Source organism: Antechinus flavipes, chromosome 5, assembly GCF_016432865.1.
Source record: "Antechinus flavipes isolate AdamAnt ecotype Samford, QLD, Australia chromosome 5, AdamAnt_v2, whole genome shotgun sequence".
Classification (NCBI taxonomy): domain Eukaryota; kingdom Metazoa; phylum Chordata; class Mammalia; order Dasyuromorphia; family Dasyuridae; genus Antechinus; species Antechinus flavipes.
The window spans coordinates 24,052,279-24,628,994 of NC_067402.1; the positions used below are offsets into that span (position 1 = coordinate 24,052,279).

General features: G+C 36.9%; 4 protein-coding genes and 1 long non-coding RNA gene across 30 annotated transcripts in view; 2 read left to right on the top strand and 3 right to left on the bottom strand.

Moving 5' to 3' along the window:
• RBMS3 (RNA binding motif single stranded interacting protein 3) overlaps positions 1-141,821 on the bottom strand; it is a 1,470,243-nt gene extending 1,328,422 nt beyond the window's left edge. For 2 of the 10 annotated variants that reach the window (XM_052001748.1, XM_052001758.1), the window contains exon 1: positions 77,460-77,839. In XM_052001748.1, the coding sequence (XP_051857708.1) occupies positions 77,460-77,666 (207 nt within the window). In that variant the 5' untranslated portion in view covers positions 77,667-77,839. Of the gene's footprint in view, positions 1-77,459; positions 77,842-78,496; positions 78,549-141,730 lie in introns of those variants that run through there. The other 8 variants (XM_052001750.1, XM_052001751.1, XM_052001746.1 and 5 more) reach the window with 7 other exon arrangements.
• Positions 141,822-150,480: 8,659 nt separating this feature from the next.
• ZCWPW2 (zinc finger CW-type and PWWP domain containing 2) lies at positions 150,481-286,656 on the bottom strand. Of its 2 annotated transcripts, XM_051963468.1 has the most exons (11): positions 286,564-286,645; positions 270,427-270,581; positions 269,567-269,743; positions 244,875-245,214; positions 230,688-230,847; positions 199,608-199,722; positions 193,800-193,861; positions 167,076-167,134; positions 166,131-166,198; positions 157,047-157,168; positions 150,481-151,218 (listed from the first exon to the last, which is right to left on the bottom strand). In XM_051963468.1, exons 4-11 carry the CDS (start codon positions 245,207-245,209, stop codon positions 151,057-151,059), a joined length of 1,083 nt encoding a protein of 360 aa, XP_051819428.1. In that variant the 5' UTR covers positions 245,210-245,214; positions 269,567-269,743; positions 270,427-270,581; positions 286,564-286,645; the 3' UTR covers positions 150,481-151,056. The 2 variants fall into 2 exon arrangements, with proteins under 2 accessions (XP_051819428.1, XP_051819429.1); XM_051963469.1 differs by lacking the exons at positions 269,567-269,743; positions 270,427-270,581 and having other exon boundaries at positions 286,564-286,656.
• A 387-nt stretch (positions 286,657-287,043) lies between these two features.
• Positions 287,044-322,069, top strand: AZI2 (5-azacytidine induced 2). Of its 4 annotated transcripts, none has more exons than XM_051963464.1 (9): positions 287,044-287,133; positions 300,780-301,000; positions 303,087-303,212; positions 303,766-303,865; positions 304,714-304,862; positions 310,996-311,054; positions 315,907-316,025; positions 317,726-317,779; positions 319,910-322,069. In XM_051963464.1, exons 2-9 carry the CDS (start codon positions 300,785-300,787, stop codon positions 320,275-320,277), a joined length of 1,191 nt encoding a protein of 396 aa, XP_051819424.1. In that variant the 5' UTR covers positions 287,044-287,133; positions 300,780-300,784; the 3' UTR covers positions 320,278-322,069. The 4 variants fall into 4 exon arrangements, with proteins under 4 accessions (XP_051819424.1, XP_051819426.1, XP_051819427.1 ...); XM_051963465.1 differs by lacking the exon at positions 287,044-287,133 and adding an exon at positions 287,490-287,505; XM_051963466.1 differs by lacking the exon at positions 317,726-317,779.
• Positions 322,070-328,994: 6,925 nt separating this feature from the next.
• On the bottom strand, positions 328,995-401,778 carry CMC1 (C-X9-C motif containing 1). Its single transcript, XM_051963189.1, has 4 exons — positions 401,605-401,778; positions 379,327-379,419; positions 332,048-332,138; positions 328,995-329,551 (listed from the first exon to the last, which is right to left on the bottom strand). The coding sequence occupies exons 1-4, from the start codon at positions 401,654-401,656 to the stop codon at positions 329,431-329,433; spliced, it is 357 nt and encodes a 118-aa protein (XP_051819149.1). The 5' UTR covers positions 401,657-401,778; the 3' UTR covers positions 328,995-329,430.
• Positions 394,984-398,533, top strand: LOC127539153 (uncharacterized). Of its 13 annotated transcripts, none has more exons than XR_007947855.1 (6): positions 394,984-395,138; positions 395,322-395,395; positions 395,488-395,558; positions 395,720-395,858; positions 396,507-397,000; positions 398,312-398,533. It is a non-coding gene; the product is annotated as an uncharacterized LOC127539153 (long non-coding RNA). The 13 variants fall into 13 exon arrangements; XR_007947856.1 differs by having other exon boundaries at positions 395,345-395,395; positions 395,488-395,535; XR_007947858.1 differs by lacking the exons at positions 395,322-395,395; positions 395,488-395,558 and adding an exon at positions 395,230-395,282.
• Positions 401,779-576,716: the final 174,938 nt, after the last annotated feature.

Below are 576,716 nucleotides of genomic sequence, written 5' to 3' on the forward strand. Positions count from 1 at the left end.
GGAGGGTAGAATTCAAATTATTGTTGTTGTTTAAGGATGATAGAAAGAAGGCAGTAAGAGAGCTTACCATAACCCCTAATTATAATTCATAACCCCCTTCTGAGTCTCTGGTCCCTATATGTAAAAAGGATATAATAATAATAGCACCTCACATTGATATGACGATCAAATGCAATAGCACATTTAAAATGCTATATAAATGTTAGCTACAGTGATTATTGTAAGAACTCGCATCTTTAAAGTCTACGAAATGCTTCATTTATGGAAATCCTGTGAAGCAGGAACCTGCCACATGAGGAAACTACGCATCTGAGCTCAGGCTGGACCATAAGTCCTGGTTTTCTCCACTATGGAAAGTCTGTGACAAAAGGCACAAAGTGATTTGGAAGGAAAACAGTTGACCTGAAGCAAAAGGAGGGAGTTGAGAGGAAGCTCCCTATTCTCTAGATCCTTGACCTTTTCATGCCCAAACTTATTTGACCAGTCACATGCTCCTGCTGAGTCAATTATTTACTAGTGATGAGACATATTGGGATGTAGAGGAAGAAAAAGGGGAAGAAGGAAAAATGAATGGGAAAAGAAGGAAGAAGGAGAAGAGAAAAATTTTTAAATGAGGAGGGAGTGACACAAGGGAAGAAAGAAGGGAAATAAAAAGAAGAGAAAGGAAAAGCAAGAAGAGGAATGGAAAAGAAAGAATGATAGAAGAGATGCTATGAGGAATAAGGGGAAGAATCAGAGACAGAGGGAGCTAGGGAGAGTGGAAAAAGGGGCAAAGAAGGGGAAGAGAATAACAGTTATAGAATACCTGTTATGGACTTTACAATTAATATCTCATTTGGTTATTAAACAACTCTGGAAGGAATCCTCAATTTTACAACTGAGGAAATTGAAGCAAGGAGGATGAAGGGTCTTGCCCAGGGGTCACTAAGCTGGGCAGTGTCTGAGGATAGATTTGAACTAATTTGAAGGCTCCTGACTCCAGAACCAACCCTCTACACTTGGTGCTATCTAGCTGTCTCTAGAGGGGAAAAAAGGGAAAAGAGAAGAAGAAGAATATGAGAAAGGATTGGGGGAAGAGACTAAGGAGAAGATAAAAAACAAAATGTAGGAAGGATGTACACAAGGAACTGGCACGGTGCCCTAGAGGTGCCCCATTCACCGGCCTTATGCATCTCACGGCTCAAGCCACCTTGGAAAGGGACTCTGCTTGGGAGTGAAGGAGGAGCTCTGGGAAAATACTAGTGCATAAATATTCAGTGCACTAAGTGGCCACCCTAGAGATGGGAGACTCAACTTTTTTATGATGGGATCTAATTTCCATATTCATTGATTCAGCAAATAATAGCTGAACTGATTCTGTGCTTGAGGTACTGGTCTAGGACTAAATATACAAAGACAAACTAAAAAGAGATTTTCCAACAAGGAGATTATATTCTTCTACAAGAAAAAGATAATATAGAACTAGATATGCATATATACATACATATATACATATATACACATATGTGTGTCTATATATATTTATATAGAGACTTCTTTTAATTTTATATGTGTGTATGTATAGATACATTTTATGTATCTATATGCATATGCACATTTTATACAAACACACACATTCATATAGACACTTTAACCTGAACAGGCGGAGAACAGAGAGGACTAGGGAAAATGCTTAGGACCTGGATTCAAATCCCAGCTGTGCAATTTACTGATATGTATGATCTTGGACAAGTCATTTGTCCTTTCCATACCTCAGTTTCTCTTTTGTGAAATGAAGGCATTGGGTACATCTAGTTCAGTGAAAGTGAGATTACTGTGAATTATTTCTCTCCCCAAGTAGCAAATGTAGCCTTTCTCTGCTTTCTTATCCTGTTCATTTCTTTCCCTTATCCTCCCATAAATGCCTCACACAGGGATTCAGCTTTTAGGCTGGGAATCTTCTTAAAGACTTCTTCCACCAGGCTTGGGGGCCCAGACCTATAATTATTGCTTCTGGTCAAGTTAAGACTAGCAGATCGGTTGGGATCAAGGCTTCTGAGCTACTGGTGGGCTAGAGTCAATTGGGTGTTTACACTAAATTCTGATAGCAATGTGGTAAACCCCTAAGAGCGGGGGACCAAAAGGCTGCCTAAGTAGAGGCAAAATGGCTCAGGTTAGAAGCTCCCAAGCCAATTAGTAGTGAGATCAGATCTGTAAGTAGCTGTCATACTTCCAGTCCAGACAAGATGATGGGGAAAAAAAAGGAAAAAAGCTCTTTTGATATTTCAGCACTACAAAGAGCTCCTGAGCTGTCTCTCAGTTATCTCTTGCTCGAACAGCCCATCTCACCTTTTGGATGTATACAACCTCAGGGATATTCTTTACTTAGTTTTGGTGTACAATATTAGGCTAGTAATAGTACTTTTTCCACCTTCTTGAAATTTCTCAATTCTCTTTTATGAACAAAACTGTAATTATTCTAAGACTGTATTTCATGATTTCTGTTCATCCAGATGATATCACCAAATGAGGGTTGATGCATCCATGAAAAACCTCAGGGACGGCACTAAGCAATGTCCCAGATGCCATTCAGCTGACTCAGCTGCTGGATCAAGCCTATTGGTCATCTTCAGAGTCTGCCCAAGATCTGTGTAGTTATGAACTAACTCAATGGGTTTTCCATCCAACTTCATGTCATCATCCAGACAAAAGAGATTCTTCATCTGTTTGTCTTTTCCTGAGGGGATATTTAGCCCAAGTTCTTATGATATTTTATGGCTTTCACCTCTGCATCATTGTGGAGTTTGATGTATATGTTGTCATCCACAAACAAACATATCTGTATGATATCACCATCTATTGAATGAGAACAGCTCTTATTCTTTTGGATTCTATCTTGGATATTCTCCACGACAATGGCAATCATCTCAGACAAACAGACCTCTCCTTGTATTATGTCACCACTTGGTGATAATCAGAAGTCTGAACAAAGTCTATCTCTGTTGCTGCCTCTTTCAAGGAATATTACATAATTTTAATATGTTCATAGTTGAGAAAAAGCCTTTAAGATAACATTTTGCTCTATTAAATTCCTAAGTTTAGTCAATGAACAATATACAAAATGATACTTAGTAGTCTCTGTATCACTCAGTTAGCTGTGTAACTATAAGAATATGGTCTGCGCAGAATATGATTTGTAACAGCCTGTCTTTTCCATTCTCATTCCTCCCTCAAGAGCATCGCCAATACGTGTGTATGTGCAAAAAGAACATAGACTTTTATAGATGTGGAAAAGTTGATATATGAATGATCAGTTATTGCTACTTTTTCCATTTTTTTAATTTGGTGCAATAATAACAATGGGGATCTGTTTTTTCAGATTTTTTCCTCCGTACCAGATATTTGAAAATAAATCTTCCAGTATCCTGGAAATCACGGCATCACCAATGTGAACATCATTTTCATATTTGGACTGATGGAACCATTCTTCCTGCCTTATCATTTCTACTTCCTCAAAGAGTATTTGATGTTAGAGCCCTAATTTGATGACCATCACTATAACTAACTAATTTTGCTCCTGAAACAAAAATATAAATCTACACCTCTGTATCCTAATGGCATGACCGCATAACATGCTTGAGCTAGAAGATAAATATTTTATATGTTTTCTTCACACCTCAGGCAAGATCCTCTCTTGCCTTACCCTTATGATGGCTCTGATGGTGGCTCTGCTCCTTTCAATAAATAAAATAGTTTTCGTAAAACTTTGGCAGATACTTCTCACTTTTCATCTGTCTTTTGTCTTCCATACAGTTTCATCCTAAAACCCTGTGGTTTAACGGAATCTCTTGCTAACCTTTCTACAAATTTGTTCATCTCTCCTTAGTTCTGTTTTTAAAGGTAATATTTCTAATATTCTGCCATCTTTCTCTTTTAGATTTTACAAGCAAGTTTATATTCTAAACCAGTATTAGCCTTAGCTGTGATCTCTCTTTTTGACAAAGGAATGAAACATTTGCTGGGTCTTGAATTTTTTTCTCGAATCTTTTGGTCTCCTCATTGTGATAAGTGAATCACATCAGTTCAGTTTCTTTGGGAAACACAATATTCTATTTCCAGTTTCTACTTCTTAGCATCAGTGATTTGCTTATATAGATTAGGTTGCAGCTGTTTAAATTGCACATAATATCTTCTTTATTCTTTCTTCACTTTTGGTATTGATTTTGATATTTGTCCTAATAAGTCAATGATCTGATTATAAAGAGAAAACTGATATAGAAATGATTCTACAATGTCAGCCTTTTTATCTACTAAAATATAGTCAATTTCAATTTCTGTGTCATTTTTCTAGGGTCCTCATGGTTCCCAAATCTCTTCTTAAAGAAAGTATGCAAAATACCAAAGTATTATTCCTTAGTATTATGCTGTATTTTCCAACATATTTTTATCATACTCCTATATTCTCACCTTTCCATTGAAGTCACTGAATATTCATGAATTGCCATGGACAAAGAATTCATCATCCAATGATCAACATACTGATGCTGACTCTCTCATCAATAAAAGCCCCAGCGTGACACAGTGTGTCATGATGACACATCTGGGCAGACTCTCAGAAAATAAGAACAGTTTGTGGCCAGAATTTCACTCAAAGTCCTATCAGAATAATAGAACTAGACAGAGTTTATATTGGACTGAGAGAGCCTTCCACCATCCCAGGTCCTGGCCACTGCATAATGAAGTATTAGAAATTGACTTTGGTGAAATCTTGTTATATTTAATGATGCATACATCAAAAGTGGGATTATAATCTGTGACCATTTATGTAGTCATAATCTAAGGCAGCTGTATGGCACAATCAACAAAGTGTTAGACCAGCAGTCAGGAAGCCTTGAATTCCAGTTTATTCTTAAATACTTACTAGTCTTGTCACTTAACCTCTGTTTGCCTCCATTTCCTCATTTTTAAAAATGGGGAAAATGATGTCATCTCACTTACAGAGTTGTTATAAGGAACAAATGAGATAACATATGTAAAGTGCTTTGCAAACCTTTACTCTATAAATGCTAATTATTATTCCTGTGCTTAGTAATAGTAATAGTAGTAGCTATTGTTGTTGTAGTATTAGGAGGAGGAGGAAGAGAAAGAGAAGGAGAAGGAAGAGGAGGAGGAGAAGGAAGAGGAGAAGTTGCTGTTGTTATTGTTGTAGTGTATGATAAATTGTCAAAAAAACAAACAAACAAAAAAACAACAGTGCAGACTAAAAGTGGGGAATTGACAGGATACTTATCAATTAAGGAATGGTTGAACAAGTTGTGGTATATGATTGTGATGGAATATTATTATGCTATATGAAATGATGAGTATGATTATTCCAGAAAAACCTGGATTTACATGAACCTATACACAGTGAAGTAAGAAGAACCAAGAGAACACCGTACACAGTAACAGTGATATTATATGATGAACAACTGTAAATGACTTAGCTATTCTCAGCACTACAATGATCTAAGACAATTCTGAAGGACGTATGATTAAAAATGCCATCTGCTTCCAGAGAAAGAACTAATGGTATCTGAATACAAACTAAAATGTACCACAGCAAACTGTAAACCAATGAACTCTCCATCTACTGAAAGACCTAAGAAAGAAAATTATATTGCTAAAGGTAACTATCAGGAATTGCAGTAGAAATGGTATTTGCCATTTGCTTTGCTGCTGCACCTTAAAGAGCATGGAATCTTCCTTCTGACCTGCAATTAAAATTTTCCCTATGGATTGTTTCCTCCGTCAGAATAGAATATACAAGAGATCAGGGACTAATTTCATTTTGTATCCCCAGCACTTAGCGCAAGGCTTTGCACACACAGTAAGTGCTTAATAAATGTTTTATTCATTCAAGCACTATATCATACCTATCATTCATAATCAGTTGTCTAATTATGTCCTTTACCAATAAAATTAAGAATGATTATTTGAAGTACATTTGAATTTTCGATCTACTATAATAATTTGAAAAGTTCTCTGAAAGAACATGATGAAACTACATCATCCTCTAAATGGGGGTGGCCCCTCTCTGATAGATGTTAGAAGATCCCAAACCAAAGTAAGAACAATAGCAAATGTTTCCTGAGTGACAAGAGTTCCCATTATCGTACAAGATTTTGGTGGGTAGAAGATGATTGTTATCAGGTTAAAGATAAGTTTTTAATGTGTGGATGACTAAAGGTATGGGTCAAAGTCATTTAGTAGAAACTCCTCAGAGAATTCTATGGAATGATAATACCCTGATGCCATCAATGTTCCAAAGCAAGATAATACAAAATTACTGGGGGAAAAGCTAGTTATACTGTGTATTTCCTTCAAAAGAACATTCAGTGTGAAGCCCTACTATTGGAAAATATCATGAAGTAGAAGAACTAAACTCATAGAATCCTGGAGCTAGAGATGAAAGGATCCATATAAAGGTCATCTAGTCCAGCTATTTATTTTGTAGGTGAGAAGACTGAGACCAAGAAGAATTAAGTCTCTTGCTCAAGAGCACACAGAGAGTGACAGAAGGAAAATGTGAATTTATGTCACACAAGTCCAAATGGAGTCTGATGAGGAAGAAAGGTTGACAATATCACCTAAGGAAGTGAGAGGAGAACTAGTGCTGCCTTCACATTTCTTGAAAGGCAACAAATGCAGGAAGACTTATGTAGGGCCAACGTTACTATTTCTGGGGAACAAACCAGAGGCAGGCTTTTATATTAGCCAATTAATTAATGCCGTTTCATCAAAATGGAACATTTAAACCTATGTGAATGGAGGGGAACCTCAGGCAAAAAACCCAAATCAAGGAAGGCTGTTAAGAAGAATTATAGAGTACTGCTCAATGGATATGTGCTAATAGAAATTAGGTGATAAGGAGGATGATTCAGGTACTAAACACTGAGAATTATCTAGGAAGATTATCTCATTTGGCGGGAAGGAAATTTTAAATGAGAACATCAACCACAAAATCACAGTATTTTAACTCAAAAAAAAAAAATTGAATATCTGTCCTTCAGCTGGTCTAACAGAGAAATATATTGGTCTTGTTTTAAGTGAAGTTTTACCTAAAAGATAAATCATTCATTTCACTAAAGCCACACCTTTTTATTAGGAAGCCAATAAATCTTCATATAGTTAAATCAGATTCTGACCACGTGGAATGTGTGTCAAGAGAAGCTGAATGATCTAATAGAGCAAGAAGGACTTTGCTGAACTAACAAATGGCTTCTTAAATCTTGTCCCCAATCAGCAGCATGGAACGACCAACAATTGCCCCAACCGTTGTACACAATTATAACTTCCTATGTCTCCCCTCTTTCTGTCATGAAACCTACTCCCTCTAGGATGAAGGTCAAACACCGAGTGGGAGAGAGTACAAACTGTTCCTCAATTCCAATCCTTATTGTAAAACATTAGTTCCATGTCTGAGATAAAAGAAAATGGTATCATGAAAACAAAGAATTACAATCATATACCTGCAGGATGCCATTTACACTAAAACTGAAATTTTCACTTATCAACCGCCAAAACCGGCGCAGAGCAGACTGGGAAAGTCGCCTTTGCAAGCACCCAGACAAGAACATTTCATGTTGTCATGCTGAAAGACTTAGACCTGATACATACACTTGTTCCCTTCATTTTCATCCATGTAGTTTATCCATTTAATTGTTGAGAAAGTGAGACAAGACAAGCTTATATTGACTGTGAAATGCTTTGAACAGGCAGAACCAAACTAAAACAGTAGAATCCCATGGCCAAGATTCTCCTGACTATAATTTCACCCCCATCCAAAGCATGGCCTTAAGAATGGTCTGCACTAATTATTATTACCTGAATGAGAAAAGAAAGATTAGGGCAAGGAATGGTGTACCTAAAGCATTTTCTTTTCTTTCTAAAATGCCCAATAACTTCACAGTCAATCACTCTGGTTCTGGTTATTCCCCTCCAATTCATCAGAAATACTACTTCAAGAAACTTCTCAAGGACCAAAGATTCCATTTCTTAGTCCAAAAACCTTCACTGGCTTCCCAATGACCAAGGCAGAAACTTTAACTTCCTTAGCCTGGCATTTTAATCTCTCTACATTTGCCAGCCCTAGCACTTCATTCGTTCACTTTAGAAAAAACTCAGCATTCTCTAAGATTACCTTATCCTTTCTCATCTTGGTGCCTTTGGTCTCACTATATCTCGTGTTTGGTATTCCCATCCCCATCTTTTTCCTTATTATTGATAGAACCAGAAGAACCAAGAAGCAGAATGCAAAAGTATAGCAAAAGTTCACTGAAATGGTCAAACTTGGATCCAGAGAAGTGACGAGTAAACATATCATATTCTTCTCATTAGAGATGTGAGAGACTACCAATTCAAAAAAAAAAAAAAATGATTGTTATGTCTACTAGCTTTACTTAAATTATTCTTGATTTCAAGAGAGCGTTAGATCATTTTAGGGATATGTGTATATGTGTGTGAGAAAAAGAACAACTGGATTGTAAAAATAAAAGAAACAATAATATTAAAAGGAAAAAGCCCTACTTTTCCTTCCAGCCCTTCCTCAGTTTCTCCCTCCTCTATGAAATCTCCCTTTACTTTAAAACTTTTACCTTTCTCCCTGAACTTTAAACAGAAATAATTTTCCCTCCCATGAATTCTCAGAAGCTCCCAAACTATGATGACTTTTCCCATGTGGCTATCATATTCTATAATGCATTATGGTTTTTTATCCCCGGTTAAATGGCAAATGACAAGTTCCTTAAGAGCAAAAACAGCACTACCCTTCAATATTTTCCCCACTTTGACTTTATTTCCCTCCAGCTACACTCTTGACCATATATATTCAGTGAATTGTACATTACAATATCATTTTACATCAGTTTGTTCCTTATACTGTAGCTGCTCATACAAGTATGATGGCTAAAGGGGGCAGACTGGATGTTGTGAGGATGAAAGTGCTAACTTTTCACAGTGTTCCTCTACTTACTTATTCATAGTTGGCAATTAGTCATCATTGGGTAATAATAATACCTTAGATGGCAGATCCCTTCTCCACAGAGATTGCTACTCTAGGTGACTGATGTTGGTACCTAGTACCTGGAAACAGGGAAAACAAAGGTGATAAAGAGTTTGTTGTTTCCAGGGCTTTGGAGCATGGAAGTTGAGTTTTCTCTCCCAGAAACTCCATAATGTAATGGTAGTGTTTCGATCCTTCTGGCACACGTTTTGACATGTCTGTCCCTCAGGATACCTACTTGATTCATTAGGGTGGCAGTATGCTGATAGTAAATAAAGAAGCAAAAAATTCAAGACAATTTGCTCCATTCACAATCATGGAAGCATATTTGTTATATTTGACTGTGTGGGATTGGACCCATTTTCCAGCTTTACCTAATTGAGCTTAAGCTGAAAAGCTCCCTGTCATATTCCCTTGGGGAAAACAGCAACTTCCAATCAGCCCCAGGTGTAAATGTGTAGCCTATAACTTATTAAAGTCAATTTTTAAAATTTCTTTTTGTCCTTTCCTTTATATGTGATATGTGAATATGATATGTAATACCCAGATATGTGATTCTGAAAGCAGAGATTTTTCCTCCATCACTGGTGTGTCAGCTGTCATTTGGGAAGGAGTCAATCTTAGTGACTCGATGAAAACAAATTTTAAAAAAGAAAAAATTGTTTAAAAAATTATACACACAAACTGCCTGTTTCCATCTTTTCTTTTTAATCAATTAGAGGGAGGAAATAAAATTTTTCAGAGTTGGAAGAACCTGTTAATAATAGAAATAAGAACATTCATAAATTTGATATAACTAGTAGCCAAATCCTTTAGCTTCTGTAATGAGCAAGAAAGTAAGAAAATGCCACCAGATATTGGGGTACAACACTGTTGTCAACACCCAAATGCCCAATACTCAGAGATTTCAATGAATTTAATTTCATTATACATCACAGTAACTTGGTAACAGACAAATGTAACCTTAAGTTTAATAGCACAAACATGCTGATCTCTTTAAGAAATAGCACTCCTGTTAATACACTTCACACAAACAGGAACACAGCACCACTAGCCGAAGTTGGAAGAGAAGCTAGAGAAATAACTATGTTTAGATCTCCATTCTTGTCTCTGAACAATAAGTTACTAGCCTGAATTTAGCTCAAAAAAATCATAGAATGTCAAAATTGAGAGAGATCCTCAGAGATCTCCTATTTGAACCCATAATGTGCTCTGTTTTTAAGTATAGATTTGCTCTTACAAATGATCATCCATCCTCTGCTTCAAGACTACCAATAGCTAGAAATTCACTATCGCCCAAAGCAACTCATTCAATTTTGTTGTCGTTCAATCATTTCAATCATGTCTCCGTGACCCCATTTGGTGTTTTCTTGACAGAGCTACTAGAATAATTTGCCATTTCTTTCTCTAGATAATTTTATAGATGAGGAACAGATGAAAACAGGGTTAAGTGATCTGACCAGGATCACATAACTAGTAAGTATCTAAGAGTTGAATTAATGAAGATGAATCCTTTTGACTTCAAACTCAATACTATATATACTGCCTTATCAATTCTATTTTGGAAAAATGTAAATAGTTGGGATATTTTTTCTTATATTGAATCAAAGTAATAATAACAGCAGTAATAGGCATGAGGAAGATAATAAAAATAACTGACAATTACATAGGCTTTAAATTTTTCAAAAACATTAATCTATGACATGTTATTTAATTTGACCCTTAAAATTGATCCCTTAGAAGGGATGTAATATAATAGTTATTAACCCCATTTTCTAGATGAGGATATCAAAGTTCAGATAAGTAATTGCTGTTATCTACACAACTATGAAGTCTGAAGCAGAATTAAAACCCAAATCTTTCTGCTTCACTCTTCATCATTTTATATGATATTGCCTCCCAAATCTATATCTCTCTAACTTTCACTAATTATTCTTAGTTCTGCACTTAAGGACTAGTGGAAAACATCCTTTTTCATATAACAGTCCTTCAAATATTTGTAAACCATTGACACAGGCCCCCTGAATCTCTTCTCCAAAAGTGATATCCAACTTCTTTCACCATCTTTACTGCCTTCTTTGGGAACTGTTCATTTTATCACTGTTTTCCTAAAATGTAGTGTCCAGAATGCAATGCAATACTCCAGATGTAGTTTACTGAAGGCACAGTACAGTGAGAATATAACCTCCTTCACTCTAGATAACAAGTATTCTGGACCATTCAAATCATCACTACAATACCTTTCTTTCAGAAAGGATACATTAATGTCCCTATGATTCTGTCCAATTATCTCAGTGATTTTACTGGACCCTAGACACCATACAACAATCTGTATTGTTTTTCCTGCTAGATTATGAGCCCCTTACTCTGATCCATACAATGACCAATCCTACTTCTAGAGAACTCATATATCATGTTAGCCACTTCCAGAAATAGAAGGTGATGCAATTACATACATTGAAGTATATTAATTTTTGACATGGCCAATATAGGCCATGCATTTTACTTAATTATACATATTTGTAATCGTTTTGTTTTTCTTGCTTTCTTAATGGAGAAGGAAAGGAGAAGAAGGGAAAGAATGTGAAAAGTAAAATAAAACTTAATAAAAATAATCCTTGTTTTAAAGAATGTAAGGTCTTTGAGGGTAGTACTGGCCTTTTTTATCATTGTGCTGATCACAAAATTGATACTCAATAGAAAAGTGAATCTGCTGCCCTATGCCCTTGGGAGGTTCACTGTCATAAAATCCTCGATTTAGAGCTGGAGGGGACCACCCTCTCCTGTTACAGATCAGGAAACTGAGACCCAGAGGCCTCACACAGAGAATAAGTGTGGAGCTGGAACTCACACTCAGGTTTTTGCATTGTTGCTAGTACTCTTTGCACAGAACTATCTTGCTGGTCCTGGCAGAGCCGAGAGGTCACAGATAGAGAAGAGAAAGGAAAGAGAAAATCCCATTATTTTCCTAACTTAGGTATTTTGATAAAAGATTCTTCAAACTAGAAACTCTTTAAATTAGAAACTTGAAGTGAAATTAGGAGGTTATCTGAATTTCAATGATACAAACTTCCCAATAGCAGAGAAAACCCACTGGGCACTCTATAAAATCAGCTCTGTCCTCTGTACTTGCAGAGATGCCTCAGATCCATTCTTGGAAGGGAATACTTTTGGAAATGTATTTTTTCCTCCAGTAGTGGTTAGTAGGTGGCGTTAACACACTCAAACTCTTTCACTAGAATGGGAAACAATGGGAAACCACATCAGATCACTAGACAATGTGCATTTAATTAAGGGGGCAGATGGTAGAATTTGCATTTGGAAGTGTCTCCATTTTGGTTCTCTTAAAAACAATACATTTAATGAAAAATAGCAGGGCTCCTTCCTTGTTTCTGCTTACTTTTCATGGAATCATACCGTAGGACCTTGTTGTTCTTACTACTGAGTGAACTTTTTCTTTTAGGGGCAAGAGGCAGGTTCAATAAATAAATGAAAATAAAAGGACAGTGGGGGGAGGAGTACTTACATGGTTGATAAATCAAAAAGAATCCTGTAGTTTGAATGACTTCATGGAAATGTTTGTTAAGCTGGGAACTAGTTCTTATGAGTTTTTCATTTCCTTACACTTCATGCTTATATTGGTCCTATAAAAGGTTCTCTTTAATTTTGCCTGGAAAAAGTGAATTAAAATTGTGCTAAGGAAAAGTGGGGATTAGCATCAACATAGCCAATTGCCCAGCCAAAGGCAGTGATACTAATGATCACAGGGGGAAAAGACGGAGAAATCTGTGGACATAAAATTGATGAGCTTTTGTACAAGTAAAATTAGTGCAATAAGAATCAGAAGGAAATAGTTAACAGCAAGTTTTTCTGACATGAATTTTGTTAGCCAATAGTATTTACATAGCAGTTTAAGGTTGACAAAGCTCTTTATGTCCATTCTAAGAAAGAGATGCTGCTATGCTCCCCATTTTATACATTAGGCACACAGACATTAAGTGTCTTATGACAGGATCTATTCAATATCTGAGCAAGATTTGAACTCAGGTTTTTCTGGTTCTAAGCCCAACATTCTATCTATAATGTGCCACCATTTCCCAAATGAAAAAAAAAAAAGATCAAAGGATATGAATAGGCCATTGTCAAAGGAAGCCATCCAAACTATCAATACAGAAAAATGCTCCAAAATCACCAATGGAGACATTTAAATTGAGATAACTCGGATGTCCCATCTCACACCTCTAAGATTGGTAAAGATGACAAAAGATAAAAATGACAGTTGTCTGAGATAATAAAAGATGTCTGGCTAATGTAATTCTGATGGAGCAATAATTTATTCTAACCATTTTAGAAAGCAATTTGCCAAAGTCGCTAAACTGTATATTTCAAACACTAAACAGGGCAACTGTCACTGACCTGTGACCACCAGTAGTGCTACCAGGCCTATACCCCCAAGGAAGTCCATAATAGAGAAAAAAGATTGGTAGGCACAGAGCTATTCAAAACAGCGCTTTTTTGTTGTTATAGCAAAGAACCAATAATAAAGTAGATGTCCATCAGTTAGGAAATGGTTGGACAAATTATAGTATGTGAACATAATGGAACCATGTTGTGCCAAAAAAAAAATGATAAATAGGAAAGAGTCAGAAAAAAAAATAGAAAGAGTTCTGTGAACTGAAAACTGACTCAGAGTGAACTGAACAGAAGCAGGACAATTTACACAGTGACCTCAAAAATGCAAAGGAAAGTCCATGGGGTTAAGAGTTAAACAAAATAAGAAATCAGCATTTGAGTATGGATTCATTTTTGTTATGGTTGATTTAAGAGGTATTCTTAGTAAGCAGAAATAAGCCTCTTTATTTTCTTATATAAAAGTCATCCAGGTAAAACTGATATTTTGATTCTAAGGCATAAACATCAGTTAGATTTAAAATATGCTATTTCAGGGTTTCATTTCTTCTGTGCCCCCAATCTGGGGAGCTAGCAACACTGAAGGGACCATGAAGTTACTACAATGAACCTGAAAATCCAGATTTAATATCACACAAAAAAAATGTGTACCTTGAATTATATCTCACATCTTACTATTTTTGTCAAATATGTTCTAATTAACATAATACAAGTATATATAAAATGTTTCTGAAATCATAGTAACTCCACCATTGTGTATGTTCTTAATTAACAAATATTTAATTGCAGCTATTAGCATAAGGCAGGGAGGTCTGAAAATTTGTCAGATGTTAAAAAGCTGTTCATACTTGAAAATAATGGGAACCAAAGCTTTAGTGCATGTATAACTCCTTATGGCTGAATTTTAAATACTAAAACTCTGCTCCCAAAACCACTGGGGAAAGACATGGTGAAAGAAATGCCCAAAGTGAGCTCTCTGAGGATAGGGGACAGTTTATTTCATTCTTTATATTACCACTGTCTAATCTTTTGTAGGCATTTCATAATGTTTTTTAATTAAACCTAATCTGAGATTAGAAAAAATAATTCAGATCCTTGAATATTTTAACCAAGGGATTCTGTGATTTGACTGACTGACCAGTAATTGTTCAAGGATTCTGAGTTAAGCCAATTAGTTTTAAATGTTTACACAATAAAAGATCCAGGTGTTTATCAGGAAATGAGAAGAAAGAAGAAAAATTGCAAAGATCCCTAAATATGGCCAGAAATCCAGTAGTATGGCTATCACAGCTACTTAAAGGATGAAATTTTCATATAAACTTGTTTCTGATCTAGGAGGGGTGGAAATTAATGGAAAAGTACCTATACCCAGTTAAATATGGGTTTGTATCTGCTTCTCTTCTTGCTTGAGGCACTCATCAATTATCTGTGTGTAGGTGTGACCATACACACACACACACAGACCTACATTTACATTTTTACATTTATATTTTTCTATATGTGTATACACATTCATAAATGTAAAATTTCCATTGATTTCCTCATTTAAGAGGATCATGGGAATTTTTTTCTCTGTGGACTCTAGCTTCTTAGAGAAATGAATCTTTTCTATCTGTATGATCATGGACAAGTCATTAACTTCTAAGATCTTCAATCACTTCATTCACCAAATGAATATAATAGCATATGTATTTACCAGCCTCACAGATCTATTTGTGAGCAAAGTGATTTGCTCATAAGATACAGCAAAGGTGAGATCAGGAAAACTGTTTGACTACAGGCAAGAGTGTGACTTATGAGAATCACCATCATCATCATGATATAGGATGAGAGAAATAATATACCAAGGAGACAACCTAACTCAGTGAAAAGAGTCCTGAACTTGGCATCGGAGGAGCTGTGGGGCCCCGGACAAGTCAGTTAACATTTCTTGGCCTTAGTTCATCTGTAAAATGAGATGGTTGGAGGAGATTGCCTCTATTCCATTCCAGCCCTTGAGGTTTAGTCCAGAAATTCAGGCAGAATGAAAAAGATTCTAGGCAACTGAGGGAAATTGAGATCAGTGTCAAGACATTGGTAACTGCAAGGATGGAATAGGAAAGAAAGAAAAGGAGGAGAAAGTCTGATCCCATTTTGCTAGGCTAAAGGTTCCGTCTTTTCCACAAAGGGTAAGCTAGGTCTTCAGCACTGGCCCAGCTTTAAATCTGAGGGAAAGAGAGGGGTAAGGGAAAAGAAGGGGTAGGGATCTTGTAGGAGGAAGCAATGGCCTTGAAACAAGGAAGGTTCACAAGCATCAGCAGATGTGAAGATGTCTGTTATTATCCCCAGGAGAAAAAGATGCATCATCGTAGTTAGTAAATGCATCCTTGCTAAAGAGTAACCAGGTGGCCCTGACATAGCTAACAGCAATCGGATCCAAAAAGTTCTCACCAGGCAGAAATGAGAGGCTGAGATGAGCCAGATGAAACCTAATGGGGTTAAAGTCCTGTGCCGAGGTCGAAAAAATAATCATCCTGCCTAGAGCAGGAGAGTGGAAACCTGGCTTCACTGCAATCCATGTGAAAAGCATTTAAGGGTTTGAGTTTATTACATGCTTTATATCATAGTTTCCAAAAAAGCTATTAGAAACTTCAGCTGCATTAACAGAAAAAAGTGTCCAAAATAAAAGGAGGTCGTTGTCTTGTACTGCGCATTGGTGGGGCTCCATCTGGAAGGCTGTGCTCGCTGTAGAGCACCAAAGCTTAAAAGGGACATTGATACAAGTGGGGCAAGTAGGACAGTGAGGAAACTCAGGATCACATCATGTAAGCAGTGGCTGAAGGAAACGTGACGTCCGGAGAATTTCCGTGAGAGAAGAGAAACTTAGGGTGGCGATGGCAGATGTCTTCAAATATTTGAAGGGCTGTCATCTGGAAGAAAGATTAAACTTATTAAAGGCACTTCCAGAGGATGGAAGTGGAATTAATGAGAGGAAGTCGTAGCGAGACAGACTTTGGCTGAACAGAAGGAAAAACTTTTAACAATTAGTTCAAAAGCTGGGATGCTACTGTGTAAAGAAGTGACTTCCTCATCACTGCAAGGGTTCAAGCCACAGGACAGGTGAACACTTGTCAGGATTTCTGTAGAAGAGACACGGGTAGGTGGTAGAAGGTTAAAAGGGAAGACCTGTCATGTTCCTAACACCACTGAGACTTTCTGGTTTGATATTGCCTTGGAAAACCTAGAAGGAGACAAAAATCTATCGGATGACAGTTTAGAGAATTCATTCAAGTAATCACGTGGTCCAATGTATCGAGACCCAGATTTGAAGTCAAATGGCTCTGAGTTTGAATCTGGGCTCGGACATCACGCTACAGTTGTTTGGTCCTGGACATCTGTAAAATGAGGGGAGCAAAAGAAAGTGATCTCCAAGCCCCCCCCCCAAGTCTAAATTTATGATCCCGGGATCCAAAAAGTACAAAAGGTTAGAGAACTGGTGGTTCCATTTGGAAAGAAGCAGTGGCTTTGGAAAACTACTAATGACCTCCAGAGGGACACAGGGGAAGGGAGGGTGAGCCCTGGGGCATATATCCCCAGCAGAATGTACCCAGAAGCAGGAGGTGACCCTTATCATTATCGGATTTCATTTGTAAAAACAGCCTGGGGAAAAACACATGGGACCCTAATGACATCATGACTAACGTGTAAAGAGAATTTTAAATATTATAAAAACTAGACATACAACAAATCCTTTCACATTTTATAGATGGGGAAAATGAAGCTCATTTCCATGGTTTGCTCTGGATCACATAACCAACAAGTGTGCTGGAAGGGTGATAGGATTCTGAGTCTCTCCTGATCCCACATGTACCACTCTCTCTTAAGCGTGGCTACCTGGCAGGGGCCCACTTAGGACAACACCCTCTCTGCCCACACCACACTGCCACCCCGACTACAGGAGTTCCCTGTGCCCCGGCCATCAAAAACAAGTACAGGATCCAACCCTGCAGCTGGCTGGAGGAATGGAATTTTTAAAAGAAGGGGTTTCCATGCCAGCTCTTAGGGTGTGGGATAGAAATGAAAGGCTCTCCCTAATCATAGGCTGAAAATAGAAAGCCAAAGGTTAACCGTGGCATCGTGACCAGCTAGCCTGAAAGAATGAAGCCGAAAGGTGAAGGCCCAGTTGGTACAATCAAATCCAGTTAGTGCAATCAAAACATAATCAGAACCTGCTTATGTTACTGCCTGTGTGTGTGTGCTACACACTACACACACTACACACACACACTCATGCTAATCATGACCCATAGCAACAGGTCTCTTGCCTTCAGCCTTTACTGCTTGTGGAAATTTTCACAAATCAAGTGCTTTTTTGAGCAAAGAAAGTCACTTTAATAAAGGCAAAAGAATGGATACCAGAAAATTTATCCTTGATCCAAGGGTATATCAGGAAGAAGGAGAGAGGTAGGAAAAAATTATTACTTTGGGCTTCACTTATATTATTAGTTCTTATTCTTTTCATTAATGTTATTTTCAAGTACAATTAGGATTTGGGCATTTGATGGGTAAATAATTAATAAGAATAAATTCCTTTTTTTCTTTCTGATCTCTAGTCCTCAGTCAGAAACATGAGAATTAGAGTCACCAAATGACAAAGAAAGGGAGGGGTAAAGATAGAACAGAAAAGAAGCAGAACAAAAAAGCTAAACGATGTCCTCAATGTCTCAGTATGTTCTGCCCAGATTTCACTGCCCAGAAAGTTACTGAGGAAAATCAATGCTCCCCAAATAGCAGCTGACAGTTCAAGTTGACTTTGGAAATTCCAGACAAGAGCCTCCAAAACCCTTGCATTCTTTATGATTCTGGCACACTTCTGAAAAAAAATCAAAAGACAAATGTCTGGAGTGTATAATTCCTTATTGCTCCATTTACAGTCCCTCTTTTCTGCCATTGCCATAAATCTTTGGGTTCTATCCACTGGTCAAATAAATTATAATTGTATCGAGAACTTGACTCTAGGAAATCACCTTTGAAATGAAAACATTTCAGGTTTCTGCATTTTCTACATAAGCAAAGCATTGTCTACTTGGAAGCTCCAACATCGTTAGCAGAATTTCTCAGTTATCCAGTCAATTAGTATTTATTAAGAACTACTATGTGCCAGGCAAGGTGCTAAACACCGGAGCTGCACATAATTTCCATGCTGCCCGACAGAGGCTCAACAAGGAAGACAAAGGAAGAGGATGAACATTTTCCTTTGCCTTGAAGTGCAGACTCTCCTGGGATCAAGCCCATGGGCATCTGTCTGCCCTGTCATCGATTAGCCTGCTAATCAAAATGGATACATACATCCACTTAGGCTGCTGCCAGTAAAAGGATGATGGATGCACACAGTACTTTCCTGTGCAAAGGTGAGTCTTTTTATCCTCAGCTCCAAAGTAGTCTTCAGTCAGGCTCCACATCCCTGGGACAATATGGATAGAATTCAGTGGATATGGGAAGTCTAGCTTTATTCAGTGGTACCTTTGAACCACAAAATGGTTAGTTCCAGAGCCATAATTCTGTCTCCCACAGTCCTTGTATGACCTACACAGAAAATGTCATTTAAGGGGATGAATAAGAAATGCTACATGAGTATAAAGGAGATGGGAGGGGAACATACGCTCTACACTAATGCAACACGAACTGCTTTTACATTTTTGTAAATCCACTAAGGGGCCAGCTACAAATCAGAGCTGCATGGAGCTCTTGATATTACAACCACTTTAGTTCACATAGTTTGTACTTTCAATGAGTTGATGGTTAAGGTCCAGCAAGACTTAAACAGACAGCCACTGCTACAGAAGACCCCAAGAGGCCCAGAATTAGCCACACACAGAAGGAGGGATGGCTGGCTTCTGCCAAACATCTAGTATGGCAGTTACAAAAGTAATGGACATAGTGTCCGCCCTCCATGACCGACAGGAGAAACAGCATTCACACAGGTAAGAATGTCAGCCCATCAAGAAAGATCTGTGAGATTTTAATGGGACGGGAAGCCGTTCCACTAAAAAAAGACACAAACTTAGCTAAAATGTAGCAGATAAATGTTAGGAAGTAGCTCAGAGAGGATTTTACACACACACACACACACACACACACACACACACACACACACACACACACAATCTCATGAATCAATAGCTGGAAGGGACCATGGAGGCCATCCAGTCCAATCTCTTCAATTGTAAGAGGAGGTAACTGAGGCCCAGGAAGTCAGAGACACAAACCAAATGGCTCAGGCTTGGGTTTGGAAGTCTAGTGATATAAGGAAGAACAAAGATTTTTATAGTAGAGATAGAAACAGATGGATAGAACACTGGGCCTAGACTCAGAAAAGTCTTCATGAGTTCAAATCTAGTTTCCCACACTTAGCTATGTGACCCTGTTTGCTTCAGTTTCCTGCTCTGTAAAATAAGATGAAGGAAGAAATGTCTCCCTTTGATTTCTGCCAAGACAATCTCAAATGAGACAATGAAGAATCAGATACAAGAGGAATAGATGGAAACAAAAGTCTAAAACAAACCTCACTTGAATTGAGGTAGAGGCGAGCACATCACCTGAGGTCTGGAAGGAAAGGGAGGGACTTTTGATGGACCCTGAAGAGGAGCAGAGACATGCAGACTTCAAGGCAGGGAAGTATGCAGGAACCCAAGTCTGAACCCAGATGAATGTCCACAAAAAGGAAGGAAGGCTAGTTTCCAGAATCATGGAGGCTAATCATAGACTCACAGGGGCTAACCCTAAAATCACAGAGACCAGCCTAGCCTCTAAGTTAGCCCTAGAATCACAGGACTAGCCTCTAGAATCATGAAGGTTAGCCTTAGAGTCATGGAGACCAGCCTCTAGAGTTGTCCTTTTGTTATTCTTTGGTGATATATTGCCAGTCAAAGAAATGGCATCCCATGACAACATTAGGAGAGGATGAGATCTCAGCTATAATTCAACTCAATTTAATTTAACAAATGTGTATTAAGTTGAAATTGTTTTTCAGTCCTTCAGGTGTATCTGACTCTTCTTGAGCCCGTGGACTGACCATAGCATGCCGATACTGCCCAGAGGGTTTAAAGATGCTAAGGGCATCCTTTCATTTCCTTCTTCAGCTCATTTTACAGATGAGGAAACTGAGGCAAACAGGGTTAAATGATTTCTCCAAAGTCTCATAACTAATGAGTATCTGAGACTGGATTTGAATTCATGTCTTCTTGATCCTGGGCCTAATGCTATGGCGATTCAGCCACTTAGCTGCCTCATTTCTTAAGTACTCATCATGTAAGGACGGCATTTGATGCCCACCGAAGGTACAAAGACAAAGAAACACCACTCCTTCCTACCTTCTGCTAACGAATATTGGATATAAGTTAGAATGAACTCAAGGAAGGAAAGCACGCAACCCTGCAAGCACATAAGGAAGGTTTTATTCAGGAGGCGGCCCTGAAATGAGACTTGAAGGGAGCTCAGAGTGTGCTCCAGGGAGGGGACATAAGGGCAGAGGTTGAATGAAGAATATTAAATGAGGGGAATAGCTACGACACTCCTTTGGCTAGGACATAGTATGGGAAGATAATAAAGTTGAATAAGCATGGAAGGATAGTCTAGAAGCAGATGGTGGAGGGCTTTAAATGCCAAGTTGAAAAAAAAAAGTTTCTGTTTTCTCTGGGAACCAGTGAATAGTCTTGAGCATAGAGATGACAAATTCAGACCTGACATATGGCATCGATAATTCACACACATTAGTAAAATGTAAGTTTATTGTCTTTTATTGACAGGAAAAGCTTACAGCAACAGATTGTAAAAACTTCAGTTGAAATAGACACCTTTGTCCTCCAACTCTAACCAGGACCCTAATTATAATAATGAGCTTCTGATGCTCCACAGTAATCCAGATTTCATGCATTGATCCATTTGAATGTAGGTATGAATTTCGGCTCTCTGACAGTCACAGGATCACAGAACCGTACAGTATAAATTTAGATTTGGAAGGAATCACAGAGGTCATCTAAGGCCACAGAGATCACTGAAAGTTATGCAGTCCTGACTGGTTAGAGCTTACAATAACTCCCCAGTCCCAAAATCTAAATGGTCTTCCTACTATGTCACTGTTTAGCCACTTCTTCCCACAATGCTTCCAATTCTCACGGTGGGAACTGTAAGCAATACTATCATAGCCATACTATCATTGCCTCTGGAAAGAATGAATTAATTGACTGCCTCATTGTTCCATCCACTTTTCCTATGACTTTTAAAACCAACCCCCACCCACCCAGCCACCAATTCTCCTGTATGGGTCAACTGCCCCAATTAGAAAGTAAATTCTTCAAAAGCACAGAGTGTTTCTGTATCACCCTGACTTGAAACATTGTCTCACATACAGTCCTGGGAGGCTTTTCATTCATTCATTTAGTCCAGCTTCTCACATCACCCCTACATAGGCACCATATTTCATAAAGGAAGAACTAAGGCCCCAAAACTGAGCCAAGTTTGCCCAGAAATTAAATTGTAAAACTTTGATTTGAATATAGAACTCCAGGTCCCAAATCCAGACTCTTGCCACTGCACTGTACTGCCTCAGGGAATACTGCCTGGAGAAAGCAGCCTGAGAGAAGGGATGTAAATGATGGATGTGTTCCAGACTAGTCGAGGACTACATGTGGATCTTCTAGGCAAGGAGGCAAACTGAAGAGATCCATTAGAAAGTCTAGATGTGGGGCCAGTGAAATGAGTTTGTCTATTTGAAATGGAACAAAGGGTTGTTAAGAGAAGTTTCAAAATGGTGACAGAAGGAAAAATTGAAAGCTAAAAATCAGAAATTTGTTGTTATTGTAGAAGGTACCCAACAATCTTTGAATCAGAAATTTGTCGTTATTGTAAAAGGTATCTGTTGGAATACACAGGATAGCTTTTGGAATACTGAATATCCAACCCAGAATGGATCTCCTCTTGTGAGAGGATGATACAAGGAAACAGAGGCCGTTGCTGTTCTCTGACCTCTCTGACTGAGAGGACGTTGCATTGTCTGACCTTTCTCCTCTTCCCTCTGCCTCCAATTTATCTCATTCCCAGTCCGCGACACCTGTGTCAGCAAAGGCTGCCTTGCAACTCCTTCAGATGTTCCACAGCCGTGGAGGCTCTCGGAGAATTGACCTGCCCCTTAACAGGTACACAACAATCCTTGAATCAGAAATTTGTCATTATTGTAGAAGGTACCCAACAATCTTTGAATAGGACCCATAAGCCTATGATCGTGCATAGTAACATTTTCTATTAGCATAGCACTTAGCTTACAAAGAACCCTTCCATACATTATTTTATTCTATCTTAACTTCATGAAGTGAGTAGAGCAGGCATTAGCCCTGTGTTATAGATTAGTCTCTACAGAGATATTAACTTATTCGGCATCACTTCCACACTGTGATAGAATGCTGAGGAGAACCCGAATGGGGGGAACCAAATCCACTCCATCATTTCTAAAGAGTTTTATATCACAGTTCTATTGCATCTCGGTTTTCACCTCAGAAGAATGAATGAACAGCCCTCACCATTTTAGTTTGTTCATACATGAAAGGTCTTCTATTACTACCATTCCTCTCTCATTCATGACTGTACAATTGTGTGTGTGAGAGAGAGATGATTTCATATAATAGCTCAATGCGTCCTATTTTTTAAAATGGTGCCTTTCCTAAGAAGATGATCTGTGGGTCAGTCTTTATAAATGTCTCCAGCTCTCACAATGCTTCACCAAGTTGAAACTGATAACTAGGGGCCCTCATCCAAAAATTAGTTTTTCCCTAAATGTATGACCTTTCATCTGGCTGAAGTAAAATTCTGATGCCGCTCTTCTCCATAGCCTCAAAATCTTCCCAGGATTTTTCCCTAAGGCATTTGACGTGTCACAGGATAAGAATATCTAGGAGGAACTTGCAGATTCTCCTGCCCAGTGTCCTCATCATGTGCATTCAGTTCATTTCAATGAACCTTCATTAAGTACCTACTATGTGTGGGTTAAGAGTACAGCACTTTGTGTGGGACACAAGGACAAGAGTCGGTCTACTCTGCATTAAACAGTGGCTCACCACTATTTTGGACATGAATATTTGATTTCAGAAACTCAACCTTGGGTCTTCCCTTCCCTGGCTGAGCTAGCCTTTCTCCCAACTATCCCAGATGACTGATTAGCTGTTAAAGTGATGTTGAAAGTTCTTTTCAGCCTCAAGGAAATAAGAAGTATATCCTGAGGGTTCTTTAGATCAGAGGGAAATTCCTATTACTGAACTCTCCACTAACTGGGGAGAGTTCAGCTTGCCTCCTAACCTGGGGACTTTAAATACAGTTACTTGATCACTGCCTCAATTATTAGAGGCTAATCAATGCAGAGGCAGACCAATGTAAGAGAGCCATAGAAGGAGGGCAAAGGAAATGAAAAGGAAATGAACAATGAACACAGCAAAGCTAAACTAGAATCAAGTCATAATTATGACATTCAGTTTCTAGTTGCTATTTACCAGGGACTAAATAATGAGTATGTAGAGCTCAATTTTAATATAATCACCCAATTTCCTAAGTCACATCCCCTACAATAGAATTTTTATGTCAGTTTTCACGCAGTGATTTTTGCATGACTGGGGGGTTATGAACCACTATACTCTCTAATCAATCAGTCATGGGGGAGAGGCCATGAACAACAGAGAAGCCCTTGGTATTGTGTAAAAGCCATCCCCTAGGAAATTTTGTCTAGAAAAGAAGGTGAGCTATTATTCAAGTGTCACAAGTGAGGACTATCAGATGGACAGTCCCAGTGTAACATGGGTTTCCCAAAAATGCTCATACAAATTGAAGACTTCAGTGTATTGGGTAACCAGATCCTAGAGAATAATGGGAGGATATGCTAAGAACTACCCTAAGTGAAAAGTCAGGGATTAGCCACAAATCTCACCAGTGGAGGAAGTAATTTTTACAATTTTACAAACCCACCCAAGGACCAAACTAAAAGGAGAAATCAGAGATACCTTAATTGTCTACATTAAACCTCAGGGAGAGAAGAAGTAGAGTCATCTCTAGAGGAAAGAGAAGGATCTGAGCAAGTAGTGATGGAAACAGCATGGAAAATTAATAGAACACAGTTTTCTCTATGAAGTCACCTGCACAAACATCAAAGGCGAGCTCTGTTTCTAGGGTGACACTCTCAATAAATTAGAGGGCACTATACTCAGACACCCCCATAGCTCCTTGCCCCAAATTAGCTTAGACTTGCTGTGGGACCTGAAGTCTGGCAACCCTAAGGGAAGTGCTGTACAACAAAGGCCTAAAACCAAATACAGAAACTCACTTGCAATGTGGAATTTATCTTCTGAAAAATATATACTGAGACAGAGTCCCAAAAGTAGTTTAGAAATGTCACTAATTAGGAGGCCTGAAACATTAGTGTGACAAATACTGTTTACTAACAAGGAAGTCAACTTTTCTAATCACTGGGACTCCGTCCTGATTATCAATTAAACACAGTTCTAAAAACATTGAAACAGTCACTAAACACATCTACACAGATGGTCTCATACAGTCAACAGAAGTCTCCAGGGGGAAAACTTGTGTCCATTCATGGAAATGTCATTAGAGAGAAAATGAAAGAAAAGTGATATGTCAAATTGGGCTTTTGAGAAGAGAAAAACAAAGTAATCACTGTACATAATTAATCAGACTACAAGAAGATGCAATTAAGGGAGAGTAGAGTAGAATGATAGTACAATATCTTTATCATGGGAGAACTGTTAAAAAAAGAATACCGGCCAGTGAATTACACTGATTCAAATAGAACAAAGTTCACCCACATTGCACTTAGTTTCTTTTGGGAGAGACCAACGAATGCGTCATCTTAAATGACGACTACCTTTCCTTGGACAAGATTCTGGCTGACCTCTATGATTGTTATAAAAGTGAAAAAATGGCAGAAATATTTCCATGTAATGTTTGAATTCTAAGCTTATGTGCTACTTAAAAATCTTTTGTTTTTTTTCAAATTCTCCTTGATTCTATTCCTAACACAATATTCATTGAAAAGGTATTTTTCAGTATTCACAGAAGAGTTAGGTTGGCTGAATTCCTTTCTGGACTTTCTTAAGATTTCATCTTTCTCCATCTTTCTTTCCAAGACCACACACAAAATCATCTGGAAACCCAGTCAACTTGTCCCAGTCAAAATCCCAAATTAAGTGGGTTGTGCTTCCAAACAGACTTTTTGTTGTTTGAGTTAAACATAGACTCTTTTCAAAGAAAAGAGCAATTAAAACATCCTCTTACCAATAAAGTTTTTACTACTAAGCTTAGGCTCAGAAACATAACAAGAAGGAGACTAGACTGGACAGTAAGAAGCACTGTTCTCAGAGGGTTTGCCACCTGGGACAGGATATGAATTAACCACACCACCCCCACTTTTTTTTAGCTATGTCAGTAATACTTACAAACTGTTAATACTGAGAATCTCAGGGGAAAGTACACAGCTGTGCAGACAAGAGGCAGAATTCATACAGCTGTCCGCAATAGTTAATTACCACTTGCATTGTAAAACACTTGGTCTCAATGCCCTGATCACTGCTGGTGGTGGTACCAAATCCAGTGAATTTTAGCCTGTGGAATACATGGAGAGTGTGATGGAGAGAGGAACAGGGATTGTTGCTTTCTTTCTCTTTGTATTCTCTAGTGCTTACCTATGGTGCTTGGTATATAGCAAAGACTTAATGTCTTGGATCAACCGATGGATTGATTGATCCAAAAGCAAATAGATTAAGGTATAAGAGAAAGAAAGAGAATGAACCTAATAGATTAAAGTGAGGGTATGGAGAGTGGGTTCTGAATATTGAGGATTAAAGAAGGAAGAGCTTCTAAATGCAGACCATTGGAGCCAATGTTTTGTTTGAAACATGGAATGACAATTTACAGTCTGTGCCCCATGCCTAGAATCCAATGCACATTTACCTTTAAACTATATACTTTCTAGGTTCTTTCAAAACTTGAGTCAAGATACCAATTCAATAAGCACTGAAGTGTTTAAATGTGCCTTACTATGTGCCAGGTGTGCTACCATCTTCAAGATGACCCCTTCCCTGCCACCAGCTGCCAAAAGTCACTTTACAAATACTATATGACTACATGTTTTTCCTTCTATAGACTGTCCTTGAGGACAGGGGGTATTTTACTTTTTTCCTTTGTTTATCCAGAAGTTAGCCCAGTACCGATATCTAGTTGGTTCTTAAGAAATGCATATTGTTTGATTGGAATGAAGGCAATCCAGTTCAATACTAAGCCAAGCTAGTTGCCTAGAAAGTGAATTCTATACAAAGCAAATAATTCCTGCTTATGGAGTTGAGAAAGAAGTCATGGGTTCTGAGTCCTTGACCAATCTCCCCAGAGATATCAGTATTTAGGGATAATAGGCAATCCCTAACAGATAAGATCTAGTCTTCCTTAGAGTTCCAATAGTTCATGACACAAAAAAGAACAAGAACCTCCCTGCCATAGAGTAATTCTTGTCTCCAACCCATTCTCCAGAACTGAAATCCTCAACTTTTATATGTCTTAGATTCTCTTGAGCAGTCAATCTGATGAAGCCTTTGGACCCCTTCTCAGAATAATGGTTTTAAATGGATAAAATAAAGTACACAGGATTACAAAGGAAAGCAGTTAAATTGAAATGTATAGTTAGCTGAAGCAGGGCAAGTCACTTAAACTCATACTCATTCTCTCTCTCTCTCTCTCTCTCTCTCTCTCTCTCTCTCTCTCTCTCTCTCTCTCTCTCTCTCTCTCTCTCTCTCTCTCTCTCTCTGTCTTTCTCTGTCTGTCTCCTCTTCTTCCTCTTCTTTCTCTTCCTCTTTTTCTCTTCCCCCTTCCTCTCTCTCTGTGTATAAAAGAGATAAAGACAGAGATAGGGAAAGACCAGATTCAGAGAGAAAAAGAAGAAAAGAGAAGAGGAGAAGAGAGAGAGAGAGCGTTCACAGACTCCAGATTCAGAAGCCCTGTCTTCTCATTTCCTAGATTTTTTTTTGCTATTTCTTCAATCTTGGATTGACAAGTTCAACAATAGTACTGTTTATTTTGTGCAAGTTTACCTCTTTGTTTCAATCTAAACCTATATTTTATTTGGGACATCTGAGGAGGAGAAAGAATCTTGAATTTTTGATGAAGAGGGGTCAATATATCATGAAAAGGTGATTTTCTCTACTTCTTTGCTACATTTAATGATTCAAAAGTACCTTCACTCTTAAGTTACATCATTAGGATTATATATAACTAGAAGTCAATAAAATTTTTGATGTTGATTTAGTATTAAAGTTAACATGGGCAAAAATTCCATTTGGAAGAAATAGAGTGGGCTCATTTGCAAAGTGTGCACGCTGGATGATTACAACCCTCAAACTGGGCTTATAAATGTACAAATCTCCTTTCTTTAGATACATTCAAAGGAGTCATATGCAGTATTTTTATATCCTTCCAGTCATGCAGACTTTGTTGGAATACAACAATTTTCCAGACTCCCTATTGAAAGTCTGCACGCTTATACCTCCTTTTCCACTCCTTTAAATTTCTTAAAAGGAAACACGCTTTGAGACCTACTTTAAACCCTACATGTAAATGACTAAAGTAATCAAACTGGGAAAGAAAATTAATCTTGCCATGGTTAAATGGCTAGGTTAAAAGATTGGTAGAGAAAATGTACACAATCATAAATCAGGCAGGAAAAAATGCAAAGGTACAGCCAACTTTATCTATAGCAAGGGACCAAAATAATGTGGCTATATTGAGTCTACGGGTGTGAGGGGGAAAACACATTTTATTTTAGCCAATAGTTTTATCCTCCTATCCCAGAAAGCTTACTACATAGGTGATGCTATTCTTCAATATGTAAGATTTTATAGTTGGCAGCATTTTTAATCAGCAGTGGGAATGTGATAACAAAAACAAAAAAAAAAAATGAACAGGTTATAATGCTTTCCACAGAGCTCACGTGACGACAACCCCCTGGGTTTATAATGAAACCTAACCTTTGTATTGTTTGATGGTACATTGTTACCTAAATGAATCTGGGGACTGACACGGCTTTTCACTTTAACAGTGAAGATTTCTACCCACCTGAACATCTTTTCATCCTGAAGAAATCTTGTCTGTAGCATCTCGAAAATATTGCAAATGGGTATACCCAATGTGTTCGTTATTTTCATCTGGCTCTCTTGACATTTCACAGGCTGCAAGAGTACATGATCAGGGAATGGTGGCAGCTACTCTAGACTTGATCAATCAATGAGGAATGAAATGACACTGAAGGGTTAACCATGTAAACCTGCAAACCCCTGAAGAAATGATTTCTGGGGTTTTCACAAAGATATTGAGAGTAAGCTAGGCATGTTAGACTGGGTGACCTTTAAGCTGATTGATTCCTCATTACCCACTTCATAAAGAATGTTTCAAAAGAAGAAAAATAAATTGAATAAAATTGTTTGAAGCTATTCTGGAGAATGGAATCAGAAAAATGGAAGTTGGGATGAAAGTGAGCTCACTTCTGGTCCTTCTTTTGCTCTGATACTTGAGAAGATGAGTTTCATTAAAGTTCTCAAGTCAGTCATGCAAGAGTTACTTTAAACTGATTTGAGAGATTCATCCATGTTGTTGATCTTGAAATTTCACTGGATCTAACTGATATGGGTATTCCCTCCCTTCACACTCTTATTCTGGGTAATGTTTGCCCAAATCTTCCCTCAAGAACTTCATAAATGATCCATTCAATATGCTAAAGGTCTTTCTTTGGTTCTTTCAATATTTTGTAGGGACTTTCAATATTTTGTGGAGACCAGTTCAACACTGAGGAAAATATATTTTGTTTAAAGTAGGTCTCAAAGCGTGTTTCCTTTTAAGAAATTTAAAGGAGTGGAAAAGGAGGTATAATTAATTCTTGCCATATGACAGACCAACTCCCTTTTTCTATCTCCTATGTTCTTGGTGATACCTTTTATGCTCACTCTCATACATGAATCATCTCCAGTCACATGACACAGTCTGCTTAACCTTCCAACCAGTCATCTTTTCATGGTCCTCCCCAACTTTTATTCTTTTAATATCATAACCGGATCACAGATCGAGAACTGGAAGGAATATCATGAGCCTTGAGCATATCTCACTGATTTTATAATTGAGGAAAGTATAATGGAGGCCTCCATAGGTAAAGTAATTTTGTTCACACTGATCCAAGTCAAATGAAACAAAACAAGGTTTGGAATGTGGGTTGATTGCAAATCCAGCACATTTTCCATTGTACCGGATTACCTCCCTAGTACCAGCCCATGTAGCATCTCTAGGAGAAGATTGTTGTTAAAATGTTGGGCTTTTGTGGCAGTGAAGCAGCTTGAAATCACTGAAAGCATTAGGAAGCTGCCAAAATGCATCAGAACCAAATTCCTTTCCTATTCAACTCCAGACTCAGATCACTCCCCACCAATTCACTCCATGAGTTGCCCATACAACTGATCTTTGTAGTAGTCTTTATATCCACTTTGTTTTTCCACTATAACCCCATGGTGAAGTCAAGTTCTTTAAATAGCTAGATATTTCATTAAGGAGATTTTGTTGAATTTCATTGCTAAATTCAACTCGACATTATTATCTGCAAATAGGAACATTTGGAGAATGTCAGCATCAAGAGGTATCTTCCTTCTATTTATCTGAAAAACACACTGTTACATTGGCAAACACCTGGGATAAGCAAAGTTTCCTGGTTTATTGTATTCTGCTTAATGACACTCAATGGAGTAATAAACATTACTTTTCATCTGTGGTCATAACTCTCATAGAACTTTACACCACATTAACATGGGCATGGTAACTGCTATCTTGTTGGAAAAGAGTCCTTAAGGCTATATTTTGTTTCAAAAAAGTTTTTTATTCAATGAATAGTAAACGGATACATTTATTGAGGATATTCTCAATAACTATATAGACAATTCTCACAAAATTTTATAGCTATTAGGAAGAAGAGACTAGTTTATAGTTACAAATGTTTTCTCAATCCTTTTTTAAGACAAAAACATCATCTCTGATCTTTTCCATTTTTTTTTACCTTCCTGAGATGTCTTGAAAATTGATTCGGAGTGCCTTTAAAAATTGTACTACCTATAGTACAATCCTCTTGTGTATGGACTTGGCATTGCTGGTGATCTTTTTTATTTTATCCTCTTAAGGACTATTACAATTTCTTGTCAAATGTGGGGCATTCAGGTGGTAGAATACAAACTTGGTAGTACCTCTGTGAGCATTGATTAAATTAGATCATTAAGGAAATACAAGGAAACCTGATCTTTTATCACAGCTATTTATTGCACTCCTAAATTTCATATGTAACTACTCTATGATCTATCTGGTTTCGTTGTCTTAAGCCAAATTCTCTATAGGCTCAGTTACCACTTAATCAATTTTCACTATTTTGTTAGATTCTACTGTCCATTTTGTTCCATCATCTTACTCTGTAATGTTTTACAAATTAGTAACATTTCCATTGGCTGTTATGATGCTACTTAGTGAAGAGAGTAAATGTTTGCTGGAAGAGGATATTTCTAAGATCTTTTGAACTCATTTTGGCAGTTGTAAATCAGCTAAATTTATTTAAGAAAAAAGTATCTTGAGAGTCAGAGAGTTTGCTTTTATCTTTTTTTTGGCATAAACAACTTGCTTAAACAGGCTGTGTTAGAGCTGTTATAATCTAATAGTGTCTTCTCATCATTAGCCTTTCTTCTCATTTGATATTGATTTTGATCTTTGCTCTAATCAATCTCACTATCCAAACAGCTGATCCTAAAATGACAAGTGGATTTTATTTGCTTTATCAGAAAATAACCACGTCAGCAAAGTTATTTCCTATCTGTTATACTATAATCAATTTCATTTTTTTTAATATTGTTCAATGCTCCCCTCACTCTACCTTCCAACTCTCTTCTTGAAGAATGTGTGGCACGGTGTGAAGCTTCTGAGCTATCAACAAGACTTTAATTTCTTTCCTTTACTGAATCATACCACTTCCCAAGATATTTTTCTCTCTCCTCCAACATTCCCACTTTCTCACTGAAGTCAGCAAGTAACAAGAAATATGTCTCCTATAAACTAGTGATTGTTTTCAGTAGCAAAAACATTCATTATTCCGTGAACGTTTACTTCTAAAATCTGATGCCTGATGTCTAGAAAATTCAGTGACACTGCAAAAGTAGCCAAACACTTGGAATGATATTTTCTAAGAGAAAAATGAAAATTCAGTGGAATTAGCATCACACCAGCTTAATCCAGAACCATTAATGAAAGAATAAGATAGATCACTCCATCCCCTCCCCCCACAAAAAAATTACAAGGTCCTTGAAAGTAACAACTGATTCCCTTCTATATTTGCACTTTAGTGCCTAGTGCACTACCTGTCACAGAGAGGAGCCTTACAAATGTCTGTTGATTGATGCTAAATATGGACTTATTTATATATGTTGTTTTAAATATGGTGACTAATAATTAACCAATTAACTGACATTTGTTATTATTATAGTAGGCACTGTGCTGAGCACTGGATACAAAGAAAGACAACCAAAGAAAAAAATTTCCTGTTCTCAAGGAACTCATAGTCTAATGAAAGAATGACATGTAAACAACAATGTGCAAACAAGATGTCTACCCGATAAATTGGAGGTACTCTCCGAGGAAAACATTAAGACTTTTTGTCGCTCAGTTTTATTTATGTGGGCTTTTTTACATTCCATGCATTTACAGATTGCTCCCATTTCTTGAACCGTCTTTTGTAACAAAGGGAAACAAGTAAATCTAATAATACAGTGATGCCAGCTGAAAATACATGCAACATTTCACATCTATATCATTCCCTACTTATTCTTTTAATGACCATAAATCTATTTGCTCTCCTCTCACCCTCATCTCATTAAAAAAGAAAAGGAAAGGAAAGCCAAATTCTTATAACAAATAAGCATAGTCAAGTAAGACAAGTTCTTTCAATTGCTGTACATAAAATAGATATGGCTATGTCTTATTCTACACCTTAAATCCATCACCTCCCTATGCTCTGGATAGTATGTTTTTATAATAAAATCTTTTGGTATCATAAATTGCCATTGTCTTGATCATAGTTGTGATAGCTGTCAAAGTTATCATTACAGTTTTGTTATTATTGTAAAAGTGTTCTGAATCTGATAATTTTATTCTCTATGTAAAATAACAAAAGTCCTCAAAATTGTTCATTTTTGTAATATTGACATTATAATATAAATTATTTTCCTAGTTCTGTTTGCTTAATTCTATATCAGTTCATGTAAGTTTTTCCACATCTTTTTGAATTATTTTTGAATTTTTCATTTCCTCATTTCTCACAACACGATACAACTCAATCATATTCATATACATTAACTTATCCCACCATTTTTCAATTTGTGGATGTCTTCTTAGTTTTCCTTTTTTCGGTCTCTACAGAAAGAACTGCTCTGAATAATTTTGTACATAAAGAATGTTTTCTTCTTTCTTTTATAGAGGCCTAGCAGTTGTGTAGCTAGTTTAAAGGACACAACTGTTTAGTAATTTTTTGTGTATAATTATAAATTGCTTTCTAGAGTGGTTGTACCTATTTATAAATTCATTAACAATGCATCAATCTGCCTATTTTCCCACAACCACTTCTATAGTTATCATTTTCTTTTGTTTTGTCAACTGTAATGAGTGTGAAGTGGAACCTCAGAATATCTTTAATCTGCATTTCAATACTTAGTAGCAATTTATTTATATATTCTGACCAGACTGAATCTTTAACAATAAAGCAGATTTAATATTAAATAAAGTTTAAATGCTATTAATCAGATTAACAACAAAAATAATAAAAAATAATTTGATTATATAATAATATAAATTAATAAATGCAAAAAAGTTTTGGTTTGGTTTGGGTTTTTTGTTTTCTTTGTTTGTTTTACAAAATGCAACTCTCATTTTTGTTAAAAAGAAAAAAAACTATAGATAAAATGAGGAAGCACTAAGATTGAGGAAGACTGGCTTCTGACAGGAAATGGAATTGTAGTGGATTCATGAAGGAAGCCAAGGAACTCAGGAGATAGAAATGAGAAGGAAGAGAGATCTAGGTATGGGGTACAGCCAGTGAAAATGTTTCTTATCAGCAAATGGAATATCTGTCAACTGGAAGAACAAAAAGACCATTGTCACTGGATCACAGGATATATCAATAGGAGTAAAGTGTAAGAAGACTAGAAAAGTAGAGGAGGGACAGGTTATGGAAGGCTTTAAAAAAGCAAACAAAAGATATTATATTTGATCCTTAGTGGGAGCCACTAGCAGATAATAATAGGTACTTAACTTTAAAAAATCATTGAAGATGGAAGTGGCTATCTTTGGCAATGAGGGGAACCAATTTAGTTCCAATTGATCAGTGATGAACAGAACCAGCTACACCCAGAGAAAGAACACTGAGAAATAAGTATGGATTGTTTGTATTTTTGTTTTTCTTCTCAGGTTATTTTTACCTTTCTAAATCCGATTTTTCTTGTGCAACAAGAACTGTATGGATCTGCACACATATATCGTATTTAAGATATACTTCAACCTGTTTAACATGTATGAGACTGCCTGCCATCTAGGGGAGGGGGTAGAGGGAAAGAAGGGAAAAGTTGGAACAAAAGTGATTTCAAGGGACAATGTTGAAAAATTACCTGTGCATATGTTCTGTCAATAAAAAGCTATAATAAAAAATAAAAAAAATCATTGAAGATAATAAGAAAAAGAAATTTAGATAAAAGATTTTACAAAATAAGGGGGAAAATCCAAGTGGAAAATCAACATGTTATTGTTCTGTAAGAAATGACCAGCAGGATGAATACAGAGAGGACTGGCGAGACTTACATGAACTGATGCTAAGTGAAATGAGCAGAACCAGGAGATCATTATACACTTCGACAACGATATTGTATGAGGACATATTTTGATGGAAGTGGATTTCTTTGACAAAGAGACCTGAGTTTCAATTGATAAATGACGGACAAAAGCAGCTACACCCAAAGAAAGAACACTGGGAAACGAATGTGAACTATCTGCATTTTTGTTTTTCTTCCCGGGTTATTTATACCTTCTGAATCCAATTCTCCCTGTGCAACAAGAGAACTGTTCGGTTCTGCAAACATATATTGTATCTAGGATATACTGCAACATATCCAACATATAAAGGACTGCTTGCCATCTAGGGGAGGGGGTGGAGGGAAGGAGGGAAAAAAAATCGGAACAGAAACGAGTGTCAATATAAAGTAATTATTAAATAAAAATTAAAAAAAAAGAAAATCAACATGTTACTTATAGTATTTGGAATTCCCAAAAACTAAGCATAAGTCTAAAACATTTGCTTAAGATGGTACATAAAAATTAGATGACCTTTAAAATAATGAGTTTAGTTGAAGAGACTATTAATCACAATTATAGTATACATCAACCATCACCCAAATGTGTGAAGAGCTTAGATTAGGCACATGATTTCCAAGGAGGTAATATTTCAATTAAAAGTACAGGATAACAAAGGTCAAGCAAAATGAAGTCATGCAATCAAGATTCAGATGGTGACTTTTTTTCACTGAAGTCCATTTGACTATCAATTGGAAATGAGTCTCCATATAGAGACTTCATTAAGTTCTGAGCCCTATTACAGTCACATAGCATGAAACCTTCTAAAACCAGCCTACTTCAGAAGTGACAGGAGCCAAGCATTCCCCGCAGGGAATCACTCATCTAGACAAGGTTTATAAATGATTTTCATTGACTATCATTTACAATTAGAACAAATCAAAGCATTCAATGCCCACTTTGTGGGACAGGGTGACCTTTTACCTGAATTCTTGCTCTAACAGATGAGGGCTAAATTTATTGTGACAGCGCCTAATCACATTTAAAGATGCCTGTGATTGGATAGAACTGGCCTCCCACGAAGCTCAGACAATTCTAGCAAGCCCATTAGATGCAGAGTTGACATTAGAGGTTTACCCCTCTCGGTATCTAGGAAGCCAAGAAATGTCTGGTTATATATATATATATTTCAATAACTTCAAAAAGGAAAAGAAAGACTCAATGTACAGCCTTACTGGCTTACAACGAGAACATATTTCTTACCTATTTTTCATGTTTATATGCTAAAAATGCATTAATCCTATCTGAGAAGCTCATGCTGGAGATAAAAACCCACTCATCTTCAGTCATAAAGTCAGAGCCAATCTTCTCCCAAATGCATGCATGATATTTTGCAGTCCAGCTTTGGCTCATAAAAAGTTCATCTGGTAGGGTGATATTTAATACAGAGGCATTTGTGGCTGGTTTTGTTCTGATGCTGTCGAACACATTTCATAGAAATGTTAAAAGGGAGAAACTACTAGGAAGTCAAGTCTCATAACATGAAGATGATTTACTTTTAAACTCTGAATTCTCAATTCATGTGAAAAAAAAAAGAAATGGATACAGAAAGGCTCCAACCTAATATGGCAAACATGAGACTATAATGAAATTTTGGCATGCATGCAAGAGTTTTATTTTTTTCTCCCTTCTCTGAAAGAGTCGGTATAGACCAGAGGCTCCTCAACTACTTCTGATGGAGATGCATGACTGAAGAGAGCTGATGGGACAGTTTATAAAGGGGTGAAACAGCATGGCAACACCAAGAACATTTCCTAAAGGCCAAAGATAAAAGGCAGCAGACTCAAGTACTATAGAGAGTCACAATTCTATATTTCTTGGAGACTTTGGAGGGAGGAGCTTCGACTTTGTCTTCTGAGTGTGTGTTTGGATTTTCCTTGTTACCCTAGTAATTATCTTTCGGAAAAAAACTGTTATTTCTGTTGTCTGCTCATTTTTCTAGCCTATAGTAATAGGCTTTTAACTCTTTATTAAAGTAGGGTAGAGTCATAATTCTCTAGTAATGCTTGATTACAGTACATTTTGGTTAAATTTTATAACCATGTCTTTTCACTAATCCATCTTTAAGCAAAATATTTGAACTTGATGACAGAGGACCTTGACTCCCACTTCAGACAAATGCTAGTTGGGTGATTATGGGCCAAGTTCCTTTATTTCTCAGAGTCTTAGTTGCTTCATCTGTAAAATGGGGCTAGTAAAATTTTCAAGTTTATAAAAGAGTTAATGAAACTGTCAAAGGATGATTGTGAGAAACATATTCTGCAAACCATAACATGATTTATAAATGTTATTAATTTTTTTAAAAAAATAAATTAAAACAAATTGATGTTTTCTCTGTTCCTTGGCAAACAAACATATTTTAAAAACCCTCTGGGAAATTTAACTTTGATAGTGAATTATTGCCCCAAACAAAAAAAAACAGAAAAGAAAACTACAAGCAAAAAAGAAAGCCTACTAAGGATTATGTTTATCTTCTTAACTAAAAAATTTAAAAGACTATGTTTGCATAAAAACTATAATTTTCTATAGTTTTAATAGAATTCAGCTTTCTTAGAATAGAAAACATGTAAGTATCTTAGCTGAGCTTTCTTAGAATACAAAACATGTAAGGATCTTACAATTTTTTTTCTATATAAAGATGTTATACTTCTCAAGTCAAGAAAATTATTAAGGTTGGCATAGTAAAATTCTATTAGAATTATATTATTAGTACCTATAATACACAGATGCAATATGGCATTGAATTGATAATTAGGCTTAGAATCAGCAGGCATCAGGTTAAAATACCATTCACAGACTGGCTATGAGCTGCAATGAGCAAATTCATAGAATCTTCACATATTATATTGATTCAGACATGCTCCAACCTTAGTACATGAAAATTTTTCTGAGTAAATACCAATTCTGAAATGCTTTATCTACAATACAGGTACCCACCCTAACCCAAACCCTAGACTTAGGATCATATCTCATTAGAGAGGCATCGATTTACAAATCTAATGTGATTTTAAGATAATTTCATGGGCAAGAAGCTAGATGAGAGGCTATAGTGCCTTTCGCGAAAGAAAAAGAAAATTTCTCCGTCCTAAACTAAATTTGCACAATTAAGAGTGAAGTTTCAGTATCTTCTAAAAATTAACTAAACTGTATTTAAAATGTCCTATTTGCTAAAACTATTAGAAAAAAACAAATAAGCTAAATAATTTTCCTTGGGAGATAGGCTATTTTTAAGCTAAGATAATCCAGATATTATGAAGGAATAATAAAGTGGCCTTTTTTAAATTGATCACTGACCTAACTTCTTTGGAAATGTGGAATAAATCATTCCTCTTCATTAACTGATTTACTGTCTTTACTTCAATATGATGCAGTCAGGTTTTTGTTTTGGAGTGTCCAATTCCTTGAATGCAGTCAGCATATCACCAGTGTCTGTGCAATGGGAGGGGATAGAATTTCTAGCACCTAGGACAGCACCTAACACAGGTATAGACTAGAAATTGATATGTGGTCATTTTTATAAGCAACTTCCAAATAAGGAAATTTCCTCTACCTTGCAACTTATAGTCTTAAAGACTTGTCCAGAGCACTGACTTGTTTTAAGTGACTTCTTCTGTGTCTGGAACTTGAAACCACCTCTTTCAGTCTTTAAGACTGATTCTATATTTCATGACATACTACCTCTGCAAGGCGTGTAGTCGTGTCATATGCCATGTGCTTAAGAAATTGTCGAACAGCTAGATGGCCTTGAATGAGGAGGATCTGAGTTCAAATTCAGCCTCAGAAACTTAACATTTACTATCTCTATGACTCTGGGCAAGTCACTTAACCCCAATTGTCTTGCCAAGAAAATAAAAAAAAAGAAGATTCTTATTGATTTATTGATTGGTTAGTTGTGAGGAGGAAAAGAATGGAATAGATTTCCCAGGATTTGGGAGTATAACAACTTCCTCAGAGATCTTTGGCGCTTTATTTTAGCTCATGAGGAAGCATAGAGTACACAATAATATTCATCACAAAACAAAATTGTAATGTTGAACACTATAGAAGCCTAGATGCTGAGGTTGGGCTGGAGCAGGGAAAATAATTCAAGCAACTGCTAGTCATTCGCTCAGCTTTTTATTGCGCTCCTACTGATTTTGCAAAAATCCTGATAAAGAAAATAAGTGCTTTGTGTATGCAAGGAACAAAGGAACAGGACCTAATCAGACCATTATGAACATCTGGCAAGGATACAACAGAGAAATTACATAGTCATAAGTAAATTCAGAAACCTTGGAGAGAAACTCTATTTCTTCCCACATAGTATTTCATTGATGTAGTGGGAAGTTTAGAAGACTAAGAAGTGAGAAGATCTGGGTTCAAATTCTACTTCATATACCTGTTGGCTATCTCCCAAATTCTTAAGCTATTTCTCAGCCACATACAGGATCTCATGGTTGAATGTAGGAACCACAAAACTATGATCTATTATCAATAAATTTTTTATTTATATGCCTATATACTTGGGATCATGTAAAAAATTTCTCAGACAAAAAGGGATCACGAGTGGAAAAAGTTTAAGAAGTCCTGAGCTATATTGCCAAGGGTCAACCAGACACCCTTTCAGAGTCTTTATTTCTTCTTCTCCTGTAAAATGGGAATAACATTTGTTCTACTTCTCTCATAGGACTGGTATTGGGAAAATACTTTGTAATTTCTGGCTTTATTTTAATTTGTGTTACTTAAAAGTTCTTCTGTCTATTAGACATCTTAAATTAGATATCTCAACTTTGACATGTCCAAACCCAACTTATCTTTCCTTCACAAATCCTATCCTCTTTCAAACTTCCCTATAACTATTAAGGTTTCAACCATCCCTCCCATTCACCTGGACTCATATCCTAGACTCTTCTTTCATTCACCTCATATATTCATTCTGCTGCCAAGTTCTGCCATTTACACAACAGCTTTCTTCTCCTATGACCCAACCATCACCCTAATCATCAACTCAGATGGATACTATTATAATAGCTTTCTGATTGGATGCCCTGTCTTACATCTCTCCCTATTCCAGTACATCCTTCACTCAGCTGAAGGTCTGATCATGTCTCCTTATTCCAGATTCACCATTCCTATCTTTCCCCTCTCTTTTACTCCCCTCCACCTACTTTATGACCCCAGCGACACTGGTCTTCTTGCTGTTCCGCTAACATAACACTTAACCTTCTAAACTTTGTACCTTTCCTGAGACTGTCTCATGTACCTGAAATTTTTCCCCTTTAGCTCTTTCTTTCCTGGCTTCCTCCAAGGCTTACCTTAAATCTTACCTGATGCAAAATTACGATGTATTCTCAGGAAAGTTCCTTAATCTCCAGATCCTTCTTAATGCTAATATATTCTCTCTTCAATTATTTCCCATTCATATTTCAACATAATTGTTTGCATGTTGTAGCACCCTTAGAATGGGAGTTCTTCAAGCACAGTGAGTAATTCTGTTTTGTTTTGTTTTTCCTTTCATTTACATCTCCAGTTCCTGGCATATAGGGAGAGCTTAATGAATACTCCTTGACATGTCTTCCATGGTAAAACACAAGAAAGAAGTTCTTAAAAATGTTTAGAGTAATATAGCATATGAAAACCTATTCTTACATCTCAATACTGGCCCTCTGAAGCCATTGTCTTTCAAATAAAATCTTTCACATCCTCTTTTATACATCATGGTTTTGTGCTGCAAAAACAGACCAAGAAAAACAATATCAACCAAAAAGCTATCCTACTGTCTTTACCACCTGTTTTGTCCCTATGTTGCTTCTAGCTTCCTCTCTGTAAAGATTCTCTTCTTTCCCTAATAATCTCAATTCTAATATGAGATCTCTTTAATCATTCTTTTATTACATGTTCATTTCTAAAATATTCATAACTTAGCTTCCCCAGATCACTTTAATTCACAATACCTCCATCATACATCTCTTTCACTCCTGGAAAAAGAAGATCATCTTCCCTTAAGTAGATGCGTTGAAGATTTCCCCAACTATTCCCAGAAGGCTTTTGCTATAGTATTAGCTCTTGAGGTTATTTCCAATTTATCATATATATAAACACATGTAAACATATATACAAGACAAATTGGACATCTATAAAATATATAACATAAATAGAATAATAAAATATAAAATGATTCAATATAAAATACATACACATATAAAATATATAAACATACATAAACACACACACAGAGAGAGAATATATAATAGAAGAAACAACATACAAATATACTACATATGTGTTTCGATGTTTCTTTTATTATACTGTGAGCTCTTTGAGAGAGAGGTTATTTTGGTTTCATTTTGTCTTTTGCCTTTCTTTGTATACCTAGTTTATGATTCAGGGCCTGAAAAATAATAAGCACTTAATAAATGCTTCTTGGTTTGTGTTCTTTTGTCCCTTCTTATTTTCTATATCCAGTTCTAGAACATAGTTTGCCCTCCTTCACTTAAAAATTCAGGTTCCCTTTAACTTGAACTTCTATTCCATTACAATGTGTGTTCCTTAAAGGCATGGACTACTTTTTTTTTTCCTTTTCTTTGTATTCCCAGCTGTTCTAGGGAACAAAACCCCATTTTTAATTGATAATATTCTTCTGAAGCTATGCAGTTTCAAGTATGGAACTACTAGACTTTATAAAGATTCAGAATCATAACTCCAAAGAACAAAAGGGAGAATCAGGTAAGTGCATATAATCTGTAGCATATTAACAACAAAGGCCTGTCCACAAAAATTTGTTTTTTAAAAAAGGCTCATTTAGGATCAGAGGGCATGCAGAAAAGAAAAGAAAAGAAACTTCCCAAAGAATAAATTTCAAAAAAGTTTTAATTCCTTTATTCTGTAATGAAAGTTTGGGGGGAGAATTGAAAAGAAGATACTTTTTGGCTAGGTAAAAATGTATATATCTCTTGGATCTTCCCCCTCTAAAAAAAAAAGGCAGAATTAACATTTTAATCAAAAAGCAAGTTATTAGACCAGAAATAAGCAAGAAAGAGATATCTTTTCCACCAAAACCACAGTTCATGGACAAAGGATTGCAGTAGAGAATCTGGTATCACACAGCTAAGAAGGATCTGAGAGCAGCTTGAATCTCGATTTTCCTGAATCCAGGTCCAACATTCTATCCACTGTGCTACCTATCTAAGGGTACGAGGTACAGCAGTCATACATTAGAAGTGGGAAATTTACAACTTAATTTAAATAAGAAACATTTATTAAATACTAAATGTTTCATTAACACACAAGGTATGTTTGAATAAAAAATTATCTAAAGAAAGACCCACAGGTAGTTGAGTAAGACACCTGTAGTCTTTGTACTTATAACCCTAAAGTCTGGCACAATTTCTGGCAATATATCTTAGGTGCTTATTAAATAGTTATTGACTGAGTAATTAGTCAATTGAGCCTTGGATGGCAAGGACAAAAATGGAACAATATTAAAATAAGAATTATAAAAGAATTATCAATTTGTACTCTTGAAGACAGGATAAAGAGATGATGGACCTATGGACGTATAAATGTTAATTTCAAAAATTTTTAAATGATACATTTGCTGTGTATTACCTTCAGAATCTATTTGGTATAGTTCTATTACTTCTCACTGAACTTTCACAGTCCAATTTTGCGTGGTGTTGTTGTTGTTTCTATATCTGTATCCCATATTATCCATCCTTCTAGAATATAAAATGTCTGACTATTAGTTAAGTAGCCTTTATCTAGAATCAGGAGATCCTATCCTAGTTTTGGTATCTAAACCACTTTTCAGTATGCTACAATGGCCAATAGCAGACATGAAAATCCATTTACAGAATAAATAAGTGAAAAAAATGATAGCACAGAGTTTTGGTGCTAAAAATGCAGTTGCAACTTACCATTAGAGAGATGTGCCCATTGAATTCCTCTGCCCTTTGACCTCCACCTACATTTATTGATTATATTATACTCCTGCCACTGTGATGGCACTAGTGACTAATTTTTTTTCTCACTAACAAAATACTTAGAGGAAATTTTAAAAAAAAGTGATGCCCACAAATGAAAAATGTAAAAAAAATAATAATAATAAAGTCCCCAAGGACTGAATTAAAATGATCCTTTTAGTTTTCCTGAGGTCTAAGTTTCCCTTGGCATTTGATTTGATCTTTTATTTAGCTGCCCTCCTTGATTTTCTCCTTTAGTCACTGAGCCCCAAAGATAACTAATAGAGAGATGTTCTTAAAAAGAAAAGAAATCTGAAGAAAGGTTTGAATTCCTTCAATCTACAATAAAAAATGAGAATAGGGAATAAAATAGAAAGAAGCTCTGACTAGACCAACAATTTATGTATTACTTGAATCTTCATTTAAAAAAAGTAGAAGTAATTTTGTATTCTATACAGAAGTAACTGGAGTTACAATAAACAAAAAATATTTCTTTTCCCCCAGAATCCTTAGTTCATGGACAAAGAGATTGCAGTAGAAAATGCATCCAGACTGCAGCCAACTTGACAAAGTGTCTCACAAACACCTACTTAAAAAACTCATTTAAATGAGCTCAGCTGGATCCCAATAAAAACAGGGTAATGTAATGGTATATGAAACCTTGGGATCATTGATTTAGGAGGACCTAGGAGAGATCATAAAATAGACCATCCCTTTAAAGGACGAGGCACCCAGAAGGAAGTCAAGTGGAACTACATGCCACCATTTGATGCCAAAAGGAAATCTAACCAATTTTTAAATGTGCTCAAGAGTCCTTGCTAACCAAAACTCAGAAATTTAACAGCCTCCGCGTATTATCAGACAAAACTTCCATATTTCTAAAAAGCAACCCAAGATACCACTTTAACCTGTTTCCTATTATTTTTTGTGTACAGAAACAGAGATCAGCTAGTCATCACTTTCAACTTGAGAACTGTCCAAATACTAGAAAATTATCATTAAATTATTAAAAAGAAAAAAACCTGCCAAATTATCTTGGATCTATCTCAAATATACTTCCATATGTACATATTGTTTTCTGCAGAGAGACTATAATAAGTTCTCTGAGAACAGGAATTCTTGATTTTCTCTTTATGTAGTGAAGTATATATCTGGGGTCAAATCCCATCTCTAATGCTTACTTATGTAGCCTCTACTAAGTCACTGTGATGCGAGTGAACTCTGTAAAAAACTGTGTCCCCTTTTGATCTGTAAAATGAACACTCTGAAATTGTGTTCCCTTTGATCGCAAAGAAGAGACATTCGAGTCTCAGGCTCTCCTGGGAAGCATATCTCCCCAGACAAGTGAAGTGGCGTCATTCAATTGGGCCTTTTCTAAGGCAAATCACACACACGCACACACACACACACCCCCATCCATTGGTAGCTGGATTCTTATTCAGGAAGCCTTCAAAGTGATTTCCATTCAGTTGGAGATCTGGGCCTGATATTGATAAGCATCTAGGTCTGGGGACTTTGGCTTTCTTTTCAGTTTGAAATCTGAGCCTCAGATTTCCTACTAAAGGGCAATTTTAAACTCATTTCTTTGCAGAATGGCCAAAGCCGGACTATATCTCGTCCATTGGCAGAGCTGCCTGTCAGGACTCCTGCCTGCTATGAAGACATTCTCTTCTCAGTGCTAAACCCCATTTCCTTAATAGGACTTTGCCCCTTGGAAGCCAGTCTTCCTAGCAAAGCTGACTTCTCATCCAACAATGAACTTCCCTTTTTCCCACTTAAAACTTTTCAAGCTCATGAATTCTTTCACAAAGGACCTGCGCCTCTGATAAAAAGGGGATTCCCACAACTCTCTACACTGCCACTAGAACACCATCAGTTTGATTCCCTGACCAGCAGCACCCTTGCAGTTTAGAGTTTTAGACCTGTAGCCCTGAGGGATTACTTAAGTAACTTGGTCAGGATTCTAAAGTCAGCATGTTTCAGAGACAAGATTTGAACCCAAGTTTCTCTGGCTTTAAAGAGATCTCTCTGCATTAAACCTTGTTTTTCTCTAAGCCTACATGGCAAGTGCATGTATGATGGGGGATTGGCCAATGAGCCCAGCCCTCAGGAGGACTGCACCAGCTGAACACTCGGCACATGCTTGTAAGGACTGGACTCATTGGTTAATCACCCATTATAGTAAACGTATGCTTCTTGCTCAATAGAGGGTTTGAGCATATGGCTCTAATATTCCTTCCAGTTCTTTATCCAAGATCCCATTACTGATTTATTGGTTGAAATCCATAAATAATTCCCAATCCTTTGAGCTGTCCTTGCATGGCTTTTTATAAACTTTGCCATTTTTTTAATGACTCACTGATGAATCTACCCCACCTTGCTTGGCTCCAGATGTCATATTCAACCTTTATGAGTATTAAAAGTTCAAGAATATTCATGGATTCATTCAAAAGACATATTCTAAGAGGCTATTATGTGCCAGGACATCTTTGTCCCTCATTAGCCTGGGAGTTCCTCCAGACTAGGAACTGTCTTTTACCTTTCTTTGTAACTTCTGCATTTAGCACAGTGCCTGACACAAAGAGGGACTTAATAGATATTTACTAATGACTATCATAGATTCTGAGAATACAGACAGTAAAAAGAACAAAAAAACCCAATCAATCAGTATCTCTCCTTAAGAGGCTTATGTTCTTCCAGAAGGGGAGGGGATATAACTTTTTAAAAGATAAATATATCTTTGAAGATTTTAGGAGAGAAAGGGAAGGAACACTAACAACTAAGGGAATTGGGGGAAGATTTGCTGTTCCTCTGGGAATTACTACATGATAGTAATTGTACCATTAATATCTGTTCACGGAAATGATGAGAAGACATATGATGCAAAAAGGTACTACTAATTGAATAAAGCTTTTAAGTGAATTTGTATTTTATTACAAAGTTAAATGTATACTATGAAATTAAGTATAAGACACACGGCAGGTGCTTAATAAAAGGTTGTTGAATTGAATTATTCATCAGAACAACATCTATACACCTTTGAAAAACAGCAATATATATACATGCAAAACACAATATTTATCCAGCCTACAGATGGTAAACTTGCTTATTTATTACCAAGATTTTGTTGGCAATGTATAGAGGTATAAAGATCAAAATGACACTGTGTTCTTTGAATATGAGAATTCAGTCCCTGTCCCATAATTCTGTGTTCCCACCCCCTGAGGCCACAGGCCAAATGTTTAGTCACTGAATTAGCTTGAGCAATCCACTTCAGAGGACAATTAGCAGAAGGAAGCCAGGAGCTGTAACCAGTGAAAGTACACAGATTAAAGCTAAGAGATAATCTGGATTCTTTTGAGAAGAAATGGCAAATCCTTAGTGACTGGGCAGCTATGTTTGGGGACAATGATTCTCTTCACACTTTGAAAAGTCCACTGGAAGGCTAGAAGTATCAAGCTAGGAGCCTAGTGAAATAATCTAAATGCATACTGAGAGTGGGCAGAAAAAAAAATAGGTCTGAGGAAGGACACCAAGAAATAACAGAATTTATTTGACGGGAAATAAAGAAAATGATCATTAAAGATGACCTGGGCTGCGAGCCTGGAAAAACCCAATAAATTGTGTTGTCTTGTGTTAAAGTTGACCACTTACTTTGCTGGTGAGTATATATAGGACCATTTTCAACTTTATTTAAGATCAGAGATTTATATCCAGCAGGCATTTCGGAGGCCAGTTGGCCGAATTCCCTCACATCAGAAGGGAGGAAATTGAGGGAAATGAGGTGACTCACCCAAAGTTGTCAAAGCAATGAACTTAAGAAGTGGGATTTGAATTCATGTCCTCTCACTCTAAATTCGAAGCTCCTTCCATTGAACTATAATGTCTCCAAGTATTGGGATAAAAATTCAAGGGCATTGTCAAGACACAAGATATATGATAGGTTTGGCTTCCCCTTGATTTATCAGCCTCATCAGTCTGTCATTGAGGACAACAGATTAGTTTTTACAAAGCCAAGCTAGTAATTACTCAGCACCCTATTTTCCTCAAGATGTTTACAAATTAATTTATAAACAAGACCTAATGCAAAGGGGGAACAAGGGAAGTTGCTGAATATTTAGTGATCATGCAGAGACCTCGTGCCATAGCCTTGGAAAAGGAGATTTCTCTATGAGGACCCGGAACAGGGAAAGCTTGAAATGAATTGAAGGAAGCAAACTCCTCCATGAAGAGAGACAAAAGAGGAAACTTAAGAGCAAATGAACTCAGATGATGGAGACTTGGAATTCAAAAAGAGAGAGCAAATCCTATTTCACTGAGCTAAAAGGTAGGATAAAAAATGCATGGGGAATGGAAAGGGTAAGGGTTTATCACGAGGTGTGTGAGCCAAGGGAGTACTAGAAAAAGGAATGTGGAAGCAGGCCAAATAACCTCTTGAATACCTGGAAAAGTTTCTTGGAGAGCTCTGAGACTCCATAATTAAAATCCTTTTTACCTTTAAGATTAGTTGGGAAAATGAGACTCATGATCGTTCCTTTTTTTAAATATCTTTTTTTTTTTTTGGTAAGATTTTGATTTCCTTTTTTTTTCTCCTTCCCTCCTCAAAATGGCAAGCAATCTGATATAGGCTAGTTAGACACATACAAACCATATTTCCATATTAGCTAATGGTTATTTTTAGAGAAAAATCTAGAAGAAGGAAAAGGAGCAGGAGGAGAAGAATTTGCATTTCTAGAATATTTTAAGGTTTTCAAAGCACCTTACATATATACTATCTCACTTGCCTTCCAAAAAACTCTTTTAAGTAGATGGTATTAATATCCCCATTTCACAGATAAGGCCATGAGGCTGAAATTGGTAGAGTCTTTTCCTCAGCTACACTTACATGTCTGAGGTAGAATTCTAGCTAACGTCCTCCTGATTCCACATTGGACATTCTATCCATTATACCACCTCGTCATCTGCTGCTAAATCTTTTAATAATAACTCTTGGAATCCCAAGCCCTGACAACCACTGTGTTCTACTATGCTTCTGGGTTAATCTGACTAAGAAAGAAAGTTTGTGACTTTATCAAGTACAGTGAGTCCATGAAGGTAAAAAGCCAAGGTCATAATTTGAACTTCTTTCTACCTGAAGCAAGCACCACAAAACAAACCTGACACAAGAAGCACAGGAAGTGCCCTTTAATTAACTTTAAGACAAATTTGATGAGGATTCATGAGGTCAAGGAGACAGAGACCTTCAGTCACTCACCCTAGCAGAGGATGATGATGATAAAGAGGGGGAGGAAGAGGACAAGTTTGGGAGTTAAGGTTTGCAAAATGTTTGACATATATTATCTAAACATCCTCCCAACTATGCCATGTCTACCATTATACCCTCTGTTGTACAATAAAGAAAATGGAGACTGAGAGGATAGGTGACTTGCTCCGAGTCACACAGCCCATTAAGCATCTGAGGCAGGATTCCAACTCAGCTCTTCCTGACTCCAGGCCCAACTCTGTAGCCATCATACTATCTAGTGAACACCTGGAATGAAGGAGCAAAGGAGGATGGGTAGAGGAATTCTGGGACTTTGGGCTGCTTCCTATTTTGGCTTATTGTTCTTCCTAAATTGCTCTTCTTTTTCTTTTCTAGAATGCAGCAATCATTGGCTAAATTAAGCAAGGACTTGCTTCCAGGAATAAGGTAGGACTAGTATCTCCCTTTGACCAGTCCTCATTGGAAGTAGATCATTCTACTATAACTTGACATATGTGTTCTCAAAAACCTTCTGAACATGTAAAATTGCACAGGGTTGATGAGAAAATGGGGTAATGTTCAGAAACATCATCAGGGACACATAAAAACTTTTTTAAAATGAATCTAATAAAAATGATGGCACAATTCTGACATATTAAATGGTGAAAATACATAAATACTGCAATATATAATGGTTGAGGATTCAGCAAAAGCTTATCCAAAGTACTCCCCACCCTCCTTCTTCCATGGTTGGTCTCCAGTCTTAGGTAAGAAGTCATGCCTTACTCAGTTTGTTCTTGCAACATAGGGCTGGCCCTGATTGCCACTGATGTCTCTCCTAAAATGTTAGGATTTTCAGTAAAGGAATTGCCATCTCAAGTGGATCTCTTCGATAAAGAGAGCTAATTCAGTTTCAATTGATCAAGAATGGAGAGAATCAGCTACATCCAAAGAAAGAACACTGGGAAATAAATATAAACTGCTTGCATTTTTGTTTTTCTTCCCAGTTTATTTCTACCTTCTGAATCCAATTCTCCCTGTGAAACAAGAGAACTGTTCGGTTCTGCACACATATATTGTATCTAGGATATGCTGTAACCTATTTAACATGTAAAGGACTGCTTGCCATCTGGGGAAGGGGATAGAGGGAGGGAGGGGAAAAATTGGAACAGAAGTGAGTGCAAGGGATAATGCTGTAAAAAATTACCCTGGCATGGCTTCTGTTAATAAAAAGTTATTTAAAAAAAAAAAGGAATTGTCATCCCCTTCTATTATGGTATCCTGCTTTTTCATCCCAGACATTTTCCCAAGCAACAATCCAGTATGAAGTTTAAGTCAGTCATGCCCTTTAAGGAAATACAGAAATAAGGAGGCAGTCCTATTAAAATCATTGTCTTCATGTTCACTGAAGCCCCAACTATATGACTCTTCAAAAGAGAATAACAAAATTTTCTTTGACTCTCTAAAAATAAAATGGTCTGAAAAGGCTTTGTTGATTTCTAATTCTTCCAACTAATAGGGAACGAAAGGAAAATGTATTAGACATCACACTCAGATAATCTTCCCCCATAAGTCACAGAATAATATTTGTTCCTCATGGTTAAGAATATCCTTCTGACCAAGGAACGGGCACTGTGCCCATTACTGCATCACACAAAAAGCAAATATGAAGGCATTTTCACTGAAGTATGGTTGAAAGGAGAAAACACATTTAATTGAACACAGCCCAGACTTCATTCAAAGAATCAGAGTGCTTCTCTCAGGATGATCATATTTAAAATAGAGACCTCAGACAAATTTATGCTTATCTTGGTACAGAGTACAGCGAAGCTCAGTTAAGGAGTGATGGCCAGAAGCTGCATAGACTTAACTTCCATTTTGTCTTTGACTAATGATAGTGAAGGAGTGGGAGAAAAATGCCCTTCAAAGCTTCTCTACTGAGTCCTACTGCTTGTGGAAAGTGATGTGGGGTTTCATCACAATGGCCTGATGAGGGAGGCAGGGCAGATGAAGAACACCCTGGCTTCCATTTCTCTCATTCCCTATTTCCAAAAACCATCCTTGGATCTTACAGCATGTTAACCAACACATGGACAAGGCCTTATAATATCACTCCATATTAGAAAACTATATGATGAAGACACAGAACAGTGCTGGCAGGAAAACAAAAGGCACGTCAAGGTTTGTCACGTGCTACCAGGGACATATTCGAGAAATCCACGATGAATTGCCTCCACTACCATCCACAGTTCTGATGGATGAATCTTCTGGCACCTTCACTGACTGCCTGACACTGATAAGGAATAGCTGGTGCCATGTCTGGGTCTTACTTCCCTTCCAACTAGATCTGAAATTGAGATCATGTTACAGACATGAGGAGGAGAAGGAGGAGAAGGAGATTTTCCATACATTGACTAAACATTATTTTTGACTATCCGTTAATGTTGTTTTTTTACTCATTAATTCATTAACAAATGAATAACAGCAGACATCTGCATTTAGACCCTTCTTTTTTTCTGATAGATTCAGAGTTGGATTACCCAGTAAGTATTGATGACCTATAATTAATGCATGTCTAAGGGCCAAAATTTAGGGGAATAACAACAAACTATCATCACCACTGCTACTAATACCACCTTTACTACAACTATTCCTGCTGCTGCTGTTGCTGCTGCTGCTGCTACTGCTACTACTACTACTACTACTACTACTACTACTACTACTACTACTACTGCTGCTGCTGCTGCTACTACTACTATTGCTATTCTACTATTTTTATAATATTATTGGCATTTGCTTATATTGTGGTTTAAAGTTTTCAAGTTGCTTTGGTTTTGTGTTTTCATTTGAGCCTCACACTTCATTTATTCATTCACTCAACAAGAATTTAAAAAGTTCTACCCTATTCACAAGGAATAATATTAGGTACTAAAGATATAAAGACAAAAATGAAACAAATGCCATGCCCTTTGAGTTAGGGATGAGAAATATTTTTACCTACATTTCATAGATGGGAGAAACTGAGGCTAAGAGCTGTTAAGTAATTTGTCCATGATCATTCAGCTAAAAAGTGTAAGAGGCAATGTTTGAACCCTAGTCTTACTGCTTCAAATTTAGCACTATGCCAAAGACTGTACCAGAATGGAACAAAAGGATTATACATGTCCTTTTCACTAATTACAATGCAAGAAAAAGTATATTAACATATTAAAAGTAAGTAAGCTAATGGCTACAGAAAAAAAATATTAAAAATCAACTGGAAACTAAATAATTTAACCCTAAAGAATTGTAGGGTCAAAGAATGAAGCATAGAAATGATAGATAATTTCATTAGAGATAATAACAACAATGAGACAAACATTCCAAAATTTTTGTGATGCAGCCAGAGCAGTCCTTAGGGGAAATTTTATATCTCTAAGTACTTTTATTAACAAAAAAGAGAAAGAATAGATCAACAAATTAGGAATGTAACTAAAAATACTAGAAAACCAACAGATTTTAAAACTCCAAATAAACACCTAAATAAAAATTAAAGATGATATTAACAAATTGAACACAAACCCTCCAAGCCCTCCCCCATTGAATTAAATAAAATTAGCAACTCTTTTCTTAATCCAGTAAAACAAAACATTGGCTAATTTGATTTAAAAGGATAAAAAGGAAAACCAAATTACCAATATTAAAAATAAAAACAGAAATTCATTCAAAAATGAGGAAAAATTACAGATTAACTTATTTGTTTACCATCTGGCTTTGCCCAATCCCTACTTTCTCCATTTGTCACTCTTTTGTACAATCATAGGAGTCCTTTTCTGTGAGTCCAAGCCTTTGTAGAATCTTTGAACAAAGATATTATGAGGTGATCCTTAGACTCACTCACCAGTCAACTCCAAGGCTACCAATATTCGTGAAATTTATATTACTCCCCTAAGTTCCAAGTTCCAACTTGACACGGCTTAATTTGCACACATCTCTCTCTACTTTAGCCTCCCATTCACTTGGAATATTGATAATTAATGTATAAAACTATCATTTATGTAATCTGAAGACTTGATATTTTATTAAGATAATTTTGTTTCATTTCTAAGTTTTTCTAAAAATGTTTCCTCTGACTTTAGATTTATCTATTTATTCAATTCACAAACCACATAAACCTTATCCTTTCTAAAACTAGCATTTTTACTGTTTTAGAACAAGTTCTTGTTACTATGTTCTAAAAATAAAAATAGAAAGAGCTTTAGTTTTAAAATAGGACCTAAAATCTTTTTAAAAATCTTTTCAATTAAAATAACAGAAGGAACCAAATTTCCATTTTATAATATTTTAAACTTTTTTTCCAAAACACACCATAGTTTTATTTGCAAAATAGAATAACTTTCCACTCTTACCAGAAAAGAAAGGTGCTTGATGCCTCAGGGCTTTCAAGGGTCTTAATTGGACACTGGTTACTTTATAGTCTATAAATGAAGACTTGGATGCACTTGAAAAGAACATCTTAAACTAATATCCATGATTATTTTTTAAAATAAATTTGGTGACTCCAAAGCTACCAATATTCGTGAAATTGATATTACTCCCCTAGGTTCCAAGTTCCAACTTGACACTGCTTAATTTGCACACATCTCTCTCTACTTTAGCCTCCCATTCACTTGGAATATTGCTAATTAATGTATAAAACTATCATTTCTAATAAGTATATTTCAATAGAATTGCTTTCCTTTGTAAACTTATGTCTTCTGTTTTATACATCTAAAAACATTTTTTAATGATCATATAATAATAATGATCAGTGGATTTGGAGTCAGGAAGTCCTCAGTTTAAATCCTCCCCAAAACACCTCCCATCTACATGGTCCCCACTAAGCCATCCAACATTTCTGCACCTCCCAACTTTCTTGCCTGCACGATAAAAAACCTGGAGACATTGACATTCAAGGTCCTTCGTATCTCTGAATCTGTGATCCTATGATCGAAATGAGCTTCCTGCCCCCTACCAAGTATATAAGGAGTTTCCAACAGACCTTCCTTTGAGTTTCCTTCAGTAAAAACATAATTTTTAAAAAGTTTTGCCAGGCCATCAAAGGAGTCTAAGTCATAAAGAAAAGTTGAAAATCAGAGGAATTTTACAAATATGAAGCAATCTTTTTGTGAGATAAAGAATTTTTAGAAAAGAATCATTTCCTTTCTCCCCCAACCCATCCCCTGATATTATTATCTGTTTTAGAAGTTAAGGTATCTCCCAATAAGATGTTCTTGATGTGAAGCAGGAATAACCATATTTCTCAATTTCTTAAAATGTTCAGCTTTATTAAGATCATAGATTTAGAGGTGGATGGGGATCTTCAAGGCCAATGAGTACAAAGTCTTTATTTTACAGATAAAGAACAGAGACCCAAGAAAGTGGCTTGTCCAAGGTCAGATAAGACAAGAACCCAGTTATTGACTGCCAAATTTCTTTACTCTGTTCCACATAGCTTTATCTGTCTCTTCCAATTATTTTTATGCCTTATTCCTACAATCATGTTCTCTTTCCCATTTTACAGCTGAGAAAATAGAGGGAATAAGAAATGAATCCATCTAACTCATAAACTATTGGCAAAGTTAAACAGGAGACATGATGTTCCATGAAGTTGGAAGGAGATCTTATAAAGAGAAAAGTTGTACAAAATGTGAATCCTCCAAGTGATATTTAACTCTGGAAATGGTTAGCAGCCAAAATGATTAACTTAAGTGGGATGCTGTGGAGCCAACATGGTTTACCTTGTCAACTCAGCAGCATCTTCAGTAGGGTTAGCCAAAAGAAAAATTGACATCAAGGGATATTCATTTGTCCTTATTTATCCTTAAAATATAAAACCCTAAAAAAAAGTGCAAACTATATGTTGTGCCAAACATCTTAATTCCAATTGTTTTTAAGGAAACATGCAAACAATTTGAGATTTGGGCTCCTCGCTGAAGAAAATTTAAATAAGTTAATAAGGTGCCTCCTCTACCTTTGTTCACCACTTGATCAGTGATTGCAGCAGTGTGGATATTTATTCTCCAGTGACGCAGACTGCAATCTATCCAGTCCTCTTTATTCTGGGAAATCCTCATTCTTGGACTATCCATGCGGCATAATGGGAGCCTTCCTTGAAATAAGAATAACAATAGACTACATAGACTGTTCATTGCTTATTCCTTGGTTCAAGACTGGTCTCTATTTGGAGGACAAATATACCTTTGATGCCTGAACAATTCCTTATTTTTAACAAGATGCAACTTGCTAACTAATACCCACCATTGTACCTTTCCATTATAATTTGGGCAATCCACAAATTGAGTTCTTCTGGATTATCAGCTTTGAGCCAGAAGTCATATTCTCTAGCTGGGATGGAAAGAAAATATTTCTTTCTATCTACTGTAAGTAAGATCTACTGGGATAAATATCAAATCTTTCACATAAGTTAAAAAAAATCAACATCTCAACTACAATATAAAGCAAGTATGACTAGATAGCAATTCATTTGGAAAAAAAACTGGGGTGGGAAGAATAGCTAGATGGCACAGTGGATAGAGCACCAGCTCTGAAGTCAGAAGGACCTGAGTTCAAATCTGATCTTAGACACTTAATACATCCTAGCTGTGTGACCCTGAGCAAGTCACTTAACCTCAATTGCCTCAGAAAAAAAAAAAAAAAGAAAAGAAAAACAGAAGAGAAGAGAAGAAGAAAGAAAAGGAAAGAGAAAAGAAAAAATACCAGGGATTTCAGTGAACCACAAGCTGAACATACCACTCTCCATATAATAGAGCAGCCAAAAAATATAATCTTGGGTTGCCTCAAGAAAACCCAGCCAATGTGTGCTAAAGACTCCTAGACCTTATCATCTACCCTGTTGCTGAATCCCTTGGCCCCAGGCCTTTCGATCTATCCTGTAAGGAACCCCTCCCGTACATGTCCTCTCACCCTCTTCAATTGAATGTGAGCTCAGATCCATGCTAACAAAGGGCTGCGAGAAGGAGCTTGCAAGTTATCCTGGAGAGGACAAAAATCTGAAGGTATGCAACATGAAAAAAGCAATAACCTTTTTTGTGCTTGGCCCCAGAAGTCAGAACCAAGAGAAATGGCTGAAGTGGAAGAGAGATGAATGTGGGCCTAATATAAGCACATTTTTTCCAAACTATCAGAGTGGGCCGCCTGCTGAGGCAAGGGGGACCCCTCGCTGGAGGTCTTCAAGTAGACTGGATAATCATTTGTCAAGTAGATTGTAGGGGGATCCTTGTCAGGCACTAGCTCGGACTAGCCGGCCTCTGAGGTCCCTTCAAACTCTGAAATTCTGTGATAGGATCTATTTATTTCCAAGATCAAGCTGTCACCTGGGAGCACTACCACTGTGCCTATGTCATGAATATCATTATTGCACTAGAGGAGAAAAGAGAGGAGGAAGTACATCACCTTCTCTTGGAAAATGCTGATCCTCGAAGCAGTGTGTGTACTCCTATCAGCAGGGTGGCAGGAGAGGCTTCCCACTCAGAGTTCCACCTTTTCCCGTAGAAAACATCATTCTCTGCCTCGGGGGGCTTTCACCACTTGGTAGGACACCATATACAAGCACAGGGAGATCAATCCAATAGTTCCTGTGTCAAAACCTACATCTTATTAAGAGAAATGTTAGGCCCTTAGACAAGAGCCAAAAGAAAAGGGTCAGAATTGAACAAAGTCTTATAAGGAATGGTTTTCTTAGATATACAACACAGCCAGCAGAGTGTTAGTGTCCCTTAAGGGGTACCTTTCAGTTCCCTGACTTGGTTCTCATTTTCATAAGCCCTAATCATCATCCCCACATGGTGGGCGATGATTTTAGAGAGATCTCTGGTCCTCTCTTAGAGCACAATTTGAGGCCAAAAATCACTTCCCCTTTCTCCTTGTCACATAAAATGTTGGACTGTATCAGCTTTCCCCAAAATCAAACTTAAAATAAGGTGAATGTTAAGGTGCTCAAAGTAGGTGAGTAATAGGCAGATTTTTTTGACACAAAGTGAATTGAGAGGAGAAAAATGTCACATTATTATTGTTTTCCCTAGATTTTATAATGGCCTCTTGGAGACACACTTCCCAGGACTGAGAACCAGTGAAGTTAATTCAGTTCAATCCAATAAGCATTGGCTAAGCACCTAGGTAACAGTGAAAAACAAAACACAACAAGAAAAAACAGACCCTGTTCTTTAAGGGGATGAGAAAAGATACAACATGAATTTACATCGATATTATTACAAAGATAGAATTATCTTGGAACATCTATCTATTACCATAGAGAGAATTACCAAGATAATTTGAGGAAGGAGAACTTGTTAACCACTAGGAGGATCATGTAAGGTTTCTCCTAGGAAATGGTACCTAAACGGAGACTTCAAGCCAAAAATCTTCAAAGCTGAGCCAAGGAAGAACTTCAGGCATATGGTCCAGCTTGTTCAAAGGCATGGAGGTGGAAATGTAATGCCAAGTCCTGGGAACACCAAGTACGCAAGGTTGGTGGGAATGAAGGGTGGGTGAAAGGCAGTAATGAAATACAAGTCTGGAAAGTTATGCTTGAGTCAGACTAGGAAAGCTAAAATTCATAGGATACTATCAAAATTATAATGTATATGTAACTCTGCAGACTTTTTCAAGTATCATTTGTAGCAATGAAAGTAAAGACTTGTTATTATCCTTATTATGCAAATGAGGAAGCTGAAACCTACAAAAGTGAAATGACTTGCCCAAAGTCACATAGATAATAAATGTCCAAATGGTTGGATTTGAACTCAGGCCTTCCTGATGCTAGGTACACAGTTCAACCCATTAGAGCACCTAGCTGCCTCTAATTCTTGTGACTGCTAGGTCAGCTGTCTCCCAGAATTAGAATGTATTTACCTTCTTCATCTCTCAGGTCCAGAAAACATAAAAAACTATGTTAGAATCATAGATGGTCTAAGAAGTTTTTTTTTTTTAATTCATCTCTCTTGTACCTGTCCCTCTCTTCTCTCAAGTGCTGCTCTCAAGAGCAGACATTGTAGAGTGTGGTTTTCCCCCATGACATCCTTGAAAAGAAAAGAAAGCAGGAAATTTAGGAACTTGGGATGAGCTACACCTTCCCCTCTTTTGCTTGGCCAAGAGAAACATGGCTGATGATGGGGTTGGATCCCCTCTCAAATACCCTGTCCTCTCCTGCCCAGGAGCTCAGGCTGAATCTTCTTCCTTCTCAACTGCCCTTTTTCCTACTATGAAACTGATAATACTTATTCTGAAATCACTTTCAACAGGGGTGTTTAGTCACTCTGGATAACTCAGACAGGGACTTTCTTTCTTGTACTATTTTATGACCAGATTTCTTTTTCTTTTTTCTCAATCACATTTTACTTTTCCAAATACATGCAAAGATAGTTTTCAACATTCATTTTTATAGGACTTTGTGTTCCAAATTTTTCTCCCTTCCTATTTTACTTCCCCTCTCCAAGACAGCAAGAAATCTGGTATAGGTTAATGCATGCAATCCTTTTTTCCCTATTTTCATGTTGTACATGAAAAATTAGACTAAAGAAGGAAAAACTATGAGAAAGAAAAAGCAAATAAACCAACAACCAAAAGGTGAAAATACTCTGCTTTGATTCCTATTCAGGCTCCATAGTTCTCTGGATGTGGATGGCATTTCCATCCCAAGTCTATTAGAATTGTCTTGAAGCACTTCATTGTTGCTAAGAGCCAAGTCCATCACAGCTGATCATCACAATCTTGTTACTGTGTACAATGTTCTCTTGGTTCTGCTCGCTTAACTCAGTATCAATTCATATAAGTTCTTCCAGGCCTCTCTGAAATCATCCTGCTCATCCTTTCTTATAGAACAATAATATTCCATAATATTCATATCCCATAACTTATTCAGCCATTCCTCAACTAATGGACATCCACTCAGTTTCTAGTTCCTCACCACTACAAAAAGAGCTGCTATAACCATTTGTGTACAAGCGGCTCCTTTTCTCTCTTTTATGATCGCTTTGGGATATAAGCCCAGTAGTGACAGTGCTGGATCAAAGGATATGTACGTAGAGTTGTACAGCCCTTTGGGCAGAGTTCCAAACTGCTCTCCAAGAAGAGTTGGATCATTTCACAACTCTGCCAACAATACCAAATTCATTTTTCTTCCATTGGATATGTGTCATTAGCGTAGGGAATTCTAAGTCAGAAACTCCTTCTACAGAATGGCCCTGAGTACTTGAGTACCCAACTTCTCCATTCAGGGAAATGCAAAGAAAGATGTCGTGTGTGTGTGTGTGTGTGTGTGTGTGTGTGTGTGTGTATATGTATTATGGACACACATACAGACACACATATATATACACGTATATACATATATATGAGCCAGTCATGACACACATACATACACACATACATTATATATATACACATATATACAGATCTATGAGCCAGTCATGTGACCAGAGGTCAGCCACTTGGACCTCAACTTCTTCATCTATAAAGTGGCCATAGGGATACCTGTAACACCCATCTCTCAGAGTTGCTATGAGGCACTGAGGATATATATATATATATTATATATAACATTTATAACTATATATCTATCTATATATGCTACATAGATAGATATAGATATAGATATGTAATGCTCCTTTCTTCAAAACAGGTTTCTGGGGGCTTCATGTCAGGAATTTTGTGAAGGGAGAGGAATTCATTTAGATCATTCAAGACCCTTCAAGACTACAGACATTTCAGGAAAGAACAGAACGCCCCCAAAGCCATCCCAAACCTTATCCTGCCTGGCCATTCTAATACATCTTAGACTGCTGAGCCAGCTGCAGTATCAGGATTAACCCCTGAAAAGAGGGTTTAAGAAAGAGGAAAAGAGAAAAGAAAAAGAGGAAGGAGAAGAGACACAGTATGATAATGAAAATGGCAATGTGTGTTTTAAAGGATGGTCAACCACAAACTGAATCAGACAAAGCTAGAATGAAAATTGCCCCTGTAGCCCATGGATGCATCTCAATGGATCTGTGACCTTGTGGATGAAGGGAACTCTCCAGATGCTCCATATATAACCCGTCCACTAGCGAGAGAGTTAAACAGTCAGGAGAGTCCTGGGTCCAAGTCCTGCCATTGACACTTACTAACTTCTTTCAGGTTCTGGTTCCTTATTTGTAAAATAAGCTCATAATGGCACCTACTTCACTGGAGTGTTGTGAGAATTCAATGGGAATCTAGGACAAGCACCTTGCAAATATTAAAGTCCTCCACAAATGCCTAAGGAAGGAGAGCCGATCCAAGCTCTCCCAGGGTGACTTCTCCCGCTGCTACTCTCCCAGGTACCCGGTTCTAGCTGAGAATATAGGGAGGGTGGCCAGTCCCTCTTTCCTCCACGTCAGAACCTAGGAGCTCCTCAGGCCCATATGCAGTCTTACATAATTTTTCTCTTCTCCTTCAAGAGTAAAAAGAACAATAAATAAATAAAAAGATGGAAGAAGACATTTTCCTCTATTCACAGAACTTCCTCCAAGCCTCTCTTTTGTCACTCACACCCACTGTGTCCTGACCAATTTATTTTAATGCACGTAATGGGTAGGGGAAGGGGTAAGCTCAGGATATGACTTAGTTCTTTATCCATTCGATAATTTCAAAATGATTTCCCAGCGACATTGTGGCAGCAGTCAGGGAATCTGTAATTACATTAGATTTGGGCTCTTAGAAATATTTTTTTCTGCCTGTGTGTTCTGACAATAAGCACCATCACAGTAATCCCTACAGTGGAAAGACAATCATTAGTAAACGGTGATGAGGACATGTCAATGATGCTTCAGGCAGTGGGTTAACCAGATCCTAATAAAGACTGTGAACTTCCAGAGGAGAAGAGGCAGCTCTTTGGAACTATCTAGAAGTGGCAGGGACCGCTCTAATGGAGAAAGAACAAACTCTAAGTGACTGCAAAACACCTGGCACAGAACAGCTCTCTCGGCCATCACTGGTGAACACAAGCTTACTCTGAGCAGGCTCCATCAATAGCAGTTCAAAAATAATTCACAAATGATTTACAAGAGACCCAAGGCCCACCCAAGGGAGTCACAAAAGCTCCATCCCTGCAAAGTTCAAAAGCAAGGCAGCCAGCCATGCGAAGGGTCCAGGGGGGAGAATGGCATTCTGGGAGTGGGCTGCAACTGGACAAGACTTAGGAATTAGGGCCAAGGAGGGTGAGGGGAGGGGAATTATTACAAGAAAATGTGTTATTCTTGTGAGTTTACAAAATTTGATGTCTAGTTCTAGAACTAAAAGGAACCTCAGAGACTGTCTAGTGCAGCTCTCTCATTTTATAAAAAAGGAAACTGAGGCACAGGGCAGTGATTTGCCCAATGTCACTCTCACACACACATATCTAGATGGGAAAGGACCCAAAGTCACATCATCCTGTCTCCCTTTTGTACAACTGAAGAAATAGAAGCTGGGGGCATTTGAACCCAGTTTCACTAACAACAGAGCACAGGCCCTGTTCTTTGAGGTGAGCAGGTCCACAGGGAGCAGAGCCTAATGCAAAATCTGAGCAATTACCAGAGGGAAAAGGAAGCAAGAAGGTCTCAGGAACTAGTGCCTGGCGCATAGTAAATACTTAATAAGAGTTTCCTGAAAAACTGATTGACTTATTTAAATAGATTGGACTCAGCCTCCACATGGCCCACATATGCAAAATATGTGTGGACTAACAAGGGCTCTCTGCCTGGTTTTGTGCCCTGGCCATCAGGAGTAAATTCTAATTGGGATGCCTTCCCACAGCACCGTGGAAAGGGCTTGGGGTTTGTAAATAGAGCCCTAGTTTCCAACTCCAGATGTGCTCTGGACTTACCTGGGCAGCTGTAGACAAATCATGCCATTTCTACAGGCCTCAGCATCTCATCTTTAAAATTAGTAGGCAACTTTCAGCTTTCCTGCTCAGCTCCTATGGACATTCAGCACCCTCCTTCCCTCTGCTCTCCTATTGGTCCAGGACAAGTGGGAAAATGTCCCAGAATCACATCTGGATGCGATACACATTGGATATATGTGTGTGTCCATGGATGTGTGTGTGCATATATTATATACATTCATGTGTATGTACATGTGTATATTTGTATATACAGTCTCCATTAACTCTTAGAGAGTGATTCTCAAGGGAAGATTGATGCTCTGATGTCTTAGGATATTTCCTAAACCAAGTAGATTCCAGGTTTCAGCTGAGACCATGTGTACTTTCTTGGAAAGCCAATTAATAGTTAGAACCATGACCTGTGAATTTGGAGAAAGGTGGAGATCTTGGGACTTACAGTGGCTTCTTTAGAGCAGCAGATATTGGGAGAGGGAAAGAGCTGAGCTCAATAGATTCTGAAAGATGGAGGTTCAAGCCCTTCCTATGACACGTATTAGTCATGTGACCAGGGGTCAGCCACTTGGACCTCAACTTCCTCATCTATAAACTGGCCATAGGGGTTCCTGTAACATCAGTGTCTCGGAGTTGCTGTGAGGCTCTGAGGGGAAAAGTAAAGCTCTTTGAAATCTGAAATCACAACTTTATTGCACTCTGATGTATGTCTTTTAATTTTTATGGAGAAGTTTTGTTTTGACCTCACCTTCCTTTCCAAATGTCTTCCCCTCCCCAGATAGTCTTATAACAGCAAACACAAAAGAGAGAAAAGCCACTTCAACGGATCCCCTGGCCAGCACCACAAGCCAGGTGGGTGGTCTATGTGGTTTTCCATATCTGATGGCAGTCTCCTAAAGTACAGAACCATCCTAGCCCAGCCAATTATTATTATTATTCTAGTAGGGAAATGAAACCAGTGGGCAGTACAGTAAAAGCGGCACTGGATTTGGAATCATTGGGCCTGGATTTAAATCCTGGCCCAGCCAGGCTTGTTACGTGCTTGACCATAGGTCAGTCTCTTGACCTTGGTTGCCACATCTGTTAGAGTGGAGATCTCAAAAATCCTTAGGCCAATGGCCTTTTGCACAATGTTTTGCTGCATCATTTTTATACCAGCCCAAAGAGGAACTAAAAGAAACATGTGAAATCATACTCCAATACAACATTTCCAAATGATTGGATTAATTATCATTTGAATTATTTCTTTCTAGTTGATTTCCTCTACCAGGAGTTACCCACTGGAAACAGCAGCAGGATTGTCCTTGGGAGTGAGCTAGTCCTCATTGGAACATACTACTCCCAAGGCGATACCCAACATTCAATTCAAGTTCCATTTTCTTTTTAACTGATTAAACTCCCACTGTGTGCTATGGACTGAGGATACATAGACAATGAAAACGGCCTCTGCCTTCAAGGAGTTTACAGTCTACAGGAGGAACCAGCGAGGACTGTGTTACTCATCGACGTTCACACTCATTTTGCTGTCTAGATAATTGGGACAAGCGTACAACTTCTAAGAACCCACAGTCTGGTAGGAATCTGGCATGTGGGAAAGAGAGGGTTGTGATTTTTCTGATTAGAATCAGACTATTCTAACTCATGACTCAGTCACTCCAGTTTCAACAATCTTCTTATGTAGGAAAGTACTTGGAAAATACCTTCTATTTTAAAAATGGACCAAACGTGGGCTGCTGACTGCCACAGCACTGCTTCAGTCTCAAATATAATTGTCCCTCACTCCCCTCAGGTTGTTGCTCCACATTTTTCTCCCATCCCCTGAAGGTCAAGGCAAAGGAAATACGGTCTGCATTCCTCCGAAGCCAGAACACAGCGTCCCAGGCTTCAGAATCCCTGTTGTAGATCCTCTTGGGCCAGACATTTGGGAGAGCACCATATCTGAAAACAAACATATTTGGCTCTACTCCATAAGCTAGAACAGAGGTGGGGTGTGGTTTGGAAAGATGGGTTGAACTCAGAAGTCGGGAAAAGCCTTCAACATCTACCAGCTGCATGAACGTAGCCAAAGCACATCAGTACTCTGTACCTCAGTTTGCCTCATTTGTAAAACAAGGGTCATAGTGGTCCTCTGCCTCACAGAGCTGCCAAGTCAAATGAGTCAATGGACAGAAAATGCTTTAAAAGCCTTTAAAAGCACTGTACATGTGTCAGCTCCTATTACCCCTAATTCCACTGTGATATTAATGGCTGTGTCTCAAGGTGAGGCACAGAAAATCATGCGTCTCAAAGGGAAAAGAAAGAAATCATCAGTCTTCTGCCACGTAATACAAAACCCAGACATCATAAATAAACATAAAGAGCAAATGTATACCAGCATAGAGGCTTCCATCCATTACCTAGGAAATAAGCCTCAAAGAGTGGCCAGAGGTGAAGGCTCCTTCTTATGGCTGCAAAGCTAATGAGTGTCTAAGGTGGGATTTGAACCCTAATCTCCTGAATCCGCATCCAAATCCAAATTCAGCACTCTATCTCTCAATTGCGTATTTATTTTTCTATTAAATTGCCAATCATGTGCTTAGAGGGAAGGATGAGAGCATCTCTTTTCTCCAATGGAACCCTGAAATATCACCAGATCTCCATTATGTTGGGAGATCTACTATAGAGAAACATGGGCAGGATGAGAAAGTGAGGAAGAGTCACGGTCTGCAGTGATAAAAGCGATGTTCGGGTGAATAAATCTATAAGACTGCACTGAAGCCAGATGACAATCTGCTGAAGCACTAGAAAGTATAAGACCAGCCCCCAAACTGCTGCTTCTCCCAAGTCCCCCTCCTGGGTTCATTGTTGGTGCTTTTTTCCTCATTGATATGGGGAATTCCCAGTGTGAAACCTTCTTCTCCCAATGCAGATCTCCACTTCTTCTACAACTCATTGTCTTAGAAAGCTGTCCAGACCTTTGTCTGGTGAAGGCCAGATTCCTACCCAGGCCTCTCTGAGCAAACCACACCATAAAGACTCTTCTATTTTTTGAATTTTTTGAAAAAATAATTTGCCATCTTGGGACTATAGAGCTGATGGAATCTTTATGCCGTATACCCAAAAGTAAGCTCAGTAGTCTAGCGGATAGAAGCACCCAAATTAGAGTCATATAAGACAAGAGTCTGGATCCTGATTCACACACTTAGTACCTGCCTGACTCTGGGCAAGGAAGTCACTGAAACATTCTGTGCCTCAGTTTCCTCATCTGTAAATGGAAATACCAGTAGCATCTACCTCACAGAGTTATTGTGAGGATCAAAGGAAATAACAGACATGGGATACTCTATAAAGCCTCCAGGTGCTACATTTAGTTATTTATGCTACATAAGTTATTGTTTCTCTTTACAAAGGGAATTAATGTTACTTATCAAAGCTTTGAACCTGGCCTAGAACCTCAGTCCTTCCAAAAAATTAGTGTGAAGAACCTAGAACATTTCAAAGTAGCTACAGCGGAAGCCCTCTGTGTGCTGCTGGTACCCACTAGAATCTGCCCTTGAGGCTCCAACTCAGACAGCCCGGATCATAGCCGGGAGGGGCAAGGCTCTCTGGGGACTGATGTTCAAATGAATATTTGCTGAGCTCTCCTCTGCCCGAGCAGCCTTAGCTGGGGGCCACAGCACTGTTCAGTCTTCTCCGGGAAGGGTTTACGCAGGACCTAAATACAACTGTGAACAGCTTCTTTTGCCTTAAGCGGAGTGTCCTGATTTGTACGTCAATCCCCAGAATCTCTTTTCTACCTCAGGGCTGTTTTTAAAAACACCCCAAGCCAGTTAGCCTAAGAAGCAGACCAAAGGATTCGAGTCACAAAGTTTGTTTCTGTACATTTTGCAAAATAGAAATATGAAAGACTCCCTCCTGCCAACCCCTGGGACCTTCCAAATGTTCTGCATGTTCCTTCAAAACATTTTCAAGTGGGCCTAAGACAAGAGAACAGAGAGCACAGCAGAGGCCAAGAACTACATCTCCACCCCCCCACTACTGCCACCCCTTTCTCCCCCCATCCTCCCCACTCCGTCCCCTTCCCAATCAATCAAGTGCTTTAACAAACAAGACACAACTGACAAGACCTAAGCTCTTTTAGCGGTGACTGTCTATATTGCCAGGTCTAGAAGGGATGATGCTCTTTTTGCAAAGCAGTATGATGCAGTGGTTAGAGAGCTGGTCTCACCACTCCACCATATGCCTTCTAGGTGACTCACACAAAGCACTTGATCTCTCAATGATCTGGGCAACTTGTGAAGATGCTAAAGATGCAGAGAAGGTGCCAACCTGCATGGGTAAGGGGAGCTTCCTCAGCTGGGAGCCATCCTTCCTCCCCAGTGAAATGATAGGACTAAGTTCTACCCTTCTCCCCTAGAGGCCCAGCCTTGTCACAGAGCCACTGGGAAGAGAGAGGAAAAAGAAGCACAACTAGCAGTGGTGGGAGAAGCAGATTCTAGCCAACACTCATGTCTTGTATAAATCCTTTCCTTAGCGCACCCTGCTTTCTGAGGAGCTGTCACAGAATGACCCCAAAAAACTCAGCTTGTGACCTTCAGAAATGAGAGAAAGTGGGTTTGGGGATTTGAAAGAGAAATCAATTTAAATTCTCTAAATTAGGGCAACTTGGTGACTTGGGGTAGAGAGACCCCCTGAACCTCAGGACATCATCATTCATTCCAGTCTCCCATCAGCATTCCCCCGTTTTGGTTTTCTGGGGGATGTTTCAGAGTTCTGGCTGCTGCGACTAACCTTCATTTATAGGGTTCCCTAAGCAAAAGGAACTCTTTAAGGTGGGGGTTGGGGGAAAATCCCAAAGATTTTTTCACCACTCTCCAATCATGTCTCCCAATAACAACACGCCAGCTCCTTTGGGAACTTTACTATGGGAGGATTTACTATGAAGTCTTCAGTGGAGGTGGAGAAAGACAAATACAGCCACAGATAAAGAGCTTAGCTGTTTCACATATTACAAAGGCTCTGTGTCTAGGGCTGCTCCTCAGTAGCCACTAGGATCTCTGGATCACTCTCCAAGGATCATGGATTTAGAGACTGTAAGATCTTAGAGGCCATCTAGTTCAACCCCCTTATTTTACAGATGAGTAAACTGAGGCCCAGATAGTGTTACAAAGAAAAGTATGGGATTTCTTTCTTTCTTTCATTCTTCCTTCCCTCTTTTCTTTTTGTTTTTTCTTTCTCCTTCCTTCCTTCCTCCCTCTCTCTTTCTTCTTCTTCTTCTTCTTCTTCTTCTTCTCTTCTTCTTCTTCTTCTTCTTCTTCTTCTTCTTCTTCTTCTTGTTCTTCTTGTTCTTCTTCTTCTTGTTGTTGTTCTTCTTCTTCTTCTTCTTCTTCTTCTTCTTCTTCTTCTTCTTGTTCTTCTTCTTCTTCTTCTTCTTCTTCTTGTTCTTCTTGTTGTTGTTGTTGTTCTTCTTGTTGTTGTTCTTCTTGTTGTTGTTCTTCTTCTTCTTCTTCTTCTTCCTCTCTCTCTCTCTCTCTTCCTTTCTTTCATCACATTGTTATTTCCATCTAACCCATGGCCTCTTCATAGTTTTATCTTTTGACTAATTTTACTAGGTTCAGTCCTACAGTTAGTCTTTGTACTGGCTTTCCTCTCTTGCTAGAATGCAATCCCTTTCCCTTTTGGAACATTGCTCTCTCTCTGTTTTGCTCCTACCTATGTGACAACACCTTCTCTGTATCCTCTGCTGGATCCTCCTTTCTGTCATGTATTCTATGCATGGGGATGTCTTACAACTTGACCTTTAGCCCTCTTCTCTTCTCATTCTTTAACAGCTCCCATGAGTTTTATTTCGAGAAGCAACATTATCTCTATACAAATGGTTCCAAGACCTATACATCCAGCCCTAAACCCACTTGAGTCTCCATCTTCATTATAATAGCTGTAATTGTGTGTGTGTGTGTATACATACATATACATATACATATACATATATATATGTATAGGTATAGGTATGTCTGTATTATCACTTTAAGGCTTGCAAAATGCTTTACAGAATGAATTCATTTGGCCTTCATAACAATCCTGGGATAGAAAGGAGGAGTAGATGGTATAATTAGTCCCGTATTCCCAGAAAACTGACCACCAAAGAGAACCAGAATCACAGTTAGAAATTTCAAAGTCCGGTCTTAACTGACTTACAAGTCTTGTGCTCTTGAGACAATGAGTTATCAAACTATAGCCAATTAACTGCTTCTTGGATAACTAAAATATAGGGTGCCTAATGCAGAACTCGTCATGTTTTCCCCCAAATACTGCTCTCTACCACACTTTTCTATTACGTCCTCCCAGTCACCACAATTTCCAATCTCAGTGTCATCCTTGATCCCTCACTTGCACTCACCCCAAGTATCCAATTCATTGCCAAAAGCTATCACTTCTACCATCTCAACATCTAGCATATGTCATTTCTCTACTGCCATCTTGTTTGCACTGGCTGCCTCCCTTGTTTTAAATGCCCTTGCTCCTCATCTCCACATTGAGGGTTCCCCAGTGTTCAGCTCAAGCCCAGCTTCTTTGGGAGGCCTTTTCCACAATTTTCAACAGAGCTTTTCCTTCTGAGCCTATCTTCCATCTGCCCCATATATATCTTATATGTATCTACTTAGTTCCACGTTGTCCCCTCCTTTTCTATGTTAATTCCTTGAAGACAAGTTCTATGTTTTTGACTATTCCTTGAATCTTCAGCACTCGGCACATGTCTGCCACATGTTAAACATGTGGCAGACATGTTGATTTACTACATATGATTCTACACTGGACACAGGTCTTCTTACCTAAAGTTCAGGGCTCTTCCAAGGTCTTTTCCATTTCTCAATTCTATACTTTAATGAACCTCCAGCCAAATTTCACTGAGAAGATCACAGGATCACAGGGCTGAGAGCTAGAAAGGACTTTAGAAGTTACCAGGGATCTCTGAAGGTTAATGTGTCCTAATAGTACAAATGGCGAAACTAATGATTTTGTATCTCAGGCCTTCCTCTGCTCCTCTGCGTGGGAACTGGTGTCTTGGAAGATTAACATAATTACTTTGTTTATTTCCTTTTAAAAGTTTCATGAAAGTCATACCGCTAAGAAAGGTTTACTTCACAAAATTGTGGAAAGAAGTCTTCCAATTTCTTAGGTTTGTGATTTAGGTTAAATGTCCCAGTGCACTCTGGGAGTTATTGCCTATGAGGGGAGAGATACCAATGTCTTCTCTTCTGATCGTTTTCATGAGAAATTACTATAGCCTATCCACCCTAAAAATGGGGTAAATAAGCAGCATGAGCTTCCTTTTACTGTACCAATTTCATCTCAAAACACTGAGGTTAAGTTCCAATTGTTCAGTAATGAAGAGAATCAGCTACACCCAGAGAGAGAATTATGGGAAATGAGTGTGGACCACAACATAGCATTTTCACTCTTTCTGTTATTATTTGCTTGCATTTTTATTTTCCTTCTCAGGTTTTTTATTTCTTTCTTTCTAGATCTGATTTTTCTTGTGTAGTAAGATAACTGTATAAATATGTATACATATATTGGATTTAACATATATTTTAATATATTTAACATCAATTGGATTACCTAGGGGATGGGGGGAAGGAGGGAAAAAGTTGGAACAGAAGGTTTTGCAAGGGTCAGGGTTGAAAAATTGCCCATGCGTGTGTTTTGTAAATAAAAAGTTATAACAAAAAAATTGAGGTTAAAGTGGGAAAACTGAAATATATTATAGCACATGTAGGTCCCCAGACAATTCTGCCTTAGGTTCAATGTACTTCATGGGTCAGCATTCAGTCAAAATCACAGCTCCAGAACCCCTGCTGATGTGTTTATTTTTCTCGGTCAGCCACAGAACATAATTAGTTCAGAGCAAAAGCATTTCATGAAAAGGCAAAATCAGAAAAGTAATGATAAAACATTTCCCCAAAACCGTAGGGCACACTTTCCCACAATTATATAGGGAGAGTGTGGAAAGAGGGAATTCACATAGGAAAGATGTAGCAAAACATAGGAAGCATCTGGTCAGGACTCACACACAGGGGACATATATAACCAAAACTGTAAGACACACTTCCCCACAAATATATGGAGAGAGATCCAGTGTAAATAGGGAGTTTACATAGGAAAGCATCTGATCAGGGTTCACACATAGAGAACATATATAACCAAAACTGTAGGGCACACTTCCCCACAAATATAGATAGATAAATATAGATCCAGTATAAATAGGGAGTTTACATAGGAAAGATGTGGAGAGAAACATAGGAAGCATCTCGTCAGAGCTCACACATAGGGAACATATATAACCAAAGCTCATATAGAAAAGCAATTTATCCCTCTGACAGAGAAGGTCCACTCTGGTTTTCTGATGATATAATCCCACTGAGGTTATTCTCCCTGTATTTACATCCCAGATAGCCTCTGGTGGGTATGTAGTGTCAGCTGGGCATCGTGTCTGGCTGATCTTATTGGCTACGACTAGATGGTACACCACTGGTCCTGTGGTTGCTGTTTACCAGAGTCAGAAGCAGCTCCACTGGACACAAGGTTTGGACCATTTCTCTTGTGCCGGGCTCCTGCTACAAATGTATTTCTGGCTGGGGTACCACCTTTTCTTTTTCAGAACACACAACAATCTCAACTAGCCAGCACCACAAGCTTAACTCAATTGTGTAACTGCTACTTCCTTTCCACTAGGGACAAGGTCTCTGTTAGAAACTACACTCTGATTTAGGATTAGAAATCCCCGCTCAGGTTCAATCGCTAAACTGTATCAACTCTATCAATAAACTGAATCAACTCTATCGATAAACTGTATCAACATTGTTTGAGAATCTGCCTTTCCAACAAATTATCTAGGGCTTTTCAGATTCATGGTCAAGGAGCTTTTCAACTTCTAAATTCTCACATGCATATCAGTGGTGGGAGTAAGGTACAAGAACAAATGTTAAGTCCAGTGGCAAGATATTTTCTTCCTAATTATCTTCAGAATATGTAGCCAAAAACAAGATGTCTCCAACATTTGCATATAGTTACAATGCTAGCAAGGTCTTAGATATCGTCTGGTCTGATTCTTCTCCTTCCATTTTAAAGATCAGCAAACTGAGGCCAAAGGAGGAAAGGCAACTTGCCCAAGAGGACAGTTAGAAGACCCAGATCTACAACCCAAGTCTAGAAGCGAGGTGGCACCATGAATAAGACACAGGCCTTGAAGTCAGAAAGACCGGAGTTCAAATCGTGATTCAGATACTTACTAGCTATGTAACTAGCTTGTGGAAAGCGCAACTTCTCTGTGCCTCATCTGTAAAATGGAGAGAAATATAGCACCCACTTCAAAAGGTGGGGATCAAATGAGTTAATATGTGAAAGTGTTTGTGACAGAAAGGATCATAAAAATGTTATTTATTCGTGCTATTGTTATACCTTCTGATTTCTAGAAAAGGGCTTGCTCCCTATGCCCGGCTTCTTTCCTATCAAGTATTAGGATTCCATCTGGGAAATCTTAACTGAAGCTGTTAGCATAATAACAACTCAATTAGGAATTCCTGGGCACTGAGGAAAGGATGGGGAGCATCTCTAGGTTTCAGAAGCCAGAGGATGCATACCAAGTCAACTTGGCTGGGTTGTACAAGTCATGTATTCAACGAAACTTACAAACTGCCACATTATGCTTAGGATTTTTTTCATAGTCAACAACAGGATTACAGGATATTTTCCCACATCAGTCACATGGCTCAGGAAACATGGCTGCCCCCTTCACCAAAATCCAAACTCATCCCTTCTGCCAGAGATGAGAACCTGATTTTCAGTAGAAAAGAGCTATGACCATGTCTATTTCCCTTCTTCAAGTCATTTACTAAAGATATAAAGAGCTCCTGCCATTAGTGAATTTATATTCAACATGATATTTGTACAAAGAAGTTGGGATGGGAGTGGGGGTCAGAATCCGTGATTTCAAAAATATGTGGAACTCTTAGAGAGCAAACACATTCATTTATTAAGCACCCACTGTGTGCTAAGCAAATACCATACAAACGCAATAGGCAGTCCTTGCCTTCGGGGAGCTTACCATCCAAACAGGGAGACAACAGGTAAATAACTAGTGACAAATGAGATGGAGAGAAGTAAAGGAAGATAGGGAGGCATTAATAGGAGTGAGGATCGGAGCTCGTTCTATAGTCACTCAGGACCCTAAGAAGCTGAGTGATCTACCTGGATTAACACAACCCATAAATGTCAGTTGTGGGGCTGACTCTGCATTCAGTTCATGATACACCTCCCTCCCTTTACAGATAAGTAAAGTACAAGGAAAAGGGAGAGATGAGTGATTGCTAACCACTCACCTGCCTCACCCCTCATTCAATTCATATCAGAAGAACAGCCTGCCAGGAGGGAAGCTGGGAGAAAGCTGCCAGCAGCCAACTGGCCAACACCCCCACCTCTCCTTTCCCTGTGACTTTCCACTCTCCAGTTTCTCCTTTTCCTTAGTTTTTTTTTTAATATAGTCAACAAGTCAATAAACACTTATTAAAAGTCTCCACAGGCTAAATACAGGATGTACAAGAAAACTTACCATGTGAAATTTTCCTTGAAAGATTGGATGGGATAAGCTGAGGCCTAATACTCTGTGTCCACTAGGAAAAGCTGGATTCTCATATGATGCATACAACTCATAGGTAATCTTCCCAAAGAACTTCTTAAGGTCATCTACTCTAGATATACTTCACCTTTTTTTAATGTCCCAGGACCTTTGAGCAGGCTTTCTGGTGACACCTGTGGATCCCTTCTCAGAAAAATCTTTAAACACAAAATAAGATGCATAATATAAGAAAGAAAACTATATTGAAACTTTTGTCATGTGTTTTATGGATCAGGAGAAGAAAGCCCAAAGAGATAGTTATCAGTCTAAGGTCACAGAAGTAGCAAATGGCAGAGCTGGGGATCTGAATTCAAGTTCTGTGACTTCAGATCTTATACTGAGTCCTCTGTGCCATGTTACCTAATTCATTCCTTCCTACAAAGAAGAAACATAACAAGAAGAATGAGAAGCAGAAAGAGAAGAACAAGAAGGAGAAGAACAAGAACAAGAGAAGGAGAAGAACAAGAACAAAAACAAGAAATGCGATTAGCATCAAACTTTTGTTTGCTGTGTAACTCTGCTGACTTCCCTACACTCTCTCCTGTTTTCTTACAAAAGTAAGAAAAGAAAACATAAGAATAATAAGCTTTCCCAAGACTAGTTCCCACCAGCTGTCAATACTCTTCAAATCTTTCAAAGTTCCCACTCTGCCTGTTCCCAGCAGGATGGGACACTTGCTCTTTGAGCTTGGCCACACTTCTGGAGAATAAGAGAAAAAAATTTGGTTTTTCCCCAAATATTAAGTTTAGCCCTCAAATCACCTCAAGGGGAAACTTCATTAGGTAGGAACAAAGATCCTAAAACTTTGTAACTTGAAGTAAGATAATCTGAAAGCCCTGCCAACTCTCTGCACCAATCAAGAACAGCTGGTTACATCAGATAACAGCTTTCACATCTCATACAATCTAAAGCACAGGGAGTGTGTGAACCAGTAAAACTGTCATAACTATCCAAGGCAGGAACCCCAATGGACTTTCTGGCCCTCAACTAAACAAAATTATAATCAAATCTGATAAAATGAATCAGCAGTATATTACTTTATACTGAAAAAAACAACAACACAGAACACCACAGATATATGATCCTTCCTGGTAGATTCCTTCCAAAATCTGCCTCCTAGATGTATTCAATCTTGATTTCATATTACTTCCCTTTCATGTACCCTCTGTTTTAAAGAACTTTTCCTACTGGTGCTCCTTGTATATTATTTTTTTATCTCCTACCTGTGCCTTTCCACAAGCAGTAACCTCTCTAACCCTGTCCTATCCTAGTTTAGAATATACTCTCTCCTCACTTCTGCCTCTTAGAATTCCTACCTTCCAAGAAAATACTGTTTTCATGAACACTTTTTTGATCTTAGAACTCTGAACACTTTCTAGTGTCAATTGGAATGACTTTACATAGACTGTGTATTCACTTCTATGGGTATATGCAGTTAATCTCCTTTCTCCCTATCTCCCCCCAAAGAATGGGCCTATTTTAATTTGTCCGTGTATCTCCAGCATTTATGCCACAAGGTCTGTTAAATTAAATCATGCTATACCACTTATTGGCCATAAAGCACACCTGTTAACCAATAATCAGAGTGACAGAAAATCAAATTGTTGGGTTGGGCAGGAAAGGGGAAAGCCATTTCCCACTCTTTTTTCCAAGGATTAAGAGCTCTAGCTGGATCCAAAGACAAACAAGAATTTTGGAAATGCACCAGCAAGCATAATAAGAGCTGGCATTTATGTATCACCTTAAGTTTTACAAATTACTTTAAAAACAATTATTTCATTGGAAAGAAGCCTGGAAGCCTGGATACTCTCATTATTCCCATTTTGCAGATGAAGAAACTGAAGCAGATAGGGAGGTTAAGGAAGCTAGCATCTGAATCTAGATTTGCACTCAGGTCTTCCTGATTCCAGTTCCAATGCCTTGTCCACTATATCCCCCAGCTAGTATATCTATAGCATATGTGTCATATGTCTATTGTTAGGCTTAATTGTGTAGAAAATGTGCATTGCCAACCTTAAAGTACACCATAAGTGATAATTCACATTTTTAAAATTGTATTTTAGGAATTTCATTGATTTAGAGAATTCCCAGTGTGGAAATTTCCTCCACAAGTTCAATCTGCAACTTCAAGCTTTAGAGAGTCTTTAGGAGTAAGAAGTTAACTAACTTGAGCAAGAACACATAGCCAAGAAGAGTAAGAGAATTGCCTGACTCCAAGGCCCATTTTATTTCTATTCTAGTTCTCTCATTCTCCATGATTTTCTCATGATTCTGATTAAAAATGAGTTGCAAAAAAATTTTTTTAATTAAAAACTGAGGTAGGAGAATATGTAAGGTTCAGAAGTTACTTTCCTGAACGTAAAAAATGGTAGAAGAAAATCAAAGGGTTAAAGAGAGGGAAAAAAAACAATTAAAACACCTAAGATTATTAAACCTGGACAAAAGAATGGTGAAGGCTGAATCTGTAACTTTCTTCAGATACCTGAAGCCTCTAAGCCTGAATGGTAACGACCAGTTATTATTCTTATCTGAGTATAGAAGAACTAGGGAAAAAACAACAAGTGGTATTGATAGTATTTTGAAGTTTACAAAGGGCTTCTCGTTAATGATCTCAGCTGAGCTTTAAGAGTGTCCTTCGAGGTGGGCACTTCAGATTTCAATATCCCCATTTAACAGATAAAGACACTGAGGCCAGAGGAGGTCATCTGTCTTGCCCATAGACACTCATCCTGTAAACATCAGGGGCAGGATTTGACCACAAAGAAGCACTACTCCAAGTCTAGACATCCTGCAATACTTTGCGACCTCCTTAAAGAAAAGGGGACTTAACTGGTGATGAGAGCAGGACAAGAAGGACATGGCGACAGTTAATGCTGAAGAAGGAATCTTGCCTCTTCTTCCAGGGAAGCCAAGCTAGTCTAACGCTAAGAGATCAACCAGCTGACCTGTCAAGGCTCCTTCCAATTCTTGATCCAATGAATCTACAAATTGTAGGTTTTTTGATAGTATATTTAACAGCCCTTTACTTACTTGGACACAGACACATGAGACCTTAGGAGGAAGCAAGTGAGAGGTTAGATTCAGTAGGTTATGTAAACTGGTCCCAACCCAGACCATTCCCAAACAGGACATTGCTTCAATTGTCCCATGTGACTATCGTCCTGGTAAGACACGGGCTGGTTTTGGAAAGTTTTGAAAATATTGCACTTCCTGCTATTTTTTTTTCTACTCCCCAACCCCCAACAACCCTGAAGCAGTGTAGGATAATAGAAAGAATGCTAGATTTGGAATCACCTGATGACTTCACACCTCTGGGCACCTGAAAAAATCACATAGCTTCTCAAAGATTCCATTTCTTCATGTCAGATGAGCAAGTTGAACTAGGCAACATCTGGGGTTCCTCCCAGCTCCAAATAAATGGTTCTATGAGGAACTACGAGGGATTCTAAAAGTTTGTAGGTCAGTCTACTCCTGTAGCCTGTAGATGAAGCTACTATGGTTACTAAAGACTTTCTGAGAACTTGAGACAAGGCCCTGGGTATTTTTTTTGTCAGGTGACAAACTTAGGACAAAGTCTACTATTCTCATTCCAACTGGGCAACTGAGAAAGAGCAATGGCCTCAAAATTCATTCTAAGAAAATATTATCACTGTCTTAATTGGTCCCTCCCCAAAACAAGTCATGTTAAAATTAAGAACAACTGTGATAAAGATGCTGTTTAAAGGGCTTGTGCTTTAGGAGTATCGATTCTCATATTTCCAGTCTGAATTTCTGTAACTATTGAGAAAACACAAAGATTCAACCAATAATATATTTCGTCATTTTCATATTTTTTAAAGAATCCTTCCCATTATATGTGTGTGTGTGTGTGTGTGTGTGTGTATGTTCGTATATTTCTTCATAGTATGGCCAAGACTTACAAATCTATTTCAGTTTGGATTTAGTTTTAATCACAGAAGAATAACCTGATTCAACTTTCTGAGATCTTGCTCACTGTTGAAACCAGAATTCACTAAAAAAAAAAAAAATCAAATGCATACTTTGTCTTGATAGTCTCTTAAGACAAACCCAGCTATAAATGTCCCATCCGCCCCGGCCCCATTTCTTCAACTCTTCTAAAAGACAGAACAGAAAATCTTATGAAGGACTGAAGAGGCCACTAAAGAGTTAACCCAACTGATTTCTGGGATGAGATGAGGATGGAGTCTGATTTTTTTTTTTTTTAAGGCAAACACCTGGAGGGAAAAAAAGTAGTATTTTGTTTCTACCTCAAGAAATTGCCGACAAACATAAAGCAAATCACATCAGTGGAATACTCAATTATCTGCACATGTTAATTAACTAAATGTAATCAGCCCCCTTTCAGGCCTCTTTTCACCTGCAGTAATATGGGGACTGGATTTGCTTCTCTGCTCCCCACCATGGGTAAAAAAAAAAAAAAAAATTTAGACAGACTGCATGGTGCATCCAAGAGTAACTAGTAAGCAGGGATTTCTGCTGATGGCAGGAATTTTCTCTGCTCAAGGCACCAAGAGAACCCACAATATGGAGATGGTAGGACCGGCTGTAGGCTGCAATTATTTCCCAAACATATTTTAAAGCATCGATTTAAAGTTCAGCTAGATAAAACTATGCTCTGAGAGGGCTGTTTCATAAAAGCGGGCCGGGAGAGTCATCTGAAGTCGTAAATATGCAGTCATGACAATTAAATATTCATGAAATCAAGAGTTACTGAAAAGCTGAGTATATTAGAATATTAAAATCCATTGCCTTTTTCCCTCTTCTTTGCTATCAGCTTCTCTCCCTCACCCCAGTAGCTGCAGAGCAACACAAACTGCCAGTCCCAGTGCTTTAGTGGGTTGCTTTTCACATGAAAACCATGTCACTGATTTTTTCCCCCGATTGACACACAGCTCTGATGCTCATCTTGCTTCCTGCATGCAGCACACATTCTGACCACTGGTGATTTCGGGAAAGACACTTTTTTTTTTTTCCCTTTCCCCTAAGACTTGTCAAGTGAACCCAACTCGAAATTCAATGTGGCTAGAGCATCCTCTGTGTAATCCAGCCATAGTTTAAGTATTTATTCAATCCACCTGTATAGCAGAAGCATTCACAGCAAGCAGACCACTCTCCAACTCCCAGCTTTCCTGAGTACTATTGTCTCTTAAGACAGTGGAACTCATCACACTACCCACATCTTTCCCATTCAGCTTACATTGATCAGACCAATCGTGATGTAGTAAAGGGCCTGAGCGCAGTTCTCCAGCTTCCAAACACAAATCATAACTTTTTGGGGGGATGGGAAGATATGGATTCCCAATCAAATTCCCCAAGTTTAATAGCATCAGTGCAGGTGCCCCCGTCTCTCCCCCCCACTCCCCTGTTCCATGGAGCACTTAATCTTCAGTTTCACCAAAAATACGTAAAGATGCAGAAAATGCTTAGAGAAAAAGTCATTTTCTGATGAGTATATTGGCCCGACATTATTAGAATAGCCTTTTTTTTTTTTTTAATGCATTTCTCCCTGTTTATTGAAGAGGAGTGGCAGGGACAGTGTCAAACTGGAACCATCTTCCCTTGAACTCCATTCCCTCCGAGGCTGTCTGTCCCTCCCTAAGTAAGGAGCTGTCCCTCCGTCTGCAATGACACAGCAGGGCTGAGCCAGACACGAGGGGCTGCCCTTCCGGGGGCAGGGGGTGACAGGTGAGGCCGGAGGGCTCGCGGGTGCCTTAGCGAGGCTCCATTCGGCAAATGAGGGAAAGTTTGCTCCCCACAGCCTGCCAGCTATCTGCATCGGGGCTGCTCTCCGGCTCCCCACCCCCGGCCCCCGGGGCTTCCCCGGAGCCACTTCAGAACTCGCGGCTCGGGAGCAGGGAGCCCGCAGAGCCTCCTCCCTTGGACCTGGGAGGGCGAGCAGAGGTCTGGCCGGCCGCCCCCTGCCGTCCCCGCCTCCCCCTCAGCCCTCAGCTCCGGGCACGGGAGAGCACACCCAGACAGCTCCATCCAGCCTGCCATCCAGGACAGGCTCCTCCATGCCGGCGCTGCCTCCACTTCGGAAAGTCACTCCCCATCCCCACCCCCGCCCCGCCACAGACCGACAGACACACGGAAAGACAAGACGGACCGCCGGGCGGTCAGACAGGCCGGCCGGCGGGCGGGCGGGCGGGCAGCCCAGGTCGCCCGGTCCCCGGCCCCCGCCCCTCCGCCCGCAGACCCCACCCTCAGGCTGGGGCTCTCCAGCCAGGGCAGGGGATGGAGGCGATCCGAGGACTCCCGGCTGAGCTCGGAGATGCTGGGCAGGGGGCGGCCGGCAGACCTACCTTTTTGTCTTCTTTCTCGCTGTTTGGTCTCTTCTCTGGGTGGCTGTCCCCGGCGGCCGCACTTTCCCCAGGCTGCTCATCCTGCGGCGGCGGCGGCGGTGGCGGCGGCGGCGGCGGCGGCGGTGGCTGCTGACAGCCTCCGCCAGCCCCCTGAGAGTGGGGGATGGGCTCCGGGCACTGAGAAACTCCCTTAACATCCATCTCCATCTTCCGATTCACTGTAGGGCGAGACAAAAGCGGGGCAAGGACTTGGCAGCCAGCGGCGCACGGCGGCTCCCTTCACGGGCCCGCGGCACGCATGGCTGGGGGAGCCGGCACGGGCGCAATCGCTCGGGCTCGGGCTCGGGCTCGGGCTCGGGCTCGGGCTCGGGCTCCGGCAAGGCTCGAGCTCCGGCTCTCCCCCGCCCCGGGCTCTCCGTCGCCCGCCCCCCTTCCTCCTTCCCTCTCTTCCTCCTTTCCTCCCTTCCTCCCTCCCTCCCTCCTCGCCACTAGAACGGCCAGACTTTTGTATCCATTGAGAGCGCGCCTGTGCCTGTGGGGCTGCCTCTGTGTGTGTGTGCGTGTGTGTGTGTGTTGTGTGTTGTGTGTCCTTGGTGCGGTGGCCTTCAAGCTCCCCGAAACAGCCGACGCGAACCGAGCAGCTGACGCCTGGCCGCCCAGACCCTGGGAGCTCGAGCCGGGCGCGGTGCTTATTTACTTTCTCTCCTTATCTAGGTCCCAAATCCAGACCTTTGTTTTTGCCCCTCTCCTCCTCTCTGGCTCCCTTCTGCTCTGCCAGTTCCCCCAAACCCCCTCCCCGGGAGCCTTTGGAACAAAGTTAACTGGAAGAACAAACCACAGATCGCCGGGATTAGCCCGGGGAAACTGCCAATATGCTGGTCACGCCAAGGAAAAGTTCAATGTCCACCCCACCCCCACGCCGACCCCACCCCCAGCCCCCAGCGCTCCCCCAGCTAGGCTTCCCTCCTCCCCTCCCTTTCCCCCCCGGCCAGAGCCTGTGCTACCCAAAAGCAAAGGAAAACAAGCGATTTCCCGACCTGTGCAAGGTGGTGGTGGCGAGGATGAGAGCCGAGCATGGACACGATTGTGGCTGGCGTAGCCCCCCCCCCCCCTTACCCACGCCCGACCCCCCCTACCTCTACCTCCCCCCCCTTTCCACTGGTGACTGCGATCTCCTGGATGGCAGTCGCCTGGCAGGCTGGGGTGAGTGTGTGCGCGCGCGTGTGTCTGAGTGTGAGTGTGTGTTTGGTGTGTGTGACTGGAGCTCCCTCTCTCTCCTTCTCCCTCTGTCTGCTCTGCCAGCGGCGTGGCACGCAGCATTGCACAAGGAGAACTGGAGTAAAGAGGAAAAACAAGAGACAATTTCGGGCAGGAAATCGACATCCCTTTCAGCTGCCTGCTCCCGGGTTTGAACCTGAGCAGAGGGGAGAAAATGTCTGGCTCTCAGTCTGGCTCCTTTTAGTTGGCGATAAATGTCGGGAGCCCAAGCTAGATGGGGGAGGAGAAGGAAGAGGAGAGAAGCTAGGGGCAGGCATTTACTGCAATATGCCTTGGATTTTTTTTTTTTCTTCCAAATGTTAGCTGCCTTTTTCAGATGGGAAGTTGTGCCTTTTACAAGAACATTCTCTCAGAAGGGCAAGGCTCGCCTTTGGTTCTGATCCTAGTGGTCAGACAGCAGTTATTCCCTTGATGTGTATATATTTTAAAAATGAATGGCAAGGTTAGACTTGGTAATTCTTAAATCAGGGCTCACCGTCAGGTGATCAGGTTACACTTCTAAATATAACATCACATTGTCCTGGGGAACTGCCTGGCAACTTCATGGAAACATCGAGGGGGAGGGACTTGCGATAGTGGCCCTGAGATTGGTCTCAGGAATAGCTCGCTTGATAATGAAATACCTGCTTATTAAGATGCAGGTCAATATTAAAGGATGCCCTTTGCTCCGGGTTCCATGATATCCCTCTCCTGATTAGATAAATGAACTATTAATTCCATTTCCCAGAAAATTTCACTGCTAAGGTGTGATGAATATATGAGGTTAACTTGAAGAAACTGAGAAATCTTATCCTTCCTTTCTGCATCACACTATCCTCAATATAACTTTTATATAGCAGTTACACATTTCCCCTAAAACAAGTAAACTAGTCCTGTGCCATGTCATTATCTCCTATGGATCAAAGAACTAGAGCTCCAAGGCTCCTCCACTCTCCTCACCTTACATAAAAGGAAACTGAGTTCCAAGAAAGTTAAATCATTTGCCCACAGTTACACAAGGAGTGTGTTATGAAGGTAAGAAACAACTCAGATCCTCTCATTTCAGAGCCAGACAGGAGTTCTTAACCCTTTTTGTGTCAAAGACTCCTTTGGCCAGCTGTGAAGAAAATTGTTTTTAAATGCATAAAATATATACAATTACATAAAAATGTAATGTAATGTCTGGTCAATTTCCAATTGATAAATACATTGCTTGAGTTTTGAAAAATAAATGCATAAATAAATGCATAGGAAAAGGAAACCAAAAACATTTAAACACAGTGATCTATTTTTTCAAAATGTTCACAGGCCAATGTGAAAAAGTTCACAGATCCAGCATGTTCTTTCCATTGAAATGCCCTATCTTTGAAGAGAATCTCTTCCTTGATACCCTGATGATAAGTTTGGGACCTTTGTGTATATTACATTTGTTTGGGACGTTGTGTATATCACATTTAATAATGATTAAAGCTTTACCATCATTTCACGTTTGATCTTAACAATACCATGAAGCTTGTGCTGTCCCATTTTTTATATGATGAAACTGGGCCCCAGATGCTTAAGTAATTTGCCCATGGTCAAGAAAGTTTATGAGACAAGATTTGAACTCATCATTCCATACTCCCTATTCAGCATCCTCTGGAAGACCATAACATAACCCTGTGGAGGTCAGTATTACACAAATTATCTCTTTACTAAAGATGACATAATGAATAGATGACCAAGCCAAGATTTGAATCTAGACTTCAAAGCTAGTGCTCTTTTGAGGATAATTCAACCAAAAACAACACTATGAAATAAATTTTTAGGGCCTGAATTAGTCAGCTTTTACCTTAACTCTTTTTTGTAAAATTAATAATAATAATAATTTTAAAAGCCAAACTGATTTTTTATGTTCAATTGTTTTTATTTTCAACTAGGAATCTAAGTGGGAAAATTATCTTCAAGTAAAAATATTGCTCTTATTTTGAGGAATCAGATTTGATTTTGACATATCCACGGGAGACACTATGTCACAGAAGATTCTTTAGGGTGGTGTTCTGCTCCACTGAATCAATTGTTTTTATAGTCAACAAACAATAAACCCAGTGGGATCCTGCATTTTCTGAACCTTTCAGTCAATTATGTGACTATAAAGATGTGAACCTCTATAGGATATAATTTGGAAAAGCTTGGCAATTCCCTTCAGCCTTTAGCCAGGATGTTCTCAATGTTCTCAATATCAATTTTTCTCATAAATGGGGAGCACATATGCCTATGGTAGGTGTGAGGAAGCTGAAAAAATATTATCAAAACTTGGTGCACAAACAGCAGAAAATATGTCATCAGAAGATATATGACTACAAAAGGAAGCAGGCCTTTTGTTTCCAGTGTCAAGTGATGGAGAGGGTCCCCAGGTTCTCACAGAGGATTTCCAGGAAGACTGAATAATAGATATACAAAATGAGGAAGTAGAGATCTGCATCTTGGCAGGAATGCTTATACCAATGATTCTGAAGGTCCATTTAAGGATCAATATATATGAAAGGAAGTTTGCTTCAGTATGAGATTCACTATGTCATATGAGAGTACTAGCTCTTATTGTTTTTTTAATTAATTTATTTTTAAAGCTTTTTATTTTTCAAAACATATGCTTGGATAATTCTTCAACATTATCCCTTGCAAAACTTTTGTGTTCCAATTTCTCCCCTCCCTCACACCCTTCCCTAGATGGCAAGTAGTTCAATATAGATTAAACATGGGTAGAAATATATGTTGAATCCAATATATACATACCTATTTGTATAATTATCATGAGCAGCTCTTATTGTTAAATCATATTAGAGTTAGAATCAGAAGAAAATGGAATTCCAATCCTACTCGTTATTTACTGGTATGGGATCATGGGAATGCCCTTATACCTCAATGTGTTTTAGTGTCCTTATTAATAAAATTGATATTATATTACCTGTAGGGCTGCCTCCCTGGGATCTAAGAAAATAATGTATGTAAAATGTTTGCAAATCATAATCCACCATTTAAATGTCAGTTATTGTGATGTCTATAAAATGGCATTGCAAAATATGCAAGTCAAAAAGCAAATACATTTGAATGAATGCACAAACCAAGAAATTCCAAGTTCCCTCATCATCTGAGAGGACTTACATTGAAAGAAATAAAAATGACACATCTTGGTCATTTGTTTTATTCAAATAGATTCTTTTTTTAAAGAGCTATTTTTTAAATATTCCTGCATCTGAGCCTTGATTGTAGGCAAACATGAAGACAAGTAATCTTTGGAGTGGTGAGGTGATGAACCTGACAGATTTTCACTCTTCAACATGGGGGAAAAAAAAAAGAATCACATGGTGGGACAGAAGTTAGAGCAGCTGAATAGTTTCAATCCTTCTTCCATGCTTGCTTCCTCCAAAATGTGTTTGTACATTTCTTTAAGACTTTGAATGAAGATTATATTAAAAATAAAGATACCAACATATCATGTTGACTGTTCTATATTTAGAAATCAACTAAAAAAATTTCCTATTGTTACATACAAATATTTCCTCCCATTCTTCTGCTCCTGTATTTTTGGAGCTCCCAATTCTTCTGTATACATCTGCCTTAAGTAAATATGGATTCACCAAAATATACTGCACATCAAAATTGTTGATTGCATACATTTGGGCACCTAATTATGCATGCAGATTGCTGTTTCAAGCATGCAAGCAGCTTGCAACATTCCCAAAATCCAGACCTCCAAGTCATCAGAAGTATTTGTTACTATTTTCCTATTACCTTAATGGGCTTCATTTCTGGATTACAAGCAAAATAAGTCACATGGATAATTCTGACCTTTACATGCCCTCCACCCAGCCATCTCCGATGAATCATAATAGCCCGGTCAGCTTTATCCAATGTTGTTTCTCTCTTCGGTATGTGGCTCAAACCATTTTGTTTCTCCAGTCTTTCCCGTGACAATTACCAGAAGACTTGAATCTTCAGAGTTCTCCATTTAAATGTTATCCTTGATATTCATCCATTTCTTGACCTTTCAATTTGACTAACTGAGATCATTATTCTGCCATATCCTCTCCCTCACTCCATCCCATCAGAAAATCTCCTGGAGATTCCTGAATGATGGAAAGGTTTAATAGGCTAAAGAACTTTTCCCTCAGTCTCTCATAATTGTGGATTTGGGCTGGCCAGTAGTCTACAGTTGTCCATTCTTCAAGACAACAACATCACACATTCAATGATTTCTCCATTGAAGTCTGATTCCCTCTAATACCTTGTGTTAGGTACACACAGAGGTGATCCAAGCTTTGCAAAAGCCCTTTCATATGAGTCCAAGATCTAGAAAGTTAGATCAAGCTACCAAGGTTATGATGGGCCCCCATTTGAAGGGGCTCACCATCACCTTAGCTCTCAATTTTTAATATATTTTGGCTACAATGGATTATGAAGACCTGCTAAGTCATGAGAAGTTGTAATCTCAGATGGTGAAAGAATTTACTTGAGCCAATGAAATGATAGATTGGGGACATATTTTATAAGCTCAGAAAAATCTAAGGAACTTAACGATGTTCAGAAGGGCAATTATTTTCTTCCATGATGCTAAAAATTCAGTTGTATTAGTCTGTTTTCTTTATGGAAGTCCTATAGATTCACATATTTTAATGTATTTTTCAACATTATTTTTGAGTTCCATTTTTTTCTCTCTCTCTACTCAGTTAGAAGGTGAATGTATGATACCCATTATATATGTGACAGCATGCAAAATACCTTTGCATATCAGCCATATTCACCATCTCCCCAAAAAGCAAGAAAAATAAAATGGAGAAAAATGTTTCAATGCACACTCAGTTCATCAGTTTTCTCTCTAGAGCACTTTTCATCATGAACCTTTTGGAACTGTCACAGATCACTGCACTGACCATAGATAAGTTTTTTCACAATTGATTATTGTCACAATATTATTGTTTACTGTGAAAAATGTTCCAGTTCTGTTCATTTGCATCTGTTCATATAATTTTAGGTTTTTCCTTAAGTCTTCTCTTTTGTCATTTCCTATAGCAAAACAGAATTCCATCACAATCATTTCCACAACTTGTTTGGCCATCCCCCAGTTGATGGCATCCTCTCAATTTCTAATTCTTTGCCACCACGAAAACAATTGCTACAGATATGTATTTTAAAAATATATAAAGTCTTTTTTCTTTTTTCTTTGATCTCTTTAAGACACATACCCAGTGGTGGTATTGCTGGACCAAAGGGTATACAAAGTTTTATATTAGAGATATAAATAGGGATAGTTTCAAATTGTTCTCCAGAATAGTTGGACTAGTTCACAACTCCACCAAAAACATATTACTGTATCTTTTTCATATGCCTTTCAATATTTGTCATATTCCTTTTCTATCATGTTACTCAATCTCACCCCTACACCACATATATAAAAAGTTTCAAGATTTTTTTTCAAAGAGCCAAAAGATTTTGAACAGGAAGGTATTTTAGAGATCATCTATCCCACTCACCACAAAGGTGCTTCCAAATCTTTTCATCTCTCTTCAACCCACCCATGGCTCCTCTTCTCTCTCCTCAACTGAGAACCTTGCCCCATAGATTACTGAAAAAAAATTAAGTTGTTTGCCAAGAATTCCCTCTTCTTTCTTCCCCCTCATTTTATATTAACCAGAAGCCTTCTGAGGCTGTCAACTCCTTTGTCTCACACAGAAAGTTGGCTATTCTCCTTGACAAGGCAAACACCTCTACATGCACAGTTGATCCCGTTCTAGTCCAAATTCTCCAGTAGATTGCCTCCTCAATCATCCTTACTTTCATTCATCTTCAGTCTCTCCCTGTCCACTGAATTCTTTTCTCTTGCCTACAAACATGTCCATGTCTCTTTCATCTTCACAAAAATCCCCATCTGATCCATCCATTCTCATTAGCCATTATCCCCATATCTGTCCTCCCTTTTATGGCTGAACTCCAAGACCATCTACAATAAATGCCTCCCTTTTTATTACCCTCAATCTTCTTAATTCTTTACAATCTGCATTCTGATTTTATCATTCAACAAAAATTACTCTCTCCAACATTACTAACAACTTCTTAATTATCAAATTTATTAGTTTTGCCACAATCCCTATTCTTCTTGACTTCTCTAGAGCCTTTGACACTATCAATCGACCTTATTTCCTTGATACTGTCTTCTTTCTATGTTTTCAGAAAATCACTCTCACATATTCTACTTTTTCTTCTTATAACCTTTGCTGAATTTTCTTCATCCAGGTTACATTCACTAATTGTCAGCGTCCCAAGAGATTCTGTCCTGGGCCTTTTTTCTTTTTCTTCTATTCTATTTTACTTGATCTCATGGATTCATGATCATCTTTATGTTAATGATTCACAAAACTACCTTTCCAGCTCTAAATCTCTCTGTTAATCTCTAGTCTCACATTGTGTGTGTATTACTTGCCTCCTCAATCATATCAAGATATCAGGATCAAATATGAAATCCTCTTTTTGGCATTCAAAGCCCTTTACAACTCTCTCTTCAGAATAAAATATAGATATAGACAGATAGAATGTAATCATTTTTAAATTAATTTTTATTCTGAATTCCAAATTCTCTCCCTTGATAAATTCTTTATAGAGGTGAGATCATATTTTAATTTATTTATTTTGCTTGTTTTTTGGTAACATGAGTAACATAAATTTTTTGTGTGACTTTAGAAGTATAATGGGTATAATATTGTATGCCTTCTTGATAAATAGGGGATTTCAGAATAAAAATTAATTTTAAAATGATTACATTCTATCTGTCTATATCTATATTCTATCTAAAGGTGGATATCATTTTTCATCATGAATCATTTGAAATTGTCATGGATCATTGTATTGATCAGTGTAGCTAATTTTTTTACACTTGACCACTGTTATAATATTGCTGTTGCTGTGTACAGTATTCTAATTTTGTTCATTCCATTTTGAATCAATTCATTTCCATGTCCCTCCAAAATTTTATGAAACCATCCTTTTGTCACTTGATATAGCACAATAATATTCCATCACAATTGTTCAAATATCCCCCAATTGTTAGGCATTTTTTCAATTTCCAATTCTTTGCCAGAACAAAAAAATAGCTGCTATAAATATTTTTGTGCATATAGATACTTTTCCTTTTTCTTTGATCTCTTTGGGACATTTATCTAGTAGTGGCATTTCTGGGCCAAGAGGTATATACGGTTTTTATCCCTTTGGAGATAGTTACAAACTATGTCCACAATGGTTGGGCCAAGTTGACAATTTCATCAACAATGCATTAAATAAATTTATTTTTCCATGTCTCCTCCAGCATTTATTATTTTCTTTTTCTGTCATATGAACCAATCTGATAGGTGTGCGGTGATATCTAAGAGTTGTATTAATTTGCATTTCTCTAATTATTAGTGATTTAGAACATTTTTCCATATGACGATTGATAGTTTTGATTTCTTCTAAAAATGTCTGGTTACCTTTTAACCAGTAATCAATTGGGGAATGCTTCTTATTTTTATGAATTTACTCAGTTCCATATTTATATTTGAGAAATGACATTTTTATCAGAGAAACCTGAAGCAATTTTTTCCCAGTTTCCTGCTTTCCTTCTAATTTTGGCTGCATTGTTTTTCTCCTTTCTTCTTTATCTCATATCATTCAGGAGTCTTTTGTTATTATCAAAAGTAAGTATCACTTCTTCTGTAAGATAGAGATGAACTCCTTCAGCCCTATCTTACAGAAAAAGTGATCTTACTCCTTACCACTCCTTTCCTCTGTCTACATAAGTGATTTTATTCTATGCATTTTCTACTGCCTCCTTTCTCTTCCCTACATTATCACTTATTATCAATTTCTCCTTTTTTTCTGGTTCCTTTGCTACTGCCTACAAACATGCCCAAAAATTTTTCATGTGATCTTTCCATTTCTGCTATCATCCTATATTTCTTCTGCCTTTTACAGATAAAACTACTCAAGAAGACCATTTACAATAAGTGCTTCTCTTAAACTTTCTTCTTAATTTCTCATTATGTGGCTGCTATTCTCTCCAAGGTTACTAAGAATCTTAGTTGCCAAATACAAAGGCCTTTTCTCAATTGACTTCTTTGCTTCCTTTGACATTGTTGATTACTTTCTCCTCCTTGACATTCACCCTGGTTCTCCTCCTACATATCAGCCACTCCTCTATCTCCTTTTCTTGATCTTCATCCAGGTCACACCCTCTAACCACAGGTGCTCCACAAAATTCTGACCTAGGCTTTCTTCTGTTCTCCCTCTATATACTTTACTTGGTGATCTCATCAGTTCAATAGTAATTATCATCTCCAGGCTTATGATTCTCAAATCTACTTATCTATTCTTAACCTAGTATTGCATCTACTGCTGCCTTTCAGTTATCTCAAACTGGATATGAAGTAGATATCTTAAACTCAACATGTCCAAAACTTAATTCACTGTCTCTTCCCCTAAATTATTCCCTTTCAAACTTTCCTATAACTGCAGAGGACATCATCTTCCAATTCCCCAAGCTCACAATTTAAATGTCATCTTTGATCTTCACTATCCTTCTTCCACCATATCCAATCTGCTGCAAAGGCCTGTCCTTTTCACCTAACAATATTTTTCAAATTTCCCACCCCCCATCACTGTCTAATGCTACTAACATTCTGATATGAGGCCTTATCATTGCACACCTGAATTATTGTAATAGTCTGCTGCTGTGTCTTCCCACTCCAATCTATTTTCTATTCAACCACCAAATTAATGTTCCAAAAATGTAAGTCTGTCCATGTCAAACTGGTACTCAATAAATTCTAGAACCTCCCAATATCAGCAGGATCAAAGATAAAATCTTCTATTTGGGTATTTAAACCTAATTATAATTTAACCTAACCCTCATCTTTCTAGTTTTTTTAATCCCTGATTCTATATCATATATTCTTTAAAGCTGGTAATACAGCCCTCCTTAGTATACCATGAACAACACAATTCACCTTTTGGCTCCAGGCATTTTTGGCTACTCCTCATGCCTACAACACTCTTCCTTTTTTGTTTTGACTAACAATTTCTGGAGTTTTTTCCTTCAAATCTCATCTAAAACTCTTATCTTTTACAGGAAGTCTTTCTAAATGTTTCTTAATTCTAGTGCCTTCCCTCTTTTAATCATTCCATATTTAGCCTACATATACTTTTATGTACATATTTATTTGTTTGTTGTCTCCCTCTGTTAGACTATAAAGTCCCTGAGTGCAGGAACTGTTTTTGCTTCATTTTGTATCCCTGGGATTTAGCACTACGTGCCTAGTATGGAGTAAGTGCTTAAGAAATGTTTGTTGAACAATGAGCATTTGTATCTCCAACTCTTAGCACATAAGTGCTTAATGAATGTGTATTGACTGACTGGACTGGACAGGTTGGATAGGACTGCTATACTTGCCCTGTTGAGACATATACCGGGAATACTGTGTTCACTCCTAGCCTTCAAAGCATTTCCTAAAGATTTCTAGATCATAGTACTTCTGCTCCAGTCATCCTAAACTCCTACCTATCAGAACCACTTTGACCGGCCCTGGATGAATTTTCATCTTATCTTTCCAGAACCAAGCCTTCACATCACTTTCCAGTCATTTCCAAATCATTCCCCAGGTTTCTGTTTTCTAACTCCTTTCATGGGCTGTCTTCTCCTCCCCCCAGGACTAAATTAAGAAAAAGTCTCCAAGAGAATGTGATAGGTGTTTTCAAGTATTTGAGAGGTTATCAAATGGAAGAGGAATTAAATTTAATCTGTTTGGACCCAGAGTACAGAATCAGGAGCAATAAATCTAAGTTGAAAAAAGGTCAACTTGCAAGCTTAATGGCAGCAAAAATGCTATGGAAATTAGAGCCCATATGAAAGCAGAAAGGGCTCCCTCCAGAGGTAATGACTCTTTTCCTTGAAAGACCAAACAGAAGCTGAATGATCATTTGTTTTTGGTGTCTAAGAAAAAAAATATTATTACTGTTTTCTGAATTTTAGGCAAAGATCTCCTGGGAAAATTTTTATTTAATTTACCATTATCCTTATATCCAATTATTTCTAGTTGTGAAAAATATCCTAACTGGCAAAACCTCTCCCCACTCCACTCTTCCATATCCTTAAATATGTCTCTATCCTAAGATGGCTTGAAAATATTTATAGAAATCTTGATATGTTCAGATGTACTTTGGGTTTAACATTTTAGAATAAAAGTAATGTAATCCACTGAAAATTACTCAAATACTAAATTCTTTCTTCATTTCTTCCTCTCATGGATTAAAAAGTGTTCCTTTCTATGAAAGAAGTTGTTGGATGAAAATAAGTTACTTTTTTTAAGCAGGTCATGGCATCTGTCACTTCACAGGGGAGGAGAGACAATGATCTTAACTATACAAGAATTAAATTTGGTTTCTACCCTTGATCCATTTCCTAGGATTTGGGCTTTGTTCTTTGTCTCTTATACATTTCCAAATAGGGAAAAGTTGGCAAATGGGTTTTAGACCAGATAAATATTATTTCTTAATGTTTTCGATTGAACTACAAAGTTTTCACATTGGGGATGGAATGGTGGATAATTCCTTTGATTCAAAGGTTGTATGGGCTGCTGAGGAAACTTCCAATCCTGAAATTTCATGATTCTTTATTTTGGAATACATGGAGATTTTCCCAATCCAATTACTGAAATGATGACTGAATTATGTCCTGAATTTTTAGTGTAAAAATGACTGAATTATGTACTGAATTTTTAAAGAAAAATCAATTTCTTATGTTGAGAGAGAGAGCTTTTATTTATTTTTCTCCCAACAGGAGAAGTTTTCCACACACTCCTGCCTACTAGTAACATTGTACTTACTGCATCAAGCACAAAAATATTATGAGGTCTTCTCATTGAGATTCATGGTTACTCAGAGAAGATCAACTTCACAATCCATACAGGAGAAAATGAAAAGATTAATAGTTGCATATTGTCCAGTCTACAAGAAATAGTGGAATGAAAAATCCCAACGAGCACAGCAAATGGACAATTCATCAAGCCCAAAACTGATAGAAAGAAGAAAGAAAACTGCCTCACATTTGAGAATTTGAACAATACTTTCAATGATACGAGGCTACTCCATACATACACATACATATACACATGAACATGCACACATGCACATAGACACATCCAAAAACAATTTCATTACATCTTTGAAAAATATTTTAGTGGTTTCTCAGTAATGTCATATGTTTATATTTCATTCATTTATTCAATAAGAATTTACTAAATAACAACTATGTGCTTGCCACTGAGTGTTAAAAGACAAAAAAAAAAAAAGACTCTCCCAGGGGACTTGTAATCTATTGAGAGATAGGAGAACAATATGCAGATATATTGAAAATTGTACATAAAAGTACATAAGTGCATAAAAAGTATGTATATAGGAAATACAGAGTCATTTCCTAGGCAACAGCGCTAATTGCTATGGAAGTCAAAAAAGGCTTCACATAGAAAGTGACCCCTGAGCTGAACTTTAAGTTGGATACTCCCTCAGGTGGAGGTAAAGTTGGAATGCTTTCTAAGTGTGGGGGACACAACGCACACGAAGGCAAAGAGAAGGGGAAGATGAGATGTTGGGTATGGGAAGCATAAAATGAGACAGTTTGCATGGAATAAATTAAGCCTGAGGCTGGGGTAAGATTGTGAAGGACTCTAGATGTCAAACAGAGAAGTTTGTGTTTTATTCTAGAAGACAGAAGAAGTTACTGAAGGTTTGTGAGTGAGGGAGGGATGTGGTCACACCTGTGTTTAACAATATCAGTTTGGCTTTGTGGGAGTGAAGCTAAGATGGCAGAATAAAGATAAGAAGCTGCTCAAGCTCTCCTAGTTTCACTGGAAAACTACATGAAATCAAGCCTCTGAACAGAGTCTGATGGAACAAAACTACTCTCCAGCCAAAACATATTAGAAGGACTTTGAAAAAGGTCAGTCTCGTTGGGGTGAAAGGGATGTTCAGCCCAGCTCAGATGTTGTCCAGGAAAGTCAGTGTAAGGTCTTAATCATAGCAGATCAGCAAGTAAGACCCTAGGTCCTGGTTCAGGAGGAGAATAGAACAAGAGGGCTCCATTCCCAGTTCAGAAGGCAAATTCTGGGAAATCAGGCTGTTTCCTGCAAAGAGCCAGTAGGATATTCCCTGCTGTGAGCAAGACACCAAACACAAGGGTCCCCTATGCTCAAAGCCAAGACTCAGAGCTGCCTGGGAAGCTTAGGAGAGGGCTCCCTTTACCTCAGGAATAGGTCTCTACCACAAAAGACACAAAAGAAGAAATACAAAAAGAGAAGGAGAGAAAATTAGCAAGAAAAAGAAAAGAACCTTAACCATAGAAAGCTACTATGGAAGGCCAAAACACCAACTCATATGAGGAAAAAATGTCCACAGAAGAAATCTCAAAGAATGATATGAATTGGTCTCAAGCCTAAAGAGGTTTTTTGGAAGTGCTCATAAAGGATTTTAAAAGGCAAATAAGAGAGGTAGAAGAAAAAATAGAAATGAAATGAGAGGTGTGCAAGAAAGAGTCAATAATTTGGAAAAGAAAAGACAAAAATTAACTGAAGAAAATAATTCCTTAAAATATACAAATGGACAAATTAAAAAACAAATGTCCACTAAACAAAACATCTTGAAAAGCAGAATTAATCAAATAGAAAAAGAGATACAAAAACTAACTGAAGAAAATCACAAATTAAAAACTAGAATGGGGCAAATGGAAACTAAGGACTCTATGAGACATCAAGTATCAGTCAAACAAACTAACAAGAATGAAAAATGGAAGAAGATGTAAAATACCTCATTGGAAAAACAGACAACCTAGGAAATAGATCTAGGAGAGACAAATTAAAATTCATTTGTTTACCTAAAAGCATGACCAAAAAAAAAAAAGAGCCTGGATAGCATTCTTCAAGATATCTTCATGGAAAATTGCCCAGATATATTAGAACCAGAGGGAGAAAGAGTCATTAAATAGTCAAATCTGAAAAGAAATCCCACAAGGAACACCCCAAGGAATATTGTTGCAAAACTTCAGAATTATAATGTCAAGAAAAAATATTGCAAGCTGCCAGACAAAAACAATTCAATTATTAAGGAGCAATAGTCAGGATTATCCAGGATCTGGCAGCTTCTACAATAGAGGATCAGAGCGTCTGGAATATCATATTCTAGAAGGCAAAGAACCTGAGGTTACATCCAAGAATTAACTACCCAGTTAGACTGAGCATCATCTTGGAGGGGGTGGAGATGGATCTTGAGTGAAGTAAGAGACTATCAATCATTTCTATTGAAAAATACAGACCTAAACAGAACATTAGATCTTCAAACATAGGACTTAAGAGACACAAAGAAAGGTAAACAGAGGGAATGTGTAAGTGTGTGTGTGTGTGTGTGTGTGTGTGTGTGTGTGTGTGTGTATTATTTAAAGGTTAAATTGTTTATATCCCTAGATGGAAAAATGATATCTATAACTCTTCAGAACTATATCTGTATCAGTAACTGTAACTGTTATTGGGACAATTAGAGGGGGCATACATGCATAAAGAGTGTGGTTGTGAATGGATTCTGATACGATAATATCAAAGAAAAAGACATAAGGGGGGAGAAAGGATTGTACTGAGAGAGGAAAAGGAAGGTATAATGGGACAAATTTGATAACAGGAGGCACAAAAGCTCTACTACAACAGAGAAAAAAAAAGGGATGGGGATGAGCACTGTCTAAAGCTTGATCTCATCAGTTTGGGCTCAAAAAGGGAATAACTTAAATCACTCAGTTGTGAATAGAAATTTATCTTACCCTATAAAATGTTGGAGGAGAAAGGGGAAAGAAATGAGAGGAGCTGGACAGAAGGAAAGACAGAAACATAGAAGAAAGAGGTAAGAGAAGAGAGAAGGGGTGATAGAAGGTAGGACAGGTAGAGAACAAGGTGGGTTAAAAAACACTACTAAGGAGGGACAGGGTGGAAAGAGAGAACAAAAATATATATAGGGGAGAAAATAGGATGGAGAGAAATACAGAGATAGTAATCATAACTGTGAATGTGAATAGGTTATGAATAGAAGTAAACAGCAGAATGGATTAAAAAACAGAATTTTGTTTACAAAAAAACACATTTGAAACAGAGAGATACATACAAAGTAAAGGTAAAAGGCTAGAGCCGGATTTATTATGCTTCAGCTGAAGCAAAAAAAAAGGGGGGGGATAGCAATTTTGATTTCAGATAAAGCAAAAGTAAAAATAGATTAATTAAAAGAAGTAACAAAGGAAACTACGTCTTCTTAAAGGGTACCACAGACAATGAAGTACTATCAATACTAAATGTATATATACCAAGTGGTAAAATATGCAAATTCTTAGAGAGGAAATTAAATAGGTTACAGGAAAAAATAGACAGAAAAACTAAGTTAGTGGAGCACCTCAACTTTCCCATCGCAGAATTAGACAAATCTAATCTCAAAATAAACTAGAAAGAAACTGTGGAGGTTAATACAATCCTAGAAAACAGATATGCTAGATCTCTGGAGGAAATTAAATAGGAACAAAAAAAATGTATCTTTTTCTCAGCAGTACCTGGCATCTACACAAAAAATGACAATATATCAGTGCATAAATACCTAATAATCAAATACAGAAAGACAGAAATAATAAATGCTTCCTTTTCAGACCACAATGCAATAAAAATTATATTCAATAAAGGGTTAGGAAAGACAATAGACTAAAAACCAATTGAAAATCCAATAATCTAATTCTAAAGAATGAGTGGGTCAAACAACAAATCACAGAAACAATCAAAAATTTTATCCAGGAGAATGACAATAGTGAGACAACATACTAAAACCTATGGGATACAACCAAAGCAGTTCTTAGGGGAAATTTTGTATCTCTAAATAGTTAAATGAATAAGATTGATAAAGAAGAGATGAAAGAATTAGACATGCAACTAAAAAAAGCTAGGGAAAAAAATAAGTTAAAAGCTTCCATTTAAATACCAGATTAGAAATTCTGAAACTCAAAGGAGAAATTAATAAAATTGAAACTAAGAAAACTATTGAACTAATTAATAAAAACTAAAAAATGGTTTTATGAAAAAAAACTAACAAAATAGATAAACCTTTCATTAATTTGATTAGGAAAAAAAAACAAATTACCAGCATCAAAAATGAAAAGGATGAATTTACAACTATTGAAAAAGAAATTAAAGCAGTAATTGTGTATAAAGGGCTGAAACTCTTGAGTTGATGCACTGAGGTCAGTTTGAACACTTAAGGCTAATTACCAATTGGACTATACTCTATAAGCATATACTTGGAAAATGGCCCTTCCCACTATCTTGTGCTGGCTCGATAATTGGGGTATATAGAGAATGGTAGGAGGGATTAGGGGGTGGAGTAAGACTAGCCAGGGTCACTTCTGGAGGACAGACAAAGAAGGAAGGTCAGAGATTCTGCTTCCATCCAATTCAATCCTACCTCTAAAGACCAAGAATAAAGATCAAGGACTTTTGCTTATCCTGACTCCAGCTGATTCTAAGGTATCCAGGGTGCTAATGCAGTCATCACATTTAGGAACTATTTTTTTCTAATTGTATTCCAGCAAGTCTGACAATCAAATATGGAAGAATATTTACAAAAATATAAATTGCCCAGATTAAAAGAAGAAGAAATAAATTACTTAAATAGTCCCATTAAAAAAAGAAGAAATTGAATGAGCCATCAATGACTTCCCTCAGGAAAAATCCAGGGCCAGATGGATTTACAAGTGAATTCTCCCAAACATTTAAAGAACAATTAATTCCAACACTATGTAAATTATTTGAAAAAAATAGGTAAAAGAATCTTGCCAAATTCCTTCTATGATAAAAATATGGTACTGATATTTAAGCTAGGAAGAGCTAAAACAGACAAAGAAAATAACAGACATAAGAATGCAAGGCTGGTTCAACATCAGGAAACTATTACCATAATTGACCACATCAATAACAAAACCAACAAAAATCATATGATAATCTCAATAGAAGCAGAAAAAGCTTTTCACAAAATACAGCATTCATTCCTATTAAAAACACTAGAGAGTATAGGGATAAAGGGAATTTTCCTTAAAATAATAAGCAGCATCTATCTAAAACCATCAGCAAGGTTTTTTATTATTATAACTTTTTTATTGACAGAACATATGCATGGCTAACTTTTTACAACATTATCCCTTGCACTCACTTCTGTTCTGACTTTTCCCTTTCCTCCCTCCACCCCCTCCCCTAGATGGCAAGCAGTCTCATACATGTTAAATATGTTATAGTATATCCTAGATACAATATATGTGTGCAGAACCGTACAGTTCTCTTGAGCAAGCATTATTTGTTAATGGAGAGAAGCTAGACGTATTCCCAATAAGATCAGAAATGAAAAATGGATGCCTATTATCACCACAATTATTCAATATTGTACTAGAAATGTTGACTTTAGCAATAAGAAAAGAAAAATTTAAAGGAATTAGTATAAGCAATGAGGATATAAAACTATTACTCTTTGCAGATGATATGATGATATATTTAGAGAATCCTAGAAATCATCCAAAAACCTACTTGAAACAATTAACAGCTTTAGCAAATTTACAGGATATAAAATAAACCCACACAAATCATCAACATTTCTGTATATTACCAACAAACGTCCAGCAGCAAGAGATAGAAAGAGAAATTACACTTGAAATAACTGTAGACAAAATAAAACATTTGGCTGGCTACCTGCCAAGACAAACCCAGGAAGTATATGAACATAATTATAAAACACTTTGCACACAAAGTCAGATCTAAACAACTGGAAAAATATCCATTGTTCATGGGTAGACTGAGTTAACATAATAAAAATGACAATTCTACCTAAATTGTTCAGTGCCATACCAATTAAATTGCTAAAAATTATTTTCTAGAGGAATATCGATTTGGCAGCTATGTGGAAAATGGAGAGACAGTATGTAGGGAATACAACTGAAAATTTAAGTAGTTCAAGAAAAAGCTACTGAAGACCTGAATTTGAGTATGAATTTGGCTATATGAGAGGAAAGGAGACCTGAGGGATATAATGTTATGAAAGCAGATTCAAAATTTAGCAATGGATTGAGTACAATTTAGGTATGGCAACTGAAGAGCTGAAGATTACTTTGTGGTTGTGAAGGTGAGTTACTGGAAGCATGATAGGATCCTCCCTAGCAAGAATGGAATTCTTCCTTAGGACCTCTTATATACATCTCCTTCTTTCAATTCACAAAGCCACACAGGCCTCCATTGCTTGTCCTCTGGACTATTTCAATGGCCTTTTGATTGATCTCCTTCCCTTATCTCTTCCCACTCTGATCTACCCTCTTCTCAGCTGGCAAAGTATTTTTTTGTAAAGCATTTGGCTCATTTCCCTCAATAAAATTCAATGGTTCCCTATCATCTCCAGGATCAAACACACAATGCTCTGCTTGGCATTTAAAGCCCTTCACATTCTGGGCCCCTTCCTACCTTTCCATTTTGTTATATTCAGCTCTCCTCTCCACATCCCACATTCGGCTACATTAACCCCCAGCACTTTCACGGGTAAGACAGTCCACCTCTGTCTGCCTTTTCAGAGCTGTCCCTATGCTTGGAAGGCTCTGCTTCCCTCCTCACTGTCTCTTGTCTTTTTTTAGCTTCCTTTACCATTCAACTTAAATCCCCCTTTTGCACCGTTTGGGCCTATTCTCCATGATTAACTTCCATTTACTCTATACATATCCTATATTTGCATAGGGATTTGAAAATTGTGTCCCCATTTAACTCAGTGAGGTCATGAACGAAGGTTTTGCCTGTTTTTATATATGAAGCTCTTAACACAATGCCTGGCACAAACTTGGTATACTGTCATTCCAGTAATGTACACCCCCTTGTGATCCCCTGTGGGATTTTCTTGGTAAAGATATTAGAGTGGTTTGCCATTTCCTTCTCCAGGGGATCCCGTAGGTCCATTTTGTCAGGCAATTAGAGGTGAAGGGACTTGCCCAAAATTACAGAACTAAGAAGTGCCTGAGGCTGGATTTGAGCTCAGGTCTTCCTTACTTCGGGCCCAATGCCCAATGCCACCAGATGCCTCCCCTGACACACAATAAGCACTTAATAAATGCTTATTGGCTTACTGAGAAGAGAAAAGGATCTGGAAGATAACAAAGTCATGATTGACCCAAAAAGCAACAGAAATACACAGTAGGGAAATACAGATTGTATTTTTTCATTGATGATATGTGTGATTTAAAGTGATGTCATTTAGAAAATGTATGATTGAAAAAGGATGGGGGTTGGTCATGGGGTGAGAATAAAAGAGACAAGCAGGTAGCGCGAATGCTGCAATGAAACCCTTTTGGGAACAGTTATGGGAAATCCTAGGCAAGAGTTACACAAGTGGATAAGGCGTGAATGGGTTATGATCTATACCGATGAGAGGATATCCACCTGGATAAGATCACAGATTCATTGAAATATTAAAGATGCATATATTCAGGGACACATGCTTACAAAGAGCTGTTTTATAGATATCCTTAGGGAACCTGTTTTAATAAATGGAAATGAATGATCTGTGTTCAGAATATCAAATGTTCATACATAAATGTTTTCAAAAATACATGTCCCAAACGATTTATTGTTTTAATAATTTAAATATTTCCCTGCATCTTATACTATCATTTTGTTAGGAAAATCTTTTTATTGATAATGTACAGACTTCATACTTGTCCCCAACTACCACACAAATAAATAAGTAAAATCCAAATTAATAAGGTTTTAGTATCTAGCTATTTTTTCTCCCTAGTTATCATGCATGTCTATTAGATCAAGCATCCTGCCCAAGGGAGAAGAGACAGGAGCAATCTCAGCTGGAATAATTCAGATAAGCAGGAATAGACTGGACCTGACTAAATCTCTTTTATCATCTCTCCAGGTATTATAAACCTGGAGGATTTGCCACTGGAAGGGACTATTAAGATCAGTGATGTTCATGAATCCTCCAGCATATTAAGCAATAAATGATAAATGAATTATATAAACACACATGATGGTGACACAAAATGAGATTTGAAAAAGCATGAGGAAGGAGGTTTGGACTGAGGGTAGTCCAAGGATCTGAGTTCAAATCCTGATTCTTTCACTTATTATCTGCATAATTTGAGCATGTTACTTTATCCCTTTCTTTAGGCCTCAGTTTTCTCAACTGTACAATAAAGGAGTTGGACTAAATAGCTTCTACCAACTCATTTTAGGTGACACTAGTGATACATGGATGATGCTGTTTCTTGGATTGGGATCCAGAAGACCTATGTTTGAATCCTTCTCCAGAAACTTACTAGCTGTGTGACTCTAGACAAGTCACTTAACCTATGTCTGGCTCAGTTTCCTCAATTGTAAAATGGGAATAATAATAATAATAGCACTTATCTCCCCAGATGTAAGAATCAAATAAGATAATATAGGTAAAGCACTTGCAAACCTTGAAGCACTGTATGAACACTGGTTGTTATTATATGTCTGCCAGCTGGGCAGCTAGGCGGCACCACAATGCACTGAGCCTGGAGTCAAGAAGATTCACCTTCCTGAGTTCAAATCCAGCCTCAGACCCTTTTGAGTTACGTGACCCTGAGTCACTTAACCCTGTTTTACCTCAGTTTCCTCATCTATAAAACGAGCTAGAGAAGAGATTGGCAAACCACTCCAGTATCTCAGCCAAGAAAACCCCAAATGGGGTCATGAAGAGTCAGTCACAAGTGAATAACAAATGTGTTAGCTATATGACAGCTGGACCATGTCACAGTGGCCATCCTTCCTTAGTATTTATCTCTCAATAGTATGTTTTCTACTGCTGCTATATTGCTAAATAACCTCTAATCTCTGCAGCCAATGATTTATTTGTAGGTCTCCCCTCTTTATATTACCTCAGCCTTCCAAATACTCTAATGGAAATGCCAGCTCAATCAGTCCCTTTCTTCATCAGTTATTTTCACAGTATATGGGAATTCTCCTTCCATGCTGCAAATAGTGAGAGTCACTCTCCATAGCCACCTCTCAACCTTCTTATGTTCCAATCTTCTGAAGGGAAAATGACTATTATTTTCTTTATCAAAGACCAGGTAGGACCTGGCTTTGAAATAAGTAAGATAGGTGGCTTTGAATTCCACCCATCCATCATACGGTCTAGAGACTGTTTTTCAAGTGAGTTGACTACTTCTGTCTCTGGTATAAATCCGGGGATTGATAAGAAAGGTGGCTGCTATGTTCGCAGCTTCCGGCTCCCAAGTTTTATGTACTTCTGCTTTGCCATTGCTTGGTGGAAATTTCAAGTGAAGGAGACTTATAGAAGAGAAAAGTCCAGGGTAAAAAGGGTTATGAAACTCAATGAGCTCTTGAATTCAACAATCAAGTCCTTAGATCTTTATCATAAGGGAAAACTTCTCAATAATTAGAACTATCCCAAAATAGGAGATGTCTTAGAAGGTGATGGGCTATTGGAGAATCTTTGAGCAAAAATCAAATGACTACTGTAGGTGGGAATATTTTGGGCATATGGTTTGACTTAATGGCCACTGAAATCCCTGAAAGCCTTGAAGTTCTGTGATTCTGAAGCTTTCTCCCTTTGGATTCACCTATAATCAGTAAAGCTTTAGAGAGCTGACCGATACCCTTCTGGAGAAAGGTCCTTTTTACCTGGAGAGATCTTGAGAAGATTCCTTATTTCATTCTGAGTTTTCATGGAATCTGAAGAGTCATGATCCTGCACCATTGCCAACCCACATCCAAGTTCATGGGTTGCTTGCCCGGCTTCTCCGGCTCAGCATATGTACGTATTAATCCCCCGTGAATGCACCAGTATGAAAACATCTGCCTCACCACCTTATTTGCATAATAAGTAACATTATGCTTATTATTCTGAATGAACAGAGTGTAACTAGAATTAAATGCAACAAAAAGTTGTCAAAACCTTTTTTCATCGTATTCGTAATTACGTATTTCTAATTTTACCGCCTTTACAAACTTCACACACACCAGGCACACGTTTAGAAAAGTGCCTTAAGAAGGAGACAAAGGGCTGCAAATGGATTCAGGGTAGACGACACATCCAGACTCTTCCCCCCCACCCCAAGATTTAAGTGGAGCATAACAGCAACCTGTGTGCTTTGAGAGTTTACATATTGAAAATGAATCTCCAAATTTGCAGATTGCCCTCCAAGCAAAAGCCAATTACAAGGCACAATACCCCCAAGACAAAGAAAGAAGGGATCATAACAGCAAAGGAGTCAGAAGACATAAAATGCAATTCAAAATAGAAATGTAGCCAATAATTAAGCCTGAGTGTAAATATCTAATCTATGGAACGAACAGAATGGAATGGAATGGAACAGTTACCAGAGGAAAAGAACCTTGCTGTGCACTGATCAGAAAAGGCTTAAGGGATTATAGGAGAGACATCATTGTAACCAGCACTCTAGTGTGTAACCTGCAAAGAAAAGCAAGCAAATGACTCAGAAATGACATAAGCAAATCCAAACCTGAGAAACAAAGCATTTTTGTTATGAGGAATGTCTTTGGATAAAAATGATTTGTATGTATAAGAATTCAAAGTCATAGGGGCCGTTGAGGTTTACACGATGCTTTCTTCATGACAACCCATGGGGCAAGTGTTCTAAGTAGTCTTGTCTCCTACTTACAGATAAGGAAACTGAGGCTTAGGGAGTTGTGTTGTGTGACTTGCACAATTAGTCAGCAGCAAAAGTGGGATCTGAATCCAGATTTACTGATCTCAAATCCATGACTCTTTCAACTACAACTAGTCAAACCACCAGATTTTATCAAGCACCTTTTAAATCCCATTGTATTCAGGGCCCAGCTGGGTACAAAGAAGGTTAAATAGCATGTAAACATAAAGGAGGAAATGTCTCACTTTTGAATTTTTATCTGCAGAACTTAGTTTCATACAGTAGGCACACTGTAAAGGCTCTAAAGAAATACTCAAATAACTGTACATACACACACACACACACACACACATACACACACACACACACATACACAACTCACTTGAAAAGCAAATGATGGAGATTCAAAAGAGATTCAATGTGAGATCTGTACCGGGAGGCAAAAATTCTTTTCTACCACTGGAATTGAGGTTTTCCAGAGGAAATGATATCTGAATTAAGTTTTAAATATTGATAATTCAATGGACAGGGTTTGAGTATTCCAGGCAAGGGCAGTATCCTGAACAAAGAAATGGTGGATGGGCAAATGCAAGAGCTATGAGGATGGCACATAGTCTAGTCTGACTGAACCACATAATAGGTGAAGGTGAACAGTCTGACAATCTTAGGAAAATTTGGGAAAGTTGTGAGTTTCAAGATAAATCTTTCATACTTTACTTGATTGTCAACAAAGAATCACTGAAAGATTCTGAACAGATGTGGGACCTGTCTTGACTCATGCATGAAAATTAGTCTAACATCCATTAAAAGGGATTGGAAGGTGCAGAATATATTGAGAAAAACCTGCTGGGAAGCTATGGCCATAGGCTAAAAGGTAGAAATGCAAGCTATTGGGGACCAGAGGAAATAATATATGTTAAAATGCCAAACTAACCTCAAAGCACTATGTTAACCTGAGTTGTTGGTATTATTTATTTTTCTGATGGACTTGTGATTTCACTGGGCTAGGGAGCTCCCCTTGAGGAACTTCATCTACTGATGGCGATCAGCACCTGCTCTGCAATTAATATCCTTAGAAACTTTGCAAGAAATGGTGAGAGATTCAGATGCTTACCCAAGGTCATACAGTATGTCAGAAGAGGGATATTTTGACTCATGTCATCTGGATGCCAATGTCAGCTTCAAGCCCCTTACTGCTTCTCATTATTATATGGACAGCATAGTAATTTTATCTTTTTATTCTCACAGCTTAGCACAGTACCATTTTATACAGTAGGTACTTAATAAGTGACCAACTGAATTAAACTATTAAATTGGAATGGGGGTAGAGTGAGTTAAAGTGTGGGGGAATTAAAGGGAGTTATACTGTGAATGGAGAAGTGAGGTTCCTTGTTAATCAATTAAATATCAAATGTAAAAGAAAGAAAAAGGTCAAAATAACATGAGTATGATCTGAGTATGAGGGGGCCGGTGAAAGCTGATACCATTGATAGATATTACTCATAAAAAGGAGAACAAGGTTAGAGCCAAAGCCCATAAGCTTGAATTGAGATACACAGTGAGTAAATGTGTTAGGAGATACATGTAGTAATGTCCTGGAGACAGCTACAAGTGCATGTAGGGAGTTGAAGAGAGAGGCCACGTCCTATGGCTGCTGCTGAAAATGGGCGGGCATCATTTTTTTTTTAAATTGAATGCACAGATTTAATTTCTCAACTTATTTAGCTATAGCAGAATCTGGTACAGCCTGAGTCATGCCCTAATTTATAGGCAAGGGAGAAGACTAAAGAAATATGCCAGCTACAGAACCAGGCCTTGCTTGGCTGTTGATTTTGTAGAGAGATGAACGCCAGATTTTGTTCACTAAGAAAACTGTAACTAAGAGTGAGATGTTCTTAGTTTTAGTATGATGGTGAGTAAAACCCACCCGGAGCTGACAGGCCTCCAAGGGAAGAGGAAGAAAGCCCAGAGAAAAGACAATGTGGATACAGCTGACTAAAAAGAGAGGCAAGTGAGACAGTGGAAAAGATACTAATTCTGGAGTTGGACTCTGGATTTCGATTCTGCCTCTAACATAGATTACACATGTGACATTGGACTAGTTTTCCAGTTTCCTTATTTGTAAAATGAGAGCATGAGACTCAATTATCTCTGTGGTTTCTTCTAGCTCTAGAGCTGTGATCTCATAAACCACAAGCTGAAGGACAATCAGATGCAGTTCCATTCAACTTAAAAGATATTTTCTAAACCCTGTGTGAAGAACCAGGGACATGAAGGGAAACATTAAACTGCCCTGGCCTCTAAAGAGCTATCTGGAAGGAAAAGAAAGAGACATCTTGCTTCAGCCTTGGTCTGAGCCTTCCATTTAGGCCAGAGAGGATCTTGAAAGCTTTGTAGGCCCTGGAGAATCCTGGACTTCCTGATTTTTCTTCCGTATCCTAATGAAATTTACAGATCAGATGTTGTCTGTGTTAGGAACCAAGCATAAACTCAACATAGATGTCTGGTGCCATATGGAGCCAATCAGTACACTACACTATGCTTAAAGGAAACTTCTTGGGTGCCTTGCAAGTGGGAGGAAAGAGCTTCTATCATCCAGGAAGTGTGAGTCACCCCGTACCACAGGGACTCGCTAAACTTGAGCCCACTTTCCCTTGGACTTTGTATGTCCTTGGGGGCAAGTGTACCAAAAATTTGTTGGGGATGGAGGATCCAGAGGTTCTTATACTACCTTTTCTTAATATACAATCTTAGTAAGTATCCTTTTCTAATAATTAATTAAAATTTTCTGACTAAATTGATACCTAACTAATAATCTTAAAGGGAAGCACTCTTAAAGGGAATCTGCTGCTAACAGAGAATAACCTCCAACTCCTCACCTGAGTGGGAGATGCAGCCATGGCCCAAGGCCTGAGACTCTTCAGAAGAAGGCACATTTGAGGCAAGGATTCTCAGAACTTATATTGGTTCTGATTTTCACTGATCTTCAGGGTTCAGCCAGATGATCTGAATTCCTCTTACAGATTTCAGTCTACAAATACTTATCGTAACCCCACCACGCCTTATCTTACTTAGATGAAGAATCCTGAACACCTTCAAATGTTATCCTGCCTTCCCTTCATTTAGCATAATCTCATGGCCCTTCATCATTGTGGTTCCCTTCCTCAGGATTCCCTCTGGTCTTGGGTCATTGGATCCTGGATCTAGAATGGAAAGAGACCTGGAAGTATAACTTCATTTTGCAGAACAGTAGATAGAAGGTCAGAGAAAGTAAGTGGCTTGTGTGAGTCCATGAAGTTATTAAGTTCAGGAAGCAGAATTTGAACCTAGGTCCTATGCCTGAGGAACTAGAGCTCCCTCCACTTACACCACAATGCTTATCCATTATGAGACAGAGACAGAGAGACAGAAACAGAAAGAGAGAAAGAGAAAGAGAGAGACAGAAACAGAGAAAAGAGACAGAGAGAGAAAGAAAGACACACACACACACCACAGAGAGAGAGAAAGATAGAGAGAAATGGAGGGAGGGAGGGAGAGAGGGAAAGAAGGGAGATTGAGAGGAAGAGAGAAACAGTGAATCTTCTAGAGACAAGCTATATTCCTATTGGAAACTATGCTTTGCTTAATGCAGGCTCAGATCTCATTAGCTTTTTTGGTAGTCTTAAATGAGCTTGCAGTGCATGAGCCATGAGGCATTATCTCAAGTTCTTTCTGGCCACCAGAGGACACCCCTTATTTACTAGTAGAAGGACTTGCTCTCTGTCTCCGCCCAACTCCGCTGAAGAATACAAGCCCCTATGAATAGACTGCTTCATTCCTTGTATTTGTATCCTCAGCACCTAGGACAGTGCCTAGCAAACAGTAGATGATAAATGCCAGAGCAGCTAGGGGGCGCCATAGTACACAGAGCACTGGGTCTGGAGTTAGGAGCTCAACTTTCTGTGTAACATACTCTCATAGCAGTTACTATTGCCAGTCTCTACTGATTCCTAGGCCCTCAGAGGACTCCTGGCCACTGACCTTTGCAGTGTCAACTAATTCTACCAACTCACCTCCTCTGACGCCTTCAGAGGCCTCGATTTCTTGAATCGTAGTTAATAACCGATAGTGTGCTCAACAGCCATGTGCAAACTTAAAGCCTTTATTATACCTGCTCACTTGTTAACTCCCTAGTGAACACCTGGTCCAAAGACCCACGTGTTCACCATCAACCTCCTTACCTCTCTTGGCTATCCATCCACTTGGCTCGGCTACTCCAGGATAAAGACTTGCTGCCCGAAGTGGGGTTATAGGGAGTCTGTGAGGTCACACACAGAGCCAATCAGAGAGAGAGCTTTCTCCCAATAAGAAGCTATCTCGATATGGACAGGATCCCAGCCAAGGGGCAGTCCCATACCCACAGAGATTACTTCCAGGCCACTCAAATCTCCTGTTGCACTGTGGTTGCCCATTTAAAGGATCTTTACATTTCTGAATTCAAATCTGACCTCAAGTATTTACTAGTTATGTGACTTTGGAAAAGTCCCTTAACTTTGTTTGCCTCAATTCCTTATCTGTAAAATAAGCTGGAGAAGAAAATGGCAAACCACTCCAATATTTTTGGCCAGGAAAATCCCCCAAATGGGGAGTTGGACATGGCTGACAGAATTATACAATAACAAGAAGTACCAATTAATTAATTTCTAAGATAATCTGAAAGTTTGGAACCAGGAAATTAGCTAATTGATAAGGAATTAGGAGACACAGCCTCAAAATGACTTCTTCACCAACTCTGGACTGATTTTTGTTTCTAATCTTCTTTCTAAAAAGTAGCACATGGACTGAACTTTCTCCTGACTCCCTCTCCACATCATCCAAGAGTCCAAAGAGCCACCAGAAGACACATCTACCCACGGTGCAATGAAAGAAGAGTGAGATTATGCATTATTAGAGTGATCCCTTAAGCAAAGATGAAGAGTGAGTCAAATTATGTCCTCGTAAACATCTAATCACATAAGATTTGAGCATGAGAGAACATGGTGAGCAGTTGAAATTTTAGTTCTGCTTTCTAATAGCTCCATTATAAAAGGATTTTAAGTCATATAGTTCAAATTTCTATGATCAGGTTTTCTTCACTCTGGGTTCAGCAATCTATCCATTGTCCTTCCTAGCTAGGGTACAACCTCCACTCTCATGGAATGTATATATGGAAGAGAGATTTGATATAGACACAAGCAAAATATAATATGATACATAAGGCAAAGTATGACCAAACTGTTCTGTGAGGTCCAAGGGAAGAGACGAACAGTAGGAAACAAGGGAAAGCTTCATGAAGGAGATATTCTTTGAGTTGAAATTTATGGATAATTACAAATTCAACAAAAACAGGAATATGTCTTTAAAGTCTTTAATAAGGTATTAGGAAAAGGAAACAGTAAGAGTATGAGTAAAGGCATGGACCCCAGGGGAGAAAGCTTAGTGCATATATTTAAGACCAGAAATAACCTAGTTTGTTAATAGCATGAAGATCATGGAAGACAATAATATATGTGTTTGTGTGTATATATGTATGTGTGTATACATAGAGAAACATATGTATGTGTGTGTGTAATAAACATAGAAAGGTAAGTGGTGCCAGATTGTGAGGATCTTGATAGCAAGTCCTTGCATATTTTGAACCTCATACAGTAAGCAACTGGAAAGGATGAAAAAACTTTGGAACAGATGAGCAATACAACCAGAGAGAAGAAGGAATTCCGGTATCTTATATATATATGTAATGGATAAGCTATCCTTTGATAGGAATTTTGTGAGTATTTAATAAATCTAAAACATATCCCCAAAATGAAGCTTCAGAAATGTGTCATTATTGATTCATTCTTCACATTTATATTTCCAGGCAAATCAGTCATGCATTTGTAACATCACGGTTTTGTTCCTCACTCTTTTCCTCAGCCTACCTTCACATCCTGAGTTTTATGTCATCTTTCTTTAATTCTGGTATTTATTATTGTTCCTTTCCCCCATAAAAGGAAGAGGAGGACATAATTAAATCAATATATATATATATATATATATATATATATATTATATATATATATATATATATATATATATCTTATATGACCAAAACAATCCATGACTTCATTTGCTACAACTACTCCCTCCATCCAGGATTATTGCAATCCTTTTACAATTTGAGAGAAAGTCTTTGAGAAGACCCTAAATATGATTAAGAAAAAATCCATCCCACTGTGGTCAACCAGGTGACAAACCTATTTGATCAGCAGGGCTGATCCTCTGATAACAGGTAACAATATGACAAAAATGACTAGAAATCATTTTTAGCATTTCTCCCCAAGAATCACATAGTGCTTTTTTTTAAGTTCGTACTTAATCAAATTAATTCTTATACTCACTTTGATGAGATGAAAGATAAGTGCTCTTATAGCTCTGAGACGAGATGTCAAGAAACTCAACAATTTTCACTCTCTAAATCAGGGTTAACCCTGAAATCTCAAACATCCCCATTGAGTCCCTGGCAAAACCTGAGTCAACAGCCTCTAGTTTGGGGCCACCTAAAGTAGATGGTGACCATACTTTGACATGCTAGTCATGATTTTAACCCATTTTAACTTTCTTTTTGGAAGGAAATCAGAAACATCTTTTAAAACTAATAAAATCCAAACAAAACTTTAAAAGTATCGTTAATGACACATTTCTGAAGCTTCATTTTGAGGATATGCTTTAGATTTATTAAATCTAAAGACTTAATAAATCTCTGTCATAGAAACTCTTTACATAAGTCATTCTTAAATTTGAAGATTTTGCTCACAATACTACTCTGAGATAGGAGTGTGATGTGTTTGAGAATCTGAGAAGAGCTTGTTCTCCTTTCTTTTATAGGTTGCTCCAGGATTCGTACCTGGTCCACAACAGCCCAGAGATCCGGTCCCTTGTAAGAAGAGTGACTCTTGCTCCTTCTTCAACTACATTGATATAATTGAAAACATTAATGGTTAACCAAAGATGTCTTGGTATTGGAAAACTGATGATGAGTATTACCTCTACCCCCATCCCCTTAGGAAAGAGGTAGAAGACAAGGTAAATAGGATATGGTAGATGCTCTCTACAATGGAATTTGGTCTTTGAGTTTTGACTAAGAAGTTTTCTTTGTTATAATGTAGATTCACAATGTAGTTGGTTTTATTTCTTGGGAAGGATTGTTAAGAGGAAATGTTTGGGGTATTTAGAAAAACCACATCAATTAAGCAAACAAAAAAGATACCCTTTTATAACTGAATAAAGGATCTTTGAGAGTTGGCCATAATCCCAATTTATCATGGCATCTTGTGATGATTCTTTATGAACCAAACTAGTCTGATCCTTAGTCAAGAAATGACCCATAATTGAAGCCATTCTAGCTGAGAAAAATCTTACAGGATTATGAGACTGAGGGTCTCCTCCACCCCTGAGACATCAGAGGATTTTAGTTTCAGATTCTCATCAATAATATCACTAATAGGTAGCATGTTGTAAGTTTCTTGATTATCAGGTATTGTTTGAATATTATCTTTATATCCCTAGCACCTAGTAGTGTCTGGCTCATAGCAGGGGTTTAATAAGCACTTGTTAATTAATTGTTTAGTTCCAAATAAAATATATCCAATATTTTGGGGTCTTCTCTGAAGAATGTAGGAGAAACAGCAGAAAAGCTAAATTCCAATATTTCTATACAAGTAACTAAGAGAAAATATGTTCAAATTCTCATTGTATTCCATCAAGTAACAAATCTTTCTTATATTTGCTAATAAAGAAAGCTTCCCTAAATAATTCAGACAAAAGCAGATGACAGATTCATTTATATGAATAGATTCACTTTTAAAATAGTTCATAGAAATAATAATTGAGGTTTGCAAAATGTCTTTGGAAATGTTATTTTCACTTGAGCCTCCTCACAACTATCCTGGGATGCAAGTCTTCAGTTACCATTATTATCTGAGGCTCAGAAAATGAATTGCCCATAGTCACACAAAAACTAAGCATCAGAGGCAGGATAAAAAAACAGAGGTGTCTCTTGATTCAAAATCTAAAGTGTTCTCTTTCTCCAAAGTACCAAGGAGAAATAGAATACCTGACCATTATAGTGATTCACTTTCTGTGGCATATTGATTTCTAACTAGGGATTCCTGGGGAATTTGTACTATAAATAGTCTCTCTGTGTGTATGTATATATGTATGTATGTATATTTTTTCAAGATCCTCCCACAATTTCATCTCCTGGGGAAAAAGCAAACATATCCTGACATTAAAAAGTGTACACTGTGTAAATGACAGCCTATGGAATGGAAGACATGGAAACATTGAAATGAAAATTAAATTAAATATTAAGTGGCTCCCAGTAAAATATGAGTTTATGTTTGGCTCACAAGTCTTAAAGGCCACAGTATATTTCATGAAAAGCACATGGTCATGGCTGGGATGATCAACGCAATAATCTTTACCAGCTGAAGTTCACATTAAGGAACATAGAAAGCTGAGAAGAATGATGACTATCTGGAATGGAAGATAAATGTATACCTAAGGACCCAAAAAGCCATTTTGGTCAAGTGGACTCTCAGGTCTCTAATCATTCAATCTCACGTGGTTTTGACCAGCCATGTAGGAAAAGCAAAATATTTCAAAAACACTTATTGCCCAGACTATGATCCGCAACGGAGCACTCCATCAAATTAATAACAACAACAATATCCTTTCTTTTGGTCCAAACTTCTGATTTAATTGATGCAGGAGACTTCCAAAATAGAAACTTCTCTATTCTTACAGATAAGCTGTAATTTATTATTTCACAGACCAGCTAAGGGAATTTTGAGAGTAAGTGATTTGCCCAAGATCGAAAGTCATTTATTCATCAAAAGCAGAACTTGAATCCAGGCCGAATCTAAGGTCAATTCTTTATCAAGAGACTTCTCTGCCTCTAAAATAAGGACAGCAACAGACAATTATATAACTTTTAGATTTGCAGAATGCTTACAGTTACCATTACACCTTAGGCACTAGAGCTAGACAAGGGCTCAAAACTTAAGAGAAGGAACATGAACTATACTGAATTTTGGGGATTCCTTCAATGATTCCATACTGCTCAATTAAAAAACTTTATCTTTTCAATAACAATTTTTGTTGTTTGGTCATTTCAGCCATGTTCAACACTTTGTGACACTATTTGGGGTTCTCTTGCCAAGGTATTGATGTGGTTTGTGTTTTTCCTTTTCCGGTTCATTTTACAGATAAGGATACTGAGGCAAACATGATCAAGTGACTTGACCAAGATCATTCAGCTAGTAAGTATCTAAGGGCAATTTGATTTCAGGAAGATGAGTCCAGGCTCAGCACTTTATCTACTGTGCCACCTAATAACAATAAGTGAATCGCAGAATATCAGAGGCCATCTGACCATAATAAGAACCAAAACAAGCCAGTGGAAGAGAAGTAGGGCTGATGACTTTGTGCAGCTCTGACTCAATTAAATCCAATTCACACGCAAGACAAAAACATCATCCTGTGATTTAAATGGTCCTCTTCAAAAATGAAGGACAAGCAACTAGCAACTATGTATCTTAAAATTCAAAATTTTGTCATTTCCATAGCAATATTACTATCTCTTCTATACCATGAAGAAGTTCTCTTTTTTAGTGAAACTCAGAATCACAAAAGAAACTTCCCTCATTGGATCTTCTACCTTTCAAAAGGAAAAAAAAAAAAGCTATCATTAAGGAAAACAGATTCTTCTGACAGAGAGCTCTAAGATGTCTGAAAAACATCCCCCAATTATTACCATCCTATATCTTTTTTTGTCTTTTTAAAAATCTATTTCTCAAACTCTTTGTCTATTTTCCCTTTGTCTTGGTGGTCTGCAGTATATTCTGCTTTTGTTTCTCCTTCCATTATTCTTCACAAAAATGTTTTCTACCATGCAACTCTCTCTTCTGGACTTACATTGTCATGTTCTTTTAATTTAGACCACTAGTCTTGTTTTCCCTCTTCCAACATTATCCAGAGGAAGATATGATCCACTATCCTCACTAACGCCAATATTTACTACTGACAAAACTATCAAACTGTCAGGTCAGTAGCTCTGGGAATTCTGTCCTCCTCGTACCTGCTGCCTGCTTCCAACTAAGACCCCCACCACCATTCAAGGTAACAACACTTGTGGAGATGCAACATAGCAACTGTATTTACAGGCAGGTCCTGTAATCCTCAGTTGTCACACCTTCAGGAAACTCTAGAAAAGAAAGTTCTTGCCAATAAAATTCTTGGCACTGTCAAAAGACTTCACATCAGAAATGGATTTAGTTTTATCAATGACAATGGCACTAAAGAATATAGATTATCACCTGCCTTTCTGAAACCCTCTTACGCAACCCAGTCTTGTCATGTGCATTGAGATTGATCTCCCTATTGTATGTTTTCTTCCCATTAGAATGTGAGCTCCTTCACTAATGCATTGTTGGTAGAGATATGAAATGATCCAAGCATTCTGGAGGGCATTTTGGAACTATGCCCAAAGGACTATCAAACTGTGCATGCCCTTTGACCCAAAAGTGTCATTACCTACATCTGTATCCCAAAGAGATCATAAAAGAGGGGAAAGGACCCACATATGCAAAAAATGTAGCAGCTCTTTTTGCAGTGGCATGGAACTGGAAATTGAGTGGATGCCCATCAATTGGGGAGTGACTGAATAAATTATGGTATATGAATATAATGGAATATTATTGTTCTATAAAAAATGATAAGCAGGTTGATTTCAGAAAAGCCTGGGAAGACTTATATGATCTGATGCCAAGTGAAGCAAGCAGAACCAAGAGAACATTGCATACAGTAATAGCAAGATTAGGTGATGATCAACTGTGATGGATATGGCTTTTTTTCAACAATGAGGTGATTCAAGACCATTCCAATAGATTTGGGCCAAAAAATGCCATCTGCATCCAGAGAGAGAAAACTAAAGATCTATAAAGACTGAATATGGATCAAAGCATAGTATTTCACTTTTTTGTTTGTCAGTTTATTTTTTCTTTCTCATGTTTATTTCCCTTTTGGTCTCATTTTTCTTGAACAATATGGCAAATAAAAGAATTGTGCATATTTAACCTTTATCATATTGTCTTCGGGAGAAGGTAAGGCAGTGAGATAAAAATAATTGAAACACAAAGTTTTACAAGAATTAATGTTTAAAACTATTTTTACATTTAATTGAAAATATAAAATATTATTGAAAATTTAAAATATGAGCTCCTTGGAGGTGGACACTGTCTTACTTTTTTTCTTTGTGTTCCTGATACTTGGATGATTGCATCATGTAAAGACTGAGTTAGCACCCTAGATACCTTAGAATCAGCCGGAGTCAGGATAAGCAAAAGTCTTTGGTCTTTATTCTTGATCTTTAGGGGTAGAAGGGAAGGGAATCTCTGCGCACTTCCTTTTCTTCCTCTAGTGCCAAAGTGAGTCTGGCTTGTCTTACTCCACCCCCTAATCCTTCCCACAATTCTCTGTATACACCAAAAGATTGAACCAGCACAGAATAGTGGGAAGGGACATTTTCCAAGCATATGCTAATAGAATATTGTCCAATCGGTAATTAGCCTTAAGTGCTCAGTCGCCCGACCTCAGTGCTTCAACTCAGAGTGTCAGCCCTTTACAGTATTGCATATAGTAAGTACTTATAAATAAATTTGTTTTTTATTCATTTATTCCTACAATGCTTTACCTGACCCATTGTATACCATCTGATTTTCTTTTTAAGTATTTACTAATTTGTACAAATTTTCTTTTACAAGTTTAGTTTCTTAAATCTCATGGGTCCTTGGAGTCCTATAAAATGAATCATATCCCTATAGGAAACATATTTCCTATAATACGATTTTATAGAAAATCCTTAAGTATTTTATAAGTTTTTATAAAGTAGACAGAAATACTAACCTTGGTTCATTTATTTTATAAGTTTTGAAAAAAAACAAAAAATGAAAAAACATTTAATACTGACATAGTATACAAACTCGAATTTTATCAAATTTTATCAAATTTTTATTTATTGTTTGTGTAGCTTAACCCAAAGCAAAGCACTGAAAATGCTTAGATGGGCTTTAATCAGTCCCACAAGCACAAAGGTTTGGTCCTGGTCTTATTGTTAATTTTTATTAGATTTACACATGCAAGTTTTCGCAACCCAGTGAGTATACCCTTTTAGCTTCTACCAAGTTTAAAGGAATGGGTATCAGGCACACTTCCCAAAGTGTGTGACACCTAGTTTAACCACATCCCCATGGGTGACAGCAGTGACTAACATTGAGCTAGAAACGAAGGTTTGACTAAATCATAATAAAAAGGGTTGGTAAATGTTGTGCCAGTCACCGCGGTCATACAATTAACCCAAATTAACAGAAGAACGGTGTGTTTAAGCATTCAACCCACCAAATAAAGTTAAAGCTCAATTGTGCTGTAATACACCCTAGTTGACATTAAAATACGCAACTTATATGACTTTATTCCCTGCTGAAGACACTAAAGCTAAGGTACAAACTGGGATTAGAGACCCTACTATGCTTAGCCATAAACTGAGGTAGTTAAATAACAAAACTACTCGCCAGAGAACTACAAGCCACTGTTTAAAACTCAAAGGACTTGGTGGTGCCCTAGACCCTCTTAGAGAAGCCTGTTCTTTAATCAATAAACCCTGATACACCTCACCTCTCCTCGCTTATCAGTCTATATACCGCCATCATCAGCTCACCCCAATAGGGAACCAAAGTGAGCAAAATCATGAAACCATAAAAATGTTAGGGCAAGGTATAGTATATGGAGAGGGAAGCAATGGGCTACATTTTCTATATTAGAACACAACGAATTGTCTATTGAAACAAAGACATGAAGGAGGATTTAGTAGTAAATTAAGAATAGAGAGCTTAATTAAAATAGACTATAGAGTGTGTACACACCGCCCATCACCCTCCTCGATAAAGTAACTACCTATACCTAATAAGAATACGCAAAAAAGAGGAGAAAAGTCATAACATGGTAAATGTACTGGAAAGTGCACTTGGATAATCAAAATGTAGCTTAAATAAAGCATTTAGCTTACACCTAAAAGATTTCAGCTAACCCTGACCATTTTGAGCTAGATATAATCCTACATATAACTAATTTAACACACCCTTCAAAACATTTATTTGTCCTAGTATAGGCAATAGAACAGATTAATCTATAGGCACAATAGAGAGAGTACCATGAGGGAATGCTGAAAGATTCTATCCTGTAAGTGACAAAAAGCAAAGATTAGACTTTCTACCTTTTGCATAATGATTTAGCTAGTCAACTCGGACAAAAAGAATTAAAGCCCGTCTTCCCGAAATTAAGTGAGATATTGTAGAACAGTTATTAGAACGAACTCGTCTATGTAGCAAAATAGTGAGATGATTTTACAATAGGGGTGAAAAGCCTATCAAACTTAATGATAGCTGGTTGTCCAAAAAATGAATTTTAATTCAACTTTAAATTTAACTCAAGTACTAACAAACAAAACTTAAATTTGAATGCTACTCAAAAGAGGGACAACTCTTTTGACACATAAACAAACTTACTTAGAGGAAAATGATTCATATACAAAACATTGTAGGCCTAAAAGTAGCCACCAATTAAGAAAGCGTTAAAGCTCAAACCAATTTGCTATTTAATACCAACAATCCATCAAAATCCTTAATCCCAACATTGGACAATTCTATTAATATTTAGAAGATATAATGCTAATATAAGTAACATGATTCATTTTCCATAAAATTTATTCATAGAAAGATAGCCCTGAAAGAGTCCTTGAGAAGTCAAATGTTCTATTCTCCTGACTTCAGGAAAAATCTTTCTAGAATCATGGCAAGCTGATAAGAAATTAATCAATTTAGAATTATACACAAGAAGTTACAAAAAAAAAGTATGCTCTTTGACCAAATTATACCACTTACCAAGCCTATGGTCTCTCCAAAATAAAAGAAATAGGGGGAAAGGAGTGAATAAAAAATTTGAAACTAATTGGATACCTATTATTTGACAAATAATTCAACAAGTTTTAGAATATGAATGTGATAAAATACTATTGCACTGTAATAAATGAAAAAATTACAAAAAGACATAGAAAGATTTATATGAACTGATATAAAGTGAAGTGAGCAGAACCAGGAATATAAATTATATTATAACATCAATATTATAAAAATGAACAATTCTGAAGATTTTTATAAGCTAATGAAACCAGAACCAGGAGAATGATTTATACAGTAACAACAACCCTGTTGAAATTTAAAAAAAAAAAAAAAAAAAAAAACTTTGAAGACGCTAAGAACTAGAATCAACATGTAAATATTTATGATATAATAGTAAAATGTGACTACTTCTTGACAGAGAGGTGACAGATTTAGGATACAGAATCTATGTACATATAGTATGTATATGTATATGTGTGTACACATATGAATTTATTTTGCTAAATTTTTCATATTTATTACCAAAAAATTTTATTTACCTTTTTTTTCTAATAAGGAGAAAGAGAAGAGAGAGAAAATATATCTCTGTTAATTCATGTTTTTGTAAAAGAGAAGTATTGAGGAATACTACAGCTATGGCATAGTGCATGCCACATGATATGGTCACTATATTGCTTAAATTTAGTTGTTTTTCTTTGTTACAAGAGATTTCTTGGGGAGTGTGTGGGAACTATCTGTAAATATTTATACTATAAAAAGAAAAAAATTATAAAACTTTTATCTTAAAGGATCTTTTGAGAAATTGATTTTTCAGAGTCTCAACAATTCCATTTTTGAATTCAAAATTTAATTTTCTCATCATAAAATCCTCAACTTGTGTTTCATATAAATCTCTTCCATTATATTGTATACTCAGCTGTGAGTACAATAAAGAGCTATTCATTATTTTCTATTCCAATATTAAAGATATTACTTATACTTATCAAATAAGCAAATAGCCCATGTGATATATGAATATCAAAAAATATAATTAATAGCTTGATTAAAAGAGGCATTAAAACATATTAACAAAAATAGCACCCCAAAGAGCAGAATTGGTCAAATGATAAAAGAAGTACAGAAGCTCACTGAAAAAAAAATTAGAACTGGTCAAGTGAAGCTGATGACTTCAAAAGACATCAAAAAACAAATAAGCAAAATCAAAAGTATGTACAAATAGGGGAAAATCACTGAAAAACAACTGAAAAAAATAACAAAAAAGAGATTGAGGAAAGATAATTTTAAAATTATTGGATTACAGGAAAGGCATGATTTAAAAAAGAGAGAGGGAAAGGAAAACTGTCAAGATACTTTAGAACAAGAGGATAAAGTGAAAATTGAAAGAATCCACTGATCTCTTCCTGAGATACCAAAATGAAAACTCCCAGAAACAATATAGTCAAATTACAGAGCTATGAGATTAGAAAGAAAATAATTCAAGCAATCAGAAAAAAAATTAGTGCAGATACTATGAAGTCACAGTCAGGATCACACAAAACTTAGCAGCTACCATGTCAAAGGAGAAGTTAGATCTTGCAAGAGGTAAAGGAACTAGAATTACAATCAACAATAACCAAACCAACAAAACTAAGTAAAATCCTTCAGGATAAAAATTACATTTAATGAAATAGAGGACTTTCATGCATCTCAGATGAAAAGATTACAGCTGAACCGAAAACCTGACTTTCAAATAGAAGATTTAAGAAGAGCATGAAAAAGTAAATATAAAGAGAAATTATAAGGGAATCAAGTTTAAACTATTTACATTCCCATATGGGAAGATAGTACATCTAACTCCTAAACACTTTATCATTATTAAGACAGTTAGAAGGAATCTACATAGATAGAGGGCATGGATATATGTTGATTATGTTGGGATAATCTCAAAAAAATGGAGGTGTTAGAAAGAGGAATACACAGGGAGAAGGAAAAGAATAGGGTAAATTATTTCACATAAAACAAAGAAGACTTTTATAGTGTTGTGGGAAATGTGGGGGACTAGCAACATGTGAACTTTATTCTCAACTGCATTCAATTGGGTAGAGAAATCTATTTTATCCAACTGTGAAATAGAAGACAAAAGGGATAAAAGGAAAATGTGATAATATGGAGAGTAGATTAAGAAAGACACAAGCAAAACAGACTTTTAAGGAAGGATAAGATAAGAAAAAGAGAAAGAGAGGGGGACAGAGAGGGACAGAGAGACAGGAAAAGAGAATGATAAATAGAAGAAAATGAGATGCAGGGAAAAACAGTAAGCAATCTTACTCATGAACTTATTCATAAAATGAAAAAGGAAAACAGAATGGACTAGAAAAAAGAATGCAATAATATGTTGTTTACAGTAAACTCATTTAAAACAGAAAGGCAAAAACAGAGTTAAAATAAGAGAGTAGATCAAAAGATATTCTACTTCAGCTAAAGTAAAAAAGGCAGAGGTAGCAATCATGATCTCAAACAAAGCAAAAATATATTTAATTAAAAGAGAAAATCAAGGAAACTACATTTTGCTAAAAAGTAACTAACAATGAAATAATATCAATACTTAACATACAGTCACCAAATTATATAGCAAACAAATGATTTTCTTTTATTTAATAGTATTTTATTAAAAAATAGTATTTTCCCAAATATATGCAGTAGTTTTCAATATTAATCTTTGCAAAACCTTGTGTTCCAATTTTTTTCTTTCTCTCCCCTCTCCTCACTCCTCTAAACAGCATATATATATGTGTGTGTATGTGTGTGTGTGTGTGTGTGTGTGTGTGTATGCATATATATGTATATATATATATATGTATATATATTAAAGATGTTCAATTCTTCTAAATATACTTGTTAAAAGTTAAATGAGTAACAGGAGACAATAGACAGTAAAGTTACACTGTTGGGGGAACCTCTATTTTCTTATCTCAGAGATAGATAAATCTCATCATGAAATAAATTAGGAAGAATTTAAGCATGTAAACAGAATTTTAGAAAAGTTTCTGATAGACTTCTGGAGAAATGAATGACATAGAAAGAAAGAATATGCTATATATGGCACATTCACAAAAATAATCTTAGAGGCATAAAAACTTCACAAACAAATGCAGACAGCCTGAAATATCATATGTGTCCCTTTTGGACCACAATGCAATAAAAAATACATTCAATAAAAACCTATGGAAAAAAATTAAAATTAATGGAAACTAAATAATCTAATCCTTAAGAATGAGTGAGTCAAAGAACAGATCACAGAAACAATCAATAACTTCATCAAAGATAACAGCTACGAGACAACTTGGCAAAATTTATGATCTGTAGCAAAAGCAAAACTTAGGGGAAATTTTATATCTCTAAAGGCTTACAAAAAGAAAAAAGAAAAAGAGCAGATCAATGAATTAGGTTTACAAATGAAAAAAAAAAAAAACAGAAAAAGGACAAATTTAAAATCCCCAATTAAGCAACAAAACAGAAATTCTAAAAATCAGAGGTGAGATTAATACAATAAGAAAACCATTAAATTAATATATAAAATTAGGAGCTGGTTTTATAGAGAAGAATTGATAAAATAAATAAATCATTGACTGATTTGATTAAAAGAAGAAAATCAAATTACCAAGACCAAGAATGAAAAGTGTTAATGTACCACTCATGAAAATAAAATTAAAGCAATTATTAGGAGTTATTTTGACCAATTATATGCCAGGAAAACCGACAATGTAAGTGAAATAGATGAAAATTTACAAAAATTATAAATTGCTCAGATTAACAAAAGAAGAAAGACAATATTTATATAACCTTAACTTGGAAAAAATGAACAAGCCATAAATGAGCTAAGAAAAAAAAATTCCCCAAATCAGCTGGATTTACGGATGATTTCCACAAACATTTATGTAACAATTAATCCTAATGCTATATAAACTATGTGAAAAAATAAAGACATAACCCTACTAAATTCCTTTTATGATACAAATAGGATTTTGATACCTAAACGAGGAAGAACAAAAAAAGAGAAAGACAACTAGACACGAATTTTCCAAATGAATATATATGTAAAAAACACTAAATAAAACACTTGCAAAGAGATAACAATAGAACTTACACTACGACCAAGTGGGATTTATGCTAGGAATTCAGGGCTGTCTCAATATTAGGAAAACTATAAGCATGACTGACATTATCAATAACAAAAATCATATGATTATTTCACAGGAAATGCAACAGTCATTTTTATTAAAAATAGAAAGCATAGAAATAAGTGGAGTCTTTCTCAAAATGATTAAGTAGGATCTATCTAAAATCAAGAGTAAACATTTTCTGTAATAAGGATAAACTTGAAACCTTTCTAGTATAATCAGAGATGAATCAGGGATGCCCATTATTAACTCTATTATTCAATATTATATTAAAAATGCTAGCTATAGCAGTAATACAAGAAAAGGAAATTCAAGAAAAAATAGGCAATAAAGAAACAAAACTGTACTTTTTGTAGTTGGTATAATGGTATACCTTAAAAAATCTAGAGAATAAATGGAAAAACAATTAACTTTAGCAAAGTTGTAGGATATAAAATAAGTCCATAAATTATCAGAATTTCTAGATACTACCAAAAAAATTCACCAAGAAAACTTGGAAAGAAAAAGCGAACTTAATTGTAGACAATACAAAATATTTGGGAGTCTGCTTGCCAAAACACACAGAAACTATATGAACACAATTATACAATATTTTTCACACAAAGATCTAAACAGAGAAATATTAATTGTTCATGGGTAGGCCAAAGCAATATTATAAGAATTATAATTCTACCTAAGTTAATTTATTTAGTGCAATATCAATCCAACTGCCAAGGACCTGTTTTCTGGATCTAGGAAAAAATATTAACAAAATTTATCTGGAAGAACAAAATATCAGGAATATCATGGCAATTCATGAAAAAAAAAAATATGTGAAGAGAGGTAGCCTACCAGTACCAAATTTCAAACTATATTACAAGGCAGTAATTATAAAAACAATCTGGTACTGGCTAAGAAACAGAATGATGGTTCTATGGAATATATCAGGTAGATAATACACAATAATAAATGATCATAGTAATCTAGTGTTTAATAAACTCAAGGAACTAAGCTTTTGAGAAAAGAACTCATCACTTAACAAAAATTGCTAGGAAAAGTAGAAAGCAGTTTCATAGACATTAGACACAAACCAACATCTCACACCAATAAACAATATATGATAGGACAAAATAGATACATGATTTAGATGTGGGGATGACATCATGAGTAATTTAAGAGATGAGGGGAAAATATGTTATATGTGAATAAGACTAAAATTTATGACCAGATTAGAGGTAGAGAAGATCAAGGCAAGTAAAATAAGTAATTTTAATTATATTAAATTAGTTTTTACACAAACAATACTAAAGCCACCAAAAATAAGAAGAAAAAGAGTAAATTGGAAAAAAAAAAAACTACAGCACATTTCTTTGACAAGGATCTCATTTTTCAAATATATAGGGAACTGTCCAAATTTATAAAGAATCATTCTTCGGTAATAAATAGTCAAAGAAAACTAATGGGCAAAAAGCAAAGCTGTCAATTGTTACTTGGAAAAAATGTTCTATACCACAATTGACTAAAGAAATGCAAATTAAAACAATTCTTAGGTTGGCTAACATGATGGAGAAAATGATAAATGCTGGGGAAGCAGGATGGAAGATGTGAAAAAATGGGTACACTAATGCACTGTCAGTGGAGTTGTGAACTCATCTAACCATTCTGGAGAACATTTTATAACTCTGTCCAAAGGAATATAAAACAGTGCATATCCTTCAATCCAGCCATAGCATTTCTAGATCTATATGTTAAAGATATTTGGTACAAAAATATTTATGGAGGCTCTTTGGAAGAAGTGCTAAAGTATTGGAAATTGAGAGGATGCTCATCAATTGAGGTAAGATTGAACAAATTGTGACATATAATTGTGATGGAATATTATTATGTTATAAGAAATGATGAGGGGAATGGTTTCAGAAAATGTGGGAAGACATATAGACTGATAAAAAGTAAAGAAGCATAAGCTGTTATACAGCAACAGCAACATTGCAATGATAATTAAATGTACAATTATCCATGACAATTCCATAGGACTCACAATGAAAAATGTTATGTATCTTAACAGAAAGAACTGATGAACTCTGAGTATAGACAAAAGGATATTTTCTTTCACTTTATTTTTTTATCTTTTTTTTTTTTACCAAAATGGCTAGTATGGAAATATGTTTTATAAGACTGCACATGTATAAGTGATATTGTATTACTTTACTTCCCAATGGTTTGGGGGAGAGGCTAGAAAGAGAATTGAAAACTCAAAATAAAACAAAATTCATGTTAAAAATTAATTATTCAAAATAAAACTGTACATACCTTTTGACTCACTGATATTACTACTTGATCTATTCCCTATGCAAATCAAAGAAAGAAGGTAAAAAGTACATAAAAACAAAGATATTCACAGCACCACTTTTTTTCTTAGTATAGAAATGAAAATAAAAGGCATGCCAATCAATTGGGAAATCTATGAAAAAATTTTGCTGTGGAATGTGTAATGAAATATTATAGCACTATAAAAAATCACTAATGGGACAAATTCAGAGAAATTACGGAATATTTGTGTAAACTAATGCAGAATGAAGTAAGCAGAACCAGAACAGCAATTTATACAAAGGCTCAAGCATTGTTTTAAAAAAAAAAAAAACAGTCTTGAAAGACTAAAGAATCTAATCAATGCAATAACCCAACACATTACTAGAAAACCAATGATGAAAACTGCTTCTCATCCCTAGAGAGGTGATAGATTAGATATGTAGAAGAGGAAATACATTTTCATACATACCAATGCATAGATTTGTTTTACTTGACGATGTATGTTTGTTATAGAAGAAGGCTTGGGAGGATGGAGGAGAAAGGGGAGAAAGGAATAAATAACAATGAGACAAAAAAATCAGAAAAAAAGATCATCAGCAAAACTTTTTTCATGTGCAGCAGTGAACAGAAGAAAGTTCATAGACAAAGATAATCAGCACAACTTTCTAACTAAAGAGTTAAATTTGTTTTGCTTAAAAAAGAAAATAATGAGCAACAGGGCAGGGACTTTTTCACTGTTGTTTATGCCTCCTGCATAATGCTAGAAGGTAATGAGTATTTAATTAAAATTAGACTTCAAGGGCCAACCAAGCCTGCAATAGAGTAATCTGCTATACCTCTCAGATTCTAAGTCACCTTCCTTTATTTAAAGAAAACATCACTACACAGTTTTGCATCCATTTCTCCTCTTGTTTTCCCTATGTCAGTTTCATTTCTCCAATGGCAAGTGAAACGTCAAACTCCTTATGGAAAATCACATGCATCATGAACTATACCATAATATGTCCCTGTGCAACCCCTGGAGGAGGTACTCAATAGGTGCTTCAGCAAAATCTATTAATTTGCATCTTCTTTGAAGGGGCAGAAAAAAGGGGAGCCCTAAGCTCTGATTTCAGATACTTGCTATTTTTGTGACCCCAACAAGTAACTGAAACTCCCTGGGTTTCTGTTTCCTCGTCTCTGAAATGAGGATTGTAATAGCATCTCTCTAACATGGTTGTTTGGAGATCAAATCAGAAAATATATACAAAGAATTTGGCAAACCTTAAGTAGAGCTTTAAAAAAAAGCCTACATTACCACAGACAAGTGTCTTTTCCTCTTTGGGCCAAAGTTTTCTCATCTATGAAATAAGATCAAGATGATCTCTGAAACCCCTTTCAGTTCTAAGTCTATGGCTGGATAGTGATATGACAGCTATTATTATCATAAGTATTTTTATTTATTATCCAAGATCAAAAGATAACATGTGTAACAGTCCAAATGCTAAGACTCTAATCTTGGACTGATTTATTTCCATCTAAAATAAGATGCAGATAACAAAGTTCTTTCAGAAGCAAATGCTACAAATTCAAACTCAACAAACCCCTAGCTGATGCATAATTAATATTCAGGAAAGTAGTCATGGTCTCTCTAGGAAACTGAGATTTAAAGGAGTTCAGAGTCTGGGGAGAATGAGATATGCAAGCAAATAATCATAAAATAAAATGTCTCTTAAGTGAACAAGAGCTACAAAGAGCCTGCTGTGAAATCCCAGAGGGAAAAGGATTCACTTCTAGATGGGAAATCAAGGAAGCCTTAGAAAAAACAGCATTTGAAGTGAGTGGTGAAGGATGAGTAAGGTTGAAACTCATGGAAATAGATGGGAGGATCCTCAAAATGTATAAGGAGTGACATGAAGAAAGAAAGAGTGGTGGGAAAAAGTCAAGTAATTTCTAGTTTTTGAGAAGTAAAGGTCTATGCCTTTGGGAGGAAAAGATGAATTAGACCAGAAGCCAGAAGACATATTAGGAGAAAAGTATAACAGGCTACCAAAAAGTACCAAGTATCGAAGACAATTCTGAAGGGCTTGTGATGAAAAATGCTCTCCATCTTCAGAGAAAGAACTGATGGAATCTGAATGCAAATCAAAGCATACTTTTTCTTTACTTTCTTTTTTTTTTGCTTTTTTGTCTACTTTTTTCACAACATGATTAATATTAAAATATGTTTTGCATGACTGTAGTCTACCACCTATATTAGATTACTTGCCTTCTCAATGAGGGAAGTGGGAAGGAATGGAAAGAAGGAGGAAAAGAACTTGATTCTGAGTTTTTTAAATGTTAATTTTTTACATGTAATTGGGAGAAAATGTTATTAAATTAAAAAGTTGTCATGATATCATGAATTTGGTGACACTGAAATGAAAGCACAGTGCTAAAAGTATCATAAAGGAAGAATCGATGGAATTTGACAATGAATTGGAAGAGAGAAAGGGAGGATATTTTTGTTAGGATCTCTCTTTTGGTTGAAGCCAGTAATTTTATCTTAAATGTTCCTTTAGGTAAAGCTAACAGCCAGAACAATGTACAATGCCAAAGGCATTAGCTTGGCTGACACCCTCAGTAAAGATGAGGTTTGAATGTCATCAAGTGCCACACAAGAGAGTGAGAGTAACGCTTGAATAAAGGATGAAGAAGAGGCTGCTATGGTGGATATGGAAGTCAATAGTATTGAACTCTGTGGGAGAAGCTTCCTGTCACTGCTTAGCCTTTGTGACACCACTAATTAATCAACTGTTTCTTAGCAAAAACCCTCTGGAGAAGAATTTTTGGGGGCAAATTAGGAAATTAAGGTAGAGGTCAAGGCGGGGATGGACTGCTTTTCTTGTTGAATTAAAAATTCTGCAATAGAAGCAATTTCAAATGGGTCATTGTATATTTTTACTGGGAAGGATGAAATAACGATATCATTCCAGGCACATAAAACTGAGTGTCAGCCAACAGGCAGCACTGGAGAACCCTATACAAGCAAATGTGGGACCGGCAAGCACAAGGACAGCACTGAATATCTGTGTTGTTGCTTTCCTTTTGCAAAACACAAGACTCTCCTAAAGGATACCAATATATGACTTCTGGATAATTCTCTCTAATAGATTTTTTTTTGACTATGTTGCTATGTTGGTCCACAATAACAATTTGTGGACCAAATTGGATAAGATTGTGAAGGATAAACTATTTGGCCTGAACAGTCAAAATAGGAATAGGGATATGGAAGTCAGATAGAGTGGGAAGACCGCCAGACTGAAGAGGTAGGAAATTTGGATGCTAGCTCCTAATTCTGCTATTAACTTTCTATAAAATCTTAGCTTCTCTGGTCTTCAGTTACTGCATCTAGAATTCTAAATCAGACATAAAGATGATTTATCAAATACGTTTTTGTATTTGGTCCAAGCCTGTGCTTTATAGTTGGCATTAGAAATTATTGGTAAGGAAACCCCTTCTACCAATGCTGATCAGCAAACATTCTGGGACTTGTGGTCTTAAAGAGCTGCATGGGAGCAGTGAGTAAAGTGATCTGCCCAGAATCGTACAGTCAGTCTGTGTCAGAAGTGGGGATTTTAAACTCAAATTTTTATGACTCCAAAGCAATTCTCTATTCTAGACCATACTGACTTGCCTTAATTAATTTCACCCGTACTGATTACTAACATTAATTGGCTGACTCAGAGATGGGATTTTCTAGCACACTGATTCATTTGACAGCATAGTGAATGCACCTTTGTTAGCCACAGGTCAGTCCAATATTTGGTCAAGACCATGGGTTAGAAATTTCTCCATTGTCCTTCTAGTCCTCACTTCCTCTATCCCAAGCTTAGAATCAAAATGGGTAAAGCAGCTAATTATAAAGACTAAATTTTCAGAGCTGGAAAGGCCAGGCAAAAGTACTCGTGCAGGAAATAGAGCAGAATTTTGTCATCTGGACAGATGTTGAGGCTGAATAATGACAATGGAGGACTGGCCTAAGGCTATGATCATAGGCAATAATTCTTTCCTAAAGCAGCTAGGTCAGAGAACAGGTGGTACATGGGAAATGGGTTCTACAAGAATCAAGAGATGGGCAGATTCCTTAGGTGGCAGGCTGTGATCAGGATAAACAAGCCTAAAGAGGTATGTGAAGGGGGAGCAGCTGAGCCAAGATTAGAGATGATTTCAGAGGTACACTGTTTCTGTAGCAATGGGTATGGACATCTGAGCAAAGACGATGTTTGTGAACTTCTCATTATGTTGCTGGAGGCTTGTGACCAACATCACTCTTGGAATGGAATAGTGCAAGTTGTAGAGAGACAGTCTTTCTCTCTACTGCATGGTCGGGGAAATATTAGGATGGTAAGGAGTAAGTGGGGTTCCTCTAGATCAGTGATTTTGTCTCTTTTAGTCTGAGTCTTTTATTAGAAAGTGGTATTTTGTTATTGAAGAAGATCATGGTTTTTCCTGAACCTAGAGGTATAATTCATTAATTTAGTCAGTCAGTCATTTAACAAACCTTTATTAAGTTCCCATTACTAGGCAGAATCTTAAGGAAGTTAGGTGGCTCAGTGAATAAGAGTTGTGGAAGTGGAGTCAGGACAATCAAACCTAGCCTTAGATCCTTGGATCCTAGTTGAGTGACTGTAAACATGTCACTTAACCTCTCTTTGCTTTAATCCATTGGAAAAGGAAATGGAAAACTACCCCAGTATCTTTGCCAGGAAAATCCCATAAAATATATCAGCATGCTATGATCCATAAAGTTACAAAGAGTCAGACACAATAAAAAGACTCAACAACAACAAGGCAGAACTCCAAGATCATTTCTGTCCAATCCATCCTCATGAGATAGAATCCTCCAATTGGTACACTTGTTCAGGGTCCTAATAGGAAAGAAGATTATGCCATAGCCTATTCTACACCTTTTCTTTTTATTATATGAATGCTTCAATTTATTTGGCTGATTACCTTTCCTTTATCATCTTTTCATTAACCTGTAGTATTTCTCTGACCCTTGCTATGGACGTCTTAGTGACAGCTCATATGCCTATGTACTGACTTAAATGTGTTGGTTAATGTGTAAGTTAAACATCTGGAAGTGACAATGGAAGCAATTCTGTTGTAGAGTTATTTGAATGTGGAAAATCAATGATTTTAATGAAGAGATAGGCTCAAGACTTTAAAAAAGGCCTGCTTAGGCAAAAAATGAAGCTGTTGCAAATCAGACTTTGAATATTTCTAGAAAATATTACTTAAAGGATAAAGACCACAAAAACCATCTTGGATATCACCAACTTTTATACTACTTCTCAGAAAGTACCCCAAAAGTTTCTATTACAATCCAAACCTTAATGATAAATGTCCTTATAAACAATGTTCTGATCAGATCCATCTCACCTTCATCTGAAGAATTACAATACCTCTCAAGGTAGCTTTATTTATTTATCTAGAAGTACATAAAACGCACCTGTCTGAAACTTTCATCCTCTGCTCATATCTCTGTTCTCTAGGACCAGGCAAATAACACTAATACCTCTTTCAGAAACAAATATTTAAGAAATAGTTAATAGGGAAAATCTTTATATAGAAAGTTTCTCTGATACATGTCTCATTTCCAGGATATATAAATATTGATTCAAATTTATAAGAACAAGAGCTCTAATTCGAAACTATGCTCAAAAAGTTATCAAACTGTGCATACCCTTTGATCCAGCAGTGTTACTACTGGGCTTATATCCTAAAGAGATCATAAAGAAGGGGAAGGGATCTGTATGTGCACAAATGTTTGTGGCAGCCCTGTTTGCAGTGGCTAGAAACTGGAAACTGAGTAGATGTCCATCAATTGGAGAATGGCTGAATAAATTGTGGTATATTAATATTATGGAATATTATTGTTCAGTAAGAAATGATGAGCAGGATGATTTCAGAAAGGCCTGGAGAGACTTACACGAACTGATGCTGAGTGAAACGAACAGGGCCAGTAGATCATTATATACTTCAACAACAATAGCATATGATGATCAATTCTGATGGACCTGGCCATCTTCTGCAATGAGATGAACCAAATCGGTTCCAATGGAGCAGTAATGAACTGAACCAGCTATGCCCAACGAAAGAACTCTGGGAGATGACTAAGATCCATTATATTGAATTTCCAATCTCTATATTTTTGCCTGCCTGCATTTTGGATTTCCTTCACAGGCTAATTGTACAATATTTCAGAGTCTGATTCTTTTTGTACAGCAAAATAACGGTTTGGTCATGTATACTTATTGTGTATCTAATTTATAATTTAATATATTTAACATCTACTGGTCATCTGCCATCTAGGGGAGAGGGTGGAGGGAAGGAGGGGAAAAAATGGAACAAAAGGTTCGGCAATTGTCAATGCTGTAAAATTACTCATACATATAACTTGTAAATAAAAGGCTATTAAAAATTAAAAAAAAAAAGAACAAGAGCTCTTCATTGGTTCACAAATATTCAAAAGATATTAACAGGAAGTTTTAAAAGAAAGAAACACAAACTATAAATAGTAACATTAAAATGCTTCAAATAATTAGAAAAATAAAAATTTTAAGAGGTTCTTAAAAACAAAGTGAAGTTCTGCCTCATGCTCATTGGATTGGTAAGAATGATCAAAAAAATGACAAATGTTAGGAGATGTTGGAAAAGAGGCACATTTGCATTGTTGGTGGACTTATGAACTGATCTAATCATTTTGGAAAGCAATTTGGAATTATGCCACATACATCACTAAAGTGTATATACCCTTTGACTCAGAGATCCACTATCACTAGGCTTATCTTTAAAAGAGAGCAAAGAAATTGAACAAAATGTACAAAATATGTACAAAAATATTTATAGCAGCTCTTATAAAGCCAAGAATTGGAGATTAAAGTAAAATTTATCATATGGGAAATGGCTGAACATAGTATGGCATATGAGTATAATAGAATATTATTGTGCGAAAAGAAATAATTTAAGGGATGGTTATTAAGAAATCTGAGGAGATTTTATGAATTGATGCAGAATGAAGTGAGAAAAACAGGCAGGACAATTTACACCATAAGAAGATTATTACAAAAAGTTTTTTTTTTTAAGAATTCTGGTCATTGCAATGGCTAAAGATGATTCCTGGAAACTTAAGATAAAGTATGCTACTCATGTCTTGACAGAGACATGATGGAGTTGAGTGCAAGATGAGAAATATATTTTTTGGTTTTCTCTCAGTTTCTTGACATTCTCTGAGAGTCAAGATAGTAACCAGATTGTTCATTTCTTTCTTTCTATGTGACTAGCCTAAATCTAATGATGTCTTTCTTTGACACTGAATTAGAAATATATAAAACCTATGTAAAGCCATAATATTGTCTCCATTAGTCTTTGACTGACCAATAATTTTAATTTCTTGTTGATTATCATATTCTATGATATATTACATAACTACATAGCATTAGCATGTGAGAATTGATATTAAAGAGTATTTTTATATTTCAGAGAGAAGTTTAGGGTCCTCAAAGGAGCTATGTAATTTTCCAAATCTGTCCACAGAATCTATCAGAGATATATATGCACTGATGGATCAATTATTTTGTCTGATTGATAGCCTGAAAAGACACCAGATGTCCCAAAACTCATAATGCAGTTCTAAGCATAAAACTCGTTTTTTTTTTTTAATTTTAATAGCCTTTTATTTACAGGTTATATGTATGGGTCACTTTACAGCATTGACAATTGCCAAACCTCTTGTTCCAATTTTTCCTCTCCTTCCCCCGACTCCCCTCCCTCAGATGGCAGGATGACCAGTAGATAATAAATATATTAAAGTATAAATTAGATACACAGTAAGTATACATGACCAAACGGTTATTTTGCTGTACAAAAAGAATCGGACTCTGAAATATTATACAATTAGCCTGTGAAGGAAATCAAAAATGCAGGTGGGCAAAAATATAGAGATTGGGAATTCAATGTAATGGTTCTTAGTTATCTCTCAGATGAACTGATTTGGTTCATCTCATTGCTGAGGATGGCTAGGTCCATCAGAATTTGTCATTATATAGTATTGTTGTTGAAGTATATAATGATCTCCTGATCCTACTCATTTCATTCAGCATCAGTTCGTGTAAGTCTCTCCAGGCCTTTCTGAAATTGTCCTGTTGGTCATTTCTTACCAAACAATAATATTCCATAATATTCATATACCACAATTTATTCAGCCATTCCCCACTGATGGGCATCCACTCAGTTTCCAGTTTCTGGTCACTACAAAGAGGGCTGCCACAAACATTTGTGCACATATAGGTCCCTTTCCCTTTTTTAAGATCTCTTTGGGATATAAGCCCAGTAGTAACACTGCTGGATCAAAGGGTAGGCACAAAAACTCAAGTTTTAAACTTGGACAATATTCATCCACATTTTTTCTTTCTATTTGGTTGGTATATTTAACTCTTTTGAGTAATTATGGAACTGACTTCAGAGGTTATGTAATACTCTGGGTTCAATACACTGAGCATATTTGCAACTGAAAATAGGAGTATCTGGAAAGTCTTCTCATCTAGAACAAGGATTCTTAACTTTTTTCTTATGTCATAGACTTTGTCAGGAGTCTAATAGAGCTTATGGATCCCTTTTCAAAATGAAATTTTGAAATAATTGAAGAAAATGTTAAATTTCAATTTGAGTTTAATGAAAATTAAAATATAGTTATATTTCCCAACTAGGTTCACAGACTCCTGAAGTCTATCCAATGGACCCCTCAGGGACCTATGAACCTAAGTTAAGAATATTTGATCTAGAAGAAATTCCTCTTCCCTTTTGGACTATGAGTTGGATATACTTCATTTCAAGAGTAAATACTTTTTGCTAAGTGCTTATCTCCTTGGTTTATACCCTGCTTACTATTAATAAGCAGAGGCTTGTGGAATAATGATATCTTTATTCTTATAACTATTATATGATTTTTATGATTTTAATACATACATAGAAGATGCTTTGTTGAAGGATGGCTTTTAATGAGAAATTCTTTTCTTTTGAAACAAATGCTTTTTTATAGGAAAAAAAACAATAAGCAAGGGAGGAAGGTTATATTCTTTGCACTTTATTGTGCAACTCTAAAAATGTGGTCTATTGTGGAAAATCACAAAGGATATTGGCAAAGTGGGAAAGACTAGAGAAAATGGTATGAGCTATGATGTGATAGGATTTTTTGTATTCAAATATCATTGCAAAGTGTCGCTAAATAATGCCAACTCCACAGCAGTATCACTTGTCAGTCCAAAGAATTGGACTGCATCAAAATAGCTACAGTCAGTTTCATCATCTGCCCAAAAGAGTGATGTAGCAGAAGACACATGGATTGGGAGTCTGAGAATCTGGGTGTGAATCCTGACTCTGCTACTTATGGTTGTGGGAATTTAGGCAAATTCCTTAATGATTCTGTGCTTTAGTTTCCTCATCTGTAAAATGAGAGGTTGGACTAGATCCCATGATTACCTCTTAATATGATTCCTATCATAGCCACTTCATCCATTTCATAGCAACAATGCTGCTTATCATTTAATTTGTAGGGTCCTAGCATTTGGTCTTTGAGGTCATCTAACAGTCATCTTATTTTATAGCAGAGAAATCCGTGGCAAGATGGCTTACCCAAGTTCACACAGATTAAAGAGCCATGATTTGAACTCAGGTCCTGACTCTATTTCCAGCACTCTTTCCCATAAGACTCGTTGTGTTATTGTCCATTCCCATTAATAGGGATAGATATGATTTATAAAAGAACATCTGGCAAAACAATTCCTCTGGGAAATTAGCTAGGGAGTGCTATGGTTTGGGTTGGGTTCTACTCTTAACCTGCTTGGATAATGCAAAAGTTGGGGCAAACCAAAAAACCAAACCAGTCAATTTCTCATTGACCTTTTTACCAGGCAAATTAATTTCAAAATGTACCAGAACTTAGTCATTCAGACCTTGCAGAACCTGGTTTACGTTCTCTGTTAACACACTGATAATCATGATATTCATAATGCAAATGAAACTATATGGGGGCCATAACCTTGGCTGTTCATTGCAGCAGATTTTGTAATTGCCTGCTGTTGATGATCTAGCTGGGAATACGTTTGGGTTTTGTTCCAGCTCTTACCAATAGAGAGTCCTGTCATATTGATAGAGTAATCCTCCTATCTCTTTTTCAAGCGATTTTCTCTGTTGAAGAAAATAGAAGTACTTCTCCTCCAACACAAATCTTGCACTTATGAAAATCTTATACTTGTTCAGTTCTAAAACTAATGTCATCATCCTAGGAGAAGTGATCATAAGAACAGATAACCCAGTCTCTCACTTGGCTTTGCACTCTTGGAGTTTCTCCTGGCTGTGATTTTCTCAAGATAGGGGCTGAGAGTTTTCCATATAGGAAGGAGATCACCGTTCCTGGCTTCTCATGTCCCATAGGATATAAGATCATAAGGACAGAATGCTCTCTAGAAAACCTCCTGACTAATTCTTTTTTTATTTTGAAAAGCAGCTACTTTATTACTGTTGAGAACAGTTGCTTTCTCATCTGCAAGGACTTGGGCCCCTTCCCCCACATCAATTTATGCTCCTTTGAACAGCCTCTCTGCTGAAGAGCCTTATCTCAACCCTTGGAAAATCCAACTCAATTACTTTCACCAAGTCCTGTTTATCCTCTATTTTGTTGACTTTTTTCTAAAAGACCTAAACAGTTCAATTTACCTTCCGAGAATGGGTTCTACTTTGAGCTTATCTTTTATACCTTCCCCTTCGTTTTGTTAAAGTGTTTTGAATGATACCATAAAAACAGCTTTCCTGGAACCTACATGAGCTTCTCTAGTCTGCTATTCTGATATCAGTCTTCCTTTCTTTTTAGGAAATATGTACTTTAAAATCTCTGTCATCAGGAGTCAATCTAATCCTCCAGTATTCTAGTAGCTCTGTGATCAATCTCATCAATAATGGCATTTCCAAATGACCCATCCCAGTCCATCCATTGAATTCCTGTCTGTGACCTCTCATAAAATTTATAAAAGAATTCATTCAATCTAGGAGTCTTCCTCAGGTTTTTTTTTAGCATTGTGTATATAACTAAACAATATCCTTTATGAATATGAAGTGGGAGTGATAAATAGATTTAAGAGATTAGATCTAGTAGATAGATTACTTGGACAACTATGGAAGGAGGTTCATAATATCGTACAGGAGGCAGAAGCAAAAAAGTCCCCCCAAAAAAGAAAAGCAAGAAGGCAAAATGGCTGCCCAATGACGCTCTGCAAATAACTGAAGGAAAAAAGCAAAAGAGAAAAAAGAAAGGGAAATATAAACTTAACTGAGAATAACAAAGAGAGATGAAGTTTTCTTAAATGAACAATAAAAAGAAATAAAAGAAAATAATAGAATTGAAAAGACAAGAGATCACTTCAAGAAAATTAGAGCTATTAAGGGAATATTTCATGCCAAAAGGGATGTAATAAAGAACAAAAATTATAGGGATTTTACAGAAGCAGAAGAGAGTAAGAAGCAGTGACAAGAATATACAGAATAACTATACAAAAAAAGATCTTAATATCAATATTGTGTGGTTACTGCTCTAGAGCCAGACACCCTCAAAAATAAAGTCATGTGGGACTTAGGAAGCATTGCTAACAATAAGGTTACCAGAGATAATGAAATTCCAGTTGCGATATTTAAAATCCTAAAAGATGATCCTGTTAAAGTGCTGCACTCAATATACCAACAAATTTTGGAAATTCAATAACTGTCCCTGGATTGATGGAAAAAAATCAGTTTATATTCTAATCTTAAAGAAAAGTAATGCCAACAAATGTTCAAACTACTGATCAACTGTGCTCATTTCACACTCCAGCAAGATCATACTTAAAATCATGCAAGCTAAGCTTTAGCAATATGTGAATTAATAAATACCAGAGAAACAGGCTGGTTTTTAAAGAGGCAGAAGAACTAGAGACCAAATTGCCATCATTTACTGGATTATGGAGAAAGCAAGAGAGTTCTATTTAAAAAAATCTACTTCTGCTTCATTGACTACACTAAAATTTTTGACTGTGTGGCTCACAACAAATGAGCCGAGTCCTCAAAGAGATAGGAGCAGCAAACCATCTTACTTATCTCCTGAGAAACCTGTATGTGCGTCAATGAACAATAATTAAATAAAAAATGAAACTGATTGGTTTAAGACTGGGAAACAAGTATAAGAAGACTGTATGTTGTCACCTCATTTATTTAACTGATATGCAGAGTACATCATGTGAAATACCTGACAGAATGAATCAAAATACAGAATTAAGGTTGCTGGGAGAAACTCTAACAAACTCAAAATGCAAGTGATATAATTTTGATGGCAGAAAGTGAAGAAGAATCAATTTCTTGATGAAAAGGGCTAAAGTCAATAAAAAGTCAAGAAAAGGATTGAGAAAATAAACAAGCAAGGGAAAAATTCTGATCATAAAAAATTACTACAGTAACAAGAAAAAGCAAAACACACACTAAAAAGGTATTTTGCAAATCAAGTGAGAGGTAAAGGAAAAAATTGAGAAGAGAAATGAGAATGATGCAAAAGGAAGTATAAAAAGTCAATGAGGAGAATAGATTAAGGAGCAAAAGTGTCTGAATGGAAAAGTAAGTCCAGAAATTCACTGAAGATATTTTTAAAAAGAAATTAAAAATTAGAAAAAATTAGAAGTGAGCAAATAGAAACCAATGCCTTTATGAGAAGAAGAGAAATCGGGAAGAAAAATGATGGTGATACAAGAAAATCATGAAAATCATGAAAATCAAGTCAATAGCTTTGTAAAAGAAATACACAAAAAATACTGAAAAAAAATAACACCTTAAAAAACAGACTAGACCAAATGATAAAGGAAATACCAAAAGTCAATAAGGAGAACAATATCTTAAAAAGCAGAATTAAATGTATAGAAAATTTGACTTTCAAAGACAAGGCCCTAGGGAAGCATAAAAAAGTAAACAGGAAAAAGAAAATCATAAGGAACTTAATAAGAGTAAACTATTTACATTCCTACATGGGAAGATGATATTTGTAACTCATACAAACTTTCTCATTATTAGGACAGTTAGGAGTATATATAGACAGAGAACACAGATGATAGTTGAATGAATGGGAAGGAATGGCAACTAAAAATATAAAATTAAGGGGCAGGAGAGGAATGTACTAGAAGAAAGAGACAGGGAGAAGTAGAATGGGGCAAATTATTACATGAACAAAAGGCAAGAAAGAGGGAAAGGAGAATGAATGAACCTTACCCTTATTGGAATTGATTCACTTGGATATAGAAATATATCTTATCCTACAGGATAGTAGGGAATAAGGGGATGGGGGAGAGTGATAGAAGGGAGGGCGGATTGGAGAAGGAAGTAATCAAAAACAAAACATTTTTTGAGGAGGGACAGGATGAAAGAAGAGAGAATAGAATAAACAGAAGTGAAGAATAGGATGGAAGGAAATACATTTAACAATCATAACTGTAAAAACAATTTTAAAGCAAATTTCTCCAATAAAGGCCTTATTTCTCAAACATATAGAAAACTGAATCAAATTTGTAAAAGTAACCTATTATCCAAATCATGTTATCAAAAGATATAAAAAGTTTTCAGATTAAGTAATCAAAGCTATCTATAGTGATGTGAAAAAATGCTCTCACTATTGATTGGAGAAAAGAAAATTCAAACAATTCTGAGGTCCACTTCATATCTATTAGATTGTTTAATAGGACAGGAAATAAAAGTGACAAATATCAGAGAGGATGTGTGTGTGAGGTGGGATTTGAGACATTAATGGACTGTTAAGGAATTGTGAACTGATTTAACTGTTCTGCGGAACAATTTGTATATATATATAAAAAATATTTATAGCAGTTCTTTTCTGGTGGCAAAGATATGGAAATTGAGAAGATGCTCATCAGTTGGGGAATGGTGAAACAAATTGTAATATGTAATTATGATAAAATACCACAATATTGTACTATAAGAAATGATGAGTAGGAGGCTCTCAAAAAAACTGGGAAGACTTACATGAGGTGACACAAAGTAAAATGTCCTGTGCATGAAGCAACAGTAATATTGTAGGATGATCAACTGTGAATTATTTAATTATTCTCAGCAATGAAATGATCCAAGACAACTCTGAAGGACTTAAGTTGAAAAATGCTCTTCATCCCTAGTGAATAATGGTATCTGAATACAAGTTGAAACATACTTCCATAGGTGATAGACATGTATATCAAATTCCTTCCCTTATCGGTGAGCATGGGGTGGGAAAGGAGAAAGAGAATTCAGAATCCAATTCTTTAACTGAATAATTTTCCCCACTTAATAGCATTTTCCCAATTACATATAACAATAATTTTTCAATATTTATTTTTGTAAAAGTTTGAATTCTAAATTTTTCTCCTTCCTTTTCTTCCCCCACCCAAAACAGCAAGCAATCTGATATAGATTATGCGTGTACAATCATGTTAAACATATTTCCATATAAGTTATGTTGTAAAAGAAAAAGGAGGATAAAAGGAAAAAAACATAAGGAAGAAAAAATGAAAATGTCATGCTTTGATCTTCATTCAATCTCTATAATTTGTTCTCTGGATGTGGATGATATTTTCTTCACAATCTACTGGAATTTTCTTGGATCACACTGTTGCTAAGAAGAGCCAAGTCTATCACAGTTGATCATCACACCATGTTGCTATTAGTGTCTACAATGTTCTTCTTGTTCTGCTTTATTCAATATCAGTTCATATAAGTCTTTCAAATTCTCAAACCCGCCTACACATCATTTTTTATATTGTATATATGTGGTATACATTCATATAACACAATTTGTTCAGCCATTTCCCAATTGATGGGCAAACCCTTAATTTCCAATTCTTTGCCACCACAAAAAGAGCTGCTACAAATATTTTTGTATATATGGGTCCTTTTCCCTATTTAATGATTTCTTTGGTATTCAGACCAGTAATTGTATTGTTGCTTATCAAGAAAATTCTATATGTTTCTATGTTCCCTAGTATTTGTTTTTTGCTGAGGCAATTGGGGTTAAGTGACTTGCCGAGGGTCACACACCTAGGAAGTATTAAATGTCTGATGTCAGATTTGAATTCAGGTCCTCCTGACCTCAGGGCTGGTGCTCTATTCACTGCACCACCCAGCTGTCCCCCTCCCTAGTGGTTTTTTAATAGGAATGAGTACTGTATTTTGACAAACAACAAATCATAAAAACAAAAAAAAATTCAGCCAAGACAATTACAATATTGTGACAACATTCCAAACCTTATGATGCAGACAAAGTAGTCCGTAGGGAAAATTTTATATCTCTAAATACTTACATGAACAAAATAGAGAGAAAGGAGATCAATGAATTGGGCATGCAACTAAAAAAGCTAGAAAAATCACAAATTAAAAACCTCCAATTACATATCAAATTAGACATTCTGAAAACCAAAGGAGAGATGAATAAAACTCATTTTAAAACTGAAAAAGTAAGAAAACTGTTAGACTAATAAATAAAATTAAGAATTGGTTTTTATTATAACCCTCAATAAAATAGATAAACCAACCTTTGGTTAATTTGATCAGAAAAAAAAAGAGAAAAATCAAATTGCCAGCATTAAAAATGAAAAGGACAAATTCATCATCAATAAAGTAGAAATTTTAAAACTATTTAGGAGGTATTTTGCCCAACTGTATGCCAATAAATCTGATGATCTAATTGAAATGGATGAATATGTATGAGAATATAAATCACTCAGATTAACCGAAGATGAAATAAAATACTTAAATGGACCCATTTTAGAAGAAGAAATTGAAGAAACCACCAATGAACTCCCTAAGAAAAAAATCTACAGGGCCAGATGGATTTACAAGTGAATTCTACCAAAAATTAAAGAAATATTAATTCCAATACTCTGTAACTATTCCAAAAAATAGGTGAAAAAGGAGTCTGCCAAATACTTTTTATGATCCAAATATGATGCTGATATCAAGCCAAGAAGGGCCAAAACAGAAAAAGAAAATTACAGACTGATTTCCCTAAGAAATATTGATGTATTTTTTAAAAATTAACAAAGAGATTATAGAACTTTATCACCAGGATAATACACTATGATCAAGTGGACTTAATACCAGCAATGCAGAGTTGGTTCAATATTGGGAAGATTATCAGCATAACTGACCATTTCAATAACAAAACTAACAGAAACTATGCAATTGTCTCAATAGATTAAAAAAAAAACTTTTGACAAAATACAGCACTCATTCCTATTAAAAACAATAGGAAATTGTTTTCTTTCAAATGATAAGCAACAGCACAATTACTGGATCTGAATACCAAAGAAATCATTAAAAAGGGAAAAGTACGCACATGTACAAAAATATTTGTAGCAGCTCTTTTTTTGGTGGCAAAGAATTGGAAATTGAGGATTTACCTGTTGATTGGGAAATGGCTAAACAAGTTGTGTTATATGAATGTATACCACATATACAATATAGAAATGATAAGTAGTCAGATTTCAGAACAACCTTGAAAGACTTATATGAACTAATATTGAGTATAGCAAAATAAGAAGAACATTGTAGGCACTAATAGCAACATTGTGTGATGTTGCTGGGATAGACTTGGCTCTTCTTAGCAACAGAGTAATCCAATAGACTGTGAAGAAAATACCATCCACATCCAGAGAACAAACTATAGAGATTGAATGAAGATCAAAGGATGACATTTTCATTTTTTTCTTTCTTATGTTTTTTTCCCTTTGTCCTGCTTTTTCTTTTATAACATAACTAATATGGAAATCAAGTTTAACAACATGATTGTACATATATAACCTATATCAAATTGCTTGCTATCTTGGAGAGGGGAGAGAAAGGAGAGGGAGAAAAACTTAGAACTCAAAATTTTACAAAAATGAATATTGAAAAATTATTGTTACATGTAATTGGAAAAATACTATTAAGTGAGAAAAATTATTCATTTTAAACATTGGGTTTTGAATTCTCTTTCTCCCTTCCCATCCCGTGCTCACTGAAAAGGGAAGGAATTTGATATACATGTGTATCACCTATTAAAGTATGCTTCAATTTGTTTTCAGACACCATTATTCTCTAGGGATAGAGAGTATTTTCCAACTTAAGTCCTTCAGAGTTATCTTGGATTATTTTATTGCTTAGAATAATTAAGTAATTCACAGCTGGTCATCCTACAATATTATTGTTGTTTCATGTTCAGGACGCCTACTATTCATCATTTCTTATAGCACAATATTGTGATATTTCATCACAATTACATACCGCAATTTGTTTAACCATTTCCCAACTGATGAGCATCTTCTCAATTTCCATATCTTTACCACCAGAAAAGAACTGCTATAAATATTTTTGTATATATAGATTCTTTTCCTTTTTAAAAATCTCTTTTAGTATACAATCTTAGTGTATATTAGTAATATTGCTAGATCAATGGCATAGTAGAAAATACACTCTGCCATCTAATTCATGGAAGAGTTTACAGCAAGTCACTTAACATCAATGAGATTCAGGAAACAGAGGCCCAGGGAAAATGTAATTACAATATCACTCACTGAGCAGCAGAGCCAGAATCTGAACCCAGATCCCTGTGCTGCCTTGAAAGTCACTATCTAGAGGAGCCTTCCTAAGAGGGAACCACCAAGTACAAGGGAACAAGAATATATGAGTATAAGACTACTAAAATATAGTTTATTACTGTTGCCCTCCAATCATCCTTTAAGAAAGCGCTTTGGCACTAAAACATGTCATCTCACTAATTTTTAAACAGTTTTTCAATCTTGGGCATTTGAGAATTTCAATAGAAAATATTATCTAGATTGGAGGGAAACAGAGGTTATTTGGTTCAAAAATATTGCACATAATGAACGTTTCTATTTATCTTCTTATTTCTGGACTGAAGAATGGGTTTGACCTCCTTTTGATTCCCTTGAACTCTGTGGACTTCAAATTGCCTCTTTGTTCCTGTACTCCAGCTTCATTTAGTGCCAACAAAATGCAACTTCCAAGTTCAAAGAAAAATCTCTTAAAACCTTTATGAAAAGGTCCCTAAGACTTGTCACTCTTGAAATAGTTCTTACAAAACAACATTCTGAGATATATAAATAAATCAGAAACAGATTAAATTTCCCTTGAAATACATGCCATTTTTTAAACTGAAGGGAGTCCTTAGAAAGAAAAATACCTTTAGTTTCTGTTTTTTTATTCACAATGTTGGAACAATAGTAAGAAAGTTTCCTCTCAAACTAAAGCATCCCTAAATTTGGTCTCCTCCTACATAAGGCCTTTCTTGATCTTTGCAGATGTTCATGCTCTCTTTTTCTTTTTTTTTCTCTTTAAATTATTTTGCATTACGTTTTGTGTGTGTGTGTGTGTGTGTGTGTGTGTGTGTGTGTGTGTGTGTGTGTGCTAGAAAGTAAGTTCCTTAAGGGCCAGATCTTCCATATTTATATCTGCATTCCCAGAAAAAAAAAGCAGAGAATATGGCAAATAACAAGCACTTAATAAATATTTGTTGAATTGAATTTAAAACTTAAAATACTGCTCATGAATTTAAACAACAAATTGAGGATTATAAATCCCTACTGCTTAAAGTACTCAATAGCGTAGATATCATCCTAATAATCAGAAAAAAATTCTTTTCTTTCTCTTTATGTCCTCCTTTTTTTCTCTTCCTTCCTACCTGCCTTCCTTCCTTTCTTTTCTCTCTTTCTTCCTTTTTCCTTTTCTTACTCCTTTCTCCCTTCCTCCCCTTTTGCCTTCCTTCTTTCCTTTCTTCCAAAACAATCCTTTGCCTGTTTAATCAATCCCTATCCAAGACTCAGAAAGGGAGACCTATCTTTTCATCTACTTAGTGCTTGCAAGGTTGTCTTTGGGATTCTGCCAATTCAGCTAAAAGAACTGGTAGTAGAGCTGGAAATCAATAGCACTCCCTAATTCAATTACAGGATCCATGTCAAAACAAAATCCTTTGGGTAGATATTTATCACATTCAAGTTTTTCTATATTTGAAAAGATAATTTAGAGCAATGTTTTGTCTGCAACATAATTTTTAAGTAAAATTTTCACACCTCTAACAGAGTATAATCATGTTAGCATAAACATTTCTTTGGAGGTGTGAGACCTATAACCTATACCCTACAGTAAAAAAAAATCATCAGTGCAAGTACAAATGATATTCTGATTCATACACATGCATAATATCCATAAATTTCAAATTAATTTCCCTCAATAACAGTGTGGTTCTAGTAGATTTCACAGATAAACTATTCATTAAATGCATTTTCTTTTAGCTAGTTTAAAAATATTTGTCTTTCATTCTTTTTTAAAGGAAAGAACTAGATAAGCTCATTGCCTTTCTTTCTGCCATTCATCACTTTATAGAGTTGGTCCACATCTTACTCTTCCTCCTAATAAATCCTGGTTTTTTATTTATTTGTTTGTTTCCTTTCTTACATATGTGATTTCTGCTCTCCCATATATAAATGTCTTCAATATTTCTGTCTCTTTCTCTCAGTACACATGGAGAAACCAGGTCTTATCTGGCCCTTCTCAGCAATATTACCAGGGTGAGATGATGACTGCTTTATATGAAAGGATTGGAATATGGGTATGTTTGGGGAGGGTTAGTCAAGAATTGTTAATAAAAGGTCTCTGAATTTTCACTCTCTTCTTCTAATTTCCTGCCTCTCTGACCATTCCTTCTCAGTTTCCTTTACTGTATTATCTATATTGTGCCCTCTTAACTAGGGGCATTTCCCAAAGCTCTAGTAAGAATCTCATCATTGACTATCTCAACAGGCTCAGTTCCCTGGGTTTAATTATCATGTCTATGTAGATGATTCTGGAATCTAAATATTCAGCTTCCATCTCTCTCTTGAGTTCTAATAGCATATCCCCAACTGCCTATTGGAAATCTTCACTTTGATGCCCTCTCAGTAATTCAAAATCACCATGTCCTAAGAAGAACATGTCTTATCGAGGAGGAGACCAAATTTAGGGAAGCTTTAGTTTGAGAGGAAAGTTTTCTTCACTATTGTTCCAACATTGTAAGTAAAAAAAACAGCAACTAAAGGTATTTTCTCTCCAACGACTCCCTTCAGTTGTGTGTATTTCTTCTCCAAAAACACTATTCACCAAACTTTACTTTTTCTGATGAGGATACCACATCCTTCCTGGGATCTAATCTCAGAACTGTCCTGAACTTTTTTCTTCCTTCTCCGTCACCTTCTCCTTGGCATCCAAATAGCATGTCCTATTAATTTCATCACCACATCTTTAAAATGGATCTCACTTGCTTTACATTTATAGTTAATACTCTAGTTTAGGCCATCATCACCATTTTCCCAACCCTAAAACTGTTGCAAAATCACCCTGATTGGAGTTCCAGTTTCTAGTCTCTCCCCTCTCCAATTAAGCCACTTGCCAACATAATTTTAAAGTGTAAATTGGGTCACTCCCACTTAAGAACTGGAGGAGGAAGCCTTCTTTTTGTCTCCAGGATAAAGTACAAATTCCTCAGATTGGCATTTAAAAGCCTTGCAATCTGGCCACTATCTACCTTTCCAAAATGATTTCATATGAACCTGCTTCACAATCCTGTTCTTTAGTCATACTGGCTTTCTTGATATTCTCTGAATTTGACATTTCATCTACTTATCCCTTTGTGAAGGCTGTCCTTAGGCTTAGAACACGGTTCTTTCTTACCTCTATCCCTTAAAATCAGCAGCTTCCTTTTAGATTCCACTCTGTTTTCAGCTCCTTTGGGCAGTCTACCCTGATCTCTCTTGTTCAGTGCTTTCCCGTGCACTGAATTATCACGTCACCTATTCATTTACATGTTATGCCCTCCCAGTGGAATGGGCATCTCTTTATCCCCAGTGCTTCCCATAATACCTTGTAATGTGCAGTTCTGAGAAAAATGTTTGCTGAATTGGATTGGTGAACTGCCAGAAATCAGTAAATAGCAACAATAACAATGAAAATGCTCCCAAGTATAAGCTGCATAGTTACATTTTACAGATTAGGAAGCAGAATCTCAGAGAAATGAATTTGCTTGTCCTTGGGTGGACAGTATGTATTAAAGCCCTAAGTTTTTTTTTTACTCTAGCCTCCATTTAAAAAAAATCACACTACTTGTCCAATGGGGCCAGCATCTTAGCTATCAATCTCTGCCTCCAGTTAACTTTCTCCAGAGAGAGGAAATCTGGATGAACTTCAGCTCACAGTGTCAGATGATCATCTCTACATTGAGTCTAACCATAGTAGTCCTCATTTCTTACTCCTTCAATTCTGATGCATATTGTGCAGAGGCTCTGAAGCAGGAGACCCTGTTGGGATGGGCCCAGACAATCATGAACAAAACTCATATGCCACAGGAACGACACAAAAGAAGACAGAGACCGAATCAAGCACTGGCAGGTGCTTAATAAGTAAATTTCCCAAATGTTCATTTTTTACTGTGAGCTTTAATCCATTTTTGCTTATTAGTCACAAAACAGATTTTATATATATACATATATATGTGTATACATATACATGTGTGTGTATATATATATATATAGTCATTCTCATTTGAAATTCAAATGTCTACAGATAGACAAATAGTAAAAGTCACAAGAATTGTTGAAGACAAGTAGAAACATAATCTAATGGAAATAGAAAGAGAAAAGGATAGAAGGAAATGTCTGTAATTTAAAACAAAAATTTTAAAAATTATTTTTGAAAAATAGTCAATCCAAGTTATCAGAGAAGTAAATCTCCAATTATTTGTACTTGGCACAAGAACAATGTATAAAACAACAAATCTATTATAATAATAGAGACCATTTATAGTATATATTTAAGGTTTGAAAAGTGCTTTAGAGATATTATCTCATTTGAGCTTCACAATAACCTTGGGGAGAAGATGCTATGGTTAATCCCATTTTACAAACTGAGGCAAAGTGAACTTAAGTGATTTGCTAAGGGTACAGCTAGTTAAGTGTCTGATATGGAATTTGAATGCAGGTGTTCTTGATTCCAGCATTTTATCCACTGTACCACTTAGCACAGTAAGGCATTTAAAGTAATACCTAATTATAAGGCATTTAATCAGTTAGCTTCTATTTATTGCTCCGTGTTAGGGCCAGCAATAAATAGGTGCTAAGCAGTGTAATGGATATGAGAATTATAAGAAATGTTTATCAGAGAATTAATAATTAAGATGTTAAGTTCCCTCTCCTCTGTAAGTCTGGTTTTTTTCCTAACAAATCAAATGTTTTTCCTTAATCAGCAATAAGCCTAAGGGACCTTATATTTACTACATCTTAAAGTGAGTTGTAAAAGATAACCATGTTGTCCATTTTTGAACACAAGCCTTCTTATTTCCTACTAATACTCTCAGCAAGAATACCCTCAATTATTGTAAAGATGATTCTCAATAATCTTTCAATGATGAAAAAGTAGACATCTAGGTCAGTAGTTATTGAGGTTATTATGTTAGTTATTAATTTTCTAATTAATTTTCTAAATTAATAAAGTCTAAACATGGTAGTTCCACTGTCCTTGATACAGAAAAGTTTATTAAGGTTTTTACAAATCTTTAGACATACATGATTGGAAAAGATACCTACTGCTTATTATTAGGCCTCCTCAGTATAACGAGTATAATAATACTATCCAAATTAATGTGAAGACAGTGTTAAACCAATCACATTACTGAGGGAATACTTTATAAAACTATAATTTTAAATAGAATGTTATAAAATATAAATGAAATATAAACTCTACAGCTATAAGTTTATAAAATAATAAAATTCATTTGTAGGAATAAATTTCACCCAGATTATGCCTACTAACCATGGTTATCTCCTAAGACTTTTTTGCTCTCAAATATTTCAAGCCTTACTGATAAAACAACCAGAGCTGGGTAGACTCTGAAACACAAATACAACACATAAGAGAAACCAAGAAACCAAGAAATTTGGACAATTAGAAGAGGTTAAATCACGAGGAAATGTTCATATCTTAATAAGGAAAAAAGATAAATGTACTTTCATAACATCATTATGACTTTAAGAATTATAAGTAAGAAAGGATAAAAAAGTAAGGACTTAATAAATCTTGTTGACTTGTTCATTCAACAGTCAAGTAAAGAAAGCCAATGGAAGATTTACAAGATTTGGGCTCAAAAATGAAAACTGTATAAATCAAGTATCAAATGGGGTCAAGGTAAGGTGATAGACTAGAGGAAGCTCAACATCCCCCTCCAAACAACTTTAAATTACTTCCTCAAATCAAATTCTGAAGCAACACAGCCAAGAAAAGTCAGGTGAGACATTTTTTCAATCCAAGACAAATTGGGAGGTCAGAAGAGGTCTGTGACACTGGGGTGGGAATAGGCCAAGAGCACATGGACAAAGTCACCAGCTTTCAAAGACCTTCATACAGCTCTTTCACTTATGCCTTACTTGTTCCCGCATACTTTGTGATTCAGTAGCATGGACTCCTAGCTTTTGCTTGCACCAAACATTATCTCCAAACTCCCAGTTCATTTTGTTCATTTGTCTCCCATGCTTTACTTTACTCCTTTTTAAATTATTTCCCATACTTTACTTTATTCCTTCTTTTATCTCTGCCTCCTGGTTTGCCTGGGTTCCTTCAAGTGTCAGCTAAACTCCCCCTTTCTAAAAGAAGCCTTTCCCAGTCTTCCTTAATCTTAAATACTCTGAGACTATTACCAATTCACCTTGTATACACCATGTTTGTAGATAATTGTTTACCTGTTGTCTCACCAGATTGGAAGCAACTTGAGAGTAGGGATTGTTGGTTCATTGTTTATTTTTACTTTCTTAGTATCCTTAGGGCGTAGCAAAGATCCTAGGACATAGTGGATCCTTTATATTACTAGTTACTTGAATAATAGTTTTAATAGTTGGAAGCCCAATAAATATTGATTAATAAAACTGGAGGGGGGGAGAAAGTGAATAAATAAAACTAAGAATCCATTCTTTTGGGAGAAAAATAATTAGACAAACTGTTGCCAAATTTGATTTTTAAAAAGAGGAGAAAATCAGAGTCAAAATCCAAAAGGAAAAAGAATTCACAATGGATGAAGCATAAATAATGGAAATTATTAGAAACTATTTTGCCCATTATATGCCGACAAAACTGATAACTTTAATGAATCGGATTAATTCAAAAATATATAATGTCCTGATTAGCAGAATAGGACATAGGGAATTTAAATTATCCAATCTCTGTAGAGTAAATTTAGTCATAAATTTGCCAGAAATGAGTTCCCAAAGCGGGTAAAAACCTACAGGACCAGAGAGATTTATAAGTTAATTCTATCAAGCTTTCAAAAGAACACCTAATTCTAACATTATAAAACAGTTTGTAAAAATGGAAAGGTGTCCTACTAAACTCCAGTGAGATGAATGCCTTATTTTTAAGTTTTATAATTAAACAGATAAAGCAGATAAAACAATAAACTAATATCTGAAAAAAAAATTAATATAAAAATATAAAATAAAATATTACCAAAGATTCTGTAACATGTCAAAAATATTATTTATGACCAGACTGAATTCATACCAAAAAAGCAGGATGTCTTTAATATTAAGAAAGTTATATACACAGCTTATGTTAATAAGCAAAACATTAAAATTACTTGACTATCTAAAGAAGCAGAAAGTTTCTGATAAAAAATATAATAGTTATGATAAAACAATTTGAAGAGATGAATAAATGGACCTTTCTTTAATATAATATAATTAGTATAATCCATAAGGAAGAAATGCCAGAAGTCTTTCCAGTAATATGACAAAGAAAGGTACACTCAGCCCACTGTTGTTTGAAATGGCCCTAAAAACATGCTAGCATACAACAAGAAAGTAAAAAAATAATAAAAAGGGAGTAAGTACAGGCAAATAAAATAACAAAATTACAGATTTTTATAGAGTATGTGATAGTTTCATTAGTGAAACTTAAAAATTCAACTAAAATTAATTGAAAAAATAACTACAGTAAAGTGCAGGATATAAAACAAACTCATGGAACTAGTATCCTCCTACTTCAGTAAAATAAAAGGATATAAAATAAATCCATGTCCTCCAAAAATCATAAGCCTTTAAAAATCCAAGAGAAGCATATTGAAAACGAAACTGCATCCCAAATAATTAGACAGTCAGTAAATAGTCTGAGTAACCCTTTATCAAGACATGTAGGAATTCTATGAATATGACTACAAGCTATTCTTTATAGAAATGGAGGGATACTTTCATTGGAAGGATGTTAATTGTTCATGGCTGGACCTTCCTAATATAGTAAGTAATATAATATGGCAAAAATGAAAATACTATCTAAATTAATTTATGGGCTCAGTGTCAGATCAATCTAACTACCAAAACATCCTAGATAAAATAATAAGAATAGTGATTTAAGGAGACAAAAAGTTAAGGAGCTCAAGTGAAATAATGGGAGGGGGAGCAGAAAGCAAAGGAACCAAGTAGTATCACATCTCAGACTAGACTACAAAGCAGTAATTAATAAAGTAATTTAATATTGTTTTAAGGAAAAATGAAAATAAACAAAAAAGAAAAAAACTTAATATAGCAACATAGGTACAAAAAATCCCGCAGCAATCAAATACATAGCATAGGTTTGATGAATCCAAGATGCCAATTATTGAGGTTAAGGATTCAATTCAACAAAACAGTAGAAAAACTGGATAACAGTGTGTAAGAAATTAGGTATAGATCAACATATCATATCATATACTATAATCCTCTCCAAATGGAAAAATTACCTAACTATAAACGATCCTATCAAAAACAAATTAGAAAGGGAGAACTGTTATTATTATATAGGATATTTATTTTAAAACACACAAACAAGAATCATTCTCTAATGGAATGGTCAAAGGTTAGAAACAGGGACTTATCAAAAGAAGAAATGCAAGCTATCAAGCAACAATATCAAAAAAAATGCAGTAAATGAATAGAGTGATTTTTGTCTCAAAGAGTCAAAGAGCTATAGGACTCTTTCCACAATGGTGGAGACTTCATTAGGTACCCTGTGCCTATGTGAGGGACAGGAAAAGTTGTAAAAGTGGGAGAAAAGCAACATCCTGGTTTTCTGCCAAGAGATAACCAGTCTCTCCAAGCCTCTAAAGGAGGAAAGCTTCTGGAAAGGAGTTAACATATAGTTCTTTGATCATGTCCCTATTCCCAGCTTGCTACACTAGAGACTTTAGAGAATTTCCCCTTGGGTAAGATCTGGGATTCTTTTTTTTTTTTCGGTTGAGCTGAGTTATATTGTTCCCAGGAGAGAACCCATTCACTCTATATTATCTGCTATATATTCTCATATGTATACTTTTTCTGACTTGTTTTGCTATTGACTTTGATAAATGGACTTATTTGCTATTCTTGATCATTGTGGAACAGGCATCTGGTGGGAAATAGGTGGGGGTAATAAGTAAGCCTTGGATATAAAGCTTGTGGCCTTTTTTCCCCTTTAGAAAATAGTGATCTGGAGCTATATCTTAAGCCTGAAAAGTATTTTCCCTTTTCTAACATATTTAAGAAAAATATAATTCTGTTCAGTTCTTCTCTCTGAGTATAAGTCCCAGCTGCACATACAGTCTTCACACTAGTAATACAGAGAGGTGAAATAAAATAGTTCTGAAATTCTACTTTTTAAGTAGCTCCCCTACCACTAAACAAAAGAATCCAAGAAGTGTGGAAAGCATCTGAGCCACCCTATCAGAATAAAAGCAGCAGTAAAGTCTCAGTGGGACTTTTCTCTCCAGTGGGAAAATTGGATATCAATTTCTCCTTGTGTCCTCTCTTCCCATGTGTCCAAAACAGTCTTAAATCTGGATTCACACCCTAGATCTAAGTTCTCATCCCTCCTAATGCCTAGTCCTGTCTGGCCCAATAAGAGCTTTGTAGCTGCCTTGCCCACATCCGGCACCTAACTCCAAGATCTAGCAGCCTGCCCTGTGTGTGTTTGTCCACCCTAACTGCCCTTCACTGTGTGAATATCCCCCTTCAGTAAAGCTTTCTATATTCTCCCAAAGGATAGAACCAACCAAAGGATAGTTACTTTGATTTTGCCCAGGATGCTGTTTCTTAGGCCAGCTAGTTTCTCTTTTTAGAGGTCTGAACTGTACCCCAAGGCTGTGAGGAAGTCCACTTATCAGGCCTAGGTACCCAGTTTTTGTTGTTGCTGTTGTTTGTTTTTTACTTAGGGAACAAAGCGAGGAAGGGTTAATTTGAGAATTGCTTTTCTCTAGCCCTTCTTCTACCAGGCACCAGGCTAGGGGCTGGGGCAAAGTCTCAAATCATATTCTCCTCATCCTTTTCCCCTCAGCAGCATAAGTGTAAGAGATTACTGCTTTCTTCAGTAATATTTTTGTATTTCAAATCTGAGTATTAAGATAACTTCATGCTCAGCACACTTGAAAAGTTACAAAAAGGACAAAATTCTGTAGAAGGCTAGGGACATTAATGCACTGTTGCTAGACCTAAGAATTAATCTCACTCTTCTGGGAAAACATTTGGTACTGTACCCAAAAGGCAGTCCGTGTCTCTAGGCCAGAACTAGGAGATCCCATACGAGGGGAGGCATGGCCTAGATAGATTGCCAAAATTTGAAGTTTTTTCTCGTCTTTCAAGGCAAAGAAATATCACGTGCTTGGAGACAACTTGAAGGAAAAACATCAAGAGGAGAGGGAACCAGGAGTGTGGGAGCGACAAGAACAGAAACCTTTTGTAAAGATAGCTCATCAAGCTCCCTTCCACAGACTCTGAGGGAGGAGCAAGAGCAACAAGGGATAAGACTTTCTGATTGGGGCTTTTTCTATGACTATCTGGGATGCCAGTACTTTGTAGGCAATATGGAGGAACTGATGGTCCTCTCCCCTTCTCCCTGCTTCAGCTGGAACCAGTTCTAAACACATTCCTTTATTCTGCTATAAAGTGCCAATGACTGACATAATCTTACTTCCCATAAACACCTGTGGTCAACCAGGCATATATATCCCTTGGTTCCAGCTCTCAGCGTGTGTGGTAGGTCCCAGAAAGCTCTGTAGTTTATGCAAGGCACAAGAGTACTCTGACAGAGGAGCTGATTTCTTTCTAGCTCAGAAATGGGAACCTAATCCTTGATCTACTGTTAGGAACCTCACTACTGCCTATCAAGAGGAATATAATATGAGTCATTTATCCAGTGGGATTTTTTTGTTTGTTTTTTTGCTATGAGCTAAAAAGTACCCAACAATTTTTAAAAGAGACCTTGGATTCATTCTTAAAACATAAGTAGATAAAGATATACACATACATACATCTTTATATGTTTGTGTATCCATATTCATAAAGATACACACCCACATATATCTTTATATGTTTGTGTATACATAATCACATACATTCATACATGTGTGTTAAAATCTATTTTCATGCAGGTATATTTATATACACACATGAATATTGTGTGAATCACAAAGACTGAACACAGAGAAAGAACCTTTGGAAACATCAAAGAATTAAAAACAATGAGTGTATACATGGGAATGATTGTACAAATTGTGTCATACAAATGTTATACATTATTGGGTTTTGAACAAATGATGTAAAGGACAAATACAGGGTAATTTCAGAAGATTTAAATGAACCGGTTCATCAGCTGATGAGTCAAGTGATCTAAGTGATGAAAACGGTTTAAACAATGACTACAGGTACAGGAGACAAACATTTAATCATTGCATGATTTTGTTTTGCTGAAATACACACACACACACATAATTGTTACAAAGGAGGACTTTTATTTACGAAGGGAAGAGATTATGGAAGAAGGCAAGGAGGCAATGATCATAAAAAAGAAAGCATAGAAATGAAACATTATTAAAATACAGAGAAGGAAACAAAAAGAAATTCAGAAGGGAACACAGATAAGCCCAGTAGTGTTTGTAATACTGTCTTAAAGTATATACTTTTTTAAAAAAAACAAGCTGTACATAACAGAGAATAATAACTTCCTATTCATTCCTCTTCTTTACATCTTTGCATAGAGAAATGATAGGGTTGTTTGTTAAGTTCATGATAAAAAAATTGAAAACAAAATAGAGGACATTGGGCCTCTAAATCCTTCTAAAATCTATGACTACATTTATTTTGTTGTGTTTTTTTATTCAAAGATTTTAGTAACTGCTGTTTCATACAGAAATATACATGACAAATCAATAGTGAAGCAGTAGTGACTTGGTAGAAAGAGTATAATGCTTAGGGTTAGAAAAATCTGAGTTCAAATTCTGAGTCTGAGAGCCATCAAACCAAATCTTTATGCATCTCAAGCCAAAATCTGGTAGTTTTCTACCAAGTTACAAAAAGGTTATACCAACATCAGAGATTTCTCACAAAGTTTTATTTTAAGTAAATAATTAAAATAACAAAAGTGTATTACTTCCCAGTTCTTGATAGTGTGTATTTGAATGAAATATCGACATTAATTGATAGTAGCTGGTATAGTGGATATAGTATAGAGCTCATAGTAATAAAGACATGAGGTTTAATGCTGCTTCTGATGGCCATGAGACCGTGGACAAGTCATTTATTCTATGTGAGTTTCCGTTTTATCATCTGTAAAATGAAGAGAATAATAACTTCAGAACCTGCTTCACAGGATTTTTGAGGAACCCAAGTGAGCTAATGTCTGGAAAGCACTTAGTGAATTTTAATGTACTCTGTTAATGCCCATTATTCCCATTTGTAATTGTAATATTGGCATTTTAATCAGTTTTATGGTGAATATTTAAATATATGAAGACAGATCAAAACAAAGAGGTAACTTAATTTTTTTATTTCCTTTTGTCTTAAGCCTTTACATAGACATCATTTAATTTCTATAGTCAAGTAATAAATTTTAAATGAATAAATGCATCATTTCTGTATTGCTTTTGCTTCTTGGACCTTTTATTTTAAATACATTTGTCCTCTGAAAATAGGAAGCCACAAGAATAGATCATTTTTAGTCACTTACATGCTAGTCTAAAATTCAGACATCAAAGCATCTATTTCTTTAAACTTATCAGTTATACTCTCAATACATTCTCCTGTTCTGAAGGATACTCCATCAATTATAAGACAATCCTCTTCATACTGGTTTTCACATAGAATTTCTTCTGAAGTTTCTGTGTTGTACAGAGATACCTGAAGAGAATAACAGCACACACAGTTTACAAGCTCCATAGAAAACCTCTCTGGATTTAAACTATGCACTGGCAGTTGTCTGAAAAAGAAAAAAATTCAATGAAATATTGTTGACTGGGAGAGCAAATCCTGGGTGTGAATTGGGAAGACACAGCTTTGACTGAGGAAACCATGTAAACTTTCAGATTTTAGTGTCAGTGTTGGTAAATAAGGATAAAAACATGGTACAGCAAGGTGGGGAAAAATAACAGCAACTATTCACATCTATATAATGCGCTTCACAGTTCATGAAGCACAATGAAAAACTATGTTGATATGAACTGTTGCTGCTGGTGGTGTTTTAGGGATGAAGGAGTGTACAAGTCTCAAACCCAAGCTGAGAAAGAGTCGGGATCACATCACAGACCCGTCCCCTACTCTGCCACACACACCTAAAGACACATACTGAGCTTCTCAGATATTAGGAATGAAGGCCAATAATGCGAGAGCTGCCTTTGTCCCAACTTAATCTTTTAATAGGTTATATTAGAAAAATGAGGTTTTTTTATCACGAAAATTTTTCACCTTGATATTATCTTGGCAAAAAATGTCATGAATGACCTTGAAGATTTCTTGATGACATTAGTGTGAATAACTTTAAAACCATCATTAGAAAAGAACAAACTTATTGCCACCTACTGTGGCTGAGGTTAAAGACAAATCATGGTCTTGACGTGGCCTGGAGAAGCAGGTCTTAGGGGAAAAACAGTTGTGAGATGTGATCATCAAATGCTGAGGTCTTGTCCTGGCTCCTACTTTCCATTTTCTCTGTCTCTCTTTACTCTCAACTCTCTCTTTGATCCTCCTTTCTGTCTGTCACTGTTTTTCTCTGTCTCTGTCTCTTTTTCTGCACTCCCATCATCCCTTTCTCTCATCAGAGAGAAAATTTAATTCTCCCTTCTCCAATCCATTACTGACAGAGCTGCTATAATGATTTTCCTAAAGAACATGTCTTATTGTGTTACTCTGCTCCTCAAAATCCCAATTGTATCAGATGCAAACTCCTCTATTTGGCATTGAAAGGCCTTCACAAACTGATCCCTAATGACCTTCCCAGCCTTATCATGTATCACTGCCCTTCACACACTCCTCAGACTGTCCTTGTTGCTGTTCCCCACATAGAACATTCTGTCTCCCACCTCCAACCTTTGTACTGGCTGTGCCCCAAGCCTGGAGTACATTCCTTCCTTACTCATCTCAGAAGAGATGCTCAAGCCTTATCCTGCCATCTTTGGGAATGCTAATATCTTACCTTCATAATACTTTATACTTACTTTGTATATACTTATACATGTATTAGTTGTTTTCTCCCAAAAGAATGTAATTTTGTCAAGGGAAAGGATTGTTTCATTTTTGTCTTTATACCCTAGAGCCTAACACAATGCTAGAACATAGTAAGCACTTAATGCTTGTGATTGGTTGTCTTTTTATCTTTAGAGGCTAACTCAGAAAAAAGAATTTTTAAATGATTTGCAATTTAGATCAGCACTTTTGTGTATCAAAAATTTATGCTTTGTTGATATTAAAATCTTCTCACAGATCTCTGATCTCATTGTTTTCATAGTTCTTTCCAACAAAAAATATTCAAACCCAGTCACACCTGCCATCCTGTACAATTCCTTTGCACATTTTTGCAAGTCATCGCCATCAAGGTCCACCAGTTTTAGCAGTCTTTCCCACTTCTTCCTGAGTATGTGTGGCTACCAGTGGAGTGTTCTGGCCATTCACCTGTCATCCTTCATCTTTTCCATGTTACCTATCCAGTCTTTCTTCCTATCATATAATTCCGTGATAAGATTCTTTACTTGTGCTCTTCTGAATTCTTTATTGAAATAAAGCCCACTTACATACATCATCATTTCTTTATTGTCCTCTGTGTAAGAAGCATTTATAATTCTCCAGACAGAGGGTTGCTCCATGTCTCATTGACAAAATATAGTATTTTTAGACTGTCCTTGGTCTTTATTCTTGGTCTTTAGGGGTAGAAGTGAATTGGACAGACGAGGATCTCCATGACCTCTTTGTCTCCCATCCAAAAGTGACTCTGGCTAGTCTTACGTCCCTCCTACAATTCTCTGCATATACCAATGATCGAGCCAGCACAGAATAGTGGGAAGGAACATTTTCCAAGCATATGCTTATATTGTCCAATCGGTAATTACCCTTAAGTGCTTGGTTGTCCGACCTCAGTGCATCAACTCAAGAGTTTTGGCCATTTACATTCCAGGAAGCTCTACAAAGTTTTAAGTCAATGCTCAAACAGGAACACTTGGTGATCACTGTCCATTGTGCATCAATCTATTTGGACTCTGGACTGGATCTCCAGAAGTTACTATCAGAGTCATTAACAATATCATTTCTAATTTGTATCTTCCAAGGAATCTTGAATGATTTTGATATATAGAAGATCCTTTTGCAAAAATGACTAAGACAGGGTTTTGTTCTTCCAAAGCAAGTACTTTTTTATGATTCCCAAACAATAAGTACAGTGAGATCTTATATTCCCTACATTTTTTAGTTAATTGTGAAACAATAAAAATGTGGCCCAATATTAAATTTGTTTATAAAAGTCAATTTGTCTCCTGAAAAAATATTTATTGAAGATATTCTTGCATCACATACATATCTCTCGCAAAGATTTTTGTATAAATGTCCCAAGACTGGTTGAATCACCACATCCTGTCCTATGGACCAGGCATGCTCCCATATGAAAGCTAAAAAAAACCCAATTACTGGAAACAAGTAATATTGCACTGTTGGGGAATATCCTTTCTATTCCACAGCTAAGTAAACTTCTTTAAACTGCTCAGTGACCTATGAGTGCTTCAGTTCATTCCACATCAAACCTAGATTGGGAGTACTTTCATGAGTCAGGCCTGTTTTACAATGGCTAAACTTTAGACTCCAAAATATCCCAAATAGAGGACTAAGCATGCTTAGAACTTGAAAATGATAATTTTGGTAATTTCTAGACTGTTTATTTAAAAACCCAATTCTTCCTTTGCCTAACCTAGTTGTTAAACCTGCCTTTTAAAGCTGCATCAATCTCTTAAAATCACTAAATATGCTATGCTTTACTTACAAGTAGCCTTCTCATTCTGAAAAATGCCTCCAGCTTTACTGATCCCTTTACTGATGAGCTAGTGCCTAAAAAAGTTTTATTTTGAGGAAGTTCCCAGGGCAGCCATGCTCATTCATATCTTCTCCACTACTAACTTCATTTTACAGATGTGATAATGGAGACACAAGGAGATTACTTAAAATCACACCAAGATTAAGCATTGGAGGATTTGAATCCAGATTCTCTGATTCCAAATTCAAAGTTCTTTTCACTCTCTCACAATTCCTAAAGTGATGATCAATTTACAAATGAATCAGTTTCTAGGAACAGACCATTTTTAGAAGAATTCTGAGAATCTCAGAGTTGGAAGAGATCATAGTCCCGTCTTCTCTATGAACAAGAAGTCATTTGGGCTTTGTTTGAATACAATTAGCAATGAGGACCTCCTAAGGCAGCCACTTCCTTTTTAGTTACCTCTGTTATAGGTTCTTACTCTTTTTTGTGTTGTAGTCTCTTTGGATAATCTGATGAGGCCTAAGGACTCCTTGAAATAGTTTGTGAAAATAAAGACATAATTATTTTCATATTCATGGTCATGATCTCCTTAATAACTATCCACAGACCCCTGAGTAGGGGGACAGATGAGATCCATGGACTGTTAAGTCCAGAAACTCCTCATTTAACCCATTAGGCCAAAGTAGAATACTTTTCATTCCTTTCCCACATGACAGATCTTCAAATATTTGAGGAAGCATCATATATGCTCCCTTCTTCAGGTTCAACATCATTTCTTTCAGTCAATCCACATGATATAACTTTCCTTCCACTAAAACTACCCTCCTCTGGACACTCTCCAACTGAGTTCATCCTTAAATGGAGAATCCCGCTGGTCAGAGGACAGGAGAGATATTGCAAGGTCTGGACTCTGTGTCTTTCTTAATGGCATTTTATTATTGAATTAAATTTTTGACTACATATGCCGTGACTAACTCTCTGATAGTGAGCAGATTGTCCATGAAAATGTCTAGATTCTTTTAACACAAACTTATCTAGCCAAGCTTCCCTCATCTCATGTTTATGGTGATTTTTTTAAACCCAATGTCTTTGTATTTCTCCCTCTAATATTTCATAGATTCAGTGTCTGAAACTAGTCATTCAGGATCTTTTAGGATCTTTACTTTGCCATCCCATGTGTTAGCTATATCTTCTACCCTAGCATCATCTACAAACGTAAAAAGAAAGTCATTCATTCCTTTATCCAAATGATCAGTTCTTCTTTTTGAGGAAAGAAAGGAGTTGGTCTGTGATAAGATTCCTATAGGGAACTCTCAATAAAGAAATTTTTTGAGCAATTCACCAAAATTCTCCTTCCTTACAAATTGACAAAAAAGTATTAATTTTTGGGTCTAGCAATTTGACTAGCTCTAGTTCTATATCTACCTAAAAACATTACACTACCATCTAACCCAATTCATTCCATCTCATCCACGAGAATAGCATGAGACTTTTTCAAACACTTTAATAAAGCTCAGAAAAATTATATCTACAGAATCCCCTTTATTTAGTTACCCAAGTAACTTATACACAGATAGTTGATACACTGCTCATCTTTTACAAGGAAGAGAACTTGGGATGGAAAACAAAAGAAGGAGACTTGGGGGTGGTAATTAGAGCTAATGATAATGGAAATGCAACAACTAAATGATGAGATGGGAAAAATCATTGCGCATTTAAAGAAAATGTACAGAAAAAATCAGAAAATAGGTTCAGAGGGTAACAGATAAGTGACAGCTTTGGAATTAACATGTTGAATGTATATGTTCTTGAAAAACTATACATAAGATTTTCATTTCCATATAATCCTCTTTTTCTCTTCTTTCTATATGGAGATGTTTATGTTTCTTATTTGTCAAGTTGAGAATAATTTAGAAAACATGCTTTTGCTAAAGACTATGTGCAAGGCTCTGGAATAAAAAGAAAATAATGAAAAAACATATATGGTTGATAAAAGGAAAAATGAGGGGAAGAATAAGAAGAGAAATAAAAATAAAACTTACCAATTTATATCTGTATAAACTTCCCTTAAAAATATTCAGGTAATTTCCTAATTATTCAAAGGTGTAGAACTTCTATGCCATAGTTCTTTCCTTTTTTAGCAAACATCTTCTAAATCCTCAAGCTACTTTCCACTTTTGCTAAGTCTTCATCACTCCTGCTGTTTCTGCCACCCTGTGACAGGTCCCTTTACTTCTCAGTTTCTTCCTCTGTAAAATGGAAGAACTAAAGCAGTGTCCTAACTTTTGTCATTCTATGTAGATGTGGGTGACTATCTATATGGAACATCCACACTCTAGATATTTTAGGTTTTTTTAGTTTTCATTTATTGAAGGGATGCCTCCAGCCTCCATAGGTAGGGGAAGGAGACCCAAATTTTAAAATATAAAAGTTCTTTAAGAAGAAAACACATCAATGCAAACTTTTAAAAGAAAATAAGATGAAATAGTTGACCTAGATGAGTTCCAACACCTCTTTTACCTCTGAACCCTATGATTATTTAATTATTCAACTAAATGTCACAGGAACATTTGAATGTCCACATTCAAGATATATTTTTATCATGTACAAAATGATTTTCCAACTAGAAGCCCTCAGCAAGAACAATTCTGCTCTTGTGAAGAATCCTTGAAGTGACTATTCCTCATGGAGCAATAACAAAGGGTCACAATACCTTTCCTTCTGCATGTATTTCATTTCCATGTGCATATGACTCCCCAAATGTCTTCACAGGTTCTCCTACTTCCTCCAGCATTTGTAGCAGATCTCTTAATATGTCCTCTGTTTCAGAAACAACTGAGAAAACACCAGTGGTATAGTTAAAGTGTTATCTCTGAGTTAATTCAATGTATTAAATTTTTCAAATAGCCAAAATAAAGATAAAATATTAAAAATTATTTTTGTTGCTTTTAAATATGTAGTATCTAGTGGGTCTAAAACAAATAGTCCTTATTGTGAACTATCTATGATTCCTCATCAAAGTACTTGCCAATCTCACCATGTGGAAACCAGTACTGCAAATAATTATAAAAGGCCTTTGAAAAACTACAGCTAGCAAGGGGCGGGGGAATGTCTATTATATGAGAACATTGGGGGAAAGAAAATGGAAAAAATTGAAGACTTAGCAGTATCTAGAGAATTCTGGATGAGTGTAGGAGAATCCTGGCTCTTGTACTTGTTTTCTACATAATCCTGAACAAATCACCTAATTCCTAGTGCTTCGGAATTCTTATCAACAATGTGTGAATGAAAGGATGAAATCTAGCTAAAATGAATATAAGTTAAGAAATCTGGAAATTCTTTGCCTATTCTAAGATCAAAATCTATAAATCTCTCACATGGCATGACTTAGAGAATATTTCACATATCACTAGTACTCCAGAATCCCTGAATTTAAAAAAAAAATCATTATCATGATGGTATATGCTGTTAGAACAGTATATACTGTGTTAGAACACAGACTGAAAAGAGGAGACCAAATGTGAACCAAGGTCCATAATGATGGCAAATGGGGTATGTGAAAAGCTATTCTAAAAGATTCCATGGTTCTAAAGGCAGGTCCAAAGACCATTCCCTCATCATTATCTTCTTTAGTCACAAAAACCTGACTTATCACTTCCTATTATTTTCTGTACATTGGAAGTTTAGCAAAGTTGCAGGTGGGTGGTGGATAGAATAGTTGAAAATATATACAAAATAGAAATTCGGGTGAATAGAGCGTGACTGTTAGGAACAAAAAAATATAGTCTTTACTAACATTTTGTTTCTATTAATTTATTTCTCCATTTATGCCAACTCCTTATATATACTGTATTTATATATATATATATGTGTACATGTAAGTCCATATTTATAATAGCAATAATAATAATCAATGGCGTTACTATACTACTTTTTTATTCTGTTTATTTAAAAAAAACAGAATAGAAAAAAGAAAGACAGAAAAATAAAACAAAACAAAACAAAACATGCGCCCAGAAAAACATTCAGAATATGTAAAAATAAATTCCCAGTTCAATAAAGGATATGTAATAGAAGAAATTATATTCATGAGTATTCATCTTATTTTTTTTTTTTTTTGCTTCTTTGTAGGTTGTTCTTTTATTCTCTGATGAGCAACTTTTTTCATTATTTTTTTCCTTTCATTCTTGCCATCTCCCCCAAGCAGGCTATAGTTACATTTAGCTTGTACATTTATATATACATATACACACAGATATACACATACACACACACACACACATATAAAATATACATTCATACTCATGCATAAGCCCAAACATATACACACATACACACATATATACATACAATATTAGAGTAACATACGTATATATCTATATATTCTCACAGACACACACACATATATATATATTTACCTATATATAAACATGCATCTAAAACAATATTAGTATAGCTAACCTATAATACAGATTTCTCTCTTGATTCAATGTTTAAGTTCAACTTTGTCTAAGATGAATGATTACTAGCCATACTTTTTATTTTCTAATAAGTTCTACTCCTGATTCTTGTTGTGGTGTTTCTATAATCTCTTCTTTCCTATCCCTGCTAACTCTTCTGCTTTAACACTGCTCCTTAACTTCCCTTTGTACTACTTAACCTCCCAAACTCATGAATCCCTCCCTTGTCTTTTCCCCCCACCCTTTGCTTCCCCCTCTGCACAACTCTCCCCCTTATTTATTTAAAGATTTCAGAGGGTGTTTTACCCTTCATAGTATATATGTAGTGTTGCCTATTTAAACCATTCCCAATGAGAGCAGGTCTTCAGAACTACTAGTCCTTCTCTCCCTTCTAATGCCTCTGTGTTTATCCTTCCTCTGTACCCCATTTTATAACATAATTATTATTTTCATCTTTTTCTATGTGGTTTTGCTTTTTAGATTCAGATCATACTCAATTCTTCTCCAATCTTTCTTTTGAGCTGTCCAATTACTAATATCAATCTTAAATATATGATATACATTTCTATATAAAAAATAAACAATTTGTCCATGTTAAGTTCCTTGAAATTGAGCTTTTATATTGGCTCTTATATGTTAAAAATTTCTATTAAGTTTGGGTTTGGTAGAAAGTCTTAGAAATATTCAAGTTCATTGAATGTCCATTTTTTTTTCATTCAATACCATGGATAATTTTGCTGGATGTATTTTTGGCCACAGGCCTAATTCTTTTGATTGCTGGTAGATATGATTCTAGGACCTGGGGTCTTTTATTGTAGCTGCTGCTAAGTCCTATAAAATTCTAATTGTAGCTCTGGCATATTTGATTTTTTTTCTTGTTTCTTGCACATTTTTCTCTTTGATCTCAGAGTTTTGAAATTTGGAAATGATATTCCTATGTGTTTTTTTTTAAAAAGGATCTCTTTGAGGTAGTGATCAGTAGATCTTTTCTGTTTCTACTTTCCCCTCATTTTCTATCACTCCAGGACAATTTTCTCCAATCATTTATTGCATTATTGAGTCAGGTTCTTTTTTTGGTCACAGATTTCAGGTAGCACAATTATTTTTATATTATTTCCTTCTTGATCTTTTCTGCAGATATGTCATTTTTCTTATGATTCACATTCTATTCTAGTTTTTCATTTTTTACAACCTGTTTTGTTATTTCTTGGTCTCTCATAGCTTCACTGGCTTCCCCTTGCCTAATTCTAAATTTCAAAGAGTTATTTTCATCTTTAAGACTCTGTATCTACTTTTCCGGTTTGTTAACTTTTTTCCATAATCTTATTTTTCTTGGATGATTTTTATTTTTAGGGGTTTTTTTAGGTTATTCCTCAATATCTCTCATTTGATTTTTAAATTCTTTTTTGAGTTCTTCTATAAATTCCCTCTGGGCAGGGAGCCATTTAATGTTAATCTTTGGAGTAGAAGATTTTTTTTAACTTCATTGTCCTCCTCTGAAGATGAACCCCAGTCTTCCCTATTCCCATAGTAAGTATCTATGGTTGGGGTCTTCTCCACCAGTTCCTTTTTTTTAAATAAAAAGTATTAGTGTGAGGTCCTCTAATCATGGGACAGGAAGATGGTGCTGTTAGCTTCCCTTCAGCTTTTCTCTCTGACCTGCAACCCCACCTGTAGGACCCACACTTGCCAGGGTTGCCTCTGTACAGCACAGCTGGGCCTGGTGTTCTAATCAACTGACAGTTTCCTTCAATCTTATGGACTCAGATCTCAACTCCTCACAGCTTCTGGGAAGTAAGAGTTCCTGTGGAAATAAGCACCTCCTGCTGAGGCTCCAGACAAACCCAACTAGCCCCTGGGATTCCCATTTGGTACTTCTGTGAAGCTACCCCAGGGGTTATTCCCCAACATGGAGGTTTTTCTTCTTATCTTCTTGGGTTGTCCCAGGAGAACCTCTGTTCTGCACCAAATCTTTCTGGGTTTCTATGTTCACCTTAAGGAACTAATTTGTTCTGTTTGTGGGGGAAATCTGGACAGCATGAAATTTACTGACCTACTCTGCAATGTTCCCAAAATTCTCCCCTGTTATAGTACTTTAAGGTTGGCAAAGCACTTTATTTATATGATTTTATCTGAGCATGAGCAGCTGTCTCAGATATTAATTGTGCTCTTTTCACGAATGAGTTAGCTGAGACATGGTAATTTATAAACTTGTACACATTTATTAATCATCAGAGATAGTAACTGAAGCCATCTTTGTGATAAAGTTCAGCACCTACAAATAGCTGGAGGCTCCACAGTGCACAGAGTGTCCTAGATGGAGTCCAGAAGAGCTAAGTCCAAATCCAACCTTAGGCTGTGTGTCTCTGGGCAAATCACTTTACCTCCATCTGGCTCAATTTCCTTAACTATAAAATAGAATAATAATAACATCTTCATGTTGTAAGGTTGTTGTAAGGAACAAATAAGATAATGATTGTAGTGTTCACACAATGTTTGTCACATAGTAAACACTATAAAAATATCAGTTATCATCCTCATTATTATGATTATACTGCTTAGACCAGGATCACTGACCTTAGCTACCTTGAGATCCTTGAAAAACATAGAACCTCAAAAAATAGCAGAACCCTAGAGAATACAGAATAGTAGCATATAGGACTCCAACATTCATCCAAGAAGGGTCCATAACTTGCCATTAATACAGTTTCACTTCAGTAAGTAAGGCCAGAATGAATAAACAGTAATAACAAAAAATGCAGCTATAATGAAAGAGGTAAAAAAAATATGCCAAAGTAAAAGATTCTGAAAATCAAGATGAAATAAAAATAATTATTGATTCCATTAAATAGCAAGAAATATTAAGAATGGTCACTTGAGCAGAATATACACTGATATAGTAAGATTACAATGAAGATTTCCATAGTTCCTATATCAGGATGACAAACAAATTTATGAAACATTTTGTATTATTTTACAATGGGCAAACTGTGGTATATGAATATGAGATTATCATGATGTTTAAAATTGAAGAATAAATGAAGGATAGGTACTGAGAAGCATGGGAAGACTTACATGATCTGAAATAAACTAAGTATAGCTGAGAAAATATATATAATTTGAAAGAATGATAATCATCTACCTATAAATAATATAAGATACAAAATTATAAAGAATAAACAGCCCCAAATAAGAAATAAGAGACGTAAGTGAGGAAATAATTTAAACACAACTTTGTAAAGATTAACAACTTGGAAAAACTTAAGATCTTTTATCAATGCAGTGAACAAACATGATCCAGAAGACTGATGATGAAGTATGCTATAATCTTCCAACAAAGAGTTAAAGGACCCAAGATGCAAAATGGAACATACATTTTTGGACGTGACCAATGTGGTCATTTGTTTTGCTTACTTACGTATATTTGTTACAAAATTTTGTTTTCTTAATTTTTTGGAGGTGAAATAGGAAAGAAAGAAAATAAATAATAACTAGAAAAGCAAAAGAAAATAAGTTTAAAAAGGAAAGATGATTATAAACAAAATGGGTTTGTTTTCTAAGCATTGGGGATAACCTATGGACTCCCACATAAGTGAGACATAGTATATGAATAGTAGAACATGATTATAGCTGGTCTAGTTTTTAAAGTTTTTCTCTGTGACTTTATTTTTCTTTTCTCAGAAGTTTTTGATTTTATCTAGTTACCTGAAGATGGTGTGTGTGTGTGTGTGTGTATATGTGTGTGTGTGTGTGTGTGTGTGTGGTGTGTGGATATATGTGTAGTGATTATGAGATACAAAACTTTTCTTTCTTGGTTGTCTCTTTTTTATCCCAGTGCCTAACATAGTGTTTAGCTCTTGGTAGATTCTTAATGAGTCTTTATTGATTGGTTGGTTCTCAAAGGCTGTAGTAGTGGATCACAAACTATAGAAAGTCCTAAAAATCTTCAAATAACTGAAAGAACTCTATGTTCTTATAGTACGTAAACGTACATCTACTATCTATCGATTGGCCCAACTAAATCTAGAAAAGCTCTTGGGCATCCTAGATTAATCACAGAGTTTGCAAATTATGTTGGGGAGGAGTACCTATACCAATGAAACCATAAATCCTTGAAATGCTGAAGAAAGTCAAAAAAGATGCTGATTAATGCATTTTTACATTTTCAAGATTAGAAAAGCAACAGTCAACTTAATAATGAAAGAGAATGCAACTGCATTGATAAGCATTTTGGACTTCTTTTAAATATAGTGAAAACAAATTTATTTTCTTGAGTCATTAAAACACACACACACATATACACACACACACACACACACACACACACACTACTAATTCATGAATTAACTGATTTGGTAATACCAAATCAACAGACTAGATATTGCTTCCATTGCAATGGGATCATTTCTTCACTGATTTTTAGCGATACCCTCTTAGTTGATAGAGTTCAAAATAATCCCCAAAGAATATATGTTATTATTGCCAATGATCTACAGACTAGGATGGCAAAATTGGTCAATGATAGCCTCTGGGAATGGAGAAAGAATGAATGTCTTTGTTGATTGTGTGCCCAATCATCTTCATCAATACTGATTATCCTGTAGTTTCACTGACTTGTTTCAATTTATTGTGAAGTGTAAAATGGTAGCATTATAGTAGCGCTATTACACTGTGAAGGTAAAAAGGATCTCATAGTGAAAATCCATATCTGGCCTTTTGAAATCAACCTAAGTAAAATAAATCAGGATATTTTGTTGGTGGTAGCAGTTATTTTTTTCTTCATTTTTAAGAAGAAATAACTCACTATTTCTCTCATAAATCAGTTTTCTGAACTTTTTCAATCTATAGCTATAGAATTTTTAAAATTCTGTTTTCTTTAAACGATTAAAGACATTATTTTCTCTAAATGCAAAGAGGCCATTGGTTCTGTTAATAGAAAGATGACTTAAAGAAATTTATTTTTTTAAAAGGTCAAATCAACAAATATTTATTATGCATTTAAGATGTGCCCAGCACCATGCTACTCATTAAAAATACAAATACAAACAAAAATAAAAACAATCCGTGCCTTCAAGGAACATACATTTTATTGCCACATAGTAAATGCTTAATATATGCTTGTTGACCAACAGACTTGCTATTGTTGAGTACTGCCCAATCATCTTCCATCAATTGATAATCCTGTAGTTTCCCTGTCTTGTTTCAATTGGAATTCAATTGAATTGAATTCCATGGATTTATCATGGATTCAATTTTCATCTCTACACAGATGACTCCCATTATCTACATACCTGATTCATCTGTAGCTCTGGTATCACCAATTTCCTCCTAGATTTCTGCCTAGTTATATCTCAGCATGTCCAAAATGAAACTTGTCTTTACCTCTATACTTGACTCTCCTATCTCCTTGATTTCTCTCTAGAGCTCTTCCATTATTCCATTTACTCAGGTTTACAACTTCAGAATAACCATCAATAATTCACTTTCTTTTATCACATAGATCCCATTAAGTATCTCTCCTCCTCTCTCTCCTCCCATGACTGCTTATCTGGGTCAAGTTCTCATCACCCCTTCCCTGGCGTAGTCAAGTAGCCATGAAAGTGCCAAAATAATCTTCCTAAAGCACATGTCTAAACATGGCATTCTCCAGATTGAATTCAGTAGCTCCCTACTGTGCCCATAATAGAATGTGAACTTCTTTGTTTGACATTTAAAGTCCTTCCTTATCTGGACCAAGCCTACCTTGGCAGACTTATTTCACAATATTTCCCTTCACTCCTTCTGCCTTCCATCCAAGCTGGTCTCCTGGCTGCTTCAGGGAATGACTTGAAGTTTTCCTTTTTCTTGAGTTTCTCACAGGCCTAAAAAGCTCTTCCTTCTTCTTTTTCCTTCAGCTCCTCTTTCTCCTTCTGTTCATCTTCCTCCTTCTGCTCCTCTTCCTCATCTCTGCCTTTTGGAATCCCTATTTTTTCCAAGACTCCTTTCTTCAAGCCTTTCCTGACTTTCCTATATGTTAATGTTTCCCTCTCTCTCAAATTATTTTGCCTTTTCTTTATTATATTTTGATTTCCTTATCTGTGTACACACATGCTTGAATGTCACTCCTTAGCTCTCAATATAACAGAAGCTCCTTAAGGACAGGGGTTGTTTCACTTTTGTCTTTATGCCCTATAACTTCACAACGCTCCTTGCAGATAATAAGCACTTAATAGATGACAATAGAATTAAAAATGAATTGAGGACAAGTACATAAATGAGTTCCCAAAAATTAACAACTTTTAAAGCTTTTCTAGCTCTTATAGATATACAACAAATATCCTAGGTACCATTTGTTTTTTTTTTTTGTTTTTTCATACACTCTAATGTGGGGAAGGGAGAGGGCTTCTGAAGGGTTCAAGTGCTCCATTTTGCTTTTAACCAGCAGAAGATGTCATAGTACTCCAGCTTTTGCCAATTAATCCAATCAACTCTGTTCTGTTCTTCTGCCTTTCTGCTTCCTGGACGTATGGCCAGTCGATTCTCTTTGTTTATTGGGAGAAAAAGCCTTGTAGTACTTCCTCACAGATTTAGGATGATGACCCAATGAAACAATGGATGGAGAACACGTTAATCTTCCTCAGCAGAATAAAGTCAGTGGTTGCTGTTCCCCATCTCTTTCCTCTTGGCACAGTTTTGCCCCTTTTGAGTTTAGCACAAAGGGTTGGGTTAACAGAAGGTTAGTTATTTGGATGGTCCCAACTCCTATGGGGACCTATGTTTACATCTATATCCTTGTCCAACTTCAACCACCTCTCTGGTCTCAACTTCTTCATCTCTAAATTCAAGAGTTGGGACTCAATGACTTCCACAATCTCTTTGGGCTCTAAATCCTACAACCTCACAGGCCTTACCTCTGGCTGGTATTCTCTCCCAGGGAATCTGTTTTCAGGTTCTTATAAACTGGTTCTTTATTCTAAGCCAAAACAAACAAACCAATCCAAAACACTCTATTCCAATATTCAAGGTAAGGAAAAATATAATTCACCAGGTAAGAAACCCAAAACAAAAGAAGAGCACTAATACATAATTTCAAGTCAAAATGAGAATGAAAGCCAAAATATGATTATAATCCAGGACTTTTTCCAAAACTAATGGTCAAAATTACCAATCTTCTGCTCATGACTGAATCTAAAAAAAGCAGCCACCCCCACTGATGGTAGGGGGTGAAGAGTAGGGCAAATGGGTGTGGAAAATACTGTTTGTGGAAAGGTTATTTTTTTCCTCCAAAAATATGGATGCTGATTTTATGAAATGAACTCTAAGTAATGGAACTAAGGCCATCATAAGTTTTTACATACCTATGTTTTCCTTTAATAAGGCATCATCTGAACAGACTATTTCAAAAGAGTATTTGAAGAATCCTTTCCTGTAAAAAAAGATATTTGACATATTGCTCTCAAATAATCACACATACTTAAATTAACATTCATGTATATTAATTATAATTGTCAATTATGAAATCTGACCATTTTCCCTCTGGAAGTATTTTTTCTGAATTGTTTCATTAGGAATGTCTTGCAGGCACAACTTATTTATGAAAAGACCTTGTTCTTATTTGTTTGGACTTACCTGGGCAAAACTCTTTCTTTTTCTTTGTCTTGTTTTTTGGACTAGCACTAACAAGAAATGGCTTATGGTTAAGAGTTTCATCTCTAACCCTATTGGTTCTCCTTCAGACCAGACTGCAGCTTGAAAAAATTTCTGGAGACTTCCTCAAGAAGCTTTGAGTGACTCTGCTTCCCAGAATGATTCTGAGGACAACAGTTTGCTGCTGCTGCTGCTGCTGCTTCAGCAGCTGGGACTGAAGTTAAAGGTAGAATGTGACCAGCCTCTGGATGGACAGAAACAACCCAAGCCTTCAGCCCTTTCCTTTTAAGTCTGGGACCTTGAAAGCTGCCTTGGAAGAAGCTGGGGAGCTCATTAATTCTTCAAGGCTTGTTTCAAAGTTGCATTCTGTTTGCAAAATGCAACCTGCTTTGAGCCATCTGATTTGCATTTTCCCACACCTGACATTTATTTTTGAAAGCCCTGCTGTAGTATATGTATATAAACAGAGTTGCACATATTTTCTGTACATTTTAAAGACTATTATCAATCTGTCATTATTTCATTTATTTGCTCTTTAGAAAATAATATAAACAAGTTTCACTGCAATAACAAACAGAATGAAAAATATAATAGAGACAGCTTCTGTGCATGCATTTTTCAAATTCATTACAAACATCTTTGTTTGTAATACATACCTTTTATTTTTTCTAAAAATGGACTTTTTATTTTTATTACCATTTTTAAAGCTTTTCATCTGTAAGACAAAATCAACAAGATTTAAGTTAATTTCTTTAAAGTAGTCAATGATTCCAATCAGTTAAAACAAAACACTAAAAATAAGTCTTGTCCCCTGACTGGATCAATAGAGTTTTTTAGTATAAAAACTAATTATTTAGATTTATAAAATACCAGAATTTGAAGGATCACATGGACCATCTTGATTCAACCTGTCTAAACAAAAATCCTTTTTACAACAAATTTCCTTCAAGGAGATTTTCCAGCATGCAGACCAACAGTTAGAGGAACTCTACCAAGATAGCCCATTCCACCATTAAATAGCTCTGTTAGGAAGTTTTTACTTGGAAATTTATACACAATTTACAACTTCTACCCTTTACTTCTGTTTCAGTTCTATGGGACCAAGCAGAACAAATCTTCAAACAAAAAATCAAGTACCAATTCTCCTTCCTACTTTAGTCTTGGCTTACAGCCTTTTCAATAATTTACCATCAGTGCAGTAGCTAGTAAACTGGGCTTCATTTGCCGGCCTTGTTTCACTCAGAACTGCTATTTGTTAACTTCTCTCATAACAAGACTTAATGGCTTTACAGATTTTGTGTTGTTTATAAGTGTGTGCATGTATCAATGGTGAATAGAATCATCAGAATCATTTTTGCAAAAGCTTTTGTATGTGTTTTTCACAAGGTGGTATCCCTGCCTGCTGTAGCAATCAGGCCAGGGTCAAGTGAAGCAGACAATTTTAGGGCACCTTTTCTAGCTTGTTTCTGATACCAGGAAGTAAGCAGTACAATTTTTAAAAGGGTGCTCACAAACCCAAGGGACTTCTGATGCCCACTGCTGCTTCCAGTGTGAGAATGACTATATGAAACCTGTCTGCAGGGTTGTGACTACAGGTCTTAGTATCTCTACATTTACTACTTCATCACTTATCTGGGATCCCAGGGCTTTGAGGAAAGTTTTAAAAAAGTAAAACAGTATGGGTGATATCTTTTGATTTGTGCACAAATTGGATTACATGAGGCAGAATTAGTTGTAGTCACTGGTTTCACTCTCTCTTCCACCAGTCCAGAGTCACCAGAGTCCAGTAAAAGCAAGACAAAGTCAAGACAACTGTGATTCCCCGTAGATAGCCTTGTTTTTTCAATATGTGACCACCATGCCTGCTTCAACTGCCTTCATGGCCACTGGAACAAATTGATCTCATACAGCCATTCCACCAGAGGAAGTCTTCACATATTTGAGGTGGCCATTCTCTTAATTCACTGAAAGGTCTGAGAGCTCTCAGTGACAATTGACCTGTTTTAGCCTGTCCATTGAAATAATTTACTGGGGTGTGGCTGTTACTCATCCTATAGTTCCTTGAAGTGGCAGGGGAGAGTTGGATGAATCAGGTGGCTACCAAAGATAGAAAGCTCCCCTGAAAAGGGCGAGCACACCAGAGACACCAGTCTTTCCTGAATACATCTTATATCCCAGGGATCACTCAGCTGGACCTGCCAGACTTGGACTTTCTTGTGCACTAGATCATCTCACTATCCATTATACTATGTTAACTCTTATCCTGGACACTGAAATCTTAAACTACATCAAATCAGATTTCTTGGATATTGTTATTAATGAAAAGTCTGTTTTGCATGAACTATTCTTGATGAAGCCATTTTGGTCATCCATGATCACTTTTCCCATTCCTAGATGTCTCATTAAGGATCCTATATATATATATATTATATAAAATGCATTGACATATATGGATATATCATATTATATATAATATATATAAATATGTTGAGAAATCTCACATGATTAGAAGTCAGATCCTTCAGTGCTGCAGTTCTCAAAATGTGACCCAAAGACTCCTGTAGGCCTACAATATTAACATTAATTTCATTATGATATTAAAATATCATTTGCCTTTTTAATTTTCATCTTTTCTCATGTATAAAGGACTGTCTTGAGGCCACATGATCTGCAAATTAAAGATTTAGCCACAAACATCAAGACTAAGTTGTATCTTGTCTGCAGAATTGTATCTTTGCCTTATAAGACAAATCTATAGATGTGACAGGACTTGCTGTTTTGCTTACATTTATCCAATATCAGTACCAACTAATCACTGAAGAAAGTCTTCCTTTGTGTGAATGCTTGGCAACAAGCATGAGTGATGTTTGAATAATCAAAGTTTTGAATAACTTTTTTGAAATCTCATGGTTGACCTTGAAACAATTATTTTGATATTTTCACTGATACTGCAAAAGCAATTTGCAATTGCATTTGCAAAAATATAAAACAATATCATTCTTGTCACTAATTTTTTTTTTTTTTGGAAATGGTTATTTTTAATTCAGAAAGGTTTGTGGACATAGAATTGGTTTATTATTATAGTTTAATGCATTATTTTAACATTTTTATCACTTTTAACTTCTAAAATCGTAAATATCTATACATATAACCCACAAAATCAAAAGATCTTTGAGGTGCTCAATAATTTTAAAAGTAAAAAGGGATCCTGAGAGCAAAAACTTGAGAAACACTGCTTTAGGATACCATGGACAGTTCTACCGTCTTCCCTTAAAAAAAAATATTGAGGGACAGCTAGGTGGCGCAGTGGACAGAGCACCAGCCTTGAAGTCAGGAGGACCTGAGTTCAAATATAGTTTCAGACACTTAACACCTCCTAACTGTGATCCTGGGCAAGGCACTTAATCCTAATTGCCTTGGCAAATCACAGATTTACCCTTTTCCAATCCCACTGTAAGACTTCTTTAGCAAAATCTTTGCTAGATCACTTATGCTCAGCAATCTCATATTTGCAAATTCTTTAAGAATTCTGCTAAATGGCTTGTTTTGTCTAATGACTTGAACTCCTCAAGAGCTTGTAAGAACCTTCTGGATACTTTTTGGCCTTGAATCTCTCCTCCAATCATCCCCTAACCCTTACTGTTTTAGTCTCTTTTTGTGTGCTCTTTACCCATTAAATAGTAAGCTCCTTACTGTCAATCTTCCTTTTTCTAATTTGTATCTTCCAACACTTAACACAGCTCCAGGAATATAATAGGCACTTAACAAATGTTTATTATATTATCTTATATTGTAACTGTTGTGCATATTTCTCATCTCCTAACAATATAGTAAGCTCCTAAGAGGTCTGTGGACTACACTTTCAGCAAAAAAAAATGATTCAACTATTTGTTGTATGGATGAAGAATAAATGCCTCGGCATAGATTCACAGAAAAGTAATTCAGAGTTCAAGTCCAATAGTCAATAAGCTGCCATAAACCTACATAAGGGCAGATGACTTGAACGGTTAACTTCAACAGGAAGCTTTCAATCTTCATTTTTAGCTTCTAAATAGTAAGTACACAAGTTCCTTCCAGACAATGTTTCAGCTTTCTTTGTTCCCTTTCCATTCTCTCCAATTTGCTCTAGTCAGCTATTCTTTACCCTCTTTACCCAATTGAAAGAATATTTCCATAAGCATAATGAATACAAAAAGATTATATATGAAAGAATGAATCCTCATTTTATTTGATGTACTTTTTAAAAAAGTATATAAGTTTTACATATTAGATTCAAACTTCTCTGTGCTTCCTATTGAACTTCCTTCTAGTTTCTGTATATTTAGGAATATCAGTAGTATTTTTTAAAAAATCTATACTGCTAACTCCTTCCCTCCAAATTCTCTCTCCTTCCCCAATTCCAAACCAAGAAAAATAAAAAATCTACTTTTGGAAAATTTTATTTTAATCATGTTTTCATTAGCTATATGAGTACTTAAAGTTCCTTTAAAGTCTTTTGTGAATTTTTATGACTATGTTACAACAAAAAAGATCCTATAAGTTCATGCTGAAACAGTCAGTGCAATTCGAGAATTTTCCAAGCATTTTCTAGATATGTAAATAAAAGTACTGCATGTTTAAATAACAAGAGCAAATGTATTTTAAACTGGAAGGGCCAAAAGCCTTAGAAATTCTCAAACCTAATCTCCTTATTTTACAGATAAGTAAATTGTAGGCCAAGAAAAAGAACTGCTTTGTCCAAGGTCCAAGGTACTGAATAGCAGATATGAAATCAGGTGTTCTGATTCTAAACTAACCATTCTATTGTTATACTACACTATAGAAAAACATTTTAAAAAGGAAAATAACATACATTACCATTGAAAAATGTAAAATAATCCAAATTTTATAAAAAGTAATATCTTAGAATTATAGATTTAGGGTTGGAGAGAATCTATGAAATCATATATTCCAAATTCTTCAATTTATAGATACTGAGACCCAGAGAAGTTAATGACTTGCCCAAAGTCACTCAAATAATAAGTGGCACCCTCAGGACTTGAAACTAAATTGCAAGACTGATCTAGCTTTATACTGCTCCAGGCTGTCTCATTTGAATTGTACAAGTATTTGACAGCACTCATGGTGTAAAGCTAAATCAAAAAGCATAAGTAAAAATTAAAATAACTTTTTTTTCTTCTTCACTAGTCAACTTGACAAGTATTTATTAAATATCTAATATGTGCAGGTCCTGTATTAAGTGCTAAGGATAGAAAGAAAGGTAATATCAAGTTCTGTTCTCAAGAAGTTCACAATCACGATTTGCATTTTTGTTTTTCTTCCCGGGTTCTTTTTACCTTCTGAATCCAATTCTCCCTGTTCAATAAGAGAACTGTTCGGTTCTACAAACATATATTGTATCTAGGATATACTGCAACATATCTAACATATATAGGACTACTTGCCATCTAGGGGAGGGGGTAAAGGAAGGGAGGGGAAAAATCGGAACAGAAGCGAGTGCAAGGGATAATGTTGTAAAAAAAATTACCCTGGCATGGATTCTGTCAATATAAAGTTATTATAAAATAAAATAAAATATATAATAATAAAAGAAGAAGTTCACAATCTAATGGAGACAAATTACAAATAACTATATACAGACAAACTATATACAGACAAAATATGAAATAGAGATTATCAACAGAGGAAAGGCACCTACATTAAGAGAGATAGGAAAGCCTTCTTGTAGAAGGTAAGATTTTTAGCTGAGAATTAAAGGAATCCAGAGAAGTCAGAAGGTAGAGAGAAGAGTAAGAAAATTCCAAGTATGGGCAAAAAGCAGTAAAAATTCATGAAATCAAGAGATGGGATAATATAGTTTGAGAAAGCGTCACAGCCAGAATCATTGGAGAGTATGGTACCAAGAAGAAAATAAGGTATAAGAAAACTGAAAAGAGTAGGTGGGACCCAGTAGGGGTGATGAAATATAACTGGAGGATTGTATCTTTGAACCTGTTTTAAAAGGAGAGAAAATCCATCTACACATTTTCCAAATCCAAAAATGAATGTCTCTGTGTATAATACCCTAAATATATTATATATAATATATATGTATAATAATGTGTATTATATCTGTCAGGAGGCAGATGACATGATTGGTCATTATATTGATCAGACTTAAGTCTTTCAAAGTCTTTTTTTCCTACCTATTTTTATTAAGAATCATCAAATTTTTTTGTAATCTTGAATTTTTTAAAGCCAATATTTTGAAAACTATATGTGCTACTTTATCTAATCCTCTCAGGATCTCTATGGTATCTCCAGATAGTTTGTTTGCTGGAGATATCCTGGGTTGGGGCTGCAGTAGCTCTACAGTAGAGCTATACAGGCATATAGTATCTCAGCTGCTATTCTCAGGACTTCCAATTTCCTCTGGGGATTTCTATGATCATGCTGCCACTATCCTTGCTGGAAACACCCCCTTTCCAATTACCCATGCACTTCTACCTGAATTTATGTGCAATTCAGGGTTGGAGGAATCCATTTAACATAATTTCTTTATTTCTAAATCATTAATAGATCTAGTGTGAATTTCTAGCCTTCATTGAAATAGGTATATAGACACTGGGATGTCTGCCTACTGTTGAAATAATTATCATGTCAAAAAGGTCTAGCTGATCCAATTTTGAAACTTCTTTTCACATCAGAAATAGTCCTCCAAGAGACATGTGATAAGCAGTCAATCCTCTTCTTCAAAAGCTTGTTTAAATCCGCTTCTTCCATGAAGCTCTCTTTGATTAAGTGGAAATAACACAAAGGCAGCCACTTTATTTTTACAAAAGGAAATCAATCAGCTTCATAAAAAGAATTTGAGCACGGGTGAAAATGGATATCTTATTAGACACTAGGAGCAAGAGCAGGAAAGCTCTCTTTTTTGAGGAGCTGTATAACACCTGCTTCCACAAACATTGCCTTCTCAGTCCTATTACCAACATCCTCTTCACCTCAGAAACATGGCCCTTTTTACACTGCCTCATCCTAGATCTTTTTTGAGTTCTTGGGTCCTACTCACCTTGGAAGAGTCTATCTTCTGTGGGGTCTTCCTCGCTTTCATTCTCCTCCCAGTTTTATTTCTGACTTCCTCTGGACTTCACAACCATGTCCCCAAATCATGTATCTTTATTTTAACTACTTAATTCAGTATAGATCTAACTGAAATTACTTTTTAAAAGAACACATCAATTTGTTGTGCTTTCATTTCTTCAGTGCAGGACTTTGATTTAGCATTTTATGCTCATGAAAGATATAAATGTATACTACAATCTCTTATCTTGAGATGAATTGTCAGCCAATAATCACTAAAGAGGTGCCTATTTTGACAGAATTGCCCAGAGTAAATTTATCAGCCTTGAATAATTCACACAAGCCTCTTGTCAAAAGTGATAGTAAAGAAGGAAAAGACAATAACCTTATTCCCCTCTATAAGGTATTTTGAGGAAGTAAAAAGAATCCCAGTTATATGCAACATCTTGAATGATTGTTATCCTATAACCTGAACATCTGGTGAGTGGAAATAAAAGGAAGAAGGAGTTGCCATCTAGGAAATTATTTTTCAACACTGTTTTAAATGGATTAGAGATACTGAAAAGATTATTTTCTAGAATTATTAGGTGAATTTTCTTTCTGGTCTTAATGATGTTTTTAAATTTTTAAATATTATTCCAACAGACAGAAGATAAATTTTAGCATTTCTTACAAATAAGCAAATTTGTAAGAAATATATACATGTAATCCATATTCTATTCCAATTAGAGAGGAGTTTAGTATTCATTTTAGATTTGGGCACTATTTTAGCATCTTCTCATCTCTCCCCCTCTCCTCCCATCCCCCACTTCAGCTATTTTAAAGATAAGCCAAAAGAACTACAATATTTGCTACTTCTAGATTCCTAGTTTTAAAAACAGCAATAAGTTTGTGTTCAGCTTTTGGCTTGAAATGCAGAACAGAAATTTTTCTGAAAATAGTTGACTACTTGGTCTACTTTGACTACAATACCCTCTACCAATTCCCTCTCAATCCTACCAGTAGTGATTGTAAACCCCAAAGAACTCTACATTAAACTTCAAGAATCACAAAAAGTTAAAAGGCTGACATTCATGATAAAAAAGAAAAAAACTTTTAATTATAGTGATCTCTACTAGAAACAGAGAAGTCACAAACAGGTTTAAATTCCTTAGCTTGCATATAAAGAAGAGTTTAATGATAGATTTAGTAGAAATAAGTTACCAAGAGAAATAGTGTACCTTCTTATACTTCTAGTCCAGAAGCTTTGTAGGAATAAAATAGATATGCTTTTGTACAGAATGTCTATAACAGAAAATATTAGAAATCTACACAAGACCAAGACTCATTATAGCTAAAAATGGTTACTACATTATATGCTTTAACTTTTTAAGTTTCCAAAGGAGAGTGTTGGGGAATGATTGGATTTCCTCAAAAGTTTCTGTCCTTAATTTTAACTAAACTCTGAAAAAATTGTTACATTGAGTCTTCCATGATTCCAATGACCATGCTGCACTCTTATAAAAGAATGATTGTAAAGTAAATCTCTCACTGTCTCACTATATTTCTCCCTAAATGATAGAGAAGATTAATTCAGTTATTCAAATGAGGGAATCAATGTAAATTGCTGTGAATCTTCAAAAGGATTCCCTTCCCAAGTTAATACATCAAGATAATTTGTGTCTTCCCTACCCTCTAATTTCCCTCCAAAAATTATATAGATGGACCCATGAAGATGGAGTAGAGAGAATATTCTAGCCAAACTCTTCTAATATTACCCTCTACACAATTTAAAATAAGACATAAAAGTAATTCTGAACAGTAAGACCAACAAAAGGTAAAGCTGAAATATTTTTCCATCTCAGAACAACTTAGAATGTCAGAAAGGTCTATGGCATACTGTGGAGTTATCCTAGACTACAATATGGTGGCAACCCCACCCTCCACCCCAAGATTGAATTAGAAGGGGATTGGGAAAATGGGCAGAAAGGTTCCAGGAGACCTCAGAACTTGCACTTGATAGAGGAATGCTGTCATTTGGCAACTCCACTGCTCATTGCCCAGGTCCTAGTAGCAGTTACAAGATGGAGGGAAACACTTATGCTCACAAGAAAGCAGGGACCCTAGTTCTGGATTGTAATTGCAGGGAGGAAAGAAATTGTGGTCTTGAGGAAGCAAAATCTCTTAAGGAGAGAAATAAGAAAAGAAAGCACTGATCATGTCTGTTCCAGATCATACCATCTTGGAAATATCAACTATTTAAAGTTCCCGAGATATAGATGTGAAAACAGTAGAAACATGAAAAAGTATGACATTTAAGAACAATGAGAACTCCTCCTTTCCACCCAAAGGTGAGCAGAGTCTAATGCTAGTATAAATCAAGAAATCGGATGGAAAATGATCAAACAACATTAAAAGAACCTAACATTTAAAAGTCACCATGGTAACAGGGAAGCTCAAGACAAAAATTCAGAAGAAAATGATGACAAGAAAACTTTTGCAAGCAAAGTCTTAAAGGAAAAAATCAGAATGTACATAAACAACAAGAATTCCTTGAAGAACTAAAAATGTTTTTTATGTTTTATTTCTATTTTTAAAATTGTTATTTTATTAGAAAACAAAACAAGAAAAAGTGAAAAATGGAAAAGTAATATAAAACAAAATAAAACAGAATAGAACAGAACATTGTCATGCCCAGAAGAACTTCAGGGAGGATTCAAAATACATATCAATTACCAGTTCAAGAAAGGACATGTCAAAAATAAATTATATTCGTAAGTGTCCATCTTTTCTTCACTTCCTTCTAGATTAATTCTTTTATTCTCTGCTGTACATCTTTTGTATTATGTTTTTCCCTTCTCATCCCCCCCACCTCCCTCAAGCAGACTATAGTTAAGCAAAGATATATTTATGTATACATATATGGATGCACATACGAACCAGAGCGCATGTGCATGTGCAAACACACACATACTTTTTCTATACCTGCTAACTCTTTGCTTTAATTCTGCTCCAAAACTAATCTTGCTATTACTTAACCTCCCCTCATCCATGGTTCCCTCCATTGTCTTCTTTTCCCATCCTTTGCTTCCTCTCTGTCCATCCCTCCTCTCATATCTTTATAGATTTTGGAGGGTGTTATACCCTTTATGGTATATATGTAGTATTGCCTATTTAACCCATTCCTGATGAGAGTAAACTTTCAAAACTACAAACTCTTCTCTCAGCCTATAATACTTCCAGTTTGCTGAATCCTTCTTGCCTAGGGCAGGGTGTCTGCAAGCAATACAGCTGGACCTGGAGTTCCCAATCAGCTGAGGTTCTCTCTGTTTTCTGGGACTCAGACCCCAACTCCTCACAAAGTTCAGGAGATTAAAGTCACTGTGGTATTTGCTGAGTCTCCACCCAAACCCAGCTAGCCCCCAGGTTCCTCATTTGGTGTTTCTGCGGAGTTATCTCAGAAGTGTTTGGGATAATCTCCAGTTGGCGTCTTTCTATGAATCTGCTCCAGTTGTCTTAGGAGGACTCCTGATATACTACAGGTTTTCTTGATTTTTTACCAATTTATGTTCATTTTGAGGTACAAATTTGCTCTGTTTGTGGGGGAAATCTGGAGAGCTTGAAACTTACTGACGTATTCTGCCATCCTCTCAAAATCCTCCAGATATTTTAAAAAATGTTTAAATAATATTTTATTATTTTTCAAGTTATTATAAGAAACACCTTTAATATTTTTAAATTTAGTTCCAAATTCTATCTTCACAGAGATAATAACAAATTTTATATAATACAGAAAAAAATTAAGCCATAAAATGATTTTTAAAATGAAATAAGAGAAACAGAGGAAAAACTGGGGAAAGAAACAAGAACAATGAAAGGTAATTATGAAAAGAGAATTAACAGCTAGAAAAAAGAGATACAAAAATGCTAAAGAAAATAACGACTTAAAAATCAGAATTGACTAAGTAGAACAAGAGGTACAAAAGCTTACTGAAGAAAATTTCTTTCAAAACGGAATTGCTAAAGTTGAGGCTAATGACCTCATGAGATACCAAGAAACAATGAAACTTTTTTATGATCTCTTTGGCGTATAGGCCCAGTAGAGACACTGTTGAATTAAAAGGTACACACTAAAGTTTGATAGTCCTTTGGGCATAGTTCCAAGTTGTTCTCAGAATGGTTGGATCAGTTCACAACTCTACCAACAATGTATTAGTATCACAGTTTTCCCACATTCCCGCCAACATTTATTATCTCAACATTATCTTTTCCTCTCATCTTAGTCAACCTGAGAGATGTGAAGTGAAACCTCAGAATTGTATCAATTTGCATTTCTCTAATCAATAGTAATTTAGAGCATTTCTTCATGTGGCTAGAAATGGCTTTAATTTCATTTTATGAAAATTGTTCATATCCTTTGACCATTTATCAATTGGGGAATGGCTTATATTGTAATAAATTTGTGTTAATTCTCCATGTATTTTAGAAATGAGGGAGCAGCTAGGTGACACAGAGGATAGAGCACCAGCCCTGAAGTCAGAAGGACTTGAGCTCAAATCTGGTCTCAGATACTTAACATTTCCTAGCTGTGTGATCCTGGACAAGTCATTTAACCCTAAATGGCCTCAGCAAAAAAAGAAAAGAACTGAGGCCTTTATCAGAGCCCTTGTATGTAAAAATCTCTCCCTCGCAGTTTTCTGCTTTCTTTCTAATCTTGGCTACTTTGATTTTGTTTATTACTTTTTAATTTAATACAATCAAAATTATCAATTTCAGCAAAACACTTTTGAAGGCAGACAGTGTAAAAAGAGAGAGAAAATAGAATAAATGGGGGAAATACAGTTAACAATAGTAATTTTAAAAAGAATTTTGAAGCAAGTCTCTAATAAAATCTTATTTCACAAACATAGAGGGAAAATAAATTTTTATAAATAAGATCCATGCCCCAATTGACAAATGATCAAAAGATGTGATCTATGTTCAAAGAGCTATAAATTCATGCACATTCTTTGACCTAAAAATACCACTACTGGGCATGAATACCAAAAGAGATTTAACAACAAAAAAAAAAAAAGGAAAAAGAACCTATATGTACAAAAATTAGCTGTAGCAGCTGTTTTCTCAGGAGAAAAAATTGGAAACTGAGGAAATACCCATCAGTTGGAGAATGGCTGATTAAACTATGGTATGTGATTGTCATAGAATATTATTGTCTATGGGAAATGATGAGTAGGATGCTCTCAGAAAAATACCTGGAAAGCCCTCCATGAATTCAAGCAAAGTGAAATTTACTCTACACAAGGTGGTAGCAATATTCTGGAATGATCAGCTATAAATGACTGCTATTCTCATCAGTGCAATGATCTATGACTACTCTAAAGGACTTATGGTGAAAAATCCTATCCATACCCACAGAAGAAATTGATTATGTGACTGATAAATGGTCAAAGAACATAGCCAGGCCATTTTTAGAAGAAATAAACACTATCAAGAATTACATAAAAAATGCTTTGAATCACTAATAATTAAGAGCAATGAAAATTAAAACAATTCTGAGATATCTTTCAAACTGGCTACCATAACAGAAAAAGAAAATGACAAATGCTAGCAGGGATGGAATTGTGAATTAGTCCAACCATCTGGAGTATATTTTGCCACTATACTCAAAGGGCTATACATACCCTGATGCAGAAATGCTGCTACTAAGTCTGTATTCCAAAGAGATCAAGGAAAGAAGAAAAAATCCTATGTAAATTCTTTTTGTGGTGACAAATTGGAAATTGAAGGGATGCCCATAGATTAAGAAATGGCTGAACAAATTATGGTATATGATTGTTATAGAATATTTTTGTACTCTAAGAAACAACTAAGTGGATTGTTTTTGAAAAACCTGGGAAGTCTTACATGAACTGATACAAAGTTAAGTGAGCAAAAAGAGAAGAATATTATACACAGTGACAAAATATTGTAATGATACTCAGATTTAGCAACTCTGATCAATACAATGATTTGTGAGAATTCCAAAGGACTCATGATGAGTTCCCCCCAGAGAGAAAACTGATGAATTCTGGGAACAGATGAAGTGTACATCTTTTCATTTTTTTGGCAACATGACTAATATGGAAATATATTTTACATGATTTCATTACCTTCAAAGCAAAGGAGAGAATTTGGACCTAAAAATATTTACAATGAATGTAAAAAATTACATTATATGAAAGGAATATTAGACACCATCTAGGATTCTTCCAGGATTCCTAAATCTCTCCTCCTCTACTCTTTGAATATCCCTTAAAAATGCACAAAGGAGTACTGTATGAACTTGGAGAAACCACTTCATTTTTGTAAACCTCAGTTTACTAGTCTGAAGAAAGGAGATAATAACATGTTACATAATTCATAAAATTTCTAAGGAGAAAAGACTTTGAAAACTGAAAAGAACTTGACAAAACGGAGATTTCATTATCGTAACCATTGGTTACATGTAGATTACAAATGTCTTGATAGAATCTTGAAGAGGAAATGACAAAACATCTTTTCTCTTGTTCTCTAGGAGTCAAGAGAAAATCAGAATAAGTATATGTAATGATAGGTACCTCATAATCACTGATAAATTTAAACTAGCACTTTTTAAACAACATATTCATCTTCATAGGAACAAAGTAGTTTTTATTCATTTTAAAGGAGAAGGAAATGAAGGGAATGATGGAATGATTCATAAGAGCCAATTTTCTATGGTTCCATCGGATCCAAGCATACTGCTCCATCTCATTTAATATTTTAATATATCCTAATGTACTACTCTTTCCTCAATAAATGTTTCACTGTTTTATAGATTGGAGAGGGAAAGAGGCAAGGACAAAGGGTAGGAATAGCCCAGGCTTATAAGAAGCAAAACCTTGCAACAAGCAAAGGATCTCTTTCTCAGTTTTCATTTTTGTGAGATGAAGAGGGAAGAGAAGGATAATTTCAAACCGTAGAGAAACTCAGTGATTACATATGCATATAAAAACATATAGGTATTGTAAAAAGCAACAGGGTTGTGACTTTTTAAAATTTTGTTGACATGAATCATACCTGTAATTAAGTAGAATGAGGAAAAATGAAAAATAACATAAAATAATAACAAAAAAACATAAAGATGGAGGAACTATATTGTTGTGATACAGGAGCCACCTACCAATGCCTGCTGGAGATCTAACTCAGACTTGTAGAATGGATCTCTTCATGTGAGAGGAGAAGGAGGAGGAGAAGGAGGAGGATGAGAATGATGAGGATGATGATGAGGATGATGAGGAGGAGGATGAGAATGAGGATGATGAGGAGGAAGAGGAGAAGAAAGTAAAAGAGAAGGAAGAAGAGGAGGAGGAGGAATAAAAGGAGAAGGAGAAAGAGGATGAGAAGGAAGAAGAAAAGAAGGAGGAAGAAGAGGAGAAGGAGGAGGAGAAGGAGGAAGAAGAGGAGAAGGAGGAGGAGGAGGAGGAGAAGGAGGAGGAGACAAGGAGACTGAGAGGCAGTTGCATTCTCTGACCTCTCTCCTCTTCCCTCTGCCTCCAATTTATTCCATTTCCAATCCACAAGCAACACCTGTCAGTAAAGGCTGCTTTGCAACTCCTTCGAGTGTTATGATTCATAGTTGTGGAGGCTCTTGGAGAACTGACCTGCGCCTTCACTTAGGCATGGTCTTTAACACTATAATTCAGCTTCTAGTTCCAAATATCAGCAAGTACATTGGACATCTGTGTACCATGGTTCTGTAGACTGATAATGGGGACTCAAAATGAAAAGGCATTTTTTTCTCAAAAGAACCTGCAAAATCAATTACATTTTACAGAATATACACTATTTTTTTCTAGTTCAAAATGAAAAAAGTCAATGAGATTTCTTATTGAAGGGCTTCAAATTTCCTGCTTTAAGTGGTTTCTAACTTTCACTCAAAAAAACTAAACTTATGTCAATTAATTTCCTAATTAAAACTAATTTTGACAAGAGTTGCTCTGTATAGGAGTTTTTTTTTTTCATTGTACTTCTATGCTAATGAGGATAACATTTAAATGATACCTTACTCTATGGTAATAAGGAAGAAAATTCTAATAGGATAAATGATAAAATTACCAATTAAAAGGCACATCAATTTAGGTCTCACAAATAAATGTTAGGACTCTATGATTCAACTCTCTATTATTTTACAGAATTTATTATTATGCTCCCCTATAGTTTCTTTAGTGTTCTTTCAAGTCTATCAGACTAGCAGGTACAGTGGCTTTCAGGCACCTTACTCTGCAGATGGGAAGACTCACTATAGTGGCCTGCCAAAAGTACATTTTCTGCTGTGGTTATGAGCCTTTTAAAAAGCATTATGTATGCAGGTGGAAAGGGGGGACTTATGAGTAGATATGATGTATATAGGACCTAGCGAAGCACAAATCTCCCCAAAATATTCCTAGTAAAGCTCTAAAAATGCACTGGAAAGAGCAATGATGAAACTAAACTCAAACTTCTTAAATCTCCTAATCCTTCCTCCATGTATTAAGGAACTTCAACAAACATTAATATCCCCTCAAATATTTTAACTTTCTAGTTCTTCGAACTGTTTAATTCCCTTCGACTTTTCTATCCTATTTCACCTCTACTCAAATAGTCATATCCTTGCCATCACCCACAAATTTTTCACTTCTACATTCATGAACTTGGAAATTCCACTGATTCTTATTTTTTTAATTATTCCTTCTTCCTGTCTTCATCATCATAATGACTTCCAATTCCTCCATCCCTCGGTTTTCTTCCACGTTATCATTTGTACACTGGCTATATTCTCCTTCTTTCTATTTCTTGATTTTTTGGTCAGCCAGTTCATCAAACAACACTATTCTCTATGCTCTAGTCCCCTGCCCCCTTATCCTAATAATGTCTACCAAACCCTACATTTTAATTACTTCCACCATCTGAACAAAATATTGATTGGTTCTACTATAAATTTCCTATGTAATCTCAACTGTGCCCTCATTGTTGCAAGGAAATTCTATCATACCTCCCAAATGTAATCACTGTCCCACTCACTGCAATAGCCAAAGTAATTTTCCTAAAATACAGCCCTGACCATATCACCCACCTACTCAATAAACTGTATTGGCTCCCTATTACCTCCAGGAACAAATACAAAGTCTTGTTTGGTTTTAAAGCCCTTCATTACCTGGATAGAAAGTCAAGATATAAATCAGAAAGACCTGAGTTCAAATTCAGACTTCAGCTAATTAATAGCTATATGATTCTGAAAAAGCCACTTTTGTTTAACTCAATTTCCTCATCTATAAAGGGGAAATAATAGCAGCATCCACATCCCAGGGTTGTTATGGAGAACAAATGAGATCACTAAAGTGCTTGACACAGTGCCTGCACATAGCAATACTATGTAAATGTTAGTTTTATTTTTTTATTCTTCTCATACTTGACTCTCTTCTGCATATTTTATGATTCAGTGACCCTGATCTTGCTGCTCTTACATGATACTCTCCTTCCTGAATTTAGACCTTTTCACCAGCTTTGCCTCTCACTGGGAATGCTCTCCCTCCTCACCTCTGACTCCTCACCTTCCTAGGTTCCTTTAAGACTTGGATCAACGGGCAGCTAGGTGGCACAGTGGATAGCGTACCAGCCCTGAAATCAGGAGGACCTGAGTTCAAATCTGACCTCAGACACTTAACATGTCCTAGCTTTGTGACCCTAGGAAGTCACTTAACCCCAATTGCCTCAGGGGAAAAAAAAGACATGGCTCAAATCTCAACTTCTGCCTGTGACTTTTTCCTGGTCTCCACCTCCCATCAATCTCCGTCAATGTCTTCCTTCTCAGATGACACTTAGTTACCTAAGCTAAACCATATATCTTGTTTGTACCTAATTGTCTGCATGTTATCTACCCCAGAAGACTGTGCACCCTTTGGGGGCAAAAGCCATATGTTTAGCTCTCTTGTATCCTAAGTGTTTAACACGGTATCTGGCACATAGTTTGCTTCTAATAGATGTTTGTCAACTGACATCTGTTTGTGTAGGCTGCTGGAATTCTCAGAAATGGGATACAGATGTAAGCTAGAGGATGTAGAAGACAAAGGATACAAGTAGCCAGGTGACAGGAAACGGACTCAGAACAAGGTGGATAGTGGGGTGACCCTAGAGTACCTTAGCCAGAGTATGAGACAGAACAAGATGAGAAACCAATGAAGTTCCAGCTATAGCAAAAGACAGAGTAATGACTAGTCGAAGCTCCGATCCTAAAACGAACAGGGTCAGAACAGCATTTAGGCAGCTTGGTCCATCATCCAGCAGCCTATTCCTAAACCACTATAGGAAATAAGAACAGATAGTGGGCCTAAAGTCAGTTGCTGCATTCTGAATTGGGCAGGACCCACAAAATCCAACCATAGAGAAGCATAGACTTAGAATCAGAGGGTAAATTAGAATTAGAAATTAGAAAATTAGAAAAATTCCATTGGTCACATTCTAAAAGAAGAATGCAAAATCTATTTAATGACTGAAACAAAATATAATATAGAAAATAAATCCATACAAATCATCAGCATTCATATACATAGCAACAAAATCCTAAAGAAAGATATAGAAAAAGAAATTTCATTCAAAATAACTACAGAAATGATAAGATATTTGGGAATTTACCAAGAGATGCATGGGATTTCATAAATTTAATTCTTTTTGGAAACAAAGAGAAGACATAAATAATTACAGAAATATTAATTGCTCATGATAGGCCATGGAAATATAATAAAAATGATAATACTACCTAAATTTGTTTATTTACTTAGTGCCATACTAAATTTCCAAAGTTTACTTTAGGGAGCTAGGAAAAATATAACATTAGTTAAGAGAATAAAAGTCAAGAATGTTAAAGGAAACAATGAAAAAAATGCAAAAGGAAGAGAATTTAGAAGTAGCAAATATCAAACTATATATTATGAAGCTGTAATTATCAAGACAATCTGGTTACTGACTGGAAACTAGAGATATCAATAAAAGGAATAGAGTAGTTACACAAATTTCAGAAACAAACCGACTAGCCTAGTGTTTGATAATCCTGATAAAATCCCAGCTGCTGCACTAAGAACTCATTATTCAACAAAACTGAAGGGAAAAAGTGAACTTAATCTGACAGAAATTAGGTATAGATTTAACATTTTACACTGCATACCAATATAAGATACAAATGGCATATATTACACGTAAGAATCTTAGGGAACAAGAAATAAATTTCATTTCAGGTCTATAGGTAAGAAAAGAGTTTATGACCAAATGAGAGAGAGAAGACTACATTAAATAAAATGTACAATTTTGTTTATCTAAAATTTACATATATTTGCACAAACAAAATTGATGCATTTAAATTAGAAGAGAAAGAGGTTAGGCAGAAAATTCTAGTGGCAAGTTTCTCTGAGAAATATCTTATATCCAAAACATTTATGGAACTGATTAGAATTTATAAAAACAAATGCCATTCCCCAATAGATACATGGTCAAAATACATGAAATCATTTTTAAAAGAAGAAATCCAAACTTTCACAAAATGAAAAAAATAGATACTATTAATATTTAGAAAATTAAAAATACAGCAACTCTGAATTTCTATCTCATAGTCACCAGATTGTCAAAGATGATTTAAAAAAAATGTTGGAGGGGCTGCAGAAATACATGAATTCTGATGCACTCTTGACTATTTATCAATTGATCCAGACATTCTAGAAAGTAATTTGGAGCCAGGTGCAAAAAGTCATTAAATTGCACACATATCCTTTGCTCCAACAATACAATATTTAGCCTATGCCCCCAATGAAAGCAAAAAGATCCATATTCATACACACAAAAAATTTTATAATAGCTCTTTTTGTAGTAGCAAAGAATTAGAAATTGAGGAAATAACTTTATTAAAGAATGACTAAACAAATTGTGGTGCATTAATATAATGGAATATTATTATGCCATTAAAAAGGGATAATTTCTAAGAAATCTGGGAAGATTTTATGCACTGATGGAGAGTGAAGCAAGTGGAATTAGGATAAAAATCTATACAAGAACAATATTATACAGAAAAAAAATCACTTAGAAAGAGTTGAAAACTCGGATCAGTGCAATAACCAACTATAACTGCAATAGGAATGCTTCCAGATGAAGCATTCTAGCTACCTCTTGACACCAATCTAATGAACTAAAGATGTGGAATGAGACAAAAATTTTCAGATATAGCCAATGCTGGAATTTGTTTTACTTGACTAAATACACACACACACACACACACACACATACACACACACACACACACACACACACACACACACAAAGATATTTGTTATAAGGGCTTTGTTGTGTTTGGCTTTGGATTTTTTTTGATAGGAGTGGGGATGACAGAGTAACCAAATAAGAAGAAAAGAAAAGAAAGAGCCATTGAGGCATCTTACTTCTTTTTTAAAAACAGAAAACGGAAGACCAGACTTTTAAAAACACATATAAGCAGGATAGCTTTGAAGTCTATTAGTTGAATTTATTTAGAAAAAGAAGCCATAGATTATAGAGATTTATAATTTTCTGTATAATCCTCTTTCTGTTCTACCATGTATATAGAAATGCTCAGTTTATTCAATTTTTGTTAATCTCGGAATAAAACAATTTTCTTTTTAAATAGCATAGTGGGTGGCGTCAGCATAGTAGCATCCCTCATCGAATTTATAGCTATTTAGTTCAACCTATTCGTTGAGCTGAGGAAGAAAAACAGTCTAAGAACTTCATTTACCCAAGGTTACAGAGGATATCTAAATTGCAGAATATGGATAGTCCCACGTGACAGTAAGGAAGACATTTCCTTAATGTATAAAGAAGTTATTACTCAGTCCAATGACAACCTGCTCCATCACTATCTGAGAGAAAGACTCAGGTGGAATAATTGGATTAAATGCTGAATAATGGACAAATGAAAGGTGAAGGGCTAGCACAATAAATTTCAGCAGTAAATCACGACTGTAGATGTTTTTGATCATCATCAGAACTCAAAAACCAATTTTTGTGACAAAGAAATGGGAAAAAACAATCATTTCTTGCCAGCAAAATTGCACCCTGACAAAGTGGACCTTTGCATGCAAATCTGGAAAAGTCAGAAATAGTGGTTGCTACAAGTCAATTATATTTTTGTTAACTTTAATGCTTCACTTAAGCAAGCTAAAAACCATCTATTGAAACACAATTCTTTCTTCTTTACAGGGAGGTGGGGAACTCTAAGTTCAGAAAATTGTAAACACAAGATCATGCTGCTGTTCAGTTTCTTTCTTACTAAGAGAAGGGTCTATCAATAGGGGCATAAAATAGGAAATGACTGATTTTTTTAAAGACAACAATAAAACTTGTTACAAAATAATAATGTCCTTACAAATGAAACAATCAGCCAGAGAGGGGAATCTGAACTCAAGTAGATGTCTCTCAGACTCCAAAGCTGCAGACCTAGCTCTTGAAGCCAGATCTCCTAAGAAATTCTTGTCCCTCAGTGGCTCTGTGGGATGAAATAAAAGAACAGGACAGGGAAGTTGCAAGGTCAGCTCTTTCTTTTTTGACATAGCCCAAGCTCTTATGAGGACAATGAGAGTAAAGACAAACCACCTTCAGCAAAGGGAAGCGATGTCACCACACAAAGGAAAACCCAAACAAAAAGCAAAATGAGATTGGAGACAGCCTGTGCTTCTTCCCAGGGGTTCTTCTGCTTACTCATCTTTTTCCAGATAACTCTATGCCTGAGGCAAGAAGGCAGCAGAGGGAATCTGTTATAATATTTATCTTTGGAGAAAGATGCATTTAAAGCTAAATGAATTCTTAAGTGAGTTACAGTACATGAATTCCATATTAATAGCAAATTTAGCAATTAATGCAGACTCCTAGGCATCTGATCATAAAGTGTAAGTAACTTATGTTTAGCAATGGTATGCATAAGAGCAGGACTTGTAATTTCATTGGTATAGGAAATTCTCAGATAAGAAAACTACTTCTAATGACCTTCAGGTTATTAAAATCTCTGAAGTTTACACTCTTACAGAGTTGCCTAGGGCAGAAATGTCAAACTCATAATCCCAGGTTGCATGGAACAGACAGATTTCCTTCTAATTGGAAAATGTTTAACACAATAAATAAAAATATAACACAAAAGAGATAATTTTAATTTGTGGTTTTCTAACTCAATATGCTGCCCCCAGGAATCTGTTTCTATTTAAATTTGACACCAATGGCCTAGAGCACTGAAAAGTTAAATACTTGCCTGTGGACAAAGAGCCAGTATGTGTTAATCTGAAGTATGTCCTTCTTTCCCATCTCCCTCCACTCCCCAGCTTCTAAGCCATTTCTTTCTCCACTATAGTTCTCTGCCTCTCTGCTAAGCAATAATAACAAAGAAAATGTTCCTTCTATGGAAAACTTTCCCAATAATGTAATGGAAAGTGTGAACTTTTTTCCTTTACAAAATATATTGATATTTCAAAAATTCTCTAGAGAGTAGTCATTGTGAACTCAATGGAAGTTCTCCAATGTAGCACCAGGATCTGTTCATAGATCCATGTAGTTTCACTTTTTTATCAATAACTTGGATGAAAGCAGAGATGGCAGATTTACAGATCATTAGATAATTCCTATCTGACAGGATAATTAATAGGTATGATCAGAGTTCTGGGTAAGGAAGGACATTGATAAGTAGCAAGACATTCAGAGGATCAAGAGTATGACTAAATGGCTTTAGATCGTGTTGTATAAAGATTGACTAAAAGACTTGAAAATGTTTGCCTGGAGAAGAGAAGATTTAAAAGGAAATATGATGTCATCTTCAAATATTTGAAGAGCAGTCATTTGGAAAATTAATGAAATTTGCTCATGAGAAATAACAAGGAAAAATACATTGGAAGCTGCAAAGAGGCAAATATGGATGGTGTGAGAAAGATTTTCTTCAATGAGCATTCTATAGTAATTGCCTTAAGAGAGAACAGGTTTTTCCCTCATTGGAGATCTGCAAGCAAAGATTGGACATGAAGTTTTTGAGGATATCATAGCATGCATTCTCATTCTAATTGATGTTGTGTTTGGCTTCTGAAAGTCTGCAATTCTTTGATTCTATGATTTTGGGTGAAGATCCCAAAAAATCTTGATACATTAGTACATCAGACCATAGTTAATGAGATGAAATGCAATAGGTATAAATGTAAAGTTCTATATTTGAACTGCAAAAAAAAAAAATCAATTTCCCAAGAACAAGAGGGAAAAAGAATGGTAAAGGCTTTTGTGGATTTCAAGTTCAATGAACTGACAATGTAACATGGCCCCTGAAAACATTAATTTGATCTTGGGTTACTTTAACAGAGGTACAACATTCAGAAAAGGGATCTGATAACAGCTTTACTGTATTCTGCCATAGACAGACCTCATCAGAAATATTGTTGCTTTCTGGGCATTAAATTTTAAGAAGGATTTTATAAGCTAGAGTGTCCAGAGGAATATAATTAGGACAGTGAGACGTTTCAAAATCATTCTATATGAGAATCAGTTAAAAAAAACTAAAGATATTTATTCATAATATTCATAATAATGGTGGTCATAACAGCTAGCTTGTGTATGCTCATGTGTGTGCATGTATGGATGGGAGAGAAAAGACAAGTTTGAAAAGTACTTTACATATATTAGCTCATTTGATCCTTACAACTCTGAAAAGTGGGTGTTATTATTCTCTTCATTATATAGCTGGAGAAACTAAAAAGTTAAAGAATTTGCTCAGGGTCACACAGTTATAAAGTTTCTGAGACTATATTTGAACTCAGGCCTCCCTGACTTAACTCTCATACTTTACCCACTGTACCAGCTGGCTGCCTCTTGGTTTAGTTTGAAGAAGAATCAAGAGAAACAGTCAGAGCATCTATCCTCAAATATTTGAACGCTTTTCATGTGAAAGAAGGAAAAGACTTGTTCTTCTGGGTCCCAGGCCACAGAATTCAAAGCAATGTTGAAAGCTGCAAAGAGGCAAGCTTAGATCTAATATTAAAACAAACCTTCTAACAATTAGAGCTGCCCAATTATGGTTGTCTGAGTAAGTGATGGTGGGCCCTCTCTGAGGCAGTTTTAGAACAAAAGCTCAATGATTATTTGCCAGGTATGTTTTAGATCAGATTCTTATCAAAGTAGGGAGTAGAGCAAATGGCCCCCCAAAAATATGAGACCCATGAAGCTAGAAAATTTTTCATTAAATCAATGTGCTTTTAATCAATCGATCCTAAGCATATATGAAGTGCCAGGCACTGTGAGTGTACTGGAAACAAGAATCACAACAGATATTAGTGAGGTTTTGAGAAGTCATTTCCATCTTCCCTCTCAAAACCATCTTGCTTTGATCCCACCAGGCTAATAGTAATCTTCAGTTTTTAAATAATTCTTAAGATTCTCATTCTCCCAATGAGTTCCTTAGAAATTTCCCCTCTTCTATCATGGTAAGGTCATAATTAGTGCAATCAATGATTCATATAAAACAAGGATCGATTCAATATAATCAAGGACTGCAAACCAAACCAACCATAATCCCATTTCTCCTAAATTTCTGGCTTCCAATTCTGGGAAGCCAAGTATGGAAGTAAAACCCTAGAGATACAAACCAGTGGAAAGTTAAAAGTACATGATTTAAACCTTTTTTACACAGGTGCTAAATGTAGCCTAGCAGATACTCAAAAACCTAAGCCAACATGTTCTTTAACATATCAGCGATGGTGGTAGAAGTTTCTCTAACGGCTTTGGGGCAGTACCTCGATTGCTAAAAACATTAGTGATCTAAAGCTACCCAAATTATTTACTACTTCCTGAGCATTGTTCTACCTACCTGAATTTTTCCATCTGGACCCAGTTTTAATGAGCAGGTGGCATTGCAAGTCGTTAATTTGATCCATTAAACATTGACACCTCTGCCCTACCGAGCTGAAGTCTTGAAGCACTAAGCACTCTATGGTTCTTAAGTATCTATGATAGCCTAAAGTATGTGGTTAATATGGATCTAACAACTAAGTTAGCTCTAAATTTCCACTTAATAACAAAACTCTGCCTCCTTTTCAATCTTGTAGCACTGAGTGCTAGTCACATATCAGAGATATAATATGCAGAGCTGTCTGCCTACATTATTGTATATGTGATTTGACTTCTTGCATAGAATCAAAAAAAGAAGTTAAATCACAAATAATAAAACGTGAGTGTAGACACTACTAGACCTAGGAAGCTCCTGCACAACACCTGGAAGGACACTCTGGGTCCAGAAGTTCTAGGGAAGACCTCATTTGGCTTGGTTAATTCTCCACCATTGACTGACCTGCAAGCAGGCAAAGGAGATAGGAAGCAGAACACAATAGCTCACACAAGAAGGCCTGCTTGAGCCTTCAGGAATTCCGTACTTGGCAATCAGCTCCTCTTCTTGCACAAGACTTTGACTTGGGATGTGATGCCAACTGGAGCTCATGAAGGCAATGCCCATCCAGTGCCAGGGCTCTCCAACAGCTTCTTACTAGTAAGCTCGCCATTCAGGAGCAGGAAGAACACACTCGAATAGATCTGCTCCTGTCCTCCCGCATTGGCATCTTTCTCTAAGTTTCTCTTCTTGTTTCTTGCTGCCATCTCCTCACTCACACATGAAGCTCTTCTAGCCCTGCTCCATCCCACGTCCCCAGCCAAAGATCATGATGCAGATGAGGAAGGACTTAAAAGCAAGAAATTTTTCTACTCCAGAAATAAAACATCCTTTGCAGAGGGCAGGGTGGCCTAGGCCTCTTTATGCTCCCCCATCCCCTATGCAGTGGCTACCAGGTAGCAATAATAGCAAATGCCAACAGAAAGTGATGACTGGGGATGGCAGGAGCTTCCTGGCTCTTTTCCCCCCAATAGCACCAAGGGTGACATTAGAAGCAACATCCAGGGCAGTCACACCACTCGCCTGGCAGACACTACCTTGTGATGGCTACCTTTTTGAGACCTTCATCTCATCCTGCTAAGAAAACAGTCCTCCAGCCTGCACTCTGATTCACCTCTTTGTTTAGGAGCAGGAAAAATATTAAGATTCCCCAGTCCCTAATAGATAGTTGATTTTTATTATTATTGAGTTCAATCAGACTTAAGACCCATTGTGCATGGAAAACTAAAAGCTACCTTACTAAATTGAATGAAAATTGAACCTATAATGAAGCTACCTAGTCAGCTACTAAATAGAAGCTGAGAACCTAATCAAAATTAAATTCAAATGCCTAATAGTAAGATGGCTATTGCTACGACGTAGCCACATAATCCACACTAACCAAGACAGCTCATAGAGACAGTCCTGCTTTACACTGATCCTATATTCTATATCTTTTGTTTTACCTTACCTATCCTCACTCACTGTGACACTCCATTTCATTCTCTCAGTCCATTACCCCAATTCTGGTATTCCTTCCTTCCCTTCATTGTAGTGACCTTCTTGGTGACCAATTCAACTCTGCATTCTGGGCTAACTTTGAGTCCTTTAGCTCTTGTCCTTGTCCCCTCATCAAACAAGCTTTACCAAACTCCAATTTTCCTGTTTGTATTCAGGTGCTGATGAATAGAGCTTGAGTATGTCTCATAATCATCCCAATTATGGAAATGGGATTGGTCTATCTTTAATCAGGCTGCCCAATATGTGATGGTGAGAGAGAGTGTATGAAAAGATCAGCTGAGACTAGGAAAGATGACACTGTACTAGCTAACATGGTGATGTGACCTGGGTCTTTCTCCCCTGACACCTTCATTGTAGTGAGAAACAGGGGCTTACAGGGATCTGTGCTCTGCCATGCATTTATGAAATCTGCTGCTTCAGAAAGAGTGAGGAGTAACGGCAGCTGGACAAAGCTGGAGGAGAGAAGAATGGGGATGCTGTGTTTCAGATCTAACAGAGAGTTCTTTATCTAAAAGGTACCTTCTTGAGCTTAATACCAATTCCCATGTTAGAGAAGAGATACCTAACAATGAAAACCCTGAGTCTTGGGCTAAGAGTCACATTGATACTTTTCCTTTTTTTCAGTTACTGAATTCAACCACCTTCAGATTTCAAAATGCTGACTCAAAGTTGTGCTTGGTCCTCTCCCCAAAGGAGTGGCTCTTATAAACTGTCATTGTTGTTAACAATAATTACAAACAAAATTGCAAAGAATATATCATCTCTAATAACATGTCTTCTTCTTTCCCTCCATATCCCTCTCCTTTGCCCATTTCCCTTAACCCTTAACCCCTTTCAGGGATCATTTCTCCCCAGAACATAAAACATCTACTTTTCCGCCATAGTGAATTTCTTTTAAAGGAAAAAGAGTTAAAATGTACAAACTGAATTACAACAGGATTGCTAAAATTCTATATGCTCTCAATAAAAAGGAATGTTCAATCCCAATACATATAGTCTCTATTACCTTATTTCTGGGGCCCTTAGTCACATTCAATCTGTCCATTGCCCACTCTACCCTCCAAGAATTATTCTAAAGAATATCCATTATCTTCACTCTTTAGCTTTCTTTTTCATGTGCCACCAATATAATGGGTCAATTTGTATCTGAAATGATTGCATTTAAATAAATACTTTTGTATTTTTCAATAGTGTTCTGTACTAAGACTGCCACTTGAAGAGAATAACAGAGTTCATTCTTTTCAAGATATCATTATGTCAGTAGCTAGTTTCATGTTAATCTTTCTTACATGAAATATACAAACTACTTTAAAAAGTTTTGATGATTTAAAAATATTATTTACTTGACACAAACTAATAAAAAGAATCTATATTCAGCTCATCTGTTGAGATAGCAGATGCTTCATTTTTCATCCTACTAATATTTAAGAAAAAGTCAATCTTTAACTGTGTTAGTTATTAAATTTTTCAGTAAAGCCTCTTTGTATGCATATGATATTATGGATGTAACAACACAACTTGAAAATACATATGTGTGTGTGTGTGTGTGTGTGTGTACACTTTAAAGATTTTTCTAAAAACAATGATAGTTCATTTTTATTCCATTTTATTCCCTTTTTCTATATTATTTTACTATTGATAATTCTAGGACATTGTGTTAAAGAATCCTGCAAATGGCCTACTATTGGTTAATATAGACTAGTAGTAAGACTTAAAGAAAAGAGTATGTGTGTATGTGTGTGTGTGTGTGTACATATATATATGCCTATAGTGCTGACAATGTATCATTACACTTTATTCTTTGATGATCTAAATTTAATTTTTCTTAAGCCAGTAGAGATTAAGATGAATTGTACACAGTAGAATCAGAACTTACTCTTTTCTTGGCTTTTGCAGCAGCTTTAATATTTGCTTCAGGTGTGTCCACTAAAGGCATTCCTATAAAATATTGAGAAAAGAACAAATTTAGCACTTATTAAGTACTTACTGTGTGCAGAATGCTATGCTAGGCACTGAAGGAAATACCAAATTTAGATAAGAACTGATTCCTGTTATAATGGAATTATATGTTGTAATGTTATATTATACTATATATATACACACACACATACACACACACACACACATATATATATAATATATGTCCATGTTATATTATATATTTTATTTGTATTACATATGTACATATATATATACACATGTATATATATATATATATATATATATGTATATATATATATATGTGATAATGTTATATTATACATTTTGGTAGAGTGAAAAGATAAATGTGACACAACAATGCTGGTTGATTGGTTGATTGCTCCTTCTTTCTTAAAGAGGACTAAAATGGAATTTCTATGTTAGAGTCAAGAAATAATATGTCCAACTGTGGCTGATCAGACAAATGTAAGTTCAGAAGGGTCTACCACAGATCAGGCACCAATAGTCCCCATGAAGCAGAAAAATCTAAATTTGCACAACTCACATCTTTTGAGCTACTGCAATTTTGCTTCACTGACACAGCACAGAATTTTCTTTTATTCTAGCACACCATGCTGGGCCATCACGTGCCAGTTTCTCTCAAGTCATACAATTGATTCCATATTTCGTCAGAGAGACTTTGAGAATGTCCTTGTATCACTCCTTCTGAGCACCATTTGAATACCTGCCCACTCTGTAGCAGAGTTTGAATGTCTGGCCCCCTAGCTCAAGAAAGGATCTCAGTAACTAATACTTTATCTTTCCAGGAGATATTCAGTATCTTCTTAAGATGATTCAAAAAGAATCAGTTCAGTTTGCTGGCATGCTGTCTAGGTTTCACAAGCATACAACAATGAGGTCTGCACAACAGTTTGGTAGGCATTCTAATTTCTTCTCTCCCACACTTTCTTCTAGAGTCTCCCAAACACTAAACTAGGTATGGCAATGCAAGGGTCAATTTAATTATCTATATGGACATCCCTAGAAAGTATACTGCCAAGGTTAATGAACTTATCCACAGCATTCAAAATTTCTCCATTTGCTATGATCAATGATTCCACATAATTTCATTTGTAGATGGAGAACTCATCTTTAGTAATTGGAAAAGAACTCTGATGACTGAAAACAACTTGGTATTTGTACTATATTTATTATAGGACATTAGATGCAACTTTGGTTCAAATTTAGTGGTATGTGCTGGCTGGTGGAGAACCTATATTTTCTTGGTGTTAATTGTTAGGCCAAAATTAGTACAAGCAGCAGAAAGCAGATCCATATTTTGTTCAATTTCATTTCAGCTTCAGAGATTGCTTTGAGTACACAGTTATTTGTGAACAAAAAAATTATGCAAAAAATCCCTCTACTTTAGTCTTGGCTTGCAGCCTTTTCAAGTTAAATAATTTACGTGTGTGTGTGTGTGTGTGTGTGTGTGTGTGTGTGTGTGTGTGTGTTTAACATTTTGGATACATAACAGGTATATTTAGGAAGTGCAAAACAGTTACCTCTGAAAACCAAGAGGAAAGGTCATTAACAACAAAAGACTCAGAGAAGGCTTCCTAAAGAAGTAATATCTAGGTTTTGTTTAAAAGATGAGGAGAAATTCCAAAGGTTAAGGGTTCTGGAATGGGGAAGAGTGAACATTCTAAGCATTCAGAATCACTGAGCATAGATACACAGGTGAAAAGCACAATTTGTGCTAGGGTATAGAGAGCAATCTAGTTCTACTGTATAGAAGAGAGTTAGGGACAGCTAGGTAATACAGTGGAAAAAATGTCAGGGTTGGAATCAAGAAGACTCTTCTGGCTCAGACATTCACTATTTTTGTGACCCTGAGCAAGTCACTTAACCCTCCTTGCATCAGTTTCCTCATCTGTGAAATGAGATGAAGAAGGAAATGGAAAATCACTTCAGTATTTTTGCAAAGAAACCCCCAATAGGATCACAAAAAGGCTGTTAAGACCAAAAGTGCCTCAACAACAAAAATCACAAAGTGAGATAAAACTTGATGGTGCCAGCTGATTGCTCTTAAATGCAAAGAGGCTTGATTTTGTAGAAAAGAAGCCTCTCTGAAGATCCCACAGCATGGTATGACCAGATCTATTCCTGCAAAAGACTATTCTGGTGATAGGACTTAGCATACATAGGAGGGGGAAGGCCAGACGATCTATTACACCAAGGCAATGGTGACAAAGGGCTCTCGTAGTGGAGGAGCAATGGGAATAGAGAGGAAGTGATGGATGGAAAAGATGTGGCAACACCGTCAATAGGATTTATAAGGGACTAAGTTTGAGGGGAACTACTGAAGAAATGGCAAAACTTAAAATAGCAAAACAGTTTAAACCAGAATCAAGTTTTATGCATTGTTTCAATATTACTGCCTTTAAGAAAAATTTTAACACCAAAATAATCCCCAAACTAAATTTGAACCAGTTACATCTAATATCCTGTAATAAGTACAGTACAAATACCAAATTGTATTTTCAGTCATCAGAGTTCTTTTTCTATTTACTGAAGATGAATTCTCCACTTACAAATGAAATTATCTAACTTGAATTTTATCAAAAATGGTCTAAAATAATTTTGGAATATATTTATTGAAATGTATAAAAGATACTGCTATCCTTCGTTTTCAAAATCTACCTGGAAATGGAATAAAAATTGATTTGTACTAGGTAACTATGATATATATAATTTATACCCCAAATTTGCAACACTTGTGTTCAAAAAGTTCTATTAATGTTTTCATAATGAAATGGAATCATATTCCTTAGCACTGTCAGGAATTGCCCTACTTTCCAAAGAATGTGGTTAAATCTTCATGAAAATCTTTCGAAGTTTAAAATTATAACCCAGTTCCCTATGCAATCATAGCAGCTCCAGGTTCAAACTCAGTAACACTATCCACTTTTTACAAGCTGAATTTTTTCTTAGTGGTAAAAATGTAATTTTCTCTCTTCAGAAATTTCTATTATCTATAGAGACTTTGAATATATAGAGTAAAAAAATAATTTAGCAGGAAATATAGGTTGAAATAATGAGAAATAGCTTCATAACATATTACATTTCTCTTTTGATCTATATCCAAGTAATTTTATTTATTAAGTATATATATGTATATATATACATATATATACTTTTTTTATTTATTAAGTATGTAAGATAAACTTTTAAGATAACACCAACTTATAAGATACGATAAGTTTAAGAGGATGAAAAAGAATACTTGGGGGAATGAGTAAAAGAGATTCTCACATAAATGTGAAGCTTGAGAGCCACCAGTGTGTTTTGGCACTGGAAGTTGGCATGTGAGTAGAGAGCATGACAAAAAGTCAATGTGAAGGTTGAGATCTTGAAATTAAAAGATACTTTTGAATTAGGACTAATGTTTGTTGGATTAATGGTTAAAAGAAGAGTTTGTTTATTCTTTTAAAAATAAGGCTTTCCAGTTATAGATCAAAATACTTTAATAAAGAATTATTAATCATCATCTTCATTATCATGTTAGCATTTATATAGTGCTTTGTGATTAGCAAAACACTTTACAAATAGAACACAAATTTAAGTATTCTTCTATTCAATGATGAAAATTAACAGAAGTGTGGCCTAGGAAGTAAAAATGTACATGACAATAAGTCTTCTAGGCCTGGTTGGCTACGATGAGTAGATAAATGGCCCAATGGATGTAGTGTTGAAATTGGAGTCAGGATAAAGCTGAGTTTGAATACTGATTCATTTTCTTACTTTTTATAACTGTTTCCCTATCTGTAAAATAAAGATAATGATAATACTTCTTTCCAGGATTGTGAGGATAAAGTGATATGTTTCTAAAGTACTTCATAAATCCTAAAGCATTCCATAAAAGTTAGCTACTGTTAATAGTAATCATGGTGGTAGTAGAAATAACATCTCCCTTAGTACATGCCCATAAAGAGGAAACAATAAGAACCAGAATTAAAGATTTTTCCCAGGTATATGCACTCTCTCTTACCCCCAACTCCAAAAAGAATTTGATTTCCTGTCTTCAACCCCAACCTAGTTGATGTCATCATTGGATATAATCCCAGAGGAAGATAGTCAGTCAACAGGCAGTCAAAGTACTTACTATGCCAAAGAAGGATATTTTGTGAGGATTCTATTAAAAAAAAATCATGCTTTTTAAAACAACCATTCTTGTGAAAATTTTGATACAATAAAAAGTTTTTAAATCCTGATTAATGAGAGGTTTAAGAGTTAATCCAATAAAATCTTGGAATCTTGGGAAGTAGAAAGGATTTTAAAGCCTATTTTGTTGACTAGCACATGAATTGTCTCTAGAACATATCCCTTAGATTTTGTTATCCAGTTTCTGTTTAAATGTTTCCAGGGATAAATGAGATCCTATTTGTAAAGTGCTTTGCAAATCACAATAACCTAAGGAGAAAAATAAGAGTGGAATTACCTACTCACTCAATATAAATGGTAACTGATGATAATAAAAATGATGATTAAGAATTCTTTAAGTATTTTGCTCTATAACTGGAAAACCCTATTTTCAAAAGAGTACATCATACTTTTTCCTAGAAATTTATAACCATTAATCCACAAACATTAGTTTTAATTCAAAAGTATCTCAGTTCCTTGGAGTTTGCTCTAACAGGACTTGCCCTCTATCTGCATAGTGTTTACCTACCAGATAGAAACTGGAAATTAAAACATTCTACAAAATAGTATTTGATACCTAGTAAGAAAAGTTTCTCTGAGTTCTGGAAAAGGCCACCTTCTGTACAAAGCATAGCCAAATTGTCTGTGGGGATTAAGACATTTCACTTTTAGGGATAAAAGAAAAAAAATTTCAAGGTGAGATTAATAGCCTCAGGGCTTGCTTTAGGATAAATGAAGCAGGCTGAGTCCTAAAGCTCTCCAAGTTGGAAGGCAACATCAAATAGAGGAAAGAATTAAGGGAGTGAGTGACACGTTGCCTGCATCCAGACTTTTTAAAAATGACAGTCAACATCCTGAGTAGGACAAATGCATGTTTTCCAATGTCCTCTCGGGCTGCAATTATTCCTAGCCACTTCTTTTTATTTGTGTGTCAAGAATGAGACTCAAAAATACTAAGGATATTTAGGAGAAATAAAATGGCTACAGTAACCTAAAGGAAAAAATAAGAGTGGCACTACTCACTCACTCAGCGACATTACAATTGCCAGTATTGTTCCAGAAATCTGAGGATTTTCACTAAAACTAACTCAAAAATATGTCCTTATTCAATTCAAAAAAATTTTCCAAGATTACTTTGGACTTTCTTTTTAAGATGTACAGCTGCTTTTGGCATTTTGGAAAACATTTATTTTACAAATCCTGCAGAATGAACCCCAAAAACATTGAGTTCACAGAAAGACAGGGGCAGAGACAGAAAACAGAGACAGAGAACAAAGAGGGAAAAGGAGAGAGTTTTATTTTTACTTCTATGGCTTTTAATTTTGAGCTACATGATCCTGAGATCCACAAGAGGGCCTATGAACATATTCAAAGAGACCAAATGTAAAGAGGCGTTTTGATTGAAATTAACCTATGTAACTATGTTTTGTTCATTCAGTATCTTTGTATGTAGTTGTATGTATATGTGTTTGTGCATATACATAAAACCAGGCACAAACACAGAAACTTACAACTCAAAATCATCTGACTCAATCTTCATTTTGAAAACAAAAACTGATCATACCTGTTTTTGATAGAAGACACAGATCCAGTCTTTGCTCATGAGAAAATGCATATAACAGGTATGCTTCTTGAAGGGCACTTTCATACCACTTTTTATTAAATTTGCATCTTTCTGGCTGCGAAAATTCAGAAATAGAATCAAATTCTTTTTTTAAAAAATCTAAATGTTTTAGAATTACCTTAACTTATTTAGCTATATTGGTTATATATCAAATTATATCAAATTTTAATGTATTATACTTAAGATTCCTACAAAAGTTCATATTTGGTGGATAATTTTTATATAGCAAAATCTGTGTAAATTTTTCATATTAACACTAAAGACATCAGAAAAATGCTAAAACAAAAATCGCCTCAAATTTAGTCGGTTATAGATAAATATAATCTATTCAAGCTACATAACAAAGAATGACTATATGTTTAAAAAGTAACTGATTAAATTGCAAGAGCCAGAAAAAAAAATGTCCTAAATGATAGAAAGTTGTAATAAAAATATTGATTACAGGAAAATTCACATCCTTTAATTTTAGCACGAATTCTTTTGACCTTATTACACTTCTATTAACACTTGAGTATATCATTCCTTCCAAAGTTTTATTAGCTTAATTTTTAGGTATTTTTAAACTGCAATTTAAAAAATATATTACAAAGTATACTTTAAAAAATTTTTTAAGAATTTTAATATTAAGGTACTAAAAACATTTGTTTGGGTTTATGTTTCTCCTTCCTCTGAAAAATCTACTATGAAATATAAATTAATCTTTCAATCTTTTTATCCCTAAGAGTGATCACTTAAAAGACATCATATTTCTGCTTCAAAGACATGAGGTAATTGGAATCCCATTCCTCCATGAAGGAATAGTAATAATAATTCATAACACAATTAATTACAGAATGGGAAGGGCTTTTGGGGAAATTTACCCTATGGAAGTTCTTCCTCTAGAACTTTCTCATCAAGTTATGAATCTAATTTTCCAGGAACCTATGCCCTTCTGAAGGTAGGCTGTGCTGTCTTTGGGTAGCTCTATTTGGAGAAGCTTTTTCCTTGCAGCAAATTGAAATGTATCTGACTGTTGTTCCCAGTTCTCCCTTCTGAGAGCAAGCAGACTAAATCAAATGCCACATGACATCCTTTCAAACACTTCAAAGATCTAGCATATCACCCTTGTCTTCTCTGATTGGCGTTAAACATCCATAGTTCCTTCCCTCAATTCTTCCAGCTTGATTCAGAAGCCCTCGCGATCCTGGCAAACTTCTTCTAGAGGCATTCCAGTTTATCTGTCTTAGACCTGGGTATGTAGAGTCTATATATACATATGTAGGTACACATAAGCTAATTATTGGAGTAAACAGATCACATGCTCAAATGTGTTCATAATAAATTCAAAGTCATAGCCTAAGTATAAGAACACAGTTGAGTTCAATGCCTGGGTTTATAAGACTGATTTATTTGGTGGGAAGTAAGAAAATAACATTATTCTGCCAATCTAAGAATCTCTTAATTTTCTATGAAAATCCTACCTGTCTCATTCTATATGATACATTGTACTTAAATATTCTCAGTTTCAAGTAATAGATACTGGTATAAATGAGAGCACATTTACAATCAATATTTTTCCCAAAGGTAAAGATTTTATTACACTAAGAGTGAGATAAATCCATAAAGGATTTTTAGCAAATTAACCAGGGAAAAGATGTCATGAAGGAAGAAAATGACATTAAAGTGTGAAAAATGGGAGATTATGCTATTGACTGTCCAGCTAAATGTCTAAAGAAGTTTAGCAGGGTTTTACAATACAAGTAGGTCTTTTATAGGAGAAATATAATCTCCAGGTTGACATCATAAATTGGCTTTCTGATTGGATATAGTAACAGTGGGGCTGTGATGAATTTGCCAATGCAAGGTATTTAGCTTAGAATTCTGCCAGAGATCTCTTCTTGGAGTGGAGCTGTAGTAAAGATTTACTTGAACAGAAGTCCCATTCAAAGTCAAAAGATCCACTAATAATCTTATCAGAGTGTTCCTCCTCCTGCTTGCCTTAGAAATAGAATTAATACTATTCATTTTAGTAAAATGTTACAAAGGCCTTCCATGCCTTTGTCCATTTTAGACATGGCTTTCCCAGATTCAAATCTTTAGAGATGGAAGGGACCTAAGAAGCCATTTACTACAACCCTTTTGATTTATAGAGGAAAATAAAGGTCCTAGGCTAAGCCCACTTGGGCTTTGGTCTTTTTGGGTCTCGATAGCAGCAAAGAATGTAAATAGCAATTGTTGCTATTTTGACCAAAATTGTAAGTGTCTTCTCCCAGACTGATTATAAAGGGCCATCCTCTGCCTCATTTCTTACCCAGCCTTAATTACTGAATGGGTATTACCTCTGTCATATTGAGATTTGTTAAAGACCTTAAAAAGGCCATCATCTCCCACTGCATCCAGGACCATCGCCAGCAGTCTATCTATATCGGGTCACTGGACCCAGATGGCTCTGGAGGGGAAAGTAAGGCAGGTGATCTTGCACAGACCTCCCTCATTCAAATCCAGTTCACTTGCAGGGCATGACTTCACCTCCCTGATGCCATGGTCCTCAAAGGATAAGCAGCAACAGATGAAGACATATGGAGGTAAAGAAAAATGAGTTGATTGGCCCAAGCAGGGCTTCTACTTGGGGCCAGGGCCAGGATTCAAACATAGCTTTTAAAGTCACCATCTCTGATGGAAGAAAACTACATTCTTTACTCAAGTCCCTTTTATGTGCAGACTAGACCAGGCAAAACACCAAAATTCAATATATTCAACAATAATAGATTTGGAAGTGGAAAGCAGTCACCTCTAACCCTCTCACATTATAGATAGTTAAACCAGGGCTGAGGAAGGCTGTGTCCAAGGTCACAGGAAGTCCCACAGAGCCCCACATCCCTCCCTTTGGGTGATAATGGGGAAGATCTCTCACTCTGAAGACTGTAGAGGTCACTCAGAACACCTCTGAGCCTCCCCTGTAGAGGCTCTGGAGGAAGGGGGTGGGAGACAGCACTGGGCCTCCTCAGCTATTCCGAGATATCTCCAGGCTGAGCCCCAGCCTCCACTCTGCTCCATCCTAGGCAGCTTTGGCTCCTAATTAGAGTCCCGACACTGGCTGAGTGCCAAGGATGTTCACCCCGGTTGGTCTTTCTTGTCGTCATTCCATGAGACTTGGCTTGCTCCTTTATCTTACATCACCCAGAGGCTTCTTGGGCTTCAGACCCTGCCCCTTCATGCTCTCCTTCAGCCACATGTCTTGGTGCTCTTTCAGAATGAGCTCACTTAGAGACTGCTGGGTCTCAGGCTGTACATGGAAGGGTAGAAGTATTTAACCCAGGCCATATTCTTTCATGTTTCTCAAAGCTCCCCACGGAGGGGGCAGCAGCAAAGGATGCCAGAGGCAGCTCTCAGGATCTGTCTCCCCAGCCTTCTCCACTCTGATTCTGGAGCCCTAACTCTGTAAGTGACTTTCTTAATGATTCTGCTGTACATACTTCCCCACATTATCCAACCTCACACTGCAGTTTTCTAAAGCTGGAAATAAACACTTCTCATCATTTGCATGAGCTTTAGGCTTTGCAAAGACTCAAGGAGTGATGAGTCAAGATTCTTCTGGAGGCAGAAGCATCAAGACCAGGTAGAATTGATGTCGCAGCAAAGTCCTGTCCCCCTAACAAAAAAAAGTATTTAAAACTCTTAATTTTGTTCTTTTAAACTATTTTTTAGGCCAAAGATTAGGAAGTTTTCTTAGTTCTGGCTTTGGTAGAAGATGATATAGTTTAATCATATAATTCTGTCCCACATACCCTCAAATAAAAAGATTTCAACCTTGGCCCACCTTATTTTTACCCACTCTTGTCTTTTACTTGAGACCAATCTGAAGCTGTTTCAAGAAGTTCCTAAAGAAATACTAAAAAGCTAAACTCCGTCCATTTAGGAGCCAAATGACATTTAAGGTCAAATCTAGAACTCTATATCCTTATAATGTTGAGGAGAACATGACAGAGTGGGGCAGAGCACTTGATTTAGAATGAGAAGGCTGGGGTTTGCTTTCTCCACCAAGTCCCTGAACTTCTGTGAATCTCGAAATTTTCATTTGTAAAATATAGGTAATATTTGTGCTCCCGGTTTTATAGGGTAATCTGAGAAAAGTACTTTGGAATCTTGTATACTCTTCAGAGTATAAATGAGAGCGATTATATTTGTAATCTTTCACAGAGTCAAAATGAATACATTTCTGTTTCTGGGATAGAATGAACAAGTGAAGTCTGGAAAAAAGCACAGGCTGTAGATATTTTTCTGGAACAGAAAAGAGGAGAGAGCAGAAGAAATGGAGTCAGTGGTTAATAAGCAATATTAAGCACCTATTGTGTGCTAAATTGGGGATATGAAAAGCAAAAAGCAGTGTCTGCTCTCTAGGCATTCCCAAAATAATGGGCTAGGTGGAGAAGATAAAAGAGGAAAAGAAAAAAGGGAAGAGGAGCCTACTGCCACAGATGATAAAATAATAGCTTAAATCTTTTAAAGTCAAAATTGGCCCTTTCAAATCTGTTGTCATTCAGTCATTTCAGCCATATCCAATTCATCATGATTCCTTGGCAAAGATACTGCAATGGTTTTCAATTCCTTTCTCCAGCTTATTCTACAGATGAGGAAACTGAGGTAGACAGAGTTAAGTGACGCCCAGGTTCACACAGCTAGGTCATATCTGAGACCACATTTGAACTCAGGAAGATGTGCTGCCCCTCACCACTTAGCTGCCTTTCCTTACAATTTTAGGGAATTTTATTACCAAAGAGATAATCAAAAAGAACATAATACAGAAAATCTAAAATTAAACACCTGATAAAGCACTGAGAATTTGAAGTCAAGTCATTTCTTTGAGAAACACCAGTTGTGAGAAGCTATCAGAAATATTTCACAGTAACTTCAAAGGAGAAAAGAAAACAGCATCTGAGAACCTTCCAAAGTCCCCAGTAGGTCTGTGCCATCTAGTGGTAAAACAAATAAACAGCATTAAAATTGTGTGCTAAAGAGCTCTTGCCTCTTATAATAAATGATGGAATCCTGAATAAGAATCTTCTCCACATGACACTTGAAAATCCAAATTTCCTCCAAGATTAATCCATTTCTTCTCAAATTAAAATTTGTCTGTAAGATGAACTCTTAAACATTTTAAGGCACACCTGAGTAGTTCACATATTTTCATTTATTTTCTTTCTGCCATAATTATAAAAAAAAATTAGAAATAATTTCATCTCCAAAAAGTTGTACTTGGGAAGTTTTTGACATTACAATTATCTTGAAGTAATTGAAAACCAGTCTTGAGGTTTCCTAGCAGTAGCAGGCTGGGGCATACAACTGGTAAGGATCCCAGTCAGGAACTCATCTAGAACTCTGATGCTTACAGTTACATGACTATGAAGAGGGATTTGTCATCTAAGCCCTGGCTCTCCCTTTTTTGTAAATGAGGATAATACTACTCCTTATAGTCTGTTTTCCAATGTTGTTACAGATAACGTTCTCTTGACATGAAATTAGGGGCTGCCCTTTTTATTTGCTTTTGTAGTAGCTGGTGACACAGTGGATTGAGCACTAAGGTCTGAGTTCAAATCCAAATTGAGAGCCTTACTAGGTTTGTAATTCTCTGGAAAGTCATTTGAACTCACTTTCCTCAACTGTGAAATGGGGATCACAATATCACCTAGCTCACCAAGTTATAAGGATCAAATACAAAGTGCTTTAACACAGTGCGTGGGCCCAGAAGTCCTGCTGTGAAGTTCTCCTTCCTTTCCCATAATGCAATGCCTAGTAAGTAGCAAGTTATTTAATAAAGGTTTTATCTATGTAACTGTCCCGTAGTTCTTCATGTTTATAGAGCTGTTACTACTCTAAAGGAAGTACTCCTGCTTCAACAAGAAAACATGGGTGCACTGCTGCTGATAATGAGAGGTTAGAAAGGATCCATTCTAGCATAACATTTTAATATAAATTTAAAAACATGTTTTGAAGAATTCAAAGTGATAGTATGGTTATTACGTGACACTTTCAAATGCTCTAACACTTAATATTGACGTTCAACTTGAAAATTAAAACCTTCATTTCAAGGTCAAGAAATTATTTTTATTAATAGGTTCAACAAAGTTTAACCAAAAGATAAACTGCTGTCCAGCCTCACTGGCTTACCTCTTGTTTGGTGCATGCAAGCACACACACACACACACACACACACACACACACACACACACATACACACCAAACCACTGCTTCAGCACCTCTGCACATCCTCCACACCTCAGCCTCTCAGAACGCCCGGCTTTCTTTGAGCTTCAGTTCAATGGCAACTCTTCTTTGAAGCCTTTCCTCATCCTCCCAGTTGCTAGTATTTTGCCTCCTAAGACTATCTTGTATTCATACTGTACACATTGTGCATATGCTTATATTTGTATATGCTCCCACCATTAAAATGGCAACATTTTACTTTTGTCTTTGTGGCCCCAGGACTCAGCACAGTCTTTGCAAATTATAAATATTTCAAAATGATTGTTGATGGATTGCTGGATACTTTATCAGAATAACATAGGAGACTCTATGTTGTACATGTTTGCACAGTTCAACTAAAACTAAAAGATAACTATGTTTTAGACTTAACAAAATACTGCTAAGTGCCTATTGATGTTAGTATTTTACATTACTGTTTACCTTGTATCATATGGGACAAATTTGATGTGACTTGGTTATGAATATGAATACATAGATGGCTAGAAAAGTTTTTTGCTAGAACAAGAAAGGTGGCTTTGCCTGTGAATCCCAGAAAATTCAAACCTTGAAAAAGGTGGAAAGATGCATTATCTTGAATAATTTTTCCCATGAAGATGATATATCAAGAAAATATTGGCTATTTTCTTGAAAAAAGTGGGCCTATTGGCTACATTTTAACCCATTGCAATTTGATTTCCATCCTTACCGCTTTTTCTAAATTATTATTTAACCTTCTTACTGCTCATTGTAATAGCCTTTCTTCCTTCTTCCCCTCTCCCTAGCCTCAGTGATCTTTCTGGAGCACTTCACACTAAAGGCCTCATCTCCTTGATAGCTTCTTCTCTTAGCTTCAATGGCCTAGCATATAAACTATTTTTTCCCACCTCTTCATCCTTTCCTCTGCCTGTTTAATTGATTTCTCTTGAAAATTTCTCCCTCTTATCTTAAAGGAGGATCAGTATGTGCAAAAATATTTGTGGCAGCCCTCTGTAGTGGCTAGAAACTGGAAATTGAATGGATGCCCATCAATTGGAGAATGGCTGAGTAAGTTGTGGTAAATAAATGTTATGGAATATTACTATTCTGTAAGAAATGACCAGCAAGATGATTTCAGAAAGGCCTGGAGAGACTTACATGAACTGATGCTGAGTGAAATGAGCAGAAACAGGAGATCATTATCCACTTCAACAACAACACTATATGATGATCAATTCTGATGAATGTGACTCTCTTCAACAATGAGATGAACCAAATCAGTTCCAATTGTTCAGTAATGAAGAGAACCAGCTACACCCAGCAAAAAAACTATGGGAAATGAGTGTGGACCACAACATAGCATTTCCACTCCTTCTGGTTTTTGTCCGCTTGCATTTTGTTTTCCTTCTCAGGTTATTTTTACCTTATTTCTAAGTCCGATTTTTCTTATGCAGCAAAATAACTGTATGGATATGTATACATATATTGTGTTTAACATATACTTTAACATATTTAACATATCTTAGTCTACCTGCCATCTAGGGGAAGGGATGGGGGGAAAAAGGGGAAAAGTTGGAACTGAAGATTTTGCAAGGTTCAATGCTGAAAAATTATCCATTCATATGTCTTGTAAATAAAAAGCTATGAAAAAGAACTATTAAAAAATTTAAAAAGCAAAAAGGCAAAAAAAAATTCTCCCTCTTAAAAATGAAAGTCCCACATATACATGTATTGTATTTAACTTATACTTAATTTAACATGTATTGGTCAACCTAACATGTGGGGGAAGGGGTGGAGGGAAGGAGGAAAAAAGTTGGAACAAAAGGGTTTGCAACTGTCAATGCTGAAAAATTACCTATGCATATATTTGTAAATAAAAAAGCTATAATAAAAAACAATGAAAGTCCCACGAGGTTTTGCCTTTGGATATATTTTTTTCTCTACATTTTTTTTCATACATTTCCATTGTCTAAACTATCTCTACATAGATACATTTATATACACACAGAGATTTATTTGGAATCCTGAAAATACTTTAAGCTCAACATTTCCAAAACTGCAATCTTCACCTTTACCCCAACATTTGCCTCTTTCTTTAATTTATTTATTTGTATTAATGGTACTACTCAACCTAATTCCCAGACTCATAACTTGAAATCATCTTCAAATTATTAACCTTTCTTTTCTCGGACTTCCTATTGGATACCAAATCCTATTAAATCTGTACCTTCCACAATATCTCCTATATCACCTCCTTGCTCTTCTCACTACAACTATCTAAGTTCAGGATTTCATCATTTCTTGTTTGGAAGACAAATCTACCCCTCATATTTTTACTTAACTAATCTTACTAATGTACTTTGATGGGGCCTTTCATTTAGTCCTCAGCTTTTTAAACTATGTCTTAAGACTCCCCATGGGGTCTCATAATTGAATGTAGGGGTGGTGAAATTATGATTTATTATCAGTAAATCTTTTATTTATATACTTAATTTATATACTTAAGGTTAAAATGGGTTGCAAGTGGGAAAAGTTTATGAAACCCTGATCTATTTAAAAAAAAGTCACAATTCTCCATTTGCTCAGGTTTTATAGAATGGAGAGCTGGAAGGAACTTTGCAGATCACCAACCCCTAACTTTGAAGATAAGGAAAATGGGGTCCAGAGGGAAATTGACTATCCCATATTCCCCCATGTAGTAAGCAATAAAATCAGAACTCAAGCCTAGACTTCAGACCCCCACCCCCGACCCAGTTCAGGGCTCTTTCCCTTATAAAATCATTGCCTAATGAATAAAAAACATAAACTACTTCCTGGCACTCAAGACCAGTGACAATCTGGTTCTAACTCATTTCCTGCAAATCCATTTCATATACTCAAGTTACAGATACACTGGACTAATCTGCATTACTTATTCATCTCCTGCCCTTCCCTATGCTCAGGCTTTCTTTCAAGTCACTGCCTATGTAGATCTGATCAAGGCCTTGGATACAATAAGGTAACAGCTTGTGGAAAATTGTCAAAATTTGGTTGCCCAGAAAAGTTCGTTATTATGAATAATGAACATTATTATGTCAATTTCATGAAGGTAAGTTTGCTCAGGTTCTGGACAGAGGACAATGCTCTTGAGTTTTCCCAGCCACCAATGGAGTGAAACAAAGCTGTGTGCTTGCTCCCAAAGTTCTTAGCATGATGTCTTCAGCCATGTTGTCAAAAGCCTTCAATGAGGACAAACATAGAATCAAAATCAACTACTGTACTGAAAGAAAATTCTTTAACGTGAAAAAGCTACAAACCAAAACTAAAGTGAAGGGATTGTTGCTGCATGAATTTTTTTGTTTGCAGATGACTGTCCACTCAATGCAGCCTCCAAAGCTGAGATGCAACAAAGTATGGATCATTGCTCTGCTAGTTGGCTTAACAATTAACACCAAGAAAACGCAGTCCTCCATCAGCCAGCACCACACCATCCACATGTGGCTACAGCAAATAGCAAAGTTCTGAATGTTGTGGATAAGTTTTCTTACCTTGGCAGGGATGCCACATTGATGATGAGACTGACACATATATTGCAGAACTAACTCATTGTTTGGGAGGCTCTGAAGGAAAGTGTGGGAGAAGAGTTATTAAACTGACTACCAAACTGAAGATCTACAGAGTCATTGTGCTGACCTCATTGTTACATGCCTGTGAAATCTGAATAGCAAATCAGTGCCATGCCAGGAAACTGGACTGCTTCCATTTGAATTGTCTTAAGAAGATTGTAAAGATACCAGGCCCTGATTCTCCAATTGATAAATGGTCAAAGGATATGAACAGACAATTTTCAGATGATGAAATTGAAATTATTTCCACTCATATGAAAGAGTGTTCCAAATCACTATTGATCAGAGAAATGCAAATTAAGACAATTCTGAGATACCACTACACACCTGTCAGATTGGCTAAGGGGAAAAATAATGATGAATGTTGGAGGGGATAGGGGAAAACTGGGACACTGATGCATTGTTGGTGGAGTTGTGAATGAATCCAACCATTCTGAAGAGCAATCTGGAATTATGCCCAAAAACTTATCAAACTGTGCACACCCTTTGATCCAGCAGTGTTTCTACTGAGCTTATACCACAAAGAGATACTAAAGAAGGGAAAGGGACCTGTATGTGCCAAAAGTTTGTGGCAGCCCTGTTTGTAGTGGCTAGAAGCTGGAAAATGAATGGATGTCCATCAATTGGAGAATGGCTGGGGAAATTGTGGTATATGAACGTTATGGAATATTATTGTTCTGTAAGGAATGACCAGCAGGATGAATACAGAGAGGACTAGAGAGACTTACATGAACTGATGCTAAGTGAAATGAACAGCACCAGGAGATCATTATATACCTCAACAACGATACTGTATGAGGATGTATTCTGATGGAAGTGGATTTCTTAGACAAAGAGAAGCTCCCAGTTTCAACTGATCAAGGATGGACAGAAGCAGCTACACCCAGAGAAAGAACATTGGGAAATGAGTGTGACTCACTCAGTGAGTTCACACTGTTTGCATTTTTGTTTTTCTTCCCAGATTATTTTTACCTTCTGAATCCAATTCTTCTTGTGTAACAAGAGAACTGTTTGGTTCTGCACACATATATTGTATCTAGGATATACTGTGACATATTTGACATGTATAAGACTGCTTGCCATCTGGGGGAGGGAGTGAAGGGAGAGGAAAAGTCAGAACAGGAGTGAGTGCAAGGGATAATGTTGTAAAAAATTACCCAGGCATGGGTTCTGTCAATAAAAAGTTATAATTATATAAAAAAAAAAGATACCAGGCACTGGTGAACTAAACTGCCAAGTATTCCAACTCTATTGCAGAGAGCACAATTCCACTGGGCTCTCTGCATTGTTCAAATGCTAAATGTATGCTTACCAAAGACATTATTTTATGGAGATCTCACACAATGCAAGCATGGTCAGAAAAAAGTGATGCAATAACACTTTCAAGGTGTCTCTTAAGAACTTCAGAATTCATCATATAACAGGAGAAAATGGCCCAGGACTTCCCAGCATGGTGTGCCCTCATCAGAGAAGGTGCAGTGCTTTATGAGCAAAACAGAATTGAATTAGCCCAGAAGAAATGCAAGATTAGAGTTAGAAAGTCCATCCCCAATGTCCATAGAGACTATTTGTGTCCAACCTGTGGCAGAGCTTTCTGAGCTCGAATAGGTCTGATCAGCCATACTTGGACATACTATAACTCAACTTTCACGTAGTGATGTCATTTTGGTCCTCTTCAAGAACAACAATACTATTATCTCATGCCTAGAATGAGTCTTTCAAATTACTGTCCATCATAATGCAGAAAATAATTCCCATACATTTATTTGCCCCACTTAGATTGTAAAATCCTTAAGAACAGGATCTGTTGTAATAATGTTTAATAAATGTCTGTTGAATTAAATTTAATTGATTAGGAAATATACACATTTGTTCTTCTTCCCAGTGGACATGTGAAGTTGGAACCTAAAAGACACCGGTTCTTTTTGGGACAACATTCCTTTCTTTTCTTTTTCTGAAGTTTTATTGACACCTTTTGTTTTCATTACCATGCTTCAGATACACCTTTCCTCACTCCCTGAAACTCAGTGAGTTTTCCCTTTTGATAAAGAAAAGTACAGTGAAACAACCTTAGTTGATATATTGACCACATCTGACAGTGTATATGACATTCTATGTCCAACAAACAACAAAAGAATGTAGTAAAGATATCCCTTCATATCATGATTCTCCATTGTGGTTTCAAGATAATACAGATCAGCATGAGAAATTAAATGGAAAAATGAGAGAGTTTTGTAGATGCCTCAGATGACATGTGAAAGCAAACAACACATAAAAAGTTTAGAAATTCAGAAATGCTTAAAATATCTGTATAACATTGACTCAAACTTTGCAATAAGGTACTATGGATACCCCACTAAAAAAAAAAATCAGACTTCTTCTCTGGTAGAAAGGGAGGGCCAAAAAGTTTTACACAGAATTTACAGAGCCCCCTAAGCCTCCATAATGTGGAAGGGATAACTTGATTCTTTCTATCTGTTTTCATATTTGCCAATTAGCTAAGCATGTGTTGAAACCTCAGAATTTTTTTAATTTGCATTCCCTATTATTGTTCGGTAAGAAACAACCAACAGTATTATTTCAGAGAGGCCTGGAGAGAATTACATGAACTGATGCTGAGTGAAATCAGCAGGACCAGGAGATCATTATACATGGCAACAACAAGATTATCTGATGATCAATTCTGATGGACATGGCTCTCTTCAACAATGAGATGATTCAAACCAATTCCAATTTTTCAGTGAAGAAGAGAAACATCTACACCCAGAGAGAGGACCGTGGGAGTTGAGTGTGGACCACAATATAGCATTTTCACTTTTTCTGTTGTTGTTTGCTTGCATTTGGTTTTCTTTCCCAGTTTTTTTTCTTGATCCTAATTTTTCTTATGCAGCAAGATAACTGTATAACTATGTATACATATATTAAACATCTGTTAGACTATTTGCCATCTAGGAGAGGGAATGGGGAAGGAGGAGAAATTTTGCAACAGAAAGTTTTGCAAGGGTCAATGTTGAAAAATTATCCATGCATAGGTTTTGAAAACAAAAAGCTTTATAAAACTTTTTTAAAAGAACAATAAAAAACAAAATAATTTGCATTCTCTAGTCTCTTATTATCTCCTACTACTTTTAAGTTTCCCCAGCAATTCATATCAAAGTTCTTCTCCAAGAAGTTTACAATCTTGAGTTTGTCAAATTCTGGACAACTGAGTTCAACTGTCTGTAATTCTAGATCTACTAATCTATGTCACTGATCTACTTACCTATTATTTAAGTAGTACCAAATAATTTGTATCATTATGGTTTATAGGTATGAAATCTGGAATTGCTATTTTCTCTTCACTCCTATTTTTTCCTCATTATTTGTGGGGCAGCATTTCTAAAGATTGCACTGCCATATCAGAATCAAAGAAGAAAATACTTTAAATAGTAGCAGAAGAAGAATTTCCCAAGAGTTTTATAAAATTTTAAATTGGCATAAAAATGTCCTTGAATGAGCATGTATCTCTACTATTTTTTAAAAGAATCAAATAGTTACTCTACTACTCTGAAGGGTTCCAGACACAGTCTAGAGTTCAAGAGGTAGAATCCTTAAGGGATTGTTGTGAGAATCAAGTGAAACAAAGCACTTTAGAAACTTTAAAAGAAATATATACATATATATATAAACTATTATTATTAATTAAAATAATTAAATGTTAAAATAAATAGTCTCTACAAAAGCATTTTTATCCCAGAAATTCTGTAATTAGAGAGTATACCCATTAATTAGGGAATGGCTGAATAAGTTATGGTATATAAATGTAATGGAATATCATTATTCTATAAGAAATGATGAGTAGGCAGATTTCAGAAAAACCTGGAAAGACTTACATGAACTGATGCAGTATGGTAACAGCAAGATTATGTGATAATCAACTATGATGCACTTACTTCTTCTCAGTAATACAATGATTCAAAACAATTTCAACTGACAATGCTATCCATATCAAGAGAAAAAACTATGGATATTGATTGAAGAATAAAGCATACTATTTTTACCTTTTTTGTTTGGTTGTTTTTTCCTTTTTGTGATTTTTCCTTTTTGTTTTAAATTTTCTTTCACAACATCATTAATATGTTTTAAATGATTGTATTTGTATAACCTATATCAGATTGCTTGCTCTTGGGAAGAAGGGAAGGAAAAAAATTGAAACTCAAAATCTTGTAAAAATGAATGTTGAAAACTATCTTTACATGCAATTGGAAAAATAAAATACTATTAAGTGGGGGGGGAGGAAACACAGTAATATTGTTTCTTAAACAATGATAAAGTTATTTTTAGACATCTTGTAGAATTATGATATACAAGGTTTGTTTGTACATTAATATTTCATATTCTTTAAAAATGGCAGGATTTTTGCCATTGTAAAAAAACTTTCTATTTCAGGAAACTTAAATTTTATGTAATTTATTAAACTGGGAGTGGGGAGGAATCTGAGAAGATGGCAGAGTAGGTCAGTAAATTTCAAGCTCTCCAGATTTCCCTCACAAATAAAGCAAATTTGCATCTCAGGGCAAACACAGATTGGTGAAAAATCAAGAAGACCTGGGGCAGAACAGGGATCCTCCAAGTACAACCTAAGAAGATCTGAAGAAAAATCTTGTGTTGGGGATTAACGCTTGTGAAGAGCCAACACCTTCAGGCTAGTTCCACAGAAATAGCAAGTGAGGACCACTTAGGGTGAGCTGGGTGCCACAGAGTCTTTTACCTCCTGGACCATTTGTGGAGTTGGGGTCTGATTCCAGGAAGAACCTCGGCCATTGAGGAACACCAGGCCTAGCTGTGCTGCACAGATGCAGCCCTAGGCAAGAAGGGACTACACTGGGACTGTAGAAGCAGAGGGGTAGGGACACTGCTAGCTACAGGTATTTGCTGGAGGTGGGGGAGCTTTTGGTTTGGGGTTCCAGGTCAAAAGTGAAAGTGGAAATGAAACTTGAGGAACCCTCCCCCCACCTCACAATTAGAGGAGCTTACACTAAAATGTATTAAATGGACTGGCAAAGAAGAAAGAATCCTACCATAGAAACTTGGTATGGGAACAGGGAAGACTAGGGTTCATCTTCAGAAGAGGATACTGAAGTAAAAAAAAAAAAAAAAAAAGATTCTTACCTCAAAGAGTAACATGAAATGGCTCCCTGCCCAGAGAGAATTTATAGAAGAATTCAAAAAAAGAATTTAAAAATCAAATATGAGACACTGACAGAAAAATAAAAATTTTTTAAAAAATCCAAGAAAAACAAGAAGATTATTTTAAAAAGTTAATAAACTAGACAAAGGAGATACAGAGTCTCAAAGATGAAAACAACTTTTTGAAAACTCGAGTTGGGCAAGAGGAAGCCAGTGAAGCTGTGAGAGACCAAGAAATAACAAAACAGATTATAGAGAATGAAAAAATAGAACGGAATGTGAAACATAAGAAAAACAACAAATCTGGAGAACAGGATCAAGATCAAGAAGAGGAAATATAAGAATAACTGGGCCACCTGAATGTTGTGACCAAGAAATAATCTTGACATAATAATGCAAGAAATAAACCAAGAAAATTGTCCTGGAGTGATAGAATATGAGGCGAAAGTTGAAATAGAAAAAATTCACCAATCACTACCTCAATGATATATAATATCCTTTATGGAAAAAAAAAACATAGGAATATTATTGCCAAATTTCAAAAACCCCAGATCAAAGAGAAAATTTTGCAAGAAACAAGAAAAAAAAAAAACAATTCAAATACACTGGAATTACAATTAGAATTGTACAAGATTTATCAGCAGTCACAATAAAAGACCATAGTTCCTGGAATCATATCTATTGATAATCAAAGAACTGGACCTGTGGCCAAAAATATCATGTCCAGCAAAATTATAATTTTAATAAGAAAAAATGGATACTCAATGAACATGCAGATTTTCAGGACTTTCTATCAATCAAACTCAAACTTAATAAAAAATTTAACATATAAGAGCCAACACCAAAGATCAATTTCAAAGAACTCAATATAGACAAATTATTTATAGTTTTTTAACATGGGAAAGATATACCATTATGTTTAAGATTGATATCAACAATAGGGTAGCTCAAAAAAAAGATTGAGGCAGAGTTAAGGAAAAAATAGTAATTATGTTAAACAAATGAGGGACAGAGGAAGAATAGACACAGAGACATTAGGGGCGAGGAGGGCTCAAAGTTCTGAAAACCTACTCACATTGAGAATAGGTTAAATAGATAACACTATATATGTATGTATGTATGTTTGTATGTACCATGAAGCATATAGCACCATCCAAAATCTATAAAGAAATAAAGGGAAGAGGGATAAGTGAATGGGGAAGAAAGGGGAAGGAAGAAGATAAGGGATGGATCTATGGGTGGGGAGAGGTTAAGCAATAGCAAGATAAGTTAAGGAGCAGAATTAAAGCAAAGAGTCAGCAGGGATAGGGAAGGGGGGCAGAACGCAAGTGTATATGTATGTGTAAGTATATATTTACATATGTATATATAAATATATCCTTTCTTAAGGGGGGAAGGAGTGGGATGAAAGGGGGAAAATGAATAAAGTAAAAAAGCTATGCAACAGAGAACAAAAGAATAATTTACAAGGAAGTAAAGATGGACATTCATCAATATAATTTCTTCTACTAATATATATACTTTCTTGATCTGGTAATTTGTTGTATATTTTGAATCGTCCTGGATGTTCTGATGGGCACAAGACAATATTCTCTTTTGTTTGGTTTGTTTTGTATTCCTTTTCTGTATTCTTATTTTTTAATAATTTTTTAAAAAATTTTATTAAATTGGGAATCATATGAACAGCTTACTGTTTCAATAAAAAATCATATGGTGTCTATCTAAACTCAATAATAAAAGAAGCCAAAGCCTCCTAAGGTAACCACTTTGGAGACAATAGATGATTACAATTATCCAGTGGTTTCATTAAAAGTAACTGGCTAATAATTCAAACTTTAATAAGAGGAAATTAGAATCAGTGTGTTATATACTATTGAAATTTAGAAATTTAAGTTTCAAAATCAAAACCAAGTCTATTAGAAATCTGGAAAAGTACCAAAAAGTACTAAAAGTTTAAAGAACTTCATAAATTTATGTAAATGGCTTTGGCAATTAGCTAGCTATTGTTTTAAGTGCATTTGGCATAATTTCATAGATGTTTGTCTCTGGAAATATAGCAACTATGTTTAGTATTGAGCAGCCTAAAAAAAATAACCAATGATTTTCCTTTGGAATGAATCTTCACTAAGGAATTTTTTTTAATATTAAAAGTTTATTTTTCCTAAATAGATGTAAAAGCAATTTTTAATGTTCTTTTATTTAAATTTTGAGTTTCAATTTTTTTCCCTTCCTCCCTCCCCTACTCCTCCTTCAAAAGGAAAACACTTGATATAGGTGATACATGTGCAACCATGCAAAATATATTTCTATATTAGTCATGTGAAACATAATGCAAAGAAAGAAAGGAGGAGAAAAAGAATGAGGAACAGAAGGAAGAGGAGGAAGAGGAAGACAAGGACGAGAAGAATGAGAAGAATGAGGAGGAAGTTGAGAATGAGGAAGAAGACAAGGAGGAAGAAGAACAAGAACAACAAGAATTAAGGAAAGTTTTTTAAAGTATTCTTTGATCTGCATTCAGATTCCATACAATTCTTTTTCTGGAAGTGAATAGCATTTTTCACCATAAGTCCTTTGAAATTGTTTTAGATCATTGCATTGTTGAAAATAGCTAAGTCATTCACAACTGATTATCATATAATATTTCTATTAATGTGTATGATATTCTCCTGGTTCTGCTTACCTCACTTTGCATCAATTCATGTAAGTCTTTCCAGGTTTTTCCAAAAGCATCCCGCCTCTCATTTTTATAGCACAATAGTATGCCATCACAAACTGAACAACTTGTTCAACCATTCCTCAAATGATGGGTTATCCCCTCCATTGCCAATTCTTAGTAGTCATTAAAGGAATTGATATAAATATCTTTGTACATATGTTTATATCATTTTTCTTTTTAAAAATATCTCTTTGGATATAGACCTAGTAGTGTAATTGCTGAGTCAAAAGTTACAAACAATTTTATAACCTTTGAACATAGTTCCAAATTGTCCTCCAGAATGGTTGGACTAGATCACAGCTCAACCAATAATACATTATTGTCTCACTTTTCCCACAAACCATCCAATATTTATCATTTTCCTTTTCTGTTGTATCAGCCAATATGATATGCATAAAGTAGCAGAATTGTTTTAATTTACATTTTCTAGTCTTAATTATTTTTAGCATTTTTTATATCAGTATAGATATCTTTTATTATTTCATCAGAAAATTGTTCATATTCTTTGACCGTATATCAGTTGGGGAATGCTTTGTATTCTTATATATTTTAGTTTTCTATATATTTGAGAGAGGAGGCATTATTTTGATCTAATTTTTTTCATACTTATGATTACTAACTGTGCATTTGTTCAGTCATTTTTTGTTATGTGTGTGACTCTTTGTTTCCCCATTTGGAATTTTCTTGGAAAAATGTTGATTTTGTCCATCACATCTATCTCCCAGATCATTTTACAAGTAAGCAACTGAGAAAAACAGTTAAGTGACTTGCCCATACAGTAAGTATCTAAAGGTAAATTTGAGTTGAAGATGAGTTTACCTGATTCCAGGTCTGGCATTCTATCCACCATGCTACCTAGCTCCCACAATTGTGTTTCCTTCCATCCTATTTCTCCCCTTGTTCTCTTTATTTTCTCTCCTTCCCTCCCAAAATTTTGGGTCATGCTGTTCTATGATTATGTACAGAGTACAGGGGAAAAAGTTCAAGCCCAGAGTACCCCTGGCAAAGTAGGCAGCTCACATTGCCTAGAAATCTTTCCACTGAAGTCCTCTAGATGGTCCCCATAGGCATGATGTTGTTGTCTATTGGGCTTTTTGATAGAATTCTAAAGCTGGCCTTCTTCAGTACATCCAGTTCACCCTCAGTTCCTGATGCAAATACTACCATCTCTCTGTTATTCTGGAGTCACTGCTAGGACAATGAAGACAAATCAATATCTGTTATGGGCCAGAACTTGAAACAAGGTGCTAAGTAAGTGGAATTGAGGAGACAGTGGTTAAATCTAGTTTAGCACTGATTTAATCCTACAACAAATAATGGTTTCCTAGTGATATTATATAATGATTGGTGTATACTCAGTGTATACTCCATATAAGGAGGAGCTGTCAGGACCAGAAGGGGCAGGCGCACTAGAAGCTCTTGGAGGCTGAGACAGATGCATTCCATCTTCTACCTTTGTGCTGGCTGGAGGCTGAAGCACAAACCTTTGGATTCAGAGACAGTTGAGGAGATTTAGAAGCCTGAGAAGGCAGTTGGGCAGAACTAAGGAAGACAGAGAAGTGGTGGTAGGCTATCCTGTGGAGAACACTCAAACCAAGATCCAGAAGGCCTCCAGAAAAACTAGCGGAGCCCCAAGTGAAGGAGACAAGACTTTGAAGGAGACAATAAAGGATTTGGACTTTAACACTTGGATGCATTTGGGGTGATTACTGAACTGAAAGGAAGGCTGCCCCCAAAAGCCCCCCAAGAAACCTGCTCCTAGAGAACATTACATTTTAGAAAAAAATATTACAAATATCTTCTCAATCCTTTGAAATTCATAAGGTTACATGAGATGTTCTTGTTGCTGTTCAATCATTTCCCATCGGGTCTGACTGTCCATCATCTTTTTGGGGTATTCTTGCCAAAAATAGTTTGTCATTTCTGAGGTCAAATTTGAACTTAGGTCTTCTTGACTCCAGGTTCTGCCCTGTATCCTCTATGTCACCTCTCTGCCCTATTATGTTCAGACAAGCAAACAAAAGCTCTTCTCTATATATAACCAAATAATTCCCTCCTAAAGGTTTAGTAGAAACTGCTCTCTTCTCTAAAATGCTGGATAACACAAATGCTCTGTCCCTAATTGACTTGCTATTTCATAGCTGACCCACAGGGTATATCAAGACATACATTACTTTGATTGATTGATTGACTCAATAGAAATGTTTTTACTTGGATAAAGGCATGAGGGATGGAATATTGTTTTAAGTGGGATAGAGTGATTGATTAATACAATTGATTTCCACCTTTACATATAGAAAAAAAAACATAAAATAAATTAGAGAGGAAACATTAGGAACTGGGTAAATCAGGAAAGTCTTCATATAGAAGATAGTCTTTGAGATGAGCTTGAAAAGAAAATAATTCTCTCAAAGTGGGATAAAACAGAGGTACACGTAGGCAGGAAGAAGAACTGGTGTGAAAGCAAGGTCTCACAGATTCAAGGTTATGGATCCTATATGAAAGATTGCCAGAAAACCTGTTTGGTTAGACCACAAAAGAATTCAGGAAGAGGATATTAATTAAAAAATGATCTAACCCAAGAGATCAAAAAGGAGGGAAAGGGACACATATGTGCAAAAAATGTTTGTGGCAGCCCTTTTTATAGTGGCAAGATACTGGAAACTGAGTGGATATCCAATGATATGAATGGCTGAATATGGTATATGAGTGTTATGGAACATTAATGTTCTATAAGAAATAACCAACAGGATGATTTCAGAGAGGCCTGGAGAGACTTACATGAACTGATGCTAAGTGAAGTGAAGCACATGACAACAGCAAGATTATACAATGATCAATTCTGATAGATGTGGCTCTTTTCAACAATGATATGATTCAGGCCAGTTCCGATGATCTTATGATGGAGAAAGCCATCTACACCCAGAGAGAGGACTGTGGGGACAGAGTATGGAACACAATATAGAGTTTTTGTAATATAATATTTTCATTCTTTTTGTTCTTGTTTCCTTGCATTTTGTTTTCTTTCTCATGATAATTGTGGAAATATATAGAAGAATTGAACATGTTTAACATATATTGGGGTACTTACCATCTAGGGGAGGGGTTGGGGGGAGGGAAGGAAAAAAATGGAACACAAGGTTTTGCAAAGGTATATGTTGAAAATTGTCTATGCATATGTTTTGAAAAAAAGTGTTAAAAAAAAGATATGATCCTCTGCATGTAACTGATTTAGATCTAAAATGCCAAACTTGGAAGTTTTCAAATTATGATGATCAGAGTAAAATTCGCTTCTAAATTCTTACAGAATTGTCACCTATGCTGCTTAGTCAAATGTTTTGCTGACAAAAGCAAAATTTTTGTTTTCTCCAATGGAGAGTTTTGTTTGTCAAAAAACCCAATTTATATCAAAGGCTAGAAGAGAAGACTTTTTCAGCCAAAACAATCAGCTCTCTGCCCTAGGGAAGTATAAACTTGGCAAACAAAGTCTGGTTCTGTTTCTGTCTGGGCCTTTTACACAGCCCCCAGACAGATATGGTACTACATTTCTATCAGGGAATAAGAGAGCATAAAAATGAAATAGAGAGGGAAGAGCGTAGAATCCAGGAATTCAAGTCTTTGCAGCATGTTATATATATGGATTGTCCAAATAATCCTTCTGCAGCCATAAACTACAAAGATCCAGAGATTTCAATTCAACTAAAAAGCCATGATTCCCTGATCTGTTTAGCCAGAAATCATCTCATTCTTCTACAATTTTTCATTGCATTTTAAAAATCTGATAATCTCTCCTGTTCAATTATCATTTTTTATTATTGTATTACTTTGATTTTGTATTATTTGTATAAATTACTTTATTTGTGTTTTATTTTGTTATTTATATAACATTATTTACATATATATAAGATTATATATATATATATATATATAAGATATAAATATAAGATTATTTAATCTTAGTGCTCTTCTCTCTCCCCAATAATTTAGTATTTTGTGTTTACTTCTTTTTAACATGTTGTTTTCTCCCAGAAAAATATAAACTTCTGGAAGTCAGACTCTATTTCATTTTTTTCCTTACCTCTAATATCTAGTACATAGCTGGCATTTAGCAAATGTTTACTCATTTTGATAAAAATTATTATAGCTATATATTGAATTTTAGCTATTTAACAGTTCTTCTACTGGCCCAACAAATTTCCAGAGGGCAGAAACTAGTCAATCTTTTCTGGATTCTACAGTCATAAAACAATGTCTTACACACAAGAGGTGATTAATAAATGTTAGCTTAATTGGATTGAGAGGAATGCTACTCATTTAGAATTCTACACATACTTACATTGTTATCTGAGACATAAACAATACCCATTTAACACTAGAATGATTAGGCAACTCACTGGTCTACATGTAATTTTAGGGAAACCAAAAGATCCCTGGTGTAGTTAACAACTTAAGTTTCACACTGAAGAACAATCTGGATCTTCAACTTTAGAACTTACAGTTTTGCTAATACTTAGAATGCAAATATTCCTTCAAAATACAGCACTTTTAAGCATTTGTTTAATGTAAGTAAAGGATCATGGTGAGATTTTGATTGAGAGAAAAAGAATAGTCAATATTAAAATTCTATTGTGATGAATTTCAATTGCCAAAGTACAATTTATTGCTAGGAATAATAAAGGTTATTATATTTTCATGTGGACAAAAAGATTTTTTTTAAGTAGCAGAATTGCTGAACTAACTTTAATCAGCTACACACTGTTCTATCACAAGAATATAAAAAGCCCTAGGATTTAAAAACATTATGAATAGTCTTCCAAAGACATTGATAATAACCAATGTTGCTCACTAATTGGAGGAAAGGGTCTTGCATACCCTTGTTCATCTCTGAAAACATCTGCTTGAGGGCAAGGTTAATTACTCATGTAGTTTGAAAGCAAAATTGAATTCACAACAGGAGATCAATAAGAAGGCCTTTATGATTATCTGGGCTGTGGATGATAGCTTATTGGGAATTTGATATGATTATGAGGATTAGAAACAGATGCCCCGTTTAGATTCTAAGCAGGTGACACTGAAAGATTTTTTTTTTATGTAATGTAGAAGAATGGAAGTATTTGCATATAAATGATCAGAATATCAATATGGATCCATAAATGTCAGCAACCTATTAGAAACACTCTCAAAGCTACCTACAATTCTAGTTCCCACAAGACAAAATTAAATATAAGATGGATCTATTTAGTTTCCAAATTGTATCAGTGACAAAAATGCCAAAAGGAAGACACAATTAGATCATTTCATCCAAAAGCCTAGAATCCCAAGAATACATAAGCTTCAACGTGTTATGAAGATTTTCTGTTGACAATAAGAGAAAAGATTTCATTTTTCTTAAGACATGTCACTTTTAAATTGTTCACATCATGTAGTCCTAGATTCCCTGATCTGTTTGTAATAAAAATTTGGACTTCATTTGGGTTTAAATATAATACCCAAAAGAGGTAGATTCAAAGCTATATTCAGATACTTAACAAGCTAAATGACCCTAGGCAAGTCACTTCACCCAGCTGTCTCAGTTTCCTCATCTGTAAAATAAGCTGAAGAAGGAAATGGCAAGCCACTCCAGTATCTATATTGCCAAGAAAATCCCAAATGGGGTAAAGAAGCGTTAGACAGGACTGAAAAAAAGCTGAACAAAGACAAAAAAAAGCAAAGGAAAATAACACCGTAACTACAAGAAAATACTATCATTCTTGCCAAGAACACTCAAGCACAAAAATGGGGTCAGGTTGATGATGAATGCAAAGGGCAGAGCCACAATAAAAATTTTATTTTTATTCATAATTTTATCCATAATTAAGGGGTGGGGGCAGGGAGAAGAAAGAAAAAGGGATATCAGACCAGTTTTTTATGAGGGTCAGTAATAAAGGAAACGCTTGTGATAAAAGTGTCCTGAGTCTAAATACCTTTCCCTTCATTAGGTAACCCTCAGTAAGACACTTAACCTCAGTTTCCCCATCTAAAAATGGGAACATTAATACTTTCACCATCTATTTCACATAATTTTGAGGACTTTGCAGACCTTAAAAAACAATGTAAATATGAATTGGTTCTTTTTTTTCTTTCATTACTCTCTTTTTTTCATTTTTGTTTTTCTGTTTTTCTTAAAAAAGGAATGATTTTTAAATTGGGAAGAACTAAGCTAACTGATTAACAGGAAGTTGAAACTCAAAATAAGTATAGAAATTGAGAAAGATAAGGATATAAGCACTACTATGTGCCAGGCACTATGCTAAGTGTTCTACAAATATTATTTCATTTGATCCTCACCACAACTGAGAGGTATGGGCTATTATTATCCCCTTTTTTACATCTAAAGGATGTGAAGCAAACAGAATTTAAATGGCTTGCCTGGATTGCATAGCTAGTAATTTTTGCAATTGGATTTGAATTCAGTTTTTCCTAACAGCAGGCCTAGAACTCTATTATACCACATAATAAGAGAATACCTATCTGTCCTCAATAATTTAATGTCACCAGACTCAATCTATGTCCTATGGTACTGAATGAACCAACAAATGTAATTCTTGAACCACTGATTGATAAATAATTCAGTACATAGAGTCCTTAACTTGGAGTCAAAATAGAGTGGAGTAAGAATGCTGTTTCAGATGATTCCTTGCTATGTGTTCCTGAGCAAGTCACTTAAGTTCTCTACTTTAGTTTCCTTTTTTGCAAAATGAGAATAATAATAGCCCCTCCCTCCTAGAGTTGTTGTATCTAATAAGACAATATAGGTGAAGCACCTTGCAAACCTTAGGATGCTATATAAATGCTAGCCAGCAGCTGTAGAAAAGTTCATAGAGAATGATAAAAGTGCTGTGCAACTGCAGAAACGAAACAGATTAGATAAACAAAAATAAGAAGCAACAAAACTCAGTACCCTACTACTATTTAATAAACTCAAGAATTCAAACTGTTTAGGACAAAATTCCCTATTATAATAATAAGAACTGCTGGGAGATTAGAAAGTGGTTTTAGACCAATATCTTACACTATAAATAACAATAAGACCTAAATGAATAGGCCAACTAAAAATAAAATGTCATTTAGTTTTTAAATAGCTGTCTAGATCAGAGAAATACTATAAACAGGATATATTTTAATTACTGCAAAGCATTTAAGAGTTTTTAATATCTTTGTAGACATATATTAAAGAGATGCTAATTTGGCTAGATGGATTTAGAACTTATTGAATGACCAGGCCTAAAGAGTAGTCATTAAAGGTTCAATGTCAACTTGAAAGGATATCTTTAATTGAGTCTCCTAGGGATTCTTAGACCTGTATTATTCAACATTTTTGTCAGTGACTTGGATTAAGGTATATGTAATATAGTTATCAAATGTAAAACTCATGGAAAGGTGGAAAGAATAGCTAATATTTTAGAAAACAATCAGGATCCAAAGAAAAGAACTTAATAGGTTAGAAAACAGAGCCTAATGTAATAAGATAAAAATTAAGAACAAATGTAAAGTTGGGCTCAAAAAAGCAATGGCATAAATAAAAGATAAGGCAGCCATAATAAGACAATTCACATAAAGGAAGACATGAAAGCATTAACTGGAAGTTCAAAATGAGTCAATTACACTGTGAGACATAATCACTAGAACATGAGAAGTGTGACTTTTTTGCCATTTTCTGCCCTCATCAGATCACATCGGATCACTAGTGGGCAGCACATTTTAGTTTTTTAAACTAAAGGTTTCACAAGGTGAAATATGTCTAGAGGAGAAATAGAGAGTGTACTTTTCAAGTAGAAACTGAAGGAACTTGAGAAAAGAGAAGACCTAGCAAAACATGATAGATATCTTAAGATATTTGCAGGATTTTCAAAAGAAAGAAGAATCATTTGCTTAGTTTGTAGATGTAGGCAGAATTTGTCTGAGCATGCCCAGTTCATTTAACACAGAAGTTCCCTTGAGGAGCATATTCAGTTTGCTTCCATATGGAGATCTCTGAATCCCGTACCATATGGAAGGAATTACCTTCTTTCTGTGTCTTCAAAACTGGACATCCTGAACAATTCATTCTGATGCTTTTTTTTCAGCCACTTTCATCATTGTGTTCAGAACATAAAGACCATGCACAGTTGATCAATTACATGGACACCAAACTCAACTGATAGGAATAGAAAAACTTGTTTCCCCACACTCCTTTAATTTCCCAGCTCCAAGAAAGAGTCCGGGGAATATTGTTTCTTTTATGTGTTGTTTGTCCTCCTCAGCTTCAGATGCCCTCATGGGATCATTTCATATGCCAAGATGGTATATGGTCAGGCAAGGTACCTGGTATTCAAGGCTGAGGTTGGGTTTGGATTTTGAACTGAGACTGTGTGCTACTGGAACTGAACTGCCTCTCTCTCCTCAGAGACTGAAGTGGTATGAAAAGATGCAAAATGATTATTCCTTCCCCATATTGGGGAAATAAGTTTGTGTATTAGTGTTTCATATATTGGGGAAATAAGTTTGTGTATTAGTGTTCTATCTTCTGAAGTATTTCTGATGTTGGTGGCTAGTGAAACTGGGATACACTCCCTATGCTTGAAAGAGCAACATTAAGGAACTGCTAGAATCTTTTCCAGAGAGCCTGGATTCACTCCAAATCCCTTTCATGATATTAGAGAACCCTGGGGAAAGTGTGAAATTTAACCTACCTGGTCTTCTGGGAGGTAAGGACAATGATACACAGTGTTACATGTAAGATAAAATTGGTCCCTTCACTTTTGCAGAGACCTCTAGAGAGATTCTAATACTTTATGTTTTATTGAATTCTGGAAAGATTGATATACTGATACCTGGAGCTAATATATTGATACAGTTTCAGTTACAGAATTCTATGAATAGTTATATTAAGTTTAATGTGAGAATTCTGGAATCCAAAGTTGCTATCATGTAGTAAAAATGTTCATCTTGTTCTTTTTGCATTTAAGAAGACCTAAACAGCTTGCTTTTTATGAAAACAAAAATATGTACAACTTCTTTAGGCAAGAAATTCTATGCCTAAAATCCACAAGTTGCTGACATCCTTTGCTTGTTTTTGAGCTGAATCTACTTGTCTTGTTCTGATGAGCAAGTTTATGTCATTGGTTTGCCTTAGCAAACCATCCCCTTTGGGACCCAGAGGAAATCTCCTGGACCTCTGTAGGGATTGCCTATGTTAGAAGAACTCCTGGTGCATTTTACTGCTCTCTGTGTCAAAAAGAACCCTTTTGTGAGAAAAATCATTGCAAGAGTTTCCATCTAGGACAATTTTTTTTCTTTTCATTTGAGAAAGAGGCAAAGCCAAGTGGACCCAGGTCCCAAATCCCTAAAGAAAAAAACTTGGAAAGCTCAATTGTGGAACATTAATTCTCAAAATCATACATGATATTTAGATTTCCAGGTCCATCAGTCAGAGAGTACAGGAAAATGCCCTGAAATTTTGCCTTAACACCAGCAGATAATAGATCCCATGCAAGGTATATTAGTTGTTGAAGGGTTAAGAGTGTTATGTGCTCTGTGTACTACTCTCTAGGAACATCTTCAAGAAGGCTGGGAGGTGCTTCAGTAGTTTTCCACAAGCCTAATTTTAAAGAACAACAGGAATCTCACAACATGAAGAGACAGATGTTTGATTCTAAGAGACAGGGTCAGGGAGGAGGGGGTGAAATGGTCCAGGGACCTGGACTGAGCATCCTGTTTACTCAGCTGTTATGGGGAAGTATAACACCCTCGACAACTTGCCCATTTCTCTGCTGACAGCATTGTAAATGCCCTTAGTCTATAATGTCATGCAAGAACAATCATGATACAGAAAAAAAACTCATTACCATAGAACTGTTCCATAGTATTCAGTTTTGCTTCTTGAGATCTATTTCTATTTTATTCTATCTCTATTAGTTTTGCAAATTAAAAAAAAAGTCAGGAAGAAATATTGTTCATCCTAAAATATGTGTAGTGTCTACCCTTTTTTAGTTCCCTTCTACACAATCTTCCCACCTGCTTTTACTGATCTCCATCCCACTAAGCATGGAACACAATCATCTGCCTAGAGCCAATAAAACCAGTGTTTCCCCATAAATACATATTCCCATGAAACCAAACAAAATGGATAGCATGTAGCAGCCAAGAGTATTAACTTCCTTTTAGGTCCATGGATTGATTTTCATTAGTACAGTTTCTGAAATCCTTTAGGTCTATCCTGATTTCTTTTAGGCCTGGGGCAAATGAACACATACTTATTTTCATGGCTGATTTAAACTTGTGAATTTCTCCCAGTTCAATTTCCTTTCCTTGCTGAAGCAATCATCATGGCAAGAATGTTAGGAGATAACAAAATTTTCAGATAAGCATACACTTTTAAAATCATCCCTTAGTTTGTGGCTTATTTGACTCCCATGTATTGCCTCATCTATAACTATAAATATCTTACTAACCTTTTTTTACAGCTGACATATTCAAGGACTTCTCTTGTCACAATCTTAATAAAATATTACATTCTGAAAAAATGAAGGCTCTATATCTTAAAGGACATGAGATATATATTTAATGCTATACAATAAACAGCTAAAATTGTATTCAGCTCATTTAATCTAGTTATAATTTTATAAAACATGATAATTGGTTGTAGCCCAATGGAAATATGCAGTTCAAATTTTAATAATGTGACCACTTCCCAGAATTCCTTTATAGCACTAATCAGGACCTAGCTATGCCCCCTCAGAACTAGAAGGGACCTTAGTAGTCTCCAATTCAAACAATGTAAAATGAGAATTTCTTTGGCAAGCCCATACTGAATGGTCATTCATCCTATTGAATACTTTGTGGGATAGGGAGAAAAAGGTAAAAAACTTTGTCTCTTGAGACAACCAAGTCTACTTTTGGACATTCTAATTAAGAGAAAGTTTCTTTTTACTACGAATCTAAATTTGAATCTTTGTGATTTCAATTCACTGTTCCTGTGAAACATTTATCACACAGATTATTCTGGCTTCCATCACTACTTGAAGTCCACTTGGTTATCTTTCACTTCTTCCCCAAACTTCTCCAATACCCTAAAGTAGATTTAGGAGTTCTTTGTAAATGACACCATCTCCCACTGATGTTCCTTCAGTTGTAGAGTATATGTCCCTTGCATTTCAGTTCCATTTAGCTACTAATAGTGGGAATAGCTTTTACAAAAGAATATTTATTTCAAAGATAAAATCATAAAAAAAAAAACTTATTCCTCTTACACATGGGACTTAATTCTCATCCACCTACCCCTAACCCTCACCCTCTTGCACTAACTCAGTCTCTGAATAACAGAAAAACTCTGTGTGTGTATGTGCTTCCCATAGAGCTGGTTGTTAAATATGTACCAGCAATACTCTTGAAAGGAGAGTAGAAAAAAACATTCTAACTCTTCTTGAGTTAGAGATAATAACCATATAATCATTAAAGACTGGTTTTATTCTTTACTTTAAAGTATGGTTAAAATGAAAACAAAAAGAGAGAGAAAGAGCAAGAAAGAAAGAAAGAAAGAAAGAAAGAAAGAAAGAAAGAAAGAAAGAAAGAAAGAAAGAAAGAAAGAAAGAAAGAAAGAAAGAAAGAAAAAAAGAAGAAAGAAAAAAGAAAGAAAAAAGAAAGAAAAAAGAAAGAAAGAAAGAAGAAGAAGAAAGAAAGAAAGAAAGAAAGAAAGAAAGAAAGAAAGAAAGAAAGAAAGAAAGAAAGAAAGAAAGAAAGAAAGAAAGAAAGAAAGAAAGAAAGAAAGAAATAGAAGGAAGGAAAGAAAAGGACAAAATCGCACATATATCAACCATCAACAAATATTTATTAAACAATATGTGTCAGATGGTGTAAAACTTAATCTTCACTTCTTAATCTTCACTAACCATCACCTTCTTAAGCCTATATAATCAACAAAACAATAAATCAAACTCTTGTTCTAAAGCATGTGTTCACACAAACATGCATACACACACATGTGCACGCGCAACTTTTCTGCCTGCTATTCCTTCATAATGAAAGAAGAGCATAAATTCTCAACATACCAAAGCCATGATATCCTATGTCAGTAAGATTACTAGTTGCTACATTGTTCTCCAGAAGAAAAAAAGCAATTAAATAATTAAATATATTACATTTAAAGGCCTTCAATTCTTTACACTGATTAACTGACTGAAGTAAAGAAAGATTTTATGTATGGCAATAATAGTTTTTGATTCATTTATATAAAAAATTAAAATCATAGGCCTTGAATGGATAATGACATAGGATGTGTGTGTGTGTGTGTGTGTGTGTGTGTGTGTGTGTGCTTTACTACAAAATGGAAAGCCTATAAGTGTTATGTTTAAGCATTCTCTGGAAGTAAGATATTCTACTTTATGGTGAAAGTAATACCCTAGCCTCTTCCTCCAAAGATAGTTTTTCCTCAAAAGATATCAAATCTATCCTTAAGCTTTGATTGGCTCAGGAAACTAACTTTATAGACTACTTACTGCCAGCTCCTAGTTACTTAAACACAAAAGAGATTCGAAATGTTCTAGCTCAGAGTAGTTCCATCAGGTGAATCAACTCCTGGTACCCTTAACATGTATCCTTGTGGGATTTCCATCCTTTGCCATGGCTAAGTAAATGTTTTTTTAATTATGAACTTCTAAAAAATGTATATTTTATTTCATTCTAATATTGGACCTAAACTACCAGGAGATTGACTCAGGCTTAGCCTAAAACATTGAGGAAAGTTTCAGTAAAAATAAAATTAATTTATATAATTGAATTAATGCTAATTCTTAAATCAAAAAGCTGTATTATTTGAGAATTTAATCTAATAATGCTAGTTTAACTATTATCTAATATAAAAGATTTCTTTGAAACCCTATAATAGAAATTACTTGAGAACTTAATATGATGAAATTTTCTACTTGAAATTGGAAAAATTTGTTGGATTACATAATTGTCTCCTTTAACTAACATTACAACTTAAATTTCATTCAGAGATTATAAAAAGGGCCAAATGCAAATCCAAAAACAATATCAAAAGATAATCATAGTCCTATGAAAATTCTATACTGATTTAATAATAATAATTCTATTGCTAATCAGAAAAAATAATACTAAAAGTTATTATATCTATATTACCTTAGAAACATAATATTTTGTATTTATAATTTCTAAAGTAATTCTAAAATAAATAGTTGTGTTTATGAGCCTTGGGAAAAGAGCCATTTTTTAAAAATGCACCACAAAAAATGCAGTAGAATCATCAATAAAGTAACAACAAAAATAAATAACAAACAATTTTATTCTACTTACCTTTAAAGTGATACTATAATGACCGACACTGTTTGCTTTTATCCATTTTCTTGAATGGGGATTACCCAGGAATTCTACATGATAATATTCAACATTTCCATCTAGGTCACAGGTCATATATTCCCCCATTAAAGGATCAAGGCAAAGTATACCTGGCCAACTTTCAGAGAAAAAAATATTTTAATTGTTTAGAAATTATTCTTTTTCATAATGTAAACATTATGTTGATTAATACATTTAACACATATTTATTCTCTCCTTTGATTTATAATTATTTTTTCACAAAGTTTAAAAATATCTTTGTCAATCTTTTAAAATAGAAATATTTGATATATTTAATAAAATGCATTGATTTAAATTAAATATAATTTTCCTAAAAATGAGAATCACCACAATCCTTAATAATAAAAATTAAAGAGTTTGAAGTACAATAAAACATTATTATGACATCATTATAAAAGGAAATTCAATATAAAGTAACATACATATGTCTTAGCCAAAAGCCATCACAGTGGATAGAATAATGGACTTGGAGTCAAGAAAACCCAAATTCTATTCTGCCTCAGACGCTTGAAAAAAGTTTTATGACTGCACAAGTAAACTCTCTCAACTTCTGTTTTGTTCATCTGTAAAATAGGCATTATAATATTACCTATTTCACAGAATTTTTATGAAGATCAAATTGAATAATAGAACTAACTCTGCAAACTTTAAAGTATTATATAAATGACAGTTATCATCATCATCATCAACTAAAATCTTCAACTCTGGAGGTATTAAAAGCAGGCTATTTGAAGTAGTGTAAGTGAATTCCTTGTTAAGGCATAAAAATAAATCTGATGAGATACTGAGACCACTTTAAGTTCTTTTATTTCAGAACTATGCTTCCAAACTGGTTATTGTCCTTTGTGATTACTATTTCAAAAAATACAAACTTCATTAAGTTTTAGGACTTTATTGTCCATCTATCTTGTAATTATACTTATAGTATGTAAAATATAATAATTAGTAAAAAGAAGTGGAAAGGTCTTGTTAAAATTTAAAACTTATCATCTAATAGGAGTATCAAGTTCTTTCATAAGGTTTATGTTATAGCCCTTGGAAAAATTGTCAACATATTATAATTCATTGTAGAAGAATAAATTTTCAATATCCTAAAGGGGAAAGGATCAGATTTAAAAATATTCAGTATGGTCAATCCAAATTCTGAATATTGTAAAATATTAATGATTGAAAAAATAATAGATAATTTACCAGATAGAGAAGCTTCTAAGAGAATTCAGGATATAGAACTGTTTGTATCAGAATAACTATAGATTGGTGATCATTGGACATCCTTTCAATTGTGTCCCTAAGAAATATGACTATAAAGGCAAAAAACTTAAACCCTGACATACTCATACTAGCACACTTTTTGGAAATATGACTATAAAAGTAATAGACTTAGATCTTAGATAAACTCATACTATCATCCTTCTTTTCTATCACTCCTGGAAAAATATAGGCTGCCCTACATGCCATAAAATAAATTTTCAAATATCCTTTAAAGTTGTTCAGACCTAGAAACAAGAGTGAATAATAATAAAGAAACTATCTTTCAAAGCAAAGATTCAAGAAATTTTAAACATTCTATTTTCCTTTCTAACTTGTCCATGGCTTTCTTTTTTTCTTTTATTCTACTTTTCTTCTTTTTTCTGTTTTGTTTCTGTTTTATGAATTCACAAGAAGGAAGTTTCTGCCATAAGTACTTCTGCTTGACAAATGTGAAATGCTGTCTGGTTTTGGAACTTACCTAATCCATGATAGCTGCATTTAAATGTCATATAAAAAAAAGAAATTAAACCTTTTCCTGATTTGACTTCAGACAGCAGAACTAGAAACAATGGGTGGAAGTTAAGGAACTCAGTTAGATTTGATACTAAAATTCCTCAAAAATCCATGCTGTTCCAGCAGAAGAGCTTGCTGAAGAGAAGGCAAGATCTGTCCCACTTCCAAGTAGAATTTTTCAGGCAGTGGCCGCTTGTTGAGGAGGCTATGGAGTGCATTGTTAGACAGATCCAGAATAGAGAGGATGAGTGCCAAGGACTCTCCCAAACAAGATCCTATGATTCTGAAGCTTTGAGAATTAGAAAAAGAACTCTGAATATGAAGTAAGAGAAAAAACTCCCACCTGTCAAATTAGCTGTAAGTTTTGTTAAGTTTATTATATTTGGAAGGCATGAAGACCATGGCTAATACTTCTTAAAAGAGTAGAGGTCCATAAGTATTTTAAGTATATTTGACTATTTTGCGGCTGTTAAGTCGCTTCAGTCCTATCTGACTCTGACCTAATTTGGAGTTTTCTTGGCAAAGATTTTGGAGTGATGTGCCATTTACTTTACTAAATCATTTTACAGATGAGGAAATTAAAGCAAAGAGGGTAAAATGATTTACCAGGCTCACATAATTAATAAGTGTCAAAAAAAACTAAATTTTGAATACAAAAACAAGTTTTAGAATAAGAAGTGAACTAGATTGTACTACAATATTTATTTTTAATAGTATTCTTTAGAGAACTCATGTGATAATATGATGATGATGATGATGATGATGATGATGATGATGATGATGATAGGGCATATGGTACTCTTAAAATACTACATGAAGTACTATTTACAAAGCATTTTACAAATATTATCTCATTTGAACTTTATCACAACTATAGGACATAGGTATTACCATTATCCATATTTTACAACTGAGAAAACAGAGGCTAATAAAGGCTAATGATTTGCACAGAGTTACAAAGATAATAAGTAAGGCCATACTACCCTCACAAAGATAACAGTTTGGGAGAGGTTGCTCAGAGTTTTTAGCGAGAACAGGTAATAATTGCGCTTTACATTCATTCTGAGCAACAAGATGGGACAGAGTTTGAGTTGAGCTATTTTTGGACATTCAATGAAAGCCAGAGTGATTTGGATTTTAAGGTAGAATCAAATAGCTCCATTTTTTTTAAAAAATGACTTTTAAAAGCTTGTCTTTCTAGAACTATATTTCAAGAAGTCTTAACTTAAAGATTTAAAAGATTAAATTTAAAGATCAGTGATCTCTAAGAAAAACCAAACAAATAAAAAACCTTGAATAGCATAATGTATGCTATTATATACATGTTTATATATATATATATATTAGACACATAGTGGTTAAGTTTAACAATTCTAATAGCAAACAAAATCTGCAATAAACGGAGAGAAAGAACTTCAAATAATACAAGACTATTCTGTACCCAAAGAAACTCTACAAGGGAATTGAATAATGTGTTCCAAAAAGTAAAAGATTATAAGTTGCAACCAAGGTGATATATCTTGTAAACCTGTGCCTAATTATCAATGAAAATATGGCATTAAATCAAAGAGGGTCATTTGAAGCAGTCCAAAGAAAAATAAATGTTAGCAGATTATTTGTTTCCCATATACCCAGACAACAGAAATATAAGGTAAACAGAGTAACCAAGAAAAGTACTAATAATAAAATAAATGACCATGGAAAAAAAGAGGAAAAAAAACCTAGAAAACTATCTGATTATGATTAAATGCAACTGTTAAAAAAAAATAAGAACAGAGGTATCTTTAAGAAATTTCTTCCTAAAAGTACACTAAGACACAAGGGGAAAAGCAGAAATTAAAAAGAAGAGATGGTGAAGAAACAGGCCTGAATCATTAACTAACTTTCATAATACCCAGCTGTAGGGGATAAAGTGAGGTGGAGAGAGAAAGCCTAGAAAAAGATAAGGAAAGAGGATTCCACTAATGAGTTACTATGGGTGAAGAAAGATGTTCTTTGAAGAAAGGTAGATATCTTGTGCTGGGGTGGTCTTGGGAATTTGAGGCTTGAAAAAGACTATTTGACCTATCTCAGGAGAAAGGGAATTGGAATTACTGGAGAACTAGCATTTAGGAGAACAGAAGGGCATTAATCCAGAAAACAGAATTTAAAAAAAATGGAGAGAAAAAAAAAAGTTAACTATGGGGAGGTTATCAATGGCAGTCTCATTATCAGAGATGTACTGGGAGAGGAGTAGAAAATTTTACCATGGGACAGTATCTTCTCTGTCACTTGAAGGAATTGGCTTTGTTCTGGGAATGAGGCACAATAGAAAAGTAGAAAGCAAAAGGCAAGCTCCACAGAGCAATGATAGAAACTGCATATGAGGGAGAACCTAGAATGGATAGCTTAGAAGTTATGATCCCATAAAAAATAGAGAGAAAATAGAAAATTAAAGTGGTCAGGAGCCAGGCAAAGAGGGTCTAGAGTACTCAGACAGAAAGAATAGATAATGAGAAGAGTGAAAGAAAAACCCTCTTTGAAAAGGGGTACAAAAATGAAATTTCAAAAAATTAATGAGAACTAGCTTAATGAAAGAACAGGGATGTACCTGACTGAAATGAAAAAATGGGGAAATGGGGGATCAAATAACCAGAAAAAGGCAGGAACTAAAAAGGAATTGATAAGCCAAATCCAAGAGGGAAAGGGGTTAATGGGAGAAGGAGGTTGAAGATGAGGGGGGACAAAGCCACCAGGAATAATAACTGATGGAATAGATAGCCCTGTGTTTTTAACAGAAGAGGAAAATTTATAACTTGAAAAATATTAGAGACAAATGGAAGAAAATTTAAACAAAATTCTCTCTCAGTTATAAGTCTAATAGAAATAGCAATGAAAGGAAAAATGTGGAACTGAGCAAATTGCTAGAAAGATTGGAGCTAAAAGACTTATGGTATCTTCTAAACAGGATGAGCGAAGAATGTAAGTATCTCTCAGTTACATATGGAACTTTTATAAAAATTGACAATGACAATGATAATTGATAAGGGGCTCAGAATTATTGCAAGAAAGTAAAAAGGAAGAAATAGTTAATATTTCCTTTAAAGACCATAAAACAATAAAAATAATTATTGATTCAGGACTACAAATAAAAGACATCAACCCAAATGAAGATTTAACAATGAAATCCTAAATAATGAGTAAATCAAAGAGGAGATCATAGAAACAACAGTTATGTGAAAGAAAGTTATAATGATATAGCATAATAAAGGTGGAAATATGAGAAGAATTGTATATGTTTAACACATATTGGATTACTTGTTTTTTAGGAGGTGGGGAAGGGAGGAAGAAAATTTTGGAACACAAGGTTTCACAAGGATGAATGCTGAAAACTGTTTGCATATATTTTGAAAATAAAAAGCTATTATTTTAAAAAATAGAACTGGAAAAAAGAAAATTATAATGATGAAATAACATAAGAAAATTTCTGGGATGCAGCTAAAACAATCCTCAGGGAGGGATATTCTATCTCTTTAAAAGTATATGAACAAAATAAAAAAAGACAAGAATGACCTGAATATGCATTTGAAAATTAGAAAGCTAACAAATAAACCTAAAATAACAGAGACAGACAGAGAGAGAGAGAGAGAGAGAGAGAGAGAGAGAGAGAGAGAGAGAGAGAGAAAAAGAAAGAGAGAGAGAGAGAGGAGATATTAAAATTAGAGAAAAATATAAATTAGAAATGATGAAAATGAATAAAATAAAAAGCTAGTTCTTTCAAAAGACTAATAAAATTGATAAGCCTCTAGCTATTACTATTAAAAAGGCAGAAAATCAAATCAATAAAATAGCAAATGAGCTAGGTGAAATCATAACAAAACCATAAGAAATGACAAGAATCATCAGAATATATTGTATGCCATTAACAAAACTGAAAACACAAAAGAAATAAAATATCTTTAAAAATAAAATATCCAGACTATTAAAAGAAAAGTCAAAAGTAGGTGCCTTTGTGTCTTTTTTCTTTCTTCTTTCTTTTTGACAGCCTTCAATCATTAAATGAATATAAAACCAATCCTATTTTAAAATACTTACATTAGACATTTCACAAAGTACATGGCTATATTCTGACATGTAATCATTCAAAGAATCTGTCACACTATGTAGGATAACAAAATTTCATTTTAATCTAGCTTTCTAAACAACTACTTGGTTACTGACCAAGGCAAGTATTTATGGGTATAAAACTTGTAAGATCCAGCCAAAGCAATTGGTAGAGGAAATTTTATATCTCTATATACTTACAGGAATAAAATAGAGAAAGAAGAGATCAATGAATTGGGCATGCCATTAAAAGCTAGAAAAATAACAAATTAAAAACCTCTAATAAAATACCAAATTAGAAATTCTAAAAATCAAAGGAGAAATTAATTGAAAGTAAGAAAACTATTGAACTAATAAATAAAACAGAGTTGATTTAATGAAAAAAATCAATAAAATAGATAAACCTTTGATTAATTTGATTAGAAAAAGTAAAGAAGAAAATCAAATTATCAATATCAAAAATGCAAATGGTAAACATCAATGAAGAGTAATAATTAAGAATTTTTTGTCCAACTGTATGCCAATAAATCTGACAATCTAAGTGAAATGGATGAATATTTATAAAAATATTGTTTGCATAGATTGTATTTAACATATACTTTAACATATTTAACATGTATTAATCTACCTGCCATCTGGGGGAGAGGGTGGGAGAAAGGAGGGGAAAAATTGGAAAAGGTTTTGCAAGGGTCAATACTGAAAAATTACCCATGCATATATCTTGTAAATAAGAAGCTATAATAAAAAAAAATTGTTTGCCCACATTAAAAGAAGAGGAAATAAAAAGAAGAGGTACTTAATCCCATTTTAGAAAAAGAAATTGAAGGCAGCTAGGTGGCACAGTGGATAGTACACCAGCCCTGAAGTCAGGAGGACCTGAGTTCAAATCTGACCTCAGACCACTTACCACTTTCTAGCTGTGTGACCCTGAGCAAGTCACTTAACCCCAATTGCCTTAGCAATAAATAAGTGAATAAATGAATAGATAGATAGGTAAGTAGATAGAAAGGTAAAAAAAGAAATTGAATAAGCTATTGATGTACTCCCTAAGAAAAAAATTTCCAGGGCCAGATGATTTTACAAGTGAATTCTACCAAACATTTAAAGAACAATTAATTCCAATACCAAATAAACTATTTAGAAAAATAGGTAAAGAAGGAGTCCTGCCAAATTCCTTTTATGATAAAGATATGGTGCTGAGACCTAAACCAGGAAGACTAAAACAGAAAAAGAAAAGTATAGACCAATTTCCCTAATGATTATTAATGCAAAAATTTTAAATAAGATATTAGCAAAGATATTGCAGCAACTTATCATCAGGATAATTCACCATGACCAAGTGGGATTTATACCAGGAATACAGGGTTGGTTCAGTATCAGAAAAACGATAATTGAATATATCAATAACAAAAATCATATGATTATCTCAATGAATCTAGAAAAACATTTGACAAAATACAACATCCATTCCTAATTTTAAAAAACAGTAGAAAGCATAGGAATAAGTGAGTTTTCCTTAAAATGATAAATGCCTCCATCTAAAATCATCAGCAGGTCTTATAAGTAATGGAGATAAGCTAAAAGCATTATTAATAAGACTGAGGTGAAACAAAGTTGTTCGTTATTGCCATTATTATTCAATATTTTATTGGAAGTGTTAGATTTAGCAACAAAAGAAAAGGAAATTTAAAGAATTAGAGTAGATATGGGAAAAATTATCACTCTTTGCAGATGATATAATAGTATTTTTAGAGAATCCTAGAGAATCAACAAAAAATTACTAGAAACAATTAACAACTTTAGCAAAGTTGCAAGATATAAAATAAACCCAAGTAAATCATTAGTATTTCTCTATGTTATCAATAAAGTCCAGCAGCAAGAGATAAAAAGAAAAATCCTATTTAAAATAATGGTAGACAATATAAAATATTTGGGAATCTACCGAGACAAAGCCAGGAAATATATGAACACAATTACAAAATACTTTTCACACAAATAAAATTAGATCTAAATAATCTAAATAAAAATATCTTTCTAAGATATCAATTGCTCATGGGTGGGCTGACCTAATATAATAAAAATGACAATTTTACCTAAATCAATCTGCTTATTCAGTGCCATACCAATCAAACTGCCAAAAAGTTATTTTATAGAGCTAAAAAATTAATAAAATTCATTTGAAAGAACAAAAGGCCAAGAATATTTAGAGAATTAATGAAAAAATGCAAAGGAAGGTGGCCTTGTTGTATCAGACTTTAAATTATATTAAATAGCAGGTGTTATCAAAATCATTTGGTACTGGATAAGAAATAGAGTAGTAGCTCAATGGAATAAATTAGGTACACAAGACACAATAGTCAGTGATTATAGTAATCTAGTGTTTGATAAACCCAAAAACTCCAGCTTCTGGGATAAGAACTCAAAACTTGACAAAAATTGCTGGGAAAATTGAAAAATGGTATGGCACTCTATATTAATAAAAGGTCAAAAAGGGTCCATGAATTAGACATAAAGGGTAATACTATAAGCAAATTAGGAGAGCAAGGGATAGGTTACCTGTCAGATCTGTTGAGAACAGAGGAATTTATATCTAAAGAAGAATTAATGAACATTACGAAATAAATAGAAAATGGGTAATGTTGATGATTACATTAAATTTCAAATGTTTTGCACAAACAAAACCAATGCAGCCAACATTAGAAAGGAAACAGAAATCTGGGAAACAATTTTTATAGCCAATGATTTTTATAAAGGCCTCATTTCTAAAAAAAAAAAAAAATAGAGCACTGAGTCAAATTTATAAGAATACAAAACATTTCCTAATTGGTAAATGGTCAAAGGATATGAACAGACAATTTTTAGATGAAGAAATTAAAGCCATTTCTAGTCATATGAATAAATGCTCTAAATAACTATTGAATGAAGAAATGAAAATTAAAACAACTCTGTGGTACCACTTCACACTTCTCAAGTTGGCTAAGATTACATGAAAAGATAATTATAAATATTGGAGGGAATTGGGAAAATTGAGACACTAATGCATTGTTGGTGGAGTTATGAAATGACCCAACCATACTGGAGAGGAATTTGGAACTCTGCTATAAAACCAGCAGTCTCATACTGGGACTGTATACCAAAGAGAGCTTAAAAGAGAGGAAAAGACATGTATAAAAATGTTTGTGTCAGTGCATTATGCAGTGGAACTGGAAATTAAGTAGATTTCTGTCAGTTGGGGAATGGCTGAATAAGTTATGGTTTATGAACCTAATGGAATATTACTGTTCAAAAAGAAAAGATAAGAAGGCTGATTTCAGAAAAGCCTAAAGACTTATATGACCTGATGCTGAGTGAAGCAGAACCAAGAGAAGACTATACATAATAACAAGATTATGTGATGATCAACTCTGATGGACTTGGTTCTTCTCAACAATGCAGTAATTCAAGGCAATCCCAATAGTTTTAGGATGTAAAATGCCATCTACATCTAGAGAGAGAATTATGGACACTGAATGTTGATTGAAGCACAGTATTTTCACTTTTTTATGCTGTTTGGTTTTTCCGTTCTTGTGTTTTTTTTCTCTTTTGGTCTGATTTTTCTCCTATAACATGACAAATATGGAAATATGTTTAAAAAATTGAACTTTTTAAACCTATATCAGACTGTTTGCTATCTTGAGAAAGAACGAGAAAAAAAGGGAGGGAGAAAATTTTGAAAAACAAAGTCTTTCAAAAATGGATATTGAAAAATATTTTTACATATATTTGGGAAAATAAAATATTATTGAGGAAAAAGAAGAAGAAATTTTTTTAAAGAAGGTATGGATATGCCTCACTTTAACTATAGATCTATTTAGCAAGGTACAAAAATGTATATTTTAAAAACTTGAAAGTTGAGAGTAATTCTTTATATTATGAAGTATTTCCCAGCATGTTCTTTAAAATATGTTTGAGTAGTACATGTAAAATATGAGTCAACTTATATATGACAAAGTAACATCACTTAACTGTTCAAAAATACATTATGTAAAATTATGTACACATGTGTTCATGCCTGCTATCACCTATAATAATAATAGTTCACATTTATTAAGGATTTTAGACAATTTATGAAAATTTTACTATAGTCATATGGAGAAAATTAGATTTCACTAGTATGTCTCCAAGACCAATATCCTTTACAATTGTCTATGAAATAAACATTGGTTTAGCTTTACTTTTTACTCAATAGCTTGATCCTTGTTCAAATAATACAAAACAAAAACATTTAAGTATAGTAAATTTCCTTTATTTTTGCTTGCAAGAGATAAATATTTTTGTTTTCTTTTAAGAAAAATGTTTATAATATTTTGCTTTATTCTTTTAAAAAAGATTAGTGAATCAATATTTTTGACATTTCATCTGAGGTCATCCATCTTCTGTTACTAGATTTGAATAAAGATGAAGGTCTTTTCCATGCTACACACTTTCTTTTCTTTTTTTTTTTTTTTTTTTTTGCTGAGGTAAATGGGATTAAGTGATTTGCCCAGGGTAACACAGCTAGGAAGTGTTAAGTGTCTAAGATCAAATTTGAACTCAGGTCCTCCTGGCTTCAGGGGTTGTTCTTCCTCCACTGCACCACCTAGCTGCCCCTCACGGTATACATTTTCAAGTGTGTATTTAGTAAATTAGAGAAAAAAAGCTTTTTCAATAGTAGAAGGTTATACTGAGGCTTCAGATGATACCCTATAGATGTCTATATTCATAGTGGCTTCACTTTGAAATGTTTAAACATACTGTTTCCAAGAGTCTGGACCTAGGGTAAAATTACCTATTTTAATTTTTTTTGCCCTCTCATTTAGAAGCATCCTGTATTTCTGGGGAAAAAAAATCATATTTTTTAAAGCTTTGACTGCTGTTTTTTGAACAGTTTGGAAAAAAGGGAAAACTTCTTCAGTCTTATTACATGTAAAGAAATATACATTTTTAGCATGCTGAGAAAGATTATATATAAATATAAATTATTATCACCAAATTTTGTCACTATAATAATTCTTTATTTTGGGTTTAGGAAGGAAGAAAATAAGCATTTTAAGTACCTAATATGTGACAAGCATATATTAGTGTTTTTCACATAATTGCTTTTCAAATTTCTCATGTGATCCCCATGATAATCCTAAAAGACAGGTGGTGTTGTTGTGAACATTTTACAGCTGAGGAAATTGAGGCAAACAAAGGATAATTAACTTTCCCAGGGTAACACAGCTAGTAAATATTTGAGGCCAGATTTGAACTCAAATTCTTCCTGTCTCTAGACCTAGAGCTCTATCCAATGTACCACCCAACTACTCAGAATAGATTAGAATAGATACTACTCAATTAAACCAACTCAAATTTTTAATTCTTAAAAAGAATTATTACATAACAATATTTTAGATAAAATGAGGTATTTTCATTTTTGTAGCATTCCTAACATTTTTAACTGAAGTTAAAAATACTTTAAAACCATCGTTAAAATATCACTTCTAATGACTGTTTTCATTTCTTTCCATTTTACTCACTTCACATCTCACTTCCATCACTCCTCTGGAACTATTCTCTATAAGGTCATGAACGATCTTAATTGCTAAATCTTCTAACATTTTCTCAGTCCTTTATAATTCTTGACTTCTGCAACTTTTGAGACTTCCTTTCCTCCTGAATATTCTCTCCTCCCTCAGTTTTCATGTGATAGTACTTTCTGGCCTTCTTTCTACTAGTTTACCCACTCTTACTTCTCCTTGTTGGATCTTCTTCCAAGTCCTGGACCCTAAATACGAATGTCCCCCAAATCTCTCTTCTAGACCCTGCTTATTCTCTTCTCCCTCTAGTGCTCCCCAGATTTAATATATCATTACTATGTGAATGATTACCAAATGTACAAATCCAGCTCTATAGTCTCTTTTGAATTCCATTCTTTATCTTTTACCTCAAAGCAAGTTTTCTACAAGAGGCAAGCAAACTGGCATATCCTAGGGAGTATTGGATCTTACTTTCTTTGTTAAGGAAATCACCATTCTCCAAGTTATCTAGGTTTAAAAGTTTGGAGTCATTCTTGGTATAAAATTCAAACTTTTGGGGGTAGTATTTAAAGCCCTTCACAATCTGATTCTACAATATTTTTTCAGGCAATTCCTTTATTCATCTTCCCTTGTCACACATTTCACATTTCAAATTGGCTTTCTGGTTCTTCCTGACCCTAGAACTCTTTCCTTCTTAAAAGCTTTTGCACAGGCAGTCCCTCGTGCCTGTTAGGCATTCCTTTTAGCACTTAGCTTAACTGTAGGCTCAACAAAAGTGCCAAATTATGGAAACTTCTCTTTATTCTACTAATTATTGGCCTTCTTTCCCTCCTCAAATTATCTTGTATTTTTGGATGTTGGACCCTCCAAATACAATCTAAGTTTCCTCAAGGCAAGAACTATTTTTCATTTGGTTTTGTGTTATTGTGTGTTTTTTAAATTCAGTTTTATTTTTAATTCCAAATTCTCTCCCTCTCTTTGTCCTATCCACCTAGGTTTTTTTTAAAGGCCATTACAAATTATGTCATTATACAACATAAATTTCCACTCTAGTCATGTCAAAGGAAGAGAAAAAGAAAGGGAAATAAAAGGAAAAAGAAAAGAAAAGAAGTCACTATGAATTCATCACTTCTCTATCTGGAAATGGACAACTTGTTTCATCAAAAGTGATTGGTCATTGTGTTGATCAAAGTTCTTAACTTTTTTCAGAGTTGATTGCATGTTACTAGATATGTGTAAAAGATTTGTTAAAGTGAATATGTTCTTAACTATATCACAAAATATTAGACTTTGAACACCTGATCTGTAATCTTTACTGGTCAGCCATAAAATGAAAGGAATATCACATGCACATTTTACCTGATTGCCTTTTATGGAATTTTTTTCTTACTTTTTGGTTATCAGCTATGATTTTCTAGCTAGGGAAAAACCTCTACCAAGATTCTGATAAGACACCGGTAAGTGACCTACACAGAGTCACACAGCCAACATGTGTCAGATCTGGAACTTAAACTCAACTCTTCTGAGATTGGCTCTAGCATTTATATATCAGTGCTTCCATATTTTATGTGAATACTGTGTATTTAACAGGAGGAAATGTAAAACCTTTTTTAATTTTCCAAAGAATACCAAGCAAATGAAGACCACAATCTCAAGCTATTGTAAATTCTGAGGGTTCTATAATGGAGATAATATTAGCATTTATTAGGTCCCATTGTGAATAAAGCATTAGGTTCTCCTCCACTGTCAAGATTCCCATATCACTCACCCACCCTATAATAGGAAACAAAAGAACAAAGCCCTAAAACCTAAACCTTTAGTCTATTGAAAAAAATTTCAAATAGATGAAGAGTGTCCACTGACTGGCTTGAAGTTCTACTTTGATAAAGTAGTTGGATTTCACAGCATGAAAAACTGGGTATCAATTGCTATTAACAGAGACAAAAGGGATGAGATGGAAAGAAGGAAAACTGCAAACTACTGAAACTTTTAAAACTTTCCACTATGGGGCATTTCTATATCTAAAATCAGATGTTTTAGTTAATTATCCATGTTCATAAGAGAAAATTAAGATATATCATATATCATGGGCAATGGGAAGGGGTATACAGGTATATTTGAAAGAAGTATTTAAAACAGCATTTGATATTCTAGCAGCAATTTACTTCAAAATACAATTGAGCTGTGAGTGCATACTGACACTCAAGTGACATAGATTCCAACTTATGAAAAATTGTTTACTTAATAAAGTGTCCAAGTTAAGTCGCATTCCTGGAACCACAACTATCAAAGGAAAAAAGGACTATAACAGAACAAGGCGTAATTGAAATGCAGAAAGGAAGAAAAGAAAGAAGGAAGAAAGGAAGGAAGGAAGGAAGGAAGGAAGGAAGGAAGGAAGGAAGGAAGGAAGGAAGGAAGGAAGGAAGGAAGGAAGGAAGGAGGAAGGAAGGAAGGAAGGAAGGAAGGAAGGAAGGAAGGAAAGAATTTTAAGCTATTAGATTTCTCAATGCCTATAAATCCTGAAGATGGTAAATCAATGAACACATAATTGACAAATTCTACTTAACATTTCAATATATTTTAAATAGCCATGAAATACTTTTGGCTAATATTTAGGCCCGTTGTCCAAATCATATCATTAATCATATTTATACAGTTTGGGGTTTGTTTGTTTGGGAGTGTTAATGATTAGGCTTTAAATTTTAGGTGCTATTTATGACTTCTCCAACTTTATTCTTACCTTGGCCAATTGTACAATTTCACCAAGACTAGACTTCCTATAGGAAGTTGTGAATAGACATATTTAAACCCATGTTTAAGAACATAAGATTCTTCAGGATAGTATTCTTCAGAAGCAGAACACGTGTTGTGGTTTTGGTCATTGTTCATAAAGCAAAACCATGACTCATCGATATCAACTTGGGAGGCATCTTCATTAGATAACACCCTCCATTTTAAACAAGTCTCACTCTCACATTGAAACCATATTTTGTCTACATATAAGTTGTCTTCATTTGTTTCAATTTTCTTTAATTTCTTGCAATAAAACTTTTTTTTTCTTCCCAGAAATGGCATTTATCCTAGGATTTAGAAAAGAAAAAATGGACATATAAGTGTAAGAGAATGTCATTAACAACAATTATAATTATTACCAAGAAGTTTTCTTTTATTTAATATTTATCATCCCCACTCCCCCCTTTCTCCAGCTTGTAAAGAACTCAGTAAAATTATGTCTATCAAAGATATAAAATGAAAACATATATACATACATAGTCTAACCCACTGACTTCCTCTTCTATCACTAAACCTCTAAATGTAAAAATAAGTTAACATAATGAAACCAAAAGAAGAGTACAATTGCCAAGAGTTCTTAACTTTTAACCTAATAAAGCACCTAATACATTTTTACTACTTTATGACTCAGCAAAGTCAAATGCAGGCAAAACTTTAGTGATATCTTGAAATTAGTGATATATGAGTAGCGAAAAATGCATAAAATAATAAAAATGGGGAGAAGAGAAGGAGCAATGAAATAAGCCTTTATTTAGCACCTACTATGAGCGAGACAATGTGCTAAGCATTTCATAAAGATGATCTCATTTAATCCTCACAACAACACTGTGAATTAGGTGCTATTATCCCCATTTTACAGTTGAGGCTACTGAAGCAAAATAATAATATCAGATAGTTTGCCCAAAATCACACAGCCAGCAAGTGTCTGATGTTGCATTTAAACTCGGATCTTGCTGCACCAAGGCTCAGGACCTATTTGTCTCCTGGGTCATCTAGCTGCTTATGGAACAACTTTGAGTCAATATTAATACAAGGATTTTAGACATATACTTAAATTTTCTCAATACTGATTTAGTACTTTTGTAGTATTACTCAGATATTTCGTATTCATACATTTTAATAAAATAAAAAATAAAAGCAAAAGTAAATAAAATAAAACACAATAGCAAACAATTCCTTTTGTATTACAGAAATAAATTATAAGTGTTTGTAACTGCTAGTAAAAAAATGCTGATAAATTATTCCCTCTGAACTGAACTGAAAGGAAATTACAAAATGTAAATCAAAAAGTAGTTGATTCTATCTAGAACATTTCTTAATTTATGGCACTCAAACTCTTTGTAAAATGTGTTTATTTATTCACACGCTATCTAAAATAAAGTATTTAATCTGAGTTCATACTTAACAAGAAATATTATTTAATGTGGTGATTCAAAGCAATTCCAATAGACTTGGGATGGAAAATGCCATCCACATCCAAAGAAAGAATGATGGAGACTGAATATGAATCAAAACATAATATTTCCACTTTTTTGTGGTTATGATTGTTTGCTTGTTTGTTTTTTTTTTCTTTTTGATCTGATTTTTCTTGCACAACATGACAAATATGGAAATATGTTTAAAAGAATTGCACATATTTAACCTATATGAGATTGCTTTCTGTTTTGGGGAAGGGGCAAATAAAGGAGAAGAGGAAGAAAAATTTGTTCAAAAATGAACGTTGAAAATATCTTTATGTTTATTTGGAAAAATAAAATATTATTTAAAAAACAAGAAATATTATTCATCTTATAGGAAAAGAGTAATTCTAAATAAAAGTGAAAAAATTGGAAGGTAAGCAAAATTCTGAATTCATATTTACTTGGTTAAAGGGTGAACAAAATATCAAATTTCCTTTTACATGAATTTGTGCTAGTGGCACATAATTTCCAATTTTTATTATAAAGTTATTATGAAAAAATATATATTATTTTTAAGTATCACATTGATCCTTAAAGAATCATCATTTTATAAATGGAAACTTAAGAATTAGGAAATAATAGAGAGCACACAGAACTCTAACGAAAATAAATATAGCCAATTTACTCAGCCTTCTAATCCTCTTTTTCTCTTGAATTAAAGAGGCAGTCTTTACTTAGTTCTACCCTTCAATTCTATTTTGCCGAGAAGAATATTATTATAAATTAACAGTGGTACTCAGAATGCAATGTAGTTCAGGAGGAAACTAGCACTATAACAATAGAGACAGAAAAGCCCAAGCAAGAGTGAGAGATAACCAAAATATTTTTATCCAAAAGTTCAATCTCTAAGATAAGTAGTTAGGGAGAATCAAAAGGGTAGTTATTACATTTTTTTAAAAAGACGTTCTATATTTCCGTGGTTGGCTAATTGTTTAAAAAGTGAAGAAAAACTGGGCAAGGTACAATTAAAATAAACAACTAAAATGGTGAGCAGTGTGTAGCTTCTTATGTTTTCCAAACTGAGATGGATATGAGGGATGGGGCTTAGAGCAAGATTTCATGAAAAGATATATTCTAGAGGCTATAAACAAATAATTAATGGGAAATGGCTTCAGGATAACTATGCAGAAAAATAGTGATGAGTTGAAGTTGTATTGATACTGAATCAGTAATTAAACTAAATAAACATTCTACTAATATCATTGATTTTATAAAATGAAAATCTACTGTAGCAATACCATGAATGTTCCTACCTCTCTCCTGTACACATTTATAGTCTGTTTTCCCCACCCATCTCCAGCAACTTATGTGTGATAATCACAGTAATGGCATAGTAGTATTTATATAGACCTTTAAGGTTTATAAAGTTCCTTTCATGTATTATCTCACTTAATATGTAGCAGAAAAGGAACTAGGTGATTGGAACCATCTTCCTCAATTTCCTTATTGAAATTCTTTGGGTCTTATGATAGAATTCAGAAAAAATTTAGGCTTCAAAGCAAGTGAGGAACCATCACTTACTCAGCTTAAGTGTCTGAGGAAAAAAGAAATTCAGATCTATAGCAACTACCTCTGAACTTTAATTATAAATTAATATAAGTTAATTATTACTACAGCTCCATTAAGAGATCTCTATCCTGTGACAAAATAATACAGCTAGCATGCCAGCAGGCTTTTTTTTCTTCTGAAAGACAGGTATACTCAAGACTGCTGCAGTGGGCAGGACCAGCAGCAAATGATAGAGAAATATTTGTCCTAGCAGAGGACTGAATTATGCCTGAAAATATGACATGTGGTTACTTCTGTGGAGTTGTGCTGAACTCAGAGAAGAGCCACAGAAGGTGATAATGCCTGTTGGAAGGATTTGTCTAATAAAAAACTAAGATTTTATACATACTCTTGAGACAGGGTTGCTCTTTTTAAGGCATTAATACATATTATATTTAATTTTTCTAATATTCTGCTTAAATCATTAACTTCTTTGCTATATTTCTATTAGTTTATGAGAAATATATTGAAACCTCCTATAATTATTATTTTATATGTGAAGACTAGAAGGGATGGAAAAAGGGAAGGAGAGAGGGAGAAGAAAGAGAAGATAGAAGAGAGGAGAAAAGTAATTCTACTTCATTATTTATGGAGACTTTAAACACAATATTGTTTCCCTATTTGGCTGCTTTAACCTTTCTCTCTTTTTACTGTTTTCTTCTCAGAGATCATGATTGTTACCATTTTTTCAGATTCTGCTGAGAGATAATGGATTTTACAATAAGCCCTTTAATTGCATTTTCATGAAGTATGATTCTTACAAACAAGTTGTTGTTTTACTTTCTAATGTAGCCTGCCATTCTCCTTTTTATAATACTTTGATCTATATATATTTATAGTTCTGATTGAATTTTCTCTCCATTATATTTTGCTATGAATAGTTCTCTTTCCCACCTTAACTTTGAAGTTCTTTTTAAAGAAAAAAAAGTAGAATGAAATCAAGAATCAGATAGCTTTAATTTGTGTTGTTTGAGACAATCCAATTTATTCTTCTCTCCTCCCCCTTTGGGAACAGTTATGTTGCCCAATGGATAGAGCTCCAGGACTGACGTCATAGAATACTATCTGGATAGCACAGTGGATAAAACATTACTCTGAACTGGGCCGCCCAGTGACTTGGGAGACCGAGAGGGCAATTATTAGCAATTTCAGCAGTAGCTGAGAAGGCAGTAGAAGAAGTCAAGAAGGCTTTGGTATTAGAGCCCAAGGAAACTTTGGAGGTCAGGATAGTTTCCAAGGAAGAGAAAGAGACGATAAGTCATATGGAAAGATGGCAAAATTCAAATAGTTTCTTCCTTGTTCTCTTTTCCCTGCTATTTGAATGGATTCTGGGGTTTTATCATGCCATCTAATCATTGACTGGGCCTTTTGAGGACATTTCAAGACAAGCATGCAGTCCAGAGGTCATCTTGAAAAAACTTGGATGACATTTCATGAAGAACATGTTGGTTTTAATTGGATGGATGTTCCATATAAATTTTGCAGAGATGGGTGATAGATATGGCAGTTAACCTTTTGGTTTATGAGTTGTCTCAAGTTTATAATGCTATACCCCATATGCAAAAACATTTTTTCTACTAAAAAAAATGATCCTTATTACATTAGTTGTCTTCCTAGAGAAAAAGGAGAAAATAAGACAGGCATCAGCATAACTGTACGTAGTATAGTACTTTGAATGTGGTGGATACTGAAATGTGTAATATTCTCTCTAAAATGTAATATTCTCTTGTTGGGGTTTTCTTGGGGTCTCTGGAGGCAGCCTTCCTTTCAGTTCAGTAATCACTACAAGTACAGCCAAAGATTAAAGTCCAAATCCTTTATTGTCTCTTTCCAAGTCTTGTCTCCTTTCCAGGGGGCCGGTTAGCTTTCTTATAGTCCAGATCCTTATTATCTTTTTCCTGAGGCTGGGCAAATTTCTGTCGAGCCTTTCAGTCTGGCCTTGGTTCCAAGAGCTTGAATACCCGCCTGCCTTCTCTGGCTTCTGAATCTCCCCAACTAAATCCTGGTTGAGGCTCCAAGCTTATATATCTCTTAAAGGTATGAATCTTGTAGAACTATAACACTGAACTAGAGAAGTGTTAAGCACCATGCTAAATTAGATAACTATTGTTTCTATCAATTCCACTGACTTAGCACCTTATTTCAAATTCTGGCCCATAATAGAAATGCTAATGATTAACTGAACCCAAAAAGTTTTAGGCAATTAACTAGATTGTACAGAAGCTGACATTGCAGTTATCCTAGAGATATACAGAAAACAATTTTTGAAGCTGTCAAATTAGAAATATTGAATTTGACTGTTTTGATAAAAAAACTAATGCTTATCTGAGCTTACTAATGGAGGGATGAAGCAATCAATAAAATAAGGATTTTCTTCTTGAATTTCTACAAAAGAATAATAAGTACACTTAGCATCTCTTCTAAAGAGGAGACTATATCTGATTGGAACTCATTAAAATTTTTTCCTTCTTTGATGGTTTTAATTGACCATTAAAAGACTTGTTGAGGGACTTGACTACCAAAAAAAAAATAGTCAATACTAAAATGAAGGACAAATCTTTGCACAAACAGTAGAAAAGCAAGTTAAAGTTTTTATGCTGCCATTGATATTAAATGAAATTTTTATTGAAATGGAAGTAATCAAATAAGTTTTAAAAGTACTTTGGAAAAGAATATGAAATACTGTCTAATACAGTCTTAATTTTTTTTGATGTATCGAAGAATTAAAGGATTATGTAATTTTGTGAACTAGGAAAAATCTAGTGCAGATAATGAAAAGAAAACCCAAATTACTTAACTTATTAATCAGAGATCTAATTTTTATCAGAATTTAGAATATAACTCATATATGTAAGTATAATTTTAAAATAATTACTAAGGTATACAATATAAAAACTAAAATACATTCCTCTGCTTACCTTCTTTGTACTCTTCCTGTTGACATCAATCTATAATTTATTTTTTATATTGCAAGGTGGATATACCATTAGAAGAATTTTCTTCATTGTGAGTATATTATACTAACAAGATAAGATTCTATTCCTAATATCTATTTTCAACACATAATTTAAAACTTTATTATACTAGTTTCTGATGATGCATGATTATAATCAATATACATTTCTTAATTAATGTGATGAGTCTTTGTGCTTAGTTTGTAGAATCAGTCTTCTTGGTAGTCACAAATTAATTAATTAAAACTAAAATCCAAAGTTAGTTGCCTTTTTCACTATTTGTTTTACATATGATTATTGTAGACAAGGACTTATACTTTTATTTTTGTAATGTCCAAGAAACTAATGGAGAAATAGGCATGTGCTTCTTGAACCGTCTAGTTATCTTCAATGATAAGAGTATTCCCTTCAATAGGGTGGATTATGATACAATCATTTCTTTCCAATTTGTGAAACTTTTGTCCATGTCCTCCAGAAAATTCTCCACGTTACTTTCTTGACATTTCATTGGATACCAATGTGGATACATGGTCGATCCATAAGTTAACTATGGCTCTCCTAAGCAACTGGCCCATGTCCTTTCCTGATTATACATTTTTCTAATAATATCTGTTATCTTCCTTCTCTTGTACAGCTTACTTTGGGTAATATTCTGCAGTATATTTACACCCACCATACTCTTCTCCAGTGTTCTTGAATGATTTGCACCTTTAATTTCTCAGAGACTATGATATCCCATAACTCTTAAGCACACAGTGGAAGGCTGACCTTTGTTTCAGGGGAAAGCTGAAAAGCTTTTTTATGAAAGCATAGAAGCTTTGTGCAATGACTTAAAGATAATCTACAATGTCTTTGCCTTGTACAACTCTGGACCCAGCTTATTGTTCATATATCCAAAATATATGTACCAATGATCAGTTCTATGAGTTGTCCATTCTATTGTATATCACAATCCATACAGTAGACATTTTTCATCCACTTGGATTTTCCTGTGTGGAGTTAATGCAAATATATAAATTAAAACTCCTGTCTTATATTTCTTCTAAGCTAAGGAAGACAGAGATTTTTGGTCAATTTTTAATTGAAAAGAAATACTTGAAATTAAATGGTGTTGTTAGGGTATAATATTTATTCATTTAGGACTAATGAAATGATGTATGAATAAAACTGTAGATCATATGTATCTGAATAGATAAACTGAAATCTTATACTCATTTTTCAGTTTTCAATTCTTATCAGATTGTCAAAGGCTATGAATTATTATATGTAAATGTAAGCATATGTATATGCATATATATACACACACTATATGTGAACATCATAAATTTCTTTCACAAATTTCATTACAAATGTAGTACTTTTGACAATTTCCTTTTTCTCTATTTCTGTGATAATTCTGTTTTCTCCTTGTATTGAGATGCCATTCTTGCTGTTCTACATACTGTGGTATTTCATAAAGGCAAAATTGAACAGAATTTCTATGTACAAAAACACTTTTTCAATTTGTGTGGCATTATATCTAGGTCAAAACTCATGAATTGTAAATGTATGAGCTATAGGTAATAAGAATACTTTGTGTGAGTGGATATACAGATTTAAAATTGCAGCTACATGGCAAGCTTCTAATTTCAAAATCCATTTTGAATTGAAACAGAAGAAAACAAAGCAGAAATAGCCTGCACTTTCTCTATTTTTCAATTGTCCAAGACTTTGTCCTTCTCTGTGACATCAGATTGCTAGGTAGGAGAAAGTATTCTAAGTCAATGACACTTCATGAGTGAAAAGCTTAGGAAAAATCCACTATGATAGTCTATTATACAATGTAAAAGGGATTAAAAAGATTACTTTTAAGTTATAGATAAAATTGTCAGATCTTCTTAGGGAAGCCAGGACTCATGATGAATAGTACTGAAAGGATAAATTAACATCAAGAAAATGTCCTTATTACTCTAACATTGACACTTATTTTTAAATGTACCAACTTAAATCTCTCAATTATTTTATGTTTGATATAACATTCAGTTTGTTCTTCCAGGTTAATAGTATTTCTTGTATAGATTATAAAACGCTTACTCTCTTGAGGCCAGATTCTCATTTCCTTCTGTTATCCATTTCTTTAACATAAGGAATTCCATTTGACTTCAAAGTGATTGTCATGTACAGAGGAAGATGAGGTGTCAGAGTAGAATGGAAATGGGGCTAAGAAAACAACAGTTTTATAGTTTTTAAAAGTTGCTCCCAAAGATGATATCTGGTTCAAACTTTAGCTTAAAAAGTATTGCCAAATTAGAGGTGTTTTGAAGATAATTCTTAACATTTTTAATTATAGAAAATATTTTCTGTTTAATTAAGTTTGATTCCGGATTGCAAAAATTAAGTATCATTAAAAAGTAGATCATTCATTGGAGAGCCACAAAAATAATTAGCTTTAGAATACAAAGTAAGGAATAGCTAAAGAAATCGGGATAATTTAACACAAAGATAATACACTTCTAGGATGATGGTCATTCATCTCCACTGAGGGAAAAAAATAAGCTTAAAAAAAAAGAAAAAGAACATAAACTATAGATTGAGAGATCTAAGTTAGAAAAAAAGAAATATTTTCAAAAGAGATTCTCTAGAGTTATGTCTTATTTCTTCTGAATATTTTTGCAAAGAATCTAGAATAATGCTCTACAGTCAGCGAGGAAACTAAATGTTGTTGACTATCATTTCACATGATCCTGCTCAGTTTCTTTTCTACTTCCTGTATAGCATCTGGAGCTGGCTGAATATTCTACAGAACAGATGGATAAGAAATTACTTTTTTTCAATATTGTATTAAAAGTCATTGCTAGTTAAATTGAATTTATTAAATGAAAACAGACTGCCATTCTCTGTGGCACCTCCCAAAATAATTCCTAACAACTTTATATACTGTAATCATTACAGGTATTTACTACATTAAAATGAAATTGGCTAGACAAGTGAATGAAACTAAACTGGAAAAAAATCCTAGAAGAATTGTCAAAATTTCCTGTAAATTCCTGTAGTCCCTGGATATTACTTCAAGGTACCATGGAAGAACTAAGAAATAAAAAATTAGAAAGGAAAACCAATTTTTCTTAAACTGAAAGGTTGTGAAGTTTCCTTGTTCAACAGGATACAGGTCTTTAAAAATAGAGTATGTCCAATATGAATTCTTGTGAAGCATCAATTTTTATTATAATGTGACTGATGTATTCCAGATGGTAAGATTACAACACAGCAAAGGAGTTCTGTACGACATCAGAATTTAATGAGATAGTGTGAATAAATACATAAACCTTAGGAATGAAGATAAATGTCTACTTATAATAAAAATTGTTTATAAGTGAATGAGAAAAATAATAATTGTTTTCTAAACAAAGCACAGTCATTATTCTTTTGCTTGCTACTTCTGCTATTAAAAGGAACATATTCATTTTTAACTAAGGAATATCCTAGATGATGTAACTGTCCTGAGATTAGGAAAACAACAGTAGCTTCATCACTAACTATAAACTTTTGCTATTTTAATTTTAAGGGTTTACTTTTTGTTTTGCATTTTTAGTGAACACCTACCTCATTTGTAATTTATGATTAAGACTGACATGTTCAACAGTTTTTGGTCTTGTTTTCAGTTGTTTAAAAAACCCACTAACATAAACTTTTGGAAGCTAAGGAGCATAATTTATATCATGTATCCTCCAATTGTCTCGTACATACCAGGCATGTACTAAGCATATTAAAGTTTTGAAGTACGAATTTTTCTATACATAAATGAATGTTTCCATTCTTTTTAAGCTTTATGTAACAATGGAGTACACAACTTAATAAACATGATTTCACTATTAATAAGAAAATGTAATTTTCTTAAAATTTCACTAAGTAACTTTCGTTCTCTTTATTTATATTGTTTTCTTGTCTTTTTTAATACCTGAGTTTTCTTGAACTGTCACTAGAACTCATGAACCACAGTGATGCAGAAATAAAACTTAGAAGCTGGCAGCCTCATTCACTAGCATTATCTAGGGAAGTGATTGTCAGAAGGCAACTATAGGGAAAGCCTTGATCTCTCCTTGCCACCAATAATAAAGGTGAAGAATTTCTTACTCTGGGAAAGAACGTTCCCTCTTTTTCCAGAATTAGCTAATCTGGTTCTTTCTTGGGACTAGTTATGTTAAGCTACACATCACCTAGAGAAAATAGAAATCCTTTAATAGCAGCAGTGGGTATTCACAGGAAGGTCAATACAATTAAAATGCTAACAAGACTAGGCTCTAATACCAATTACTTCAGCAACTGCAAATTGCCTAGCTCCACAAAAATAAAAAGTTGGTCAAAATGTAAAAACAAGCATTAGATCCCTTTATAGTCTTATGATCCTGTGCTTCCTACTTTTAAATAATTCTCTGGGAAAGAGAACATTTGCTACATGGTCCTTCCTTCTCCCTTTACCCTCTTATGAATCTTCTGGTAAAAAGAAACCATACAAGATCTAGGAAGCTGAGGATGTCTTTGCCCTGCACGCAATAAACTAATAAATTCTAATAAAGCAGGAATGGAAGAAATCCTGGACAAAACCATGGAATCAAGAGATGGAGTGTCATGTTCAAGGAACCACCAGGAGGCCAACACAGCTGCATCATAAAGTACAGAGTCAAGTATAAGGAACCTGGAGAAGCAAGGAAGGGGCCAGGGCTAAGGTACCCTGAGAATTTTTGTCATTAAAAGAACTCACCACCAAGGAGGAATACGTAGCTGTCTCAGTGGAGACCCCAAGATCACTGTATAAAGGGTAGAGCGAATGCACAGAACCTTTTGCTGGAGGCCATCCTGGCCTATTTCAGGAAAGTCCCTTTCAGAAGTCACTTTTGGACAGCACTAGTCCTTTGCATTCTGTTTTTGGTTCCTTATTTGTTTCAATATGCTTTAGGAGCCCAGAATTAGGACCTAGAATTTTCATGAATTCCACAGTCATGATGTATCAATCTATTTCCCTCAATTTGCCTAGCCAGTAAGAAGTTGACAGGCTGTCTTCCCTGGCAATACTGCAATTATAACTGACATTGTTACCTTCTAGCAGTTTATAGAGAAGAGAATAAAATGACTCACCCTACCCAGCTTGCTTCCAGTCAGACCAATTGATGAGCACTAATGAGTAATGTTGATTAGACTCGGGGGTATGCTGATAATTAACAAGACAGGAATCTCTTTATTCAAAACTGAGATTTCTTTTAGCAAAGGGACCCTAAGGTCTAAGAGAGTTTGGAATGCAGAAGGTAAAGGAAGAGTTGAGCAGGTTAAGATAGTAGCATGTGCCCTGACACTGCAAGAGGTAGATAGAGCACAGCAGGTCTTAGGTACTTCCTCTTGACTTTATGTTCCTCCTTCCGGTTAGGCAGATTCCTGTTACTATAACAGATTTTTAGAAGAATATGGGCAATCTCCCCAAAAGTGCCTGTGTTCTAGTGATTAACAGATAATTGGTAGAGAAAAACAAGAGTCTCATTAATAATCCCCTGTCATTTTAATGAAATCATTATGAAGACAAAGCTGTTTATCTTTTCTCTATTAACTTCCTCAACTTTATGTAGGAAATGCTTTCATCTTTTCAAATTGCCTAGGAATTTTTTACTCTTAGTTGTTAATATACTTGCCCCTTCCCCTATCTAAGGAGAAGTCTATTTCCACAACTAGGTATTTATAGGCTATCTCCCAGAGGTCAATAAGTATTAGTACCACTACTACTGCTGCTGCTGCTGCTACTACGGCTATTGCTACTGCTACTGCTCCTCTCCTCAGAATCTAGAAGTAACCTAGTGGGTTAGAGTTATTAACTCTATAGTCCCAAGACCCCAACAATGTGCTCCCTATTTTCAATCAACTAAATGAATTTTACTAGCTTTTTAAAAAGGGATTTACTCACTATTGAATAGAGAAATGCAAATTAAGATAACTCTTCACTTCATACTTCTCAGATTACCTAAAATGACAGGAAAAAATAATAATAAATGTTGAAGATGTGGAAAACTGAGTCACTAATGCATTGCTGAAGTTGTGAAATGATCCAATCATTCTGGAAAGCGATTTGAAACTATACCCAAAAGGCTATAAAAATATGCATACCTTTTGATCCAGCAGAGTCTTTACTGGGTCTAGCTACAAGGAGCTAGAAATTGAATGGATACCCCCAATTGGGAAATGGCTGAATAAGTTATGATATATGAGTGTAATGGAATATTATTGTTCTATAAGAAATGAGAAGCAAGATTATTTCAGAAAAACCTGCAAAGACTTACATGACCTGATGCTGAGCTTAACAAGCAAAACCAGGAATACAGTGTACACAGTAATAACAAGATTATGTGACCAACTGTGATGGACTTGGCTCTTTTCAACAATAAGGTGATTCAAAGCAATTCCAATAGATTTGTGATAGAAAGTGCCATCAACATCCTGAAAGGGAACTACAGAAACTAAATATGGATCAAAGCATTGTATTTTCATCTTTTTGTTGTTGTTATTTGCTTGGTTTTTTTTTCTTTCTCATGTTTTTTTCCTCTTTTGATCTGTGTTTAAAAAAACTGCACATGTTTAATCTATATTCGATTGCTTGCTGTCTTGGGAAGAGGGGAGAGGGAAAGAAAGAAAGAAAAATATGTAACACAAGGTTTTGCAAAGGTGAATATGGAAAACTATCTTTGCATATATTTGGGAAAATAAAATACTATAAAGGGCTGAAATTACTGAGTTAATGCACTGAGGTCAGGACTGCCAAGCACTTGAGGCTAACTACTGATTGGACAATGCTCTATGGGCATATGCTTGGAAAATGGCCCTTCCCACTATCTGTGCTGGCTCAATGATTGGTGTATACAGAGGATCGTAGGTGGGACTAGGGGATGGAGTAAGACTAGCCAGAGTCACTTTGGTAGTAGACGAGGAAGAAGGAGATTGCGGAGATCCTACTTCCCTCCTCTTCACTTCTATCCCTAAAGACCAAGAATAAAGACTAAGGACTTTTGCTTTTCCTGACTGGCTGATTCTAAGGTATTCTGGGTGCTAGCATGGTTATCACAAAATACTATTGAAAGAAAAAAAATAAAATAAAATAAAAAGGGATTTACTAAGAATATATGGCAAAAATGGTAATCACAGAAATTGTTTTCCAGAATGGTTGGACCAGTTCAAAGCTGCACCAATAATATATTAGCATACCAATTTTTCCACATGCCCTCCAGTATTTGTTATTTTCCTTTTCTGTCATTTTAGCTTATCTGATAGATGGGAAATGGTACATAAAAGTTGTTTTAATTTGTATTTCTCTCAATTAGAATACTTTTGTCACTACCCAGTAGCAGCCCTGCACTCATACAGCTGGAAACAAATTTTCTCTATTCTTCATACAATTGTTTGGACAAGAACTAGCTAGAGACATATCTATACAGGCTCTAAGGAAAAAATATATGCAACAAATATCTGTATATGCTTCAAGAAATGGGTTTATACTGGCCAGTCCCTTCATTATAATATCAGTAATTTCTTTACTATAAATAAACTCAGTGAACTAAATCATTAGTGTTTTGGCTACTTTATATTTATAAACACCTACCTAAAACTATATTTATGAATAAAAATATTTTTGTGCTTTCTGTATGTTATTTCAAATATAATGTTCAAAGATATCCCTAACTGAAAAAGAATATGAAAATACCAAGTTCATGATACATGTATAATATACAGTATTAGGTGTCTTTATCATATGAATTTGAAAATCTTGTTTTAATTTAATTAATCTTTTCTTCCAATGAGATAAATATTTAATCAAACTATTTCTAGCTATTGGGTCATATTTTTTAAAATTTTAAATATTCCAGAAGCTGACTTACAAGAAATGAATTGGGCCTTTGCTCTAGCCTATTTTTGTCTTGAGGAAAATGAAAATTATCTGGACTGTTCCAAAATCTATTATTATCAAAATCATACTATCACATTATACATATAATGTTTCATAGCCTCATAATTTAGGGAAAAGGGATTTGAAGCAACTTCTTCAATATAAATCCTGCCAAGGGAAAAAAAAAAGAAGTGTGAAAATAGATAAAAATTTAGCAGTTTTTACCTCATCTTAAGTGAAACAAGATTGCTGAATTCCAAAATGAAGAGAGAAACAACATAAAAATTTTCATCTTTTAAGCACTTGTATAGTGGGCTCGTTATGGCAGCAAAATATTTTCCTGAACTTTTAATCAGTAAGCATTTTGAGAGGCAAAAGAATCTTTACCATAACAGGATTTATTTTTTTAAATAAGAAAAATTGAAAAAGATAAATTTTTTAAAGTAAATTTTATATTGCTCCAAAATTAGAAATTATAAGTATATTTTCAATTATATTAATATATTCTGGTTAAAACTTTCAGAAAAATAACCACATAACCTTTTTTTTATAATTTTGATACAACAAATTCCTGTTAAATTTCTATTTAATTAGAATAGCCTTTGAATAATCATTTGCTCACTATTCCAGAAGAACAATTTATTCTGGATGAGTAATCAAAACTGTTAATTTAATTAATTCTGTTAAATTTTAATTTCCCATGAGAAAGGTAGGATTAAAACTGTAGACTCTAGGACCTTCTGTTCTTTGTAATGCTATATAATAATAAGAGCTAGCATTTATATAAAAATTTAAAGTTTGCAAAGCATTTTAAAAATATTATCTTATTTTAGCCTCAAACAACCCTGAAAGGTAGGTGTGATTATAATTCCCATTTTACAGATTAGGAAATAGAAGATTGCAGAGATTAGATGATTTGCCTTGGATCTCACAACTAAGTGTCTGAGACCAGATTTGAACTGAGGGCATATCTGAACTCCTTCCTGACTGCAGGTCCAGCATTCTATCCACTATACCAAAGGTTCTTAAACTGGATTGTGACTACACATGGGGTTGTGCAATAGAATGTGAAAAATCTGGGAACAATAACAGGTTTCTGACTGCAGTGACCAAAAGTTAATTCAAAATCAAATGAGTAATGAATCCAAGGTGTTTCTGGCAGCATTTGCCCAATGTTGTATTGTGCAACTTCACTTCAGCCTTGGTTTTGAATTCACAGCACGCATACTTCGAACTGTGCATGTACAAACTTTGCCAGAAACATCTGCCTTAGTTTCAAGACAGTAGTAGCATAAAAATTTATCTGGTAAAAAGGGGTCGCTAGTGGGAAAAAGTTTAAAAAGCCCTGCCTGCACTATGCTACCTATTGCATTTGGCAACAGCCCAAACTAGAACTAATTTCTCCAAACTATCTGGACACAAATAGGTCATCAAAGGGTTTAACAATATTAAGATGATTCAATAATACCAATTTAGCTTTATCAGTGGGTAAAATAGGTAGTCACTTATGGATCTCTTAAGGATTACAAGTTTAATAATTTTTAGCCATTAAATACCATAAGGCTCACTTAATCTTATTGTGGCAATGTTTTGAACATCTATTTAAAAAGGATTTAAAAAAAAAAAGACAGCAAGAATGGAGTACTCCCTCCCAGAAAGCACCAAGGTATTAACTCAAACCAGGGAAATAAGAAGCTGTAATGACAAATAACACTTGGATACCCCAGGGTTCCATGTAAAAGTACAATAGGGGACAGAGTCTGGCCCTTATAAAAAAAAAATTGGAGACTAAAGTTCTGGAGATAAGGAAACTAAAGAAAAAAATAATTACTATAAAAAATTATTGTTGAGCCAGAGATTCCTGAAAACTCAACTCAGAGAATTATCACCATAAAAATGCAAGCAGAAGCTGAAAGGGAAAAAAAGATTTTCTATAAAACTAAATAAAACTGAGAAGAAATTAGCAAGAAATAAAACATGAAACAAAATCTCTGGGGAGAAATTTTGAAGAAGAAATAGTTTTAAACAGAAAGTCATAGAATTTACCTAAGCAAGGGACACCCTGAAAATTAAAATAGACTAAGAAGAAATCAAGTTTTCATGAGACAGTAGGACATATTAAGGAGAAAAAAATCAAAATACTTAAAAATTAGAAAAAAGTATAAGATATCTAATATCAAAAACAACTGACTTAGAAAAGCAACTCAAAATAATTTAAGATTCACTAGACTCCCTAAGAAACATTATTAAAAATTAGCTTGTATAGATAAATAAAAATTGTTTGGATCTAGTAGAACCAAAGAAGAGATAAAAAGAATTCACTGATCATCTCCCAAAAGAAACTCCAAAAGATCTTTCAGTTGAGGAGTAGTTAAACAAGTTGTAGTATTTGATTATAATGTAATATTGCTATGCTATAAAAAATGACAAGCAGGATGATTTCAGAAAAACCTGGAAATACTTACATGAACTGATGCACTGAAGTAAACAGAACCAGGAAAACATTTACACAGCAATAGCAATATTGTTCGATGAAGAATTGTAAAAGATTTAGCTATTTCAGTAATACAATGATCTAAGACCCAAAGGACTAATGATGAAGCATCCTATCTGCCTCCAGAGAAAGAATCGGTATTGATTGAATGCAGACTGATGCACTTTCCTTCATTTTTTTTCTTGTTAGTCTTTTTGGCACAAAATGACTGATATGAAAATATTTTACATAACTGCACATGTATAACCCATGTATAATTGCTTACCAACTCTGGAAAGTGGGAGGGAAAAAGAAAATTTGGAACTCAAAACTTTAAATAAAAATGTTTGAAAAAATAAAAAGAAAAGGAAATATGCTTATATTCAAGAATAACTTCCCTGAAAAGCTCAGCTTGATCCTATGGTTCTATTTTAAAATGCTCCTTAATGAAATAAAAAACTTTTAAACTTTTTATTAAAAGGCAAGAACTAAGAAGGAGCTTTAACATGAAAACACAAGATTCAAAAGAAACCCAGAAACTTAAATTACCTCACCATTCTGAATAGTCATGTTTGTAAGGAGGTTATATCTTTTGCCTTAGCCTTGAGCATTAAAGTTCTGAGAGAACTGCCCCAAAACAGAATGGAGTATGAAAATATTATATTAAATTATTAATATTAAATGCAGTGAAAATCTCTATAAGATCATCAATAAAATATGGCGTTGATCTCCAGCAAGAGGTTTCTCTGTGACCAATAAGGAAGTCCTTGGGATGGACCAGTCTAAATATAAAACACTGATGGCAGACATACTTATGATGTCACTGATGAAATCAACATTGGTACTGTGAAATGCCTATCAGATGATAAAGAGCCACCAAGGAGACTACTGAAATAAATGAATGTTTGACCCTTGAAAAAAGAATTCTGAAGATATTGTTACTCAAGTAACTTTCCCCAAATATTATTATCTTTATCCCAATAACTTGCACTGTAACTTTAGGAAGACAGTCATCTCCATGCCGTGGAAGAGAAATCAAAGTTGAACCTTGTAAAGGGCACCCTTACTGGAGAAAGCCCACATCAATGATAACATAAATCAAATGAAATCATTAGGTTTTTTTGGAAACCATAATAATATTCTATTTTAATATTTCTCTTATGACAAGATAACACAAGCAGATATTTAAGCTTTAGCCAGTCAGAAAAGCAACTGTTGGATCAAAATTATTTTTATGTTTTTATTTATTTATTCTACCTTAAAGCAAAGGTCATAATTCAGATGACAACTTATTTTAAATCTCTAAACATCACAGATTAATTTTATAATTCTACATGACTAACAGACTCTACACTAAAAAGTAAAGTAGACGGATCCTGGGGGTAGGAGAAGTATAAAAATGGAAAGAGTCTCAAATTGCAGAATATTGAAATAAGTTGACTGAGTGTGATATGTTTTTTGTGATTATCACATCTGAATTTGCAAACCAGACATGACAAGCTGAGAATATGAATCAGCTGGAGTTCTTCACATTTGGAAACAAATGAATCAAAGGCCTCTAAAATACTCACTAATGGAATATCAAAACCATCAGTTACTGATTTCAATATTGGAAAAATACCATTTTGTCACTTTGAAGTTAATTAGCAATGTACCAATGCATCATTTAGCTGTAATGTAAAATATAATTTAGCTTTGGACTCAAATTGAATCTAAGCTTAATAATTGCCACAACTTGTCAGAAAAGTACGTAAACAATAGCAACATTTTTGTGTTCCTTATACTGACAACACAAGATTTCAGTTCAAAACCTATATTAATGGTAACTATATTAATGAGTATATTCTGTGAATAATTGTCCACTTTTTGGCTATAAGGTGTTTTTTCTATTTTCAAATTTTTTCCAATTGCATGTAAAAACAATTTTTTACAAATTTTTAGTACATTAATCATGTTGTGAAAGAAAACAAGACACATCCCTTCCCCAAAATAGAAAGAAAATTTTTAAATTAAGAAAAAACATGCTTCAATATGCATTTAGATGCTATCAGATTTTCAGATGTATCTTGAAGGATCATTATATGGCTGAGAATAGCTAAGTCATTCAAAATTGGTCATTGTACAAAATTGCTCTTTCTGTTTGCCATGTTCTGGTTCTGCTCACTTCATTTTGCAGCAGTTCATATAAGTCTTTGTAGGTTTTTCTGAAAACGTTCTGATCAATTCATAATTATAGACCATAATTTGTTCAGTTATTCTCCAATTAATGGGCATCCTCTCAATTTCCAATTCTTTGCCACCAAAAAATAAAATAAAAAAATAAAAAATGTGTGTGTGTGTGTGTATGTGTGTGTGTGTGTTCTTTTACTTTTTTATTTTTTAAATCTCCTTAAGAAACAGACCTAGTCAAAGTATTGCTGGATCAATGATTGTGTGTGATATGCTTTTTGTAATTATCACACCTGAATTGCAAACCAGACATGACAAGCTGAGAATATGAATCAACTGTAATTCCTCACATTGGGAAACAAATGAATCAAAGGCCTCTAAAATACTTACTAACAGAATATCAAAACCATCCATTATTGATTTCAATATTGGAAAAATACCATTTTGTCGTTTTGAAGTTAATTAACAATGTGCAAATACATCATTTAGTATGCAAAATTTTAGAATCCTATGGGTACAATTCCAAATTGCTCTCCAGAATGGCTGGATCAGTTTACAACTCCAACAAAGCTTTTGTGTCTCTATTTTCCCACATATCTTTCAACATTTGTCACTTTCCTTTTCTGTCATATTAGCCAATTTGATAGGCATGAAGTAGTATATAACAGTTATTTTAATTTGCATTTCCCTAATGAGTAATGTTTGAGTATTTTTTCATTTAACTACAGATAGCTTTGATTCCTTCTTCTGAAAATTCCCTGTTAATATCCTTTGATCATTTATCAATTGGGAAATGACTTGTATTCTTATAAATTTGATTAACTTCTCTACATATTTGAGAATTGAGGCCTTTATCAGAGAGACTTGCCGTAAAAAAATTTTTTCCCAAGTTTTTTGCTTTCTAAATTTATAATCCTGGCTGTATTGATTAACCTTTTAAATTTAATGTAATAAAATAATTCATTTTATATCCTGTAACGCTTTTTATCTCTTATTTGGAAATCTAACAGATAAACTACTCCATGCTATCCTAATTTACTTATGGGAACACTTTTTCTCTAAATTATGAACCCATTTTGACCTTAGTTGGCATATAATGTGAAATGTTGGTGTTATACATAGTTTCTATAAAACTGCTGTCCAATTTTCCCAGCAATTTTTGTCATATGGTGAGGTTTTTTTACTACTGTGTATTGTGTACCTAATATATTGCACTGATCCACCACTCTGTTTCTTACCACATTATATGATTACCATTTTGTGATACAGTTTGAAATCTGGTCCTGCTAGGCAACTTTTTTTCACTTTTTTTTTGTTGATACCCTTCATATCCTTAACTCTGTGCTCTTCCAGATGAATTTTGTTATTTTTTTCCAGATCTATAAAATAACTTTTGGTAGTTTTATAAAATTAATCTGGATAGAATTATCTTTATTATACTGGTTTGGCCTATCCATAAGCATTAACATTTTTCCAATTTTTTAGATCTGATTTTGTGTGGAAAAAAATTCAGTGTTATGTAGAATTCAGAAGCCTTGAGGTAGCCTCCCAGCTGTGTTTAAATTTAATGTTTTATTTTTCATAATGACGTATTTCCATAAGTTGCCCATCACATCTGGAATATCTTTCTTCTCCTACCCCATCTCAGGGTTTCAGAATCCTTATCTTCAAAATTTAATTCATTTGCCACCTCCTAAGAAACCTTCCCTGATTTCTAGACCCTTCTGAGTAGTTAGCATTCTCTCCTTATTTGTATGTATGTTACATCCCCAAAATAGAACAGAAACTCTTTGAGGATGCGAACTATTTCATTTTTATTTTTATATCTCTAGTACAATGTCTTGCACATAATAGGTTTTTATTAATCATTGAGCTGTATTTAATGCTTTATTAGAATGGTGTCTATCATTTGAAAGTTAAGGATCCCTTTTAATTTTGTGGATGCCTAGACACAAATTTGAGTTATGTTCCCAAAGGGATGCCTGAGTTGTAGTACAAATCAAAAAAGACAACTACTGAGAACCCTATCCTACATTATATCCAATCTATATAAGCCCAGAGGTTAGGTTCTTGGTCACATGTTAAAAGTTTATTGATTTCAATTAAATCTGCCTGCAGTTCATTCATTTAATAGTTAATTTACAGTTCATTTCCTAGTTTATATTCCATTGTTATATTTAGCTATATATAATGGTCTCATCAGCCACTGTTGGACACACTGTAACTCAACTCTAACATAAATGCTTATATGTAAAAATGATATTGTTTACATATATAATAGGAGGTTTGCATAAAGTACACACAGAATTTATCTTTCTGGTTTGGACTGAATGTATGTGCTAGTTCACTGCTTTTGGTTTTGGGGATGATTCAGCCTCTAACTACTTACTAAGCAATTAAGGGCTAAAGATGTTATTTGGTTACTGAGCAGGAAGAGCCAACTACTTAATGGATTTTTAAAAATTTATTTTTACTTATTTTAAACTAAATACAAAATAAGAAAAACAAAACAGAAAAAGAAAAACAGAAAAGAAAATTTTTAAAAAGAAATTGTCATGTATCCAGCAGAACATCAGGGAGGATTCTGTGATGACCGTGTATTTAAAATCAGCTGGAGTCAGGAATTCAGGTTAAGAGAAAAATCTTCAATCTTTATTGAAGTGAAGAGGTGAAAAAGGATTGTGATAGCAATATGGGCAAGAAGGATTGCGATAGCAATATGGCAGCTGCAACAGGAAGCCAGCTAGTAGAGAGGGATTGGAGATGAAGGGCCTTTGCGATAGCAATATGATCAGCTGTGACAAGACACCAACCAGCAGTCTCTCCTTCTTCATTTTCCACTCCCCTGCCTCCACCCACCAAAATCGTCATTTCCTATACAACACATCAGGACTTGCACAAAGAGTGGGCAGAGCCATTCTTTTTCCAAGCTTATATATTAATAGATTATGGCCCAATTACTATTTTAGCCTCACGTGCTTGGAACCTCAGTGCATCAACTCACTCAGCCCATTACAAGATTCAAAATACATAACAATAATTTTCCACTTCAAGAAAGCATATGTAATAATAGTACAGATTATATATTCATGACTGTCCATCTTTTCTTTGCTTCTTTGTAAGTTATTCCTTTGTTCTCTGCTGTGTACTTTTTATTTTATTCTTTTTTTTCTCTTTCATGCCCCCATCTCCCTAAGCAGGCTACAACTAAAGATATATTTACACACATACACACATATTTATATACACACATATATATACCTACATGTATACATACACACATAAACACACATGTATACAAATGCATTTACACATGTAGACATGTATCTAAAACAATATTAAAACAATATAATGTAGATTTCTCACTAGATTGAGTCTTTAAATTTTATTTTGATCTCAATGATTACTGGCCCTACTTTTTTGTTCTAATGAATTCTACTCTTGATCCTTATTAGAGTGTTTGTGTATATCTCTTATCTATTCCTGCTCACTCTTCTACTTTATTTCCATTCCTTAACTTGCCTTACTAACATTTAACCTCCCCCTAACCAGGGATCCCTCCCTTATTTTCTCTTCCCACCTTTTCCCTCTTTCTTTATCCCATTCCCATTAATCTACATACCTTATCCCACTACTATAAATCTACACATTCTTCTATACCCCACTTTATCTTATTCTCTCCCCTTTTATTCTTTATAGATTTTGGAGGTACTATATATACCCTTCACTATGCTATACTATATCCTTATGTTCTCTGTTTAACCATTCTTGATATAAGTTTTCAGAACAGTCCTCTCCTCTCCTCCCCCTCTACTATGTCTGTTCTTCCTCTGCATTTTATTTATATAGCATAATTACTATTTTTACCTTTTCCTAAACAGTTTTGCTTTTTAGAGCCAGATCATATTAGCTCTGTCCCAATATTTCTTTTGAGCTACTCAATAATTGAGTTCAGTCTTAAACATATAGTATACATTTCTATGTAACAATCATAAATAATTTGTCCTTGTTGAGTCCCTTGACGTTAATCTTTAATGTTGATTTTTACATGTCAAAGTTTCTATTAAGTTCAGGTTTGGTTGGGACAAAGCCCTGAAAATCTGAAAATTCATTGAATATCCATTTTGTTGTGGTGGTGATGGTAAGGTTTGCTGGATATAATATTTTGACCCGGATTAGTTCTTTTGATTGTCAATATATATTATTCTAGGACCTGAAGTCTTTTATTGTGGCTACTGATAAATCCTGTGCAATTCTAAACTGTCGCTCCAGCACATCTGAATTGCTTTTTTGTTTCTTAGAGAATTTTCTCTTTGATCCTGAGGTTTTGAAATTTAGCAATAATATGTTTGTGTATTTCCATGCAGTATCACTTTCAGGTGGTGATAAATTTTTTCTATTTCTACTTTCTCCTAGTGTTCTATCACTCCAGAACAACTTTCTTTGATTATTTCTTGCATTATTGTGTCAAGGTTCTTTTTTTTTTTTTGTCACAGCTTTCAGGTAGTCCAATTATTCTTACATTTTCTCTTTTTGATCTATTCTCCAGATCTGTTGTTTTCTTATAAGGTGTTTTACATTCTGTTCTATTTTTTCATTCTTTATATTTTGTTTTGTTGTTTTTTGATCTCTTATAGCTTTACTAGCTACCCCTTGCCAAATTCTAATTTTCAAATAATTATTTCTTCTTTAAGACTCTGTAACTCCTTCTCTGTGTATACACTGTTTCTTATATTCTAATTGGTTGATTCCCCCCCCCAATTTTCTTGTTTTTCTTTGATTTTTTAAAAGTTTTCCCTCAATATCTTCAATTTTTGAAAACTTTTTTTTTTTTTTTAGTTCTTCTATAAATTCTTTCTGGTCAGGTAGTCATTTAACGTTACTCTTTGGGGTAGAAGAGGCTTTTTACTTCACTATGTTTGGGGAAATTGTACCTACCCAAACTGACTACTCAGGAGTCACTCCAAATGATGTACAGAAAGAATTTATTAGAATCTCGAGAAGCGGACCGTCCTGGCCTGTGGGCCCAAAAGGACAGCAAAGATACCCACAGGAGGAGAGTCATTCACTTGAAGATGCTGACAACTTTTATACATTTCAGACAAAGAACCACCAAAATCCCACCCTTTACAGGCTGTGATTGGTTACATAAATCTTTATCTCCCTATTTGGTCAGTGGAATGCAATGAAAAAGGTGATATACAGCTTTGGCCACTTAATTCCTTCTTTGGACAATGGAATGCAGTCCAGGTCTCATCTAAAATCATGTGACTGGGGCCTATAGGCCTCATCTACTTCAGTTAACAGTCTCTGATCAATATGTGCTTAATCTGTAAGTTCTTCACCTTTCCACACAACTGTCCTTTGAAGATGAAGCCTAGTCTTCCCTATTCCCACAGTCAGTATCTATGGTTGGATTCTTTCTTTGCCTGTTCATTTTTTTAAAATGAGAACAATTATGGTGTAATCACTTTTAATCCTGAGGTGGGGGTGATGGTGCTTCTAAAGCTTCACTTCAGTCTGGAATCCTAAACCAAAAGCTCCCCACTCCTGCAAGTGCCAACAGCCAAAAGCATCCCTGCTCCACTGTTTCTGCACTCACCAGATGTTCTGGTTCTTTCTTGCCCAGGGACCTGCATCAGCAGCACAGCTGGGCCCAGAGTTTCTAATCAGTTGAGGTTACTTCAGTCTTTTCTGACTCAGACCTCTGTCTCCCCATAATGACTGGGATGAACCCAGCTAGCCTCAGGGTTTCCCACTTGCTATTTCTGAGGACCTAACCCGGAATTGTTTACATTTCACACCAGTTAAACTCCTGTTCTTAGGTCGTGTGGTTTTCTTGCATTGTCCCAGAAGGACTCCTGTTCTGCCTCCAAACTTACTTGTTTTCCACTAGTCTATGTTAGCACTGGGTCTCGCTTTTGTTTGGTTTATAGAGGAAATCTAGAAAGCTTGGAATTTTCTGACCTACTCCTTCATATTTCCAGAATCCTCTCATTTAATGGTTCTTCAAAGGGTCATAACTTCTCTTTAAATCTATCTTCTTTTCCCAGTTGCAGAACATGTGATTATTCTTTGGACCTTTCACTTGAGAGAGAGGGTCTCCCAGCTCAACAATATGGCAACTATTCTCACCTGACAATTTAAATGCAGGGCCCAGCTTTTTCCATTTGTGTTTTCTTTTCAGAATAGGTAATCCAAAATCCATTTCAAAGATGAATGAATCCAAACTTGGAAGCAATTTTGGAGTTCAGGAAATCCTAAATTTACATGGTGGAGGCCTAGAAGTTTCTGTCCTGGAGAAGATGATCACTGTCAAGAAGAGACAAAGCCTTGGGCCTAGCTGGCCAACAGAAATGAAGTTTGAGAAGACTGTGCAAAAATGATATAAAATGTAACAATGCTTAATCAGAATTCCTGCCAATTCTTTTTTGTTCTGAGGAAGTTCAAGTTAGCCTCTCAGAAGACTCTAAGAGTAATAATTTACTAAATTCTAAGTCTTTGTTTTAATGCATGATAGGATTTTATTTTTGGTTTGCCATTTCTTTTTTTTGTTTAGGAAATAAATACCTATTCCAAACTGATTCATACTATGTCATTGAACATCTTTGTAGTTCCCTCTATAAGGATACCATAGACTTGAATAAAACCCTAAGTTTTAAGTAATTTTCCTTGGCACTTCAAGGATGAAATGTTAACCAGATAAAGAATATGAGAAAAGACAGTCAAATTCATCTTATTAGAGTCTCCTCCAAAACTGAAGCAGGATTGCTGGAAATCAGTCAATAAGATATGTCTAAGAGGAGTAAGAACGGTGCCCTTAATCCTTTGAGCCCAGCTTCAAGGAACATTTGCCTAAGTAGCAAACATTCTATCAATGGTATATTTTGGCACTTCACATATATTGTCAACTTGCTATACTATTTTGGTTAATTCTCTCCTTTGAAGAAAGAGCCATGAGATTTAGAGTTTTAAATTATTTTGTATATTCCTACCTTTTTTGTAGTAATAGTTGTTGTTTGCTTGGTTTGTTTTTTTCTTTCTCATGTTTTTTTTTTCCCCTTTTGACTTTTTCTTGTACAACATGACGAATATGGAAAAGTGTTTAGAAGAATCTCACATGTTTAACATATATCAGATTGTTTGCTGTCTTGGGGAAGAAAAAGAGAGGAAAAAGGGAGAAAAATTTGAAACACAAGGTTTTGCAAAGGTGAATGCTGAAAACTATTCTTTGTATGTGTATGGAAAAATAAAATACCACTAAAAATAAATAAAATAAAATAATTTTACATTTTTGAAGAGAACAAAGTTTTCAAAAAAAGGAAGTGGGTTAGTGTTAGCCTTTCTTTGAATTAAAACATTGTCAGATTTCTTTATCATTTTGTCATTATTTTAATTTTATAACAATAGTATATTTAAAAAGTTATTATTTGGGGAGAATTTTGATCAAGTCATATGATCAACATAAAAAGTATTTCAATTCTCATATGCCCATAACCATGACTTTGGTAGAAAACAAAATCTGGTAGATAAAAGCACTTTCAGTTTGTATTAGAGAGAAAACTTACAAGAAGCAACAATTTCCAATATGGAGTGTGAATGTGTGTGTTTGTGTGTCTGTGTGTGTGTGTGTGTGGAAACGAGTAGAAAATTAGATGAGGAAATAAAATTAGTGGACCAAAAAAGATAAAACTAAAAAAAATATATCAAGTGACTCTTCAAATTTCAATATTCATATTTCTATAACACTTTAAAGTTTATTATCTCAGTTTGATTAGATATTCAATGGGAAAACAAATGTAATGCTTCCCCTTAGGAAATGGTCCCAAGAAATTCATTATCCTTAATGCAGACTTTGCTGAAACAAAAATGTTTCTGGTGATCATTCTCCCCTATTCTGCCCTCATCAGACCACATAAGGAGTACTATATTCAGGTATGGGTAAAGTGTAAGATCTAGAGAGCTCAGCATTCATCCAAAGGTTGATTAGGATCTTGAGTTCATGTCACAGAGGGTGGCTTGGAAAATTAGGGATGTTTATCTGGAGAATAGAGTGTCATAACTCAGGAGAGATATGATAGCTGTCCTGAAATATCCAAAATGTCAATAGGAAGAGGAATTATACTTGATTTGCTTGGTCCCAAAGAAGAGAACCAATGAGAGGAAGTTATTAAGAGGCAAATACATGCTTGAATTCCAGAAAATCTTCCCAACAATTAGAGTTGTTCCCAAGTTGAATGAATCTCCTCAAGAGGTGGTAGATACTTTCTTATTAGAGATTATGAAGCAAAGGATGGATGAAATTGTTAAGAGTTTCTTTGTATGGGATGGACTAGATGGACAAATCTAAATTCTGTGATTCCAAGAAATGTAATCAATAGATAACACCGATAACCATTATCCTGACCCTGTTCAACAAAACAAATCAAACATGGCGCAATCTCATTTTTCATTTTTGCAATTACATCATTTCATCCATAGGGGGAAGGAGTACTATAGAAATACAGAGCATCTTAAAGGATATGTGCACAATTGCATCCTAACCACCACAATTATCATCCATTTGTTCTCATGCTGAGACTGTCAAACAGGGAAAGATCAGAAACTGTCCACATCCACCTAAGAATATAGGCCGATGTAAGCAGCTCACAGATAGTATCATACATATTTTTTGTATAAAGAAATAAATTAGCTACTCAGGTATGTTTTATAATCTAACCTCATATGTCTATGAAGACAAGGAGAGGGAGAGAGAGGAGGCAGTAAGAACCAAACAAGTCAAATAATCACCAATTCCTTGATCTCTATCTCCCCTCAGATCTTAATACAGTCCTTGAGAATAGTAGTGACTTCAAACAATATGCTACATTTGCTTCTTGCCAAGTCATCATCAATAGGAAAAATCAATAGGAAAAGGTGTCAATCTGCCTCACTTCCATTAGCAACAGCTGTTGATCAAATGCTGCCAACATCAGATAAGTATAAGAGTCCTAAGAGTGGCAGTACCCCCAGATCACAATTTCTGCTTTCAACCTGGTCATCACAGAGATCATCCAAAGAAATAACTCCTGTGAAGCAGCAGCCAGTCATTCTCGTTAATTGCCAATCACCTGCTATCCACAAGGCAGGCAAACCAGGCTAGCAGAAATAGTAAGCCACTGAAGGAGAGATGGGCATATTGGTGTGTCAGGCAAGTCAAACCACCATCTTCCCAACTATAATTGGTTATAGTGCACCCATATAGTCCCTTTGGACTAACATAGAGACAGCCTAGGACCCTGAACTTAAAGACCTTTGATAGCAATGTTTCTAACACAGTTCCTGTAACCATCATACTGTGGACGTGCAGCCTGGAAACCGTTCCTGCAAGAGCTTCATACTTAGCACAGAAAAGAAAGTTCTTGCCACCAAAGTCTTTGGCACTGTCTAGTGATTTACTATCACAAACTGATATGATTTTATCGTAGAAATGCCATCATGATTTTAAAGAAACATTACCATCTGCTTTACCACTTTAAGGAGCATAAAAACTTTCCATCAAACTGAGAACTGGAAACTTCCTTAAAAGACTGTCTCTCCTCATAATATGATCTCCTTAAGAGCTGGGAATGCCTTACTTTTCTATTTGTATCCCTGGCACTTAGCACAGTGCTTTCCATGTAGCATTTAATGTTTTTTTTTTAATTCATAAATTCAGTTACTCACTCGATTCATTCATTCAGCTAGGTGGCACAGTGGATAAAGGTCCAGGCACAATCAATCCTTTCATAGCCTAGATAGCAGAACAGTGGATCATTATGTCTAACACTGCTATTGCTTCATTTAATAAGTGGAAGATTGCTTCTCTATCAAGACTACTCCTTTAGTCTTTCTGAGCAGGTACAGTTTACCCCTTTGATCCCTACTTTTGTTTCTGAATAGTCCACTCTCCAGTCTCCAACTTTTTTGCTCTTCAGACTTTCTTCTCTATTCCACTTATGCATTTTCTGTTACTATCAGTATTTAGTTGTATATATTTCATCTCAGTGTTTCTGCTTCAAGGAACTATATAGAGATAATAACCTCATCTAACTTGTGTTTCAATTTGTGAGTCTAATATGATTTCTTGTCATTATAGCACTTCTAGTCATGTTGTCATATAGCATTTAATAAAAATTTCCTATTGGCCTATCAAAAGTAAAAAAGATAGAAACAAAAGAAAAACACACTTGCCTTTATGTAGCTTATTTTCTTAACTAAGATATATAACCTTTAAAAATATAGAAAACTTTTAATTTAATGTATATTTAATCATATACTATATTATATCCATAAAAGCTATAGTAATTTTTTGTAAGAGAAATAATTGGTTATAGTGCACCCAGAAAAGGCTTCCTGGAAAAAGTATCCTGAAGCTGGATCTTGAAAAAGTATGGTTTGGCAGATAAACCCAAAATATTAATACCCTACATTCTCTCTCTTATATGCCAGTATTTTACCAAGAACTCTAGGTACTGTATGTTTAGTAGAAGATGCAAGTTGCCCATCAATTAATTCTTGCTCTTGCTGTTCCACCTTCTTTTCTGATCAAAGAGACTGTTGATAATATTCTTTGTCACTTCTCTGTGATTATTTAGAACATGTTGCAGTGTACACATGTCCACCATGTGCCCCTATGCTGCCCTTTGTGAAACGCTTAACTTTAATTCTTTAAAGACTGCAGAGTATCTCCTTCCATGAAATTTATCATAATTAGCCTTATGGAGACTGATGAATATACAAATCAGACCAAATTCTTTGGCAGCAAAGGATTTCTTTAAGGAGGTTTTGTATCAAGATGGTATCAGAGGAAAGAAGATTTGGAGAGATATTGCAAAATTCAAATCAAGAAATCTTGGCAACAGGATGGGAACTAGTTGGGGATGGGGGTTTAGATAGTGAGAAGCAATGAAAGACACCTAAGTTGTGAGCTTAGGAGACTGGGAGGATGGTGATGTCCTTGACAGTGTTAGGTAAGTTTTTTTGGGGGGTGGGTTTAGGGGGAAGAATGGAAGTCAGCAGAGAGATTAGGGATTAATAGATTTTATAATCATCAGCACAGAGATGATAATTAAATCCTGATAAGCTGATATGATCACTAAGTAAATACTATTGAGTGAGAAGAGAAGAGGGCCCAGGACAGAGTCCTGTGGATCTGGGATTAGTGAGTATGTTGTAGATGAAGATGTTGAGTATCTATATTTTAAAATATATTTACTTAGAATATTTTTCCCAATTTTTTTTCCTGAGGCAATTGGGGTCAAGTGACTTACCCAAGGTCATACAGCCAGGAAGTGTCTAAGGTTAGATTTGAACTCAGGTCCTCCTGACTTCAGGGCTGGTGTTCTATCCACCCCCAGTGTTTCTTTAAAAAACAAATATAGCTTTTGTTGTATAAAATTATTTTATTTCAATCATATAAAACTCACTGATTTTGTCTCTGATGATTTTCTTCTGTCAAATGCTGAGATTTCTTTTTCTTTTTTTTAAGTGATTTTTAAAAAAATTATTTAAAAATTCTCTCCCTTACTCCATCAATCCACCACCCATTGAGAAGGCTAAAAATGATATTTTTATACATATAGAATAATACAAAACATAATTTCCACATTAGCCAAGTTCTTCCCATCTCCCTCCCCACCCAAAATAATAGCAAGAAAAATAAGGAGAAATATATGCTTCCAACTGCATTCTGAGTTCATTAGTTCTCTCTTGGGAGATGGATAGCATTTTATATCATGCATCTTTTGGAGTTGCAGTGTACTGTTGTATTGATCAAAGTAAATAAATCTTTCACAGTTGGTTACCTTTAGAATACTGCTGTCACAATGTTAATTGTTCTTCTGAACAATTTCATTTCATTTGCTCATTGCAGTTTCTATCAGTTCACAAAATCTTCCCAGGTTTCTCTGAAATCATCCCCTCTATCTTTTCTAATAGTACAATAGTATTTCATCATATTCATATACCATCATTTGTTCATCTATTTTTCAAATAATGGGCACCCCTTCCATTTTCAACCTTAATCACCACAAAAAAAAAAAAAAAAGTTGCTGAAATATTTTTTTAATGTGTGGATCCTTTTACTTCTTTGGTTTCTTTAGGGCCTAGTCTTACTCATGATATTGCTGAGTCAAGGGGTATGCAAAGTTTTATAATGGAGACATAGTTCTAAATTGTTCTCCAGAAAAGAACTCTAGGAGATGACTATGAACCACTACATAGAATTCCCAATCCCTCTATTTTTGTCTACCTGCATTTTTTATTTCCTTCACAAGCTAATTGAACACTATTTCAAAGTCCAACTCTTTTTATACAGCAAAATAATTGTTTGGACATGTATACATATATTGTATTTAACTTACACTTTAACATATTTAACATGTATTGGTCAACCTGCCATCTGAGGGAAAGGGTGGAGGCAAGAAGAGAAAAAGTTGGAACAAAAGGATTTGCAACTGTCAATGCTGAAAAATTACCATGCATATATCTTGTAAATAAAAAGCTATAATTAAATAAATAAATAAATGGTTTTCCAGAATGGTTGAATTAGTACAAGTTCACTAACAGTGCATTAGTATCCCAACTTTCCCGCATCCCTTTATTTAGTGTCACTTAAGGATTTTTTTTAAAGAAATTAGATTGTTGATCTAATTAAAGTTTATTATGGCATATCTGTATTAGGTGGAGCTAAAACCATGTTTCCCCATTTGGGTATACAGTCATCCAGTCTTCCTAGCAGTTTTTCTGAAAAAGATAGTGAATTCAATAATCTAATGTGACAACTGACCCTTACTCTTTGGCAGCTTCCACTGAGTATTATATATACTGGACAGGGAAGACTATTGGTCTGAGAGGTATTTTTGGTTTCCTAGCTGCTTGAAGCTTAAAGGACATGCTCTAAGGGTACTGAGAATCAGAGATTTTCTCAGAGTACCTCTTGAGTTCTGGGATGCTTTCCTGACCTGACATGGCCACTTGTCATGGTGATTGTGAAGGCCAAGAAAATAGTTTTCTTTTTATATCCTTTTAAACTAGGACTTGTTTTCTTTTAATTTCTTGAAATTAATGATTTTTACTTATTCTTGGGGGTTTGTTTTAGTTTTTTGCATTTTATAATTTTTGGGTATCTTACTGTATTTTCAAATAGATTCAACAAATTAAGCCCTACTATGTACTAGGCACTGTGCTAAGTTGTTGAGGATCACAGATAGTGGGGGAATTCTGGGTGAGATATAAGACCCTTCAGCCTAGAGGGAACCTGCTGATAATGTCTGGTTTGGCTCCTCTTCATTCAGCCTGAGGGACTGAGAAATCAGGGGGCAGTGACAACCTATGTTGTAATTAAAACAGTGTGATACCAAGTGGCAAAGAGTCATCTACATACAATAGCAAGTTGTTTATGTAGTCCCCTTTGTATAAAGGTCTGAAACTCTGAATAGGTGCACTTGAATCAGAGAAGGAGCACTTAAGGCTAATTACTTATTCGAAATAAGACAATGACTCTATTAGCACATGTTTGGAATTGCTCTTCTCATAGTTAAGAGTGCTGGCTCAATGTTTGGGGTTAAGAGAACTGTAGGTAAAGATTAGGGGCTGGGGTGAGAGAGGCCAGAGAACTTCACTTTGCAGCAGGACCAGGAGAAGGGAGGTTTGTGGCCAGCTTGTGGCAGTTTGTCTGCCTCTTTCACTTCTCCCTCTAAAGACCAAGGACTTTTACTTATTCCTTCTCCAGCTGTTCCTGAGGCTTCCAGGGAGCTAGCCTGGACTTTATATGCATGGTTAGTGTATTGTTAGCACATGCACAGTGTTGCTTTGGTTATGCAAGGATATTAGGGTATATAAGGAGAATTTGGAATAAACGGACTTCATTTTTGACCATCCACGTGAGTCTCGCCTTATCACTCCACTAAGACCAAGGACTCAGGCTGGTCCTGAGATCCCCCAGAGAGCTAGTCTGGATGGTATATTTGCAAACAGAAAATTCCCTTTTCATGAAGCTCTTCCAGAAGAAACAAACTTTTGTTGAGCATATTACAGTAGCATGGGTTGGACTAGATGTTTCCATCGTCTTTTGCAAGTCAAATTCTGTGATTCTCTTTTTAATTAGTCTGTTGATAGTGGTTTTGGTTTTTAGTGTGGGTTTATCAAACTAATCTTCTATATTCATTGGATTCTTTTTTCTGAGTACTTTATTCCAGTATGGTCAAGTTCAAATAAGAATGGGAACCACTAAACTGCATAAAGCTCCTTCAGGGCTATATATTACCTTAGAAAACTGCTATTAAGATTATCTGTTTTTAACTTTTATTTTGTTACATATTTTCCAATTACATTTTAATCTGGTTTCTTCCAAAGGAATGTTGCCGCTGTAGATTTGACACTTTTGCTTTATTCTTTTTCATTTACCTATTTCTGTCTTTTTTCCTCCATGATGGGCAGTTATCTAAATGATTGCTCTAGGACACATTTTGGCATCTGATAGTGCTAGCTCTTCTTCATTGTTTTCTTTTTCATACTTTAAAAAAAATATATTTTAGCCCCATATGTTTTTGTATGTGCATTTTATGATTTTATCTAATTTTACGAAATAATCTATTGGCATTGCAATTTTTATTGTGCTTTTTAAAAATCTAATTATGAATTAAATCTAAAACATCCCACCATTTATTTAGTTAGTTCTTCCTTGGTCTTAGTCAAGATCATTTTGAAGTTGTTTTTGTATTGGTTTCTTATTTAAATCTCCCAATTTCAAGTCTCTCTACCTTTTCTACTTTGTCTTCCACACAGCTGTCAAAGAGATATTTCTAAGATATTCATCTAAGTGTCTCATTCTTCTGCTAAAAAAGTTCCATGGCTTCCCTGTTGCCTCTATAAGAAGATATAAATTTCTCTAGCACTTATGCCCCTTCACAATCCAGCTTGATCCAGTTCTTCCAGGCTTATTAAATATTACTTTCCTTTATGTACTATAAAGTCTAGTTCAAGTAATTACAAATTAGAATTAAGCTGGGGGAGTTAAAGATGCCCTTTCCCATCTAAAGGACCTCTTAGTTCTGACTCACATTCAAACTAAAATCAGTCATGGGGAAGATTAGTTTCTAAAGAAAAGAGTCAGGCTCTATTTCTTATATGCTCTTGCTCTAGAGAATCGGGGGGGGGAACCCCTAAAAACCTAGGTAGAAATCAAATCTAGAATCTTTCCAAAAAGGTATTAAGGTACTGGATGTATACTATAGATAAGTGGGCAGCTATTATTTTTATCATTCTATGTCCTCTCCTCCTTCCCTCCAACCCAAAAAACTCAAAAGTATAAATTATAAAGACTTAAATGACCTAGAGACCTAACAAGGGTCCTCAAATTTTTTAAATAGGAGGCCAGTTCACTGTCCTCAGGCTGTTGGAGGCCGGACTATAGTAAAAACAAAAACTTTGTTTTGTGGGCCTTTAAATAAAGAAACTTCATAGCCCTGGGTGAGGGGGATAAACATCCTCAGCTGCCACATGAGGACCCCTGCTAACACTATTATAATAATCTTCCAGGAAGTTGATATTCAAAAATCCTTCATTTAAATTGTAAGCCTTATGTGCCAAAATGTTTGTGGCAGCCCTGTTTGTAGTGGCTAGAAGCTGGAAAATGAATGGATGCCCATCAATTGGAGAATGGTTGAGTAAATTGTGGTATATGAACGTTATGGAATATTATTGTTCTGTAAGGAATGACCAGCAGGATGAATACAGAGAGGACTGGCGAGACTTACATGAACTGATGCTGAGTGAAATGAGCAGAACCAGGAGATCATTATATACCTCAACAACGATACTGTTTGAGGATGTATTCTGATGGAAGTGGATTTCTTCGATAAAGAGAGCTAATTCAGTTTCAATTGATCAAAGATGGGCAGAAGCAGCTACACCCAAAGAAAGAACACTGGGAGATGAATATAAACTGCTTGCATTTTTGTTTTTCTTCCCGGATTATTTATACCTTCTGAATCCAATTCTCCCTGTGCAACAAGAGAACTGTTCGGTTCTGCACACGTATATTGTATCCAGGATATACTGTAACCTATTCAACATGTAAAGGATTGCTTGCCATCTGGGGGAGGAGGTGGAGGGAAGGAAGGGAAAAATCGGAACAGAAGTGAATGCAAGGGATAATGTTGTAAAAAATTACCCTGGCATGAGTTCTATCAATAAAAAGTTATTTAAAAAAATAATAAAATAAAAATAAAAATTTGGGCACATCAGCCAATTGCTCAATTAAAAAAAAAAAAAAAGAAAGAAAAAAAGAAATAGAACAAAACTAAAAAAAAAAAAAATTGTAAGCTTCTTGAGGGCAATATCTGTCTCTGGACTCTTTTTGTGTTCTCAGCACTTAGCACAGTGTCTAGCAAATAGTAAGACACCTAATAAACATTTAGTGATTGGTTTACTGATCAGAGTGAGCTAAAAATCCTTGAAGGAGAAATTCTCCTGGGACTCTGAGTAAAAGAATTCCAACCCTATTCAATAAATAAATTCATTCAATTCTATTCAAATTCAGCTCAAGCTGAAATCCAGCTTGTAGCCAAAATCCTCTCTTTGCAGAGGTTCTAAACATGCCATGCTATGCTTGCTATGCTAAAAAGGCTGTGGCCACTGGATAATATTCTTTTCCAGTGCTACCTCTTTTTATCGTCACTTATTTCCTTAACAAGACTTTATGCCTCTCTGTCAGGATTTCTAACCTTACTTCCCAATCCCTATAATAAACCTCTTTTATCAATCTAGGCTTAAATTCCTTTACAGAGAATCTCTGTGCCCGCCAGAAGGAGGTTCCCCAAAATTCCCTACCCTTGCGCCAACTCCCAAGGAGTAGAGGGGAGCCAAACCTCTCAATTTGGTTCCCTAGACTCCAAACCTGCTACTAGACCTTATCATTTAACTCCCTGGCCACCAGAAACCCTAATCTCATTTTGGTTCTCTAAATCTAGACCTTATCATTTGGTTCCCTACTAAAGGGAACCCCAAAACCTACACCTCATCAAGAGCATGAGACCATTTTATTGTGCCACAGTTTTCTTTTATTGTCCTGACTCAGTTTCCTTGAATTGTTCTGGTCAATCGCAACACCATCCCTCCCTCCTAATCATGATGATCCAGATAAGGAGAAAGACCTTCTATCTTAGATATCATTAGAATGTTGGGTGCCTCTCCCCATTCCAACTTATCAGAATGTTGGACACCTCTCCCCATTCTGTAATCCCAATTTATCAGATGTCCCCATGCCTCCCTCCACCCTGTCAGAACCAGATTAATAGTTTCCCCTCCTTTTTCCCCTCCCCCTTCCCCTCCATTCCTCTTCCTTCTCTGTATCCCTCCCCTTTCTCCCCCCCCCCCCCCCCCCGCTCCAGCCCCATTCCATATCTCAGCACTCTGACTCCACCCCTGCCTCAGTCTACCCCCTGGTAGCTTGGAGTCTAGTGCATATATATGTCACTGAGAACTCACATTGTTTGCTAGATTCTTGGAAATGGTAGTCTCATTCAGCCCTAGGACCAAACCATGGATCCATTTGGTCCCAGTAAATCTCTCCCTTTCAAATAAAATATTAAAAACTCTCTAATTTCTATCTTGCCTCAGTTTCTCTGGCATTACAATTTCACTTTCAAATGACTGAAATTTCTTAACTACTTAAAGTTTATGTCCTCTGGAAAGCCTGGTCAGATTTTTGGATCATCCTCCTGGAGAAATGAAATTTAGACCATCTCTTTCAGTGCTAAGAGACTGAGAATCAATTTAAGGACTTCATTACCTCTGGAATTTTCAAAGTTGCCTCCCAGGTTGGAAGTGTCCAAGGTTGATGTTTGGGCCCCATGCTAGGCCCAAAACAAATATGGGCTCAAAGCTTTCTCCTCCTCTCAGAAAACTCAGAATGAGCAGTACTGAAGAGGAAGCCCTAGATGAAAGTCACTCTCTTAAGATCTAAGTGCATTCCTGCAGATTCCTTGGACAGTGTTTCTAGATCTAGCATACCCCAACTAGGAAGTATGGATGGGGAAGGAACATGGTGTAGGGTTAGGGTTAAGATTAGAGTCGGGTTAGAGTCAGGAGGTTTAGGGTTAGAGGGGGGGGGGGGAGAGTGGGGGAGTGAGGGTGGGAAGGGAGGGGGGGGTGCATTTTAGGATTAAGAGAATAGCTTTTATCATTCCAAAGTCATTCAGTGTTGAATGCAGATGAGTCCCACGCATATTCTAATGGGATTTCTCCTACAGAATACTCATATAGAGCACCCCATCTCTGTGTCTGTGAACAAACTGTCCCCATGCCAGGAATGCAGTTCCTCCAAATTCAGCCATTTTCCAAAGCTCAGCACAAATGCTCCCTCCTGATGTGAATTTAATTCTCTTCTCCTGTCAGAAAGAAGCCCACCTGGCTATTATTACATATAACCAATTTCTAGACCATCCTGTTTATATAGAGTAATTGTGAAGCTGGAACTCTTTTATCAACCTTCTTTTTTGTGCATCTTTAAACAACCTAGGAGATATTGATTAGCATATCTTTAGACAGGTCTGGGACCAGGTCTGCCAGGTGCATAGCATCTGGCTCTTTGAACCTTTCCTTATCCTTTCCTTTCCTGCTTTCCCTTAGAAACCCTTAAAGCTGTATTTTCCCTATAAAAGATTTACTCATGATGAAGATCTTTGCTAAATTCTTTCCAGGACTTGAGGCACCCTCTAATGGAGGCTTTCTCCCTACTTTAGCTGACTCTTGGTTATTAGTCTGCTAACCTTCTCTTTGGATTTAACGTGCTAGTTAAAGACATGCCCAGGACACATTCCTTTAATAGATTTTTTCAAATTCCTTTCCTTGGTAACCCTATTGTTCTTCCAACTCTATTTCACATTTGCCATTCCTGGTGCTTATTTTACTTCTTATTTTGTCTGTGACCTTTCCCCTAAATAAACCCACCTTTTGACAAAGAGAAGAGTCATTGTGAATTTGTCACATGTTTATTTCAAACTAGATATTGGTACTACAATCTCATCACTCCTACAGAATGATTTCCCTGATTCCCTCCAGCTGCTAATTGCTCTTTGTCTGACATGAAATCATCTTGTATTTATTATACATTTATTAATATATTTATATGCAAACAGTTTATATATTTTATGTAATTTATAATTTGTGTACATATTGTATATAACTTATATATGTACATATTGTTTCTTCCAATTGACTATAAGCTTCTTGAAGGCAGGGATTGATTTATTTTTGCCTCTGTTCCTAATACTTGGCATATAGCAGGTAATCAGTAAATGAATTTTGTTTACATGTCTTGTTAATTTCCAAATATTTCATATTTTCTTTTAATTATAGGAGGTATCGTATAGAAATGTAGATGATTTGTGGGGGCTTATATATGATTATTTAAATAATTTATAACTTTCATTTTTTATCTTAAGTTTTCTAAGCATTTCAGGTAGAATGACATAAAATATATAGTTTATTGTTATGCCACAGTTCTCTTTTATTGTCTTGAATCAGTTTCCCTAATTATCCTGACCCAGTCCTGATTCATTTTCTCTGCTTCAGTCCTGCAAAACCTCCCCTCCCTCTTTATCAGAAATTTGATAAGGATAAAAGATCTTATGTTTTAGAATATCAGAATGCCTCTCCCCATGCCATCAGAATGTCAGTCAGGTACCATCTTATCAAGATGCCTCTCCCCAGGTCTGGGATGCCTCCCTCTCCAGAGGCTCACCCCACCCTGTCAGAGTTCCATTCTGCTCTAAGTATCCTGACTCCTCTCCTACCTCAGTATACCCCCTGAGTCTGAGCCATGTGTATATAGGTCATTGAGAACTCACATTGTTTGCTGGATTCTTAGAGAAGATAGTCTCATTCAGCTATGACCAAACCATGCATCCGTTTGGTCCTAGTAAATCTCTCCCTTTCAAATAAAATATTAAATACTCTCTAATCTCTGTCCTGTCTCAGTTTCTCTGACATTACATTATACATGTACATATATATTTTAACTCATTCCATTAATTTCTTTTTTATGCTTTATCACTATTGCTGAAAAGTAGAATTAGTGAAGTGGATTGTAAGCTGGGACCCAAGTTTAGCTTTCAGCATTTCCTGGCTGTGTGACCCCACTGAGCAGACTAATTAACCTTTTAACAACCCAGGTAGTTCTCTGGAAGATTCTCCTTCACAAGGAGCTCCTATACTAATGATCACAGACTTCAGCACATAACTTGCTAAGATTTTAAAAAATATTGTTCTACTCTAGTTATCCACTTTTAAGACCTGTTTTTAATGGAATGTTTCTGTTGTTGATGTTTCTCTATTATGCTGTAAAATTCACTTGTTATTCAAAGTAGCTCAAATTATAGAAACTTCTATTCCTACATCATTTGATGTTTTTAGAATGTTGTGATGTTTTAAGAGTGTTGTGTTTTATAAAAAGCTTTCTTTGAACCTGACATAATAATGTACTTGTTTGTTTTATTATTATTAAGATTTATTTTTATTATTTTCCTGATATTAAATTCCATTTACAAATCCTTGCTCACGATGGCTATATTTTTAATGGATCCTATTTGCCAGTACCTTATTATTTTTGAGTCAACACTCATTAATGAAAGTGCTCTATGGTTTTCTTTCTATACTTTTGTCTTTATTCCATTAGAAGAAGGCATATTTGCTTTAGTGAAGGAACTGGTTTGCTTACCAGCTTTCTATTTTCTAACTGCCTCATTTTGTTTTAGACTTTTAATGTCTGTGATGTCATTTGTGTATACATTCCCTGTGTATACACTCAGTCCAATACAGACTGAGACTTCTCTATAAAAGCTGATTTTGTGACAACAGATGCACCTACTAGTCTTGGTACTTTTCCAGATTGGTATGTCTTGCACTGGGCTATGAATAGGCTGTGGTTACCTTGGGCTACCTCCATGGCTTCACATATACGATTTATTTACTTTAAGAATTTTCATTAAAAATTTTAAAATCCTGATTTTAAAAAAATACATTAATGATTTTAATTCAACTTGTTCTATGAATTTGCATTCTCACCAAGGTATGGGGACAAAGCACAAAGCACATTGAAAAGTGAATAAAAGAAGAAATAAATGTACTCCATAGCAATCTTTGAAGGCTATTTAGTGGGGCAGGTGTGTTTGATCCTTGGTTCTGTGGCAGTTTTAGGAAAATTCTGAAAGGGGAAATCATAAAGCTTACAGCTCCACATAGAGGAAAAAAAATTTTGAACAATTGCAAGTGTCCCAAAGTAAGTAGAACGGACACTGAGTGTTTAGCCAAAATTTTACAAGTCCAGAACAGCTTTTGCTCTCCTTTTTTTTTAAGGCACATCTTAATTATTGTACCATCATTTCCCAATTGTGCTTTCTCAGACGGAAAGATGAACCCTTATTTCAAAATCCATTTGGAGCTCACAATCTAACCCAAGAAATGGCGAATTGAAGATTTCAGGCAATACAAATTACTTGGAAGACCAAAGAAGTATTTGTTTATTTTTAGGTTCCCAGAAGGGGTAGCTCTAAATTTGCAAGTAGTTATCATTGGCTCCATAGCAGGCTCGAGAAAGAATTTTTTGAAGGGGGGGGGAAGGGGTGAAGGGTAGAGAAGGTCACAACAGGATAAAAGAAAAGGCTTTTAAATTCTAGTTTTAGAGTTTTATTCTTATGCAACAACAGTATTTTAATGTTTCTTTACTGATCAATCAATTAAAGCAAGGAAACTTTAAAGGGAGCAGAGGGTGGTCTGATCCAAATAAGTGGGGATGTTTTGCTTAGAAAAGGGAGGATCTGGAAGGGTTTCCAGTTGGACAGAGGGCAAAAGTGGAAACCTTGGGAGAGGAAATGGGAGGAGGGAGAGAGTGGATATCCAGAAGTGGATCAACAATCACTCAGCACCTATTATGTTCCAGATATATTCTGCTGGTGGTGGACTAGGGAATTCCAAGTTCAAATCCAGCTTGAGCCATTTCCTAATTGTGTGACCCTGGGCAAGTCCCTTAACCTCGGACTGCCTGGCAAAATTTTGACCCACTGGTTTCACGAAGAAGGAAAACCATTCTAGTATCACAGGCGGTCGTGAAGATTCAGAGGCTATATAGAACAACAAACAGAAGTTCCAGAAGTTGAAAATGAATTCTGGTGAGAAGCTAAATGATTCTACCTCATCCTATCCTAGTTGTAATTGTGTTTCTTTTACCTGTCCACCAGATGTCTCAGGAACATGACGAATTTACAATTGCAGGATGAATCCTTTACAATTACAAAAGAAAACGTCTTTGAACAGGTCCAAGAAATCTATGCTTTGTGTGTGTGTGTGTGTGTGTTTTTTTTTTTTTCTAATAAAGCTTGTAGTGGGGGCTTAACAGATACTGTTTCCCTGGGTCCAATGTAAATGGCTGTTAACAGACACATTCTTTCCCTTGTAACAATTTCCTGTCAATGTGAGAGAAAAAACTATATACGTGTAAAGGACAGGTTTTACACACAGGTGTGTAATTCTTATATATTAAAATAGATGGAACCTATCTATGGTCACGTGTGTTTATATGTAATTACATATTAGAGATGTACTGTGTTGTACATAATATAGTTGCATCTATTGTATAGAATGACAGAATTATAATTGTTATGAACTTATTATTACACAGTAAAACATAAAATAGAAAAAATTTCCCGCCTAACCAAAGCCGCACCTGTCCAACAGCTGGGGGCTGCTGTGGGTGGCTAAGCCGAGGTTCCCTGCCTGGCTCGTCTGCACAGGACCTCAGCTCCTTGGTTTTTTGTTTTGTTTTTCTTTTTTCACATCTGCACCAAGAGAACAGTTTCTCTTAGTCATGTTATCCAGCTTTTATTGTTAGCGACGGCGAAGGTGAGCGCTGGGACACTACGGGATACGCGGCGCCTGCCCTCAAGGAGCTTACATTCCAAGGGGAGACAACCTCTCAAAAGGGAGGGGGGGCACTTAATTCGAAGCCTTGGGATCCCTGTACTTCACCTGACCGAGCAGAAGAGAGACCTAGGTCTTCGGAGAGAAAAGAAGAGGTCCCCTCGCTCCGCCCCCACGGCCGCGGCGCTTACCCCACTCTGCGGCTCCTCCTCCTTCGCCGCCGCCACTCACTAACTGACTGGAGTGAGAGAGTGACGCACGAGCGTCTGCCTCTTGGGCGAGACCCCGGCCCAGTCCCGCTCTCCCCGCCCCTGTCGCGGAGCCTCACGGGACTCGTAGTCCTCTGTCTGGCGTCCCGCCCCCTCGCGGGTCTCGCGTTCTCAGGCTCAGCCGACACTTCCGGCTCCGCCGCGTGGCCGCGCAGATCGAACGCCGGGTCCGGCTCCCGCTCTTGAGCTCTTGGGCGCGCTCTCGAGCGCTCGTGCTCGGCTCGGGAGCGTGCTCCGCGGGGCCGCGCCGGTGGCGGCCCTCCCCCTCCCCCGCCGCTTCCGAGCACTCAGGCCCCGGTGGGGCTGCGGCCCGGCTTCGAGGCCAGGGGAGGGGCCCGGGCGACATGGGCGCGGAGAACCCGAGGCCTGGCCCGAGCCGGCGCCGTAGCCGGCGCGGCCCCGCGGAGGCCGGAAGCCCGCCGTGACCCCGCTGACCCGGGGTGTTCTCGGCTCGTTCCGCACGTCGGGGAAACCGAAAGTGCCGACGAGACGGTGAGCGGGGCTGGGCCGGGCCGGGAAGGGGCGGGCCGGGGGTTGCCGGGCGGGCTGGGACCCCCTGCCCTCCGGGGCCGACAGCTGCTCGGAGGCGATGGCGAAGCCTTGAACGCAGAGCCCGCTGAGCCGTACCTTTCCTCTATCCCCTCCGTGGCTGGGGCATGCCTGTGCCTTCTCTGCTTCCGAGGGTGAATCCTGCCCCCCCCACAGGCCGAAGGGAAAAATTGGGGGGTCCCCTTTCCTCTCTCCCCCCCGCAAGAGCCTGGATCCTGGCCTTTCCGGGGGCTGATTGCTAGCCGCCTGCCTTTCAGCCTTCTGTGCCTGTAAAAGCTGCTGTCCGTAGCCGCCAGCACTAATACTGCGCTTCAGGTTTGCGCCTGTGGGCTGTCTCTCCTAGTCCTGTCTCCACTGGGTTCGTGGGGCGGGAGTCGCGTGTCCAGGGTGCTCGGAGACCCTGATCCTGTAATGGGGGTGTCAGCTGCCCAAGCAGGCTCGGGGGGCTCCCCTCTGACAGACGAGAAAACAGGAAGCCCTTGAACTGACTGGGGGCCCATGACTCTTCCCCTCCCCTTGGGGGGGAACTGCCCCCCCCAGTTCTTACCGAGACAACACTCCCCCGGAGAGGGAAAGCTAAAAGTTTTGGGGTGTGCTGAATCCCCGAAGCTTGATATAGGGAAGAAGCCCTTGTTCTTTCTGTGATATTCCTAGATTTAGGTCTGTAAGGGTCCTCGGTCATTCTGTGAGGGAAACTGAGGCACGAACATGGGTCAGGGAGCTCGTTCAGGAGGGAGAGAAAAGAAGCCCCCACCCAGTCTCCTTGGGTCTCATCTGAAAGCTGGTGGCTTTGTTTCAGTGCCCCCCACCCCCACCCCGAGAAAGAAAGCCTGCTAGGGACCTTCCAGGCAGGTTAGTCCCAGCCTCCCGTTGTACTTCGAGCTCAGAGAGAGGTGAGGCACTTGGGGGTGAGGGGGCCACAGGCCCCGGATTTGACCTTCTGTCTGGTGTCCCGCCCTTGGTCCTCCCCAAGTGCTGTCCAGGCCTCCTCCTTCCATCCTCCATGAGTGCTCTCCAGGCCTCCCCCTTGGTCCTCCCCTGGGGCAGGATGCTCAGGCCTGCTCTCCATACTCTAGGAAAGACTTTGGTAATCTAGAACAGAGGGGGCAGCCAGAATGAGTGGTCGAAGGTTCAAGGAACTGAACGTTGTCAGCCAAGGAGACTTGTGGGGGACCTTCCCCTGTTGAAGGGGTTTGAACTTAAGAGACAGGAGTAGGAACAAAGGGTGGGAGCTGCACAGAGGCGCAAGGAGGGTAGAGGGTCTCCCATCTGGAAAGCCTGGGAATGGGCTTTTCTTACTCTGGAGCCTGCTGACCAGCCACACATTTAGGAAGTGTGGCTAGAGATTGGTTTGTGCTAGACAGCTTCCGTGACCTCCTCAGCCTCTGTGTAATGATGTTTCCTAACTCAGGAAAGGCCCCAAGTGATAGAGCAGCTGGTTCCACCATTGTTGGGGTTCCCCTGAGCTTCGGAGCAGTGCTGATTTTGTGATGTCAGAGATGTTACTAGATGCATGTGCTTTTTGGTGGTGGCAGGAAGAGCTTTTCCCGGGTTCTGGAAAGCCATGCCAGGCTCTGGTTCTGGATGTCCTAGAAAAAGACTCCTGAGGAGGGCAACGAGGTGGCGCAGTGGATAGAGCACCAGCCCTGAAGTCAGGAGGACTCGAGTTCAAACCTGGCCTCAGACATGGACTAGTGTGATAGTTCTGTCACAACTGCGTGTTCAGCATACTTCCAGTAATGCACAATTGGGTTCGTACTAACTCCTTCAGTGACACAGCTTTTGCAGAACTGAGAGCTCTTCAGATATTAAAAACAAACAATATTTTAGGTTTCAGTATTGAAAAGAATGACAATTTGTCATGTATTTGTCACTCTTTTCTACTTATCTTCCCAGTTTGACCTTAGAAGCTATTCTGCTGCCTAATGCAATAATTGCCTTTCAATGACAGACTGAATTTTCACTGTCCTTTGAACCCTTCTAAACATAGCCAACCTCCTCTTCTTTGGCCCCATGTAGTTCCTTTTTAGCCACTGTGTGTCCCTTTCTACAACTAGATGGGAGAAGGAGAAGGACTAAGTGGATGCAACTTTTTTTTTTTAATACAATATAGAGTTGTCTTCCCTCTAACCTCCACCCTGATAGATATAACTCACAACACACCCTGTTGTAAATATAGTAGCTGTTCTGTGTTCAGGCATGTCTTGTAAATAGAAGTACTACTAGGTTAGTAGTCTAAAGATCAGTACTATTCCACTGTTCATGGTGTTTAAGAAGTTTCTTAATTTTTTTTTGTCCAGACTTGTGATTTCATGTGGAAATTTTTCTTTACAGTTATAGCTTCACTGAACATTTTATGCTGTTACCCAAGACATTAAGAAGGTTGTTCTAAAGATAGTCCTTTTAGTTTGTAAAATAAAATTTTTCCATGTCACTTACCTCTATCCTGCATTGCCTTCCAGTCGCAGTGGAGACAAATAGGATAATAACTCAACTTTGGAGTTCTAAAACATCTCTACTGACTGATTCTGGCCCTTGACTTCTATGCCCCAGGCAGCTTTCTAAGTCTGTAAAATTGTAGGAACAGTTCCCAATTTGCATTGATCCAAAGAAGTTACCCTGCCTAGAATTCCCAGACACTTAACTAGCAGAACTAGGACAGCCTGGCACTTTTATTGGAGATAATCGAATTTACAACATCATTGTGACTGCTTATGCATTTGTAATAATCGTCTTTATGGTAATAACCATTATAATCAGGGGCTTTGATAACTTACTAGTCCCCTGGGTAAGTCATTGAACCTCTTTACCTTAGTTTCCTCTCTTGTGAAATGGGAGTAATACTTGTACCTGTCTTAGAGGATTATTGTAAAAATCGGTGATAGAGTATTTTTAAAACACTTAGCACAGTGCCTGGCACGTTGTAGGAGCCTAATAAATGCTTGCTCCCTCCTCTTCACCTAGATAGGCAGTGAAATCTGGGATACAATCTGGATACACTCCAGTCTTCTCCCCTTCTCCTCCTACTTCCCAGAAAAAGGGGGTCTTCTTTTCAGAAAAGGAAAGGTCTACATATCTGAGTAGTAACTGGCTGTAAGTAGAATAGTAGAAAGAGGGTCTAAGAAACTTTGGGGAGGAATTTGTTAGTACTGCTCCTTGCACTCTGACAATGCAGACATGGACTACTGAGGTATCCACCCTCTAAATTTGGTGCATGCCCAGCATTGTGTATTCTTCCTAAGCAGGTGGTTGGTTAGGTAGGAGTCTGATTGGCAGTCATGATAAATCTAATTTCTTAGTGACCTGATTGGTTTATATGAATAGTGAAAATGCAACTTTTAACATCTGATTCCTTGCAAACATGAAATTTGTCCTGAAATTTCATGTAAAAAATTGGTGGCACATTTGAGTCCTCTATAACATGGGCCTTGAATCCATGTACTATGAAAATGGGTCAGAGGAGCTTGCCATATTTAATCTAGAGAAACCTAGAAGTTTCATGGTGGGAAACATGATAAATGGCTTGTAGTATTTAATGGTCTCCCCTGTAAGGCAGGGTCTAGACTTGCTCTGTTGGTTCCCAAAGAAAAATTTCAAGAGCATTGTTTAGCAACTGTAAAGAGGCAAGTTTAGACTGGATGCCAGAAGAAACTTCCTAACACAGAACTATAAAGAAGTGAAATGAAAGATGTTCCTTTCCTTGTAAGTCTTCAGTTAAAGGCTAATTGATCAATTGTCAAGTTTGTTAGGCGGGGAATTTCTTTTCTGGGACTTAGATGGCCGATAAGGTCCTTCCTAACTCCCAGAATCTGAGATTTGCTGATGTTATAGGGGAGTTCCTTCTCATAACTTCTCTTTTTATACCATTTTCATGTTAAAGCAATTTATAGTCCATGTATATTTCAGTGGAGTCCTAGTCATACTTAGAGCATAAGCACACAGCAGTGTAAAGGTTTTATTGAAAAAACAGCTTCTCTGCCCTTCCCCCAGTAAAGTTCCATTTAGAATTCTAAAATATTGTATAATTTGGAAAAATCTAATCAACTTAATACTTCATTGTTTTTCAGTACATTATAAATAGCAAGCAAATACATTTTAAAGTATGTTATATGCAGCCTGACTTAAATAATGGAAAACTATGTCATGAGACTAAGTATTGTTGTAGTAGAGTTGCCTTCTATCTTTTCCGTCATCAGAATCTTTTGCAGGGAGACTTTTCTTATTATGTGGTCAAAGTATTTAATCTTCAGCTTCAGTATTTGACCTTCCAATGACTAACCTAAATTAATTTCTTTAAGTATTGATTTTATCTCTATTATCTGAGAGACTCTCAAAAGTTTCAAACACCACAATATGAAAGTGTTAATCCACTTTTCTTATGGTCTAACTCTCACAACCTTATGGTCATACTTTATAGTCCAGCTTTCATTGCTGCTGGACTTTGACTATATGAATCTTTGTTGGCAAGGTGCTATCTTTGCTTTTTAGTGTTTTGTTCAGATTTACCACAGCTTTCTTTCCAAGAAGCAACCATCTTTTAATTTCATGGCTGCGTTCATTCTGCATTCACTGCGTGCGAATGCAGACTGCGGTGATCTTTGAGCCCCAAAATATAAAACCTGACCCTGCTTCCATTTCTTTGTCTGTTTGCCAGGAAGTGATAAGATTAGTTGCCAAGATCTTAGTTTTTCAGTTTTAATATTCAAGTCAGCTTTTACACTCTCGTCTTTCATATTCTTTAAGAGACTTCTTAATTCTTCACTTTTTGCCATCAAAATCGAATCGTTTGCATATGAGATTATTGGTATTTTGCACTGAGAAGCTTGTGGTCTGATAATCATAATCAGCTCCAAGTCTCTGACTCTGATTTTCTTCAAGAGATCTCTTGTTTATCCCATTCTGTTGTTTTCTGTTTCTTTATGTTTCTTTTTGTCTCCTTGCTATTATCTGGAATACTGCATTTAGTTGAGTATAACTTCCCTTCTGCTTTTTCTTTCCTTTTCCTTATTTCCTTAGCTCTTTGTAAAGCCTCATCAGACAGTCATTTTGCTTTCTTGCTTTTCTTTTTCTTTGGAATGTTTTTGTTGTTGTTGTTGTTGTTGCTGCCTCCTATACAACACTGTGAAAATCTTTCCACAATTCTTTAGGTACTCCATCTATCAGATCCAATCCCTTAAATGTGTTCATAACTTCCACTTCATATTCATGAGCGATGTTACTTTAGGTCTGATGGTTTTCCTTTCTTCAATTTAAGTCTGAATTTTGCATGCAGAAGCTTATGATCTTGTAATGCCGGAGAAACTGAGGCAAAATAGAGGTTAGAGAGTTTTTAATAGTTTATTTGAAAGGGAGAGATTGTGCTGGAGGCATGTTGCCCCCAGGGCTGGTGTCCAAAACATCCATCAGCCAATGTGTTTTCCACACATACACACACACACACACACACACACACACACACACACACATGCACGGCTCCAACTACCAGAGGGTAGACCGAGGCAGGGGCAGAGGCAGAGCATTGAGATCGGGAAGAGAATATCAATCCGGTTCTGACAAGGTGGGGGGAGGTACCAGACATTCTTATAAGTAGAGAGGGTCTGGAGTCATGATGTCTGAGATAGAAGATCTTTCTCCTTATCAAACATCCTGATGATGTTTGATAGGATATTGTTGCAACCTGGGGGATGAGGCAGAATAACTGAGGTAGGACAATTCAAGGAGACTATGGCATAACAATCTGAGCCACAGTCAGCTCCAGATCTTGAGTCAAATTTTGATATTGACCCTTTGGTCATGTCCATGAGTAGGGTTGCCTTTGGGGTCAGTTGCTGAAAAAGAGTGTTTACCATGACTAAGAAGTTATCTTACAGAACTCTATATTAGTCTCTGCCTTGTTTCATTTTGCACTCCAAGGCCAAATTTGCCTATTATTCCAATTATCTTTTGACTTCCTGCTTTAGCATTTCAATTTCTTACGATAAATATAACATCTTTTGGGAGGTATTTCTAGAAGCTGTAGATCTTCATAAAACTGATAAATGTTCACCTCTTAGTCATCAGTGATTGGAGTGTAGACTTGTATTATTTTTGGGGATCAGGAAAGGCTTTCAGACTATCATTGTACAGGGTTACCAAACAGTTGAGGTTAAAGACTGCAGAAGACTCTTCCTGTACCAAGCCATCAAAAAGATGGGGTATGAGGTGATACCCCAAAAGTATATTGGGGTTATGGTCCAGAGTCGACATCTCAAAAGAATTTGTAGACATCCTCCAAATGAAAGGGCAAAGATTTTATTATGTTATTAAGAGAGGACTAAATCCATAAGTTTTTAATTTTCTAGAAGTAATCAGAAGGAAGACACCATTAAGGGGGAAGATGCCATCAGGTAGGATTATACCATTGACTGGCAGGTCCTGACAGAGAAGTAAAGGTCTAGCAGAAGAATCCAGGCAGAAAGATAAAGAGCAGTTAACTTTGAGAAAAGGGAGTCTTCTCAGTGGGCAGGGTTTCTCACAGGCAGCTACGCCAACGAGAGGTCCTTTGGCAAGACATGACTTCTGCTTTTGGCCTCTGCAAAGAAATGAGCCCCAAGTTGCCCTTTTTCATAAGGAATCTGAAACTGAGGTTTCAGTTGAATGAGAGTCCTTCAATGTTGTCATTGCCCCCAGACCAGATGAGACCACTTGCTGGGAGTGGTCTTAGTCAATTTTCAGCTCAGTAGGGGGTCCATAGAAATCTAGATCTCCAGATAAATGAGACTATTTAAATTTGAGCTAGAGAGATCCTGGGCCAATCTTGATGAGACACTTAACTGCCCCAAAGGATGAGTCCTTGTCAGGAGAGTTTCAGGGTTTCACCATCACCACTTAAGTTCACTGACACCCAGAATGTTGATGTTTAAACTTTCCTGTTTCCAGCTCCTGTTTGACCACATCCAGTTTATCTTGGTTCCTAGATCTGACATTCCAGGTTCCCTCCCATGCAGTATTGATCTTTGCAAACACATCTGCAGCTGAGCTTCCTTTTGGCTTTGGCCCAGAAGCTTCATCAGTATTAGAGCTCTTCCCCACTGGCATGTTGGACACCTTCCGATTCGAGGGGTTCATCTTCCAGTATTATGTCTTTAATCACTTAATACTGTTCTGAAGTTCTCTTAGCAAAGATCCTGGAGTGCTTTCTCATTTCCTTCTCACTTGGATAAACTTTTGTCTGACCTCTCCACTGTGACATGTCCATCTTGGGTAACCTTGCCTGGCATAGCATGCATGCACACCCCTTCGCCATGACAAGGCACTGATCTAAGAGGAGAGTAGTGAGGGCTGTCCGTTACGTTAACCAGTTCTATTAATATTAGGGGTTATTTAATATTAAATTCTAATTTAGGTATCATTGTAATAAATTGATGAATCATCTGTTAAATGTAAAATCATATAAAATGGTGGTCTATTAATCATAGATTAACATTCTCTGTGAATAAGAGGATCTCTTTTAGGGGGAGAAGGGTGTTATCAATATTCATTTTGCTCCTCAGACTGTGTTTTAGAATTTGAATTGGATGAAATCTCTTGCACTTCAGCTTGCATTCCCATTTCCATCATGGTCCCCACATAGTCATCTAGTCTGTCTGGAGACATTCAGGGAGGCTTAATTGTCTCCCTAAGCATCCTGCTCCTCATGATGAGGACATCAAAAGTCCTCAAAAAAGCAACACTGAAGTTTGCTTTTTTGCATCTTCTGTCCTTTTTACTCTTCCAGCACCAGCAGAACCATTCTGTTCTACACACCCCATTCTAGCCCTCCTTTCACTGTCTCTTACTCTCAGAGAGAATCCCCTCCCCTCCAATTCTTGGTTAATTTCCTTTCTCCCAGATTATCTGGAAATTGCCCTTAATCCTGGCCTAGTGAATTGAAAGTCCTCCAAGGCAACCGAGAGCCTAAATTGACTCTCATCTACTCTCCCTTTCCTTATTGGATCTTTGCTCTGACCCTAGGCCTTGGTGCCTTCTGTCCCCTGGAGATGAGATGAATTAAAACCCTGAAGGTTCTTCGATTTGCCTAAATCGCTGGGGTGTGAACTCATTGCTGGTTGAGTATTAAGGGCAGGTGCTTTTTCCTTTGCACTCTACTTGGCTGTCAGCTGTTGGCTTGTTTGGGTCTGTCTTTTCCAGTCCCAGAAAATGTGAGTAACCCTCCCTTCTCCCCATTATCTGTTATCATTCTATCTACTCTGGGCAGCCCCTTCTCTCCTCTGACTCCCCACTTATATCTTAAGCCCTATCTTTCCTGACCAGTTGGGTGACTGAGTTGTAGCTCAAAGTAGTGCTTTTGTAGTCACCTTGATTTACCTGCTCTTCCCTCTTCCATGTTTACACAATATATGTCTTGTAAAAAATCAATGTTGATTCATTTCTGTTGTGCAGTCACCACTTTCTTGTTAAACAGCTTGCCCTTAGATTTCTTGTCAGAAGTATGTTTCTGTGTCAGCAGCTCTCCTCAGGCACTTGGCGTGCATCCCATCCATCCTGTGATCCATAGTCACTGGGGAATTTAGGTTCTGGGATTCTGAGTGTCCCTCCCCTAAAAACTTTGAAATCTGCTTTCCCTAAACTGAGGGTGCATGTCAGACAAGACCACTTTTTCTTGTCCCGTGTTACAAATCTAGATGGGATTTTTTTTTTTTATCAAAAAAAAAACCTTATTCATTATGATCAAGTTGGATCTTTATCTCCTAAACCAAAAACCATGAAATGTGGAAACATTAAAAGGTCTTCCAGTAAATACAAGAATAAAGCAAGCATGCTAGCTTCCTTCTCTTTATCTGGTAAAGAGTAGTAAGATAAGAAGAGTAAATTAAAGGCATAAAGACAGACAAGGAAGAAACAATACCATCCCTATGTTCTGACAGCAAAATTCTCAAAAATGATCAAAAAAAGTAATTGTAAGTTTCCCATAATTCTTACCTCAGCAACTACTTCTTCCATGTTCCTGAAAATCCGGTCCAGAGTAGATTAAAACCCTTCAAAGGATGATATCCTTAAAGTCATCCAGGAAATTGTTAAATGCCCTGCTTTGGGCATGTTTCGGCTCCTTCCCCAGTCCCTAGTTCATATTCTACCATTTGTTTGTGTTTTTGTGGGCAGGGACTGGAACTGTTATTTTTCATTCTGATTTCCTTGGCCCGTAGCACAATACTTCATCCTAATAGGTACTTAATAGCTGTTCACTTGTCTCTCTGTAAGACATTTTCCTAGATTTTTAAGACCCTAAACTCTCCTGTATTTCTGCATGTCTGCTAGGGGCAGGGAGGAGTAGTGACCCAATATTGTTGTTACTGAGAAACAAGTAGCCTAGACGGCATTGAGCCAGGACTCAGCTGGCCAGAGCCAGACGGGGCCAAGAGAAGGGCTGTTTGTTAGTGACCTGCAGAGTCTTCAGTTATGGAACCAAATGAAGGGACTGGAAGCTGCCCCTACCTGACAGGAGGTGTAGAAGGGGTGCGGGGTTTGGCCAGGTAGATGCTTCATCTGCAGCAGTGTGGCGGAGCACGCCAACCACTTCAGAGTCTAGACTGAAAGGGAGTTTGGGTCTCATTGCAGCCAGGAGTTGTGGGGAGGAAGGGACTAAATAGTCGGGGTATTGTCTGACGTAAGACAGCTAGAGCATCTTCTTAAACTTTTCCTACTCACAGTCTCTCTTGCCCCGAGACATTTTTATGTGAGCCCATCTCGAATCTGAGTCAAGGTGTTTCTGGCAGCATTTGTGGGTACACAGTGCAAAGGGCTCGTGTTATGTGTTCAGAACCAAGGTTGTTGTGAAGTCATGCAATAAAGTATGGTAAGTGCTGTGGGAAACACCTTGGACACATTATGTGAATGCAGTGGGCCAGAACTCCAGAAAGGTATTAACTCAGTGGAATTGCTAAGACAATGGTTATCTAGGTTAGCATAGTGATTAATAGGTCTCTAGTTCAGTATAGGTACTTAGTACTTACGATGATGGTAATTATGATAGAGTAGATAAGAACCAACAAGGACTGGACTAGAGACCTTCATTCCATCTCCCACCTTCTCCATCTCCCCCCTTGGTGGTGGCTGGCCTGTCCTGCATTTCTCCACTGAGACCCTTCTGAAAGTCAAGAGAAAGCTACCTGGGCCCCAGGCAAGGAGACAATAAAGACTTTGGACTTTATCCCTGGCTATTCTCAGGGTGATTACTCTGCTGAAACAAAGGCTGGTCCCAAGACTTGCAGAAAGCTAACCAGAACATTACACGTGAAGTCATTTCTGGTTGTGGCAATCAGAAAGCTTTCCCTCTTATCACCTTTTTAATGAGTACCTTTTAGTTAAGTTAGTTAGATAACATGACCCACAGTTGAAGAAACCTTGAGAGAGAGGAATAATTTCCAGCAAATCATATTGAAAAGATAATTGTTAGGGACTTTCCACAAATGTAGCCTAGGAGGAGAATTCTTGGAAAAGCCTAATAAGGAAGAGAATTTGTTGTCCAGGATGCCAAGCCATGGGTGATCACTCCTTAGGTTATGGACAGAAGGGGAAAGAATTTGTCCTGGGAATTGTACAAAAGAAAGTAGTGTTCACTGCTCTCCCTCCCCCTCTCTTTCTCCTCTCCCTCTCTTTCTCTGTCACCACAGACCACCACCAGCCACATCAACAGCATATCACCTCTGCTCCCCTTTCTCCTAGGGGGAATCATCATTCTGTTGTCACTCAGTCTGGAAACCTTGAAATCTTTAACTCTTTCCTCTCCCATAAACAACCGATTAATAATCAGGTCCTCCCAGTGTATATCTCATCTTTTTTCCCCTCCTTTTCTGATTTCACTTGCCAGTTGAGACTTGCATTTCCTCTCTATCTATTCCAACTATTCTAGTTATATCTGAACTTATCCTCTGGTCTATACTCTCTCCAGCCTCTAATCCATCCCATTTCTTGCTGCCAGTTTAGTCTTCCTAACACAAATTGCTGATGCCCACACCATTGCAAGGAAAGAGCTGGACATTTATATCAGGTTTCAAGGTTTGCAAAAATGCTTTGCTTACATTATATTTCATTTGGCCCTATTAATCATGAGGAAGGCTGTATACCCATTGTAGAGTAATGGGAGTCTAAAAGTTGATGACTTGGAGTCACACAGCTTATAAGGTAGAGGCTGGAGTCCTACCCAGAGTTCTCTTGACTCCCAAGTTTAAGCTCTCTCCTACACTGACCCTCCACTGTCTGCAGAGAAAAAGTCTAAGCTCCTTATCTTGGTATTCATGGCCCTCCACATCTGATCCTGATCTGTCTCACCACACATATTCTAGGCTCCAGCCAAAGTACACTATTTGTCATTCCTTTAAAATGTCCTGTGTCTTTTTGCCTTTAGTAATATTTTTAAAATTCAGATTCCTTGTTTAGTAAGATAAGGTTCATAAAGTGCTTTATAAATCTTAAATCTATATCAGTCAGCTGTTACAGTAGTAGTTCCATGAATCAGATCTCATGTGTATATATAATGCTTTTCAATTTCGCAAATTTTTAAAAAATTAGAATGATCTTGTAGGATTGGACTAATAGTATCACCATTTTACATATGAGTAAGTCATTGTTCAGTCATTTGATGGTTCTGGACTCTGTGTGACTCTATGGACGCTATCCATGGGGTTTCTTGGCAAAAGTACTGAAGTGTTTGCCATTTCCTTCTCCAGCTCATTTTACATATCAGGAAACTAAGGCAGACAGGTAAAGTTACAGCTAGTAACTGCCCGAGGCTGCATTTGAACCATCTGCTGTACCACTTAGCTGCCCCTCACGAGATACCTGAGTTTCAGAAGAGTTAAATGGCTTGTCCACAGTCATACTATTAAGTAGCTGAATTGAGTTTCTAGTCCCTAGGAGTTTTACTCCAGGTTCGCTCTTCTTTCTGCTGCGCCATACTAGAGTAACATTCTTCCACATCCATGTCAAAATCTCTCCCCAGCCTAGCTTAAAAAGATCCCTGAATCCTTTTCTCCTTATAGGATCCTAGATATAGACTGTGGTTGATGGGGGGAGGACGGAAGATGTGGTCAGCATAAAGAGTCAGATGGTGGGTGTGGGAGTCCAGCCACAGTCTGCTCCTCCAGCCCTGGAACACCTTGTTTCCCCGTTAGTGTTCATATGTTCTTCCTGGGTCCTGGTCATACGTCAGTGATACCGCAACCTTGGTCCAGCCTTCTGGTTGGATTAAAAATTCTATGAAATTGAGAGTGGGATTTATGTTGGTATCTACAGAACCAGGAGAAATCCTGTTATTTGATTCCATTAGCATGTTGTTAAGCACCTCTTAGATGAAAAACATTGCCACGGGCTCTGGAAATAGAAAAATAAAAGACAAAAACATTGCTTAAGACAATCCTTACTCTCAAAGAGTGGATAGTTTTCTGAGAAAGCATAACATTTACACTGATATATAGAGTATAGCTGAGGATTTTTAATTTGCAGTCAGTTCACTTGGGTTTTTAAAAAGTATCTGATCACCTAGTTTCAACCTGATATCATTTGTGATTCTGAGAAGGGGTCTTCACCAGCTTGATAGCCAAGGCTAATCATCTTGAGATGGGACAGAAGCTAAGGAAGCCCAGAGACTCAAGGGAAGAGGAAGGGCTGCCTTCTGGGCATTTGGGGTGGTCTGTAAAGGGGGGTGCTGTCTCTGCGCAGCTGGGCGACAGAGGGCAAGAAAGGAAGCATGGAAAGGGGCACTGGAGTCACGGGAAGTTCTGCCATTGCAGGCCTGGCCCAGGTCGGGAACCAGCCAGGCTTCTGAGACCATGCCTTTGCAGCTGTGGTGGCCAGCCTGAGGGAGTTTCTGGAGAACAGGCATAGATGCTTGTTGGGTTAGGGTGTCGGGTTTGGCGCACTGTCTCGTTTTCTCGTAGGTGCTAATAAGCAGGGTGGCCAAAAGTAAAGCCACCCAGCAGGATGTTATCTGTCCCACTACAATGAGTAATTCAGATTTATGAGGGATCTCAGGGGTCCTCAAGTTCCACACGCTGAGAAAACTGAGACCCCTAACATTGGAGTCATGGCTGGTGGGAATCCCACAACTTAAGAAGAGTCCTGCCCTGTGGAGATGGCAGAGTGGGGAACTTGAAGAACATTTCTAACAGGAGTTATGGTGAATGGAGTATAGTCATAGTGTCATCAAGATCTTATGTATTGTTTATTGTTTACAATAAATTTATTGTAAAGGGATTCGCAGGCATCTTTCTATGGTGTATTGCCTTGCTTCTCAGCTCCATATATGTGCTATGGAGCCACATAAAAGCTTCTCTCATGGTAACTTAAAGTGAATTAAAAACAGGTCAAAAATGGCAATGATGGTAAAGATTAAAACATTGACTCATTTTCTTAATTTTATCACATAAGGGAAAAATTCAATTATCACTGAATTGATAACATTTTGTTTGCAAAATTTTAAGAATTGTGTTAAAATAATGTCCTAGTTACTTACCTGATGCAAGGTTGGGTTTTTTTTTGTGATGGATCTTTAACATACACACACATACACACATGTATATATTTATATTTCTGGTTTCTCTTTTAAATAGCTATCATGGATGCACTTGTAGAAGATGACATCTGCATTCTGAACCATGAAAAGAGCCAGAGGAGAGATACCATCACTCCTTTGTCAATCTATACGGGAGATGAGTCTATGGCGTCCCACTTTGCCCTTGTCACTGCATATGAGGACATCAAAAAGAGACTTAAGGATTCCGAGAAGGAGAATTCTCTCTTAAAGAAAAGAATACGATTTCTGGAAGAAAAGGTATTTTTCTTGTGCTGTTTTAGTGATTTACTATATTATATGAAACTTTAAAATACTTAAATTACTAAAGAATGATGGTCTTTCTACTCATTTACATTGGTTTAACTTCAAAGGTTTGGGGAGAATGGGGTTCAGATTTTATTAGTTGAGGGAATCCCTGGTAAGGAAATGCCCTCTATTTACCCAGGGAGAAAAGTCTTCCTCTCTCACTTTTGGCTGCTATTGTAGGTTCTTTAGAAGGACTACTTTCTATTCCTTGTCTTTTTTTTTTCTTTTTTCTTTTTTAGGCTAGAATCTGGGGTTTCATTGGTACAGGAAATTCCTGGGGTAGAAAATGTCTTTATTTATCTGCAGAATATTACTTCTTTAACTTAGAATCTCGGAACATTATCCGGGGCATGGATGGGGATCAGTTGCATGTCCATCTCTTATCCTAAGCAGGACTTGAATCCACCTCTTCTCAACTGAGGCCAATTTACTATGTCCTGACCACGGTTTATAAGGTGACTGATACTCACTGCATATTAAAGAATCTTAAATATGTAGTCATACTGAAGTGGATCTGTGGTCTCCTTCATGTAGATATTCACATCAGTGACATGGATCACAGCTTTCTGTGTCTTGGCCTTTGTTTGTGTCCTCCTTCCTTCCCTAAGTATAAATCTCAAGCGTGTGTGTGTGTGTGTGTGTGTGTGTGTGTGTGTATGCACATTTTTTTTTTTTTTTTTGCATTGTGTTTTTGATTCTCCTGTATCCTTAGGAACAAACCTTTATTTTGTATTATAGAATGCTAAATGCATTTTTATCTATTACGAAGGCAAATTAGGTACAAAGCCCACTAATGGGTTTATATAGAAAGTAGGAGCTGCTGAGAATTTAGACAAAGACTTTATCTGGTAGAGCTTAATAGTTTTATTGTTGTGGTTCCATTTTGTATATCGATGAAAATTTATGGGGTCTCTCTCTCTCTCTGTGTGTGTGTGTGTGTGTGTGTGTGTGTGTATATATATATATATATATATATAGTATATATATATATATATATATATATATATATATATATATGTTGTAAAATGTATTTTACAAAATATACATTTCATAAAAATCTGCCACTCTGGAGTTTTAAAATGATGGAATGAATTCAATATAAATTAAAATGTAAAATGTATAAAATTAAAACTGAAGAATTTTTAGGTTTACTCAACTTTGAATTTTAGGAAGTATGCATTTCTCTGTTAATTTAATGTAATGTTTTGAATCTGCTTCTTTATGAATTTTTAATCTTCATTTCCATTTCTAAAAGCTATAATCTTCTACAAAGTGTTAAAATTTATTATTCAGTCAATCAGAGCTCCATTATCTTGCTGTAAAATCTTGGAAAGGATTTGTTAGAAATTAAGTTGATTTTTAAAAATTTTGTCTTCTATGCCAATTTAAAAAACAAAATCTTACTAACATTTACATTTGAGGACTGATTTTAGAATTATTAATTTATAGAATATTAGCATTTTTCTTTAGAAAGTTGATTTTTGAAACTTGAATACCTAGGATTCAACTTTTCAAAGGCAATATAGCTTTAAGTCATAATAGGTCAGTGGGAAAGTATGATTTGGTATATAGAAATGTGCTTTATAGCCAGCTTTTATAACGTGTTCAAGAGAGTTATTCCTTTATGTGGCACTTCTCCCAAACACACGTTAATGCCCTGAATAAGTTAAAACAAGCCAAAATCTAATTAGTGAGTTAATTCTCTTTAACAAATTAAGTTAATATTTGCTGAATTGAATTTTATGAATATCATTTATTGATTGCTGCTAGAAGTTATCATTCAAAAAGATTGTTGCGGAAATATTCTAAGCAAGAGATCGATACTTTTCTTTTGCGTCTTGTTTTTTTAAAATGGATTGGTTTGGTAAAAAAAGTAGAACTTTAATCCAATTATCCTTTGTTTTTTTAATTTTTTTTTGTTTTTTGACCCTAAACTGCAAAATTTGAGGTAATCAGTTAGACCTTTAGGTAAATTTAAAACCCTATTAAATAGTATAAATTCTTGAGTTTTTCCCCCTATTTATTCTTCTGTATTTAGCTTCTTCAAACCCGATTAGGTGAAGAAGCAAGCACTGTAGGACGAGAACAAGTAAACAAGGCCTATCATGCTTATCGGGAGGTCTGCCTAGACAGAGATAATTTGAAAAGCAAATTGGATAAAATGGTAAGTCCTTTTGCAAAATGGAGTGAGATTAGCTAAGTGCAAATGACTATTTTCTCCTCTGCTAATATGATATTTTTAAAAAGATGCTTAAAGTATGTTAAATTTTATTTCAAATTTTTTCTGCTTTAAAAATATACTAAAAATAGATTGTTTTTGAGAATATTATAGGTTATAGTGATTTTTAAAATAGTGGAAGTAATAGTTTAATTTCCTGAAAAAATTAAGACTGAATAAGTGAAGACCTTTAATATTAAAATATGGCTAGCATTAATTTCTTTATTTTTTTAAAGTGACCTTGAAACGAAGATAAATTTCTGAAATTCAATGAGGACATCAGATATTTGATCCTATCAATAAAAAAAAATCTAATAGAGAATATCTTAAATAAGGAAAGGGAAAAAATAAATTGATGACAACTAAACTCAAAACTCTTGATCCTGCTTATTTATTGAAAAACTAAAATATAATGTTTTCCCCCCAATACTTTTTTAGAAACTAAAAAAGATCGCCGTGATATGGTTTCTATACTTATTGTCTTGTCTTTTTTCCTTAGAATAAAGACAACTCTGAATCTTTGAAAGTATTAAATGAACAGCTGCAGACTAAAGAAGTTGAGCTCCTCCAGCTCCGGACAGAGGTTGAGACTCAGCAAGGTAAGCAGCGGCTTGTGTTGTGGCTCTTACGCTTGGGCAGCACCTTGGCTCTGGGAGCACAAGTCCATGCCGAGATTTGCTCCCTGGCTGGCTTTTGTGGGACTACTCAGCCTTGAAGAGCCGTCTGGTTGGGGCTCTGAAAGTCTTTGCCTTTGATTCATATTGCTCATGGGTGTTTACTGCTTTAGAGTGGGAGACAAATGAGGAGGGACAGGACATGCAGCATCAACACAGGAAGCACCATGGCCATGCTCAAGTCTTACAGAATGAACCAGACAAGCTGATTAGAAAATTTGAATGAGTTTTCATCAAGCTCATAGTGTGGAACTTTAAACAGGATGAAAAGTTACTTTTTGTGTTAAAACTGTAGTCAGCTCTATTTAACCGTGGCAAATTTTTTATCCCAATCTGGCCTCAAGGTCATATGCCCATGCTTTAATTGGAGCATAATCAAGAATATTTGCTGTGGGGAAAATAATAAAATAAATTGTAAAAGTGAAAGAGTTCTTAGATTGCCTCTTGTTTTGTGCCGTCTCTACTACTGCTCTTCATTACTATGGGGTCTTTGAGACACGATTGCTGTTCTTTTAGTAAAAACTCATTTCTGCTTTTTTTCCAGTGACTGGCATAGTGGAAGAATATTGCCCAGATTTAAATCTTGGTATTGCTACTTCCTGTTTGGTGACCTTATCAGAGTCACCTCATGACTCAGGCTGTAGTTTCATCTGAGGAATTATGAAGTTAAACTGAGATGTCCTTTCCAGCTCTAAATTTTATCATATCCGATCTGCTTCAGAGGCCGACACTGTTTGCTGATGACTTCAATTGTTGCTGCTTCTTTTTTGCAGTGATGAGGAATCTAAACCGACCTTCATCAAATTGGGAGGTAGAAAAGCTGAGCAGCGACTTGAGAATCCATGGTTTGGAACAGCAGCTGGAACTGATGAGAAAGGAATGTACTGATTTAAGAACAGAACTCCAAAAATTTAAATCCAAGGTATACTGAATTCTGAAAGTGAATAGTCTCAATTTCCAATACCAGTTATTGTTTTGTTATTGTTTATTCTTGAATCCCAAAGATCAATTAAAATACCTCTTTAGAAACAGAATAGGAATAATGTCCATTTGTTAAAACTATGCCTTTTCTTCTCATAGAACCATGCCTTGTAAACACTGTTTTGGCATATATTATGTGTTTGCTAGGACCTTCAGGTTGTATTGTTTTGTCAGACAACTTAACAATTTAAACCTTGAATTGCTTCAGTTGTCTTCAGTTAGTCAAAGAATACTGGGGAGTGGTTAGCTTGGAGAAGAAAAGACATATGTGAGGATGATAATGGTCTTAAAAAATTAAAGGATTGTCATTTGGGGAAAGGACTAGTTTTATATTATTTGGCTCCAGAGAGCAGACCCAAGCAGGAACAATGGCAATTATTAGTTATTTTAGTTCAGTTTATAGAAAATATTCCCAAATAGTGGAGCTATAGATTGAATTCTCTGGGAGAAACAGGCCCCACTCATGTGACACTGGGTGAGCCCCAGTCTGAAATGCTATAGAAGTAAGTGATCTTTATTCAAATAGGACATAGGTAACACAGAAAGTCTCTTTTGAGCTTAGATCTTCAGTGTGGTGATTTGTAAAATCCATTATCTCCCAAAGTCTGATTTTCCTTTATATAAAGAAGATATATCAAGAGTTTATCTCCAAAATTTTTTTAGGTTTTTATATCTATAAGAAATCTTAATCTAAAGGCCATAAACTTGTTTTTGTTTTTAATATTTCAAAATAATCTTTCAATGGGATTGATTTTATTTGTAATCCTGTGTATTTTATTTCTTTAAAATTCTTCTGATAAGGATTCCATGGCTTCACCAGACTGTCAAAGGGACCCAGGAGACCAAAAATAAGTTAAAAGTTCTTAAGCTAGATGGAGGAGTCTTAGCCTTTTTCCACCTGTGATCCCTTTTCATTCAAGAAGTTTTTATGCTAATCTAGGTATATAGAAATATAAAATAGGTATATAAATCAAACACTGATAATAAATCATAATTTTGTAATCCCATAACTTTGAATTATGAGACCCCATATAAGGTCATGACCCACAGTTGTAAGAAGCTGGGAGCTAGATGAAACAGAGTGGGGATAGGGAGAGGTTCTAGTCAGAGCTGAACAAATTGACTTTCTCTTTGGTTTGAACACTCAGACCTATTAAAATAGAATCTTAACATAGTCAAAAGTCAGATTTCTGGTATCTTTAGTCATCCCAAACACTTTAAGTGAACATTTCATTACTTAGATAACTATTACAAAAAGTTTAATTGTTAAGGAAAGAAAAGAAAAGACTAGATAATTCAGTTCATTTTTTAAAAAATATATTATTTATTTTTTTACAGCCCTTGGTTTCGTGAATGCTGCCTTGGGAGGGAAAATATGTTTTAATAAACCAAGTCATCAAAACATCAGGGTGTGAGTTTTATCTGATGATGGGAAAGTATTTAAAGATCTAGTTCAGTACATATCATGTGCTCAATAAATACTTTAAATGAATTGACTCTTAGTAGGTGAGAGGTAGTTTTAATTGTATGGCAAAAACTCATTGACTAGTCCAGTTAGGATTTCTGTAAGGATGTAGGTACTGGTACCAATTGTCACTCTTGGTAAGGATTTGTGCAATGCCTGTCATTAAGATCCAGAACTGTCCATCCTGTGCAGACACATAATCTTTGGGAATCAGATGTGACTCAGAGCAAGTTACGTAACCTCTCTGAAGGCCTTGTTTCTTCATTTTTATATAGAGAGATTATTCTGTATAACGCTTAATGGTCCTTTCCACTTTTTTAAGCGCTTTGATCCTGACTGGACTTTGAACAACTCATACAATTGAGGGGAATGCCAATGCTAACCTGTATCTTCACCACTGATGCTTTAAAGAAAAAGACTACTGGCTCCTTTCTGACTTACCTCCTTGGGCCAAGTAATTCTTCTTGAAACCTTAAAGTTAGGGAATTTCAGTATTGGTAAATATTGGTAAATGAGTAAAGATCCTGCTGAATCAACTACTAGATATTTCCCTCTAAGAACTCCTTAAAAGAATGACCCATTAGTAAGAAAGAGAAAGGATTATTGACGGTGCAGGGGGAGAACCCCGGCCCTGGAGTCAAGAGGGAGTTTAAATCTGACCTAAGACATTTAACTTTTCTTAGCTGTGTGACCTTGGGCAAGCCATTTAACCCCAACTGCCTCACCCTAAAAAAAAATTAGTGTTGTGGGAATGACAGTCTGCTCAATCAAGAGGATTCAGGATGGTGGAGACCATCGATCTTAGGTACTCTTCGGGACCTCTGCATGAGCATCTCCAGCAGGCACCCCTGCTGAGCTCCTTGCAGGGCTGCCTGCCTCCCTTTGGTGTCCACTTGTGTCTCAGTCACACCCTGTCAAACTGTCTGGGCAGATGGGCCAAGCCAGGCGGAGAGTAATTGGCCAGCTCCGACCGTTAGTGAGTTAGCAGTCTGGCTCCCAGGCATGTGAAGACTTTCCCCAGCTAAATATGTAGAGGAAAAGTTTGTTCCAGTGCTCACAAAGAAGGTGAAACAGGTGTTGTGAGCGCTTAGAGCTTGGCAAGACATTGAAGATGCCCAGTCATCCCCTGTACCCGGCCTCTTGCCAGTCGTTCTGGTTTTTGTCCTATCACGGGGCCTTGCAGACTTTGGAGGAGAGAATGAGGCTGATTTTTGCTCCCTTGCCTCACTTGAATCCAATTCATACTCAAATAAAAAGACATCACCTAGTGATGTCATTGATCCTCTGAAAATAAGGACAAACAACAATGTACTCCCCGGCTATTTAGGCCATTTGTCAATTTGTCATTTCTTCTTAGTCAGCTTCAGCTTCATGAGGGTGAGGGTCATTTCTTAACTTTCTAGCTCCTGAAGTAGACTTGACAAAGAATAAATGTGAAATGGAAGCAGTCTCCTATGCCGTAGAAAGAAAGACCTGAGTCCTTTTTGGTCATCTAATGCTTTTTTATTTCCATATTAAGATGCTGTGCACAGTAAAGTCCAAGATATTCAAATGTAAAATATTATTTAAGAATATTTTGGGTTCTTGAAGTGAGGTTTTCTTAAAACAAACTTAAGAATGTATTAGTCACTTTATAATTAGCAGAATGACCTGATAATTTTTACTTGTATTATTTCTGCACATTTTTGCTATTTTATTTAAATATGACTCTTCCCCCAAAACAATATTGTACATAATGTTTGAAGAATTTTAGTCCCTAAATTAATGTGGTGCTGATTTTCAGCAGCCCACTAGATGGCACCAAAGGAAATACAATTACCTCAAGTTGAATTTCACAATCATTTTCTTTAAATTTTTTATTATGAAGCTACTGAATTTTGTCTTTTATTTCTTTAAGTCTTTTTGATTTGGCAATATTTGTTTCTGGCAATATTTGGGAAAATAAAACATTTCAGTAGTTGTTACTGCTAATAATATATCAAGATTGTACGTGGATAGATACCATTAGTAGTTTCAGAATAAAAAAAGTTCCCATCTCTAGAGTACTTTAATGTTTACAAAGTTCTTTCCTCAGAATATTCCTGTGAGTTATAGAATACAAATAGTAGGGAAAAGGTTGTGAAAATGAGACTCAGAGAATTTGGAATTTGGGGGGGGTTAGCTCTCTTGTAATCTTGGGCTTCAGAGACCCTTGTCCTCTTCACAGTGAAATATGACTTCCCCCAGTCCTAACCAAAAAAAAATTTCTGCCTTTTCTTATTGGGTCTCTATTATGTACTTTGAACATGAAAATTATTTTGGACGAATCCTTTGTTTTTCCTGAGGTTAAAACTAAATTTGCTTCTGCAACTTACACCTACTGCTCAAAGTTAATTCCTTTTTTCACTTGATAATCTTTCAAAGATTATCTGTTGCTCCTCTCTGAATTTCTAGCCTAAATAACCTCAGTTCCTTTTATTTATCCTCATGTGACATTATCTTGGTTCCCTTCACTATCCATGTTATTCTCCTCGGCACATTCTGTGGCTAAGAAGCTAAGCATCTTAATATGGAAATAAAAAAGCATTAGATGACCAAAAAGGACTCAGTTCTCTCTTTCTACTGCATAGGGGGACTGGTTCCATTTCACATTTATTCTTTATCAAGTCTACTTCAGGAGCTAGAAAGTTAAAAAATGACCCTCACCCTCATGAAGCTGAAGCTAAGAAGAAATGACAAATTGACAAATGACTCAAATAGCAGGGGATTACATCTTTGGGACCCAGAATTGAAAATAGTACTTGGACCAGGGCAAACCACTTTCTTAGCCACAAACATTGTGCTTCTCATTAAGATAATATTTGCTTTCTTGGATTTCATTTTTTTATTGTTGATTGATTGGACTGGCAATCTTCTAAAATTTTAGGATTGTGGTGTACATAAAGGGAATAATGTATAACGAGATGAAAAATAGACATCGGGCTAAGGTAGACATCCAGATCTGTCTAGACCTTAATCTGGAATGCTAGTCCTAGATGTATTGAATCAGATGAATGACATTCATCATAAGCAGATGAATGCTTAAGAAGTATCACTTCAGCAGCTCTGTAGAAGACAGATTGGAGTGGAAAAGGCTGGGAGCCTCATAGCAAGTAAGAAGCAGACCTCATGTGACTCTGGGTGAGTAGGGAGGATATGGAATCTTCATAGGATCCCATCTTTCCTGTTTTGAACCCTTTGACATCTGCAGTGACCAGATTTAGATTACCTATCCGAGTGTGTCTATTGGCTTTTCTCTCACAATTTCATATACCCACAAAGTTCTTAATTATTTTTATTTCAGCAACCAGTTTCTTCCCATCAGTGAGAATTAGAGAATAATAGACTTACCCTGTATTGGTTCCTCTAACTTTTTCTGGATGAAGCTCTTTAAGACAACTCAGGTTACTATTAGCCACTCTTGTTTTTGGCAGAGAAAAAGCTCCATCAGCTGTTTGGGAAATTTGTCCTTCCATCACTGGGAAGTCAGCTTCAGTGTCAGGCTTTTCCTGTCCAACCCATTTAATACATCCCATACCTGACCAAGCATTGCCTCTGTGATTTCTGTCTCTGACAACATTCAGATCTTTAGGGCCTGATGTAACCTAGAGCATGGTCCAGTAGTCACATCATTTCTGTTTCTTTCCCTGGGTACCGTCACCCAAATGTTCTCCTAACTTCTAAACACATTTTACAAAAAGATATTCAAGTGCTCCGCCCACTTTCTTCTCTTCGTTTCTTCCTCCTTTTATGTCTTTTGTTTCTGGCACACTTATTTCAGAACTACCTTATAATCAGGATTTTTGTCCTTTAGTCTTAAGTAATATCTGTGACTTTGGGTATGTTACCATTCTTTTGGTAGGCCCCTTTTGTGCCTTTGGAGGCCACTGTCTTAGTGTTCTTTTTCTTGGATTTTGTCAGCTACTATATGTGGTATCAAGCTGGACATTGGGGTAGATGGAGGCCTCCCCTTTCGGTTTCATTTTCAGTTGGGTTTAGATTTGCAAGATTCTAGACCAAAAAAAATACTGTTTTGGAGGATGCCGGTTTTAGTTACATTCCAGTATGGGCTAAGTCATTCATTCATTCCTGTATTTTCAGATCTGGCCCACATAACTAAACTTCATTTTCAGACATCATGTCCTTAACTAACTGATCATTTTCCAGATCTGTCTAGACCTTAATCTGAAGCCTTTGCCTTTATCCAGCAGCAGCAATAAAACAGTGTTCTTAGTCATGGTTTCTGTTGGCAGTATCTAAAAATATAAATGAAACTTACAAAAGTATTATATTAAATTTTAAATTATATAAACTTCAACTTTACTTTTACTTTTAATTGAATTTTTTTTAAGTTAAGAGATTATGGGCTTAAATAATTGTAGTTGGGCTATTAGTAATTAAATGTTTTATGAGTGATTCGTATATACATGTATGTATGTGTGTATGTGTGTGTATATATATATATATATATATATATATATATATATATATATAAAATCTGTAGAACTTTTTAATTTATTACTAATTAACATAGTACCATACTTGAAGATGAATTGCCTCAACTTTATTTTTATAATTTTTTTAATGAAAGGATCTGTCTCAGGAAGACAATCTCAATAACACAGACTTCCAAAGGCCAAGCATTCAAAGGTATGAAACATCCTTATATTTTAAAAATTGCAGATTTTGAGCACCAGCCCTGAATTCAGGAGAACCTGAGTTCAAATGTGATCTCAGATATTTAACATTCCCTGGCTGTGTGACCCTGAGCAAGTCATAAATAATAATAATAATTGCAGATTTTTTTTAATGCTACTTTGTAACTGTGAAATCCTGTGTTTGCTTATGTTTGCATGGATATTAACTTGCTGTGATATGTTAAATATGGTTTTATTGATCTAATTCTTTACTTTTTATTTTGTTACTTTTAAAATTTTGATCAATCAAAAAAAATCAGTCAATCAATGGAATCCTTTACTTCATTATAATCTATCTATATATAGATTGAGGCATCAATTTATTCAGTAGATGCATTGCTAGAAAATATTATCTTTTTTTTATAAATCAAGTTATATTTTAAACATACTAAAGCATTTATTATTTAAAGGAATCCTGTATTGAATCTTTTTGTGAAATAAATCATGTTGTTAATTTGTTTTATTATTTTGTATACTCTATATAGTGTATATATATATATATATATGATATGATATATGTATATATGTTATATAATTTCTCCATATATTATAATTCAGTTTTATGAACATTAGACTTCAGAAATCAGATAGACATGATAATAGTGTATGGTATATTATTTTATGGTTTACAAAATGAATTACTAATGGTCAAGATGAAGTTTTTTACCTTGCAGATAGTGAAATTTTTTTTTTCAATAAACAAATATATTTTTCTCCAATCCACCTCCCTTGGAAAATCCCTGAAACAAATATGCATAATCAAATAAAACAACTTCCTGCATAGACCATGTATAAAAATATCATATTTCTATCTGTACCCTGAGTCTTCCTTTGGGATGTTGGTAATATACATCATGATTGATCCAAAGTTCTTAAATCTTTCAAAGTTGTTTTTACTGTGTATAAATTGTGCTTCTGATTCTATTCACTTTACTCTGCTTCAGTTCATACAGATGTTCCCAGATCTCTTCTGAAACTCAATTTTGTCATTTCTTATAATACATATTATATTCCATTAATAATGCTGTGATTTGGCCATTCCTCAATAGATGGGCACACTCTTAGTTTCCAGATATTTGTTATTTAAATAATCTTCTAGATATTTTTATGCATAGGAGTCTTTTTCCTCTCTTTTTGATATCTTTTGGTAGTAGAAACCTGCTACTGGGCCCAAGCCTGTGGAGCAATAATCTGGGAGATCTAGTTCTGATTTCATCAGAATGATTAGTTTGATTCAAACCAGCCTCACCAGCAGCACCTTAATTAGTTTTCCCATAGCCCCTCCAAGAGGTCATTTTCCTTTTTTTGTTTGTTTTGTCAATATGAATCTGAGGTAGACAAATTTGTCTTTATCAATTGGGAAATTGTGTTCATTGTTATAAATTTGAATCAGTTCTCCATGTTATCTTAGATATGAGACTATTGTAAATTTGTTGTGAGAATTTCCCTCCCACTCACCCCAGTTATGTTTCCTTTCTAATTTTGGTTACATTGCCTTTATGCACAGTCATCTTTACTTAATGTGATCAAAATTATCCATTTTATCTTCTATGATCCTACCTAGCTATCTTTGTTTGATTATGAACTCTTTCCTAGAGACATAATAAAATAACCCTCATAAAGTCCATGAACTAACATTACTCCCTCTCTGATATGCAACTTGATTTTTCATGGATGACTTGACTAGATAGTAGCTTTTGGGTCTAGTCTTCATCAGAGTCAGGAGAAGTCCATTATATGCTAGGTTATTTTTTTAATATTCCATAAAAGATTAAAAAGTAGGAGTATTTAAGGGATAATTACCAAGAATAGCTTGTCCTTATTAGCCCCTGCTATGTTGAAAAAGCCAGTTGTACCTGTGTATATCGAGATGATATTCTCTTAGTCTGTAGATGAACCTACCTCACAACTTTGTCCTGCTGCTTCCTTCCCTAAGTGCCAAATATACTAAAAGTCCAGTTTTTTAAATAAAACCTGAAATCATGGTGTGATGGCCACTTAAAACTACTACTTACCATTCACCTATGAATTTTATTGAGTTTTATTGCTGCAGAAGTTTTTGAAACAAGAATTTCTTCTGGCATCCCTTTTTATTTGTTTATTGTACTGCCGGCAAACTCTCAAGTCTACATATTGCTGTCTGTACCTTCCACTCATTACGTCTCTTCCCTCTAGAGCTAAACAGAACAAGTTTAATAATAACTCCCCTGGACAGATATCCCTCATGGCCTCTTTTTCTCCCCAAATCTTTAGCCTCATTGCCTTCAGCCTCACTCCACATGGCATGTTCTCCAGTCCTGGCACATCTTAGGTATCTTCTTGTTGAATGAAAAATCTTCATATTAAATGAATAACATTCAAATAATCTTAAGAATTATGGCCAGCTAAAGAGCCTGCTTACTGGAGAGTTTCTACTTGTGATTATTTTAAAAGACAAAATACTAATTTTTCTGTTTAAAATGGTGCTTTTAACTCAGTAGGCATAAGAAAGTGGAATATTTGTTTTTAATTAAAGATTTAATGTCATTAAAGCAAAAAAAAGTCTGATGAATGTCATCTTGTCTTTTCCAGTTTCATATAAGCATTGGTTAAAAATCATGTGATGTGAAAATATCTTCTAAAAGGGGAGGAAAGACCTTTTCTACAATAATATTAGGATATCAGCAAATGAAGTCATTTAAAAAATTGGTTTGATTGTGTCCCCACCTTCCCTTATCCATGTATTTTTCAAATGTGATGATTGCGCTGTCATTTCTTCATTTGCCACCAGAGGGAAGGCTTGCCCTTGGTAATTCCTTTAGCTATGGCACCAGTTTTCATTTTCTGGTACTAACCACTCCTTCCCCTCCCAGGTGTGTGAGAAACCTGCGGGGCTCCTTGGCAGCTGGGCCCAAGTTTTTGTTGCCCTGCACTGGAGAACATTGGTGTGGGGAGGTGCCAGATAGCTACGCAGTGGAGACCATTAAAGTGCGAGGCTTTAAAGCTTTACTTGGCTACTTGTTAGGAAGGGCTGGTTTGTGATCTGACTTCAGTGTTGCATAGTCTGTGAGATCCTTTTGTTTTCTTGAGAAAATCAGGAGAAAATGAGTCATCTCCTTAAAACTATAAAAGCAAATTCATTTTTAAAGTATTAGTTTATTGTACTTAATGTGAACTAACACATGTCCAATCTGCGCTTTTGTGCTAAGCAATGCAGAGTCATCTTGAATGTCCAGAATCACACTTGTAGACAGGAGCCTACATGGAACATTTATTGTGGGCAGCATAGCATCCTCGTGGTTCAATGGGGAAAAGAGGGGAGCCTGGCTAATTTGTGTGAAATAATTTATCCCCATCAAAAATTTACAGAAGTTCTATGATGTTTAAAAAATGTACTTGAAATTTGATTATGCATATTTGTTATAAGGATTTTGTCTGTCCTTCCCTTCTCCCCAATCCCTCCCATAAGAAGATGAATTAGGAGGAAAATAAAATAAATCTTTATTCCTTGGAAAATAAATTTTAGAAATAATTGGTTAGCAAATGTAGTTGCAAAACAATTAAACTGCTAGTTTGTTTTATTAGAAGTAATGTGGCACTAGTTGTGATTGCTGCTAGTAAGAGAGTATGTGCCCTTTTCAATGAAATGAATGGTAATACAAAAATGAAACCTTTAAAAGTAATTAATTCAAAATAATTCTAATATTTTTGCACTTCCACTATTTTAATCTTTCCTATGTAACTGATCAATAGTCTATTTTTTAGGCTCTCATTTAGCTGGAACTCTGTCAAACAGAAGAAAAACATTGACTATCCATTACATGAATTGTTTTCCTTCATTGAGTAAATCTTTGGAAATGTGAGATATGACCATTCAGATTTAATGTCTCATTTATAATTGTTCATAAGAAGCCTTTATGTGAAGTTCTCATAATTTGAAAGGGCAGAGTCTTTTAGAAGATAAATTCTGACCAACTCTGGATGGTGGGGTAGGTTTTGAATCTAGAACACTTAATTCAGATCCCACCTCCACAATCTATCTCGTTTTTCAGTGCTCTCTGAGCTTCAGTTTAATGATTTTTGAAATGGGGATAATGAGGCCTGCAGTTCCTCTGTTCCCGTGCTGTTCTGACGCTCGATGGCAAGAATCTGGGCAGAGGCCCTCTGGGTAAATAGTGCTGTTCTTTGGCCTCTTTTGCAGCAAGAACCAGGTCTTCTCTCGTGGACCACCAAAAGCAACAAGTTGAGGTCTATTAGGCATGAAACAATTGTAATAACTCAAATGTAAATAGGTATTTATTTTGGCTTAGTAGAAGTTAAATGAATCTATATATCATATAGGTATAATTTGAATTCATGGTTTCAAGATTGTAAGAGTAAAATATCAGATTCTGAATGCCAGTTTGCTTTTGATTAAACTTCATACATTGATAGGTACCACTGTAACAATTCACCGAGTTATTTTGAAAATGGACAGTATATTTTCTGTATTTACATTTTTGCTTGTTAACATAAATTGGAATGATTTATTTTCTTTTTAATAAATGATTCAGGTCAAATGAGTCACTTAATGCTATTAAAAAATTTCAGTTATGATGCATACTTGATTTTTTTAATCTCTTCATTCAATAATGCATGTTCCTTTTGCTCCTTTTTAAAAAAAATTTAATCATGGTTTTGTTAAGTTAGTTTATATTTGTGCATAAATTCCCAGAAAAGTGATTATGTTCAGATCTACTGTTAGATTTATAACTTTAAGGCTGGAAGACTACTTGGGAAATTAAAAGAAATAGTGAACATTATGTTTTTTACATTCTATATTTCAGTGATAACATGCAACATGCTTACTGGGAACTCAAGAGAGAAATGTCTAATTTACATCTTGTGACTCAAGTGCAAGCTGAACTACTAAGAAAACTTAAAACTTCATCTATAATCAAAAAAGGCAAGTCATCACCAGAAAGAAACCTGGTTTTTAGCCTTTCAGTATCTTTTCAGAATGTTATAATTTGAAGATGATAAACCAGAGGATAATGTGTTTCAGGCTACCTGTTTTCTGCTTTGACTGTAGTAGACTCCGAGTGGTCAACTTCACATGTAAAGGTGTCGCTGAGATATTTTTTTTCCCTTTCGTCTTGTATTCTTTTCCCCTTGTGGCTTTTTTCTTTGCCAAGTGTTGCTTATGTGAGTAAGGCTGAGGTTACAACTTCTTCTCATAAGAACAAAAGAAGGCAGCTGGCCTTATGTTTTCTGAAGTCCAGAGTAGGCATATATTATGCCAAGTTAGAAAAGTCTTCTCAACTTTTTTTTTATATTTTTGAAAATAAAACATTTTGTTGAACTTTTTTTCTGTTTTGCCAAACACGAGAATTTCTAAAGCATCTTTGCACATAGTTATATTATTGCTTAGAAGATAAAGTATTGATATATTAAAATTGGCAGACTTTTATTTAGCTTCTCCTAATACAAAATTGCACTAACTTTTTGTTTTCTCTCTAATACACATTTTAGAACTTTGTATCATCTGATAATAGAATCCAAATTTATTAATTAGGTTTTTTTTTAATCATATATTCCTTAACAGCTATAAATCTTAATTCCTTTAAATATAGAAGAATGAATTTTTTGAAAAAAAATCCCAACTTGAATTATTTTATAAAGAGAAGAATCTTTTCATAAGGTTACCTCCTAATTATTTTAACTTGGAGTTTTGAAATTGAGTTTTGCATGCGCTATTTTTCTTAAACCACAAACTACATTTTTAGTATAATTCTCTTTGTAGCAATTTTATGGAATAATATGTTAAGTGTAATTTTGCTAAAAGAAAGTGAGAAAAGACAAGGCTTTGAAAAAGCATAAAAACCCTCTTATCCTAAAGTGGCACTATGTCACATTTGGCTCTGCTATTAAGCTGCATGACCAGGACAAATTAATATCCTTAAGGCTCAGTTTTTTTTCATCTATAAGATGGAGATAGTAAGACTTGTAAAGCTTGTTATGAAAAATACTTTTAATCCTTAAAGTATTATGGAATTATTTTTATTATCATTGTTGTATTGATTATCATAATCAGCTCATTTATTGGCTAGTCAAAATGATTTCACCATGTACTTGGATCTTACTTGGGCTTTAGAATAGTTGGTCTGATTCTTTAAGTAGGAAATAAATGACGGGAGTCTGATTTCTTTCTTTCTTTCTTTTTTTCTTTTTTTTTTTTTTTTGCATTTTGGGTTAAGTGACTTGCCCAGAGTCACAAAGCTAGAAGTATTAAGTGTCTGAGGCCAGATTTTAACTCAGATCCTCCTGACTTCAGGGCTGGAGCTCTGTCCACTGTGCCACCTAGCTGCCCTGAGAAGTCTGATTTCTAAAAGAAAAACTAGTAACAGTAGCCCATTTAGAAAAGTACCTTTGGCTGTTTTCTTGGGTTGAACTGTGTTTAATGAAAACCTGGGGACTATTTCTCTGTCTTTTGCTGCTTAAATCAATAGACAGGCTTTCCCAGCTTCTGGGGGAAAGGGGGGCAGGGAGAAGGTGTTTCCTTGAGAATTGCCACTAGATTATCCTGTGACTTCTCATGAGTAATATCATTTCTGGTGCTCAAGGCCATGTATTTTCCAAGGCTGATTTTCTCAAGTGTGAATGCAGGCTCAAGGGAAGTATTCCCATCCACTGAACATGCTGCTAGGAGCGGAAGCAGAGGTAAGACTTGCATAGGTCTTTCCCCTGCTGCCATGTTGAACCTGATGTTGAGCAGCGCTGCTTCCAACCCTGCCTTCCCCACCTTTCCTGCATAATTGATATAATTTAAAATGCAGTTCTTCTTGCTTCTTTCCAAACTGCATCATATTAAGCTTTTGCTATGTATGACTTTTTTTTGAGCTACAAATAATTTTTTCTTCTAATCTCGTCCACCCTTTAGTTTGGTAGGGGGAAGTTTATAGTACCTCTGCCCCATTTGGAACTAAATAGAGAAATAGCCCTTGCTATTTCTAGGACACTGACTGTGTACTATGCATATATTTAGCTTTGGATTTTTTTTTTAAAGATAGTCTTTTATTTGGGTGTGTGATAAGAAGAAATGGACTCTATGCCTACATTATGCCTACAAATTGTTCATATTTGTGACACTGAGATGTATGCTCAGTTTAAGTCTGAGCCCCCCACTTCATATTTTCATCTAAAATTGGAACTGCCAAAAAACTGATTTGACTTTCTTTACACCCCAATATTTGATACCCAAAGTTGAGTAGTTTTTGAGCTGTAGGCACAGGACATGTGTCAGTCTGAATTAATCCTCTCACACTGCTAGGTTCTTTTCTTTTTAAAATGCAGATTATAACCAGTTACATCTTTTTATTGGTTGCTCTTTGAGTTCTCTAAAAAGGACAGAATTTATTATATTGTAAAAGCTTTAATGGGAACCTTAGTTGCTTTTTAGAATGAAAATACATAGAAATCTGGGTATGAACTTCAAGTACACATTTATCTTTCTAAGTTGAAAACATACCTTCACCAAAACCCTATTCAGATTCTTCATTATGGACAGAGATGAGCCTGTGCTCTGAAAGGCTACAAACACTAGCTGAAGGTGAGCCTTGGCAAACACTTCCAAGTTAGATTTCAATGAAGGCCGAAAGGTTTGTGATTGCACTGGCTTTGCCATGATAACTTTCTAAAGTACTTTGAGATACAGGTGGGTTATGATTAGTATTGCTGGGGAAAAGAACCACACAAAGAAAATTGCAATGTTATTTTACCATTTTGAAATGTTACAACAAAAATTGTACAAACTATAGGAAGAAACAGCATAATGCACACTAAGTCCAAAAACAAAATAAGTCTCTGCTTAAAAATTTTTATGCAACAATACTTTTTTACATAGGGTAGCCAAGGAGATCCCAGGATCAGGAAAATTAAAATCTGTATTTCACTAATTCTAAATGTATAAAAGTTTGAAATTGAATTTGATTTTTTTTATTTACTGAAATCAGATGAATAATCTACAAATTTTGTATTTCATTATTATGTACAAGCACTTATTTGTAAATTTCGCCACAGATTTTCCTTTTTACTTAGTGGTTTATTATATCAGTTGACTTGACTCTTGGGTATTTCCATTTCTTGGAACATTTAAAAATTTTCTCCTATATCCCCGAGTTAGATTTTACTGTACTTGTTTTAGATTGAGGCATTTGTTTTTGTTTGGTTTGCTTTTTAAATAGGGGCTTTTGTCGCAATTACTGAATATACACATACAATAGTTACTATTTTAAAATTTTGTGTTGAGAAGCACTTAGATAATTCCTCTGAAAGTAAAACAAAACTCAATTGACACAGAGCCTATTATCTAACACACTCATTCATTCTACTTAAGGACAGGTTTGCCAAACAAATGAATAGCATGGACCAAATTTTATAGGAAATGTTTAACCTTCAGAGAACCTCAGGACTCACAGACATAGAAAGAAGGAACAAGTGAAACAGTTTTTATTAGAATGAAGTTTTGGTTTTAAAAAAAAAGATGTTTAGGACCTTGTTTTTAAAAAAAAAAAAAAAAAAAAAGCACTTTCTGAGGTCTATTTGTATCTGTTTCACAAAAGCCCTTCAGGAGGCAAGGCTGCTGGTCCCTAACTCCTGCTAAGTGACCTGTCCAGTCCAGCTCTTCTGCTTACTCTACAAGTGGTACTGGATAATCCCAGGGTTCTTGACCCAAAACCATACTTTTTCTTCAGGGTTTTATATTTGAAAATAATGGCTTTAATAAAAAGTTGTAAAATTCACCCTGGCCTCTCTTATTAATCTACCATCTACCTTGTTTTCCCTTTGCAGCTTGTGCTCCAGTCCAGTGTATGGACGACCTGGTGAAGGACTGCACAAATTTACATTTGGGGTCTTTAACTGCGACCTACAAAAGACACACCCCTCTTTCCCCGAATGGCAAAGCCTTCTGCAGTGCCATGGCTTCTCCTCTGTCTGCCCAGTCGTGGGCAGAGAATGAGAGAGTCAGTCCTGGTGGAGCTACAAACTTTCAAGAACAGAATTCTTATGGCAGAAATTCTTTAGAAGACAATTCATGGGTATTCCCAAGCCCCCCAAAGTCTAGTGAGACAGCATTTGGGGAAAGTAAAAGTAAAACACCTTCCCCCAACCTGCCTCACCTGGATCAGCATAATCCCAACTGCCTTTACAAGAACTAAGTCAGAAGAGACTGGTGGTCACCTTGGCACCGGGAGGACGGGCACAAGACACCGGCGCAGCTGGCCCCCTGGCGGCCTCGGGTTCTGGGGCCATCTTCGACTTCCAGCACGCTTGGATTTGCACATTCTGTCCTGCAGTCGCGTAGTTGAGTTTGTAACTTTTCAGTCTAGACTAAAACAACCGGGCTAGCCCACTCTATTTTAACAAGTATAGACACATGCACTACTTAATAAATTACAGGAATTCTCTTAGTGTTTTTAAAGACAACTCTACCTTTGATAACAATTGCTGTAGATTTAGGCATCTCAGGTAAAGAAAAATGATAGCAACTAGTTGTTGAGCTTGAGTTCAGAAATATACACAGGCTTTGTAAGGTGTCTAAATAATAAACATCTTCATTCACAGGAATAATGGGTTGCTGGAGTTTTGATTCAAATCATGTAAATTACAAAAAACAAATCCTGCCTAGGAGAACAAGCAGCTAGTAAAATGTGTTTTATTTCCCATTGGTCTTTTTATGAACACAGATTGTGAAAGTATTGGTACAGAATAATTGTTCTATGGATAGTTGATTTCCATAGGCCATTTTACTTCAAATCTTTAGACTTGGAATTGCTTTCTAGGCAATAGTACTAGAATAGCCATCATTTCTAAAATACTAGAATGGTCATCATTACTTCTGTGTGATTTTAATTCTGTTTACAACTGTTTACAACCCAGACTGCTCAATCACTGGAGCTGGCTGGCTGTGTTCAATAGCTCCCTTGAGCTTTCAATTTAAAAGTAAGATTTTTTTTTTTTAAAGGTTAAAAGAAAGACAAAATATTTTTTTTTCTCTTGGTGAGAAAACCACATATTACTAATTGGATAATAGAGGAGTCAAGTCAAAAATGTTTTATAATTTTATACATCAGTATGTTAAGAGGTATATGTCAATATTTAGAACCGGCAAAAGGAATAAATTGTCTCCAAGTGATAACACTAGCTGCCTTTTCTTTAGTAAAGCAGTTTAATTTTTAAACTGGCACTACATTAATCCATGGAGAACATTTCAAATTTAGTGAAGAATCATTAATTGCCAATGGAATTTCGGTGGAGTTGCCAGAGTTTTTTGCAAGTGCTAACTGCAAAGAACACTTGACGAGGATGGAAGAAACAGCCGGCCTTCCGGGGAACTTTCTGGTAGGGATTGTGTATCTGTTCATTTGAACTGGACATCTCCTGGTGGAGAGATCTTTTTGCTTTGGGATCTCGAATGCCTTTTTTCCCTTTGCAGTATTAGGCAGTTTGGTGTTATTTAAACTCAAAAGAATTCCTCAACCCTCCTGCTGTATTACTGAACAGCATACATAAACAAGACCAGATATTGTTTGTATCTTTCTATTATCTTACTCACGTATACTGGCTTGTCTGTGATTAATGGAAATGGTGTCAGATGCTGGAATTTATTCTGACCAATGAACACAGCTGACTCAAGGGAGTACAATCTCTTGCAAAGTAATAGAACAAACCCAATATGCATAAAACAAATACAAGTCACTAGGCTTTAGCTGATAGAACCAACTACCTGTGTAATAACAAAGTGGCAGAAACTATTTCTCATGTGGCTGCATAGACTGTACGTTATGTCTGATCTCTAATGTAGCTTTCCTGATGTTGCTTTTTCTTAACCAAAATTGAGTTTCCTTTTTAAAAGTAGTAAATTGGGAGAGACGCTGGCTTGGATAACATTCTGAACTATACAAAGATGAAATCATATTGTTTGATTTAAATAAATTATTTTTATTTGAATATGACTGCATGTGAAATTCTTTGTGTTCCATTTCTTGTGACATGTTCCTTCATTCCTTCCTCCCTCCCTCCTTTCTTCCCTCCTACTTGATCTATCTCATGATGTTGTTTTCTAAACATAACAACACATTTCTCTTATTGTTTGTTTTTTAATACTTGTATCCTCTGGCACTGGGAAAATTGCTTTTCTCTACTAACATATACAACGTACACTGGAACACAGATTTACAGGGCTTACACTTTGAAGTCACTGCTAATTAATGAGAGGGATTAAAAAATGAATGAAATACAATCTCTCTACTCCAGAAGCTGGCAGTCTTGAAGGGTCCCGTAGCATTCAATAGAGATAAAAGTTATCAAACAATTTAAAATGCTCTGTAGCCAATGAAGTCGTTAGGTTATGTCTAAAAAGCAATTTTTTGTAGACTGGAATAACTTCTTCTGGGGGCATAAGCCTAGTTAGTGATCTCTGTCTGCAAAATAAGATTTCTTTGTTCTGCTTGTCAAATCAAAAAATGCAGTAGAGGTACGAAAAGGGATATTGAAAGAATTGTTTTTTTATGGAAAGAGCATTGGACTGGGCATGAAAAGATCTAGATGATCTTGGTTTCTCTATTAAGCACTCAGAATACTGCCACATGTTCTGGGAGAGTTAATTGTCCTATCTTTAAAATTGAAATTGCTTAGATTTCTTTTGCTTAGAAATTGCTTAGAAAAAACTTAGATTCCAGTTTCATGGAAACAATGATGTTTGTTAATAGGATACGACTCCTACACAAATTAATACATATAACAGAAATGCCCTGTGGTGTTCCAGGCGGAAAACACTCAATACTGACAGGTACAGAGAGTCCATCAGATAAAGTTTCATGTATTAGAGATGCATTTGAACAGTGCTGCCCTTTGCAGGTGTAGACGTTTAACATGTGGGTCTTAGGAGAGCATTTATTAAGTACCTCTTAGGATTAATACTGAATCCCAGAAAACAAGTCTTCAAAGAATGAACATCGATGGCTTCTATTAAGCTCCTCTTATGATTGATGGTCCCAGAAAACAGTCTTCAGAGGATGAATGCTGACGGCTACTCAGAAGGGTGACAGAGAAGGTATGGAGGGCAGTAGCAGGCTGCAGTCAGTATGTTACCAACAGAACTGGGTACAAGTCGCCTCAAGTATGTCATCATAGGATTGTATAAGCAACATAATGGAGTTTGTCCCAGTAAGTAAAGAGCAGCTGACGGTTCCTGTGTTGTCCAGGCAGTATCAGGAGGAGGGTCTATGGATGGCTACCTTCCCGAGGAGATGCACAAGAGAACATTTTCAAGAATCATCCACTACCATCTTGATCCACATCAGAAGCATCAAATAAGCCTCAGGCTTCGGAACCAGAGGCAAAATTCGGAAGTATTTCACAAAATATATGAAGCATGGATAATATTCACATGTAGTTTTCTAAGTCACAGGGATCCTTATTATGGTTTAGGAACCTGTTTCTATTTGAGTTTGACACTACCAACGTATATCATTGGAGGGAGTCTCATTAGACAGAGATGAAGAAATGCAGCTCAGAGAGACCCAGTGACTTACCTGTAGTCACCCAGCCAGTGATTGTCCAGAGTAAGAATTCAAATCCAACTGTGAGTACTTTAGATTTTCTGTTCCTCCACTTTATTTCATACCCTATTATTTTTCCAATTGAACTGACTGCTACCCGCTGGGAATTTTATTTTCTACCGGAAGCACTTGCTGGAGCCGACAAAGCTTTGAATCCATTGGCTGATGGAGCCCCCAAGATGATCCTGTGAAGAAGGGGGTATTCTCATTGGCTGGAAGAGCCCGGGATCACCTGAGTCAAACAGCTGAGGGAGATGTGGATTCTAGTTGTCCCCACTCTTAAGTCCAGCTCTTGGGCTGCTCTGCCACCTACAAATGTTGCTCTTACTGATCCTCACTATAGCCCTGTGAGGAAAATGCATCAACCTTGCTTTACAAATGAGGAGACGGGCTAACATCAAATGATTTGCTCAGGATCACAAAAGCAGAAGTCCCTGAGGGAGGATTCAAGTTGCTTATGGTTTGCCGTGGCTGTCACCTTTATTTAAAAAATTCCTTTGTTTCAGGAAGGAACATGAGGCCATGGAAAGCCCTGGGCGGATTATGAAAGCCAATCTCTTTTTCTGTTCCACTCAGGGCCCAGCTCATCATCCATTTGCCACGACTGTGTTTTCTAATATCGATTGGCTTAGCTGTCGGTGTTGGCCATCCAACTGTTATCTGGACAACAGGTGTCTTCCCATTTTTCTTGGATAGGTCAAACTCTTGAGCAAATAGAGGTATCTTTTAGAGGGGTCTGCAGTATCCTTGGGCTTGATGCAATCGAAATAAATAATCAACATAAAGTAAGTATACTGGAATCTTGTATTTGCCACTTTTTGGTCAACCATGACGACGAAGATAAGATTTCTTATAGAATATCTGCAAAAGCTTGCTTGTTTCCTTCTAGAACCTTCACCAAGGATGCACTTGAAGCAAGAATAATTTTTCTCATTTTGCAAAAATGGGAAAATGGACAGAGGGGTCAGTAGTAATTTATATTCTCTTGGTGATTTTTTTTTTTTTTTGAGTAATCTCATCTGAAAAATCCCATTTATTGGGATGCTCTCATCTTTCACTGTTCCCTCAACGTCCTCAAATTTGTCCTCCTTAGTATATCCCTTTTCTGAGAATCCGTGGTCCACGTGTGATTTTACTTCCCAGCTTTACATCCTTCAGGACATCTCTTTTTTCACAAAGCCCACCTGGTGCTGTGAGGCTAGAATGCGAATGTGATGGCCCCATTGAAAGCACTGTGAAAAGTTTCACACAAACCAACCTTACACACCTTTGCCACTTTCATCCAATGACTTGGCTCACTTGATTCTTGCAACAACTTCTCTTTGGGCTGTTTGTCTAAGCATTGTTTTAAGCAGGAACACCACTCCATCTCCACCATTTTCCTCTGCAAGATTTCCAAAGGCATTCATATCCTAAACTTTTAATGCCCTTGACCTAACTTGCCACTTGGCAGAATCAAATGCCTCATGGCAAAGCAATCTCCTTGCTGTGACAACTGATTTACATTGGCTGAACTTCCTTAGCAAACTGAGAGTTCCTGTCATAGCCACTTTAATCCGTTTCTTGTGTTTTGAAGTAGATCAGGCTGTAGTTAACTTCAATTACAGGCCATCTTTTCTCATTTTCATGCTATATTCTCATTTGATAGTTTTTAATCGGTGTATTAGTGAGTGGTCTGATGATCTGATGTTTCAGTAACTTATGTCAGTAACCAATTATTTCTTATTAAAATAAAATATATTTATTGCCTTCTTGTGATGTCATTCATTGTTCATTATGTACAATGCCCCGACCTTTTTTAAGGATAAAAGGCAGATTTTGGCAGTCTGCAGATCTTTGGCCTACATTTTCTTTTTAATTGAATGTCATTATTCTAAATCTAACAAACAGCACCTTCTGCTCCCTCATCCATGAGCATTTCCATGTACAATAGTTTTATAAAAAGATTGTATAAAAAACTGAATCTGTTGCATGCCGCTTGATTTAAATAAATTGTGTATCTAATGCATCAAGCCATCACTTTCAGAACTCTCTCACTTTGCTTCCTTCTCCCCTGTTCCATGGGTACTTTAAATGCTGTTTTAAAGGCATTCCTTTTTCTTTTGGACATCACCATCACTAGTCCTTTGCCTCTTCAAGAAAAGCTCCACAGTAAACGTGGTCAAGCACAACAAATCCACAGTGACCAAGTCTCCCACCGCTCAAGTCCAGCGTTCTCAGGACACGGACACTGTGCTTCCATTATAGGAAACGTGAGTGGCCCCCGCTGGGAGGAGAGTTTCAGCACTGTCTTCCCTTACACACAGTTGTGCAGTGTTAGTTAAGCAAGCTTGTTCCCCCTCCTTCCCAAGTCTCTGACGTGATTACGTCAGTTTTTACTTCCTGGCGCAATGTTTTTCATTACATTCAGACTGAAGTTTGAGCTACAGTCCAGCTGATAAGTATCCTCTTAGTTTCTAGGTATTTTCTCTCTCCCCTTCCTCACTCAGCCCTTTAATTGTCTACTCAAGATAATGAGATTCTTTTCCTTAAGATTCTTCCCTCCACTACTTGCCATCTGGGAAAGAGGGTAAGGGAAGGAGAGGAAAAATTGAAACACAAGCTTCTGCAAGGGTTAATGTTGAAGAATTATTCATGCATATGTTTTGAAAAGTAAAAAGCTTTAATAAAGAAAAAAAGAGAAAGTGAAATAAAAATTAAAAATAAATTATATATAATTTGGTTCCTTTAAAAAAAAAAAAAAAGATGCTTCCCTCCAAGAATTATCCTCCCTCAACCCACCTCCTGTCTCCACCTGTGTCTAACCTTTCTTCTTAACTCCTTTACAATTCCCTCTCCTTCTCTGGTCCCCTTTATAGCAAAGTTTGTCCAAAGGAATAGCATTCAGTTGTGGCAGCACTGTGTCTTCCGGGCCCCCAGACCAAGTTCTTGCTGTTGTAAGGAGATGGAACAGGGGAAAGGAGTGCTTGTTGTGCTTTCCTCACAATTGGTTGTGAAGGTACAGTTCAACAAATACTTTAGAATTATCAGTAAATTTCAAATTATCATGTAAATAAGGGCGATTTTTTTGGTTGCCTGGAGAGGAGGAAGAACCCAGAAGAACGAGTGGTCAAAAATATCAGATGCTTTCTAAGGAACCCAAGAGGAACTGAGAAAAACACTTTGGGTTTGAGTTTGTAGTTTCAATAGTATGGGGAAATAACAGATGACAAGGCTGAGAAGAGATTAAAGCGATCCAGTGGGGGCATTGGGCAACTACTTTATAAAATAGGAGTCGTCATAAAGGGGCAGAGAAAGGTGGGACCACTGACAGGGCTGGAAATTCCCTCTGCATCTAGGAGATCTCACAAGTTTGTAGTGAGATGGAGCATAATGAGAAGACCTTAAAGATGCATGACTGATGACACAAATCTTCCACGTGGATGATCAGTGAGGATTTACCATTAATCTCACTAAAGCTGTCACGATAGTGTCATGTTTACAAATGTCTCCTCTGAAACCACCACCCTAGGATATAAGAGCCAGTCAGGAAAACCAATGCTGATAGAGAGTAAGTGACCTTAATGGTAGTATATGCCCAAGTCTGGATTTGAACTTGAAAGGGGAGACACTTTTAGTCCAAGGAAGTGAAGGACAGCCTGAATCTCTGATTTAGAGCATGGTTTTAAATGCAGACTAGAAGTACTGAGGAAGACCTTGCCAAGTTTGGGTGCCATGTTAGCTGTTCCCATTGGAGGGGACATATTTCAGACCTTCCTTCCCCGACTCTCAGTGATCTCAGGGGTCTGCCTTTTTGCCTTTCTTTGTTCTCCAAAATGCTCAGCTCGTGCTGGCAAGGAGTACTTGATTAACAAATGCTTGTTGACTAGCTGATTAGAAGCTGCGGATGAGAGTCAGGGAAGCAAGTGAATCACTATAAGAATGGAAGCCCATGTAGCCAGAAATGGGGAGAAAGATTGAGGGTCTGACTGTACATCCTAAGGACCTTCCCTCAGATTATCTGTGACCTCGGCAGACTTCAGCTTTCCCATCTATAAAATGAAGATCTAGCTCTGGAAATCCTAGGATTAGAACAGGTCATGAGGAGAGCAAGGAACAAGTCTAGGAAGGAAGGGAAGGAAACAGAGGAAGATGGTGACGGTGGAAATACGACCTCATCCACGATCAGAGCTGGAGGCCTGGGGAGGACAAGGGGCTGTGACAATACCGGGAGGGGGCAGCAGGGAGGCTTCTAATGGAGGGCCCTGGGACCCAGAGAGGGACGATGGCAGGAGGAGAGCACTATCAGGTGAGGAAGTGAGAGTAAGCATAACTCTTGGCCACAATGATACACCACTTGTCCCTTTAACCTATCAATCCATTTTTCCATTTTAGATTTGCCTTTTCTGCCATCTTCTATGTGCAAGATTTCTTGAACCAGAGAAATTTCAGCCATATCTGTAAATCACCTAGCCCCCCCCCAATTAATGCTCTAATTTTTCTCCCTCCTCAATTTCATTAGATTGAACTAAATCAGCAGACTGAGAGAAGTTTGCCAGTTGGAGAATTTAATTTTTAAGTTTAAAAAAATTAGTTCTTTATTATATCAATTTTGGAAATTTAAAATTCCACATAATTTGCTTAAAGGTTACTTGCGTTGAATATCTTAAAAATGTTAATAATCATTTTAATTCAGAAATGAGTGTTAAGTTTCCTTTTTTGAAACTAGCATAAAGCTACCTATGCTTTAAAAATAAATAAATAAAAGAGGCAAACAGTATGTAAGTTTTCCAAGAGGTAATTAGTAAGAGCCACATAACGGTAAACCATGAACACCAAAAGATGTTTTAAAATGAGAAAACCTTTCCAAATTGACTCAAAGATTTGAGTGTCTACTCTGAAGTATTATAGGGTAAGAGGTTAGGGTACAAACTGCCCCAATAAGCTAAAGCTATTTAAACTTACTTTATATTATATCACATTTCCTCCAAAAAGATTTCTATTACAAATTCACATTTTAGAGTATTGAAAGACTATGAATTCACATTGTATTCAACTAACATTCTCTTCTTTCTTTATGATCATTATTTTCTTGTTATATTGACTTTCACTTGGCACTCTAAACCAAGGAGTAGCTGCCAATCAAATGGATGCATATCTGATGAAAACAAAAGGACACTTGGATTCAAATCCACTTTGGACAGAATCTGAGACTTATGTCTGAGAAAATAACAACTGAGGCTGGAGTTATATTCCTGTGTCACTCCCCTAAAAGAAGTGATACACTGATTAAATATTTAAGGAGGCATACCAAACTGTATCAGGCACTGAGGTAAAGTGTATACAAAGGGAAGAACCCCTCAGATTTTATTATCAAACTGTGGAATGAACCAAACACATCCATTCATCTATCAAATGATTCAACAACAAAAGGTTCTTGAGACATGTCATACAATGGAGGGGGAGCGGAGTGAAACCCATACAAGTGATGGTAAAAATGAGCAGAACTTACACATCCACAGGCAGGAGGGAGGGAATACATCCACCTTATTCATAAACACATTTCTTCTATGCACTCATAATCTAATCAATAAATTAAAACTTTATTAAAGAAGTGTAATAAAAGATATTTATTTCAAACAACAAAAATATATCCATAATGTTAAGGGACAAACCTTCTTGCCTCATGCTTTTGCCATTAGAATAGAGTAAAAAATTATTCATAAATTCAATATTCAATATTGAAATAATTCAAAATTAACTATTTTGTTACATGCTGGTAGGAAGCTTTTGCAGCCTGTTCTTAGAACGAATTCCAGTTCTTCTGAATTCTTCTCTTTCCTTCAAATATTCCATTTTGCACTCTTCATAAAAATCTGGGTTTTGATAACTATAAAAAAAGAAAAAGAAATTAGTATGAAAATCTTAAAAATAGAAAACAGCAAAATTTCAATATAATTATTAGTAGGTGTAGGAACAGTACAAAGAGTTAAACAGAAGCAGTAGTAATAATAGTAAAATACCTAGTTTATCTCAAATAAAATGACTATTTTTAGAAGAATAATTAAAATAAAAGACTACACTGCATTTTTTTCTCTTTAATCATATACTTCACTTAAAAAAGATAATGACCCTCGTTTCTTTCCTTTTTTTGCTACCTCATTTCCCTTTGCCTGCTCACTTATTCCATGCTAGTGTCATTTTCCTGTTTCTATTCCCTCTCCTCTACATCTTTTCATACAGGTCTTCTCAGGTTTCTTTGAAACCTTCCTTTTCTGTCATTTTTTATACTGCAAAAATATATTACATTCCACATACCACAATTTTTAGTTATTTCTCAATAGGCAGCGAGTCCCTTAGTTTCTGTTCTTATTTACTATGAAAAAGTCTTCCAAAACTATTTTGATACGTGTGGCTCCTTTCCCAATTTCTATGATTTCTTTGGATTGTATAAAAGCACAGGAATACTACTACTACTATGTCAAAGAGTCCGCAGAGTTGGTGACTGCTTTCCAGAATAGCTACATTAATATCCAGCACTACCAAAAAAATATGCCAATATACGGATTTCTTTTTTTCCTTCTCTTTCTTCTTCCTATTCCTTTTCCTACTCCTCTTCTTCTTTTTTATATCTTCCTGGCCAATCAGGTGGGTATTAGAGAGAATCTCAGAATAGCTTTGATATTTCATTTCTTTTCACATACTTTGGCCATTGGGTAATCGTGCTTTTTCTTATAAAATTTGGATCTGTTCCTTACAAATGGCTCACAGAACCATTATCAAAGAAATTTTCTGTAAAACTTTTCCCCAGTTGTTTGTTTATGCAAAAGCTTTTAAACTGCATGTGACCAAAGTTGTCAATTTAATCTTCGGTTCTCCCTGCTTGGTCACACTTTCTTCCTTACCTGCATATTTGAAAGGAAATCACTTTGTTCACTGATTTCTGCCAGACTGCTTTCCGGTTTTGACCAAATCCTTCGCCCTCTGCAGCCTGCTCACCTGGCCTTCCTTTAGCTCCCTTGGCTCTCCTCTTACACTTCACTGGTTCTTGCTTGCCTTTACCGGCCCTGGCCCGCTGAGCCAGGGTGCTGTCCAATGATCCCCCCGTCTGCTCTGTGTTCCTTCCCTCAGTGGATCACCAGTTCTCACAGACCCAGTGATCCCCCCAGCTCCGGTCTCCCTCCTGACCTCTCAGCTTCATTACTCGGGTTCCACTGGACAGCTCAGCATTCCACATCCCTGCCTCTGCCACCTCATTTCCGTTCAAAGGCACCAAGCTCCCCACAGGGTCACCCCTGACTTCCCTATCCCACCCATTGCTGAGTCTCTGATTCAAAACCCACATCTCTCCTCTCCACCTTCACAGGGCCTTCAGCTTAGCCTCTCTTATTACCTCTCATCTGGGCAGCTGCATTGAACTCCTAATTAATCTTTCTGCTTCCAATTCCCACTCATTTTGTAGGCCTCCGAGGGCAACATTTGTATCATCTCCAGCTTGACATATTCTAAACAAAAGTCACTTTATCTCTCCCCAGTCTCCTCTCATCATCCAGGTAAGTCACTTTTGATCCTACTGCCTATGCAGTCCTTTATCCCATCAGCTGCCCACTCTTACTAATTCTACTTCCATCTACAATTCAGCCATCGAGTTCCACACAAGGACCACCCAGTTTTCAGGCTTTCATCACCTTTGACTTGACTTTTCCAATAGCCATCTAGTTAACTGCCCTCAAAGCTCTTCCCCATCCAACCTATCCTTTACATAACTGCCAAGTGGATATTCCTACACCATTTTGCTGCCGAGTCATGAAACTACTCAAGAAGCTCCAATAGCTCACTATTATCTCGAGGAGAAAATGCATTCTCTGTGTTCAGCCCTTGCCAATTTTCACATAAATTACAAAAAACAGGCTCGTCATTGTCTCCACGTGACACTTTCACTCCATCTTCATGTTTTTTCGGAGTCTGTTGCCCATTCCTGGACTGCATTTCCTCCTGTCTCTCTCCACCTCAGAACCCTGAATTTCTTTCAAGGCTCAGCTCAAGGGTCCTTTCCTATGTGAGGGGTTTTCTAATCCACCTCAGTGCTCGAGCCTGGGAAATTACTTCTTGTCTCTTTTGAATCGATTCTGTATGTGCTCATCTGTGGACACGTTCCACACCCTTGAAAGGCAGGAATAGTTTCATTTCTGCCTTCTTCACTCTAGCTCCTGTACCATGCTTGGCATACAACAGGCACTTAATAAATGCTTGCTGACTGGTCCATTTATCCAAGAAATGTTTTGTCCCCATGAACAAAGGTCTCCGGATTCCTTCTCCAGATACTCCTAGTATCTATTTGACATACATAAGGAAACAAACACATGGCACTGATTCAGTTACTTACTGTGCAGTTAGGCATTCTTTTAAAGCTGAATTTTCTTTCTGACATTTTACCACCATAAGAAAGCCAGAGTCTTTGCAGCATTTCGTAAAATCTGAAATGAAAAGTGACCAAAGTATTATTGCAGTAAGCAAAGAAAAGATTTTCATCATAAAAAAACATTAACTCAATTTTAATATTGTATTCAGCAATTTAAGGATGTCCAAGACAGCACATTTATTAAGGGCTGTGCTAGTAACAGTTCTTCTCTAAAAGGACTTGATAATTTAGTAGATTTAACTTGGTTCTTTTCTCCTTCATTCTCTAAGAGTCCAAAACAAGCTCGCATCAAAGTGGAGGGGCGGTAAGTCTGACTGTGGCTGACCGGCCAGCTCTGCCATAGCTCAAGTACAACTAACCCAGGTGAACATTGGGAATGAAGGAATCTCTAAATCCAAATCTCGCACTTCTTTTGAGCTGCTGCAGTTCGGCTTCCCTCACAGACCACGGCCTTCTCCATCACACAACAGATTCCAAAGTTCTTCCAAGATGCCCGGAGAGGGCCCTTCTCTCGCCCAGGGGAGCACGTGCCCTGTGGGTTTGGCCACTGGAGCTGCTCTTGGCAGCAGGCTGAACACTTGGCAGTTTAGCTCGAGAAAGGAACTTGGTTTCTACATGTTTATGCATGTTCGGGTGCTTTGTGTGTATACTCATATAGAGATACATGCATGTAAACATGAATGTTCAGACAGCTGATTCCCAATTAAGATATGGTGACATTAAGGACGGCTCTTTGCTGAAGCCTCAGGGACGTGGTGATGGAAGGAATCACGCCCACCCTCAGAGAGGAGCCACAGGAAGGAGCAGGGGATGGGTGAGAAGGGTGGCTGGGTCAGCAAGGAGAGGAAGCAGGATGGCCTCCACTACTGTACTGACCAGAAAGACCTGCGTCCTGACCACAGGTTTCCTGCTCCACCTTGATCTTGCAGAAGTAACACAAGATTGTTTGCTTTTACAGGTTTGAACAGAGAGACTATTTTTAAGTGTTGATAAGTAGGTATAGGACTTTGCCTTTTACCTCATGTAAAGTATCAATAACCAGTCTGGCAAAACAGGAAATACCCTGCTTGATACTGAAAACCATTTTTTCTCCAAATCTAGTTCTTGTTAAACTGAGAAGTTTACAAGAGACTATGTTCCTGCTGCCTTATTTCTAGATTGTTTTTTCCCGTACCATCTATGAGTACCAAACTAAAGACCAACAGCTCCACACGGCAGCATTGTTTTGTGTCCTGAACAAATCTGATAAAGGCATATTCTCTATATTTTCTCACTTGACCAAATCTGCTCTTCAGGAATAACTGTGACTGGCCTGAAGCCTCAAGCTGTTTGTAAGGTCTTTGTCACTTGTTTAGCAACAAGGTTTTAATTAGGATCTTTCCTTCGTACCACATAGCAAATTAGCACACTTTTATATATCTAGAGTGATGTTGCTAATACTGCCAACTAATTTCTCAAATAGTATTCGGCAACAAATCCAATTTAAAATTCTTCTGCCTTTCATTACTCACAGGGCCAAATAATGTTACCATGTTAAAAAGCAGAACATATTATTCTACAGGCAAGTCACTGAAATGATAATTACGACTACAGACAAGTGTCTCAGCCCACAGAGAGAGCAGCCTGACCTGCCTCGACAGAGGAAGCTTCCCACACTCACCAAGGAAATCACAGGTCAGCACAGAACCAAGCAAAAGCAAACCCCAAACAAACACCAGCATATTGGGCAGCCAGGGCTGCACTGCCAGTGGAGGCCAGTCGCTACTGAATGAGTCTAAAAGCCAGAGGATGCTAAGTACACACTCCGACAGCCCCATGCAGAATGAGTGTCAGCACATCCATCACTGGACCTCTGCTGGTACCAACTTTCTGACAAACAGTAAAAATCTGGACCTGCTTCTAATCCTACCTTCGCAGATGAACACTGCAGATGAAACCTGGGGAATTGGTTTATTTGAACTAAGTTGGGCAAAAGGTGGAACAAAATTATCCTCCTTCAATTGTTTCTGACTCTTTAGTGAACCAATAAATGCTGATTGTAGGATTTTCTTAGCAAAGATCCCGGAGGGGGTAAGGCTCTTGCTCAGGGTCACATAGTCAGTACATATCTGAGGCTCATTTGAACTCAGGTCTTTTTCCCTGCCTCCAGTGCTCACTCCCAGATACATCCTTCACTTTACAGAGGTGACACTGGGCTACAGAGGCAGCCCAGCCTCTGTGTGTGGTGGGTGGCACCTCAGGTCTGCAGTCAGGGAGACTTGTTACCAGCTGTGTGACCTGCCTCAGTTTTCTCATTTGTAAAATGGGGCAAGAGAAGCTGCCTGCCAAGAGATATTATTTGTAAAATACATAATCAGCCAAGTGCCTGGAACACAGTAAGTATTATGTAACTTGTGATAATAAATGTGAACTTTATTTTAGAATTTTAAAAAAGAAATTAACTGGCTTGAATAGCAATGCTTTTTTACAGGGAAAAAAAAACCAAAACAATAGTTCCTATTTCTTCAAAAAAGCAGATCTTTTTTCTAAGCCATCCTCTCTGTAGGGAAGTCTGTTGGGCAAGTCTCCTTGTGTCCTCTTCCCCTGCATTCAAGTTATCCATATCTTTTACTGTACTTCAAACACAATCACTCTGGCCCATTTAAGAATGAGGCAGTCAATAACAGTTTTTAAATGAGCTGATAAATGAAATTTTAGATGCTGTTTCACACTGACAGTGCTCACTCACCCTTTTGTATTTCTGTTATCAAGCCAGCTCTAGGCTTTAAAATCTGCTTACCTGACCCTAGTAGCCACAAGGCTTCATTTCTAATCAAGATTAACAACTTTTAGTTAGTCCTGATGATTAATTTTTAATAAGAAGAATAATAACTTTTTCTGAACTTAACATATGCAATGGATTCTGCTTGGAATAACCTTTTTGGCTAAGTATTTTGAAATATTCTTAAAAACAAAAACAAGTTTTAATAAAATAACTTGTTCTTTCCTGATATAAAAAATGATCCAATTCCTGAATTATAAGAGGTTAAATGACATTTAAAAATAAAATACAGCTGGCATTAGTAGCATTTGGGGAGGAGGAAGAAAAGGGTTGATTTTTAAACTATTCACTTTTTACAAATAATTTAAATTCTATATTCTTATTTAAAAGTACTTATTTATTATTTTTATTTGAAACTATGCATAACCAACACTCTGAATTCAAGCCCCAGTAGACAAATGCTTGGGTGCTGGGTTGCTTTTTGTAATAATCTTCCCTTCTGGAAGCTGTGAAATAAAAGCCAGCTGACACCGACAGGAGGTCACTCTCACTTGTTCGCTTTATTAGTTTTGATTGGTTAAAGGCATGATGTCCTAGTGAAACAAAGCCGGGAGCCACAGATTTCTGACTTCTCAAGGTTCAATGTGGTACATAGATGGTCACATAAATAAGAGGCATCATTACCATGTGACCATACAGCTTCCAGCTAGTTATCTCTAATGTGCTAATCCTAATAAAGATGATAGAACAGGGCAAGTTCTGACAAAGAAGGCAGGCTTCGAGGAACACTCAAAATATCATCGTTTCTTTGATTCTATCCTGTAACATTTCTTTGGGATTGAGACCCACTTTAAATAAGTATTTTTGGAGTTAGGAATATATTGCTGATCCAGAATGCAGAACATGAACTTTCAAGGGGGAAGAAAAAACATCTAATTCATCTCTGAAATTTTCCTTATTAATATGCTATTTTTTACTGTGACTTTAATTACAACTTCCAGTTACTAAAACTCCAATGGAAATTAGCATGACTATGGACCATTAGTACTAGTTATTTACACGGTGCAGCTTAATTCCCTTGTAATGCCTATTGTCAGGGGATAAGGATAACAATTTGTTCTATTTCTTCCTCAATCCATCCTTCAAAGGCTTTCTGGGTAATCTCTCTAAGAACAACTCTAATCACATGCCTTTCTCCACTCAAAAGCTTTCAGTGGTTCCCCACTGCTTACACAATAAATTTTAAATTCCTGATCTTGGTATTTGAGTCTTAGTAAAAATAACTTATTTTTAAAAAACTTTATCATCAGATTCATATATGTAATATTTAATTAATGCTTTGTTTGTTGTTTCTGGTTCCAAATGACTTTCTGATACTTATTTTACCCTTCGTCCCTTTCATACACTTTACATGGGGGGAAAAAAAGAGCCTTCATTATATTTTTGGATAGCTAATTGTTAGAAAACGTTTCTTTACATAAAGATAACAAAATCATCCTTACAAGTACTAATTTTTCAATTTCTCTTTTCTAGAGTTATGCAGACAAATACTCTTTCCATCTGAAAGTTCTTCAACTTGAATACAAACCATCACAATTTCTCTCTCTCTCTACCAAAGTAGCTTGTATAGCACAATGGAAAACATCCGTGCAAGGTTACCTAAGAGGAACGGGTTATAGTGGAGAGGTCAGACCAAAGGTGATTCACTGGAGAAGGAAATCTACGCCAACATCTTTGCCAAGAAAATTCCCCGGACAGTATTAAATGATAAAAGAGATAACACTGGAAGAAGAAGCCCTCGAATCGGAAGGTGTCCAACATGCCAGTGGGGAAGAGCTCTAATACTGATGAAGCTTCTGGGCCAAAGCCAAAAGGAAGCTCAGCTGCAGATGTGTCTGCAAAGATCAATACTGCATGGGAACCTGGAATGTCAGATCTAGGAACCAAGATAAACTGGATGTGGTCAAACAGGAGCTGGAAACAGGAAAGTTTAAATATCAACATCTTGAGTGTCAGTGAACTTAACTGGATAGGAATGGGGAGATTAAATTCAGGTCTTCACTACATATACTGCTGTGGACAAAAATCTCTCAGAAGAAATGGAGTAGCCTTTATGATGATCAATAAAAGGGTGGGAAAAGCATGATTGGGATAGAATCTCAAAAATGACAAAAAGATGTATTTAAAACCAAGGTTAAGTGTTCAACATCACTGTAATACAAATCAATGGTTCAGAGACTCCAGAAGCCAGAGTTAATCAGCTCTAAAAAAACTAACATCTTCTAGATATAATATCAAAAAAAAAAAGTCACATTCATTATATAAGCTGAAAAGACTAAAGCAGGAAATCAAAAGAAATTGGAATAACAGGCAAGTTTGGCCTTAGAGTACAAAATGAAGAAGGGCAGAGAGTCACAGAATTTTGTCCCAATAATCCACTGGACATAGCAAGCCTTCTTTTTCAATAATACATAGACATCACCAAATGGTCAATAAAGAAATCAGACTGATTGGAAAAGATAATGATAAATGTTGAAGGGGATGTGGGAAAACTGGGACATTAAAGCATTGTTGATGGAGTTGTGAAGGGATTCAATCATTCTGGAGAGCAATTTGGAACTATGCCCAAAGAAGTATCAAACTGTGCATACCCTTTGATCCAACAGTATTTCTACTGAGCTTACATCCCAAAGAGATCTTAAAGAAGGGAAAGGGACCCGTATGTGCACAAATGTTTGTGGCAGCCCTGTTTGTAGTGACCAGAAACTGGAAACTGAATGGATGCCCATCAGTTGGGGAATGGCCAAATTAGTTAGGTGTGTGACTGTTATGGAATATTATTGTTCAGTAAGAAACGACCAGCAGGATGATGTCAGAGGCCTGGAGAGACGTACAGGAACTGATGGTGAGTAACCAAGAGAACACTGTGCACAGTAACAACAAGATTATATGACAATCAATTGTGATGGACTTAGCTCTCCTAAACAATGCAGTGATTCAAATAGACTTGGGATGGAAAATGCCATTTACATTCATAGAGAGAACTATGGAGACTAAATGTGGATTGATGCATAGTATATTCACCTTTGTTTGTTTTCTTTCTCCTGGTTTTTTGTCTTTTGGTTTGATTTTTCTTGTACAACATGACAAATATGGAAATACGTTTAAAAGAATTGCACATATTTAACCTACGACAGATTACTTGATGTCTTGGGGAAGGGCGAAAGAGAGGAAAAAAGAAAAATTTGGGACACAAAAGTCAAGTTAACTGTTGAAAATTATCTTTAAATGTGTTTGAAAAATAAAATATTGCTAAAATTTTTTTAAAAATCAGACTGATTATATACTTTACAGCCAAAGGAAGAAAAGCTCTACACAATCAATTAAAACAAGACCTCTTGTCTTGTCTATGGCTCAGATCATGAGCTTCTGAGTGAAAAATTCAGGCTTAAATTGAAGAAAGTAAGGAAAATCATCAAACCACATAAGTATGACCTAAATAATATTCCTTATCAAGTAGAGGTGATGAAGAGATAAAATGAGAGTGCCTGAAGAACTACAGAGTTTCACAATGTTGTACAGGAGGCAGCAACAAAAAACAGAAAAAGAGCAAAAAAGCAGAATGGCTAACTGACAAGGTTTTACAAATAGCTGGGCAAATAAGGAAAGGGAAAGGAAAAAGAGAAAATACAGTTTTAACTGAGTGCAGAATTCCAGAAAATAGCCTGAAGCAATAAGAAGGATTTCTTAAATGAACAAGGCAAATAAATAAATAATAATATTGATGATGATGGAAAAGACAGGGATTTAACAAAAGTAGAAGAGATGAAGAGGTGGCAAGAATACATAGAACTAGGAAAGAAGGAACCTTAACATCACTGAAAATCCTGAGAGAGTGGTAACTGATCTAGTTAGTGTTAGCCATGTTGAAGAATGAAGCTGAGTGGACCTTAGTTGCTAACAATAAGACTGGCAGAGGTGATGGAATCCCTGATGAACTATTTAAAATCCTAAAAGACAATGACGTTACAATGCTATTCAAAGGTGAGCAATGAATTGGAAAAGATCTTTTTTACATCCCGATCCTAAGGAAAGGAAATAAGAGTAAATGTTCAAATTACCCAACTGGACTCCTCTGACCCATCAGAAAGGTTATGTTTAAGATGCTGAAAGCTAAGAGTCAGCGATGAGTGAAAATTACCAGAAGAGAGGGAGGGTTCAGAGGCAGAGGAACAAGAGACCACATTGCCCACATTTACTGGATCATCATGAAAGCAAGCAAGGTCCAGAACAGCTTCTGCTTTGATGACTACCCTGAAGCTTCTAGCTGTGTGGGCCACAGCCTCAGAAGTGAGACTAGCAGATTCCCTTGTCTTCTGAGGAACCCATGTGTGGATCAGGAAGCAAGAGTTAGAACTGAAGGAGAAACAAGTGCTTGGTTTAAGACTGGAGGAAGGCTGTGCTTTATTTATTTATTACCTTATATGAAGAGAGCCAGGCAGGACGGATCAAAAGCTGACTTAAGGTTGCTGGGAGAAAGGTCATCATTCTCAACTATGCAGATAACACCAATCTGGTGTCAGAAAGTGCAGTAGCTAGTCTGAAGCTTGACAACAAAGAATCTAAGATCTTGGCAACCGATCCCACCACTTCCTGCCCAACAGAGGGCTAAGATCTTAAGTTCTTGGACTCAAAGATCACCGCAGATTATGGCTGCAGCCATGAAAGTCGGAGACTTGCACCTTGGAAGGAAAGCTGTGGAAAAATTGCACAGCTTCCTAAGAAGCAAAAGACCACCTGGCCCACAAGCGTTTGTACAGCCAAACCTATGGTTTTTCCAGGGCAATGGATGGCTGTGACAGCTGGATTATAAACAAAGTTGAAGGCCGTAGAATTGATAGAATCACTGGGAAAAACTCCGACACTGGGAAAGATAAAAGGCAAAAGGAGAAGGGGACAACAAAGGAAAAGAGAATTCTGCAGGATCATAGAAGCAATGAACACACTTGGACACATTTCAAGAGATGATAAAATAGAACAAAAGACAGAACATATACACAAAATAGACACAAATAAGATTAATCTGAACAGATGGGGGAAATCCACGGGGGGAAGGCAGCAGCAGATAAGGGACAGGAAAGGCTTTCTGCAGAAGGTGAGGGTCTGAGCTGAACCCTGAAGGACACCAAGATGTCAAGGAGAGGATGCTGGGTGTCGGGCCTGCAGGACAGGAGGGGAGAGGGGGGAGAGGTCACTCTCTGTGAATAGAGAGGGGATGAGGCTGGAAGGAGAAAGGGGCCAGGGGATGAAGAGCTGGGTCTATGGGGAGGACAGGGAGCCACTGGAGCTGACCATGTGGGGGGCTGGGGATGGACCCAGGGTGAGGCCTTACTTTAAGAAAGTCACTGTGGCAGCCATGGGGAGGACTGACCAAGCAGGAAGACTGATGATAATTGGCAGAGGCCATACAAGAGCATCTGGAAAGCTAGGAAGGACAAATCCGGTAACTGGTTGGGTTTATCAGAGGAGCAGGCGCTGAGGAGTCCACGAGGACACCTTTGGATACCTTGGCAAAACGTGCTTAATAAAAGCCAAAATAAATGATTATTTCCCTCCTATATTAATAACCAATTGTTAAGTTAGGATTAAGGTTTCTCCTCTCCTATTTCTTTATTCAAAACCCAATCTCTCAAGGACATTTCTGACCTTACTGAAATTCTTAGCCCACTATCATTCATTGTTTACTGACAGAGGGAATAGATTGCCAGAGGCTGGAGTGGTCCTGCCAGAAAATAGTTTTTCTTTGTCCATGAGTGATATAATCAAAGTCAAGTCCTCAGTCTTTCATCAGAATAAGCCCACCTCTCATTATAATATCCTCTCTCTCATTAAATGATAGCCAATCAGAACTGATTTCTGTCAGACACACTCTTCCAAGAGCAGTAAGTGCTGATTTGCCTCCATGATGAATCTCTGGCTTCTCAGAAAAAGCTCACCTTCTACAAAAAGCCTCTCCCATCCTCCTACCTGCTGCTGCCTTTCCCCTCTGACTTCCTCCCTCCATTCAGCATAATCTTGAATGTGTCTACTTTTTTAACCCATAGTCTCTCCAATAAGAAGATTTGGGGGCCTTTTTCTGTAACTAACAGTTAACACAGGATGTGGCTCATACTGACTCTAAAGAGTTTACTGGGTATGGGAGGGATAGATTTGGAAATGAAGGCAACATTAAAAACAAAATGGATTATCAAGAAAAAGTTTGTTTTAAATGTGGCCTCTTGTGGAAAATGGACACGCAGACATACTTTCACAGATAATCACTTGTATCGAGAGAAGCCACATTCAGTTTTCTAAACAATAGTAGTGAACTTCAATATGCTGAATTAAGGGGACACAGAGCGTAAGGAATTCTGTATTATTGTAAAACATGCTGGTTCTTTTGTGCCAAAGAGTTTTGAAAGATGTTCATAATTAAAAGAAGTTGTTGTCATTTTTCTTAGTGATGACAGTGCAATTGAAGTAAATTCACTTTAGAATGACTTATTCTATATGCAGATTTGATGGATGTTTTTGAAATCCTGAGCAAAATAAATACAAAATATTCAAATTTTAATCCAAAAATGTGAAATGGCTACATTTTGAGAAAGAGCTACAAAGAATTACCTTTTTGATAACCTCAGTTTGTGTTTAAAACAAAAACAAAACAAAACAAAAAGCCTACCCTACAAAGAAAAAAAAAGAAAAATACCTGCTTATTAATATGGACTGGTTTACACGGACAATTCACTTTTTATTTTAAAGGCCTAGATATATTTACATATGAATGAAGGAATAGCCCCCATAAGCAGGGACAATCAGGAAGCAGCTGGTCTGGCTCCACCTGAACAAGAAGAGTTAACAGATGCTTTTACTAGGGGCAGGCAGGACACACTAACCACTGTGTGAAAATGAAAACTCTCTTTTGGGCTGCAAGTGAATAGTGACTGCTCTGGTTTATCAAACTTAGCAATACAACTTTTTACTTCTGTTAGCAACATCTAATTTGGGTGAAATCCTTTCTGCTATAGCTGTTACTGGCTAAAAAAACATGTTGATGAACTTGAAAAAGAATCTGAGCATCAATATCATCAATAATATTAAGTTTTGAAAAGCGCTGCCTTGAAAAACTCTGATTTCCTTATATTATTATTGCCATTTTTGTAATAAATGTGAGAATTTAGGGTTCTATCAAAATTATCTGAGTATGTTATGCTTTTTTATATTTAAGATTTGTATGCTGAATAAATCTGAGCTAAGAAAATTATTATTATAAAATCATATATGAAATAAAAAAATTCATTGTTACATAAAGTTTGTAAGCTACTATTTCATAACAAGGATTTTTTGGGAAGAAACTAGTTTTGTGTTTACCAGAATTGAAATCATTAAGAAAGCAACAGATAATTTGGTGTTTTTAACTTTGATGCAAATATTAATTTCGGGTTTATGTACTTCACACTCAAACACAGCAAGTTAAGTAAGATGATGACAGAGCCTGTCTGTGTCATAAGCCTAAGCTTTGATGGTGGCAGTGGAAGATCACATCCATTTTAAGATCTGACACGCACAAATTCAAAAATGACTTTGATTGTGCATATCATATTAAATAACTGCTGAAGAACACTGTTGGTTGAGGTTAATTTGCAATGTTGGTCATGCTTTTGTTGACTTAGATTTGAACTTTATTTTCACTGGAAAAACATGTGTTTATGCAAGAATTGTTTTTTTTTTTTTTTTTGAAAATACCCAATAATTGCATCCTCCTAAGTCGTCTTACTCTCTTCCCCAACTCTTACCCTCCCATCCCCAATTGTTTCAGGAGGGCACCTGGTAGTCTCAAAAACTCTGCACTAAAATTAGTCCCCTTGAATAAAGAACATTAGGAGTATGGAGCTTCCCCAGGGCCCCAAGTTCTAAATATGGTTTTAAAATGTTTTGTTTATATTTTCTTGTATACCCAACTTTAAACATGATTGATTACAAAATGCAAATTTGGATTTTTTTTTTTTTGGACAAAAACCATAATAAATTAAATGCTACTATTGTCATAGTGTCAACGCCAAGTGAAAAACAATGTCATTCCATTTTGACACTGTCAAAATTATAGCAGAGAATCTGGTTTTCTTGTAATTTAACACATTGACACCAACTGTGTTGGTAAAGGAAACCTGACAATATTCTAATAAATAAAACCCTAATAAACAAACTCAAATGCTTCCTTTTCATAGAGGGAAAAATGAAAAAGCATTATCTCAAATTTAGACATTTAATAAATTCCGTATGCCTGGTCACCTATGGCAAACTGATCCTTCGAGATCTGGCTGCAGTTTATTTAAAGACTTTACAATTTTGATACTTAAGAACGAGTCCTATGGAGGTGCTATCTCACCATTTATATTTTCACAACACTTATGATATTGCTATCACACTCTTAAAATAAATGAAAAGCCCATAACATCTTAAAGACCAAATAAAATACTATAGGCTATGTTTATTTCTGATCAGATAAAAATATTAATTTTGTAATGCTCATTTTAATCTTGCTTTATTTGAATATGGGAAAATTTATTAGCTTATTTAAGAGAAAAAGTCTCATGTTACCTTGAAAAGCATTAGTTTGAAATCAACTGATTTTAAAAACAAACACTAGATAACATACAATTATGAAATTCTGACATCAATAATGTTTTATGACAAAGTTATTATGCTTTTAATTTTGTATTTAATTGTGGTTTATTAGCTTGTTACTTTGAAGATTACTTAGTGTGCATAGAACAAATTTAGTGGTGCATTTAATGAGCCAAGAAGGTAGGAGGATGAACATGAAAAGATTGTTTTACATTGTAGTGCATGAGCTATTTGATAATTCTAACATGGTACAAAAGAAAGCTTCTCTCTAGATTGATCATGGTTCAGTTAACATCACTGAATATCTAATACCTCCAACTCAATTAATTCTCACCTGATTAAGATCAGGCTGATATTCAAACTAAATCATCTCTCCAGTCAAGTAGAAATCAATATTTCTGATTTTACTTTTAAATTACAATAACAAATAAAATACTGCATCTTCAATATGCCAAGAGTGGCTTTTCTATTCTAGTCTACCATAGCATGGATAACACAGCTGATTAAAGAATTATTCAAATTTGAGCAACAATATATAGGAGAATCAGATTAATTTGAACAGAAAGATGGAATGAAGTAATTAAATACATCTTACATAGGGCAAATAGAAAATTGACATAAAATAAACTCTACTTCCTTAAAACAAACCTCACTATTTATCAGCTCAAGTAGTTAGGAATGTGGTTTTATTTGGGATTACTTATTTTTGGAGAGAAAATGTTTGAAGCCAAAAAAAATGTTTAAAAACAGACCTTTTTTTTACTACCCTTTCATATTTTCCCCTACTCCATTTCCCTACCCTGTTCACTGAAAATAACCCAGAAAACCAAAAATAGCTTACTTTCTCTTTATGGTGCAGCAGACTTTTTAAAAAGTAATGCCTAGAAATATTAGCTGAACATATAATCAATAAATCCTACAAGAAAAACTGTAAAATACTGAAGCATCTTTCCTGAAAAGGCCAAAAAAGAGAGAAATCCATATAGACTTTTTTGTGGGATGGAGAAAGAGGAAGCAACCATTCTCCTCTCCCCTCCTTGCTTTTTTTCTTTTCTTTTTTTTCTTTTTTAAACCACACTGTACAAAAAGATGAGAATGACAGGATCCTTTCATTTACTGAAAATGATTGTTTTATTTTGTTTTTTAATAGAATCTAAAAGGTTCAGATGTTATACGATGGTCAATAAACAAATTTTAAATATTACTCTTAAAGTGGAAAAAAATTAATATTTCGATATAGAAATTATGTGCGTTAAAAAAAAAAGATACTGAACATATTAAATGGGTACATAACTCAAGGCCTGATTGCCACTAAGGAGAAGAAAAGGAAAAGTGGTCTTCATAATTTAAGACTCTTGATTTTTGGTAATTCCTGCTCTTCAAGCAGTGCTTCCCAAAGGCCTCTGCGAAATGAATATTATCTAAGTCCCCAAAACACTTGAGAATAGAGGAACTTTTCTCAGCTCTTTTGAGGAGTGAAAACTCAAAGGTCAAGTGATCTATGTGGAGGAGTTCCCCCATATAAAGACTTCAGGGAAATGCAAGATGACCACATTAAGCTATATTGTAGAGAGGGATCCCTTAATTAGGTATGGAATAAATCTCCTCAATAGTCTCTTCTACTCCTGTGATTATTTCCTGAAAAAGTTAACTTAGGAGAATGGAATTCAAGAAACTGCTGTTTCTGTTAGGGTTTTCCAAGTTTAAAATTTTAAACCAGGTCATAAAAATACATTTTCATTATGAAAAATTGCTTTTAGAAAATAAAGGACATGAAGATCCAGATGTAATAAAGAAATCAGAATTTGCTTCCAGAACAAATAGAAATAATTTGGGCTGCCTGTGACTTTTTTGTGTGAAATTTTGGATTTAATTCCCAAAGTTTCTCTAGTCAGATTAAACTTCCATTTTACATATATTTATTTGTTTATTTATTAGCCACCTACAAAATGTATAGTTCGGTGGGGAGAAAAATTACTAAGAGAACTGAGCAGTGATACTAATTAGGAAACTACTGCAATAGTTTTAGGCAAGGGGGAAGGAAGAGCTGAATCAGAAAAGATGATGTTTAAGGCAACAGAGGAGAACTCCTCACGAATGGCTGAGGCAATGACTGGAATGAATTCAAAGGAAGGAGAGATCCTCATGAAGAGCAGAAGTTAGCTTATTCTGCTGAACCTTGTACCTTTAACATAGGGGATATTTAATATTTGTTAAATAAATGAATGAAAGAGAAGGGCCTCTAAGTTTGATTTTTTTTTAATATAGTTCTCTTTTAAATTGAGTTTCCATAAATGCCATTGCATATCCTATACCAATGGTAGCAACAGCAGCTTACATTACATAGCACTTAGAACTTAAAAAACACTTTCTTACATATCTAAATATTTTTAATAATAAAAATTTGCATACTTTTGTATGCATTTTGGTAAGCAGTAACAATAACTAAAATACAAGGCTGTAATAAAAAGGCTGTTACTTTGCAAAATAAGGTAGTGAGAATTTATAAAGGTTCTATAACAATTTTCTTATTTTTTTGTTTAACAGTTGATTCTCTCTGATTTAGGAAATCTTTTAGGCAACAAGAACTTTAAAAATACATATATATATATAAGTTTCAAAAGCTGCTAATAAAAATGTATAGATATAGGTACCTTCCAAATTAAAGATTAATTTAGCAAGCTATCTTGTATTTTTTTTTACCCCACAAAAAGTACTTTAATTTTAAGAGAATGTCAGTAAGATTCATTGAAATAATAGAAAATAAATGAATGCTAAATAATTACTAAGGAAGTTTTATTTATGGAAATGAATAATTCAGTGTTTTGCAAAGTAAATTCAAGTAGCAGCTGCTTTGCTGACATCCATAGAACTTTCTAAAAAAAAAATCAACAGACTTTTAAACTGAAATATCATCAAATTTTTCTGCCAAAAGTAGAAGTATGTTTTGTATTTTCAGTATTCCCACCTATGTTTTAAATACAAGGTTTCACAGCATTAATGTAACACCCAGAGCACCCTTTTCTGTATGAACCCTCCACAAAAATCTATCCCAGGATCAGAATGCTCAAGTGGATCATCACCAGCACAAAACCATGGCCCAGGAGCCCCCACCGATGCAGGTATTTTCACAATCAGTGAAAATTGTTTATTAAATACTGACCAGGCACCCGGCACTGTGCCAGGCACTGAGGACACAAATGCAGAGGAGACAAACTCCCCCCTGCAGAAGCTTGGGTTCTAAGAAATATAAATAATAACAGGAATAAGGGTTGTGGGAGAAGACACAAGAAATATTGTGGCAGCAGAAGCACCTGACAATTAGCTGGGTATCTGGCTTGCGGGAGGCCAAGGATGAGGCCTACAAGGATGAGACCCTACAAGACTGGAGGAACAGCAGCAGCTCAGACAGAAATAGGAACATTTAGTCAAACGGCACAAGTGACAAGAAAATAGAAGCGTCCATAGCCTAGGTGGGGTTTGAGGATCTCCTCTCCCCCCCTCCCCTCCCAATCAGATAGCAGCGAAGATGACTTGGATAATGTGCCCTCCTCCCCCCATCTCAGTGGGGGTCCCATCTTGGGGCTCCTTTGAGGGGTGGGCACTGTGTCCTGACTCCCCTTGGGCAGATCTGCAAAGTCTTTAAGCTCCTCTGGGTCACTGGTGTCTGAGTTTCAGCTCTTCAGGTCATGGGATGGGCTCTCACTTCCCGAAGACCGGGGTGCAGTCACCAGAAAGCGTCTCCCCCACAATCAGGCCAGCACCCCTAAGTGCTCAGAAGAGCCCATCGGCCAACCACCAGCCAAAGGCAGCCTCCTAAGGCCGGCTGAGGCTCTGCAGGGGCAGTCTCTTCCTGTGCTAGTTGTGGGGCTCCACAGGCTCTGCCTAGGTCTGTTCTTCTGACAGTGTCTGCTGCCAATTAGAAAACTCGGTGGTCCCATTCCTCAGCCACCCAAAGATACCCCCCCCAAGGCCGTAGGAGCCCAGTTCAGCCCCACCAAGAACAGCGGTACCCAGCCCCTCCGAGTCCAAGCCTGGCCTTCACTATGTCTGTCTACCAGCAGCACAAGCAGTTGAAGGCTTTGCATCTGGTCAGGAGCAAAACCTCATGGTTTTCCAGCCCTGACACAGACAGACCAAATATTCAGCTGGTGGCAAACAAAAACCCCCCATTGGTTGGCAGAATACGCCACCATAACCTGGGGAAATTCTGCTTCATGAAAGAGCAGCCCTTTTCTTGATCTTGCATTTGATCTCCAATTCACAAAAATTAGACCAAATTACTGATTTCACTTATCAAGAAAATATAGATTGGCACTTTAAGAAAAAACGACATATATTTGAATTTACAAAATTGACAAATTAGAGACTAATTATTGCCAAAACAAAAAGAGTTTTTCCCTTTAAAAATGCCACTTTCCATTTCTATGACAAAGAGACCTAACTGAGTTTCAATGGATAAATGATGGACAGAAACAGCTACACCCAAAGAAGGAACACTGGGAAATGAATGTGAACTATTTGCATTTTTGATTTTCTTCCCGAGTTATTTTTACCTTCTGAATCCAATTCTCCCTGTGCAACAGGAGAACTGTTCGGTTCTGCAAATATGTATTGTATCTAGGATATACTGCAACATATTTAACATATATAGGACTGCTTGCCATCTTGGGATGGGGGGGTGGAGGGAGGGAGGGGAAAAAAATGAAACATAAGCGAGTGCAAGGGATAATGTTGTAAAAAATTACCCTGGCATGGATTCTGTCAATACAAAGTTATTATTAACTAAAATAAAATTTAAATTAAAAAAAAATGCAACTTTCCTAACCCTGAAATCACATCAGGTCACAGTGAGAAGGGATATCAAAATCCCACATGTTCATTCAGGTTTTGTTGAGCAAAGCCCCTATTTTTAGGACCATCAGCTCTGATTATTACAAGTTTTTCTCATCTCAAACTGACAAAACTACTAGGTTATTCCCAATTAGGACATCCTATGATCACAGTTTAGATGACAATTACATATTTAAATGTTTTGAAATTCACCAAACACTTTATATACATATGTGCCACCCAACCCTTAGAAGTGCTGTGGTTTGCTCCATGGGGGCAAAAAACACTGTCCTACCTGAACACAACCTCACAATTCACAGTAACCAAACCTTCATCACTTGGGGGTTCAACTCTTGGTAATGAACCGGGCAAGACTGAACAGATCTGCACTGGAATTTTTTCAGCTTGACAAATCAAAAACACAGGAACATACATCTCTTCCCATTACTCTTTTATTTCTCTTATTACTCAATATTAGAAGCGGTCTACCAAAGATAAATTTTAAATTTAAGAAGAACTGACTCTGGACTTGTCACCTTCTGTGTGACTTCTAAGGATCCTTTTAATTTTAAATCCAACAGTCTAAACAGTCAAATAAAAAAGTCAAAGGGAAAAATAGGATTCTTGTATTTACAGACAAGTTTAAATAATACCTTCATTGTGCAATCTCCACCAATTAAATAAACTAGGGGTATGAGTCAATAAAATAATTTTCGCTTACAAAGAATAGCAAAGTAAAATACAACAAAAGTTGCTCGTTATATGTAAAAATAACTTAAATGGGTTTTAGAGAGGAGTATGAAGGAACACTTCAAGTGGATTTACTTGGGGTATTTGGATTATATTCTTCCACTCTTAATTTGTGGTTATCATGAAGATTCTTAAGGAAAAAATGTGATTATTAGTACCAAGACAGATATACTGTAAAATTTTTCACAGAAGTCAAAATGGACTGCTATAATCCTTGTCTTCAAGTGAAGATGGAGTTAAGCAAAGAAGGAGAAAAGGTAAACAGACAAAACTACACAGGAAAGGATTTAGAAGCTTGAAGCAGAAAGTGAAATGGGACCAAAATGAATCCACCTGAAGAACCCTCTTTGCTGAGAGTATTTTGGATGCAGCCAAGTGTGAAGGTGGCGTTCTTCACTTCTCGAATTCCAAAGCTTCTTTTTTAAACAAAATTAACACAATGAGTTATGCATCTTTTCAACTTCTCTGTCTCAAGAGGAAGGATGAGTCACAAGCTCCTTTAATAATCCCTCAATGGGAATCCATGAGAAGCCACAGAATTCTTCATTACCAGTAAGGAAAGACCACCTACAGAAAATCCCAATGTAATGAGTATTACTGAAACACCTAAGTCTATTTACTTTTACACATAGAAGCATATTTTCCCATCCAAAGGCAGAAGAGAAAAAAAGATTTAACAACTCTATGGTAAAGTAAGGAGGGTAATTTTTTTACAGCTGCTCCCAAAAAATGCAGACCAAAATTTAGCGTTTCTTTGATGTTCTGTTACAATTCAGAAGTTGAAATTTATAGGATTTTGTTATTCAAGTTTTTTTTTTTTTATAACACTTTTTAGTTTTGTTTTTTCACAGCAAGACATGATGTCATAGAGTTTGCCTAGTTTTGTTTTATTTTTAAATTGCATTTTATGCTTTGGATTTCCTATCAAAATGAATAGTCTTCCCAATCTACTTCATGTCTTAAATGATGATCACTGACCTCAGTTTTAGCTTCACAAGTAAAAATTTGTTTAGGGTGTATAACTTGCCATATAATTCTTGTGCATATGCTAACATTAACTAGATAATTATTTGATAAATAGGTCCAATTATTTGTTTCCACAAAATGGCATTTATACATACCAACAATGTGGATGAATAAACTAGAAAAAATGAGTGAAAAGATGAATGTATGTATTTAGGCCCATAAAACTTAAAGGTGTCATTTGAAAATACAGCTAACAATTTACTATATTTTTCTTTAAGACTGGGTTCAATAGATGGTTCCAGAGCAGAAAGAAATGGTCATGAGGAAGAAGGGATTGTAACTGGGTAAAGTCCAGAGCACAGAACAAGAAGGCACCACTAACAAAATTTAAAATCAATAAATAGGTTGAAAAAATTAGCAGGAAAGTAAAACTAAAACAAACAAACAAAAAAAACAAAAAACCCGAAAATCTCTATAAAAAGCGCGCGCGCTCGCTCTCTCTCTCTCTCTCTCTCTCTCTCTCTCTCTCTCTCTCTCTCTCTCTTTCACTCTCTCTCACACACACACACACACATACATACACACATTCTTGTTAGATGTATCCGGTCTACATTTTTTTTTTGGAGGGGGGGAGAGAATGTGTGTTTGTGTGTGTGTGTGTATGTGTGTGTGCGCGCTATCCTCAAAGAAAAGTGTAAACTGGACATAAATCCAACAAGAATTCCTAGAAAAGCTACAATAACAAAATTTTTAGAAGGCAAAAATTATTTTAAAAAGCAAATAAGAATATTAGAGGAAAACTTGGGGAAAGAAATGAGAACAATGTGGGAAAACTGTTAAAAGAAAATTAACAGCTTGGTAAAAGAGACACAAAATACTGAAGAAACTAATTCCTTATAAATTGAAACTGGCCAAACAGTAAAAGAGCTACAAAATCTCACTGAAAAAAATAATTCCTTAAATATTGGAACTGGTCAAGTGGGAACTAATGACACTGTGACATAAGAAATAATAAATAATAAAGAAATAATAAACAAGAAATAATAAAACAAAGTCAAAATAATGAAAACAAATAAATGAAAATGTGAAATTATCTCAGTGGAAAAGCAACTGGCCTGGAAAATAGGACAAAGAGAGTTAATTTAAGAATTTTTTGATTATCTGAAAGTCAAAAAAAAAAAAAAAAAAAAAAAGGGCCTAACTATCATAGTTTAAGAAATTATCAAGGACAACTGCCTCAACATCTTAGAGCCAAAAGGCAGAAATTAAAAGAACTGACTAATCATATCTTAGAAGAGATCTCGAAACAAAACTCTTGGGAACATTATAGTCAAATTCTAGGGCTCCAAGTCAAGGGAAAAATACTTCAAGCAGTCAAAAAGAAACTATCCGAATATGATGGAGTCGCTGTCGATTACACAAGATTTAGAAGCTATCATTCTAAAGCAGTGGATGACTTGTAATAGTATTCTAGAAGGCCTAGGATTTAAGATTACAAGTAAGAATAACCAACCCCACAAAAATGTTATAACCCTTTAGGAGAAAATGGGTATTTAATGAAATAGAAAACTTTTAAGCATTCCTGATGAAAAGCTCTGAGCTGAACCAAAAATCTGGCACTCAAACATAAGACTCAAGAGAAGTAAAAAAGGTAAGGGAGTATAGAGGGCTGAACACTTAAAGCTAATTACCTAATTGATGTGAGATAATGGTTCTATATACATATATTTAGATGAGATGGTGAAGTGATGGCTCTCCTCATCATTGGTGCTTGCTGAATGCATGGTGGTGAGGTAATCATAGTCAAGGATTGGAGGGCTGAGGGAGAGGTCAGAGAAGAGAGGCTTCATGCTCCAGACTTCAGAGTCCAAGATTCATCTTTGGCGAGCCGCGAGGCAGCTTGCCTGCTTCCTTCACTTCTCCTCCTAAAGACCAAAGATTTTGACTGATCCTGAGGCTCTCCAGAGAGCTAGCTCGGACATTATAGGGAAAATTATAAAAAACAATGAGGTTAAATTATTTACATCCCCAAATGAAAAGATAATACACATAACCATAAAAACTTTATCACCATTAAGATAGCTTATATATACACATAGATACACCACATACACTTACACAATACACATATACACCACCTACACACTTACATGCATATACACATTTATACAACACACACTTACACTTACATACACACATACCATACACTTATATACACACTTACACACATACATATACACAAACACAACACACAACGCATACACTTATACAATACACATACACACTTACACAATACACATACATACACACACACTTATATACACACATACATATATCCAACATTTACACAATACACATACACATAATTGGGTAAACTTCCCTTATCCCACAGGTTAGACCAAGAGGCCATAGGGGAGGGGCAGTGACAGGTCGGTACCAGACAGTTCCTGCTGCGGGCCAGACGACCCTTCCACAGACTTGGACATCAAATGGTTTCCACGTAATGCTAATCTGCCCACAGACCTGGGGGAAAGATCCAAGTATGAACAGACCGCAGACGGGGGATGGATCAGGGCAAGCTTCTTCTCTCATGCCAAGCCGCTGCCTCAGCAATGGCGGCACCATTCACTCTTCTGCTTTTATCTGGTCTTTTTAAAAAGTGTTATGTTTTGTTTTGGGGGGACAGGCAGCGGGGCACCAAGCCAAAGAGCAAGAGTGAAGAGAGGACAGCACTGTGCAGAAAAATAACCACAGATTTTTTGAGGGGGAGAGAATTCTATCTTTACATAAAATCAAATTTGCATAATGAAAACTTACATAAAGAACTGTCGGTATTAATGGAGGCAACAGTTGGAAGCAAAACAAACTTTTGAGGAAAAGGTTAAAAAAAGAGAAGGATAAAACAGAAGAAAACAGCATGGAAGGAAATATAAAATTAGCAATATAAAAGTTAGAATGTGAATGGAATGAATTCACCCACAAAATGGAAGAGGATAACAGAATATATTGGAAATCAAAATTCAAAAACATGTTTACAAGAGACACGTTTAAAAAAGAAACATAGAGTTCAAGTAAGCTGAAATAAGGGGCTGAAGCAGAATCTATTATGCTTTTAAAAAGGACAAAAGGCAAGAGTAAAAATCCAATTTTCACACAAAGCAAAAGCAAAAATAGTTCTCATTAAAAGAGAAAAGGAAAGAAACTACATTTTACTAAAAGGAATCATAGGCAAATGAAGTGATATCAAGACTAACACATATGCACCAAATGATATAGCATCCAAATTCAAGAAGGAAAAGTTAAATGAATTACAGGAGGAAATAATAAAACTATGCCAACAGAGGACCTCAACTTTCCCCTTCAGGCCTAAAGAAATCTAACCATAAAACAAATAAGAAAGAGGATAAGTAAATGAATAAAATTTTAGAAATGTTAGAGATAATAGACCTATGGAGAAAATTGAATAGGAATAGACAGGAATATATCTTTTCTCAGTTACATATGACATCTTCACAAAAACTGACCATCTAGTATGTCATTTAAATTATCATGGACAACTGCAGAAAAGCAAAAATATAAATGAATCAATTTTGGACTAAAATGTAATAAAAATTATGGAGACCCAGGAACAGATGAATTTAAAAGCAAATTCTACCAAATATTTAAGTAACAATCCCAATACTATATATAAAATATTAGAAAAAACAAGTAAGAGAATCCTACTAAATTCCTCCTGTAATACAAGGAAAGAAACCATTCCCTAATAAATAACGGTGCCAAATAAATTAATAAAATGCTAGCAATGAAATTACAGCAATAGTTATCCCTTCCACATTCCCTTTCCCCAAGTGATTTCTCTATATCACAACATGGCATAAGAAATTAAATGAATTTTTTTTTTACAAGTTTTGCAGAAGCTGCAGATAACTTGCAAAAGCCAGCATATGACACAGCTTATCACCAAATACTGAACACAAATTTTACAATAAGGAACTATAACATAAAAAAAAAAAAAGAAAAGAAAAGAAAAAATTGAGATTTATTCTCTGGTACAAAGGGAGGGCCAAAAATTTTTACAATAATTTAACAGGGGATAACTTTGTCACAAAAGTTATGGGATTTATATTAGGAATTCAGAATTGGTTCAATTACAAAACACTTTTTCCTCACAAATAAAAACAGATCTGAACAAGTAGAAAAATATTAATTACTTGTGGGTAGCCTACCCACAATGCAGTCTTAGATCTTATAGTCTAAACAAAGAGCAATGGATTGATATTTATATATCTCTCTGCCATCTCAAAACAGAATTCATCACATCTCTGCTATCCTTACAACTGTCTGTCTTTGTCCTGGCATCTGGGTAACGTCTCTCAGTTACCCAGAATGGAACTTTTAGAGTTACCTGTGAATCATCCCTCTTCTCCCTCCAAATTTCCTTGCATTTAACTAGTTTATGTGTATGTGTGTACACATACATGTATATATGTTTTATGTATTTTGTACATAATTTTCTCTTCCATTAGCTCACTGAGAATATATAATGTTCTTTTCTTTGTACTTGAATCTCTGACAAGGTGCTTAATAAACACTTATTGAATGATTAAACACTACTGCCAATTTTATACTATTCTTGTGGATAAAAAAAGGCCAAATAAGTTGGTTGTATTTGCAAATGGATCAACAACTATACCAAAAAAAAAAAAAAAAAGGCCATCAACCTAAAAGGAGAATGAAACTATGAAACGATTTTTACATCTAGTTTGACTCAATATTTTTATCAACAAAAGATATTTGATCAGATCTCCAGATATCATTAAACTAAAAGGAATAGATTCCTAATATAATGATGAACAGAAAATCAAAACACGAGTGCTTGATTGAAACAACAAATGCAACTCAACAAGGATAAATGCAAAATTCATAACAAGCTAAAAAATTAAATTCCATAAGTACCAGGGTGGGTAATAGATTGATAAAAAATATTTAATTTCAGACTGTAGGTAGCATATGTTGCTAATCAAAAGAAATAACTGCCCTAATCATAACACATATAAGAGTATGATGCTCAATTCTGGGCACCACATTAAGGGACTTGACAGAATAGAGTATGTCCAAGAAAGGATAATTGGGAGAGCAAATAAGAGTTCTTATACCAACTTCCATAAAGAACACATAAAAGAACTCTGAAAAGAACTATTCCCAAATGTTTGAAAAGGTTGTCACATGGAAGAAGACAGTTTATTAAACTCAAAAAAGACAATGTAGGCAAAATGCCTTCTAAGTCTAAAAAACTGTATAAAGATGAGCTATTAGCACCACTCCAGAACACCAAAGAAAAAACAGAAGTTAGAAGTTACAGGAAGCAAATGGGAAAAACACAAAGTTAATGTCTAAGTGTTATGTTTTATGGACAAAGATAACTAATTCTTCTAATTGAAGAGGAAAACTACCCCAAATTTAGAAAAGGAACAGAAAAAGAAAGTAACAAGTAAAAGACATCTCAGGAAACCAGATTAATCAAAAAGAAATGGACATATCTAGAGAAGCAAATCTTGTCACTAATGAATCTCATTAGTACACAGATTTACAACTTAACAATAGATCCTCAACACAAAATCAATCAGAATATTTTAATGATTGTAATAAACCTCACAACTGTAAAGTGTCCCTCTCAAAAAAAGAGCTAAAAGCATGCTAAAATAAGACAGTCTTTAAAACCTGAAATATTCTCCAAAGCATACATTATTGTACTCTATAAAGCACAACTCAAATTATATAGATTTATGCTATAATTTTTTAAAATTACATCCTGATCATTTTGAATTTAAAAAAAAAAAAAGGAGCTGAAAGACTGGAGTTTTTAAATCCCTGTTTTGCAGTAACTCTATATAAGAGCCAGGTCACCTACCTTCTGTGTGGGTCTCAATATTATCACCCTGTGACTAAATTAGATAAACTTTGTTTCCTTCCACAGGAAAATTCTAAGATTCAGTAAAATAAATAGCTACTTGAAAAGTATTTAATTAAATGATTCTCTTCAACACCTATTAAAAATATTTCATATCTAATATTACAGTTCTAGTGCTAAAAGAGGTAGAAATGAAATTAATTCCAATTTTACCGCAGCTACTATCATTCCACCTCTGTTAACTTATAAAGCATATAGACTCCAACTCTCTTAACTTATAAAGCATAGAGAATTGGTTTTTTCCCATTTCCTTTGGTTGTATTGCATAAGGGGAATGAAAACAATGAGTCATAACAATAACCTGACTATAAATTTGAACTGAAGCTGGAATTATTTTTCACCAACATTTAAAAATTTATCATCTAATGTCAGAAGTGGACATGTTGACCCAAAAGAAAGACGATAAACCTTAGATGATGCTTTAAAGAAGTAAGCATTCCATTTTGTTTTTTACCACAAGATGGAGATAAAGAAGATGAATTTCTAATCCTCAAAAAAAAAAAAAAGGGTTTATTTTAAAATCAAATATTTAAAACTATCTGCAGTCTATATATCTAAATAGGCTATATAAAATAACTACTCAAAAAATAAGTTTTAAAGAAAAGCAAGTCACATGCAATCACACCAAATTGCTGAGATTTACAAAATGTTCTTTTTAAATAAAAAGAAGGGTAAAATGAGGATAGATACTCATTTTTGATGTCTACCATATAAGGAAACAGAACAAGAACTTCCAATGTTATGTATATTACAGAATTGAGAAAATTGGCTCTCTAACCATTTAGATGTTAGGATTTAAATATTGTAACTATGTTTTGTCAATTTGACATTTTTAACAAAAATAAAAATTAATTAATTTTTTCTTAAAGAAACTGAGCTTTGAATAGTCAGACTTCAATTGATACTTCAGTTTAACATTTTTTTAAAGACTAATTCTTTGAGTATTGTCCATAATCATAACAAAAAAATTAAGCTATTTCTACATAGGGTTACAAACATTTTCCCATTTAAATTGTTATGTGAAATTTTCACATCCTTCAGGAAAAAAAATCCTCATTACAGAAAGATTTTAAAAAACATCTAAGTGTTCCTTATTTGATATATAAATACATTTAAGTATCCGAATTATTACCTGGATCACAAAGGTAAAATAGCTACCTTTTCCTATCGATTATAACAAAAGTCAGGATTGAAAATACATTTCTCAGAAATAAAAAAAAGAATTGTTCTTTTTTACCAAAACAGAAATGTCTTAATTATGCAATGACAGAGCTGTAATTATGCAGCAGAAACAAACAGATCTCAGACAATGAGAGCTACAAGTTGTAGCAGGGAGTTAACAGCAAAAACTTTCAAAGTAGATAAGAATTTGATTCAAATAAGGGTGCGATGAAAGTGACAAGGCAAAAAATAAAAATCTCTTTAATTACAATTACTTGCATTGGCCCGATGCTTAAAACACAATTAAGTCACTTAAGGGAGGCTGTCACTGGGTTTTTGGGGGAAGGAATATAACTGCTAAGTGAAACTGAAGAGATGGAAAAGATTAGAGTTGGAAATGATGGAAATGTACTTAGAAAATTCTTAAAAATGAGATGACTGGGTCTGGAAGGAAGGTATACATGAAGCTGATAAAAAAGTAAAAGTAAGCTCAGAATTACCCACATTCTACTATTGAAAGGGTATGAGTATGTATATATGGGGGTGCTTGCATGCTTGTTCAATAAACACATTCTCAAAGATCATAGTTTTATCTGGCAAAGTTCTCTTGAGCTCATCTTTCTACTTGGAACATTTTTTCTTTATGTGTTGTGCTAAAACAGAACCCTAGAGGGCAACTAAGCATCAATTTCCACTTCAATAAATCTGCTGGTTTCTGAACTCCGGGTTGAGACATTTTCTTTAAAACAAGAGCTAGGTTAACTGTTTTATTATTGTTGTTTTTGATTTGTTCATCATAGACATGTAAAATTAATTCATAAAAATTTTAAGTCTTAGAAAATAAGGAAATAAATAGATGTCAAATTGGGTTCTCTTTCTCTCACACACGTATGTAATTTTCAGTAGGAATTCTGTTGTACACAGAATGGCATATATAACGATTTGTTAAAACATTTTCTCTAATTTTACACTCATCTGACATCAAAATTTACTAGGTCTAATAGCAATTAGCCAAAGAAAAATCCAGAATGGGAGTTGGAAAAAAAAAAATCGCAACTCCCATAAGTCAAAGCCGCACCATATCAACTCAATTTCTCATTTCAGTCAGAATTACTAACAAACAGGGGAGCCCATGCAGAAAAGGAGCTTGTGTGTAGATGTAGAGGTATATGCATGTGGAGGGGGTGCGGGAGAAAGTGCAATTGGTCGCTTTGTTTCTGTGGTACCTTGACAACCCACCAGTCACATCATACTACTTGGTGACATCTGACAATCAGACCAACCATATTCCTGAAACTCAAGAGTTGCTGCTATATATGAGTGTTTAAAACAAGTATATTGTTTATTAATGGAATATATATTTTGCAAGGAACTGTGGTTGGATGACACAAAACGATGGTATTAATTATTGAGCCATCTTTCCCCCCCCCTTCTAAAAACAGTGATTTCAGCAGATTACATCTGATATCTGAAGGCCAGCTTAGCTTATTATACATGGAACAGTTCATTATAAGCTTAACTACAGTGGAATAAACTTCCTGTCCAAGGCATTTCTGGAAGATCATATTTACTATAATTATTGCTGCTGCTGCTTTAACTACTATTACTACAACCACTAGTAAGAACAACAGCATTTATAAAGCACTTCATGGTCTGCAAAGTGCTTTCTATTTTATTTTGTTTGCCATTAAGTTCTTTAGTAAAAATGTGTGTCTTTTGTGTCCTCAGCCTAGCACAGTAAATACTTTAATACATCTCTGATCAACTAAATTGAATCCAATTATCTACCAGAATGTAAAAAGGCTGTGGTTTGGGTCAGGGAAATAACCAAAATAAAAAAAAAAAAATTACCTATGCTTGAAATTACTGAAGAATAAACAGTCAACTATCAAATATCAATAAAGAAATGTACTTTGTGGATTATCTGGAACAAACTTTTTTTCTGTCCAAATACATGTAAAGACAGTTTTCAATATTCATTTTATTTTAAATTTTTCTCTTTCCCTCCCTTTCCTCCTCCCTCCCCAAGACAGCAAGCAATCTGATATAGGTTAAATTAAAAAGCAATCCTTTTAAACCCATTTCCATTATTTGTCATGTTGTTCAAGAAGAATCAGACCAAAAGGGAAACAAATAGCAAGAAAGAAGAAAACAAACAAAAAGGTAAAAATACTACGCTTTGATCCATATTCAGTCTCTATAGTTGTCTCTCCAAGCAGATGGCATTTTCTTTCCCAAATCTTATTGAAATTGCATTGAATCACGACATTGTTGAGAAGAGCCAAGACCATCCCAATTAATCATCTTGTTACTGGGTACAATGTTCTCTTGGTTCTAACTCAGCATCAGTCCATGTAAGGACTTTTCTAAAATCAGCCTGCTCATCATTTCTTATAGAACATTTAACATTCCATTACCTTTGTATACTCTAACTTATTCAACTGTTCCCAATTGATGGGCACCTACTCAATTTCCACTTCCCTGAACACTATAAAAAGACTTGTTAGAAATATTTTTGCACATATGGATCCTTTTCCCTTTTTTATTAGCTCTTTGGGATACAGACCCAAAGAAGTGAGACTGTTGGATCAAAGGGTATATACAGTTTTTAGCCCTTTGGACAATATGGAACAAACCTTGAAGCAGCTAAAATATTGAATGAGCAGGTCCTGTGAACAACACAAGTGTCTTCAAGGAATTTACAATCCAAGTCACTGGACAGTCTTCCAGAGGGAAACAACAATCCGATGGAGAAGGCTAAATGCCAAATGGGAAGAACAGAGGATGCTCTGGAGCTCTCAGATCACCAATGACTCAGTCAACAAATCTTAGCAAGTTGTTTATGGCCCATTTATGCATCATCACATTGCTGCTAAAGGACAGAGGACAATTTTTAATCCAGACTCTCCTGATTCTTGAGTGCATTACTTTTTGCATCTTGACAATCCTATAAATCTATATATCTGTTTAAAATCATGTTGGTGTTTCCTAATCACTATAAGAAGTTTTTAAATCTTTAAAAGTTCAACTCTTATAAGGCAACCTCCAGGACTTCAAGGATTCTTTTCTTTGTACAATCAAACCTCATTTGGACATTGTAAAACAACGGGACCAAATACACAGTTACTTCCATGCCACATGTATTTAATGTTTACCAAACTGAACAAGTGAATAAGGGCCCAAGGTGTAAAGCAATCCACGTAAATAAGGGATGGTTCATGCTCCAGATTCACGCAGGGATACCTTGCATAAAACTGGATTCTTAAGTCCCTCAATTTAACTTCATCTTTCTCCCTGGGCCCAGCATAGCCGCTGCATAGAGCAGATATTTAGTGTTTGCTGAGTAATGACAAACAAACTCCTAGATCTTTAATGCCTCTCATTGTTGCACAAAGGCTTATCAAGGAAAATATGGGCTGTTAACATAAGTCTCTTGTGAACAGTTTTTCAAAAGGTCATCAAGTACTCAAATTTCCTACTTCATTAAAGATCCCTATCAAATCCCTCCCCAAAAATATTTTTTCAATTCTGTTACATCAAGACGTTGCTTTGTTTAATTTATTCAAAGTACAAAAATAAGGCAAATGTTACAAAGAGCAGAATCTTGTATGGAAATTCCAACACAGTATCATATTGATAGACTCTCATTAGGTTAAAACATTTAATGAACACTTACAGTGGTCCCCACACAGTGGTAAGTGAGGATATAAATACAAATGAGCAAGATAATTCTGGCACTAAAGTTTACATTTTTTAAAAAAGGGTCTGAACTGGAGATACCACTACACACCTGTCAGATTGGCTAAGATGACAGGAAAAAATAATGATGAATGTTGGAGGGGATGCGGGAAAACTGGGACACTGATGCATTGTTGGTGGAACTGTGAACGAATCCAACCATTCTGGAGAGCAATCTGGAATTATGCCCAAAAAGTTACCAAATTGTGTATACCTTTTGATCCAGCAGTGTTTCTATTGGGCTTATATCCCAAAGAGATACTAAAGAAAGGAAAGGGACCGGTATGTGCTAAAATGTTTGTGGCAGCCCTGTTTGTAGTGGCTAGAAACTGGAAATTGAATGGATGCCCATCAATTGGGTAATGGCTGGGTAAATTGTGGTATATGAATGTTATGGAATATTATTGTTCTGTAAGAAATGACCAGCAGGATGAATACAGAGAGGACTGGCGAGACTTACATGAACTGATACTGAGTGAAATGAGCAGAACCAGGAGATCATTATATACCTTAACAACAATACTGTATGAGGATGTATTCTGATGGAAGTGGATTTCTTTGACAAAGACTCAGTTTCAATTGATAAATGATGGACAGAAGCAGCTACACCCAAAGAAAGAACACTGGGAAACGAATGTGAACCATTTGCATTTTTGTTTTTCTTTCCGAGTTGTTCTTTACCTTCTGAATCCAATTCTCCCTGTGCAACAAGAGAACTGCTCGGTTCTGCATACATATTGTATGTTGTATCTAGGATACAACATATTTAACATCTATAGGACTGCTTGCCATCTAGAGGAGGGGGTGGAGGGAGGGAGGGGAAAAATCGGAACAGAAGCGAGTACAAGGGATAATGTTGTAAAAAAAAAAAAAAAAATTACCCTGGCATGGATTTTGTCAATATAAAGTTATTATAAAATAAAATATTAATTAAAAAATAAAAAATAAAAAAAATTAAAAAATTAAAAAAGGGTCTGCTTGAACCAGGAGATCATTATATACCTCAACAACAATACTGTTTGAGGATGTATTCTGATGGAAGTGGATCTCTTCGATAAAGAGAGCTAATTCAGTTTCAATAGATCAAAAGATGGACAGAAGCAGCTACACTCAAAGAAAGAACACTGGGAAATGAATATAAACTGCATTTTTGTTTTTCTTCCCGGGTTATTTATACCTTCTGAATCTAATTCTCCCTGTGCGACAAGAAAACTGTTCGGTTCTGCACACATATATTGTATCTAGGATATACTGTAACCTATTTAACATGTATGGGACTGCTTGCCATCTGGGGGAGGGGGTGGAGGAAGGGAGGGGAAAAATTGGAACAGAAGTGAGTTCAAGGGATAATGCTGTAAAAAATTACCCTGGCATGGGTTCTATCAATAAAAAGTTATTTAATAAAAAAAAGGGTCTGCTTTTTATTTTTCAAGTAACAAGTTTGTTTTTGTTGATCTGTTCCTTTCACTATCCTTCCCCACTTCTATAGTAAATGTAAAAGAATTTTTTTTTAAATCCTTCAATACATAACTGCATGGTCCAGCAAAATAATTTTCTGCTCTATTTCCATATATGTGTATCTCTTTCTTCATTCTAAATTCATCACTTACTGTTTAGCAGTGACAGGTTTCATCTTCTTTTCTAATTAGGACTCAAAATCTTTCAAAGTTATTTTCCATCATTACTATATATACACTGTTCTTGTTCTCCTTTCACTCTGCCTCAATTCAGAGATCTTTTCACAATTTAAAAAAAAATTATATTTCTGAGAGTCATTTTAAATTTTAAGTTCCAAATTCTTTCCCTCTCTCCCATCCTCTCTCCTACCCACAAAATAGGCAAGTATACCAATTATACATGTGAAATCATGCAAAACGTTTCCATATTCAGTCATAAGTAAGGAAAAAAAGGAAGGAAGAAGAGGGACGGAAGGAAGAAAGGGAGGGAAAGAAGGAGGGAGGGAGGAAAAGAAAGACAAAGGAGAAGATGGGACAGGTGAGGGGAAAGAAAATTATGCTTCAATTTGCACTCAAGAGTTCTTCAATTCTCTCTGGAGGTAGGGATAGCATTTTTTCATCATGAATTGGAATTGTCTCGTCCCACTGTATGATCACAGTAGTTAAATCTTTCACAATTGATCATCTTTACAACTCTAGCATTATTGTGCTCAATGATGATCTAGTTCTAATTTTTCTTTACATCAATTCATATACGTCTTGCCATGTTTTTCTGAAACTGCCTCTTTTATAGCACAATGGTTGTATGTCACAATCTTATGTCACAAATTGTTCATCCATTCTCTAATAATGGACATCCCCTCGATTTCCAATTCTTTGCCAACACAAAAAGAGCTGCTTTAAATATTTTGGTACATATAAGTATTTTTTCTTTTTTTTCTTTTTTTTAAAATCTCTTTGGGATACAGATTTACTAGGGGTATTGCTGGAGCAAAAGGCATGCAGTTTTATAGCTCTTTAGTCACAGTTTCAAATCTTCTCCAGAATGGTTAAATCGGTTCACTACTCCACCAAAGGTTCATTACTATACCTATTTTTCCTAATCCCTTCCAGGAGTTGTCATTTCTGATAGGTATGAGGTATTTTGCTTTGCATTTCTCTCAGCAATAGTGATTTGGAACCTTTTCTATATATAGAACTACAGACAGCTTTCATTTTTTCTTCTGAAAACAGCCCATTCAAAACTTTTGGCCATTTGTCATTTAAGGAATAGCTTTTATTTTTATAAATTTGACTCAGTCTCTTTACATTAAAGAAATGAGGCCTTTATCAAAGAAACTTGCCGAAATTATTTTTATATTAATTCATTGTCTATGGAACCCTTTAGCAAAATGAAGTTTTCCTGATTATTATCTATATTTTTTGCTTTTGCTCTGAGATCATGATCCCCCCCCAACACACACACACACACACACACACACACACACACACAAGCCTTTTTTACTTCAGCTGAAGCATATCAACTTCTGTTCTAATCCTTTATTTTAACTCAAGGTGTCTTTCTGTTTCAAGTGTGTCTCTTAGAAATAGCATATTGTCACATTCTGGCTTCTAATCCATTCTGCTATCCACTTCCATTTTATGGGTGAGCTCATCCCCTTACATTCACAGTTATAATTACTATGTATATCTCTCCATCCCATTTTTTCCCCTGTTAATTCTTTTCTCTTTTCTTCCTGTCCCTCCTTAAACAATGACTTTGCTTCTAACCACTGCCTCCACCAATCTGCCCTTCATTTTATCATCCCTTCTTTCTCCTTTTCCCTTCTCTTCTTCTCTATTGCTTAAGATAGATTTCTATACACAACTGGGCGAGTGTGTTCTTCCCACTGAACCAAAAACCAATGAGAGTTTCAAGAAATGCCTGCTACCACCAACTCCTACTTTCCTCTCCACAGCAAAAGCTCTTCCTTGCAGGCCTCTTTTACGTGAGAAAAATTTCCCCCATTCTACTTCTCCCTTCCCTCTTCTCCTAGCACATCCCTCTCTCATTCTTTTAATTACTGGAGACCATTCCACCATCATCAACTCACACTCATGTCTTCCTATTTATGTAATTACTTTAATACTGACAATATTTTAGGATTTACATGCATCATCTTTCCATATAGAAATGTAAATAGTTTAACCTTGAGTCTTTTATGATTTCTTTTACATATTTAGCTCTTTTTGTTCCATCTGAGTTTTGTGTTTGAATGTCAAATTTTTGATTCTGCTCTAGTCTTTTCATCAGGAATACTTGAAAGTCTTCTATTTTGTTAAAGATCAATCCTCCTCCTCCCCCCCCCCCAACAATTATACTGTTTTCCTGATAGATTATTCTTGATTGTAATTCCAGCTCATTTGCTTTCTGGAATATCACATTCCCAATCGCCCTGCTACTTAAACATAGAAGCGGAATCTTATGTGATTCTGACTATGGCTCCACAAAATTTGAACTGTTTCTTTGTAGCTGCTTGTAACAAGTTCTCCTTGACCTAAAAGCTCTGGAATTTACCTATAATATTACTGGGTATGTTCATTTTGAGATCTTTCAGGAGATGATCAATGAATTATTTCCACTTCTATTTTACTCTCTGGAGCTAAGATATAATTTCTTGAAATAGGATATCTAGGTGCTCACACACACACACACACACACACACATACACACACACTCACACACACTCTCTCTCTCTCTCTTTCTCTCTCTCTCTGTCTCTCTCTTCCTCCCTTCCTTTCCTTCCTTCCTCCCTTTCCCTTTCCCTCTTCCCATAAGGCTTTCTGGCAAACAAATACTAATTCTTAAATTACCTCCCCTCAATCTATTTTTCCAGATCAGTTGTTTTACCAATGAGACAGTTCACACTTTCTTCTATTTTTTTCATTCTTTCAACTTTGCTTTATTTTTCTTGATGTCTTTTCCTCTTTTCTAATTCTAATTTTTAAGGAATTATTTTCTTCAGCGTGGATATACTTCTTTTTCCCATTTGGTCAATTTTGCTTTTTAGTTCTTTTCTTCAATAAATTTTTGTATCTTCTTTTCCATTGAATCTAATCCACTTTTTAAGTTCTTTTCTTCAGATATTTATGCCTCTTTTACCATTAGGTCAATTCTTTTTTTTTTTTTTTAAAAGATGTTACTTTCTTCACTATTTTTTGTACTTCATTTTCCAAGCTGTTAATGTTTTTCAAAATTCATTTGAATCACTTTCATTTCTTTTCCTAATTTTTCCTACACCATTCTTAATTTTTTAGCTCTTCCAAGAATTATTGTCGAAATTGGATCCAATTAGCATTTTTCTTTGAAGTTTTGGCTACAGCAGTTTTTATATCATGGCCATCTCCTGAGTTTGTGTCTTGATTTTCCCTGACACTCAATATCTTTTGATAGTCGATTTTGTTGTTGGTGTTTTCTTTTTTTCAACCTGTTTTTTTTTTTTTTTTTTTTTTACTTTGAACTTTATTTTAAAGTTGGGCTTTGCTCACTGGGGAGTAAGGTGAGAGGAGAGGAAATACTGTCCCAAGCTTCAGACTTGTTTGTGCTGCTGTTTTCAGAGCTAGTTCTGAGGGCCTACAGGGTTTCAGTCCATTCAAAGTGGTATGATCCAAGGAGAAGAGTCTTTATCTAGGAAGGACCCCTGTTCCCTGCAAGCACATTCGTGCTCCTCCTGACTCACAGACCAGGGCTCCTGTCCCTTTGTGAAGGACCACAAACACTCCTCCCCACCTTCGAGTGCAGATGGGGCTGGCCAGAGAGCTCCCAAAATGCCGTGGTCATGTGCATTCTGGAGACAGGTCTCTGCCCCAGAGCCCCCTACCAAGCTCCTCAATTTTCTTAAGCCAGAAAAATGTCTCATCTTGACCTGTGCTTGGCTCTGCCATTCCCAAATGTAAACTGAGGCATTATTCTAAAGTCTTTCAGAACGGAATATTGGGAGAACTCAGCTTGGCAGCTGCCTCTACTCTGTCATCTTGACTATAGCCTTAGTCTTCCCAATTTCCTCATTTCTTGTGGCACAATAATATTCCATTATATTCATATGCCACTTTTTGTTTAACCATTCCAATAGGATGCTTCTTTAATAAACAATTTATAGTTACCACAAATAAAACCAAAATACATTTTTGGGGGCATATGCATCCTTTTGCTCTTTCTTTTATTTCTTTGGGGCATGATAGTATCAAAGGATTTGAACAGTTCAGTAATTTTCTGGGCATTGTTCTAAAGTGCACTCCAGAATGACTAGATCAATCCACAGTTCCACAAATACTCCACAAGTGTATTTATTTTTCCATAGCCCTTTCAATGTCCTTTTCTCTCTTTCATCTTTGCCAGTCTGATAGCTATTAAAGTGTTTTATTCTGTGTGTTTGTTCAAAGGTGTTTTATTTTGTATTCCTCTAATTAATAGGGATTTTTTAGCATTTTTATATGGTTATTGACAGCTTGGTTTTCTTTTTTAGAATATCCTTTGACCATCTATTAGAGAATGTCTCTTACATAAATTTAAATCATTTCCTCACGTATTTTGACAATGAAAATTTTATCAAAGAAACTCATTGGAAAGTCATTCCACTCTCCCAATTGAAAGTTCAATTTCTTTTTTCTGGTATTGTTATTTATTTATTTATTTATTTTTAATTTTTAATAGCTTTTTTACTTACAAGTTATATGCATGGGTAATTTTACAACATTGACAACTGCCAACCTTTTGTTCCATTTTTTCCCCTCCTCCCCCCCACCTCCTCTCCTAGATGGCAAGATGACCAATACATGTTAAATATATTCAAGTATAAATTAAATACAAAATAAGTATACATGTTTAAACCGTTATTTTGCTGTACAAAAAGAATCGGACTCTGAAATATTGTACAATTAGCCTGTGAAGGAAATCAAAAAATGCAAGTGTGCAAAAATATAGGGATTGGGTATTCAATGTAATGGCTCTTAGTCATCTCCCAGAGTTCTTTTGCTGGGTATAGTTGATTCAGTTCATTACTGCTCCATTAGAATTGATTTGGTTCATCTCATTGCTGAAGTTGGCTCCATCAGAATTGATCATCATATAGTCTTATTGTTGAAGTATATAATGATCTCCTGGTCCTGCTCATTTCACTCAGCATCAGTTCGTGTAAGTCTCTCCAGGCCTTTTTGAAATCATCCTATTGGTCATTTCTTACTGAACAATAATCTTCCATAATATTCATATAACACAATTTCTTCAGCCATTCTCCAATTGATGGGCATCCACTCAGTTTCCAGTTTCTGGTCACTACAAACAGGGCTGCCATAAACATTTTGGCACATACAGGTCCCTTTCCCTTCTTTAAGATTTCTTTGAGATATAAGCCAGTAGAAACACTGCTGGATCAAAGGGTATGCACAGTTTGATAACTTTTTGAGCATAGTTCCAGATTGCTCTCCAGAATGGCTGGATGTGTTCACAATTCCACCAACAATGTATCAGTGTCCCTGTTTTCCCATATCCCCTCCAACATTCCACATTATCTTTCCCTGAGATTCTAGCCAATCTGATAGGTGTGTAGTGGTATCTCAGAGTTGTCTTAATTTGCATTGATGAAATTGTTTATAACTTGTTTTTTGGCCCATAAATTCTTGATAATTATTCTGTTTAATCTCTAATTACTTTTTAGCTCTGTATGGACCTTTCATTAAGTAAAATTTATTATACTATGGTCAGTAAATAAAGAGTTTAGTATTTTTTTTCCTTTTTGAGAAATCTTTATGCCATAAAGCCTATTCAATTTTTATAAAACTATCATGAACAACTGAAAAGAATATAAGTTCCTTTCTACTTCCAATGCCAGAAATCTAGCATCACTAATTTTTCTACAAGTTCTATTCAGATCATTAATTTCTTTCTTGCTTATTCATTTTATTAGATTCACTTCACTCTAAAAGGGGTAGTTTTATTGTTTTTCCATCCAATTTGAATAACTTCTTTAAGTATTTAGGTGTTACATTGTTAAATGCATACATATTAAGTATGACTATTGATTCATTAGCTTTAAACAAAATTATCTATATTTTCTATGACCTTATCTGAAATCATGATTACTACCCCTGCTTTTTTGAGTTCAACTTAAGTATAACAGGCTTCATTTTAACTCTACTTGAAACTTTGGGTTTTAAATGTATTTCTTATAAAGAACATGCATTCTGTTACTTCTTCTGTTTTATAGGTTAATTTATCCCATTCACATTCATAGTTATGATTGTTAACTGTTTATTTCCTCCATCCTAACTTGTTATACTTTTCCCTCTCATTTTCCCCACCTCGTTAAGAAATAAGATTGCAAAAGAGAAGTTTAAATGATACTAATGAACCAAAAAATGAAACAGCCTGTTTCTTTTCTGTTGAAGCTCTTTTCTTTACCTATCCCTGCCATAGATTTTTGTTTTCTTCTTTTCTTTTAAGTTTTCTTTTCACATCCCTCCTTACAAAATGCTAATTTGTTTTACTTTTGACTATTCCCTTACTTATTCTTCCTTTTCAGGCTTTGCATGATCCCTCCCTTGCCCCAGGAGTTCATATTCTAATGGTAGAAGATAAGAAAGAAAGAGCAACTAATCAGGAAGTGGGAAAGTAGAAGGTACCCACAGACTATGTAATTTGGAATTACGACCTGTTGGCCTAACTGAGCAAAATTAAGTGAAAGCTCATCTATTAGTGCCCAGAGTCTCAGAGAAAGTATCCAAAATTCTAATAGGGGGAAAATGAGAATACCTGCAATGCAGAAAGCATTGATTTAGAAATAACCAGGAAGTGACATTTCTGTATTACCCTCTATTTAACTGACTGATATTATAAAAAGGTTACATGACAATGTTCATTTTCCACTTATATCCTACCACCTGTCTTCTGGGAGGAGGTTGGAAGGTTTTTCTATCAAATTTCTATCGTTGATCATTAATCAAATAACAAATATTTATGAAATTTGTGTCACAATTTGTCCAGCTTTTCCCTGACATTATGAGTAAATGCTTTATTCCAGTTTTCTACTACAACAGAAAGTAACGCTATGAATATCTGTGTATATATTGAAACTTTTCCTATATCTTTTATATCCCAAGTTGCATGCCCAGTGGAGATATCATAGGATCACAGTTATGCACAGTTTAGTGACTGATTTAGCTTGGTTATCATATAATTGACTTATGACTTCATCTGTGTGGGTACTCATTCCCTAACATAAAGACAACTTGCTGCTCTAAAACATAATAGGTGATCTTCAGGAGTTCTCATAGTCAAAAAATTCACTTTCCCATAGCTAATATATTAACATATCTAATTCTACCAATACACTAAGTGACCGTACACCGTAGTACATGTTAAAGATACAAAGACAAAATCTCTATCCTCAAAAATACCCTAAAATGGTTTCCATGGGATTAAATATTTGAAAGTGTAACACTACATATTGAGTAGAAGACTAGGTTCATTCAGGATGATTCAAATCCTCCATCTGACAGACTGGCTGAATGACAGGAGAAATTACTCTATCTCTCAGTACCTTCAATAAACTTTCTAAGACCAAAACAGCAAATCAGCATCAATGCAGAGTTTTCCTCACTGGAAGTTCCCTACCCCAAGATCTCAAGTTAAATCCAATATATGAATAAGCAAGATATCTATGGTCATTTCCATATAAAGAATATGTAGACTTTGTAAGAAACATAATTACCTATGATAACAATGTTTCCCTGGGGAAAATAATTTAGATTTGAGTAGAAACCATATGGAACTGGCAGTGTCATTTATTACATGAGGACTGCTTAAATAAATAATCCTTGAATGATTTAGACCACTGCTTCTTCCCTCCATTAGTGCAGATAATTCAGAGTAGGCTGTAATTAAAATTTCCATGCATGTGGAAATGGAAGTGACTGCAGTCTAAGAGAGAAACCATACAATCAAAATAGATGTTTTGATTTCTTTGGGTATGATATAGATTTAGATTACTTGAGCATAATTTATCAAGTTACTAAATTTTTAAAAAGTCAGCTATTTGGTGAATTTGCCTAAGAAGAAATAAGATTTATTTTAAAGCTCTAAGAACTTCCTGACATAGCACAGATTAGATTTAAAATGTTTTAAAAGGTCACAAAATAATTGTCTAAAATTAAAAATAAATGACTTACTAATTTATTGCTTAAGAATATAATTCTGTCATAGCTTGAAGAGACATCATCATTTCCAGTCATATGCAGGGATCTGACAGTTTTCATAAATGCTGGGAGGAGAATGCCAAACAAGGTAAAATTTCTGAGATAAGGGTATCCCTTTAGCTCTGGAAAAACACATTCTTGTCTGTCAATGTTAATGAGCCTTTAGTAAAAACAGCAAAAACAACTAGGAAAATAACATCAAGTCTACTGTTATCACACTAATCTTTCTTAAATGCCATTTTCACTTTGCCATTCCCTTACTCAATCCCACTTCTTACAGTTTCATATCTAAACAGTCAGTCAATGATGGGGATGAAAAGAAAGGCAAAAACAGAATCTCTGTATACATGTAGTTCACATTCCAATGGAACACAAAATACACCATCAGCCACGTCCATACAAAACATACACAACATAAATGGGAGAATATTTTAAAGGGAAGGTACTAGAAGTAGGGAAAATTAACAATAGCACTGAATCTGGAATAAAGGCAAAAGGCAGAAGTGGGGAAGGAAGAGTATTCCAGAGATGGGGGGCAGTCGGTAGAAAAGGGTGGGGGCAGCAAATGAGTATCTTGTTCTCAAACAGCAAGAAGGCTGGTGTTGCTGGACTGTAGCCTATTGGAAGAAGCTAAACTAGAAAGGCAGTACTTGTCAAGAGATTTAAAGACTATACAGCATTTCATACTTGAAAACAAGGACACAGCTGGACTAGGCCTTGGGTCCAGTGATGGGCTTTTAGAAGGAGCACAGCATCCTATAGAACATCTGTAGGAATCCCCATCACATGTGACACACATGATGGCATCCATGAAGAGACATTTCCAGAAAGGTGCTCACCATCAGTAATATCCCACCTTCATACATTCGTTATCTACTTCCTTTGTGTGTTCTTGCTTACATACTGTCTTCCTGATTAAAATATGAGATGCCTGAGGGTGGGAGCCATTTTTTGTCTCTCTGTATCCTTAGCACAGTGCCTAAGTCTAATAAGTGCTTGTTGACCCACATAACGCTGACTGGCCAGATGATGCCAGAGTAGCAGAAACCTTAGATTGGAGGGGACTCACCTGAAACACAAGAGATGGGACACCAACCCACAGAAAGTCAGGGAGCAGCTCTACAGTTGAGTTTTTAGGGGGAAAATCCTGGTGCTGACAGATGAGGGTGACAACATATTATCTACATCTGCTTCTTCATAGACTGAGAAAGCTCCAAGACTTACTGTCCTAAGTTTTAGAGAACCCATATTCCACATGTGGGGACTGCCATAGCTCTGATTTACAGAATTACTCCTAAGCTTGCTTTTCCCTTGGGACCCTTACAGCCTTGGACCTCTTCTTAGAGATCTTTTTCCACAAGGACCAAGCGGAGGGAAGTCTTTGGCAGGGAAGAAGTGGTGGAGAGGTTAACAATCACAGGCTTTGGGAGCCATAAACTCTTTGGAGCAGCCACTCATTACAATGTTTGGCAAAGGGTCACTTTCCTGTTATTGGGTCCTAGTTGCTACTGAAGAGAGCCATATGATTACCTTTCACTCAGAGTGACCTTCATGAGTTGGATAATGCAAGAGGGATGCTCTAACAAGATTGGCAGAATAGAAAATGCTTCCAATGACAAATGGAAGTAGTATTTCTGAAATCATCACAAATGCTGAAGGCTGACCTCAACTCTAATGCTTTTCTACCTCCACTTGCCCAGTGGAGCCCCTGTAAGGAAATAGCTCTTGAAGAATGCTGTCTCACCTTGCATAGTTTGAGTAATGATCCTGCATATCATAAGAAATGTAAGCATAATTACACTTCTGCAAGTATTCACTCAATTATTAAGTTAATATGGGGAAATACTCCAAGAAATAGGGGCTCTGACAAATCTTCCCAGTGAGGACAGTTGCATGAACATAACTGGCCTGTAAGAGAGCCTTGAAGGATGGAACTGACAAAATTCACGATCGGGTTAAACAGTCTGAGGTCTGGAGAGAATATAACTCAACAAAGCTCTCCCTCTGGTCCTGGAAGAATGGACGAACCTGGTTTTCACTTTCTACAGGATGCAGTTGTTGACAAGACATGTCTGGCTTCAAACTTTCAATAGCTATGAGACTCTGAACAAGTCATTTCACCTCTATCTGCTTCAATTTCCTCCTCTATAAAATGGACTTTCCTTCCAGAGCTGTCAGGAGTCTCACGTGAAACCATAATCATAAAGCACTTAGCACAATGCCTGTCATATGGTGATGCTCCGTAAATGTTGGCTATCATCATCAGGCTTATCCTGCTTATCAGGCTTGGGCATCCTACCTTCTGAAGGTTCTTTCTTTGTGAAGTCAGCGCTCCCCCAAGAAGGGTGAATGCTCTTTATCTAATTTCCTGATCTCTACCTTTCAGAAGGACTTGCCTGACCAAGGTAGACTTCTGTTAAGCAGAAGCTCAATGGAGTTTCTCCAAGTTTCCTTACTTCACTTTCTATATGAAGTCAACCATACTTCAAAGTTTTCTCCATCATCAGAAAGACCTGTACAATCTAGGGAAATGGCATAATTTCCCATTAATTGACATGCCTTTTCTAAAAAATAGTTTGAATAACCTTTCTGGTCCTATTATCTTTTTCCCCTTCCTCTTCATTTTTTTGACTTCAGGCAACTTTGATCTTTGATCTAACAAATTACTAGTCTGTCTGTATAGACAGCTAATTTTCAAGAAAGCCACCCATGTCAGTAATAAATTATTTTGTAACATTTGGGTTATGACCCACTTTTTCAACATTTTATACCAATCTTTGCACTGAAGTGAATAAGTACCTACAGATATTAAGTTCTTTGTAACATAATGGTGCAAAAGCTGTAATTGTTTCATGGTGATCTTCATAAATATTCATTATGGGCACTGCTATTATGAGATGACGAAAATGTCCTATGAAATATTCCTTTATTGGCTTTGGCTATATGATACAACTAATTCCACTAACTTTTTTATTTACTTCTCCAAAAAGAACATGTAAGCCATCTTTCCATCTAGTTGTAGCTTCTTTTGGTCTTCTGATTTCAATTATGCCAACATTAGATATGATTAAATTACTTCAGTGTTAAAACTACTGTTTGCTAGGCAAAAATGGCCTATTTAGAACAGCAATAATAAAGTCCATGTTTAAAAACCATTTAAAAATTGATTTCTATCATCTTATGACCCTTTTTATAAATCTCTGCATAAGAAAAAGAGGCCACATAGGACTCACGAGACATTTTAGATCTGTCTTTGCTTCATGGACTTTGCCAAGACCAAAAAAATTTCTCAAATGACAATCTTATTGGTAATGAACCTCCCTGTATCTGGATACAAAGGTACTTCAATCCAATGAAGACCTTCAAAGAGCTTCAATCCAATGAAGACCACCAGATTCTTTCTAGCATAGTACCATTTGCCAGTGACTGCACTCTCCTAACATATCCCTCTAGAAGTCAGGGTCACCTCCACACTATTTGTATGAGAGGGAGACTTTATAGAAAAAAACACTAAACTAAACTAAAACTGTTAGAGCAAATTTCTAATGAAATTTCTACAGATTAAAAATTTTCCCTTTCAACCATTTTCTTCATTAAAACACTTTACTACAGGGGAAAAAAGGAGACTGAAAATGTGCTTAAAGTTAAATGACGAGTAGGACCAGGATTCTTGATGAAGTTCCTAATTTGGTACTTGGCCTTCTTGGCCAGGATAATTTCACAAATGAAATGAAAACTTAGTTTCCAATAGAAAATATAAAAAGAAAACTTAACTTTCTCTAAACAGAAAAAAAAAATTGATCATTGCCCAAAATAATTCACCTCCTCATAATATTTCAACATAGTTTTCAAAATATCAGAAGGCCAAAATGGTTTAGTTATCACCAGATTATTTCTCCTTATAGTATAAATATGGCAAAAGTTTCTTTCTTTCACATTAATGTAAAACACATTTATGCTATGTATTTCTCAGGATGCCAGTTATGTGAAACTGAAAAGTAGTTTCAATAGTGATTTTAGCCATACACCTAAAAAGTGATTTAAGTAATGTTTCATAGAGTCACTGTATAGTTACTTACCTATTGATAAAGACTAACTTCAATTTATTAAAATAAGATAGCTGATATGTACAACTCAAACCCAATCTGTCACCTATGGGTATTAAAAACCAATAGGGTATAGATAATTAAAATATGATAGAAGACAGCAAAAAAAAAAAATTACAAGGAAAATTAGTGCTAGTAGGAATATGGCAACCTGGCTGAAATTGATATTCATTAGGGTACTCTTCACATGAATAGAGAGCATTTGGACTCTGTGGTCTTTATCAGAGTCCCAGCTGGTAATGGTTGAAGGTTAATGCCTTACCCCATTCTGTTCAATTTTCTATCCTAATTAGCCCTCCAAATCTATAGCTGTGAGCACCAAGTGTCTGTGCTCAAAAGAAACTAATTAATGCTAGCAAATTAGATCAAGTCCAAAGATCCAACAGCCAAACTCTTAGTTAAATGCTCCTTGTTAATAGGAAGTGTAGCTGTCAATAACTGCTGTTGGTGACTATAATGAGGCGTCTTTCTTTCATTGAAAGTGATTTCATTTCTCTTTGTCCCTTTAAAAGCTGTTCCATTCCCTTCAAAAACCAAAGTTGCAATGGTAGAGCTCCCAGTCTGACCCAGTTCTTGTGATCAGCTGGGCTGAAATGATAAGAAAAATCAACCAGGAAAGATTTCTGTGTCTTAGGTGTTAGGCAGGCAATCAGATACTTATTAAAATTTCCATGTCTTTATTCAAAAACAATACAATTAGCAAGTTTGTTGTCTTTATATAAGGTCCCAGAACTATTTAATGGAATAAGAGCTACAAACACAAGAAACAATGAAGAAAAACATCTTCTAATGCAAACATGTGGATCACTGTTCTTTCTGACCAGCTGTAGCAATAGGCAAGAAGGTTAATTCTTAACCCACAGGCTGAGAGGAAAAAGTTTAGCATTCTTACTAATACATAGATACAAATCATCCAATCTCACATAAAATATGAATTATATACCATATGGCCTGGAAAATCAGTGATCTATTATCAACAAAAAATATTAGAAAACAATAGGCTCAGTTTAAGTTATAACTCTAATGAAGATAACAAATATACAGAAATGGAACTCAAAAGCAGCCAGTCATCAAAAGCCAAAAAATGTTCTATAAAAAATATCGTCCATAGTAGACTATTTTACTTTGATTATGACAATGGAGGATAAAGATTTTTCCTTTCTCTTTAACCTTACTTAGCTCTAGTTTTATAATTGCACTAAAGGGCAAAAGCAATATAATTTTTTTTCTTTTTTTAATCAGAAAAAAAATCCATTAAACTTCCACCCTCCTGTAGAAGGCATCACGAATCTAATTCACAATCTAAGAAATCAATGGAAGGTCGGTGTCTCTCTCTCTGTCTGTCTCTCTCTCTCTCTCTCTCTCTCACACACACACACACACAATCACAGTTCCATTTTAAGCTAATACTACTTTCTCCTTTGAGGGTCATATATCAAACATTACTCATGAACCCTTCTGCAAATTCTGTAAATTAAAAACTTAAATTTAAATGACAAGTTTTGATTGGGTTATAAGACAACTTTACCAGGGAAAGGGAGCTCATTTCAGAACTTCTAAGATGATCTATTTTCCCTTATGTCCCAGATCACCTGAAGCTCAGAAGCATCCCAGCCAGAAGCAGGTGGAAGATAACTCCACGAGAGTACCACCATGACACCTGTCGGTGCCAGCTGGGCTTGGAAGGCTTGTCTGCAGGGGCCAAGGGGTTAATCTTTCCCAACACCTGGAGGGTGTTTGCTCTGATTAGCAGAGCTGGGCCATTTCTGTTCCTGGGAGAGAAAGAACCGCACCGAAGCGCACCCATCAGCTTAAATTACTCAGGACTTCACCCTTATTCGTACCCATTTTTTTCTGATAAGAACAGGTCATAATAAGCCACTTAATTCGCCGTAAAGCAGTGTTGCTTTGAAACGTCTATACGCATTTACACAACCGTCACCAGGACAAGTCCAAGCTATGGCGCCGCTCTCCCTTCCCAGGGCCTGGTCTGTCAGGTACAAAGGTCATTCTCAAGAGCAGGCGGCTCCCAAGGGACAGAAACGTTCCCAGTGACAGAGCCTTGGGGAGCAAATGCCCGCTCCGGAGAGCCCGGCTGACATCGGCCAGGCTCCACCAGAGAGAAGCCCATCCTCTTCACTAACAATCACAGGGGCCCGCAGGAGAGGCGGGGGGAGAACAGCAACTGGGGGCAGCCAGAGTTTTTGTCACATAACTCTTAGGTTTTTAGTTCATTTTAAAGAGATTCTTCAGCAGCAGCAGCAAATGGCAGTTTGAACTGCCCACTCACTGTTTTACAACTAACAATAAAAAGGACTCATTTCATATTTTCCATTCAAGTGCATAGTTTATATTCTCCAATGAAATGTTAAACAATAGACAGTTAAAAGAATTTCATGTCAGAATAATCTGCCTAGAAAAAAATTAAACTATAGTACCTGCCCCAATCAATCCTCCACTCAGCAATCAAACTGATTTTCCCAAAGCATGGGTAAGTCTTTTCTCTCCAGGATACAATATTCCTCTGATTAGCTTTAAAAGCCCTTCATCATCAGATCCTGCCCCATCCCCTCTTTCCAGTGTTCTTATATCTCATTCCCTTGGAAGAAGACCTTCTTATCTTCCCCTTCCATGCATTTTCACCGCCAGTGCCTCATGCCTGGAATTCTGTCCCTCCTCCTTTCCACCTCCTAATTTCCCTGAATTCCTTCAAATCTTGGGCTTATATACCAAAAAGATCATAAAAAGAGGGAAAGGGACCCTCATGTGTAAAAATGTTTGTGGCAGCCCTTTTTGTAGTGGATAGAAACTAGAAACTGAGTGGACGCCCATCAGTTGAAGAATGACTGAATAGGTTATGGTATATGAAGGTTATGGAATATTATTGTTCTGTAAGAAACGACCAGTAGTATGACTTCAGAGAGGTCTGGAGAGTTATATGAACTGATGCTGAGTGAAATGACCAGGAGATCATTGTACATGGCAACAGAAAGATTATGTGATGATCAACTGTAATGGACATGGCTCTTTTCAACAATGACATGATTCAGGCCAGTTCCAATAGACTTATGATGGAAAGATCCATCTGCATCCAGAGAGAGGACTGTAGGGACTAAGTGTGAATCACAACACACTATTTTCACCTTTTTGGCTGTTGTTTGCTTGCCTTTGTTTGTTTTTCATTCTTTTCCCCCTTTTTGATCTTTCTTGGGCAGCATGATGTTTGTGGAAATTGTATAGAGGAGTTGCACTTGTTTAACATATATTGGATTACTTGCTATCTAGGGCAAAGGAATGGAGGAAGGGAGGGAGAAAAATTGGAACAAGATTTTGCAAGAGTAAATGTTGAAAACTATCTTGGCATGTATTTTTTTTATTAAAGCTTTTTATTTTCAAAATATATGCACGGATAATTTTTCAACACTGATCCTTGTACAACCTTGTATTCTAAATTTTCCCCTCCTTCCTCCCACCCTCTCCCGAAAATGACAAGTAATCTAATATATATTAAACACATAAAAATATGCTAAATCTAATATATGTATACATAGTTACATAATTATCTTGCTGCACAAGAAAAATTGGATCAAAAGGAAAAAAATGAGAAAGAAAACAAAATGCAAGTAAATAACAAAAAGTGAGAATGTTATATTGTGATCCACACTCAGTTTCCACAGTCCTCTCTCTGGGTGTAGATGGCTCTCTTTATCACAAGATTACTGGGACTGGTCTAAATCATTTCATTATTAGGAAGAATCATGTTCATCAGAATTGGTCTTTGTGTAATCTTGTTGACATGTATAATGATCTCCTGGTTCTGCTCATTTCACTCAGCATTAGTTCACGTAAGTCTCTTCAGGCCTTTCTGAAATTATCCTTTTGGTTGTTTTTTGTAGAACAATAATATTCTAAAACATTCATATACCACGATTTACCCAGCTATTCTCCAATTGATGGCATGTACTCATTTTCCAGTTTCTGGCCACTACAAAGAGGGTTGCCACAAACATTTTTGCACAAGTCGGTCCCTTTCCCTCCTTTATGATCTCTTTGGGATATAAGTCCAGTAGTAACACTGCTGGATCAAAGGGGATGCACAGTTTGATGACTTTTTGAGCACAGTTCCAAATTGCTCTCCAGAATGCCTGGATGCATTCACAGTTCTACCAATAATATATTAGTCTTTGCATGTATTTTGAAAACAAAAAGCTATTAATTTTTTTTTTAAAGGACAAAAAAAAAAAAAAACCCTAACAGAAAAGTGAAAATACTTAGCCTCTCTAGTTAAAATCTCAACAAATTCTATCACACATTCACTTTTTAAAGAACTATTTTTACTACATAGTTTTAGAGTTTTAGAGAATATAAATTTAATAATAATAATAATATAAAATAATATAAATATAAATAAATATAAATAATAATAATATAAATATAATTGTATATAAAGTGAAACCTTCCAGAAGTTCTCAGAACTATAATATGAGTGAGAAGAAAATCATGCATATTAATTTACAGAGTGCTTGACTCTAAGGCTAAGGATTAAATTCAGCTCACATTATCAAAGAATGCATTTGATCTTTGGAACACTCCAATCTTACCTTGCACTTGATCAGAACACCTCTCTCTGGCCTTCTCTCTCATAATCTTAGGAATCAAAACATCTTTTTCTACATGTCTGAGATGAAGGTCTTCTGCAAAAAAAGGGACAATATTAGTAAATTACATTAATTCATTTAAAAAACAAACCCAATTTATAAAGGTCTGTATCTCAGACAAATCACTGTCAAGTAAGAATTCTGTCCCCCACTTTCCCCCAAAACTGTTAAAGAATGTACTCCAAGCCAGGTGGCTAGAGCGCTGGGCCTGGAGTCAGGAAGACCTGAATTCAAGACCATTCTTCTCAAGGATTTACTAGTTGTGTAATCTTGGGGACGTCATTTAATCTGTTTGCTTTAGTTTCCACATTTGTAAAAAGGGGTTAACAATAGCATCTACTGCCAACAGGCAATCACCACCTCTGGAGACTTAGCTGAAAACCAAGTTTATTGCAAGAAAAATGAGGCCACATGTAGAGTCCAGAGAGTTCACATCCTTACTGAAGTTTGCATGTTCATGATAGTACAAAGAAAGGAGGGAAAAAAGGAGGGGCCAGACAGGGGAGGGAAGGGCAGGAAGGCTTTTCCCTTGGGAACCACTAGACCATGAATAGGACTTATCCACACAGGACCCAGCCTGGCACAGACTGGTTGGCATTTGTCTTGCCCACCAAGGACACCAGGGGAAGCCAACAAACTAGGTCGGCCAGAGAGACTTTGTCCTTGACACAGTCAGGGCCTCCTGCATGGTCTGGGCCCAGAAGCTCTGAAAATATGGCAGCTCACAAACACCAGCACCCAGGGTGGCTTTGAGGATCCAGCAAGAGAATGCTGTCCAGTGGTTGGGCCAGTGCCTGGCACACAGTGGGTTGGCTGCCCTCCATCGTTCTCCAGGAGGACCAAAATAATGTCAATATGTTAGTCGAGCTATGGGGAGTCCGACGTAGCAGATCAGACCACTATGAGCTCGGGATGGGTCCCCTGTAGTGTTCCAACTGGAGATAATCAAGATAATGCCACAAACAGAAATCAGGTGAGAGAAACCAAAGAGGTTTTGTTGTTGCCGGTGTGTATATGTGTGGGTTTATGTGCATGTGTGCACATGCATGCATGTGTATGTATGTGTCTAAGTTGATGTACATGTGTCCTGTGTGTATGTGTGTACGTGTGTGCTATAAATGTGTGAGTATGTGTGTACAGGTGGGTTGTGCATGTGTTTGTGGGCATGTGTGCATGTATGTGTGTGTTGTGTGTGTGTGTGTGTCTCTGTATGTACAAACACTATTTCCCGAAGAAAAGAAGAAAGAGAAAACAAATAGATTACAGCAGATCTCCATGGGAATCCAGACACGATAAATCAACTGGAGGTAATCTCAGAAGGAAGGTACCAAGATGAAGGGGATACAGGAGACACCCAAACCTCCAGTGTTCCTCCCACAGCCACCTCCCTGGGGGGAAGCAGGGAGAGTCCCAGCAGAACCACTACCAGTAGGGGCAGAGCACAGTTCAGACACAAAGCTCCAGGAACTCTGCTTCCTTCCTTTGACTCATCACCAGCCAACAACTGGGCAGCACCGGCCCAGCACCAGCGGCCGGACGGCACCAGCCAGCATCCCCAGCACAAACCTGGCCCAGCTCAGACTGGGCCCCCTTTTGTCTCCCAACTGGAGATACTCCCAAAAAAATCTCATAGGCCTTTAACTCACTGAATCATGATCACAATCAAGATAATGCCACAAACAGAAATCAGGTGAGAGGAACCAAAGTGGTTTTGTTGTTGCCGGTGTGTATATGCGTGGGTTTATGTGCATGTGTGTTTGTGTGCACACACACTGAGTTGATGTACATGTGTCCTGTGTGTATGTGTGTACATGCGTGCTATAAGTGTGTGAATATGTGTGTGTGTATGTGTGTACAGGTGGGTTGTGTCGTGTATGTGGGCATGTGTGCATATATGTGTGTTGTATGTGTTGTGTGTATGTGTAAGTGTGTGTGTGTGTGTGTGTCTCTCTGTATGTGTTTAGTTAAAATCTACAGACACTATTTCCCAAAGAAAAGAAGAAAGAGAAAACAAATAGATTAGAGCAGATCTCCATGGGAGGTTTGGGGCTCAGGTGCCAGACCAAAGAGTGAGGATTTGGGGAGATTGTTGCCCTCAGTAGGGATTATGGAAGCAAAAATTTCCACCAATTACAGGCTAAGTTACTTCACTTAAACAGAATCACTTCAAGTTGAGAGCTCATAAGTCAATTTACTGCTAAAATATGTATCAAACCACATTTTTAAAAGGCTCTAAAAGGGCTTCATCCCATAACTGTTTGAAATCGGTCCCAGAGAGCCCATATTTTGCCAAACTATTCAAACTAATTAATCCTATAAATACAGTTCTGTCCTGGCACAGAAAGGGAGAGAAGACACTGGACTACCCTGTTTTAAAAGAAAAATCCTTTTTCATCCCTAAATTACAAAGCAATCATTTTGTGGAAAGCCACTTTCCATTCTAGGCTAGCTTCCTTGCAAACAAATGAATTTTATTTTCTAAAATAAGATCTTTTGTGAAGACAATCCACTTTAAGAAAAAACAAGAATGAAGGCTTGTCACAGATTCATCAATCCATGATGGATCTTTGGTACAGGTGATTATTTCCAATAGTGGCAGGAAAATTTTAAACCCCTTCAAGTTTTGTTATGTTTCAGGGCAACTGGACAGTAAAAATCCCCATATGTGATGCTCAGAGATAAGGAGAGAGGAGCACAAAACACCTTTTTCCTTCTCTAAGTTGCTAAAACATGAGAAGATGGGAGGAGGAGATACTGATAATTCTGAGGTTAAAAACTAAAAATAGAGGGAATGGAAGGGTAACTATTCCTTAAGATAAAAAGCTTGAAACTAAGGAAAAACTAAAAAACAACTCAATTGTCCCCTCCTCTGAACAAGTGGGCCAGAACAAATAATTATTATAGGGCCTGGAAATTAGTGATTTATTGAGCCAATCCCTTTTATGAAGGCAATTCTCAAATGTCACTTGGGTATTCAAATTCATTCTAACTTTAGTCTGTTTTGACCTTTATAGATTATTTTGAAGATCAGAAAACAAAATCTTACAACGGACCTTAGTCAAAAGAAAGAAAATTTCAGAATGAAGGTACCAGAGAGAATTTTCTTGTAAATAATTCCTTTAAAGCAAATATCAACATAGTTTTGTCATATATAACCATTTGTAAAGGTATTGACCCATGACAGGGTTTTACCCTTATCATGAATTCTAAATTGGTTGAGTCCAAATTAATGAGGTTTTACTGTATTCTAGTTAAATCAACAAAGGCCATCAGCATCTTTTTTTTTTTTTTTTTTTTAAACAGAAGCACAACTTGTGGCTATTTCAGGTTTTCAAAGCTATGATGATGATGATGATGATGATGATGATGATGATGATGATGATGATGATGAAGACGAAGATGACTAATAGTTAATCTTTTGGCTTTTACAAGTGTTATCTTACTAGATTCCTACAACAAGCCTTGGAAGTAGGTACTATTTATCCCCATTTTACAGCTGAGGCTAAGTGCCTTGCCCAGCTAGTCTGAGGCTGAATTTGTACTCAGATGTTCCTGACTCCAAATCCACCACTCTACCCATTGCACAGCCAAACTGCCTCTCTGCTTGAATGAAAAGAAGATGCTTTGGAAGTATACATTATATTAGTTTTCAAACTTTTTCAATTAAAATATTCACAAACATCCAAACACTCATAGGTATATTACAATAATTATTTTTTCCCATTTCTAAACACATTCCTTAATGAATTCACTCAAATCATTTAATGACTTATTATGTGCTATGAGAATTACAAAGTCAAGGTCTTTATAACATGAATGGAACAGAATAAAGATCCCATTAAGATCATCAAAAAAATTAATTTTTTAAAAAATCTGTCAGGAAACTGGTATAGTTTGGTGCAAACTCTTGAAAGCAAGGTAGCAATTTCTTTATAGGACATTTCCCCACACATTAAAAAGGAGGGAAGGAACTACAAATATAAAAAAAAAAAATAATCATTCTACTTATTATAGCAAAAATAAAATAAAATAAGTCAATAAAAACAAAAACAATCTCTGGAGCCACTAAGTGGGAACCAGCTGACTAGCTCATACTCGCCTGTAAGGAGTATGGTGGCTTCCGCCCTGGAGGTCAGCCCTAAATTCTGCTGCTTATTCAAGGGGAGTCTGTGACCAAGCCGCTGAATTTGCTGGGTCTCAGGTTTTTTTATCTGATGAGGGATGGGGCCTGACGCTTTTCAGGTGCCTTCTGGCTGCAAATTTATGGCTCTACCACTGCGGTGTTGGCAGGAAAAAAAAAAGGAAACTGCAACTGAGGAAGGAATGAGGAGACACAGAAGGAACCCACAGAAGCAGAGCTGTGATATGGGAGGAGGGGAAAGCCGGGCCCCAGGCCCAAGCCCGGGAGCTGCCTGAAGGCTACTGATGCTTTTGGAGCAGGGGATGTCTCGGACTCTGAGCCCTGTCCTGTCTAGCTATTTGTAGCTTATTTCTGTGACTGTTATCAAGAGTACACAACATTTCTTATGTCACACACACGCTCAGCTGTGAGGAAGCCAAAGGCAGAAATGAAACAGCTGGAGCTCAAGAGGCTTCCATTCTCCTGAGGGGGTTAGAACGCTGTATGTCTATAGGTAAGAATACACAGAGAAAAGCCAGCACATATGGAAGGGAAGTACCTGGGGGGCTCTAGGAAGGAGCAGCTGAGGGTGCCATGGGGGACAGGAGGAGAGAGAGTGCCTTTCAGGGGGAGGAGGGGCAGCAGGACTTAGGATGTGAGAAGCCAAGGCAGAGCCTGGCATAGAGAGCAGATGCCTCCAGGAGGGAGAACCACCAGGGCAGAGAACAGGAAACAAGCTTGTGGGGCCCAGGAAATAAGGAGGAACATGTCTGGAATGGCAGACTAGGTTCTGGTTGGGTCCAACAGAGGAGCTTCCTGCTGTGTCCTAGGGGCAATGGGAAGTTATTGAAACTTTTGGATGAGAGGAGGGACAGAATCTCCTCCAGGAATCTCATTTTGGCAGCTGTGAGCTCAATGAGTTGGGGAGGGGAAAACTAGAATCAATCAGCATTTAGGAAGGGTCTACTTTGTGACAGACAGACAGATATCCCACCAGGCAATGGAGAGACTGAGACATGTGTACGCGCGCGCGCGCGTGTGTGTGTGTGTGTGTGTGTGTGTGTGTATGTGAGAGAGAGAGCCCTAGCGTAAAAGCTAGAGCACACACCTGCCCTCAAGAAGCTTACTTTCTATCATGGGAAGGGTAAGAAGGATGTAGGATGTTACAGAGTATAATAGACATCATAATTTCTCCACTTGCCACTCAATTAGCTTAGGAGGGAAGGCAGGAAAGAAGGCAGAGAAGCTGAAAGATGACGGGGAGAGGGCGCTCACCAGAGATGAGGTACTTATGAGAAAAGACGCATTTAAGTTAAAAAACTGCCAATTGTGTTGTGATCGTGTGGAGACTTACATGCCTTTTGGACATCTAGACAAAGGTATCTAACAAACAGAAGGTGATCAAAAGTTTCCTCCCCCCAAATACAGATTTCGTTTGGAATACATGATGGATACAAAGTAATATACAAGAACACATAAAAGCTTCTGGATAAAATTTCCTAGTTAACTTTTAAGTTGTTTTTTTTTTTTTTTTTTTAATGGTGGTTTTCCTTTTCTTGAAGTTAAGTTCCTTTCCTTCACTAAACTGTATATCGTGAATTCCCTTAATGTCAATGGTGTCTGGATGTGACAGGCATGTGTAAGCGTCTGTATTACAGAGTTCCTGATGTTGAGATTTCTCTACTGTATACTCAGACCAGATCAAATTGAGATAGAGAACAAGGATGACAACACAAGGGAAAATTTCCCAAGCTCTAACTTCTCACCATTCTATCATCACCTGAAAGTCAATTTTCACCTTTTTCACTGGGCTGAATTTGTTAGCTCACATTTTGCTTTGGGGCTCATGTGTTCTTGCAATATGGCAGTACTGGATTATAAGGCTACCGATAATAACACTTGCTAAAAATCCACAATGGTTATGGTAGAGTGAATCAAATTCAGGAATAGTATAGTTAGAAAAAAGGTGAGACATGAAAGAAAATGCAGATTTCAAATGACATTTTAATATTAACTTTTTTTTAAGTTAACCAGATACCACCTAATACAGCTATTGTGTCTCAAGATTCACATCCCTTTTCTTATATAGAATTTTGTTTTACTTCCAAGGTACATCTATAATGTTGCCTCTGAAAACTAGAATCTATCTACTATTGATATTTCCTAGTTCACTTTAATAGAAAGACTAGAAAAATATTATCAATCTTGTAGAAGAAATTTTGCGAGAGCACTTTTTAATAGAAACTACTTCTATCTATAAGTATCCTTGTCTCTCTACCTCTTTCTTCTTTCTCTGTAGCTAGAGCCTCAACAGCAATAGTTGCAGGGAGATTTACTGGAGCAAAAGCAACAAGACACAGGTTTAAGGAGCTGAAATATAGATGCTTGCCAAAACCAAAAGTAACTAAATGGACCAAAGATCTACACAAGGAGAACAACAGTGATGTACACATTTGCATATCCATATTTCTGCTCTTTTTCCCCACCTACTTTTGATTTTTGTTGGGGAGAAGAGAATCAAACAATAAAGGGAAGATAGAATTCGAGAATATGGGGACCAACCCTCTCATATGCTTCTTCCATGACCCAGCACTACAATCTGTCTCTGACAACAACAGATGAAAAGACACAGAGGAAATAGGTTTGAGATGCTAAAATTAAACTATGATGGAGATGTACAATGGTTATGAGATCATAGATCTGACCTCAGAGGCCAGCCAATCTAATCCCCTCCCTTTTCCCCTCCATCTCCCACCTCCCAAAGGTGTCTTACACATAAGAACACTGAAGGTACATGATGGAGAGTAGGGAAATACAGATTGCACTCATTGAACTAACTCTTTTGAATTAGTGAAAACTAAAATCCAAAGCTGCAGTATCTTCTGCTTTATAACGCATATGCATAAGTCAAATAGAATTATAATTTCTTAAATCTTATTGTACATAAGTTAATGATAAGCTTTCTAAGTCTTTTTAAAAAGTTATTACAACAAATAAAAGGTAGTTGGAGATTCCCTATGAATCCCACTTTTACAATATGAACATTTAAGAAAATAATGGAAAGCACATCAATGTGGTATGTGTGTATAGTGTGTATGATATATATATACATATGTGTGTATACATATATATGTATGTGTGTGTGTAAATAAATATATATAGATATAGCTATAGATAGATAGATATCCCCTTATTGACTCAAAGTTTTAGGGTCAAATAGCTATAACCTATGTCTCTAAATATTGTGCTCCTTCTAACCACTTACCTTGGCTCTTATTAAGCACCTAACTCCCACAATTAGATGCAGTAATGACATTGCCCACTTCCTAACAGCACCTTCTTGGCCCACAGATTTTGCAGACTGCAAAGGTGTTGAAAACTTCCTTTCCCACCCACACTGCTTTATTAACCAAGATAAACCAACAAAAGACAACAAATCTAAGAGTTTACTGAAGCAGGAAACCAACTTATGCAATGTATACAGTGGCGATGTCAGAAATGTCTTCCAATCTCCCTTACAGCTATGATTTCAATAAAGAGTTTATTTGCTTTCCTCCTAGAATGTAACATCTAAAGGCATTACTTTATGATCAGGTAAATCTGAATCACATAGCAATGCTCTGAAGAAGCTGTCCTTTATACCGATATATGTATTATTCCATTGGCTCCCAATAAGAAAGTTTAAAATGTGGTCTATGGGAGAGGATATGGAGAGGAAGAATTCACAGAAGAGTTGAAAACTTTTGGTGAAGAAGAAATGAAAATGAGTGACCTTGGAAATCATAAGCGCTATGATTCCTATCTAATGATTTATTTCTGTTTGTTATACTACTAGTATTTAGTAGAATGTTCCCAACCCTGAGTCCTGCACACTTGACCAGCCTCCCCTCCCAGACCAGGCCATTTCTCTTTCAATATCAAGAAATTCCATGGGGAACAACAGGACGCAGCTGTCACGGTTGTAGTGAACCTGAACAATATGATGCTTAGCTTATGGATGCCCTCATCCTCTTTTGCTCCACAGAATCTGATGACTCACCAAACACCCTGAAACTTCCCTTCTGTCTATCTGTAGTCCTCTGAACCACTAGTGATTTTGAAATTTTAAACTGAGTTTTTTCAGAGATAGTGCTTCAAAGGACTTAAAGATACTGACTATTGAAGGGAAGGGGATGGAGAGAGAATAATCCCTGATACGGCACCTACCCTCAGTCTCCTCATGGGAGGGAAGGTCATTATTGTCCCCATTTTGTGGCAGAAGAAATAAAGGCAGAGATCACGTGATGTACCCAACTAAGAAGAGGCCGTGGCCACATTTGAATTCGGGTCTTCCGGATGGTTGAGCCAGCTTTCCACCCACTGCCTCACCTTACTGCTTCCGAGAACATGAGAGTTAGAGACTTCATTCTGAAACTTTAACCATAATGTTCTTCTCCAAAAGAATTGAAAAATATTCTGAACCAGAACAATATTGCTAGAATAAACATATCGTTTTCCAAGATAAGTGTTCTGAAGGATACTTCACATTTGTACGTATAATTTTAATACCTTTGTTCAAAATGTTAAATTATTTTATTATATTATAACCACATCTTATATTTCTATCTTCTAAAAATTCACTAATTAGCTACTTCTCAACTGGTAGATTTAATAGTCTGTTTATCAAATATATATGAAAGGACAACCCATTGCAAATGAACAATCTATATATGATGTAGATTCCATAAGCGCCGGTTTAATGAATTTAAAATGCCCTTTACTAATAACATTCAATAACTTTTAGGGGTATTTATTCATCTTGGCTATCTGAGTTAGAAAACAATCTACCATTTTGACAGCAAATCCCACTTACATACTCAGGCTGGAATTTTCTTGGTTGTCATAAGGCACTTAAAAAATTATTAAAGCACTCATAAGAGCTATACGGAAACTAGTTTAAATCACTAAAACACAGATCATCCATTCCTTCATTCACACACACTAAAAAAAAGAAAAAGAAGAAAAAGGACTACTTCAGATTTTATTAATCTGACTCAATGCCTACTTACAGAATGACTATTATGTTCACACTACCATGAACTCCTACAAAGGAATAACAAAGAATTTAAAGCTATAGTGCTTATAGTTTTGAATATAAAGTCTTCTGAGATAACTTAACCAATCAGATTATAAACTCCTTAAGGATAGGGTCTATATCCAAATTCTTTGAATGATCCAGAAAAGGTAGTAAAATACTGACATGAATAGTAAACGTTCCAAGGAACATGGTTTAAACAAATAGCTGTAATAACTAGTCATCTTATAAAAATTAAACATTTCTATGGCATAGATGATTAATAATTATTTCTTTCCCTTGACTTAGAGATTATCTATGAAGTTATTATAGTCCACATTATTTCTCATCACCAGCTGAAGACAACTTTAGTCCTCAATAACAAGGAATGCTTCTTAACCCATTATGTACAAAACATCTTGAATTCTATCGCCTGTTACCTGGGACACACCCCTCCCTCACCAAAAAGCTCTAGAAAAACTGTCCCAGGTTTGAGGCATCCTGTGGGCCAACAACTCTCCACACCATATTCCCAAGTGGCAACCAAAACATTTGTTTTCACCTCACAGCCAGAGATCATTTAAAATATAAAGACATTTATTTTAAAAGCCCAGCAAATCAAGAAACTGGAAAATGAGGCCCATAAACATATACTATCATCTATCAAATGTGTACAGTAATATTGATAATGTCAATCTCATAAAATAATTGTGAAGATCAAATGTTACCTGTAAAATACTTCATAACGGCAATGTATCATGGAAGCATGTTACGAACATGGTTTATATTATTTTTATGACAATTAACTCAATTACCAAATCCTGTAAAAGGTGGTTCCCTTATTCATTTCCCTTACCCCTCCACAGTTCTTGGCCCAATGCTTTGCATATGGCAGGCATTTAACAAATGTCTATTGAATACAGTGATTTCCTAAGATGAGTCTTATTTTATAATCCTACCTTATATCAAGAGCTCTAAATTCCAAATCATTTCACTAAGTCAATGTGTTTTTGTGACCTGACTTGTAGTAACTTTTTGCCTTTTTTTTTTTTTTTGGTGAGCCAATTGAGGTTAAATGACTTGTCCAAGATCACACTGCTAGGAAGTGTTAAGTGTTTGGAGCTGAATTTGAATTCAGGTCCTCCTGTCAGGCTGGTGTTCTATCTACTGGGTCATCTAGCTGCTCCTTTGTTACTATTCTTTAGCTAATGGTAATGAATATCTTAAGGACAAGGAAAGTGATCAAGGGGCAAACTGATTCAACTTATCTGGACCCCAGTTTACTCATCTATAAAATACAAAGAAGAAACCAGATTCTCTCTCAGTTCACTGTAGCTCTCTTATAATGCTATGATTCTGCTCTCATTCCCTCAATTTAAAAATGGGAATACTTTAGGACTGGGAGGGAAGGGAAGTAATTATATAAGTCAATAATCAATACCCCCCCCCCCAATTTGGCAGAGGTTTCTTCAATCTGCTTGTCCCAAGTCAGTAATCACCATTTAGAATGACCCCTAAATCACTCCCTTACTTTGTAAAGGACCAATCAAAAGCAAATGGGTGAGAAACATAAGCCTGAATGAAAAGAAGCTGCTGACCCAGTTAACAGAACCTGTACTTACAGTTGTTTTCCAAGTGATGTGGTAAAAGAATAAGGGACAGGCCTCAGGGGCCACCTACTGCCAGAGTCACCAAATCTCAGTATTGCAAAGGACCTTCTCTGTCATCTGCCTGTTTGTCCCAAAAGAGGAATTCCTGCTGCACAACACCTCCTCCCCCCAAAGCTGTCATCCCATCTGCAGTTGAAGTAATTTAAGGTAAGGAGAGCTACTAACCTCCAATCAGTCATTATTCTGTTTTGAGACACCTTCAAAAATTGTTTTCCTTATGTTCAATTGAAATCCACCTCTCCATTACTTAGAATAGTTCTATTTCTGTCTGCAGAAGGGCAGAACAACCCTAGCACCTCTTGAAAGACAGATCACAACCCATTAAATTTTCTGTGTTTTTGGCAAGTTCCTTTACAGTGATCCAAGCAAGTCACTTCATCTCTCCTGTTAAGCCTCAGTTCCTTTCTCAATGGAGTTGGGCTAACTGAGTCCACTCTAGCTCAAAATTCTGTGATCATCACCTTACTAATCAGGTGCAATCAAGAATGGTATTTAGAACACAAAAAGGACCTCTTTACTAGCTTTCATCAGTAATCTCCCACCAAATCAAATGTGTATCACCTTAACTTCCTGATTGATCCCCAGACACTAATTGCTTATAGGATTCTGCTGGCTTTCACTGATGGATTTTTTCCCCCACCTTTATCAGATAATTAGATACTTTGAGCTTTCATTTCTGTTTCTAATGCGCCTTTCAGTTTATACCAAAAGTGACTTTGAGAACAAATTGTTGTGTTGGTTTAAGAAGAAAAAAAGCCCCACTATTTAAGGAAAAAATCTATCCACCAGTGAAAGCTCAATAGATTAATTAGCCTGGAAACAAATCCCTGACTTTACCAGCTGAGTAACCCTAGAGCAGTAGCCTTATCCTACCAAACATAAATAAGTGCTGAACAAGCAACAGTGTCAATGCATCCCCAAGAGAAGTTCCAAGAACTGGTCAATCTTAGAACTGCTCTCAGGAGGAAGATTACTGTAGTCGTCTCACAAAGCACCTTGGCAGAACATGAAGCCTCAATTCCCCTGCTAGAAAAAAGCAGATAACTGGGAGGGCTCCGGTAGCACTCCCGGAGATCAGGGGGCAGCAGGCAGCTCAGCACCCCCTGGTGAACAGGAGCAGCTGGGAATTGGCCCAGCCCAGCACGCCCACGTGTTCTGTCCAATCTTCTGTAGCACTCTCCACAACTTCCTTACTTTTAACAGTTTTGAGTAATGAGATCAATTATGTGATTTCTAAATGCTTTCCATAACTACGCTTTGCCAGGACTATAACAATCTCAAACAAAATGCCCAAGTCAAATAAAGCTGAGACCTCCTAAAGGGTCAATTAGCACTTCTGGTCATCTGAATAACTACCTGACTAATGGGAACTTAAATTTTAATGAGAAATGAGATTTGGCCAGAAACAGCATTTTCCATATGATGCTTTGTTTTTATTTTAAAAGAGACCTACTATATAAAGCTTTCATAGCACATTTGCTAAAGAAGATCAGTAAGAATGGGAGCTGAAAAACTTCCTATAATTTTTAAAGCAGTGAGTCCTGCAGAATTTTTGAAACATACAAGAATTAGTATAGATGCCTAAAATGTTAGAAAACCATTGAATCCCTGTTACATCCCAATGGATGGAAATTCAATGCTAATTATGCTTTTTTAAATCCTCCAAAACTTCTAGCACAGCCTATGCACAGCCTAAACACCTGATGATTGCTTCTTGAATTGTGTTCTTGTGTGTATTTTTAATAAGTATGTAAGAAGTATAGACTTTAATGTTTCTATCAAGGGTTAGGAGAATAAAATGGATGTTCGTGAGGATTAATTTTTTTAGTCATATTTCATCATGAGGGGGCACTATAGTAATATTTAGCGAAATTAACTGAATAGGAAAGAGGGAGATAACCAAATGAGTAAGTCCACCATCAAGGAATAAACAATTGATAGCAAAATGGAAAAGGACTATCATACTTCAAATTAATTACACTCAGATAAAATTATAATATCCAAGCTAATGAACTGAGAAAATATGTAAACTAATAAAAAAAAAGTATTTGTTTTAGAAAATGGAATCACGATAAAATAAAATATTTAAGTATGATCTTAAATGTCCTTTTAATAACTTATCAAAGATAAAATAGAAAACTGCTTAAATGTAGAATTAGATAATGTTTGAATATAATCGGCAACATAATGTTTTCTATTACTGGCTCAGCAAGCCTTCATCAATTTAGCTCCAAACAGTGGGTGCTAAAATTCAACAATGCTCATTTAAAATAAGGACCAGATGTTAAGCTGAAGGATCTTTTATGGCTCTAGGTGAGCAAATTAATTCAGTGGTATTTTTGAAGGACACACCTGCTTGTCATCTTTGTTTTCCTTCTGCTCCTCTTCTGCTTGTGGTGCTTGCCAATGCTCAACAACACAAGTGAACGGTGTAAACGTCATATAAAAAGGAGTGATAAATATGGTTTCTGAAAAAAAATGGGCATTTTTATATATGTGCTACTTTCCTTAATAGCAAATCCCATTCTGTGTAATAATATGCTTTAGCCAAAATAATGTATTTCTTATGAAAACTGTGCTTCCCAAATGAAACATAAAAGAGTTTTGTTTTCTTGACTCTGAATTGCCATCATAATTTCATACACAATATTGTGGTCATTTAGTTGCAATTAATAATAATAAAAAAAATCTAACATTATCATTGAGCTAATTTTAGAATTGTTTTTTTACATCTTCCTTATTTAAGTCATTTCCATTCTAGGACTATTATGGGGAAAAAAAAAAACAAATACAGTAATTAAGTCCTTCAAATTCAAAACAAAAGAAATAGCCTGTGTATGGTATCATATTAAAAGTGGTAGACAGAAACATTTTTATTATTTATAATCATTCACTTCCTGAACCTTTTAATTTAGCAAGAGCATCAACTACATACACAAATGGACAATCTCTTTAACAGCAATATTTGCTCAGTAAAGTTATATGGCCATAAATCAGACCACCACCAACTCAGAAGAATCAAAACTGTAAGCGGCCCAAGAGGCAATTAATTTATGGCAGGTGTTAGCAAGTTGTATCTACCACCACCAACGGTGTTCATAGAAGACATGCAAGGAGAGAAGACAAGGAGACCATATCCTAAGAGGACACAGCCCAAGTATGAATGTGGTCCCTTCCTATTTCTGTCCATCTCTGTCACACACACACACACACACACCTCAAGCTAGGAAGAAAATTTCAAATGGGTATAAATATAACTCAGAGAGTGATGGGAAGGCATGGAAAAGTTGCAAGTTACACAAGTAAACATCCATACACAGAAGGCATTATTTTTGGAGGACCTGTAACTGTCTAAGGGGCCAGGTATGGTGTCAAGCAAAATGGGACAATAGCTCCCGGGCAGGGCAAGCGAACAGAAGTACAATCAGACCTGCCCAGGAGCCGAGGGCCTCACTGCTCAGCTCCCTGGGGCTAAGGACTGGAGGTAGCTAGGGCCAGGAGACTCAGCTTACCATTCAGGGCTGACATTCATCCCTGGGGTGGGAACAGCCCACTTGGAATGTATATGTATATGCGATTTCTCTTCAGCCAAAGGGCAACTGGCCAACTGTCTGGGTCCAACAAGCCCGCCTACCTAGGGCAGGGGGTCAAACCTGATATCTCCCCCCCCCAAGTCTATACATGGACCATAATCCTTTGTTTTCTCAGTTTTCTCATAATTCCATTAATTCCTTGTTCAGTCAAAACCTCCTTCAGACCATTTTCCCATGCATTCTTTCTTCTTGTCCATCATCTCAGTAAATCTCTCTCCTCTCCCTTTTCATTCCACTTGTGAACTAAGATGCCAATGATCATGGCTCATAAGTTTTAAAAAGAGTAATATATTTGGACAAAATATAAGAAAAAGGAGATTGTAAATTTTGAGGTGAAATCAGACAACATAAAGGATGAGTGCCATCAATTTTAAAATAAGTGTTCTTAACTTTCTGGGATGCCCTGACCCCTCTGGAAAGACGGTAAAGTACATAAAGCCCCTTCTCAAAATGTCTGTCAATGCTCAAAATAAAATCCATAGGATTATAAATACATACACACCACACACTCATACATCAAAACTAAGAGACAGCATTTGAACTCAGGTCCTCCTGACTCCAGGAGCATCCCTCTGCACGCAACTATATTTATTTTATTTACTGAAATAGTTATCAAAATTTAAAAAAACACAAAGCCCAGCCCTAAGCCCCCAATGCCTCGGTTAGCAGCCCCTGCAGTCCTGTGAAGCTCGCCCTCCGCCGGGGGTCCCACGTCCCTCCCTCCCACCGTCCTCCGGGCCTCTGTGCAGGCTAACACGGCAGCACCGTGGTTGTTGGTTGTGCTCACGGCAGACACACGTGCTTTTGGGTACTTGGGAATGTAACTTACACACAGCTGTCTGGAGCATCAAAGGACTTGCCCAGGATCAGAGCCCAGGGAGGTCAGAAGCTCTGCCCACGGCCCAGGCCATAACCAGCCTGCACCCACATGCCCGCCACTGGGACTGGGCGTGACCAGGCACGTGGGCGCAAGCCCCCCTCTTCAAGGAGCCTTCCCGATCCCAGTCCTACCCCTCCTTCCCATCTGCCCATTCCCGAGTACTCAGGCCCAGCACAGAGGCCGCTGTGGCTCCCCCATACCCTGCCGCAGGTCCCGACCTAGGGCCTTTCCCGACCAGGAAGTCCTTCTCGGCGAAATCACCGGTCTTCCCTAGGCCACGGAGTGTAAACTACTGGAGGCAGGGTTCTTTTCCTAAGGGAGGGCAGGGTTCTTTTCCTAAGGGAGGGCAGGGTTCTTTTACTAAGGGAGGGCAGGGTTCTTTTACTAAGGGAGGCAGGGTTCTTTTACTAAGGGAGGCAGGGTTCTTTTACTAAGGGAGGTAGGGTTGTTTTACTAAGGGAGGGCAGGGTTCTTTTACAAAGGAGGCAGGGTTCTTTTACTAAGGAGGCAGGGTTCTTTTACTAAGGGAGGCAGGGTTCTTTTACTAAGGGAGGGCAGGGTTCTTTTACTAAGGGAGGGCAGGGTTCTTTTACTAAGGGAGCAGGGTTCTTTTACTAAGGAGGCAGGGTTCTTTTACTAAGGGAGGGCAGGGTTCTTTTACTAAGGGAGGCAGGGTTCTTTTACTAAGGGAGGCAGGTTCTTTTACTAAGGGAGGGCAGGGTTCTTTTACTAAGGAAGGCAGGGTTCTTTTACAAAGGGAGGCAGGGTTCTTTTACTAAGGGAGGCAGGGTTCTTTTACTAAGGGAGGCAGGGTTCTTTTACTAAGGGAGGGCAGGGTTCTTTTACTAAGGGAGGCAGGGTTCTTTTACAAAGGGAGGGCAGGGTTCTTTTACTAAGGGAGGCAGGGTTCTTTTCCTAAGGGAGGCAGGGTTCTTTTCCTAAGGGAGGCAGGGTTCTTTTACTAAGGGAGGCAGGGTTCTTTTACTAAGGGAGGCAGGGTTCTTTTACTAAGGGAGGCAGGTTCTTTTACTAAGGGAGGCAGGGTTCTTTTACTAAGGGAGGGCAGGGTTCTTTTACTAAGGGAGGCAGGGTTCTTTTACAAAGGGAGGGCAGGGTTCTTTTACTAAGGGAGGCAGGGTTCTTTTACTAAGGGAGGCAGGTTCTTTTACTAAGGAAGGCAGGGTTCTTTTACAAAGGGAGGCAGGGTTCTTTTACTAAGGGAGGGCAGGGTTCTTTTACTAAGGGAGGGCAGGGTTCTTTTACAAAGGGAGGGCAGGGTTCTTTTACTAAGGGAAGGCAGGGTTCTTTTACAAAGGGAGGCAGGGTTCTTTTACTAAGGGAGGCAGGGTTCTTTTACTAAGGGAGGCAGGGTTCTTTTACTAAGGAGGGCAGGTTCTTTTACTAAGGGAGGCAGGGTTCTTTTACAAAGGGAGGCAGGGTTCTTTTACTAAGGAGGCAGGGTTCTTTTACTAAGGGAGGCAGGGTTCTTTTACTAAGGGAGGCAGGGTCTTTTACTAAGGGAGGCAGGGTTCTTTTACTAAGGGAGGGCAGGGTTCTTTTACTAAGGGAGGCAGGGTTCTTTTACTAAGGGAGGCAGGGTTCTTTTACTAAGGGAGGCAGGGTTCTTTTACTAAGGGAAGGCAGGGTTCTTTTACAAAGGGAGGCAGGGTTCTTTTACTAAGGGAGGGCAGGGTTCTTTTACTAAGGGAGGGCAGGGTTCTTTTACAAAGGGAGGCAGGGTTCTTTTACAAAGGGAGGCAGGGTTCTTTTACAAAGGGAGGCAGGGTTCTTTTACAAAGGGAGGCAGGGTTCTTTTACTAAGGGAGGCAGGGTTCTTTTACTAAGGGAGGGCAGGGTTCTTTTACTAAGGGAGGCAGGGTTCTTTTACTAAGGGAGGCAGGGTTCTTTTACTAAGGGAGGGCAGGGTTCTTTTACTAAGGGAAGGCAGGGTTCTTTTACTAAGGGAGGCAGGGTTCTTTTCCTAAGGGAGGCAGGGTTCTTTTCCTAAGGGAGGCAGGGTTCTTTTCCTAAGGGAGGCAGGGTTCTTTTCCTAAGGGAGGGCAGGGTTCTTTTCCTAAGGGAGGGCAGGGTTCTTTTACAAAGGGAGGGCAGGGTTCTTTTACAAAGGGAGGGCAGGGTTCTTTTACTAAGGGAAGGCAGGGTTCTTTTACTAAGGGAGGGCAGGGTTCTTTTACAAAGGGAGGCAGGGTTCTTTTACAAAGGGAGGCAGGGTTCTTTTACTAAGGGAGGGCAGGGTTCTTTTACAAAGGGAGGCAGGGTTCTTTTACTAAGGGAGGCAGGGTTCTTTTACTAAGGGAGGCAGGGTTCTTTTACTAAGGAGGCAGGGTTCTTTTACTAAGGGAGGCAGGGTTCTTTTACTAAGGGAGGCAGGTTCTTTTACAAAGGAGGCAGGGTTCTTTTACTAAGGGAGGCAGGGTTCTTTTACTAAGGGAAGCAGGGTTCTTTTACAAAGGGAGGCAGGGTTCTTTTACTAAGGGAGGCAGGGTTCTTTTACTAAGGGAGGCAGGGTTCTTTTACTAAGGGAGGCAGGTTCTTTTACTAAGGGAGGCAGGGTTCTTTTACAAAGGAGGCAGGGTTCTTTTACTAAGGGAGGTAGGGTTGTTTTACTAAGGGAGGCAGGGTTCTTTTCCTAAGGGAGGCAGGGTTCTTTTACTAAGGAGGCAGGGTTCTTTTACTAAGGGAGGCAGGGTTCTTTTACTAAGGGAGGCAGGGTTCTTTTACTAAGGGAGGCAGGGTTCTTTTACTAAGGGAGGGCAGGGTTCTTTTACTAAGGGAGGCAGGGTTCTTTTACAAAGGGAGGGCAGGGTTCTTTTACTAAGGGAGGCAGGGTTCTTTTACTAAGGGAGGCAGGGTTCTTTTACTAAGGAAGGCAGGGTTCTTTTACAAAGGGAGACAGGGTTCTTTTACTAAGGGAGGGCAGGGTTCTTTTACTAAGGGAGGGCAGGGTTCTTTTACTAAGGGAGGGCAGGGTTCTTTTACTAAGGGAGGCAGGGTTCTTTTACAAAGGGAGGCAGGGTTCTTTTACAAAGGGAGGCAGGGTTCTTTTACTAAGGGAGGGCAGGGTTCTTTTACTAAGGGAGGGGAGGGTTCTTTTACTAAAGGAGGCAGGGTTCTTTTACAAAGAGAGGCAGGGTTCTTTTACTAAGGGAGGCAGGGTTCTTTTACTACGGGAGGGCAGGGTTCTTTTACTACGGGAGGGCAGGGTTCTTTTACTACGGGAGGCAGGGTTCTTTTACTAAGGGAGGCAGGGTTCTTTTACTAAGGGAGGCAGGGTTCTTTTACTAAGGGAGGCAGGGTTCTTTTACTAAGGGAGGGCAGGGTTCTTTTACAAAGGGAGGCAGGGTTCTTTTACTAAGGGAGGGCAGGGTTCTTTTACAAAGGGAGGCAGGGTTCTTTTACAAAGGGAGGCAGGGTTCTATTACTAAGGGAGGCAGGGTTCTTTTACTAAGGGAGGCAGGTTCTTTTACTAAGGGAGGCAGGGTTCTTTTACAAAGGAGGCAGGGTTCTTTTACTAAGGGAGGCAGGTTCTTTTACTAAGGGAGGCAGGGTTCTTTTCCTAAGGGAGGCAGGGTTCTTTTACTAAGGAGGCAGGGTCTTTTACTAAGGGAGGCAGGGTTCTTTTACTAAGGGAGGGCAGGGTTCTTTTACTAAGGGAGGCAGGGTTCTTTTACTAAGGGAGGGCAGGGTTCTTTTACTAAGGGAGGCAGGGTTCTTTTACAAAGGGAGGGCAGGGTTCTTTTACTAAGGGAGGCAGGGTTCTTTTACTAAGGGAGGCAGGGTTCTTTTACTAAGGAAGGCAGGGTTCTTTTACAAAGGGAGACAGGGTTCTTTTACTAAGGGAGGGCAGGGTTCTTTTACTAAGGGAGGGCAGGGTTCTTTTACTAAGGGAGGGCAGGGTTCTTTTACTAAGGGAGGGCAGGGTTCTTTTACAAAGGGAGGCAGGGTTCTTTTACAAAGGGAGGCAGGGTTCTTTTACTAAGGGAGGGCAGGGTTCTTTTACTAAGGGAGGGAGGGTTCTTTTACTAAGGAGGCAGGGTTCTTTTACAAAGAGAGGCAGGGTTCTTTTACTAAGGGAGGCAGGGTTCTTTTACTACGGGAGGGCAGGGTTCTTTTACTACGGGAGGGCAGGGTTCTTTTACTACGGGAGGGCAGGGTTCTTTTACTAAGGGAGGCAGGGTTCTTTTACTAAGGGAGGCAGGGTTCTTTTACTAAGGGAGGCAGGGTTCTTTTACTAAGGGAGGGCAGGGTTCTTTTACAAAGGGAGGCAGGGTTCTTTTACTAAGGGAGGGCAGGGTTCTTTTACAAAGGGAGGCAGGGTTCTTTTACAAAGGGAGGCAGGGTTCTATTACTAAGGGAGGCAGGGTTCTTTTACTAAGGGAGGCAGGGTTCTTTTACTAAGGGAGGGCAGGGTTCTTTTACAAAGGGAGGCAGGGTTCTTTTACTAAGGGAGGGCAGGGTTCTTTTACAAAGGGAGGCAGGGTTCTTTTACTAAGGGGGGCAGGGTTCTTTTACTAAGGGAGGGCAGGGTTCTTTTACTAAGGGAGGCAGGGTTCTTTTCCAGAGGGCAGGGTTCTTTTCCTAAGGGAGGGCAGGGTTCTTTTACAAAGGGAGGCAGGGTTCTTTTACTAAGGGGGGCAGGGTTCTTTTCCTAAGGGAGGGCAGGGTTCTTTTCCTAAGGGAGGGCAGGGTTCTTTTCCTAAGGGAGGGCAGGGTTCTTTTCCTAAGGGAGGCAGGGTTCTTTTCCAGAGGGCAGGGTTCTTTTCCTAAGGGAGGCAGGGTTCTTTTACTACGGGAGGGCAGGGTTCTTTTACTACGGGAGGGCAGGGTTCTTTTACTACGGGAGGCAGGGTTCTTTTACAAAGGGAGGCAGGGTTCTTTTACTAAGGGAGGCAGGGTTCTTTTACTAAGGGAGGCAGGGTTCTTTTACTAAGGGAGGCAGGGTTCTTTTACTAAGGGAGGCAGGGTTCTTTTACTAAGGGAGGGCAGGGTTCTTTTACAAAGGGAGGCAGGGTTCTTTTACTAAGGGAGGCAGGGTTCTTTTACAAAGGGAGGCAGGGTTCTTTTACAAAGGGAGGCAGGGTTCTTTTACTAAGGGAGGCAGGGTTCTTTTACTAAGGGAGGCAGGGTTCTTTTACTAAGGGAGGGCAGGGTTCTTTTACAAAGGGAGGCAGGGTTCTTTTACTAAGGGAGGGCAGGGTTCTTTTACAAGGGAGGCAGGGTTCTTTTACTAAGGGAGGGCAGGGTTCTTTTACTAAGGGAAGGCAGGGTTCTTTTACTAAGGGAGGGCAGGGTTCTTTTACTAAGGAGGCAGGGTTCTTTTACTAAGGGAGGGCAGGGTTCTTTTACAAAGGGAGGCAGGGTTCTTTTACTAAGGGAGGGCAGGGTTCTTTTACTAAGGGAGGCAGGGTTCTTTTACTAAGGGAGGCAGGGTTCTTTTACAAAGGGAGGCAGGGTTCTTTTACAAAGGGAGGCAGGGTTCTTTTACTAAGGGAGGCAGGGTTCTTTTACTAAGGGAGGGTAGGGTTCTTTTACTAAGGGAGGGCAGGGTTCTTTTACTAAGGGAGGGCAGGGTTCTTTTACAAAGGGAGGCAGGGTTCTTTTACAAAGGGAGGCAGGGTTCTTTTACTAAGGGAGGGCAGGGTTATTTTACTAAGGGAGGGGAGGGTTCTTTTACTAAAGGAGGCAGGGTTCTTTTACTAAGGGAGGCAGGGTTCTTTTACTAAGGGAGGGCAGGGTTCTTTTACTAAGGGAGGCAGGGTTCTTTTACAAAGGGAGGCAGGGTTCTTTTACAAAGAGAGGCAGGGTTCTTTTACTAAGGGAGGCAGGGTTCTTTTACTAAGGGAGGCAGGGTTCTTTTACTAAGGGAGGCAGGGTTCTTTTACTAAGGGAGGGCAGGGTTCTTTTACAAAGGGAGGCAGGGTTCTTTTACTAAGGGAGGGCAGGGTTCTTTTACTAAGGGAGGGCAGGGTTCTTTTACTAAGGGAGGGAGGGTTCTTTTACCAAGCAGTACCCTCAGCCTGCTACCTTCTGTCCTCGGCCTCTAGATCATTTCACTTGAACCTCAAACGGCGCCGGACACTGGAATCAGGTCTATGATTTTAGGAATAACAGCCCAGCGGGGCATCCGAGACCGCGCTGCCTCTGGGAGTCAGGGAGGCCCACATCGCAGCCAGCCTTCTACCAATGTAGACTACAATGATAAATATCAACAGGACGGCCCAGGACGGGTTAATGAACCTCTCAGCTTCAGTTTACTCGCCAGAAAGATGGGGATAATAATCCCCTCTACTTTACAGTTGCTGTGAAAAGAAATAGTATTTGTAAAGCACCCTGAAAATCTGAAACAATTGTAATAATAATTGCCATCATTCCCTGGAGAGGGAGACCTGACGGACGCCTCTTAGTCTTAGGAGAGGTGCTGAAGGCTCACGCTGGCTCACGTTGGATTTGAACCCAGGTCTTCCGGTTTCCAATCATACTAACGCTCTCTATTTATACTAGGAAGGTCTCGTTATTATTATAAGTACAAATGTCCCCATTAGAGAGATGAGAAAACTATGATTTGTGCAGCACCCGAAAGCTCATGAAAGTCAGGGGTGGATTTGAATCCAAGTCTCCACAGAAGGGAGGGAGGGGAGGAGCCTGTGTGGAGGGAGGAGTGGGGCGGGGCCGCGCATGCGTGGCGGAGGGAAAAAAGAAGTCAGTTCCTTCCTTTCTCTCCAGCTTGGAACTGCCACTTCCCCGTCACAGAGCAGGCCCGGAGCTCGCAGGAGACTCCACGGGAAACATGGCGACAGCGGCGCTAGGAGTGCCTGGGAGCCGGGGGCGCAGAGCTGAGGACCCCGAAGCTCGGCCCCGCTGCCCCGTTCTAGTCCCGCTCCTACCTGCTCGGTTCTGCTCCATCTCAGGCTGCGGCGACGGTGATGACGTCTCCATAGCGCAAGAAGGGGCGGGGCCTCGGTCGGGGGGCGGGGTCTCAGGTGGGGCGGAGGGCTTTATCCCGTGCCTTTCCCTGTGGGGATATGAGCTGCCGCGTCCTTGCTTAGCTCCGCCCCCTTCTGACCTCTTCTTTCCTTCTTCGGTTTCTACTTCCGCCACGCTCCTCGAACTTGCGCCTGCGCTTCGGGACACCTCCCTCGCGCGCTCTCTGACTTTCCTTGACTGCCACTGGAAAAAAGGCTGCTGAAGGAGCTATGGAGAGGCGAAAGGCTTTGCGCATGCGTAAAACGGGGTGGATTCCTCCCTCCCACAGCTCGCGCGTTTGAGTGACCCCCTGTAAGAGGGGGTGAGGGAGGAAGACCCCAAGCTCGGCAGGTAAAAGACCCTGAGTTTTAGATCCTTTCAGGGGCCAAGAAGATCACATTTTCCCTCTCGTCTTTTCATTCACTGTGGTAGCAAGGATTTGGATTTTACCCATATAACTCTAGAATGTAAACTTGCTTTTTTTTTTTTGCTATTGGGGATAAGTAACTTGTCCAGGCTCACACACCCAGGATGCGTTAAGTGTCTGAGGCCATATTTGAACTTTAGGGTTGGTGCTTTATCCCCTGCGCTACCCGGCTGCCCCCAGAATGTAGGCAGGTACAGTTCCGGGACCTGGCTTTCCAAGGCACAGAGTGATCGATTACCCGGATCTCAGAGATTGTCCGTCTACATCTACAAATCGATTAATTCCTTGGGCCAAGAGGATCGAGCCCAGGATGGCTGCCCCCAGGGGTCCTTCTCCACCCTTTCTGCTCTACTGCCCTCCTTCCCCAGTAAGCTGACCATTCTTTCCCTTGTCCAGCCTGCCTAGAGCCCTTGTTTAGAGCCTTCCTTTCCCCATCACATCCTTGCGGGTCACTAACACGCATCTGCATGGGCGGTCCGCCCCCTGCACCTCCAGGCAAGCAGGAGGCGTGCCTTCAAGCTGGGCCAGCCGCGGCTTCATTTGTATCTCAGTGGTATCTGGGTGTATGACAGAACGAGGTTCTTAATATTGGAATTAAGTTGATGGATATATGCCTTCTAGAACAGTGACACTGGGGATATTGCCACTGTGGGATGCCCAGCAAGCACAAATCGATCCAATCCATTTCCCATGAGGTTAATTCGGTTTTCCCCAGAGACTAATTTAATGCTAGGGTAATAAGATGTGGAATTCCTGTAGGATCCAAGGAATGGTGTCAGAGGAAAAATAGTGGGAAGTAGGAAGTTTAGACAAAGGGAGCCGCGGGGTTCCGGTGACTGACCAGGAATGGAGCTAAGGACTGACTAGATGAGCTTTGGCTAGGCTGGGTAGGCAGACCCATGGACACCTCAAAGGTATGCTTATAGGGAAGGAACTCAAGGACGAGCAGCACTTATAAAGGCCTTGAAGGAAGCTTGTAGGATTTCCCAGAGTACATGGGAGCCAGCCCATCACCGCTGAAGAGGAGCATGTGGGTACTAGGTCCTTTACTTTGGGCAATGCATTAGTATGGATCCATTTAACTTAACTTGCTTAAAAACATCTTTGGTACATTTTTCTTTTATAGCCCAATCATTTCAAAGAGATCTCCTCCCTCCCCCTGTGCCAAATGAGCACTCCTTTGAAAAAAGAAAAACAAATTGAAAAGAAACGAGATATACACCAGTAAGTGCACACCGTGTATAAAAGTAATTTGAGAACAACTGGTAAGAGCAGTCTCTTTGAGGACAAGTTCAAGAACTGAGCATGGAAGAGAGCTCATACAAAGAGACAGATGAGGAACCACAAGAATTCCCTGCATCAGGGCTGGCCCAGTGAAGTCACAGAAGCTGTTCCTTCATCTCCACTAACTATAAGTGTCCCGCAAGATTCTGGGTTGGATCCTTGTCTCTTTTCTTTCTGTACTATTTTGCTTGGTCTCATCAAGTCAGATGATTCTCAGATTTGGCCTCTTTCCTTGCCTCTAATTTCCCATGTCCTGCCGATTCTTGGACATTTTAAATGGGATCTCTGTGGACATGTCCAAAACTGGACTCATCATTTGCCCGAAAGCTCCCCTCTTCCAAATGTTCCCATTACTCTGAAGGGTACCACCAGCCTCAAAACCCAGATGTTATCCTCACTCATCTTCCACAAATATCTAGCCAAGTTCTATTGTCTCTGTATTTGTTACATCTCTCACATGTCCCCTTCTCTCCTCTGACATTGTCACCACTTTGGAGCAGACTGATCATTTTGTGCCTGGACTCTTTTTAAAAGCATTCTGCTTATTCTCCCCCTCCTCAAGTCACTCCCTTCTCATCTAATCTCCATTCGGCTACCAAAGTCATTTCCCTAAAACACAAATCTGAGCATGTCATCCACTACGCAACAAACTCTAGTAGCTTCCTATGTCTCCAGAAGCAAATGCAAATGGCTCTGATTATGGCATTCAAAGCCCATTGTGCTAGCCCTCTCTTAGCTTTCCATTCTGACACTCCCTAACATGTATTCTTCAGTCCAGTCCCACTGGCCTCCTGGCTGTTCCATGAACAAGATCATCCACCTTTTGGCTCTGGGAATGTCAGGTAGCTCTGACTATGGCCTATGCCTGGAATGCTCTCCTTTTCCCACTCCAGTTACTAGTATCCCTGGCTTCCTTTAAGTCTCAGCCAAAATCCCACCTTCCACAGGAAGCCTTCTCTAACCTATTTCATTATAGTGCTTTCCCTCTTTGAGTTATTTCCTCTTTATTCTCTATATAGCTTTGTATATATTTGTTTGCATGTTGTCTTTCCCATTAGATTTCAAATTCCTTTAGGATAGAACTGTCTTTTGCCTCTTTTTGCATCCCCAGAGCTTACCACGGTGCCTAGCACACAGTAGGCACTTAATAAATGTTTAGTGAATTGAACTGAAGACTTTTTCATTATATCCTGCCATTCATGCTGGCAGAATACCTTATGGCTTGGTGCTGGGCTATTTTCTCTCTGGATACTTTCAGTAACCTCATTAGCTTCCACTTGTTCAATAATTATCCCTAGATGGATGATTCTCAGACTTATGTAGGAAGTTCTTATCTCTCCTGAACTCCATTTCAGTTTCATCAACTGCTTCCTGGACTTCCCCAGATAGATGTTCTACAAATAGCTAAGAGGCTGATTTGACAAGGACAGATTATAACTAGAGTATTTCAGGGGGAAATAATATAAGACTGGAAATCATATGATTTCATGTTAATTATATTTGCATTATGGAGGTGAATTTTTTGAAAATCTTTTCATGAGAGATGATCTGTCACAATTCACATGTATCTGAGTCTTCCATTGATTAAATATTTTGTATAAGAAGAATGATTTTATTTGTAAAGTAAATGTTCAAATTAAATGAAAATATCAACACCTCCTTATTAAATCAGATGTAGAAATTTTTCCTTGCAATGGTCCTGTGAGATAGGTGGATATTGTTAATGCATAAATCTTTTCCTTGCCAGGCTAAAACATTTAGCTTTCTTTTATTTTTTTTCAGTTCATATCCCCATTTAGGCAACATTATTCTCTAGGGCTATGAAGCTATATCCAATTTTCTTGATCTAGCACATAAGGGCCTCTAACTGTGGGACTGAAATATAAACCTTCCAACCTGCAGCAATATGTTTAAATCAGGGTGAACTGTATGTGAAACACTCTTTAAATGAACAAAGGAAATTTAGCACTGTGAACTCTCACTTATCAGATGTGAAGAAAGGTGTGAAAAAATCACCTCTCACCTCTGGGAAAGCTTTCTCTTTTTTCTTTTGTTTATGCTATGTGGTGTTTTCTGGGTGGCCACCAAGGCCATGTTTTCCTCTGAGTTCAGAGAACTTCAATACTAAGATGTCCCATTTAATGATATGTGACTCTAACTCAGTTTTTCTATTTCTTCTTTCATGACCCAGTACATATATTTTAATTTTTATAATAGTTTGTATTTATTTTTAAATATTTAAATGTTTAATATTTTAAAATATTAAAACTTTTAAAATAATTTAATTTAATAATAATAAATTTATAATGCATTTAAAAAGAGATTATGATGTTTTTTGTAGTAGCAAAGAACCAAATGTAGATATCCATAAATTTAATTCAATTCAACAATGAATTGCATTGAAATAAAGTAGAAATTGTGGCAATGAAAAAAAAGCATTTTTAGCACTTACTATATGCAAAGCAGTGGGGTAGGAATAGAATAGCAAGGCAATCTCTGCTTTCAAGAAACTAACAGTCTAATGGGGGATGATCAGACATGTAAAAGGGTTAAGTTGTAGATCACATGGAAGGCTCAGTAGTTCTGAAAGAGGCACATGATAATGAATTTTCTTTAGTGTCATTTCCATTGAAAAATATCTATATCCATTGCTGTTACTGAACTTGAAGGGGCCAAGAACTCTAGTGAAAGAACTTTCTCTGCCAAGTCTTCAAAAGTTCGGTTGTTGAGGGTGTAATAAAATAAGGAGAGGTTGAGACTGACAAGAAATCTAGGAATAGAAGGCAGGGAAATAATAATTGAATACATACAAATGTGACTGAGTTCCTCATTCATTGGGAAACTCACCAAACATTATGTCATATGAATACCATGGAATAGTTTTGTGCATTATGAAATTATAAAATGTGATAGTTCATATCTATATCTTTGATCTTATGAAAAGTTCAGAGAAACATAAGATTCATTTGAATTGATGCAGATCAGAGTAAGCAGAGCCAGGAAAACAATTTACATATGGACAAAATAATGTAAAGAAAAGCAGTGACTTTTGACTTCAGAAAGCAAATCAATAAAATGATCATTTTTTACTTCAGAAGATTGGTAAATAAAAAATTGTGTTTAAAACCTTGCCTCTGGTATTTCTGTAGAGTGAGTCACTTGACCCCTCTAGATCTCCCTTTCATCATTTATAAAATGAAAGTAATGATACCAATAGTTGCAATAGTGATCCATTGAGAGAAATTACTATCTGTAAATGACTACTAGTAGTATCCTAATCTGTCCAGGACTTCTTTAGATAAGATAATCAATCTCCTGTCTCTGGCTTAAGTAACACATGGTAAGGATGCACAAACAAGAAATTTGTGATTCAGGCTGTCTCTATAAAGCAGCAGTCTCTACTCAGAGTAATGATAATATGATCAGCACAATCCCATCTTGACACCAAGTTCTGAAAAGTGTAACAGAAAAGGCGAATCCTATAAAACTGAGATCATAAAGAAATTCCAAGCATTGGGTAGAGGTCAAAAACTGAGAAGATGCCATAGAGAAGCCAGAAAGGATTAATTGAGCCAGCTGTAATTCAGCAGGCTTTGCTTGCTCTGAGCTCTTGGACATAGTTTAATTAATGATTATAACAATTTATATATGCTTATAAATTTAAAACATGTTTTGCCTTCCCCAATTAAAATTTTTTCTTTTTTGTATTTGTTTTTCCAGTGCTTAGTAGAGTATCTGGCACATAGTAAGTGCTCAATAACTACTCTCTTATTTATTTATTTATCTCTTCTGGCCTTCAAATTAAATATTTCCAGGGTATAGTTTATAGGCAGAAGGAGCCTCTCTAATGTCTTCATTTTTACAGATAAGAAAATTGAAGACCAATGAATTTGATCGCTTTTCCTGAGTTCATTAGTAATTGACAAAGCCCAGATTTAAATCCTGGCCTACTGACTCCATATTAATAGTTCTTTACCCAGACAATTTATACAAATTATCATAAGATAGGAAACCATCTCCATTCGTCATTCAGGTCACCCTTCTCTGTATAGTTTTCATCTTATCAATGTCCTTCTTCAAATATGGAGCCCAACTACAGAAGCACTTCAACTATAACCTAACTAGCGCTTGTAAAAACCCTTACAACTCTTAAGATTCTGTGATTTGTGACTTGTTTCACTTCGTGTTCTTTTTGTTGAACCTAAAAGTTAAACCTGATCATTATCTGCTAGAATACCAAATTAGTGACCTAAATCAGCATGTTAAGACCTATTTCGGTCCTGGCTCTTTATTCTTAGCTCTGCTGGCGATGTGTGATTTTTTTTTAGGTAGGAAAAAAAAAAAAATCTGCACATTGGTGACTGTGTCAATCTAGGGTTGTTATTGTAAAGATAAAAAGAGAAATGTATGAATATATATATATATATATACATATATATATATATATATATGAAAATTCACATATATGTATACATGGATATAGAAGTATATTAGATAATTTTTTCTTCCAAAAATGGTAGTAAAAGAAGTTAATGTTTTGTAGATTGTAACCATACTATGCTTAGATGCAAAGTTCTATACTTAATCTTTTTGACAAAAAGGAAACATTTTCCTGCCCCAGAGAAGAGGCTTAAAAATACTTGTCAACTGATAAATACTGTATGTCAATATATGACTTGTAGCTCAAATTGTACTCTCTGGGAGCAGTTGCTGCTGTAATCCACATCATCTGAAACCCTTCTGCAACTTAATCAGGAGATGGTAGCAAGGTTCACCATTGATCTTCTTGAATTGTGGTTAATCATTACATTAATCATAGTTTTTCAGCTTTTCAAAGTTGTTTTTCTTTTCAATTTTCAATTATTGTATTGGAGTATGACTCCAAAATGCTTTCCAGACTAGCTGGATCAATTCATAGTTCTATACAAGTAGACCATCATCATGGTTGTCTATACTTTTCAGTCTGAATCTTTCAAGATGCTTTTTGAGATTTTCTTGGCAAAGATACTAGAATGATTGGTTATTTCCTTCTCCAGTTGATTTTACATGTGAGGAAATGGAGGTAAACAGGGTTAAGTGAGTTGCCCAGAGTTACACAGCTAGGAGATGTCTGAGGCTATATTTAAAATCAGGTCTCCCTGATTCTAGATCCAGTATTCTGGTCACTGTACTACCCAGCTGTTCATATATAAAAGTGCAATGATGTTGTTTCCTCTTTGACTTGTTTACCCAAGATCTTTTTATCTTATTGCTATAACTAACACTTCTAGAACCATATCAAATAATAGTGTGGATAATGGACATCCTATACCCATACTTTATTGGAAAAGACTCCAGCATTTTATTTATTTATTTCATTTATTACCTTGCTTTTTAATGTCTTTAAAGATATGGGTATTGTGCTTTATCAAAAGCCTTTTCTGAATCTATTGATATAATCATATGATTTTTATGTTTTCATCATTAACATGATCCTTTTTCTTATAGTTTTCTTAATATTAAATCAGTCCCCCATTCCTGGCATAAATCCAATGTAGACATAGCACTGAAACCTAGCCAAACATCTTTGTTTATTTTTTATTTAAAATTTTTGCCTTGATATTCATTAAGAATATACCACATGAATATGATAGAATGATTTTTGGCAGGATCCTTTTTTTTCTTTCAATTACTCAACATACCATTAAATTGATTACTCTTTGAATATTTGATAAAATTATTTTATAAATTTATATGATTGGATATAATTGGACAAAATGGATCCTAGTAATTTCTTCTATTCTTCATTTGTTATGAATTTTCTTTCATTTTGGATATGGCAATTTAATGTTTCTACCCTTTTAAAACATCAGACTAGTTATTAGTTCATCTTTTTTTCCTCCTCCCAAAACCTTTTAGCTTTATTTATCAATTCAAAAAGGGTTTTTGCAAGCATTTGACAAAATATAACACTCATTCCTAATTAAAAAAAAACCACTAGAGAACATAGAAATAAATGAACTTTTTCCTTAAAATATAAGCATCTATCTAAAATCAAAAGCAAGCATTATTTGTAATGGGGATAAGTTAGAAGCAGTCCCAATAAGATCAGGAGTGAAACAAGGTTGCCTATTGTTACCACTATTATTCAATATTGTACTAGAAATGTTAGCTTTAGCAATGACAAGGGGGAAAAAATGGAAAGAATTAGAGTAGGTAATGAGGAAATGAAACTATCACTCTTTGCAAATGATATGATGGTATACTTAGAAAATCAACTAAAAATCTACTAAAACAATGAACAACTTTAGCAAAGTTGCAGAATATAAAATGAACTCACGTAAATCATTGGCATTTCTATATTACCAACAAAGCCCAGCTGCAAGAGATAGAAAGAGAGATCCCATTTAGAGAAATCCTACTTAAAATAAGTGTAGATTTAAAAAAAAAAAGATTCCCCTCCCCCCCTCATGCTTTCAATTTTGTTTTTTATAATTGATCTTTAGAATTTAAATTTTGGTACTTAGTTGTGATTTTTTTTTTGGATTTGTTGCTTTTCTGATTTCAGGAGGGGGTATTTGTGTTTGTTTTTAGTTGCTATTCATTCATCTGTTCTTTCCCTCTTTTGTTGATTAAAGCATTTAGAGATATAAAGTTTCTCTTTAGGACTGCTTTGGCAGCACTTCCAAGTTTTGTTATGTTGTCTCCTTATGATTTTCTTTTACAAACTATTGTTTCTTTGATTTGTTCATTGATCCACCAATTATTTAGGCTTAAGTCATTTTATCTCTAATAATTACTTAAAAGGGAGGAAAGGAATAAACACATATAATGTCTATTATGTGCCAGGTACTATAATAAGTGCTTTACAAATATAATCCTCATATGAATATGAATATGATCACATATGATTCTCACAACAACCCTGCAAGATAAGTATTGTTTTTATCCTCATTTTATAGTTGAAGAAACAGATAAACTGAGAGAGTAAGTTACTTGCCCAGGGTCATACCCAGAGGTAAGTGTTTGAAGTTGGTCAGATCTTCCTGCCTGTAGGCTCAGGACTCTATCCATTTTACTATGTAACCCTTTATGTCATTCATATACTTTGTATTGCATTGTAGTTGGTAAAAAAAAATGTATTTTGAGTTTGCTTTTATGTAGTTGTGAGGTCTTTAGGTCCCAATACATGATCAGTTTTTTGTAAAGGTGCCATGTATAAGCCAAGAAATGTATGTTCTCTTTTCTGTTCCTTTTTAGTAATTGGTAGAGGTCTATCATATCTAACTACTCTGAATTTGATTCAAGTCTTTAGCTTTTTGCTTATTTATCTTTTTGTTATGTTTTTCTAGTTCTGAAACTAGTTATTTATAACTAGTTATTATAGTCTTATTGTTTCTTCCTAAACATTGACTACATTTTCCTTCTTACATTTTTTTTTTCCTTTTGAGGATCATTTCATACTTCACCTTTCAAAAATGGTTTTTCTTTTCATTTCAATAATTGCTCTCTGATGTGACCTTGCTTCTTAATTCTCCTTTTTCTTATCCCTTTCCTATTCATTTTCCTGAGAAAAATGTATTTCTACACCAAACACTTTGTATGTATACATGTGTCCAACTCTCCTTTATTGGGTTCATATTAACATGATGTTCATGTGATGCCTACTTCCCATCTTACTCTCACTTCTTGATGATTTATATAGTTTTCTTCTATTGTATCCTTCTACTCCCTCTTCTGTATTAATGTATTCCTTTTATCTTGCTTTCTCTTTTTTCTCTTAAGCCTATCTAATCATGTCAAAATGTCTATTTCTTCTCCATTTATAAGAATATAAAATATTCATTACCTTTCAGATCTTTACAACTATTCAAATATATTTATTTTTCTATATTTCTTTTAACTCACAAACTTATATTTCAAAGTTTCTACTCAACTCTGATCTTTTAATTATGAGATACTTGAAATTTTTATCTTTTTATTAAAGGTCCATTTTTTAACTTGTAGTATTATACTCAGTTTTACCTTTTATCTTGTGCTATATGAAAATTGTGTTGCAAACCCTTCTTTATCAGGTAGCTACCAAGTCTTGTGTATTCCTTACTGTGATTCCTTGCTACTTGAACTTTTTCTTGTTTTCAAGACTTTTTAAAAATTGTGGTTTTCTGGTAGTCCAGAAATTCTTAGCTTCTCTCTCTCTCTCTCTCTCTAACTTGTTTTCAGGTCAGTTGTTTTGTTTTATAGTAAATATTTTAAATTGCCTTCTCATTTTTCAGTCTTTTGATTTTGTTATCTTTTGGAGTTATTGATTTCCACTTAGTCCATTTTTATTTTCTGGGAATCTTTTATTTGTGAAAGGATTTGACCTTCCTATACCAAATTGTTTATTCTCCTTCTAGTTCTTCCCACTATAACTCCCATTTCCTTCAAAATATTATTTTTAATAATTTTTTAAACTCTTGTTTGATTTTTCCAGGAATTGTGGGTTTTTGGCCAACTTATGTTTTGTTTGAAGCTTTACTCATAGATATAGAGATATTTTCTTTTTCAGATTTTGTTCTTAGATAATATTGATCATTTTTTACTTTATTGTTTTTCAAGACTTACATCTTGGTTTCAGTTAAGCTCTGGAAGGAATAGTACTGGGGATTGTTTGCTTCTGACCTATATTATCTGGGGTCTTACATTGTTTATTCTACTAATGAATGCTGTATTTTCCAGGGAATCCAGGAGTGACTTATGCCTTCAAAATACCACCTTTAGAACTTTCTGCTCAGGCTGATCTATAGCATGGTATAATCTTGAAATTTCTTCCCAGTTTTATTATGTAGGCTCATTAGACCTCATTGAGACAGTTGGTGGTACAGTGGCTAGACCCTTAAGTTCAAATCTGGCCTTAGACATTTATTAGCTCTGATAGGTGATTAAAAATATCAATTAATTTGTGTTTATATTAATTTGTTATAGCACCTGCCTCTTCAGGTTGTATGAAGATAAAATAAGTTAATATTTGTAAAGTGCTTAGCACAGTGCCTGACATGTAAGTACTTAATAATCTCTCGTCTCTTCTCATCCCTTCCTCTTCATATCTCCAGTCTATAGCTATTGACTCCAAGTGCTCTTGGATTTCTTCTGGTACATGTTCTATTGGGAACACGTGTTTCTAAATTTCTTCTGCTCTTTTTTGATCTAGGCACTTGTAGATTTCCCAGTCTGGCTTTCCTAGGTGGACTTTTCCAATTGAGTCTCTTCCCTGGTTCCCTGGGGATGAAGCTGACACCTTTAAGTTCCTCTAGCCCTCCTTGTGCTGGGAGGCTTCCATGTACTCAAGGAAATTGCATCCTATCCAGATCCGCATGTGTGCACAGATACATAAACAGAATATGAGAAGGGGAGAACCAGCACTCAAACCACTGGAGATAGAGAAGGTTGCTCTTGGGAGCTGGTGTTTGAGTGAAATTTGAATGGAAACAGCAGCGACAAGGAAGGAATGGGGCCCAGCTCTGCAAAGATAGAGTCCCAGGTGCAAGAAGCCATGCTGAGTTCTGATGATCAGCAAGAAGGTCAGTTTGACTGAAGCAGAGAGTCACTGAAGGACAGTGATGTGAAACAAGGATAGAGTGTCACACTGAGCTCAACTGTGGAGGTGCTCAGTGTCAGACACTTACGGTGTAGATTTTGCCCTGGGGCCTCAAGGAGTCCCCAAAGCTTTTTAAGCAGGAGAGGGACATTCTCAGATCTGTGTTTTGGGAAACATTGGGAACTCTGGGAAGTACCCAGGGAAAAAGGAAGAAGTCGGGAGACTAGTTAGCAAATTCCTGCAGATGTCCCAAGGTAGAGAAGAAGACCTGAGCTGGGCTGATGGAGAGAGAGAAGGGAGCTTGGATGAGAGGGTTGCAGAGGGAGAATTGACAAAAATGTTCTACTCAAGAGCATCACCTTTGGAATAATAGTTTCAGTTATCAAGGTGGTTATCCAAAAAGATAATAGTAACTGTCAATTCTAACTCCTGGATCCTGAGTCAGAGAAGCTAAATTGGAATTCCAGCTCTGATATGTAGCAGCTGTGTGTCTCAGGGCCCATCTCTTTTCCTAGTCTGTCCTCAGTTTTTTCATCTATAAAATGGCGAGTTAGTACTGGATGATCCCGAAAATCCTTTCCAAATCTGACTCATATGACTTTATTCTCTACCCAGAAATGGTACTAGTCTTTTTAAAACACCAGTTTATATGAGACAAACCATGAATTGAATATAAACAAGTGGCAAAAAAAAAAAAACAAAAACAAAAACAAAAACAAAAACAAAAAAAAAAAAACAACGAAATCTGAATATCCCCTCCCATTTGGATTGTTTAGGCACAAAACAATCCAAATAGAACAATCAAAATCTCTGGTCTATATTTTGGCTATGCTATAATCTATATCGGGGGGAGAGGTCTCCAAAGGACATTGCACACACCAAAAACAGAAAATAGTACATCAGTTGCCCACATGTAGCCTTTCCCTACCTCCACCCTGCCTCAGGTCTTGTAGATTCCTTTCTGCCTTCAGATCACATTTTAAAATGTTTAATTAAAGCAAATGTGTATTTTTCTTCATTCCCAATGAGAAGCAATGCAATTAAAAAGTTTGAGAATCTGCACTGGATGTTTGAGAAACAGATTATGGCAAACAACCCACCCTTAAAAATTAAATAGAATATTATAATCATAAATAGCTCTGGCTTACTGGCATTTCTGTAATTCTGTCTAACATTCATATTGTCATTTGATTAGTTAATCATCCATTTTCCAAGGTGTGAATGTGTTTTCACACTTCTGCTAAGACTGTGTTAACTATGAAACTATAGATAGCAATAGAGATTAATTATCTATGGCACCAGTCTCCACACCTTGTGCTTACCAGAGAGAGGAAGAGAGTATATGCTTGAGCACAGGTGTGATTTTAAGAAATGAAAGAAAAGCAAAACTTGGTCAAATGAGTTCAAGGAGTACTTTCAAATGACATAGCTACAAAGTGTTAACCATGTTTACATCTTATGTCTGATTTCATGAAACAATGGCTTTACCAAGCAAGGCTAGAGTTCTTTATGAAGTCTATTGGAATATCCATTCTATTACAAATGACTCAAGTGTAAGGGCTTTGCAAATGAATTAATCTTTCATGGAATTAGGAAATCTGAGAGAATGCCCTCATTGGATTGGGGAAATCTCTGAAGCTCCATTAAGATAACACTTAGAATTAGAGACTCATCCTCTGAAATTCAATTGAATACATCTGAGCTCTTTGAGGCTCAAGGGAGGAGGGATGATGCTGTTGTTGCTGGATTGCTTGTTAGACACACTTCCCCCTCCCCTGCTGCTGGTCTTCCTCTTTGCTTCATTTTTCATCTGCCCTGAATGAGGTGTTTGTGGTTCTCATGATTTGTTTGACTTTGGTTCCATTCTGATTTGGAATTTTTTGCATCATCATTCTGTTCTGCACTCCTCCAACTTCCCTGTTTCCTGAATGAAACTCATTTTTTATTTTTAAATGATGTAATTGCCTTAGTTTCTAAGAAAGGGATGTTTGCTGCAGATCCACGAATGAGTGTGTTTCAATAGGAATTCCCCCTACACCCCCTACAACAGAGACAGCATGCTAGAGGGGAGAGCACAATGAGTTCTGACCCACAGGATCTGGGTGTGACTCCTTGATCATTCTCTGTCAGGGCTAGAGCATCTCAGCTTCTCTAGTTACGTGTCATAGTGTAAAGAATGTTAGAATTGATACCAGAAGACTTGAGTTAGAATTCTAGCTCTGTCACATGCTTCCACGATAATCTTTTTGGTTATTTGTTGCTATTCAGTCATTTCAACCATGACTGATTTTTAGTGCTCTCATGGACCTCTGTTCATGGGGTTTTCTTGGCAAAGATAATACAATAGTTTCCCCATCGCCTTCTACGGCAAACAGAAATTAAGTCCCTTGTCCAAGGTTTCAAATCTAGGAAGTTTCTGAAGCTGGATTTGAATTTAGATCTTCTGCCTCCCCATGAGGCAAGTTATATAGTATCATGGAATAAGACCTGGAAAGGACCTAAAACGGTTATTCCCTCGAACTCTTTCATTTTACAGATAAACTGAGGCTCATCAATGAAATGATTTGCCCAAAGTCACAGTCTCAGGTGCCAGAATTGGGATTTGAACCTTTGTCCTTTCATTTTAATTCTACCATTCTTTTTACTATCCTGAACTTCCTGGCTCTAGGACTCAGTTTTCCCCTTTGCAAAATAAAAGGAGCGGATTAAATGATCTCTAAGGTACCTTCCATCTCTAATATTATGATCCTAATAATACCATTTGTATATTTTTACGTAGATCTTGCATATATATGGCATACATGTATCTACCTTTACATATGTAAGTCTCCCTAGAATACATTATAAGCTCTTTCAGGGAGTTTAATAAATGATTTTTGATTAATTGATCAATAATCAATTATAGGGATTTTCTGTCAGGATGCAAAGAGATTGGGCACATAAACTTTAACTGTCAAATGCCAAATAAATGTGAATTACCATTTTATTTTCTTTAAGTTATTTCTCTTTTCTACTCTGATTAATTTACTTTAGAAGGGATGAAAAAAATCCTATTTTTTTCAAAAATGAAAGAAATCTTTGTGACACATCTGCCAACAACTGATCTGACTATGATTCTTTTTGCTTTCTTTTATGTGTTCCCATTATTTTAAAAAAAATTAGTCTATTAATATAGTTTATAATTTTAAAATGTATTTTATTAATATATTTTGTTTTTTAATCATCAAAATTTTCCCCAATGCCCCTTCTCCTCTTCCTTCTCCCAATCAACCATCTCATAAGACAAATAATATTTTAAAGAAAAAAGTAGCAAAACTGACAAATAAGTCTGAAAATATATGTGATGTACCACACCCCTGGACCTCCCTAGTTGGGAGAATACTCTCTCAAATCTCTTCTTTGGAGTCCTGCTTGTTCTCTGTAACTTTGTAACATTCACTTGTGTTTGTTTTGTGGTTGTACTTGTAGTCATTGTATATTGTTTTCTTGATTCAGTTTAGTTCAGTCTTTATCAGTTCATAAAATCTTTACATGTTTTTCTGTATTCATCAACAATTTCTTACAGCACAATGATAATATTCCATTACATTTATGTACCATAACTTATTTAATAATTTTCCAATCAATAGGAATGTACTTAGTTTTTTATTATTTGCACACAGATCATAATCTAATAATTTCATTTTTTAGTTAGGTTCCATATTATTTGTGAAACTTGAGCATCAAATATTTTCACAACATATAAGTTGCATGTTTATATCTATATGTATATATATCTATATCTATATCTATATAGATATCTATTGCTATGTATATTTATCTGTATATGGAAAGCTAGAGAGAGACAGAGACAGAGAAAGACAGAGAGACACATACACAAAGAGAGAGATATCTCATTAGGTTTTTAGAATAAAAAGATCTCTCTTCCTTACAAATTAGAAATTTATATTCAAATGGCAAATAGACTTTATATTCCTTCTATTTTTTTTTCATTCGCCTGAGATGAATTTGCTGCCTCTTACATGTTCCAAATTTAAACCTGACACCTAGATAGGAAACTGACAAACAGGATATGAGTAAAGGAAGACGCTTTTCCTACCATGTTTGATACAATCAAAACAGATGTTGGCTTTTTACAAAAGTCGTTTTTCTTTTGTTTTGTTTCTTTGGAGCTAAACAGTCAGACAGTAACAGTGACAGGCTGCACACTTAAGTATTCCATATTTATCGGCCTCAAAAATGTAATATGACTGGAATTCCATCGAGTTACTGCCTAACAACTTCCCATGGTTCAATTTCATTTCTAGCTATTCTAAACACAGACCTTTGCATATGTCAACCATAAAAGTCATATCATCTGTTCACTGTAGATAAGAAAAGCTAGGTCATTCCCATCTGAACTTCATAGCAGAATAAAAGCAATATCACTGTTATATTACAGAACTTGGGGTGAGAAAGACCCTCTAAAGCCATCTAGTATAGTTCATATCTTCATGAACGGTGCTTCCATAGCTTGCCTGAGAAGTTGTCATCCTGACTTTGTTGAAAGACCTTCTATGAGGAGGAACCAGCAATCTCTTTGAGCAGTTCATTACATTTTTTGAGCGATCTGATGGTGAGAAAGTTTTTCCTGATGTCAAGCATAAATCTCCCTTGCTACAACTTCTGCTTAATCCTAGTTCTGCCCTCTGAGACCAAGAAGAACAAGAGATATTGTTTTAGAAAGATACTTTATTCTCATTTGACATAAGCATGTAGCAAAGTGGATTTGAAGAATTGAGTTTTCTGGATAATTTATTCAGAAATCTCTCCCCTGAATATTCTAGGTAACTGCGGCAGCTTTCAGGTGGATATACATCTTTGTAACATCCCTTTTATTTCTCTGACAAAGAGTTTGGAGACTGAAATTACCTCAAGAGCCAATTTAGTTAAATTAAATGTTTTACTTATCTTTTGATAAATTCTGTGAATGGGAAAGTACATGGGGCTACACAGACTGCAACATGTGACTAACCAATATCATGAAGAAAAATGGATAACTGGGGGAAACGATGAGCCCAGTTTTGCAGGATGAATTCTTTTGAGCTTGCAAGCCTATCTTGCTTTTCAGGAAAAAAAAAAAAAAAAAAATATATATATATATATATATATATATATATATATATATATATATATATATATATATATATATATACACATATACACACACACACATATATATATTCCAGTTTTTCCTTTGATTTTCTATAAATATCAAGTAGTTCTGTGATATTCAAGTGGCTTTTCTTTGGCACATAAAGGATGTTTCCTTGACCAACTTTGATAATTTTTACTTAACATAGTTCTGATGTTTAACTGTGACTTTTTGGGTAGGCCTCAAGTCAAAGGTGACATTCTTATTCTCTAAATAGAAAGTCAGGAATAGTTTGTTAAGAGTACTTGGTTGGGTCATAAACCTATGCTGGGAAGCAGCAACAGCAGAAGGTGATACTCATCACCTTTTCCAGTTGGAGGTATGATGCTATGGGAGTAAAGGGCCTGGAAGAAAGAAAGTGGGAACCTTGATTAAGATGGCAAAGTCTCAAAGGCAGAGTCCTTGCCAGGTTGGGGAATGTATCACATGGCAGCTGCTGGAGGTACTGTGTCACTTCACACCAGGCCTGCAACTCCCCTTGCTCCTGGGCATGAGGAGATGGGGTAGGGAATGCTGGATGGAAAGGTATGATCAAACATGAGCTTTTATAATCAGAGGCTTGATGGTGATGGAAATGGTAATGGTAATGGTAGGGGGAGAACTTTTCATCATCTTAAGTTTGTATGTTCTTATTTAAAAAAAAAAAACAAGACTCATTCGAAAAGAAAATAAGCAAATACTAAACTTGGTTGATATTTAGTACATTGATAAGCAAATACTAAACTTTATCCATGTCTGTATTAAGGTAATATTTGTTTGCTTAAGGTGCTAGCTAGCTAGATATTTATATATGATTCTACTGTGAATATATACTTCCTTTTCTGTTACCTAGAGCATCAGAAATTATCCTGGTCACTGGTTGAATGACCCTGCCATTGCCCTGGTAATCAGCCATTAATCCTAAAAGCAAAAATCTATAGACTTCTAGGATCAATTAGAATCCATGTAAGAGCACACTCCAATCCAAAAATTTATCCTCAACTCTCCCTTCTGACCATTTTGATGTCTTTTCTATGTTGTAACACAATCAAATGTTTTAATATAATTATAATATAAACATTATATGAAAATAATTGTGAATGTGAGGAAATGGTTAGTGAATATGAGGAAATGACAAGTTATTTTTGATCAAATAAAAGACTAACTATTTGCGTTTTATAAAGATTTTGTTTTAAGTTTTCATAAGGAAGGTATGGGACCCCTAAATATAGTAGGAATTAGGGTGTGTAGAAGGAGTTGGTTTAAAGTGGGAGAAAGACAAAAGATGGGGATTATTTTTTAAGTTACAAATATATTTGGTTTTGCAAGAAAAGGATAAGAAATCAGTACTTAGAAAAAGAGAAGAACAATTTGCCCTTTAAACATATGCATTCATTATGCCTCTGAACAGGAGCTGGTATCTGCTTCAGGGTGTGAAAAGCAAAGGGAACTGAGTTTTCATTAAAATAAAATAAAAGTGAAATGAGTTAGAAGCATTGACAAGAAGCTTTGAAAAGTTTCTTTGCCAGGTGTGCTCTAAATGAGAGGTCAACAAGCTAAGCCAAGGAGAATTAATTTGTTTCTGACTTCAGGGAAGTGCTTCCTCTTCTCAGATCTCAGTTTCCACATCTATTAAACAAGCATGATGGATTAGATGACATACAATATCTGATGTCCTTGTCCAGTTTTAAGAAAATATTTTATAGCTGATTAGTATTTAAAAAAAAAATCAAGCCCTCTACTTAAAACAAACAAACAAACAACTAAGACCATATCCCCCAAACTCCTCTCTCTGGTTCAAATTTCAAAATGTAACAGGATTATGGGTATAAGCTTTGTCCACCTCACATTTAGATCACCTCTCATTCTGTTACTTGATGCATTATCATATTCATCTTCATCATCCCAAGTTTTAAGGTAATCATATCTCTTAGAAATGTTTTTCATTCATTAAATTACAACTTATTGTTCATTCATTAACTAGTTCCTGTCTCACATATTAAATATAGCTTATTTAATAGCCTAGAGAAATTTCTTTCTGCAGAAGCTCATATCTTTTTTCACGTTAAAATCTCTAATCTAGAATTGAATAAATGTCAGTTACTGGTATTTAGTAGATTCAGGTTTCCTTCCTCTCTCCCCTACCCTTTTTTCCTTTACCTTTTTTCTTCTCTTCTTTTCCTTCTTTTTGAGGCCATCAGAAATTATCCTCGTCACTGGTTAAATGATTTTACAATGCCCTGGTGCAATCTGCATCAATTCCAAAATCAAAGATCAATTGACTTTTATGATATTTCTATGAAATATGCATAAATGAATATTTAATCCAGAGATTATCCTCCAACTCTTCTGACCATTTTAGTGATTTTGCTATATTATAACATTATATGAAGGGACAGCTAGGTAAAGCAGTAAGTCAGGAAGATTCATCTTCCCAAGTTCAATTCTAGCCTCAGATGCTTACTATCTGTGTCCCTGGACAAATCACTTAACTCTGTTACTCTCAGTTTCCTTATCTGTAAAATGAGCTGGAGAAGGATATGGCAAACTGCTCCAGTCTCTTTGCCAAGAAAACTTCAAATAGGATCACAGAGTTAGACACCACTGAAATGACTGAACCACAATAACAACAATAAACATTATATGAAAATGGTTGTGAATGAGGGGAAATGACAAGTTTTTTCCTTCTTTTTTCTTCCCTCTCTCTGACTTTTCTTCCTTCTCTCCTCCTTATTATTCTCTACTTCTGTCTTAATAATGAAATATTCTTTATTTTGCATGATCATGTGAAGAGTACAATACTGAGGTTCAAAGAAACACTCACAGCTTAGCATGGAAGTTGTAATCATGATTATAGCAGATACATCTTTCAAAGGCAGATTTCATGAAGGATAGTAAGGAATAAGAGCACTGAATCTGCAGTCAGGAAAAGTTGAGTTGATATCTGCCTCAGACACTCATTAGCTATGTGACCCTCTGCAGGTGATTTAATCTCTCTGTGCCTCAGTCTCCTCATCTGTAATAATAATGGTATCTACCTCACAGGATTGCTTTGCAAATCTTGAAACACTATATAAGTCCAGGTGGCTTTAGTTAATATGATTATCATAATTATTATCATTTTATTGCTTTTCAGTGAAATGTTTCTTATAGAACCAACACAAAGCTTCAAAGAATCATGTGAAGGTAAATTTTTATATACTTAACTACTTAAGTATTTACCACCCCTGCTAGAGTTTTAGGCAGCTATAATCTTGTTTACAAAGATAAAGTGCATATTACTTGCATATAATTATTTATAGTATAATAAAAAATTTAAATCTGCAAGGGTCTTCAGAGCTTCTACAATCCAATTCCCTCATTTTTGATATAATAGTAACTGATGTTTATATAGCACTTTGGGGCTTGCAAAGTCCTTTATAGATGTGGAGCCCTTATGTTGTTCAACACTAGATTCCCACAAATTTTTGGATTCAATGTGAGTTGCCTGGATGATGAGTGTGCCTCATTTGTCTCAGGACCCCTTCCCACTTCATTGAAAATTATCCACACTAAGTGTGTATCAGACTAAGAAAACAGATAAGGAACATACATTTTTAAAGTAAAACATTTTACCAGGACTAAAATAATGAACAAAGGAGTACAAAATAATAGGAAAACACATTTTAACATACATTCCCTAAAAAGTACAAGCATATGCTCAATTCCCAGCACAATATTCTGGAAAAACAACTTCTTTGAGAGTCACAACTTAGAAAGGTCTGTCTCCTTCTCTCTGTGCCCCTCTGTTTCTGTATCTGTCTCTTTCTCGCTCTCTGAAGAGGATCCAGCTAGAGTTAGCACCAAATAGGACTTCTTTTTCTTCTTTCTGACCCTAATTTTCCCTAACCCTAACCTTTCATTCCTCCCTTTTCCCTTTTCTGATTAGATACTGATTCCTTCTAACCCTTGATAACCATTCTTCTTAGATCCTTTCTCCTTTTTAAGTGATGGTGGGTTAGTCTACTTCAGTATACCCATTTTAGATATTCCAATTCACTCTCAGATATCCTGGGCTTTGCTTTCTACCCTATAGTTGAGTCCTTCTCTGTGACATTTACTAGCTATGTGACTGAGCAAATCATTTAACTTCTCCAGGAGGGCCTCAATTTCCCCATTTATAAAATGGGGGTAATAATAATAAATGTCTTGAAAGATTGTTAAGGATCACATATTAACATGTGTAAAACCCTTTGTAAATTTTAAAATACTAGATAAATGTTAGATACTATTATGTATTTATTTCTCTTTTCCATGTTTTTAGTCTAAGAGTATATATACACTTTTAGAGTCCAAGATCTTTTTGTTTTTATTTAACCTAACACTGTAGTGTTTGGCACATAGTAAACAATAAATGTCTGTAGAAATCAATGGACTTTAATTGTATTGAAGTTCAGAAATAACCAGTGATTAAGGAGAAGTTGAGATCTTCCAGTGTCTTAAGCTAGTTTTGAACTCAATTTCAGTTCTACTTTCAAGGTCAAGAAATTCTACTTCTGCTCTATTCCTATACATTCATATATATGGGCTTGCTGTTTATACACGGTACAGATGAAGTGCTTATAGTATCTTCAATGAGTAGATCATACTAGCAATGTGGAAATCAGGAAAGTTACTGTGGAAGAGGTGACATGTACCCTGAAGGAAGATGGGGATTCTACAAGATAGAGGTGAGGAGAGAATCTCCTATGCTCACAAATGGGGGACCACCTATACAGAAGTTCCAGAAGTGGGAGATAGACTGTAATGAATGGGGAAGGGCTAATAGAATCATTTGACACTAGTGAAGAGTATATAAAAGGAAATAATAAGAAACAAAACCAAAGTATCATGGAGAGCTAATTTAAATCCCATAGAGAGGATTTTGTATCTTATTCTAGAGGGAATAGAAGAAGATAACTGTTCATGGGATGTTGAATCCAAATCCACCTTTTTAACCATTTTAAAAGCTGCCATTTTAGTGCCTAATATTATTGATAGTAAGTACTCACTTAGAACCAAAAAATTCACCCCAAGGATTGCTGGTAACAAAGGGGTAGTAGCATGTTTTGGCAAGGGTGTGGCAAACAGGAGACCTCAGTCCAAAGCAGAGAGATTACCTATGAAGCCATAAGGCCACATGCAGGCCACAGTACATCCAAGTGTGGCCCAAATCAGATTAAAATGTAGCTCCTGTCTGATTTTAATGTGTTTATGTATTGATGAAAAAAATACATAAATGTAATTGTCATAAAATGTCAGTGTCAATCCATAAGGATTCTTATGTAAAGCCTAGTGGTCCTCATTAGTATTTGAGTTTGATGTTGGTGATGTAAAGAGCAATTTTCTGGGAATTTATCCAGCAAAAACCCAAATCAGAATAAGGTCAGTCCAAGGCAAGAAAGTTGGGATTCTGCCAGAAGGGACTTTTTTGATTTTCTCTTGATCTTTATTGTTTGAGAAATGATGTCAGCCAATGGTGTTGTGTAGAGAGAATGATCCCAACAAGGATTGCTATGCTGCTCTGCAATGGAGAGAAATATGAGCACTCAAGAAACCAAGGAATGACTTTGGTTGAGAGCTGCTAAGCCAAAAAAATCCTTCCTAACTAGGACTCCTGGGGTTCAAAGGACTTCTGGTTGTAGAGAACTCAAGGCAATGAATATCCCAGTAGAGGAGATAGTTTCAAGATAATCCCAAACCATTGGATAGAAAAGGTCAGAAAATTCTTGAAAAAGTGGATTTTGTTTTTAGAAAGGGGACTAAAATTCCTCAAAATTCTTTGGCTGGTTTGTATTTCTTATGTCCACAAATGTGTTGGAGCCAGCTAATATCCACCAAGGGATTATTATAATATCAATATGATCACATATATGTCTTCAAAATCAGCAAATGCTACAAATCAGGGCTTTATTTATTGTTTAGAATTAAGAAAATTATAATAATGTAGAATTAATTTAAAAGTGTAGTCTTCATACTTTTTTTTTTAAAGCTGGTTGTTAAACATTCATTAGCACATCCCTGATTATACCTACTTGGTTCAGGAAGATGAAAGAAGAGTCTTTTTTTACCAGAAGCCTATAACAAGGGATTGGATTTTCATCTGGTAGGAAGATAAAATAAATAATATTTTTAAATCTCTTAAAGTCCCTCTAATTTCATAGAACTAAAAATTTTCTGGTTACCATTCATAGTAACTAGTTGTATAAAGTGATCTACACTAGTGTTGAGAGCAGCGAAGGGACTGTGGACTAGCTATTAAATAAGAAGGATGTTAAATGACTGGGAAGTGGGAAGAGGATTGAGGCAAAGCAATAATGCAGGCTAAAAACAAAGTGGCAGTCTAGAGTGTGGAAAGAAAGCAAAAGGACAGTGGCCGGCTAATTGTACTCCCTGGTGAATCCATTCCAAAAGGACAAGATGGATTGAGTGCATAATAGACTATATAAACTACAGTTAGGAAGTCTCTGGGAATACAGAAATGTCTTGTGCCACCCTTGATGGAGCTGAAAATGGCCATGAGCAGAATGCGGGCCCCATCTTGTATTATCAAAGGACATGGAACCACTTACCCCAGCTCCACCCTGAGTGCTGTATGTTGGTGTGACAGCAAAAGGCAATGAAGCACAGATGAGTGACTACTTCAGTCAGGATAAGTATTCTACTTTGTTAAGTTCTGTCTTCAAATCTGCGAGAAGCTCTAGGTCTTGTCAGAAGCAAATCTTTCCCATCAAACTTCCCCTTGAGCTCTTTTAGGGAGTTAGTCGTTAACAAGTCTTTAATAGACCCAGATCAAAATGGGGCCCAAGGATGCATACACAGAAGAGCCCAAAGTCAGAAATAAAGGTCTAGTGAATATCAAGAAGATCTGAGTTCAAATCTGCCTTCAGGTACTTACTATGACCCTGAATAAATTATTTAACTTCTGTCTGCCTCAGTTTCCTTAACTGCAAAATGGGGATAGTAATAGCCCCTACATCCTCCTGAAAATTGAACGAGATATTTGTAAAAGCACTTAGCACAGTGCCTAGCACATAGGAAGCCTTTTATAAATGCTTCTTCCTTCTCCTACCCCTTTCCATGATTTTTTGCATGTTGCTTCTGCTGTGTTTGCATGCTGCATGTTGCTGCTTCAGGCAGCTAAGCTGCCTGGGCCCAGTCTCTGCTAAGAATGGTATCAGATATGGTGTAAGTTGTTCCAGTGAAAGAAACTGTTGCTACTTGAAAGGGAGGGAAAGAAATCTCCCTTCTCCTCCTCACTTATTCTAGACAGAGGTATACAGAACAAAGTTGAGTTGAGATCTTCTTCCATAGTTGGCTTTCTCTCTTATTTCGTCAGATTGATTGAGAAACATATTCACATTTCCTAAAGGAGGGAAAACAGGTACACTTTCTCTTCACTGACCCCCTAAAGTATGAAAGGGATGAACCCATAAGGGGTGAATGGGCCACTCCCATTTTTGTACCATTTCTAAGTTGTGAAGAGGTCATTCAGGGTGTGAGGCACTCAAGGTTTCATGCCCTTTACAAGCTGTAAATGCAACCACTTCCAAGTCTGAAAGGGGAAACTTCTTAACACCCCCTTTCTCTCCATTCCCTGCCCCTTCTATCCTATAATTTTATCACGTGGATTTGGGAGATTCAAATGAATCCTTGATTAACAACCTTTCCCCCCACATAATATACATTATATACATGATCTCCTTGGATCTATACCAAAGACATTAGAGTTCTGCATCCTTTTACTTCTACCACTAGTCATCATTAAACTGCTCTGTACCTTCAGTTCAGTGGCTGAATCCATGTGGAGGAATAATGGTAGGACATGGATGATAATCGCATAGCTTAAGAGCATATGGGTAGGGTAGGTTGTGATCAGTGCTGTGGGAAAGAGGAGACATGAATGAAATCATAATTCCTTTCAGAATATCTCCCTTAAAACAGTGATCTGTTAAAGTTGTTGCATTTACAGCTCCATTAATGAACACTTATTGAGTGTCTACTCTATACCAGGCACCATGCTAAGGGCTGAATAGACAAAATATACAGTCCCCCATTGAGGATTTATTGGGGTTAAACACAGTGTGCATCTAAGCATGTACATATATATTTGTGCTTGTGTAAATATATATGAAGTCTACATCATATATATAAAGGAGGTAAAGTCTCATCTTTAAGTCCATCCATAGTTTTTCCAAACTTCCAGCCCTTCCCCAAACAGTAGAGCCTCTGAATATCAATGTAGCCTCATCCTAGGTTTCATTTTATTTTCATATTCTCAATGAAAATTTTAAGTACGTGAGATTGACAAAGATGGGGTGCTAGCAAATTCACAAAGGAGGATCCAACCATGAATAATTCTGTGACAGATGGGAAAGCAAACAATGATGCGCTAAATATAACTTCAGGGGAGCTGGGCAAAAAATGCAGGTTAGCAGCCAGGACTGTATGAAGAAGGTGGACAGATCAGAGGAGAGCTATGATTGGCTTTGGTTCTTGTCATTAATTCTCATTTGTAAGTTTGTTTGTCTCAAAGACAACAATAGGGAGATAGCCGCTAAAATGCATGGTGTTCCTTCAGTAATTCCAAGTATCAAAGGAAGGACATATATGAGACTGGGGGGAGAAGGGATGGGGAGAAAGAGAAAGCTAGTTCTGTGATTTCTGGGTGAGAATTCCAATGTAGAAACTCCCTCCACTGATTCAGATTAGCAACTCCTTGGCACACCCAGAAGTTAATTTGATTTTCTCTTGGATACATGTTAATAAGTGTCAAAGACAAGATTTAATCTTGATCTTCCTATCTTTAAAGACAACCTTTGCTCTCTTTTGTCAGACTGTTTAGCAAACAGTAAATGCTTAATAAATGCTAATTAATTAGTTGATTGCTCAGAAAAATTCAAGTTAAGTTCAGAGTAAAGTTTGGATTCTAACAACCTAGAAGGTCAGCATTTGAGAGTTGAAGGGACCCTTTAGCCATCTTGTCTAACCCAGAGATAAAAGGAATCATCCCCTATAACATACTCAATAAGGAAGTAGTTACCTAGCTTCTGCTTAAGGATCTTCTAAGATTCTCCTGAAGTATGAAAAAACTTTTTTTTAAGTTCATACACTCAAGAAAGAAGCACTATGAAATCATGAGATGTATTTTCCTGTATTTTTCATGGATTCTTTCTCATTACTTCGTAATCATTCTTTGCATACATAAGGACTTTATAGCTTTCCAAAAGACCAGTTTCTTCTTTGTCTCATGCCATTGGATCAATTTCAGGTTAAAAATCTAGCTCTAAAGTATTAAGACTATCCATTAACTCCAATCTAAACTTCTATCCCTCTTACCAATGCTTACCTAAACTAATTTTGTACTTAATTTAAACCTAACTGATCTCTATTCACTAATCCTATTATTTTCCCCTAACATTGGCCTTTATCCTATCTCTAAAAAATGAAATAAAATAAAAAACACTATCCCTATCACTGATCTCAGTTCAACCTATCCCTGATCACAGTTCAATCTATCCCTATTCTTCCAGCCCTATTTCTTTCACTCCCAATAAAAACACAATCTCACAATATCTTTCCCTGATGTGGTTCTTTCATCTTAAAACCTTTTCCTTTATCCTGTAACTATAACTGTTTCACACACTAGGAAATTAACAAAGGATTGATCATCGCCTCTTTATTCGGTCTCAATATCTAGACTGAGGCATTTCCTGCAGGCCCCAGAATCCATTTTAAGCGAAAAACCTTCAGATTTTCATTAGTCTCTGGTCTGCTCTCTATGGTACATATCCGGAACAGCTTTATCTTCCCTATTCCATACTGGGAAGATAGCATTAAGTATTCAATCCAATTTAACACATCATGGCATAGTCCATAGAGCACTGGACTTAGAGTCATTGAGACGTACATTAAAATCCTTCTTTAGACACTGGAGGACTATGGATAAATCCTTAATCTCTTCTCTGTTCCTCAGTTTCCTCATCTGTAAAACTGGAGGGGACTGGATTTAATGGTCTAAAGACCTTATCTAATAGTAAACACCTACTATGTGTCAGGGAGAATCTGGGGATACAATAGAAGAAATAATCTCTTCCTCCAGAGAGTTACTTCATATCTGCTCTTCACTTTAAAATAAAGTTTCTTTGCTTTCCTATTTTACTACTGAAGTTCTTAGGGATGAGACTCATGATTCTTTGTGACCTCTTTCAGTGTAAAAATATTCTACTAGCTTATCTCAGGGCACTTAGCAGTCATGTGTCTCCTTTGGTTAAAGGTGCTATGTCAAATGTGGGCCTAGACCCAAAAAGTATATAGTACTAGGGTAGAGCATAATTTTATCAAGGCCAAGATTATAGGTTCAGACTCTTTGTAGGCCACTTAGTTTTAATCAGAAAACTGGAATCCTTAGCCACAAACTACACTCCTAACCCCAGTCAGCTGATCTTATTTTGTGTGTCCTAGTTAGCCACAAAAGAGCCTGATAGTGTGGGTCTAGCTGGTGATGCCTTTATATAAGCACTTACATTTGATTTATTATAATAAAAACAATTTATTACAATAAAGTGATTTTTAGATTAGGGGCTGTTTTATTTTGTAGAATTTTGTGTAGTAGGGACTTGATTGATAACTATAGTTGATTGTCATAGAACTTTAAGATTGATGAATCATTTTGCCTATACTGTCTTAATGTATCCTTACAGCAACACTGAGAAGTAGGAAACTACAAGTATTATTATCCCAATCTTTACAAATATAAAAACTGAGATTACACACTTGGTAAGTGTTAGAGGCATGATCCAAAATTTTCTTGAGGCCAGAATGATTTCCCATGCTATCAATAACAAGACTTCAAGTTTTGTGGAGACCCGGTGAGAATAAATGACTTGACCAGTCAGATGGCTAGTGACAGGGCAAGGACAAAGCATCGTTCTTTTCACTCAGAATCCATAATAGGTCCTTTTGTCAACTTTGGACACAACACCCCAAAATGGGAATTTAAGCAGATAGCATGAAAGAACATGCCCCGAATCCTTTAGTGGTATGCCTAGGATGCTATGGGGTAAATGGAATTTTACTTATTCTAAGAGAGATCTTGTTAGTAAACATGTGGGTTAGGAGAATAAGTCAGCCCAGAGCTTTGAAAGGATTACATATTTATTTGTCTTTATTCTTTTTATTTAGAGATACAGTTGTGGCAGAATGGATAGTGATTTGGCCTCTTGGCCAAGAAGAGAATAGATTCAAGTCAATTCCACATTGAACAGATTTTTTTTTTTTAAATGTAACCTCTGAACAGACTTAAACTCAGGGCTTTAGACAGTTCACTAGACTCTAAATTATAGAAAGGGACTAACCTGCAAGGATAAAGAATTTCCTCATCTGGGAGTTCCCAACTGCAGTGAAATCACTGGTCCAATTCCCAACCCTATTTTTGGTTTGTTTTTATTCTGTATATATTTATATAAGCATTTGTTGTGTTCTTTAATAAAAAGAAGCTTCTTGAGAGCAGGAAGTTTAAAAAAATTGTATTTATATCTCCAGTGCTTAGCAAATGTTTGTTGAATGATTGATGTTTGTTTTTATTCTTATTTCATTTCTATAGAATCGTTATTTGAACATATGTGAACATACGTTATTTGAACATGATAGGTCTCAAGGTCTATAACTGTTGAAACTCATGGATCCAGTAAATGCACTATAATTTTCCTCTAAATTCTAGATGATTATTTATGGTTTATATGCTGGGACATGATGCACAGTTATAGTAAACTTGTTATGTAAGCCAATCTCCAGGCAAGAAAATTAATTTTTGTCTTTATTTTTTAAAGGGATTATCTTAAAGCAAGCATATGTTACATTTTGAGGTGGTAGGGAGAGAAGCTATGTTTTTAGAAAATGCTTTTTTAGTTTCAAAGCAAAATGAATTTTAAATAAATGTACAATGTATTTTTTCTTTCAATGTGACATATATGCTCCCAATCTATGTCGCTATAGCTACTATATAAGTTAGAGTTTCCTTTTTCCTTTCCTTTCCTTTTTCTTTTTTCCTTTCCTTTCTTTTCCTGTCCTGTCCTATCCTTTTTCCTTCTCTTCTCCTCCCTGCTTCTGTCTCTGTCCCTCTCTGTCTCTGTCTGTCTCTGTGTCTCCTACTGTCTCTGTCTCTCTCTGTCTCTCTCTTTTTCCCTACCCCCACCCCCTTCCTCTTCTCTCACAAAAGCAGGTATGCAAGTTCTCTGAGTGAGGTTGTGCATGATCTTTGTAGTACATGGTTGGGGTAAAGAACATCATATCTTTTGTTCAATAGTTTTTGTATTTCTTTCTGATCTTCTGCCTTTCTAGTCCTCCAATAAGGCTAATTACTAAGGAAAAAAAAGGTGGAACTAGTGGAGAGAGATCCTTTAAAGCCATTCCTTTTGCAGAGTGGAACAAAGGAGAGTACCAAGGGCATGACTAGACCTAAAAAAAAAGAAAAGAGAAAAACCACCTAATGAGGACGTTGAGCTAAGTGCTTGTGAAGAAAACTGGCAAAAAGGGAGCTTTTAGTCTAAAATCCATAAATAAGTGTGCATCAGATGAGTACTAGAAGATTTTTAACAAGCCAGGCCATGGAAACTATCCTTCTATGCAAGAGCTGCAACCTTAAAAAAAATACCTTTCTTTACAAGGTATTTTCTTTCAAAAATTAATTTAAAAAAGATACTTGAAAATTAAGGTGCTTTATTCATGTCTTTGAATAAGGATTATAAAAAGGATCCCATAGAAAGCCCCATTTTTCAATAGAATCATGAATACTGCTGACTTCCCATGGGTCAGAGGTCTGGCACAAGTCTCTGAAGAATTTGTTCATTGAGAACTGTGACTTGGAGAAGAGTTGACCTTGGGGCTCCTTCTTCTTCCTCAAAGTTTTCAAATGGGAAGTGAAGCAGCTCCATGTATAGCTCAGAATTCTGAACCTGGAAACTGAATATAATCAAGTTAGAAAAACTTCCCTCTGTATCCCCTAATCCCTAGCAAGTCATAAAACAGGGCTGCACAGATGGAGGAGACCCCAAGTGGCCATCTAGTTTAACCCTGGACTGGTAGGGCATTCCCACCCATAGGCAGCCCATTTTTTTTTTCTAATCAGTAAGATTTTCTTGACATAAAATCTAAATATTTCTCCTTGAAGTTTCCACTCATCCCCTCTCTAGATCCAAGCAGAAAAAGTTTATTTTCTGCATGCTGTACACCTCCTGACCCATAGATAATTGGCTTAGAATACAGAGTAACAGATTTTTCAGCCATGGTCGATGTGGCAATCTTGCTTGACTATGTATATTTATTATAAGGCTTTTTTTTTTCCATTGGTGGAGGTGTCAAATGAAAAAAAAATTTTCTTTTTGCTAATTGAAGCAAATAGTTATTTAATTTTAAAGTCTATTTCTTCTTCCGTCTTTCATAGGAATATAGATTTAGAGATGAAAAAGAACTCAGAAGCCATTGAACCTAACCATTCCTTCCATTTTACACATCAATTTACACACAATTAATTTAGAGAATGGTTAAGTGATTTGTCCAAGTTCACTCAGCTATTAAGTAAATGAGGCAGGATTTGAACCCAGTTTTTAAAGACAAAGTTCCACCTGAGTCTTCACTTTCCCTGGTTAAACATCTTCAGTTTCTTCATCTTTGTATGATAGGGACTCAAGTCCCTTCCCTGTTCTGGTGATCCTCCTCTGGGCATATAGATTAGTAGATTCCTTTTGACTGCTGGATGAATAGATTGGCATTTCTGTATCAGAGTATAACACTGTTGTTTGACCTGGCTTCTCCATAATCTACTTACACAAGCTCCACTGGGATCCATCAACAAGCATTAATTAAGATATTTTTGTGGGTCAAGTACTGTGCAAAGGCAAAAGTGGTATTCAAATATATAGATATATCTCAAATGCAAACAATGGGGTAAAAGATAACCCTGGAGGGATGTGCGAAAAGATGCTAGCTGCTGGAGACTAATAAGAGCTACATGTGTATACACCTGTATGTGGATATATGTGCCCCTACTCCTGCTTATATTGGAGAACTGAGTCTCTCAGAGAATGGCTATCAACAACACTCAGAGTTGGGTTTCTAATGCTGTTGATTATAAATTTCTACAAGTGTTTCCCATCAATAATCAGCCAGTGGACACAATTAGCTTTTAGCAAAGGAACATATTAAATGGTTTATCAAAGCAAGTAGTTTTAAAAAAACATTCTCCCATAAAACCTTGAGGGATCACCTATAGAAATGTACAAGGTACATGGAGAGAGTAGACATACATTATGGAGAACACGTTTGGCCAAGGAGTAATTCACAACTCCTGAACATAGGAAGTTCTTTTTCTTTCTGTGTAGGATCATTTCCCCTTGAGTGTAGCCCTGTACTCAGTTTCTTTCTAGAGTCCTTAGCCAATTTTCTCTCCTCTATGAAAGGTCATTAAGTTGCCTGGGTACCTGTTGCTCTTGGTTGAATGTGCTGTCTCCTCTTAGTCCGGCTTTCTCATAACTGATAGATGCACTATCTGCTCTTTGTTGTTGTTGAAGCAATTGGGGTTAAGTGTCTTACCCAGGGCCACACAGCTAGGAAATGTGTCTGAGGCCAGATGAGGCCAGATTTGAACTCAGGTCCTCCTGATTTCAGGGCTGGTGCTTTATCCATTGCACCACTTAGCTGCTCTGCACTATCTGCTTTTGCTCTGATGACATGTTAAATGAGAAGTATGAAGATGGGGAGAGGAAAAAGAAAGTGATCCTTCTCAGAGTCTGGAATCTGATTCTCCCAAATGAAATTCACTGAACTGGAACCCTGCCAGCATTAGACTCATTCTTTGCTTGACTACATCACTTCCAACTGGCTCGCTGTTTTTATACAAAGCCCAAGAGATAGGATTTGATCTTCACTAACAATCACAAGATGTTTCCTGTGTGGAATCTATTTTTTCCATCCAATAGCCAAAAGCCTATAATCCTCTCAAATTGATTAAGGACTTATTCACACCTAGTTTGCATTTTTGATTGATTGACTCAATTGAGGTGCTTGGAAGCCTGAGATTATATTAATTGAAGTGGAGTTAGAAACTTCCATTCTAATATAAATAAAACTCTTTGAAGACCCTAAAGTGCTATATAAACATCAGTTATGATGAAGAAAACAAGTAAAATCTCGGGAAAGGAACTCTAGATGCTTAAGTTTAAAAAACAAACAACTTTTGCAATGCTCTGTGTGTATGTGTGTGTGTGGGGAGTTTGAATGCATCTGGCCTTGTTCATTTTAAGCAGTATAAGTCACACATGTGACATGGCATCCATAACCTCCTCATCTTACTTGATTGCTCTTTTGTACTCAAGGAAGGACAATAGAACTTTCAGCTGTTAATATTCCCAGTGATCTGAAAGACTCAGGATTAATGATTCTTTTAAAAGTTCTTAAATACACTTAAATGATAGTGACAATGAGGAGTCACATGTACATTGGTTAATGGAAGGATAGAAAGGCATCGTGGAGATAAGTCAGAGGAAAATGGGGGCCATGGAATCATTTGATACTGGTGATGAGTTAGTTTGTTTGTATAATTGCTTTACTTTTTTACTTCACTTTGGTTCTTTTGATCTACTGAACTGTAGTAGCAAAAAGGATGGAAATAATTTTTTTTCTGAAAGCACAAAATCCCAAACAGATGAAAGCTTAGAGCTGTGACTAGTGTAGGATAGCTAAAGCTTTTACCCTTGGTGCTGGGTAAACCCAGGGAGGATATGTTCTTTTTTTCAGTCCAGAGACTGGACTGTTTTATTTTTTGTTCCCCAGCCTCCTACCTTAAGTGTCTCATTGTCTTTCATCAGCCCTACTCTTATGGAGGTTAGCAGGAAGGATGGATTCTGGGAGCAGACAAGAGAGTTTTGTAGACACATGGAGAAGAGGGGGTAAGAGGTGCTGGGCAGCTCTCTTTTTCCAGTACCATTGCCCCTGGACTATAAGTGGTTGTCTGATCGCCTGTGCCCTGGACACTGTGCTAATTAAGCAGCACCTAGTCATTTGAAACTCTCTGCTTCCTAGGGATCAGTGAGTGCCTCATCCCTGACATTCTTGGGAATTGAAGTATTGTTTCTTTCCAGAAAGTTCTTTTTCTCAAAAAAAGCCTGATTTTATCACCAGAGCTTTGAAGGTGTTTTTTAAACGTACTTTCTGGTAGAAATGAGGTCCACCAGCATAGTAAGTACATTTTCTATTCCCAGAGTATCTGGGACTTGAACTATTTTTTCTCTGTGAAAACTTGGAGATTGTGGAAATGCTTTGACTTCTTGGAACAGCCTGACTTTGTCCACTGAAGGTACAGGACTCTGAAATTCATCCTGACCTGATCCTCATCTTTTATTTCTAGATCTCTCCTGTCCATAGTACTAGGTGGAGTGGGACATTGAGGAGGAAGGAGCTGCCCTTGATTGAGTTTTTCCCTCAGGTCAAGAAGCTGCTAAAAGTAGCTCTATCAAAACTGATGTGGCTGTCACAATGCTATGTTTATGTTATACAAGTGTCCTCAAATGTGGTTTTAAATGATACCACCTCTTCCTGCCTGGGCGAGGGCATAACTGCTTAGTTTTGAGCAAATCTAAGATTTCACTTGGGTGAGAATCTATTGTTCTATCTGCAGATACATAAAGCTGGCTTCCTTGTTGTTCCTTGAACAAGATACTCCATCTCCTAACTGTAGGCATTTTTCATTGGTTGTTCCCCATGTCTGGAGCTCTCTCCCTCATCATTCCCACCTTCTATAGGAGGAGTCTTTTCTAGACTTTTCTTAATGCTAGTGCTTTTCAACTTATCCTGCATTTATCTTGTTTGTATGTAGTGATTTGCATATTGTCTTCTCCTTGAAAATAGAGACTATTGTTTTGCCTTTTTTATCCCAAGAATTTCATACTATGCTTAGAATATAATAAGTTCTTGATGAAACCACATATATCTAATATTCTTTCTTTGGGCCAAATCTGATGAGAGTAAGATTCACACAATATTTGTCAATATTTCTTTCTTTCTTTCCCTCAATTATAATATATTTTCTTGGTCTTTTCCTGAGATTAATTTCCCTTATTTTACCTCCACTTTCCCCCTTTTTTCTGTTACAATCTTCTTTCTACCTCTAGTTTCTTTTTTATATTATAATAGTAAAATCAGATTATACATATACTCTCTATGTATACCCATAATAGAAATAAAGTTCTCAAGAGTTTTTTTCCCTTTTAACCTTTTTATGCTTCTCTTGAGTTCTCTCTCTCTCTCTCTCTCTCTCTCTCTCTCTCTCTCTCTCTCTGTGTGTGTGTGTGTGTGTGTGTATAACAAATTTTTTGTTTAGCTCTGGTCTTTTCATCAAAAATAAATGGAATCCGTCAGTTTCATTGAATGTCCATCTTTTCCCCTGAAATAAAATGCTCAGTTTAGCAGGGTAATTTATTCTTGGCTGTGTTCTAAATTCTTCTGCCTTTCAGAATATCAGATTCCAGGCCTTTTGATTCTTTAATGTGGAAGCTGCTAGGTCCCAAGTAATCTTTATTGTGGCTCCTCGGTATTTGAATTGTTTCTTTCTGGCTTCTTGTTAATATTTTTCCCTTGGTCCAATAGTTCTGAAATTTAGCCACAATATTCCTTGCGGTATTAATTTTGGGGTCTCTTCAGGAAGTGTTTGGTGAATTCTTTCAATGGTCATTTTATCTTCTGATTCTATGATAACTGGGCAATTCTCTTTGATGATTTCCTGAAAGATAGTGTCTAGGCTCTTTTTTTTCAAAATATATTTCAGGGAGTCCAATAATCCTTAGATTATCTCACCTAGATCTATTTTCCATTGGGTTATTTTTTCAATTAGGTATTTTACATTTTTTTCTATTTTTTCATTTTTTTGGTTTTGCTTGACTGATTCTTGTTGCCTCATTGAGTCATTCAGTTTGTGTTGGATATGTTATAAATTCTTTGTTGTTTTACTGGCTTGCAACCAGGACAGAGTGGCCAACACTGGGATAGATTCCTGTGGATTTCTCTCAGTAGATTCTCCATCATGTGGAGCCCACACTGCCCTGGTTCTCTGCATTGTCTGTGCTGGAGCCTTGTGCTTGGCTGCCTCCCTCCCATTTCCAATTGAAACAGACTTTTTCTGGTGATCTTCGAAATTATCTTCTGCTGGTAATTTGTTGTACTCCCAATATTTGTGGGTTCTGCTGGTCCAGAGATAATTCAGAGGCTGAATTTGCTACTTAATCTGAGGGCTGTAGAGAAGGTCATAGAGAAATGTGTGTCATCTCCGCCATCTTGACTCTGCCCCTGGAAGTCCAACATAATAAGTTCTTAATAAATGTTTGGCCAGCTAGGAACAATACTAATAGTCCTGGGTTTGAAATCAGGAAGATCTGTATTCAAATCTGACCTCAGACATTCGTTATGTGACTGTGGGCAAGTCACTTAACCCTATTTGACTCAGTTTCTCATCTGTAAAATGAGTTGGAGAAGTAAGTGGCAAACCACTCCGGGGTCTTTGCCAAGAAAACCTCAAATAGGGTCAAGAAGAGTTAGATTTGACCAAACAACAACAATAATTACTCAACGGTTTGATTTATACTCATGAAGTTTTTTTTTTTTTCTTCTTAAGCTCATTGATGCCATTTTACTCCAGTAATATCAACTGTAATCCTTTTGTTTTTTGAAGGAAACACTATTTCAGGATCAGTCATATGGAATATAAAGGCTCAAATGTATGAACTCAATGTGCTCTGAAATTTATTTTAAATGATATTCCTTTCTAACTCACTGTATTTTGATTTATCATATGAACTTGCTTCAGAGGCTTGATTTTCAGCAGAATAATTCCACTTGATTTAGAAATATTTACAAAGCACCTGCTGTGTTCTGACTATTGTTCTAGGTACTGAGATTAGTTGTTGTTGAATCTTTTCAGTGATGTCTGACTCGTGACCTCGTTTGTGTGTGTGTGTGTGTGTGTGTGTGTGTGTGTGTGTGTGTTTTAGCAGATATTGGAGTCATTTGCCATTTCCTTCTTCAGCTCATTTTACAAATGAGAAAACTGAGGCAAACGGGTTAAGTGACTTGACCAGAATCACACAGCTAGAAGATAGATGTCTGAGACTGGATTCAAGCCCAAAGCTCTATGCATTTTGGTGCCACCTAGTTGTTCTAGCAACTGGGAATAAAAAGACAAAAAAAGAAAGTCTCTCTCTCCTCCAGGAATCTAAAGTTACTTAGATTGAAGCTGGAGAAATGAGTTTGACCTCAGACATGCTATGATGTGCTCTAGAGTCAGGAGGACCTGAATTCAAATCCAACCTCAGACACTAACTATGTGATCATGGGCAAGTTGCATAACCTTAATTGCAGAAAAAAAGGTCATCCTCTAGTACTAAGAGCATGACAATTGGCAGAAATCATTTTGAGAAAATAAACATGCAGAAATCATTTTGAGAAAATAAACATCTGTCAGGAGCAGGAATAAAACCATATAAACCAGTGTGCTTAGACAGCTGAAGAGAGCCTATTATTAAATAATCACAGCAAGCCTTTATGCCTCAGAAATTGGCAAACAGGACTACTTAGGGTTGGCTTGATTTATTGTTTTCTTAATTGTATAGACTTAAGAAGGTGTTAATAATACATATGATACATCAAAGTGTTTCATGTACATCTTCCTCCCTTCCCAGAGATGGTTGTTAAACATTTCCCAGCACATCATGGCTGGCACTCATGTATCCTAATGCCACAGACATGAAGTTACTTAAATGCCTTTCCAATAATAATTACCTGACATTTATTTAGTACCTCAAGGCTTTTAAACTATTTATATCATATATATTTTCATTTGATTTTATTTTCTACTTCTGGCTCTGAGAAATGTAAGGAAATGAATATCATTATTCCTGATGAAAAGGCCATCTCAGTCATCTTCCCTGACCACTTTGTTTTCTGAGACTAAAACATCCCTTCCTGTTACCATTTCCCTCTATGTCACATCTTACTTTTGAGAATGTCAGAATTGTTTCTTTTTTTGCATTTGCATCTCCAACATTTAGTTTAATGCTTGGTAGAGTAAAAATAATATCTAGGATTTCTATGATATATATGACACTTTATCAGTTATCTCATTTCATCCTCACAACAATTCAGGGAGGTGGGTGCTGCTATTATCTTTGTCCAAACTAAATAACTTGACTGATGATGTCACAGCTAATAAATATGTGAAGCAAGATTTGAACTTAGATCTACTGTTCTACCTGCTCACCTAATTGGTAAATGCTTCATACATGTTTTTTCATTCATTCAACAAGTATCCCCATTTACAGATAAAGAAACTGAGGATCAGTGCCTCAAAGTGTCAAAGATGGGTTCAAATTGAGTCACTCTTTCCAATTATTTTAAGGTGATCAGTTTTATTTTATCATCATCACCATCATTATAATCTTCACTGCCATTTTTTAACACCTACTATTTTTACAAATTTTACAAATTTTATCTTATTTGATCTTTACAACTTTGTGAAATAATGCCATTTTATACATGAAGAAATTGGGACAAACAGAGGTTAAGTGATTGGCCCAATGTCACAGGACTAGGAAGTATTTGAGATCACATCTGAACTCAGATCTTCTTGCCTTCAGCCTCAGCACTTTATCTTGTCTGGCGCCACCTAGCCCCTCATTCACTTTATACTGTCTCTTCAAATTAAGAGTAATGTTGATCTATTTTGCATTTTCATCTATATTTCATCACTGCAGAAGCCTTTCTTCATTTCTTTCAGGAAAACTTTATATGAAACAAATAATCTTTTAAATTGAAATCTTAATAAGTTAGTATTAATAAGTCAATAAGTGTTGGTCAGAGTTGAACATGAAACTGTGGTACAGTGCCAACAGAGTCCAAATCTTCAAATTTCCACAATGAAGGCTGACATTTCTTGGCAGTCTTCCTCTTTTTCTGAAGCCCAGTATCTACTGTTTGCTAACCCTGACGAGCAGCATCATCTTACATCCTATGTGATATTGGGAATGTCACATCCCGTTTTATTACCCTCCTGCTTGATCAGTGACAAGGAGATGGTACCTGGTATAATGCAGGTTTGTGGATCCTCCTAGGGCAAGAACACACACGGCTCTGTTATACAGAATAAGGAGAGGCAGTGATTATTGGAAGGAAGCTTTCCAGGGAGGATGGTATAGACCCTACTACCTGGGAGACTCAGAACCCCAAATGAAAGGGTTAATGAGTCCATACATTTGTGGAGGCAGCAGGTATTTTTTTTTTTGGTTAGAATTTAGGACATTTTGTCATGACGTTATGACAGTACAAACTGTAAGCAACTTTTAGAGAGCAGATTTGAGCTTCTCAGTGCCCCCAAGGTATGTTATCTTACAGTAATATACACTTTGTCGAGTCTGGTTGCTTAATTAAAACCCAGAGTTCCTGTGATAGTTGGAAAATAACTTTTTTTTTCCTGGCAAAAACTTCCTGGTGCTCTGTGATCTACACAATTTCATGACAAGCAGATTCAGACTGTAAAAATAATTAATGCATTTTTATGGTTGCTGTGAACATAATTAAACACTGTGACAGATGTTGATCAAATCTTCCCTAGAATCTTCTTTTCTCTGCTTTTAGCACCAATTGAAGTTCAAGTCATGAATTCAAGAATCAAAAACTGAGAAAATCAATCATGTGATATATATGTGTATGTATACATATACACATGTTTATATATACATATATTTTAAATACATACACATAATATACATACATATTAAATAATTATATTTGTTTTCCTTTTTGAGAGATGGAGGATAGGGATCATCATGGACTGGGTCTGGTCTAAGCTGGTCTGATGCTTCAGGTTCAGACATCAGAAAAAATGAGACGCTTATAGGCCATTTGGTAACTAACAAAATGAGGATCACTCAGCCATAACATGAAAAAGATACTGACTGAGTCGAGTCTCTATGGTGGCTCTTTTAGTCCTCAGGAGCTTGCTTTTGTAAGTTGGCCATTAGGATGCTAAGAAAATAGCCTGACTCTTATTTTTCTAAGTCAATTAAGCTTCAAGGATCAGGGATTTGCTTTTAAAGGAAAAACCATCTTGGCCAAACATTACTACTTCTACCACGGGGAGTTGTGGCTGGGGGAAAGATGAATTTTTTCCCTAGCATTTATTTTTTGGGGGAGCCTTGGGCAAAACACTTAACTCTCCTCTGAGTCTCAGTTTCCTCATATGTAAAATGATGGAGTCGGGAGAGATGGTCTTTCTATTTCTTTTCAGCTCCAAGTTAATGATTCTGTGATGCTGTCATGCAAGTTTCTGAAACTAAAAACAAACAAATATGAGCACTAGACTCATGGTTCACCCGTGTTTATCATTAATACTTTTTGTCTCAGAATGATAGGCTATGGTAGTTCACAGGGTATAAATGAAGTTAACATCAGGCTTTCACTATGTGAAAATGACCACCTCACAATGGGTTAGGATAAAGATTAGTGGGTTTGGAGTTAAATGATCTGGATTCAAATGCTACTTTTGTCCTTTACTTCTCATTTCACTTTTGCTAAAACTCTCAAGACTTCAGATTCCTCATCCGAAAGATAACTAGATTGGACTAGATGGCCTCTGAAGTCCAATCATCTCTAAATCTATGTTCCTATTGGCCTAAGAACAGTGGAAGAGACCTAGAACATAAAGGAAAACCTATTCTTCATAATGGTAATGGAGGTTCAGGGAAATACCTACTTTATCTTCAAACCAGAATTTTAATGTAGGTAGCTCTGTTTCAGAGGACATAATTCAGCCTGAACAACTCTAGTGTCAACCCCTAAATTGTGACTCTTCTTCAGCAACATGACCCATCAAAAGCACACTAATAATAATTAACATGTTAAAAGGGTACTTATATCTTTTGTCTTTTGTATCTCCTTTGATTTTAAAATCCCTATCTACCTCCCTCCCTTTTTCTCTGTCTCCGCCTCTTCTATCTCTCTCTCCTCCTCTTCTTCCTCTTTTCTCCACTTCCTATCTATCCCTCTCTCTTTATCTTTCTTCCTCTCCTTTCTTTCTCTCTTTCTATTTCTTCTTCTTTCTCCCTCCCTTCTATTTTCCTTACTTGAATCTCACAAGATACATACATTTAATACATATAGACTCTAGCTTCTGCAAGGAATGGAGGGAGGTACATTTTCCCTTCTCCTTTTGGGGCCAAACTTGATTGTTTTAATTATGTAGCATTTCATTTCATTTCTCCCTTCCTCACTTTTTGTGTAGTCATTATGTGTGCTATTTTTATAGCTTTGCTCACTTCATTCTGCATCAGTTCATGTAAATCTTCTATTTCTTTCTGTATTCATCATGTCTGTCACTTCTTGCACCACAGTAATATTCCACTATATTCCGGTACTGCAGATTGTCTGGGCATTAATAACTGACATATAACATTTTAAAGCTGCAAAGAGCTTTGTGTAGAGCTTGTCATCTGAGCCTCACAAAACTTCCACAAGATAGAGACTTGATGAGAAAATTAAGAATCAGGAACCCAAATAACTTGCTTAAGTACATTTTAGGACATTAGTAAGTGTTAGAAGTGAGAATCAAACTCAGATCTTCCTGACTCTAAATATAGCCTTCTATTTGGGTAAACTGGTAAATGTTTAAAAACCATAATACATTTTAATTTTAATCTATGTTATTAACATTTTCCCCATCACTTTCTTAAATCAGGACAATCAACAAAACAATATATAAGTTTTGATTTGTAGCATTTGCCAGTTTCTGAAGTGTAATTGGTCACAAGTAAACTGATTCAAGTTGGTTCTATTACATTAGGCCACATTAACTTTTTGTTGGTAGAATGGTATTGAGTAACACTGAAAATCCACATGTTACACACAAATTGCTCATGCGTGAAGCAAATAATCACTCCTAGATATACAGATTATATTTTATGTATGGTTAATTTCAGTTGACTTACTTTTTTCATCTTCTTTACCATTTGTTGGACTTAATGTGGACAGATGAGGAAAAACTGGTGTTGACTTTCAATAGCTGAAAAATTAGGCTATACATCTGGTTTAACTAAGAAAACTTTCAAAATAACTTGGAACTTGAGAAGAAAATTTTAATATAAGAAGGAAAGATAAGCCAATTTCAGTTATATGGAATAGAAACAAGAAGTATAATTTAGAGCAATCTGTAAGTTTCAGTAGGGATATATATGGATGTATACACGTACACACATCTACACATATATATATACATACACACACATACCTACATATACATTTTATGACCAAAAATAGGCTTCAAGTTAATCCTTAGATTTTTAGCATGCTCTTTCAAGTCTTTTTAAAGTCCTTTAATATTTATGTCATTACAAGAGGCAATTTGATAGAGTGGAAACTGCACTAGCTTGGGAGTCAGAGGACTTGAATTCAAATCTCACTTCTGATGCTTACTAATCTGTGATCTTGGAAAAGATCTAACTCTCTTATGCTGTTATCAGAATGGTGAACAAAATTTCTCTGGGATGCTTTGTATCAGAGTTTAATCATACTGGATTTCATTTCAACTCAATAAACACTTAAAAATTGTTCACTTATGTGCCAGGCATTATGCTAAACACTAAGGATATAAATAAGAAAAAGAAAGACAGTCCTTGATTTCCATGGAGAGAAACAGCACATAAAAGGAAGCCAGAAAGAGAGGGGAGGGAGAGATACTAGGGATACCCAGTGCTGAATCATCTTGTTCCCAGAAGATTAAAGCAAGCAGATCTGTAAACAAAAAGTAAACAGTAAACCCCAAAGTTTATTTTTTTTTATTTTTTTTTAAATTTTATTTTATTTAATAATAACTTTGTATTGACAGAATCCATGCCAGGATAATTTTTACACGACATTATCCCTTGCAATCACTTATGTTTCGTATTTTTTCCCCTCCTTAACCCCAAAGTTTAAATCCTGCCCTCTATAAAGGAAAATTTTGGGAAGAGTTTAGTGCTCCACTCTCCAGTCTTTTAATCAGACAGGAGAGGAGAGTGAGGGAATTGGGAAAGTATTGAGTATCCAAGTCTGAGTTAGACACATGGTGATGTTTAGAAGTTATTATGCTATTATCACTTTCCCATAGATCTCTTCTGTTACAACACACATATCTTTGACAAACCATAGACAAAGAAGTCCATCCACTCTTTCACTCCATACAGAATTGAACAGAAAAAAATAGGCTGTATTGTTTTTGCATTCATTCATTTCTTATAATGACTCCAAGCTACTCCCTGAAAAAAGACAATGTCCAACACCAACATTTGTCCTAAAACAGTCTACATTTGAATGTCTTTGGCTACTATATTTTCCCCAAAGAATTCAAATTAAATATTACCCAAAGGACAATGGAGAGGCTCATAGTGGGTATGAGCACACTTGAACATATCAAAAATGAGTCATCATATAAGAGAAGGATGTCACTGGAAAAGTGTATGACTGAAAACAAATGGGTTGGTGAGAGAAGGAAAGTGAGGGAAAACTAATGGATAGTCATGTGCTCCATTAGTACCCTTGAAATGTCAAGACAGTATGATGAAGTGCCCTCTCTATACAAAGTAGTACTCTCTGGCAGATTTATGGGAGATACAGGATGATTCTCTTATCTAGATTTTATCACCTTGGAGAGAATGAATAAATGAAGGAGAGAATGAATGAATGAATCTCTTGCAGAGGAAAGAGAATTATATCACTGACTTTCTTGGCTAATGTAAATCTTTTGTGTTATTTTGCATTTTTTTATGAAATTAAAAAAAGATTGGTTTTATTTTTTGTTTTTAAAGAGGAGCAATGATATCATGAGGTGAGGTCTTGACTTTTGTGTCCTGAATCTAATTATTATTTTTTGTAGGGGCTAGAAACAGTCCCCCCCCATATGTAGAGACTTAGAAATGAGCTGTATATGACCAATATCCTGAAATTTCTTAGGGGCAAAGTGAGTCAGAAATGTGATTTTTTGGGGGGGAGTGAGGAAGAATGTGCCCAAGATTAAATCTGGTCCATGTAAATTCAAAGCTCAGAGGCATTGCATTTACACACAAAATACTCATGCGTGAAACAAAAAGTCACCCCTAGATATACAGGTCATATATATGGTTAATTTCAATTTGACTTATCTTTTTGACATCTCACTCCTTTGCTATTTGATGTATTTAATTTGAACGTTATTTGAAGAAAAACTGGTGACCTTCAATGGCTAAAAAATTAGACTTCAAATAGTTAGTACTTAATAAATGCTTATTGAATTGGAGTTCTCTACAACAGTTACATCACAAGTGAAGAGGAAGGACATACCTCGATGAAGGACACCCCATGCAAAGACGTGGAAGTAGAAGACAGAATCGTGTGTAAAAAGAATTGTAAATGGACCAGTTTGGCAAAAAGTCAAACGCATTAGTGTAATGTGACAAATCTGGAAAGGTCACCCAGGTTCAGATTGTGAAGAATTTAAAAAGTAAAACAGAGGAGTTTGTATTTTACATTTAAGGCAAGAGGGAGTCATTAGGACTTCTTGAAGAGGGGAGTGACTTGGTTAGGTCTGTGCTTTAAGAGTATGAATTCAGTTGAGATGCAGAAAATGGACTCAAAAGAAAAGACTATCAGGGAAGATTACTTAGGAGGCAGTATTTAAGATCAGAAATGATTAGGCCTTGAACTACAGTTGGATGTGTGAGTGAAGAGAAGGGGCTAGACGTAAGATAGATTGAGAAAGAAGAAGCAATAAGCTGTTTCCAATCACTTTAGGTATGACACAAGAAGAATAAAGAATAGGGCTGACCCTGAGGTTTCAAATTGGGGGACCTGAAGAATGATGGTGCTCTCAAGAGAAATCGGAATTGTAGGAAGACATTAAAATTTGAGGGGAAAGAATGAGTTCTGATCTAGAGATACCAAAGAGACATCTACTTGGAGATGTTTAATAAAGAGGTTGGTAAGAAGAGCCTGGAGATCAGGAAAGAAAATGGGATTGTTCATGTCCTTTCAATATAAATCCTTTGGGAGTCATGGAATATGCTTAACAAATGCTTGTTGCCTGTTGATTGACTGGTGAGAAGACAACATAGAGTATTATGTCCCACAATCTGAAGCTAGTTGTTGATAGTAGTGATTATATTGTGAAATCCCAATATCTAACTCTTCAGCCATTTAAATGAGCCATTCAATTGAGGACATGTACAGAGACACTGGGCCTGACAAAATACCAGGCTGGACCTAGAAGAGTGTTAGTGAGGTGAGAAAATGCATCCCTCTAAGAAACAAACTTCCATTTCTCCTCACTAGAAGAATATTTCTTCAGGCCGACTCTGCTCCCAGCCAGCAGATGCATCATCCCTCTGGTGCTCCTAAGTGTGAGAAGAGCTGGTAAATTTTCAAGCTAGTGCAGCTGTTTTCAGGCTGATGAATTTTTATTAAATCTATTTACAAGACTAAGCTTGGAAGCATCTGGAGGAAGAGTGGGCTCGTTGGATGCTTTCAGGCTGTTCAATGAAGTATTTATTTATTTTTTTCTCTCCCAAGGCAGTTGAGAGGCATCTTGGTGCTTTGTCTATAAAAGAATCAGATTCAGAGGAGCCCCTGGGGGTGTGTGGTGACTTGACAGGTTGGATTTGCTTCTTTAAGAAGAATCAGCCATTTGAGAAAGGGGAATGGGCCTAGGGAACCTCACATCCAAAGTCTGTATACAGAAGTTGAAAGGACAGTCTGTTGCTGGTTTCCTTAGTTAATAAAAGAAGGGGCCTCCATGAGGCAATCTTAAATCCCTAAATCTGAGAGCTTCTCTGGATCTACTAGTTATTGAAAGGAATGAGGGCTGGGAAAATGTTTCACAAGATTCGTGAGGAGGTTTTATCTGTTCCAAAACAGCACCAGGGAGACATTAGGAAAAGATGAGCAGCTATGTGGCTCATTCTAAACAAGGCCCTCCTCTTGGGTCTGGTGAAAATTTCCCTTTGTTTTAACGTACAATTGGTGAAAAACAATAAAATACTACTTAAAAAACAGTATTACCTTTATTTTTTTCTTCCTTTCCTTGTGACTTTGTTATGGACCTATATACTTCAACAAAACCCCAGTAATTCTAAGTCATTTTTGATTACCTAATGAATTCACACTCTTACTTTGTGGGGCTACAAAGGGAAAAACTAAGGAAACTTGTCTTGTCACACACTCGGGCCAAATCGGGGTATAATTTTGTACTCACCTGCCTTAACACTCCCTTTCTGGCCAGAAATCATGAACTTGTCAAGATCAGCTAATTTGTGAGGTCACTGACTTGAATTTAGGAATATTGAATGTTGCTTTCTATATGTGAACTGAACATTGGCTTGTTTGGTGCTGTTAACTAACAAACCAATCTTACAATTCTTAAGCTGTTGTATGCTTTTTGCCTTCATTTTCTAGTGCAGAGTTAGGTTTCATTTCTGAGAAGTCACTCACTTGTTAGGATCTTCCAACATGTTCTTTCACAAGCCTGAGAATAATTACTGCCCGGTCCTGTAAGCAAGAATTCTAGTACAGAGGATGAATTAGGTTGAGGGGAGGAGGATCATGTCCTGTGCAGGCCACTGTGGGAGCTGAGGATGCTGAATAACTTGGAGGCCAAAGGAGCAACCTAGAGATCCATAGATGACTCATCAAGAATCAGGACAGAATGAGAAATTGTTGCTACATGATCATCTCAGAGAGAAGGTCTGAAAGAAGCATCAGGGAGCGAGGAAAGATCTTTTCTTCTTTATATATCGAAGGGAATAAGAGGAGCATGAGATCCTAGTGGGAATGAATCTTTAGAGGAATCTAGTCCAACCTCCACATTTTATAAAACAACTGGGCTGTAGAGAAGTTGCCCAAGGAGAATGACCAGAGCAGGATTGAATTCACTTATCTTTCTTCAAATGTCATGTTGTTTTCACTAGTCCAGGTACAATTTCCAGTCTTGGAGAAAGATTCAGGGAATGTTGTATTTTCAGGAGAAAGCTAGATTTTAGTGAATGCTAGAAAATGTGAAGAATGTAAAAAAAAAATAATAGGGCTGAGTCTAATAGACATAGAGAAGGGGTGATGGTTGGCCTGGTCATTCTATGTTGCCCTCCCATTCATCCTTCCAGGCGAGCCTGTGTTGATGCCAGAATTTCTCTTGCCCTGGTTCTGAAAGCCAGGCAGTGCTTGACAGATTTGGGGGAGGGGGATCCAGGGAAGGCAGGTCTGGGATCCTATAGGATTGTGTCACAGGGACTGGGTTAAGTGGTAGATTGTTTTGGCTGGGTTGTTGAAGGTGGGGGCTGGATTGGGAAAAGAGGAATACTATTCTGTCTAAAAAACTAGTATTTGGGCCAAAGTCCTGGCAACCTCACTCTATTATGGCTTATAGATTTTCTGTAACGTGTGTGTGTGTGTGTGTGTGTGTGTGTGTGTGTGTGTGTGTGTGAAACAACATCCATCAAGAAGCCATATAAATTAAAGAATCTCTAGTTTTGTTTTTTTTTCATACCATTATTATCCTGGCTAAAGATATCTCTGTGTCTATTCTTCTACTCTGAACATATCTACCATGAATACCAACAGAAACTTTAATCATGGAAAACATTTAAACAAAAAAATTTTCCTATTTTGCCTAACTTTTCCTAGGATAGAACAAACCATTTATAGCTTTATGATATTTCTATGATGTCCTCTGAATAATTCTTACTTTAATCCAACTGAAAATACTCAGTTTTTAGTGATTTGGAAAATTATTTATTTTGTAAATATGAAAGGAAATTAATGAGTTCCATGTACTTAATAAATTACAGTGCCATTTGAACAAATAGAATCATAAATTGTTGGAGCTGACAGGACCTTATATGTCCATTGACACAAAAATTTCCTTGGTCCTTCAATATATTCTTAAATTTCAGCATTTCTAATACTTTTGTACCCAGAGGTACCGACTTTACAAACATTATATAATTTGATCCATACAGTAACCTTGTGTTAATAGTAATATAGAAATGATCATTCCTATTCTACAATTAAAGAGACTGATTCTGAGAGAATTAGAGACTTGGCACTGCTCGTATAGCAAATATCAGAGATGAGATTTGTACCCAAGACATTCTCAAGTCAAAGTCCCATGCTCTCTGCACCACTCTAAGTTGCCTTATCGAGAAAATCTCAATCATTTATTTTGATATTTCCTTTTACAGATCAGGAAACTAAAACTAAGGGAGATCAAGAGACAGACAGCATAGACTTACACTCAGGAAAAACTGATACAAATCCCATTGTTGATGCTTATAGATGTGTGACGATGAACAAGACACAACCTTTTGAAGTCTTACTATCTGCTAATTCATAGCTAGGTTATGATCTACTGTTAATGGTAGTTCTGGGGGAGTTGCCACAATGATGAAATCACAGAATCTTGAAGTTCCTCCTTCAGTGTGTTGTGAGAGTTGTATTTTCTAATACATTAGGAGCCATCAAATAGAGTTTACCACCTGTCAAAGGAAGTCCCTTCTCTGTTAGCTAATCCTGCTTGTACCAATAGAAGAATTAAATTGATACAGTGAATCATCAGATCATTGGGCTCTTTGCCTTGATTCCTTTCCCACTTCTTTGCAGATACTGTTAAACTTCCCTTATGAGTAAACTGAAATGCTGTTGTTTCTCTTTGATAGCACCTAACCACTGACAATGTTGATGAGTCATGGTGGAACGCCTCGTTCTTCTTTGCTTTGCTCATCTAATAATTTTGGTTGGCTTCAGATCACCTTTCAATATTTGAAAACTGTTGCATTTGGGGTATACTGGAAAGGGTTGTGAGTTTACTGGTTCTTATTACTATTATGTGGGTCCCAATTGTTCATGTCCCATTTTTAGTGGCTGAGAATAACTTTTTAGGGGCTTCTTTTTGACATGACTGTGTATTAGTGAGGAGTAATGCAATACCACAAACTAGTCAAGACCCAGGAGGATGAGAGCTAGACCTTGCCTTTAGACTTCTTTTATTTAGTGGATCAGTTAGGTTCAACTCTTCTTAACCCCAATTGGGGTTTTCTTGGCAAAGACATTGAAATAGTTTGTCATTTCCTTCTCCAGTTCATTTTCAGATGAGGAATTGAGGTTACTAGAAACAAGGTTAAGTGAATTGCCTAGGGTCATACAACTAGTAAGTATTTGAGGCTGAATTTAAACTCAGCTTTTCTTGACTCCAAGTCTGGTGTTTTAAGCACTACACCATTGAGTTAACCTTGTGCCTTGACCCTCTAACTTTCTCCAAAGTTTAGTTCAAGTATCACCTGTTAAATAAGTCTTTTCCATATCCCACTTAGCTGCAAGAGTTCCCTCAGAAATACTTTGTAATTATTATTATTTTTAAAATTATATATGTACATGTACATATGTACAAATCCTATGGTCTTTCCTGGTCATTTGCTAGCTCCTAGATGGCAAGGGCTATTTCTTATTCTTTTCAGCATTTTCTTCAGCTAAAATATTTGTTGAATGAATGGATGAAAGGATGATTGGATAAATGAAGCTCCAACCCCAGAAACGGATCTAAAAATTCTGTCCAATGGCACGGCATCATGGGAACTATATCATTTGTTACAAATAGAGTTGTTCTGACTTTTTTTTAAATTGCTTTTTCTCTTATTGTCTCCAATTCCTCAGTATTTTATTCTTTCTGTCCCACTCTACGAGAGTTCTCTATACCTTTGCCATTGGTACTGCGTGCCAAGGACATAATAGGAATGATATTATGTGAAGAGCACAACAAGTAAGCATCTGTCAGTCTCATAATTCCTTTTCTCCTAGGTTTTCCAACAGCCTATAGCTGTAACTAGCAAAAGTTGCTGATGCTTAATCTTGTTCCATTGTATGATAATGTTTGCAGTTGCTGTTTTATCCTTTGGGGAAAGGGGAATAATCCTTACATGTTGGTTTCATCTCTGAATCACAGAAACTAAATCTGCATCCCATGTGTGTGGTTTATCAACGAATGTTGATAGGAAGGAAGAATTAACAAATCCATTAGCATTGCATGGTACAATGGAATGAACATTGAACATTCTCTTCAAATCCCATCAGTGACACTATGGGGGTGACCTTGGCAAAATACAACCTTCTTGGCCTTTAATGTCTTCATCTGTAAAATGACAGGGTTGAACTAAATGGCCTCTGAGGTCCCTTCCAGCTCTACATCTGTGTTAAATAGTTAGCATATAAAGGCGTAAATAATAACGTTCCTTTAAGTCATATGTTTAGCTCTCATCAATAATTATAATAGCTAATCTTTTAGTTTTTAATTTTCAAAATATATGCATAGATAGTTTTCAACATTCTCTCTTGAAAAATTTTGTGTTTCATACTTTTTCTTCCTCCCTTTCCCTCCCTCCCTCCCTCAGATAACAAGTATTAAACGTGCAATTCTTTTATGTATATTTCCACAATTATCATGCTGCACAGGAAAAATCATATCAAAAAGGAAAAATGAGAAAGAAAACAAAAAGCAAGCAAATAACAACAAAAAAGGTAAAAAATACTACATTGTGATCCACATTCTCTCTCTGGATGCATCACAGATCTATTGGAATTGGCCTGAATCACTTCATTGTTGAAAAGAGCCACATCCATCAGAATTGATCATTGTTCTTGCTTTGTACAATGTTCTCTTAATTCTGCTCACTTCACTCAGCATCAATTCATGTTAAGTCTCTCCAACCTTTCTGAAATCATTCTGCTGATTGTTTCTTATAGAACGATAATATTCCATAACATTCATATACTAGAACTTATTCAGCCATTCCCCAACTGATGGGCATCCACTCAGGTTCCAGTTTCTTGCCACTACAAAGAGGACTGCCACAAACATTTTTGTACATGTGGGTCCTTTCCTCATTTTTATGATCTCTTTGGGATCAGTAGAGTAGTAGGCAGTAGAGACACTGCTGGATCAAAGGGTAAGCACAATTTGCTAGCCCTTTGAGCATAGTTACATATTGAATAGCTATTATTTTTGCAACTCTTTAAACTTTACAAAGAACATTATACCTATTATCCTATTTGTTCTTCATTACAGCCTTGGAAGAGAGGGATAATATTGTATTTTTATCCCCATTTTATAGAAAACTGATGTTTAGGTGTGACTTTCTCATGAACTCTTGAATAGAGGCAATATTTGAACCTTTATCTTTTGACTCCACAACCATTGCTTTTTCTGATTTTCTCAAAATTATAAGAAATACAAATCCTGTTCTTTGATGATTTCAGAGCCTACGTTCTTTCCTTTCTATCACAAAAGCCTTTTTTGTACTAATCAGCAAATGATTCTTTTTTTAAATCTCACTAGTATATTCTAATTAAATATATCAGTCTTTTCACAATGGGGACTTGTGAATACATATTTTCTGCTGCTCACAGTTACCAATCAAGCACAAGATAAATGATCCATCTTTCATGAAGAGAATTAAAAACAAAATCCTGATTCATGAATCTACTAATTCTTCTTACCTATTTCAAACATTACCTGATATTCACTGATTAACCTCAACCCTCAAAATAATTCCTAGTAATTGGGGTACTGGAAAAAGTGCTCTTTCATAGTTTGTTTTCCTTTTTTTTTTTCTAATTTATGGAAACTATGTTTTGCATTCTGGGCTCTCATGTCTTCTTATCGTGTTTAACCAATTGCCCAAAATTTTCTAAGTCTAAGTTAATCAATCAAGTATTTATTGAGCAGTTCTTGTGGGTCAGGCACTTGTTAGGAGCTGGGAATACAAAGACAAAAACTAAACATCTTTTGCCGTCAAGAAGCCTCCTAACTGGTTTCTCTGCTCACAGGCTCTACAGTTATAAATAATTCTGCATCTAGTTCACCAAAACAGTCTTCCAAAAATACAGCTCTGACCAAGTTTGCTCAAAGGTCTATAGGGTAGAAGACAAAATCCTTATGGCCATCTACAATCTGACTTCCATTTCTAGGCTTTCTAGGGTAGCCAAGCCAGATTCGTAGCTTCTTTTTAAATCTGTTTCATCCCTTTCCAACTCTGTGCCTTCTCCAAATGATCCCCTTTGTCCTTCTCTCTCTTTGTATCCTTGCCTTCAAGATTCAGCTTAGAGACTGACATTTTTGAAATCTTCCTTGATTTCTCTACTTATTGGTGCAATTTCCTTCCTCACTTGTTTTTGTTCCATACTTATTGTATCAATATTGTACCTTCCCAAACAAATGTAAGCTTTCTGAGAGTAGGGATTCTTGACTTGTGTTTTTTTTTTCTCGTTATGTATCCAAGCCCTCCAAGTTGCCAATCAATTAGCAAGACTTTATTAAACCCTCTTTGCCAGGCACTGGGACAAAAACAAAACAGTCTCTGCCTTTGAGGAGCTTATATTCCATTAGAGTAATCAGCAGATACATCTATGTGTTTGACATATAATATGTGCTTAAGTAGTTACTGTTGAATTTAGATATACATTTCTTTTCTGTACATTGTAAGCTATAGTTAGATACAGTTGATATTTTTTAAAGTAACATGTAGAAAAGGTAATCATAGAATATATGTTTGTTATTTATATTGTCATGTAAAATAACAAGAGAGGGATGTGATTTTTTTTTTTTGGTGGGAGTTGAAGGGCAGAGTCAGGGTGGGATCTAAGGCATAGAAAACATGAAGGCCATGGATAACATTGGTAAGACAAGAGAAACAAAGATCTCTTGCCCAGACTCCAAAAACTCAGAAATCAAACAAGGATGACTGGAATCATTAAAAATAAGGATGAGAAACTGGACATACTTAAGTTTCAAGGAGCATTTTTTCATGTTTAAGGTGTGTTGATACCACTCCATCTTGACTAGGCCATCTTTTTATGTCAATGACAACATTAAAGATTCTATGTATAAAGGAACCTTTCACAGTTAGTCTCCCACACATTTTTTTCACCTCTACCTCACGGGACATTTAGTTTTCTCAAAAAAACAATTTAGGTGCTATCTATTACCCAAGACCATTCTTGTTCCCCCCATTTCTCAGCATTTTCTCCTCCTTGAAATGACTTGAAATTGCCACATAATTTTTTTTGTATTTACATCATTTTTGTGTAAAATACATTTTGTGTATCCCCTCAGGAGAATGTAAGATACTGGAGGGTAAATATAGCTTCATTTTTGCCTTATATCCCAATATCTGGCAATGGCAACTAACACACAGTAGGTGCTTAATAAACGGGCAGGGAATTGAATAGAATTGAGTCAGCCAAGTGAAAATGAGCCTATTAAGATAACACTGAAAGACAGCGGTTGTAGGAAAGCAGGAATATCATACTAGATTCATAGGCAGGAACCCAGTATTTGATTCCCAGCTCTACCAACAAAAATAACTCTGATTTGGGGTAAGTCACAAATTCTGTGAGACTCACTTTCCTTTGTAAAATGCTAGGATTAAACTAAATGGTTCTTCAGTTCCCTTCCACTTTGAACATTTTGTGAAATGTCTTTTATAATTTCATTTTTGTTTTTGTCTTTTAAAAAGCACCCGAACAAACCATTATATAATATTTGATAACTTAATACCTAGAGATATCTTGAAGTAGAATTTTAATTTAGCTTCTCAATATCTAGGTTTAATTATTCTGCTAACAAGAATCCTCCTTGGAATGGGAGGAGCTCTTGAAGATACCCAGATTTTATTTAGTAGAGTAAGAGTAAGATAGAAATCTCTTGTCAATCTCTTGTTTAAGGACCTCTAGGAACAATAATAGATTTATTAAGTAAATACTGTATTCGTTAAGGAGGAGTAAAAGATAAAGGGCAACTAAGTAGCACGATGGAACCCCAGTTCTGGAGTCAAGAAGATGAGTCTTCTGAGTTCAAATCCAGTCTTAGACATTTAGTAGTTGTGTAACCCTGGACAAGTCATTTAACCCTATTTGCCTCAGTTTCCTCATCTGTAAAATGATATAGAGAAGGAAATGGCAAACCACTCCAGTATTTCTGCTCAGAAAACCTCAAATGGGATTACAAAGAATTAGACACTACTGAAAATGACCAAACAACAACAAAAATGATAAAAAATGGACCAACAGTTCCTGTCCTATTGTTTGTGTACATAGCCCAGATACTTAGCCTAACAGTCAAGGCTTTCCACCAATCCATCCTGAACACCTTGTCATCTTCATTCTTCATTATCCTTTTTCTGTGCTGTCTCTTAGGTGAAATCTAACCAATGTATTCCTTGTCTGCTGTTAACAATGCATATTCCCAAAGCAGAAATGTAAGAATTTGACAGAAGGCAAAATCATGAAGATGTGTATATGATTAAACAAACACACACACACACACACACACACACACACACACACACACACACACGGAGAGATAGTAGAGCAGCCTGGCAAAAAACAGTAGTATGAAGGGAATGCAGACAGGCAGCTAGGGAGAGAGAATTAGCTATAGACAAACCACTGGGACAGATTAACATCTGCTTGTACTTCAGTCTTCTTTCACACTATTAAATCTATAAAGCCAGCAGCAGGTAAGTGTAGGTGCTGTTCATTTTATTTGGTCCCTTGTCTCTCTTCATTTCAGGCAGGTTTGATTTGATTTTTTTAAGGTTGCTTGTCATATAGCTAACTAACATTTATTAAGTAGTTTTTAGGTGCCAGTCACTGTGCTAAGACACTTGTTGGGTTCTGTGATTAAAACATACAAAGGATGAGGGCAGAGGGATACTGGAGCTAGCTCATACCAAATAGAAGGAATCTATTGTTAACTTTTTAAGCATGAGCATTCACACCTTAGAAATTCAAAATACTAGTTGTGGAGAAAATGTTAATGGTGAAAATTAAACTTAAAATATATATCATGTACACTTTTGGAGAGTTGGTTGTTAAATATTTATTAGCATAACACTGAATTAAGGTTCTGGGGTTCTCCTTATGAGCAGTATTGGAAATCGCTCCCTGTTCTTTACCAGCATTTGGATGATCCTTCTCTAGTTTTACCATTCACATCTGAGTCTGGAGACCAATGGTTAATTTTTTTTTATTGTAGGAATAAGGAATCTTTGACAGAATCCTGTTGTATATTCCCTGAGGTAGCAGAGGGAAATGAGGAAGTTAGCCTATTAGTCAGATTATGAGAGATGAGATTTAATCCCAGAGATTCTTGGATGAAAAGTCAGTTCTTAGTTACCCACTATGACTATTCTATCTGCTATTCTACCTTGGGGAGAAGTAAACATCTTTTCATTTCCTGTCCAGGAATTGTCTAGTCTCACCTCAATGCTTTTGTACATGGCATTCTTCCTGGCTAGAATTTCCATCTTCCTCTATTCATTTCACTGTCTTCAAAAATTTCACTTCCAGGAGTCACCTCCTGATTGATTCCTCTTGGGGGTGCTTGTGGTGTACTAATTGATTCTTCTCTTGTTTATCAAATGGTTTCTTCAGTCTTACTTCTTCCATTAGATTTTAAATAAGCTCCATGAGAGCAGATAGTGATGTTGGCTATCCTAATGAAGACAAGCGATTCCATAACCTAAAAGGCATTTCTGTTTAGCAGAGAATAGTTTAATTTTTCTTGTAGCACTTCTATCCTAATGATGTTGTTCCTCCTTTTACATATATTAAAATCAGGTAGCAAGAGGAAACAGCCAGGGATTAGAAGCTGATGACTCCTAATTGTCAAAACGAATCATTTATACTCAGATAGTCGAGTTACAAACAGTGGTGTAACACACACAGTATGTTCTGTACCTGAGAATACTTTAAAGTGGGTATGTGTTTTTTCCCTAGTTCCTAGAGCTGTTTAGAAGAGAAGAGTGAGAAATCATTTCTGGGTATTATTTAGATTGTGATTAATTCCTCCTTTGCTTTCTGTCCTTACATATCCTACCAATTTAGTACATTTGATGAATCATCAAAGAAAAAAAATGGTTAGGGAAGGAGGTGGACTGTTCATGCAGTGAGGTTGAGGGAATAACCCATGGACAGCCCAGTGATTTTCATTGTTAACCTGTTAAGGTCAGAAAAATTGCAAGATAAACCCCAAGGCCCCAGCTTTTGGAATAAAAACTCACTGTTTGATAAAAAAAAAAAAACTGCTGGAAAAATTGGAAACTAATATGGCAGAAACTAGGCATTGATCCTCACCTAATGTCATATACCAAGATAAGGTGAAAATGAGTTCATGATTTAGACAGAAAGAGTGATATTATAAGCAAATTAGAAGAACAAAAGATAGTTTACCTCTCAGATCTGTGGAAAAGGAAGGAATTTGTGACCAAAGAAGAACTGGAATTCATTACTGAACACAAAATAAATAATTTTAATTATATTAAGAAGTTTTTGTACAAACTAATGCAGACAAGGTTAAAAGGGAATCAATAAACTGGGGAAACATTTTTACATTCAAAAGTTCTGATAAAGGCCTCATTTCTAAAATATATAGAGAAGTTACTCAAATTTATAATACAAGCCATTCTCCAATTGATAAATGATCAAAAGATATGAACAGACAATTTTCAGATGAAGAAATTGAAACCATTTCTAGTCATATGAAAAAGTGCTCTAAGTCATTATTCATCAGAGGAATACAAATTAAGATAACTCTGAGATACTACTATACACCTTTCAGATTGGCTAAAGTAGCAAGAAATGATAATGATGAATGTTGGAAGGCATGTGGAAAAACTGGAACACTAATACATTGTTGGTGGAGTTGTGAACTGATCCAACCATTCTGGAGAGCAATTTGGAACTATTCCCAAAGGGCTATCAAACTGTGTAAACCCTTTGTTCCAGCAATGCTAGTATTGGGCTTATATCCCAAAGAGATCTTAAAGGATGTACAAAAATGTTTGTGGCAGTCCTTTTTGTAGTGGCAAGAAATTGGAAACTGAATGGATGCTCATCAGTTGTAGAATGGCTGAACAAGTTATGGCATATGAATGAGCAGCAGGATGATTTCAGAGAGGCCTGGAGAGACTTACATGAACTGATACTAAGTGAAGTGAATAGAATCAAGAGAATATTGTACACAGCAACAGCAAAATTGTGTGATGATCATCTGTGACGGACTTGGTTCTTTTCAAGTAGGCAATTCACTGGTGTCAGTGGCAAAAGTGGTTGATTGAGGTACTGCCAAAACATGCAAAGACTCAGTAGTTCTGGTAAGCTAAGCCTTTTGGTGTGAGAGCAGTGAGTGATTACTTATGGAGCAGAAAAGCCTGGAGGTCCAATGGGACATGCTGGGAACCTCTTTCCTCTGAAGAGCTGTCATATAAAGAAGGAGCAGATCAATTCTGATGGATGTGGCTCTTTTCAACAATGAGATGATCCAGGCCAGTTCCAATGATCTTATGATGAAGAGAGCCATCTATCTATACCCAGAGAAAGGACTGTGGGAATTGAGTGTAGATCGCAACATAGCATTTTCACTCTTTTTGTTGTTGTTTACTTGAATTTTATTTTCTTTCTCCTTTTTTTTCCTTTTTCATCTGATTTTTCTTGTGCAGCAAGATAATTTTATAAACATGTATGCATATATTGGATTTAACATATAGTTTAACCATCTTTAACATATATTGGATTACTTTCCATCTAGGAGAAGGATTGGGGAGGAGGAGAGGAAGGAGATTGAGTAAGTGCTAATCTTAGAATTATCCCTAGTACCTTGGAGATTTGTAATGACTAAGTGCTAGTGGATATTTGGCTTACTTGTCTCCACAAAGGAAGAAGAAGAAAGCACTGCATGGTGGTTGTGTGGCACAAATAGAACCAAACTTGAATGACTGAACTTGAGAGCACTTGTGAGGTCATCTTTGTCTATGTTGATGGAATGTTGCAAGTTGGCCTCCGGTACTTTGATTGGGAAAATCCCTTATAAAGGATTGGTGGAAAAATATGAATAATGGATGTACAGAAGAAGAGTTTGTAGGTGGGAGTGACCTCATTAGTGAGATTATGGATCCATTAAAATAATTTTGAAGCAAATTACAAAGTAACAAAATGCATATCCTCTGATAATCCATTTCAATGAAAGTTTGTTTGAAAGTTTTTATCTTTCTGCTAAAATGTATAATTTTAATTTTAGATCTTTGAAAGTACTCCCCTCCAATTTAGATACTAAACAAGATTCCTGTAGCTTATATATGTGTGTATATATATATATATATATATATATATATATATATATTATATATATATATATATATATATATATATATATATAAGCTCTGTGAGTGGCACAGTATAGATCCCAGTCTCATTTTGCTAAAGCATAAAAATAATAACTTACTATAGAAGCATCATCCTTAATTTTATTTCCTCCCCTTTTGGGGCTCCATTTTTCAGGGGTCCTCGAACTATGGCCCGCGGGCCAGATTTGGCAGCTGAGGATGATTATTCCCTCACCCAGGGCTATGAAATTTCTTTATTTAAAGGCCCACAAAACAAAGTTTTTGTTTTTACTATAGTCCAGCCCTCCATCAGTCTGAGGGACAGTGAACTGGCCCCTTAGACCCCTGATTTATATATTTAAACTAAACAATTCTTTAATTACTATACTTCCACAAATATGTGTTGACTGGATGAGATTTTCTTTTCCTAGCTTTCACATTTCTAAACTTGAGTCTTAATAACTTTAGTCAGCAAATTGGAAACTAGAGCAGACCACTGAGGAAAAGGACAGAGGATAATTAAACTGAGGGTGAGGAAAATCTGGTGAAGTTATTTAAATGAGCCAGATGTAGTCACATTTATCAGCTCTGGTATAATCTCATGTAAAGACCTGACCTTTATGTAAATTACAGAGTAATTAACTATAATTTCTGCAAGTTCATATTGGCTTGTAGGAGTTCTAGAAGACTGGAGTGAGAAAAGTGATATAAGTATCATGGGAGAGATGATAAAAATTACAGACCTTCAAAAATAATTTATATTTGTAGTAAATTGTCATAGAGTGGGGGTAAGAATGAGATTGGGGCAGACAAAGAACTTCAATGGTTCTACCTCGATGTCAAGAGAAGGGAAGAAAGGAGTTTCATATATTGGTTGGACCTCCAGTGGTGAAATTGTAGGAGGATACCATTAAACATCAAACAAGATTGGCACATGTAGATTGGTTGGTTTTGCAACAATGAAGGCACTCCCAAAGCCACAGAATCACAGATATATTTAGTGTTTCTTGGAATAAAAGAGAGTGGAAAATTTCCAGAGAAAATTATAAAACACACTGAAGAAGTTGTAACCAATGTGGCTTTGTTAATTTTTATTTTATTTTAATAATATTTTATTTTTCCAAATACATACAAACATAGTTTTCAACATTTACCTTTGCACAACCTTGTGTTCCAAATTTTTCTCCTTCCTTCTTTCCCTTCCTATCCCTTCCCCAAGACAGCAAGTAATCCAATATAGGTTAAACATGTACAATTCTTCTAAACATATTTCCATATGTGTCATGCTATGCAAGAAAAATCAGATCAAAAAGGAAAAAAAAAACATAAGGAAGGAAAAAAACCCCACAAACAACTGTAATGTTTTGATCCACATTCAGTCTCCATAGTTCTCTCTCTAGATAGAGTTGGCACTTTCCATTCAAAGTCTATTGGAATTGTAAAGTTTTGTCCTTAATAAATCCTGTTGGGCTCATTTCAATAATTCCTCTTTCACATAATGGAATGTCCCTATTCCTAACTAAGGCTAACTTAGCCCCTCTACCTTTTCAAGTGATCCCATTCCATTCCATCTCCTCCAAAAGCTTGTTTTGTCACCCCCATTTTTGTTTATTCTCTCCTCTTTTGGCTCGTTTATTTTTTAAGTTTTAATTAATTTATTTTAAATAGAATTTTATTTTAAAAAATATATACAAAGATAGTTTTCAACATTCACTTTGCAAAAACTTCTTCCAAATTTTTCCCCTCCCTCTCTATCTTTCTCTTCTCCTAGAGAGGAAGGAATCCAATATAGGTTAAACTTGTGCAGTTCTTCTAGACACATTTCCACAATTATCATGCTGCACAAGAAAAATCAGATTAAAAAGGAGAAAAATAATAAAAAATTCAACTAAGCAAATAACAACCAAAAAGGTGAAAATACTATATTGTGATGCACATTCAGTCTCCATAGTTCTTTTTCTGGATGCAGTTGGCTCTCTCCATCACAAATCTATTGAAATTGACCTGAATCATATTGCTGAAGAGCCACGTCCAACAGAATCGACCATTGTATACTCTTGTTGCCGTGTACAATGTTTTCTTGGTTCTGCTCATTTCACTTTGCATCAGTTCATGTAAGTCTCTCCAGGCCTCTCTGAAATCATCCTGCACTTTGTTTCTTATAGAACAATCATATTCTACAGTATTCATATCCCATAACTTATTCAGCCATCCCCCAATTGATGGGCATCCACTCAGTTTCCAGCCCACTACAAAAATGCTGATACAAATATTTTTGCATATATGGAGACTTTTCCCTTTTTTATGATGTTTTTGGGATACAGACACTCTAATAGGTCATTTCTTCCTGCCTACAAACATGCATGTCTCCCCTATGCTGAAAAAAAAAACCCTCACTTGCTCTTTCCATCTCTGCTAACTATTGTTCTATTTCTCTTCTGTTCTTTGTAGCTAAAGTCCTCAAAAGCCATCCCTCCAGGTGCCTCAACTTTGTTCTCCTCTCACTATCTTCTGAATCTCTTAATATCTGACTCCTGACCTTATTCTATCCATACATCTCTCTCCAGTGTTAGTGATGATCTCTTAATTGCCAAATTTAGTGACACTTTCTCATTCCTCCTTCTCTTTGACTTCTCTGCCATCTTTGTCACTGTTGATCATTTTCATGTGCTTGATGTTCTCTCCTCTCTAGGTTTTCAAAACACACCTCTCTCCCAGGTTTTCTCCTGCCCTTCTATCCACATCTTCTGGCTCCTTTGCTGCATCCTCCACCAGATCACACTCTCTAGCTGTAAGTATCCCCTCGAGTTCTGTTGTGGGCCCTGTTCTCTTCACTACTTCACTTCATGGATGTGCTTACCATGTTTATGCCGATGATTCTCAAATCTCTTTCCTGTTTTACCTCTTTGTCGACCTTCAATTTCATATCTCCAATTGTCATTTAGATATCTCAAACTAGATGTTAAGAAGACATCTTAAATTTAATAGATACTAAATAGAACTCATTCTTTTCCCCCAAACTTTCCTCTCTCCTACCTTCCTTATTATTGTAGAGGGTGATACCATTTTTGTAGTCCCTCAGACTTGCAACCTGTGAATCATCCTGAATTCCTCACTGTCATCAGCACCCCCTTGTCCATATAAAGCTGTTGCCAAGACTTACTGATTTTACCTTCCCAACATCTCTCCAGTATGTTTTCTTATCTCCTCTGATACTGTCCCCTCTCTAATGTAGACCCTCATCACTCACACATGCACTAATACAATAGCCCATTGTGGATCTACCTCAACTCTCTCCTCAATGCAATCCACTCTCCATTCAACCTCAAAAGTGATTTTCCTAAAGTGCTGATCTTATCCGGTCACCTATCCTTCTCAACAAATCCCAGTAGCTTCCTAATGCTTCAGGAGCAAACACAAAATGCTTTGTTTGACATTTGTTTGACAAAGTCCTTATAACATGGCTCCCTCTTACCTTATCAATTATTTTATATTTTATTCCCCAACATATACTCTTCCATCTAGTGACACTGGCCATCTAGCTATTTTATGAACAAGACCCTCCATCTCTTGACTCAGCATTTTCTCTGGCTGTCCCTATGCCTAGAACACTCTCCCTCCCTCACTCTGACTACTGATCTCCCTGGCTTCCATTAAGTCCCAGCTAAAATCCCACCTCCTACAGAAAAAAAATCTTCCCTAATCCCTCTTAATTGCAGTGCTTTCCTTATTTCAATTATTTTTATATTTATTCTGTATATAGTTTGCTTTGTATAATTTGGTCTGCACATTATCTTAGCCATGAGATTGTAAGCTCTTTGAAAATATACACATCTTTTGCTTTTTTTATTTATATCCCCAGCATTTAGCACAGTACCTGGCAATACAAAGTGCTTAATAAATGTTTAGTGAATTGGATTGAAACATTTGAAAGTTCTGATAGTTACATTGCTCACTTCATTTCAATGTATCCGTTTACAGAGGTTCTCAATTCTATCTGATGGGACACTTTTGTATCCCCTGGTGAGGAAGGGATGATCCATAGCAAGTTGAATTTATGGTCTGATGAGGCAGATTTAAATATCCAGCTGCAGAATAATTCTGCCCTTAAAAGTCTCATTGTGAAATACATGAATGGATTTTGTTGCCCTGAGCTGGAGAGAACACTCTAACAATGGCCTGGGGGTGAGGATGGGGAAATGGAAGCTCCCCACCCTGACTGAGGTAAAGTCACTCTTTCCTATGGGGCTCCCAGAGATAACCCGAAGTGTCAAAAGATAGGGTCAGCAAGAGTTGTTTGTAAGAAATACATTTAGAAGTGCCATTTGTTGCTGTCTTTAACAAAATAAAGAGTATGTCTAAAAAAGGTATATGCCTAGAAATGGGTCAGATGTGCATCCATCTCAAGTAAGACTAGAGAAGGAGATGAGGTCAGTTTTTGTATATCTGGGATTTTCTCTCTACATACTCTAACCCTTTGAGTGAGCCCTAGAGATGAAAAATAAACAAATAATCCTACATAGTGACACTTTAGCATTTGCTTTTGCAGTGTTCCAGGAGAAAATATGAGTAATGTCCCCAAAGTTGCTGCTGTGGTACCTCCTATCTCTTTCCATTTCACATGTTCTCTCTACTCACTCTCAAGAGATCCCCTAAAATAAGAATTTTAGGGGAAAATCCTATGCTTTAGTTCTGATCTCACATTAGCTTCCTCTCTACTCACATTGGGAGGAAATCCAGGTATCTTTGCAAAACAATTGGCTCAAGTCTTGCTAGAAGATTGTTATATATGTAGGATAATGTGGTCTGACTGTAACTATTGAAGAGGTATACATATTATATATATATATATGAAAAAAATCATTTAGTTTCTATGTGTTGTGGGCAATTTGTTAGGATTAATTATTTAATCATAGATACGTGTTTTAGTGAAGGCAGTTTCCACACTGGAATACCCCACAAAATGACAAAATTGCAGCTTCTTCTTGTATTCAAATATATAACTGATTAGAAGATCACACTCCAAGCTGTTGATAAATTATTGTTATTGTGAGAAATAGAACAATGGAGTAGCCATATAAAAATGGAGTTCTTTAATCATCAGTCTTGTACTCCCCCTTCGCTTCAGAAAAATCAGGTAAAATCTGGGAGAAGTTTATTAGTACTGCACGCCTGTTTTATGATAGCATGTTTACAGAGGTTCTGGATAATGGTTGGTGCTCTCACACTTTCACAGTCACCAATGGAATGACGTGGGGCTGTAGGCTTGCTCTCAGGCTTTTTAGCGTGAGGTTTTCAGCAATGTTGTTGGATGCCTTCAATGAGGATAAAAACAACATCAAGGTCAGCTGCCACACTGAGGGGAAATTATTTAACTTGAAAAGGCCACAAGTCAAGATTAAAGTGGAGAGAGAATTGGTGCATGAGCTTTTGTTCACAGATGATTATGCAGTTAATGCAGCCTCGGAGGTTGAGATGCAACAAAGTATAGATCAGTTCTCTTCTGCTTGTGCTAATTTTGATCTAACAATTAACACCAAGAAAATAAAGGTTCTCTACCAGTCAGCACATCATTCATATGTAGAATCGTTGGTTACAGTAAATACAGAAATGTTGAGTGCTGTGGATAAAAACCCCTTACCTTGGCAATATACTTTCCATGAATGTTTATATATATGTATATATATAAATGTGTGTGTATGTACAGATATGTCTATGCATGTTTGTATATGCATCTATGTCTATATATATATATATGTAGATATATAGATACGTAAGTATATGTGTATAGATATAGATATATAGATATAGGTATTTATATCTATGTATATAAGTATAATGAGGTTGATGTGCTCATTGCCAGACTAGCAGAGTATTTGGGAGATTCTGAAAGAAGGAGTGGGAAGAAGAGTAGCCTGACTACCAAACTGAAGGTATACAGAATTATTGTGCTGACCTCATTGTTGGGTGCCTGTGAAACCTGGACAGTGCCATACTATTTGAGTTGTCTTAGGAAAATTCTGAAGATCACCGGCAAGAGAAGGTACCAAACAGTGGGGTCATTTCTTGAGTTGAATTGCCAACATTGAAACTCTACTGCAGAGAGGGCAGTTCCAGTGAGCTGGTCATGTTGTTCAAATGCCAAACATATGATTGCTGAAAAGATTATTTTACGGAGAACTCACACAAGGCAAGAACTCACATAGATGGGGGAAAGAAGTGATTAGATTTCTCTGAAGAACTTTGGAATCGATTGTGAGACACTGGCATAGGACTATCCAATATAGCATTACCACGTCAAAGATGGCACTATCCTCTCTGAGTGAAGCTAAATTGTAGTAGCTCAAAAGAAATGAGGGGTGCACAAATTTATTTTTAATGTATTTATTTTTCCAAATACATGCAAAGATAATTTTCAAAATTCACATTTGCAAAATCTTCTGTTCCAAATTATTCTCCCTTCCCTTCCTATGATAGCAAGCAGTCAAATAAAGGTTAAACATGTGCAATTCTTCTAAACATATCTTCATATTTGTTATGCTGCACAAGAAAAATCATATAAAAAGGGGAAAGACCACAAGAAAGAAAACAAACAATAACAACAAGAAGGTGAAAATACTGCGCTTTGATCCATATTCATTCTCCATGGTTCTCTCTTTGGATACGAATGGCACTTTCCATCTCAAGTCTACTTGAATTGCCTTGAATCATCTTATTTCTGAAAAGACCTAAGTCCATCTCAGTGATCATCACATAATCTTATTGTCACTGTGTACAATATTCATCCTTATTTTTTGAAGAGGGCTGATGACATCATGGAGAGATGTCTTGACTTGGGTATGAATTGGTTTTAAATAAGGCAGAGTTGAAGTCATCACCCTCACTCCTATTGAATCATCAAAGTCCAGTAAAAAGACAAAAATCATAATGACTGATGATGGTCCAGGATACAGTGGGCAACCTTGGCCCATGTACTATATATCATACACTATAACTTATTCAGCCATTCCTCAACTGATGAACATCCATTCATTTCCAGTTCTTTACCACTACAAAAAAGGCTGTTACAAACATTTTTGATGTCTAACCAAGCTCCATGTCTCCACAACAACTGTTTCTTCTATATTGGAACAAACGGCACTCATCTGCTCATTTTACTGGGATAATTTTTCCCGTGCTTGGAGTAGGCCTTGGAGACGATAGTGCTCCCTAAACATCCCATACACCCCTATTTCTATCGCCATTCTACAGTTGAGAAAACCGAAGCAGAGATTTAAAAGATTCAGATTCACACCTCTAATAACTTTCTGAGACTAGATTTGAATTCAAGTCTTCCTGATTCCAAGTTCAATGCTTTGTCCATTGTTCTGGAGGAAAGACCTCATTTCACAAGAGTCCATAGAGAGTGAGTCTATCAGCTACGTAGTTACAGAAGATTCCATCACAAGGTTAAAGTTTGGAAATTCAAAAGGACCAAATAAATAAAAGTTAAACTCTATCAGACAAGAAGAAATATCAAATTAAAAAAAAAAACAAAACAAAACAATTGACCTGGCAAATAGATCAAGGAGAGATAATAAAATCATTGACCTACTTAAATCCACGAACACAAAAGTGCCTGGATAATATATTTTTTAAAACATGAAGAAAAGCTGTCCAGATCTACCTGGAACCAGAGGGCAGAATACTAGGCAACCCATTATTTTCAAAGCTGTCTTGCTTCTTGGTGCTTCCTTCTGAATTTCATTTTGTTCTGTTATGTGCATTTTTTAAAAAGCTTCAATGGTTCTCTGGGGTTTTGTTGTTTGTTTTTTTATAGAAGAAGGCAAAATTATTGCTAGATTCCAGAAAGAAAAAAAGGAAAAAAAGATCTGTGCAAATAACAAGCATCATCAAGCAAACCAGATGGCCACACTAGACATGGAAGAAATGCATGACTCCTTCTTCATCTAGAGTTCATCATTTCTCTGTCAGGAAGGAGGTAACATGCTTCATCAGGCATCTTAAGTTAAGTCTACATGAGGCAAGGCAGTGATTCCCAACATTTTTTTTATTCTATGAATCCCTTCGAACAATAACAAAATATGTTGTGAACTCCTAGGGTAATTAAATAACCTTCTCATGATATTCTGAAATTTTTTGTTATTTTGTCATTAAGTTTTCTTCATCCAGTTTGCCTCTTCGTGACCCTATTTGGGGGTTTCTTGGCAAAGATTCTAGAGTGGTATGCCATTTCCTTCTCTGGGTCATTTTATAGATGAGGAAATGGAGATAAACAGAGTGAGGTGACTTGCCCAGGGTCTCACAGTTAATAAGTGTCTGAGGCCAGATTTTAATTCAGGTCTTCCTACCTCCTGGTCTAGAACTTATCTACCCAGCTGGCAATATTTGCTGCTGCCTAGGTATCATTAAAACATTTTTAGCCCAAACCCCTTGGAGTAAAGGTATAAATCCCAAAGAAGTTCTAGAACTATTATATAGGAACCATTAAAATAAGGTATTGTATTGCTGAACCTTTTCCAAGTCCTTCCAGCTTGGGAAGACTGGTTGCAGTCTTATGGTCCTGCCCCAGCTTTTATAAAGCTAATCCCCCAGCTCCATGCCATGCTGAGGCATCAGAGAAAGGCTTCAAAGGAGGAAATTACCAGTAGGAGTTATTTCTAGCTCTAGAAGTTGAATTTTTTTTTTCCTTAAAAAATGAAGCTTCTTAGTTTTCTGGTTTCACATTTGGAAAAGGCACCTTCTCCCCTCCTCCCAAATGTGAACAGCTGTATCTATTAAAATAATCATGAGGGATGGTAGTTTTTGCATGAGTTCCTGGTTGGACTTCCTATTCTCCAAATGAGTCTTTATCTGAATCTATCTGAACCTCTCTTCTTCGTTAGGATTTAGGTACATGTGAGATGAATGTGTTAGAATAGTGTAAATGATATTTGCTGTGTATGATTTATTTCCCCTCCCCAAGACTGTCAGGGGAACGAGGTGTTACATCTTGTGAGATTCTTTTCCCAACCCCAAGTTTTAAATAAATGAAACTTGTCCGGGATCCAGCATATCATCGCCAAAGAACCCCGGGCCTTGATGAACGTTTTGTCTGTGTTGGCAAGCAGAATAACAGCCAAGTAGTAAAAATACCTCCCCTTTGGAAGAAGGGGGCTGGTTTGGTAATATGGAATGGCTGCTGCATGGAGGGAAAGACTGACCCCTTAGTATAGAAATGGAAGTTTGGGGGAGCAGTTCCAAGGGCTGTGAGACACTTGAAAGGGTCCTGCCCTGGGAATCTAAAGTCGGCTTCATGGTTCTGTGAAAAAATCACTTTCTTCATCTATAAATTATATCTAGAACATTAAACTGTCAGAAGATGAATTTAGTTATAGTAGGAGTAATAATGAATACATAGAGTATTTATTGAATGTAGTATTTTTGATCTCAATATTTACTGAATGAATTATATCTTAATAGAAGTAAAAGCAGCAGCAAGTAGCAGTGGTAGTAGTACCAGCAAATGACATTTTAAAAATCAGCATAACTGATCTATACATTAAAAAAGTCCAAAAACTTTTGCAAAGTATGAACATCCTTCCTTTGCAAAGGTCTTAGTTGGGGAGGTCTTATATCTCTTATTTGAGTCTTGCTTAATCTTCATAATTTTGTTACATTTACTTTTAAATTTTTGATGTGTATTTATTGTTTCCATTTATACTGTAGTTATAACACATTTTTTCCCTTGGCTTTGTTTATTCCACTTTGTATCAGTTTGTTTTGATCTTTTTATAATTCTGGGATTCATAATACATTATTTCTCATATCATAGTAATATTCTATTATATTCATGTATCACAATTTGTTTAGTTATTCCACAATAAATGGCCATCTGTTTTGTTTCCAATTTTAAGCTACCACAAAAAAAGTACTGCTATAAATACTTAGGGTGATATGGGAACTTTATCTATCTGTAGCTTCTTTGGGGTATAATACGAGTAATAGAATCTCTGGTTCAAAAGAGTATAGACATTTTAGTCACTTTATTTGCATAATTTCAAATTGCTTTCCAAAATGGTTGTACCATTTCACAATTCCATCAACAATGTATTAGTGTGCCTGTCTTTCCACAATCTTTCCAACATTGTTGCCATTGTTAGTCATTGTTTGCCAGCTTGTGCGTGTGAGGGGTAACCTCAGAAATGTTTTGAGTTGTGTCCCTTTTATTATCAATGATTTAGATCATTATTTCATGTGGTTGTGAATGTTTGTTTCATATTTTTTGAGTATTTACCTATTTGAAAATGGTTATTAGGCATATATTTATTGTTTGTATTTTATGAGAAATTTTTTTTCTATTTGATCACCTCCCTTCTTATCTGATGCATTAATGTTGTCCATGCAGAATCTTTCCAATTTCAAGTACTCAAAGTTATCCATTTTCTCTCTTATAATTGCTTTTATCTCTTTTTTATGTATGTAATAATTTTCTTGGTGTCTTGAACCTCATAGTACTTTCTAGGTTAAAGGATATGAAAAACTTAGAATGATTTTTGAATGATTCCAAGTTGCTTTCCAAAATTTAGATCAATTCTAAATTTCACCAACAACTATATGACAAAAAGAGAAAATGTTTGAATGGTAAAGAGGATGTGGGAGATGAGGGGTGCTGGCTCATCCACATCAACAAATTGTTGATGGAACTTCACATTCAACCATTTTGGAAAACAATTTGAAATTATTCAAGAAAAGTTACTGAAATATTTATACTCTTTGATCTAGTAATCCCATCACTAGACATATATCCCAAGGAAATACAAGACAGAAGAAAAAAGTCCACACATATACCAAAAAGCCAACAAAACACTATTTTCAGTAATCTGCACATAGGAAGGGTTGAATAAATGTTTATTGAGGGGAATTTAATTTTATGCCCACTTCCTCATAATCACATATTAGTAATTGTTTTTGGCAGAAACATAAGATTTGTAAGATTTATTCTCACTTGGGTCTTACATTGGCCCTGTGAAGTAGATGATAAAACTGAGGCTTATATAAAGAGGTTGTGACTTTTCTATGGTCTCATAGCTAATGAGTGTAGGAGAGTCTATCCAAAATCTATACACAGTACTGTCTCTAATAGCTGGCATATAGTTCTCCTTTTACCTGGGCAAAAGAGTTTTGCAGGTACCATTTGCAAGTACCATCAGGTACCAATCCTGAAAGGAAAGGAGGTCAGATGTTAGGAGGCCCATTTTTCTAGCCTTGGGACTGTGATTTGCTCAAGGTCCAACAGATAGCCAGAAGCAAGGGAAGACCAGGACTCCAGGCTCCTGATCTCTGCCACTCTGTCCTTCCTAGCACCTGTCATTGCCTCCCAGATACACAATTAAGTCAAATATTCTCTTGTCTAAGTAAAGAAAAGGATTTCAGGCTAATCCTTCAAGTCCCCTTTCAAGCAAAGATTCACATTCAAATCAGAATTCTTCCCTATTGAACAGGTTTATACATTCATCTATTATGAGATCAGCAGCTGTATGGGAGGGAGAGAAGGATCAGGGGGTTGTGAATTAGTATGGTGCTGAAACTCTCCAGAAATGTAGAGGAATAGATAATAAATTTCAGGTGCTTATTAAAATCTCACAGTTTCTCTTGCCTCTCTCTTCCCCACCCCCACCCACTTACCACTGTGCTGCTAGGAGAGAAGGCTGACATGGACAGGAAGATTATACTTACCCGGCTCAAAATCCACTCCTTCCATCCACCTTGCTACCCCCACCCCCTAACTCACATTCTATTTCAGGATTTCTTTTATTCACCTTCTGAACACAACATCTTTCAAAAATCTCATCTATCTGAGTTTGGAGGGGCAGCTTTTGAACAAAGATGAATGATTGCAAGCTGTCTTTCTGGTTTTTTTTCTTCCTCTCTTTGCCCCTTTCTTCTTTTTTTCCCCCCAGATGAACTGTTAGCCTTAGGAAAACAGGCAGCTGGGCAGAAATTTTTGAAAGTGACTTTGGGAGATTTAGCCTCTAATTGTGTAATTAGAAGGCTGGCTTACATTTAAGTCTCTGTCTGTCTTTCTCTTTCTTTCTGTCTCTCTGTCTGTCTGTCTTTGTGTCTCTGTCCCTGTCTCTCTTTCTCTGTGTGTGTTTCTCTGTCTCTATTTGTCTGTCTGTTTCTTTCTTTCTCTCTCTTTCTCTCTCTCTGTCTTGTCACTGTTTCTGTCTGTCTCTCTTTTTCTCTCTGTCTCTGTGTGTCTATCTGTCTCTTTCTTTCTGTCTTCTTTTTTCCCCCAACCCATCATGCTGGAAAACATACCAATCTGGGGAAATCAAGCTAATGTCTCCCAGCTGTACCCAGAAAGTGTGAACAGCTCTGTCAGCTGAGCCAGCCCATGTTCCCTTTCTTCCGATGGCATCTTATACTTGACCAGTCACTTTCCATTTGCCATTTGAGCTGCTGTGAGGGAGCTGGGGCTTTATTGCCCACAGGAGAGTCTGGGTGAGGAGTCAGAAACTAGACCTGCAGCTGCCTTGACCAGGGAGAGTTCGGTCACCAGACTGAAGCTGGCAAACACATAAGAAGCACTGACAGGGGGACCACAGAGCAAGCACACGGGGGTCTGGCCTCAAGCTTGCTACTTGACCAAGCAGTAATAGGAGGGGAAGTAGAGTAGATCCCCTTTGGGCTCCTAGCTCTTTATGGGATAAGCAAATTGGATGCCATCACTTAACACTGTGAGCACCCCAGGTCAAGGGCTAGCATATCTGCCAGAGTGATAATGCTGATGGAATGAGAAAGAGCTTTTTAAGGGAGGCATGGGGTGTGTGTGTGGGGGGGATGTGAGCTAGAACAAGGGAGGTGACAGTTCTGCTGTGACCTGCACATATTCTATCTGAAGTTTTATCTTCAATTGTGTGTACCACTTTTTTTGATAAATTGGAGAAGCAACCACTTACCTGGCTCATATAGGTAGTCAGCTCTGAAACAGTACTTGAGCTCAGGCCCTGCCCTGAGTCTAAATCTAGGCCCAAATAAGTGTATGTTTAATTAAAGTCATTTCTAGTACAGATTGGGCTCTGAAGGACCTTCAGATCCCATGGTTCTGTGATTTGGGGGAGGCTTTTCCAAGAGTAACAAAACGAAGAGTATAATTCTGTTATTTCAATAACTTGCTGAAACATAGAGCTAAAGAAACGGCAGTAATGGTAATATTTTAAACAAACAGTTTATCCAAAACTACTGCTTTGACGGGAGTACATTCCCCATATGACTTAAAAAGATAAATTCTATTTTCTGAGGTAATCCAGAGAAACTCTCACCAAGCATCTCTTTTTCCTCCAGAGACAGCACCTTATAATAGAACTTCAGCAACAGCAGATAGGAGTTGATATTCTGCTTCTCACACTTGTTATTTGACTCTGAACAAGGGTCAAATCTGAGCCTTTTTTTCCCCTTCCTGTACAAATAAGATATTTGTATTACTGACACACATAGGATTGTTAGAAAAGGAAATACTTTATAAGTTAAAACACGAACTCTTTATTGTAGCTGTTGGAGAATCTTGACTTAGATATTACAGTCCTCAATTACCATTTTTGTAATGCTCTTGGGAATGAATTTGGTTGATGACCAACTTCGAATGTGATATTGTTTCAGAAATCTGAGATGTAGCTGAGTGAATCAGAGCCCTGCAGGTTTGCTGAAAATTCAAAGGAATTTCACTTTTGATAACTGCTGCCTTACATTCACTCTTTTAGCAAGCTGTTTTTGCACTTTCTAAGCCATCTTTCAAACCCTCAGGGTTTTTGTTTGTTGAGAAATGAAAAATCTCCACTAGTGGGTCCTGAAATGGACATCTGAGCGTGGCGATCACTTCCTGTTTTTTCCGTGAGGATTTTTGTCAGGTCAAACTGGCTCATCATTAACACTGCTACTCAGAAATTATGAAAGTTCAAGTCAATCACCACCTCTGAAGCCCCAAAGGCAGTATTGCCAATTTCTGGGTGATAGGGGGAGGTGAGTAGGAAGGGAAGGGTGTCTCTCCAGAACCAGTTAGAGCTAAGAATTGTTTTTATTGCTTTCATGTTTAAGCATATTAAATTCTTTATCTCAGTTATTTTAGATGCAGGTGAAAATGCAGGGGTCCCTCCTCACATACCATGTGCTTTTAGGGAAGTTCTCTTCTGACACGGATCAAATGAGACTTTCGATGGGTCAGAGCAAGGGCTGAAGTAATGAAGATAGATTTGGGCTAAAGCTTTTACTCTGTTAGACCTGGTCAGCCTCCTTTGAAATCAGGGTCACAAGTGGGGCTAGCCATGTTCTGTGATCATGGAGCAGGGCAATACTAATTGCTCTGTGTGGGGATCAAAACTGTGACCTCACTAGCACTATGCTGACCAACAGAGCTGAACACATTGGGACAATCCTATACTATCATGAATGACATTAAAGACTTAAATACTGCTAGTAATATTTCTCATATTACACAGGAAACAAACTTTCAAAAAAGGTGAAAATACTATGCTTCAAGCCACATTTAGTCCCTATAGATATCTCTCCGGACTCAATGATTCCCACCTGTCCCAATGGATGAAACTGTTATGGAAATGTTTTGGGTGACTACATATGTATGGCCTATATAAAAACAATTTTTAACATTTGTTTTTAAAACTTTGAGGTCCAGATTCTTTATCTTTATCCCATCCCCCCATGCATAATGAGAATGCAATCAATTCAATATAGGCCATACATATGTAGTCACCCCAAACATTTCCATAACAGTAATGTTGTAAAAGAAAAACATCACAAAACAAAACGAACTCCCAAGAAAAAATAAGGAAGTAAAAAAGTATGTTTCAGTAGGTATTCAGACACTATCAATTCTTTCTGTGGATATGGATAGCATTTTTCATCATAATTCCTTTAGAGATGTCTTGGAACATTGTATTGCTGAGAAGAGTTATGTCCTTCACAATTGATGATCTTACAATATTACTATTGCTTTATACACAGTACATTTCACTTTGCATCAACTTATGGAAGTCTTTCAAGGTTTGAGCATTCTGCTCATCATTTCCCAGAGGACAGCAGTATTCCATCACAAGTATATAGCATAGTTTCTTCAGTCATTCTCCAATTGATGAGTATCCCCTCAATTTTCAGGTTTTTGTCCCTAGAAAAGAATTTCGCTGTGTGTGTGTGTCTCTGTCTCTCTCTGTCTTTCTCTCTCTCTCTCTCTCTATATATATATATATCACACACACACACACACACACACACACACACACACACACACATATATATATATATATATAAACAATGAATTGATGCTAAATGAGGTGACTAGAACCAAGAAAACAACAAGATTATGTGATGATCAACTGTTATGGACCTGACTCTTTTAAACAATAAGATGATTCAAGGCAATTCCAATAGACTTGTGATGGAAAAATGCCATCTGCACCCAGAGAGAAGACTTTGAAGAATTAATGTGGATTAAAGCATAGTATTTTTTTACCTTTTTATTGTTTGTTTGCTTGTTTCTTTTTCTTTCTAATTTTCCCTTTTGATCTGATTTTTCTTGTATAGCATGACAAATGTGGAAATATGTTTAGAAAAATTGCACATGTTTAGCCTGTATTCAATTACTTGCTGTACAGGGGATCAGGGAAGGAGAGAGGGAGAGAGAAAAATTTGGAACACAAGATTTTGCAAGGATAAATGTTGAAAACTGTCTTTGCATGTGTTTTGAAAAACAAAACAAAACAAAAAAATATATATATGTGTGTATGTATATATATATATATATATATGTATATATATATAATATATATATATATATATATATATATATATATAATATATATATATTTTTTACATAGAGGTCCTTTTCCTATATGTTTTTTTAAAATCTTTTTTAGGATACAGATCTAGTAGTGGCATTGCTAGGTCAAAAGATATGGTTGGTTTTATAGCCCTTTGGACATAGTCCCAATAGGCCCTACAGAATTGTTGAAACATTTTACAACTCCACCAACAATACATTAATGTCTCTTTTCCCCACATTCCCTTGAACATTTTCTGTCCTATTTTCTTTTCTGTCCTATTAGTTAATCTAATAAGTAGATAGCAATACTTCAGATTGTTTTACTTTGAATTTCTCCAGTCAATAGTTAGAGCATTTTATATGGTTATAGATAGTTGTGATTACATCATCTGAAAACTGTTCTTATCTTTTGCTCTGGACTGTGCTCTGGTCTGTGAGTGACTACAAGCACTGTTTTCTGCCTTGGAACTGTGAGAAGTATCCCTGCTCCACTGTGACTTGCAAGCTCTGGTGTACTAGTGCTCCTTACCCTAGAATTGCCACCCAGAACTGTGACTAGAATCCAAGTATGGGAAAAGCAATGTGTCTTGCTTCAGTGCTAACAAAGAGATTCCTGTTTTCTCCTTCTAATCAATTGTTTAACCCCCTTACTGTCTGGGGAATGAGAGCTCTAAAAGCCAGAGCTGCTGTCTCTGATTCAGTGACTCCCAAGGCCTGCTCCTGATTTGCTGGAGTTGAGGCTGTGCTGACACAGCCTGGACGCCATTCCACTCTCATCCTGGTACAATAACCCTTTCCTACCAACCTTCCAAATTGTCCTGGGCTAGAAAATGGTTTCCTTTCCTCTTTTATGGCTTCTGATGCTCTAGAATTTGTTTAAAGTTTTTACTTAAAAGTATTTGGAGGATTTGGAGAAGATTCCCAATGAGTTTATATTATAATACAACAACATCTACCCCTAAGATACAGAATAATTGGAAGGTTATCATTCACCATTTGATTCATTGAGAAAGCTTTCTGTGGAAGGTGGCATTTAAACTAAATCTTAAAGGAGTCAATCAATAATCAATCCATAAGCATTTATAGCCAAACACCTTGCTAAGTGCTGAAGATACAAAAGGAGGCAAAAGACAGTCTATACTTCTGATGAGCTCACAATCTTAAGGGAGGGAATTCCAGACACAATCAGATCATGGGAAATGTCATAGAAATATATTTTAGTTAGATAAGCCACTGCCGTTAGGGAGGTTGAATAGTTGGGTGAGATGTTTATCCCAAGCCAAGGAACAAATATTGGAGGATCTGGCAGCATTCAATAGATAGTAATACAGACAGTCATGTTGGCAGATCTGGCAGCAGATAGCAGAGCCTCCGTCATGCACACTGTGACCCAGGAGCATGATTCCTCCAGTTCTCATGGGTTATTAACTCATTAGCAGAGGAAATGAACTCAATCATGGGATGACAAAACCATGTTGTTAAGACTGAGAGGCATTGGGAAGGGTCTTGGTCATGAGAAATGAAGCTTGGATCCAGTCACTTGGACCAGTAAGAAAGTTCACATGATGCTCAGCTAGGAATCTATAACCATACAAGAGACAACATAATGGCAGGAGTTCTGGATCTGAATGAGAGAGACCTGAGTACAAATTCTCCCTCGTACTTAATATTTATGGAACTATGCAAAAGTTTCTTAACGTTTTTCTCAACTGCACTTTTCCAATCCATAAAATGCACATATAACCCCTAACACTTATTTCCCAGGATTATTGTGAAGCTCAATGAGATAATGTAAGTCTTAAAGCATCATAGAAATGCCTGCTCTAATTATCTGCACATTTTGTCATTTCCTCCATTTTAAGAGTCCAGTTTGGACCTGGAACCTAGGACAAGGAAGATGGTGCTTTCAGGTGGGGGTTAAGTAACTGCCCCCATTGGTAGGATTCTAGGAACTAAAAGCCAACTTTTCTTCTGTCAACTCTTGTGTCAGTTTCAGCGGCTGACCGTCCAACATAGTTTAGTGTTTTGGGTTTTTTTGGAGGCATTCAATTCAATCTCAGAGCATCCACTAATATTTCCTTGTATTCATTTAATATAAATATGTGATGTTCTCACATCCATTTTGCGACTTATCTTTAGTTCTACCGACAAACAGCAGATTGAGGAGTGTCAATCTAAATTGAAAATATGCCAGGTTTATTAACACCAACACAAACAGGCTCTTTAATTGAGTTGCTGATTCTGTCAATAATGTTGTTCACTCATGTTTTAGGAAAAGTGCCATGTCAGCACTTACCCTCCGTGACTTTCTCTATATTCCTAAGGCCTTGTCGATTTAATTCTGAGGAAGGAGTGATGTCCCCTTTTTTGACACTTACTACCTGTATGATTTTGGATGAATCACTTAAACTCTCTGGACCTCAGTTTCCTCATCTGTAAAATGAGGCATTTGGACCAAAAGTTTTTTGAAGTTCCTTTTGGTTTGAGATTTGGCAGGAGGTTCTTTGGTTCATTTTTTAGACACATTGATTTCTGATATATCATGTTATTGAGTAAGCATGTAGCCATGCCTACCTTGTGCAATGAATTAGACTAAGTACTGGAAGAAATACAAAGGGAACAATATGGAGGCAGCTAGGTGGTTCTCTTCACTGAAAGAGCACTGGGCTTAAGAGTCAGGATGGACCCGAGTTCCAATCCTGAGTTCAAGTCTCAGTCACTTACTAGCTGTGTGACTCAGCCTCAGTTTCCTTACCAAAATGAGGATAAGAATAATACCTATCTCAAAGTGTTATTGTGAGGATCAAATCAGATTGACATATGCAAAGTGCTCTGTAAATCTTAAAGCGCTATATAAATGTACATTTATATGTAGAAAGGGTCATATAAAGTGATGTGAAATGCTATATAAATCACCATTATTATAATTATTATTTTTCATTATGTAATTCATTCTTTCTAAAATGACCTCTCTTCTTTTTTGTTTTTCCTTCTAGATTGATTCTCTTTGGTGGTATATTAAGGTCTTCTAGGGCAAAGTTTCTTAAACTGTGGGTCTCAAGCCCACATTGAGTTGTGTAACTCCCTGTGCAGGTCAAAAAATTATGATTTATTAACAATAAATATTTGATTTGTATACCTATTTTACATACCTATATACCTGGGGTCATTCAAAAATTTTCTGCCTTATAGTATTAGTGAATGGAAAGAGTTTAAGAAGCCCCAGTCTAGAGCAAGGAATGTTTTAATTTTTTCCCTTTGTTCCTGATGCGTATTATGTTCCCTGACACATATGAAGTAGTTAATCTCTTCTTGCTGGCTGGTTCATGCTTTCTTCTCTGTTTTCATCTTCCTGTTTTTGTCATCCTTTCCTCTCTCTTCTTCTTTTGCCTTTCTTTTTTCTTTCTTTTCTGTTCATCCTGGTTTTAAAGTATGATTGCTATGACATCTCTTAGAGCTTTTCTTGTTCAGCTCTCAGTATGCTGACAGAGTAAATTATTTTGATACTTTTGTCTGACTCTGATGTGCTTCTATGCCTGAAATATAGTTGATAAAATCCATCTTTTTGCTAAAAAAAGTCAATCCACTGAATTACTGGAAACTGAGGCAAATTTGGGTCATGTAGATTTCAAACCGAGATTAATTTCTATGCCTAGAATATTTTTCATGACAAACTTTCATTAAGTCTCAGGCTTCATTTCTCAATCTTTTATTCTGTATTGCATTAGTCAAGAAGCATTTTAGTCTCACTCAGGGCTGGGTCCTGGTTAAACATCAGAGAGACAAAGACAGGCAAAAATAGCCCCTGTCCTCAAGGAGCTCCCCTTCTAATGGAGGCCTTCTCATCTAATGGGGGTGGAGTAGAGGGAACCATAGTTCATGAAAGGGAACTGATCCAGGAGCTAGTGAGTGATAAACAGAAGGAGACCTGTGTGACTACACTGGAGAGCCTGTGAAAAAATAGTCTGAAAAGCCGAGAAAGGTAGGAGAAGCCAGGTTACAAAGAGCTTTAAATATGGACAAGAATTTTATATCTGATCCTAGAGGTAACAATAAGTCATTGAAGTTTTTTTTGGGGGGGTGAAAGGAGATATGAACAGACATGTGCTATAAGACAGTCACTTTGGTTCTACTAGGAAGATAGTTTGGAGTGGGGGAGAGACTTATGGCAGGAAGACCAGTTGGAAGATAGTTACTACAATCCACATGACCATTGGTATATGCATTTATCAGGTACTGGTTGTGTGAATGGAAAGAAGGGGACATCTATGGAAAATATTGCATAGGATGAAGTCTGAGTTGAGCAAGTCAAGGTGGCAAGAAATGTAGATAGAGTGAGCAGAGAACACCAGGGAGGACACATAGAGGGCATAGGTGGGACTAATGATAAAGTATTTATTTAGCTGAGCTTAAAGAATGGAGGTCTCTCTGTGATTTTTAAAAAGGGATGTTGGTGAGAAGTAAGATGACATAGAAATAGAAGGCTAGCCACAAAGAAGACTTTGTGATCCAGGAAAAGTCATTTAAAACTCTCAGAGTCCCAGGCAACTCTCTAAGGAAAAGACATTACACAACAATTGCTAAATTGCATTGGCAAAAGGAATTTCCACACTGGGAACTATATTCATTGTTGCCACCCCAAGCTTAGGCCAAAACAACAACTTATCGCTTCAGACTGCCTGGAAGGAATAATTAACCTTAGCTTTGCTCAGATGATCACTTGGGAGGAGCACGCAGAACTCAGTCAGAGAGAACCATTGGAGAGGGCATGTGGATACCTTAGTAGACATTTGTTTGGAGATTTGGAGATAATGTTAGTCCTAAGTTCAGCATTAATTAATCTATATAGTGAGCAGCTATTCATCTTTCAGTCTTATTAAAAACAAAAATTGCTTTTTAGAGCAAAGTAAAAGCAAAACCCAAGTCTCCCTAAATTTTAAATGTATCTAGATATTATATCATACTGCATTATGTTACATAGTGTCATATTGTTATACTGATGACAATAATTAATATTATAATTATCTATCTACATGAAGATTTTACATTAGGGAAGTATTAAAAGTCCCTTAAGAAAGAAACATCTTCCAAATAATTAATGGGTTATAATTATATATATATATATATATATATATATATATATATATATATATATATATATATATATAATTATAATAAAATAATGAGTTACAAATAAAAAAGATAATTTGTGGGGATATGAATGATGAAAAGAAATAAGATGTATACATATTTAATGTCTTATTTTTCCTAAATTATGTATAAAAACAGTTTTTAACATTTAAAAAAAATTTTGAGTTCCATATTCTCTTCTTCTTCTCTCCCCTCCCAAGAAAAGCAATTTGATATAGGTTATATATGTGCAGTCCTGTAAAGCATACTTCCATATTAGTCGTGTTGTGAAAGAAAACACAGACAAAAAAAAAAAACAAAAAACAAGAAAAATAAAGTTTTTTTTTTTTTTTTTTTTTTAAAGTGTGCTTTTATCTTCATTCAGATGCTATCAGTTCTTTTTCTGGAGATGAATAGCATTTTTCCTTTCTTTTTTTTTAAATGTTTACAATAATCCTTTGTTTATATTAGCATTCTTTTTTATGCTTACTTATTTATTTTGAACATTCATTTTAATAAGATTTTGAGTTGCAAAGTTTTCTCCCTCCTTTCTTTCCCCTTCCCCAAGACAGCAATCTGATATATGTTATACATGTACAATCATGTTAAGCACATTAGTCATATTGTGAAAGAAGAATTATAACAAAAGGGAAAAGCCAGCAGAAGAGGAAAAAGTGAAAATAATATGCTTAGATCTGTATTCAGACTCCATAAGTCTTTCTTTGGATATGAATAGCATTTTACTTCATATAAGTATCCTTGGAATTGTCTTGAATCATCGTATTGCTGAGATCGTAGCTGATCATTGCACAATGTTACCATTACTGTTACAGTGTTCATCTGGTTCTGCTCATTTCACTCAGCATCACTTCATGTAAGTCTTTCCAGGTTTTTCTGAAATCTGCTCATCATTTCTTATAATACAATAGTATTCCATTATATTCATAAACCACTACTTGTGCAGCCATTCTCCAATTTATGGGAATCCCCTCAATTTCCATTTCTTTGCCAGCACAAAAAGATGGGCTATACATATTTTTGTACATGTGGATCCTTTCCCCCTTTTTATGATCTCTTTGGGATATAGACCTAATATGATATTGTTTCATCAAAGGATATGCATATAGCCCTTTGAGCATACTTCCAAATTTCTCTCCAGAATGGTTGAATAAGTTCACAACTCCACTGACAATGCATTAGTGCTCCAATCTTCCCACTTTTTTCTCCCAATTTTCTTCTCCAACAATTTTTCTTTTTCTTTTCTATCACGCTGATAGGTGCACAATGGTACCTCAGAATTGTTTTAATCTGCATTTCTCTAATTAATAGTGATTTAGAACATTTTTTCACATGACTGTAGTTTAATTTGTTTTGTACAAAATTTGTTTTGTAAACTGCCTATTCATATCTTTTGACCATTTATCAATCAGGGAACAATTTATATTCTTACAAATTTAATTTAGTTTCTATATAGTTCAGAAATAAGACCTTTTTTTTTTCAGAAACACTGCTTGTAAAAGTTATTTTCTAGCTTTCTACTTTCCTTCCAATCTTGGTTGCATTAGGTTTTGTTTATGTAAAACCTTTTAAAGTTTAATGTAAATACTTTGCATTTCTTAATATTTTCTATCTCTTGTTTGGTCATAAATTCTTCTCTTCTCCATAGATCTGACAGGGAAAGTATTCCTTGCTTTCCTAAGCAAAGGGACTCCTGTAATCTCCTTCTGACCAATTGTCTAAGCCCCTTAATCTTTATGGGCTAAGAACTCTGGAAGCTGCTGCTGGTGCTGTAACTGATTCAATCACCCCAAAGCCTGCTGCTGATTTGCTAGAGCCTGGATTATGCTGCACTTTATTCTATTCTCACCATGTCACAGATTTTTCCTGCCCATCTTCTAAATTGTCTTGAGCTGGAACATGTTTTTATCTCATCCTTCTGGGGTTTCTGGTGCTGCAGAATTCATTTTGGGCATTATTTAAAATTGTTTGGAGGGAAATTTGAGTGAGCTCAGGCAAGTTCCTACTTTTCTCAGCCATCTTGGCTCTATCCCACTAAATTACATACATAAATACAGTAGAAAGTAATTTGTGAACTTGTCATGAGCTCTCACTATAGGGAGAAATACTTCCTGGGCTGAAGAGATATGGGAAAACTTCATGTAAAAGGTGGTTATTAATTTGAGCCTTGAAGAATATATAAAATTTACATAAGTGGAGCTAGGAAAAGAGAACGTTCCCGGCATGGTAACAGCATAGAGGTGGGAAAGTGTAGAACCCTGGAACTAGAACTGGAAGGAACATTTTATCTACTGAAAAATGAGGAAATTGAAACCCAGTGAAGGACTTGCCCCAGATCCCTGGTGGTAAGAATCAGAAAGGAGATGGTAAGCTGGGATCTCTGCTGGCAGAGTCAATGCTTTTTATAATGATCCCATCATCCTTTTGTTATAGGAACGAAAACCATTGATCTGATGTATTGTATGAAGGGATGGGTGAAAAGGAGTAGTGTTAGAGAAGGCTAGAAAGGTAGGCCATATTTTATATATGATTACTAATCTTTACAGGATAATTATCTTCTTTTCCCTATATTTTAGGGTCCTTTGTATAGGCAGAAGATTACAAAGTTTGTATCAAATGGTTTTCAGATACACTGTCCTCTTCGGACTATATGGAAGAGGAGCCATGTCCCTAATCCAACCGAGTTTACAATGGAATGGGGAAGATGAGGCACTCTAATGTTGCTGCCCTATAAATGTAACCACATACCTGCAAGTCTTCCTCCCCCCTTCCCCCCGCCCCCCCCCCCGTCCTGCCCAAAGCACCCAAACAAGCACCTCTTTGGGAGTGTGTGTGGGAGGCGAAGGTCCCCCACATCTCACACCTATGAAGATAGCACCAATGGAATATGCATTCCTGTGGCTGTGGCTGAATCAAAGTGAAACCTAAGCCATAAAAGCAAAGACATTGTGTTATTTAGTGTCTCACTGCAATACAGAACCTGGTGAGGAAAGGGACTGATCACTCCACCCACATTACTGTGAGCTAACCTACCATTTGACCTCTGGAGTACAGAAGACTCACATTATCCCCTCAAACACCCCTGAGCTGCAGAGAACATGGTGAAGCTATACTACAGATTACAGTACTCAAGTCTTCAGTGCCAGCCCTGGTTCCATAGCTTCAAATCCTCCAATCGTTCGATCATCTAATTGATATGGGCAGTGCCAGTGGTGCCCATCACAACGCCATCCACACTTGCTCATCTCATGCAACTCTTGCCCAGGTCCTCCTACAATTTCACCAAAGAGGGTCTGCCCAACGTGCTGCGAGCTCCTTCACATTTCTCCTAACAATTCCTGAAACAATAGAAAGAACAATGTTTTTGACATCAGTTTAAATCTTGCCTCTGGTGCTTACTGGTTGCATGACTTTGGACCTCAGCTTCCTCCTCTCTAAAAAGAGAGGATTAGGTTCCATGACTTTCCATCCCTTCCAACTTTATGTCTGTGATCTTTGAAAAACAAAACTTCAAAGAAAGACCTAGAGAAGTAAAAATAGCAAGGATGAACAAAATCTAATGATACCTTCTGCATCAGTGGTTTGCAAGAATAAATGCTGAATTACAGGTCTCAGCATTATTAGAATATAAATAAGGTTGAGACAATCAGCAAACAAATCTCTAAAGTGAATTTTTACTCATCCTCTGAGTTGTGCACTGATAACAGGAAGACTGTTTGGCTGTGGTCATTTTCCAAAGAAGCTTCAAAGAATGCTGGATTTGCTGTTAGAAAATGTGAGTTCAAATCCTAGTTGTTATTTACTACTCAAATGTGGGTTGATGTATAACTAGACCACCCAAGTCAGAATCATCCATGGGGGACCTGCTTCTGGAGATTGTGTAGAAATTCTGCAATTGGTCTACCATATGGCTAGAGCGGTCTTTTTAGCCTGGTTGAGAATCCAACCCCAGAGCAACTTTTCTTATATTCTTTTCTGAGGGGGATAGGCTCCTTCACTCATACCACATAGGAATAGAGGAGTGAGGAAGGCCATCTTCTCCCACCCCTTATTTTATCCTTTTCTAGTCAGAATACAGAGGGGAGGATCTCTGACTTGGAGCCTCAAGGATCCAAGAGTGCAGAATTCTATTTTTTTAAATAACTTTTTATTGATAGAACACATGCCAGGGTAATTTTTTACAGCATTATCCCTTGCATTCACTTCTGTTCCGATTTTTCCCCTCCCTCCCTCCACCCCCTCCCCCAGATGGCAAGCAGTCCTTTACATGTTGAATAGGTTACAGTATATCCTGGATACAATATATGTTTGCAGAACTGAACAGTTCTCTTGTTGCACAGGGAGGATTGGATTCAGAAGGTATAAATAACCCGGGAAGAAAAACAAAAATGCAAGCAGTTTATATTCATTTCCCAGTGTTCTTTCTTTGGGTATAGCTGCTTCTGTCCATCTTTGATCACTTAAAGCTCTCTTTATTGAAGAGATCCACTTCCATCAGAATACATCCTCAAACAGTATTGTTATTGAGGTATATAATGATCTCCTGATTCTGCTCATTTCACTTAGCATCAGTTCATGTAAGTCCTCTCTGTATTCATCCTGCTGGTCATTCCTTACAGAACAATAATATTCCATAACATTCATATACCACAATTTACTCAGCCATTCTCCAATTGATGGGCATCCATTCATTTTCCAGCTTCTGGCCACTACAAACAGGGCTGCCACAAACATTTTGGCACATACAGGTCCCTTTCCCTTCTTTAGTATCTCTTTGGGGTATAAGCCTAGTAGAAACACTGCTGGATCAAAGGGTAGAGTGCAGAATTCTAGATGAATATCTATCTTAGCTGTGAAATCCTGGGAACAAAGGTCTAGGGACTCTTGCCTAATGGAGATTTGGACTTGAATTTAGTAGAACTAAAACTATATGGGGAATGAACTAAGCTGAGAATGAGATCTCTCTCTCAAAACACACACACACACACACACACACACACACACACACACACACACACACAGAGTACCAGATCCAGGTGGTAAGGGAATGTAGGGAAATTATGTCCTCCAAAATAACAGGGTTGGGGAAAAATGTTGCATGTTTGTTTTTGTAATAGCTTTGGAGTAAATACTCCTTTATAAAAGTGGATATGATATTAAGATGTTGCTAGTCATTGGGCCTCCAAAGTGGGGCGAACATGACCAATAGGGGCTTGATCCAGTGACAGAGAAGATATGGAGGAGGCCCAAATCTTTGGGTTATTTCTTGAGATCATGTTATGGGGAGAAGGAAGGAAGATGCCTTCTGATCTTCCCCTCTTACACATAGTATGAGTGAAAGAGTCCTTTAAGAGACAGGAATGCAAAAACAGCTTCTCTGGGGCACTTTTGTTTCTGTAGCCAGTGGGAAAAGCTGCTCTCCAATGCATGACAGACCTATTGTAGGATACTCATGCACATGCCATTTCTCCAGCTCTAGGAAACAGGTCTCTGAGCATCGTCTACATGAGTGATGCCATTTTAGATGAGCTAGGAGTGAACCAACCCTCTTTACCCATTATATTTCATGAATTTTGGAGCATTATTTAACCATTCTAGCTCTCAATTGTATGCTGTGTCAAATGAGAGAATAGATTATAAACCAGAGTTTCTTCCATTTTAAAAGCTATAATCTCATGAGCTCCATTTTGTAAACACGAACAACTGGGCAAAAAAGGAAGAAAAAAATCTTTAAAATAACAGTATCTCTACCCTCTCTTGATCTCAGAGAGGGTACTGATCTCAAGGGTACTAGGAAAATCTCTAATTTGTTTTTTTAAATAAAAGAAGAAAATCTCTTTTGAAAATAGAACCTCAAATATATTCCAATCCAACCATAATAAACAAACCCAATAGATTTTTGGAAGATGGAGATGGGGACCATTGAGCACAATTTTGCCTAAAAGTTGATGGTTAAGGAATTGAGGACTTTTTCTTATTGGTGTGGTGGACCAATCAAGATGTGGTCAGACTCCATGAGCTTGATAATAGCCTGATTTTTAACTTTCTAACTAGCTTTGGCCATATAAACAGGCCTGACCTCTTCCCTAGCAGCTCTGTAACCATGGGGCCCTTGCAAGCAGCCTGGCATCTGCCGGCACATCTTTAGCAAGTTGGCAGCCTCTGTGCCCTTTGCAGGTTGCAATCAAACCTGCCTTCTCTAGCAGCCCCTTTCTGGCTGATTAACTTTAATGTAATTTTAATTAAAAACCACAGTGTCAAAGGGTTTAGCTGCTCGAGAAATGAGCACAGATTGTGGCACAGGGGCGGCAGTCACTTGGAAAATGGAAATGCATCCTGACAATATTGTGGAGGGGCCAGATAAACAAGGCTTCGAGTCCCTCTGTCCCTTGCAGTGACTAGGGGGAGGCGGAGGGAGCCAGCATCATGAACAGGAGTGCTACTTTCCAATAAAATAATTAGAATTTAGGTTATCTCAGTTGCCATCAACGTTTGTAGAAAAGACACAAATTTCCTGGCACAAAATTCCCTCTCACCAAAGCCAACTGTGCCCATCCTGTCTCCTTACTGGCCCTTTGGTCTGTGTAAATCATTGCATAAATCTGGGTTAAATATCAGTCTCAGTTCATTTAAGGAACAAAATCCATTTTTATTATGCTGTGAAATGGTGGATCTTCCCTCCTTTGACTACAGAGAAATGTCTTGGAGAGGGCTAGAGTTTTCCTCAAATAAAAAGTGTTCTCTTATTCTAAGAGAGTATTTTTCTTGGACCCCTCCCCCCCAGTTCTTTGACTGATATTTTAATAGCATCAGACATCAAGAAAAAAGCATTAGCTTTTTTAAAAAATAAGGTTGCTCTCTCATGGAAAGGGATGGAGTCAACATCAATGGCTTTTTACTCAAAAGCTCCTGATTCAAATCCCACCTTTACCATTGCTTATAGTAAATAAGGGGACTAGAATAGAGTAGATGGTTTCTTCCAACTGTATCTTGTTTATCCTTAAAAAGCATCAAAATATTCATACAATTTTGCCTAATGGGAGCTAATTTTCTTTATCCATCTTGACTTTCTAAAGTTAATTTTATTTCCTTTTCTTCTTATGCTGCAGAAGTACACGGTTTTCTTTTTCTCTTTTGAACCAGGAAGGTCAGCTCTTTTCAAGTCCCCAATTTCCCTTCTATTTCATCTTGTCGTGGACATGACATATGCCTGAACCGGTTTCCTCCACTGTGGTGGCATGAGAGGGCTGTATTTTATTCATTGCTGTTCTTTGGCTAAATTCTCCTCCATGGTGAAATGCCCTTTATTCTTCCTCAGCGTAAGTAATTCTTCAGGGCACAACCCTCAGGAGAACACTTCGTGACGTCAATCCTTCAGAGGAGAATTTCCTCCACCAGGTTTGTGGGACATTGGGACTCATTCTCGAACAGATGGGGCCGGGACAGGTGGGCGAGGCTCCATCTGAACAGAAGGGGGACCAGTCCACTGACAGAGAGGATAGACAGAGCTGTGGGGGAGAGTTTAAAGCAGTGGACAGGGGAGGGCAGAGAGGAGGGAGATGGGATTTCGTTACCAGATCCAGCAGCGAGGCAGAAGCAACTAAAATAAGCAGATGGATGGACAGAGAGAAAAGGTCTGAAATGTGTAATTTGCTGAGAATATTGAAAAAAAATTCTCTGGAGGCAGGCTTGAACTTGAGTAGAGTCAGGAAATATTCATTTAAAGTGTTTACAATGTGGTCAAATACTAAGCAATTTTTAAAAGATGTAAGGATTTACTCTGTAAATGTAATATTTCTTCCAATTTTCTCCATTTCTATCTCTGTATGTGTTTTAATGTAACCATTGTTAATGATGATCAACTCTGTTTGTATTGTTCCTTTTTGTATTTTGGTAAAAATGGACTTATAAACATTTACGTGTGTATGTATATATGAAGACACATGGGATCATGGAATCATGGTTTTAGAATTGAAAGGGACCCTTAGCAGCCTGATTTTTCAATCTCCCACAGATGAGGAAATGGGGGCCAAGAGAGGTCAACATTTTCATCAATATGAATCTCACAGACGTTAGATTAAGACAACACCTTTCAACTATGCTCCATGTTAAGAAAGATGAAAGGGAATTTTACATGCAATGTCAACCGATGAGAAGAGATTATTCAAAAACTATAATAACAATGGAAAAATATTCTTTGCTTCAAAAAATAAAATTTTGATATTTTCCTTTTATAATTTTGTGGGATTTTCTAAGAAAAAAGGAATACTTAATTTTCACTAAACACATTTATCAAGGACCTATTATGTACAAGGCATTATAGCATATTTTAAAATACTTTAGACCATTTTCAGCCAGGCAAGGTTTAGTGGATCTACCCCTTCCAAGGTAGTTTCAGAAATGTGGGTGAATGTGTTCTATCTTTGGATGATTATGATGAGTGAATAGCACAACAAAGATCCTACGATGGGCTAATGGTGAAAGTTAAGCAGCTAATGTTGAACATTGTATTGAGTTTTTCAGGGGCCTAGGTAAATTCTCCATTCTAGCCAGATAGGAGAGTAATGACATGAAAACACAAACCATCCAGAATACAGCAGAGCTCCCATCTACCCAGAGAATCTAGCACTACCCCCATATCTGTTTAGGGCTGAAGATAGTGAGGATTTTTGCCCAAGCAGAAGTAGGGCCCCTTAGAGTCAAGATAAGCTTCCTAGCGAGATTTCTTGGGGGGTACCCAGAAAGCTTTGACTTTGAGGAGATCTCAATCTCTTCTTGGTCTGATGTTCTTTCCAATTTTGGAGTTTCTTATCTGTGACCCAACTTCTTAGTGTTTGATTTCTCTATTTTACCTTTCCCATCATGATCTCTTGCCACCTCTCTTGGTTCAGAGTTTTTATTTTAACTGATATTCTGAACTGATCCCACTACCATTACCGATGCACCCATCCTTGGTAAAGCTGTTCTGATATTGGACCTACTTTTCCTGATGAAGAATCTATCTGGTTCTGTTCTAAGTACCCATCTCAGAACATATATTGAAATTATCATTCTTTCCTAGCCTTGGCTGGCCTGAAGAGTCTCCTGTATATCTCATGAATCCTTTCTGATCCTGGTCCACTCCATCCTAGGAAGCCTGTTTTACTAGCTGTTCTGTACAGTAGAAGGAAGATTGACCTGGACTAGTTATGTCACCTCTAAGAATCTTAGTTTCCACATCTGTAAAATGGGGAGGGGGGTTAGTCTTGGTTTAGCTGGCCTCTGAAGTTTCTAAAAAGAATGTATATATGTCTCCAGGACTAAGAAGTGAGTTTCAGAGGAAATTGCCTTGAATTAGATAAGAGAAGCCCTGGATTCCAATTTCAGCTCTCTCTTTAATTTTGTGAATGACCTTGGACAATAACAACTTCCCTGAGTCTTGATTTCCCCATCTGTTACTGAAAGAGGCTGGTCTCAAAGGTCCCTTTCAGTTCCTACTCTGTGATCCTTTGCCCTCTCCAAGTGGTGACCTCATAAATTGAACTGTTCACACCTCATGTGGACCTTTTCTGTTGTTTTGCATCACACTGAACATTCAGTAATCCCTCTGGCTAATGTTGGACACTGGCCATTGAATCTATGAGAGAAATCAGGAGACAGAATGATTTCTATACACAACAATGCACCAGAATCTGGCATTTAAATTAATGTAAAATTTACACAATGAAGACCCCAAATCACAAAACCTGGCTAATTCAATCAATAGTAGGAATTTTTTTGTTTTTTTAAATTCAAGCATATGATTTGCTACTAAAAGTGATCTGTGTCTGTTAATGTCTCAGATACCCATTGGATACTCAGAAAACTTGGCTTTGGTTCATCTAGATTGTAAGCTTCTTAAGTAGCATATTTACTGAAATAAATGGAAAATATACTTCTGTTTAGACCCTCTCCAGTATCCAGCACAGAACTGAATCGATGATAAGCATCCTATTTTTGGCTTGCTTTTTTCTTAGCTCTTTCTATGTTTGTGAACAGGAGGATTTTCCATATGGAAATGCACATTATTTTCAATATTACCAAAGAATGATGATTTTCATGCTCCCAGGATCCTCTAAGTTGAGAGCTGGAAGGCATTCTGCAGACCATTCTGTCCAGAAACGGACACCCAGAGAAATAAAGTGATTTGCCCAAGATCACCAAAGGTGGCAACAGATTGAAGTTTCAAACCTAGGGCTTCTGCCTCCAAATCTACAGCTGTCTTTCATTTGTGTTAAAGCCACTGAATTAATAGGATCATAGGATTGTAGTTTAAGAACTGAAATGGGCCTGAGAGTCTATCTGGTTTAAACTGCTCATTTCACAAGATGAGAAAACTGAAGACCAGAGAGATGCTGAGGATCACACAGGTAGTAAGAGGCAGAACCATGATTTGAAATCAGATCCCATTATACCAAATTCACTGAGTAAGTTTGGAATCTTTCCATTGTACCATAAGACCTCTCAAATTCATAACAGGGATTTATTTTCATGGAAAAAAATATTTATTGGCAATCTGGGGGAAAGGGACATTGCCTCTATGACCCAGCAGCAAAGAATGCTTGATGTATGCTCATGGAATTAAGCAGTAGCTACCACAAATAAGCAGGGAGCTACCTACTAAGCTGCAAATAAAATTCAAAAGTTAGAGCACAGGTGCAACGAATGAGAACAGCCACCAGATCTCAATTTAGGAACCATGTTTTGGAGTGTGCCATGGAAAAAGCCTTCTCTCATCCGCAGGATGTGGGATTGTCACAATGACATCAACAAACACAAGATGCTTTCTGTTGCTAGTTAGGGAGAAACTGGGCTCTTCTTTTCTCCCTAGGTAAGAGGATGATAGAACCTGATCCCTCAGAGGAAAAAACTCTCTAGGGGAATCCATCACCTCTTATAATCTTAGCCCAGGGAACTTGGTAGCAAATCCCCATTTTTCCCTAAAATACAGAAAATCTGGAAATGAAAGTTCTCATCAACAAAGTCCTTGGCACTATCCAATGTTTCAAGGTAAAAATGATTCTAACATTGGAAATGATGTTTTGAAAGTAAATGACCATTAGATTGTAAGCTTGTGGAGGGCAGGACTATTATTTTGATTCTTTTTTTTTATCTCCAGCAAAGTGGCTGGCGCATAGTGGCTGATTGATACATGTTTATTGATTGATCTGCTTTGCCAGTTCATCACAGACATCATGGGATCTTGAAACCAATCTGCTGATTCCTCCCATGGGTGTGGTCTTCATCAGAATGTGAGCTCTGAGTCTTGTTCTGTTTTTATTCCAACCCTTATCAAAGTGCTTTGATACAATAAATGTTTAATAAGTTTATTTAATTCATTAATTTCTTCCTGAGCCATGCCTTAGGAAGTGGTCCCAGACAGATGGTTCTGGGTCCTTCCATTCTTGGGAGCATGGAGCTCCTTTGTGGATTTTTGTGCTTGCAGAGTTAAGAGTAGAAAAGGCAGGGAAATTGGGCCCAAGGGATAGAAAGGAAACAGCTGTAAAGTAATCATGTCCTTGAGGACTAGACAAGTCTATGTTAAGCCTGCCTCAAGCCAGCTCAGGAAAGCTGCAAGTTGGATTCTCACTTCTAGTGAACTCCCAGTGACCCGTCCATCCTAGCTTCTGCGGAGAGAGCTTGGGGAGGAAGGTGTGAGGAGGCTGAGCCAGGTAGGACTAGCAGAAGGGGCACGCCGATGCATTTGGAGCAATCTGGGGCTCCTAGGTGTGTCACCATTTGGTCTCTGCCTGTCTGGACACAGCTGTTTGTCGATCCTCTGGGACAGGCAGTTGGGAAGATAAGTGGATCTATTTTCTTTAAAGATGGTCAGGGATAGCTGTTTTATGCGGCTTTGGAGTCTTGACATATTAGACCTTAGCCCTTACCATTTGGAGAGCTGGGCCAAATAATGATCTAGATGTCAGAGTCACCCTCGTTGCATATCAGTCTGAACTGAGTCCAAGAAAAATATTTCTGAGAAAATTCTTTGACTTCAAGGAAAATCAAGATTAAAGAAAAAAAATTGGACAAATGCTGTAATCTGTACTCAAGTTTAGGACACATTTGCCTCACCTCTCCAGCCCTCAGTTTCCTCTTCTGTAAAGTGAGGCAGCTGCACTTGATAGATCTTGTCCATTCCAGCAGTAAATCTTGCTTAGTGCAAACTACTGTTGTAGGCACAGGAGATAGACAGACAGAAAGAAAACAGTCCCTGTCCTCAAAGGGCTTCTATTCTGTAGGAGTTAAACAATGTACTTTGAGACTGTTGGACTAGACCAGGGCTTCTTAAACTTTTTCCATTCACAACTGCTTTTAGCTTGAGAAATTTTAAGTGATCGTAGGTATATAGATATATAAAGTAGGCACATAAAGCAAACATTTACTGAGAATAAATCATAATTTTGTGGCCCCCATATTCAATTACAAGACCCTATATAGGGCCATAACCCACAGTTTAAGAAGTTGGGGACTGAATCATTTTTAACTTCCCAGCTCTAAATCTATGATCCTATTATCTGTGGGGAATCCCTGAGTTTGCTTCAGAAGCAGATGCTTAGCATCTCTTGCCTTTTTTTTTTTTTTAAAACAAAGCAAAGTCAGAAAAACAACAGTCTGGATATATAAAACCATTCATTTTTCTAAGTTAATATAATTAATGTTTGCAATTTATAGCATTCTCTCTAATTACAAAATTTGGAGCAATAAATATTCAGGTCTCCAGCAGGATTTATTTTGTTTGGTTTTTAAAACAAAATATGATTATAAATGTAGAATTGGAAGGAACCTTTGAGATCATCTCTTCATTTTATAGATGAGGAAATTGAACTCTGAAGAAGTTGAATGGCTTGTCCAAGGTCATACAGACAATAGGGAGAGTTAGGATTCAAACCCCAGATCTTTTGGCCCCAAATCTCATGAACCTTTTGGTCATACCGAGCTGACTAGAAAAGCCATCTAATTAAAGTTCATGCTAAGTTATAAACTCCATTTTGCTAGAAGCCTAATTTGATTTTGCTTTTTCCAAACTGTCAACACTGGAGCTTTTGAGACTTTTCAGCTTTTGTGATATGAGAGGCTGAGTAGCTTTAAATGGAAATTAGCTGGGTGTCAGGCCACTCCACATGCTGATCTCGAGCTTGAGGACCCTCTAATACAAAGTTTCCTGGTAAAGGAGTGGCTAAAAGGCCCACATTAGCTATTTTTATCGCCATGGCCTCTTCTCATTAGCTGTTCTACCTAAAGGTCATCTCAAAATGAGCAGATGAAAGGTGATTAAAAAGTAGCAGGAACAAATCCACAAATCTAGAAACCAGAATTCCCTGGCTTTTGGTGTCTGGTTTCTTTCACCTACACTTCCCTTTCCCAGGATATCTCCCATTCCTAGAACCCCCTGCCTCCTCATTGCTGTCACTTTAAAGTCCAAGTTTTTTTTTTTTTCTAGCTCAATTCAATAGCTTCCTTTTACACGAAGTCTTCCCTGATTTCCTCCCACTTTCTTGTGATTCCTCTAGAAATTACTTCATATTCATTTTATATACAACCTATGTATCTGTGTACACATCCCAGCACCCAGCCCAAGACCTGGCAGATTGGATCTCCCAAAGAAATGCATTTTGATTGATTTTTATCAAAAGACCCAGTGGAACTTACCTGGAACAGGAAAAGCTGCCACTGCTCCCTGCTTTTCCAGTTGCAAGCTTAGTTCAGAAGTTGTTGTTTTTTCTTCATTCCCCAAGAGGACCATGACATCAGGGAGGTGATATCATAACATGCAAGTGATTTGGATTTCAGTGAGGGAGGACTGTGCAAGATCACTTGCTTCACTTTCCCCTCCAAAGCCATCTGGGTCCAATGGCCAGATATAGATCAAGACTGCTAGAGATGGCGCTGGACCCAATGGGAGACCTTGGCCTTGTAAAGCTAAGGTCTTCAACAGGCTTCAGTTTGATAGAGGCTGTATGCAGTGATTAAAATTAGGTAACAAATAAAGCAAAGAATCTTTTGTTTAGCCTAGTCCCCCAAAATCTAAATGTATGAATGAAAGAATTTGGGAGAGGAAGACCCTCAGGGTTTCTGACCAAAATGACTGCTCTTTACGATCAGTTTGAGTCAATCAGGACTCAAATAATGATCAAATTGGGCTTGGTTTAGGACATCTTGGTGGCCAATTAGAATCAGATTATTTTTGGTTTAAAACCTAATCCTTAAGAAAAAAATCAATCCAGTAACCTCCAAGACAGCTTGGAAAGGTTCAGAAGTGCAAAAGAGAAGGAGGAAGAAAAGGAGGAAGGGAGGAAGGGAGGAAGAGGAAGAAAGGTTCGAGGAAGGGAGGAAGGGAAGAAGGAATCTTCCAATTGGCCAATTTCAGGAGTAGTGTTACAACCAGTACTCTTAGAATGAAAGAATTCTTTATTCGAATTGGGAACAAGCTTTATACTGTTAGTTCAGTTCCTTATTCCTCTCTTCAAGGTTCAGATGGGTCAGATTTACAGTCATTAGTTATAATTGATTGACTTTATACTCCAAATTACAATTAGGTTGGATTCACAGAGTTACAACTGGTCGATTTACAATCCCCTTTATTCACATTTCATATGTCAAAAGACTTGTGTCCATTCATTGACCTTATCTGGTTCGGACCAGTTTAAGCCCAAGTCCCCTTTGTCAGGAACTTTGCTGTTTAGCTAATTCCTTGGCTCACAGTGATTGGCTGGAGATAGCTTAACAAGATACGTCACCCCTCCCTTTATTCTGTTTTGCAATCTGTGGAAACCTAACTTCTCATACTCCTCACAATTTCCTCTGCCCTGTGGGATAATGTTCTTCAGAATCAGGCTCCAATCTTCCATTCTGGCCCTTTCCCATTTTGCTTCCCTTCAGGTATCCAGCAAAACCGGACTCCTAGTTTTGCTCCCCTCTTTTCCATTAGCCGGCCACACCTTCATACACACCTACAGCCAAACTACAATCCAAGCCCTCCTTTCTCAGCTCACTATTTAAGGACCAACTTAGGTGCCATCTACCACGTGAAGTTTTTTTCCTGATCTATCTTCAGGGACTCACTAGCTGTGAGCTCCTGGAAAGGCTAATTAACCTTGCTGAGCCTCAGGTTTCTCATTGATAAAATGGAAATAACAATGGCACCTTGCCTCCCAGCAGTATTGTGCAAATCAAAAGCAAAGCTTGATTATTTGCTTTGTTGAATGTCTAAAATTAAGACTGTGATAGAGAAAACATTAATATGCAATTTACACTAAAAATATAGACAGCAAACTTTTTTCTCAGAGTGGCTTTTTAAATATTCACATATACATCCTTGAATATAGCCCATAATTTTCTTTTGATTTTTTTGGTTTTTTTTCTGAGGCAATTGGAGTTAAGTGACTTGCCCAGGGGTCTGAGGTCAAATTTGAATTCAGATCCTCCTGATTTTAGGGCTGGTGCTCTATCCACTACAGTGTACCAACCAGCTGCCCCCAGATATAGCTCATATTTAAGAAAAAAGTCAATCTATCTCTTTGTAGATGTGGGGGTGGTGGTGGATGGGGATTATTTTTTTCAAGAGTGTAAAGAGATACCGAGACCAAAAGGCTAAGAATCATAGCACTGTACCCACAAAAATCATGAATTGGATCTCGATTCCTATATAAATGGGATCTTTTGTTGGTTGACATAGAAATAATTTAAAGAGATTATAAGAGTTTATAGGAAATTTATGTCCTTTTCTTTCCTGGCCCCAGTGGTGAACAGCTGAAGCTCAGTGGGAGGAACGAGTCCATTGGTACCAGGAGGGAGCGCAACTCCTGGCCACGGGCTGGACTTTGAATGGAGGCAATTTAGAAGAGAGGATACTTGTCTTAATAGGAATATGCAAAAGGGCTGTCATGGCCATCACTTTGTAAACAAAGCTTTCTAGGATTATCAGCACTTGTAATAGGACACTGAGAATAGGTGAGGGACTGGAAAGGAAAAATTCAAGTGGGAAAAGGCAAACGCTGTCCTGTCTGTGCCCAAGATGAAGTTCACAGGTGCTGTTTGAAAATATCAAGTAGAGTTCTATAATAACACGAGATTCCACAAGTCCCATATGCAAACCAGTCTCATTTTCTGGTCCAATATCCCAAGTCCAACAAAATCACGTAGGCCATTTGGAGGTTACAGTCTGAATCATTACAAAGCACATCCTGTTTATTCTGTCTGGATCCACTTAACAGCCCCTTGAGGTAGATCATATTCTATTAACTCCATTTGACATATAGAAAACCCAGGCTTGTCCAAGGTTACATAGCTAATGTCTAACTAGTTGCTAAACAAGACCCAATGTTCTTTCCACAGAGACACCCGAGATGTATTAGATTCTGCCACTGAGTATATTAATCAGTGGTTAAGAAGTAATTATCTTGGGTAAGTGTGGGCATAATTAGACCATTGAAAAAGTATACTAGAGCACCAGCCCTGAAGTCAGGAGGACCAGAATTCAAATCTGGCCTCAGACACTTATCACTTCCTAGCTGTGCCTGGGGACTGCATATTCACTTTTGGATTTGACATCATCGCCTTAAAGAGATAGGTTTATCACCAAAAACCATGAACTAACATTATCTATGTCGTATTGTATTTTTTAACTTATCTTGCTAAACATAGATCAATTGCATTTTAATCTGGTTTGGGTGGCTTTCAGAAGTAGTGTGGGGCATGGCCAGCTGGGCTACATGTATGTTGGTAAAGCTGAAACCTGAAAAGGCTCTTCTAGGGTGGAACTCTCCCTTAGGAAAGAAGTTAGTGCTTGGGGTCAATCTAATATTCTGAACCACTGTTGGCCAGGAGAGTTGGGAGAACAAAGGGAGGAAGTTGAAGCTAGTGGGAGATTTAAGAGTTAGGGAAAAAACGTTTAGAATGCTCTGAAAGTATTGGTTTTCTAAAAAAGTATTTACAAAGTGCCTACTGTGTGCCAGGTACAATGCTAGGAGCTACAGATACAAAGATAAAATGGAAACAGTTCCTACTCTCAGGGATCTTTGCCTCTCACGATCTGTGTGACTGGACTAGCCACTTTCACCTCTGTCAGTCACTCCAAAATAGTTGTCAAGGATTGTCAAGGGTCTTGGGAACAAGCCCACAGCCCCAGGGACAAGCCTAACGCCTCCAGGGGGAGATGGAGTTTGGAGTGGACCCATTGATATGGTTCTTTGCCTTGCCCTTGCCCCTGAGATCTGGTGATTAAGTCTGAGGCATTCTTAATGAGGAGATTGGACAAAGAAACTATCCCTTCTGTCGGGTCCCCACTGATGACAAGACTTTTTGACTATGGCTTACAATTTTAGAGTATTCATCCTACGAGGCTCATTGATTTACCTAGAAGGGAATCATATTATTGGATAACTATTTTGCTTATATTTATATATGTATATTTATTTGTCTATGTTGATGGAATTGTGGGATAACTGCGTGGTGTGGTGGATAAACTGCTGGAATTGGAGGAAAATTTTTTTGGGAGCTCAAATCTGTCTTCAGACACTTACTAGCTATGTGATCCTAGGCAAGTCACTTAACACTGTTTGCCTCAGTTTCCTCATCTGTAAAGTGAGCTGGAGAAGGAAATGGCAAACCCCAGCATCTTTGCCAAGAAAACCCCAGATGAGGTCACAAGAATCAGACATGACCGAAAAAAGTACTGAACAACGATGGCAATTGATGAATCATGAAATCCTTGATTTAAAGCTGAAAGGAATCTTAGAGACCATCTAGTCCAGATTTTCATTTTACAAATGAGGAAAAAGGTAAAAGCCAGAGAGGTACCCAGGGTCACACAGAGAAAAAGCAGAGTTGCAAGACAACAGGAACTTTTCCCATCTTGTCTTTGCATCTATCTACAACATCTAGCATTGTGCCTGGTACACAATAGGCGCTTCATCACTATTATTCGATTGATTATAGACTGCAGGGAAACCTGGATACTTGCAATCAGATCCTGCCATATTTGCTTTTCGATGAGAGAAACTAAATCAAAGGATTGTTAATTCTGTGTTTATTAGGAACCGAACAAAAATATCTTTGAAAAAGTTTCACAGCAGAGAGAACAATCTAGGTCCTTCAGCTGAAATTGGGGGAAAAGACATACAATCAAGAACAGAAAGGAGCCAGAAATTTCCAAAATCAATGGTCGGTGCTTCTGGGTTTGGGATGAAACCCCCTGAGGAAGTGTGGCAGCTGTCCAGGAGGCTGGAGAATCAGCATACAGGCAGGGACTGCTCCCACCACATGCCCCTCATTCATGGAGCATCCTTTCTTAAGGGAAAGGCTTCAACAATGGCTGGCTAGAGGATATTCAGAGAGAACTGACTCATTTACCTGCCCTAAGGAAAAGAGAAAATTCAATGCCTGGATTCTTCTAAGAGGCAGTAATCACTGCTGGGAAATTCACATAAAGTCTTCTTTTAAAAAGCCCTTCTGTCTTTATTATGGCTATAGGACGGCTGGGTCTGTCCAAGTGGACGAGGTTGCAAAGAATATTTCTTTTCATCCCGACCTTGTATCTGCTAATGGAAATGAATGGATTCTTGGCACTCCCATGGCAGTTATTCTCTAGGTTTTGTGTCCAATGTTCTTTTTTTTTTTTAAACCAAGCTTTTAACTCAATAGTCATAAGGCTGCAGTGAAAATACATGTGGCCTGACACGAGTAGAAATAAACAAAATTCTAATCAACTTAACTATTGACAAAAGCATGTGGGCTCCATTCTTTGGGGCCAAAGTTTCAGGAGTAGGTTCTAATTTTACACACGCACACCCCTCATTTGTGTGTGCAAATAGGGTAATTAGGGGCCCAATTACCAGATTTGCATCAGCAAATGCTCGGCTTTGTGGGTGAAAAATTTTCAGTAGCTTGGGACCAGCTGAAACTTCAGTCTTTTATTTCTGAATCAATTCCCTGACAATAATTTAGGCATGATGCAGGGTTTGGTCCCTTTTACTCATTAAATTCTAGGCTCCTGCCTGTTGACTTTCCTCTACCTTAGTGATTCACTGAAGCAGACAGCCAAAGTCCCAGGTTTCCTATGCTTTCCCTTGCTGGGCTTCATCTCTGAAGAATAATGAAGCATCTGAGGATACTTTGGGATGATATTTTTCTTAAAAGCTCAGACTCTTGAATAGCATCTGGTCTGCTAAATAGTCTTTATGTTTTTTTTGTAAAGGACTAAGCAAGATTTCTAAGTTGTAGGTCCCTTATAATTACACAGCAGGTCAGGACATCTAAGGTCATCTTTTCCAGTCCCCATCTGGGTAAGAATTTCCTCTATAACATGAAGACAAGTGGTCCTTTGGCCCTTGCTTGAAAATCAAGAAGCTAGGAGTGATGGCTCGTGCTTATAGTCTTTGCTGGAGAGGCTGAGGATGCCAGGTCCCTTCAATCAGTTCTGAGTTGCAATGGGGCTAGGCTGATTGTGTCTGGCACTAACATGGTGGGCCCTTAGGAGTGGGGCACCAGACTGCTTAAGGAGGGGTGAATCTGTCAAGGTTGGAAAGAAAGTCAGTTTTTGTGCCTGCCTCAGATAGAACTGAGTCTATGAATTGCTATATGACAGAGAAATCCAGGAAAGAAAGGAAAGAGATAGATAAAAGGAGGAGGAAGATGAGGAGGAGGAAGAAGAGGAAAAAAGGAGGAGGAGGAAGAGAGGAGGAGGAAAAGGAGGAGGAAGAGGAAAAAAGAGGAGGAAAAGAAGAAGGAGGAGAAGGAAGAGAAGGAAGAGGAGGAAGAGAAGGAGGAGAAAACAGAAAAAAAGGAGGAAAGAAAGAAAAGAAACCTATAAAGAAGAGGTATCACTTCTTCCCAAGGCAATCCATTTCACAAATGGATAGCTCTGATTTTTCAAAAGTTTTTCCTTACTTGGGGCCTGAATTTTCTTCCTTTGTTTCCATCCATTGTTTCTGATTCTTAGTTTTATCTTTTGGCCATAAACAGAACAAATCTTCTCTCTTTTCTGTAAACCACTTCAATAATTCCTTTAAAGCAGCCATTATGTCCCCTTGAGTGTCTTCTTCTTCAGGTTCAGGTTCAAGTTCAGTCTTCTCTACCCCAGTTGTTTCAATCATTCTTCATATGACATGATCTCAAAGTCCTTTACCATCCCTGTCATTCTTTAGGTGCCCTCTAGTTAACTAATGCCTTTACTAAGACGTAGTCATCAGAACTGAAAAGAAGGCACTGTATACAATGTGACCTGTGTGGGGAATAGCATGTCACAGAAAGATTAAATTATTATTGAGTGGGGTGGTGGTGGTATGTATATATACTTGCTCACTAAAACTCTCTTATCAGGTAGAATAATGTACAATCATTCAAACCCTATATAAATATAAAAACTATCACCACATTTTTCAAAGAAATTGCTGCCTCGCTCCATTCTTCCCATATCACACTTGTAAAGTTGATTAGTTGAGTCAAATCCTAAATGTTTACACTATCATTCCATTTCAATTTACTAGATGATGCCCCAAATCCTAGCCTAGGAATCACGTTGGGTAATGAATCAATCATCCATTTGACACATTCTCTGTTCCTGACTTTTGCTCTCTGGTCATGACTGAGAAATCTACTCAGATAACATCACCACAAAATCTCTGTAAAATGGAAGACTATTTCCTTCATGGAGACAAAATTGAGTAATGGTCATTCTAGTGGCTACCCAAGAATTAAAACAAATAAGTTTCTCTCTAAATAATACTTATGCAATGATCCCAGGGAATTATTAATAGATCTTGCCTCTCTTTTCTGTTTTTCCTTGCTTTTAGGAAAAATTGATCAATGTGAGGCAATTCTGAATGTGGTTGCTGAATTCTATTGGTTTCACAAAATGGAAAGAATAGGAGAATATAGCAGTGATGAAAAGGAATTAAATTAGACTCAAATGATGGGCAAAATATAAAAAAGCTAAATGTAAATTTCTAATTTGGTGTTCAAAATTCCAACTCTGTAAGTGCAAAATTGACATTGAAAAAAATCTTCACGTTAAAAAGATCTGCTTTCTTATTGCATTACAACTTCAAAATTATTCAATAGTGTAATATGGTCAACAAAAAACTAACCCAATCTGGAGGCAGCACAGTAGAGAGGATGCCAGACTTGGGATCAACAATACCTGAATTTAAAACCCACCTCATGCAATCATTTGCTGGGTGGCCATGGCAAATTTCTTAACTGCTCTCAGTCCCAGTTTCCTCACCGGTAAAATTGGTATAATAATGGCACTTCAGTCACTGGACTACAGTGAGTAGCAAGTGATTTAATATCTGTAAAATAATTTGCACATATTAAGACTTTATATAAATGTTAGCCCTTGAACTGCATTGAGCACCGTCACTGCCAGGATTAAGGAAGCAATAGGCCCTCTCTATTCTGTCCTTGCCAGATGCCATCTGCACTTTTAGCAAGGATATTGGCAAAATAGGAATGTATCCAGTATGGAGGAACCAGGCTGGTGAAAGGCTTAGAAAAAGATCTACTAATTAAGACTAGATAAGAGAAGGATTACCTCTCAATGCATTTTTGAATGAAACTCAATGAGTTTCATCCTCTGTAAAATAAAGAGCTAGAATTATAAGAGCTCTGGGGTCATTTTGTCTCTAAATCTATGACACCAAATTTGATTTATATTCCAAGTGCAGCTCTTTAAATTCTTGAAGATAGCCATCATTTCCTTGTTCTTTTACAGTAGGAGATCAGAACCAAGGCACAATCTCTAGGCCTTTTACTGTTCTGGCAACTTGCCCAGAGTTACCCAGTAAATGTCAGAAATTAGTTATGAACTCAACACTTGCTGGTTCTGTTTGGCCCTAGTGGAAAGAACTAAGAAGAATGAGAAGAGGTTTCACTGAGGCAGATTTAGGCTTGACATAAATTTAAATGTCCCTAACAGAGCTATCTAAAAGTAGAATTGATGGGGTAAATCAGGTCAATTCTATTAGACTTGTGATGGAGAGAGCCATCTGCATCCAGAGAAAGAACTGAATGTAGATCACAACATAGTATTTTCAGTTTTTTTTTGTTTTGTTTGCTTGCTTTTTGTTTTCTTTCTCATTTTTTTCCTTTTTGATCTGATTTTTCTTGTGCAGCATGATAATTGTGGAAATGTGTATAGAAGAACTGCACATGTTTAACATATATTGGATTACTTGCTGTCTAAGGGAGGGGGTGGGGAAAGGAGGGAAAAATTAGAACACAAGGTTTTGTAAAGATGAAGGTTGAAAATTATCTATGCATATATTTTGAAAATAAAAAGCTAGAAAAAAATAAAAGTAGAATTGATAGTCTTGGGAGGTAGCAATGGGTTTTCCATGACTGGAGACCTTCAAAGAGAAGCCAAACAATTATTTATTGGGAATGTCATAAGGAATATTTCTTTTCAGGTTCAGCAGGACTACATGACCATGGAGGCTCCTTCCAAATCTACATTTTTGAGATTCTGTGAAGACAAATGCTTTACAGAAAGGAGTCTGGAAACCACAATACTACTAAGGTCATTACTAATGTAGCTGATACTTCATAAAAAATGAAATTCCTTTCTTCCCACTACTGGGGCCAAGGCATCTGTTGACATGGGGAAGGAGAGTGAAGAAAGCCACTGGCCATGAGACTGCAGAGTACGCTGTCAGATCGGAAATGTCACTAGATTCATGTTGCCACAACTTCTGGTGCTACACTAAGACCTTTGGGGAATGTCCATGGATGACTCTGTCCCAAACTATTTTTGATTGCTTGAATTAAACTATGTATGTACGACATATAGTTAGATATCGATGGATCATTGTTTAAGCCACTTTTCAAAAGAAGGTAATATTATCCATAAGGAATATTATCTTCCAAAGGAAATATCCCACTATCTCCAAGGATTCCATATTCAAGTACCCAAGTGAATGATAATTCAAAATTATGCAAGAAACTTGACAAAATCATTCATTGGTAATTCATTATTGTTTTATATCTGCAAACAGAAAGAAAAGACCTACATTTACAAAACTATAGCAACACTAGTTGTAATAAAAAAAAATTGGGAATATCCTTTGCTGGAAAAAATAATATGAAATATGAGGTTTGTATGAAGACACATAGAGTGAAGAGCAAAAAAAAAATCAAACAAAAAACCCCAATATAAACATCGACTGCAAAACATATAACAACGAAACCAATACATGCCAACAAAATTCTGGTTAAACACTAGGAATATCACATATCTTTTTTCAACTACACTGTATTGCTAAAATATGGTGGTGTGACCCAGTTATTTAAATAACCTGTATTGTTGTTGTAACCAATTCTTCTAGAGTAAGTTGACTTTCTAATTTTCTTGTGTTTCCCTGTTATTTTAAAAGAAATGATCATTTAAAAGGAGCAAACTACATACTGCCCAAATTGTGACATGCAGTTAAATGGATGGTCTACTGAGTTAAGTACATCGTTATTTAAAACTTGGACTATGACTATAAGAGGAAAAGGAGCTGGGCCTAGAATTAGGGGAAGTATGGGCTATGTATCAGTGGGAACACTCTGTACCACTTACAAAAATCCTATGCTCTTCCCTGCCCCACACTCATCTTTTCAAAATCAACATTTTCCTAGCATTGCTACATGGCATCTTACCATAGTGGGTAGAGCACTGAACTTGTAGTCTAGAAGACTTGAGTTCAAATTATACTCCAGAATTTATTATCTACATGATTCTAAGCAAGTCATTTAATCTCTCTCAGCCTCAGTTTCCTCAGCTGTAAAATAGGAATAATGGTAGTACTTAACTACCAATCGTGTTGTAAGTATAACATGAGATAATTTATAGAAAGCATTTTGCAACCCCAAAGCACTATAAAATTATTAGCAATTATTTTTGTTCTTATTATTTTTATTAATTATTCTGCAAATCATGGAACATTGGGATCTTGGAAAAGTAAAAATTGCAAGTGACACAGAGGACACTGGAAATACACCTGTTAGGTATCAGTAGACTGTAACATATTACAAATAATGACATGTACATGGGATTTCATGCAAAATATGTCAAAGACAGGTATGACTTGGAAAGAAGGGAGATTGGTTACATAGGTGGAAAAAAGGTAATAGAAAGTCCAGGGCTTCACAGAAAACCACAAAATTTTCAGAAACTTCTGGGAAGGCTTTCAGCACATCGGACAGATCCTACAGGGAGAATCTATAGAAAAACAAAAAAGGATAAGAAAGTCAAAATCAGTTGCAGTCCACACCAATGGAGAGAGTATCCACAAGGCTGATTTCACAGTTCAAGTCTAGTAATAATTATGGGACAAATAGCAATATGAGGAGAGGAAACATCATCCCCTTTCCATGAAGAGAATCATTGCTGGAGGAGAGAGGAAAGTAGTAATGTTGGAATCTGCTCATGGTAAGACAGCATGGATCTTGAGGGTTTTAGTTCCTGGGTATATGGGTGTGTTGTGGGGAGTTGTTTATATAACCATAATCTTTTAATGATCTTGCTTGGGAGAAGGAAAGCGGAACAGGTGGCATTCCTACTAATATTGGGTATCTCCTAAGGCTCTATCCTGCGTTCCCTTCTCTTCTCCCTCCATGTTATTTCACTTACTGATCACATCAGTTTCTATGGAATCAAATATCATCTTTATGCTGACAATTTTCAAATTTACTTATCCAGCCTTAAACTCTTTCCTAACCTATAGGCTCCCATGTAGCCATGGTAAACCAAACATCCCATAATCATATTAAACTCAGTGTCCAAAATGGGATTCATTATCTTTCCCCTCAAAACTTCCCCAGTTCCAGACCTCCTTATTATTGTCAAACACACCACCATTCTCTTAGGCTCATAACCTAGGTGTCATCCTCATGTTAGTTATCATTCTGTATCCAATCATTACCAAGTCCTGTTCACTTTACTTATATACCATCCCTTATTTTGGACCCTTTCTTTCCTCTGATACTAGCAGTTCTTTATAACCTCATATCTAGACTATTGCAATCAGCTCTTGGTTGGTTTGCTTGCTTTAATTCTCTCCCTACTCCGGGCCATCCTCCACTCAGCTGTCAAATTAATTTCCTAAATCACAGATCTGATCATGTTGTCTCCTCTTCACAAAATTTCTGTAGCTCCCTATTACCTACAGACCCATGTATCTGGAGCTGGAAGTGCCTCTGTGGAATTGTTATTTATCCCTGACTGGGCACCCCCTAATGGGGTATCAGAAATTCTCATTAGTTATCAATCATTGACATTTTTTATGTGTGTGTACATAACTTAATATATATATCTATGAAGTATGTTTATATGTGTATATGTATACATGTACATATAAATTGTGCATTGTTTATTGGTGTTGGGGAAGTGGAAAGAAGGCAAAGGATCACAATCTTTAGCATGGATGTCCTGGAGGGTTATATAGGTACAATTTTTCCAGGAGGGCAGGGACATATGTTGTAATTCAAATTCACGCAACTTTGGACAGTTCCTTTAAAGTTGTTGCTTCAGCTAAATATTCAGGGTGTGCTTTAATCTTATTAAACTTGAAGAATGAAGAGTTTTTGAATCATCCCCTGTGTATTTTTTCCCTTCTTTTTCTCTTCTGTATTTTAATACTCTATCATTAATTTTGGCTTCTCCAAGCCTTCAATATTCACGATTGGGAGAAAAGTATGGTGCCTCAAATTCTGTGCCTCAGAAAAAGTCCTTTTCCATCTTTAGCTATTGATACTGTTCCTTTTGTCATCAGGCCCTGGTTTGAGATGAGCCTTGGTGAAGCCCCTCTGGAGTAAAGAACAGATAATGGGATCCAAGGGCATTCAATTAGCACATTTTAGGTTTTTCTGGTCATATGCAGCTCATAATTTCCACTCTAATGCAGCTGGTTTTTCTTTTTCCAACTCATTAAGCATCCCTTCCATGTTACTTTTCAAGTCCCAAGGCGAGTGGCTAAGGGGGCTGTTTCAATGGCACCTCAAGATTTTATCATGTTAGACTAATTTAGGGAGAAGCAGAATTGTGGGGCCTTTTTTAGTTGCCAAAAGAACTCTCTGTGGGTAGGTTTTTTTTAATTTTACCTAAGGCATTTATGTCACCAGACATCTGAGCTTCAAAACTTTGTATAGTTTTATAATAGTGATCATTTATATACAGTGGGGAAAAGTTAATCAGGGTGATCCCTAATCAATTTTTTTATTCTAAGGAAGTGAGCCTTTGTTTTGATTCCATGGCTCTTCCTCTAGAGAATAGGACATACTTGCTCTGTATAGAAGGGAGTCAATCAGAAATCTTACCTAATCCGTTTGATAAGCTTGCCAGGAATGTGAATCATTGTTTCAGAAACTTTTCCTATCTCTCTTTTCCCAATAGATGTGAGCACTTTTTTATTCCCAGCACCCATCTTTTCTCTGTCACTTTTCTGTTACCACTTTAAATCTCTGTTCCTCTATAAAACAAGGGGGCTGGGATAGATAATCTCTGAATTTCCTTCTAGGTGTAAAGTTTAAGATCTACAGTCCTTTCTATAGCATTCCTATCCCCATCCAGCGCCTGCACACGCACACACACACACACACACACACATACACATGCCATCATCTGAACCAATAGACCTCAGAGCCAGGAAGAATTGAGTTCAAGACCTGCTTTAATATGCACTCGTTATGTAACCCTGAGCAAGTTATTTACTCTCTCAAGGTACCCCTGCTTTCCCAGACACTCAAACACCCTGGCAGTTCTTTAAAACTATAAGTAACCTAAAACACACTAACTTTGTTGGAGAATTTTCTCACCTGGGAGTTCCTTATACTGAAAAAAAATCATAGATCCCATTTTTATCTGCATATATCTCTATGCATGTATGAGAGATGAATTAGCTTGATTGATTACCCATTAAGCTACATATTCTAATCTGGACAATATTTGTTTTTCATCCACTTTGTTTTTCCACAATAAAAAGATAAATCAATATTTTTCCCATTGTTACAGATTATTTGTGTGTGGCTTTGTAGTGTTCCAAGGATTGACACAATCAATAGCAGTTTCATTTATAAATAGGAACATTTGTCTGATTTGTCTGATTAATAAGATCCTTCTTTTGCTAGGGGTTTATACATGGAATCTTTGATGTCATCTACAAATAGCTTAGGGGAACATACATCTCATTGTTTAACATCTCACTTGATGTTCTGAAGAGATCATTAAATAAACTTAGTTACATAATGACATATATTAAAGTAGCATTAATATTTAGCTGGTTTTGTTCTGTATTTGACTTATTTATTTAATATTTTCCTTTGTTTTTTTACATTTGTTTTAAAATTTTTTGAATTCTAGGTTCTCTCCCTTATGTTCACCCACAGTTAAGAAACCACATGTGAAGTTATGCAAAACATTTCCATAAAAGTCATGTTGTAAGAGAAAACATAGATCTACCTAAATGAAAATAAAAACCTTCAAGAAGAATAAAGTTTAAAGACAGAGAGAGAGAGAGACAGAAAGAGAGAGACAGAAAAAGAGGGAGGGAGAGAGAAAGGGAAAGAGAAGGAAGGAAGGGAGGAGAGAAGAGGGAAGGGAGAATTGAGGTTCTTTTAGTGTATGTTTTAAGGAGTTCTAGGGAGTGGAGAGAGAGAGGACACACAGAGAGGAAATATTGGAATTGTTTCCCCAACAGACACATAGCACAACAGTGCAAACATAATATCTAATGGAGTGAGGGAGTGATGGGTATCAAGGATGACAACAAGGATTCGAACCCGGATGATTGATGGTAAAATGTTAGTTCAGAAGAGAGGAGAGTTGGGGGAGGGAGAGATAGTTCTGTTTGTTAACAATTGAGTTTGAAACGCTTTGGGGCCATCCAGTTGGAAATAACCAAAAGACTGTTAGAAGAGAGATTAGGGCTGGAAATACAGATTTCAAAATAATCTAATTGAACCCATGTGAACTAATGTGAAAAAAAGAGATTCCATGACAACATTTTTGGGGATGCCCACAACTAATGGGCGTGATATAGATTAGGCTTCAGCAAAAAAGATTTAGGAAGAGAACCAAGGGAGAGTGGAGCCATGAAAAACCAGAGAGAAGAAAGTATTCAGCAGGAAAAGATGGTCAACAACATCAAATGATAATGAGTTATTAAGAAGGATAAAGAAAAAAGAAGCTATTAGGTATGACAATTGAGATAATTGGTAACTTTGGAAAGAGCAGTTTTGGTTTAATGATGATATTGGAAGCCAAACTACAGAGTGTCTTCTTATCTTTAATGTTTCTTTTAGTTAGATATTGTATCCTGACCCTTGCTTCAGCCATCTGATTTCAGCCATCTCACTACACTCAAATGATTGATTCTGAAATTATTTTTCTGTCAGTAACAAACTTCTTTTTTTCTGAGTCAAAGGTACTTTATTAAGAGGTTCATGGTGCCCTCTAAGGAAAGGGACTTCAGAGCTTCCTCACAATCTGAAATGCCTCTTTCTTCTAGTACATTGTTTTTATAGGGTTTGATACCCAAATACACAAAAGAAGCATGATGAAATATAGAATCTCATTGATTGTGATAGACTTTGCCCTTGAGGTTTCATTTCACTTTTAAATATGCAAAGATGACCCAAAAATGGGAATATTGTTGGAAAGGTTATGGAAAGATAGAAGCTCTAGCAAATTATTGGTGGAGCTGTGAAATTACTTTGAAAACTTATTTGGTATTATGCAAACAAAGTGACTAAAATGTCCACTCCCTTCGAACCAGAGATTCCATTATTGTGCTTATACCCTACAGAGGCCATTGATAAGAAGAAAGTTTCCGTATTCAATAAAATACTTACAGAAGCACATTCTATGATACTAAAGAATTGGAAACAAAGTAGAAATGCATGTTGTTTGGGGAACACCTCAACAAATTATTGTACATTAATGGAATGGGATGGAATTGTGTTATAAGAAAATACAAACATGTTTATAGAAAAGCATGAAACGATTGCAGAATGAAATATGCAGTCGAGAAAACATACACTATAGCTACAGTATTATAAAGGGAAAGAGTCAGACACAAAAAATAAAAAATGAATGTTGCAAAATTACAAAAGAACAAATTTGGCTCCAAAAAGTGATATAAGAAGACTCCTCAGTCTCTCCTTGAGGGTCAATAATAACATCGGTAGATGGGATCACAGATTGGGAAGCACTGGGCATCTCCACGGGCTAAGGGTCATAGGAAGATCACTTGCTCAGGTTGTTTAAGAGAGACAGAGGTCTGAAGGTACAAAAATAAACTGGGAGACTTTCCAGAGTATCAAGGCATCCTACCCATACTGGGTTCATCATGGAATTTGAGCAAAATAGGAGATACTTTGTCAGCATTCTCTTGTTTGTGCAAGTGAGCCTCAGGACTTGGTAAACAAATAGTAAACCTTATATTAAAGTTTGAGGCCCATTATAAAAACCTATCTATGCCTATATGGTTCATATAGAATGTCAAACTGATTAATACTGATTGGAATAGAGGAGTTCAAATGAATTGTTTTTCACACAATCATGTCCGACTTTACCATCCCTTAATGGGGTTTTCTTGGGAAAGATCCTGCAATAGTTTGCATTAACTTTTCCAGTTCATTTTACAGATGAGAAAAGTGAGGCAAATAGGGAAAATGACTACCCCCAGGTCACACAACTAGTGTCTAAGTTCAGATTTATACTTAGGTCTTCTTGACTCAAGCCTGGACCAATTTCATTTTTAAGATATAATTTATTTCATTTGTTATCATCTTGTTTCTCCAGAATGACAAAGTCTAAAGACTATTTAGGCTATTTATTGGTGTCCACGAGTATCTGAGAAGTAATCAATGAATTATTTCCTGGGGTGATAGGTAACATGATTTATACATTATTGATTTTTGTACTTGCATGATTTTAATCGGCAGGCTGTGGGACTAATTGATTTTTACATGTATCTATCTGATCATCCAGAAAAAAGAAAGAAACCTACATCTTTTTATTTAGTCTAGAGATCCTTGCATTTACCAAATGTTAGCATGGGATAGGCACAAGGAACATGCAGCCTGAGAAAAGGAATATTTGTGAACTAGCCAGTCACCATGGCAACAACTGCTCTGAAATAGGTGATGCTACGCTTTTGGATACTTCCATAGTGAGACTATTATAAAGGTGGGAAATAAAGGGAATTGGATCACTGAGCTCAAACTGTTGTCCCAAAGGAGACAGAGTCCTTCCAGTTGGACAAACATGCTACATACCCTGATTTAGGAAACTGGGGGGTGGGGTTCTGGGATAAATGTGTCTGCTAGAATTGAAATATGATCATTTCCTTTATCTCTTCTCTCTAGCAAATGATTTAACCCTTCCAATGAAATGCACTAAATCATTCTTTTCTCTCAGAAAAATCGAATCAGCTGGACAGATAACAGATGTTATGTGGCACCTAACCATCCAAGACCATCATCTCTCTTCTTGAAGAACATATTTATGATATAGAGATTTGGGTCTCATGGGGATTCTACAAACCTAGGATTTCAAACTATTCTGCCTTCCTCTTTGCTCACTTTTTCCTTCAAGTTACTGAGTATCAAAGTATATGTTGAGTTGGTTGAGGCAATATGGTGCAGTAGAAAAGGTGGCAGATTGAGAAGACTTAGATTTAGACTCAGAAGAGCTGTTTTCAAATCCTATCTCTGCCATTTAATATCTCCTGAGATCTTGGACAAGTCACTTTACTTGGGAAGGCATCCCTATCAATTATATTTTACTTTTTTTTTCAGAGTTTTCAGAGTAACTAACAGAGCCAATCAATTTTTCTGTGTTTTGTTGATCCAACACGTTCCTCTCTTTTTCTCCCGCTGTCTTGATTTTGTCCCAATTTCTATAACAGATGAGTTCAGTTACATAGCAAAATGAAGCAAATGTTTCAATGGAATGTTTCATTCCACATGAATAAACTATTATCTCTGCCCACATGCACAAGTTAGATATTTTCCAGATTGCTTGTTTCTGATCATGTTGATGGGACTTAAGTGTGACAGAGTTAGCATCCATTTAGTTTCTCTTTCTGCTTTTTAACACCAGGGTTTTAGAAAAACCTGACGTTGATGGTGTAAGCATTCACCAATGCTCCAACTTAAGCCCTCTTATGTTTGGTCTCTCTGTCATCTCCCTCAAGGAAAGTCCATTCTCAGAATTTTAACTGTTACCTAAAAATGATTCTTGGTTCTGTTCCCAACCTTCTAATTTCCCCAAACTCAGTTATTTTCTTTCTTTTTCTTTTCTTTTCTTTTCTTTTTTTTCTTTTCTTTTCTTTTCTTTTCTTTTCTTTTCTTTTCTTTTCTTTTCTTTTCTTTTCTTTTCTTTTCTTTTCTTTTCTTTTCTTTTCTTTTCTTTTCTTTTCTTTTTTCTTTCTTTCTTTTTTTTTTGGCTAAGGCAATTAGGGTTAAGTGATTTGCACACAGCCAGGAAGTGTTAAGTGTCTGAGGCCAGATTTGATCTTAGGTCCTCCTGACTTCAGGGCTGGCATTCTATCCACTACACCAACTAGCTGCCCCTCATCTATTTTCTAAGTGCTTTTTGGACATGGCCACTTGACCATTGCCTAGAGAACTTTGATAGGCCAGAATTCTCTTTCTTCCTTGTAAATTAGCTCCTCTTCTTGACCTTTTATTTTCACAGTGGAAATATGATTCTCCTAATAACTCAGGGTCACTGTGTCTTTGAGTGGAATTGAGAGAATGAGATATAGAGAGGGAGAATAGAAAAAAGTGGTCCAAATTTCTCTTCATGCTATACCAAACACTTGATAAGAATGAAGGCTGTCACCACAGTATTTCTAGATTATTTTAAAGGGAATCAGACAGGAAGAATAATGGATGGATGGATGAAAAGGCACTGAATTTATCCCATGCTGTACCTATTAGTTACCAGTGAAGATCTCTGCAGGAGAAGTAGGATAAAATACATTATCAAAAGAATGACTGGTTAGAAAGGGAGTTGAACTGCTTATCAGGCAGTCCAGGACAGTGGAAAGAGTGCTAGATTTGGAATAAAAGGATCTGGTTTCAATTATTGGCTCTGGTACATTTACAACTTGAGTCACATTGGCTTTCATTTTCCTCAAATTCTTACTTCTCACTTTCTTCATCTGTCAAAAGAGTTAGAGTAGAGGATCTTTAAGGTCTTCTATAACTCACCCTATGTTCCTATGACCTTATATAGCAAGAATAAGGAATGAATGATAGACAGCTTATACTTAGAATCAAAGATAGACACTGGTACTCGGGAGATATCAAGAGATCTTGAGGAAGACCAATACTTTTGGTAGAGTTCCTCTGTGTGTCTTGCAGGATGAAATAGGAAGATAAGATGTTGATGAGTAGTGCCATCTGCACCAGTGGAAGAGTACTCCACATTGGTGAGATCAGAGATCCAGGAAAATATCTATCCTTGGAGTAAGACAGGAAAACATCTCAATGGCAAATCATATTTTCAAGGGAAATTTCTAGAGAAACAGATGTTTAAGTTGCCTAAGTGCTAAGTAAGGAGAGAGGGAAAGAATAATTCCATCTTGGTGATCTTATGGACATAGGTAAACAGGAAGATTATCCAGAGAAGGAAAACCAAGATGATGATCATTACTAAGTTTATGTCATGGCCCTCTACAGTGGGCCACAGATAGTGGGGGAACTCTGGGTAAAGTATAAAACCTTTCAGCCCAGAGGGAACCTGCTGACAGTGTCTGGTTTGGCTCCCCACCTCCCTTTAGTACTCTCACCATTCCTCAGAAATGAAGGAGGGTGTGACCACCTGTGTTCTTCATGAAGCAAGGATACTTACAGTAAGAGGCATTTACATATCAACAGCAGGATGCTTATAGTTAGCACTTGCTCAATGTGATGTGGTGATGTAATGGTTCTATAGTTGGCACATGCTCAGTGTGCTATAGTGATATAATTGTACTAAGGTATTTAGGGGCTGAGAGGACTTGAAATAAATGGACTCCATCTTTGACCATCCTTGTGGGTCTCCTGCCTTCATCACTCCTCCACTGAAACCAAGGACTTGGGCTGGTCCCAAGATCCTCCAGAGAGCTAGTATGGATGGTATATTTTGGCACCTCAGTGTGGAAGCTCTAGAAAGCATAGTTCATTTTGGCACCCCAATTTGGGGGCTCTAGAAAGCACACTAGAGGGCACGATGGCTGTCTCCAGAAACTTGAAAGGCTGTAATTTGAATGAGGGATTAGACTTATTGTATTTCTTCCAAAAAATAAAACAGGAGCAAAGAGAAGATCTTATAGAGAAATTGATTCGGGTTCAATGTCTGGAATACCTTTTAAAACAATGAAAACTATCTCAAAGTAGGATGGGTTGCCTTGGTTAGTAGTGAGTTTCTTTGCATTGGGTCTTCAAGAAAAGACCAGGTGACCCCTTGCTGGGAATTCTATAAAGCAGTTTAGATGAGCAGCCATGTCTTGCCTGACTTTGAAATTCTGTGCAATTCTGTAATTCTGTGAATGAGAGTATGAAGCCAGAAAAAAAGAAGTCGATGATGGATTTCATTCACATGGGCCATTCAGCTATTTAAAATATGATAAATGCAGCTAAGGAACTATCCCCTCCACACACACACTTTCCTTTGTCTTCTATAATAGCTTGTCTAAAACATGACTTTAGGTTCATCTCTGATGAAAACGCCCCTGAGACAGAAACTTCCAAGATGATGTGTTTTCTCCTTGACACAATAGCAGAAGAAAAATCCTTGAAAAATTCTGGCTAAAAGCGGAGAAGGAGAAGATTTTTTACGAGTCCTGGTGGACCTTGCCACAGCAAGGACAAAGAGTAGCTTGTGGAAATTAAAATATCCTCTGAAGAAAGGTGAAATCTATGAGCAACAGAAGGAACTATGGCTTTTCAGACCTTGTTCTGATGCGTTCAGTCTTCCCCTGTCTCAAGCAACCTGATTCCCCGAGGATATTCTGGCATTCAAAGTCTCCATGCAGAGCTCCAAAGGAAGGCTGTCACATTCAGATTTTGGCCTCTGAATAGGCTCCTTGGTAGCACCGTCTCCATTAAAAGCACATGGCCAAAATCTGTTCTGAGCTGCCCAGAATTAGCCTCAACAAGGCTTGGACACAGAAGGCTGTGCTCCTTTACAAGGCAGAACCTGTCGCTGCTTTCTCTCCCATTAGGTTTTTAAATGCAAAATCATAAGAGGGATTAAAAAAAAGACAATAACACAATCATGTTCCCCCCAAACTCTTGCCATCATCTTGCAACTAAAAGGAGATTAAAAAGGCATCATATTGTTTGACATATACAGTATACAGTACCGTGGCCCATTAAATTCAAACAGAGATAAATAATGGGGGGAAATTTGCATCTACATTTCCATCAGGGTTAACAACATTTAAATCCACTGTTGCCTGCCACTATAGAATAATGAATGCACCATTATGGACAGAGGCCCCACATTTGGCAAGGCCGGGTCTTGCTCTAGGTCTAATATTTTGTGAGCCATTTTTCCTCAAGCATGTAGTAATGGGCTTTAACTTCGCTAAGCTTTTCTGCCAGGCCCCCCGGAACCCCGCTGTTCTATTATATTGAACTTGTAAGCAGGACACTCTGCCAGGCTCACCCAGATTACCGCTGCAATAAGGGCCCTGCTGAGTGACTAGTGTCATGATAAGTGCTAGGGAGGGAGCACACCATCTTGGCATACTGTTCTCATCTTATTAAATTCAGCTTTGTGGAGGCAGGGAGTCTGCAGCTCAGTCTCACTGGCTCGAGCGCTGTCCAACTGCTACTGTCAGACAATATGAAAATGGGAGCTGCCGTAGCTCGTGGCAGGTGCTACATCACAGCTGAAAAAAAAGCTGAGTGGCTCCCCTCCCCCCAGTGGCCTTGGATTTTGTGGGGATGTGTCTGTGTTCCTCTGTCCTTCCTTACGGGAACCCGACTGATCTGAAGTTCTAAACTCCAGAGGTTTTGTGCTCCTGGGCACGGGAATGAGAATTTTGTTTGCTTTCAACTGTGGCTACGATTTTTTGGTGATGTATGGAGGCTGACAGTTGTTTACCTTTCATATCTCTGGGTTCCAGCAATATCCCTTTCCTTTTTTAAATCACAGATGTCATTCCTGAAAAAATCACAATGTTGTTTCTTTTCCCTTTTCTATCTTGGATGAAACATAAAGAGTGAAAGAATTTCCAAACCCAAATCCAAAGGGAAGTCAAAATCTGGGAGGAAACTTAGGGAAAATCTGATCAAAGAAATGTGATGAAGGGAAAAGAACTCTGGATTTGGAGTCAGAGGATCATTATCTAAGTCTTTGGACCCTTGGATTTGGACAGTTGTTTCTTTTTATCTGTGTATTTCCTTGTTACTCTTGTTAATTCATTTCAGTTCCTCAGACAAAATGGAGAGGTTGTAGCAAATGACTTCTGAAGTCCCTTTCATCTATAAACTGTGATTCTGTGATCCTAGAATCAAACCTTGGAAGAGATGTCAGAGACCATCTAGTCTAACTAGCATGATGAAATGCAGAAAGTGACTTGCTGGAAGGTCACGCAAGTGGTGGGATCTACTCGATCATTTTACAGATGAGAACCCAACAAGAGAGAAGGACTTGTTTAGGGTCATACTCCTTGTATGAACTAGAATTTGAACTGAGGTATTCTGATATGAAATTTGGTGCTCTTCCTACTAGTCCACCATGTCTCATCATCCCTCTCCTTCTTTTCTATTTTAGATGCCCTTAGAGAAGGGGGACATAAAGAAAAAAATAAATTATCTAAAAACTCTTGGAGTTTAGAGCGCTAAGAAACTATTTGATGGCAGGCTTTGAGAGGCTGATCTTGGCAATTTGATTCAGGATTTTTTGGGGAAATAAATCCCTCACTCCAATTTAAAGCTCTAGTAATGACAATGTACCCTTCTATCCAAAAGAATATACTCCACTTATAAGAGCAAAGATTTGGAGCAGGAAGGGATCTTAGAGGTCTTCAAATCCAAATCCCTTACCTCTCCCTTCCTCCCCCCTACATTTTACAGATGTAGAAAATGAATTAGAGAGAGTTTGAGCAAATTGCTCAGAATCACACAACTCAAAAGTGCATGAGGTGGAGTTTGAACCAATTCTTTTTGACTTCTAGCCTAGTACCTTATCAGCTACACTATACATCTCTCTTAGTGGCGATGCTTTTATGTACTTGCATATATGGTCATGTTTTTACTGTGCCTACTTCTATGCATTTAGTTCCATGGATATTGAGAACATATCCATGTCACTGGGAAATTTCAAATGTGAGCCATGCTGTTGACAAGACACCATGTCTAGTGCCAACAATTGCACTATATGGACCACTTGGGTTTGGGCAGTTGTTTCTTTTTATTTCTTCTTAGATAGGAATGGAGAATAAATAGGATTGTTTGATGTTTTTATATTTTAAAAACACTGCTAGGGGCCAAGGATGATCAAGAAAACACAGAGTATTATATTTTAGGAATGGCATTGATAAACTGGAGTATGTCCAGAGGAAGGTGACCAGGGTTATGAGAGACCTGACACATGAAGGTCAGTTAAAGGAACTAGAAATGCTGAGTCTGAGAAGAGAAGGTTTGGGGAATTTTTGATAGTTGTCTTTAAATATTTGAATGGATGTGAAAGAGGGCAGATCTAGGAATAATGGGTACAAGTTATAGGGAAGTAAATTTCAGCTAAATAAAAAGGAAAACATCCTAACAGAGCTAGCCCAAAGTAGAAATGGCCTTTCTTGAGAGGCTACTCTCCTTGCCCAGAGATCTTCCATCAGGGGCGAATGTCCTTCCTTGAAAGAGAGAGTATCATCGTTCCCTAGAAATCTTTTGGCAGGGGCTGAATGCGTGCTTATGGGGCATGGCATAAAGGGCACATTTGCTAAATTATGGTTAAACTCTGGGACTTTTGAGCTCTCTTGTAACCCTGAGATTATTTGATTGCACAGAAGCAGATGATTATCCTCTTCCTTGTTAGACTCTATCAAAGTATGATACTGCTGCCCACGAGGAGGTGGGAATGGAGATCAGATTGTTCAGTTGAAGAGAGAACTTTTATGTGGTCTTGCACCTTATCTCCCTGACCTGACACTTCCTATCCACAGTTTCCAAGCTCTCTCTTTGATAGGGATTTCTAAAGGACAGCCATGGGCCCTTGTGCTGGGAGCCTAGCCCTTAGTCTCAGGAGTAGGCAAAGAGAGGTAAGGAGAGGGTTACAGATGACAGGAGGCAAATTTAGAAGAAAGAAGAGAATCATAAACACCTTCTTCTGTCCCTGACAAAGAGAGGTGGCGGCCTCTTTATCCTGGCAGCATGAGGTGACCCTGACACTTCCAGATTGCCCATCTGTAGTGGGCAATCAGCGCTCGTGTCCATTTCTCCCCGAACTCAATAGGAGTTTATTCCATGCCAAGTTGGGGGCTGGGGGGAGAAAGCAGTTGGAATGGTCTTTGCTCTTGTGTTCCTTGGCCATCTCGATTTTTACCATTCTTACCAGCAGAATATTCCCTTGCATTTCAAACTCCAAAAGGACTGGCATTTTTCTCTTGGAAAAGATCTTTAATTTAGTTCAGATTTTGATAATGCTGTGCAAACCAAATGAGGTTCTGGCTCTGCCAGTAGTGGGCTGGAACTGTCAGTCTTGACTCCAAGTTGCTAATACGGTGCAGAAATAGCCCTCTAAGCTGAGGTTATCAACCTTGCTTTTAATTTACAGCTCCTTGGTAGGTGGAAAGAGCAATGGCTTCATAGTTGGAGGAACTGGATTCCAATTCTGCCTTCAGTGGTTACTGGACCACATATTTAGGGATGAACATCTCTTTAGAGACCATCTAGTCCAATTGGGTTTTCCTCATTTAACAGATGAGAAAACTGAGACTAAGAGAAGTTCAAATGACTTACATAGGATCACAAAGCAGGATTTAAATGCAGGTCTCTCTGGTTCACCGTCTCGTATTCAATCAGGTCTTCTTAACTCTAAGCCCACTGTACCACATAACTACCTTTAGAACTGATTTCATCAGTTCCAGTGGGATGAACTGGAAGAGAGCTTAAAGCAGGGATTCTGAAACACTTTTTATGTCAAGGAAGGAGCTCTTGGGCAGTCTGATGAAACATAAGGACTTTTCAGAAGAGAGACAAGTTAAATGAATAAAATTAGAGATATATAGCTATGAAAGAAAGCAATTATCAAATTGAAATACAAGTATCAAAATAATTAAAAAATACTGTGCTGCCTCAATGTTTTACTTGTTTGATCTTCAGGAGCTCATTTAACATCCCTTAGTTCTTAAATGATGGCCTTTGAGGTGCCCTCTAGAGCCATGGTTCTCATATTTTAGATAATGCCTTTTTAAAAAATAGCCTCCACCCTAAATAAAAGTTTTCCTCAGAGTTTTGCGTGTTGCAACCAGGCTCAAAAGCAGCATCTGACCCAGGAATCACAGGACACAGGTTCTCTCTCTCTGACCCTGTCATGAGCTAGTTATGGGTTGAACAAATGACATCATTTCTCTGGATACTTTATGGGTAAAGTGAGTGGGTGGTTGGGACAAGGTCAGATCTGTTTTTTTTATAACTATCAGTTTAGCAGGTGGGTAGAAGACCAATCAATAAACATTTATTAAGTGCCTAGTATGTGCCAGGCACTGTGCTAAACACTGGCGGATTAGAGAAGGGGGAAACCAGAGGCAGTGAGGGCAATTAGGAGATAATCGTCTCGGCAGGAGGTGACCACAGAACTTCAGAGTTCTATCATGGTCTTTCTTTTCTCTTTCTATACTCTTTCTCTTATTATTATCACATCATAACAGTAGCATTTGTATAGCACTTTACAATTAGCATTTCATTTTATCCTCACAACAGCCCTGAGAGTTAGGTGCTATTATTACACCCATTTTACTGAAACTGAGCCTAGGAGAGTTTAAGTAACTTGCTCAGGATCTTACACTCCCAAACACTCACTGTTTGTGACTGGTTTTGAGACTGGTTTTGAACTCAGATTTTCTTAACTCTAAGTCGACTGGACTATTTAATTACTTCTAAAACTGATTCAATGGAATGATTTAGATGAGATTTTAAATCAGGGATTCTGAAATGTTTTATGTCAAGGATTCTTTGGACAGTCTAATGAAACCTACAGACTTCTCAGAAGAAACATGTTAAATAAATGATATATAATTAAAAAGGAAAGCAAGTATCAAATTTAAATACAAATATCAAAAATATATTTTAAAAATGAATTTGTGAACTCCAGATTAAGAACTTCTGACTTTGAAGTCTTCTAGGGCAGGGTTCAACCTTTTAATAGATAAGGAAAATGTGCTAAACTTGATCTGGGTTAGAGACTTCCAGGAGAAGAGATTAGGTGAGTGTTAGAGATGCTGAAGGTGGGACCATTTCTTGGATACAAATTGGACACGGGGTTAAGGGTGAGTCAGGGATGATTCCAATATAGGAGTTGTAGCTGATGAGAATAATGGAGAAGAACACTAAGGCAATATTCATATCTTCTTGTTTAATTAAAAAAACCCATATCTCAAGCCTACCTGAGAAAGTAAATAAAGAATGCTTTCAGTATAGATATTGCCTGATTTCTATCCCCATGACTCAACTTTCCAGAGTTACCAAATATGTCTTAAATGTTTTAAAATGACATTTTCCCAAATAACAACATTTATTTTCTCTTCCCTTCTCTCATTGGGAAAAAGAAAATCTTTGTAACAAATGTGTGCAGAAGACAAATTGCAACACTGGCCATGTCCAAAAATATCTGTCTCATTTCACATATATCCTAATTGCTAAATCCAATGCCTTTTCTCCTCCTTAATCCTTCTAAACTTTTAGCAGCTTTTGACCCTATTGGCCAGATACTTTCTCTTTTCTGTGTTTCTACTGTGTTTCTTGGTCCACTTTTTATCCTTACTATTTGATCTTTTCTGCCTTCTTTGCTTGATCATCATTCCTGTCCCCTCTTACGTGTACTTTATCCTGGTTTTTGTTTTCTTTTCTTTCAATTTCCTCTCTCTTGGGGACCTCATCAGCTTCTATAAGTTAATTGATCATCTCTGAGCAGATAATCAATCAACCTAAATATTCAGTCTTCATTACTTCTCTGATCCCCAGTTTCACACTGCTCAGTGATTGCTGGATAGCTTTACATGTATATACTATAAGCCAAAAAGTGGTATGGTGGCTCAAGCACTGGGATGGAGTCAGAAGGCCTGACTTCTTTCTTCACACATTTACTAGTTGTGTGGTTCTAGAAAAGTCATTTAACTTTTCTAAACCTCAGTTCCCTCATCTGTAAAATGAGCTAGAGTAGGAAATGATAAACCACTGCAGTATCTCTGCCAAAAAAACCTCAAATGGGGTCACAAAGAATCAGATGTGATTGAAAACAATTGAATAACAACAATCTCATTCCAATTCCTAATCTTCCTATCTCTGTCAAGGGTACTATCTTCCTTCTGATTACCCAATGATATGTTCATTCAATCTTCTCAATATCTATACCATCCATCCCCTTATCTCTACTCCTATGGCTACCATTTTAGTTCAAACTCTTATCAGCTCTTAATTACACCATTCAAATGGTGTTCTAATTGGTTTCTCTGTATGTAAACATCTCCATTGGCTGATCACTCTTCTACACAGCTATCAATTGATATTCATAAAGAACAGGTCTAACCATAATCCTTCTTTGCTCAAGAAACATTAGTGGTTTCCTATTGCCTTTAAAATAAAATACAGATGTTTGCTTGCATTTTATTTTCTTTCTTATTTTTTCCCTTTTTGATCCTATTTTTCTTATGCAGCATAGTATTTGTGGAAATATATATAGAAGAATTGCACATATCATTTGCCATATAGGGGAGGGAGTGGGGGAAAAGAAAGGAAAAAATTGAGAACATAAGATTTTGTAAGGGTGAATATTGAAAATTATCCATGTATATATTTTGAAAATCAAGTTTTTAATTAAAAAATAATCTTCCTATTTCTGTCAAAGGCATTACCTCCCTTCCGATTACCCAATCACATGTTCAAGATTTAAAGATTTTCAAGACATGTTCAAGATTCAAGATTTAAAGTACTCCACAATCTGGCTCCAACTTCTCTTTTCTGAGCAGATTTTACACATTTCCCCTTCACATTTTTTCCTCAAACCAAACCAGCTTCCTTGTTTTGTACATGTTATCTTCATTAAGTAGGATGTCAATCAGTCAGTTGGTCAATAAATATTTATTAAGCACCTACTATGTGCCAGGCTAAGTGCTGGATATGCAAAAAATATATACAAGGTTTATTCTCTATTCTCAAAAAATTTACAATTTAATGGAAGACCCAATATGCATGTATAAATTGGATAAATTAAAAATAATCAACAGAGGCACAAGAATTAAGAAGGATTGGGAAAGACTTCATGTAGAAAATGGGATTTTAGCTGGAATATGAGGGAAATCAGTGAAGCCAGGAGTTGGAGACAAGGATAGAAAGCATTTCAGGCATGGGGGACAGTCAGAGAAAATTGAGACCGAGTACCTGGTTTGTGAAAGAGCTCAGAAGCCAGTGTTGCAGGACTGGAATATATGGAGATGACTGAAATATAAGAAAGGAAAGACAGGAAGGGACTAGGATATGAAAGGATTGAAGGCCAGACAGAGGATTTTTGTTCTTGATCTTGGAGATGATAGAAAGCCACTAAATTATTAAGTAGGGAGAGCAACGTTTTCTGTTTGATTCCAGGGGCATATGGTAGCTGGATTACAGGTAGTATTTATATGATGCTTTAGGGTTTGCAAAGCTTCACATATTAGTAAATTTTAGGTTCATGACAATGTTAAGAACAACAAATAATGTTTATTGTAATGCCTATTTTACAAATAAGGATACTAAGGCTGAGAGGACCCAAGTTACTTGCCAAAGGTAACATGGCTAATAAATATTTGAAGTAGGATTTGAATTCAGGTTTTCCTGACTCCAAGTTCATCACTCTAACCACTGTACCACCTCAATGGAAAAGCTTCCTCACAGTTAGAGCAGTCCAGAAGTGGAATAAGCTGCTTCAGAAGGTAGATTTCTTTTTACTTCATGTCTTTAAGCAAAGGTTAGAGAAATAATATTTTGAACAGAATTCTTTTTCAGTTGTAACTTGAACAGGGTTCAAGCATTCAACATTCGACAAGCATTTATTAAAGATCTACCATACGTCAGGCACCGAGGACAGAGATGAAAACAAAAATAGTCCTTGTTCTTGAAGATCTGAATTCTACTTGACAGAAAGAACAGGTCTGTAAGTACAGAGAAGTAAAATCAAATACAAACACAACATAATCTACAGGGTGATCAGGGCAGTACGCATGGGGAAGCAGCCCAGGAGATGAGCTTGAAGGAGATGTGAAGGGTAGGATGGCCACTCATTTGTAGAATGTATGAGAGGGAGTCATGTAGCTTCAGTCTAGAAAAGCAGGCATCAGATTGTAAAGGGCTTTAAAAGCTCAACAGAGGAGCTTGTACAGGATCCCATAGAAAATTTCTTGATTGATTGAATGAATGAGGCTGGAAAGATGGGTTGGAATTAGATTAAAGGGGGGGCCTTATATGTCAATCTGAGAAATATTCCAAGTAATGTCAAAGTGTTACAAAATATGTTATATAATAAGTAATAGGGAGCCACAGAAGGTTTTGGAGGGGTAAATAAAATAACTGATCATCCATGCCTGCCTGAAGACAGAAAATTGGATTAGATGGTATTTGAAGAATTTCCTTCCAGCCTGTAATTCTGTGATGATTCCTTTGGCAAAATAAGACCCTCTAAAAATCCTTGTTACTGCAACAGGTTACACTAACTGCTCTACTTCAAGGACTTATTTATTTAAAATAATAACAACAACAAAAACTGCGGGGGGGAAAACCCAATCTCTGTTTGCAGGCTCTCACTACTTGATAGATTTACTGTGTCTCTAACAGTTTGAACCTTCAAGATGGGAATAGGTTTTGAAAAGTGCTGTACCGAATAACCTCCCTCATTCACTAGTTCTCACCTCCTTAATAATCCACAAACTCAATACTTCTCACAGAAAACCCAACAGTCTCACCCCACTTCTCAACAAAGATTTCATAGCCAAGAGCTGTAATGAGGTCTCATGCTACTCCTGCTCCCATAATATTTGCCAAATATATTATGGTATCTCTGCTGAAGGATTCATGTCAACAGTTTGTGAGTCTCTGCCCTTGCTGATTGGGGGTGGGAAGGCAGGGATGGTCCAACAGGGTTTGTTCGAGGCATCCTCCATCACACAAAATGTCCCTGTTTGTGTTTCCTTGGCGTGAGCATGGTTGTCTCTTGATTCATGTTTTCTAAACTAGTTTGCATATATACAAGAAGTCATTATAATTCAAATATATATTATTAGTTGAAATCTAAAAAAAAATTCCATACCCAAAGTAAATGTGTGTGTGTGTGTGTGTGTGTGTGTGTGTGTGTGTGTAAAGGGTTTGTGAGGATAAATGGGTATTGGGGGTGGGGATGATATGTACAGAGACATGGTGAAGAAATATAGCTTCTTAAATTTGGTGATAGATTATAAGCTTCTTGAGGGTAGGAAGTACTTCCTTTTTATTTTTTCATCTGTAAATAAACATTGTATTTTTGATATTTTTTTTGGTCATAAATGTTATCTTCTTTTAGGAATGTCACTTCCCCAGAGACACAATTTCCAAGTTGCAAGGAAGCCCCATGGTCTCTGGGGTGTCTTGTGTTCAAAAGCTGCCCTCCATCACAATATGCACAAGTGGCCATCCAGGCTGTTCTGAGAGACCTCCAGCCAGAGAGAATCAGCAGCCTTTTGCTTCAACCTGTTCTCCTTTTGAATTGATTTAGTGGTTAAGAAGTCTTTACTTGGCCAAATTTGCCTCTTCTCTATTTCTACTTACTACTCATACTTCTGCCTGCCATGACCAAACAGGACAAAACTAACCACTATACTTCTTAGCCATTTGAATACTGGAAAGGCAGTGTCTTTCTCAAGATCTCTTTAAAAACAAATGAAAATAACTTAACAAACTCTGGATTTAGCAAAGACTAAATTCAGATGTGATTATTTGCATAAGAAAAATAATTTTCATTTATTTAGGAAAAGCACTTACTTGAGGATCTCTTTAAATTACATTAAACACTTAAAAAAATTCATAGAATATTAGAGCAGGAAAGAGCCTTTGAGATTATTTGGTTTAGTCTCTTATTAGAGTATTAATTCCTTGAGGCAAAGGACCCTTATTGTCGTTGTTATTTATATTTTCTGGTGCCAAGGCCAGAGTCCTGCAAACACTCGATACTTAATAATATCTATTATTAGATATAATCATTGATTATTAATGGATTAATTTAGTAGTTGAGGCAACTGAGATCCAGGGAGGGAAAGTGATAAGAATTGGTACAGTGAAATGTGTTCCCACTTGGAGTCAGAAGACTTGGATTCAAATCCCAGCTCTAGTACTTGAAGTATTAACTGTATGACTTTAGACAAGTCGCTCCTGGTCTCTGGATCTCAATTTCCTCATATGTAAAATAAGGTTGTCAGACTAGATGGCACTCCATTGCTTTGAGCTGTGACCCTTTCCGTGCCAAGGTCATGTAGCAAACCCTGAGTAACATATACTTACAGAAGTTAGGATAAAGCGTCTTTGAAACAATGATGTGCAATAATTTCCCTCCCAACTTATGTAAATTTGGATACACACGTATAGTAAGAGTTGTATTTAGGACAAAGAAGGCCCACACATTTGCTCGTACCCAGGCCTTGATTTTATTATTGAAGACCCAGAGACATGCAGTGAGGACACACAGTTAATGCAGAGCTGGATCTGCAGCTCCCAGTGCCCCTTTTCTTGTACCATCCTTTGTGCTTTCTTAATTGTAAAATGAGGGCAATAATAGCAACTGTCTTGCAGGGTTGCAATTATAAATTATAGAATGTTTAGCACAGCATATGGTAGGTGCTTAATAAATGACTATTCCTTTTTCCTCTCTTTCTGCTTTACAGCTGTAACCCCATCAGTGCCTTAAGTGTTGACTACCAGGCACTGTGTAGGTACTGGGGAAACAAAGACCAAAAGAGGAGTTAACAATTTATTTATTCATACAGATAATTAAATATAAAATGCATACAAAGAAACTGGTGAGTAGGGACATCAACAAGTAAGAGAATCAGGAGAGGGGAGAAACTACTTGAACTGAACCTTAAAGGGAGATATCATTTCCAAGATGGTTCACAAAGAGGAAGACCCTCACAAGCATGAGTAACAACCTAGACAAAAGCATGGAACCAGGCTATGGCATGTTTTGTATAGGGAAGAGCAAATAAGTGAGTCGGGCCAGAACTTAATATAAGAGGGACACTGATGTGTTGGAAAAGACAATTTAGAACCAAGGTGTAAAGAATTTTAAATGGCAAAATGAGTAGCTTGTATTTTATCCTGTGGGCAATAGGGAGCCAAAGAAGATTCTTGAACATAGGAATGGAGTGGTAAGGCTTAATCCTGAGGAATTATAACTTGGAAATTGTGTAAAAAATGGATTCAAGGAGCAGTGAGTCTGAAGATATGAAAATCAATGAGGAGGAACATGGGCTAAACACTTGATTTAAGTTAGAGGCCTGGGGATCAGGGCTATTATTATCATTCAAAGGATCTGGACATGGCTAATAACCCTGCAAAGGAGAAACTCCATGTGTAGAACGAAGAAAGCACTTGCCAAAACTCCGTGCCTTCTATAATATGAATCATCGTCATCTCCAACACCTAATCTGTTTCAGTTTCTTTATCTGTCAAATGAGGATGATAATAGTCCTTTCTCACAAGATTGTTAGGGGGATCAAATGAAGTAATATAGGTAAAGTGCGTTGCAAACCTTAAAGTATTATAACAAACGATTTTCATTATTTTCTCCTGGTATGGAAAAGCCCTCCATTGATACAGGTGGACAACTCATGAGCTAGAATTTGCCTTCTCATTCTTCAGCTACGTAATCGAAAACTTTCACATGTTTCCCCCACGGGCCCCATTTTCCAGTCCATTACTCATATCCTTGAGAGTTCCTGAAGCTCTGAAAGCTGTCCACACCTCTTAAATTGTGGTACCTCAACATGAACTTGTGTCCTATTAATGATGTAATCAGTGGGAAAAAATTATCACATGCTACTTGAATAATAGGACGGAAGAGTCAATTTTAATTAAATATTTGCATTTCATGTTCCAGGGTTGTAAATCTCCAGATTTTGTGAAGTTGAAAACTTGAATGTGCTTTTTAGAAAGTTAATTATTTTCTGATTCTCTTCTCATGAACTTCGTTCTAAAGATAGAGTGTATCTTTGATCAGTTGGAGCGTGTAACCAAAAAGTTCATTGGGTGTCGTATAGTAACTTCTTTCTTTTTCTGATTGGGCACGGGGACTCCATGCTGGGACAACTCTCACGTGAGTTTTTCCAACCAATATTTTCTAATTGATATACTTGTCATATGGTTGAACCCTGTTCATGAACACCATGCCATAAACAGTTATTCTTGGAGCAGTGTTGTATGTATTGTGGAAAATTTGTGCACGAGGGTAAAATGGAATAGACAATTGCTTTTGGGGACTGTGGAGATTAGTACATCATTGCATCCTAACAAAGTGCTAATTGCTCCTTTTGACCATGGGCCCAGTTTATAAAGCTTTTGCACAAATGTGCTCAGTGCACTAAATTACCAAACTCACACTGCATTATTTCTCAGTACAGCTTGCAAATTCTTGTAGGACAGTATGTATTAGCATTAATTAAAGGCAAAAAAAGATAGAGATACTCGCTTGCAATTTAGAAAGAACAGCCTGGTGCTAATTACTCATGTTACAAATGTTGCACTTGCTCTGGGATGATATGAAGAAAAGCAAATGACATCTACTGGAAAGACTCACTTTGGAGAGACACGATTTTAGATCTGTATTGGACCTGAACTTTGGTGTTTCATGACCAGATGTGTAAGGTGTGCAAGGGCCTTAGAAGTCAGCTAGTCTTGTGTGGTTTTGTGAGGTTCAGGGAGGAGAAGTAGCTTACCCAACGTTGTATCATCGATAAATCGTAGAATTTGGATTTCAGCTCAGATTTTCAAATCAGTAAGCATTTATTAAGCTCCTATTTGTTCTAGGGACTGTGCTAGGTGCTAGAGAGATAAAGACAAAAATGAAACAAGCCCTGCCCTCAAGGAGATTTAATTCTATCGAGTGAGTGGAAACATAAGTATAAGTAAATCCAAAATAGTTTTGAAGGATGTCAGAGGACATAAGAAACTTGGCTCTGGAAGGGATTCAGGAAAGGTTGTGGCAAAGACAGAGCTTGAGTTGATTATTATTATTATTATTATTATTATTATTATTTTTGCTGAAGCAATTGAGATTAAGTGTCTTGCCCGGGGTCACACAGCCAGGAAGTGTTAAGTGTCTGAAACTATATTTAAATTCAGGTCCTCCTGACTTCAGGGCTGGTGCTCTATCCACTACACCACCTAGCTGCCCCTTGAGTTGATTCTTGAAAGGAGTTTGGGAGTGAAAAGAGGGTGGGGGGAGAGGGAAAGGGCATACCAAATTTGATTCTCTCTCCACTTCACGCACTTCCCCTCAGGCCTAGTGGGAACAGTTTAAAACATTATTTTTACAGGCAATTTTAAGGAAAATTTAGCATAGCATCTCTGTCACTGAATCTGCCAATCAGCTAAAAACCTGAGCTTCCCTGATAAAAAACCTTATCAGTTTGCTCTCTGCATAATTAAGTTCACATTTTTCAATTTTTACATAAAATAATAATTCTTGTCTCTCTGATAATATTATTGTATAGATTATTCTCTGGCATCTGCTCACTTCGCTGCATCAGTTCATGAAAGTCTTTCCAGGATTTTCTGCAATCTCTTCTGTTATATTCAGGTATGATACTTTGTACAATCATTTCCCAGTTGATGAGGACCCCCTTGGTTCCTGTTTTTCATTATAGTGCAGCATCCTCATGATAATTGTTCCTATGGTCAGACATGGAAGAGATCAGTCAATCAGACAACATTCAACAATCACTGACTCTTCCACCTCCTGATTGGGGCACTATCGTTGGCTCTTCTCCACAGCTAGAATTTTCTCCTTCTTCATCTCTGCATCCTAGATTCTATGATTTCCTTAAAGTTCCAGCTAGAAATTCTGCAAGAAGTCCTTCCCAACTCCACTTAATGTCGGTGCTCTCTATGATGGGAGGGAACACACAGAAAGGCAAAACCTCAAGGAGCTCATGTTCTAAATGATGAGAGATCATCTCTGAGCAAGGGAGCCTGGGAAAGTCTTCCTGCAGAAGGTCAGATTTAAGGGGAGCCTTGAGGGAAGATAGGGAAGGCAGTAGGTGAAGAAAGGAGGGAGACATTACAAACATGGGGGTCAGCCACGTAGGACACCCCCATGTAAGGGGCAAAGGCATAGGATTGGAAAATGGAGTTTTATGAATCAGGAATGGCAAGTAGACTAGAGCCGCCAGAAAGGAGGTCTTTGAAAACTGCAGCTTCTTCCAAACATCCTCATGAACAATGGGCTTGATGCTCCGAGTGAAACAGTAATTCCCTAGAGTATCATTAAAGGATTCTTTACTCAGTGATGAGCTGAAGATATGCAAGAGTTACTGATTCTCTCTAAAATAAGGTGCTTATGCTAGTCTAGCAATGAGGAAACAGGTAAAATACTATGATAAGGGTCTCGTTGAGAATGGACAAAATGTACAGTGAAGCAAAGGATGTTTTAAATGCTTTAAGCATCTTTCATTTTTTGAAATGTTCTCTGTGTCACTTCATGGATGCTGATCATACTCTCTTCATAATTTTGTAGATCATCCTAGAGACTTTATGGGGCTTTAAAAAAAAGCATCTCTCTGTAGCCAATGTGGTCATGAACCTTTCCATCAAAGCTGAGCTGGTCCTCAGACAAGAGACCTACTTTCTGACACTGGGTTGGTGTTTGACAACTCCCCAGATTGGTCCATAGTACCAGGCATTGAGTAAGTGCTTTTTAAATGGGAATGACTGGGTTTGGTGCACAGTACCCGGCACATAGTAGGTGCTTTTAAACATTATTGTCTGTATGCCTTACTGACTCAACTTTGAAATCCCAAACCCACTTCCATGCCTCGGAGAAACATCAGAGAAAGACCTTTAACAGACATACTTGGGATCTGAATGAGAGTTAACCTTTAAAATAAATACTTTGGGGGCTAGTCAATTCGATGAGATTGTCAGTTATAAACCATATTTAGACTTCCTCTATTTGGTCTTTGGAGACGACCCCATTGTCTTTTTATATACTCTATGGTACCACACACTCACCCTTTTAAGGCTAATTAAGCGATGGCTGATACTTAGGGCAAAGCTTGGAATAAATTACCATTTATGTGGATCCCGCGGTTTCAGAGAACTGATGTGGGTTCCTCATTTAGATATGGGAGTACAGTCTCAGTAACACAATCACTACAGCGATGACAATATCTCCCATTAGCATTATTGATATTTAGTCATTTTCAGATGTGAATGAGGCTTTATGAGCTTTTTGGGGTTTTCTGGGCAAAGATATTGGGGTGGTTTGCCATTTCCTTTTCCAGTGGATTAAAGCCAACAGGGTTAAGTGACTTGCTGTGGTCACCAATAAGTAAATTTCTGAGTTCATTTTTGAACTCAGATCTTCCTGACTCTGACCCCGATGCTCTACCCACCGAGCCCTCTAACCGTCTCTTATTTCTTTCCTTTCCAAGCCCATTCACAAGCCTCTTACACTAATTCGACCCTAATATCCGACTCTGGGGCATATAGGGGAGGTATCATTAATTCCTAGGTTATAAATGCACTAGAATCCATTATTTCACTAATGTAGGGAGCTCCCAGAATAGAAACTTCCTCTGCAGATACAGGACAGCAACTCATCATCCTAGAGTTTTGCCCAGAGGACCAGGAGCTTTAGTAATTTACTTCTGGTCACACAACAAGCATCATAGGCAAGACTAGAACTGGCTATTTCTGAATCTGACTCACCCACCATATTGCAATACTTCTTACTCATTATAAATATAATTATGTATATTATGTGTGTTATGTGATAAGTATTGTACATTATCTGTGTTATATAATAGGTATTATAGATTACATAAAGTCTATTATATAATTATTGTATATTGTGATATTGTATATGTTATGTATCTATGCCATATAGGTGTTTATTAATTATATTATATTACACTTATAAAATATATAACTATATCATAGCTTATTTGTATAATCTACATATAATGTATCATATAAATATAATGCACATGAATATTCATGTTACATATCTATGTGATAAGTCCAAATAATACCTTTACAAATATACATATGTATATATGTGATATATATATATATATATATATATATATATATATATATATACATTATGTTTGTAAAGATATTATTTAGAGTTATATACACCCTGAGAAGAGAAGAGAAGGGCCCATTTTATTCAGATTTATATAAATGTTAGAGAAAAAAGCCATCTCCTTTGGGCAAATATGTATGAGGGAGGGCTATGGAAATTCTCAACTGTTATTGCATAGAGTGGGGATTTTTGCATCTCAGGCTTGCTCCCTCTATTGTGGTTAGTCTCCTCGAGGTGACACCTCAGGGCTCTTACTCATGCTTCAGTGACTAATGCCAATCCCTACGTGAACTTTGGGCTGGATAGATATTAGATAACTTGAATGCTGGCAGGGAGCCATCTTACTCAAGTCCCAGGGTGACTCAAAGATGGTCTTCCCCAAGCTGTGATTGCAAAGTGATTCAGTTGCTTTTTTTTCACCTTGAAAGTCTTCCCCAGGACCCACTGTCTACTTAAGTGCTTGGGGTAGGTTTGAGATCCTTAACTGCTTGATTGCTGCTGTTAGTAAGGAAACAGGTAATTTTAGGTTAAATAAAGCCTTGATTCAGTTGACCTCGGCATCTTACAAAATACGCGATGCTCTGTTATATGAATAGTATATCTTGGGTCCATAGATCTAGAGCTGAAAGGAATTTTAAAAGTCATCTAGTACGACTCCGTTTTACAGATGAGTAAACTGAGGCCCAGACAAGTTTGCCAATTTGGTAAAGTCCCACAGGTTTCTTTCATTTTCTTCCTTTTCCTTTCCCCTGCTTCCTTGCTGTTAGGTACTCCAGTATCTCCTTTGTTGCCACTGTTTGTGACATTCCTGTTTTGAGGATTGCTATTTTAACAAGGCAACAAGATTCTTCACAGCTCTTCAGCCTGCGTGGCCATTTGAAAGTGGGGATCTAATGCCAGAGAAAGTGAGGCAAGATAGAGATAAGAGAGTTTTTAATATTTTATTTGGATTTCTGAGAGGAAAAGATTTTCTGGGACCAAAAGGATCCATTTTGGGTCTCAGGGTTAGATCAGACTTTTATCTCAAAGAATCCAGCAGGGAATGTGAGGTTCCCATGAAATGTATATACACGTGGCTCTAAGCTCAGGTAGACAAAGGCAGGGGCGGAGTCAGAACACTGAGAGTGGGGACTTCCAGGCAGGGATCTTGGGTCTGGTTCTGACAGGTTGGGGGGGGGGGGTAGGACCACAAAGTCTCACAAATTAGGAGGACTTAGGAGGTGTCCAACTAGAGCCAGGAAGTCTAAAGCTTAGAGATATAGAAGATGCCAGTTAGGTATCTGAGATAGGACATCTGGAGTTTTATCCTTTGGAATGTCAGATCTCCACAGCCCTAATTATCTCAGTCCTAATGAGCAGAAAAAGAGGGTTGCAACTAGGGGGATTGAGGTGGAACAATTCAAGGAACTGAGGCAGAACATTTTAGGGAAACTGAGGCAGGACAATTAGGGAAATTGAAGCAGGACAATTAGGGAAACTGAGGCAGGACAATTAGGGAAACTGAGGCACAACAGGGACAAGTGGGGACTCAGATCTTCTTGATTCTAGGCCCGATGCTCTATCCACTGAGCCATCCAACCACCTCCTAGTTCTTGGTTTTTCCTGGATATCTTCCAGTGCCTTCCTTCTCTTGTTTTAACTCCAATCTATCCTGTCTACAGCTTCTTGGTACATAGCTGTTTGTGAAAGACTTCAAGAGGTGACATCTTGACTTGTGAGTGAACTCTCTCCTCCAGAGACAGGGAAGTCCAGTGGAAGGACAATCGTCAGAATAACTAGCAATGATCTGGGATGCACAGGATGACCTTGGAGCTCTGACCTCGTTCTAAGCATTCTACAGAGTCTGCTTCCATGGCCTTCATGGCTATTAGGATTCATGATGGGTTCTGGTCACAAGCCCACTCCCCTACCTCTGCTAGGAGCTATATGGGAGAGAAGAGGAATAGATTGGAATAGGAAGCTGCTCTGAGCACTCGATGAAGGCCTATGGTCTTGGAAAGGGAAGGAAAGCTTGGAAACCTCTACTTTCTCCTCTTAGAAGGGTGGATTGAGGAGTCACCATACACTATTTGCATAATTTTTCATTGCATCTGCTGCCAGTAGGGAAATGGAGACTTGGGCTTGCTGAAGTAGAGGGCTTCTCTTCATCGAGAATAACTTGTCTCTTCCAAGAGGGCTTTGCCCACCTGAGAGATCTTTTGTGTCGTGCCTCGGGTGCTAGGGATTTCATCTGACAACAACGTAAAGAAACTTATTTGACAGTCTCAGAATCCGAGGTGGAAGGGCTAGTGCGACCTTCTTCTAACAGAAATCCCTTCCATAATAACCCCAATATGGGGCCATGTAGGATTCAACTGAAGACCTTTAGGGAGTTCAGGACATCCTATGGTGGTTCATTCTACTTCTGGGTAGCTCCCAGTGCTCTCCTGGCTTTTCCACCAAACCAAACCATGAGTCTCTTCCCAAGGTTTCTAGGGGAACCCTGTGTAGTCACCCAGAACTATTTCAGTCCCTTGTCTCCATGGCAGTTCTTCACTTTCTGAAGAGAACTAACTTCTCCAATGAAGCCTCCATAATTTCTTCTACCAGTTATCATATGGTATGATCCTGGAGGGTTTTGGAGCAGCTTCCTGCTTTTGCTTCAGTTTGCTTCATTTCTTCAGATATTTATTCATTTCCTACTTCATGAAAAGTGAATTATTAATACAATGTGACAAAGTTTTGAACGTTCAGTTTTCATAGGTTGTAGTTTGCATAAGATGATTGCAGACTCATTAACCAGCCACTAGATTTGGCAAAGAGGTACTTACCAATCAATCAAGTATTTATTAAGGATTTAGTGGCAGAGTAGGAAGAGTTGGCAGAGTAGGAAGAGTACTAAACCTCATCCCAAGCATCTCTCTCTCTCCCTCCCTCCTCCTCCTCCTCCTCCTCCTCTTCGTTCTCCTCCTCCTCCTCCTCTTCCTCCTCCTCCTCCTCCTCCTCCTCCTCCTTCTTCTTATTCTTCTTCTTCGTCTTCTCTCTCTCTCTCTCTCTCTCTCTCTCTCTCTCTCTCTCTCTCTCTCTCTCTCTTCCTCATGACACAGCCAGGACGTGTTGTGTCTCAGGCCAGATTTGAATTCAGGTCCTCCTGACTTCAGGGCTGGTGCTCTATCCACTGAGCCACCTAGCTGCCCCCGAGCATATCTCTTAACCTCCATCTACTTTTAGTTTCTCCCTCTATAAAATATAAGTACTGAGATTATCTTAAAAATAAAATGAGATAATATTTGTAAAGTTCTTTGAAAACCTTGAAGTGCTAAATAAATTCTAACTATTATTATTGTTGTTATTTTAATAGTAGTAGTATATTATATTCCACATACTATACTAAGTTCTGAGAATACAAAGACAAAATTCAAATAGTCCCTGCTTTTAAGGAACTTACAGTCTAATAGTTCAAAGGTTGCAAAGAGGCAGGTTTGGGTTGGATGGCAAGAAAATAACTTTCCACCAATTAGAGCTGGCTGAAAGTGGATTGGGCCCCCTTTAGCAGTGATCTCCAAGCAAAGGTTGCCCGATCACTTGTTGCTGTGTTATGAGGGGATTCCTTTCAATCAGGAGTTGAACAAGATGACGTTGGAGATCTCATTTCCCAGATTCTGACTCTATGTACATATATAATTATATGCAATCCAAATGCAAGATAACCTTAAGTTACTAAGTTATTGGAGGGAGTGGAGAGGCCTTATAGAGGGAAGGTGCTATTGAACAGTGTCTTAAAGGAAGCCAGGAATTCTAGGAGGCACAACTGAAGAAAGAAAGCTTTCCAGAAATGGAGAACTGCTGGTGTAAAGATGTGGAGATAGGAGGGGGAAGGTCGTAGCATCTAGAATAAGCCAGTAGGATGGATCATTGAGTGTTGGGGTGATAAAAGAGTAAGGGATCAAGATGAGAGTGCTAGACATGCTGGTCTTGAGAGTGAAGGACTTCCAAGTCCAAATTTATGATCCTACAAATAGATCTGAACTGGGACATTGAGCAGTTTGCTTCATGCTTCTTCTGCCATGGTTTCCTCATCTGTAAAATGGGGAGATGAGTTTGACCTCAATGAGCTCTCATATAACCTATTGTTCTGGACTTTGTCTCTCATTTCCATTCAGCCTAAAAGAGATTTTGTAACCAGGACTTTTCTATTGTGGACCCTCGGCTGTAGTAATGAACCCCAAACTGATACAACTGCTGGAGATAAAAAGAAAGAGGATCTTATTATAACAAGACTTTCACTTTTCTTCTGTTTCATAATTTGTAGCATAAGGAAAAGTAAGGTGACTGGGGTCAAAATCTAGAGGGTTTGGTTAAAGCTTTGAGTCCTTTACATACAGAAACAGCTAGTTTACAAAATTAACTAGAAACATTAGGAAGTTATCACTTTTTTTTCCAGTTGGCCAAATGTCAACTAAGCTGAGTCCTCTTATAATCCCTCCCTAAACATTGTCTTTGATTCTCTCCCTGAAACCTCCCGCCATGGGTTGATTTGAGTGAGTCTTTGGTTCTTTCTGATTGGGGACCAGAATGGCTGGGGACAGTTCTAATACTTGGACTCACCTGCGTTTCATTGTAATGAGTAGCCAAGCTATGATTGGCGCTCAGTTGATCTGGGAGGGTCCAGCATGGGAGGGCAAAGCCATACTCCGGTCTAACCTGCTTGTTCCTCCTGGGTAACCAAACTGGAAACGTTACTTGATTTAGAGGCAGGAGACTGAATTTGAATCTTGCTTCAGGTTTTTAAGACCTGGATTCAAATTCGCCCTTGATACTTATCAATTGTGACTCCGGGCAAGTAGGTGAGCTAGATTTTACTTTCAGTAAAGTGAAGGTCTTGGGCTAGATGCTCTCTGTCAAGGTCTAGGATCCCGGCTACTCCCAGCATGTTTACAAGTTTGTGGCCCAGCCAGGCATGGGGAGACATGTCTGCAATCCCTGCTTCAGGGAGACTGAGGGGTCCACAGCCAATCTGGCATCGAAAAGGTGAGTAAAAGGAGGCAAGCATCCACATGAGAAATGGAGTGGGTTCCAGCTTCTGTGCCCATGAATGACCCCCGTACTTCGAGCTTGAGTATTACAGACAGACTCAGTCTTTTATTTTTAAAGTATGAGATACAACATGATAATGATTACTTCTGAATTGAAGTGAGTTATGCTTGCAGTGGGTCTCTGAATGCTGTCTTCATAATCATAATGCTCTATTCTTTTATATTTGACGGCGAACCATTTAGTGGCCCTTTTAATTTAAAAAAAATTAACATCCTTGACTTTAAGATAGAAAGGAATGGGAAAGCTCCCTCTTCTCCAGAGAGGCTCTTGTCACTCTGGTTCTCTCTGAGTATCTGAGAATATTGGAAGCGTGTGCCATTTCCCCAATGTCTGAAGCCTGCATCCATGTCATCCGTAGCTAGAGTGGTGGTTGTGATGGTAAAAGGCAGCTGGTGGCAAGGCTGGCCAAAATGCTGAGGTCCCTTCCTCCCACTGCAGGGCCCATGTCTACTACACAGAGACCCTACGGCCTGGGCCTGGGACACAGCTGTTAAAAACATTTTTTAAGCTAGATCTCCGAGAAACTTGGTGATTGGGAATGCTTCTGACAGCCGTGGCTTTGAGGGAGCAGGGCAAGTGATTCCACTGTTGGTTTTCTGAGGAAAGAAAGAAGCGGACTGCATCGCTGAACTTTTCCAAGGGCATTGAATGATTCATGGGGAGATGTCTGTGTGTCTGTGTACTGATGGCGGGTGTAAATTTATTCTTTATGACTCTATGATGGAATTAAAGTTTCCAGCTGATTGTTAAACAGACCCTGTTCACTTCTGCAGTCACTTGAAGTTCTTCATTGTTTTTTGGGAGAGATCCCTTGATAAAAATACTTGGTCCACAAACTGGAGTTTGAGCGAGACCTGTGAAGGAACACCATGGTATAGAAACATCTTTCACCTATGCTGATTTATGGCATATGAGCCATTTATACTCTTGGAGAACTGTTGGCAGGAGTTGAGTAGTTAGGTGGAATGCCCAGGGTCACACAGCCAGGATATGTCAGATATAAGATTGGAATCCATGCTTTCTCGACTCCAAAGGCAGCCCTGTGGTCACTCTGCACCCTGTTTTTCCTTCATTCTGTACCCCACCTCTCCTTTATAATAATTTGTATTTTTAAAAGTGCTTCCATAGGATCATAGGCTGTCAAAAATGGGAAGGATCCTCAGAGACCAGCTAATCCACCTTATTCATAAACAAAAATATTTTACAATGTATGTAGGATGAGAGATACTTGACACTCTCCTCCTCATATCTTCATGATAATTACATATTAAATAGAAGAATCGTCTGTGGCTTTTCCTAATCCTTAAGGACGGTATTAAAAACAAAACCCCAAAATACCAAACCAAGTACCCAGCAGGTTTCAGGGAGTGGCCACCTTTTTCCAAGTTGATACCAAACCATTGATAGCCACTGGGGGTCTAGTACTTCCACCAGCTTTGTGTTTGCCTAACTATTCAATTACCTAGTACTGTCTGCACATCTTGGCCACTGGGAAAATACAAGATTTTGTCAAATGTTTTGCTAAAATCTAGATAAACTAATCTGTTGTATTTTCCTATTCTACCATTGAGAACCCTATCGGAAATAGGCAAATAAGATGAGTAGGTTGTAACCTGTTTTTGATGAAACCATTTTGCTTCTTTATGATCAGATTAGAGATTTCCTAGTTGTCCCTTTGATAATATGTTGTAGGATTTTTCTAGAATCAAAATTGAGCTCTAAGGACTATAATTTACCATGTCCCATTTTCTTCCTTTTATTTAAGAAGGTAGAGGATGATATTTTTATCTGTCACATATTTTCATTCTCTTCTATTGGCCACCATTTAATTAGCAGATTATACCTTGAATAAATCTCATCAGCTATGATACAGTCCCTGTGTAGAAGTGTCCATAATCTTTCTAAGATCCCAAAGGTTCAGCAATTTTATCTGCCAATGTTATTAATACCCAAAGAAGGTAGTTCATCTTTTCCAGGGGATTTGAACTCATAAAAGACAGTGAGATTCTGCTGTCTTATTCTCTACTGACTAATCTTGGATGTCAACTCCCTATTAACCATCTTGGTCTTTCCCATCCCACCCAAAGATCATTGTATGAGGCAGACCGAAGCACAATAAAGAGTTGAGCAGCAATATGTTTTCTCCACTCCCACAACACACTGCTTTACTGGAAAGCCATTCTGCGTTATGATGGCTCCTTCATACGACTGCAATCCCGCTGTCCCCTTACTCCTGTGGTGCATGTTCCATTCACCGCCCAAATCTGGCCAAATATTTCTTTGAAACTGCTCCCCAAACAAGAGTGTCAATAAACCAGCATATTCCCAGCTCTGTGAGTGGATCTTCTAGTCAAGACAACAGAGGTCGGTATTTTATAAATTATTCTTGAGTTTAGAATTATAGGATTATGTGGATCCAAAAGTGACTTCAGAGGCCATCTGACTTACACAATCATTTTACAGATTTTAAAAAATGGATATCTGTGGAAGTTCTATAACTTCTCCAAGGTCATATAGGTAGGATAGGATTCAAAGTGATATGGCACCCAGTCCTGGCAGACTGACTTCTGAATCACCTAATAATTACATACTTAATAAGTACAAATTAATTTCGGAGAAGTTACTCACTGCTGGGGAAATAGTGAAGGCCTTGCTTAGGAGAGGACAATTGAGTTGAATTTTGAAGAAAACTAGGAATTCTAAGGGGCAGATGAGGAAGGGAGTGCATTCTCGGCAGGAGGGACAGCCTGTGCAAAAGCAAGATGGTGGGAGATAGAATGTCATGTATAAGGAACTGCAATTAGCAAGTTATTTGCCCAAGGTCATTTAAGTAGTTAGCAGAGGAGCTAGGATTCCAAATCAGTTCTTTTGACTTCAAAGGAAGTCTTGCCATCACATCACAAATTCCTTATGGGTTCCCTTGACCTGATGCTTGTACATAAATTTCCAATAAACCTGGATGACAACTGGGAGGAAATCAAATCACGAAAGCTTGGCTCCCTTTGGCAGATCTGTTCTATGGCCCCTGGTTTTCTCTCTGGTGGAATGCTAAAAGGGAATGGCTACAGCACAAGAGAAGAAACCCGGCATGACAAACAAAACCCAGAAAACTGGCTTGCTTGTGCAATTCACACCTTTTCCAAGTAAATTCCTTGGGAACTCCCGTAATTGGCAAGTGATGTTTTATTGAATTTAGCCTCCATAGATTGTCACTGGGGTAGAGTGAAAAGTTACAGGGATGGCTGCTAGAGCTTCTGAGCTTAAAAGGACCAACTGGGTTAGATTAGGGCAACTAGTAGAAATTCCACTTTCCATTCTTGGAGGTCACAACTTTTTTATCACATTCACCTAGTTTACCTATCACCTATCTATATGCGACTTGTCCAAAACTCCCCAAAAATTAGAGGAAGTGCTGAGTCTTGAACTGAGCTCTTCCAATTTCCAAATCCAGTTCATGTAGGAGTAGAAAGACAGCCCAAAACAGTGGGAAAAGCGCTGAATTTGTGAGGCCTTCAACCAATTATGTCAGCCCCCTACTCAGTAAAGCTTAGTGGCTCCATTTGCTTCCAGGATCAAATACAAAATGTTGTTTGGCATTCAAAGCCCTTCATAACCTACCCCCCTCCTACCTTCCTAGTCTTCTTACTTAACTTACTCCCTGCCATATATTCTTTGATCTGGTGACACTATTCCCTTCTCTTGGCTATTCTCCAAGCAAGACCCTTCATCTCTTGGCTCCAGGCTCTCTGGTTGTCCCCATCCTGGAATGCTCTGCCTCCTCTGCTCCAACTACTGAACTCCCTAGTTTCCTTTAAATCCCAACTAAAATCTCATCTTCTATAGAAAGTCTTCCCTAACCTTTTTTAATTCCATGTTTCTTTCTGTTAATTATTCCCTATTTATACCGCATGTAGCTAGCACTGAATATATTTGTTTGCATGTTATCTCTCCCATTAGAGATGAGCTCCTTGTAGGCTCCTTGAGGAACTTTTCAATCACCAAGGTTTTGTACAGCGCCTGGCACATAGTAGGTGCTTAGTAAATGTTTTTTGATTGACTGATTCCCCCTATCTGTGGAATCTCAAATAAATCATTTGACCTCCCTGAGGCTTAATTTTCTCAATTATAAAGCGAGGGTTTTGGACCAGATAACCTTGGAACCATCCCTTAGTCTAGATGTAGGATTCTGGGAGTCTATGATTTGAGTTGAATTTCTGACTCTGCCATCTACTTATGTGATCCTGGGTGATTCACAGAACATTTCTGGCCTAAAGTTTCTTGTCTATAAAATGAAAACATTGGACTAAATGGTCCTTTAGAGTCCTTCCCAGCTCTAAAATTACAATCTTTCTAGTAATACAACACTGCCATGTTCAAATTCCTTGAAGTAATAATAGGCTTAAAAGTTTACAAAGTAGTTTATGTATATGTCTTCATTTGACCCTCACAAGAACTCAATGAGGTTGATATCATGGATATTCTCTCCATTTATGATATAGGTAAACTGAGGCTCTGAGAAACTAAGTGATCTGGCCCATAGTTGCCCAATAAATTTCACAGTTGGCTTTCAACCAGACCCTGCCTGCGCAGCCTGATTTCTGTACCCCATACTTCTTCAAATATAAGAGATATAAGGATGTAGAGATCCAAAAGTTAGCATTCCCCGTTCTGTTAGTGTCTTAGGAGGACTTCTGCCCTCATGGTGTCACTGTTCAATAATCCCATGAGTATGTATTCTAAGGTCATATTAAAAAAAAAACCAAAATAATTAAGAACAGAAATAACAATTATTTAATGGAAATTAAATGGAGAGCACATATCATTGTTTCCTCTCACCCCTTCTTATTAATCCTCTGGTAATGTTGGGCAAAATCTCCGAGACAAAGTAGTTTCAATGTCTGGTCCCAAATCAATAATAATAGTGACTTACTATTTGTTTCAAGGCTTATATTTATCTCACAATATCCCCATGAATTAGGTATGTCGGTCAATCAATTTTATTAAGCACAGTCAGAGACTATGGTAGAAATACAAAGAAAGGCAAAAAACATCCCCCGCTCTCAAAGCAACCCCTTGTTGCCTCTGGGAGCAAATGCAGATCCCCTGGTTGGCATTTTAAGCCTTTCATGGTCTAGCTCAAACTTGTCTTCCCAGACTAATTGCACATTATTCCCTTATTTCCCTATTAAAATCATCCTGCTCTCCTTCTCCTGTCGCCCCCATTCTTTTGCTCTGGCCGTCTGTGCTAGGAGGGCACATACTCCTCCGTCTCTTCGAATCCCTACATTTCTTCCAGGGTCACCTCCTCTGTGAAGCCTTTTTTGATATACCCCATTGTTAGCCCTTTTCTACATGTTAATCTGTATTTTCTGTTTGTTTATTGGGATAAATTGCTATCCCCTCCTCAGTAGAATTATTTTCTGGCACATAATTGGCTCCTAATAAATATTTTATATTGTTGTTGCAAGATCTGTCAGTCTAATTCATTGGTATAACTGAGGAATCAGAGATATTTAAATGGCTTTTCAAAGTACCCTGTGAATGCCAGCTCAGAATCTGAACTCACAGCACCTGACCCCCCTTCCACTTTTCTCTCATCATGTCACGACATAGACCACTATATCTACCAAGTGATAACAGATGAGTTCAAATCTGATCTTCGATGCTTACTAGCTGTGTGACTCTAGTCAAGTCATGCAACTGCTTGCCTCAATTTCCTCATCTGTAAAATGAGTCAGAGATAGAAAGGGCAAAACTGCTCCTGTATCAATACAGGATCACAACGGGATCACAAAAAGTTAGAAATAACTGAACGGCATCAAAAGACAGACTTTGCTACCTTCTGATCTCAGATCCCAGGAAGCACTGGGATAACTTGCGTTTTATACATACTTAGTTTCAAAGTGTTATCAGGGCAGAAAGTTTGGGGAATGGGAAATGCCAAGCTTAGCCTGCTAACGGTCAGAACTATTACGGCGATTCATCTGAATGTCCCCTCTCACTGTATGGATTTCCCTAACCCATCACTCCTTGAGGGTGGGGACTTTTCAGCTGATGCTGCCAATCGAAGAGAAGGGAAACTTGTCAGTTTCAATCCTCACAAACTCCTTTTGCTTCTCTCAGTTCTGATGGGTTCTCACTCATCTGGAGTTTGGTTTTGAGTTTCAACCTTAAGGAGATGTTAGGTGTAAAACTCCTACGGTCACAATTTGTGATTCTGGGACAGGAGCAGACAAAGGCCTGCTCCTCCCTTATAGAGAAGGATAGAGATTTGATTTTCTTATTGTATCAGACTGTCTCATAACCTGGAGTCTCAGGACCCCCTTTCTGGAAACGTTTTCCATCTCAGTCAAAGACGAAGAAAATTTATCTTCTACCCAGGAAACTACAATTCTCCACACCCAAGTACCAACTATGCACTAGCACTAGATAACTCCTGCTAAGGAGCTAAGTTGTACTAGGTAGACAGAAATTTTGATTTGGAGTCTAGGAGCATCAAGTTTTGAATTCTGCTGCAAGCACTTTCTTTCTTTTTTTTTTTAATAATTTTTTTATTGATTGAACTCATGCCAGGGTAATTTTTTACAGCATTATCCCTTGCATTCACTTCTGTTCCGATTTTTCCCCTCCCTCCCTCCATCCCTTCCCCCAGATGGCAAGAGTCCTTTACATGTTGAATGGGTTGCAGTATATCCTAGATACAATATATGTGTGCAGAACCAAACAGTTTTCTTGTTGCACAGGGAGAATTGAATTCAGAAGGTAGAAATAACCCGGGAGGAAAAACATAAATGCAAGCAGTTTATATTCATTTCCAGTGTTCTTTCTCTGGGTGTAGCTGCTTCTGTCCATCTTTGATCAATTAAGGCTCTCTTTATCAAAGAGGTCCACTTCCATCAGAATACATCCTCAAACAGTATCATTGTTGAGGTATATAATGATCTCCTGGTTCAAGCACTTTCTTTCTATAAAATAAGGGGCAAGTCCATTAATCTCTCCCTGTGCCTCAGTTTTCTGAGGGGGTGGAACTCAATGACTTTTAAGGTTCCAGCTCAAAAAATGATCCTGTGAACACAGATGGGAAGAGTTTAATTTTTTTAACTATCCAAAATTAAATTGGCTTAATCTGCAGATAATGATGATGATGATGATGATGAAAAAAAGTTCTGAGGGTCTTGTGCATGCCAGAGAATTTCTGAAGTGAAATCCCCATCAAGCTTACCTTATTGCCAATCAAATACAAATTTCCTTCACTCATGCAGGGTCATCCTAAATGAATGAGTGTAGACCCAATGCCCATGTTCATCACAATTCCCGGATCATTACTGACCATCACAGACCAGTGTAACTGGAGTATCCCTTCAGCTGGCTTAGTTTGGTCGGGGTCTATCGTATAACACTAGACACAATATACAACAGAAACAATGCAGACATAGTTTGGGGGCTGCCCTATGGTCAGACAGAATTCACTGCCCTGACCAGATAGAGAGTTCACAGAATATCAGGAACCTAATCGTTCCCAGTGGTCCTGTCCAAGGCATTGATCTCATAGTTTATCTGAGTCTGTCAGTCTAGCTTTCCACTGACTGAGTGGATGGGGCTCTCTTTGGGAGCCTGCTCACCTTGACTTATGATTCTAAATGAAGTCCAGGGAGCTCCAGCAGTGTTCCTCCTGGCAGTCCACATCATTCTGATCGGTAGCACTCGCTATGACGACCTGCACCAAGCTCGAGTAGCTGCCATCAACCACAGTGCCAAGACAGAGGGCCAGTTTCTGCCTAGGTAAAGTTAATGGTACGATCGGGGATTCACAGTGCAAGGGCAAGAAATTTGGCTGGGAGACCAACTCACAACACTCTTGGAGAATTCTGGGGGGAAAAAGAAACCAGACATAAAGTAGACAGATAAATGAATACTTCTTGGTAAAGCCAATTAGCTAGACAAAAGTATTTTCTAAATCTAGCCCCTACCTTTTCCTCAGCTGGTCAGGTTGAAGACACTGTCGCTTATGGATAGAGTGATTTCACCCAGCAGGAATCCCATCTGCTCAAAATAAATCAAGTAGAAATAAATTCTACTTATACAATTCCTTATTTCCATCATCAGAACTGGCGATTTTAAATAGTTGGAGTCTGCCAGGGTCCCATTGAAACTACAAGATGATCCAGTGGCTCTATCCACCTTGAATCCTACCACTACCACTAATTGTGGGTGATGCAGGATTATGAGATCCCAGAATATCAAGCTTGTCTTCGAGTTTATTTAGTTCACTAGCAAGAAATCCCACTCACATGAACAGAGTTCCCAAGAAACAAAAGGACAAAATATATATATATATATATATATATACATATATATATATATATAAATCTATCTATCCTCTATCTATCATCTGTCTATCTATCATCTATCTATCTATCTATCTATCTATGTATGCTTATACCAAAAAGGAGGGAGAAGACTGAAAGCAAAAGGAGTTTAGGAGAGGATGTTGTAAGAGCTTGCTGATTAGATAAGATACTTTAACTTGCTTGACTGAACTGATTCTGAACTCAAGGAACCTTTGAATTCTCCTGAACAGATGTTATCACACAGGATGTTCCTGTAGAGGGATGAGGAGTTTGGCAATGAGGTCCTTCCATTGGTGATTCAATGCTTGACAAAAGATGGTGTGCTCAGTTGTGTGAAGATCCACATCTTCAGTCAAAGGCAGAATGACTCATATTATACACAGTCACTGACACTGAGAGCCAGAGAGGGCAGAATTTCAATGGACACCTGATTCAAATTATATCTTAAAATGAACGTGCCATATGAATAGTCACTCACTCAGTTTTAATGAGGAAGAAGATTTGTGTCACTTTAGAATGATTCTGTTTGTTAGAAAGTTTTCTAACAATTATCCTAACTTTCCCCTTTAAAGCTTCTTTCTTGGGGTCAAAGAGAATAGTCAAATCCATCTTTCTCAATATAACCTATACATCTTAGCAGGCAATAATCAGATTTGTCCTACATTCTCTCCTCTCAGGGCTAAACATCCCTAGATCATTCAGCCAATTTACAAATGGCCTGGGCTCACAGCTCTTCATCATCCTGGCTGCCTTTGTCTGGACACTCTTCAGCTTATCAGTATCTTTTTTTAAAAACGTGTCACCCAGAACTAATCATAATATTTGAGATGTGCTCTGTCTAGAAAAGGGCATCAGGATACTTGTCAAGTATGTAATAGAATGTGTTACTATTCAGAACCAAGGAAACCAGATGGCCTTTTTGGTCCCCTTTAGCCCTGAAATGGTCAGAATTTAGATGGAAGGTGATATGGTCAAGAACTTTTACTAGCAAGACTTAATTTGGAGTTATGGAGCTTCCCAAACTACTTAAAGACCTTTCATCAAATTTGCAGCATGTCCTGATCTATACTTTGAAAAGTACCACTATAAACCTTGCAGCCAGAGACATTCAAAAATCCATATTAATTCTCCCAGCTTACCCAGGTTATAGGTATTGCACTGGATAGAGTACTGGATTTGAGAGGTCACAGGACCTGAGTTCTGATCCAGACTCTGCTACTTGTAGAATTACTTGAAATTGAGTGAGCCATTAAATCTCTCTAGCCCTCCATTTTCTAATCTATACATAGTCTAAGTGATCCCTTGATCTTTTGGGAAGATTGGCCCAATTCAGACTTTTTTTTTGAGTAATTGTTATTGGCAGCGATGCTAGTTAGAGTAAGTTTTCTGCTCTGCTCTAGAAGCCAATGTTGGGACGTTACTCTGATCCTTTGAAGTAAAAATTCACCCACAACATATGACTCAGTGACATGAGAGAAAGGGCATCCCCACAAGCCCGGCAATGGGGATATAAACACACAAAAAAGAAACGATCCTCGCCCTCAAAAAATTTCTGCTTGACTGGAGGAAACATGTATGCATGTGTCCATGGTAAATGAGTCCAAAGTGAAATGCTAACTCATTTTGGAGCAGAGGAGACATCTGGGGCAGTTAGGAGAAGCATCCTGTAAGACATTTCACTCCAGCTGGGCCTTGAAGGGAGATGAAAGTTTCAGGAAGATGCGATGGAAGTGATACTGGGAGTGGGGTTCTGTGAAACAGGCTGGTATGGCCAAAATATGGTGTGTGGAAGAAGTTTTAGAGGAGATGCTGTAGATTTTTGCAGTGGGATTAGATGGAAAGAAGCATTTATCAGGCAACTACTATGTGCTAGGCACAGGGCTAATCCTCTAAGCCTCCTTTCAAGTGTGACATTCTACAATTCTGTGAAGACACTGATTAAATAGATAAATATACCAGCCTTTGCCTAAAATTTCTGGGAAATCTCTAAGGCTTGTGATTGGTTATTTCTTTTATGATGTCCAAGTTTAACACATTCTTGAATATATATGTAATGGAGAAAAGGACTTCTTGTCAGGGAGCTAGCCCCCATCCCACCATTGTTAGCCATATAGGAGTGCCTCAGAATAATTGTTAGTAATTAGTAGATGGTACCATCTTTCTGTCACCTGCCCTGGGATTTGCTTCCATTAAATTAGAAAACTTTAACAATGTTTGAGTCATCAATAACATGTATCCTATTTAGGAACAGAGGGGTCCATGATAGATTTATCTTCAGTGGATGGAGCAGTAAATGATGCAGGTGCTTCCTGCTATGATTCCATCCATACACTTTTACCCACATTCTCCTAGAAGTATGATAAATACTACTTTGGCATTTCCTTCTCCGGCTCATTTTACAAATGGGGAAACTGAGGCACACGGGGTTAGGTGACTTGCCCAGTGCTACACAGCTAATAAAGGTCTGAGATCAGTTCTAAAATCAAGAAGAGTGTTTCTAATTCCAGGGCTCTATCCATTGGGCCACCTAGCTGCTGATTACAATGGGTGCTTCCATTTTCCCTCTTCTGACTCTTCTTATCCCCTTAAAATCCAGCTTCTGACTTTATTCCACCAAAACCTCTCTCTCCAAAGTTACCAGTGATCTCTCAGTTGCCAAATTCAAAGATCTTTTCTCAATCCTCATTGGCTCCAACCTTTCTGTAGCTTTGGACGCTGTTAATCGCTCTTTCCTCCTTAATATTATTTTCTCTCTAAGAGTCTAAGTCACTACTTTTTCCTGGTTTTCCTCCTACCTATCTTTCTCAGTCTCCTTTACAGAATCCTCCTCCAGATCATGCCCTCTAACAGTGGGCGTACCAAAGGGTTCTGCCTTGGATCCTCTTCTTTTCTCCCTCTGAACTTTTCACTTGGTGATCTCATTAACTCCCATGGACTTAATTAGCATATCTGTGCTGATGATTCTCAGATCTAAATGTCCAACCTCTGATGACCTCTAACCTCACATCTCCAATTCCCTTTCAATCATCCTTTTATTGGTTGTCCAATAGCTATCTTAAACTTTACACATCCTAAATGGTCTTAATCATTTCCTGCCATCTTCCTAACACCAAAACCTGTCCAATTATTGTAAATGGTAGGTTCACAACCCACGAGTCACCATATTTCCTGAGCTCACCTTGTTTCAACCAGCCATATCCAAGGTTTTGCCAGGACTTGTCTTACATATGCCCCATTCTTTCCTCTGAAACTGAGCAGTTTTCCAGCCTGTCTTCCATGAGGGCAATGCTCTCCCTCCTTTTTTCTGCTCATTGCCTTTTCTAGCTTTCTTTAAGTCACAAGAAAAATCCAGTCTTCTATAGAAAATCTTTTCTGATCCGATTTAATTTTAGTGCCTTCCTTCTCATTTCCTATTTATCCTGCATACCACTTGTTCATATATTCTTCTTTGTTGTCTTTCCCATTAGATTTTGAGCTCCTTGAGGGCAGGGACTTTGTTTTGCCTCTTTTATATCTTCAGTGTTTAAGCACAGTGCTTGACACATAGTAGATAATAAATACTGATTGGTTGAGTAATCTTTCACACTAATTCTCTTCTGCAGCTCTTAATTGATGTAACCTACTTTTATAAAAAGAAAAGAAGTTCATCTATTTTATTTTTACATTATGAATATTTAAAGACTACTTCCACTTTCTGAGAAGTCTCTTTTAACAAAGTAAGACAATTAAGCAAAACTAATAATACAATGACCTCATCTGAAAATGCAGCATTGCATATATATAGAAGCCCCAATCTCTCTCTCTCTCTTTCAAAAAAAATCAACAGAAATCTATTTTCTCTTATTCCTATCTTCTTAACTTACTGGGGAAAAAAATAAATAAATAAAAAAATTCCTTGTAACCAATATGCATGGTCAAGCAAAACAAATTCCCTTATTGACACACATATGTATATGTGTCATTTTTCACTGTATATCCATCATTTCTCTGTAATGTGTCTATTGTTTTGTCATATGTTCCGGAATCATGAATGGTTACAGTATTGATCATAATTCTTATAACTTTCAAAAGTGTTTGTCTTTACGGTGTTACTATTTTCATATATATATATATGTATATATATATGTATATATACATATATATATATATATATATATTCTCCTGATGCTGCTTATTTCATTCTTCATTAGTTTATAAAATATCTTAAATTATTATTTTCATAATATTAATGGTATTATGAAATGGACACTTCACTGCTATCAGTTTAGACAAGTCTTTGCGTGAAATCATCTGTTTCCTCATCTCTTAAAGCACAATAATATTCCATTACATTCAAATAGCACAAATTATTTAGCCATTCTCCAGTTGGTGTGCATCCTCTAGTTTCCAGTTTTTTGCCATCACACAAAAATAAAACTGTTATGAATATTTTGTACATACAGGTTTTTTTCCTATTCTTTGATCTCTTTTGAATATAAATCTAACAGTGGTATACTTAGGTCAAAAGCTTAGAAACATTTTACCTATAATTCCAAAATGTTTCCAGAAAGCTTGTATCCATTCACAGATCCATAGTACAACAATGTACCTGTTTTCCTAAAGACCCACCAATATTTATAATATTTTGGTAATTTTTACTTTAATTTCAGAAATTTCAGAATTACTTTAATTTGAATGTCTCTAATTAGTAGTGACTTGGATCATTTGTAAGATATCTTTATAAATAGTTTGGGTTTCTTCCCTTGAATAAGCTGTTCATATAATCACATGAGATCATCTTCGTAGAGCTCTTAGCATAGTGCCTAGAACATAGTAAACATTCAGCAAATACTTGTTTCTTGTCCTTTGCTCTTAATCCTTAGACTATTTATCAGTTGTGGAATGTCTCTTATTCTTACAAATTTCAATCAATTCCTTATATATCTTGCAAATGAGACCTTTATCACTGAAATTTGCTACATTTGCCCTTAGTTGTTTTTCTTCTAATCTTAGCTTTATTAGATTTCTTTAAAATTTTAAAATCTTTAGATCTTTAAAAATTTTATATAACCAAAAGCATCCATTTTATCTTTTATGATTTTCTCCATATCATATTTGGCAATGAACTTTTCTCCTCTCCATGGATCTTATAGAGACCTCCCCTATTTTTCTCTCATTTGTATATGATATGGCCTTTATATCTAGGTCATCTATCCCTTTGGCCTTTATCACGGCATAAGGTGTGAAGAGCTGATCTAAATCTAATTTCTTCCATACTGTTCTGAAATTTGAAATGGGACCTCATGAAGCAATATATAATATAGTAGAAAGAGTTTGGGGCTAAAACTTGATAGATGTTTGACTTGAAATCTAACTCAGACATTTACTAGATGGTTGACCTTACCCATCCTGAGCTTCAGTTTTCTCATTTGTGCCTAATGACACTTGAAGTACTTTCTTCATAAGATTACATAAGGATCCAATGAGATAATGTATATCTAGCGCCATAAAGTTCTATATAAATATTGTTTGTTCTTTTATTGTTTTCCAGTAGCATTGATTTTCAATGCTGTGAATTTTTTCAATCATTGAGCAAATCTCACTGAACTGGACAAATCTTTCTACCCTCTCATTTCCATTTTTAAAAAAGTTTTTTGTTGATAGTGGTCATCAGTTATTGATTCAGCAATGTGTACAAAGTTGAGCCAGGCAGAAGTCCTACAACAGAGCTATAACTAAGGTGGAATGATTAGAGTTTTGCCCAAGGTGCTAAAATTCATCAAGTTCCTATAGCACTATTGTGGGACCCATTTCCTGCCCTTGGTAGTCCCTGACGTTAATATCAACGACAATAATAATAGCTAGCATTTATATAGCACTTAAAAGTTTACAAAGCTCTTTTACACACACACACACACACACACACACACACACACACACACACACACACACGTATGTGTATATATATGTAAAATCTCTTTTGATCCAAATGACAATTCTGAGAAGTAGGTAATATTATTATCTCCATTCAACAGAGTAAGCTGCATCTGAGAGAGGTTATCCATTACTTGCCCAGGGTCACATAGCTAATAAGTGTCAAAGTCAGGATAAAAATTCAGACCACTCTGACTCCAAACCTATTACACTATTCTGGTGCTTCCTAGCTGCCTAACTCTAACCATCTCAGTCTCTCACATTTACCCAGATGTAAAACTCTCTAGATCTGGATCTGCTACATATCAGTTCTTAAACTGGACTCCGGAGCACCTCTGTGTCCCTATTCCTGAGCATCCTCCCCATCAAAGCGACTCATGCTCTGGAGCAGAAGTAGGGAACCTTTTTCCTGCCAAGGGCCATTTGGATATTTATAACATCATTGGCAGATATTACAAAATTATCAACTTAACTCAAGGAGTAGGAGGCTGTTGTCCCTAACCTTTAGCTCATCCTCACTTACGGTTGCATCGGCAGGGCCAGACCAAATGATTTCTCAGATTTTATACGGACCACAGACTGGACGTGCTCCATCCCTGCTCTAGATTTAGGGGTTAAATAGAACTCCTCTCCCCCACCTTCATGACTTACCTTTCATATCAACTGGTCAAAGATTATAGGGGAGCCTTGACCTGGTTTTTTTGATTCCTGTAAACATCATTAATGAGTTCCACATATGAGTGTTCCTAAGGTCAGCTTGTCATGGAGACACCTCGTATTAAGGATGCATCCTTTGGATATTTAAAAAGAATACCCACTACGGAAGCCTTCTTTCTTAGGAAATACTCGTGCTAGGATCTCCTGCCACCAGCAGTCCATCCTTTCCAACAAAGAAAAATTATTATCTTTTCATTTCTAAGCATTTAATCAAAAACCAAGACAGAAATATAAAGTCTTTTTTTGAATTCTCAATGATCAAGGACTGTAATTTGGTTGGAGCAACTTGAGACTCCTGTGCCTGCCCCGACCCTGCTTTTGTAGTGCCTTTCATTAAATGTGACATCTTTCCTCTCTTTGCATTTTGCCCATATTGAAGAGCCCTGCTCATGGGAACTTATTAAAATCTGCAACAGCATGTGAATATGTGAGGATGCACTTATGTGTACAGGCAGAGAGAATGGATTTTTATCTTCGGGGAGGCTGGTGGTTTTATTTTTTAAGAGTATTAGTGGCTTACAAAAGCAAATGAGAAGGAAAAAAAAGAGACACATTTCTCATTTAAAAGAGTCTAGGATGACTTCTCAGCTAATTATTAGAGAGGCCGAGAAAGGGGGCGACCCAACAAAGTTTAAATTACCCTCATGCGAACTCTAAAGAGTGCTGGAAAGCTGTAGCTTCAGTCCATTCTCAGTTTTATATACTAATTACACTGGCGATCGAGAAAATCCCAGCAGTCTTCATTTCGGCTTGGTTTTAAATACACAGTCCTTCATCTTTAGAGGGACCCTCTCACATTCATCTTTCTCTGTTCTGAGATCTCACCACGTTGCCAGCTCAATGACTGGAAGACCTAGATTCAAATCCTGACTCAAATCACTCCCTGAGTGATCTGGAGTGATTAATCTCCCTTGGTTTCAGTTTTCTGACTCCTAAAGTCCCTTCCAATTTGAAATCAATTAATTGAAAGAAATGTTTATTCCATTACATTCTTTCTTGGTTCTTTCTCTAACTCTTCTGTATGATATAACTGCCCCCGGCTGACCTTATTCACTATAGGAAACAGGTAACATTTAACATCCTTCTCCCCCATACTCTTGTAATTTTTATCCCTTTTCTATTCTTCCCTTACTTGATTCCACCAAATACTCTGTATTCTTTGTCCATTCTTATCATAGTATTTTGAAGTTAGGCCTGACCTTGAACATATTAGGAGTTTAATAAAGTTTTGCTAAATTGAACTGAAGAATAACTTAACCATTTCCTTTTACAGATAAAGAATCACAGGTTTTTATATATCCTTATGTATATACATCTTATCTTCCCAATAAAATATATTCTCCATGAAGGCAGAGACTGCAGCTGGGTCCTAACTAATGAAAATAATAGATCCTTGAAACAGTCACATGTATTCCAGTTGGCATTATTCAGAAACATAATTACGTAAAATACCATCTCTGGCATCTGGCTGATGGAAATAGGAAGTGCAAATTCAAATAATAAGACCACCAGGGAAATCCATTATTCACATTAAACAGGCTTTCTGTTTCAATTTTTCCTTTATATATGCAGCTACTAGCACTGTGATATATGGTACCTAGTTTATTTTATTAGAATTTATTTTATATATATATATAATTTATATATAATATATCATATATTTATAATATTTATTATAATGATATATTAATATATAATTATTACATATAACATATCACATATAATTATATTAATATAACAAATTGTTTTTGTAATTATAATAAATTAAAATATGTAATATTAAATATTAACAAAGTATTAAAAAGTAGGTACTTAATAAATGACTATCATTTGATCTGATCTTGGCCCCATGCTGTTTAACATTTTTGTCACTTATTTGGATGAAGACATAGATTGCACATTTCTCAAATCACAGGTGACAGAAAATTTAGATATCACCAGAACAATTACAACAGTTACAAAGTCTCAACAGACAAGGACTATGGGCTATAACAAATCAGGTGATAGAGGTGCATACAAATTTTTACCTTTGGATTCAGAAAATCAGCTTTATAAACATTGGGTAATAATTCTTATTAGAAAAAAAAAGAATTGAGTTTCAATGGATTGTCTTCTCAATAAAATTCATTACCATAATGCATCAGCCAAAGGAGCTAATTCAGACTAAGCTATAATAAAGAATCATGGTACTTTGAACAAAGGGTAGGGGAGATTGAATATTTCTCTGCTTTGTCCTGGTTTCAATTCGATTCAACTTAAAGTATTTGTTAAGGTCCATGACATTTTGTAGGAACCCTGGGATTTTATTTTTAAACTGGATCTGTGATTTCCTTGGTAAAAAGAGTCCAGTGAGAAAATTTCCTTAACCAATGAAAACTAGTACTTGCTTTGCAATTTACAGTCTTATAAATTGCCTGAGGAGGTGAGAGGGCAAACCGTTTTCTCATGGTTGCAGGAAGAGTGTGTGCCAGAGGTAGGAAGGACTTCAAGCTCAGTTATCCTGGCTCCAGGGTCAGCCCCTTGCCAGACTCACTCTTGCAGTTATATGGAATTGGGCACTAACGGTCATTTGTTCAATTATCAACTAGAATGCCAAGTTCCCCATTCTACTTTTTTTAATTAGTGTCAATTAGCAGAATTTGGGAAGTAAGACAGAAGTGATGGAGACTTACAGACTCTTAAACAGTAGAGAACATCTCCACAACCCAGGCCCACATCTTACAGATAAATAAGAGAGTAGAATAAAAAGTATAGATATCCAAATGAGCTCCATAACAATGAGTTAGTTCTATGTGATTCAGTGAAAAAGAGGTCAGGAGTATTACTATTTCAAGGGAGAATTGCTTGCTGGGCTCTGTCAATATATTGGTCAATGATTAACAACCAGCTTTCCAGGAAAATATGTAAATTTAACACACATTTAAATTGAATCTGCATATTATCGTTTTCTCCATTACTTTCTTAAGTCTAGATAACCAACAGCCCAATAAAGCCCTACAAAGGTTTGCTGATTTCTGGTGAGGGCTTTAGCATACCCCTGGACGGAGTAAGATATAGCAATTCTACTGAGATATCTATGTTTCCTCATATATTTCCAATTGAAATATTAATAGTAAATCATTTATGCCTTGCCTCATGCTTTTGTTCTAATCAAGTGCCTTCCCATTCTGAAGAAAACTCTACCTGAGACCCTACACTTCCTCATTGGCATCATTACTTCAGTAGGAGTCCCAGCCAAGCTTCAGCTACCTCTCTGTCCTTCTCTACTTCCTAGTCAGACACCTTGTCCCCCCAGCATCCCCACTCACTTTCCAACTCCCTTTCATATGTTGTCTTGTCCCATTAGAATATAAACTCCCTTGAAAGCAAGGAACTGTCTTCTTTGTTTGTATTTGTATCTTCACGGCTTAGCACAGAGCCTGCCACATCATAAGTAAATGCTTAATCAGTGTTTGTTCTTCCTGTCTATCTGTCTACCTCCCTACCTATTATCCGTCTGTCCACTCATCTATTGACCTATCATCTATCATCTAGGAATTACCATAATGTTTTACACACAGTAGGTCTTTAATACCTATCTATCCATCACTTTACCTTGTCTATCTTTCTATCCTCCATCTACTTATCAATCATCTATCACCTACTCATTTGTAACATAAATATGAACTGAAACAGAAAATTAATTACCATTAGTAATGTATGAAGCTCCTACTATGTGTAAAGCATTATGGTAATTCCTTTAAGATGGGAAAGTCAAGAGGTCCAAAAATGGTCAGCTCCTAACCAGCAAACAGCAAAAGATGTCAGACCCAATTGATGGACAATAACTGTAAAAGAAAATTGCCTTCAAAAAAAAAGGAAAAGGAGCCATCACCAAAATAAGTAAACAAGAAAAAGACCAACACAATGAATAAGTATTAACAGAAGAAAAGATCCTTGAAGAAAGAAATAATGGGTCAACAGCAACATAGGGCATGAAGGGACTAGCTAGTGCCATAATGCACAGTCAGAAAGACTCATCAATCTGAGTTCAAATCTAGCCTCAGACACTTACTTGCTGTATGCTCCTAGGCAGGTTACTTAAACCCTATTTGCCTCAGTTTCCTCAACTATAAAATTAGCTGGAGAAGAAAATGGCGAACTAGAATTTTTGCCAAGAAAACCCTGATTGGGATCGCTAAAACACAACTGAAATGACTGAATAACAAAAGCCACAGTTTCCAAGGACAGCTCCCTGATCCCCAGCTTTCCTCTAAAACTCTATTTGCAAAAGGTCTAACTTTAAAGCAGGCCATCAAATACCAGGAGTTGCCCTAGCACAGTTTGACATAGTTAGGTAAAAAGTGACACGGGTTCAATTACAGCCCTGGTGTCATAGAATTAGAACTGGCAGGAACCTCCTATTGTCTCCATTTTTCAGATGTGAAGACAGAGGCATAGCGCAGTTGCCATCACAAGTAATATGTGACTCAGTCGGGGTCTGAACATATTCCACTGAAGCGAGTGTGGCCATGTGGTCTGGCCAAATAAAGGAAATCTTCCGCGGGCTCCGAGCCTGGAGTCGGAGCAGAAATGCCCGCACTTGTTGCTGGAAACTTGGAGAGCTTTATTCTTTCGCTCCTGGTTCGGGACCTATTTTGTTTCATCCCCAAGCCCCGAGCATCCTGGCCTGGTCCAAACGGGAGCGTTGCCCGCTCCAGGGATGCCTTCGGAGGAAGGCAGAGAAGTGTCAGCGGAGTTGGGGGCCGCTCCGTGGGAGCCGCCAGGACTGCGAAGCCTGCCACGGACGTCAGCAAATGTCCCTTTTAATTGAACGCTCCCGAGGACATCGGCAGGCCGCAGAGAGGCCCCGCCGCGGTCCAGCGGGCTACATTAAGGGGCACCTGGGCTCCGTGGCAGGCCTTAATCTTTGTCTCTCCCTTTCTCCCTGCCAAAGCCAGCGGGGAGGGGACAGCTCTGACGTCGCTCGCAAGAACTTGGAGAAAACACGGCTCGCCCGAGCCAAGCTGCAGGGAAATGCTGACCTATTTGAATCCCCGGCCTCCTGTTCCTGCGGCATCCCAGGCCCCTCCAGAACTGGGTCCGGCCCCCGGCCCGGCCCCAGAACAGAGACTTCCAGAACCCCCACCTCCAGCCCGTGCAATGTCAGGAAATGGGTGGGAAGGGATTCACGTCAGTCAAACCTGGCTGCTCAGTGATGGAGGCAGTGCGGCCTGCTGGACCGACTCCTGGGCTTAACGTCAGGAAAACCTGGGTTCAAACTCTGCCTCTGGCAGCTGACACTGCAGTTATAGCCTTTCTTCATTTACAACCCTTCAAAGTTTGCAAAGCGTTACACGTGTTCACTCATTTAACCCTCACAACAATGCTGAGAAGTAGGTGCTGTTTTATCCCCATTTTACAGAAAAGAAAACTGAAGCGAAGGAGGTTAAGGGATTTGTCCTTACAAAGTAGTAAATGTCTGAAGTGGATTTGAACTCAGGACTTCCTGGCTTTGTGTCTACCTATTGGGCCACTCCTTTAGACAATTCTATCATTTAAAAGCTAAGCTGTGAAATTTAACAACCCTGAGATAATGTGTGTACCTCCGGCTTCCTTCCCCCTTTGACTTCTTCCTTCTTTCCATCTCCCCTTTATATTTTTGTTGCTGTTTAGTCCAATCTCACTCTTCTTGACCCCATGGGCCATACTGTCCATGAACAAAGACACTGGTGTGGTCTACCATTTCCTTTTTCAGCTCTTTTTACAGATGAGGAAGCTGAGGCAAACAGGGTTAAGTGACTTGCTCAAAGTCACACAGCTAGGAATATCTGAAGCCCTTAGGTCTTCCTGATTCTAAATCTATGAACAATCCCTTACTCTGCCCTTGGTGAATTTTTAAATTAAATTTTTATTTACATATGAATTTATATCCCTTAAATGTACTCCAGTTCTCATCTCCACCAGCAGCACCACTAAGGCATTTTTATAAGAAATAGTAGGAGATGATCGTGAGAATCAGCAAAAACTGAACAATATATTTGGGGAAAAAAATTAATCTGGCATTATCAGCAATGTTCTACAGGCAAGCTCTACCCACTTCACCCCATTCTGCAAAGGAATGGAGTGGGAGTATCTTCTCATCTCTTCTTTCAGGTCAGACCGTTTCCTTTATAATTCTTCAACATTCACTTTCAATTTTCTTTTTTCCCTTGTTATGTTACTGTAATCATAACTTCTTGGCCCTACTTTACTCAAAGTTATCTTAATTCTAATTAAGTTGAGCGTCCCCCATTACAGACAGGCCGGATCAGTTAGTTCAGTGAAGTTGGAGAGAGACCTTCTCTGCAAGGTCATTTAAATGGGTCATCCTTGAAGAAACTCAGTCCCATGTAGAAAACTATACAATAAAGAAAGGAAACGGTGGCCCTGACAGTGCCATTTGCCCTGCCAAGTTTCATTTGTACTCGGTCCAAAAGGTCCTTTTTTTCTCCAGTCTGGTCACATTCACTATTAAGGATCCTTGAATTTTGTGGGAAGCAGAATAAGATGACTTCTGAATTTGCTTATATCCCCAAGATTCTGTGATTCTATGATAAAATAAAATAGAATTTCCTTGGATGTTCCTTGAGACCAGAGACCAAATCTTTCATTTTTCCATCACCTTTAATCTAACATGGTTTTCATGAGAGGAGCTCAGTCAATATTTAGTGAATGAATTAAATGAGATCTAGCAACGTCCATGACCGAGAACAATGGAAAGATAAGAACAGCCATGGTTCTGTTGGGTAAATTGGGCAAAACAAACTGCTGGAAGTTTGGCATTTGGAGCACAAGCGGGACAGGGGCTCAAAGAACATGTCACTGGTATCTTCCAGCAGACATGGGCAGAGGCCCTCTGTCGTCAACTTCATTATCAACCTGGTTATCTCCTTTTACAAAATGGAAATCTGCGCAATGATTGCCGCAAATAAAAAGAAAATCCTATGGAATCATTTCATCCCATGGACATGATCCACATGAGAAGCCCTTTGAGTTCTGGGACCATTCTGGGACCCTTGTAGATATTACCTACTCCACTGATTCCATCATCATCTCCAGGTGGGAGACTTCCAAATCTGTATCTCAAGTCCTGATCTTTAATCCCATAACTTCACTACAGTGACAAAGATCTTTGGGTTCATTCACTACATGTAAGAATTAATTGAAGGAAATGGGAAGATATATCTCACAACCCTGTGAGATAAGTGTTACTGTTTTACAGATGAAGAAACTGAGACTGAGAGAAGTTAAATGATTTATCCAGGATCATAAAGCTTTTTAAAAAAATAATTATAACTTTTTATTGACAGAACACATGCCTGGGTAATTTTTTTACAACATTATCCCTTGCACTCACTTCTGTTCTGACTTTTCCCCTCCCTCTCTTCACCCCCTCCCCCAGATGGCAAGCAGTCCTACACATGTTAAATATGTCACAGTAGATCATAAAGCTTTAGAGAGAGTTAAACTCAAGTCTCCCAGATTCTGTGTCACACATTCTATTTGCTGTGTCTCCTAGCTGCCAATGTGTCAGATGACTTGGTTTGATTGTTTTTCCTTCTTGCTGTGAAGATAGTCTCATTAATATGAGTGGAAAAGGGGCATAGTTAGAAATGGCTATTATATAAAAGCATTTCATCATCAATAAATGGTCAATCAAAACTTTAAAAAGATTTTGCTTATTTTACTCATGCTTTGGAAGTAATCATTTGGATTTCTCATGTTTGGGCTGAGTCACTATTGATATTTAAATAGCACTAGAAAAATTAGCAGCAATGAGAAATAATGAAAAGTGGAGATAGTTGGGAAAGCGAAAAAGAAAAAAAATCTAATAATTAGAATTGATTTATTTATGAATCTCCCTCCAGTGAAGGGAAGGAAGGGCGTAGTCTCATCTCTTCTAAATTTTGGTAGGTTTTTAAGAGAAAAAGTGACATTAAAAAAAAAGTCAGAGGTCAAGCAGTATTGCTCCAAATGGGAAACAAAAGCAATCTAATTTATTAATAAGCTTTCCACATATTCTGCATGAAATCCACAGGCAAGTCATTTAATTTCTGTCTGACTCAGTTCTGACTAACCTCTCAGTATTATTATGAAGATCTAATGAGATAATATTTGTAATATGCTTAACACTGTGCCTGCTACACAGGAAACACTTTTTAAATATTAGTAGTGATGGTGATGATCATGATCATGATTTTGTACATCTATAATGTAGAAGTAGAAAGAAAAGTCAGAAAAACCAAGCATAAATCTTGCCTCTACTGTGTTTTAATTTTGTGACGATGGACAAGTCATTTCATCTGAATCTCATCTTGTCTCCTCATCTATAAAATGGGAATCATAGAGGGGAAACAAAGAAATATACAGAGGGAAATGGAGGAGATGGTTTAAAAAAAAGAGAAATCAATAAAATCTCTCTTTAAGGAAGGAAGGGCTTTCATTTTAAGGGTGCATAAATAGGTGATCAATATTTGTCTTGATCCATAAAGTTCTAAACAGACATTGGATATCTTTTTTTTTAGCATGGTAAAAAAAAATTAATGCACTACATTTACAAACTATTGCTCTGAGTATATGGTTCCCAGTCTTTGGATCTCTTCTGTTTTCTTTTATAATTTAGCTTGGCACACAAGTAAGATTGAAGGATCTAAATCCTCTCCCACATGTACCCTCACCTCCACCACCTTACAAAATTTCCCACCTAAGTTCCAGTGGCAGGAAATGAGTATTTTCTGATTGGGGCAATGTGCGTAGAAAAATGGTCATTATAAGACTTTGTAAAGCCTCCATTTAGGTTATGGGAAGCTCTGCCTCTCCATTGACGCTTCATCTCTTTCACTTTGACTAGTCTGGCTGAATAGCTTTAGCATAAGTAACTTTAGGGGCATTGCTTTAAAAATAAACAATAATAACAATAAGGACAAAAGAAAGAAAATTTGTTTTCAGGCACCCACAAGCTACTCAACATAAACTTTATCCCCATGGTTAGGGGTGTATAAGTGACTTGGAGGGACTGGTGTTCCTTAAAGCTCAGAAAATAAAAGAGGCTCTCTGACTTTGAAACAGAAGTGGAAAACTGGAACATTTCAAGCTAACCAACTTCAGCCTCCCCCTCGAATTTCTTTCAACTTGTCATTTCTTACCCTAACACCCCATTTGGGTACAGCCTTTCCAAGTCTTGAAGCTAATGTTGACTAAAATGAGAATTTTCAGCTAAAAAAAAGCTTGTTTCCATGAACTTAGAGATTTAAAAGTAGGGCTTGGAAAGAGCTAATCTGAAGAATGAATTATGGATCCTCTCTTAGATCTGCATTATGAAAAAAGCAGTCAATAATTATGCATTTGTTAAGTACCTACTGTGTGCCAGGAACAGTACCTACTATGTGCAGGAACGATTCACTGACATAATAGGGAAAAGGTTTTTTAGTCTATTATATTGAGTCTACCTGCTTCTGGGTAGACATCTCCCAAAACATTCTATAGACCAAGGGCTCTTAATTGTTTTATATCACGAATCCCATTAGCCTTCTGGTGAGACTTAAGTCCCCTCACAAAAAAAAAATGTATTCAAAGTATAAAATGAAATACAAAAGATTACAAAGGAAATTAATTATGTTGAAATAGTTATCAAAATGCACATATATTTTTAAAAAGGATAACTTTATGAATTCTAGGTTATGAACCCTTCCTCTAGACTCGCGGCCTTGAATCTGCCTCAACTAGGAGATATTTCTTAATCTTCAGTTCAAAAGTCCATCAGTCCATCCGTTGTGACCATGAGTCCAAACCAACAAGCATTGATTAAATGCCTACTACATACTGTTCTTTAGGGTGAGTGTTGGAGACATGGTCAAAAGAAAAAACAATTCTTTCTGTCACAGAGCTTACAACCTACCAGAATGGGCTGAGTAGCCTGTGGTAGTTATCATCACATTTTGCTCCTCAGTTTGCAAAGTTAGGGTTCTAGAGCTTGGACCTCAGGTATGGGTGAAAACCACTCATCTGGATGTGTTAACCCTCGTGTTGATGGAGGTGTTGATCAAGGTGGACTCATCTCTGTTTGAAAGACTTGATGGGACTTGTGGCTTAAAAGCATCCTCTCCTACAGAGTGGCCAGCATGTGTCCCAGGAATCTGCAGGATATAGACTTTATATGTAACATATAGAACATCAAAATAACACTGTGTGTATTATATACAATATAATCTATATGATTATAATAGCTTATATCATATCTTATATATTGATCTGGATTTGTGATTCCTATATGGAAAATTTTCCTTGTGGAAATTTCCTCTAGAGATACAGATCTATTCCCATTCTAAAAGTCATCACCTTTAACATATGGACTTCAAGAATTACCTGGGAAACTTCTATTGTTTCTGTGAGTATATCTGATATTATAGTATTCTTTTGAAAGTGAGAGCTTAAAAGCTTCCCATTTTCCTCATTTGTTTTCCTGGTTCCATGCTCAGTAAGACTCACTCCCTGGTGGGATTATACTACTTTTTCTGAAAATGAAAGATACTTATACCTTATTTATCTTTATTCAAGTGTGTTTCCCTGGCCCAAGTAGATCTGAGGGAAGTGTGAAAAAATCTATGGAAAGCCTCCCAGTACTCTGAAGGGATTTTGGGGGGGGGAGAAAAGAAGAGGGATCAATGGGACAGCTTGGAAAAGTAATGCATGATGAAAGGTGATGGGCAGGTTGGAATTGGCACTGGAGGAGGGTACACCTGCATCAATGAAATGTCTTCTCTAGTCACTTTCTCTTAGGGTTAGGGTTAGGGTTATCTCTCACCCTAACCCTAACCCTAACCCTATTTACTTCAAAGCTTAATTGAATCACCATCTTCTGAGAACTTTTTTGATCCTTTTCCTGACCGCATACTAATGTCTTCCCCTTAAAATTATCTGGTTCATGTAGTCTCATACACTTAATTCAGTCCATTATAAGCATTTATTAAGCACTTACTATATGCCAGATTACACGCTAAGTGCAACAACAAAAAAAGAGACAAGAACAATTTCTTGACCTCAGGAAGCTCACACTATATTAGGAGAGACAACATGTAAATATTATTTATATATAAAGCACATATAGTGTAAAAGGTAAGTATTCTCTGAAGGAAGGCACAGCAACGGGGGAAAACTTAAAAAGTCTCCTGGACAAGGCAGGATTTGATCCAAGTCTTTCAGGAGGCCAGAGAAGCCAAGAGGTGGGGGTAAAGGGGTGCGGAAGGTGATGGTTCCAAGTATGGGAGGATCTAATACAGAGGAAGATAGATTCAGCTTAAAGAGAATGATGGGGGAGGAATGGCAGAAAGGCCAGTGTAGGCGAGTCATATGAAGGAGAGATAGTGTGAGAAGCCTGGAAAGGTGGGAGGAGGCCAGGTTGTAATCACCCACCAACAAAGGATTTAAAATTTGACTTTGGAGATAATCAGGAGCTCTTGGTGTTTATTGAATTGGATGGGGGAGATGTTGATATAACTGGATTTATGCTTGAAGCAAACCATTGTCTACTGATAGAAGATCAATTTAAAAATAATTGAGAGGGAGAAACAATCAGGGAGCTACAGCAACAGTCCCAGAGTGAGATGAGGAGAGCTCACACCAGAGGGCCATCTCTGTGAGTAGAGAGGAAGGGGATATACATGTATGGTAGACACTGGGACAGTAGAAACTGTAAGTCTTGACTACATGTGGGACATATGGGAAGAGTATATGAGAGAAGTCATGGTTGACATCTACGTTGTGAGTCTGGTGACTTGAAAGATAGAATTAGATGGCAATAAAGAAATTGAGAAAAAAGGAAATTCAGGGGAAAAGAAAATCAATTTAATTTTGGACATTTTGAATTTAAATTATCTATTGCTTGAGATGGCCAAGAGGTAGATGATAATTCAGACTAGAGTATAGTAGAGAGGATGATGGCAATATTAATGATGATGATGGTGAGAATGATAATAATGATAGCAAAGCTAACATCTATACAGTGATTTAAGGCTTATTAAATATTATCTCATTTGATCCTCATAACAACCTTGGAGTGTAGGTGCCAATATTGTTTGCATTTTACAGATGAAGAAACTGAAGCAGTGACTTGCCTAGGGTCACACAACTAATAAGTGTTCAAAGTCACATTTGATCTCAGGACTTTCTGACTCCAGCCCCAGAACATTATCCACTGAGCCACTTAGCTGCCTTAGGAGTTCTGAATTTACATGGACTAAAATCAATTAAACACACTTGAGCATTCTCTAGATATTCAATAAATACATCAATAAGATCACTTTTCTCCCAAGGCAACCCCTCAAACCCATGTTTTAGAAAAAATAAGGGTGCTAGGAGATTCAAGACATTTTTCCCCATCTTAGTCATTTTGATGATGTAGCCCACCCAAAACTGAAATACTATTGTTATGAATCAGGAAGCCACAAGATGGGGAAACATCTTAGGGGGGAAACAATTATCTTTTTCCAATAATTTCTTCTATTTTCTGGCTACTGGTGATAGCAAAAGCTAAAATGAGCAATCTCTCTTTCCTTTGCTCACTCTTATAGCTCAATTATATGAATTGAAACCAAACATAGATTTTGTTGGGATAAGGATCAGCGTGGGGTGGGAGAAATAGACCCATATATATTCCCTGTGACCAAGAATCTAGAGATAATGACACGTTGTATATTGAGTTATTAAAATAAAGGTGACATACTAATCTATATTCTAGCCCCTTTAATTTCCTTCATTGGTTTTCCCCCTCCCTTGTTTCCTATCACTACCCCCTTTCTTCCCCCAAACTCTAAAGATATAATGATGCATCTTACTTATGAGAGCACAAAAAGCTAGAAACATTGTGAGAAAATAGGGATCATCAAGAATGACAGATCCTCCTCGCCAAGTTATCTCGTAGATTATGTGGAAGAGATGAACACAAAATCCAAGACCCCAATGCCTCAACCAGGTTTATCTTTTAATTTTATGAAACTTAAAGATGCTATTTTCCCCCTTGAAATTGCTTCAGACTGACACTGTGAGACAGTACTTAATAACTTTTTAATTCCTGAATATGACCATCATTCCACACTCACTTATTAAGCAACAATTATGTGCCAAGAACTCTACCAGGCTTAAGTGGTTCTCGTAAGAACCATTGGCAAACTTTGGGCATGAGTGGAAAAGGAAAACTAAGGTGGTTGGAAAATCAAAGAAGGAGCAAGGAGAGCATCCTGGTCCATTGTAAAGAAGGCATCCATCTCGGGATTCAGTGCCCTCTCTCAAAGAAACATTAATGTCTTCAGAGAAAAAAGCTGAGAGACCTAATGGATGCTTTATCTGAACAATACACTTTTGAGCCCCATTGGTTTCTACGTGGAAAAAAGCATCCCAGTGGGATGTCAGTACATCAATAACTTGAAGACTCTTTGAGATCAAAGTCATCATAGTTCTATAACAGCAAATTTGGTGGATAAAATAAATATTTAGCAAAAGATTGAAGAAGTGAATGAATGTGATAGCTCTTTGCCCCTCTTTTGAAAGTTCACACCCTAATTTGTATTGTATTTATCTATCTCACATCCCCCAATAGGCTTCTTGAGGGCAGCACTGTCATTTATTCATCTTTTTATCCTTCCAATTCAGCCAATCAATTAATCAGTAGCTATTGAATTAACATTTATTTTGTTCTTTCTCTTTCTCTTTGATACCTAGTTCAGTGCCTGGCTAAACAAATTTTGGCATATGAAATTCGTAAGGGATTACTCTTGTGCTTATGAAGAAACAGATGATTTCAAGGAACCAGGAAAAGATGTATGGGAACTGATGAAGAGTGAAGCAAACAGAACCAAAAGAACGATTGATTCTTTATAAACTGATGAAGAATGAAGTGCCAAAATTAAGAGAACAAATTATACAACAACAATATCAGAAAGACAAAAAACTTTAAAAGATTTAAGTACAATGATCAATATAATGACCACCTACGATTCTAAAGGATTATGAAACTTATCTCTTGCCAAGAAAGTAATGGAAGATGAAGAACAAAACACAAATGTATATCTCTATTTATATGTGTATCTGAACACAGGCAGCATGGAATTTTCTTTTGGCTTAAACTATGCATACTTGTCACAAATAATTTATTTTTATTCCCCTTTCCCCACAGGTAGAGGGAGAGAAAATGTATTTCTATTCATTGAAATGTGGGGGTTTTTTTTAGATAGATGAGTTTATGCTGCACATATGATCCTATTTACTACTGTTTGGTCATGAACTTTTCTCCTATCCATAAATCTGATAAGTAATTTTTCCACACTTTTTTTTATTTGCTTAAGATGTGACTTTTTATATCTATGTCAAGCATCTATTTGAAGCTCATATTGGTATAAAGTAGGAGGAAATGGTCTAAATCCTAATTTTTTTCCTTATCATTGTCCAATTTTTCCAGAAGTTTTTGTCAAATAAGTGAGTTTATACCTCAGTCACTGTGATCTTTGAGTTTATCAAATACAGATAGAGTACTAGATACATATGTTGGTCTATACTTTTCTTTTTTCTGTTTCAGCTCTCCCAGGTTAAGTATAATGAATATAGAATAAATTTAGTAGAGGTCCTTCTTTTTCTATTTTTGCAATAGTTTATGGTATTGGAATTGTTCTTGGAAATGTTTGATACAATCGCTTGTGGATCTATGTGATCCTAGAATTTTTTCCTTTGGAAGTTCATTTATAGCTTGTTTAATTTCTTCATTCTGAAATTGGGGAGTTTAAAATCTCTATTTTTAAAAATTTAATTATTTAAAAATATTCATTTATTTTATTTGTTGTTTATTTTATTGGCATAATAGCCAATTTCTTATAATGTCCCATTAATTAGGCACTTACTATTGTTGTTGTTGTACGGATGTTGATTGTACGTATGTAAATTCAATGTATTATTCTAGGCACTGTGAGAGGTAAGTATAAGCACTCCATGAACTTGGAATCTAGTTGGAATCTCTACATAAATACATAAAAAGCTAAATAACAAGGAATGCCACAAGGAAATAAATGATTCGTTGACAAATCAGGGGAAGGGAAAGGAATAAGCATTTCTACTATGTGCCATGTCCTTTAATAAATAACTTATTTGATCCTCACAATAGCCTTTCAAGAAAGGTGCTATTATTATCCCACTGTACAACTGAGGCAGAGATTAAATATGTGTACACACACACACACACACACACACACACATACACTCACATATATATACATAAATGTATATATTATAATTTATACATATATATGTATGTATGTTTGAAGATATAAGTAGATTATCTTTTGCTCAATATTTTCTACACACTATACCAAGTTCTGGGAACATAAAAAAAGAGCAAAAATGATCATTATCCTCAAGGAATCGGCTTCTTCTTCTTCCCAAACTATTTTGTGTTTACTGTTTGGTATATCTGTGGGAGGGGGGAGGGGGGCATGGTTTGCATTAAATATATTCATTTTTATATTTACTTGTTTCCCTCATTAGAGTGGAAGGTCATTGCAAGTAGACTTGTTTCATTCTTTAAACCTGTATCCTTAGTGCTAGCACAGAGCCTGGCAAATAGGAGGAGCTTAAAAATGCTGTTTGATTGATGGGATGCTTAAGTTTATGTGCCTAGGACTATCATGTCCCCTTTAACTAACATCTATAGACTTCCGTCTTTTTTTGCCTAGACCTAATAGTAGGTCAGCCTCCGCCCGATGTCACTCTCCCAATCCTGGCCGCTGCTGGTCAGCCGAGTCCTATTTCTCCTTCAGCCCCAGAGGGATGCAGCTCTGCTGGCAGATTCATTGAGGATGCTTGTGGAAGTACTGGATCCTCATCTCTCCTCAACCTTCACACTTCGCCTGTAGTTCTTGCCATAGATAGGTGTTCTCCTGATGGCATTAAATGCTGGAACAATGAATAAGATTAACACACCCAGCTCTTTCCAACAATGAGATGATTCAGACCAGTTCCAGTGATCCTGTGATGGAGAGAGCCGTCTACACCCAGAGAGAGGGTTGTGGGAACTGAGAGTGGATCACAATATAGCATTTTCATTCTTTGTGTTGTTGTTTGCTTGCATTTTGTTTTCTTTCTTATTTTTTCTTTTTGATCTGATTTTTCTTGTGCAGCAGAATAACTATATAAATGTGTATACATATATTGTATTGAACATATTTTAGCATATTTAACATGTATTGAACTTCCTGCCATCTAGAGGAGGGGATGGGGGGGAAGGAGAGGAAAATTTGCAACAGAAGGTTTTGCAAGGGTCAAATTACCCATGCATATGTTTTGTAAATAAAAAGCTTTAATTAAAAAAAAAAGATTAACACATTGATAGTGTTTGATACATTTGAACAGTTTCAATTGGGGGAGTAGTATGATAATGGGAAATTCTCAAGTCAGAATTACCCTCTTAGATGGCACAGCTTTCTGACAGAGTGATGAAATGACAAGGTGTTTCTCCAGGAAATTCCCTAGCAACTATGGTTGTTGGGTTGTTGGGTTTTGGGGAAAGGGAAGGAGAGGGGAAAGAGAAGGGCAAGAAAACAACTAGAATAACTACCAAACCCAAACAGCAGCCAGTCTTCCATCCCATCTTCTCAGTCATGTAAATCATCTCACCACCTGGTGCTTCCATGAACATGTAAGCTCTCTGAGGGCAGGGACTAATGATTTCTTTGGCATTGGTAAATGGTTAATATGTAATAAGTGTTGGTTTGAACTGGATGTACAAAATCATAGAAAAAGCAGCTCATCAATGACCAGGAAGAAGTATCTGGGTCTCTGATGAGGGAAATCTTTTGAAATGTTAGAATTTGGACAATGATGGAATGAACCTCAGTTTTCTTGGGGAGAAGCCCCAATAGTTGTGTAAGAAGGAAACCAGAATTGAGTATTTGATCCTTTGTTCCAGTGACTAAATGAACTTGGATAGTCATCAAAAGCCACTTAAGAAGTGACCTCCATGATGGTCCTAATTTGTCCAAGAGAGTAAGACTTCTGCTAGTTAAGGTCTGATGATTTCATTTCGTTACCCTCAGAGAGCATTAGGGAGATGGCTGGCGAATGGGGAGCAGGCTGCAGTTATAGAACAATTAAGGAACTATGAATATGAACCAAAGCAGAGGATGCACAAATGATTGAAAAAGACAGATTAGACCTGTGGCAAAAGGGAGGGATGATCAGTGAACATTGTGGGTGCTCCTTCAGTCTCTTTGTCATGTCAAGAGAAATCAGGGAAGGACCCTGCCATGTTGAGTGGACCCTGTGCTGAATTCTGGAATGATATGGATAAGGGTCACACAGGATGGGCCGATTCCTGTATCATGGGATAGACCGCCTGCATGAATGAGGTGACAATTTTTTGGGGATGTTTGTCTTCTTGGAATCACAAGATGTGAGAGCTGGAAGAGCCTTTCGCACTTCCCTGGTCCATCCTTCTAATGAGAAAATTGAGATCTCAGTCTTGTCCAAGGCTAGCCATCCACAAAGCCGGGACCATCACGCAAGTCTAGTCATGAGAGAAGCCTTGTCACTCCACAGTCACAGCCCACTCAGCAGTCAGAACCCTTCGCTTCTGTGAAGAGACAATGCATCCGATCAGTAGGGGACTACAGGTCCCATCTGGGGTGGTTTTTTAAATGTAATACTTATTTCAGAATCAAAAGATTTGTGATTTGGGAGTCACAGGCCTCGTCTTCAGATCCTACACCTTATCCAACAGGTATAATCTTACTACAGGTCACAGCCTCCCGAGACCTCAATTATCCATAAAACGAGGGGGGCACCAGAGAGCCCCTGAAGTCCCTTCTAGCTCCTGCTTTAGGATGCAATGTCATTAATCAATTGCCCAATTCTTCCACCCTTAACAGATTGTTTTCCTCAATTGCTAGGGCTGAGGGAAAACACCATTACTTAGTGACCAGCCTTTATGTTTGCGAAATCAGATAAACTGGTGCTGTAGCAACAAGCGTGTGATATGGGTCTGTGTGCGAGAGGAGGCTCTTAGTCATTTGCCGGCACAGACTCTGAGAACTGAGGGTCAATCCCAGGAGGCGGATGGCTGGATGAGGGTTCAAACCCTCCCTCTGTGGCCTGTGTGATGGAGAGCAGACTGCTTCCCGTTCCTAGGTGCTGGTCCACTCCTCAGTAAAATAAAGTCATCTGATGACGGCGAATGACATCACTGGGTCAAAATGCATGATGCTATGACTTCCACACCACAACAGGTCTCAGAGGAAGACTTTATTGTCTTTCTTTTATAATGTAGGTCATCAGCCAAGCTCAGTTACATATTACCCATCTGTCTCCGAGGTTCTTTCCAAGTCTCAATCTGTGAGCCTACGATTCTATATGTCTGTGTATATATTCATTTATATATATATATAATATGTGTATGTACATAAAATATATATGTATTACATATGTGTATGTACATATACACATGCACATATATATACCTATATGCATATGTGTGTATATATACATAAATATACCCACAGCGAAAAAGAGAGAGAATTATCTGACATAAAATATGACGATTTCTAAGACTTCCCCCTTCCATCAATGAATTTTGTGAGATACTGACATTTGTCTGGGTTTCAAGAGGAATTAATTTTTGTAAAGTGCTTTGCCAACCTTAAAGCATTCTATGAATCCTATTTTATTTTTATGTAACGGGAAACAGATACCACAAAATGACAATTTCCTTCCATAATCTAGAAATTTCCTAATAATCTTTCTCATTTCTATTCTGTACCAATTTTTTTCAATCAAGTGAAGGTTTTAAGCTATTGCTGCTTGATAATTTGGCCTCAGGGGAGTCTTCCCCCCTAAAAATGTACACAGTATTTTTCCCTAAGACACTTGACTATGGTATTCTTTCACCCTAATATCTACTTCAAGCTTAACACTCTGTTGGAGTGGCTCTCCTACTTCTTTTGTCCTTCTCCCAGGTGCCGAGAGTAACCACTTGACATAGTTGAGGAGAGCATAGCTAACATTTCCTTTCATTTTTTACTTTGGGGATTAAAAGAGTATTTATCTCTGCCCCCAAATCCCCTTCTATTTTCTCATGAGCATCTGAACCAAATCCTTAGAAACTCATCTTGTATATGCTAGGTGGCAACTGGATAGAGTTCTGGGCCTGGAGTCAAGAAGACTCGAGTTCAAATGTTGCCTCGGATTGTTACTAGTTGTGTGACTCTGGACAAGTCACTTAATTCAGTCTGCCTCAGTTTCCTCATCTGTAAAATGATCTGGCGAAGGAAATGGCCAACCACTCCAGCGTCTTTGCCAAGAAAACTCCAGATGGACATGAATGAAAACGACTGAACAACCGAAACCCCTGACGGCAACAAGGATCATGATTTTGTCAGGTACGTCCCTGATGCCGCTGACCTGAACCAACTGTGTTCATTCTCTTTTCTTGGGATCTCTTACATCCCTTCATGTCTTCCATGTTTCCCCTTGTGCGTGTAAGGGTTTTTTGTTTTTTTCTGCCCCTTACCCTCTGTAAAATGCGGCTTCATTTATTTCTCTGGTTCCTCCATCCCCCGTTGGAGCCATTTCTTGGGGAAACATCCTCCTTAAATGAGTCCCAGCTCCGACTGTCAGGGTCCCATTTCCACCCTGGGCGTAACTCAAAAAACGACACCCCGTCCTTGCCTTCGATGGCGCCCGGCCTTGCGCCGCCGCGCAGCCAGGATGCAGCCATCCCGAAAATCCCGGCCCTATGATTCTCATCCCCACGTTCGGCATCTCGCTTTTGCACGGCCCTTGATGTCACTATTTGCAAACTGGCTTTGTCATTTTCTTGATGGCGCTGGAGTGAAGAGTCCCTGCTAATATATGCAAACTCACAGCTCCCCACAAGCTCTCCAGCTTCGTTAATGAGAGGATTAACAAGAGCACGGCCTGCGTATTTAACCTGCGGCACTAGCTCTGTTTCAATAAGGCTCCAACCGCCTATTAACTGGAGTGGGGGCTCAATTAAGCCCCACAAAGGCCACTCTCCAGAGCGTGGCAGGGAGGACCACAGTTAGCATCTGCCTCAGCAGCTTGTTGGGGCCTGGAAAGAAAGAAGGTGACATGTTCTCGCCCGGAGCTATGAGATAACTGAAATGGGGATTCTAGTTCATCTGGGCTAACTGAATAGGTGACAGCGCTGAGACCTACGGCGGGCTCACCATATGACAGGTTTAAAAAAAAAAAATCAGACTCTACTCCACAGTCTTTCCCCTCCCCCATTTCCTTCTGCATGAAGAAGAATTATTGTTCTTGGGTCAGCAGGAGGACTGGATTAGGGAGCCCCAAGGTGTCAGGGGGTGGATGGAGAGAGGACGATGCATTCACGGATGCTGCTGGAAATCAGGTTGTTTAAATGGCTTCCTGATGCTGGGTAACGCTGATGTGTTATGGACTCCCTCTGATAGTCCCGTGGGCTGACCTGGGCCTTCCGAGCAGAAATCTGCTTGTACCAGAGCCACTCTGATTCCCAAGGGGTCTGCTCTCTCCCGGTGCCAGAGTGCTTTGGGGAGACTAAATTATTGGGGGGGGGATTACAGCTGGCCAGGTTAACTGGCTGATGTTTTAGAGACTTGATTTTGGCAGTGTTGGAAAAGATGAACTCGGAATCTTCTTTGGCCCTTTGCATTTGTCACCCACTAAGGCCCAAGGTTTGATTTGTTGTATTTTTCACAAGAGCATTTGCTAAGGGTGGGGGGGGGGTAAGAGGGAAGAGCCCGGGGTCTAGTTATTAGAGCCTCTGAGTGGGTATTATGCACAGAGCATCATCCTGGGCACAGGGGAGGGAGTTAAGGAGAATGAGGTTTAGACTCAGTTTCTAGGTCAGACACAGTTCCTGCATCCCTTAAAGCTGACAACTGGTAACACTTAAGTGCTTTCTCAAGCTATATTTATAACATAAAGGACCAGAGAAACGGGGGTTCTAAGGCCATGGAATCCGACCCTCTCCTCTGAGGAACTACACCCTTAACAGCATCTGACAGAGATTTGGGATTGTCTGGGATCTTTGGTTGAGAGCTAGAAGGTATTCAATCTATCTTCCTTCTCTGCGTTTTACAGATGGTGAAACTGAGGCAGCCCCCATGAGCTCATAGATATACTTCAGTCCAAATCAGAAAGCAATTTAAAAATAAAATGGATTGATGTTTGTGCATATTTTACATCATCTCTGAAAGTAGCAGAATTGAGAGGCAGTTCAGTATAATAGGAACCGGAGCAATGACCTTGGAGTCAGGGAGACCTGAGTTCAAATACCCCCTCAGACATTTAATCTCTGCCTCAGTTTCCTCATCTGGAAAGTGAGAAGCTCGGACTAAATGGCCTCAAAGATCTGTTCCAACTCTCTTTGAACCTCAGTTTCCTCATATTTAAAAGGAGGGGGTTGCCATAGATGGTCTGAAGTCCCTTCCGGATTGTTATCTGTGATCCTATCATGCTTTTCCCCATTGATCCTGAGGTTTAAAGCAATCCTCCCCCACCCCAGCCCTATTTGGGTTCAAAATTTCCTTCATTCTCTCAAATCTGAAAGTCACTTGTTTTAATCACAATGATTATACATCATTTTTATTGTTTTTTTTTTCATTTTCCCATTTTATGAGGATCTCAGGAGTATATACCTTGGTTTGCTCATGAATCCCCAAGGTATCCTGTGCAGCCACAGGGAGCACAACTGTGTCCCTTCCCTCACCTCTCCTCCCCACTGCATTCAAAATCCCAAATCAAGAAGAATTTCCCCCTAAAGTTCTTTGAAATCAGTGAGAAACTTGAGGGAGTGATTATGAAACCTAAATGTGTCATCCTCTGAATCAACACTGAATCTAGCACCTTGCACCCATTGAACTGAGGGAGGGGGTGGATAGCAGCCAAGCCCATCTTCAGGCTCATCTTCCAGGAGCCCCCTCACCACCCTGTGGGATGGGACTGTTGTGAACCAGATCCTTCTGCTATCGGCCGCTCTGCCTGGCACACTCTGGATGGAGTGGGGGTCTTGTCCGTGAGGGCACCCCCCCTTGGCCCTATATCAGGTGCAGTGGGCGTGGGAGCCAGAGGACCAGAATTCCACTTCTGCCCCTGCCACTTAGTGCCTAAGAGGGCTGAGAAGTCCCTGGTCATCAGTTTCCTCCTCAGTCAAACGAAAAGAGAGCTCATGGTCTCTAAAGCCCCTTCCTGGTGGAAATCCAGAGCAAAGATCCATTCACCCCTTCTCATGCAATGGAGAGACAGAGTCAGGAAGAGCTGAATTCAAATCTGATTGTAATCACATACTCCCTTTGTAACCCCAGGAGATCATTGAACTGCTGTTAGGAAGGAAGGAAGGAAGGAAGGAAGGAAGGAAGGAAGGAAGGAAGGAAGGAAGGAAGGAAGGAAGGAAGGAAGGAAGGAAGGAAGGAAGGAAGAGAAGGAAGGAAGGAAGGAAGGAAGGAAAGAAAGAAGAAAGGAAGAAAAGTATTTCACTAAGGACTGCATCCAAGAAAGAAAGAAAAGAAGAAAAGCGTTTCATTAAGGATTGCATCCAAGCATAATATGGAAAGAAAGAAAGTGTTTCACCAAGGACTGCATCCAAGCATAATATGGAAAGTAGAAATATTGCATTGGTTATTGCCAAGAGTGGAATTCAATTCAATATAAGTCAGTGTGAGAAAAGATGGAGGAGATTTTTTAAAAATAGGAAAGTCAGGTCCTGTGCCCTCCAGGCCCTGAAAAGAAAAAAAATTACATTTGACTCTTAGTGTTTTATTGATTGTTATTATGCGTTCATTGATACAGGAAATTTTGTCTATCCACAGAGCATGATTTCCAACTTACTGCTTTTAGAAAGTTACAGGGCACTGGCTTGCCCAGGATCATACAACCAGTACATAGAGGAACTAAAATCAATTCTTCCTGATTCTTAGGCCCATAACACCATGAACTCTCTCACTGAGTAGGACATCTCTTTGATTACCTTGAACCCCATGCTCATGGAATCCTAACATTAGCAGGAAGCTCAAGAAGTCATTTAATCTCGCCCCCTGAGTCTTAAAGCTAGTAATTGTTTAATGCTGATTTTGAAGACACCTTGGGGAGTCTAATTAACCACAAAATAATAATGCTGAAATACCCTCAAATCTTAATTCAGTATAATTTTCTTAAATTATACTGCAGAACTTAAGGAAAGTGGAGGTGTGGAAAAGGGGAGGAGGCATCAGAAAATTAGACAAGTAATGATGGATGATCACAATTTCAAATATGCCTGAAAATCACTGATCCAGCCTTTGGAAAGAAGCTCTTTTCTTCTCCTAAACTTCATTAAGAATGAAGCCTCCAAAAGCATTGGTCAAAATACAGCAAATCTGTTTTGTGTCTACAATGTGCTAGGTTCCAGGGACACAAGAATCAATATTATAGACCCTGTTCTGAAGAGTCTAATTTTATGAGTGTGTGTGTGTGTGTGTGTGTGTGTGAGACAGAGATAGAGACACAGAGAGAGAGACAGAGACAGAGACAGAGAGACAGAGAGAGACAGAGAGAGACAGGGACAGAGACAGAGACAGAGACAGAGACAGAGACAGAGAGACAGAGAGAGACAGAGAAAGGGGGAGAGAGAGAGACACACAGAGAGAGAGAGAGAGAGAGAGAGAGACAGAGAGAGAGACAGAGACAGAGAAGGAAGGAGGGAGAGAGAGAAAGGGAAGGAAAGAGGGAGAGAGTGATTAATATTTTGGAAGAAAGAAAGAGGAGAAAAGAGAAGAGAAAAGAAGGGGGAAAGAGAGAACAAGAGGAGAGAGGAGAGAAGAGGAAAGAAAGGAAGGTTGAAGAGAGGAGAGGAAAGGAGAGAAGAGGGGAGAGGAGGAGGGGAGAGAAGAGAATGTGTTTAGGGAGTAAGGTAGGGATGGGAAATGGATTTTGTACATATAACCATAGGGAGAAGGGGATGAGATCACCTTAACAATATGCTAATTCTGCACCCTAACTTGATTACTTCTTCACCCAAACGGGACTTCTCTTTTCCTCTGAATATCCTTGTACTTTTTCATGCCTTTGCTCACATACTTGGCGTGCCCTCCCCACCCACCCTTTTTGCTCTTCTATTAAAGTCTAATTTAATGCCCCATTCTCCAGGAAGATGATCATCTTGGTTGACAAGAGTGAATCACATTTATATAGTGTTTACAATACATTATTTCAGCATAATCTCTCATTTAAGGTTTACCTTATCATCTCACTGGATTCTCCCAACAACCCTGTAACGTATGTACTAGTATTGACCCTATTTTTATAGATGAGGAAAACTGAGGCTGGGAGAGGCTAATGATTGGTCAACAGAAATAGAGAAGTCGCTTTGGAGGGAAGTTTCCAGAGCGGAGTGAAGAGTTCGCCTTTGGATCTTGTGGGTCCAAGGGGCTGATGCGATGTGAACTCCTGGGCTCCTCGTGAAAGTTAGATGAGAAACAGGCCATATAGGAGGCTACACAAACCTCAAAGTTCTATGCAAATGGCAACTGTCCTCATGATCCTCATCCTTATTATCAGCTAGCAGGTGGTTGCCATGGCGGTAGGTAGTAAGCTCCTTGGGGGCAGGGACTGTTTCATTTTGTGTCTTACTGAATATTGTGGTTCCTGACGCACCATCAATAAGTGCTGAGTAAATGCTTGTCAGACTGAATCAAATCTAAAATATGAGAGAGGAGAAGAGAAGGAGGTCGAGGTTAGAGATGGAGATTTGCAACAAATATGGAGAGAGAAAATAGCTGAAATCACCGAGTGCATGAAATTGCGGAGAATAAACACAAGAGAAGACAGAATGGACTCGGGAGGACACCCAAGTTTAAGTAAAGGAAGGAAAAGGAAAATTCACAAAAGAGCCAGGGAAGGAGCATAGAGACAGACCGGTGTCGTGTTGTCCTTGTCATTACACAACTCTTCTCTGGAGGGTGCGCCATCGAGTTCTCTCCTCTCAGGGGAGACGGATTGCATCCCACACGCATGGGCACTTTTCTGATAATTTGTCAGGCAGTCAGGGTTAAGTGGCGTGCTCAGGGTCACACAGCTAGTATCTGGGGCTGCATTTGAACCTCCTGACTCCGGGGCCCGCGCTCCATCTATCCACAGGGCCATCTTAGCTGCCTATGTAAATCCTGAGCATAGCCACCATCTCATAGCCCTGTCTCTTGGCTTCCAGACATTCCCAGTGAATGGCACCTTTCTGCTGTGTGCTTCAGGTGTATTTCTAATCTCTGAAGCTGCCTGAGAAGCCCAGGATCCACCAACCAGTCAGTGAACAGGAATAAGCTTCCAACACGTTCTGGGATTCCCTGATTCCCTCCAGATTCCTTTTGGTTCTAATCCCAATAAAATCATAGTCTATAGTCAATAATTATAAATAGTTATTGTCACTCAGACTCATTGTGAGCTTGAATTCCTCTATGAAGAAAGGAGGTTAGATTCCTTTGCTGCTTTGGATTTCCCCTCTCTCCTCCCTTCTCTCAGACCTCCTCCATCCCTACTCACAGGATTTAAAGCAGAAAGGGTCTTTGTAAGACACTGGATCCAACCCCCTCGTTTTATAGAACTGGGAGCTGGGAAACAGTCCCTGCCTTCAAGGAGCTTATACTCCATGGGCTGTTGCAGTCATTACTCAATGCTACTTGAAGAAGGAGATAATGGAACTCAAAAAGAGCCTGGAGAACACAGTTGCAAACTCTTGGATTTTGAACAGAAAAATCTATTTTGAACTCAGGCCTGATTGAGAGTTTAGGCTCAAGTCATGAGTCTTGATTGATGTAAAAGGGCAGATTAAGGAGCTCAGCCATATGAATGGACAGGAAGTCCGCAGGGTCACATGCGACTTTTTTTTAATTAAAGCTTTTTATTTACATAATATATGCATGGGTAGTTTTTCAGCATTGACCCTTGCAAAGCCTTCTGTTGCAAATTATCCTCTCCTCCCCCTCACTCTGTCCCCTAGATAGCAGGTAGTCCCATACATGTTAAATATGTTACAATATATGTTATATCCAATATCACATATCACTTTTTGAAGATTCCTCATTTTGTAAGTAATTGAGCTATTGTAGTAAGAGGGCCCTGATCTTTCTGGCCACTGGGTCCAGATGGTTCTGGAGAAAAAAGTGAGACCTGTGACTTTGCAGAGCTCTTTCTCACTTCAGTTCAATTCACTCGAGTATCATGACATATAGTCCTTTTTGTGAACAAGACAAATAACAACAACAATGTTCAATACTGTGGCCAATGAATAAGCTTCCAACACGTTCTGGGGTTCCCTGATTCCCTCCAGATTCCTTTTGGTTCTAATCCCAATAAAATCATAGCCTATAGTCAATAATTATAAATAGTTATTGTCACTCAGACTCATTGTGAGCTTGAATTCCACTATGAAGGAAGGAGGTTAGATTCCTTTGCTGCTTTGGATTTCCCCTCTCTCCTCCCTTCTCTCAGACCTCCTCCATCCCTACTCACAGGATTTAAAGCAGAAAGGGTCTTTGTAAGACACTGGGTCCAACCCCCTCGTTTTATAGGTGGGACAAATGAGGCCCTCGGAGAGGACGTGGCTCAGCCAGGGTCACCCACTGGTGACAGAGCCAGGTGTGGCTCTTCCCTCTCCCTCTGATTCTGCTCCCTTGCGCCGTGGTCTTTATTCGTTCTCTCGTGGGCTGTGCAGGTATTTGAGAGAGACAAAGGAGCAGCTTGTTTATGG

Coding starts and splice junctions, on each gene's coding strand:
- CMC1 (XM_051963189.1), bottom strand. CDS start 401,656: ATGGAGACGTCATCACCGTCGCCGCAGCCTGAGATGGAGCAGAACCGA. Junction 379,420..401,604: donor GATGGAGCAGAACCGAGCAG/GTAGGAGCGGGA, acceptor CTTTTTTTGCAG/AAGACCTTCATCTCAGACAT. Junction 332,139..379,326: donor GTGTTCTGATCAAGTGCAAG/GTAAGATTGGAG, acceptor TTTTCATTTCAG/ATTTTACGAAATGCTGCAAA.
- AZI2 (XM_051963464.1), top strand. CDS start 300,785: ATGGATGCACTTGTAGAAGATGACATCTGCATTCTGAACCATGAAAAG. Junction 303,866..304,713: donor AGAGGTTGAGACTCAGCAAG/GTAAGCAGCGGC, acceptor TCTTTTTTGCAG/TGATGAGGAATCTAAACCGA. Junction 311,055..315,906: donor CAAAGGCCAAGCATTCAAAG/GTATGAAACATC, acceptor TCTATATTTCAG/TGATAACATGCAACATGCTT.
- ZCWPW2 (XM_051963469.1), bottom strand. CDS start 245,209: ATGCCATTTCTGGGAAGAAAAAAAAAGTTTTATTGCAAGAAATTAAAG. Junction 199,723..230,687: donor ATTATAGTATCACTTTAAAG/GTAAGTAGAATA, acceptor GAATTTTCGCAG/CCAGAAAGATGCAAATTTAA. Junction 167,135..193,799: donor CTGCAAAAGCCAAGAAAAGA/GTAAGTTCTGAT, acceptor TTTGTCTTACAG/ATGAAAAGCTTTAAAAATGG.